The sequence below is a fragment of the Hippopotamus amphibius genome, chromosome 2, assembly GCF_030028045.1.
Source record: "Hippopotamus amphibius kiboko isolate mHipAmp2 chromosome 2, mHipAmp2.hap2, whole genome shotgun sequence".
NCBI classification, from domain to species: domain Eukaryota; kingdom Metazoa; phylum Chordata; class Mammalia; order Artiodactyla; family Hippopotamidae; genus Hippopotamus; species Hippopotamus amphibius.
Window position 1 is genome coordinate 70,476,681 of NC_080187.1, and position 512,476 is coordinate 70,989,156.

Consider the following 512,476-nt stretch of genomic DNA (forward strand, 5'->3'; position numbering starts at 1 on the left):
ATTGCACTGGATAAGATCCACACCCATCAGAGTAGAGGAGTCTATGTTCCTGATGCAAAGGCTACCACTGTGTGCCAGGTTTGGACTGCTGACAAAAGGTGACGCATTTGCCTCACAGGGAATAAGGCCACATTGCATGAGTGTGACCCCCGCCCACTCCTGGCATTTTGATTACACTGGACTTTTGACCTTGTCTCAGGGCTACTGGTGGTGCCTCACTGCTTTTGACACTTTTTCAGCTTTGGTGTTATCAGTCTAGTCTAATCAACTGACTTTAACCACACCATTGTGGCCCTTGAAACTAATCTGTGCAATGTTTTTGGCTTTCTGGACCATTTACAGTCTGACAATGGTATACTTTTTACTGAAAAAGCCACTCAACAATGGGCTACTAGTCAACGTACTTAAAGAACTTTCCATGCCCTCTATTATCCACAGACATCTGGTATTGTTGAGTGTCGGAAAAGTGACCTCAAAAATCAACTCAAAAAGATCTCTTACTCCATATCCCTCACCTCCTCCTAGTTCACATGCTTTAGTACTAGGTATTTTGGTCACTGAATGGGGCTGTCTCCAGAAAGGGATCATCTCCTCTCGCCCATTTCCTAGGTAATGATAAGGACAAAAGGGGTGGGGTAGGGGTTTATAAACTTACTTTGAAAACCCAGAAGGCATCCCTAGGCAGGACACTTTCTTTCTCCTAATTACAACTGCGGATTGGCTTGGTTGGTACACCCTTTTGGTGGAAGCCAAATGAAGCCTATGGGATTTAAACTTAAATCTGGGGAGAAAAAAAGATGGCAGTGAAGTAGAAGGACGTGGGATGCATCCCTCTCCACAGATGCATCAGGAATACATCAAAAGATGCAATAATTTCCACAGAGAAACAGCTGAACACCAGCAGAAGACCACAGACACCAGAAAGGGCTGCAAGGATCCTGACATAAATGGGGACAAGCAACCTCTGAAGTCTAGTCTACTCAGTCAGAAGTCCAGTGGGAGGTTCTGGGGAGGGAGCACTGAATCCAGGATGCTGGACCACTAGGAGTCCTCAGCCACAGGGAACATTAACTGCAGAGAATTCTCACAGAGCCCTGTGTCAGAGTCTAAGACCTGGCTTCATCTGACTGTCTGCAGCTGCCAGTGCTGGACACCTCACACCAAACAACAAACAAGACAGGAACACAAACCCACCCATCAGCACACAGACTACCTAAAGCCATATTAACCTCACAGATACCCTAAAACACACCTCCTGACATGGCCCTGCTCATCAGAGAGAAAAGACACAGAGCCACATACTGGAAAGCAAACACCAGACCCCACCACCAGGAAGCCTACTCAAGACACTGGACAAACCCCACCACAGGGGGCAGAGGGCAGAAAGAAGAGGAATTACTACTAGGCAGCATAGGGAAAGGAGACAGCAAGTCCTATAAATTAGACAAAATGAGAAAACAAAGAAACACTATGCAGGCAAAGGAGCAGGAAAAAAAACCCCACAAGACCAAATAAATGAAGAGGAAATAGGAAAATTGCCTGAAAAAGAATTCACAATAATGATAGTAAAGATGATCCAAAATCTCGATAACAAAATAGAGAAAATACAAGAAACAGTTAATAAGGACTCAGAAGAACTAAAGAGCAAACAAACAGTAATGGACAATGAAATAACTGAAATTAAAAATACTCTAGATGGTATAAACAGCAGAATAACAGAGGCAGAAGAACAAATAAGTGAGTTGGAAGATAGAATGGGGGAAATAACTGTCACAGAGCAGGAAAAAGAAAAAAGAATAAAAAGAATGGAAGACAGTCTCAGAGACCTTGGTGACAACATTAAGCACACCAACATTCATATCATAGGCATCCCAGAAGAAGAAGAAAATAAGAAAGGGTCTGAGAAAATATTTGAAGAGGTTATAGTGGAAAACTTCCCCCACATGGGAAAGGAAATAATTAATCAAGTCCAAGAAGCACAGAGAGTCCCATACAGAATAAACCCAAGGAGAAATACACCGAGGCACATATTAATCAAACTAACAAAAATTAAACACAAAGAAAAAATATTAAAAGCAGCAAGAGAAAAGCAACAAATAACATATAAGGGAAAACCCATAAGGATAACAGCTGATCTTTCTGCAGAAACTCTGCAGGCCAGAAGGGAATGGCAGGATATACTGAAAGTCCTGAAAGAGAAACACCTACAGCCAAGAATACTCTACCCAGCAAGAATCTCATTCAGATTTGACAGAGAAATCAAAAGCTTTACAGACAAGCAAAAGTTAAGAGAATTCAGCACCACCAAACCAGTCTTACAACAACTGGTAAAGGAACTTTTCTAAGTAGGAAACACAAGAGAAGGAAAAGACCTACAAAACAATTAAGAAAATGGTAATAGGAACACACACGTCAATAATGATCTTAAATGTAAATGGATTAAATGCCCCAACCAAAAGACACAGACTGAATGGATACAAAAACAAGATCCTTACATATGCTGCCTACAAGAAACCCACTTCAGACCACAGGACATATATAGACTGAAAGTAAGTGGATAGAAAAAGATATTCCATGCAAATGGAAGTCAAAAGAAAGCTGGAGTAGCAATATGCATATCAGACAAATTAGACTTTAAAGTAAAGACTATTACAAGAGACAAGGAAGGACACTACATAATGATCAAGGGATCCATCCAAGAAGAACATATCACAATTGTAAATATCTATGCACCCAACATAAGAGCACCTCAATACATAAGGCAAATGTTAACATCCATAAAAGGGGAAATTGACAGTAACACAATAATAGTAGGAGACTTGAACACCCCACTTACATCAATGGACAGATCATCCAAACAGAAAATAAATAAGGAAACACAAGCTTTAAATGACACATTAGACAATCTTGACTTAATTGATATTTATAGGACATTCCATCCAAAAATGACAGAATACACTTTCTTCTCAAGTGCACATGGAACATTCTCCAGGATAGATCAACTCTTGGGTCACAAATCAAGCCTTGGTAAATTCAAGAAAACTGAAATCATACCAAGCATCTTCTCTGACCACAATGCCATGAGATTAGATATCAATTACAGGAAAAAAACTATAAAAAATACAAACACAGGGAGGCTAAACAATATGCTATTAAACAACCAAGAAATCACTAAAGAAATCAAAGAGGAAATCAAAAAATATCTAGAAACAAATGACAATGAAAACACAACAACCCAAAACCTATGGGATGCAGCAAAAGCAGTTCCAAGAGGGAAGTTTATAGCAATACAGTCCTACCTCAAGAAACAAGAAAAATATCGAATAAACAACATAAACTTACACCTAAAACAATTGAGGAAGAAGAAAAAAGAAACCCCAAAGTGAACAGAAGGAAAGAAATCATAAAGATCAGATCAGAAATAAATGAAAAAGAAAAGAAGGAAACAATAGAAAAGATAAATGAAACTAAAAGCTGGTTCTTTGAGAAGATAAATAAAATTGATAAACCATTAGCCAGACTCATCAGGAAAAAAAAGGGAGAAGATCCAAATCAACAGAATTAGAAATGAAAAAGGAGAAGCAACAACTGACACCACAGAAATACAAAAGATCATGAGTGACTACTACAAGCAACTATATGCCAATAAATTGGATAACCTGGAGGAAATGGATAAATTCTTAGAAAAATACAATCTTCTAAACTGAACCAGGAAGAAACAGAAAATAGGAACAGACCTAACAAGCACTGAAATTCAGACTGTGATTAAAAATCTCCTAACAAACAAAAGCCCAGGGCCAGATGGATTCACAGGCAAATTCTATCAAACATTTAGAGAAGAGCTAACACCTATCCTTCTCAAACTCTTCCAAAATATAGCAGAAGGAGGAACACTCCCAAACGCATTCTATGAGGCCACCATCACCCTGATACCAAAACCAGGCAAAGATGTCACAAAAAAAGAAAATTACAGACCAATATCACTGATGAATATAGATGCAGAAATCCTCAACAAAATGTTAGCAAACAGAATCCAACAGCACATGAAAAAGATCATACACCATGATCAAGTGGGGTTTATCCCTGGAATGCAAGGATTCTTCAATATACGCAAATCAATCAATGTGATACATCATATCAACAAATTGAAGGATTAAAAACCATATGATAATCTCAATAGATGTGGGAAAAGCTTTTGACAAAATTCAACATCCATTTATGATAAAAACATTCCAGAAAGTGGGCATAGAAGGAAGTTACCTCAACATAATAAAAGCCATATAAGACAAACCAGCAGCCAACATCATTCTAAATGGTGAAAAACTGAAAGTGTTCCCTCTAAGGACAGGAGCAAGACAAGGGTGCCCACTCTCACCACTATTATTCAACATAGTTTTGGAAGTTTTAGCCACAGCAATCAGAGAAGAAAATGAGATAAAAGGAATCCAAATTGGAAAAGAAGAAGTAAAATTGTCACTCTTTGCAGGTGACATGATGTTATATATAGAAAACCCTAAAAACTGCACCAGAAAACTGCTAGCGCTAAATCGATGAATTTAGTAAAGTCGCAGGATACAAAATTAATGCACAGAAATCTCTTGCATTCCTATACACTAACAATGAAAGAGCAGAAAGAGAAATTAAGGAAATACTCCCATTTACCACTGCAACAAAAAGAATAAAATACCTAGGAATAAACCTGCCTAAGGAGGCAAAAGACCTGTATGCAGAAAACTGTAAGACACTGACGAAAGAAATCAAAGATGATATAAACAGATGGAGAGACATACCATATTCTTGGATTGGAAGAATCAACTCTGTGAAAATGACTATTCTACCGAAAACAATTTACAGATTCAACACAATCTTCTATCAAATTACCAATGGCATTTGCCACAGAAGTAGAACAAGAAATCTTACGATTTGTATGGAAACGCAAAAGACCCCGAATAGCCAAAACAATCTTGAGAAGGAGACACAGAATTGGTGGAATTAGGCTTCCTGACTTCAAACTATACTACAAGGTTACAGTGATCAAGACAGTATGGTACTGGCACAAAAACAGAAAGGAAGATCAATGGAACAAAATAGAGAAACCAGAAGTAAACCCACACACATATGGGCAGCTTATCTTTGACAAAGGAGGCAAGAATATACAATGGAAAAAAGACAGTCTCTTCAATAAGTAGTGCTGGGGAAATTGCACAGCTACATGTCAAAGAATGAAATTAGAACACTTCCTAACACCATACACAAAAATAAACTCAAAATGGATTAAAGATCTAAATCTAAGGCCAGACACTATAAAACTCCTAGAGGAAAACATAGGCAGAACACTCTATGACATACATCACAGCAAGATCCTTTTTGACCCATCTCCTAGAATCATGGAAATAAAATCAAGAATAAACAAATGGGACCTCATGAAACTTAAAAGCTTTTGCACAGCAAAAGACACCATAAACAAGACAAGAAGACAACTCTCAGAATGGGAGAAAATACTTGCCAACGAAGTAATGGACAAAGGATTAATTTCCAAAATATACAAGCAGCTCATGCAGCTTAATACCAAAAAAGCAAATAACCTAATTCACAAATGGGCGGAAGACCGAAATAGACATTTCTCCAAAGAAGACATACAGATGGCCAACAAACACATGAAAAGATGCTCAACATCACTCATCATCAGAGAAATGCAAGTCAAAGCCACAATGAGGTATCACCTCACACCAATCAGAATGGCCATCATCACAAAGTCTGGAAACAACAAATGTTGGAGAGGGTGTGGAGAAAAGGGAACTCTCCTGCACTGTTGGTGGGACTGTAAGTTGGTACAGCCACTATGGAAAACAATTTGGAGGTTCCTTAAAAAACTACAAATAGAACTCCCATATGATCCAGTAATCCCACTCCTGGGCATATACCCAAAGAAAACCATAATCCCAAAAGAAACTTGTACCATAATGTTTATTGCAGCACTATGTACAATAGCCAGGACATGGAAGCAACCGAAATGCCCATCAACAAATGAATGGATACAGAAGATGTGGCATATATATACAATGGAATATTACTCAGCTATAAAAAGGGATGAGATGGAGCTATATGTAATGAGGTGGCTAGAACTACAATCTGTCATACATAGTGAAGTAAGTCAGAAAGAGAAGGACAAATATTGTATGCTAACTCACATATACGGAATCTAAAAATGGTACTGATGAACTCAGTGACAAGAACAAGGATGCAGATACAGAGAATGGACTGGAGAACTCAAGGTATGGGAGGGGGCAGGGGGTGAAGGGGAAACTGAGAAGAAGCGAGAGAGTAGCACAGACATATATATACTACCAACTGTAAAATAGTCAGTGGGAAGTTGTTGTATAACAAAGGGAGCCCAACTCGAGGATGGACGATGCCTTAGAGGACTGGGGCAGGGAGGGTGGGGGGGACTCGAGGGGGGGGCGTCAAGGAAGGGAGGGAATACGGGGATATGTGTATAAAAACGTTGATTGAACCTGGTGTACCCCCCAAAAAAAAAAAATTAAAAGCATCTTTGCCAGATTCAAAAAAAAAAAACTAAAAATGGAATTACCATATGATCCAGTAATCACATTACTGGGCATATACCCAGGGAAAACCATAATCCAAAAAGAAACATGTACTATAATGTTCATTGCAGCATTATTTACAATAGCCAGGACATGGAAGCAACCTAAATGCCCATCGAGAGATGAGTGGATAAAGAAGATGTGGCACATATATACAATGGAATGTTACTCAGCCATAAAAGAATGAAATTGAGCTATATGCAATGAGGAGGATAGACCTAGAGTCTGTCACACAGAGTGAAGTAAGCCAGAAAAAGAAAAACAAATACAGTATGCTAACACATATATATGGAATCTAAGAAAATGGTACTGATGAACCCAGTGACAGGGCAAGAATAAAGATGCAGATGCAGAGAATGGACTTGAGGACATGAGGTTGGGGGGCGGGGGGCAAAGGGAAGCTGGGATGAAATGAGAGTAGCATAGACATATATACACTACCAACTGTAAAATAGATAGGTCGTGGGAAGTTGCTGCATAACAAAGGGAGATCAACTCAATGATGGTGATGCCTTAGAGGGCCAGGACAGGGAGGGTGGGAGGGAGTCGCAGGAGGGAGGGGATATTGGGATATATGTATAAAAACAGCTTATTCACTTTGGTGTACCTCAAAAATTGGTACAAGAGTGTAGAGCAATTATATTACAATAAAGAGCTTAAAAAAATAAAAAATAAACTTAAATCTGGGGACTTCCCTGGTGATGCAGTGTGTGAGATTCTGCACTCCCAATGAAGGGGGCTTGGGTTCAATCCCTGGTCCAGGAACTAGATCCTGCATGCATGTCACAACTAAGAGTTCTTGTGCCGCAACTAAGAAGTCTGCATGCTGCAATGAAGAGTCCATGTGCCACAACTGACTCACCGCAGCCAAAATAAATAAATATTAAAAATAAATAAATAAAATAAACAAATCTGATTCAGCTACTTGAATTCTGTTGTTGGATGGACATGTTCCTAGCTTACAAGGATAATGACTACATAGTTGAATACTTTGCTCCGAGTCCCCCTAACATGTTCCATAAGGGCCAAAATGGGAGACATAACAGGTCCCTATATGTTTTAGAAAAATGTTTTTATGCCTTTTGCAGCTACGCTTCTGCATGGAAGGTCTGGGTGTGAGTAGGGGGTTACTGGAGAAATGGTGAAGTTATAGTTACTGAAATAGGACATACTGATTTTTTAGTGGGGGAGGTAAACAATCCTAGCAATAGGAGAAGGAACATCTTTGACCTTGGGAGGCACAGGTAAAGGAGAGACATTAATGATCTTCTGTCTTTCAGAGCTATCCCTGGGTCTTTCCTCATGAAGAAAAACACTTAGGTGAGGATCACCTGAACTAGCAAACACTAGGTTTAACTCACTGCTGGGTCTGCCATACCTCACAGGATAGCTCTGACCACAACTGCCATTCTCCTTAATCTTAGTAAGAAGCCAACTGAAAATGACAAGGAATGGACTGGCCCCTGCACCTCCCATGCAAAACATACGTCAGCACCTCTGGATATCTTCCCCACTCCCATTCCTGTAGCCTTCACTAGTCATTCTATGGGTTGGATGAATGCCACCTGGCAGTTGGCATGGATAAACAGGTCAATTTGGACTGCCTGCCTGTAGGAAGTCCCTCCATAAACAAGCACTAGACTCAGTTATTCAAACTGAGCTAGGAACCTAAGGCCTACCAACCAGCTGCCAATCACATTTGGGGGTTCCATGTGCACCCAGGGGACTTCCCTGGTGGTCCAGTGGTTAAGACTCCATGCTTCCACTGCAGGGGGGGTGTCAGGTAAGAAGCCACATGACACGCTGCACTGCCAAAAAAACCCAAAACAAAGCAAAACAAAAAAAACCATGTGCACCCAGGACTGTACTGCTTATGTGGACGTAAGGCATTAACTTGCCTCCTCTTGAAAATACAGTGGCTTGCACCTTAGGGGAGGTCATAAGATACCTATAAGAAACACCATCAGTAGATCACACGGCCCTCAAATTGCTGGGAGAACTATTCAAAATGAAGCTGCTTTTGATTACTTGGAAGAGTTTCTCAGAGGAATTACTTACAATAGGGATTGCTATCTACATGCAACCAGTGAGCAGTTATTCCTACAACGAGAACCACTGAATTAGAAGAGGTAGGACAAAACTTGTCCTGACTTTAGCTAAAGATTGATGACATCACATTGACCCTGGAATGCATTCAAGCCAGCCTCAGCTCACTGCTTAGGGTTGCTATGATTGATATAATTGCCTTAGATTTCCTCCTTGCAGGCCATGGCAAAACATGTGCAACTGCTAAGACATCCTGCTGTAACTAGGTTAATGCCTTGGGCCAAGGGGAAAAGTCAATACAGAAACAATACCTAGGAAGCAGCCAAAGTAGATTCTGATGGCTTATGGGATTTGCTCAGCTGATTGGGTCTGATACGGCAGATTGGCCTCATCCTGCTCCTTGGAGTCTATTGATAGTAGCCTTATTAAATGTTATATGAAACAAACAATGGATTTGGTCCCAGCCTCTAGTGGTTAGATTAGTCAGAATGACAAACAAGAGTGGCATACTGACAGCAAAGTTTGCCAGAAGCCAAGAAACTATAGAAACAAGGAGTGGATATTATTAGGAGAAAATTCTTTATGGGTCTCTCATAATTCTGCACATCTTATAAATACAGGCACTGACTGCTGCTGGTGGGCAGAAGAGTGGCTCCCCAGAGATGTCCATATCCTAATCCCCAGAACCTATGAATCTGTCACCTTACATGCCAAAGGGACTCTGCAGATGTGGTTAAGGATCCTAAAATGGAAAGGTTATCCTGGATTATGTGGGAAGGTCCAACATCATCTTTATAAGGTCTTTATAAGGGAAAGAGGGAGGCAGGAAAGCCAGAGGAAATCGACAATGGAAGCAGATGTTCAAGCGATTTGGCCACAAGCCAGGACATGTGGACAGTTTTCAGAAGCTGGAAAAAGCAAGGAATGGATTCTCCTCCAGAGTCTCCAGAAGGAACAGTCTTTCATTTTCAGCTCTTTAAGATCCATTTTGGACTTCTGACCTCCAGGGTTGTAAGAAAAATCTGTGCTGATTTGAGCGACTAAATTTATGGTTGTCATAGCAGAAATAGGAAATTAATACACTGCCTTTGCTTGGGGCTATTTTTTCAAGGATATTTGGACAGCGGTTTTTGAAAACATAGTATCTCCCTCCAGAGCAAAGGGCCAGAGGCTTAGTGCACATTTAAAAGATATAGGCTCCACACACTTGAGGTTCCTCTTATAATGCAACCCACTGCATGTACAGGTGTCACCTGGCCCCCTTTGCATCATTCTGCAGAAGTTAGGGATTGGGGAACCAGTGCAAGAAAATGCTGATACACTGGCCACTGCTACTACTGTAACAAAATCCTTTGTGTCTGAGTCATGTGTCTTCTACTAGTATTCCATGAAATGTTAGCTTGTAAGTAGGGAAAAATCTCAAACCCTTTACAATTCTTGTTAGACTACAGAACAACTTAGATAAGCTATGATGTTCTGTCTTCACCCTTCAACTCATTTGAGAACCAAGATTTTAAGAATTATTTGGATGAAATGAAAGGACTGGATGACTAATTTTTTTTAACTCTTCTCATCTCCCTTTCTAAAATATCTCAATAAGTTGCCTCTTTTTTTCTGGGTTGTGCTGTGCAGCTTGTGGGATCTTAGTTTCCCAACTAGGGGTTGAATCTGGGCCCTCGGCATCGCGAGTACAGAGTCCTAACCACTGGACTGCCAGGGAATTCCCTTTAAGTTGCCTTCTTGAGTGCTACAAAACTCCCCAGCATTCAGAAGCATTCCCCCCCACCCCCTGCCCCTGCCAGAAGCATTATTATCCTCTGAAATTCCTAGATGATTTGCTTCATAGATTTTGTACTCTTTAACTTACCTCTCTCTGCTTTCAGAGAGCACCTAAAATTTCTCCATGATTCATTTGGTTAATTTACACAAGATGGCAGACTCTTCACATAAGGTAACCTACTAAGGTCAGGAAACACATTCCAAATACATGTGTTTTGAATAAATCTGTCCTCTGAAAAGAAATCATAAGGCTTGGAGTTTTACACAGAATAAAACCAAGCTTGAGTCTAATTATAAAAATATTTATCCTTGTATTTGTATGTTTCCAGGAGGACCAGTCTTACCACTTTCGTAAGATATTCAATGCTTGCCCTAGGGACTGTGTCTCAGTTTATCAGTAGTATCCTATTTATAAGAGAGGTCGAAAGAGAACAGTCTATGACTATTTTTAGGCATTTTCATAAGGCCTGAATAAATTCAGACTCCTGATAAGAGATGAGTAGGCGAAATGTAATAACAAATTAAAAGAAAGTTCATCATGGAATTCTGGCAATACTTACCAATATTGGAGAAAATCCACAGTAAGATTTATCATGAGTAATATAAATCAATTCAGAATTAAAGAGACTTTGTAGTGAAATATGATTCTTTGATATTTGATAACATGTTATTCCACTCTGTGACAGAGGAAGACGAAAAATGTAGGTGGTAAGGATGATCCCACCAGCTCTCTGCACAGACTGCTTCCCAAGGGACATTTGGCAATGTCTAGACACAGTTTTGATTGTCATAATAGTGGTGGGGTGGTAGTACTCCTGGCATCTACTGAGTAGAGGTCAGGATGCTGCTAGATATCCTACGATGCACCCCCACCCTTGCAAACAAAGAATGATCTGGTCTCAAATGCCAGTAGTGTCAAGGTTGAGAAACACTGCTACAAAGGAACGATAAAAAATAGTGAGACTGGTGATGGAATGGTTCTGTATCCTGGCATCTAGCTATGGTTACGTGAAACTATACATAGGATAAAACTGCACAGAACCACATACATACATGCACAAATCAATGAAGATTTAAAGATATGGTGAAAACAGAATAAGGTTTGTAGTCTAGTTAACATGGCAATTTCCTAGTTTGATATTATGCAGCAAAAATTTAAGATGTCACCACTGGGGGAAGCTGGATGAAGGGTACACAGGACTCTGTAGTACTATTTTTGCTACTTCTATTTTGCTAGTTTTGAGTTTATAATTATTTCAAAATAAAAATTAAAAAGAAATGGTGAGACTGGAGCAAAATAAGGACCCCAGGTGTGTTCTTCAGAGAGGCTTGCTATATCTCCCTCCCTTGTGCCACTGCTGGCCCTCTCATTGCTTCTGTGTGTTACACAGTGGCTGGCACAGCTGTGAGATCCTACTTAGCAGCTTGTATTCAAAGCTTGTGGTGGCTGTAGATGTATTTGTACACTCTAACCAGTGGTCTAAAGTTTTAGTTGACAAATTAATACACAACCTTCCTCACCACCACCTCCTTCCTCAGTCCTAAGACTCAGAAATGTATTGAACATTTTACCCTACTCCCTTTGATTTGGAAGTAGCCCTAGAGATATTCATGGACTGTTCCTAGGCTGTGGACCACAGTTTAAGATCAGTGACCTAGAAGAGTTTGTATTTTTCACCACTGTATCTTTCTCATGGAGTTGCCCCTTTCAATACACTTAACCAAATAATATCCATTCCTTAAGATCTGACTCAAATCATTTTCTTTAAAATCCTTCTCTGACTCTCCCTCCTTCCCCTGCACCAAGCAGGGTGTGAATAATGTTTTCTTCCTCTAAAACTATTGCAAAGCAAATAAGGTTCCAGTTATGTATGGTATGTATACATTATCTATCTATCTATCTATCTATCTATCTATCTATCTATCTATCTATCTATCTATCTATCATTGCTGCACTATAAACCTTGGGGGAGTATAAAATATGATTTACTGATCTAAATGAATTTTATCTCTAGTGGTAAAACTGACAGTTCAACAAGTCATTTTAGCAGTAAATGCTCTCATGCCAAGAAATTAGCTTAGGCATTGTGTGGTACATTTGATGATTAAGACTGGATCCCTGTTTTCAAGGACCTTGTCTAATAAAGGAAATATGCACACAATTAAGAGCAACACAAGGCAGAATGTGGTAAGTGATACCAGAAAGGTAACAAAGTCATATGTGAATATAGAGTATTTAGAGAATATGTCTGGTTAAAAAAATATTATCAGGGAAAAATTGTTAGGGAAAGTCACATTTCAGGTAAATCTTGAAGGATGGGTAAAACAATGAAGTCAAAATGAGAGGGAAGAATTTCTACTTGCAGTGAAAATGTGTTGAAGCCTAGAGGCAGGAAAGCACAAGACAAGCTTGGAATGCTTAGTGGACTCACTTGGCTGAGTGTAAGATATGAATGAGGAGCACGGTCTTTTGGTCACAGAGGGCCCTGGATGCCATGCCACAAGTTTAGATACTATTCTGAAACTTTGGTGAGAGTTAATTACAATTTTCTGGGTGTCATAATGAAAGCTTAGTTCTAGAAGGATAACATATGGCACTAATAAAAAATAGTTTTGAGGATGGTAACTTTAGACTGAGGCAGAGGAGTCTGTAGGAGGTTATTGTTGTAATCTAGGCCAGAATTAATGAGGGTGTAAACCAAACTGTTAGCAGGAGGAATAGTTTTAGATAATAGAAGGTATGTTACAAGTGATGAATTGTCAAGTGAAGAGTGCAAATAATTATGATGAAGGTCAGAGAAAAAAATGATTCTTCTTGGGTGTTTTCTAAAAAAAAGGCAGCAGCAATAATGGGTACAAAGTGGGGGGGGGGGGGTAGTGACTTGAAGGAATGATCACAGGTGAGAAAAGTACAATGTACAAGTGCTTCTAGAGATGGGAATAAACATGTTTGACTGCAGCAGATTGTATCTATAAAGTAATGGGAGTGAAGCTTGAAAGACCAGGAGTTACTTGTGGAAGGCATTGAATCTAGTTAAGAAGGTTGGCCTTCATTTTTGAGACAATGGGACCTTACAATGGATCTTGAGTAGGGGAGTAACATGAGGACATATGTACCACCCTGTGTTACTATGTAAGTTCCTGGACACAGGATTAAAGTTTGTTTAATAAATTCTTGTTGATTGATTGAACTGATTGACTCATTTTGCCAAGGAAGAATTCTTCTACCATGTGAACAATAACTTACTATTACACTTGAACTTTGCATACTGAGACTCATAAAGAGGGATCTATCCAGTTAGAGCTGGCTCATATTGGCTTGTGAGAAATGAATGATAAAATTTCAGGAATTTTGTGAGCAAGGACCTCAAGTTGGTAGCTTGAGATTGACCATTTTGCAAGTATTTACATCAAGAAGATTGGGAAAGGCTACAAAATCAAAGCTTGTTTTTCTCTGGAGAGTTGGTTATTAAACATCTACCAGCACAGCACTGCTTCTCTTCCCCTCCCTCCATTCTTCTACCCCTCATCCAACTTGCCTCTAAGCTTTTTGAGGGCAGAGACTGAATCTTATTTGTCTCTGTATCCTCAACACAGTATTTGGACATCAATGTGCTTAATTAACGTCTACAGAGTGAAGGAAATATGCTCTTGTAATTTTTTTCCAGACTATTTAATAAACAAAAATCATTCAAAAGAAAATGCCTCAAAAAGACATCAAGATCTTGTGGGCCAAGTCAGATCCTATGCCTGTTTTTGTAAGTAGTTCTACTCAGCCAGGCTTAGTCATGTATGTATTGTCTATAGTTGCTTTGTGCTACAAGGGTAAGCTAAGCATTTAAGACAGAAAATGTATGGCCCACAAAGCCCAACATATCTACTATCTAGTCTTCTCTGAAGGTTTGCTGATCCTGGATCTAGATCCACACCTCCAATAGTTTCTTATAAGACAGGATTGTTTCTAAAAAGGGCCATAATAAATTACTATACTGTATATTCTTACAGATAGAGTACTTCACCAATTGTGTGTACACATCAGAATTTTCTGGAAATTAATGTAGATAACCACACAGCAATTTCATAAGCACAGGGTTAGATATAAACGATTAGTTTTCCAATGGTGGAACTTTCTACCTTGAGAAGTAATGATTACCTCACATCTAAACATAAGCAAATAGTCGTCCTTTAATAGAAAGCCTTGTGTAATTTCTTCATGTTATTGAACAATGCTGCCAGAAACTTAGCTGATTTGAAACGATGTCTATATTGCAATTTATACTTTCAGAACTTCTCTTAGACCCAGATTCCAAAGTGACTCAGCTTAAAAGTGGTCTTCATGCAAGAGTACTTATAGCCAGAACAGAACAGGATGGCTTAAGAACAGAAATGCACAGTATATCTTTGCATATTTGGGTCACGGTGTGGTGTTAGTTTACATTTGAGCAATACTAGTTAATAAAATTCATGTCTAGTGTTGTACGTTCTTTGCAAGTCATCTTTAAAGACAAATGATGAGGTCATTTCAAAATTAGAATTCTCTAGGGGAAAATTAACTTCCTGTTTCATATTTATACTCACACTACACTGAAAATAATTTTTGAACAACTACCTTTAATTAAAGTCTGCAGTGGAGCAGTAACTTAATTTGATATAAGTGAACACCTCAGCTACATAAAACTTTCCCAGTTGGGTGGTTACTCCTTGGGTACCCTGTTTCTGCCCCAAACATTTTCGACAGTATTCACAGAGAATTCAGGGGTGGACTAGCAGGGCTGTCAGTGAAGGAGCGGAGGCCACCGTCAACACAGGTGGCTTGATCACCTGACCAAACCGGGCTGACCCGAGAGTGGGAAGCTCTGGACATGTGGCAATGACTCCGCGGAATTGCGCAGGGTGGGTACAGGCGGGTACTCCATTTTCCTTTCGTTATGATGAGGACCTTTTTTCTCCATTAACTTATCTTTCCACGCCAGCGGACAGGGCAGTTAAGAGCAAGCGTTTAAAAATTTTCAAGTATGCAAAATTTAAGCACATTTAAAAAATCAACCATAAAGAAACCTCCCGGGAACTTCTTCCAGACCCTCCTCCCAGGGCGGGGTGCGTGGAGCAACCACAGGCGGAAGGGATGCGCACCGTAACCGCAAGGTGGGAGGCGTAGGGGTGGGGGAAACTACCTGGCCCGCTAGCGCGCAGGCGCATTTCCGGCCGCAGCGCCCAGTGGTCGAGCCCCCTTTCCAGTAATTTCGCTAGCCGTGACATCATCCCCGCGCGCCCTTACGGTGCCTCCCAGAACCCGCCAATTTATTTTTTGGTGAAAGGGGTAAAAAGAATTCAACTGACCTCTTCCGCCCCACTTTGTTTCTAGTCCTTCACTCTGAGTACGCCTACGCTTTGAACAATGGAGCGGGAGAGGAAAAGAAAAGCGGCCAGAACTCCGAGCGGCGCCGGCCAGGGATGACTCGGCGACGTCGCCAGCCGCGTTACCCGGCGTGCCCCGCGCGGCGCCGGCGGAGAGACGTGGGGGGAGGGGCGGGGAGGAGGAGGAAGCGGCGGCGGCTGCGGATGTCGCTGCAACCGAGCGGCGTCTGAACATACGGCGGCTGCCGAGCGCCCGACCGGGGCCTGCGCCGGAGCCCACGCCAAGCTCCGCGGCCCCTCGCCCGCCAAGGCAGCCCTGCGCCCGTTGTCACGGAGGCGGCGTGCCCCACGTTCTCCGCTGTCTCAGCCGGCCGGCTCCGGCGTCGCCTGGCTGCCCCTCGCCCGCCTGCTCCCTCCTGCGCCCCTGAGTCACCGCTGCCGCCATGGCCGAGAATGGTGAAAGCGGCGGCCCTCCGAGCTCCCAGGACAGCGCCGCCGCGGCCGAAGGTGCGGGCGCCCCCGCCGCCGCCGCCGCCTCCACGGAACCCAAGATCATGAAAGTCACCGTGAAGACCCCGAAGGAGAAGGAGGAGTTCGCAGTGCCCGAGAATAGCTCCGTCCAGCAGGTGAGGGCCGCCCTGAGCTCGGGGCGGGGTGGGGATGGCGGCAGGACCTCCGCGCGCCGCGAGAGGAGACGGTTTTGCAAGGGCCTGGGAGGAGGGGGTCGTCCGGAGGTGCCCTCGGCCTTTCTCCCGGGTCTCATACCGTTTTAGATCACACGCAGCTTCATGGGTTTGCTCCTGGGGGCGCCGCAGAGATTTGTGGCGGGGCCGTAAGGCCTGTTTGTGGGACGCGCCGACGCCGCTTCCCTCGGCGCGTTCCTCCTGCTCGGGGGTCCGCAGACCCCCAGCCGCTTCCCCCAGCTCCCCGCCCCCAGCCGCCTGCCTCCGGCTCTTCACAAAGGAAGGGGACCCGCCGCCTGGCTCCGGGCGGGGTGGAGGCTGCGCGAGGGTTTGCCTTAGCTTGGTCTGCGGTTTTGTCTCCTGAAGGAAAAAGAGGGGGTGCTCATTGTTTTACCTGCCTGCGGGTTAAGGTAGATTTGGGGGGTGAGGAGCACGTGTACGTTTAGTTTTGCGTTTTGACTGCTGAAAATTTCCCCACCTTCCAGTCTTTAAAGAAAAAATTAACTATGACGTAGAAATTGCTTTCAGCCACATCTTAATAGTACAAGGCTTAAGGAGAAAGCTGGGTGACTTTCATTGACGATTTGCTGGGGTCTTTTTTTTTGTTTTTTCCCCAAGTAGGTTTGTCATTCCTTAGATGCCAGTCTTGGGGAGGTTTTTGTTTGATTTTAGAGAATAGCTGCGCTATTCAGATATTAGTGCTTGCAGTCGAATAGAGGAGAACGATATTGGAATTAATGGAGAAAATTAAATGATTTACCGCTTAAAATCTGTTCAGGAATACAATTTTTGCAGTTAATGAATAATCTTAAGGAATTTAACAAATCATTTTAGTTGAATATACGTCCTAGGATATTTCCGTAATTATTGAATTGATCTCAGACAGTTGATCAACAGATCTCAGACAATGTGAACACTTTATGAAGAAGCACAAATTCCTGAAATGCACTTATAAGTTTCCCTAGGAACAATAAATGATTGCGGTATTTCTTTATATAGTTCTGAAAGGTGGTGTTTTGTCAAGTAGTAAGTAGAATGTGTAGCATCAAGTGAGAAACGTTGACCGCCTATTGAATCACTATTTTTTTTTTTGGTCTCTCAATTCTCCTAAAAATTTTCCGTAACGTTTTAATATTTTCCAGCATACAGGAAAATGGAAATAATTGTGCAGTGAACACCCATGTGTCCATCACCTACAATTAACATCTTACCTTGTTTACTCTATCACACAATTAATCACTTACCAGTCAATTTTATTTTTGGGGGTGCATTTAAAAGTAAGTTGCAAGTATTGTAATTTGTACGTTACCCTTAAAAAACACTTCAGCAATGTGCATATCATTAACCTGAGTTCAGTTTTTTAACTTAAATTTTTTTTTTTTACTTAAATTTGACTTGCAGTGAAATGCACCTGGTTGGCATTCCGTGAGTTTAGACGAATACATACGCCTGTGTAATCCGAAGCCTTATGGAGTTGTAGAACTTTATAATTAATTAGAAAGTTCCCTCTAGCCCTTTCCCAGTCAGTTCAGTCACTCTACCCTCCGTCAGCCACTGTTTTGATTTTTTTTCTCCATGGACTCGTTTTGCTTATTCTAGAATTTCACATAAGTGGGATTATATGGTGTGTACTCTTTTGGGTAAGGCTTTTTCACTCAGTTTAGTGTTTCTGAGACTCGTCGTGTATCATCAGCAGTTCTTTCCTTTTGTTGTCTTCCATTGTGTGAATATACCATCGTAATCTATCCATTTTCCTATTGAGGGTCACCTGGGCTCTTTCCCGTTAGTTGCTATGAACACTTGTACGAATCTTTTTGTTGGACGAATCCTTTTCTCTCTCCTATGAAATACTTAGAAGTGGAATGACTGGGTCATAGGGTAGCAGTAAGTTTAGTTTCATAAGGAACTATGCTTTTTAAAAGTGCTTGTACTCTTTTACTATCCCACTTGACAGTGCATGGGAATTCCTGTTGCTCTACATTCCTACTGACATTTGATAATGTCAGTCTTTTTTAGCTATTCTAGTGGGTGTGTAGCCATATTAACTTTTGAAGCCCATAGTTGTTCTTTCTAGGATTCCTGGTTCAGGTCTTCAACATCCTGGCTGCTTTCAGCATTTTACTGTAAAAGATTAGAAAGAAAGTCAATATTTTGTAAATAGAAAAGTTCATTTAGATCAGTTTATTATGTTTTTGTCTGTGAGGATTTAACTTTTTGTAATTGTGAAACTAGAATTTCAAATTTTGTGGGAATTTTAGTTTTACTCCTCTGTATGCAAAGTAAAATTTTAATAGATAAAGTCTCTGCAGCAATGGTTTCTCATGGCAGTTTAATTTTTATTTTGATGAATACTTTCTGTTGAAGCAGAAAATGTGATAAAAACTAAAGCTCATCACCACTGCATCAAGAATATGAAGACAAATTGAACCACCTGTGGGCTCTGTTGGGGCGGTACATACAGAAAAATGTACAAGAATAAGAAAAGTAGTTTCCACATGGTTTGTAAAATTATACTTGAAGCACAAGAAAAGATCAGTCATTTTATAATTTTAAATTTTTCCTGAGGGTTTCACAGATTTAAACTATTTGCTTCAGAGTAAAATTTGTCATTAAAATAAACTTAATAACATTGAGATTTCACTAAAAATGTTTAGTAAAAAATTGGCAAGTATTTGGTCCTGAAAATTCTTCTAATCTTAGAGGTAAAGAGGGTAAGCAAAAGACCCACAAAAGAATAATATGGAAAAGCTTAGGCTATCAGCAAATCCCATTTTTGCAATTTAAGATCTCTTTCACTCTTTCTGTATAATGTAAATTCTCTTAATAACATTATGCTGAAATAGTATTTGTATGAGTATGTTCTAATAATTGATTGGGTGAAATTATATTAAATTTCTTGGGTCAGGTTTAAAAAAAGTTGTAAGGTGGTTATTTTCTTATTTTCCCCTCAGTTTCTGTTTGTATATAACAGGCAGAAACAAGATGCTTTAATACAATTTGTGTTTAATAAATTTTAACTTGTTCAAGGTTGATAATAAAGCTTAGACTTTTTTGAAATTAAAGTGAAATTTATTTTTCATTGAGTACTCAGAATGAATTGAGTAATGTTTAAATTTCCACCTAAGGGTGGTTAGACTATAAGCTTTACTATGTGTGTTTCAAGGTGGTTTTATTAGTAAGTGTTTCCATAATGTGAGTAAATAGATTTTTAAAAATGTGTAATGGCAGAAAGTCCGTGTATGAGATTATGTTTTCTATTAATTATTCATTATTTGCTACCGGGAACAGTTTGAGGATTTCTAAGTGTTAGCAAGGAAGATGAAGTCTAGAAGAATGTTGTCTGTGTGTGAGTGATTAAAATTAGTGCAGAGAAGGAAGGGCGCTTCCATATACTAGTGCCTAACTAGCTTGTTCTGGGATTTTGTAGCTCTCTAGATTATAGTGTAAGATTTTGAAATAGTCACCTGAAATATTCAGGCAGTATATGTTCTAGTTTTAGAAAATATCTTCGTCACTTGAATCTTTTAGAAAAATATTAAGGTACTTAGACATAAAGTAAATATTATGTATTGAATGAAATTGAACCTTTCCTTGATAAGGGAAATTACATTGCCTCAGTGTCATTACTACAGATATTTCAAGTTATACTTTATAGTGTGGATCTAGAACTCCTGTCCACAGTGGTGCCTCCAGCCACCTCTGACTGTTGAGCACTTAAAATGTGGCTAGACTGATTTGAAATGTGCCGTAGGGGTAAAATACACACCAGATTGTGAAAACTTGTGGCTGGTTTTTTAGCATAATGTTTTCAAGATTTATCCATGCTGTAGCATGTATCAGTACTTCCTTTTTGTTGCTGAATAATGTTCCAATGTATGCATATGCATGTCACATTTTATTTCTCCATTTTTCAATTGATGGACATTTGGGTTGCTTCTACTTTTTGACCATTATGAATAACACCTGTGTGAATACTTATACAAGTTTTTTTGTGGACATGTTTTCATATTTCTTGAGCGTATGCCTAATGAGTTGAATTTACTGGGTCATGTGGTAGCTTTCTGTTTACCTTTTTGAGGGACTGCCAAACTATTTTACAAAGTAGCTGTACCAAATTTTATTCCCACCAGCAGTAGGTGAGGATTCCAGTTACTTTCTGTTGTGTGTAACACTTGTTGTCTGTGTTTGATTGTAGCCTTCCTAGTTGCTGTGAAATATCTTATTGTGATTACTTGGATTTCTGTTACTCAAGCAGCAGTTCTTAATATGTTCTGGGGGTCCCCAGGGCCCTTCTAGGAGGATCATAAGATCAAAATTACTTTCATGATAGTTCTGAGATGTTATTTGTATTTTTCACTCTAAGTTTCTCGAAAACAAACAACATGCTTTTTCAGAATCTATATGACGTGGGATTTCAAAACAGATATGAAAATCTAGTTGTCTTCTATTACAAGACTAAAGTGATTTTAGAATCACTAAAGCGATTTAAGAAAAATTTAAAACAGTGCTACTCACACTAAGAAAATAGTTGTTTTTTTGTTAAAGTATTTTCATTAGCATAATGAGTTTATCGTTATCTTAAAGTGAATTAATATTTTTAAAGATTTCTTAGTTTTAGTTTCTAGTATATCAGTAGATATAACCTACATAAACAAAAACTCTATGGGTTTCAAATTTCTAAGAGTTGTGTCCTGAGGCCAAAAATTGCTACAATGGAGTATTTAATAGATTAAGTAGGTACTTTTTTTTTTCCCTCAATAAATTCATTTATTGGCTGTGTTGGGTCTCCATTGCAGTGCACGGGCTTTCTCTAGTTGTGGCAAGCAGGGGCTACTCTTTGTTGCAGTATGCAGGCTTCTCTTCAATAGTTGTGGCACATAGGCTCAATAGTTGCAGTGTGTGGGCTCTAGAGAGCAGGCTCAGTAGTCGTGGTGCATGGGCTTAATTGCTCTTCAGCATGTGGGATCTTCCGGGCCCAGGGATAGAACCTGTTTCCCCTGCATTGGCAGGTGCATTCTTAACAACTGTGCCACTAGGGAAGTCCCTAAGTAGATACTTTTTAATTTTTTTTATTTTTTTGGGGGTACACCAAGTTCAATCAACTGTTTTTATACACATATCCCTGTATTCCCTCCCCTAAGTAGATACTTTTAAAACTGAGAATTGACTTCACTAAGTTGCCATTATTTCTTGCCTAGATACTATGGCAGCCTACTGGTTAGTCCCCCTCGTTAATTCCTAGAGCAGTCTCTGAAAAATATTAATCAGATCCGGTTATCCTCTACATAAAACTAATGGCTCCCCATTGATCGTGGACTTAATATAAGGTAGCCATGAAGCCCTGTGTGATAAGAGTCTGTCCTACCTCTCCATTCTCACGCTGTCTTTCCTCCCTGGTCACGTGGCTCTTGCTTCATAGAGTTTTTAGTTCCTTGATCTGTTAATCACATATTTTTTTTCCTGCCTCAGGAGTTTTATGCAATTTGTTCTTGCTACCTGGAATGCCTCCCATTCTTTGCGCATTCCCACTCAGTGCAAAGGTCACTTTCTCAAAGAAGTATCCCTGATTTTCCAGAGTAGGTTGGGATTCCCCGTTGTGCTTTCTCACAGCACCCTGTTTTTTGTCATAATTTATTACAATTTAAAGCCTATATTTACGTGATTACTCGATTATGCTTATTTTGTTGCTAGAGAGGATCTGTGATTGTTCACTCTTGTGTCACCACAGCCTAGCACATAGTATGGGCTCAGTAAATATTTGTTTACAAATGAATCTAGACAATATGCATGATAATGTGTAATTAATAGTCACTACCAATTATTCAGTCTTTACTGAGTTCAGTTCAGTTGTCCCTTGGTATCTGCTGGGAATTGGTTCCAGGACCCACTGTGGTTACCAAAACCTGCAAGTGCTCAAGTCCCAGAGTCGCCCTCTGCATTTGTGGATTTGAATTTGTGGATTTGGATGGCTGTCTGTATACATAATCTCATGGTTTCATGCCTTCCTCTCACTGCTTTGTTTGTAAACTGCTCTACCCTTAGCTCACCACTCTTGACTGCCATAGGACGTTCGTTCTCACTTCCGGTTACCGGAACAATTCTTCTGGAACAGCCCTTTTTTTTGGAGGGGGGGGGGCGTGGCTGAGCTGCGCCACACAGCATGTGGGATCTTAGTTCCCCCAGCAGGGTTCGAACCTGCATCCCCTGCATTGGAAGTCGGACCACCAGGAAAGTCCCTAGAACAGCCTTTCTTAACTGAGGATCTTCATCTGAACCACAGAGCACAGAAGGGATTTGAATGACTGTCCATTTTTCCAGCTAATATACTTTTTTTTTAAACTTTTTATTTGTTTATTTTTTACAATAAACTGCATATATTTAGAGTGTACAATTTGGTATCCCAGTCTCCCAATTCTTCCCCCTGCCAGCCCTCCCCGCTTTCCCCTTTGGTGTCCATATGTTTGTTCTCTACATCTTTGTCTCTATTTCTGCCTTGCAAACAGGTTGATTTGTACCATTTTTCTATAGTCCACATATATGTGTTAATATACAATATTTGTTTTTCTCTTTCTGACTCACTTCACTCTGTATGACAGTCTCTAGGTCCATCCATGTCTCTACAAATGTCCCAGTTTCATTGCTTTTTACAGCTAAGTAACATTCCATTGTATATATGTGCCACATCTTCTTTATCCATTCATCTGTTGATGGACATTTAGGTTGCTTCCATGTCCTGGCTATTGTAAATAGTGCTGCAATGAACATTGGAGTGCATGTGTCTTTTTGAATTATGGTGTTTTCTGGGTATATGCCCAGTAGTGGGATTGCTGGGTCATATGGTAGTTCTAGTTTTAGTTTTGCAAGGAACTTCCATACTGTTTTCCATAGTGGCTGTATCAATTTACATTCCCACCAGCAGTGCGAGAGCGTTCATTTTTCTCCACACCCTCTCCAGCATTTACTGTTTGTAGATTTTCTGATGATGCCCATTCTAACTGGTGTGAGGTGATACCTCATTGTAGTTTTGATTTGCATTTCTCTAATAATGAGGAATGTTGAGCAGCTTTTCATGTGCCTCTTGGCCATCTGTATGTCTTCTTTGGAGAAATGCCTATTTAGGTGTTCTGCCCATTTTTTTATTGGGTTTATTTTTTTGATATTGAGCTGGATGAACTGTTTATATATTTTGGAAATTAATCCTTTGTTGATTCATTTGCAAATATTTTTTCCCATTCTGGGGTTGTCTTTTCATCTTGCTTATAGTTTCCTTTGCTTTGCAGAAGCTTTGAAGTTTCATTAGGTCCCACTTACTTATTTTTTTTATTTCCATTGTTCTAGGGGGTGGATTAAAAAAGATCTTGCTGTTATTTACGTCGAAGAGTGTTCTTCCTATGTTTTCCTCTAGGAGTTTTATAGTGTGTGGCCTTACATTTAGGTCTTTTATCCATTTTGAGTTTATTTTTGTGTATGGTGTTAGGAAGTGTTCTAATTTCATTCTTTTACATGTAGCTGTCCAATTTTCCCAGCACCACTTATTGAAGAGGCTGCCTTTTCTCCATTGTATATCCTTGCCTCCTTTGTCATAGATTAGTTGACCATAGTTTATCGCTGGGCTTTCTATGCTGTTCCATTGATCTGTATTTCTGTTTATGTGCCAGTATCATACTGTCTTGATCACTGTAGCCTTGTAGTATAGCCTGAAGTCAGGAAGCCTGATTCCCCCAACTCCGTCTTTCCTTCTCAAGATTGCTTTGGCTATTCGGGGTCTTTTGCGTTTCCATACAGATCATAAAATTTCTTGTTCTAGTTCTGTGAAAAACACCATTGGTAATTTGATGGGGATTGCATTGAATCTGTACATTGCTTTCGGTAGTATAGTCATTTTCACAATGTTGATTCTTCCAACCCAAGAACATGGTATGTCCCTCCATCTGTTTGTGTCGTCTTTGATTTCTTTCCTTAGTGTCTTATAGTTTTCTGCGTACAGGTCTTTTATGTCCTTGGTTAGGTTTATTCCTAGGTATTTTATTCTTTTTGTTGCAGTGGTGAAAGGGATTGTTTTCTTAATTTCTCTTTCTGATCTTTCATAGTTGGTGTACAGAAATGCAAGAGATTTCTGTGTGTTAATTTTGTATCCTGCAACTTTACCAAATTCGTTGATTAGTTCAAGTAATTTTCTGGTGGCATCTTTAGGATTTTCTATGTATAGTATCATGTCATCTGCAAACAGTGACAGTTTTACTTCTTTTCCAATTTGGATTCCTTTTATTTCTTTTTCTTCTCTGATTGCTTGGGCAAGGACTTCCAAAACTATGTTGAATAGTAGTGGTGAGAGTGGACATCCTTGTCTTGTTCCTGATCTTAGAGGGAATGCTTCCAGTTTCTCCCCATTGAGAATGATGTTTGCTGTGGGTTTGTCATATATGGCCTTTATTATGTTGAGGTAGGTTCCCTCTGTGCCCACCTTCTGGAGAGTTTTTATCATAAATGGGTGTTGAATTTTGTCAGAAGCTTTTTCTGCATCTATTGAGATGATCATGTGGTTTTTATCCTTCAGTTTGTTAATATGGTGTATCACGTTGATTGATTTGTGTATATTGAAGAATCCTTACATTCCAGGGATAAAGTGCACTTGATCATGGTGGATGATCCTTTTAATGTGTTGTTGGATTCTGTTGGCTAGTATTTTGTTGAGGATTTTTGCATCTAAATTTATCAGTGATTTTGGTCTGTAGTTTTCTTTTGTTGTAGTATCTTTGTCTGGTTTTGGTATCAGGGTGATGGTGGCTGCATAAAATGAGTTTGGGATTGTTCCTTCCTCTGCAATGTTTTGGAAGAGTTTGAGAAGGATGGGTGTTAGCTCTTTTCTAAATGTTTGATAAAATTCACCTGTGAATCCACCTGGTCCTGGACTTTTGTTTGTTGGGAGATTTTTAATCACAGTTTCCATTTCATTACTTGTGATTGGTCTGTTCATATTTTCTGTTTCTTCCTGATTCAGTCTGGGAAGGTTATACTTTTCTAAGAATCTGTCCATTTCATCCAGGTTGTCCATTTTATTGGCATATAGTTGCTTGTAGTAATCTCTTATTGTGCTTTTTATTTCTGTGGTGTCTGTTGTAACTTCTCCTGTTTCCTTTCTGATTTTATTGATTGGAGTCCTCTCCCTCTTTTTCTTGGTGAGTCTTGCTAGAGGTTTATCAATTTTATTTATCTTCTCAAAGAACCAGCTTTTAGTTTTATTGATTTTTGCTATTGTTTTCTTTGTCTCTATTTATTTCTGCTCTCATCTTTATGATTTCTCTCTGTCTACTAACTTGGGGTTTTGTTTGCTCTTTCTCTCCTTTCTTTAGGTGTAAGGTTAGATTGTTTATTTGGGATTTTTCTTGTTTCTTGAGGTAGGATTGTATCTTTATAAATTTCCCTCTTAGAACTGCCTTTGCTGCATCCCATAGGTTTTGGATCGTTGTGTTTTCATTGTCATTTGTCTCTAGGTATTTTTTGATTTCCTCTTTGATTTCTTCAGTGATCTCTTGGTTATTTACTAGCATATTGTTTAGCCTCCATGTGTTTGTGTTTTTTTACAGTTTTTTTCCTGTAATTGATTTCTAATCTCATAGCATTGTGGTTGGAAAAGATGCTTGATACAATTTCAATTTTCTTGAATTTACCAAGGCTTGATTTGTGACCCAAAATGTGATCTATCCTGGAGAATGTCACATGTGCACTTGAGAAGAATGGGTAATCCGCTGTATTTGGATGTAATGTTCTTTAGATATCTATTAAATCCAGCTGATTTATTGTGTCATTTAAAGCTTGTGTTTCCTTATTAATTTTCTGTGTGGATGATCTGTCCATTGGTGTAAGTGGGGTGTTAAAGTCCCCCACTATGATTGTGTTACTGTCGATTTCCTCTTTCATAGTTGTTAGCATTTGCCTTATGTATTGAGGTGCTCCTATATTGGGTGCATATATATTTATAATTGTTATCTCTTTTTCTTGGATTGATCCTTCAATCTTTATGTAGTGTCCTTTCTTGTCTCTTTTAACATTTTTTATTTTAAAGTTTATTTTATCTGATATGAGTATTGCTACTCCAGCTTTCTTTTGATTTCCATTTGCATGGAATATCTTTTTCCATCCCCTCACTTTCAGTCTGTATGTGTCCCTAGGTCTGAAGTGAGTCTCTTGGAGACAGCATATATATGGGTCCTGTTTTTGTATCCATTCAGCCAGTCTGTGTCTTTTGTTTGGTGCATTTAGTCCATTTACATTCAAGGTAATTATCGATATGTATGTTCCTATTACCATTTTCTTAATTGTTTTGGGTTTGTTTTTGTAGATCCTTTTCTTCTCTTCTGTTTCCCTCTTAGAGAAGTTCCTTTATCATTTGTTGTAGGGCTGGTTTGGTGGTGCTGAATATTCTTAGCTGTTGCTTGTCTGTAAAGCTTTTGATTTCTCCATCGAATCTGAATGAGATCCTTGCTGGGTAGAGTATTCTTGGTTGTAGGTACTTCCATCACTTGAAATATATCATGCCACTCCCTTCTGGCTTGCAGAGTTTCTGCTGGGAAATCAGCTGTTACCCTGATGGGAGTTCCCTTGTATGTTATTTGTCATTTTTCCCTTGTTGCTTTTTGTTTGTTTGTTTTTTTGGCACACGGGCTTAGTTGCTCCGCGGCATGTGGGATCTTCCTGGAGCTGGGAGCTGGGATCGAACCCGTGACCTCTGCATTGGCAGGCGGATTCTTAACCACTGCGCCACCTAGGAAGCCCTCCCTTGTTGTTTTTAATAACTTTTCTCTGTCTTTAATTTTTGTCAATTTGACTACTATACGTCTTGGTGTGTTTCTCCTTGGGTTTATCCGGCCTGGGACTCTCTGCGCTTCCTGGACTTGGGTAGCTATTTCCTTTCTTATGTTAGGGAAGTTTTCAACTATAATCTCTCCCAGTATTTTCTCAGGTCCTTTCTCTCTTCTCCTTCTGGGACCCCTATAATGCGAATGTTGGTACGTTTAGCATTGTCCCAGAGGTCTCTGAGTCTGTCTTCAGTTCTTTTCATTCTTTTTTCTTTATTCTTTTCCACATCAGTGATTGTCACCATTCTGTCTTCCAGGTCACTTATTCATCCTTCTGCACAGTTAATCTGCTGTTGGTTCCTTCCAGTGTATTTTTCATTTCAGTTATTGTGTTGCATATCTCTGTTTGTTTGCTCTTTAATTCTTCTAGGTCTTTGGTGCAAACTTTTCTTGCAACTTTTCAATTTTTGCATCCAATCTTTTTTCAAAGTCCTGGATCATCTTCACCATCATTATTCTGAATTCTTTTTCCGGACGAGTGCCTATCTCCTCTTCATTTAGTTGTTTTTCTGGGGTTTTATCTTGTCCTTTCATCTGGTACAAAGTCTTTTGCCTTTTCATTTTCTCTGTCTTTATGTGGCTGGGATTTTCAGTTCCACAAGATGAAAGAGTGCTGATACTGCTTGATTCTGCTGTCTGCCCTCTTGTGGAGGGAGCTGTCTAGGAGGCTGGTGGATGCTTCCTGATGGGAGGGACTGATGGTGGGTTGGGCTGGGTGGGTGGAGCTCAGTAAGACTTTAATCTGATTTGGTGTGTGGAGCTCAGTGACACTTTAATCTGCTTGTCTGCTATTGGGTGGGGCTGTGTTCCCACCCTGGTGGTCGTTTGGCCTGTGGCAACCCAGCCCTGGAGCTTACAGGCTCTTTGGTGGAGCTAATGGTGGACTCTGGAAGGGCTCATGCCAATGAGCACGTCTCAGAACCGCTGCTGCCAGTGCCCCTGTCTCCTCGGCGGGCCACAGCTGCCCCCCACCTCTGCAGGCAACCCTCCAACACCAGCAGGTAGGTCTGGTTCAGTCTCCTATGGGGTCACTGCTCTTTCCCCCTGGGTCCTGGTGAGCACTTTTTTGTGTGCCCTCCAAGAGTGGAGTCTCTGTTTCCCCCAGTCCTGTGGAGGTCCTGCAATCAAATCCTGCTGGCTTTCAAAGTCTGATTCTCTGGGGATTCCTCCTCCCGTTGCTGGACTGCCAGGTTAGGAAGCCTGATGTGGGGCTCAGAACCCTCAGGACTTCTGCGGTATAACTGTTCTCCAGCTTGTGAGTCACCCACCCAGCATTTATGGGATTTGATTTTAACGCGATTGCGCCCCTCCTACCATCTCATTGCAGCTTCTCCTTTGTTTTTGGGTGTGGGGTGGTTTTTTTTGGTGAGTTCCAGTGTCTTTCTGTTGATTTTTCAGCAGTTAATTGTAATTCCAGTGCTCTTGCAAGAGGGAGTGAGCACACATCCTCCTACTCCACCATCTTGATTCTTCTCTCTAATATACTTTTTAAAAAATAAAAATTAACCACTTCCTTGGTGGCGCAGTGGCTAAGAATCTGCCTGCCAGTGCAGGGGACACAGGTTCGTATCCCTGGTCCAGGAAGATTGCCACCTGCCTCAGAGCAGCTAAGCCTGTGCACCACAACTGCTAAAGCTTGAGTACGTAAGGGCCTGTGCTCCACAACAAGAGAAGCCATTGCTTCTCATTGCAGAGCATGGACTCTAGGCGACTGGGCGTAGCTGCTCCGCGGCAGGTGGGATCTTACCAGCCCAGGGTTGAACCCGTGTCCCCTGTATTGGCAGGGGGATTCTTAACTGCTGCGCCACCAGGGGAGTCCCTCCAGCTAATATACTTTTAAATGCATAGGAGAGAAGTTAATTCTTTACATAGAACAGGTGGTGTGCTGGTAAATGTTTATCAGCTAGTTCTTTGGGAAAAACAGCATGATTTGAAGTGTCTGCTGATTTCAATGGTGTAAATACCTCTCCCCATGGAAGATTTTAGGCCACCAATGTTAAACTGGCTTACACAATTCCTGAAAATTCAGCCGTCTGAGCTGGTAGGAGCCATCCGTTACAGTAGATGGCTTAAGGCAGATGTCAGCAAACTAGAGTGGGCCAAATCCACCATGCCTATTCACATCTATATTATCTGTGCTTTCAGGACAGAGCATATGGCCCACAGAGCTGAAAATATTTACTGTTTATCCCTTTAAAGAAGTTTGCTGACCCTTGCCTTAGGGCTTACCAGATCTAGGTCTTGTCACACTGTTCCTGAGGACCCTTCTCACTGGAAAATTTTGCTGTGACAGTGTGCCCAATAGAGAGATAATGTAAACTAGATATGTAATTTAAGTTTTCTCATAGGCACTTAAAAAATAAAATTAATTTTTTGTTAGAATACTTAAAATATAAAATTTACCATCTTAACCATTTTTGAGTGTACATCTCAGTGACATTAAATACGTTCATATTGCTGTGCAGGCATCACCACCGTCCATCTCCAGAGCTCTTCATCTTGAAAAACTGAAACCCTGTACCTATTAAACAATAGTTGCCCATTATCCGCCTCTTGTCAACCTCTGGCAGCACCCATTCTACTTATTGTCTCTGTGAATTTGACTACTCTAGGTTCTCATAATAGTGGAGTCATACTATTTGTCCTTTTGGGACTGACATTTCACTTAGCATAGTGTCCTCAGGTTTCACCCATGCAGTAGCATGTGACGGAATTTCCTTCCTCTTTAAGGTTGAATGATACGCCATTGTATGTATGTACCATTGTATGTATATATCCCATTTTGTTTATCCATTTAGCTGTCAGTGTCACTTGGGTTGTTTCTGTCTTTTGGGTATTATAATTTTAATGTTTTATTTAACCCTGTGTATCTTAAGTATCATTTAAACATGTAATTGATATTTTAAAAATTGAGGTATTTTAGTTTTTTTGTACTAGGTCTTCAAGATCTGGTGTGTATTTACACACACAGTGCATCTCAATTTGGACTAGCTGTATTTCAGGTGCTCTCAACAGCCACATTTGGCTAGAGACTTCCGAATTAGATAGCACAGCTAATAAAGTCTTCATGCTTTTGTTCCCTACTTACCTCTCCCCATTTAATCACTGCATTTCAGCCATTTTTGAAGTCTTTCCCTCCGACTATCACTAGCACTTTCCCCTTTGAGCTTTTGCCAGTGCTGCTAATGACAGTGACATGATAGTATTTATTCCAGGCTTATCAAGGCATACTGCATTATTATTATTATTATTTTAAGTTACACAACTTTATGATGAAAGTACTGTTATTTCTTTTTTAAAGTGAAGAAGCTGAGACTTGTATTAGTAATGTGATTAAATTTTATACACCTGTTAGGTAGTGGAACCTAGACTGAAATCCAGTGACTAACTTTGGAGCCCACACCTAACCACTGCTCCAAGCTGCCTTTGCTTTTCTCTGGTTGGCTTTTCAGCCTTTGGGTTTATTTAAATGTTACTTCAAGAAAGGTAGATTGGACTCACCAATCTAAATAAGATCAGTGACTATAATCTCTGATACCATTTTGTGATTATATGACTTCATACTCCCCACACCATACGGTAAGAATTTACAAAGATAGGGGCAGTTTTGCTTACCTCTTAATCCCATAGTACCTGCCTAGTATTGCACTTGGCACACATGGAGTAATGCAAATATTTATAGAGTGAATGAACAAATAATGGGTTTGTTTTTTTATATATAAAATTCATTTTATTTATTTTATATTTGGCTGTATTGGGTCTCGGTTACTGTATATGGGCTTTCCCTAGGTGTGGCGAGCGGGGACTGCTCTTTGTTGTGCATGGGCTTCAGTAGTTGTGCTGCACGGGCTTAGTTGCTGTGAGGCATGTGGGATCTTCCCAGACCAGGGCTCGAACCTGTGTCCCCTGTATTGGGGGGATTCTTAACCACTGCGCCACCAGGGAAGCCCACAAATGGTGTTTTAAAGACAGTGTTTCAGACGTAGGAAACGGACTTGAGGACACAGTGTGGGGCGGGGGGGGGGAAGCTGGGATGAAGTGAGAGAGTAGCATTGGCATATGTACACTACCAAACGTAAAATGGATGGCTAGTGGGAAGCTGCTGCGTAGCACAGGGAGATCAACTTGAAGCTTGGTGATAACCTACAGGGGTGGGATAGGGAGGGTGGGAGGGAGGCTCAAGACGGAGGGGATATGATGATATATATAAATACAGCTGATTCACTTTGTTGTACAGCAGAAGGTAACACAACATTGTAAACCAGTTTTACTCTGATAAAGATCTGAAGAAAAAAAATAATTAGTAAATAATAAGCATCTTTGGGAAAAAAATACAGTGTTTATTTGCAGTATTTTGTACTTGGGAATATTTTAACAATGTGATTTACTTAGAAAAATGTGAAGTTTAATCAAATGTCTAAAGGCATTCCCATATTTTAGTTGTTTTTCTATCTTAGCAGCTTTCACTATAGAAAAAGAAAATCCCATTAAAATTAGAATTGGGAGTTTTTTTCGAGAGTAAAATTGCTGTCGCCAAATCTGTTTGATGCAAAAATTAGAGTTAACATACCGAACAGTTTCCATTTATTATAGGCATAGATGAACTGTATATATATGTGTCTCTATTTTGCAAATACTTTCGCTACCAGAAGATCTGAACTCTGGTTTCTTTCAGGTAAATTTACTCCATTCTGAGTTAATTTGATGTTCTGTAGATATGACAATGTAGACTGCTTGATTTATTGATTAAGCAGCTGCTATACAGATTTCTAGACTGGTATAATGTTTTCTGTTAAATTTTTTATAGCCTTTAAAGCTCTCTAGGTTTTATAAAGGATATGGCTTTATTTTTAAAATACAAACTGCAAAAAAAAGTGAAATACATTATGCATGCTATTTAAGAAATTCGAACGATGTAGAAAAGTATGAAATAAAAAGGGGACCCACTCAAAAAAAAGTTATTCTGAATGTGTATCTATCTAGTGTTTCTGTTTACCCATGTGTAGTTTTCTATTTATTCCTGTTAAACAGATCGATTATTACCCACACTTTTACCTTTTTTTATTTGTATCTTTGCAGTCTTTCCATATTGGCAAATGTAGAGCTAAATTATTCCACTATTATTTATGATTATTTGTGTTTATGTATTTATTAATATAAGGGGGAAAGGGTGTTGTCATTATTGATGTTGAAATGTGGTCTGCATTTTGGAGAGAGCATGAACCTTGGAATTTGAGAGATCTGACTTTGGGCAAGGTGCGTACTGGCCACGTTTTTAACATATGATATAATACCTACTTCACTAGATTGTTTGCAGGATTCCATGAGATAATATGTAAAAGTACCTGGTTCAGAATTTATATACTTTACTTGTACTCGTTTCTTTCTTTCTGTACCCTTTTGTTTGCCAGTGAATTGAGTCCTAATTTTTTTGTAGTAGAAGGAAGCTTAAAGAGTATGCTAGCATGTGAAAGTGAAACATTTAGTTTGTGGTTGTTAGATTTAGGTCATAGAAACTCTTAAAAATAAACATTTTTATTGATAATGCATTGTAACATTTCTGACTGTTCAGTTTTATATTTATAAGAAGGTGCCCTTTTCTCATATAGCTGCTTGTCATTGTAGTTTATCTTGTACCCAACATCTTTGTGTAAGATTTATGCAGTGTTTTTTAATGAAAATACTTTAAAGTTACTCAAACTCAGACATTTGGAGGATAACTGGCTGAACTAGTACATAGTATGATTTATGGAGCATGGATTTTTTTTCAAGAGATATAAGTAGTACTGAATAAGAAAACTGATTAAAAAATAGAGACTCTTGAAGGACCTGTGACTTAAAATACTGAAATAGCAAATGTTTGAAGACAGTACGTTACTCAGACAGCTATTTAGAAAATTCTTGCTAAGTGCTAATATGTGGAAATGAAATAATTATGTGTTTTAATCTTCAGAGTTTTTTTTCTTTGAACTTGAAAGATTTTTCTGTTTTTTTCTGAAGATATTTAATAGGAGCAGAGGATGGCTGTTTAAAGCAAAATTTGGATTGTGGGATATTTGTAATGGATGCCTGTTTCTTTTAACTAACTTAAAATCATATTAATTTTATTTTTTAATGTTTATTTATTTGATTGCACTGGCTCCTTAGTTGTGGCAGGTGGGCTCTTTTAGTTGTGGCATGTATGTGGGATCTAGTTCCCTGACCAGGGATGGAACCCGGGCCCCTGCGTTCGGAGTGTGGAGTCTTAACCACTGCGTCACCAGGGAAGTCCCTAACTCAATTTTAAAAAGTATTTGTAGTTCAGAGTTTATCCTCACACAATTAGGTTAGCGATATTTGAGTGTTTGCCTGAGTGTACTATGCCCAGGTATTTTACACACATCACTTAATTGTCCCATTAGCCTTGCAGAATAAATAAATATCATCTCCCTTTTACTGATGAGGAAACAGAGGCTCAGAGGTAACATCCTTAAGGTCCTACAACTAGTAAGTGGCAAAACTAAGGTTTTAATTCAGGTCTCCATGTCTTAAAAACATTCTTTCATAATATAGTAATGGTTTGTGTCGTGTTCCCCCCCCCGCCCCCCCAAATGTGTGTGTTTCTCATATTCTTCCCCTAAACAGTCAAGAATAGGGTATAAGTGAAGCAGGCCCTGAACAGCTGAGATTGCTGTCATAAAAGTTGATACTGTACTAAATCATACACATTTTCATTTCAGGGTAGCGTTTCATAGAACATTCTATTTTATGTGGCTTTCTAATTCTTGATCATTTATTTGCCTCTTCCTCCCCAGATTAAAAGTAGCAAATTTAGGGAGAAGCAGAGGTATGCTGTTAAGAACTGACAGTGACAGGATGATAAATTTAGGACACCTTGAGAGTCTGGAACAGTATCTCTATATTGCAGAACAGCAATTGGTATTGCACCAGTAACTCAGCATTGTCAAGAAGTTTAAATTGTGGTAGAGTGGAAAACACTTTTGGTTCTCACACAGGAGTAAACTTCAATTAGTTGGAGAATCCAGTGATGTGAAACACCTGATTTGGGATGATGTTGAGAAAATGAGAAGGCTACTGAATGTTTTGTAGGTGCTGGGTTGACTTCATTTCATTAAATTACTTACTTTGAGGTACATTAAAATTTTGATTCTTGTGGTTCTTGAGAAAGCATCTATTAATTTTCAGTTTTCAGTTTTTCTGGCCTTTTGAAAATTACTGTAGGTTGTCAGTGCAAGGCCAGAGTAGGAAAACATACATTTATAGCAAATATGGATCCTTAGAGATCCAGTATGTATTTTTCATTTTGAGTTAGTGGTGGCCACATGGATTGAAGGACAAAAACAAGTATATCTAGGTAATCTAGAAATAACTAAAGGAAATTAGGAAAATCCTTTCTTTTTGGTTAGGATTCTTCCCTAGGTAGATGGAAACCTTTTATATAATTTGTTGCAATAAGTTTTATGTTTCTACACTGTCTAAAGCTGCTTTGAGAATTTTTAAGGTTGCTAATTGGTTTTTCCCCCCTAAATCAGTACTACCTAGTTTCTGATTTTTTCTTGATTGTAGTCAATAAAAGTGTAGTAGATAGAACAGACATAGAAGTAAAGGTAAAGTTCAGGTGTCAGAGATCAAATTTTGGGAAATTTGAAGCCACTGTACACTATTTGCTCTCCCTTTTTTTTTTTAAGAGTGTAGAATAGATACATGAAGTATGTGCAGGACTTTTGGCTCTTCTGCAAAAACATAACATTGTTTAAATTGATATTTGGATTAAAAATTTCTAAAATGCAGCTTTGGGAAAGTATAGTGTATCTGTTTGATATGGTACAATTAAAACTGATTTATTCATTTTTGTTTCCAATGGAGTGTCAGGCAGCTGAGAGTTCTTGTAATCCTTGTTTTTTGTAAGTTTGTTCCAAGCTTTGGGTAATTTACCCAGAATAAATCAATATTACATTAGTCTATTTGGGAGTAGTTTTAATACCTAAATTATTTGACATTAGTTGTTTAAAATTTAAAATTTATTTTTATAACAATTGGATTATAACAGGTAGATTGTACAGTTTCCTTTTGTAAGGTACTAGAAGTATAGCTGTACCCTATCTCTGTCATAATGTTTTCCAACTTTCGCCATGAAGTGCTATAAACTCATACTTTTGGGTTGTTCTAGGTGCCCCTCAGAACCAAGAGTCCCATGAGGCTAGAGGATCCTAATGTCAGTGATGTTAATTTTCAACAATGCTGTAATTCTGTAGGAGGAAGTGATTTCTTATGGGTCTTATAAGGACTTAGGTTTCTTGAGATTTGTTGTGAGGATTGAATGAGATGATGTGGGGGTGTGCTTCCAGGCACAGTGTAGCTGCTAAATAAACTAATGATGAATATAAATGCGTTTTGAACTGTATGCCGTAGGATCTTACTCTTTTGCATCTAGGATATCATAGAGAAGCCCCTAGTCCATCCAGAAAGCGCAACTATCCTTTCTAACATTGACAACTCATGGTTAGCAGGATTCCAGCCCTTAAATATTACTGAGGGCTTATTAACTAAACTATTCACTACTCTTCTATAAGCTTTTGAGGTTGTGGCTGTTTTGGATATCTGGTCTTAACTGTCTCTGCTAGATAATGGTGCTCGTGGAGGATCATCTCTTATTCTTGGGTGATCATCTCTGTTGCGGTTTCTGTGTCTTCTAGCCACTTTGGTCTGCTACCTAAAACTAGGGCATCTTTTTTTTTCCTGCCTAAATTTTATTTATTTTTAAGTTTTTATTGGAGTATAGTTGATTTACAGCATTGTTTCAGGTGTATAGCAAAGTGAATCAGTTATACACATATCCACACCTTTTTTAGATTTTCTTCCCATATAGGCCATTGCAGAGTATTGAGTAGAGTTCATTTTGCTATACAGTAGGTTCTTATTGGTTATCTATTTTGTATATAGTAGTGTGTGTATGTCAACTGCAGTCTCCCAGTTTATCCCTCCCCCTTTTCTCTCTGGTAACAGTGTTTGTTTTCTACATCTGTGACTCTTAAAACTAGGGTATCTTCATCCCAATTTGTTTCTGATGACCCATCCAAGACAAGGTATATGTTAGCTTTCTGGCTAGTTGAGTCACTTGAAATTGGATGCTCAGGAAAGTTGGTCATGTGTGTTTTGACTTCCTGCTGTCTCTTATGTGTAGGGCATTCACAATCAACTTTTAAACCTATTTTAATTTAAGTATAGTACAGAAGAATGCACACATAAGTGTAAAGCTTCATTTATTAGTACAAAAGTTAAGCAGAATATTACCAACTCCCCAGAAGTCACCTGTGATCCCCTTATAATCACCACCTCCTAACTACCACTTTTCTCACTTTTGACACCATGGTTTTTGCTCCTTCTTTCTTTTTTAACTTACATTAATGAAATAACGAAGTTTATTGTCATTTGTGATTGGCTGCTTTTGCTTTACATTGATCCATGGTGACATGTGGCTGTAGTTCATGTGTTGTCATCGTGTGTAACAGTCTATTGAATGTATCACAGTTTGTTTTACAGTTGAGGGTTTGGGTTGTTTTAAGTTTTGAGGTAGTAAAGTTTGAACTTCCTTGAACGTGTCTTTTGGTGTACCTGTGAACACAATTTGTTAGATAAAATCCCAAAAGTGGAATTGTTGGGTCATACAATAAGCATACATTCAGCTTCTACTGTGAAATGTTTTCCCAAAATCTCTGAATTTGTACTTATGTTTGCAGTATATGTGGATTCCAGTCCTTTGGATCTTTCCAAATCCTCTGCAACGCTCTGTAACAGTCTTTATATTGGACTTTTTAGTGAGTGTGGCACTAGTATTAAAGTTACCTGATTATTATTAAGTAGGATGAGTCCCCTTGCTTTATCAGCCATGTAGATTTCATTTTTTCTGGTGACATTCCTATTTCAGTCTGTTGACTAGTTTTCAGTTGGGTTGTGTCTTGCTGATCTGCAGGCTTTCTGTATAAAATCTAGATTGAAGCTCTCTTGGTTTTGGTGGTGTAGATAATATTTTCTCTATTGCTTATCTTTTTTCTCTGTTAATGATAGTTTAATTTATTGTGCCCTTTTTATGGCTAAATCTTTTTGTGTCCTGTTCAGGAAATCTTTTCCAGTTGAACTAATGTTTTATTGATTATCTCGTTGGTACTGTTTAATTTGTATGTAGTTAGAGTACTTACTCCATAAGTTTTAAACCTTTGAAATACATCAACTTGCTTTATGGCCCAGTTTATAAGTTTGTAAATGTACTGAAAAAGAATACTTATTCTGTAGTTGTGGGGTACAGTGTTCTATACATGCCAGTTGGGTCATTAGTTAATTATGTTGTTCAAAGCTTTTATATCTTTACCTTTTTTTTTTTTTTTTTTTGCCTATTTTCTCTCAGTTACTGAGATGAATGTGCTAAAATATCTTACTGTACTTTTGGATTAGTCTGTTTTTCTCTGTAGTTCTATTTAATTTTTGTTTTATATATTTTGAAGCTGTATTATGATGTACCTACACATTTAAAGTTTTATCTTCTTGTGAATTGAACACTTTATGATGTTGAAACGTCCTAGTTACTTTTGTATTAAAGTTTGCTTTTTCCAGGGAGCTATGATATCTTGTGATAAGCCACAATGGAAAAGAATATGAAAGAGGATATATACCTGTGTATAACTGAGTCACTTTGTTGTACAGCAGTAATTAACACAACATTGTAAATAAACTACACTTCAGTTAAAAAAAAAGTTTACTTTGTTGATTAGAATAGCCTCACTAACTTTATTTAGTTAGCTTTTGCATGGACTATCTTTACCCATTCTTTTTATTTTCGATCTTTATTATCCTTAGTAGTTTATATGTATCTTTTTTAAGCAGCATGAAGTTGGGTTTTTAAATCCAGTCTGGCAATTTCGTCTTTTTCACATATAGTCTTTTATGTAATCACTGATATATTTGGTTTACACTTACCATTATACTGTTTGATTTGTTTTTCCTGTCTCCTCTGTTGCTTTTTTCTCTTTCTTTTGGATTGTTTTGTATTATTCCAGTTGTACCCCCCCCACCTTCCAGTTGCCCCTTTTATTAGGTTGGTAGATGTATGCTGTTTATACTGTTCTTTTAGTAGTTTTTCTAGAGATTACCATATGCATTTTATAAAATGGCTAAATCAGTAAGAACCTTAGAACAGTTGAACACTTTACTTGCCTGTGGACTACACTTCTTTCTCCTCCCTTCTTTTCCTCCTTCCAACACAAGACATTGTTGCTAATGCTTTGTAGAGTCAGTTTTTATTTCAGTTTATTCTATTTTTTTTATTCCTTCATCTAGGAGAGAATCATTTTCTTCTGTCTGAGGAACTCATTAACATTTCCTACAGTCTGTATATGCTGGTAACAAATTCTCTGTTTTTCAGTGTGTCTGAAAATGTCTATTTTGATTTCATTTTGAGGGATTTTGCACTGGATATAAAATCTTAGTTTACTCTTCCCCCTTTATATTTTTTTTCTTAATTTTTAAATCATGGATAATTTCAAATATACAGCAGTAGAGATGATAGTAAGTTATCCCCCCATGAATCCTTCACCCAGCTTTGAAAATTAATCTGAGCCAGTCTTATTTCAGCTGTACTTTCCCTTAAGGCCCCACTCCATACCCCATTATTTTGATGCATATTTCATGCGTTACATCACTTCATCTTTTAATGTTTCAGCATGTATCTCTAAAAGAAAAGGATCCTTTTAAAAAAGTGCATTATCCTTCCTTACTAATGAATAATGTCTTAATTTCACCAGTCCAGAACTTCCCCATTGTCAAAAAATGACTATTTAAGTGTAATTTTAGCATGAATTTATTATTATGTATTTTTACCTTTTAAAAAATAGACTTTTTAGAGCAGTTGTAGATTTACAACAAATTGAGCAGAGAGTACAGAGTTCCCATACTCCCTGCTCCCCCTACTTTAACCTCCCCCACCATCAACATCTCACCCCAGAGTGGTACATTTGTTGCAATTGATGGACCTCTATTGACACATCATAGTTTAAGATTCACTCTTGGTGTTTTGACAAACCTATAGTGTATGTGCTCTTCTTCTACCCTAACTCCTGGCAACGACTGATCCATTTGTTGTCTCCATAGTTTTGCCCTTTTTCAGAATGTCTAGTTGGAATTATACAGTATGTAACCTTTTAGATTGGCTTCTTTGACTTAGTGTGCATTTAAGGTTCCTTCATAGTTTTTTTCATGGTTTGATAGCTCATTTCTTTTTATTGTTGAATAGTACCCCATTGTCTCGATGTACCACGGTTTATTTATCCATTGACCTGTAGAAGAATTTCTTGGTTGCTTCCAAGTTTTGACGTTAATGAATAAAGCTGCTGTATACATCTGTGTACAGGTTTTGTCTGGACATAAGTTCCCAGTTCCTTTGGGTAAATACCAAGGAGAGGGTGATTACTGGATTGAATGGTAAGAGTATGTTTAGTTGTGTAAGAAATTGCTAAACTGTCTTCCAAAGCGGCTGTACCATTTTGTATTCCCATCAGCAATGAATGAGAGTTCCTGTTGTTCCATATTCTTGCTAGCATTTGGTAGTGTTATCTCTTTTGGTTTGGCCATCCTAGTAGTTGTAGAGCGCTATCTTGTTTTAATTGGCAGTTCCCCTAACGGCTGTGATGCAGAGCATCTTTACAGATATGCTTATTTTCCATTTGTATGCCTTCTTTGGTGAGGTGTCTGTTAAAATTTTTTGCCCATTTCTTAATTGGGTTGTTCAGTTTCTTACTGAGTTTTAAGAGTTCTTTGTATACTTTGGATAACAGTCCTTTATCAGATGTGTCATTTCCAGATATTTTCGCCCAGTCTGGCTTGTCTTCTCATTCTCTTGCAAAAGATTTCTTTTTCAAGTGGGATGCAGATAAAGCTCATACATTGCAAGGGACTGATTAGTTTTCTATTTTGCCTTCTTTTCTAGTAAGTATGCTTTTATTTCTTTTTCCTGCCTTGTTTCATTGAGATTTTCAATATGTTGTTGAAAAGAGTGCATAGAGAGCAGATATCCTTGCTTTGTTACTGATCTTAGAGGGAAAGCATTCAGTTGTTCACCATTACTACACCAACCTGTAGCTATTTTGTAGATGCACTTTATCAGATCTAGGTAGTTCCCTTTTATTCCTGATCTTCTGGGAATTTTGTCATGAGTGAATGCTTTCAAATGCTTTTTTTTCACTATTGATTGGTAACATGGTGTGGATTTTCTTTTTCTTTTGTCAGTGTGGTGAATTATATTGATTTTTCAATATATAGCCTCACATTTCTAGAATAAACCTCACTTGGTCATTAAGAATTGTTCTGTATTGCTGGATTTGATTTGCTAGTATTTTATGGAGGATTTCTGCATCTGTGTTCATGAGGGATATTGGTCTGTAGTTCTCTGGTTTTGTTATCAGGGTAATATTGGCCTCATGAAATAAATTGAGAAGTGTTTCCTCTTCTATTTTCAGAAGAGAGTGGATGAGTTTTGTCAGGTTGAATCTTTCAAGAAATTCATCCATTTCATCCAAGTTGTCAAATACTTGCATGTAGAGTTTTTTTTATTATCTTTTTAATAAAATCTATGAAGTCTGTAGTCATTTCCTTCTGTTGTTCCTGATATTGCTAATTTATGTCTTCTCTGTTTTTTTCTTGGCTATTCTATCTAGAGGTTAATCAATTTTACTATTTTAAAAGATTTTTCTCTTATTTTTCTGTTTTTATTTTGATTTCTGCTCTTATTTTTATTTTATGTTTAGGTTTCATTTGCTTTCTCTAGTTTCTAAAGGTTGAAACTTAGATTACTGATTTGTGATCTTAAATTTAAGCCTTTAATGCTGTAAATTTTCCTAGTCATTGCTTTAGCTGCATCTCACAAATTTTGACATACTGTAGCTTCATTTTCGTTAAGTTGAAAATATTTTCTGATGGCTCCTCAAGATTTCCTTTTTGACCCATGAATTATTTAGAAGTATTTTGTTTAGTTTGGGAGTTTTTCAGATATCTTTCTGTTATTGATTTGTAGTGTGATTCTAGTATTGTCAGAGAATATACTTATATGGTTTCAATTATTTAAAATTTCTAAGGTTTGTTTTATGACAGTTTATGGTCTTACCTTAGTGTCCCATGTGTACTTAAAAGTTTCATTTTCATCTACAGGTTTCCTTCTGCTTTTCCCTCTTAGCAATTTATTTGTTAAGGACACCTTTTTTTTTTTTTTTTGCAATAAACTGCATATATTTAATTAGTAATATATATATGGCAATCCCAATCTCCCAATTCATTCACCCCTAACAGGACACCTTATTTTGTTGTTGATTTTAGTGGCTGGTATCCTTTTATTGTCACTTAATTGTTCCTTCATTGCCTACAAATTTGGGGGAAATTTATTAGACCTGGGGCGGGCAGTGGTTCTTACTAGTGTCCATCAGAATCACCTGGGAAGCTTGTTTAACCATAGATTACTGGGCCCCATCCCCCGAGTTTTCGATTTGATTGTGGCCTGAGAATTTGCATTTCTACCAAGTTAACCTGGCAATGGTGAGTGTTACTCTTCTGGGGACAGCACTTTGAGGAGTACAGTTCTAGAGCAGTTTCTCCACCTAATTTTTGTTGACATTTTGAGTTGGAAAATTCTTTGTGTTGGGGCTGTCCTGTGTGTTGTAGGTTGTTTACCATCTTTGGTCTTTACCCACCAGTGGTACTTAACCCCTGTTGTGACAACCAGAAGTGTCCTTAGACATTGCCACATATCTCCCCAGGGCAGGTAGAGGCCTCCACTCACTTTAGAAACTGCTGCTTTAGGGTGACTAACTGAGGAAAACTCTTAGATCCTTATCTCTAAGTTCTTTTATTTTAGCCTGGTTAGATTCTCCTTGGAGGCACTCTATATTATTATAATCTTTCTGCTTGGATGTTGAAGGTCCAGAGGCCAGTAATTCTCTTTGATACGTGTGAGGTGAAGGGGGAAATGTTCAGCATCTAGTAGGTCTGTGTTTACTTAATCTTCTGTTTTTAGTGTTATATGCCTGTTCTTAATGTGTCTGGTGTGCTCTTTACTCTAGAGACCCTCTGTTCCCTTTCCAGAGAGAAAGAGAGAAAATAATTCTCCAGTCTTTTGTTGGGTTTGCGGAGGGACAGTTGCTTGCTTAGTGTGCAGTGAAGATGCATCTGCTTCTTAGACTTTCAAATCCCCTTATTTTAGCCCTTAGGCACCTCTCACCTTATACCCTATCCTGAGCCTCTGGTGGTACCATATTGAGTCTTCCAGGAATACTGTAGATTTTGGGGATTGAATTAGCTTTTAGATTGGCTTTCTGTATTGCCAGTTTAGAATTCAGTTCTCTTGGGTCCATTAGATGTCTGAGTTCAAACCTTTGTTCCAGTTAAGACCAAAAGGTCTCAATTTCTTCTGCTGTCTGAGTTTCTGCCCTAAAAATTTCTTTCTGCAGATCGTGTGTCTGATAAAAGACTTGTATATAAAATACATAAAGAATTTTTACAACTCAAAAATAGGAAGGCAAGTAATCCAATTAAAAAATGCGCAGACTTCCGTGGTGGTGCAATGGTTAAGAATCAGCTTGCCAATGCAGGGGACATGGGTTCCATCTCTGTTCTGGGAAGATTCCACGTGCCGTGGAGCAACTCAGCCTGTGTGCCACAGCTACTGAGCCCATGTGCCGCAACTGCTGAAGCCCGAGCGCATAGAGCCTGTGCTCCACAGCCAGAGAAGCCACTGCAATGAGAAGCCCATGCACCGCAACGAAGAATAGCCCCACTTACCAAAACTAGAGAAAACCTGTGCACAGCAACAAAGACCCAATGCAGCCAAAAAAAGAAAAAAGAAAGGAAAAAAAAATGGGTGAAGGATGTGAATAAGGTTCTACAAAGTAGATACATAAATAAGCACAGGAAAAGATGCTCAACATTGTAGGGGAATGCAAATCGAAACTACCACACATCTACTAGGATGGCTATTAAAAAATACCAGTCAGGTAGTAAATATTGCTGTTAGGATTGTACAATGGTATAGCCACTAGCCACTTAGGGTAACACTCTGGTGGTTCCTGAAATGATTATACCAAGAGTTACCACATGACCCAGTAATTTAATTCCACATCTAGGTATATATCCAAGAGAAATGAAAACATAGGTCCACAGAAAAACTTGTACATGCATGTTTATAGCAGCATTATTCATAATAGCCCAGGATGCTGTTATGTACAATGCTGGAAAGAGCCCAGATGCCCATCAACTGATGAATGGATAAACAAAATGTTGTATATTCATACAATAGAATGTTGTTTGGCCATAAAAAGGGATGAAGTACTGATACATACCACAACATTGATTGATTACTTCGCAAACATCTTAAGTGAAAGAAGCCAGTCACAAACTGCATATTATATGATTTCACTTACGTGAAATGTCCAGAATAGGCAAATCTATTTGACAGAAAGTAGATTAGTGGTTTCATTCTTTCTCTTTCAATTGGTATTTGTGGAATCACTGACTTTTAAAAAAAATTTTGGCCATGCTGCGGGGCTTGCAGGATCTTAGTTCCCCAATCAGGGATTGAACCCAGGGCCCTAGAAGTGAAAGCGCTGAGTCCTAACCACTGGATCACCAGGGAATTCCCCAGTTAGTGGTTTCTTATGGTTTGGAGTGATGGGGGAATAAGGAGGTGATAGCTGAAGGGTACTGGTTTCTTTTTAAGATGAAAATTTCAAAATCAATTGTGGTGATGATTGCACAAATTTGTGAATGTACTAAAAACCATTGTACATCTTAAATGGGTGAATTTTAGGATATGTGAGTTGTGTCTCCATAAAGCATTAAAAAATCTTTCATCGTTGTTTCAGTGGGGATTTGAAAGGATGTAAGAATAGCTGTGTGTCATCATTCTAGCATCTTACCTTCAAATTCTAAAGTGTGCTAAAATGCTATATAATTGTATGTTAAACCATTAAATTATATATTTTGGAATGACATATGAGGTATTATCAAGGATTTCAAAAAGGATTTCTTAGTTTGAGGTTAAAGAAACACAGACTTAGATTAACCTTATTTTACATATAAAATATAGTTAATCTGGGTAGTTTGTTTTGTTTTTTAAATTTATTTATTTATTTTTTGGCTGTGTTGGGTCTTCATTGCTGCATGCTGGCTTTCTCTAGTTGTGGCGAGCAGGGGCTACTCTTTGTTGCGGTGTGCGGGCTTCTCATTGTTGGTGGCTTCTCTTGTGGAGCACAGGTGCTGTAGGTGCACAGGCTTCAGTAGTTGTGGCACGTGGGCTCAGTAGTTGTGGGTTGAGGGCTCTAGAGGCCAGGCAGTAGTGATGGCACATGGGCTTAGTTGCTCTGCGGCATGTGGGATCTTCCCACACTAGGGCTCAAACCCGTGTCCCCTGCATTGGCAGGCGGATTCTTAACCACTGCATCACCAGGTAAGTGCCTAGATTGGTTCTTGAAGTCAGACCTAGATTTCAAGCTTAACCTGGCAGTTTATTAGCTGCGTCACTGTGAGAGGAGGGGGACATATTGTTTCTGTATCTGAAATAGGATTAAAAGTTATCTTCTTCAGTTATTGAGGATTAAAAGAGCTGGCAGTATAGTAGCTGCTATTTATTGACCACTACCTATGAGAATTCTACATACATTCTAATTCAATCCTTATAAAACCATGTGTTCTGCTCATTACCTTATTATTGTTTCTAATAGCTGCCAGAGAGAAATGAGATGTTTTAATAATAGGAGAATGGTTAAATCATGGTTAGACTTATCTCTATGTATAGAATATTGTGCTAATGGTGCTTTAAAAAGATTTTTCTAGTTCAAAATTGCTTATCTTAGGTAAAAGGGTTATATATCATATATTTTCAAATAATAGAAGGAAAGTTCAGATGGTAAAGCTCCAAAATATTTACTCCAGTATAATTTTGCAATATCTTTATGATTAAAAAAAATCAGTTTGTTGCATTGAATATTGTAATTTGATTATGGAAAATTTCATTTATACACAAAGGTAGAACTTTTGTGCACCTCTCATTTTTTGACAGTGATTGACATATGGCCTATCTTGCTTTATATTTGTATTCCTCTATATCTTCCCTCCTGCCCTGCAAGAAAATGTTAGATATCATTTAATGTCTTTCCACTAACTATGACAACCAAAAATACCCCCTTATATTTCCAAAACATTGCCTTGGTAATAATGCTGTTATCTATTGAGACCGACTTCTGTAGGGCATTGGAGTAAGATGTGATTCTTTGAATTTCTTTATACCCACCCTGAGGTTTCCTGACTTCGACAGTGGAGTAAAACCTAAGTATGATTTTGATGAAGGTTTGAGAAGCTGATCTAGCATAGAATAAGTGAACTTTTCTTATAGTATGACACTCTTTTCTCTGTTTTTGCATTTTATTCTCGTCCCTGGAAAGTCTTTCTTCAGGTTTTCCTGGCTGCTTTCTAATTAGTTTTCTCTGGAAAACTTTCTCTAACTGCCTTTTGTGATTCCTCTGTACTTTGTGGTTTACTTGACTGCTTGCCTTCAGGGAAAGATCTTTGCTTTCTATCTTTGCCTCTGCATGATACTGCTTGTTGATAAATGTTGAATGAAAGAGGTAGGGAGTAAAGTCAGTATAATAGGCCCAAGAATCAGAGGTTGGCTTTCTCTATGTTGAACTAGAAAGGAGCAGGATTGGAGATGGAAATCTCTGTTAAAGATTATTGTAAACTTGGTAAGAGCTATGTGTGGCTTGAACTGAATTTAGCACCATTGATGCAAAAAGAATAAGGCTATGACAAAGGAGTGAATTATTGGACCTTAGCAGAAGATTGAATATAGGATATGTGCACATGTAATGAAATGTTTGCATTAGAGATGAGTGAAGTGGTAATACTCATTTCCCACTAAGATCAAGATATGGACACAGAAAGGATATGTCTTTATATCGTTTGAATTGTTGCAGTATGTGTAGTGGGGGCTTCTTTGAGGTATGCCTTCTAGAAGCTGGACTAGATGATGCTATGCAAACATCTGCAATACATATTTATTTTATTTTTATCTTATTTAGTTCAAGGAAGAAATCTCTAAACGTTTCAAGTCGCATACTGACCAACTTGTGTTGATATTTGCTGGGAAAATTTTAAAAGATCAAGATACTTTGAGTCAGCATGGAATTCACGATGGACTTACCGTTCACCTTGTCATCAAAACACAAAACAGGTATGTTTTTAGAAGACATTTAGCTTTCAACCATGAGTAAATGTTTATATTTCTCTTTTAAAAATAACCAGTCTTGGCTTTAAATGGCTTTCTGTCGTTAATATGTAAATAGATTAAAATTCATTTATTTATAGCTGTTGATAGCAAATGCTTTAAAAATCCAGTATGATTCAGAAGTGCTAATGCTTACACATTTGATATTTTAGAAGGTTCATCATTATTGTGTTATTATATTATTTGAATTACAGAACAAGCAGATTAATGTTTTTAGCTATGCTTTTTGTTTTAGAGAGATTTTTGGACAGAGATCAGGGGTGACTCATCTTGGCAAATCACAAATTAGTAACCATATTTCATTAAATCTAAGGCACTATTCAGTTTTTAAGAGATACCTTTGTGTACCACTAAGAAAAAATATTGCCAATTAAATTGGTGTATTTTCTTTTCACTTAAAATTATTTGATACTTAGTGAAAGAGTTCCCTTAGACTTATTTAGATACAATATTTTATCATCATTCAGATAAAATGAGATTCAGAACTCTTTAACTGGTGTCAGATGGAAGGGGTTTCCAGTAAACTCTCCTTATTTTTTAATGTAGAAGGGGGTAGATTAAAAAAAGCTTTGTGACTGTGACCAGTCATTGATTTTCTTCTGTGAGATGACCTATTTCCCTTACATAATCAGTATGTTTGAAAGTAAAGAAATATTTATGACAGTAAACTTGAGCAGGGGCAATTGAAGTATAGTTTGGATTTCGTGGGGTTTTACTACGTTTCTTTATATTTGTGTTCCTAGTGCTTATTTATCTCAGGGTATTTACTTTATGATAACTTGAGTTGGTCTGAAAACTTAAATTTTACTTCTACATATTGGAATTTCAGAGGTTCTGTTGAAAATAATTAGCTCGTGTTTATGCCATGATGTAATTATTTTTCCTAGGCCTCAGGATCATTCAGCTCAGCAAACAAACACCAGTGGAAGCAATGCTACCACGTCATCAGCTCCTAGTAGTAACGCCACATCTGGTTCTGCCACTAGCAACGCTTTTGGTTTAGGTAAGTGTCTTTAGTCATTTTTGATAGGGATTTAAAAAAACTTCCTTCTTCCCAGGGTAGTTTTAAATACAATGACAGAATTAAACATTAAGTCATTTTAGCAATGACAAGAAAAACTTCTTTAGCTTATTTCTGTACTTGTAGGTATTAAGGGAGTAGTTGGGAATACATATGTGCTTGCTTAGCTTACATTTACGTATAATCAGTGGTCAGTAAATGACACATTTCTTTTTAATAATGAAAGAGATGTACCATATGTATACCTGATCTGACCACCACATAATTGGCTCTGGAGAAGATTAGCTAGTTGTTGATCATAAGCTAACCCCTGAATACAATTTTCTTGTTTGTAAAATGAAGGGATCAGATTGCATTAGTGATTTTCTAACTGTTCGAAACACACAGAGAAAGGCCTGGGCCTGGGAGCAAGCCCAGTGGTTAAGGATCTTCTACATCAGCCAAACCTGTCAATACTTTTCTTATATCAGTTTTTGCGCTGAGGTTCTTTGGAAGGTTTTGTTGGGGACAAGAGTAGTCTGAAGCTAACAGAGGTTGACCTAGATAGATAAAAGGCTCAGTACTTCTTTCAGTTCCTAAGTTGTATGACAAGTATAGTAACTTGAAATGACATTTTAAAAAATATGTACAATTTTCACATATTGAGATCATACCTTCTGTCTCTTCCAGAAAGAGTTTCCTTTATTAATTTAGTTCAACTATGCCAAATAGTTGGAAATATTTAGGGCATGGCATGGATTCATGTGTGCCTTTTTTTTGTTTTTAAATATGTTTGATGTTCTTATTTTTTAAAATGGCCTTGTTTCTCTTTTGGTTGAGGCAGATGAGTTTTAAATGGCAAAATTGTTAACTTGAACAATCTAGAAAGATCAGGATGAAATTATTTAGTGTTCAGACTCATGAAAGGTATTGTTGAAGTAAATCTCTCCTATTCCCTCATTTTATAGGCAAAGAAGTTGAAGCCCATGGAGGCTTTTAGTTAATTTGTCTGAGGCCATACACCTCCCTAGTCCCTTCATTTCTTATCTCATTCCCACCCCCTCCTATCTTAGTTACTTTTCTCCATCAGTTATTCCATTTACTCTATATGTTCAGCTTTTCTTTTGCTGTCTCTTTTTCATTAAGGTCTATTCCACGTTTAAAAGCTACAGAATCTCACTTCTACCTTTCTTTTGTTTCCTTTCTCAGCTATTTTTGGAAAATTCTGTTTTCTGTCTATATTCTCTTTCACTAAGTTTGCTGTGTGCTATTTCTTGTCCCCATCACTTCACTGAAAATACCCTTGATAAAGTCACCATTGACCCCTTAGCTTGCCAACTTTAGTGGACACTTTTTTAGATTTTTAGATACTTAGATTAAAAGAAAGTGATTTTAAATCTAAATCACTCTCTTCTAATGTTTACCAGTCTTTCCTTGAAATTTTTTTTGTTTGTTTAATTTCTGATACGCTTTTTCCCTGGTTAACTTTCTGACCAGTTTTTTGCTCTCTCATTTGTGGGCCTCGTCTTCCTATTCCTTACATGAGTATTGTTCGCCGGAGTTCTGCCTTGTCTTTCTTCTGTTCTTTTACTCTGTTTTCCCCAAGTGACATCCTAACTGTAACTTGCTGACTCTCAAATCTTTACCTCAACCCACATCACTTCTGAACTCCATGCCTTGTATTCAGCCTCTGATATTACCTGGTGTTCTCTAAGTACTTTAGCCTGTATGTGCCTCCTTAAAACCCAAAGAAGAACAAAAATATAAACACTCATTATCTTGTCTCTCAAGCTACTACCTCTCTGCAACCAAATCTCTTTGTCCATAAAATCTCTATACCATCCCATGCAATTATTCTATTCTGTTGCTACTTCCTTGATGTAGCTCCTCAACTTTAAAAATGCTTGCTCTGTGTCATTTCCACACTGTTATTAGAATATCTTAAGTGACTGTCTTGCTTTTAAAATCTTTCAAGACTTTGTGATGTAGTCCCTGTCTACCTCTCCATCCCCATTTCTTACCATATCTCAACAGTTACACTAGTTAGGATAGGATATCCTATGATTATAGATAACCCCAAACTCAGTGGCTTATTACCACAAAGCCTAGTTTCTTGCACTAAAGCTTTTTTACATGCTTATGTTTTTTTTTTTTTAATTTTTCTAAATTGAGATATAGTTGATTTAGTGTTGTGCCAATCTCTGCTGTACAGCAGTGACTCAGTTATACACATATATACATTCTTTTTTTATATTCTTTTCCATTATGGTTTATCGCAGAATATTCAGTATAGTTCCCTGTGCTATACATTGGGACTTTATTTATCCATTCTAAATGTAATAGTTTGCTCATACTTCATGTTTTTCACTGGTCAGTGAGGCCTCCATCTACATAGTCCTCAGGGACTCAAGCTAATGGAATTCTGCCGTCTTGTAGCTGCACCATTTGGAATATGGCAGAAGAGACAGCTAAAGTGTGTCAAGCTGGACCTTGCATTCTATACTTGGGCCAGAAGTGACACACATCATTTCTTGCAATCCTTTGGCCATAATTAGTCACATGGGCCTGTCCAACTGCAAAAGAAATAGAAGTGGGCACATGAGATGTTTGGTGAGCACTGCTATCTGCCCTTTTGCTCATACTGAATTTTTTGTGGTTTCAAGACTATATCAATACTCACGTTTATATCTGTGCTTTTGTATATAATGTTTATTGTGCCTAGTATTAAATCTTCCTCCCAGCGCTCCCTACTTCTTGCCAACTTACTCATTTTCCAAATTCATTAAATGTCATCTTTTGGGAAAGCAGCCATTTCACTTAGGGTACTGTATTACCGATATCCTGTGACTGTCTGTGTTGAAGTACTTATTCTGCATTTGTTTTCTTTGTCTGTCTTTTCTACCAGATTGAATTCTGAGGGTATACTTGTGTCTTTCTTGTCACCTTATTCCCAACATGTAGCACAGTGCTCAGTAAGTGAGGTATGAATGCATTTGGTTGGTTACATAATTTTACAGTTTTTCAGTAAGCACTTAATTATCCTCTTGGATCCATTAAATGGTTTCTCCATGATTTAATTCCTCCAGAGAGACATCTGTTTTCCATGATTGGCAGCAGCTCTGTTCCAACCAGTCATAGGTGAATTCTACTTGCTAAACTTAAACTAGTCTTCTGGAAGGAGTTTATTAGAAGTATAATCTTTTCATTTCTTCCCGTGAGGACATATTCTGGGGTGTTTTTCTGACACTAGTCAGTTCTCTAGCACTGCTTGTGTGGGTATCCAGTAGTTCAGTTCTGACACTACCTACCTGGAGTTAATGTCAGATCCCACAAGTTAAAGAACTCAGTCCCCCATGACTGCCCCTACTTCAGATACCAGTCCAAGTCCCAGGCTACCTGTACTTCTGACTGGCAGGCTGTAAATTGGGGATTCTCACAAGCCCCTTATCAGATTTGGGGGTGGGGCAAGAGTGCAGAGCTTCTGTGGCCTGACTGGGCTTGTCACTCTAATAGCACCTAGATGTGTTCACCAACCCAGAAGCTTCTGAGTCTCACTGCACAAGAGTTTTATAGAACTCCATCTCTAGATCCTCTTCTAGTCCTGGAGCTTGGTGGATGGGGCTGAAAGTTCCAGCTCTCAACTCACTTGGTCTTTTCTGGTGACCACCTCATCCTGAGGCTGTCTATGGGCTCCACCCTAAGAAACATCATTAGCATAAATGAAATCATTAGCATAAATGAAGTCATTAGCATAAATGAAATCTAAAGGGGCTTGTTACAAATAACAAAAGACAATTCCCTTCAGTCAGAAAATTTCTAAGAGTTTTAGGAGCTCAGTGCCTAGAACCAGGGACAAAGACCAGATATGTTCTTGTATTATACTATACAAAGGAAATATATATTTATTTGGTTTTATTACTTAAATATCAAAGTGAATACATTTTTTTTACTAGTCTCAATTATAGAAGTTAAACATGTACCTATGAAAGCAATAGGAATTCTGTTTTTGCTTTAAACTGAATGGTTTTTTATTAATAGGCTGTTGATTCAGCTAATATTTTTGCATCTTCATATTTTAGCACAGTAGTATTAATGGTGAAATTTCTGACTTTCATGTATGTGTTTTTTTTCCTTTATCTCCTTAGGTGGCCTTGGAGGACTTGCAGGTCTGAGTAGCTTGGGTTTGAATACTACCAACTTCTCTGAGCTACAGAGCCAGATGCAGCGGCAACTTATGTCCAATCCTGAAATGATGGTCCAGATCATGGAGAATCCCTTTGTCCAGAGCATGCTTTCAAATCCTGACCTGATGAGGCAGTTAATTATGGCCAATCCACAAATGCAGCAGTTGATACAGAGAAATCCGGAAATTAGTCATATGCTGAATAATCCAGATATTATGAGACAAGTATGTGAAAAGTTTCATTTAGTTAAGAAATTATATACTTATTTCTTCCAATTTAATTTTCTCTGTTTAAAGAGCTTGCCATATATATAAGCTAAAAAAAAAAAAAATCCTAATCCTTGTTCAGGAAAACTCAACAAAGCACTAATTTGAACTATTTGAACTTTTTTTTTTTTTGAACTTTTTTTTTACAATAAACTGCATATATTTAGAGTGTACAGTTTGGTATCCCAGTCTCCCAATTCGTTTGAATTTTATGCTGTATTTTAAAGATTTTTATAAATAGTTATTTTGCAGATTTAAGAAACAAAAAGAGTCCCAGAGATGGACATTCATGCATAAAAAAGTGCTTCTCTCTCAATGTTATTTGAATGTTAGCTTGCTTTTTGAGGTGATTTCCAACGAGAATTATTCAAAATAATTTTCTCATTTAAATATAGAAGATTGATAACTCATAGAAAACATAAAATTAGCTATGGCAGTTAATAGCTAAACTAGTTCATGTGTATTTCAGCGCCCCCTTTTTCTCCGGGAATCTTTTTTTTTTAGACATTGGAACTTGCCAGGAATCCAGCAATGATGCAGGAAATGATGAGAAACCAGGACCGAGCCTTGAGCAACCTAGAAAGCATCCCAGGGGGATACAATGCTTTACGGCGCATGTACACAGATATTCAGGAACCAATGCTGAGTGCTGCACAAGAACAGGTAGTAACACTGGCTCTGAGGCTCAGGCCAAGTCTCCTGTTTTAACACAAATATGTGAGTGAGGGAGGGTTGCTTTTATATGCAGAAATGCAATTTTCACTAACAAACAATTCCATATCGGTTATTTAAGACAAAAGCTTATTCTTTATGATTTTTGTGTCTTTTATTACAGTTTGGTGGCAATCCATTTGCTTCCTTAGTGAGCAATACATCCTCAGGTGAAGGTAGTCAACCATCCCGTACAGAAAATAGAGATCCATTACCCAATCCATGGGCTCCACAGGCTTCTCAGAGTTCATCAGCTTCCAGTGGCACCACCAGTGCTGTGGGGGGCACTAGTGGTACTGCCGCCAGTGGCACTGCTGGGCAGAGTTCTACTGCACCAAATTTGGGACCTGGAGTAGGAGGTATGCTGATAACAACTGATGCTTTTCCCCTTTGTTCTCACTTATTTGAATAATGAAAACATTTCTTATACTGTTATCCTTTGTGCTTTTGTGTGTGTATGAGGAGCAGCTTTTATGAACCATCTTTTCATGTTGCAGGATGCTTTTTTTTTTATTTTGTTTTGTTTTTTATTTTTGGTTTTGGATGCTTTAAATATGTAATGAATAGTATTAATCATATGTGTGCATTATAGTGCAAAAGGTTACTGAAGATTTCCAGAGGCAATTTTGTGATTTTGTCTTCTCATAAGACGGTTTGGGAGAAGTGGGTTGTCTTCTCCTTTCAACAGCGTAGGAAAACTGAAGTGTAGGGGGAACACATTTACCTGTGTACTTTATCACTGAGACACGTTTTCCTTGAATTTAGTCCAATTTTGTATTCTTTTAAAATCAGTGGGTATCCAGTCATGACACCAGGACTAAACTAACTGCATCAGAGCACCTGCCAGATTTGTTTAAAAATCAGATTGCTAAATCTTAACCTCAGACTTTGTGGATCAGAATCTGTCACAGTGGGGTTTCAGATCTGTGTTTGTGTAAAGTTACTAGAGATTCTGATGTGTGAGCAGGTTAGAAATGTACTTTTGGTCATTCTTCTGTAGACTAGACTTCAATACGTGGATATCCTTTTTAACTATTCAGATATTTACATGCTTAGAATTAGGTCCAAAATCAGTAGCCAGAATGATGATTTTAGTCCTGATACTTAGCATTTAAAGGTGAGAGTGATTAGGTATATTTTAAAAGATAGCTGTGTTTTGGCAGAAGAAGTGGAAAAATGAGATGCTGGATGAGGAATTTTTCAACATTTATTACCGAGAGGAAATAACCAGAGTGGTCACAGTAGTATATATTCTTTTATAGAATACAGTGGGTATCATGAGGTTTTTGGATAAAATACAAAATGATTTTATAAAAACTTAATACCATTTTCAAAAATTGAGGTATGAGTGACATGTAACATATTAGCTTCAGGTGTTAGGTGTAAAATGTAATGATACAGTATTTGTATAGATTGTAAAATGATCACTGCAGTAAGTCTGAATATGCAAATGATACCATGTTTAAAACAAGGGAAAAATTATCTTGTTCTGATTTTACTTAATGCTTATTTGATTCTTGCTGACAGACTTTTGAGAGAGTTGCTTTATTCACGTTTTAGAGGTCTAAGAGCAGAGACAACAAAGGTTTAATCACATTTCCCAACTGACAGGCAAGTTGTTTTTTCACTGTAGCGTGGTGTCTATAGTAACAACTTTGTCTTACAAACAAAAAATGGTTTTGCAGCTTCTTATTCAGATTTTTTATTTAATGGCTCGATACACTATTTAAGATTTCATGTTAGTATTTCCATCTAAGGAAAATAAGAAACAGCAAAAATGTGAGTGTACCCTGATGGCCTAACATTATTAGCATGTTTTTATACTATTATAATTTTTATTCAACTCTTTGAAGTTAGGTACACATATATTCGTAAGTGCACCCATATACCTGAAAGGTGAAATTCTTGACTCTTCTTTTGCCCTATAAGCACTTACTCTGGAAGGTGAGGAAGTCTTGTGAGCAGTGGTCAGCAAATTTTTCCTGCAAAGGGATAATAATACTTTAGGCTTTGCAGGCCAAGTGGCACATCAAGAATGTCACATTATGAAGGGAATGCCCTGGTTGTCCAGTGGTTAGGGCTCTGTGCTTTTACTGCCTAGGGTGCGGGTATGATTCCTGGTCAGGGAACTAGGACCCTCAAACCATGTGGCGTGGGCAAAAAAAAAAATTACATTATGAGAGACAACAAATTTCCACAAGTTCTTTTATTGATGGAATTACAAATATAATAATTGGGTATAATATTTTCTTAAACATTTCCACTAATGATAGGAATGGAGTTCTTTTTAGGGATAACATTTTGCTTAATTGATGTTCACATGTTTCCTTTTGTTGATTGCAAGTCATTTGCAAATGTTCATCTATTAATACTGATAGGTAATGAGATTTTACTTATTTCGTTTAACGGGTATTCATTCCAAAAATATATGATTATAATAGCATAATCATCAGTTGGAAAGCATTTATAGGATTCTTGGCTTTTAGCATATCATTGCAGATTATTCACTTCGTATTGAAGGTTAGGTGGTAGTGCCTCAATTATACAGTTAAATGAATTTTCAAGTGTGGAAATTTCTTTTTCTTTTTTCTTTTTTTTTTAACTCTTTACTGGAGTATAATTGCTTTACAGTATTGTGTTTCTGCTGTACAACAAAGTAAATCAGCTGTATGTATACATATATCCCCATATCCCGTCCCTCCTGAGCCTCCCTCCCAACCTCCCTATCCCACCCCTTTATGTCTTCACAAAGCATCAAGCTAATCTCCCTGTACTCTGTAGTAGCTTCCCGCTAGCCATCTGTTTTACATTTAGTAGTGTGTATATGTCAGTGCTACTCTCTCACTATGTCCCAGCTTTCCCTCCCCACGGTGTCCTCAAGTCCGTTCTCTATGTCTACATCTCTATTCCTGCCCTGCCACTAGGTTCACCAGTACCATTTGTCTAGATTGCTATATTTACTGCAAATTTGTGGGAATGGAGATCTTGTTGCTTGTTTTAACTTCACAGCACCAGAATGTATAAAGCAGCTTGACATTGCTTGTGATTCAGACAATTTCAGTTGTCAAAATGATTTACCACAGTATGAGTTTGGCATGTAAATGCTGTTTTGCCTTGTAGTTTGGGGAATTCATTGAGAAACATTACCAAGTCTCTAGCAAAAGATAATTTCCAAAGTCATGTAGTGTTTGATAATGGTGGTCCAGCGGTTCAGAAGAATTTTAGTCTTAGCTCTGAGCTGAAACAAAATTGCAATAAAACATTACCTCTTCAAACACAAACAAAACCAGAAAACTTTACCTCTGTTAAGCCATTAAACTGCTCTGTGGTTGGGCAACTCTGGCTATTTCTGACAAAAGTTCATGAAATTGACTATGGCTAAGTTCACAAGAGTGAAATGAAGTTAATCATTGATACTCCTACCAGTTGAATAGCATGAAGGTTCAAAATATTTTCCAGAGTACCTGCTGATAAATAAGACAGTGATTAACTATAGTCTTTAAATACCTTATATTTTTATAAGCATTATATCTTTGTCCAAGTAATCCTTTGAATACTCCACCACAAGTTTATTTTCTCTGGATATATTTATTTGGCTGCTGCAGTCAAGATTTAAATAACCATGCTAATTAATCGTCACTAGTATACTGCTTTCCTTGCTCAGCTAACAAATAAACCATTTGGGAACCTAACTTTGGTTGCAGCCTTATTTTCATTTTTTATTTTTGTGAAGAACTTTGGCTATGATGAGATAGTTGTATTTTAAATTTTGTATTTTTCTGATTTACCTTACTGTGAGATGGGAATGCTGTGATAAGTGTTCTGTGTAGCAGTGTTAAGGTGTATTGTATTCTTCTAATGTCATTGCATAGTTAATATGTTTTGCCATCTCATTTGATAAAATAATCCATATTCTACTGTGCCTTAAAAGCAGAGTATTCATAGTCCAGTTCTCCCTTTTTTCTTTTTGTTCTCACATAATTGGTATGCACTGGTAATGAAAAAAGAAATAACAGCGTGCTGCAGTGATTCGTGTGGCATGAGGTATAACCGAGTCGCTGTGATTGGTGGTACACTGAATAGCAGTTTATAGCAGTATGATAGTGCCACATGGAGCTGCTGTAGAAACTGCTTCTCTGCTTTTGTAGTGCAAAAGCAGCTATAGCTAATAAATGAGGGAGCATGGCTATGTTCCAATAAGATGTTATTTATGGACCTTGAAGTTTGAATTTCATACAGTTTTCACATTTCACAACTTTTTTTTTTCCCTTTAACCGTTTAAGAATGTAAAAACCATTTTTAGCTTGTGGGCTGTACTAAAACAGGTCATTGGCCATATTTGCCCTGCAGGCTGTGTTCATCAGCTGACTTAGAATATTCTTGGTCTCTAGGATGTGGGGGGCAATAAACCTAAATTGAAATAACATGAGAGAATAGGAAAAACAAAAATTACTACAGGAAAACAGCAGAATTATAGTAAACCAGAAGGGTAAGGGGAAAGAGCCAACTGTTTTGAGCCCATTAAAGTACACTGGATGGAATAAGAACAGAAGGGAACTGAAAAAGCTAATCAGTTGTAAGTTCACGAGTTTGATATTTGAGTTTGAGTATATCTAGTCAACAAGTGAAAATCTGGATGTTGAACAAATTAGTTTTCAAAGAATGTTGAATTCACATAAATAGAGCTGTAGCTCTCTACAAAAACAAAATAAAAGAATAAGAGTAACAAGCATCTACACATTAATTGTCACAACCACCCTATCAAGGAGATACTGTTTACCCCATTTTACAGATGGGGAAATTGAAATATGAAGAAGCTCCCTTAATTTGTGGTTGAATTCATTGAGTGCCAGGATTCCGTGAAAATGGGATGGAGACCTGGGCAGGAAGGCTTCTTAAGTGGGAACATATTGAATACTGAATATGATTCTAATTAAATGATCTTGGAGGAAAAGTTGGCTCAGACTTCTTCACTTAATGAGATTTTTCAGTAGTAGTTTTTACGATATCAAATTTTATTTATTTATTTATTTATTTATTTATTTATTTATTTATTTATTTATTTATTTATTTTTTGGGGGGGGGTACACCAGGTTCAATCATCCATTTTTATACACATATCCCCATCTTCCCTCCCTTCCTTGACGCCCCCCCAAGCCCCCCCCCACCCTCCCCGCCCCAGTCCTCAAAGGCATCTTCCATCCTCGAGTTGGACTCCCTTTGTTATACAACAACTTCCCACTGACTATTTTACAGTTGGTACTATATATATGTCTGTGTTACTCTCTCGCTTCGTCTCAGTTTCCCCTTCACCCCCCGCCCCCTCCCATACCTCGAGTTCTCCAGTCCATTCTCTGTATCTGCATCCTTGTTCTGGTCACTGAGTCCAACAGTACCATTTTTAGATTCCGTATATGTGAGTTAGCATACAATATTTGTCCTTCTCTTTCTGACTTACTTCACTCTGTATGACAGACTGTAGTTCTATCCACCTCATTACATATAGCTCCATCTCATCCCTTTTTATAGCTGAGTAATATTCCATTGTATATATATGCCACATCTTCTGTATCCATTCATTTGTTGATGGGCATTTAGGTTGCTTCCATGTCCTGGCTATTGTAAATAGTGCTGCAATAAACATTATGGTACAAGTTTCTTTTGGGATTCTGGTTTTCTTTGGGTATATGCCCAGTAGTGGGATTACTGGATCATATGGTAGTTCTATTTGTAGTTTTTTAAGGAACCTCCAAATTGTTTTCCCTAGTGGCTGTACCAATTTACAGTCCCACCAACAGTGCAGGAGAGTTCCTTTTTCTCCACACCCTCTCCAACATTTGTTGTTTCCAGACTTTGTGATGATGGCCATTCTGACTGGTGTGAGGTGATACCTCATTGTGGCTTTGACTTGCATTTCTCTGATGATTAGTGATGTGGAGCATGTTTTCATGTGTTTGTTGGCCATCTGTATGTCTTCTTTGGAGAAATGTCTATTTAGGTCTTCTGCCCATTTGTGGATTGGGTTATTTGCTTTTTTGGTATGAAGCTTCATGAGCTGCTTGTATATTTTGGAGGTTAATCCTTTGTCCGTTGTTTCATAGGCAATTATTTTTTCCCACTCTGAGGGTTGCCTTTTAGTCTTGTTTATGGTTTCTTTTGCTGTGCAAAAGCTTTTAAGTTTCATGAGGTCCCATTCATTTATTCTTGATTTTATTTCCATGATTCTAGGAGGTGGGTCAAAAAGGATGGCGCTTTGATGGATGTCATATAGTGTTCTGCCTATGTTTTCCTCTAGGAGTTTGATAGTGTCTGGCCTTACATGTAGGTCTTTAATCCATTTGGAGTTTACTTTTGTGTATGGTGTTAGGAAGTGTTCTAATTTCATTCTTTTGCATGTTGCTGCCCAGTTCTCCCAGCACCACTTATGGAAGAGGCTGTCTTTTTTCCATTGTATATTCTTGCCTCCTTTGTCAAAGATAAGGTGCCCATATGTGTTTGGGCTTACTTCTGAGTTCTCTATTCTATTCCATTGATCTTCCTTTCTATTTTTGTGCCAGTACCATACTGTCTTGATCACTATGGCCTTGTAGTATAGTTTGAAGTCAGGAAGCCTGATTCCACCAACTCCATTTTTCCTTCTCAAGATTGCTTTGGCTGTTCGGGGTCTTTTGCGTTTCCATACAAATCGTAAGATTTCTTGCTCTAGTTCTGTGAAAAATGCCATTGGTAATTTGATGGGGATTGCATTGAATCTGTACATTGCTTTGGGTAGTACAGACATTTTCACGATGTTGATTCTTCCAATCCAGGAACATGGTATGTCCCTCCATCTGTTTGTGTCGTCTTTGATTTCTTTCATCAATGTCTTAAAGTTTTCTGCATACAGATCTTTTGCCTCCTTAGGCAGGTTTATTCCTAGGTATTTTATTCTTTTGGTTGCAATGGTGAATGGGAGAGTTTCCTTCATTTCTCTTTCTGCTCTTCCGTTGTTAGTGTATAGGAATGCAAGAGATTTCTGTGCATTAATTTTGTATCCTGCTACTTTACTAAACTCATCAATGAGTGCTAGCAGTTTTCTGGTAGAGTCTTTAGGGTTTTCTATATATAATATCATGTCATCTGCAAAGAGTGACAATTTGACTTCTTCTTTTCCAATTTGGATTCCTTTTATTTCTTTTTCTTCTCTGATTGCTGTGGCTAAAACTTCCAAAACTATGTTGAATAATAGTGGTGAGAGTGGACTCCCTTGTCTTGTTCCTGTTTTTAGGGGGAATTCTTCCAGTTTTTCTCCATTGAGAACAATGTTGGCTTTTGGTTTTTCATATATGGCTTTTATTATGTTGAGGTAATTTCCTTCTATGCCCATTTTCTGGAGAGCTTTTATCATAAATGGATGTTGAACTTTGTCAAAAGCTTTTTCTGCATCTATTGAAATGATCATATGGTTTTTATCCTTCAAGTTGTTGATATGATGTATCACATTGATTGATTTGCGTATATTGAAGAATCCTTGCATCCCAGGGATAAACCCCACTTGATCATGGTGTATGATTTTTTTAATGCGCTGTTGCAGTCTGTTAGCTAGTATTTTGTTGAGGATTTTTGCATCTATATTCATCAGTGATATTGGTCTGTAATTTTCTTTTTTTGTGACATCTTTGCCTGGTTTTGGGATCAGGGTGATGGTAGCCTCGTAGAATGAGTTTGGGAGTGCTCCGCCTTCTGCAATATTTTGGAAGAGTTTGAGAAGGATAGGTGTTAACTCTTCTCGAAATGTTTGATAGAATTCGCCTGTGAATCCATCTGGTCCTGGGCTTTTGTGTGTTGGGAGATTTTTAATCACTGCCTCAATTTCCGTACTTGTGATTGGTCTGTTCATGGTTTCTATTTCTTCCTGGTTCAGTCTTGGAAGATTGTATTTTTCTAAGAATGTATCCATTTCTTCCAGGTGATCCAATTGATTGGCATATAGTTGCTTGTAGTAGTCTCTCATGATCTTTTGTATTTCTGAGGTGTCCGTTGTTACTTCTCCTTTTTCATTTCTAATTCTGTTGATTTGCATCTTCTCCCTTTTTTTCTTGATGAGTCTGGCTAATGGTTTATCCATTTTGTTAATCTTCTCAAAGAACCAGCTTTTAGTTTTATTTATTTTTCTTATGGTTTCTTTCCTTTCTTTTTCATTTATTTCTGCTCTGATCTTTATGATTTCTTTCCTTCTGCTCCCTTTGGGGTTTCTTTGTTCTTCTTTCTCTAGTTGTTTTAGGTGTAAGGTTAGGTTGTTTATTCGATCATTTTCTTGTTTCTTAAGGTAGGACTGTATTGCTATAAACTTCCCCCTTAGAACTGCTTTTGCTGCATCCCATAGGTTTTGGGTTGTTGTGTTTTCGTTGTCATTTGTTTCTAGATATTTTTTGATTTCCTCTTTGATTTCTGTAGTGATTCCTTGGTTGTTTAAGAGTGAATTGTTTAGCCTCCATGTGTTTGTCTTTTTTGCAGTTTTTTTCCTGTAATTGATATCTAGTCTCATGGCGTTGTGGTCTGAGAAGATGCTTGATATGATTTCAATTTTCTTGAATTTGCTGAGGTTTGATTTGTGACCCCAGATGTGATCTATCCTGGAAAATGTTCCGTGTGCACTTGAGAAGAACGTGTATTCTGTGGTTTTTGGATGGAATGTCCTATAAATATCAATTAAGTCGAGATGGTCTAATGTGTCATTTAAAGCTTGTGTGTCTTTATTTATTTTCTGTTTGGATGATCTGTCCATTGATGTAAGTGGGGTGTTCAAGTCTCCCACTATTATTGTGTTCCTGTCGATGTCCCCTTTTATAGCTGTTAGCATTTGCCTTATGTATTGAGGTGCTCCTATATTGGGGGCATAGATATTTACCATTGTGATATGTTCTTCTTGGATGGATCCCTTGATCATTATGTAGTGTCCTTCCTTGTCTCTTTTAATAGTCTTTACTTTCAAGTCTAATTTGTCTGATATGAGTATTGCTACTCCAGCTTTCTTTTGACTTCCATTTGCATGGAATATCTTTTTCCATCCCTTTACTATCAGTCTATATGTATCCCTTGGTCTGAAGTGGGTTTCTTGTAGGCAGCATATAGAAGGGTCTTGTTTTTGTATCCATTCAGCCAGTCTGTGTCTTTTGGTTGGAGCATTTAATCCATTTACATTTAAGGTGATTATTGACATGTGTGTTCCAATTACCATTTTCTTAATTGTTTTGAGTTTGTATTTGTTTTCCTTTTCTTGTGTTTCCTACTTAGAGAAGTTCCTTTAGCACTTGTTGTAAGGCTGGTTTGGTGGTGCTGAATTCTCTTAACTTTTGCTTGTCTGGAAAGCTTTTGATTTCTCCCTCAAATCTGAATGAGATTCTTGCTGGGTAGAGTATTCTTGGCTGTAGGTTTCTCTCTTTCAGGACTTTCAGGATATCCTGCCATTCCCTTCTGGCCTGCAGAGTTTCTGTGGAAAGGTCAGCTGTTATCCTGATGGGTTTTCCCTTATATGTTGTTTGTTGCTTTTCTCTTGCTGCTTTTAATATTTTTTCTTTGTGTTTAGTTGTCGTTAGTTTGATTAATATGTGTCTTGGTGTATTTCTCCTTGGGTTTATTCTGTATGGGACTCTCTGTGCTTCTTGGACTTGGTTAATTATTTCCTTTCCCATGTTGGGGAAGTTTTCCACTATAACCTCTTCAAATATTTTCTCAGACCCTTTCTTGTTTTCTTCTTCTTCTGGGATGCCTATAATTCGAATGTTGGTACGCTTAATGTTGTCAGTGAGGTCTCTGAGACTGTCTTCTAATCTTTTTATTATTTTTTCTTTTTCCTGCTCTGTGGCAGTTATTTCCCCCATTCTATCTTCCAACTCACTTATTCGTTCTTCTGCCTCAGTCATTCTGCTGGTTATAGCATCTAGAGTATTTTTAATTTCAGTTATTTTGTTATCCATTGCTGTTTGTTTTTCTGAGTTCTTATGAACTGTTTCTTGTACTTTCTCTATTTTGTTATCGAGATTTTGTATCATTTTTACTATCATTACTCTAAATTCCTTTTCAGGCATTTTTCCTATTTCCTCCTCATTTATTTGGTCTTGTGGGTTTTTTTCTTGCTCCTTTGCCTGCATGGTGTTTCTTTGTTTCCTCATAGTTGTCCAAACTTTTGGGGTTGCTTGTCCTTGGGTTTTTTTGCGTTATTCTGTGACCAGCAGAGGTTCCTTTATTGTTCGTCTGTAAGCGTCGGTGTGTGGGGAGGGAGAGGGTACAACAGTGGCTCCTTCTCCTGGGAGGGAGTGAGCAGTGGCGCACTGATGTCTCAGTCAGGCTTGGAGGTGCCTGTTGCAGAGGGCGCCGGTGGCTCAGGCGTAAACAGAAAGTCTTAGAGTTGGGCCTCTCTTGGGGGTTTTTTTCTTTTCTTTTTTTTTTTCTCCTCTCGGCAGCCTTCCTGCTGCTGACGTTGCAAGGGGTTTTAATCTAGCCCCACCCGAGTGCCTGAGGGTACTTGTTATCCCTGAGCGCCTTAGGTGGCCCGGAGGGCGTCTCTCCACTGCCTGTTGCAGAGGCGCGGAAAGAGAGAGAGAGAGGCTATGCGCGTGGCTCCTCCCAGCCGCCAGTGAGCCTGCAGCCTCCAGCCGCCATCATGGCGGGGCAGCTCTCAGGAACGGGCACTCCTCTCCGCGGGCCTCCTCCCTCCTGTCCTCTCGGTCTGTCACCCTACCGGCAACAATGTTTCCCACACTGAACCAGCTCTCCTGCTTCCACACTCCCGCTCCTGGACCCTCCGTTCAGCCGCGGATCGATGTCTTGGGCCGGGAACGCTGAGCTGCGCTGCGGACCCTCCGAATGTTTCTCACTCCCTCCCGTCTGCCACAGCTCCGCCGCTTCACCCTCTTTGAGCCCTCGTAGATGCCTCCCTACCGGCTATGTCGGGCTCCCCGCAGTCCCATCCGGTGTCCGAGGCCGTCTGCTGGTGTTCAGCTGGTTCTCTGTGAGAATTACTGCGTCCTTCCGTGCATTCCCAATGCATCTGTGGGGAGGGATGCACTCCACGTCTCTCTACTTCGCCGCCATCTTCACACCTGACGATATCAAATTTTTGCCTTAAATTTTTAGAACTTAGTCATTCCATAAGATGTGATGTTCCTGTAAATGCAACCAGAATGTTTAAAGTCCATAAACCCTCCTTTATTTGGTTTATGTTGGGCGTGTAGTTTTGGAGATCTTAGTTTTAAAATTCTTTCTTAGTTCAATTGGTAAGTAATATGTGTGCAGTTGCTAAAATTATGCACAGTAGATGTTATGTTTTAAAACCTTCTTTTATGTATCTTTTCTTTGATAAATTGTACTTTTTTTTTTTAAACAAACTTTCAGCTAGTATGTTCAACACACCAGGAATGCAAAGCTTGTTGCAACAAATAACTGAAAACCCACAACTTATGCAAAACATGTTGTCTGCACCCTACATGAGAAGCATGATGCAGTCACTAAGCCAGAACCCTGACCTTGCCGCACAGGTGAGTTTATAATTGTATTAAAAAGGACTGAGCACTGTGTATTGAGATGGCCTAATCAAATAGTTGTAATTTTGGTACATTTGTGTGTACTGCCTTAACATACTAGGAAAGTAGGCAAACTATCCAATTTTTGGGCAGTTTGTTTCTTTACTGTAAATCAATACTTCATAATATAATTAAAACAGCTTCATTTCCGCTGTTCACTGGTTAGAAAGACGTGCAGGTTTACTTTGTATCTACATATGTTGATACAGGAGATAAATACAAAAGTTTTGAAATGTATTCTTTAGTGTAATGTAAATCTTGAAAGTGATTAAGAAGTGTTAATACATTTGAAATACTTTTGTTTATTAGATCATACAGATTCTGAATAATAGTCACGTTCAAAATGGCAGTTATAAAATAGCCTGAAATTGTTTGGTATAGGCAGAGAAAGATTTTTGGGAATGGTATTCTCATTCTTTCTGTTACAGATCTCTGCCCAAACTTAGTATATTGGTCCTTGATTAAATAATTCATTTTCTAACTTGTTTCTAAAGAGACCATAACTAAAAAAATGAGTGGATATCAACCCTAGCTGAACATTTAGGATGACTTTGGGAACTTTAAAATTAAAAAAAAAAAAACCTCTTAGCCCTGCCCTGAGACATTTTTATATAACTGTATTGGATCCCCCCCCCCCCCCAAGTTCCGTAGGTGATTCTGATGTACCTGTAGATTAAGAACCATTGGGCTTGAAAAACCTTGGAGAATGTGAACTAAACCTTGATCATCTGTGATTTATATTTGCTATTTATTAAAAATGGCTTCTCTTCTGTGGAATGTTGGGAATTTGAAATAGTTTCTGTTATAGTCTCTTTCCATTTCCAGAATTTTAGAAGCTTTTAAAGTTAATCACTTTCTTCATTATGTCAAATGAAATAGTTTTTATATTTATAAAATCTGGGACCATGTTCATTCAAGTATATAGAAGATGTCTTTGAGTTACATTCCTCAGCAACAACGTCTGTCCTCTTAAAATTTATAAAATTGGAAATAAAGATGTTTTAGATAACTATTTGTATGCTTTTAATTTTGTTTATTGTAGGTACGTTTTGTGAAATGTTTTATTCATAAGAAAATTATTAGACTGAATTATTAGTATTAAATGATTCAGCTTACTGTGATGATAGCACTTTTGTTTAAAATAAATGCAGAAAATATGTATGCAGAGTGATCGTATTTGTATGGTTTTAAATGTATATTTGGCTAATAGTAAGCATTTAAATGTGCATCTTGTTTTAAAATTTTGGTTTTAACAAGCACATTCCTGGCTATTTAAACTAACAATTTTTCATTTATAAAGTGACTTGAGCACTTTTATATGCTGCTTTTTTACTCTAAAGCAAAATGTTGACAAAGCTAGATATGAATTGTCTTTTATTATAGACAATTGTTAGAAGTGTTTACAATGTAGTCTGTTTACCAGCAGATTAAAGTTTGTAGTTTCTCTATTCTTATTTCGATTTTTAGGTATTCAAAAAAGTCTGATTGTAAAAACTGTTGTTATATACCGTCAGGTAAGTTAGGAGAAATATCCTAATCAAATTTTCTGAGAAAGAATGAATCAGTTTAAGATGACCTGTGCTTTTTCAAATAACATGAATCCTGAAAGATAAATATAACTTTATTGATATATGTTCATAATAAAAAATATTATTTGACTGGAGCCATTAAAGAAGCAGGTTTGTTGGTCTCAAATAGGTTTTACTTTATTTACTGTGAACTTATTGGTCACTTTGAAATAAATGCTATATATCCATAAAACATTGTCTGACTTCTTCCTACTTTAGTTATTCTGTTGAAATTAACTAATTTGCAATTACTTTGCAACAATTGATAAAACTAAAGGAGGGAGGGAGGAATTCTCTCTACTTCTAGTAGTTAACGTTAATTATTCTCAAATATAGTTAATTACTTGAGGGCAGGGATTCCCCCCCCAAATGTGGACTGGTAAATAGGCTATCAGTAAATCATTGTTAGTTGACTTTTCACTCCATCTGGGAAAACTGATATAAAAATTTGTCTTTTTTGAAGCCATGAGAATTTACTAGTTCCTGGTTATGCTGATTGTGTATTGTAATCTTATTTTCAGGTTTACAACATCGTGTTAATATTGATCCTGACTTTTTAACTCTTATCACCCAATTGAAGGTTAGGAGGCATGCCATTTTTCTCATCTCTGGTGGTAGTGAGGTGAAATCCAGAGGCTAATCTTGTTGTTCTCAAATGGATTTACATCTTTTAAGGTCTTATTAAAGCATTTTAATACTTTATCCCCAGAGATCTGTCAGTGCTAGTCCTAGGCTGATTTTCACCTGGCAGCTCCATTTCTCTGGCAAGTTGGTTGCTGTTCTGCAGTGTTATTTTTCTGGACCTAATATTAGCTGTTTTGCAGTAGGCAGGTAGATATAGTCATTCCAGATCGGGATTTTCTCTGTGCTTGCCACTTGTGTGTTGAGGTGTCTATGCAAGCCATGTATAGTTTCACGTATTGATGCTTATGTTTATTCTGTCAGTGTAGCAGAAAATATATCTTCATGAATGCCAGTTACTCTCATTTTTCTTTCAAGGGCAAATATTCACCCTTACTCAAGGAAAAGCCTAAGAAAATGATTGCTTTTATTTTTTAGGATATTGCATGTCATTATCATAATCACCATTCTCATTGAGAGAGAAGATGCCTCATTTTCGTTTTTGTCTTTTTCTGGAGATCCCTCTTGTGGACAGTATCTCCCCTTTTTTATTCATATTCTACCTTCCTCCCTGTTAAGTGCCAGATTAGGCACTTGGGGGGAAGATAGACTATTAAACAAGGTACATTACTTGTTTCAGATATTTCCAGTTTAAATTGTTTGAACACTTGCCCCATAGATGATGCTGAATAATCCCCTATTTGCTGGAAATCCTCAGCTTCAAGAACAAATGAGACAACAGCTCCCAACTTTCCTCCAACAAGTGAGTAAGAAAAGATGCTAGCTATCTTCGGTAATGATTTGCTTGAAAAAGTTTGATGATAAACATTTTCCTTGCTTTTTTCTGGTGGATAGCAAAACGTAGAATAGAGTCTGCTCTCAGTTTGCAGAGAATTCAGCTTGATCTTAACTGAGCCCCATTTCACTGCTGACCTTTTGCTTATATTTTTTAAATGTATATTCCGAGGAAAGGACCATTTGGTTTTTGCTTTTGAGGATTCAGGATTTTGAATGTTTTGTTAATACCATAAACCATTTCCTTTCACTTTACTAACTTTGAAGTGTTTCATTGTGTCATGTTATGGTTTAACTAATCTCTAGTACCAGGAAAGAGCTACCCTATCCTATTTTACATGTTTGATTTCTTTGTAATGTTTTAATTCCTCCAAATTAAGAGAATGCCTGTTTTCCAAGGGGTAGATCTCATTGCTGAAACTTGGAATTAGCAAGATTAAAATTGTCAGTATTGTCATATAAGGAAGGTTTTATTATTAAAAAAGTATTTGAGATTTCCATGGTATTTTATTATAAAAAGAAAAGTCAGTCTTGGTGTTTTGAAATTGGTAGTTCTAGGGAGGGCTTTTAAATATTATACAAATGATCCTCAGGCCTGTAAACCATTATCCAAGGTTAGTTAGTGTCCTTGATCTATTGTAATGATGTAAGCCTGTCTTTCTTGGTTGGTCAAGTGGTGTATATTTGGAAGTAGTGAAGCTGAACTGAAACATGTATTAACTTCACCTTTGGAACTATTGTCTTAGAGTGTATCTGACTGGCAAAATTGTTTTATCAGCAACAGATAACAGTTGGTCAGGGGGAATATGTGGCTTTCACCATATTACCATGTCATATAAACTGTGCAATCGGAGGTTGTCTCTTAGAAATAATACTTTTATCTGTTGGAAAAAGGGGAACAGCTGTGGCTTCCAGAGGAGCTCCTGATTGTCTTTCATTATGAAAAATGGCTTTCATGATGGACTGGGGAGGAGGTCAAGTAACGATTTGCACACTAGATTGCTGTCAAAGAGGAGGTGCTTGTGTTTATTTTGGGAAGGAAATTGTGGATTACCAGTGTCTAGGAGTAAGGGTTTAAGATTTTCTCAAGAAGCATAGCAAAGAGAAAAAACATTTACATTTTACCTTCACAGATTTTAATTCCCTTGTAACCATTGGTTTTCTTTCTTCCTTAGATGCAGAATCCTGATACATTATCCGCAATGTCAAACCCTAGAGCAATGCAGGCCTTGTTACAGATTCAGCAGGGTTTACAGACCTTAGCAACTGAAGCCCCCGGCCTCATCCCAGGGTAGGTTTATTTGGGGAAGATTATGAAAGTGCACAGTGTTCACTTTATCTAAGAATTTCAGACTTAATGCCATTCTACCTTTTTTTGGTTGAGATTGTTTCTAAGACAGAGTTTTCAAAGTTAAAAATGCTTATTTTAAGAAGATAGCTTAGCTAATACTATATTGAAGTGTAACTGATTTACCATCAGCTGGCCTGGTTTGGCCTCTTATTTTGCAGTTTAGGTTTACTAACAGTTTGCACTTTCTCTAGGTTTACTCCTGGCTTGGGGGCATTAGGAAGCACTGGAGGCTCTTCAGGAACCGGTGGCTCTAACTCTGCATCTAGTGAAAACCCAAGTCCCACAGCAGGAACCACTGAACCTGGACACCAGCAGTTTATCCAGCAAATGCTGCAGGCTCTTGCTGGAGTGAATCCTCAAGTAATGATTCTTTTCTGCTCTTCTTAATGTTAGAAATTTAGAAATTTCAAAAAAAGAAAAGAAAATGGCCATCTTTTCAATTTAGCCTGTAATGAAAAGTGCATTCTTAATTATATTGATTCTAAAAAACAGGCATTACAGAAATTGTTAACTTTGGTTACTGTATTAGACACTAAAGTTATAGTTGTAGGGAAGAAATGCTTTGCCTTGATTTTTGGAAGCTGCCTTTAAAAATATATTCTTTTCTGGAGTCCCTGTTTGAAAATTCTTTGAAATAGGTTATATTTTATAAAAGTTTGTCAGGGAGGAATAGAAACTTCATTATTCCAAATAACTCAAACAACTGTATTCTAAGTGTTTGTATTTTGACTTAAAAAAAAGTGTTAACTACCTTACCCCACCCACTGCTGCCTCCTGTGGTAACTTGTGTTATATGTATATACTTCATGAATATGGCTAAAAAATGTGAGCTCCTGATGTTCTTGCATCTGGAATCATTTATTTACTAAGAATATGCCATTATACCAATGATTGCCAGGTTCAAACTTATTGCAGTAGATTGTCCTTAAACTTCTACATTGCAAGAATATAGCGTAGTTTTTTATTTTAAGCCTTATTAAATACAACATGTCAGAGTTTTATCTTATACAAGAATTTGTATTCTGAACTCCTAGCATAACTTCTGGATCAGTAAATATTCTTGGAATTAATAAGAAAAAATGATTTCAAGTATTGGACAGAATTGTTATCTAAGTTGAACAATCTACAGGCCTCACCATTATCAGGCTGCCTAGAATTGAGCGTTCATTTATGTATTTCTGAAGACTTAACTGGCTGATAAAGAAATTAAATCCATATTCTAAGCCTCATTAGAACTTTAGAATTTTATACGTGAGGACACTGGCTTTTATAATTACCCAATTAGTCAATAGCTACAAAATAATCTAATTCTAAACTATTTGCATACATACTTTTTAAAGTTCTCCTGTGTGTTCATGAGCTTCTTAAGTATGTCCGAAATGAGGGTTGATGTCTCTAAAGCTTTTTGTTGTTGTTGTTATTGTTTAAAGCAGAGTTATGTGATCTTTGACATGATTGTTTAGGTATAAATTAGATTGTTTAAAGTGCTAATCGGACTTTTAAATATGTTGAATATGTTTCAAGAGAGGCCAATGCTTTTATAGCTCAGTAGACTAGCATACGTTATTTTAAAAAGCAATTAAAATTTTTGAAAGATTATTTACATGTGACATGGACTGATTTTCCTTAGAGTTTTGGTTTTTTTCTTTTTCTTTAACAGCTACAGAATCCAGAAGTCAGATTTCAGCAGCAACTGGAACAGCTCAGTGCAATGGGATTTTTGAACCGTGAAGCAAACTTGCAAGCGCTAATAGCCACAGGAGGTGATATCAATGCGGCTATTGAAAGGTTACTGGGCTCTCAGCCATCATAGCAGCATTTCTGTATCTTGAAAAAATGTAATTTATTTTTGATAACGGCTCTTAAATCTTTAAATACCCGCTTTATTTCATTTTGACTCTTGGAATTCTGTGCTGTTATAAACAAACCCAATATGATGCATTTTTAAGGTGGAGTACAGTAAGATGTGTGGGTTTCTCTGTGTTTTTTTCGTTTGTTTTTTTGTTTTTTCCTGGAACAGTGGGAATCAATGCTTTTTCATTTAAGGCTACTGCATGCATCAGACACTTCTGCATTTATTGTAATTTTTAAAAAACATATCACCATTTATAGTTGGGTGAACAGATTTTTGTCCTGCATCTGTCCAGTTTATTTGCTTTTTAAACATTAGCCTATGGTAGTAATTTATGTAGAATAAAAGCATTAAAAAGAAGCAAATCATTTGCGCTTTATGATTTGTGGTACAATATTGCTTATTGTGACTTTGGCATGTATTTTTGCAAACAAAAATGCTGTAAGATTTATACTACTGACAGTTTTTGCTTTATTTGTATACAATATATGTATGCACATTTGGGACTGCATTTCTAGAAACATACTGCAGTAGATCATTTGAGCAAAACATCTGTAACTAAAAAAGTAAAGATAAGGAAGTACTTTAAAGCTGAGTATTTCCTAATTGTGTAGAATCTTACAGCATCTTTGATAAACATCTCAGCAAAAGTACCGGTTAGTCAGGTTTGTTGAAAATATAGTAGAAAAGCTGATTCTGGTTATCTCTTTAAGGACATTTAATTGTACAGACAAGATGATGTAACATTGTCTCAACATTCACAGATTGACTGTAAATTACCTTAATCTTTGTGCATACTGAAGGAACACTGTAGTGTAACCCAAAAGTGCATTTGCCTAGGACTTTTCAGCTTCTCCCATAGGTAGTTTAACAGGCATTACAATTTGTAATTGAAACGTTGCTTTCACTGAAAGTGTCTTGATGTTTCCTTTATTTTTAATCACCATATAAAAATAGAACTATCTTCTGGGTTTATCATTTTTCTCATGCGCAGGCAATACATGAATTTAAAATGATTTGTGAGCCACTTGTTTCTGAAGTGTTTTGGTAGTTCTATTAAGAAATAGTTAAATATTGTGCTTTTCAGAGCCTGAGAGAAGGGGAATTTTGGGGGTGGGGTGGGGATCTATCCTGGATTGGGCCAGCCTGAATAATACTGGCAACCAAGATTCTGTTAGGATTTTTGTGCATATAGTGTAGTAAAGAAGTATTCAGGGGTGAAAACAAAGAGCCGTTTTAACAATGTTGAGTACATTTGGCTGTTCTACAGCTTTTTCTTCCCTCCCCAAAGAAATTTTGTTTGCCTAACTCTCAAACTATTGGGGTGGTACATTCCTTTAGGACCAATTAAAACGTAACTTTGGGGTCAGTAATATATTTGGCTGACTCTGGTTCAGTATTCTCTTAGGTCATTATATTCTCTCATGTACAGTTAAAGGAAATTAAAATATTCAAGTAACCTAAAATGAATTCAGACCAGTAAAATCAAGGGAAACACAAGTTGAAGTCCATTACTTCCGTAACTTGCTTGCTATAAAAAGGGTAAAGAGGCAGGTTGCCCACCATTTTGTGCACTGTTCTGACACTTTCCCCTGGAAGAAAATACGTACAAAGGTCAAGATGGAGGCATGACTAAGAGGAGGTTGTTAAGGGTGATATTTATGTGTCTCTGCTCTCTCTGCCTTATGCCTCAGTATGATCTAAAAACTTTTGTACTGGCAAATGGTGGTATACAGTGTGGGATAGTGTCATAACCAATTTGACAATTTATTAATCACAAAATAACAATAAATCTCTAGCTTTTACACTTGTTTGTCTTGCCTTTTTTGTAGAAAGAAAAAGATGTCTTCAATTTACTTTCTCTAACCATGTCTTTTAAAGACTATTGGAGTTGATTTACCCCAGGTTTTATTACACTTGAGATTATTTTTCATTAACTTGTTTCCTCAATTAAAATATGTGCATATGTACTATATTGTGTGTTAAAAAGAGAGCCAACTGGGAAGTCAGGTGTCCTGGGCTTTGCTTACTCTTTTTGGTACTTGACTAGTTATTTGATTTTTGAGTCAGGGCATCATGATTTCTTCACTGAAAGTGGTGATGAGGCCTGTGCAGCACACCCAACTGGGTGATCTCTTAAGTACCTTTTAGTTGTTGGCCTGGTGTGATTTTTGTTGCTGATTGTTTCTAATATGTTCATCTTAGATCTGAATATCTTTTTTTTTTTTTAGCTCTTTATTGAAGTATAATTGCTTTACACTGTTGTGCCAGTTTCTGCTGTACAACAAAGTGAATCATCTGTATCTATACATACATCCTCTCCCTCCCGCAACTCCCTCCCACCCCTCCTATCCCACTTCCCCTCAGATATCTTTTAAGAGGTTCAAAATACTTGAAATTCTCAAAAGCATTAAAAAAAAAAAAACTCTTGAAATACTATAAATTGTTCTCATATTGGGTTATTACAAAATGGATGAAGAATACAGTGGTGAAAAGAACATTTCAGGGTTTTATTTCCCAAGTGGAATTTTTGTGATCCTAAACAAAGTGCAGCAAATCAGATAAATGACAGCTGGCCTCTGTGTATTCAGAATTGGAGTTTCAGACTTGGTTTAAATATAATAATGAGAGGAGTTTTTGTTTGGGGAGACATGATTACTATGTTAATTTAATAGGCAAATTACAACAAAATAGGACATAAAAATGTCACTAACATTAGGGATAGAAGTGACACTAGGGTGCATGTCTTTGTCCTTGTGCAGAACAAAAATGGTTATGTTGTTAAGGCAGGGGGAAATACTGCATACTGTACTTCCTCTCTTAGAGATTAACATTAAAGATATTAAGTCAGTAAGTCCTGCCTTATTGTTTCCTGTTTAATACAGCTTTGTCCTTTTAACTGTTCTTCAAGGAAACCCTATATCCAGTGAACACACTTGGGGAAAACTATACATAGCAAATGCACGTGGTATTCTCTTGTCTGGAATTTTATGTCTTCTTTGGCTTATATAAAGCCTACTGTGCCTTCTGGGATCAGTTTTGTAGTCTTCCTAAACTTTGCTAACCAGTTGATATTCTGAACTGTCAACTGCTGCATTCTCTTACTCATTCACTTACAGTTTGGGGGATTTTTGTTTGTTTTTCCTGCTGTGAAATTTTCTTGACAGTTACTTAAGTAACAGTAAGTGTTTCTCTTTAGCTGCTTTGTATCTTGCCTCTAATCAACTGTAGGCAACCTCATTGCCTCAGAAAGTGAACATATATTGAACATCCATTAACAGGTTCTTTTCTGGTTTTTCAAAGTATAGCAGTAAATAAAACAGTCTGTTCATATGGGTTTTACATAGTAGAATGTAGAGAGACCATAAACAAAACACATATTTGGCCTGTTAGGTAGTGACAGTGCTTTGGTGAAAAACTAAGCAGAGTAAGGAGATTAGTTTAGGAAGAAGGTATTTTATTTTATATAGGGTAGTCAGAGAAGTCCTCATTGAGAAGGTGACATTTTAGAGGCTTGAGGAATATATGGGAGGTGAATAGCTTTTCGGGAAGAGGGGCAACTAATGAAAATGCCCTGTAGTGTGAATGTTCTGAGTGTGTTAGTAGAACACAGGGAGTTCGGTGTGTCTGGCAAAGTGAGCTGGGGAGAAAGTGGTGTAGGGACTGTGGCTGGAGAGATGGGGACAGGTAAGTGGTGCAGGTGTTTGATGTGAGGGATTAATATGCCAATTTTTGTGTTCCATCCCCAGAGTTTCTGATTTACTAGTCCTAGGGTTGGAGGAGAATTTGCATTTCTAACACGTTCCGAGGTGAGAACCATTGGACTGGAGGAACCAGCATGGAAGCAGGAGACTATTAGGAGGTAATATCTCAGTGAGAGATAACACCAGCTTGGGCTGGATTGGTAGCAGTGGAGGTAGTAAGAAGTAGTAGGTTTTACTGATGGATAAACGTATGAGGTTAAGAACAAGAGAGATGTAAAGCAAGGTGAGCAGGGTACATATGGGGAGGAGTGTAAATGAGAAGTCTAGTTTTGGTGTGTTGAGTGAGATGTACTTGATTAGATACATAACTGGAGATAATGAGAAGGCAGTTGGAGGAGAGCTTCAGGCTGCAGACAGGTTCTACGGCTGCCAGTGTATATAGAAGTATTTAAAGCCAAGGAACTGGGCTTCTTAGGTGGCGCAGTGGTTAAGAATCCGCCTGCCAGTGCAGGGGACACGGGTTCAATCTCCGCGGTTCTCAACCAGAAGCAACTTTGGCCCCCCCCCCCCCCCCCAGGGGGGCTTTTGGCAATGTCTGAGGACACTTTTTTGACATGATCGAGGCTGCTATTGGCGTCTAGTGAGTAGAGGTCAAAGATGCCACTGAACATTCTCTGATGCACAGAGCAGCTTCCCACAACAAAGATATATCTGGTCTAAAAATGTTAATAGTGCCAAGGTTGAGAAATCCTGACTAGATGATTTTAGAGAGTGTTGAAAAACGTACTTTGGGAAGATTTGAGTCCAGGTTTACTCTGACTTCTAGTTCAGTGAGATGAGAGGAAACCAGCAAAGGACATGAGCAGGCAGGTAGGCTGGAAGCAAGTGGAGGAACTTCTTCACAAGTAGAAAGATGGTAAGTGAAGTATTAAATGCTGTTGCTTCAAGTACTCATCGTGGATTGAATGTTAATGTATGGATTCAGTAAAGGGAAGGACCTTTATGACTATGATGGGGTTTTAAAGGGTGATTAGGGTAAAATTCTGGTTACAGTGAACCTAGAAAATCAGGACACAGAATTTTGAAGTAAAGAGAATCGGAGAAATGGGGGCAGTAGCTGTAGTGAGGGGAGTGGTGGTGGTGGTGTAGAGGAGGTTTGCCTTTTGTGTTCTTTTAAGATGGGAGGTACTACTGTGGCGGGGTGGGGGGGTGGAGGACTTGGTTTTGGAGAAGAGTATGGAGTAATTGTTTCTACCAAAACCTACGAAGAGAAAGGAGCTACCACCACCTTTGATCCCCAGAATAAGTTTGATAGATAGATCTAGATAAGCAGGCAGACACATTTATTATATGGGCTAAAGAGTGAGGGAGAAGGTTTCTTCTGTCTTTCAAGCCATCGTTTTCCTCAGCTAGCTGCCTGTCCTTGTCAGTAGGAATGGTACTTTCCAGGCCCATCTGAACTGCTTTTTGTGGTCAACCCTTTTGGAAATGGAGGAAAAGCACCCCGCTCCCAACATCTTTGCTTTGGTGAGATTGAATAGAATAAGGTTGAGATATCTTCCAGAGCCGAGATAGCACTGATGAAGCACATTCTCAGTTTGTAATTCTCAGTTTATACATGTTAACATTTGTGCCTCAGACTCCTTTAATTATAATGTAACCTGTCCCAGATCTACAACCCAGTCTGTCTTGCTTACCACTTTATGCTTAGGCTAGAACTAGGCACATATAGGAGTTCCCAGTATAGTTTCCCTCAAAAGACCAAAGCTGAATGTGGGGCCTAATTCTTTAATGGGATATATAATAATTGCTGTATATTCAAGCTAGATTTCTTTTTTTAAGCTATTCAGACCCATTCTCCACTCCTTATACTTTTTAGAGAGGGAAGGAAATTTCCACTGTGTTGTGGTTAGCTAATGCTTCATAACAAATTACCCCACAGTTTAGGGGCTTAGAACAGAAGTCAGTCACTAATTTGATTCATGAACAAGCAATTTGGCAAGGATTGGTGAATACTGCTGGAGTAACTTGACTGGGTCTGGAGAATGTACTTTCAAGAGAATTTGCTTTCACTTAGCTGTTTAATTACTGCTTTCATCTGGGAGTGCAGTTGGAGTCGTTGTTCCTCTCCAACTGGGCCTTTTTTACAAGGGCTGCTTGTGCTTCCACACAACATGGTGGATAGGTTTCAAGAGCAAGTATTTCAAGAAAAATGAAAGCTGCCAGTTTTTTAAGGTCTGGTCCCCATATTGGCCCAGTGTCATTTCTCATGTATCCTACTGGTCAGGCAGTCTTAACTTGCCCAAATTTAAGGGTCATACACCCAACTGCCTGATAGGTAGAATGTCACAGAACTTGTGATCATCTTAATCTACCACACACTGTGATCCCAGAAGGGAAAAAAATATTGGAGGAGCACATTTTTGTTCTTTAGTATTTACTTTTCCAAGGGAGGAGTAGTGACTTAACTGCGTAGTGAATATTGTACGAGGAACGAGGTACGCTTGACCAAGCCCCTGTTCTCTGGGAAACAGTCTGTCCAAAGGAAGCATGCGTTCTAGTCGTCTGTCTTAGCATATGGTAGTAAGGTTAGTGAGAAAGCTCTTGCGGGGGAAGACCTTTGGTCTTCATTTTTGGTAAAAAATACAACAAAATTTACTGTTGTAACCACTTAAAAATGTGTAGTTCAGTGGTATTTAAGTACATTCACAGTGTTGTGCAACCATCACAATCACCCAGAACTTCTTTGTCACCCCATAGCCATTAAGCAGCTGCTCACCATTCCTTCCCAGCCCCTGGTAACCATTAGTCTGCTTTCTGTCTTGTGTGCATTTACCTATTTTGGATGTTTCATATAAATGTAATTATATAATACAGGCATACCTCAGAGACAGTGTGGGGTTCAGTTCCAGACCACCTTAATAAAGCTAATATTCACAATAAAGTGAGTCACACGAAGTGTTTGGTTTTCTACTGCATATAAAAGTCATGCTTATACTATACTGTAGTCTATTAAGTGTGCACTAGTATTATGTCTAAAAATGTATATACCTTAATTAAAATATTGCTAAAAAATGCTAACCATCATTTGCGCCTTCAGTGAGTCATAATCTTTTTTTTGGTGGAGAGTCTTGTCTCGATGTTTGTGCCTGCTGACTGATGAGGGTGGTGGCTGCTGAAGGTTGTGGGGTGGCTATGGAAGTCTCTTAAAATAACACAACAGCAAAGTTTGCCCTATTGATTGACTCTTCCTTTCACAAGTGATTTCTCTGTAGCATGCGATGCTGTTTGGTAGCATTTTACCCACAGTTGAACTTCTTTCAAAATTGGAATCAGTCCTCTTAAGCCTTGCTGCTGCGTTATCAACTAATACATGATATTCTAAACCTTTGTTGTTATTTCAGCAATCTTCACCAGGATTACATAGATCTCATACCAAGAAATCACTTCGTTCATCCACAAAAAGCAACTACTTATTTGTTAAAGTTTTATCAGCAAATTGCAGCCATTCAGTCACATTTTCAGGCTCCACTTCTAATTCTAGTACTCTTGCTATTTCCACCACATCTGCAGTTATAATAGTAACATCAGAAACCACTGATCATAGATCACTATAACAAACACAGGAATACTGGAAAAATTTGAACTGTTTCAAGAGTTACCAAAATGTGACATAGAGACACGAAGTGAACAAATGCTTTTGGGAAAATGGCCCTGGAAGACTTGCTCAACACAGGGTTGCCACACATCTTCATTTTGTAAAAAAAAAAAATATATATATATTTTCGAAGCACAATAAAGTAAACGCAATGAAACAAGCTATGCCTTTATGTGGCCTTCTGTGTCAGGCTTCCTACCATGTTTTCAAGGTTTGTTTCATGTTGTAGTGTGTATCAACACTTCATTCCCTTCATGGCTGAATAATATTCTATTGTATGGCTATACCACATTTTATTCATTTCATCTATTGATGGACACGTACATCATTTAGATATTATGAATAATGCTGCTATAACAGTAGTATTTGAGTCTTTAATTCATTTGGATATATATAATTCATTCGGATATATACCTAGAGTGTCATATAGTAATTCTAAAGGTTTTTAACTTTTTGAGGAACTGCCTATTTTCCACAGCAGCTGCGCCATTTTACACTCCCATCAGCAAAGTATGGGTTCCAATTTTCTCTACCTTCTTGGCAACACTTGTTTTCTCTTTTTCTTGGTTTTGTTGTAAATTTCAGCCATCCTAGTAAGTGCTAGTTATCTCATTGTGGTTTTGATTTGCATTTCCCCTAATGACTTAACGATGATGATCCTCTGCTTGTGCTTTATTGGCTGTATGTCTTTGGAGAAAGGTCTCTTCAAGTCCTTTGCCTTTTGAAAATACTTGAGTTTTAGGAGTTCTTTATATATTCTGGCTATTACACCCTTTCAGTTTACAGGTTGTCTTTTTGCTTTTTTGATAATGTCCTATGCACAAAAGTTTTAAATTTTGATAAAGTCAAATTTTTCTGGTGTTTCTTTTGTTGCTCATGGTTTTGGTGCCATGTTTAAGAATTCATTGTCAAACCCAAGGTCATGAAGATTTTTCCCCTATGTTTTCTTTCAAGAATTTTATGGATTTAGCTCTTACATACAGGTCAGTGATCCATTTGCACTGGTCCTGTGGTTCTGGATTTGCAAGGAGAAGATAGTTTTGTTTTTTACCATTTCCATCCCTCTCTTTAAAGGGAAAAAAAGGACAAATGATGCCTCAAAGAGAACATGATAGCTAGATATTAAAATGTCGCTGGTTATAGACCATACTCTTGGTCAGTCTTGGTTTTCCCCAAACAATCTTGAAGTTCTTCATTTCCTCTTCTCATCCCTATTTCCACTACCACCCAATATGGCCCCGTCTTCTCGTCTGTTGATTGAAGTGTGCTATGTGTGTGTCATACTCAGGCACTAAACTTGCAGTCTCGTGTACAAACTATGAACACAATTGCAGTCTTAATGTGGCACTGCTGTAAGTCCCAGCATTGAATATTAAGCAGGTGGTGGGTGCAAACCTGCCTAGCAATGGCAAGTAGCATACTTTGTATATAGAAAGTATGTGTTTGTTAAGGATTTCTTTTCAAGTGAGAAAGACGTGAAACATTGATTAGACAGTGAGGCATATGGATGGAGATAGCTTTGGGGACATCTTCAAGAGATTGAGATAGTTGAGGGCCATAGGGGATGTTTAATCTGCGAAGAGTAGGTGGTAGTTCTCAACTTTGGCTTCATATCAGAGTCAGCTGAAAAGATTAAAAAATAAGCCTACCCCAGACTAAGTGGAATTTTTCTATCTGTAAGGCTCAGGCATAATTTTTAAAAGCTTCTGAGGTGATTATAAGGCCAGGGTTAGAACCACTGATTTAAAGGAAATAAGAATTTACTAGTAATTTAAAGCAATGCTTCTCAACTTCATTGTGCATACGAGTCACCTGGGATTTTATTACTTGGCATATTCTGGTTGAGAAACTAACTCTGAATGGATCTAAGACATAAAAGTAAGCTAAAACTGTAAAACTCAGAAGCTAGAAGAAGACATAGTGTGAATCTTTGTGACCTCCGTCTAGGTAGTGGTTTCTTAGACACCAAAAGTATGAGCAACCAATGAATTAAGTTGGACTTCATCAAACTTAAAAATTTTTGTGCTTAAAAGTTGATTAAGTGAAAAAGACAACCTACAGAAGGTGAAAATATTTGCAAATCATGTATCTAAGAAGAATCTAGTATCCAGGTTATGGAAAGAACTCTTAAAACTCAACAATATAAAAGACAATCCAATTAAAAAATGGACAAATAATTAATAGACATTTCTCCAAAGAAGATAATCAAATGGCCAATAAGCACACGAAAAGATTAGGGAAATGCAAATCAAGACCTTAAGGAGATGCCACTTCATATGCCTTTAGGATAGCTGTAATCATGAAGACAATAACAATTGTTGACTAGGGTTGCTGGTGGGAATGTAAAATGGTACAGCTACTACTTGGAAAAGAGTTGAGCAGTTTCTTAAAAGTTAAACCATGGAGTTAGCATTTGACCCAAATATCTATGAACTGATGAATGGATAAATAAAATGTGGTATATCCATATAATGAGACTACTGTTTTGCAGTAGGAAGGAATGAAATACTGATACATGCTAAATCAGGGACAGACATTTTTTACAGAGGCCCTGCATGTTCCTTGGACAAATGTGTTTGCTAGGTGGGATGAAAGAATTTCTCAAGGTCTTTCAGTTCCACATACCCTAACCCTAGAGCCCTAGTTACAGAAAGGGAAGGTATGTGTCCTGAGAGATTAATCATTCAACTCTCAGGGTATAACCAACTACCGCCACCTGGCCCTTACTTATGGTGGAAAACATACCAAGTTCTCATTTCTTGATAAAGGAAGTTCAAGTTAAACCCTCTGAGCTCTTTGCTTGTTGTGAAGATAAATGGTATGTTCTCAACTATTTCAAATCTAGGCCTAAAAAACCTTAATGACAAGGATCTCTGATGATAAAGGAAAAGCAGTGGCAGTCATTCAGGAGCTGGCTTAGTATTAAAAGGTAGGCCTCTCTGTCCTGCTGAAAATAGTTTCACAGAACAGCTACAGTACTGCTCTATCACCATGGTCAATATGAAAGACCATTCTTTAATTGTGCCTGAACACAGAGAAAAACATGAACATTCTCCAAACCACAAAAGTGACCAAATATTGGGAAATTCCTGGTGGTCCAGTGGTTAGGACTCCGAGCTTTCACTGCTGAGGGCCCGGGTTCAATCCCTGGTCCAGGAACTAAGATCCCACAAGCTGCACAGCATGGCAGAAAGAACAAAACAAATCTCCCTGTCCAGGCTAATGTACTTTAATGACAGCTTTAACCTCACTTCATGCCTCTCACATTATTGAGATAGCCAATCATGCTGCACTTCCTTACAGCATCCATTTAGAGAGAGCCCTGCTTCATTGAACCCTCCCCCAAATCACCTAACTTGTCCAAATCATAAGTCCTTTGTAACATCTTACAGAGATTCCCCTCATGATTCAAAGGTGGTGTGTTCTCCCTTATGCGGTAAGCAATAAACCCAACTTGTTTAATGCAGGTGTGTTCTCTGCCGATGAGTAGTGGCTGCCCTTTTTAGATAAGGCATGTAATTTCCATTTTGTCACAGTTCTCACCACTCCCTATTGTCTGTCATATCCCGCCATTATTGTTTTTGCTAGACCCTCTAGGCATGGAAGTGTGCAAGTTTTGCTGTGGACTGTCATGATTTTGGGACATTTTCCCCAGCACCATCTGCTTGGATCCTTAGTTAAGGTATGTTTTACTCAGTGCTAGGTCTGGGGTCCTCCTGAGTGATGGCCCCTGACTTTTCAACCTTCATCCACAAAGTGAAATTAACTTTCTACAGCATGTAAGATAGGTTGCTTGGGGGGAAAGCACTGGAGGGATTCAAGATTATCAGGAAGTCAGCACCAGGCTACATTTCACACTTGTGATTCTGCAGGGACTGGAACAACTCCGTACATTGATGCGTGACACAGCTTGTAGGCTGGATGTCTAATCAAATTATACTTCCTTGGTAATTGTCGGGCATTCATAATGTCTATAATAGTTAATACTCCAATCTCAATCACTTTAAATATACAGATTTGCAATTCAGTGAAGGGAGAATAAACGTACGTATTACAGTTTCAGAAAAGAAAAATTCCTGATCAGTGGTATCTTTGAAGTCAACCTGTTTTAATTTCTCCTTTCTTGTACTCCCATCCACTGAAAAATCTGCTCATCAGCGCAATCTCTAGTGAAGCACAGGGTGTGAGTACTGAACCTCTAAAGGCACCTGGTGACACCCTGTAAGTTACTCAGTGAGTTTGTGGCAGTGCTGCACCCAGAGTCCAGCCTTTTCAGCGTCCTGATTCCAGAGCCTGCTGTACAGCAGGCTGCCCTGTCATCCTGGACTTCAAGGATGTCATCCCAGACCCTGCCTTATTTGAACTGGCTGAGGGAGGGGAAGGGTGGAAGGAGACCCTGGCAGGGGTTGAGAGGGAACACCTGTCAGAGCTCAAAGACTTAAGACTCAGAAGGGGTTCATAATCTCCACAGTCAGAAGAGCAGTGGATGGGCGGGGGGCGAAGGGGAAGCTGGGACCAAGTGAGAGAGTACCACTGACATATATACACTACCAAATGTAAAATAGCTAGTGGGAAGCTCCTGCATAACATAAGGGAGATCAACTCGATGATGGGGATGACTTGGAGAGCTGGGATAGGAAGAGTGGGAGGGAGTCGCGGGAGGGAGGGCATATGGGGATATATGTATAAATACAGCTGATTCACTTTGGTGTAGAGAAAAAACCTGGCACAACAATGTAAAGCAATTACAGTGTAAAGCAATTATATTCCAATAAAGAGCTTAAAAAAAAAAATGAGCAGAGGAGTGGGAGCTTTCAACTTGTGGCCTCAGACTCCAGGGAATGACAAGTATTACAAGAGCTAACATTTGTTGAGCAGTTAGTGTGTTGGGTTTTGGTCTCAGCACTTTGCATGTGTTATATCAGTTACCATAACCTTATGAGGCAGGCGGTGACCCCATTTTATAGGAGAGGAAAAGGTTTAACCTGAACTGCCTCCAGTGGTGGGAAGTGGAGAGAGGCATGGTGGTGGGAGAGCCCTGCCAGAGGAGGTGCTAAGTGGTATTTGCAGGGTTGAGGAACTCTTTGGTTGGCATCTATTTTTGAACCACTGCAAATGTTTTTCGCCTGCCCCTTCTTCCTGGGTCATAGTGGCTGGGCAGAGGTGTGGTCAGGGTTGGGTGGGGAGCAGCAGTCCACTGCCCCTGAACTGGGAATTGACCCTTGGTGACTAGAAGGGTCTAGGAGTGGGAGAGCAGTTTGTGCTTGCTATGTCCCCCAGGGCCACCAGAGGGCAGTACTGGTCCACATCTCAGCCTCCCTGTGGCCATCCTTGGGAAGGTTAGAGCCCTGATTCCCAGCCACACCAGACTTTTTTTTTTTTTAATATTTTCTAATGCCCCCTTTACCATCTTGAAGTGAAATCAACTCCTAATAAAACTTACCTAACCAAATAATATGATACTTTTAACTCTGAAAGAAGAAAAAAGGAAAGTAACATGTAATAACTGATGGGTTTCAATATGTTATACTTGGACATGACTATACTAGATGAACACAATAGAGTTAGTTTGATGCTTTGCCCGTTGAATCACTGAGAATGAAGAATTACAAATGCAGGTGGATGTAGGTTGTTGTGTTTGGCAGAAATTTGCTGATTTTCTGAAATGGTAAACAATTCTCGGTAAAGTTAAAAATAAAATAGAATTCAATTGTCCCTTTATTGCATTCTTGAAAATTTCAATGTATATTAAAACTGCAAAAAAAAAAAAAAGATTTTACTTATGTATAAAATAGAGTTAGATTCAATGCTCCAATAATTATAAGCAGGCTTTTTCATTTGGTCCTACATAAAAGTCCAGCAGGATATTTGAAAATCACTTCTTTCTTATGAAGAACTGCCTTCACTAAGAACTCTAGCTGGTACCAGAGGATATGAGATGCCCTATCTTTCCACCCCAACTTAGGGCCCTGAGAGCCCGGGCTCAGTGTTACAGGTCCTCAAACCCTCCAGAGTGCCCATCACATTACCCAGTACAGACTCACTGAGTACAATGAACCAATTGAGTCCTTTCTCTACACCTGGGAGTGACTCTCATCCAGCCAGAGTATGTTGCCTGGACAACTTAAGGGCCTAGATCCTGAATATGAAAGTTGATGTGTACCAAAGCCGGGCAGGAGGTGCCTCAAATAGTCTAGCTGCGAGGAAAATCCAGGGCTCCGCATTTTCTTAGGCAAGGTCTGTCCACCTAGAAGAGCCCTTTCACTCCACTGGCACCCCATGCACATTTTCTGTTTGTGGTTCCTGAGACAAAGAAATGCATACCCTTGTAAAAGAAAACAGGTAATTGGTCCCAAAACTCACTTTCTGGCCAGAGCGAACCAGTGGCCCCACAAAGTGGCTGGGTCATGTGGCCCCAGTCAGGATAGAGGGATAAGGAAGCTTCTTCCTGGAGCCCCATCAGGGAAGGGCTCAAACCCAACCCATGCTGGCCAGATTACAGCTTTCCCTGCTGGTGCCTGGTAAGCTGCATGCCAGCAACCCACCAGTGCCCCTGAACTCCCCACAGCTTCGCCCAACCCGGCTGCCACTGGCAATGTTGCCCAGTGGAAAATTTTGTTTCAGCTTTTGGCCATAGCAGCTTCTCTGGTGTTCCTTCCTTGCCTGCCTAGTGCCCATCATCAATGGCTTGCACAGCAGGTGGAAACCAGCCTGGTCTCATAGGGGCCTCTGTAAAAGGAGGGGGAGCAGACTGAATCAGTGAGTCCTGCACTTCATTCACTCAAGTTCCACCTTTGCAAATTTTTTTTCACTTGTGAACTGCATGTGCTTTTTTACTTACCTTGAAATGACCCAAAGAGAGAGAGAGAGAATTAAGAGGTGTGTGGTGTAACGTGACTTGCTGATGAGTGATCAATTTTGTATGCTTTTCTGCTCCTGAGACCAATCTCCAGAGGGTGCTGAGAATAGTCAAGTTTCATTTATCTGTGGAAGTACAGGCATGATCAAGAGTGTTCTAAATAAGGTCATGGTTTACAGCATTGATTATAAAACTTCCTCTGATCACTTGATTGGGTCACATGAATTTAAACTTCAATTGAAGCTTTAAAGTTTCCTCTCCTCTGAATATGCCAGAGCATAATGGCAAGAGTATTACAGATTCCTAAAAATCCACCCAAACAAGCATACCTCAACACATTGTGGTTTATTCACCAAAAGAAGAATTTAGAATACAATATCAACAAGGATACTGGAACATGGTTTGCTGTGGGAGATAGAGTTATAAATGATTCTCATTTTAGAGCTTCCATAATTATAGCAATTATCTCTGAAAGATTTTTGTCCACACTGATTTGGATGAAATTTTCTGGAGCTGATGGGGGCTCCAGAGTATTGAACTGGGACTGCAATAACTCAGGGGGCATAAAATGCCCTTTTCTTTTGAGTAAGCGTCCAGAGATGACCTCAAATGACCCAGTCAGATGGACCACAAGAAGCTTCACCTCAGCCGGCTTTTCTTCCTTTCCTAACTTATCACACTTCAGAGGTGCACCATCTTTTCCTTGTATTAAGATGTCTCTGTATACTTTCTTCAGAGCTGAACAGGCTAGAACTACATGCTGTCCAGAGGCTACATCTCTGTTTAAAAAAAAAAGGGGGGGGGGAAGGGGGATGCTAGAGTGAAGACATTTAAAATAATTGATGTCAAGTCTAGGTTGAGGACTCTAGTCCCATTTCCCTGACAGTGGAAGGTGTTACAAATGGTGCCCAAATATCAGGCAGTGCTGGCTTTGAGGTAAACATCTTTCACATCTTGGGTAACACATTTACCTCCCTGAGCATCCGTTCATCATCTGTTAAATGCAGCTACTCAGAGTGGTGAGGAAGTTTATCAAGGTGTCCAGCACACAGGAAGTACTTGGTAAGTATTGGCTCTGCCCTTTGGATGTAGGCTGTGACTAAGCCACCACTTGTAGACATCGGTGGCTGCCGGCAGGCGCCTGTGTCCTGCACACAGCGCAACTCAGGCTCTCCTCAGGTGTTCAGGGATTTGAATTTCACAACTGGCTTCTCTCCATTCCTACAGTATGCTGGAAGAGTCTGGGGAAGTTACCAGTGCAGAGCTGGAGAAAGCAGGAGAAAAGGGAGCATCAGTCCCTGTGTGGTCAAGGAAAGCAGGATGTGAGAAGTTTCCAGGGATGCGCTAAGAAAAAAAAACTGAGCCAGAGTGAGAAGGCACCAATAAGGGAAAACCAGTGTGGTCCAAGATTGTACATGAGGGTGAGCCCCCTTTACACTAAGCCAATGTGTACTAGCTGGGAGAGGCAGTCATCTTGGAGCCAGGAAGGAACTAAATAAAGAGGTGAAGGGTCAATGCTGGCTTGGGTACTTAGTAGAAATTTCAGTTCAGAAAATTCTGAAGGGGCCTGCCTTGGTCCATGGCCATTGTAGACTGGAGACCCGGCGGACTGAGTGTGTCATCAGCAACAAACCTATGTACCTGAGCCTTCCAGCTCTTCCCAAGGGCCGTGAGTGAGAGCTTGTTTATTCTGAGCCTGGAGGTCTGACCTCTGCTCTCCTGACGATCTTCACTTCTGCTTCCATCACAGGTCAGTATATTTGATCTCTGACAAGTCTATTTATGTTAGAGACCCAAGCGGGCAGGAGTTCTCAACCCCAAACCTTAAAAGCCTAAGCCTATGCAAAGACAGGGCTGCCAGCCAAGTCTGTGTGGTGTAAAAAAAGTAAACTGAATTTTTAATCATAAGTATATTCTAATTTCATATGGCCCAGATAGTTTTAGATTTATAAAACATGACTTCATCTGAGAAAGCAAGATTTAGAACATATTCCCTGCCACTTCTTTATCCTCCATGTCCCAACCAGGATTCCCAGGGGTCTGGCCCACGGATGGGTGGGGGAGGACCTTGTTTGCTTGGAGGCATGCTACAGAGCTGGACAATTTGAGACTTCCATCCTGGTGGCCAATTATTTGTTGACTTACAAATGACCCCAGATCTTCCTGGTTGTCATAATTTGAAATAGTAGGCTTCAAATGTGGGTGGCTTCAAAGAGTAGGTGGCTAAGATATAGCTATAACATCATTATTATTTTTTTAGCACTTACTATATATATTAGGTACTGTTCTTAGTGCTACCCATGCTTCATCTCACTAATTCCTCACAACAATCTGTGAGTAGGAACTATATTTATCCCCATTTTCAGATCGAGAAACAGGTTTATGGAAGCCAAAGTAGCTGACCAAGATTCCCAGCTAGTAATTGTGAAGTTGTCTAGAAGACTGACTCCACAACCCAACTAAACTACACGTCTGTGGCTGATTAAGATCATTGTTGGTTACTTGATAGAGGTGCATTTCATTTCTGGGATCCTATATCATCAGTCAGTTGTGATTTCAAGAGTGTATTTTTTCCCCTGTACTTTGTGATGGGTTTTCTTTACTAACTGGCTTACCTGGTGCCTGATTTTCTCTTACCTTTGTAAAATGTCATGCAAGTTGCAGAGCCATGGAATCCTGTCCTGAAATTAAAGCAGACACAAAGTGGCTTTTCTAGGTTTTATTTGTTTTTTACAGAAACATAGTCATGTTCATCAGTGTTAAGGTCCAGAGAGATCTTAGTGGTTTTGAGGAGGAGGCCATGCATAGGGCTGAGGGGTCAAGTCACTGGGCAGTTCAGCACAGAAACATTTTCCTGATCCAGGTGTCAGAAGCTCTTTTCAAAATAATAAAATTCCCCTAAAATACCAATACGTAGCTCCCCCTATCTTAATCTTCCCATAGTAAATATATTTTCTCTGGTTCTAATCTGCATATAAGTCTTTTATTATATTGCATGATTCTTTAGGTGCCTCTGATCTCAAATGCAGAGAGGTATTCACAGAAACCCTTGTGTCAGTTACTCCCTGGTCCTATTCTTCAAACCCTCCAAAAGCAAAGCTCCCTTCACACAGAAGCATTGTGAGAATTTTGTATTTTCCCAGAGGAAGTTTACATAGGACACCCTACAGTGTTTCACAAAGAAATTCTCCTGGCGTAAATACTGATTGGCCATAATGCATTAAAAAACACACAACTTTTAATTATGGAAATTTTAACCATATACAAAAACATTCAAAATAGTGCAGAACAAACTTCTATGTCCTCATAACCCAGCTTCAATGATTTTCAGCTCACAATCTGGTTTTATATATGTCCCAACCATATCCTCACCTGTGCCCCCATTCTTTATTATTTTGATGCATATTCAAGAAACATGATGTGTCTTTAAAAGTCTTTGCTCTAAGTAAAAAACCATAATCCCATCATCCTAGGGCAAAGTGTTTAGAATTCCCTTCCCCCAATGTTTGTTTGGAAAACTTTTTCTTTATGTGAGACATATAAATATCCATTTGTTGTCTTGCTTTCCTAACTTAACCTTATGTCATAAGCTGCATATGTCATATGGTTGTATACTATTCTATATAGATGTACCATAATTTTCTTCCAATATTCTTCTAGGGATGGTCATTTGTTTTCAGTGTTAGCTATAATAAATAATGTCATAATGAATCTTTTTACATAAAAAAGTCTTTCTTCTTAAACATTTGATTACTACCATCTTATTTAGGATTTTTGCATTTATATAATTGAGATTGACCTGCATTTGTTTTCTTGTATAGTCCATATTAAATTTTGGCATCAAGGTTATACTAGCCTCATAAAGTAAAGCAGGGCAGCTTTCCCTCTTTTTCTATTCTTTGAAACAGTTTGTATACAATATATTATTGTTATGAACTGAATAACTGAATGTTTTTATTTTCCCAAAATTCATACCCCCCCCAATGTGATTATATTTGGAAGTAATTAGGTTTAGATGGTCAGGAGGGTGGGGCCCTTATGATGGGATTGGTGCCCTTATAAGAAGAGACCCGTGAGTTAGTGTGTACTCTTTCTTTCTGCTGCCCTCCCCTCAACCACCCAGTGAGGATACATAAGAAGGCAGCCATCTACAAGCCATGAAGAATAAACAAGAGCTTGCCCATGCTGGCATCTTGATCTTGGACCTTCACCCTCCAGAACTGTGAGAAATAAATGTCTATTGTTTAAGCCACCCAGTCTATGGTATTTTGTTACAGCAGTCTGAGCTGACTAAAACTCATCTGAAAAACTATCTGGGCCTAGGACTTTTTTTTAAAAAAAGGAGAGGTTTCTGATTACAGATTCAATTTCTTTAATGAGCATTGTGTTATATTCAGATTTTTCCATTCTTGATTCAGTTTTGGTAACTGAAATGCTTTAGAATCAGCAAGGTCATGTTTTCGTTGAAAGGGGGTGGGGGAAGCAGACTGTGTCCCTGAACATTGTCTCTGCCATCAGATCACTGTCATCCAAGTCTGTTTTCCCACAGTAGTTTATATTTTTCTATTAAAGTATCCAATTTTATCTAAGTCTTAAAATTTACTGGCATCCATCAGATTTGTTCATGGCTTCTTTTCACTCCTAGTCTTAATTGTGCTTTTCCTCCCTTGATCAGTCTTGCCAGAGATTTGTCTATTTTTATCTTTTCCAAAAATTAGTCTTGCTCATCACCCACATAGTTTATGTTCCATTCATTTCAGCACTTATTTCTATGTGTTTCTACAGTCTTCCTTTTTTATTATTATTTTTTCTACTTAAACACTTAGCTCCTCACTTTCCACTCTTGTTATTTTCCCAGAAGTGCATTCAGAGGCTATACGTTTCCTTCTAAGTATGCTTTCGTTATAGCCCATAAGTTTCAGTTGATAGCATTTCTGTTGTACAGCTCTCAATATCTTATATTTTCCATTTTTAACACATATTATTTACGTGATTTTTTTTTTTTTAAACCATGCCATGCAGCATGCGGGATCTCAGTTCCCTGAGCAGGGATTGAACCCATGCCCCCTGCATTGGAAGCTTGGAGTCCTAACCACTGGACTGCCAGGGAAGTCCCTGAATGTTAATTTTTATTTTTCAATTTTACTTATTTATTTCTGCAGTTTCCAATCAGTTTAGTGATTTGTGAGAATTTTTATTATTGATTTCTAATTCTTGTGCATTAAAAACATGTGATTGGTATAGTGACCCTTTGGAATTTGTGGCAAATTGTGCCATGTAGCACTGGTACTATGTGGTCTAGTATATGGTCAGTTTTTATAAATGTTCCATACTTCAAAAGAATGTTTATTCTTAATTTTTTATTAATGCTTATTAATATATTTCTTGTTTAAGTCTTCTATATCTTTACTAATTTTTCTTGTCTGGTGTATCTTTTGTCTATTTTGATGGTTTCAAGAGAGTTGTTTTAAATTCTCCCACTAGATTAAGAAGCTGACAGTTTTCCCTTCTGTCTTTGAGTATGTCTGAAAGTGTCTTTTGCTCTTACTCTTAAATAAGATTTCAGTTGGTAAAGAGTTCTTGGTTGAGTTATTTTCCCTCAAAAGTTTGAATAGTTACTTTATGCCCCTATTGTTGTTGAGAAGTATCTTTTGTTATATTGGGAAATCATTTAGAACATATATTTCCTCTTTGGTAGTGTTAGGTAGGAAAGAAACCTCTCTGTCATTGATGTTTTGCAGTTTTTATTTATCCTGTTTGAGACTCATTTTATATATTTAGTCTAAAGAAACTGTTAATTATTATCTCTTTGAATGCAGTATTGCCTTTCCCCCACTTACTCTATTCCCCTTGGATTCCTTTTAGCTGTATGTGAAGCTTATTTTATCATACCAGTCTCTTAATTTTTCTTGAATACTTTCTAGTTATCTAGCTCTCTCATGCACTCTCGGTAATATCCTCTAGTCTGTCTTCTAATTCATTAGGTCTCTCTTCAGCGGTGTCTAATTTATTGTTTCATTCATCTATTGATAATGAAACATTATCAACAAATCTTCCTTTTCTTGTCTATCATTTGATTATTTAAAAAAATTAAAGTATAGTTGACTTACAATATTATATTATTTCATTTGATTCTATTATGCCTATTTCTTGGAATACAACTTATTTCATTTGTGCTTTTTTGCTGATTCTCTCTTGTACTGGTTCATTTTCTTGTATGGTTTGTAATTTTTTACTGTAGGCTCATCTTCAGATTTTTACCCCCTTGTAGTAATGCTGAGTTTTGGAAACATTTCCATAGGTAGTGTCACCAATTACAGACTAGTTTTATATTAATTTTTCATATTGTTCTCTGTCATACGAGTGTAGGAAGGTCTCTGGTTCTTAAGGATGACTGTTTTCCACCTGTGGTCCTGGGAGACAGCCAGATTCTTTGCTGCTTCTAAAATCTTGTGAGTGGAGATTTGTAATCCTCACTCAAAGAAAGTCTTCCTTTAAATACTTTATGCAAGTCCTCACACTCAGGTTCAGGTCCAGCTTCATGCCTCATACAGCCTCATCTCCCACCTCTACAGGGGCATCAAAATCTCAATCCCCACTCCTCTGGCTTCTATGCATTTACAAAACCTGGGGGAAGAGGTTATTTAGGTTTAATTAAATTTTGCCACTTTGATTCTGGCACCTAAGAATTTCTTATTTTGCTTTTGACCTTGGTTAAGCCCTTCGCTATGTGTCCCTCCCCACCGCCAGTCTTTTCCACCAGGAGCCTTTCAAGTTCTCCAGCTCTGGGTGACCACCTTTAGCTCCCCTGGGCTTAGGTTTCCCCTTTTCTTATTCAGAGGAACCAAATCCTCAGTGAGTGAAAGTTTGTTCCTCCAAGGCCATCACTCTGTGCTCAGCAAACCAAAGACCCTCCAGTTACTAGGACCCACCCTTGTCAGGAAGCAGAGGAGGAATACACACACACACACACACACACACACACACACACACAGAGAAAGAGAGACATATAATTTTTTCATTATATATATAGCTCCAGATTTACAGACCATAAAGAACTCTCTGCTTTACAGGGAGACTTTCGTGCTCTTGGAAAAGAGTGTATATGTTTAAGGTTTATTATTGGCAAAGTTTTCTAAGACATCATACTCAAAAGCTAAATGTTCTGAAGAAGTCTATGAGGAGAAAATAAGTTGTAGGAGCTATACTTAAGGAACCTGAAATTGCCACTGTAACAGTATTTTCTGGACTTATGGAGGGAGTCAGGGAAGAAGAGTGTCAAGGATTATAGGTAACAGGGATAATTAGCTGGATTTACTGAGCTGTGCAGTATTTTATGATGGAAAATTGCCCATGGGAAAAGCTGCCAATTCAAGCACAGATGTGGATTTCCACTTTCGTTAATCCATTTACAAGTGTTTCTTGTGTGCTTAGGGAAACCCAGACACTGTTCTGGGTGCTTTCTTTCAATACTCTAGACACGATCACCCTGAGTTTAACTTCCAAGATCCATTTGAACTCAGCTTTCTACATTCCTTTCTTTCCTGTATTCCCGTTGTGAATAGCTAAGCTTATCTACTGTATTCATGAACTAACAGGGTCGAAAAAGAGAACATTTTTATATGATGACTTTTAAAAAAAAGTTTTTTGTTTTGTTTTCTTTCTTTCTTTTCAACCTCTTGGCTATATTTTCCAAAACAGCTCCTCTAATAGGAGGCTGTAGTAGAGTAGCATGACTGGGCCTTAAAGACTCACACGTCAGCAGGATGAGCAGTCTCCTACCTAGGATCTAGTCCTACAAAGTTATGGTGCCTTTCAGGCCTGCAGGAAGGCAGCACAGGCCAGTTACTTGGTAAAGTGGCGTAGTAATCCCTAAGGGGACTAACTTCAGTGTGTGTTTTACATGTAAATGGGGGTATCCGGCTTCAAGTTGCAGAAACGATGCCAACTTTTTATAAAGTTAAGGAGTCTTCTTATAGCATATGGGGGCCACAGTGATGTACCTTCCCAAGCACTCAGAAAAGAAGGAAAGAAGCTTGTTCTTTAAGGCTTTAATTTAAAGATCAACATGTAATAGAAAGGGGTAGAGATGTATAAACTCATCTGAAGGAGTAAAAATGACCCTCAGGGCATCAGAACATCACTATGATCCAACTACATATTTTTACACACATAAAGGAAGCACGTCTGTCTCAGTGAGGCTTGGTGGGTGTGAAAGCCCAGAGCAGGAGCACTACAGAATTAAACAGCAGAGTACTGTCCAGAGGACGTGGAGTTCTGCCCATAGGACTTTGAATATCACGTTCTCATTATCAAATGTCTTCCTGTAAGGGGATGGATGGTTTCACACCATTAGAAACTTCAGCACTAACTCTCCTACTCTTTTGATTGCATGTTTACTGAGAAACATGACTGTATGTTGGCTTCTGCAATCAGATCGATGTGAGTGTTATGGGCCATGCGGAAGTTAAATGTCTCCTTGTAAATTAATCAACTGGCATTCTAGAAATCTTGTGAACCTGACCAGTGGGGTTCTCATATGAGACATGAATACATGTTCAACGTGTTGACAGTATCAGGGGCTGTGGTGGCAAGATAGAGCCTGACTACCCTGGTCCTATCTGGGTAGTCAGGCAGCCTTTTCCACAATACATCCCTTGACACTGTACAAGTCTCTAGGTGAAACAAAATCCTGAGACTAGTGCTGTGGGCTGCCGATCTCCATTTAGCAAGAATGCTTGGTTTAGAGGATGTAGCTGGAAGGTTCAGAGGGCCGAATGCTAAGTCACATATTCAATATTCACATACTTAGAGTTCAAGGAGCAATTATAGTGATGCATTAGGACTGATTCACAGATGAAAACCCAACAAAAAATGGGTTGTTCTTCTGCAGGAGTAAAATGTTCATAGTGGGTTTGGATGAACCAAGGAGGGGGGATAATTTGCTTAATTCCTAGTACTTTAGATATGTCTTCTTTCTTCCTATTAGCAGAGGAGCAAACTTGTGTTCTGTTATTTTACTTAGACTGCATATTTCCTCCAGTCCATCCACACAAATATCTCTTTGTACAAAGATCAATTTCTGTATTATTTCATGGCTTAGGAAACAAATGTTATTGCTTTAAGCTGGGTATTGACTTTATTATTCGTTACATTTTCTGCATGCCTGAAATAGTTCACAATAAGGATGAAACAAATTAAAAATAAGAGAAGACATGTTTGAATAACAAGCTTCCTATCCTATGTACAGGAAAATTGAACTTTACTTTGAATCCATGCTTCTTTATTGTTTTAATAGTGCCTCAATATGTGCCTTAGTCAAGAATTAAGCATGCTGTTTCATTTAGTCATAATAAAATTTCTCAGAAGCTCAACCATGAAAACTAATATTAATAAATGGAAATATAAAACTATTTAAACAAAAATAGATGCTTTCAGACATCTGCCCAATCAGAATGTATGTTGGACCAGTTTATTCACTGCACTGGTAAGGTCTGGGTCCACCAACCACAAAAACAATGAGAGAAGGTTGGAAATTAAAGAGAAGCACTTTGAACTTTGTTTTACAGGAGTTTCCAAGTATTGAGTCATAATTACACAATTGGGATCCTTCCCTGGAAGATCACGTGGGGCCACAAGGAGAAAGTTCTTCCAAAGCAACTCCACAGGCTACCTAGACTCCCATGTGGAAACCAGAATTCTCATACCTGGTCTGTGTAAAGCCAGGCGTTACCTGCCTCAAGTACCCTTCAAGGCCTAGGTCCCTACAATGGATGTGCTCACTGAGGGCTGCGCCTCTCTCCTGCTCTCACACTCACCCTCGCTTTCACCCTTTCTCTCTCCACTTAACCAATGCTAATTCACTTCTTGTAGATTATTTGTGTGTGTGTGGAGTGTCAGGGCCTTTAACACAGTAGAAAAAGCAGGGTCTTAGAGGTTAGAGAGTTCCCCCACCCTGTGCCTTTGCTCAAGTTACCTAACTTCTCTGTGCCTCCCTTTGTTCATCTGCAAAATGGGAGAATCACATGTAATTCATTGAGCTGCTTTGAGATTTAAACAGGAAAAGGAGTAGACTCCATTTTAAACATTACTTTTTGGCTGATTTAATAGCTGCAATAAACAGCATTTATTTCCAACTTTGAATTTTAAAAAGACCTTTAATAAATGAACTTAGTATGCAGTGGGCTCCAATTAAGTATTCACAAATAAAGAATACTTAGTATGTGCAAAGCACCATATCAAGCATTGGGGATATAAATGTGAACGGTGCAGTCCCTGTCCTTGAGAGGGTCATAGCCTGATGATGGGTATCTATCAATTAAACTACCCACAGGGCAGTGATGAGGGCTCCAAGAAATATACTAAGAAGGGCTACGACAAGACAGGGGGAGAGAGCAATTTTGATCAGGCCCTACGAAGACCAGATCTTGAAGGATAAAGAGGATGTTAATGGAAGCAGGGCCGCCAAGCAGGCGGAAGAGCAAGCCTGGAGTATTAAATATGGCTTACAAAGACTCTGAGTGCATGGGTGAGGCAGGAGCTTAGCACTGGTGAACAGGAGGTGTGGGGTTGATATGTGAGGAACGTCAGCAGAAAACTGTCAGGACTAGGGAATCAAGACCCTGAGTAACTTGCTAAGGAGTTTGGACTTTATTGTCAGGGTCTTAGGGAGGACTTGGACATGTGAGCTTCAAATTGTGTATTTGGAATGTTTGTGAAGAAAGGGAATGATTGAGATCTCCTCTTCACAGATGCAGAAACCAGGGCAAAACAGAGGACACATTAGAGCAAATTCACTGAACTGTGCTTGTAAATAGTTACTACGGATGACATGGTAACTTAGGAAAGTCAAACACACAAAGTCTTAGGGGAAACAGAGGAGGAAACAACATAACCCGAATGAGCACCCCTGCTGGCTGGATCTGCTGTGCTAGGTCCCTGCACTCCTCACAGTCCCTACATCCAGGGGTGGGGTGGCAGCGTACCCCGAACCCCAGAGCACTGAGGGCTAAATCGGGGCATCAAGAGGACAGAGAAAGCTTCCTTGGCCTATCTAGGGAAACAGTGTCTTCTGGAAGGGGAGGATAGTTAAAGGGCAGGGCGGGTGCTCAGAGGAACAGATGGAAGAGGAGTGTGTCCAGCATTTCTGGGGGAGGTGGAGAGAGGGCAAGGAACGTGGGTGGAGAAGGGGTGAGGGACTGGTTTTATCTGGTGCAAAAGTGAACGTAAGCCCATAGAGGAAAGAAGGCATGTGAAAATAACATATACCCGAAAAGAGACAGGGGGAAAACTCAAATTAAATTAGTAGGTATTTTTGGAAGATGAAACCAAGGGTGATGAAACTTCTGTTAAAGAATTTTTCAGTACTGGTCAAATTTTCTATACAAGATGAGAATTACATTCATAATCAGAAAAAAAAATTTGTCCGAAAACCTTCTTTTAAATAGACTTTGAGGTGGAAGGCTGCTCAGGCGTCACCATGGGCTGCCAGGACAGCACGGACCTGGCACGCAGGGGCGACTCACGGACTGGCAGCTTGCAAATTCTTTACTATTACATCATCATCGTGCTAACACTATATCACAGCCTGGGTGGCGTACCTTTCCACCCCAGCGCTGTCCAATAGAGCTCTCTGTCCTGATGGAAATGTCCTCTATCTCTGCTACCCGGCTTTTGAACACCTGAAATGTGGCAGTGCAACGCAGGAACTGGAGTTTACATTCAATTTAATTGAAATAGACTTAAGGAGCCCTTGGTATAGTCAACTCAGGTTCTTTCTCTTCAAATCTTAACCTTCTGAGCACAATACCTTACCCAAATCCTCCTGAGACTCTTCCCTAAGGCAAACCGCTATCTGTGCCTCTAACACTCTACCTGATATTCAGCGCAGTATCCTTGGGGTGGGGGGCTGGTTGCCAGAGCAACCAGGAGGTCCTTGGTGCCAGTCAGCTGTGACCCACACCTTCACTCTTAGACTCTCTGGGCTCTCATCAAAAATGTAAGCCATCTGCCATTTTACCTCTCTCTCTGCTTCTCTCTAAAGTCAGGCAAACTTGTACAGCTTCCTCTGAATATATTTAGTAACTTATTATGTTTCTTCCAGTAACTGATAACCTTTTCTCCCATACAATAAATTCCTTTTCTGATTCTCCTCGCCAGCAACCCCTCTCCCCCACCCATACTGCCCACTTAACAAGCCTCACTTGTGAACAAGAGGAAGGATGCTTAAATGCCATTTTAAAATCTGTCCATTTGGGTTGCTTTACTTTGTTCCTTAATTTAATTTTCATTTGTACTCACCAAGGAGAAAAATAAAATAACCCTAGCTCAGTCACATTTTACACACTCCACAGAAATGGCTTCTGTATATATGTACATGTATATACATACACACACACACACACACACACACACTAGCAACAATAAAAAGTGATATTTACTGAATGTTTCAGGCACTTCTCTGTGCACATTTTTCATATTATCTCATTTAATCCTCCTAAGAACCCAAGTAAATAGGTCCTGTCACCATCCCTGCTTCACAGGAGGAAAATGAGGCGCAGAGAGACTAAGCCATTTGCCAGAAGCCATACAAGCTCAGTGGTGGGACCAGGTTATCTATATTATGTTATCTATATTATCTCTAGTATAATATTATCTCTATATTATCTCTAGTATAATATCATTATTATGTTTAAATTATTACTCTGTATCTCTTTTTGGCTTCTCTCCTCCCACCTTCTAAAGTCAAATATTGTAAACTTAATTTTGATGGTTTAAAGTTTGAACTATTGCAAACTTGAGGTGCACTCCCTGAAACAAAGAGAAACCCTCTGAGTGCTCTAGAATTAGACCTAATATGGGCTAGGTCTTTGTACAGTTAGGACTTTGTCCAGTTAGGTCTTAGTCCAGTCATTCATGGCAGGACAAAGAGAAGAAAGTGGGACATAACTAGGGGTGAGCCAAGGTCATGAAAGGGAAAACACCAGTGCTGCTCTTTGTCCAGTTCCATCCCATACCTGCCCTTTGGACACTCCTGGCATGTGGGCCTGGCTGGGGCCCCTGTGCTCAGCTGCTCTGTGGACCCAGCTCTCCGCCCTGCCCTCAGTCCCTCCTGGGTTATAGCTAGTCACGCCAATGAATCCACAGTTTGTGACTCTGGATTGAGAGAGACCCTCTAGGAAAGGGCTTCATGACAGCACATGAGGGAATGAGGTGCTAGTCATGAATTCTTATACTCATTCATTCATTCACTCACAAATCTGCCACAAATATTTTCTGACATGTACTGTGTGTCAGGCTCTGGGGATATAAAATGGTGAGTAGAAATGGCCATAGCGCCTGCCCTTTTGGAGGTAAAATCTAGTTGTAGAGATAAATATTAATCAAATTCTCACACCATGAAATGCCACATTGCAACTGGGACAAGGATGATAAGGGATACAGTGCCATGAGAGCTTATTATAGGCGGTTTTACCTAGAGGTCAGGGAGAGCTTCCCTGAAGAAGGGGCACAGGAGCATGTGAAGCATGAGTCAGGTAACTGAGAAGCGGGCAGGGAAGTGCGTTCCTCGCAGTGGGAACAGCAGATACAAAGGCCCTGCAGGGAGAAACATGGCGGGAGAACAACTGAAAGGGGCCAGGGTGGCTCCGGTGGATACACGGAGGGAGTGTGAGGCACGGAAAAAGACTGGAGTGGGGCATGGTCAGTCTGCCCTGACCACGCATGGGTAGGAGTTCAGGCATTTGGTCTTGACTCTGAGATCAGGGGAAGCCACTAGAGAGCCAGATTTGAGTTTGCAAAGACCACTCTAGCTTTGGGGTGTATGCCAGGGCCTGGTAAGGTGGTAAGCTGATAGGTCCTTGGAAGAAAAGATGAACTTCCCAACATATGAGGCACAGGGGAGCCTCTGCCCTCTCAGGGATTACATTCTGCAGATTAAAATCCTGTAACAAAGTGTTCTGGCAGATCCTGCTAAGCCAGGGCAGAGGGTGGCATCACTGCTGATGCCAGTTTAGAGCTTAGACAGGAGCTCAGGGCCAAAGGTAACACATGTGGCGGACCTGCTGTGCACCTGGCTTTCGGAGCACTGTACGTGAGTGTGTGACTCCACTACAACAAGCGCTGCAGGGATCTTCACCTGCGTCACTCAGCTGGGACATCTGGTGGAAATAAAAACAGACAGCGAATCTTACCTGGTCATTCAGCGGTATTCCTTTCCCCATCTTCATTCGATTTTCCTCTGGGTGATAGTCATCTGCATCGTAGAATTTCCATCCTAGCTTTAAGAACAAAGTGAAAGCGGGTATGTGGTGGGTAGTATGGCCCATGTGACAGCCACTGTGGGGTTGGTAACACTACTGGGCAGGCATAGAAACAACCCTGCCACCCTCTTCCCCACCAGCAGCCTGAGGAGACCTCCCTCCCACCCAAGTGCAGGAGCGGGGAGGGCTCGAAGGCCGCCTCCCTAACCCTGCCCATCAGGCTGCCACAGGCCTTGTTTATGCATCGCCATTTACGAGCACCAAGGAGAAAATCACAACCGCTCCAGTGCGTTTCACAAGCTGCATGCAGGCGTCTGTGGTGAGTTTACAAACCACTCAGGGGGCTTCCCTGGTGGCGCAGTGGTTAAGAATCCGCCTGCCAATGCAGGGGACACGGGTTCCATCCCTGGTCCGGGAAGATCCCACATGCCGCGGAGCAACTAAGACCGTGTGCCACAACTACTGAGCCTGTGCTCTACAGCCCATGAGCCACAACTACTGAGCCCATGTGCCACAACTACTGAAGCTCATGCTCCTAGAGCCTGTGCTCCACAACCAGAGAAGTCACTGCAATGAGAAGCCCGCACACCTCAACGAAGAGTAGCCTCTGCTCGCCGCAACTAGAGAAGCCCACTTACAGCAGTGAAGACCCAGTGCAGCCAATAAATAAGTAAATAAACAAAAACAAAAACCACTCAGGCCAGAAGAAAAGGCAGGGAGGGGAAAGGGCGAGAAGCAAAGAGACAACATGATGGGACTTGCAACTGGGAGGCATTAGAACAGATTACCTCGGAGGCCAGCAGGGCGCCGACAGTGGATCTGTGGAGAGGACACAGATGTTACAAGACTGCCCTTTCCCAGCCTGCACTGTGCCGCTTCCATCCAAGGAGCCCTGGGAAGCAGATGGCTGCCCTACCGGTATTAAACACCAACAACTATGATATTGAAACTGAGACAGATGCTTCTGACTCTGGAGTCCAGAGCATGGCTTGAGCTTTCTCCAGGAATTGAAATGAAATAATTATCCAGTTATCACTAATTTTTCTCCCAAAAGCAATACATGAGATCTCATTAAACTCCTGAAACTTTTTTCCTTAAGTTTCTGGTCCCTGTTTTGAAGATAATTATTTTTTGAGAAAAAACTGAATAAAGTGATAAATTCTACTGAGGATACTGGAGGGACGGGTCTGACAGGGAATTTAACCTCTAAGCACCCACACAAGGTTCAAGAAGCTCATAAAAGCATTAAAACATTGGGGCTTAAAAGGGACACACTCTTCAAATAAAGGACATGGAGAATTACCAGCACGCATTGTTAAGTCTGGGAGTTGAATGCTGTCTCTGCAGTGCTGTCTGAGAATGATCTACCTGTTCAGATCCTACCAGGCTGCACGGTCAGTGAAGAGGGCTTGTGTCCCAGAAACTGAGGTCTGGTCACGGTCTCCATTCTGCCACTAAATGACTGTGTCCTCCTGTGTAAGTCACCTTGTCCTCTAAACCTCAGTTTTCTTACCTGTAAAACAAGGGAACTGAGCTACATTTATCCATTCACCTACTCATTTCACTCAGCCAATATCTACTGAACACGTACTAGCTCCCAGGACATACTGCTCAGTCCACTGAGACTGGTCTCAGCCATCTTGAGGCTTATAGGCTAGCACCGTGGGGTAGGGGTGGAGGCCAGCAGGCAATTAATTAGAAATGAAGTCCTTTCTTGCTCTCAATTTCTGAAGTATTGCCCAAATACCAATCATTCTGAAGTTCACTGAAGTATGAACTTCAGAATTTTTTTTACTATATTCTCCTACCACTTCATCATGCCCTCTCACCTAAGTTTTATACACATTTTTACAATTATCTACTTGTTATTTTTGTTTCATTGCTTCACTTTTTAAAATTAAACAAGTACGTTAAAGAAGGAAACTCTTTCCTTCCCTTATATAGGAAGCCATCCTCACCTGCCTTAAATAGGAGGTAACCAAAAAAGATGTATACAATGAAAACAAAACATTGTGATGAAATTCTAGCTGGATACTGTTGCTTACCAAGGGTCCTCTCTCTTTTCTTAAGAAGGTATCAGGGAGGTGTTAAAAAGACACACTTGCACCAAACTGAGACCTGCTCCCGAAAGTAACCAAAGGATTGAGAGAACTGGAACCTCTCCCATTATGTTCACTCCTTTTGAGGCTGCATAGGGTGACATGTTGTAGCCTGCTAATGACTAAAGCGTCCCAGCCAAACTCCAGGACTGGTGAAACCAGAGTTGTGTACAACAGAAATCACACTTAAGACCAAGTTAGATTAACCAGGAATAAACATGTCAACCACCAGTCATAATTTAAATGAAGAGCTAACTAGATAGGGGTGTAGACGGGAAGGGAGGAAATAGAAGGAAATGGAAAAACAACTCTCTATCACTCTAACCACTTCCTAACCAGAGGACAGCTGGACTGTCTGAATATGGACCCGGGACCCCCCAGCAGAAATAAGGCATAGTGCTTGGCTCACAGGAGACTGGTCAGGGCTGAGCATTACAAACCAGTTTGGGGCCCAAAGGTCTCCCAGTGCGTTAGTCTAAATCAGGATCAAGGAGACTTAAAAAGACAGTAGGACAATGGCAGTAGGCTGGGGCACAGAATAATGAGAAAGGTATTCAAAAGGCCTGAGCTTGTTCCAACAGCAGGAAAAAGAAGGAAACATGGAAAGAAGCTGAGGCTGGCTTCATTAAGATTGTTAAAACATAAAGAAAGCTAATACCGCCACCCACTCAAATGGCTCCATTCATTCACCAAGTCGATAAATATTTATTAAACACCTACTCTGTGCCAGGCATTGTTCTAGACATATATGTCCACGCACAAAAACGGAAAAGATGCCTTACATTCAGGTAGGGGAGGAAGAGACAATAAACATCATATACTTATTACTTGATGTTACTTTGTTTTAACAGTTTTAAATGGGATCTTTCTGGTGTGAGACAATTGTTCTCTTAAGAAATTAGCCACCCCTCCAAATGTTATGGAGTATATTTAAAAACCCCACAGGACCCTAAGAGGGGGTCACAAAAGTCACCGAAGAACTCAATGTTGCTACATCCAATGATCAGTATAATCAACTCTCAGGCATTTTATCACTCAGCCCATTGACAGCAGTTGACATTGACCTAACTATTAGAGGGCCCAGGGCTCGGTCCTTGGCCAGCTTCCTATGTGCACTCACTCCCTTGGTGATCTGAACTTCCATGTCTTTAAATATATCCACACACCGATGAGTTCTACATTTACACCTAAAGTCCCTCTCTCCTGAACTCGACTTGGATATCCAATCGCCCACTTGACAGAACCACTTGGATGACTGATAGGCATGTCCAACTCACCACACCCCACACTGAGCTCCTGAAATTTCTTCCAGACCTGCGCTGCCTATTGCTTCTCCATCATTCAATAGAAACTCCCTTCTTCCAGTTACCCAGGCCAAAAATCTCGAAATCATCCATGACTCTTCTCTCCTTCATATTACACATCCGGTCCATCAACACATCTTTTTGGCTCTGCTCTCAAAATATCCCAGCATATGACCACTTCTCTTCACCTGCATTGTTTCTCTGACCTCCTCTGCCAATCACTCAGCCACAATGGCGTCCCTGCTCGACCACAAGGAAGCCAAGCCTCAGGGCCTGTGCACTTGCCATTCCCTCTGCCCATAACGCCCTTTCCTGGCTATCCACGGGCTTATTCCCTCGCTTCTTAGAGGTCTTCCTCCAACACCACTTCCTCAGAGGAGCCCTCCCTACCCTGCCTGGTGCTTTGTTCCACTGGCCCTCCTTTATTTCCCCCTAGAGCACCTACTGCCGCCTGGCACACTGCATGGGTATTTATTCCCTTACTGCCTCCCTCCCTCACTAGGATGTAAACTCTTTGAGGGCAGGGATTTATCTGTCCTGCTCACTACATGTGAGTGACATTGAGGAAGGACTGAGTTCAATAAACATTTACTGAATACATGAATATCATAACCATATGACATATGGTGCAGACAATCCTCCTCTGATCCAAGCTCACAACCAGACAGCAGCAGAACCAAGACCTAGGGCTCCTGACTTTCCCTACATCACATCTGGGTGGCAGTTTTACATTCTCCAGCCTCTTCAATCGTACACAGTGAGGGATTTCCTGGCTCTGTGTTTTATTTTAAATTTCAGTTCAAGATTCCCTGTCTTTGAGGCTAAAAATGCCACAATTTTTGGAAGCTAAACCTACCTAGAGAGAGAGTCTTTAAAATGCACTGGACCACATGGGCATTTCCTGATTCAGACCATTCTAGAAGGGTCTTGATAAGCCTTTGGAGGCTGTGATATTTTAGTTGTCTTTTGCTGCCTCCGGTGGAATGCTGCTGTAGTTGCCTTTTCTGATAAAGGGCATTGTTAGCCTCTGGTCTATCAGGAAGCCAAAGGCTTCCTCAGCCCCCAAGTTGGCCAGCCTGGACTGGGCAGAGGTTTTGTGGTATGCAGTGCACCTCCCTCCTCACAAACCTTCAGGGGCCACTCTTCATATCCGAATCCTTCCAGTTGAAGGGGGAACAGAATAGATCGGAAGGTTAAATTCACCTTCCAAAATCTCATCAGAAAAGCCCAAGACCCGGCAGAAGGGTGCCAGCGCTGCGTCCAGCTTGACAAAGATCTGTAGGAGCCTGGGACGAGGTCTGCCCCTGCTCTGTGAGCCTTGCTCCCTTGCCGTGCTCCCACACGGGGACCCTAAAAAAAGCGGGCACCTGTGACGGCCCGGGCGGCTCCAGGTGGCGAGTGGAACGCGTTACTCTCTTTGAGCCGCAGGAGGCGCCTCTTCCCAAGGCGCGTTCGTTAAAGCCTCTGCCTAACTTTACAGATGGAGAGCCTGAGTGTGGGATGCGACCCCGGGCCAGGCGCCCCCGAGGAGAGCAGGATGGCAGGCGGGGAGAGTGAGCAGATGCCCTGGGCCTCAGTTCCCTCCTCAGCAAAGGAAAAGAAGGGGGTCTCCCCAGGGCCTTCCCGTCGCCGCGGGCCCGGAACGGCGGCGGGTCTGGCCTCCGCCGCCCCGCGCCGCCGCCCCACTGCCCCCCCGCGCCCGCGCCCTCCCGGACCTACTTCCCCGAGCCGCTCACGCCCATCACCAGCACCGCGCTGAGCGTCGCCATCGCCCCGAATCCTGCTCCTTCCCGCCGCCTTCCGGGGCCGGTACGCACCGCCTCCCAAGCCACGGAGGGCGGAGCCGTCCGCGACCCAGACCGGCCCGGGCGAACCTGACACCAGAGCCCCCGCCAAGACCCACCCCCCCCAACCCCTCCCCGGCCGCCCGCCCCCCACGCCGAGACCCTCCCCTCCCCCACCCCACGCCCCTGCCCCGGCGAGACCCGCCTCCAGCCGCGCCCCACGCCGAGGCCCCACCCCCAGGCGCTCCGCCCCTGCTGCGCCCCGCGAGACCCGCGCACCCGGTGCACTGGCGCTTCGCGTTCTCCCCACTTCCGTCCCGCCCGCGCCGCGCCTCCCCCGCACGTTTCCCGCGTGCGGGAAGTGGAGCCTCCCGCAGGCAGGAGGGAGCCGCCCCGAATCCCTCCACCTGCGCTCCCCCTCTGCCAGCCCTCCTCTGCCGGCCCCTCCCCAACTGCAGGGAAGCCTCGCCCTTGCAGGCCAGACCCTCCGGCTCCTCCTCCACCAATGGAAAGAGCTTGTATTTATTTTTCAAATGTTGTAAAAAGAATAAGCGGAAAATAAATTCACACTTCCCCACACCAGGAGGCAACAAACATCCGCTCCCAAAATGATCCCCTGTCTGGTATACAAAAATGGGTATGAATATTTTATGAAATTAGAATCGCGCTGTACACGGTGTTTTGTAACCTGTCATTGTCACAATAACATTGATACAAGGCAGATTTGTTTTGGTGTCAAATAGCAGAGCACAAGTCATGGCTCTGCTAGTTAATCTGGTTCCTGTTCTCAGGTAAATTACTTAAGGGGAAGAAGCACCCCTTTAAAAGCCTTTTTGCTTTAAAACAATGTGTTAATTATGTGCCATTTAATAATACTTGATTAGGGACTTCCTAGGTAGCAGCAGTGGTTAAGAATCCACCTGCCAATGCCGGGGACACAGTTCCGTCCCTGACCCAGGAAGATACCACATGCCTCAGAGCAACTAACCCTGGTGTGCCACAACTGTTGAGCCTGTGCTCTAGAGCGGGTGAGCCACAACTATTGAGCCCATGTGGGGCAACTACTGGAGGCCATGTGCCTAGAGCCCATGCTCTGCAACAAGAGAAGCCACCGCAGTGAGGAGTCTGTGCACCACAATGAAGAGTAGTCCCCACCGCTCATTGTAGCTAGAGAAAGCCTGGTGTGCAGCAACAAAGCAGCCAATAAATAAAAAATAAATAAAAATAAAAACGATTAAAAGTACTTGCAATGACATTCTGCCCAACCTTATTTGTTATCCAAGTTCATATTACTCCGTGTCCTTGAAGACAGTAAAGCGGACATGAAAGCATTTATCTAAAGAATATTTCAATTACCCCTGCACTGACTTTTTTTCTTAGGTAGCCCGATGGGGTGAAACTTCAATATTCCTGGGTAGAGGTTGTACAAGTGAAGAAGCAGTGCTGGAGAAGAGGTGACTTGTCTAAGTTCCTACAGTTCACTTGTGCTTGATGAACATTTTTTGAACATCTACCATCTGCAGGACTCCAAAGGTGAATAGTGTTACCCTCCAGGTACTCCCAGGCAGGTAGGGGGATGGATGTGTAAGCATTGCTGTAACCTGTGCTCTGCTTTACCAGTTCAGGTTAAAAAAAAAAAAGTTCACATTTCTTTCAAAGTTCAAACTCAGAATGGTTAGCAGAAAGTCTCTTTCTTCTCCCCAGATATCCCTCCCAAGATATGTCCAAGGACCTCATGTTTTCTGTACTAGTCAGGGTGGTGGCAAGAAACAGTAGGCTCAAGTTGGGTCAGTTGAAAAGGGTTCAATAGAGGGACTATTTACAGAGATGTAGGTGGGGTCGGTTAAAGCAACAAAGTGTCCTAGTCTTAATAATGAGGGGAGATGTGAGGGGGCAATGTAAGGGAGCCTTCATTGGGCTAGGGTCGTGGGGAGAGAGAGAGAGAGTGAGAGCTTGAGTGCTGTATGGATGGAGATGTCTGACAGGAAACGTGGCCTTAGGAAAAGAGATAGACATCCCTTATTGACCCAACAGGGAGGGAATCAGGAAAATAAATGACTTCCTCTTCTCTTGCCCTTTGATCTCCTGCTAGTGACGGAACCCCACTGGTCAATCCCAACTGGAAGACAGAGAGCTAGAGAGTCCGTTGAGTTGGCCCATGCATGCCAATCTCCTGGGCACAGAGGAGGGAAGAGAAGGTTGGAGAGTGTATCTGATGGGGCAAAGGAAAGATACCCAGCACTTTTGTTCTCAAGAGTCAGCACACGAATCCTCCTGTGCTTGCTTCCAGGACAACAGAACACAGAAGTGACCCTAAGAGCTAAATTTCACAGTTTTGACTTCTGAGAGTGCCACCTGCTGGTCCTGGTGGTCTCAGGGCTTCTCAGCTGTTGGGCAATCTGAGGCCCAACAGCGGTCTGATAGTAGGTCCTGTCTGTCTACTGCAGGAACTGCTGTACTAGCTGAGGCACACGATGCCCTGGAAGCCTGCAGAGGCCCTCAGCGGGGCACTGCTTCTTGCATATGTTACTATAGTGACCCAAGTCTAGATCATCCCCAGACCGAGGACAGCCTGCACTGCAAGTCTTGTCCAGTAATAGTGGCTATAGCAAGGCTCCTGTGTGCAGCTGCTCATTCTACAGGGGTTAGGTGGGGTGCAGCGGGGGAGCATCTGATCTTAATGCACACAAGCACTTCTCTGGGAAGCAAAGCAGCTACCATGATGACTGGGAAGGGCAAGATATTCCCATAAAAGTGGCCTCACATCTGACATGTCTAATTAAGAAGAGGTTACATCTACACCTCTTTGCTTCCAGATGGTTCCTTGATCTTGGTTTAATTTTGAGAAATCAAATAAATGCATGGAAGAGCTCTGCAGACCAAATGCCAGGTCTTAAGCCCCAAAGTAGCCTGTTATACATTCTCATGGAGGTAATGGTTGTGAACTTGCTTCTAAAAAGGGTCACTCAAAGGGCCCAGAACAAAAAGTTTGCACAAATGTAAAATGATTTTTGCTACCTCATAGATGCAGAAAAAGCATTTGACAAAATTCAACATATCTTCATGATAAAATACCGAACAAACTAGGAACACAAAATCCTCAGCTTGATAAAGAGCATCTATGGACCCCATGGCAAATGTTCTACTTAATGGTGAAAGACTGAATGTTTCCCCTTTGGTCATGAACAAGCAAGGATGTCTGTTGTCATCACTTCCATTCAACATTATACTGGAGATTATTCTAGCCAGGGTAATTAGACAAGAAAAAGAAATAAAAGCATACAAATTAGAAAGGAATAAGTAAAATTATACTTCCAGATTATATGATGTTGCATCCAGAAAATTCTGAAGCATCTACGATAACCCTGTTAGAGCAAATAAATGTCCAGCAAGATTGCAGGCTACGTGATCAACATACAAAAAGCAATTGTATTTCTATACACCAGCAGTGAACAATCTGAAAAGGAAATTAAGAAGAAAAATTCCATTCACAGCAGCATCAAAAAGAGCAAAATAATTAGGGAAAAAATTAATAAATAAAAAACATACTCTGAAGATGTATATATGGCATATTAGAAATTAAGAACACATCCTTCTCTGGCAGAAATGTAAATTGGTATTACCTCTCTTGAAAAACAGTTTGGCATGATAGAGTAAAACTGAATAGGCATATACCCTGCCGTTCTGCAATTTTATTCCTATGTTAACACTCCAGGACATATGTACACAAATGTACAAGAAGTTATGTTCATAATAGCTCCGAACTGGAAACAACCTGAAACAAAGTGGAAACATCCATCAATGATGAGATGAGATGGTTTAATAAATCATTACATAGTCAAACAATGAAACACTGTATAGCCAATAATATGAATGAATTACAGCTATTGATACAAAGGCATATCAAAACCATAACTGATTAGAAGAATTAAATCTATCTAATTCCCATTTCTTGTTTAAAAACAGGAAAATTAAGCAATACATTTGTAGTTTAAGGATATATACACATACAATAAAACTATGCAGAAAAGCAAGGGAATGATTAACCTGAAATTCTAGATGATGGATATCAGAAGAGGCGCAAAATGTCTTCTGGTAAACTGGCAACGTTCTGTTTTTAACCTATGTATTGGACAGTGTGATGGTTAATTTTATGTGTCAACTTGACTGGGCTAAGAGGTGCCCAGGTAGCTGGTAACATATTATTTTGGGGTGTTTTTCCAGAAGAGGTTAGCATTTAAATGGACAGACTGAGTAAAGCAGATGGCCCTCACAAATGTGTGTGGGCATCATCCAATCCATTGAGGGCCTGAATAGAAGAAAAAGGCAGAGGAAGGGTGAATTTGCTCTCTCTCTCTTGAGCTGGGACATCTGTCTTCTTTTACCCTTGGACACTGGGCTCTTGGTTCTCATGTCTTTGGGCTTGGACTAGAACTATGTCACTGGCTTTCCTGGACCTCTAGCTTGCAGACAGTAGATTGTGGTAGCAGACCACAGACTCTGTAATTGCATGAGCCAATTCCTCGTAATAAATCTGTGTATCTATATATTTCCTATTGCTTCTGTTTTTCTGGAGAACCCTGACTAATACAAATGCACAAGTGTATTTTATTATTTTACCTTAAACTGTACATATGCATTTTATATTACCTCTATATGTATATCATGCACACACACAATCTGGGTCTTTCCTACCTAATTTACAAGTCCCAGCAGCAGTGAGGGACTCAGGAAAGTGAGCTGGCGAGGCAGGAATGAGTACTGTCTGATATGCTAAGAATTGAAATTGATCTTGACTTTCATCTCCTCCAGCTTGATTCACTTCTTAACTGGCTGCTAGCGTTTCTGCTGACATTGCACCTGATGGTAACTATCTCTGACACCGATGACACTGTAGAATACTCCTTTATTGGTGTTAGGTTGTGAATACTCATTTTAGTTAGAAAATTAAATCCACTTAAAACAAAACAAAAATACCCTTTTGCTTATTTTTTATCATGTCTCTATCTCTTCTGTCTCCTCTATCAAGTGGTCAGTTGATTCAGACAACACTTTGGTGACATACATTACCCGTTTTCCTTCCTTCCTCCCTCCGCCTCTCTCTCCCTCTCCCCCCCTTCTCCCTCCCTCCCTTTTCTCCCTCCTTCCCTTCTTTTCTCCCTCCCTTTCTCTCTTTCTTTCCTTTCTCTCTTTCTCTCCTTTTCTTCCTCTCTTCCTTTCTTTCCCTTTCTCTTTCTTCCCCTTTCTCTTTCTTCCTTCCTTCCTTCCTTCCTTCCTTCCTTCCTTCCTTCCTTCCTTCCTTCCTTTCTTTCTTTCTTTCTTTCTTTCTTTCTTTCTTTCTTTCTTTCTTTCTTTCTCTTTCTTTCTTTCTTCACACTCCATATACATTTTCTCTTACCTTTTAATCAATACACTAATGATGATAGTTTTTACAAATATAAATTCTCCAGACAACTACATTTCTCGTCCAGGTTCTCTTTGAATGGAAGATACTATTATACCATGTAACTCTTATAAAAATAGCTTCTTCTCTTTTTTATCCTCTTGAAGAAAAGTTAGATGAATGTTCTTGGGTTAATTCACAGTATGCCGGTCTTTCAAAACTTTTGCTCATGTGGTATACATTTTCTAAGTTTTCTTTACAGCATTCTTTTAAATGAATGACAGTTGCTGAGTTATTCATTATTTGGCTCCTCTCTCTAACTCTTTCTTGGTTCTTCTCTGTAATAAATTCTTAGTTACCCTGAAGGGGCCGGAGAATATGGGTTTCAGCTTAATCAAATGTCCTTGTTGACTGAGGGTTATAATTAGTGTCACCAGAAAATCTGAATATAACTAAGCCTTCTATAGTATCAGGAGACTGTCTGCAATTGCAGCTGCTTCTTTTTTTTTTAATTAATTAATTAATTAATTAATTTTATTGGCTGTGTTGGGTCTTCGTTGCTGCACATGGGCTTTCTCTAGTTGTGGGGAGCGGGGGCTATTCTTCCTTGTGGTGCGTGGGCTATTGAGGTGGCCTCTCCTATTGCAGAGCATGGGCTCCAGGTGCGTGGGCTTCAGTAGTTGCGGCACATGGGCTCAATAGTTGTGGCTCACGGGCTCTAGAGCACAGGCTCAATAGTTGTGGCGCACTGGCTTAGTTGCTCCGCGGCATGTGGTATCTTCCTGGGGCAGGGATCGAACCCGTGTCCGCTGCATTGGCAAGCGGATTCTTACCCACTGCGCCACCTAGGAAGTCCCATGCAGCTGCTTCTTGACGATTCAGAAAACATGTCAAGATGCGACAGTGCTCTGGGTCATCATTAGGAATATTAGTGATCGTCCCATAGGTTATTATTTATTGCTGCATTACCAGTTACCCCCAAACATAGCAGCTCTAAAACAAGTATTTATTATCTCACAGTTTCTGAAGAGCAGGAATCTGGGACTGGCATTTGAGCTCTCAGTGGGGCTGCAGTTTCATCTCAGAGCTCAACTCAGGGAGGATATACTTCCAGGCTCACTCACATGGTTGTTGGCAGGCTTGAGGTCATCACCCAATATTGACGGGAGACCTCAGTTCTTTGCTATGTGTGCTTCTCTGAAGGCTGTCTGAGCGTCTTTATAACATGGTAGCTGGTTTCCTTCAGAGTGAGTTATGAGGTGGGGGGTGGGGAGAGAGAGAGAGAGGGAGAGAAGTGAAAGCCACAACATTTTATAAACTAATCTTGGAAATGACACACCGTTGCTTCTGGAACAATGTGGGAGGAGACTACACACAAGTGTGACACCAGGAGCTTGGGATTGTTGGGGCCCTTCTTGGAGGCTGCTTACCACAGACAGAATCTGTAATGGAATAACTTTGCTCTTTTTATTAATTTTTTAATTTTAATTTTTATTTATTAGTTGTTCCATGCAACTTGTGGGATCTTAGTTCCCCGACCAGAGATTGAACCCAGGCCCATGGCAGTGAAAGGTCCAAGTCTTAACCACTGGACTGCCAGGGAATTCCCTAATTTTGCTTTTTTTAAAAAAAAGATTCAGTCCTGGTAAAACACATATGTAAAATTTATCATCTTAACCATTTTGAAGTGTGCCATTCAGCAGTGTTAGGTATATTCACATTGTTGTGCAACAGATCTCCAGAATTTTTTCGTCTTGCAAAATGGAGTAATTTTTTGGAGCTGTATTTCTTATTGATTGAATGCTAGTGGATGGCATTACACTGTTTTTGGTGCTCTGTTTTGGTATAGCCACTTATTCTTTCTGCCTGTCTGTGGTATGTATTGACTTATTAGCCCTGTTCTTCCTGTGCTGTACCCACACCCGTTGCCTTGGCCATGGGACTCCGCAGCTCCTGCCCCTAGAGCTGAGTGTAATTTTCTGCTCCTTGATTCTGGGCTTGGCCATCTGACTGACTGGCTGATGGAATGTGACAGAAGGGGCAGTGTACATATTTTGATCCAAGGCCTTAAGAAGCATCATGTTTTTCTGTTTGTCCTCTTGTGCTTGTCATCACCTTGAGAAGAGTTTACCCGCAGTAGCTCTCGTCCTCTGAGTCAGAGCTCTAGACCTGACCCACATAGAGCTGACCTGAGCCCCACCCACTTTGAAGAGCCACACCTGGCTGGACCTGCAGTTTAAAGCCAAGCCACTCAGCTGAGCTTGGACCAGCCAAGTGCCAATCAACCTGTAGACACGTGGGAGGTCTTAGCTGAGATTGGCAGGGCCACCCCTAGCCATGTGAGAAATAAACTCTAAATGTATGCTGCTGATATTTTGTGGTTGTTTGTTACAAAACATGATTGTAACATTAGATAATGAATATTCTGCCCTTTTCCACTCTGGCCTCTGTGTCAGTGAGTTCCCAAACACGCTACACACACACACACACACACACACACACACACACACACACACTCATATATATCACATTGTTTTTCCCTCTGCACTGTCATTGCCACCTGTCTGCTGTTTGAATTGACTTCAGCAGGGTCCAGAAGTAGTCTATTCACTGAGAATGGGCAGGAAGAGAATAACAGTTTCTCACAATTACAGATGGGTTCCTGGAAAGCAGCCGATTCTGCCATGAATGTTTCCCTTCCCTTTGGTGAGTAGAATCACAATCCGCAAGCATATCTGGGGAATACTCTGGGGCAAAGTCTTTGCTGTGGTAGTGTTCTGTGCAAGATGGGCTGTACTGATTAACTATGGGATGATTTGTGATTGATTGTGATGGAATCAGTATGGATGGATTCATCATGGATAGCAATAATATTTGCTTTATGTATTGATTATTTCCTTCCCTTCAAAGGATCATTCATAACCATTTCCATAGCCTTTGTCTGTTCTCCTGCACCCCCTCCCCACTCCCTTCTCAAACACTGGTGTCTTGAGAAGATGTGTCTGTAAGCATATTTCACCTTTGATATGTCTCTTGTTCATAGCACCTAGCATGCTGTTGAGCTCGCAATTGGATGCTCAAATGTCAATGACCTTGTTACAACAGTGCCTTTCATGGGAGGTACAAAATAAATATTTGAATAAATAAATTTATTGAGACAACAAGGTCCTAATGTATAGCATAGGAAACTATATTCAATATCCTGTGATAAACCATAATGGAAAAGAATATTTAAAAAAGGAATGTAAAAAAATATATTTATTGACTAAATAGAATAAAAAACAGAATCACTTCTCTTGGCCTCAATTTTCTCATCTGTTAAATCAAGGAGAGTGGAGTGGTAAAGCAGGTGATTTCTAAGGCCCCTCTTTAGCCTCAGCCAGTATTACAATTGCATGACACAGTACTGGGGAGCTGGCTATTGGCCTGACCCCTGAAATCCCACCACTTGAGGAGTGGGAGAGGGAGAGGCTCACAGTGGTCAGTGCAGGGCATAACACTTTCATATGCTGTCTCCCTTACTTTTCATAATGACCTTGTGAGATTGGGATTTATCAGATGAGAAAATGACACAGCAAGGTTAAAGAACTAGTTAATAAATGGTGAAGCAGGAACTTGAAAAAATATTTGCCTGAGCCCAAAATCCAAAATCCTTTCATTTCAACCATAACATAATGTGATCGAAAATGATTTATATCAGGACCTCAGTTTCAATAGTGTCCTATTACACATTTGAGATGGAAAATTCTAAGCCAACTTGTTTTTACAGCATATTTCTTATTATTTTTCAAAAATATGATTAAATGCATTCAGAGTGAAAAATATTTATACAAGTGCAGCATTATACTGTTAATAAACATTTTACCTTGAACACAGAGAGCTGGAGTTACAGAGGTAATGAATGTGTTTAGCTCTCCAGGAGAAGTGTGTTTCTATAGTGTGCCTTTCTTTACTTACGTGGCGTTGCATTTCGATATGTCATGCGTACAGAATGGCCTCAGTCCAAATTCTTGCTTGTGTTGGTGATTTCTCAGGGGGAGCTCAAGAAAAACTGGCTGTTAGTCAGGGTCTGGAATTTGGTTACGAAATCAGGATTCCAACAAGCAACAAAAGCAAAAGTCTTCAACAAGTGGGTCTACGTCAAACAAACGCTTCTGCACAGCAAATGAAACAATCAACGAAATGAAATGGCAACATATGGAACGGGGCAAAATACTTGCAAACCGTATATTGGTATTGGTTAATACCCCAAACATATGAAGAACTCACACAACTCAAAACCAAAATGAAACACAATCAAAACCAACACGAAACACAAGAATCTGATTAAAAACTGGGCAGAAGAGTTTTGGGTGTTGGAGAGCATGGTTGTTATTAGCAGCTCCGCCTCTGACAGCCTGACCCTTGTTTGTACATGTCGGGGCTCCCCCCACTCTGTGCTGGGCCGTGTCCTTTGCTCTTTTCACTCGTCCTCCAGTACCATGCTTCTGTACACACACACAGACACAGCTCCCCAGGGTCCTTACCTTGCCCATCTCCACGCCAGCCCTGTTGTCTCAGCTGCCTGGTCTCTCCTCGAATTGCTGCAGTTGTCTCCTATGGCTCATCCAACTTCCACTCCTGGGGTACCCTGCACCCGCCCACCCCTAAATCCATTGTATACCTGGCAGGCAGAGGGCCGACCATCTTTCTTGTGCTCATGACCCTTCCATGGGGCAATCATTGCACTTGGAATGAAATCCAAGCTCCTTTTCATTACCTGCAATATCCTGTGTCGCCTGGTCCTTCCCAACTCTCTGGCCTTATCCTGGGCTGCTCTCCTTCTTTGTCGCCACGTACTGGCCTTAGTTAGACCCCTGTATCTGGTCAAGTGCGTCCCCTCCTGGGCCTTTGCACGTGCTGCTCCTTCTGACTGGAGCATTCCCACTGCGCCCTCCCCCCCAACGCCTCTTAACTCCCATGTCCTCCTGAGATCCCAGCTCACGGGGCCTTCCTTCACTTCCACTTCATCAGGGAAGATTTCTCTGACTGCCCCTGGCTTCGTCTCTCTCAATCATAGAATCCACTCTCTTCCTTCGTAGCTCTCATCACAATTTACACTTAGACAGTTATTTTGTCTTTGTTTAACGTCTGTCCCCTACTTGGCTGTCAGCTGCATGAAGGTCGTGATCACATTTGTTTTCCTTACAGTTGTAACCGCACCGTTAGCGCAGTGCCTGGCACATGGTGGGCACTCCGTAAATACGGGTGAATGAACGAGTGGCTCACTACCGCCATCGAATCACTGCCTGACAGGAGGATTACTTTGTCCCCTCTGGGTTCTAATGAGAAACTGTAAGCAGCCTGAGGTGACCTCTGAGAGTGGGTCACTATTCACTTGACCCAGAAACCCCCACAAAATCATGCAAATCAAGAGGTTCAAATCTTCGCGTTCACTTTAAGAACACTCATGAAACGGTCCGGACCATTAAGGGTATGCGTATTTGAAAATCCACCAAGTACCTGAGGGATGTCACTTTGCAGAGCAATGTGTGCCATTCCGTCATTTCAGTGGTGGACTTGGTAGGTGTGCCCAGGCCAAACAGTGGGGCTCGATGCAGGTGGCCCAAAAAGAGTGCTGTATTGTTACTGTACATGCTCAAAAATGCAGCGGGTGATGCTGAACTTAAGGGCTTAGATGTAGATTCTCTGGTCATTGAGCTCATCCAAGTGAACAGAGCCCCTAAGATGCGGTGCAGGACTTAACAGAGCTCACGGTCGGATCAACCTATATATGAGTTCTCCCTGCCACATTGAGATGATCCTTAATGAAAAAGAGCAGATTGTTCCTAAACTAGAAGAGGAGGTCGCACAACAGAAAAATATATCCCAGAAGAAACTGAAGAAACAAAAACTTACGGCAAGGGAATAAATTCTGCAAAGAAAAAAGAGAGAAAAAAACGCAAATAAAAGTATTCAATAAAAGTAAAAATGCAAATAAAAAAAGAAAGAAAGGAAGAGAGAAAGAAAGGAAGAAAGAAAAAGAGAAACTACAGAGAGAGGGAGAGAGGATCGTGGGAGCGTAAAGAGGTCTGAGAGGGTGCGCTGAGGAGGAGAAGCCATAGTATAGTGTGGGAGAACGTTCCTTGACTCTGGGGGGCAGGGATGGGGCTGTCCAGGTTAAGCGAAAATTAAATTCGGAGTCTGGCTGTGTCTGCTGAAGTGCTGGATGGTGAGCCCTGTCTCAAGGCCACCATTTGCCTGAGTCGGTATGAATGTGAAGGAAGGAGCTCTGTAAGGAGAGGTGATTTGCGTGACAAAGGAGGTGCTGGGTCTCCTGACTGGGCGTGGAGGGAGGACACTCAGCCCACTGATGCTTGAATCTCAGCATGGCTCTGGGACAGTAAGGAGAGCACGAGGGCTAGCCCTCCGGGTCACCTGGAAACAGCTCTCCAGCCAAGAAAGCCCCTGCTCACACTGGCGCCGGCATCAGAAAGGATGCCCAAGAGGAAACCCTAAGAGGAGCCTGAGAGCAGCGTCCCGTTATATTGTGAGCACCCTCCTGGATTTTCCATAGTGACCATCTCAAACCTCAGCACTCCTCAGATCCCAGATGGCCCTCCACCCAGTCTCCTTCACTCTATAGAGGACTTACTTTGATTTCTCATTGGCGGAGACAAAAGAAACCTCAGCTTCCTCCCACCATTCTTTTACGATGGTGGTTCTGAGAGTTTTTGGTCTTAGGACTCTTTTTCACTCTTAAAAATTTTTGAGGACTCCAAAGTGGTTTTGTATGTAGGGATTATGTCTATTGATATCCACTGTATTAGAAATTATAATCGAGACACTTGGAAATATTTACTGTTTAAAAATAAAAATAATAAACCCATTATATGCTAACATAATCTATTTTGTGAAAAGTATATTTTCTAAAACAAAAATTATTAATGAGAAGAGTGGCATTGTTTTACATTTTTGCAAACCTCTCTCATGTCTGGCTCAAGAGAAGACTGGAAGATTTTTTTTTTTTTTGGCTAAGAGGTGTGTGGGATCCTAGTTCCCCAACCAGAGATCGAAATCACGCTCCCTGCAGTGGAAGCACAGAGTCTTACCCATTGGACCACCAGGGGAGTTCCAACTGGAGGATTCTTGTACCTGCTTCTGTGTCCTGTTAATATGTTGTTTTTGTTTGAAGAAATTCTGGCCTTACCTGGACATGTGTTGGAAATGGTGGGTGGGGCATTTTAAAAGTCTTTTAAGAAAGTTATCCATTTTCTTCTTTGATATTATATCAAAACTTGATAAGTGGTAGTTAAAGTCTGGTTGCAACGTGGAATCTGAAACCATAAAAATGAACTTCTTGTTCTCTGTTACATTAAAATCCCTTCATCAGTCTTGCACTTTGAATGGATCTTTTACCCATGCAATGATTTTGTAACATCGTGCACCAGTCACTTGGAAAATATTAATTCACAGGTGCAAATCACCCAAATGTTGACACACTACATTATACAATATATTTAAAAAAATCATCTTTGTAATAGCTAGTGGGAAGCCATTGCATAACACAGGGCGATCAACTCGATTATTGTTGATGACTTAGAGAGGTGAGAGAGGGAGGGTGGGAAGGAGTCGTGGGAGGGAGGGGATATGGGGATATATGTATAAATACAGCTGATTCACTTTGTTGTGCAGCAGAAACTGGCACAACAGTGTAAAGCTATTATTCTCCAATAAAGAGCTTAAAAAAATCATCTTTGTAATATCACCATTGATCTTATCAGAAAAGACTTTAAGTCTTGGGAAGCTGTCAAGCTCCTGAGGGATCCCAGGGTTCTGTGGACCTCACTTTAAGAACTGCTGTTTTAAGAGTTCTTTGTTAACTGCTGACTGAGATGACTGAGGCAGTTAGCTTCTCTTCTGATGACCTTTTCTAACCAAGGCTGAGTTAAAGAATATAAGGTTTGTAATTTTGTTTCCACATTTACTTTGTTAAAGGTCTGTCTTCAAGCTAAGCTTATCTCCATGACTGTGGGAGCCATGTTTGTATCTCCTTAGCATCTGGTGCTGTGCCTGGTGTATAGCAGATGCTCCAAACACACCTGCTGAATGAAGGACTGGGAGGGAAGAAGGGAGGAATGAAGAAAGGAAGAGGGGGTGGGAGAGAGGGAAGAGGAAACTTACTTCTGGTACCTCATTGGCAGGGACTGGCTTGGATTTCAAGTAAAGCCTGACCCCTAGTGGAGCTGGTTTGTTGGGTAAGCTGGACTGAAAGTTGCCAGCGGAAGGCACCTTTCTCACCTTGACCTCCCTCAAGTGCATTTTGTCAGCTTGTTTTTCTCTGCCCTGTATGAAATTCTGAGCATATCCCATAGCATTTCTGTTCCTTCTTGGAATCAACCTTTTCCTAATATAGTATCTGATTCCTCATGTTGAAAGTCCATTAAACTGATTTCTATTGGGTTGATTAGGCCTGGAGAAGTGATTCTGAAGCAAACTCACGATAGGTAACATATATTTTGTTATCTATGAATTTCTGTTACAAAGGGTTAGTTTCTTTTTTTATTTTGAATTGAGATATAATTGACATATGACAACATTTAAGCTTAAGGTGTACATTTATATATTGCAATATGATTATGACCGCAGTGTTAGCTATCACCTCCATCATGTCACGTAATTATTATTTCTTTTTTGTAGTGGTGGTAACAATTAAGATCTAGTCTCTTAGCAACTCTGAAGTTTATAATCCAGTATCTTTGTCTATAATCAATATATTGCGTATTGGCTATCCAGGACTTATTTATATCTACTAGTTGCAAGTTTGTACCCTTGAACAACGTTTCTGCTAAGCCCCAGCAAGCAGGCATCCTAGGTAATGTTAAACCCCCAGTAAAACTGCCATATTGCACGTCTTAATGAAGTTTGAATGTTAAATAAATTGTATATTCACTTTAAAAAAAACAAAACACGTTTCTTCAATTCCCCCATGGGTTTAATAGGAGACTGATATATAGGTCCCAGAGCTAATTTATGCCTTCATGATTTACAAATCAACTCATCCCATTCAGGTTCCAAAAACCTGAGAAAACAAATTATTAATCAGAAGATTACTTGGTGGGCATGGATTCAGAGTGAAGTAGCATTGGGCTCAGCAGATGTTTACCATAAGCCGTGAAGAGTTCAGTGAGCCATAGTCATTACTCTGTACTGGTCCCTGTATCCTGTCCCAGGAGTCACTGAAGACTTGAGGAGACCTGGGTGTTTGTAGCTCCTCTTCCGAACAATGCCTATTCATGACCCTTCTCCATTTTTTCTTGGTTGTTTCTCTTTATCTTACTGTTTTGCAAAAGCCTCTTTTGTATTTGTTTGTAATATATTTTTTCCAATTAATCTTTTATTGCTTTATGTACAGTAATTACTTTTGGCCTGGGAGAAGCTTAAGGGTTTTATTTAATAATAATTTATGAAATTTTTTTTTTAGTGAAACTGGAAGTCATGGTACTTTTTATATAAGCCACAGAAACATATAGGTGGTTATTTCTGTCATATCAACTAGGAATCATTTTACCAGCAGAAAAAATGTTTTATGCCTATCAGAAAAAGTCCACAATTAAAAGATTTAGCAGGTTTTTTTCTGTTATCAGTTTATTGTTTTAATCATTTACTGGTGATGCTTATTTGTAGAGAAAGTTAGCATGTATCGAAAATGCAAGAAAACACATGGGAGAAAAACAGTCTTGAGAGAATTCTGTCCATAAACTTACTTTAATTCTGTGTATCGGTGAGATGTGACCTGGCATTATATGATTTTAGTTGGTCCCTCTCATGGAAAAGTGTGTGTTCTTTGTGAACATAGTTTGCAAACCCCTAGGTCATAATTCTGAATGTTTTTTTTCTTTATGTAGGACCTTAATGGGTATTCAAGACACAGGTGGACCAGAATTTTTCAGTTAATTAAAAAAAATATACTTGTCAGACATCTTTAAGTAATAAAAATAAAGCTGAATCTTTAAAAAAATTGATGATAACAGTGGTAATGACTTCATGTTGATAGGAGGAATGACATTGTTTGATATCCGTCATGAGGTAGCTTGTCTATAACTTGATGAAGCTTAAGTTACAGGTTAAGTTCAATACCTCACTGGTTTATTTCCTTAGACTTGACTTCTATTAGTTTAGAGAATGCAAATTCACAGTGATAAGTCATCAGGAGGACAGCAAGTGCTGGGGGCTCTGTCAGATGGTGTTGGATTGTACAGAAATGATGACAGTCACTCATTGGTGACTGCATTCAGATGCTAACCCAACCAGCATGTCACACGTATATTGCCATAGAGAAGGATTCCTACCCCAGTCTGGGTTCATTCAGCCTTAGAAATTCATTCTTCATTTTCTCGTACAAGAATTCGCATATGGTATAAAAATATGTCCAACAACATGCTTTGATTTTATTCTTGAACAAACGAAGAATTATCAATTTTTGGGAAAGAGCCAAACTCCACAATCAGTTGTTTGTACAATCATTCATTATTCTTAAGATATCCTGATATCCTTTTTTTTTTTCACATTAAAACCTGAGAAATTTTGGCCCTGAAGGGTTAGCTAAGACGATTCACTTGAGAACTATTAAGCAGGCAACTTGAAATAATAAAACTATTCTTACATTGTGTTATATGTATCATAAAATAATCCTTGTTCTTGGAACGTATCATGCCTGACATAGTTCATAAACAGTATAATGAAACAAAAAAATCCATTTTTGATGGCAGTTCAAATGGAATTAGCCCCTTGTCTTTAGTAGAAAGTGATCTGAAAGAAAAGCAAAACCAAATTCTGTCAATGACGCATCTTTGTAAAAGGAGTGATAGTTTCTCTGTTCTCTTGCATTATATTTCAAAATCGATGGAGCTACCATTAGTGGATCAGCCTTGGGCACACCGCTTCAATTATTAGGCTTAGTTTCTTCTAAATACTGGGAGAGTACTTGTTCTATCTACCTCATGGTGTTATTGAAATGAAGCTGAAAGCATTTGTAAATTGCAAAATCCTATGGTAATATTGGTGGCATATATTAGTTGATATCAGTTTAGAAGAAAATTGTTCAATCTTATTCCTATCTTAGCTATTATATTAGATATTGCTACAATATATTACATCAAGAATAACATACTAATGAGGTGAATATACTTCAAGGTTAAAAGACAAAATCTTTGAAGTGTATGTACAACTAAAAAATATAATGACTGTTAAGAATGTAATAGGATGTCTGTGAAAATTGTGATTTAATATTACATTTCAAATTTCTCAAATATATGTAAACAAAATTATTTGATCACATTTTCCTCTGAAATGACCAGATTGTCAAAAGACCACTTGATAGACCTTTAGGGACCACCTCTATATGCGGACGATATTTGGAGGAGGACAACCTCTATCAATAGAATGGAGTCTGTCCTCTCCATGGGCATAAACTGGGAAGCCCTCTTGACTGCCATGACCTTAGACCTAGGTAATAAGGCTCTTTCCATCCCATTGGTCTATACATGGCAATTTCAATGCTTCTCGTAATCTCCAGTTCATTCCTCTCATTTAAACAGCATTGGATGTCTTGAGTCAGAAGTACATAATATTTCTTTTTAATATTTATTTATTTATTTGGCTGCGCCAGGTCTTAGTTGCGACACGTGGAATCTTTGTTGTGGCATGCAGGATCTTTTCAGTTGCAGCCCGCAGGCTCAGTTGCAGCATGTGGGATCTAGTTCACTGACCAGGGATTGAACCTGGACCCTCTGCTTTGGAGCGTGGAGTCTTAACCACTGGACCACCAGGGAGGTCTCTGAAGTACATAATATTAATGATCATTTATGGGTGGAAAAAATTAGATGAAAGTTGAAGGTTTTCCCAAGGTCACAGAAAAAGTGTGATTACCATCTAAATTTAACTCAGCTCTTATACGTGAGTGTGGGGTGATGTATCGGGTGGAATGAACAGTTTTTCACTTTTTAAATTCACAGAACATTCACTTTATTTTATATATTCTTACTTGGTTTTGTTTCTTGATTTATCTCTGGCTTTTATCATATGACATTAAAACCAGACATCGGAACCAAACTTATCATGTTTTAACCTCATACAAAACTTTAACGCATCGTGGAATAGGAACCTCCCATGACTGTGGTCTTCAGGTTGGAGTGAAAAAAAAAAAAGTAAAGCAACCAAGACTGAATAAAAGTGAATGAACCATGAATCATCTGAAAAGACTGCTTGGCCTCAGATGAACTAGAAAAGTGTTGACTCACTAACCTATATTCTTCTCTGCTTACACCATTAGCCTGCTTTAGTTACACAGTATGTTAAATAACTTGGATCCTCAGTGTAAAACACTTCACTTAAAAGTTTTTGCTTCTTTAGTTGTGTGTGGGAGGTACATTGTCATAAGCATGTAAGAACAAGGGGGTTGATGTTGAGAGAGAAGCAGAAAGGGAAAAAAAAATCTTGTCTCATGAATGTGGTTCTGATTATATATTCAAGGAAAGCAGTTAAAATTTTTGGAACTCTTACTCAGGAAAAAGGAAACCTAAGAAAAATTATCATACAAGTGAAAGGCTTCCTTGTTCAGATCCTGAATGTTTACTGACATCCAAGCCAGGTGATTGAATTTCTTCTTACCCTCACTGGTTGGATGGAAATACCTCCTCTCTCTCCTGAATGGCAGGAATGAGATGTGACAGATTCCAAATGAAACCACCAGCTTCTTTCACTTTGAGATCAGGAAGCATAGTGAGCAAAACTGAAAGGATAAAAGCTTATCTTTTTTGTCTTTACTTTTAAAAAATGTGGTAAGATACACATAACATAAAATTTACCATCTTAACCCTTTCTCCGTGTGCAGTTCAGTAATATTAGGTACACGTACATATGTGTACCTAATATTCAAGAACTTTTCATCTTGCAAAACTGAAATTCTGTACCCATTAAACAACAACTTCCCACTTCCCCTGGTAGCCATCATTCTACTTTCTGTCTCTATGAATTTAACTACTTTAGATACCTCATATAAGTGAAATCAAACAGTATTTGACTTTTGTGACACATTTGTTTCACTTAGCATAATGTCCTCAAGGTTCATTCATGTTGTAGCATGTGTCAGAACTTCCTTTTTAGGACTGTATAATATTCTACTGTATGTATATACCACATTTTGTTTCTCCATTCATTTGTTGATGGACATTTGGGTTGCCTCTACCTCTTGGCTATTGTGAATAGTGCTGCTATGAACATGGGTCTGCAAATATCTCTTTGAAAGCCAATTTTCAATCCTTTTGGGTGTATACCCAGAAGTGAAATTGCTGGATCATATGGTAGTTCTATTTTCAACTTTTTGAGGAGCCTCCATAATGTTTTCCATAGCAATTGCACCACCTTACAATCTCACCAACAGTGTACAAGTGTTCCCTTTTCTCCTCATCCTTGCCAACACTTGTTTTTTCCCTCGCTCCTTTTTTCTTCCTCCCTCCCTTCCTTCCTGCCACCCTAATCAGTATGAGGCAAGATCTCACTGTGGTTTTGATTTGCATTTCTTGCATGGTTAGTGATGTTAATCGTATTTTTATATGCCTGTTGGCCATTGTATATCGTCTTTGGAGTAATGTCTATTCAGCCTTTACTTTTTTGCACTCTTTCTCCATCTTAGTGGACTTGTCCATCATCCTTTCTTATTTATTTATGCCCCACCTATATCCTAAAAGAGAAGTTGTGGCAGCTTCCAAGGACATGTGTATGAACACAAAATGAAATAGTTGAGAAAGTGGAGTAAAGGAAGCAGAACAAAGAAAAGAAGGTGAAGCTATGAGTACAGTGAGTGCGCAGGTGCATTTCAAAACCCTCTCTAGTTGCCGTAGCTGCAAGCTCTTTAGCAGCCAGAACAAGATGGGGAAAATGATCATTCACCATAAAGTAAACCCAAACCAGCTTCTCAACAGAGCACAGCCCTTCCTATCGCTGCAGCCTGAGAGAGATTTTCCTTACATAGGGCACACTGAGAGATGTTGAGGACGACACCCTCTATTCTTTCACTACAGACAATTTAATAGCAATTTTCACACATCTCTTTCTTAAACACTCCTCCACATCAGGCAGTGGTGGGAGAAGACTGATACCTAAGCCCATTCAGTCAGGCACAGAGAGAGAGAGAGAGAGAGAGAGAGAGAGAGAGAGAGAGAAATTCAGCCTTCCTTGGCCTTTTTGTTCTATTCGGACCCTCAACGGGTTGGATGATGCCCACCCATACTGGGGAGGGCCATCTGGTTTACTGAGCCCACTGATTCACATGCTAAGCTCTTCTGGAAACACCCCTCACAGACACACCCAGAAATAATGTTTATGCACCTATCTGGGCATCCTGTGACCCAGTTAGGTTGACACATAAAATTGACATCACACCTCCCTCAGCTGCGTCCTTCCCCAGTCCAGTGCCAGAATTCTCCATCACTGATCCTTCCATTCCCAGGATCTGCTAGAACAACCTACCTGCCTTCTTGTTATCCAGAGCAGAAGTTTCAAGCCTATTCATGTCATAGAGAAAATTAAACCTTTTTATTGCACCCAAGTATGAACTGGAAGGATTTGGGGGTGCACGAATGGTGCTTGGTGAAAAACCTTACTTTTTCTTTTTATAACTATAACAAGAAAAAATGCTAGATATTTGGGAGGACATGAAATAATTCATGTGTATTAAGCTCCCAAATAATACACATTTATTATATTTATTGAGGTATAACATAGGTACAGTAAAGTATACAGATAAGTGTGATGAATTTTTACACCTACATACATCCATGTAATCACCTCCTAGGTAGAAGTACGGAACATTCCAGCACCACAGGAGGCTCCTTTCTGCTCTACTTTCAGCTCATAACCTTTAAGGGTTAAATGCCATTCTGACCTGTATTATAGATCAGTTTTATCCACTTTTGAACTTCCTGTACACAGAATCCTAGAATATATACACTGTAACTGATTTCTTTTATTCAACATCACATTTATGTGATCGAATTGTATTGGCCATCCACTTCTTTTCATTGCTGCGCCATATTCTGTTGATTAGTGTAACACAATTTATTTATCCATTCTGCTATTGATAACCATATAGGTTGTTTCCAGTTTTTTGGCTATTGTAAATAAAGCTGCTGTGAATATTCTTGCACATGTCTTTTGGTGGACATATGAGCTCATTTCTTTGGAATATATCCAGGAAGGAATTGGATTGTTTAAACCTTCTGCATTATTACACCTTTTTGTTTGTTTGCTTGTTCTAACAGTTACTAAGAGAGATTGTTAAAATCTCTAAATTCGTGAATTTGTTTACCTCTCCCAGTAGTCTGTTAGTTTTTGCTTTATTTAATTTGAAGCTGTGGTACTAACTGCATACACATTTAAGATTAAAAAAAAATTCCTATTGAGATCATTCTTTTGTTATTATGTAATTATATTAAATTTTATTATTGTGAAATTATTTTATTATCTCTTTTGCCATCTGGGATACTCACTATCCCTTTCTTCAGGAACCAGCATCAAATATCTAATTTCCCTGATTAAGTTGTACACTCACAAACTTTTAAAAATCTTATTAGATAACTATGTGTCTGCATGTATCAGAAAAGCCAAAAATGACAGCGGATTAAATAAATTGGAAATTTATTTTTCTCTCATATAAAAGAAATCTGGAAGTAGGCAGTTCAAGACTGGATGGCAGTTTCATAAAATTGTAGGGGTTCAGGCTCTTGTCTATCTTTTTTTAAAAAATTTTTTAAATTAATTTATTATTTTTTTGGGGGTACACCAAGTTCAATCATCTGTTTTTATACACAGATCCCCGTATTCCCTCCCTCCCCTGACTCCCCCCGCCACCCTCCCTCGAGTCCCCCCCCACCCTCCCCGTCCCAGACCTCTAAGGCATCTTCCATCCTCGAGTTGAACTCCCTTTGTTATACAACAACTTCCCACTGACTATCTATTTTACAGTTGGTAGTATATATATGTCTGTGCTACTCTCTCGCTTCGTCTCAGCTTCCCCTTCACCCCCCGCCCCCTCCCAAACCTCGAGTTCTCCAGTCCATTCTCTGCACCTGCGTCCTTGTTCTTGTCACTGAGTTCATCAGTACCATTTTTAGATTCTGTATATGTGCGTTAGCATACAATATTTGTCTTTCTCTCGCTGACTTACTTCACTCTGTATGACAGACTGTAGGTCTATCCACCTCATTACATATAGCTTCATCTCATCCCTTTTTATACTCTTGTCTATCTTTCTGTGTTCACACAGGCTTCCAGGCTCATAGTAACTTCATGGTTCAAGATGGCTGCTCAGAGCTCCAGCCATCATGTCTACATTCCAGGCAGCAGAGAGGAAGAACAGAGAAGAGTCTAAACACACTTTTGCTTACAGCCCTTTGGTCAAAATTTAGGCACATAGCCACCAACTTCAAAGGATCCTGGGAACTGTGATCTTTGTTTATGGGTGTATGTATAACAGTTTGTTACTGTGTTATATCTAGAATTTGTTTAAAACTGCCTGAAACCAAGGGTAGTCATCAGATTCATTAAACTGTAGCTTGCTTAATGGACTATAATCTGCCTTCGCTGACCAAGCTCACTTTAATTGTTTTTACAAAAACTTACAGGTCCTCCAAGCCTCACATGGCCTAAACAATAAGGTGTTTGCCCAAGTTGTTATTCAGGAACTTGGCGTCAGCTGTGTCCAATTTGAGCTTGAGCTGGTTAAGACAGGTTGGGACCACTGACCCACCAATGGGCATGTGTGAATGTCCTTTTAACGTCAGAGGGCCCAAAACTCCACCCTCAGAACATGATAAAGCACCACTCTCTGAACATGTGTCTCATAAAGAAGCTTGTAGCTTAGTTGCACCTGTGCAGAATGTTGATTATCTCACCTTTTTCTTATTTCCAATCACCGTTCCCCATGCTCCCGATGACTCAGCTTTATCCTGTGAATATCTTGAGCCCCTCGCCTTCCAGGAAGTGGAGGTGAGATTTGTTCTCCTGTCTCCTCGCTTGGCTGCCTTGGAATAAATCCTTTCTCTGCTGAAAATCTCGGCATCTCGGCATCTCGGCATCTGGCTTGCTGTAAGTTGCACAAACACCTGGTTTGGTAACACCCCCCTCTCTTGTTGGGTTCTTTTGGCTCTCAGGCCTTCCCTTGTGTTGCTTGTGTTGCTGTATCAAAGGAACCACCTCGTTCCTTCTGGTTGGGAGAGGTTTCCAATTTGTGCAGAATGAGTCTGACCCGTGGCTGCCCTGTGGGTTTTGAACTCACGCATATCCCTTCTTCACCTGCCAGTGACAGTGCTGTCTGTGCTCCAAATGAAAAAGTAGATATTTCCAGGAGTTTTAATAATTTTTTTTTTTGGCTGTGTTGGGTCTTCATTGCTGTGCGTGGGCTTTCTCTAGTTGTGGCTGGGGGGTGGGGGGCTACTCTTCTTTGCAGTGCGGGAGCTTCTCAGTGCAGTGGCTTACACGGGCTCTAGGCATGCCAGCTTCGGTAGTTGCAGCATTCAGGCTTCAGTATTTGTGGTGTGCGGGCTCAGTAGTTGTGGTGCACGGGCTCAATATTTGTGGCACATGGGCTCAATATTTGTGGCACATGGGCTTAGTTGCTCTGCAGCATGTGAGATCTTCCCGGACCAGGGATTGAACCCACGTCCCCTGCATTAGCAGGCAGATTCTTTTTTTTTTATTTTTTTTTATTTTTTTGGGGGTACACCAGGTTCAATCATCTGTTTTTATACACATACCCCCGTATTCCCTCCCTCCCTTGACTCCCCACCCTCGAGTCCCCCCCACCCTCCCTGCCCCAGTCCTCTAAGGCATCTTCCATCCTCGAGTTGAACTCCCTTTGTTATACAACAACTTCCCACTGACTATTTTACAGTTGGTAGTATATATATGTCTGTGCTACTCTCTCGCTTCGTCTCAGTTTCCCCTTCACCCCCCGCCCCCTCCCATACCTCGAGTTCTCCAGTCCATTCTCTGCACCTGCGTCCTTGTTCTTGTCACTGAGTTCATCAGTACCATTTTTAGATTCCGTATATGTGAGTTAGCATACAATATTTGTCTTTCTCTTTCTGACTTACTTCACTATGTATGACAGATTGTAGTTCTATCCACCTCATTACATATAGCTCCATCTCATCCCTTTTTATAGCTGAGTAATATTCCATTGTATATATATGCCACATCTTCTGTATCCATTCATTTGTTGATGGGCATTTAGGTTGCTTCCATGTCCTGGCTATTTTAAATAGTGCTGCAATAAACATTATGGTACAAGTTTCTTTTGGGATTCTGGTTTTCTTTGGGTATATGCCCAGGAGTGGGATTACTGGATCATATGGTAGTTCTATTTGTAGTTTTTTAAGGAACCTCCAAATTGTTTTCCATAGTGGCTGTACCAACTTACATTCCCACCAACAGTGCAGGAGAGTTCCCTTTTCTCCACACCCTCTCCAACATTTGTGGTTTCCAGACTTTGTGATGATGGCCATTCTGATTGGTGTGAGGTGATACCTCATTGTGGCTTTGACTTGCATTTCTCTGATGATGAGTGATGTTGAGCATGTTTTCATGTGTTTGTTGGCCATCTGTATGTCTTCTTTGGAGAAATGTCTATTTAGGTCTTCCGCCCATTTGTGGATTGGGTTATTTGCTTTTTTGGTATGAAGCTGCATGAGCTGCTTGTATATTTTGGAGATTAATCCTTTGTCCGTTGTTTCATAGGCAATTATTTTTTCCCATTCTGAGGGTTGCCTTTTAGTCTTGTTTATGGTTTCTTTTGCTGTGCAAAAGCTTTTAAGTTTCATGAGGTCCCATTCGTTTATTCTTGATTTTATTTCCCTGATTCTAGGAGGTGGGTCAAAAAGGACCTTGCTTTGATGTATGTCATAGAGTGTTCTGCCTATGTTTTCCTCTAGGAGTTTTATAGTGTCTGGCCTTAGATTTAGATCTTTAATCCATTTGGAGTTTATTTTTGTGTATGGTGTTAGGAAGTGTTCTAATTTCATTCTTTTCCATGTTGCTGTCCAATTTTCCCAGCACCACTTATTGAAGAGGCTGTCTTTTTTCCATTGTATATTTGTGCCTCCTTTGACAAAGATAAGGTGCCCATATGTGTTTGGGCTTACCTCTGAGTTCTCTATTCTATTCCATTGATCTTCCTTTCTGTTTTTTTGCCAGTACCATACTGTCTTGATCGCTATGGCCTTGTAGTATAGTTTGAAGTCAGGAAGCCTGATTCCAGCAACTCCATTTTTCCTTCTCAAGATTGCTTTGGCCATTCGGGGTCTTTTGCGTTTCCATACAAATCATAAAATTTCTTGCTCTAGTTCTGTGAAAAATGCCATTGGTAATTTGATCGGGATTGCATTGAATCTGTAAATTGCTTTGGGTAGTACAGACATTTTCACGATGTTGATTCTTCCAATCCAGGAACATGGTATGTCCCTCCATCTGTTTGTGCCGTCTTTGATTTCTTTCATCAATGTCTTAAAGTTTTCTGCATACAGATCTTTTGCCTCCTTAGGCAGGTTTATTCCTAGGTATTTTATTCTTTTTGTTGCAATGGTGAATGGGAGAGTTAGCAGGCAGATTCTTAACCACTGCACCACCAGGGAAGTCCTGCCAGGAATTTTAATGTGGTTCTAGTTTAAGAAACCTCAGACATAAACGCAAGGTAAATCAAAATGCTTTATTCTTATTCCCAGGAAGCCTTTGTCTTTCACTGTCTTACTCTGAAGTCTTCATTTATTTAATTTAATTTAATAATAGTTTTAATTTAATGATAATAGCTAACACTTACTACATGTCAGGGATCTTACTTGTACTGCTATTGCCCTATTTCACAGACCAGACAACTGACACACAGAAAAGTTAATTTCCTGAGGTCATACAGCCAATTAAGGGTAGACTCCTGAGCTTGTGTCCTGGGAGAACCACTGGCCCTCCCTTTTATTGTCTTTTGAGGGAAATTGGAAGAGTGATGGCACAATTTTGAAAGCGAAGTGAAACTTACTTGAAGTCTCCCAGGACACTGGTTTCAGGGAAGGTAACTTTCTAGCCTCCTTGGTAGCATTCACGCTTTCATCTCCATCAGGGTTAGAGTTAGGAAGAATAGCTCAGGGGTACTTCAGTTACGATCTGACCTTCCCTTGCAGCAGCTGAATCTCCTCCCTCTTGCTCTCAGATGGTCTCATCACCACTGAGGTGTCAGTTGACAACAAGAGAGGCTGTTGCGCCCAAGGAGCAAGGATCTGTGGTAGAATTTCAGACATGGATGAGCACTGTGTAGGTAGAATGTGTTTCTTCAGAAAGGAAAGTCCCTTCTTTTTTCTTTTCCCCCAAGCTCTTTATTGGAAAATAATTGCTTTACACTCTTGTACCAGCTTTTGAGGTACACCAAAGTGAATCAGCTGTATTTACACAGATATCCCCATATCCCCTCCCTCCCGCGACTCCGTCCCACCCTCCCTGTCCTGGCCCTCTAAGGCATCACCCATTATCGAGTTGATCTCCCTTTGTTATATAGCAACTTCCCACTAGCTATCTATTTCACAGTTGGTAGTGTATCTATGTCTATGCTACTCTCTCACTTCGTCCCAGCTTCCCCTTCTCCCCCTGCCCCCCAGATGCAGAGAATGGAAAGTCCCTTCTTAAATCATCTCAGATCCAAATTTCCCTCTCAACTTGCCCTTCTCTGTCCATGTTTTTCTCTGGTTAGAAAACAAATCTATATTTTTCATCAGTGTATAATAATGTGAGAAGCTTCGAAGTCCCTATGATACAAGTTATGGAATACACAAATAGCAGCCTGAATACACCCTTTCTCCCCAGGGTTTCAAGGAGGAAGCTCATTTCCTCCTGTAAAGAGTCCCATGTCTCCCACAGCTGGCTCCTCTGTTCAAGTGGCCTCCAGCAATATATCCCCTTAAGGGAAAACAGACGCCCTAAGGCAGAGATTCTGACTTTACTGTATCAGATTCCCTTGGAAGTCTTGTGAAAATGCAGATTGCTGGGTCCTACCCCCAAACTTTCTGATTCGGCTGGTGTGGGGTCTGTGAATTTGCATTCCTAGCAAGCTCCCAGGTGATGCTCCTGCTGCTGGTCCAGGGGCCAGCTGTCGCTGTTGTCTCCAGCCACACAGGCAATCCAGGGAGACCAAGGAGTACTCCAAGCATTGACCGACTTTGTGGATATTCTATGTCAGCTTTATTTCCCCTTCTGTCAGAGGAGAAGGGAGGAACGTGTCCAGGATGAGAATTTTCAAGTGTGTTTTTCAGTGCCTTGCTACTTGCTTAAGTTACTGGGGTTGGATGCTTACCTAGCTGGCCCCAAACTTTCCTTCTTCTTGTTTATTTGTTAATAGTACCATGGTTTGGGGAAATAAAAGTGTTGGATTTCATATTTTATGCAACAATGTCAGGTTAGTAAATTACTGGGATCCTGGGACGGTCTTCCAGAAGCTCAGGGAGAGCAGCAAATCTTTGCTATTTTTGCTAGGTTAAAAAAAAAGTTACCCAAAGTGGAATATGTTCATTGTAAAAAATTTAAGTGCTATGGACTTGAGTAGAGCTATAAGATGATAGTTGCTAGAAGTTACTCTCTTCTTTCCCGAGGCATTGGATGCTAAAGGCCTAAGGTGTTTCCTTTTAGACCTGTCTTTGAGCACATATTCAGGGCTGATACCTGGGTGGTTCCCAACTATAGGGCTGTACCAATTACTAAAATATTGAAATGCTTCTGTGAGTGCTAGTGAACAGCCTCTGCCTGAGCCCCCCTGAGTGCCCTGCCTTTCAGGTTTCACACTGCAGGGAACTTGTTTAAATTGAAGTTGGTTGATTGTTGTTTGTTTTATTGAAGTATAACTGACTTACAATGTTATAGTAGTCTCAGATATACAACATAGTTACTTCGTATTTTTATACATTATGAAATGGTCACCATAATCAGTGTAGTTACCATCTATCCCCATACAAAGTAATTACAATATTATTGACTGTATTCTGTGCTGCATATTACAACCTTGTGACATTCATTTCATAACCGGAAGTTTGTACCTCTTGATCCCCTTCACCTATTTCATCCATCCTTCCTCCCCTCTGGCAACCACAGGTTTGTTCTCTGTATCTATGAGTTTGTTTCTGTTTTGTTATGTTTATTCATTTGTTTTGTTTTTCAGAGTCCACATAAAAGTTAAATTGTATATCTGTTTTTCTCTTTCTTATTTCACTTAGCATGGAGCCCTCAAAGTCCATCCATGTTATTGCAAAAGGCTGAATAGTATTCCATTGTATATATACACCACATCTTTATCCATTAATCTATTGATGGACACTACTCCCTCTGGTGGCAGGGATGGAACCTAGCTGGTTTTAACAAGTTTAAGGGAACCATTTGTGAGTAGGGTAATGTTTGGTTAAGTTCTTAACGTTGAAGTTTTCCAAAATGAAATTTAGCCAGCATTTTTTTTTTTTTTGAGAAGAATAATCTGAACAAAGTAAAATTTTAAAATTTATTTATTTATTTATTTGGTTGCTGCTGGTCTTAGTTGCATGCATGGGCTCCTTAGTTGCGGCATGCATATGGGATCTAGTTCCCTGACCAGGGATCAAACCCTGGATCAGTGCACTGGAAGCACGGAGTCTCAACAGCTGTGCCACCAGGGAAGTCCCTGAACAAAGTAAATTTTTACAAGGACAAGTCTGTATGCAGAAAAGGCAGTAAAAATAGAATAGTTTCACTAAAATGAATTCTCAAAAACAGAGGCGATTTGAAAGTCACAGAATTATTTCAGATGAAAAATAATTACTCTTGGTTCTGGAAGTAAGTCATGGCCAGTGAGGATTCTAAGCATCACCTGAAAAGGACTTAATGTTACTGGAATAATTTCAGTTTTCAAAACACATTGCTTTCTTATGAGTAACATATTTCACGCACAAAACTCTTATGGGCAAAATGACTATAGACTTATTTATCTCAATTGCAATTTCTCTTACTATTAGAGATTGATTTCTGGGTCTCTGAGAAATTTCCTCAGGTCCTTCACTAATTGTACCTGATCTCAACTCTAGGTCACAAAAGGAACTTAAGTTTGAGAACTGACTCAGTGATACTATAAGTTAATGTTTGGAACCTTTCCAAATACTACCAATTCCAGGGAATTGAAATTAAAATGTAGCATCTCACCAATATTTCATTCTTCTGCTTAATTCACAGTAAGCTTATAATCAAGCTTATAAGCTCTCACCGTGGAGAGCTTTGTACCTCATCCAAGACTATAATTAGAGCACACTGTCATATATGGAAGTTGGTGATTTTGGGGGTGTTCCAGTGTAAGGGGAGGTAACATATTTTCCTATCCTAAAGTTTCAAAATGAAAAGGGCACTCTTTATTAAAGTATCCAAATGCTAAGTTCCCTAATAAAGCTTGTTTAAGAGAAAATAAACTCTGTGATATCACCTTAATTGAATTTAAGATAGAAGTTTTCTTTTAAAAAAATTTTTATTGAAGTATAGTTGATTTACAGTGTTGTGTTAATTTCAGGTGTACAGCAAAATGACTCAGTGTATATATATATATATATATATATTCAGTTATATACAGATTCTTTTCCATTATAGGTTATTATAAGATATTGCATATAGTTCCCTGTGCTATATAGTAGGTCCTTGTTGTTTATCTATTTTATATATAGTAATGTATGTACATTAATCCCAAACTTCTAATTTATCCCTCTCCCCTTTTCCCCTTTGGTAACCATAAGTTTGTTTTCTATGTCTGTGAGTCTATTTCTGTTTTTTAAGTAAGTTCATTTGTATCATTTCAGAAGTTTTCTTGAAGATCCATTGGCTGTGTTTTCACTGAACCTGGAATTCTTCCAGTCTCAACATTTTCTACCCTGGGTCTTATCTCAAGACTTGATTAAAGATGGCTATTAGATTTATTGTGGTGATCATTTCATAATGTATGCAAATATAAAATCGCTATGTAGTATAGACAAAACTAACATAATGTACGTCAGCTATGGTTCAATAAAGACTTGACTTAGATAATTCTTTTTATTTTTATAATGGCTTTACTCAGGTATGATTCACATACCATACAATTAAAAGTGTACAATTCATTGGTTTTTAATATATTTGCAGAGTTGTGCAACCATCATCAAAGTCAAGTTTAGAACTTTTTTTTATCACCCCCAAATGAAACCATGGACCCATTAGCAGTTCTCCCCATTTCTCCTCAAATCCCCTGCCCCTTAACCCATTCTGGACATTATGTATAAAATATTCATAAATTATGTGGTCTTTTGTCATTTTTTTCACTTAGCATAATATTTTCAAGATTCATGTCACATGTTGTAACATGTACCAGGACTTTGTTAGTTTTTATTGCCAAATAATATTCCATTGTATGAATATGCCTTTTTTAAAAAAGTTTACCCACAGAATGTAAGTTGGTATAGCCACTATGGAAAAGAGTTTGGAGGTTCCTTAAAAAACTAAAAATAGAACTACCATATGATCCAGTAATCCCACTACTGGGCATATACCCAGAGAAAACCATAATCCAAAAAGAAACATGTACCATAATGTTCATTGCAGCACTATTTACAATAGCCAGGACATGGAAGCAACCTAAATGCCCATCAACAGATGAATGGATAAAGAAGATGCGGCACATATATACAATGGAATATTACTCTGCTATGAAAAGGAATGAAATGGAGCTATATGTAATGAGATGGATAAACCTAGAATCTGTCATACAGAATGAAGTAAGCCAGAAAGAGAAAAACAAATATTGTATGCTAACTCATATATACGGAATCTAAAAAAAAAAAAAAAAAAGTGTTACTGATAACCCAGTGACAGGGCAAGAATAAGGATGCAGATGCAGAGAATGGACTGGAGGACATGGGGTTGGGGGGGTGGGGGGCGAAGGGAAAGCTGGGACGAAGTAAGAGAGTAGCATAGACATATATACACTACCAACTGTAAAATAGATAGGTCGTGGGAAGTTGCTGTATAACAAAGGGAGATCAACTCGATAATGGGTGATGTCTTAGAGGGCCAGGACAGGGAGGGTGGGACGGAGTCGCGGGAGGGAGGGGATATAGGGATATCTGTGTAAATACAGCTGATTCACTTTGGTGTACCTCAAAAGCTGGTACAAGAGTGTGAAGCAATTATATTCCAATAAAGAGCTTAAAAAAAAAACTTTACCCACAAATCAGCTGATGCACGTTTGGGTTGTTCCCACTTTTGGGGAAGCATTTTGAATAATGCTTCTATGAACATTTGTGTGCAAGTTTTTGTGTGGACATATGTCTTTATTTCTGTTGAATATACATCTAAAAGTGTAATTGCTGAATCATTTGGTAACTATTTTATATTTTTAATCTTTTGATTAATCTGTATTTAATCATTTGATCACTCTGTGTTCAATCTGCCAAACTGTTTCCCAAAGTGGCCGTATCATTTTACATTCCCATTAACAGTGTATGAGGCTTCCAGTTACTTCACATCCTTGTCAATACTTGGTATTATCTGTTTGTTTGATTATAAGCATCCTAGTGGGTGTGAAATGGTATACAGTTGTGATTTTGATTTACATTTCCCTAATGATTAGTGATGTTGGGCATATTTTCATGTGCTTATTGGCCAGTTGTATACCTTTGGAGATCTATGCAGATTTTTGCCCTAAAGTTGGGTTGTCTTTTTGTTATTGAGTTGTAAGAGTCCTTTACACATTCTGAATACAATTTCCTTATCAGATATATAATTTGCAAATATTTTCTCTCATTCTATGGGTTGTCTTTTCACTTTTATGATGGTATGTTGAAGAAGATATTTTAGATTTTGAAAATCTCTAATCTAGTTTTTTCCGTTGCTGCTTATGCTTTTGGTGTCGTATCTAAGAAGCCTCTGCCTAACCCCAGGTCATAAAGATTTGTACCTATGTTTTCTTCTAAAACTTTTAATGGTTTTAATAACTTTTGCATTTAGGTCTGTGGTTCATTTGGAGTTTTTGTGTGTGGTTGAGGAGTGGGTCCAGTTTCTTTTTCTTTCTGTCTTTTTTTGTTTTTTTTGGTATGGAGGGATCCAATTGTCCCAGCACCATCTGTTGAAAAGGCTATTCTTCCCCCAATTAATTGTGTTGACATCCTTGTTGAAAATCAATTGACCATAAATGTGAAGGTTAATGTGTGAATTCTTTCTATCCTATTGACCTGTATGTCATCCTTTTGTCACTACCTTCATTACTGTTGCTTTGTTGTAAGTTTTGAAATTAGAAAGTATGAGCTTCTAACTTTTTTTTGAAAGATGGTTTTGGTTATTTTGGGTCCTTTATATTTTCAAATGAATTTTAGAATAAGCCTGTCAATTTCTTCAAAACAAATATAGCCACTTAGGATTTTGATGGAGATTGCACAAATTGGTATATCAATTTAAGAAATATCATCTAACAACATTCTTCCTATCCATCCACATGGGATGGGATGTCTTTCTATTCATTTAGGTTGTTAATTTTTTTCAACACTAATTTGTACTTTTCAGTTGTGCTTCTTTAAAAAATTTATTTCTAAGTACTTTATTTTGATACTGTGGTAATTGGAATTATTTTCTTAAAATTTCAGACTGTTCATTGCTAGTGTATAGAAATACAGTTGATTTTTGTATATTGCTCCTGTGTCCTGCAGCCTTGCTGAATGTGTTAGTTAGTTCTGATAGCTTTTTTGTGGATTCATCAGGATTTTTTGTATACAGAATAATGTCAGAATAGAGCTACTTTTATTTCCTCCTTTCCAATCTAGATGTCTTCTGTTTTTCTTGCCTAATTGCCTTGGCTATAATCTTTTGTATGATGTTGAGAAGAAGTGATAAGAATGAACATCCTTGTCTTGTTCTTGATCTTAGGGAGAGAGCGTTCAGTCTTCTAACATGAAGAATGTTGTTAGATGCAGGATTGTTGGTAGATACCTTTTATTTGGTAGAGGCAGTTCCCTTTTATTCTTTGTTATTTTTATCATGACAGTGTTAGACTTTATCAAACTTTTCTGCAAAGCTTTTTTTCAAACAAAGATTTTTCTGCATCTATTGAGGTTTTCATGTCCCTTATTCTATTGATATGATGCATTACATTTATTTATTTATGACTGTTAAGTCAATCTCACATTCCTGGGATAAGTCCTACTTGGTCATGGTGATTAATCCTTTTTATATGTTGCTGGATTTGGCTTGCTAGTATTTTGTTCAGGAGTTTTTCATCTATATTCATAAAAGATGATTGATCTGGAATTTTCTTTTCTTTAAAATCTTTGTCTGGCTTTGGAACCAGGTCATACAGAATGAGATGGAAATTGTTCCCTTCTGTTCTATTTTTTGGAAAAGAGTTTGTGAAGAATTGGCACTTTCTTCCTTAAACACTTGGAACAATTCATGAGTGAAACCATTTGGGCCCAGACATTTCTTTGTGGGAGGTTTTACATTTACTAATTCAATCTCTTTACTTACTATAGTTTTATTCAAATTGTCTGTTTCTTCTTGAGTCAGTTTTGATAGTTTGTGTCTTTCTAGGACTTTATTTAATCTGAGTTATCTAAATTTGTTGGTGTATAGTTTTATGATTGTGGACCAAGTGTATCCCCCCTTTATCTGGGGGATAGGCTTTGTCCACCCTCGTTCTCTGTGGTTACTGTGGCAGAGTTCCCTAGCAACATTTATATGATATGAGCCAGGCTGCCTAGATACCATTGACTGGTCCATATCACCAACCAAGGGTTGAGAAAGCTATTTTGCCTTCAGTCACGTGGACCAGTAACATGTAAGGTCAGAAGCTCTTGGCACCCACATTTGCCATCCCATTGCCTGAAAAACAGGAAACCATTCTGCAGTGAGGGGTGTCAGCAAAGCTGACTTTAGTGAATATGGGAGGCATAGATTTGGTTAGGAATAAATCCTGGTTTTAGTTCATATTACTGAAATCGGTTGCATACCTGCCAGTGATCCCTCACTCTCACAGCCTTTTGTTTGTTAAGTCCTTTGAGAGGACATCTTTCAAATACAACTATTAGAGTCTTGACGAGTAGACAACCCAGTCCTGGGGAGTGGGCATTGTAATTTGAGGCAGGTGAGGCTGCATTCTGTGTTCTCAAGATGGTGTCACAGTCAATGGTAAGTCTCAGTCTCAGGAGTTGGGCTGAAAATAGTCAGCGAATGATAGAAAAAGGATGTAAATCATCCAGGAACATCCTTCCTGTTAGTAGCTAGTGAACTGAGGCAATTTAAGATCAGAAAATCACTTGTTTGGGTAAAAGATAATAGCTGCATTCTCTGTTATACCCCATTTTAAAAACTAAGATTGAGGCCACCACCAGGAGGCGGGGAAGGGTGGAGGAACGAGCTGAGGAGGACGGCGCAGACAGGCGCAGGCCTGCGCGTCTGTTCCGAGGCTGCTCGCCTTCAGACTCCTCAGGGAGGTTTTAACGTCATTTCCTTCCGAAAGATGAATGGGAGGGCTGATTTTCGAGAACCGAATGCAGAAATTCCAAGACCAATTCCCCACATAAGGGCTGATTACATTCCAACAGAGGAAAAAAGAAGAGTCTTTGCAGAATGCAATGATGAAAGCTTCTGGTTCAGATACGAAGAAATTGAGGTTTAGAGATGTTAAAGGAGTTATCTGGTGTTCCACAGCTGGTAAGCAGTGGTGTCTGGACTTCAAGCCAGCTGTACCTTTGGCTGCAACAAGTATGTGGATTACTCAAGGATTGATTAGTAAAGGAATCCTTTCAAGTCATCCCAAATATGGTTCCATCCCTAAACTTATATTTGCTTGCATCATGGGATACTTTGCTGGAAAGCTTTCCTATGTGAAAACTTGCCAAGAGAAGTTCAAAAATCTTGAGAATTCCCCTCTTGGAGAAGCTTTACGATCAGGACAGGCACGACGCTCTTCACCAACTGGGCACTATTCTCAGAAGTCAAAATATGACTCAAATGTGAGTGGTCATTCATCTTTTGTGACATCCCTAGCAGCAGACAACGCAGAAAAAGAGATGCTTCCTCATTATGAGCCAATTCCATTCAGTGCTTCTATGAGTGAATCTACTCCCACTGGTATTACTGATCATATTGCCCAAGGCCCTGATCCCAACATTGAAGAAAGTCCTAAAAGAAAAAATATAACATATAAGGAATTAAGGAATAAGAACAGAGAGTCATATGAAGTTACTTTAACACATAAGACTGACCCCTCAGTCAGGCCTATGCAGGAAAGAATGCCAAAAAAAGAAGTCAAAGTAAACAAATATGGAGATACTTGGGATGAGTGAAAAATTGCATCATTGGACCTACTGAAGAAGTTTCAATATCCAGCTTCATCTAGGTGGTCATGAACATCTGCATGCTTTGATCTCAGCAGCAGTCTTCATAAACACATTTAAAACTAGAACCTGGGTTTTTGTGGTTTGGCTTATGAAGATGATGTTTTAAAAGCTTACATTTTAATGTTAATATTGTGTGAATGTATTCATTTTGGGGAACTCTTTGAATGATGGTAATGTACCATGATTATACACAGTTTGTGAAATTGTTTTAAGTTACAGGGCAAGGATACTCAGTTATAAAACTGTGAAGAGAGTGTAATGCTCTAGAATCACTGTATCTGGAAATAAATGATAACTTGCATGTTGAATGGGGGGGGGAGCAAACATAATTTTAAGCATTAAACTTTACATCAAAAATTATTAAAAAAGCTTTTCGCCAGTGTTTGCTGTATTCTCTTAATGTTTATGGTAAATAAAATATAAAGGAACATGCAAAAAAAAAAAAAAAAACTAAGATTGAGGTTCTCATTAGGAAGATGGAGAATCTGGCAGTTAGAAAAGAGAAGTCTTCAAGGACCTAGGTCCCTGCAAAGTACCTTCTTCTAGGTCTTGCATTGAACCAAAGGATGTGGCTTCCAGGACCAAGCATAGATCCTGGGTTACAGGGGCAGTAGTTCAGTGTAATTTTAGAGGAAAGCCACTTTGCTATTATATCCTACATTCCAGTTTTGCATGTGTGGCCCAAGACCAAGGTCCTTAGATGGACTCAGAGGTGATGGGCACAATTTTCAGTGTTTCTGCCAAGGAACAGAGGTGTGTGAACATAGCCCTGTTTCTGGAGTAATACTTAGCAGAATGAGGGCTGTAAAGATAAAAAGATTTGTTCCTTGGAGTATTGTCAAATGGAGTTCCTCAAATGGAACTTATTAATGATCCATGAAATACACCAGTAATTTCATGTACCTTATTTTGTCTAACAAAAAGGGTAAGATATATATATTTTGGGCCAGGGACCATCTGGAGATTTTTTTTTTTTTTTTTTGTCGTTATCTTGTTTTTCCTGCACCATTGTATATTGGGTAGGGCTTAGTTACATTTATAATTTTTCCACCAGTTGCAAAATCAGGAAGAAGCCTATCTGGGCCAGATTGGGATCGTAAAAAGGAAATCATAGATATCACCTAACGACCCTAAATGAAGAACAGTGGCTCCGTGAAATCTCCTCTCAATGCGGTAGCTGGGTGTGCCTTTGCCACTGGGGAGTTGTAGCGTGTTAGATAAGGTCATTTTATGTGCAGTAGAAGAGTGTATGTGTTAGGTAGAAAAGGGAAGGGTGTCACTGGTGTCTACTGGGATGATAGCCCTGCTGGTTTTGAAAGTGGTCTCTCCCTTTCGTTCGTATGCTTACAGGGGTGGGACTCCTAGCAGCCGTGTTTGAAGACATAACACAACCCTTTGGCCACTTTTGATGGATTCAGAGGTGTCCATCTGGCCCCAGCGTGCCCAAAAATCTCTTGAGGAATGAAGGCAAAGCAGAATAGAGATGACAGACAGAGAGACTAGCTGTGTTGTGTTCAGGTCCTGCTTCTAGCTTGGTCCCAGGGTCCTACTGGCTACTGCTCTTAGGTTCTGTGATCCAGTCCTTAAATCAGATCACCCTTTTTGCTTTAGTCAATTTGAGTAGATAACAACTACTGTTGTAGTTGTTTGTAATATTTTTTAAATTAATTAATTTTATTGGCTGCATTGGGTCTTTTTTGCTGTGTGTGGGCTTTCTTTTAGTTGCAGCGAGTGGGGGCTACTCTTCGTTGTGGTGCGTGGGCTTCTCACTGCGGTGGCTTCTCATGTTGCGGAGCACGGGCTCTAGGCGCGCGGGCTCTAAAGTGCAGGCTCAATAGTTGTGGCACACGGGCTTAGTTGCTCCACGGCATGTGGGATCTTCCTGGAGCAGGGATCGAACCCATGTCCCCTGCATTTGCAGGTGGATTCTTAACCACTGTACCACCTAGGAAGCTCTGTAATATTCTACAACTAAGAGAATATTAACTAATATAGTCTATTAAAGAGACGAACATCCTATTTGCCACATTTATGGTAATAGTTTTAATATGATTTATTATGCAAACAAAAACATAGCAAAATGATTCTTAAGCTATATGCTTTCCAAGTAAAAAACTATAATTCCTCCTTCCCCTTTTCCTTCTTTTTTTGCATCCTTCTCCTTTGTTTGTACTCTTGGAGCCTAGCACAGTGCCTGACATCAATAGATGCTCAAATAATGTTTAATGACCTGAATTGAACATAAAATAAAAGGCAAGTAAGAAAGAAATTCCCCCCAAGTCCTGCCACTAAGTGAATCAAACCATTTTACTTCTCCCTGGACCCATATTTGTCCACAGTCTTTCATCATTTTTATTTAAGTGTAATCCCAGAACGGACCCAGTTTTGTATTCTTTTTTTTCCCAATAACAATATATTATAAACATGTTTTCATGTTCACAGCCTTCAAAATTGCTATTATTATTGCTTCAATAATGGGAAAGATAAATTTAGAAGGTATTTGTACTGAATATTTCATAAGGCAAAACAGAAATTGGAAGTGCTTTCATCACAGCCAACAAGGCAAATCTGCTCCTCCCCTGATGTATTGTCTTTCCTTGTAAAATCACATACTGCTCAGATCCAACTCTTCTCTTATACCACACCTGCTCCTGCACTTCTGAATGTGGCTGGAGAAAAAAAAAACACCACCACCCTAGACAGGTCTCACTTTCAATTCCTGATCACTTAACCCCAAGAGGACCCTTGGTGCTGCAGAGCAGCCATCCCTTATTTTTTTAATCTATTCATGGTCCCATTCTCCTGGATTATTTCATTCTTTCACCTCAAACCTCTAACATTGTCTCCCGCAGCCTCTATGTGAGCTGATGATCTTGTATTTTCTTTCACTGAGATATGGGAGGCAATCGGAAGAGAACTTACGAGACCCTCCTACCACCTCTCCTAGCTCTCTCCATTTGTTCCAGTATATGCCGTGCTTCTCTTCCTATTACTGTGAGTGAACTGAACGTGTTCTCTTTAAGGTCAGCCCTTTCTTAGCACTGATTCTATTCTCTCTTATCAACTCAAGGCTTTTGCTTCAGCAATTCCCTACCATCCTTACCATCCCTGTCTCTTGGCGTTATTATTATTTTCTTCTTTACTGGACTCTTCTCATTAGATTACAAATGTATCATTACTTCTTTCCTTAACACACACAAACGCACACACACACACACACACCCCCCTGCCGACACCCAAAAAACTTCTCATGACCCACTTCGCTCTCTATGTACTTCTCTATTTCTTCCTTCCTTCCTTCCCTCCCTCCCTCCTTTCTCGCTCTCTCTCTTTTCCTTTCTTTCTTTCTTTCTTCCTTTCTTTTCTTTCTTTCTTTCTTTCTTTCTTTCTTTCTTTCTTTCTTTCTTTCTTTCTTTCTTTCTTTCTTTCTTCCTTCCTTCCTTCCTTCCTTCCTTCCTTCCTTCCTTCCTTTCCTTCCTCCCTCCCTCCCTCCCTCCCTCCCTCCCTCCCTCCCTCCCTTCCTTCCTTCCTTCCTTCCTTCCTTCCTTTCTCTCTTTCTCTCTTTCTTTCTTTCTTTTTCTGTTTGTGGCTGCACAGTGCGGCATGTGGAATCTTAGTTTCCTGACCAGGGATTGAACCTGCACTGGAAGCACAGAGTGTTAACCACTGGACTGCCAGGGAAGTCCCCCCATTTCTTTTTAAAATTGAAGTACAGTTGATTTACAATATTATATTAGTTTCCACTGTTCCATTTCTTACCTGTCTTTTCCCTTGAGTCCAGTGGTTCTCAAAGTGCACTTTGAGATGCAGCAACAACATCAGTACCACATGGGAGCTTGTTAGAAGCAAATTCCTGGGCCCCACTTCAGATCTAATGAAGAAAAAATTCTGGGGGTTTTACCCAGCAATCTTCTCTTCAACAGGCCTTCCAGATGATTGTGATACAGACTAAAAGCTGAGAGCCACTATTTAGCATGTAGTTGCTGATTCTAAATTCTCTCTTCTCATTGCCTCTTAAATCAAGCTTTAGATCCCTGCATTCTGCAGAAACTGCTCTGTCAAGGTCGAGAATGACTTCCGTTGGTGGGAGCTACGTTACTTGTTGTCAGAGAGGCACGATACAGAGAAGCAAGTTACAGATAGGAAAATTAGAATGAGCCCTGGGGTGCTGAAGCAGAGTCAGAGGCAGCAGTACCCACTCATGTTTAGCTTAATATCTGTGTATTGAATACACGGAAACAGTTCTAAGTGTGTATACATGCATGAACATGCAGACACATTACCTAGCCCAGTCTGCTGAGAGGACCTAGAGGCAATGACACCCCAGTCACAATGAGCACATTCGAGGCCTAGATATTGACTTCTAATACCATTCTCTAATAAAAGGAATCATGGTCCCTTGAAGAAATGGCTGACTTTAGGGCTGGGGTGAGGGGAAATACAAGATGAGCTAGACTATCTTGTAAAACCAGAAAGTAACAAAGTGCTACAAACAAATGTTTCTTAGTTCAGGACACTATAGGCCCTCCTTTTCTTTTTATCTCACTGGCTAATTGTTTTTAGTCTCTTTGCTGATTCCTTCCCATCTCTCTGACTTTGAAACATTGGTGTGTCCCAGGGCTCAGTCCGTGGGCTTTTTCTCTTTCCATCTACAGATCACTCCCTGGTGATGTCATTCAGTTTTGTGACTTTAAATACTATCTGCAGACCCCAAATTTCTGTCTTAGCTAGACCTCTCCCTGATCCTAGACTTTTATATATGCAACTGTCTACTTGAAATCTCAGTTCAGACGTCAGCAAGCAGTTAAAGTTCATCTTGAGCAAGACTGAACTCCCCACATCTCCCCCACAAACCTTCTCTTCCTACAGTCTTTTCTATTTTTGTGAATGGCAGTTTCCTCCTTTTGGTTGCTCAGGTCAAAAAACTTGGCGGTATCTTTGACTTTTCTCTTCTTCCCTTACCTCACATTTAATCCATTAGAAAAATTCAGCCCTAACTGTCAAAATATATCCAGAATCCAGTCCCTCCTCCCCACCTCCATGGTTATCAGGTCCAAATCACCATTATTTCTTGTCTAGATTACAGAAACAGATTCCTAATTGGTCTCCCTGCTCCTTCCCTTGAATGTCTCATGTTCTCAACACACTAGCAGTTAGTTTGTAAGTCAGATCGTGTTGCCTTTCTGCTCAAAATCCTTTGTTGACTTCCCAACTCCCTCAGAGTAAAAGTCAAAATCCTTGCAATTACGTAGAAGTCCCTTCATGATCTACTACTCAGCTTGCAGTGCCTCCTGACTTGGGATCCTGTTATTCTGCTCTCTCACTCCAGCTCAGCTGCACGGACCTTAATCCGGGCACACAAGTGCCTCAGGATCCTTATACTCACTGCACTTTTAGCCAGGAACGCTGAGCGTGTGATAATTTGTTTTGCAGCAATAGAAAACTGATGTAGATTGAATGACATGAAACTTCTAGTCATCAACCATGGTAGACCTCCAACATGACAGCTTCATATAGTTCTCCCAATAAATTGCAACATCCATCCCTACTCTCAATACCCCTATTTCCTTTCTCTGCTTATTTTCCTTCAAAGTATGTATCACCATCTATTTTACTCTTTTTCCTGTTTATTTCTTATTATTTCTCACTATAAGGTGAACAGATACCCTTACTAGGTTTTTGTTTGTTTATTATTTTTAAATATTTATTTATTTGGTTGCACCAGGTCTTAGTTACGGCATGCATGTGGGGTCTAGTTCCCTGACCAGGGATGGAACTCAGGCACCCTGCTTTGTGAGCATGGATTCCTATCCACTGTGACACCAGGGAAGTCCCCCTTTACTAATTTTGTTCATGCTGTATTCTCAGTGTCTACAGTGTGGTCAGTAAGTAGCTATTTAGTAAATGTTTGTCCAATGTTGCATGAGTGGATGGAGGTTGGTGGAGAAGATGGGAATTAGCATGAACCACTTCGTTGGATGAAAACTCAAGCTGAAAAATCTGGTGGGACAGATGCTTTGTACCTACCCTTAAACTTTGAAGTTTCCAGAAACCAATGTTCTAGAGAATTTTAGCTTCTATGCTGAAATGTTTTGAGTTCAACACAACTTAAATAAAAAAGTTACATTCTCAAGTGATTTCAGATGACCAGGTCAGAAAATCTGGAAGCCGAATTTAGAAAATTGGGAATAGGAACTGCAGCAATCAAATGGCTGCTTTCCTTACATTTCGATTTGAGGCTAATTGCAGGACAAAGGAAACACTGCAGACTTCTGAGGACAGGCTGGGCACTGGACAGCAAGTCCACCTTTCCACGGGCATCACACTGTCACCTCAGGACCCAAGACAGGTCGATGCCTGTGGATGGGCTGAGGCTCTTCGAATTGTTTTGGGGGAGAGTCTGTGTATCCAAAAAACCACCTGCAAGAGGAGAGAAATCACCTCTAGTGTTACTGAAGTTTCCCAGCCCATCTAAGATAAACATGCTTGATAAAAAAGATGGCATGAGTCTTTAAAAAATGGCATTAAATATCTACTTGTTTTATTTGGTACAGTTCTGTGTCCGAACACAGATATCTCCTTGATCTACCTTCAGAGAGTCTCTGGAACATTCAGGCTAGAAGGTTTGTGACCAAATCCTCCCTTTTCTTAGACTATTATCTTTGCAAAAAGAAAACATGTTTACAAAGTTTCTGGACGACTGCAAGAAAACAAAACTGGTTCTATAATCCTACCCCTTCCTGTGTTGGCGGTTTACATTTTCTAACACTGTGTCAAATGTCATTCACATTTATATGTGTTTTGAAAATAGTTACAATTATAATATAGATACTATTTTGATTTTTTTCATGTAGCATAATTGAAAATGTGCTTGGGCATATTTCTACACAAGCCTCATGACTGTAATGTCAGTAGCTGTACTCGATTCCCCGGAATCAATACATAGCCATTTCCACATTTTTGGATAGTTGAACTATTTTTTTTTCAATTGGATTTTTTATACGGAGTAGCTTTTTTTTTTTTTTAATTTTTAAATTTTTGGCTGTGTTGGGTCTTTGTTGCTGCCCTGTTGCATGCGGGTTTTCTCTAGTTGTGGCGAGCGGGGGCTACTCTTTGTTGTGGTGTGTGGGTTTCTCATTGCGGTGGATTCTCTTGTTGCAGGCTCTAGGCACACGGGTTTCAGTAGTTGTGGTGCATGGGCTTAGTTGCTCCGCAGCATGTGGGATCTTCCTGGCCCAGGGATCAAACCTGTGTCCCCTACATGGGCAGGAGGATTCTTAATCATTGTGCCACCAGGGAAGTTCTGGGATAGTTGAATTATTTATTATAAATAATGCTTTAGCACCCCACTTAGGAACCTCTATTCTTCTCACAGATGGGGTATCAGAGCTGGCTCTGTGTGTCGGAATAACTGGTGGCTTATTTGATGTGAAGTGAGACCAGTCCCCCCAAAATTCTCTGTTAGCCTGCTGTATTACCTAAAATCCCTATCATTAGCGAAAGTCAGGTCAAGGCTTAAACTTCAAAGTGCATGTTAATTTTACTTGGAGCGATGACACACATGTCATTGTCACCCATCACGTTCCTATCACTCACTAATGTATTAACTGACCTGCCATTCACCAGCCAGATGTGAAAGGAATGGGACTGGGGACAGCTGGGGTTTGGCCTGGGACATGGGCAGTATCTGTGCAGGGACTAACGTGTCTCAGACCCAGGAGCCCTGTGGCCGGAGAAGGGGCTCCAGGAGGAAGAGGAGTCCTGATCTGGGGGTGGACGGCTCCGCGCTGGAATCAGCTTCCTTACACTTCGCCTCTGGGTAACATCTTCCTCCAGCTCTCGGTCTTCCTCATGGTCCTACTGTGAAACGATAGCATATGCTTCCAGTAATCCAAAGTGACGCTGACATCAGCAGAAGCTCTCTAACCTTAGGCACTTTCGTATCCGCTCACGATGACTTGGCACAGCGGGGCCCAGTGAATACTTGAAGGATCGAGGGCGCCGCCACTGTGATGAGCAGTGGTCTTTGCCCTTTGCTGCCATTTCAGAGATAGCATCAGTCGTCTCTGGAATATTTCAGCAGGATAACAGAGAAAGGAAGGCAACTGGAACAACTGTGTGCGCAATAAAATCTCATTCTTCTTCTTCCCAGGTAATGGGCTCTCTGGATGAATGAGTTCACACAGTGTTTCCATGGGGGAAATTAAGTTAAATATTGCCGGCATCAACAACCTGACTACCAGCCAGCTCCAACTGGGCAAGAGCCTTAAGCCTTAAGTAGAACATGCTTCCAGCATCTGCTGCCTCTGCTTTCTGAGGTGATTATTTTCCAGCTTTGCTCAGCGCCCCCAAGTTGGCTGGCCTGCTCCACCTTATGGCGTCTGATATTAAAAAGCTGATGATCAGCTCTGCGGTTATGCTGGGTTCCACGAGCTATGTGGAGTTTCTTTAAGAAATATGTGTATTTTTGGCCAGCAGTCAGAGATATCTGGTGATAAGTGATGGTTCTTGAGCGCAAACAGTGGGTGTATTTCTCTCTCTACAAATGGTCCCGTATCTGCCAATTCAACACAGACCGGCCCACAGGAAGCTTTGGATAACTGAGACAGATCAGAGGTGTGCTTTCCCTGAAATATCAGTTTTCCTCTCTGCTTTAGTCAGGGAAGCCAGCCCTTGTTTTCACCTACTGCTCTCAGTGGGCTTTCATAATGAGTTGTCAAGTTCTGGACGATCTGACTGTGACGGGAGACTTCGCAGTCATGCAAGTGTGCAAATAGGAGAGGCTGAGGCTGCCAGGCCTGACAATGGTGACCCTCCCTGGACAGTGCAGAGCTCGGCGCTTAGTAGGGATTTAGGACACCCCTCCCTCCTCCTTTGCCTTTCTTCCTCCTTACATGGAGTAGAATAGGGGAGGACTATTTAGACTGTAAGTGGACATAGTCTTATACAGCCGTGGGGATGATTTTTAAAAAAAATGAGATGAGTTGCCAATGTTCTCAGTAGGTCAATCAATGAACCTTTGATCATGGTCTCCACTGTTGATGTGACCACTGTCCTTCCAGATGCTTGAGGGCTGACTCAGAGAGAGACTCGGCCTCAGGACCGCTGAGGGGTGAATGGGACGAAGACCTGAGTGTTCCTTTCTCACTGGCAACAGCCTTAAATGTCACGACAACAAATTTAACGCTGGTAAAGACTAAGGAAGGGCCCATGGTGACGAAGTCCCATCAGAGGTGGCCACACTGAATTGGCACTGCAAAGTAGGAAGCCCATCAGGTGACTGATTTTAAATATGTCAGAATGTACACAGCAAACATGTTATTGTTTGAATATCTTAATCCAATAAAATAACGCCAGTGAAAGTGCTTGGAAGATGCTCACACACTTTGTGGCAGGATAATGTCTGGGAGGTTGAATAGTAGCCCCAGCCTCATGCTCCATTATTTTAGTTGCTTTTTCCCTCTTTGGCAGAAAGCAGAGAAAAGAAGGCTTCTTTCTGGGTTTTCATTTCGAAAGCCCATGCCCTCCGTGACCCAGAGAGGACCAGGGTGTACCTAACATGTTAGGCAGCCGAGGAGAGGCCTCCGCCTAGACTAGCTGGGCTGAGTGGGGAGAGAGCAGATGGTCAGTGGAGCTAGAGGAAGGCCATTTCCTTCTGGGGCCGCTGGGAGCGGCACTGTGGCCTTGGTTTGCAGCTGAGATCCCAGTCAGCACTCATACTTGAGTGAATATCCTTCACCATCCAAGCCAGGGGCTGGGGTAACCCAGCTTTTTGTCGGGGTCTGTGAAACCTTTACTCCCACGGCCACCCACACTTTGCTCAGAGGCTGTGCAACAGGATTATCGCGTGGTGAGGACGGCCCCCCGACCCTACACTCTCTCAGGACACCTGTAGGACCCAAGAGAAGTGGCGTGGGGTCCTAGACACCCAGCAGGTGAGGGTGGGGTGGAGGGACAGTACCCCAAACGCTGCTGGGAAGTGGAGGGGTCAGAGGCAGGGGCTGGGTGGGAAACAACTCGAGCTGGGACAGTGGTTAACACAGCCTGTTACACCATAAAAGGCCCTGGACGGGTAATTGAGGGCTCTGCTTCTAGGTCCCCGTGTACTCTTGGGCGCAATGCTGCATTCCTTGGAGTCTCAGTTTCCACATTGTATGCACGCATGCCTTCATTCACCCTCATTTGAATTTTTTTTTTTAATTTAACAATTATTTACTTACTGTTCACCTCTTACTTGTTCAACAAACATGGACTGAGCAGCATTCATAGGCAAAACTCTCCTCTGGGCATTGGATATACAAGTAGACATGACTCTATCCTCAAGGAACGTCCATCCCAGAGCTCCAAAATGAGGGGTATGAGCGGCTGGTCTCTAAGCTCCTGCCAATTTGACATTCTGTAATTCTGTTATTATTCCGAGTTTTACACTGATATCTTGCCCCACCCCCCTGTCTCCTCAAAAGGGTAAAATCCTTCTTTCACAGAGCCTGTGGTTCAATGACAGCAAATTCTTGCTCTGAGGGATTGGTTTCAATATTTGGAAATGGCTAAAGGTCATTTGGAGCCAGGTATGGTGGAAAAGGCAGCTAAGGCCTAGAAAAGAACCAAGTTCTAGGTGTCCTGGCCATGTAGGATCCTGTATTTATTTCTGGCTGGAATCACCTTGAGCCCTGCCTTGAATGCCCCGTGGTGGTCTGCCTGGGGATGTGGTTTTTGTTAAGCTTTCAAATCATTTCCCCAGAGCGTAACTTGCTGACACCTGAGTGAGCGCCTCCCAGCTGCTTGTGGGCAGCCTCTGTCAGTGAGGTCACTGAGGTGGCCTGCTTTGTCATCAGCTTCTCGTGTCTCTGCCTTTGCCACAGATTGTGCCATTTCATCCTCCCTCTCCCCCAGCTTCCTTCAAAAATTGACAACACATTCAAGTAGTAAAGAATGATGCATCTCAGAACCTACTCATCATAAATGCTAATTACATGCCCACTCTCATCTCAGTTTATAGATGCTCTTCTATCTTCTGGGCAAAGAAGCCTGTTGAATTGAAGGCTTTGTCATTTGTCTGCCATTGTCATTCCATCAGTACTTCTTAAAATTGTCCTGTGAGTGTTCATTTGCTTATCTCACACCTTCTCTAGACCAGGAGCACTTGATTCCATCTACCTCTTTATTCCTTTATTCTCCAAATAAATAATGGTTACCTGGTACCAGGCATTGTGCTAGGCTGGGATGATGCATAAGACCTGAGTCCTGTCTCACGAAGCTCGTCATACTGGAGACAGGATGGACATGTATGCAATTAATAGTGATACAGCATGGTGAGCACAGATAGAGAAGGGAGACAGTGGAAGCACAGAGGAAAAGAGGGCAGCCTGGGCTCTTCTTTGCGGTAGACTGAGTTCTTCTTTGCATAAACACACAGCTCTTCTTTGTGGCAGGGGTTATACTTCCCTACTGTTGTTATTCAGCTCTCTCTGTTACTGTCAGCCTTGGCCATGGGACTGATTTGACTGATTGAATGATATATGTATCATTTTGAGGCAGAAACTTCTTTTATATATATACTACCAACTGTAAAATAGATAGTGGGAAGTTGTTGTATAACAAAGGGAGTCCAACTCTAGGATGGAAGATGCCTTAGAGGACTGGGGCGGGGAGGGTGGGGGGGACTCGAGGGGGGGGAGTCAAGGAAGGGAGGGAATATGGGGATATGTGTATAAAAACAGATGATTGAACTTGGTGTACCCCCCAAAAATAATAAAAATAAATAAATTTATTTATTTATTTATTGGCTGCATTAGGTCTTCGTTGCTGCATGCGAACTTTCTCTAGTTGCAGTGAGTGGGGGCTATTCTTTGTTGAGGTGCCTGGGCTTCTCAGTGTGGTGGCTTCTCTTGTGGAACATGGGATCTAGGTGTGTGGGTGTCAGTAGTTGTGGCATGTGGGCTCAATAGTTGTGGCTCACGGGCTCTAGAGTGCAGGCTCAGTAGTCGTGGCTCACTGGCTTAGTTGCTCCACGGCAGGTGGGATCTTCCCAGACTGGGGATCGAACCAGTGTTCCCTGCACTGGCAGGTGGATTCTTAAGCACTGCACCACCAGGGAAATCCCTGACTGCTAAACTTTTATTTGTCTTTGTACCCCGGTGTCTGGTACATACTAACTACTCCATAAAAGTTTTTTTTTTCAGATCTTTATTGGAGTATAATTGCTTTACGCTGTTGTGCCAGTTTCTGCTGTACAACAAAGTGAATCAGCTGTATTTATACATATATCCCCATATCCCCTCTCTCTTGAGCCTCCCTCCTACCCTCCCTATCCATTTGAATGAATGAAGAGCTGAAGGGATTAGATAGGCTTGAAGGAGAGAGTGAAGAAGGGAGGTTCAGTGGGGTCTGGCAGGCCTTATGTAAAGAAGTTCAGCAGGTGTTTGGCCATCATGGGTGTCATAAACTTTTCCCGATGCTCTGGACAGGAAAGGCTCACAGCGCTTTTGTCTCTCTTGATGTCTTCTGTTTGCTTGCTATGTCACAAGAAAGTTTCAGATGCTTGAAAATAAGTGATATTAGAAGGATATTGGGTAGCTCATAAAATCATTGGGGAGGGGGAAGTGGGATAGAGAAGCAGCCTTGGGGCTAAGTTTTAGGAGTAGCCTCTCAGAACTTCTCAGAGGAGAGAGTGTCTCCCAACTTCGTTAGTAAGGGTGAAAGTAAGTGGCTGTAACGAAGATGCTCAATATACCATGGTTTAAAGAATATGGAACTTCCTCCTCTTTCATCTAACAGTTCCAAGGGGAGCAGTCTAGGCTGGTGGTCATCCAGCGACCCAGAATATCTCCAAGTCATTGTCTCATTATCCCTTAGGGAACTGTCATCATATGGATTATAAAGCTTAGTGGCTTCCATATCTGAGTCCTTGACATTGGGAAGAGAGGAGGAGGAAGCACATTCATAGTCTTGCCCAGATCTGAAAGTGGCATCTAACACTTCTGCTTACATTTTATCGGTAAGAGGTTAGTTACATGCCTGTACTTAACTGCAAGGAACATAAAATATGTAGTGTGGTAGCCATGTGTCCAGCAAGAGAACCATGAGTATGTGTGTTAGTTAACTGTCATAGCAATAATGCTGTGAAACAAACCCCTCTAAACCTGGTGGCTTTTAAACCATAAGCATTTATTCTCACTCTCACAAATTTGCTCATTGGCGGCTGTTCAGTTGACCTAAGCTGAGCTGGGTGGGAAGCCTCTGATTAAAGCTACAGGTTGGTTGGGCACAGTGCCAGGCTGTGAATTGAATTCAGGCCTGTTACACATGTGTTTGTTCTTGGGCCCAGGCAGAAAGGGCAGTGTCTCTTCGGGGCATGTTCTTCTCCTGATAGAAGTGCACAGAAGTGAGTAGAAATGCTTGATGCCTCTAGAGACTCAGCCCAGACGTGCCACATTGTCACTTTCACCCACATTCCATTGATCAAAGCAAGTCATGTGACCAAGCTCAGCATCAATAGTGCAGGGAAAATACTCTGCCTACTCTACTGGGAGATGCTGCAAACTCATATAGCAAAGATGTGGGTGTGTAATTGTGATACAGGGAGTGTGTGAATGATTGAGAACAATAATTCAACCTACCCCTTATGAATTAAGCTGAGAGTAGTATATTTTGGCTGATAGCTAGAAATCTCTGCTATACCTTTTTTATTTCTTGGCAGTCGTAGAATTTGTATAACACACTGAGATGAACTGGAAGGAATTTGGAGCTATTTATATGGGACTTGGTGGAAAAATTCAGCATATACTTATAATAAAATAAATAAAATATGAAAATATTAGGGAAGATAGTAAATATTGAATGAGTATTAAACTTGTAAATAAAATATTTTCAATTTTTAATGAGAAACGAGTTTGCTTATGTGGACCTAATAATTTTATTGAAGTATAATTTATATATATATGCAAACATATCTATTTAAAGTGTACAATTTGATGACGACAATTTGATATGTAACTGCTTTTAGATATCAAATTTTATACTTGAAAAAGCTACTTTCAAATCCTGTGGAAATTCCTTGTGACAATAGTGATAGATTTTAAATAATAGATTGGACTGTGTGAAATTTCCAGTATTAGGTCATTCTTGACCTGCAAAAATGGCAATTTCATATGGTTAAACCTAATATAACCCAACTTTGTCTGAGTATTTAAAAATGAAGTTGAAGCTTTTTCTTCCAGCACATATTGATTTCAACATACTAATCTTAATAATTCACTAATAACTTCAGTGTTGCATGTGAACCATTTTAACTTCATCAAAGTTGGCATTTTGCTTTGAATCCATAATACTTGTTAGCACACACACATACATACATGTTTTACACATTTTTAAATTAAAAAAATTTGCAGCTTCAATTTCATTTCAGGTAAATAAAATGTTAGTAAGTTATGTTATTTAACCTAGGAATATCTTTCAACAAATCTGCAAGGTGAGATTCATACATAAAAAATTCTCATTTCAACTCATGCATTCTTGACAGCTCTTGCTTTGAATGCCAGCACACTTTGGTATGAAAAACAGAGTGATATTCTGATCCTATGCTTCACTGAAAGCTGAAACCAGATGGACTCTAAACGCTTGTATTTTGTTAGATTTCCCCATTTTGGTTTCATCATTCAATGTGCAATTCTGAGCTATAGACAAACATTTACATATGCGAGTTTCTCTCTGAATAAAACAACATGTGTTACTTGAAACTCAAGATTTCAGATGAAATTCATGCTGTATAGAGCCTTTACATCTTTCTGACATTGCAGCAAAATCATGAGTGCACAAACACTTGCGATGTTTCCATCATATTTCATATTAAAGAAATCTTCATTTATTACCTAAAATAATTCATCTTAAGTAGTTGATTTGGCACTTTGCTTGTGGAACAAATAGTGTTCCCCCAAGCATTTCTTTCTGGGCCTTCTAATTTGTGCTGTTAACTGACACAGTTACTCATATCTGTCGTTACATCAATCAACTGATAAATTTCTGAATTAGTATGGTTTCTCCATTATATGAAATGCCATCCTTGTGTCTGCTAATAGTATCATCTGATGGGGGGGCGCTTTTCTGTTGCCTTTACTTTTGGTGGTCCCCATTAGCTTGTGGACAATTTCCTTGCAGGCAGATAAAAGAATAATTCTGCTTTTATGTGAGGCATTTTAGATTTTACTATTAATTTTATGACTTTGGTGCCAGCATTCTGATATTGTTACCAATCTCATAAAAGGACTTTATTTCTTATTTTGACTATTCACATGCTTAGAAATGACTGCATCTTTTCTGTTTAATATGTAAGAATTGACCTGAGGTGGTGATGTAGTATACATGTGGCCATTGCTTTCTTTGCTAATTGCAAATATGACATCTAAGCTGAGGAAGAGAAGATCTATCAGGGCAAACAAATCCAAATTTGAGACATTCCTTATAAATTCCTAACTAGTGACTTAAAATCTTTTTTTACTGCTATCTGTCTTATGAATCAAATATTTTTTTCTATTTATTTATTTATTTTTATTGGAATATAATTGCATTACACTCTTGTATCAGTTTTTGAGGTACACCAAGTTCAATCATCTGTATTTATATACATATCCCCATATTCCCTCCCTCCCTCGACTCCCCCCACCCTCCCTGTCCCAGTCCTCTAAGACATCATCCATCCTTGGGTTGAACTCCCTTTGTTATACAGCAACTTCCCACTGGCTATCTATTTTACAGTTGGTAGTATATACATGTCTATGCTACTCTCTCACTTCGTTTCAGCTTCCCTTTCATCCCTCCACCCCCCCAAACCTTGAGTTCTCCAGTCCATTCTCTGCATCTGCGTCCTTGTTCTTGTCTTGTCACTGAGTTCATCAGTACAATTTTTAGATTCCGTATATATGAGTTAGCATCAATATTTGTCTTTCTCTTTCTGACATACTTCACTCTGTATGACAGACTCTAGTTCTATCCACCTCACTATGTATAGCTCCATCTCATTCCTTTTTATAGCTGAGTAATATTCCATTGTGTGTATATGCCACATCTTCTTTATCCATTCATTTGCTGATGGGCATTTAGGTTGCTTTCATTTCCTGGCTATTGTACATAATGCTGCAATAAACATTATGGTACATATTTCTTTTGGGATTATGGTTTTCTCTGGGTATATGCCCAGGAGTGGGATTACTGGATCACATGGTAGTTCTATTTGTAGTTTTTTAAGGAACCTCCAAACTGTTTTCCATAGTGGCTGTACCAACTTACATTCCCACCAACAGTGCAGGAGAGTTCCCTTTTCTCCACACCCTCTCCAACATTTGTTGTTTCCAGATTTTGTGATGATGGCCATTCTGATTGGCGTGAGGTGATACCTCATTGTGGCTTTGACTTGCATTTCTCTGATGATGAGTGATGTTGAACATCTTTTCACGTGTTTGTTGGCCATCTGTATGTCTTCTTTGGAGAAATGTCTATTTAGGTCTTCCGCCCATTTGTGGATTGGGTTATTTGCTTTTTTGGTATGAAGCTGCATGAGCTGCTTGTATATTTTGGAGGTTAATCCTTTGTCCGTTGTTTCATAGGCAATTATTTTTTCCCATTCTGAGGGTTGCCTTTTAGTCTTGTTTATGGTTTCTTTTGCTGTGCAAAAGCTTTTAAGTTTCATGAGGTCCCATTCATTTATTCTTGATTTTATTTCCCTGATTCTAGGAGGTAGGTCAAAAAGGATGTTGCTTTGATGGGTGTCATAGAGTGTTCTGCCTATGTTTTCCTCTAGGAGTTTTATAGTGTCTGGCCTTACATGTAGGTCTTTAATCCATTTGGAGTTTATTTTTGTGTATGGTGTTAGGAGGTGTTCTAATTTCATTCTTTTCCATGTTGCTGTCCAATTTTCCCAGCACCACTTATTGAAGAGGCTGTCTTTTTTCCATTGTATATGCGTGCCTCCTTTGTCAAAGATAAGGTGCCCATATGTGTTTGGGCTTACCTCTGAGTTCTCTATTCTATTCCATTGATCGTCCTTTCTGTTTTTATGCCAGTACCATACTGTCTTGATCACTATGGCCTTGTAGTATAGTTTGAAGTCAGGAAGCCTGATTCCACCAACTCCATTTTTCCTTCTCAAGATTTCTTTGGCTATTTGGGGTCTTTTGCGTTTCCATACAAATTGTAAGATTTCTTGCTCTAGTTCTTGAATCAAATACTTTTTAAATTTTAATTGAAAAAATCTTCATAAATAAATGTGTATAAAATATAAATAATTATAAAAGACTCAATGAAACTAGAAGCCTCTGTGGCTTCAGAAAAATCTTTGGAGCAATATATTTCTAGGTCATCTTCATTCTTCAGAATATCTTAAAACAAATTATTATGGGAGGATTGTTGGAAGATGGTGGAGTAGGAAGTACCATGAATCTGTCTACACACCGAGGCAATAATTACATTGGCAGAATCTGTCTGATGTAACTATTTTGGAACTCAGAAATCTATTGAAGGCTTGCAACTTCCAGGGGAAGCTTGGACAGCAAATTGTAAATTGTGGTTAATTTTGGTAAATTACGGCTCTTAGCCTAGTAACAGCTACGCATCCCCACCCTCTAGCCCCATGACAGAAGCCCTGAATCCATTCCTGGAGCAGCCTACACACAGCTTGCAGGAGCCAGGACCGGCAATAAGGACCCTGTCTTCCAAATATCAGGGATCTGTGCTCTGATTGCTGATTGATGCTTCTGATCACGGAAGTACAGGCCAAAGAGGAGGGTGACCATTGTTGTTCTACCTCTCTTCATTCTTGCAAGTCTCTCCCCCATCCAGCTGAAATGACTTCCATATTTAGAGGACTGACACCTTTTCTCCCCTCTCTTCATTAAAGACTAGGACATTCAAAAAGAATTGCACTGCATATATAGGGAAAACTAGAAAATGACCGTGCATGTCCACAGAAAGCTGCAGGCTCAGGAAAGACTTGAGGAGACCTCAGACTCATCCCTTGAACAGAGACAGCCTACAACAATAAAACAACCAAAGAAACAATAAATAAAACAATAACAAAATCCAGCACTTCTGGGCAGGAGAAGAATTTATTTTCAGAATTACCACATTATTAGACTTAAACGTCCAAAATTATAAGGCATACAAAGGAAAAGGAAAGTATGATCCATTAAAAGGGAAAAAAAACCAACAGAAATTATCCCTGAAAATGACATGACAGCAGATCTACTAGGCAAGGGCTTTAAAACAACTGTCTTAAAGATGCCCAAAGAACTAAAGGAAGATGTGAAGAAAGTAAAGAAAACCACATGTGAACAAAATAGAAATATCAATAAAGAGATAGGAAGCTAAAAAAAAAAAAAAAAAAAAAAAAAAACAGAAACCAAAAGTAATTCTGGAGCTGAAAAGTATAATAACTGAAATGAATAAGTCACTAGAGGGATTCAAAGGCAGATTTGAGCAGGCAGAAGAAAGAATCAGTAAACTTAATTATAGGACAAAAGAAATTTTCTAGGCTGAGGAAGAGAAAGAAAAAGATTGAAGAAAAGCAAACAGAGCCTAAGGGATTGATGGGATACCATCAAGCAGATGAACATATGCATTGTGGGAGTCCCAGAAAGAGAAGAGAGAGAGAACATAGGGAGTATTTGAAGAAGCAATGGCTGAAAAATTCCCAAATCTGATGAAAGATATGAATACAAACCTCCAAGAAATTTAAGTAAGATGAACTCAAAGAGATCCATACATTAAAACAAATTAGTATAAAATCTAGTATCACTGTAACTTTAGTTTGTAACTACAAATTTAGTTTTCTACATAATTTAAGAGACTAATGCATTGAAAAGAATTATTAATTTATGGTTTGGGGTACACAACGCACAAAGATATATTGTGACATCGGTAATTAAAAGGGGGGGGACAGAGCTGTGAAGGAGCAGATTTTTTTGCATACTTTTAAAGTTGAACTGGTATAAATTCAAATTACAGTTTTAGAACTTAAGTGTGTTAAATGTAATCCCCATGGTAAAAACAAAGAAAATAGCTATAGAATACACACAAAAGGAAATGAGAAAGGAATTTTAAAAATTCACAAAATTGTGAAAATTAAACAACACAGTCTTAACTAGAGGATCAGAGAGAAATAACAATGGTAATTAGAAGACACTTTGAGATTAATGAAAATGAAAACAACATATCAAAATTTATGGGAGGCAGTGAAAACAGTGGTAAGGGGGAATTTACAGTTATAAATGCTTAGAGTAAAAAATGAGAAATAGCCCAAGTCAACAAACTTAAAGTGCAAGATAAAGAAAAAGCTAAGCTCAAAGCTAGAACAAGAAGGAAAATAATAAAGTTTAGAGCAGAGATAAATGAAGTAAAAAATAGAAAAAATAGAGAAAATCAATGAAACTGAAAGCCGATTCTTTGCAAAGAGCAACAAAATTGACAAACCTTTAGCTAGACAGACTAAGAAAAGAAGAGAGAAGACTCAAAATTACTAAAATAAGAAATGAAAGTGAGGACATTGTGACTGATTCTAAAAATAAGGATTATAAGAGAGTACAATGGACAACTGCACACCAAAAAGTTGGATAATCTAGATAAAATGGACAAGTTTCTAGAAATGCAAAATCTACCAAGGCTAGATCACAAAAAATTAGAAAATCTGAATAGACCATAAATAGTAAGGAGATTGAATCAGTTATCAAAAGCTCCTGATAAAAAGCCTGGGTCTGATGGCTTCTCTGGTGAATTCTACCAAATATTTAAAGAACTAATACCAGTCTTTCTCAAACTTTTCCAAAAGTTGAAGAGGAGGGAACACTTCCAAACTCATTCTGTGCAGTCAGCATTATCCTGATACTCAAACCAAAGTCACTACATGAAAAGAAAACTACAAACCAATATGCCTTATGAGCATTGGCAAAAATCCTGAACAAAATATTAACAAATGAAAGTCAGCAGCATATTAAAAGGATTATATACCATGACCAAGTGGGATTTATTCCTGGAATGCCAGGATGGTTCAACATATGAAAAGTGATCAATGTAATACACCAAATTAACAAAATAAAAGAAAAAACCCACATGATTATCTTAATGGATGCAGAAAGAGCATTTGACAAAGTTCAACAAACTTTCATGATAAAAACACTCAACAAACCAGGAATAGAAGGAAATTACCTAAACATAACAAGAGCCATATATGAAAACCCCCAGTGAAAATCATACTCAATGGTGAAAGACTGAAAGTTTTCCCTCTAAGATCAGAAGCATGGCCAGGATGCCCACTCTTGCTACTTCTAATCAGCATTATACTGGAAGTCCTAGCCAGGGCAGTTGGACAAGAAAGGAGAAGTAAATGCATCCAAATTGGAAAGGAAGAAGTAAGTTTATCTCTGTAGATAATATGGTCTTATGAGTAGAAAACCCTAAAGATTTCACAAAATCTTGTTAGAAGTAATAAGTGATTCAGTAAAGTAGCAGGATACAAGGTTAATGTGCAAAAGTTAGTTACATTTCTATACACGAACAATGAACAATATGAAATGGAAATTACAAAAACAATTCCATTTACAATAGAATAGCATCAAAAAGAATAAAATATTTAGGAATTAACTTAACCAAGGAGGTAAAAGATTTGTACAATGAAAACTACAAAACATGCTGAAGTAAAGAAGACATAAATAAATGGAAACATCCCATGTTCATGTACTAGAAGATTTACTATTCTTAAAATAGTATAAGGTTGCCCAAAGTGATCTACAGATTCAATGCAATTCCTGTCTGAATCCTAATGGGGGTTTTTGTAGAACTTGGAAAACCCATCCTAAAATCAATATAGACTCTCAAGGGCCTGTGAATAGCCAAAGCAAACTCAAAAAGTAAGAACAAAACTGGAGAATCTGCACTTGTTGATTTCAAAACTTGCTATAAAGCTACAATAATCAAAACAATGAATTACTGGCATAATAGATGTGAAGACCAACAGAATAGAATAGATAGCCTAGAAATAAACTCTCTCATATATGGTCAAATGATTTCTGACAAGGATGCCAAGACCATAGTGGGGGAAAGGACAGTCTTTTCAACATATGATGCTGGGAAAACTGGGTATGCATATGCAACAGAATGAAGTTGGACACTTACTTAATGCCATATAAAAATTAACTCAAAATGAACCAAGGACCTAAATGTAAGACCGAAAACAATAAAACTAGTAGAAGAAACTGTAGGATGAAAGCTTTATGACTTTGGATTTAGCAGTGATTTCTTGGATATGATATCAAAACCACAGGTCATAAAGGAAAAAAATAGATGAATTGGACTTCATAAAAATTAAAAGAAAATTGTGCAGCAACAGACATTATCAGTAGAATGAAAAGGCAACCTACAGAATGGGAGTAAATATTTGCAGATCATATATCTGATAAGGGATTAATATCCAGAATATATAGAGAAATACTAAACAACACAAAAACAAACAACCCAACTCAAAAATGGGTACAGGACTTAAATAGACATTTCTCCAAAGAAGATATATAAATGGCCAATAAGCACATGAAAAAATGCTCAACATCACTAACCATTAGGTGAATGTAAATCACCTAACTCTATCAAAAAAAAAAACAAAAAAAAAAACCAGGGAAACAAAACAAGTGTTGGAGAGAATGTAGAAAAATTGGAACCCTTGTGCATTGTGGGTGGGAATGTAGGATGGTACAGCTGGTATGGAAAACACTATGGTGCTTCCTCAAGAAATTAAAAATAGAACTACCACATGATTCAGCAATTCCACTTCTACATATATTCCCAGAAGAACTGAAAGCATGGTCTCAAAGAGATACTTGTATACCTATGTTCATAGCAGTACTATTCACATCAGCTAAAACGTAGAAGCAATTCAAGTGTCCTATCAATGGGTGAATGGATAAGCAAAATGTGGTACACATACAATGGAATGATATTCAGTCTTAAAAAAGAAGGAAATTCTGTAATATGCTACAACATGGATGAACCCTGAGGACATTATGCTGAGTGAAATAAGCCAGTCACAAAGACAAATACTGTATTATTCCACTTATATGAAGTACATTGAGTAGTCAAAATCATAGTGTGTTGGTTACTGGGGGCTGGGTGGAAAGAGGAATAGGGAATTATTTTTTGATTGTATAAAGTTTCAAGATGAAAAGTGTTCTGGAGATCGATGGTGGTGATGTTTGCAAAACATTATGAAAGTAATACCACTGAACTGTACCCTTAAAATGGTTAAGATGGTAGATTTTATGTTATCTGTATTTTGCTACAAGAAATTTAATAATATCAAAAATTCAAAGAAAAGAACTGTGCAGTAAATAAAATAAAAATTGAAACTTTAATTTTCATTTAAATAACAAAAATTCTAAAATAAGTATACAAGATTCAAACATTACTACCCTTATACAGCATAAAATATATTGAAAAGTCAATCTCCTGAGATTGCAAAGGTACATTTAATGAATAGAATTCATTACATTATGTTTCTTCTTCTGTTTTTAGAAATACGAAGAATTGCAGCAATATCTGAATTTGCCTAATTGCAAATTTCAAAAGCAAATAAAAAACGAAAAGCAAGAAGCAACAATGGAAAGAATTAATAAAAAACAATCAGTCATTTAATAGCAAATAATATCAACAATGAAAAACCAAATATATATTTTTGTTAGTTGAAAATTTGTGACAAATTATGGAAATTATTTTAATAAGAAAATTAAATATTTTATATTCATCTGAAAGGCAAAGCATCTCACTGACCAAAACCAAAGTAGATAAACATCAGGTGAATTGTGACAGTCTAATGGTCAATCAACGGACAGGCAGGTGCTATGTGGTGTTGCCACTGCTGGGTGATATCTGGCAACATCAGTAATGTATGGAGTTATATGCCCCCAAATAATATTTAGTAAGTGCAGGAATTTAATAGAAGGAGCCAGCCATATAAATGGTGTTCAAAATATTTTCAATGATCAATTTTTGTTGTTGTTGGCTTAAACAATGGAAATTAATTTTCTCATAGTTCTGGAGGCTGGGATGTCCAAGATTAGGTAGTGGCCAATTTTGTTCCCTGTAAGGGCTCTCTTCCTGGCTTGCAGATGGCTGCCTTCTCCCTGTGTCCTCACATGGTGGATATCCATCTATTTTTAAGTACCCTTAATTTATTTCTAAATTATTTATTTATTGGCTGCATTGGGTATTCATTGCCACGTGAGGGCTTTCTCTAGTTGCAGAGAGCAGGGGTTACTCTTCCTTGTGGTGCGTGGGCTTCTCATTGTGATGGCTTCTCTTGTTGTGGAGCACAGGCTCTGGGCGTGTGGGCTTCAGTAGTTGTGGCACACAGATTTAGTTGCTCTGCGGCATGTAGGATCTTCCTAGACCAGGACTCAAACCCATGTCCCTTGCACTGGCAGGCAGATCCTTAACCACTGAGACACCAGGGAAGTCCCATATGTACGCTTAATTTTTTTAGAGCACTTTTATGTTTACAGAAAAATTGTGCAGAAAGTACAAAGAGTTCCTACATATCCTACTTATCTCCTCCTGCCCCCGCTTTCCCCTATTATTATCGTCTTGGCCTTTCCCAGAATGTCACATACTTGGAATCACACAGTATGTAGCCTTTTCAGACTGGCTTCTTTCACTTAGCAATATGTATTTGAGGTTCCTCCATGGCTTTTTGTGGCTTAATAGCTCATTTTTTAAAATTTGCTTTTATTGCTGAATAGTATTCCATTGTGTGAATGTACTACAGCTCATCCATTCACCTATCGGAGGACATCTTGGATATTTCCAATTTTTGGCAATTATCAATAAAGCTGCTATAGGGACTTCCCTGGCAGTGCAGTGGTTAAGACTTTACCTTCCAGTGCAGGGGGTGCTGGTTCAATCCCTGGACAGGGAGCTAAGATCCCACATGCCTCACAGTCAAAAAACCAAAACATACAACAGAAGCAATATTGTAACAAATTCAATAAAGACTTTAAAAATGGTCCACATCAAAAAAAATCTAAAAGAAAAAAGACTGCTATAAACAGCTTTGTGTGCAGGTTGTTTTGTGGACATAGTTTTCATCTCATTTGGGTTAGTACCTAGGAGCACAATTGCTGGATTGTATGGTAAGCCTATGTTTAGCTCTGTAAGAAACTACCAAACTGTATTCCATTTTACATTCCCACCAGCAATGAATGGGAGTCCCTGCTGCTCCATGTCCTTGTCAGCATTTGTGGTGTCAGTGTTTTGGATTTTAGCTATATAATAGGTGTGTAGTAGTATTTCAATATAGTTAATGTTGCAATTATGTAACGAAGTATGATGTTGAGACTCTTTTCATATGTTTATTTGCCTTCTGTATGTCTTCTTCGGTGAGGTGTCTGTTCAGATCTTTTGCCTATTTTTAAATTGCATTATTTCTTATTTTAAGTTTTAAGTGTTATTATATATTTTGGATACAATTCCTTTGTCTGATATGTGTTTTGCAAATATTTTCTTTCAGTTTGTAGTTTGTCTTCTCATTCTCTTAACAGTGTCTTTTGCAGAGCATAAGTTTTTAATTTTAATCAGGTCCAACTTATCATGCTTTTGGTGTTGTATCTAAGTCATCATTGAACTCAAAGTTAGCTAGATTTTCTCCTATATTATCTTTTAGAAGTTTTGTAGTTTTGCATTTTACATTTAGCTGTATGACCCATTTTGAGTTAATTTTTATGAATAGTATCTAGATTATTATTTTTTGCATATGGGTATCAGGTTGTTCCAGCACATAAAAAGGATAGTTAAAAAAAAACAACCAACAACTATTATTTTTCCATTGGATTGACTTTGATTTTTTTTGTCAGAGATCAGTTTACTCTATTTGTGCAGGTCTATTTCTGGGCTCTCTATTCTGTTCCATTAGTCTGTTCTTTTATCACTACCACACTGTCCTGATCACTGTAGCTTTATACTGTTTTAAAGTCAGGTAGTGTCCATCCTCCAATTTTGTTTTTCTTCTGTGTTGTGTTGGCTATTTCGGGTCTTTTGCCTTGCCATATAAATTTTAACAAAAGTTTGTCAATATCTACAAAATAACTTGCTGGGATTTGATTTGAATTGCATTGAATCCGTAGATCAGGTTGAGAAGAATTGACATCTTAACAATGTTGATTCTTCCCACTCACAGACATGGAGTCTCTCTCCATTTATTTAGTTTTTTTATTTCTTTCATCAAAGTTTTTATATAGAATGTGTATATATTTCATTAGATGTATACCTAAGTATTTCTTTCTAAATCATCAATTTTAATGGCTATAAAAATGCTTAAAAATCTTTTTTTAAAACCCAATGTACAATGTTTACAACCATCAAGCTTTTGTGGTCAGGCCACCTGTTTTCCATTTGTGGCTCATTGAAGTGCTATGACCTACGCGTTGGGACAGCGGTCCCCAACATTTTGGCACCTGGGACTGGTTTCGTGGAAGACGGTTTTTTCACGGAGAGGGGTGGGGGGTGGTTTCGAGATGATTCAGGTGCATTACATTTATTGTGCACTTTATTTCTATTATTATTATATCAGCTCTACCTTGGATCATCAGGCATTGGATCCCAGGGGTTGGGGACCCCTGAGTTGGGCATTTTTTGATAAGTAGCAGCAGCTACTACCACTGAGCATGAGACACTACAGTCTCTCCCACTGCCACTTCTTTATTAAGAACTGGACCTTGCCAATTTTTCTCTGCTGTGGCCAATGTTCTCACTCCTCAGGAGGATCCATTTTTCCTTTACTTAAATGTCTCTGGTCATCAGATTTGGAAACTTTTGTAGGGGAGTTTTTATCAGGCTTTTGTTTATCAGACCTAGAAATTTTGTCTGTTCTACAGATCAAATAGGACCTTAGTTGAATGTCTAGTGATCAGCAAATTCCTGTGGGTCACATCACTCTGAAGTCATTTGGGTCCCACTGCTCATGACTGTCTCTGTGCCCTCCTGGGCACTGAAGTTTAAGTACCACTATCTGTCCTCTGCTAATCTAGGCTCCCACACACTCTCCATTTAAATCAGGGAGCTCCTTTCAACTGCAGCGGTTTTCAAAGCACTGCTTGTTGTGGAGAACAGCCACTGTGGTACTTTTCAAAGATGGTGGTGCTTCCTTCACCAATGATTCTCCAAAAGCCATCGTGGAGGCACCCTCAGGACTCAAGGTTACAAGAGAGGTGAACTGGCCACATGTGAACATCCACTTCAGTATTTCCAACTCCTTGATCTTTCACATTTTTTCCTGTAAAAATATCAGGGGATATACCCTCCTTCCCATTTTCATTTTGCCGAGTCCTGAAGTCAGTCAATTTATTTAGACAGTACATTGAAACCAGAGTCACTGGGAAGTGCACTCAAATCAACAAATTTAGGTTTATTTATTCACATACTTTTCAATTTAAATGAGCAAAACCTTGCAATTCTTTCTCTTCCTGGGGTTGACTTTGTAATTGGCTTTCCGTGTGTGCTTGGATCTGATTCAAGTATTAAGAGTGAGAGTAGTCAGAGGTGGTGGGCGAGCGGTGGCAAGAAGATTGCTTTCCCTTTCCCAGGTAACTGCCTCAGGTGAGGTCTGAGTAAGGTCTTCAAGTAATGCAGGAAGAGCCTCCTTATATACGGGAAGAGGCTTTGCTTCTGCTGTCAAGAGGGACTTGAGGGTTTGAGTTACCAGGAATTAACCAAATCCTCCTTTATGGCCCTATTTCTATTCCCAGATTCCCAGTCTTTCCTGATGATAATTATTTCTCACACATGAAATCTGGTGAGGCTGATAAATCAATTGAGTTTGTAATTTGGCAACTTGTAGAAAAATGTTTGAGTTTGCTTTTTAGCCTTGTGGTTCAATTAATAAAAAATTCTTTTAGCTCTGTCATAGCATACAGCTTTTTTCTTTTTTTTTTTTTCTAAAGTTGTGAGCTGAGAATTTAGGACTCTGAGTGTGTCATTGCTTTTCTTTAAGTGGTCCAGTTTTAAGCTCTCCTCTTGAGTTCATTCTTTGAGTTCCTCTTGTTCTTCATGTTTCTTTTTGACCATGGCCACTGTTTCTCAAAGCCTTGTCTTCAGTGGGTACTTCACTCCAGGTGACCATATGTGGTAACTTCTCCAGCTGTTTTCCATGTATTCCAAGGGCTCCAAAGCCCACATTATACTTGTTCAATCAGCCTTCCAAACCAGACCAGATAGCCAATCTCAGATCCTTCTCATTTTCTCAAAATGCTATTGCTTGCAATCTCACTTTGGGTGATCTCTGTTCTGTCCTTTTTCCTACTGTCCTTAATCTGTTTCCTTGAAATCTGAGACAACAGTTCTGGGGTATTGAGCATGACTCTTTTGGAGCTAAAAGGTCGCTACAATAAGGAGGGGCAAGTATGTAGCCTTAAAAGAGAAGCTTGGGTTGTCTTGTGTGGACTTTTCTTTGATCTCTGGGCTAACTTAGATCTGCTCTCTGGGCTGGGACAGATGTAGTTTTCATACTGGAGTGGAACAGTCTCAGCACTGCCTTCACATATGCACGTGGAGCGTTACAGAGTGCAGACCTGTCCTCCACTGGCCTTGTCTTATCCCAGCTTCTCAGCCACCTGTGAGATGGGCAGAACAAACACAGGTGTGCTCACCTCTGACGCTGAGAAGAGACATAAAGAGACTTTTCCAGGATTCCCAGGGTTTGGCCAGTAGCTGGGCCAAGAATCAAATCCACATCTTCCCAGACTCTCTGTACCCACCTCCCTGTCAAGTCCTGCCCTAATGTTCCTCAGCCCAGGGCAAGAATACACATGGAGGCCCACATACTATTATCTAAATGTTAACAAGCAATAATCAAGCTATCAACTGTTAAATAAAATGTACTCTATCCTCCTATCTTCACAGTCTGGAGTTTCCAGAAGCAAATGCTGAGACTGAATTTGGCCTGCTGGGTATTTATCAGTGATCAATGCAGGGAGGAAACAGGATCAGGCAGAGGGAGGAATCTGACTGCAATGCAGACCCCACGCAAGCCTTAGCCAACCCCACGGGGGTGTCCTAGAGCATATATGGCCCATAAACGTGTATCAGGGTTAGGTGAAATGACTGGGCCATCCCTCCCCACCCCAAGGACAGGGCATAGCTTTGGGTGAGGGGGTCTGTGCAGCTGAAGCAAGAGCTGACAATGGGGCAGTGAGTCCTTCCTCTAACAGACACTCCTTAATAATGACCTGTTCAACTCAGGAAAGGGCAGCAGGGTGAGAGACCCTACCTCTCTTCCTACTTCCGGATGTCCTGCCCTCCACATCCAACCTCTGTCCACCTGCCGCCACAGCTGCTCCTTGGGCCTGTGGGCACACCACACAAGGGCTTGAGCCACCCTGGCAAAGACAGAGGGGCAGAAGACCCCCATCCCCAAAATCCTGCAGGTGGAATCCCAGGATCCCCAGTACCCAGAGATTGGCCTAAAACCGGACAGGGCACACTTCCATTGCTGGGCAACGGGGGAGCAGAAGGAAGTCCCTAAGGGTCCCCCTTAGGGCAGGATAAGGACCCTCTTGCTCCCGTCTAAGGTACTGCTACCAAAGATTGTAGTGAGATGGGAGACAAAAAAGAGAAACTGTTTAAGGAAGGTTCTGAATTTCTTAGAGAAGGAGATTGACTCTCAGTTAATATTAAATAAAATAAAGGCTTACAAAAATCCCCGTGAGTACCAGGGATTGTGACTATTAGCCTTATCGCTGTTGTAGCCGGCCAAGGGCCTCATGTCACTCTCGGGGTTCGCCCTTAGTCCAGTAATCCTCTCCCGAGGTGGAATCCTCCCTGCGGGTATAGGTCAGGCTCGCCCTCCACCCCCCGCCCGCCGCCAGGTCCCTGGGGCCAAGCAGAGCAGGGCGCTGTCGGGCGCGTGGGGGAGCCGGGGCAGAGACGAGCGCGACCCGGAGCCAGGGTGATCGAGGCCGGAGAGGGAGGAGGCTGCCGGGCCCAGCCTGACGCAGAGGCGGCGGCAGCGGCAGAGCAGGCCACTGCCGGGGCGCCCCGGCCACCAGCGCCAGCCCTCTCTCCTTCTGCGACTGCTCCTCTCGCGTGGGAGTGAGTGCGGCGCGCGCCCGCCGGGGGTCGCGGGGCTTGGGCATCCTCGGCAAGCGAGCCCGGGCGGAGGGAGGCGCAGGAGCGCGCGCGAGGGGCGGAGGCTAGGGAGCCGAGGGAGGGGAGCGAGGAGAGGGAGGGGAGCGAGGAGAGGGAGGGGAGCGAGGAGAGGGAGGGGAGCGAGGAGAGGGAGGGACCCGCCCGCCGCGCCCCGGCCGCTCGGCATGTGTGGCCGCAGGCGCCCGTCGCCGCTGCTGTCCCGGAGCTGAGCCGCGCCCGGGTGTCCAGGACGGTGCGTGCGCGAGTGTGTGTGTCCTCACGGGCGAGCGCTGCGCCGGCTCCGAGCCTCCCGCTCGCTTCCCCGGGCCGCGGTGCATGTTCGCCTCCTGCCACTGTGTGCCGAGAGGCAGGAGGACCATGAAAATGATCCACTTTCGGAGCTCCAGCATCAAATCGCTCAGCCAAGAGATGAAATGCACCATCCGGCTGCTGGACGACTCGGAGATCTCCTGCCACATCCAGGTGCTGGGGCGAGGGAGCAGACTACGCGAGGGGCACAGTACTGGGGGGCCTCTGCGGGTGGGCGTGTGCTGGCAGCGGCAAGGAACCCACCCGCGGGCCTGCTAGAAAGCCAGATCTCTCTTCCTTCGTCCCCTGAGACTGGGAGCTCTATCAAGGGATGGGGGCACTGTCCCCCGCCGGCATCAGGCGCGCGTTATCCGTTCCCGGGGCCCCTTCCTCTGGTTTATATGCTGCGCTCACTTCTCGCTGAACCTAGGCTGGGGGCGCAGGGCAGCTGCCTCCTGGGGACCTCTAGCTCTGTTCCCTACCCTGACGGAATATGTGAGTTCCGAGAGCCGAGAGGGGTACCTGCATGTCGTCCACTCTTTCTTCCTCCCTTCCTCCACGTGGAGAATGCACGCACCAGCCTGGGTTCACTCATTTCTTTCTCCGGCGCCCGGGCTCCGAAGGTGCCCTCAGTCCCAGCGACCTGCTCCCGCTCTCTGCTTCCCCTCTACCGGTGGCCTTTACTTCTTAGCGTGGGGCGGCGGCGAAGTTTCCCGGGAGTGAGAGAGGCCAGGCAGCCCCGGGCTCCAGCCTTGAAGGATGGGGCGCGTGCTGCGCGGACTGGAGCTACCTCGAAAGGACTCGTGTGAAATCTGAGTGTTTCAGAGACAGGAAAAGGGCTGTGAAGCCGGCAGGGAGGGAACCCTGCAGGACCTGGGTCCCAGGAAAAAGCCCCCTTTGGGATATTTGTGGAGATTTGTTCTCATACAAGTTGGAGAAGGCCAGAGTTGTTTGGGAGAAGGCAGCTTTGCTGGCAACCCCATCCTCGGGTAGTAAGTGCTTTGGGGCTTGCAGGAGATCTAGAGTGAGCTGCAGTGGTCTCTCATTCTCTCTCTCTTTGTGTATACTTTTAGTGCATGTATAGCAGGGATGTGCCGTCTCCCAAGACCTACTCAGGGCACACAACCTGGAAAAGTCATGTCAGGGTTCAGCACTATTAGCTTCTGACTTTTAAATCTATGTACTTATCTGTGGGATTTCCTCTTCTCACCTACTGCAGTCTTGGAGCTCCAGGACTGAGTGAGCTGTTTTTAAAATACTGGGCACCCTACCTGGTTCTGGTGAGAGATGAATGGGAGCAGCATCTCCCAGTGGCAGGAATCTGCCTCTGGACTGTGTTAACCAAGAATGAATGAATGAACGAATGAGTGAATGAATGAGTGGTCCTTCCCTTTTTTCTTCTCTTGTGGGAGTTTGTGACATGGGGACAGTGACCGCTAATTTGTAAGCTGACAACTGGATAAGTTTCAAGGCAGGAATGTGGTGCCCCTTGACCTCCCAGGAAAGTAGGCTCCCACTGACTTTTCTGGAGGATCTTGAATTTCATTCTGAGCTAAATACTGCTGCTAAACTTAATAATAAAAGGATTAGCAGGATAGGCAGTTTTTCTGCTGCCACTGGGTTGCACAGAAACATTTGGCGTGTACTGTCTTGTGATTCAGAGGCAGTAGTTTGTTCATTTTGCTTTAAGTCCTAAGGTGGGTGTACAAGAACTTTAACCCGTATTGAATATGTAGATAATGAAGGGGCCAGTGGCAGAGAGTGGGGCTGTAGAGTTCTCCCGGGCTCTCTCAGCCCTCTGTCTGCCCTGTTCTGTCCCACTTGGAATTGACACCACTGACTTTTTTCCCTTTGAGAGGAGGAAGTCTTCCTTAGAATAGATAAACAGTCCCCAAAGGACATGTATGTGTTGTCCGGTGTTCTGGGAAACAATAAACTGTAGCCAGTCTAATAATAATTTGGAATGTTAGAGTTTGTATGGCCCAACTGATGCCAAAGAGGTTAAAATGCTATGTTCCAAAATGTTGATTTTGGCATTGCTTAAGAAAATCAAATGTTTTCTTTGGAGGCACATCTGCCCCCAAATGGTGATTATCATCTAACCAATTAAAAAGAATTAAAAGATTTTATTTTGATAAGTTTGGACCTTATACCTTACTAGAATATTTCAACCCAGAAATTGATATTGCATTTCTGAACATAAGGTCACAAAAAACTTTTCATTTTTTTAGGGTGAGGACAAAATGGTTTTTTTTTTTGTTTGTTTTTTTTTTAAAGAATCTTTTGGAGTCACCAGTACATGCCCTGGGGAGTCCATCTGTCTTTCCTTTTTTGCTGGCCTTTTTCCTCTATTCCAGGGAATCACAAAGTTAAGAGTGTATAGATTGTTACACAGATCTTCCTTCTGTAACCCACATAAAATGTGAGTTATGGATTTTTTTTTTTTTTGCCAAACAGTAGCTTTTAAATACTCTTTTCCAAATTTATATAATTTGGGTGGTTATTGACAAAGAAAACTTTCATACAAACAATGTAATGGCTCAGTTGTCAGCAGCCTGATGGCCAGTTCCAGTAGGAGATGCCAAGAGTCACTTGCTCTGTCTCTTCATAAGGTATAAGATGCTGTCTCATTATGTCATTTGCATGTGAATGTTTACGTGGAGTGGAAGAGGAATTCCAACTGGATAGGGAGCAAAGGGAGAGTCTAGGGCACCAGACAGAGGCCAGGGGACGGGAAGGAGTTGCTGAATGTTCCCTTACGGGGCTTTTCCAACTGAGCCAATCCTTGACGTTTGGAGACTGTGGAAGGACATGGCTTAGCTCTCACCTCTTTCATCCAGTCTTGCTGCTTCAAGTAGAGTGGAGTCCTAGCCATCTCCCCCATTCCATCCACGTTTGCAGATGCTGGCAGGGTATTCAAAACTCCTTCTAATGAGCTTGTCATTTTTAATACTGACTTTTATTGAGTAAAATGTAGACTTTTCACATTATTCTTTAGCAAATCCTGGTAAATATGGTTGCTATTATGGGAATTGGCTGGAAATTTGTATTTGTATTTGAACAGAAATCCTGGCACTGTGCCTAGCGTGTAGTAGGCACTTAATTGTTATTTATAGATGTAGATTGAATAATTTCCATCTGGGTTGTTAAATTCATAAGGGTAGAAACTTTTGTTGTGGTTGTTGTTGTTCTTCAAGGAGTCCTCAGTACCCAGAGCAGAACCTGGCTTATAGGTGTGTTCAATAAACACTTGTTGAATGAACGAATGCTACCGGCCCAGTATTTAGTGTAGCTCATTACCTGTCAGCATGAGGGTAGCATGACAGCATTGGATTGGGAATCAGAAATACATGGTTTAGTTGTGTTATCACCCAGTCGTGTGACACTGAGTGAGTCATTTGACATTTGGAATCAATGTTTCTTCTTTTGTAAAATAAGGAAGTTGGGTTAGAATGGATGGCTCCAGTTTAAAAAGTCTATAGTGTAACTATTACCTAGACCAATTACCTTTGAGTAAAACACTGCAGTTGACAGAAAATCTCATGTGATTTTCATTCCTCTCCTGTGTTATCTCCATTTTATGATTATTTTAATGAGTGTTATCTCAATTTTACAAGTGTAGAAAATGAAGTTCAGAGAGATTAGGCAACTTGAGTCACCTGGCAAGTAAGTAGATTGGAAGCTATGTCATTCAACTCAGAATCTAGAGTCCTTTCTTCTCTGCAGCTGCCTCCTGAGACTTGAGAATTAGGATGCTATAGGCTGCAAATAAGAGAGTAACCAAGTTAATGTGGCTTAAATAATAAAGACACATTATCTTACCTGATGAAGTTCAGAGGTAGAGTAGCTTCAGAGTTGTTCAGCAGCTCTGCATGGACCCAGGTGCTTTCCACCTTTCAACTCTGCCTCCTCAACACATCACCTTTGTCATTCATAGTCCTGTTTATAAGGTGGCTGCAGTAGTTCTGAATGTCAGTCAGGTACTAAAACATCCACCATAGAAGAGGTGGTATTTCCTCCTGCACTTCGTTGTACTGTGGAGGAACACCATTCCTGGAGGCCCCCTTCAGTCTTCCCATCAGATCCCATTCACCAGGATTGGATCCTATAACCATGACTTAGCTGCAAAAGAGTCTAGAAATGAGTACATTTGGTATCTGCACTCTTCACTGCCTATAATGGGAGGTGGGCTTTGACATCATGGAAGCAATGCAGAGGTATGTGTGTGTACGCGTGTGTGTGCGCATGTGCGTGTGTGTGTGTGTGTATGTGTGTGTACGTAGGTGGGGGGTGGGGAACTGCTGTTGGCTAAGCAAGCGGTAGTGTCTTTCAGAATAGGTGAAACTGAGTTACAATTACTGTTACAGTAAAACTGTCAGGAAACTTTAATAAGATGTTAGCTAAGCCATGGCTTATTTTAGGCAATATTTGTATGATCAAATTCCACAAGAAAAATTATCGGATAGTTCTTTGTAGTTTGTGTTGTTAAATATCAGTTCAGTCCTGACTGAGCTGGTGGGTTCTGTGCAGCTACAAGCCATCTCGTGTGGAGCAGGCATCTTTCCTTTTGTTGAAGTGGCAGTATGGCAAAGTGATTGAGAGCTTATGTTCTGGAGTGCTACTTGCCTGGGTTTGAATCCTGGCTCTACCATTGACTAGCCAGGTAACTATGGGCAAGTCACTTTACCTCTCTGGGTCTCAGTTTTCTCATCTGTAAAGTAGGGGTAATAATGGCACACCCTCATTGGCTTGTTGTAATGATCAAATGTGTAATATATGCCAAGTGCTTAGTAACTGGCCCACAGTAAGTGCTGAAAGCATATTGACTGTTGTCTTACTATTTTTTAAAATATTTATTTATTTATTTGGCTGTACCGGGTCTTAATTCCGGCATGGGGGATCTTTTAGTTGCGGCATGAGGGATCTAGTTCCCTGACCAGGGATTAAACTCAGGCCCTCTGCATTGGGAGTGTGGAGTCTTAGCCACTGGGGACGTCCCTGTTGCCTTACTATTATGTGAAGGTTTATTGGATTTAATCCTAAGTAGTAGGAAGGCTTTGGCTTGGAATCTAATGTCTTTAAGCCCAAACTCCATCACTTTCTAATTGCGTAAGACCTTAAGGTGTGTCAGTGGGCCTCTTGTTTTTTAATCTGTGAAATTGGCATAATTCCTCAGTTGCTAATCTCTATTAAGTTGTTGAGATGATGTCTATAAAAGCAGGTTGTAAATGTTAAAACATCACCCAAATGTAGAACACTATGCTAATTAATTTAGTTGGAAAAAAAAGAGTAGTTTACTCTGTCCTGAGTTTCTTATCTGTTGGGACAGGAATTGGATGGTCACATGCAAACATACATATGTGCTAAATATCAGGCCCTATGATGATCCTGCTGGTGAAATCCAAGCTAGGTCCAGCTGACAGCCACACCTTTTCTGCTAGTAGGGACGATCCAACACGTTTCTCTATCAAACTCATCTAGACTGCCATCCAGAGTACAGTGAAGATAAGACACAAAAGGAATAGAAGAGAGAGACAGTTTGTTAAATACTGTGGTCTAGCTCTGACGTGTTTAGGCCTAGATTACATGGGCTGGCTCTTTGTATTAAGTATATTCTGACAAAAAAGTAATGTTATTTCAATGGTCTGCTAAGATCTTATCTCTTGATGTCCTCAAAGCAAAGGCAAAGTGTATTGACTGTGGGGAGAATGTAATACTGTTAGCTCTGCATCATTTGGACAGAATATCTGCTGGGTGCTTTTAACTAACAAATTCAATTCAAACTGGCTTTAACATTAAGGATACTTACTGGATCACATGAATTGGAAGTCATGATTTAAGTAAGGACCTAATCCAAGGACCACCCTGCCTTTTTGTGAGGCTTTATCTTCAGGCTGATAGTGAAATGGTTAGAGTAGTTCTAGTTCTCACATTTTCATGGAACACCATCCAGAGGAAGAGGAAAACCACTTCCAACTCAGCACTCCAAGCAAAAGTCCTGCAGTCATTCTGATCAGACCTCCTGGGTCACATGCCTACCCTGAACAGTGAGTGTAATCAGTAGAAGGAAATAGGCTGATTAGCCTAAGGTGACCAGAACCTGACCCTGGGACTCAGAGCAGAATCGACTTTCTTCCTGGTTATGGTCTGCATGGAGATGTCAGTGCGTAGAAACCAGGGCTCTATTTTGAAGGAGGAGGCAGGAGGAGGGGATGGCTGCTAGGAAGTTAACCATACTATATGCTTTGTTTGTCTGGGTCAGTGATTCTCAAAGTGTGTTCTGGGGACCCCTGGGAGTCCCTGAGATCCTCTCAGGGGGTCTATGAGGTTCAAAGTATTTTCAAAATAATACTAAGATGTTGTTTGCCTCTTTTGGGTAAAAGAGTTTTATTGAGATATAATTTACATGCCATAAAATTCACCCACTGAAAGTGTACAGTTTCAAGATCTTCACAGAGTTGTTCAACCATCACCAGAATCAATTTTGGAACATTTTCATCATCCGCAAAAGAAACCCTATGCCCTTTAGTAGTCACATTCCCCTTCCCCTTAAACCTCCCAGCCCTAGGTTACCACTAATCTACTTTCTGTCTCTATAGATTTGTCTGTTGTGGCCATTTGATAAAAATGAAATCACACAATGATCTTTCGTGTCTGGCTTCTTTCACTTAGTGTAATGTTTGCAAGGTTCATCTGTGTTATAACATGTATCAGGATTTCTTTCCTTTTAATTGCTGAATAATATTCTACTGTATAATAGATCACAGTTTATCAGTTCATCAGCTGATGAAAATTTGGGTTGTTTCTGTTTTTTGGCTTTTATGAAGAATGTTGCAGTGAATATTCCCGTAAAAGTTGCCATTTCTCTTGGGTATATACCTGGGAGTGAAATTACTGGGTCATATAGTAACTGTTTAATCTGTGGAATTGAACAGTTTGCCAAACTGTTCTCCCAAGCAGCTGCACCATTTTACATTTCCACCAGCAGTGTATAAGGGTTTGCGTTTCTCCACATCCTTACCGACACTTGTTGTTATCTATTTGATTATAGCTATCTTAGTGAGTGTGAAGTGGTATCTTATTGTGGTTTTGACTTGCATTTCCTTGATGCTAATGATGTTGAACATCATTCCATGGGCTTATTGGCCATTTGTATATATTCCTTGCAAAACTGTCTATTTGGATCCTTTGCCCATTTAAAATTTGAATTGTCATTTTATTATTGAGTTCTAATAATTCTTTATATATTCTGGATACAGACCCTTCATTTAATAAGTGATTTACAGATATTTTTCCTATTCTGAGGATTGTCTTTTTACTCCGATGGTGTCAAAATTTTAAAAATTTTGATGAAATCCAACTTATCTATGTTTTCTTTTGTAGCTTGTGATTTTTGTGTCATAGCTAACTATTGCCTAAACCAAGGTCATGAGACTTATACTTCTGTTTTCTTCGAACAGTTTTATAGTTTTAGCTCTTACTTTTAGCTCTTTGACTCATTATTTTATTGATATGTGATTCACATACCATAAAATTTCACCATTTTAAAGTGTAAAATTCAGTAGATTTAGTATATTCACAAAGTTGTACAACCATCACCACTAATTCCAGAACATTTTCATCATCCCCCAAATAAAACTGTACCCATTAATAGTCACTCCCCATTCAACCCATTTTGAGTTAATTTTTGTATATGATATAAGGTAGAGGTCCAACTTGATTCTTTTGCATGTAGGTATCCAGTTGTCCCAGCGCCATTTGTTGAAAAAAAGAATTTTCTATTTGTCACTCTTGTTGAGATGTTGATTGCCTTTTTCACTTTCATTCTCTCATAAGTATACAGTGGAGTTTTCCAGAGGCTGCATGATATGTGATATCAGAACACATTGACTGTAGAAGCAGATGTGAGAATCCAGCTGTCTTCTATTGATCCAGACAGTAAAGATATTTGCAAAAATGTAAAAAGCACTGCTTTTCTCACTAAATCAGTTTTTTATTTTGTAAAATGAAGTTGTTTTTCATAAAAGCATGCTATTTATGTTAATATGCAATGGGTTTATTATTATTTTTAAATGAATCAATGATTGAATATTTGAAAAAATTATCAGCAGATATTCAGATATACAACCCAAATAAAAAAGTTCTGTCGATCTTCAATAGTATAAAGGAGTTTTGAGGCCAACAAGCTCAAGAATTGCTGGTTTCTTTGACTATCAATTTACTGAACTTCCTGAAAAATTAAAAAAAAAAAACGTAAGTAAAACAAAATAGAACTCCCATGTATCTTGGGCCTCCAGGATTGCAAGTTACAAGTACTTGAAATGATGTCAATTAAATAAAAAACTCAGTTGTACATGGAAAATGTGTATATGGATATTTGGGATTCTTAGTACTAACCATATACCTCTGTGTGTGTGTGTGTTGCAATATTAAGAGTAGAAGATCAAGGGCAGGCTCTGTTGTCGTAAGTATTTCCCAATTGCACTTGCTCTCCAGCTGAATCTTGATTTTTTTCAACTCTAATAATTAGATAAAGCCTTGTCTTACTTTGAGAACCCTCTTTTGATTATGGAAAAGGTACACCAACAATGCATTAAGTGTTTAACATGTAAACTGCTTGAATCAAGCCCATCAGTCACTGAATTCTTAAGTTGTTACTTCTTTTTTCTGAGTGGGCATTTTGGGAACTCTTAAAAACATGGCAGGAATGGAAATATCAGAATTTGTTCCACGGAGAATCTAATATGAGATCCACATGTGTGAGTGATAGGCATTCAGTCGCTAGCACGGTCCGCTCTCAGTTCCCACTTTGTGTGGGGAAGGAGTCCAGTTGCTCCTCATGTGAAATAGCAGAGGGCTAGATGTGGAGTCCAGAGATGGGGAAAAATGGGGTTACAATCAGGAGCCATTAGGACAGGTTTTGCAGCTGAGGTTTGAACTTAATTCAGGCTAAAAAGAGTTGGTGTTCTGCTCTTGGGAGGGATGTGTAAATGCTTCTAAGTCTCTGATGTTCACGTGGATCTTCTGTGCTGTTATTAAAATGCATATTCTGATTCAGGAGGTTCTGCCGAGGGCCCTGAAATTCTGCATTTCTAACAGGCTTCCAGGTGATGCTGATGCTGCTGTTCTGTGAACCACACTTGCAATAGTAAGGTGTTCGTGGAATTTATTGTAATAATATTCTTAATTTCCCTGAATGTGGGGACTTTTTGGCCCTTGGCTCCCTAGATAATACCTCACCTGGCACATTTCCCTCAGTAGAGGTTCAGTGAATGTTTGAGTGAGCGAGTGAAGGAATAAATAAAGAAATCCATCCAGGTGTGTCTATCGCGATAGACAGAAGTGCTGATTAGACGTTGATGCTGGGGATGAAATGATTCCTTTTGACTCCCCACCCCAGCCAAATCAAGAAACTGTTTTTCAAACAGGATTTCCTATGATGACCAATCTGATGAAGCGTTGAACGTCTGTGAGGGCCCAGAGTTAATGAGAGAATTCTTGTCCCTCTGGGCCACACTTCCCACTCTTGCTTTCCTGTATCCTGGAGTCCTGGTGGCATTGTGGAGGAACACTGGCAACTTCTTGGCACAAACGAATCATTGTGTATAAGCCAGCAGTGCCTGGAAGTTCCCAGAGGCATAGGGGTCCCAGCTGTTCTCACTTTTAGAAGTGGCCTTGGGGAACAGTGACCCCAGAGGACAGTGAAAAATGCATTTGAGGTGTAACATAAGCTCTGGAGCTGTTTGTTTGGTGACTGCCCTGAAGGTGTGGGAGGGAAGTGAGAGGATCACTTTGGAAAAAAATGAAGTTCATTCTAAAAGGGAAGAACTTTAGTACAGATCACACAATCATGTTTTTCAAAGGTGAATTAATGACGTTTTTTGAAATAACATCAATCTTATTCAATAAACATTTAAAAAAATCTTCTATATGCCAAGCCCAGAGCTGGGAACTAGAGATAAAAAGAAAATAAGATCAGACGTCAAGAGGTTCATAGTCATTTGGAGGAAGAGAGACAAGATAGTGATTCAAGGACGAAATGACAGATGTAGGGACAGGTATATGTGGGTGGAGGACCAAGAGGACACATCTGTATCAGACTGGGACATCAATCAGTATCTCTGGTGTAGATGAATCTTGATTAATAATCAAAGGACAAGTGGAAATCAGTTCTTTGAAGAAGGGGAAAAGGCATTCCAAACACGGTGAGCCTTTGCTGGGTGTAAAACCATGGGCATGAAACAGCATAATCGTGTGTGGAAATGAGGGAAGAGAGAGTCTGGGATTACTCCCAGGTGGCTGGTTTCAGTGACAGGAGTCATGGGGATACCAATCCAGTACTGCCACAAATTTTGGGGACTCACTGGAAAATGAAAATATGAGGCCCCCTTGTTAAAAAATTGTTAAGAATTTCAAGATCACCATAATAGACCATTAAACCAAGTGTGGGGTCCTTCTTAGCATGGATCCCATACCCATGAAGCTGGCCCTGAGAAGACAGAATAAAGGAGAAGCAGATTAGGGGAGGAGATGTCAAGTTTGGGCATGCTAACTTTGCGGTACTTGTAGGGTACCTGAGTGGAGAATTCCTGGTAGCCAGTTGGAAATAAGGAGTGAAAGTCAGCAGAGAGATCTGGTGTGGAGACACAGTTAAGAGAGCCCTTAGTATTCATGCAAGTGGTGGTAGAAAACATGTGGTATGAATGAAACTATTATGATGGGTCTTCCTTTTTTGTCTGTCTTTCTGCTTGGGGGCATCCTTGTAGATCAAACCAATGGAGTTTGAGCTTCGGAATTCTTTCCAAGAGCCCTTGATCATTTTCCCTTTGTTTGGCAATTCCCACCTGAATGAGAGCTTCTCCATTTTCTTCTGCAAATAGGGCAACCAATCCAGAGTTCTCTGGAAGAGCACTTTCCTTCTCTTAATTCTCATTTTCAAGCTTGGACTAACAAATGAAAAAAAGTCCTCTCCCAGCTGTAAGGCTCTGAGTTACAAAGCATAGGATTTTCACTCTAGGGAAGTTATCCTTTGAGGCAGTGTCGTGAACATTAAATAGATCTTGCATTTCAAAATGCTATCAACATGGTACAAAATTGAAGTACACATGTCATGAGGAGCAACTATGCAAGTTATACTGCAATAATTTATCTTTTGCTTAATATTTATTTATGTCTCAGATATCTGCAATGGCAAATTTTGTTTTCTATTTAGTTTCCAGGAGATTATTGTGAATGTTGATTAAAATAAATTCAAGTTCTGTAAAATCCCTCAAAGAAATGATTTAATGTTAGTAACATAATGACCTGGATCTTAGATATAAAACAGAGCTGAATATATCTATTATTATGCTAAGTTTTGGAATATGATTATTCTATACTAGGGGAAAGCAATTAGCATATTAACAGATTACGGTTTGGTTTATTACCTCTCACCTCAGAAGCAGAATTTGTTGCTTTAAGGTACTATGCCTTGATGGTGAATGTTAGTCTGGAAAGGATTGACTGAATCGGGGCCTTCACATACAAACTATGAAAATTCAAATGCAATGTCACTTACTCGTGGATTGATAATTAAAATAAGCAGTCTTAAAAAAAATCAGTAACTAATTAGCCTTATTAATAGAAGAGGACAAAAGCCTAATAATAAGTTGGCTCATAATTCTTCCTTGATGTTACTAGCTGATGTTATTTTTTGGGGCTGGTCTATACACACATAACTGCCCATTGTTCTGAAAATAATGCTAGTCTTTGTGATCTTTATCCATATGTAGGTGTCATCTACAATGTTTTGATGATGCGAATTTATTGGTTTTTTGTTTAGCAGCATCCTTTCTCTCTGCTCATATGCCTCTTGATATGAGGTAAAGACTTGAGTGGTATGCTCATACTGCGTATTAGCTAGTTGATTAAGTTGAGATCCAGAGGTGTGATTTGCCCAAAGTTGCCTGTTTAGCAAAATTAGGATGGTGCATGGTGTCTTGGGTTATAGATTTGCTCCTTCTACACTACATACTACCATTATTTTGATTTTGAATCTTCCCTGGTAGTACAAATGATATAATTCTTTCCCATTGACAGCTGTTAATAGCACAAGGGAAAAACCTCACATTGACCACATTTTGGGGTAAAGAAAAGTATAATGGTGTCTTAGAACTGTCATCTAAGGATGTGGTTTTAGTTCTTCTCTTTCTTTAGTCAATATGTGGCTCAGTGTACATCCAAATGAAAATTGCCATCAATTGATCAGGTATTTATGAATATTTTGGCATCTAACATTCCTAGATAATTGAAAGATATCGTTCCTTTCCCTTTACATGTTTGGCATGGTACAGATATCGCTTGTATTTTGAACTTTCAAAGTAACTTTCAAAAAATTACAAAGGAAAAAAAAGAGGAAGGATGATGTCATAGAATTGTCTATCTTCTGCGGTAATTTGCCTTGTAGCTTCGAGATGGACTCTGGAAGTCAAATTCTTAGCAATCCCAGGCCATAATATTTAGAAGATTTCTAGAAAAAATATGAAAATAAAGTTTTTGTTTAGGCACTAGCTACATTCTTGTCAGGCTCTCTTTGTTTTGAAGGCTTAGGTAGAAGAGTAATAAAATCTCTGGAGTCAGGGGTGGAAAAAACATTTCACACCACCTGGAGCCTTGTCAAGGATAACTTCACCTCTTGTGTTCCCAGACCTCAAGGGAGATGTATTTCTGCTGAGGGATCATGGCGGTGGGGGGTGGGGGCACCTTGAATGATGCCTTTTGTCTCCACATTTGGAGACAGACTTTCTCCACCAGATGTAGATGGCACCTTCTTGGTTCAGTGCTGATTAAAAGAAAAAAAGGAGGAAAAGTTGTACAGTAATTCAAGGGCAGCCACGAAGTCTGAGTTTGCAGCGCCAGCAGCAGTGTGGTAATTTGAGAATAGCAAATTAGAAGAACAAAGCAGATTTTAATCATACGCCACAGAGAGGAAGGTGGTTTAGGTTTATCTCCAAATTGTACCTCCATTAGAGAAAGGGAGGTTTTTAACGCTATAATCCAATATTTATTGTTAAAGATTTCTTTGTTTCTTTCCTCCAGTGCTTTAGTATACTCACTGTGTGGGAAATGCCAGCCTTTTTCCCATCAATGTAGTCAGCAGTTGTTCAATATGAAGCATTTTCTTGATGTTATTGGAAATGAGGAGAGAGAGAGAGACAGAGAGAGAGAGAGAGAGAAAGAGGGAAACAGTGATTTTGAGATTCAAGATCTTTATCCTTTAGAGATTTTAGTCTGAAGGCAAAATTGTCCCCTCCCATCCTTTTCATCCATCCATCCATCCATCCGTCCATCCATCCATTCATCTGTCAACCCATCCACCTATTCCTCCACTCATCCATCCAGTTGACATTTACTGAACACCTCCCTTAAGGACTGGTCTGGGTACCAAGATTAAAAGATAAATAAGAATATGATCCTTTCCAGTCTGGTAGAGAAGACAGACACATAGACAGATTCAAGGTGATACTATTAGTTTGAAGAACACTAGGATATTATTGGAGCACACAGAGAAACCAAGGTATCACTTGGGGGAAGGTGTAACCCTCCTTTAATCTCTAGTCACCCTCTTCCAAAGTCACTACTCCTCAAAAGGATATTCTTTGAAATGGATCACCTATATTTTCTTACTCCCATTTAAATGCGAATAAGAGTGTCTTGAAGAACTTCGCTCTTCTTCTTGCAAATATCTCAGCAAAAATTGTACCTTGCTATACAATGTGATTTCAAGAGAAGTCACACACCCCGTTCCCTGCTTTCTACCAGATTTTCACCCTCGAAGTGTTTCCTATATAGAAATTCTGGAGCAGCCACTGGGGCTCTTAATGCAGCCTGGGAAGGACAGGGAAGATTTTTCTGGAGGAGATCATGCCTTAGATGAGTTTTAAAGAAAAAGTAAGCATTGTCTGGCCACCAAATTGGGGGAGTGTGTTGAGAAGGTGTATATTTAGGGAAAGAAGGGCTTCTGGCAGAAGGCTGTGCATAGGCAAAGAGAAATGCATTGATTTTATATGTCAACAGAGAGGTCCATAAGATGCAGTGGGGAGTTGGCAATTATCTGCTCAGACTGTGCAGACAATGGAGTGGACAGCTGGAGTCTAGAAAACGATATTGGCTACTGTTCCCTACAGAATAATTAGGACAACCCCACTGAGGCGTGGCTTGTACGGTTCAATGACCATCGCCAGTGTTTTGCAGGGCCAGCGTGGCTACACTTCCAGAGAGAGCGGCAAGATGCATGGAGTGTTTTATCTCAGGCACCGCTCTGAGGAGCACTGGAGTTTTCAAGTTCTTAGTTGAAGTTTTAAACTTTTATGTGCTGTTGGGGATGGTGATGATACCATGACTTGTGACCTTCAATGATGAAGCAAATCTTTCTTAATTACAGATCAGGAAATTGACAAGCTTTTCCAAAGCAACTCATCCCTTTAACCTGTTAGGGTAGTCCTAAGCCCAGCCAGAGAGGGCCTAGTGGAAGTGGTTGTGGGAGCTTCTGGAAATAAGTGCTGAACAGAGGTGAGAGGAATTGAAAAAGGCCTCCTTCTGCACTTTAGATCAGTAGAATCTTTGTGATGATGAAACTGTTCTAGATCTGTGCTCTCCAGTTTGGTAGCTGCTAGCTTCATGCGGCTGTTGAGCACTTAAAATGTGACTAGTGTCACTGAGAAACTGAATTGTCAATGTTATTTAATTTAGTTCATTAAAATCTAAATTTAAACAGTTACCTGTGCTAGAGGCTGTCATACCGGAGAGCATAGCATTAGCCTCTGAATGGTGATTAACTCTTGAAGGAGAGAGGAATTGAGAGTCAGGGTGGGGAGTAGCATGGGAAAACTTTCCTGCTTTTCTCTGTATACTTCTGTACCATTTGAACTTTTGGTAAGCATGTGTTACTTTTGTATTTTTAAAAACTATAACACTCTGGAAAAGGCAAACTATAGTGACCGTAAGAAGATGAGTGGTTGCTTGGGGTAGGAGAAGGAGGGATGTATAGACAAAGAGCACAGAGTATTTTTAGAGCAGTGAAACTATTCTATATGGTACTATAATGGTGGATACCTATTACTATAAATTTGTCCAAACCCACAGAATGTATAAAATCAAGAGCGAACCCTAATGTAAACTCTGGACTTTAGAGTATAATGATATATCAGTGTAGGTTCATCAGTTGTAACACATGTACCACTCTGGTGCATGACACTGATATTGGAGGAGACTCTGCATATATGGGGGACAGGGCAGTATATCTCTGTACCTTCTGCTGAATTTTGCTGTGAACCTAAACTGCTCTAAAAATAAAGTCTATTTAAACAGAAAAAAAATAAGACTTTTGGAGAAGAAATATGTGGCTTTATTCTCAGGATTTAGAAAGTTGGAAAAGATTTTAGTTTTTAGCCTGCATCTTTCTCAGGGAGCATCTGAAATCCAGAGAAGAGAAGACTCAATTAACCTGGTGAGTGACAGAGGGCTAGGACCCAGGCATCCAGATTTCCATTTTCACAGTTCTTTCAACTTCATGATAAGGCATTGTTTATGTGAGCTTGGTTAATGTTGCTATGTTTTTTTCTGTGTACCTAGAAATAAGTGACATGTCATGATTTAAGTTCAAATTCAGCGCTTCATTGATGGTATATAGGAAAGAGATTGATTTTTTTATGTTAACCTTGTATCCTGTGACCTTGCTATAATCTCTTATTAGTGCAGGAGTTTTTTTTTTTTTTTGTCAATTCTTTCAGATTTTCTACATAGATAATCATATCATCTGTGAACAAAGACAGTTTTATTACTTCTTTCTCAATCTGTGTACCTTTTCTTCTTTTTCTTGCCTTATTGTGTTAGCAATGACTTCTAGTATGATGTTGAAAAGAAGTGGTGAGAGGGGACATCCTTGCTTTGTACCTGATCTTAGTGGGAAAACTTTGAGTTTCTTACCATTGAGGGCGATATGAACTGTAGGGTTTTTGTAGATTTTTTTTATCAAGTTGAGAAGGTTCCCCTCTATTTCTAGTTTACTGAGAGTTTTTATCATGAATAGGTACTGGATTTGTTAAATTCTTTTTCTGCATTTATTGATATGATCATGTGATTTTTCTTTTTTAGTTTGTTGCTGTGATGGATTACATTAATTGATTTTTGAATATTGATCCTACCTTACATACCTGGGGTGAATACCACTTGATTGGGTCATCTAATGATTTAGACAAAAGAAATTAACTCCTAATACTCTTCATTATTGCTAAATAAACAGCATCTCTCAAATCAGTTATTCACCCCCCCCATCATTTATTTTGGAGATAATAACTTTTCTCTTTAATAATTACTATAGAGCACATAGTAAAAATTCAAATAATACAAAAGATTCTTTAATAAAAAATAAATGCTCTTGCAACACCAGACCTCAGATGCACTCCTCAGAGGCCACCTCTCTCCACAGATTGTTTTTGGTACATCCTTCCAGAATTTTCTATATCCTTTCAGAAAACGGTAATGACTTCCTTTTGTTAGGGACTAATAACAACCCTATTGAGGTGTAGTTTGTATGGGCCAAGTGACCTGGAGAGTTGTTTTATAGGGCTACACTTCGAGAACTAGAGGTAAGATGCATTGGGTTTTTGTCTCAGGCTCTGAATGCCTCCAGAACTGTTGGGGTCCACTTGATGTTTCTCTAAGCTCCTTTATGCTCTTTGGTTGGCTTGTATTTGTGCTGGATGACTGATAGTCACATCCTGGTTTTGGGGGGAGTGTCCTCACTGCTTCCATTGTATCATTTTATTTTCTTCCTTGTAGTGTGACTGGAATAAACGAAGAACCCATCCGTGCTCTTCCCCTTCTCTGCTCACCTCTGTGTCTTGCAGACTTAGGATGTCTTCAAAGAGGACCTTTCCTCCCAAAGGCCCTGTTTAAAATTCCACTCTCTCAGTGATGTGTGAAGAACAGTCAGAGACGCTGAAAGACATTTGACGTGTGAGATTCCTTCCAGGGAATAGTGACTTACTTAGATCCCAGAGGACCCCAGTCAGGGATGGGCAAGAAGAAAGGGGGCCTGGGCTCAGGGCAAAGGGGATAAGAAAGGGAAGGCACAGACAGTTGCTCAGGTAGTGTGTGAGCGTGCTTTGCAGCAAGGGTATTAGGTGCCTCTGTGACTGTCGTAGACCCATGTGCACATTTTTGCAGGAGGGCTTAGAAAGATTTTCCAATCACAGTTGATCAGCTAGTAAGCATTTACTAAGCCAACAAAATTTTAATGCCCCATCACATACGCTGAGTCTTCTCTTTAAAGTGACACTCCCTATCATGTTGCTCCTTGTCACTTTTTTATAGCCCTTATGGCTGTTTATTAACTTCTTCAGTCCTTTGGATGCCTGTTGCTGTCTGTCTTCCCCACTAGACTGGCAGCTCCATGAGGGCAGGGATGCTACTGCATCCCAGTGTCTAGTGCCTGGGACACTGTAGGTGCTCAATACAAGTATTGATTAGCTGAAAGAATACGTAATGGATACACTTCACCAAGTAGTAGTGACAATAGTGACAGTGATCACTACCATTTGTGAAGCACTTACCATGTGCCAGTTTCTGTGCTAAGCACCTTTCATCTCATTTAATCCTCAGAAGCAGCCCTATGAAGTGGGAATTAATATCCCTATTTTATAGGTTAGGAAAATGGGCCGAGAACTGCATACCGTCCCGGGACACACAGCCAGTAGGCAGTGGGCTGAGATTTGAACCTGGGTCTGTCCAAGACCATGAAGCTCAAGGAATGAGGAATAATCCCTAGAGATGTTAACCATGAGCAGTCACTGCAGAAAGGGGCCCAAAGGAGCAGGTTTCCGCCTTCCAGGTGAGTGTCAGGCAGCTGGTGGCAGGCCAGGCATCTGCTCCTCAGGAATTTAAATGGAGACCCCCAGACAGCCAGTCAACACCGTCCTTCAGGGGGGGTTTACTCCCTGATGCACGTTCCTGGTAGATATTTTGAGCAGTTGTGAAGTATTTAGGTGCTACGGCAGACACGCTTTCCGGCATTGAATCCTAACTGAAAATTGTGCGTGAAATTAAAGTCAGAGGGGTTTAGCAGTTATTTATTTATTTTTTTCTGTTAATGAATGGGGAAAAAAAGACAACCCTTCAGCAATCAGCTTTATGTTTTATTTTCTTGTTTCTCTTTCCTGGCTCTCCAAGTGGCCCCTTGGTGCTTTGTGAGTCTTTTTATTTTTATTGTATCATATTTTGAAAAATACCTGAGAGCCGTTTTCACAGTTCCGGGTGCCCAGAGAGTGCTCAGTGTGATCCATTCTCCCACCAGGTGGGTTTCGGCAAAGAGAAATGAGGCCTAATGAGCCCCCTCATCGTGACAGACTCCCTCCTTCTCTGGGTCCTCTCTAAGCCTCACTGCTTTCCCTCCTCCTGGGCTGTTGTGCTATTTGGGGATCAATTGAGCTATTATTATGAATTTATACAACACATTATATGTTGTAAAATGCTTCATATTCAGTTTATCAGTCATTGCCTAAGTAAGTCACTAACTAGGGAAGGAGAACTCAGAAGGATCCAGGCCCAACCTGCAGGCTTATCCTAGTGGGTTAACCTCGAGAGGGCAAAACTTGTAAGACGGACAAAGTGCATCTTCTTAATGAGGGTCGGTGCTGGTCAGAGTCTCTGAGAGAAATCCCCCTGATATATCCATATCTTTTTTTTTTTTTTTGGCTGCAATGTGTGGCTTGCAGAATCTTAGTTCCCTGGCAGTGAAAGCGCCAAGTCCTAACCACTGGACCGCCATGGAATTCCCCCCATGTCTTTTTTAAAAACAGTTTTATTGAGATGTAATACACATACCATACAATTCACCCATTTGAAGTATATAATTCAATGGTTTTTATTATATTCACAGGGTTGTGCAACCATCACCAAAGTCAACTTTAGAGCATTCCATCACCCCTCAAAGAAACACCAGACCACTTAGTCATCATTCCCGCCAACCCCTACATTCCCCGCAGCAACCACTAATCTACTTTCTGTCTCTATAGATTTGCCTATTCTGGAAATTTCATACACATGGAATCATAAGATATGTGGTCTTTGTGACTGATGTCTTTCAATTAACATAATGTTTTCGAGGTTCATTCATGTTGTATCAGTACTTTATTCATACTTGTATCAGAATGTATCAGTAACTTTACTTCTTCTCACTGCCAAATAATATTTCATTGTATGGATACACCACAGTTTATCCTTTTATTTTTTGATGGACATTTGAGTTGTGCCTACTTTTTCGCTATCATGAATAACACTGTTTGAACATTTGTGTACAAGTTTTTTGCAGATGTATGTTTTCATTTACCTAGGAGTAGAATTGCTGGTTCATGTGCTAACTCTGTGTTTAAGTTTTGAGGAACTGGCAGACTGTTATCCACAGTGGCTGAACTATTTTACCTTCCTGCCAGCAGTGTATGAGGGTTCCATTTTTCTCCACATTCTCACCAATAACATTGTTATTATTTGCCTTTTTGACTGCAGCCATCCTAGTGAGTGTGAAGTGGTGAAGTAGATTTGTACTGTGGCTTGGGTTTGTATTTCCCTGGTAGCTTCCACTGTATCCTGACAATAAAATTTTTAATACATATTCATTTATTTATTTTTGGTGAGAATGCACATTCTACTCTCAGCAAATTTCAATTACATGATACAGTGTTATTGACTATAATCACTATGTCCTACATTAGATTCTCAGACCTTACTCATCTTATAGCTGAAAGTGTGTACCCTTCACCAACCTCTCTATTTTCCCCAGCCCCTGGCAACTACTTTTTACTCTCTGTTTCTTTGAGTTTGACTTTTTTTTTCCCGATTCCACATGTAAGTAATGCCATGCAGTTTTTGTCTTACTCTGTCTGGCTTATTTCATTTAGCAAAGTGTTCTCAAATTTTATTCATGTTGTGGCAAATGGCAGGACTTCTTTATTTCTCATGGCTGAATAATATTCCATTGTTATGTATATAAATTTATCCTTTGATGGACACTTAGGTTGTTTCTGTATCTTGGTTACTATGAATAATGATACAGTAAACATGGGAGTGCAGTTACCTCTTCAATATCCTGCTTTCATGTCCTTTGGATATATACCCAGAAGTGGGATTGCTGGGTCATATAGTGGTTGTGTTTGAATTTTTTTAATCGAAGTATAGTTGATTCATAATCTTGTGTTAGTTTCAGATGTACAGAAAAGTGATTCAGTTACATATTTTGTTTTAGATTATTTCCATTATAGGTTATTATGAGATATTGAATATAGTTCCCTGTGCTGTACAGTAAATCCTTGTTGCCTATCTGTTTTATGTATAGTAATGTGTATCTGTTAATCCATGTTCCTAATTTACCCTCCTGCCTTCCTTTCTCCTTTGGTAACCATAAATTTACTTTCTATGTCTGTGAGTCTGTTTTTGTTTCGTATACAGATTCATTTGTATTATTTTTTAGATTCCACATAAAAGTGATATCACATAGTATTTGTCTCTGTCTGACTTACTTCTCTTCGTGTGATAATCTCTAGGTCCATCCATGTTGCTTGCTGCAAATGGCTTTATTTCATTATTTTTTAATGGCTGAGTAATATTCCATCTTAAACAAATCACCCGTTGATAGGAATTTGAGTTGTTTCCATGTCTTGACAATAAAGTTTTAACTTAGGCAGTTGGATGTTCTGCTGGGGGTTAATAGTGGAACAGACAAGGAGAGTATCGGTCTCTGGAACCCTCCCGTCCTTAGGCGTCCATGGGGCATCTCTCACCCTTCAGCCTTTTCTGTCTGTAGGGCTGGGGGAGGGGGTGGACCATGTCTGAACTACTGCCCAGGCCTTCACTCTGTTAGCTATCTTCAGAGTTGGCCTTCTGCTTTACTGGCCATTCTCAATTATCCCATGATACACAAGAAACATGAAGATTTAAAACAATTTGCTTTTAAAATTCAATTACAGATGTTGTCCTTTCATAACTACAACCTGAAGTTCTGAAAGTTTCTAAGGTCACAAGTGTTTTTATGAAGACACTATATGTCAAGTCCACAGCACAGAAGAAAGTGTGCGTTTTCCAGCTTCGCTGTGTCCTCAAAAATGAATGGATAAGCAGAGCCAAATCCTTGGAAATATGTTTTTTTTTTTAAATTAAATTCTTTATCTTGAGAGAGTTGTACATTCATATGCAGTTGTAAGAAGTAATACCAAGAGATCCTATCCTTGGGCTGTTTAGCTGTGGGAGAAAATGAAGATTTACGAGGGACTGGAAAATAACTCTGGAAGCATGCCAGGAATTCCAACTATTTCTGCTGCCATCAGCTCCCTGCTTTTCCCAGAATGAGGACTGTATGACCCAACAATCAAATAGGCTGCTCCCAAGGAGTGGTTACTTATTGACAGCAGCTCTTCAGCCTTGCGATTTATTTTGGCTTAAAGTAGACAAACCTAATAACAGTACCCCCCCTCTTCCTTCTCATTCTCGTTCTGAAGGGTCAGTTGCTAATCTCAGATCTTTCCTGCCATGGCTGCTGCTGCTCCTAATCTGCTGAACTTTTAAAAGACATTAAGCCTGCCAAAGGTCTCATTTTCACTTAGACCTACCCGCGCTGGGGAAAAAAATCCTCTAAATGAGGCAAAGAATGTAAATAAGCTAATGATTATAAAATTGGTCACTGTAGTACCTGGCATATCATTTGAGTTTGGTTCTTTCATGGATTTCACACGTATATATAGAATTATAACTCTGTGTCGGGCACTGTTTGAGATGCTAGCTATGGGTACACTTAGAGAAAAAACACATAGAAATTTCTGCCCACATCTAGCTTACGTTCTCCTGAGGGGAGACCAAAAAATTACAACAGAATACAACAACAAAAAGTAAAATACTGGGTAAAATGTAGGGAGGGGGGACAAAGTGGGGAGAGGGAGGGAGTGGGGATGGATTCCATTAAAAAAAACTTTTAATGTTGTGCTATACATTACATTCCCAGGACCTATGTGTCTTATAACTGGAAGTTGGTACCTTTTGACCCCCCTTCACCCATTTCACACCCCTGCCCTCTCCACCCATGACCCCTGGCAATCACTGATCTGTTCCATCTGTGAGTTCAGTTTTTTGCTTTTTGTTTTTTAGATTCCTCGTATAAGTGAAATCATACCGTATTTGTCTTTTTCTGACATTTCACTTAGCATAGTGACCCAGGGTCCAACCATGTTGTTGCAAATGGGATTTCCTTCCTTCTCATGGCTGAATAATATTACATTGTGTATATAAACCACACCTTCTTTTTAAAAATAATCTTTAAAAACTTTATACACTTTTAAAGTTTACTTTCTATTTACAGTTATTACAAAATATTGACTGTATTCCCTGTGTTGTACAGTACATCCTTGAGCCTATCTTACACCTAGTAGTTTATACCTTCCTCTCCCCAACCCCTACATTGCCCACTCCCCCCACTGTTAACCACTAGTTTGTTCTCTGTATCTGAGTCTGCTTCTTTTTTGTTGTATTCACTAGATTGTCGAGTTTCTTAGATTCCACATATGTCATATCATATAATATTTGTCATCCTCTGTCTGATTTCTTTCACTTAGCATAATACCTTCCAAGTCTATCCATGTTGTTGCAAATGGGAAAATTTCATTCTTTTTTTATGGTTGAGTAGTATTCCCTTGTTGGGGTGTGTGTGTGTGTGTGTGTGTGTGTGTGTGTGTGTGTGTATCTCTATCTATCACATCTTCTTTATCGAGTCATCTGTTGATGGACACTTAGGTTGCTTCCATTTCTTGGCAATTGTATATAATACTGCTATGAACATCAGGGTGCATGTATCTTTTCAAGTTAGTTTTTGCTTTTTTCGGATATATACTCAGGAGTGGGATTGCTGGGTCATATGGTAGTTCTAGTTTTAATTTTTTGAGAAACCTCCATACTGTTTTCCAGTGTGACTGCACCAATTTACATTCTCACCAACAGTGTATGAGAGTTCCCTTTTCTCCACATCTTTGCTGACATTTATTATTTGTGTTCTTTTGATGATAGCCATTCTGACAGGTACGAGGTGATATTGTGGTTTTGATTTGCATTTCCCTGATGATTAGCGATGTTGAGCATATTTTCATGTGCCTGTTTGGCCATATGCATTTCCTCTTTGGAAAAATGTTTTATTCAGTTTTTCTGCCAATTTTTTAATTGGGTTGTTTATTTTTTTGATGTTGAGTTGTATGGGCTATTTCTATATGTTAGGTGTTAAGCACTTATCAGTCATATCGTTTGAAAATATTTTCTTCCATTTAGTAGGTTGTCTTTTCATTTTGTCAGTGGTTTCCTTTGCTGTGCAAAGCTTTTAAGTCTAAGTAAGTCTCATTTGTCTATTTTCACTTTTATTTCCTTTACTTTAGGAGATGAATCCAAAAAAATATTACGGTAATTTACGTCACAGAGTGTTCCACCTAGGTTTTCCTCTAGGAGTTTTACATAGTATCTGGGCTTTCATTTCAGACTTTAATTCATTTTGAGTTTCTTTTCGTATGTGGTGTTAGAGAATGTGCTGATTTCATTCTTTTACATGTAGCTGTCCAGTTTTCCCAGCATGACTTATTGAAGAGACTGTCTTTTCTTCATTGTATATTCTTGCCTCCTTTGTCATAGATCAATTGACCATAAGTGTGTGGGTTTATTTCTGGGATTTCTATCCTGTTCCATTGATGTTTTTGTTCAAATATTCTATATGTTTGTTCATTCTGTTTTGATTACTGTAGCTTTGTAGTATAGTCTGAAGTCAGGAAGCATGATTACTCCAGCTCCGTTCTTCTTTCTCAAGATTGTTTTGGCTATTTGGGGTCTTTTGTGTTTCCATACAAATTAGAAAAATTTTTTTCTAGTCTGTGAAACATGCCATTTGTAATTTGATAGGTGTTGCATTGAATTTATAGATTGCCTTGGGTAGTGTGGTCATTTTAACAATATTGATTCTTCTAATGCAAGAACACAGTTGCTCTTTCCATCTGTTTGTGTCATCTTCAGTTTCTTTCATCAGCATCTTATAGTTTTCAGAGTACAGGTCTTTTGCCTCCTTAGGTAGTAAACTACACCTTCTTTATCCTTTCATCTGTTGATGGCCACCTTGGTTGTTTCCATGTCTTGGCTATTGTAAGTAATGCTGCAGTGAACACAGGGGTGCAGATATCTTTTCAAGGTAGCGATTTTGTTTCCTTTGGGTAAACACCCAGAAGTGGAATTTCTGGATTATATGGTAGTTCTATTTTTAATTTTTTGAGGCTCTTCCATACTGTTTTCCATAGTGACTGCACCAATTTATATTCCCACCAACAGTGCACCCAGGTTCCCTTTCCTCCACATCCAGTGGATTCCAGTTTTAAGTTAGGGAAGACCTCCCTGGGAAGGTGGCATCAGAGCTGGGATTGGCAAAGCTTTTCTGTAAAAAGCCAGACTTTTCTGGCCAAGTGCTCGACAACTTTTTAGTGCAAAAACAGCCCTATACATTACATAAAGGAATGAGCACGTCTTATAAAACTTCATTTACATAAATAGGCAGAAGAGCAAGTTTGGCCATAGACTGCAGTTTGTCAATCCCTGCACTAGAATAAAATTGTGAGGGAGGTGAGAAATCAGGCCCTGTGGATGGATATTGGTGGGGAAAGCATTCCAAGCAGAAGCGACAGCCAGTGCAAAGGCGCTGAGGTGGGTTTGTGGTTGGCTTGAGAGAAGAATGGTAAGAGCTGAGTGAACAAGTAGAAGAGTAGGAGACAGGGTGGAAGGGGTGGAGGGGCCAATCCTATGGGCGTTTGTAGGCCAAAGTAAACTCAATGCACGTTTACTAAGGATATTCAAAAGAATAATCAATGTACTGCTTTTTTAACAATTGAAGTATGAGATGCATACAGGAAACTATGCAAGCACACAGCGTGACACACTTTTATAAAGTGAACACTTTGGGTGACAGCACCCAAATCCAGAAACAGAACCAGACTGGCACCTCAGAAGCCCTCCCTACAACACAACACAACACAACACACCACAGGTTAGTTGTGCCCATTGTTGAACTTCTTGTAACTTTTCATAAGAGGCACGTGCTTTATGGTCTCTGTTGCCTGCCTGCATCTGACTCCTTGGGCTTAACATTATGCTTTTGAAATTCATCCTTGTTGCTGCTTGTGGTTATAATTCTTTAATTCTCACTAACGCACGGGAGTCAATTCTATGAAGATGTTATTATTTGGTTGTTTTTTCCACTGTTGATGGACACTTACATTGCTTCCAGTTTTGGCCATTACAAGCTGCTTTATTAGCTTTAACTTAAAAACAAAAAAAGTAAAGCACACAGAGTCAGCTAAATATTTAGGGGCTTTTGGAGTTTTTGGAAAACAGTTGCAAGTGTTTGAGAACAAGGCAGGCCTGGACCATTCACAGACTGTCCAGGGATGAGGTTGTTGTTTTCCTGCTGCAGCTCGGGAGGTCCAAGGTGGCCAGCACTGTAGCTGCCACAGGCCTAGCTGTGCGGCTCACAATCATGGTGTTGGTGCGGTTTGCTCACGTGGCCAAGCCACCTTCCCCTGTGACACTCCTCTAGCAGATGTCTGTTTGAGTGTTCCAGAAGGAGGCTCTTGTGGTGGGGTCTCTGGGGCTCCCACGAGCACTTCTGCAACCATGGTCTGTGGGATCATGGAGAACATGCATTCTCTAAATCTGTAAACCTGTGATGTAGAAACATGAAACTTTTTAGGACATGACGCTTTCTTCCTACGTCCCTGGAAGGAACATAAACATTTAGGCAACTCAAGGTCGAATCTGCCTGGAGAAGAGAAGACTGTGTTTGCGAATATTCTTCATTAAGTGCTCAGGCAGCTCTGTGAGTAGATCACTTTCCGATGCTTTGGAAGCTGACCTTTCTGAGCACTCAGGTCTTGTGCTGAACACGCAGGCCAGGTGCGCTTTGCAGCTGCAGAGTCAGGAGGTGGAAATCTGATCACTGTTGAAAGGAACTTGGTGGCTCTCCTGTTCTTCCCGGCTCTCTTGGGCCACCTGTCCTGTTGCCCCTATGCTCAGCCCGCACACCCCCTCCCACCTTTACGATGCACCATGGCTCCGGCTGCCCATCTGGTGGCCTCAGTGCTTAGCTAATCTTAGAACACTTGCGGGTCACCAGTGGGACTTGCACAGCCTCCGTGTCCTTCTTGAGCACCATCTGATTTGACTGGAGGGGAAAGTTCCTCCTTATGGACTCATTCTAAATTGAGGAGCTCAAGAAGATGCACCAATATGTAAACTGAGGATATAGGTAGGCTGGAAAAAGCAAGAGAGAAGGCAGCTTTCCATGTTAGCAGTTCTGAGTGTTCTCACCTGTTCATAGATGTAGGCTATATTTTACAGGATTTTCCAATAGCATGGACACTTCTAGACTGTTCCACTACTTCTATGAGAATGTAAAACACCGCTTTTGTGGTATATTATTATATGGGGTGGGGGGTACTCTCCTTCTTTTGTGTAGAAGAAATTCTCATGACAGGAATAGATGCCAGGCACAGGGCAGATGTGTGGAAATTGCTGAAAGAATGAATAAGAAAAGTATGTCTTTGAACTTTCTACAGCAACTCTGACATCCCGCTCTGTTGGGGTCTCCTGAACCCAACATTGTTTGTTGCCTGACTCTGGCTGACCCCAGTCTGACTGCCCAACATCTCCTAGAAGACTTCCTGTCATTCATTCATTCAGTCATTCATTCATCATATATTTACTGTGCAGGGTCCTGTGAGAGGATCTGGGGATGTAGCAGTGAACAAGACAGTAGCAGTTTGTGGAGCTTCTGTTCTAGTGGGGGGAGTCTGGCAGTAAGCAAACACTCATACAAATAAAACTTATGACAGGTGGTGGTGAATTCTATGTAGAAAAGTTCAGTTGGGTCAAGGGGATGAGAGAATAAGGTGGAACAGGGATGAGGCAGTGTTCTTTCTAGGGTGCTGGGAAGGTCTCTCTGATAAGGTGGTGTTTGAGTAGAGGCCTGGAGAAATTGAGGGAGAGCCAAGTGGGTGTCTGGGAGAAGAACATTCCAGGAAAAGAGAAGAGGTTGAAAGGTTTCAAAGCAGAAGGGAGTGTGGTATGTTTGAGGAACAGGAGGGGGTAGAGGAACGAGGGGAGAGGACCCGGAGAGAAGCCGAGACAGGTGGAGGCGGGCCCCCCGGACGGTCTTCCAGGTCACTGGAAGCATTTGGAAGCCACTGGAAGATTTTGCTAGAGGGTGGCATGGTCAGACCTGTGTGTTTTAAGAGGATCACTCAGTTGCTGCATTGAGAATCAGCCCAGGAGCAAAAGCAGGGAGGCCCATCGGAAGGCTGGTGCACTCTTCCTGGTGAGAGGTGTACCCTCGTGTGGTGAGAAATTTTAGAATGCCCAAGGCTGCCAGAATATCCAGTGGTCCAGAACATGGTGCTCTACTTTGTGTGAATTTCACGCTCAGGATATAAACACTGGCCTGGACTTGGAGAGGGAGCTGGCGAGGGCTTCCCTGGGCCTCTCCCCCTACTCCTCTTCCTCTCCAAGAGCCCTCACCATGGAGTGCCATGGGGCACCCACCCCAGTGATGCTGGGTAGCATATGGGTGTCAGCAGCACTCGGTGCACACCCAAAACGACAGCAGGGCCCCGAGTGTATCCTCCACCTTCACTCTTCACCCCATTGTCCCCAGCTCAGGTCAACCCCCTCCTCTGAGGAGCGGGAGAGTTCCACCTACATTAGGGCCTCCACAAGCCATAGTTCCCTTTCCTGCCAGAGTGAATTGGGCCTTTCCTTTCCTTTCTTCCTTCTTTTTTTCTCCTTCCTTCCTTCCCTCCTTCCTCCCTTCCTTCCTCCATCCCTTCATCTCTCCTTCTCGACCTCCCTCCCTCTTTCTCTCTCTTTTTCTCTCTTTCTCTGTCTTTCCTCCCTTTCTTTTTTCTTTTTACATTGAGGTATAATTTACATATAGCATTGCATACGTTTAAACTGTACAATGTGTTGATTTGACACATTTATACACCGCGATTTGATGATTACTGTAGCTTTAGCTAATACCTCTAGCATGTCACATAGTTATTTCTTTTTTGTGATGAGAACATTTAAGATTGTCTCTTAGCAATTTTGGAGTATATAATACAGTATTGTTGACTATAATCACTGTGCCATATAATAGATCTCTAGAACTTATTCACATTCTAGTTGCAAGTTTGTACCCTAAACAGCATCTCCTCCATTCCCCCACACTCCTCATTCTACATTCTGTTTTTACAAGTTCAACTTTTTAAAATTCCACATATAAATGCTATCATGCAGTATTTATCTTCCTCTATCTGGCTCATCTCACTTAGTATAATCCCCTCAAGGTCCATCACGTTGTTGCAAATGGCAGGATTTGCTTCTTTTTCATGGCTGTATACTATTCCAGTGTATATTTATACCACACCTTTATCTATTCATTTACTGACAGACACTTAGGTAGTTTCCTTATCTTGGCTATTGTGAATAATGCTGCAATGAACATGGGAGTGCAGACATCTTTTCAATATCTTGTTTTCATTTCCTTTGAATATATACCCAGAATTGTGATTGCTGGATCATATGGTAGTTCTATTTTTAATTTTTTGAGGAACCTCCCTACTGCTTCCCATAGTGATTGCACCAATTTATATTCCCCCCACCAGTGCACATGCTTGCAGCATCTGTTACCTCTTACCTTCTTGATGATTGCCATTCTCACAGGTGTGAGGTGGAGGTAGGCCTTTTCCCTCCATGATTTCAACCATATCATCTGGGTGCTGCTCTGCATTCCTTTCTCTGGAGCTGGACTCACTTGGTTCACTTAGATGGTAGAGGTGTGGCTCTTGAGTGTTGGCCATTCCTACCCTTATGTCTGGTTTTCACCACTTTGCCTTCACCATTTGGATTCTGTCTTGGATATCTACTGCTACATAACATGATCATACACTGAAAGCCTTAAGACGACACCCATTTATTACCTCTGTAAGCCGGAAGTGAGGTGAACTCAGCTGGGTTCTATGCTCAGGAAATCGCAAAGCCACGGTCAAGATTCAGTTGGTTTGGGCTTTTATTTGAAGGCTCAGGGAAAAATCTGTTCCCAGGCTCATCCAGGTTGGTGGCAGAACCCAGTTTTTTTGTGGTTTTAGAACTTAAGACCCTATTTTCTTGGCTGTTGGCCAGGAGCTACTCTCCGCCTCTAGAGGTCACCTGCATTCCTTGTTATGTGGCCCCTCCGTCTTCAAGCCACAATGGTGCCTTGACTCCTTCTCATGCTTTGACTCTCTTTGACCTCCCTTCTGCCACCAGTTGGAGAAAGCTCCCTGCTTTTAGGGCTCATGTGGTTATGTTTGGCCCATCTGGATAATCCAAGGTAATTTTGCTACCTGAAGGTCAGCTGTGCCACGTAGCCCGTCATAAGCAAGGGAGCGCTCTCTCATCATAGGGATCCATTCCGGGGATTAGGGCAGGACATCATTAGGGCCATTTTAGACATGCTGCCTACCCTGACAGGTTCTTTTGCTCCCAACATCAATAGCATTTGCAGACCTGCCTTTGCCCTCATGACTGGTGCACCTTGGCGATTACTACAGTGTGCTTTTATTTCCAGGACCTGAGTTCCTTCTTTTTTAGAGAGGCAGTTTGCATTTTGAAGCCACTTGGTGGCTTAGAACCCAGCGTAGTGACCAAAATTCAGTGTTTAGTGTTTCTGTCTGACTCGGAATGACAGGGAACCAAGAAAATGGTGGCCTATTATATCATTATATGATCACTAAAGCTTCTCAAAGCTAAAATCATAAGGGCTGAGATGTTCAAGGCACTATGTGTTTGAAGTCTCCTGGATCATAAAATGGGAAGTAATCTCTAATGTCCCAGTGCATCTACTTTTTCCTATCACAGCCAACTTCTAGAAAATATACCGGATGGGTCTGCCCACCTCTGATGGAACCTCCCATGATCAGGAGCTCATTACTTTACAATGCAGTCTGTGCCATTCTTGGACAGGTCTACTTATTAAAAAAATCTTCCTTCTATTGGCCCATATTGGCTTCCTTCTGACTCACCCAGCGTACCCACTTATAACCTATAGCCACACCAAATGCCTCTTTTCTCTTATGAAATATGGTTATGCAGAGGTCTAGAAGCAGGCACCAAGGCTTGGAGTATCTCTTCAACTAAACTCCAGCTTTGCCAGGCAACCTGGCACGTTGCCTTCTCTTCTGGTGCTGGGTACACCTTTAGGATGCAGGCTCGGTCAATGGCAGGAACCCCCTGTGTTGTACTCATCACTGTATCCCCAGCTCTTAACACAGTGTCTTGTACACAGTAGGTACCAGGAAGTATTTATTAATGGGCTGCAGTCTCCTCTGGAACTTAAGTGTTTGCATGTTCTCCCCCATTGACGTTGCCCAGTCTTGTAAGTCATGCCAGGTCTCTACCTAGAAACAGTTAATGTTCTCTGTCTTAAATCCTTTCCAGAACTAGGCACATAAACAGATAAATAAAACAAGTTAATGATTCAGGTGCTTGAGAGAAGTTGCTTCCATAAGTAACAAATTTTGGTGCTTGATTTAAATTGTACCTCATTTGGAGTTGCAGCAGGAAGGAGGAGATAACTTCATTACAGAAAAAAAAGGATCATATTAAACTTGGAATTGGTTTGCCTTCTCCTCTCTACTCAAGTGTATGGAGTCACTTAATCAGATGCATCTCTCAATGTGGGCACTTGCTGTGGGGATGGAAATGAAGCCCCACTGACAATAAGAAGAAATTCCTTCCCAGAACAAATAAGATGTGGTTGCCTTGCTGCTTCTTACATAGCAGTCGCCTTGGTACCCAGAGGCAGCAAATATGAGTATTCATGGTGGGTATTTGCTGCAATATTCTAACATTACTGCTCAGTTTAAAATGCTTTGTTTTGTACAACATAATTATGGACACATTTGCATCACTTTTCTACAGGAAAAAGTGTAGGTAATTATATCAGTAAGAAATTGCAAGTTAGAGCTACGAGCCTGGCAGCTCAGCTCTCTAACCTGAATGCATTACAATGCTCCTGTGAAAGAATTCCACACATAAAAATTTCAGGATGTAGTTCTGCTCTCTGAAAACTTAATGTGGTAGCTTATATGTAAAATAAGGGGTGTTGCCTTGGCCTTACAACATTTATCTTTCCTCCTTCCAACAGACATTTACTGATTCCTGTGTTATGTAAAGAAGTGCAGATTTTAAGTAGAATTTTCAAAGGAAAAATCTCTAGTTGTATCATTTAAGATTGCTAAAAAAGCAATTATAGAAGTCATTTATTGTCTTTTAATACTGTATGATAAACATCAGAATAAATTAGTTTATTTTTGACAACTCTGTTCTGGACATAGTGTATTTTACACATATTATGCAAATCAATTACAAAATAGAGCTCACTATTCTAGGTAGGAAATTTCAGTTGTTTAGTTCTTTATCTCTTCCAATAATGTGTCTAATAATTAACTGATATGATTATAAAGCTTTGAATTGTAAGTTATAAAGTACCAGAGAGAAGCTAACCTGTAGTCTCTACTCTTTTCCTCTCTTCCAAACTCATATTTTGCTGTCTCTAGATTTTTGCATGTTGTTAGAGTCCAAAGAATACATTAATTCTGCAACCTTTTTTAGCCACATTTCATTGACTAATTAATTGACTCAGTCATTTAGCAAACATGCATTGGGCCTGCCTTATGTTTAAATCACAGCACTAGGGTTAGAGAGAAGAAAAACTCTATAAGAGATAGGGGAGACTTATCTTAAAAATTTTTTTTTAAGTTGACAACACATCCATGAGCTCTTTTTATTGTGGTGAGAAATTCAAGATCTATTCTCTTAGCAACTTCCAAGTATGTAATACAGTATGGTTAACTAAAGCCACTGTGCTGTATATCAGATCCTCAGAACTTATTCATCTTATAACTGGGTGTGCGTACCCTTGACCAACATCATCCCATTTTCCCCACCTTTCAGCCCCTGGCAACCACCACTCTACTCTCTGTTCCTCTATGGCTATTTCAGATTCCACATATAAGTGAGATCATATAGTATTTGTCTTTTCTGTCTGCTTATTTCACATAGCATAACGCTCTCAAGATTCATCTATATTGTTGCAAACGACAGGATTTCCTTCTTTTTAACAGACGAATAATATTCCATTATATATAAAATATACCATATCTTTATCCATTCATTTGTCAATGGACACTTAAGTTGTTCCCATGTCTTGGTTATTCTGAATAGTGCTGCTATAAACATGGGGGTGCAGATATCTCTTCGAGATATTGCCTTCATTCAGAAGAGCCTTATCTTTAATGAGTCTATAGACCAGTAGTTCTCAAAGTGTGGTCACACTCCAGTATTGACATTGGGTATGTGTGTGTGCACACATACATGTACTGTACACATGCTGATAGTCCTGGAATGTGCTAGAGTAGGAAATGGACATTCAGGATGATTTAAATAAAATTAATGCACTTTATTTTTTAGAGCCGTATTACATATACAGAAAAATTGTGCAGAATATACAGAATTCTCAATTACCCCTACTCCTCAGTCCCCCCCTCATTACTAACATTTTGCATTAGTGTAGTACAATTGTTACAATTGAGGAACCAATATTGATACATCACTATTATCTAAAATCCATAATTAACATCAGGGTCACTCTTTGTGTTGTTTAGTTTTCTGGGTTTTGACAAATACATAATGTTGTATGTCCACCATTACACTATCGTATAGAATAGTCTCACTACCCTAAAAATCCTCTGATTTCTGCCTATTCATCCCTCCCTTCCTTCCCTCAAACCTTAGCAACCACTGATCTTTTCACTGTTGTTTCTATAGATTTGCCTTTTTCAAATGGTAGTGTAGTTGAAATAAGACATTCTATAACCTTTTTAGACTGGTTTCTTTCACTTAGCAATATGCATTTAAGGTTCCTCCATGTCTTTTTGTACCTTGATAGCCCATTGAATAATGAATATTCCATTGTCTGGATGTGCTATGATTTGTTTATCTATTGAAGGACATCTTGGCTGCTCCCAAGCTTTGGTAATTATGAATAAAGCTTTTATAAACATTCATGTGCAGGTTTTTATGTGAATATAAGTTTTAAATTTACTTGAGTAACTGCTAAGGAGCACAATTGCTGGATCATTTTGTGAGACTATGTTTAAATTTGTAAATATTCTGCCAAACTGCCTTTCAAAGTGATTGTAACATTTTACATTTCCACCAACAATAAATGAGCGTTCCTGTTGCTCCACATCCCCACTAGCATTTGGTGTTGTCAGCATTTTGGATTTTAGCTAATAGGTACGTAGTGGTATCTCACTGTAGGATATTTATTTATTTTAATTGAAGTATAGTTGATGTGCAATATTATATATTACAGGTGTACAATATAGTGATTCACAGTTTTCAAAGTTTCTACTCCATTTATAGTTATTATAAATATTGGCCATATTCCTTTGTTGTACAATATATCCTTGTAACTTATTTTATATGTGTACATAATAGCTTGTACCTTTTAATTCCCTATCCCTATTTTGCCTCTCCCCCCTTCCCTCTCTCCAATGATAACCACTAGTTTGTTCTCTATATCTGTGAGTCTGCTTCTTTTTTTGTTATAGTCACTAGTTTATTGTGTTTTTAGAGTCCACACATAAGTGATATAGTGTTTGTTTTTGTCTGACTTATTTCACTTAGCATAAATACTCTTCAAGTCTGTCCATGTCATTGCAAATGGCAAAATTTCATTCTTTTCTATGGCCCAGTAGTATTCCGTTGTATGTATATGTATGTGTGTGTGTGTGTGTGTGTGTGTATATATATATCTTCTTTATCCATTCATCTGTTGATGGACACTTAGCTTGCTTCCATATCTTGGCAATGGTAAATAGTGCTTCTGTGAACACTGGGGTCATGTGTCTTTTCAAATTAGTGTTTTGGGTTTTTTTGGGACATATACCCAGGAGTGGAATTGCTGGATCATGTGGTAATTTTATTTTTAGTTACTTGAGGAAACTCCATACTGTTTTCCACAGTGGCTGCACCAATTTACATTTCCACCAACAGTGTATGAGGATTCCCTTTTCTCCACATCCTTGCCATCATTTGTTATTTGTGTTCTTTTTGATGCTAGCTATTCTGACAGGTATGAGGTGATATCTCATTGTAGTTTTGGTTTGCATTTCCCTGATGATTAGCGATGTTGAGCATCTTTTCATGTGCCTGTTGGCCATCTGCAATTTAGGGTAATTTTCTTTTTAATAAAGCAACCTAGGCACCTGAGCCTCATAAGTGGGCTGCACAGATAGGCAGGAGTAGAAAGCTGTGACGTACTAATGCATTCTGAGTCTTGTATGTTTCAAATATAATTTTCTTCACCGTCATTTGTATTCATTAATGTGGCTAGTTTCAGTCAAGTGTCAGAAATGGTGAGAGCTCTCTGAGGTCCCCTCATCTGCTCCTCTGTTTGTACTGAATTTTTTTTTTTTTCCTGCAGCATATCCTTCACAGGTCCTCAGTTTTAAAGAACTAGTCCTGCTGTGCTTTTCATCCTATTGTCAGTGCAGTGAGTTTGCAGCTGATTTGTCTGCAGGGGAAAAACATCTTGCTGTAGGTATCTTCTGGTGTTGTTTTGGACAGTACCTCATGCAGAGTTTTTGTTTACATAGACGGTCCCCTGGTATTTTCTAGGTTGAGTTTGCTTTGGTGCCTGATGGAGGTCCGTGTCAGTAATAGTCATGATTGCCAGCTTCACCGACTCTGCCTGTTTCAGGATTTTTGCATCTTGGTGGTAAAAACCAAGGACCCAGAAAATTGACAGGATATTGCCATGTTAGAGGTAACATACACTTTGCACATCATGTCCCATCTCAACACTCTTTTTGAAAGCTAATATGGCAGATCTTATGGTTAAGCCCTTTTAAAAAAATCTCAGAGCTATTTCTCCAAAGTTTTTCTCTCCTCAGTTTTATCCCATTAATAATAATGATAATATTAGTTGGGAGAGGGGTGGGAGTCTTGTCTTGGAACTGTTTTTGGATAGAAAGCATACTTCTTTTGCTCATATATACATATATATGTGTATTTTTCTCATATAAAAATATGTGTGTATACACATATTATATATTATACATTATATATTCTATGTATATTTTTGGCTAGGGTATTTTAGGCCAACACTGTCCAATAAAACTTCCCTGATGATGAAAATTTTCTGCACTGTCTGCTACAGTAGTCACTAGTCACATGTGTCTACTGAACATTTGAAATGCAGCTAGTGTGACTGAGGAACTGTATTTTTCATTTTTAATTAATTTACATGTAAATTATACGTCCCATGTGCTTAGTGGATGAGAAATATAGGGGAGCACTTAGACTGCTTGTTGAGTGCTAGCCCTCTTCTTTGGCAAGTTTACAGATGTTTTATGGGAGGTGGAACTAAACTAAAGCTGGAAACCTTTTGGACTATTAACTTCAACTATGGAATTTGAGATGTTTACTTAAAAGTACTTCTTGATGTTATTTTCTGTGTCAAGTCTGGCCCCAGATGGCCCTCAAGAAGTTTGTAAATAATGCACAGGCTTGAGGAACACGAAGGTTCAGCCTTTCCGTTGGCGTGCTCTGTGGGCCGCGACAAAGAGCTGAACAATTCTGAGCTTCCGTTTCCCATGTATATTGAGAACCATGGAGAGTCACTGTCAAGAGATCTAGCTTCAGTGGTGGATGGGACCTGAGCAGAGTCATGGGATGAATTCCCTTTGCATTGGAGAGTTCTGATTTGGAAATCAGAGAAGTCAGGTGACTCTGAGGTGAGTGTGTAAGTCAGGACTGGCTAGGTTATGCTGTGGCAACAACAGGTTCACCCTGAAATCTCAGGGACTTAACATCAAAAAGGCTCATTTCTGGCTGTGTCCAAACCTAATGTCATTGGACAACCGTTCAGGGCATTTGTCTTCCATGCAGTCACTCCATGATTCTGGCTGTTGCCATCTTGCTCCTTCATCATTGAAGCCACCAAGTTGCATACAGGAGAGAAAAAGAGAGTGTGAAGGGTTGCACATCAGCTCTTAAATGTTTAGGTCCAGAAGGGTCACAGTCCTTTTTGCTCACCCTCCAGTGGCCGGTGCTTGACCTCGGCCTTGACCATGAAAGGGGGGTGGGGAATGTGGAGGAGCCCATAGATATTTGGTAAGTAGTAAATGTCTTTTTCATACCAAATCCTTTGCATTTAAAAAATTCCAACACTTTAGAATGATATTGGAATTTTAAACTATTTCCATTAAGTCACTTAGATGTAATTTGGGAGGTTGTGCAAAATATCTTATCTCTAGGCTTCAGTCCCAGTTTGAAATTCACATGGATACTCTATTTCTCAGTAAATTTGACTTCTATTTCATTTTTAACATTTGCTGTTACAATGCTAATTCACCTTGAGATCCTTTGGGCACAGGTGGATAAAAAAAGTTATGATAATAATTTCATTATTCAGTTGAACAGTTTTAGTTTGCATCTTTTGGAATTGGACTATAATACAAATGGAAAGAGTATTGTACATAATTTCCTGAAGCTTGTACTGAACTTGGGTATTACTATGACATTTTAGAAGCACGCGTTGGTTTGGTTTGTTTATTTTTAGTTTTGCAAAACCCGGTGTACTACAGATCCTGGTGAAATGCATTCTTCATTCATAGCACCCAGATTTAAAGTGGCAAACATGGAGAAATCACTCCATTTTTCCTAAATCTGCTCTTTCCTCAACTATCATTTTTCTGCCATCAAATGAAAGTTATATAGATGTTTTCTGTCATTATATCCCAAATTTTTCTAATCATACAGATCTGCAGGGCATTTTCCAAAAGTGCAGATTCTCTGAGATGTGGTCTAAGAATGTGTATTTTAACAAGCACTCCTTTTTAAAAAATTATTTATTCATTAATTGAAGTATGGTTGATTCATAATATTGTGTTAGTTTCAGATGTACAGCACAGTGATTCCAGTTTTTTTGCAGATTATATTCCATGAAAGGTTTTTACAGGATATTGGGTATAATTCCTTGTGCTATACAGTAAATACTGTTGCTTGTCTATTTTATGTATAGTAGTTTGTATCTGTGAATCCTAATTTGTTCTCTATGTCTGTGAGTCTGTTTCTGTTTTGTATATAGATTCATTTGTATTATTTTTTAGATTCCACATGTAAGTGACAACATATAGTATTTGTCTTTGGCATGTTTCACTAAGTATAATATCCTCTAGATCCATCCATGTTGCTGCAAATGACATTATTTCATTCTTTTATATGGCTGAGTAATATTCCATTATAATTATATATATAATTAAATATATATGTAATTAAATATATATATTCCATTATAATTATATATATAATTAAATATATATATATATATGACACATCTTCTTAAGCCAATTGTCTGCTGATGGGCACTTGGGTTACTTCCATGTCTTGGCTATTATAAATAGTGCTGCTATGAACATTGGGGTGCATGTGTCTTTTTGAATTTGAGTTTTCATTTTTTTCCAGATATATACCCAGGAGTAGAATTGCTGGATCATATGGTAACTCTATTTTTAGTTTTTTAAGGAACCTCCATAATGTTTCCCACAGTGGCTGCACCAATTTACAATCCTACCAACAGTGTAGGAGGGTTCCTTTTCTCCATATCCTCACTAGCATTTGTTATTTGTAGACTTTTTCATGATGAGCATTCTGACCAGTGTGAGGTGATACCTCACTGTAGTTTTGATTTGCATTTCTCTAATAATTCACGATTAACAAGTACTTCTTGATGATTCTAACACTGGGATAGTCTGGGAACTCTGCTTCATCTTATTTTAAGGTAACTGAGTTGGTCTAGGGTTGGGAGGTTGGATTCTTATCAGTTTGAGAACAGGTTTCTTGGTACATAAGTAAGGTTAATGACAAAACATTAGCTAGTGTCCTTGACAAAGTACAGTTGGTAAACTGGGTTGTATTTCATCAGCTTCTTAAACTTCAGTCATTGCTCTGCCATTTTCACAACTTTTGCATGGTCTCATAATTTGTACAGTTATTTGTTTAATATTTTTCTTTCCATTACATAAACCAACTTATTTAAATGGAAAATTTTATACTGTGAAATCATGACTTTCCCATTAAAATTTTTGTGTGTACTTATAATTATTTCAGGTACTCATTGTGGAGCCTGCACCATATTTGGGGAACACAGTGTAAATTCACTCATTGTCTCAGTGTAAGAGGTCTCTGTATTTCAAGTATCAGTTTGTGGATTTGTTGGCTCAATTATGCCCTGAAAGCTTCAGATATACAAACATGCTTGTCAGAATTCAAGCATTTACATTTCATTCACAGCCATCAGTAGCTTTTATCAAAGCAGAACATTTTTGGTTACACTAATAAATACTCAGAGCTCATGATGAGTGACCATCACAGCTGCCATTTATGAATGTGATCATTTGTTTGGCCCTGGCTTTAGGTGGTTTACTCATCTCTGTATTCATGGTGACCAGAAAAAAAAATACTATTTTCAAATAGCCTTTTTTAAAAAGTAAACACTAAGTCCATTCACCATGATTTTTGTTGCAAAAAAGATGCTCTTGTGCATATCACTAAATACCTGCACATATATGTTCAGACATGGAACATTTTCCATGTTCTGCAGAAGGTTCTGTAAGGTAAATTTAAATGTGTGCGCTATTGATATTTTTGGCAATTTGAAATAATATCTAATAATTCCATCTTAACTGAGAGTTACATTCTTTCTATTTTCCTGTATTTACCATCAGTCTAATACCCTATTTTGACCCCACGTTCCCCTCAGTTACCACCTTGAAAGGAAATTTCTCTCCTCCCATGCTTCCTTGGCTCACTCCAGGCAGGCTTTTCTCCTCTTATCAAGGGTACCAATGGCTTTTGCTTTATTCACTTTAGTGGCTGGTTCTCGGATCTCATCTTACTTGACCTATGGGCTGATGTTGGCACAGATGGCCACTCTCTCTTCCTGGAAACTTGTTCTCAGTTTGCTCCCAGGACCCCTCCTCTCCACTCCGATTTCCTCGTGTCTCTGGATCTCTGCTTCTCAGTCCCCTTGGCTGAGTCCTCCTCACCTCTCCTCCCGTTTATGTTGAACTCGGATAATGACAGTGAGATAAGGACAAAGATGTATGTAGAGAGGTGTTTTGCAGCATAATTTATTTAAGTAAACAATTGGAAGCAATAGGAGAATGGTCAAATAAATCATGAAACGCCCATGTAATGGAATATTATACAACTGGTAAAGCATTTTTTTTCAAAGAATAATGAATGATACTGGAAATATCAGTGATATTTAAATAAAAGCAGAATGTTCAACTGTGTTTATAGAATTATGCAATTTTATAAAAAATCACATACATACACATACATGCACACCCATATGTACCACATATATTTATACCTGCCTTTTGTCACATGCAGAGACAAAAGGCAGGTATAAATACATCACAATTTTGACAGATGTTAACTATCTGAAAAATTCCAAAAGGAATATGTATTACTAATATAAAGAAAATATTTTTTGAAAAAGAAAGCAAAGCTTGTAAAGATTGGAGAAAGATCTGCTTCCATGGGTGGGTTTCCAGGGAGGCATATGGCAAAGGGGCCAATGGAGAAACAGCCCAGCTTTTCCTAAACCATGTCTTCTTTTAGAACAATTTTTTTGGCTGTGTTGGGTCTTCACTGCTGCACGTGGGCTTTCTCTAGTTGCAGCGAGTGAGGGCTACTCTTTGTTGCAATGGTCAGGCTTCTCATTACAGTGGCTTCTCTTGTTGCAGAGCATGGGCTCTAGGCGTGCAGGCTTCAATAGTTGCAGCACATGGGCTCAGTAGTTGAGGCACATGGAATCTAGAGCGTGTGGGCTTCAGTAGTTGTGGCATACCGGGCTCAGTAGTTGTGGTGCATGGGCTTAGTTGCTCTATGGCATGTGGGATGTTCCTGGACCAGAGATCAAACCTGTGTCCCCTGCATTGGCAGGTGAATTCTTAACCACTGCGCCACCAGGGTAGTCCCTGAACCATGTCTTCTGATGTTGCCTTTTTACTTTAAACTGGCATCAAGTCTAAAGATATCATGCACATTCATGTTCTAATGCTAGAAGAAAAATACATGTGGAAAAATTTTGTGTGATTTTGTGAATATCCATTACTTAAAAATGTTTTGCTCCTGGAGGAGCAAGGACAGAAGGGAGGGCAGCTGTGGGAGGAACCCTTCTACACGGTACTGCTGGAGTCACTGGCTTTGACATGAGCTTGTGGTTGAACTCTTTAAGTGACTAGGACTGAGTGTTAAATATCCATACACATCTGTTCTAATATCTTTGAGTGACTGGAAAGTTATGCAATGTAGACACCTTTTGGTAGAAAAGCAGAGTTTGATGTGACACTTTTGGGGGAAAAACCAAGCCAAACTCCATGAGATGAGCCCAAGCCCAGCCCAATGAGATGAGATGTCCTAATGGATGGGTTGCATGTGTCTTATTATTGTCTCCTCTGTGAAGTGCTTCTGTATGAACCAGGACTCATGGTGTGGTTGCCATCTTTTTGTCGAACTCTCTCAGTGTGTCAGTTGTCAGTTACAGAGGAAAAATGTTTCAGTCGAATCATCTTCCATTTAAGACTAATTAATGAGAGCTGAATCGTCCTACAGAGACCTAGGAGAATGACAGAAGTCTTGACTCACTCTTAGTATATATGGGACTTTCCCCCTTGGGCCGAGGGTGGGATGCATATACATTTTTAAGTTAAAAATTAAATTATGTATTTGGTAAATAAATACAAGAGTAGATAATAACAGACACCATCAATGGCTACCCAGTTTCAGAAGCGGCACGTTAACAAATATATTTAAAAAGAATTAACAAATACACATGCCCCTTCCCCATGGATGCCTGTCCCTGTCCCTTTTCTCCCCTCTCCAGCATCACCTGCCATCCTGAAATTGGTGCTACTCGTGCATGTTAATTTGCTTTGGGGAGGATAACTTTTCCAGGCAACCGTATCCAGTTAAGTAAATGAAAGCTCAAAATACCACTTCCAGACTGAGTGTAACATAATCGCTCTCCTACCAGTGGTTGGGGTCAGCCTCCAAGGTGGTTTTCTTGGCTGACCTTCTCTTTTTCCACAGTGCCAGCCCCACAAGGATTTGTGTGGAAGGACAAGGGTCGACTAAAGCTTTTGGAGTTGCTGATGTGGCACAATCTTCCAGACAGGTGACCCTGGATGACTCATCACCGGCTGGGAGTGGTGGTTGGTGCCCTCCCAGCCTGTGACATCTCTCTCTGAGATGGGGTTGGGGGGTGTCACTGGACAAGGCTTCTCAGTATGTGTGTCCCCCCAAGGGCCCTGGTTCTCTGGACATTAAGAGTCCAGGGAGTCAGGAAAACTAGCAAGCATCATCTTTATTGTCTCCAATCACATTTATGATGTTTTCTTGATCAGGGTTCAGTTTGTTATAAAACCCTTCCCTCTTATCTCTGGTGGAACAGTGAACTAATCACTGAGTTTCCTTTTATCTCACGTTCCCGTCCTCAAATGTTGTATTCAAGGTAGCTAAGAGGATGCAAATTAAGTGCAGTAGTCCTTCCTGAAATAGTCTAGGTATTCCACTAAAATAGGGATTTCATGGGAGATGCAGGTTTAAATAAACTCCTTAAAAAATGGCAGAACTTCACAGAACTTTCAGTATGCTAATGCTTATTGTGATTCTCCGAGAGTGAAATACCTATGTGATGATTATCAAAGTCATTTGACATGGAATTTTAAAAATGAAGCATCTCGATTGAACTTGGTGTACCCCCCCCCCCCCCAAAAAAAAGAAGCATCTCATGAAATGATAGGCTTGGGACAGACTTTGGGATCTGCTGGAATAGAATATTTACTTTCCATGCATTTTTTCACTTTGTTATGCTTGCTTTCTAAATGGTGCCCCCAGCAACAAAAAGAACTGTCCCTGTGTGTGTGTGTGTTTGTGTGTGTGTGTGAGAGAGAGAGAGAGAGTGGGGCAGGGGAGAGGGAGAGAGAGAGGGAGACAAAGGTGTGTTAAACTGGATCTTTCACAAACTGGTTAATTAGGCTATCAGTCTGCAAACTATAGAAAGCTCATTAAAGGCATTTTTTTTTGAAGGATTTTGGTTTTCTAGCATCCAAGTCTCCTACGTTCCCCAAATCTCTTTTGTGTCAAATAGTTGAAAAGTTAATTCCATTATGGAGTGCAGAGCTGCGAAAGGAAGTTCAAAAAATGCCCATTTGTTTTTCCATTGCAACCTTTCCCAGGCATGTCCATCTTCGAACGCATTCTGCCGCTAATAGTCTAGTGTTTTTGACAGATTTGTGGTTATTTCTGCTTCTGGGATGAGCAGACCTCAGGGAAGTTCCTGTAATGACTGTGGGGAAAGACACAATTAGCTGGTAAAAAGCCAGGTGATAGAAAGTAAAAAGGGGTTGGGCGTTAGTGTGTTTTAGAATGGGGGACTGACGAGAGGAAGGGCAGGAAACACAAATCATACTTATTGGGATTGGACCAGCGTTTGGCTGCCCTCTTGTCCGTGAGATCTCAGTGACCTGGCCCTGGGGGTGTCTGACCTGGGAGGCTGAAAGGAAGCCACAAGCTCCCTTGTTTCTCTTGTGTCGATTGGACTTGGTTGTTACATTTATTGAGATTTTGATTAGCAAATTACCTGGAAGCATTAATTTTTTATTTTTAATAGTATTACTATTTCAACATGCTATTATTTTTAATAGTATTATTTAAATAGTTTTTTCTAGAGCTATTGGAGATTGAATCGAAAATACTTTTAAAAGTGAGTTCAGTACGGTTATATATAAGACCAATTAAAAAATTTTATGTTGAATGACTAAATTTGCATTTGAAGGTGGCAAAGTTAGTGGAGCTATGTGAAATTAATGTCTGAGCCAAAGGGAAATGACATCTTTGATTGTTACGGGCACCAGATAGTCCAGGTGGTTTTGCTGAGCTTCACAATAAGCTTATATTAGTTAATTATTCTAAATGTCCAGCTCTCAAACAGCCCTAAAATATGGTGCCAAGGCCCCACAGTACAGCAATTGCAACACTTTTCTTTCTTTCCACCTCTGCTTACCTAATACGGGATCCTGCAGTCTTCTGCCATGGGTCACAGCAGGGCCACTTGAGAGGATTGTTGAAATGGCTGGAGACTTGAACAGAACATCTTCCTTTCCTCCTGTCATTTATGACACACACACACACACACACACACAGATGCACACACACACATATGTCTGTAGGGGTGAGCTTCCCTTCTGCTGAGGAAGAAATGGGAGACTTCTGATGGTTTCACAATCTATTCACTCTCTGTAGCCTTCTTCATTTCTTTCCCCCATTTTCCTTCTAGTGTTTTCTTCATTATGCAGCGTGGACAATGTCTAATGTCATTTCCTGTTCCTGCTCTTTGCTCAGTCAAACATTCAATGGGGATGATGCCGATGGTCCAGTATTAGGTTTGGTGAGTGGGAAGGAGATTTTTCAATGAATGAGACACGGTGCCTGCCCTTAAAAACCTCACCATTGAGTGGGTGGACATGTGTGATTAGCCAGAGAGGTCTTCATGGAGAAAGTGTGTTTTGGGTGTTAAATGAAGTGGGGAGAATTATTCAAATATCAGAAGAGAGGAAGTATCGTGACCAATTTTTTTTTTCAAACAGGGGTCCCCAAATTGTAGATATTCTACTTATGGCTTCACTGGCCATTTATCTTCTTTGTAATCCCTTGTGTTCTAATCCATAGTTTTAAGCAGTGGCATATTGCTTTTCTCCACTGATCAATTTCTACATGGGTTGCAGTGGCATCCAGGACTATATTTGTATTAAAAGATGGCTAAGTCAGTAGAGCAGTGTGAAATTAATATTAGCTCAGGACTAGATGCAGAATGAGATGTTTCAAAGGGGCTCCAAACAAAATATTTTTATTTCTGTCCCTCCTTTTTGTGCATTGGTGTGTTCCTGTGTGGCTGAGTTGAAGGGGAGCATATTACTGAGATGTTTGTGCATCCTTGATACCAATTATTTCCTTGTGTGTAAGTTATGTAACTGTAATAGTATTCTAGAAAAAAACTTCAGTGGTTAAGTGTGCTTCTTTCAAAGAGAGGTAAAAGCAGTATCTATTTTGATATTGTCAGGTGTGAGACTATTGATGCTAATAGGAAAACTTGTAAGGGTTAATAGCTGGGCTCTTTCTCTTCTGGCTGTAATCAAATATTGGTGAAAATTTCAGCTTCTGCTGTTCTTGATGGGAACTTGAATGAAAATTTATTTTGACCTAGCCTTACATTGCTGTGATGGGTGGTTAACCCACGGTAAGCTTCTGGTGAAGACATTTGGTGAAATTTTTAAAATCATTTTTTGGATGCTGAATCCTTGAGTTTACTCTTTTCCCCCAAACTTCAACTCTATTCATGTCCCAAAGCCCCTGATATGTAGTCAGCCCTGGGAAGTCTCTTCATACTATCCTGACATGTTTAATCGTTCCCTCCTCTGTGCTAGTTCATAGTTTCACTGTTGATCCTTCTACAGCATAATCTGTGGTTAAACCTCTCTCTCCCCCACTTGACTCATCAAGGGGTCTCCCAGTACATCTGCATTCCCTAGTCTGCACACCAAGGCAGTCACCTAGGGAGTGCTTAGTAAATATTTGTTACATTCAATTCATTTGTTGAGAGCCTACCTCTGCTGTGGTGTTGGAAGTTCACCAACTCTAGCAGCTTCCTGGAGATCTGTTATTACATCCCACCTATGTCTTCAGAAGCCTTTCAAGCAGATTTCTGAGATGAGGAAAAGATGACTCATATTAAAATTCATTTTTCTACAAGTAGAGAGGAATATACAGATGGTCTTTGTCTCTTACTCATTGAGATAGGCTTTTTGGGGCGGGGAGGGGAGGGAGGTGGTGAAGTCTTGGTTTTTAGGAACAAGAGAAAAATTAGAAGTGCTTTTAACAAAACCTGCTTGATTCATTTTGGAAGGCGGCTTTTTATTGGCCTTTCATAATCCACTGCAAATGGCATTTTCCCCACTGGCATACATTTTGCTTCCTGGTGATGATAACTTGGGTGACACCATTAATATTCTCTACCTCGCTCTGCTGAAGACAACAGCATGTCAAACGAGATGAATGGCGGGGGTTATATGGGAAATAATGCTGTTTGCTGTGCAAGCAGTGTTGAAAGGATCCCTGCTAACCAAATGCTTACACAAAACACGCTTACAGTGGCTCTGGGGAGAATATTCATAATCAGTCTATGGCGTCATGTTGATTCAAGATGTCGTTGTTAATGCAAGAGTTTACTTCAGATTCAGGCATAGTGCTGAATATTCAGTGATCACTATCCAAGGACTTAGTGGGTGTGTGTGTGTGTGTGTGTATTGAAACATAAACTAATGTTCCTTTAAACAAAGGCACAGAATAAGCCCCATGATGCTACAGGTTTTAATGACTTAGACACAGATTCGTTGGCCAGTGGAAGCAGATAGGCTGAGCTGGAAAAATACATAAGCCGAGAAGATGAGCTGGGGAAGGGTTTGGCCGCTTGAATGTCAAACACCCTTGAACTACCATAATTGAGAAAGTACATCTCTTTTCTCTGCTGCCCACAGGCCACCAAATGTAGCTTCGCAGGGACTATGGAGGCCCTGATGGCCAAGGCTTTAGGCTATTGTAAGGTGAATGTATCTTATTCATTGTTGATCAACAGAGATGTGTGCTCGTACAAGTGGGTGGTATGAGGAATCCTTCGCTGTTGGATTATACATTAGTAATACATATTCACATACACATTATATATTACATTATATACAATATTATAGTACACAGTATACACTATATAGTATGTACATTGATATATTAGAATCTGGTAAAGGAGTTTTTTTTCCTTAAAATATTTTGAAGGTGTTTAAGAATCGTTGGCTTGTAAGGTTAAATTCACCTAATTTTTATAGATAAGTGTGTGTGTGTGTGAGAGAGAGAGAGAGAGAGAGAGAGAGACATGGTACATTAGTGCCTGAGTAGAGAGCTGAATTTCAGCTCTCGTAACAGCTGGCCTAACACTCTTTGTACTACTCCACACTAACTTGTCCTTTCTTTCCTCTTCCCTGGTTGACCTGAGACACGTTTGGGGAGTGGGAATCCCCAAAACAAACTCTTAGTGAATCATGGTAGTATTTCCCATCTGTCCCTGAAATGGGGGATCCGTGCACGTTGCACGGCACCCCAAAGGGTTTGACAGGAAAGCCAGCGAGACATGATGCATCTCTCTTTCGGAATTTAATAATCGGAAGAACTTACCTACTTCTAAATTATCTTTCTCGGTTTTAATGAAGTTGTTTAACGTAATTAAGTGCTATGCAACCGTAAAGAACGATGCACTGTTTACAGATCTACCATATCCTAAGGATCAAAAAGGAACTGGAAAATTAGTCATGTGCTTTTTAAATTATTTATGAATTACGCTGTGGTCTAATGAGATGGATGTTATTGTTAAAGGCAAACCAGCTGATTTTCCACATCAGATTACAGAAGGGTATTTTAATATCGGAAACATAAACTGTAAGTACTACACACCAGGGAGCAAACAGCACAACTCAGGTTTGTCGTCTATAGATGATCTTCCCTGGCCCCTCTGTAGAATTCTGATTTAGGTTCATTTGTTTGGTGTCATCTCGATGAGGATTTATTAGTGAATGCCCAGACAGAGCTAGTCATCGGTATTTGTTTCTCTGCCTGAAGCCTAGGGACAGAATTACAGCAGTCCTCCAGTACACGAGGAAGCTAAAGCATTGACATATGTTTATTTAGTATCCATAGCAGTGGACTTTATTTTATGGTTTTGTTTTGGGGGGTGGGGGGGATTATGAGACTCTGTATCTCTAGACTGATATGTCAGAAGATACAGCTTTTCTCTATATTGTTTCCTTTTTACAACTGCTTTGATTTTACTAGGCTGCAAATATTTCCCAAGCCCAAGTCATTTTCCTTCCAGTAGATTTGAGACTTTTGCTTGACTAATCATTGATATTTTATGCCCTTTGGAAAACTGGCGGCATACTTGTGAAATACCCATGTCCGTGAAACACACGACTGACTCCCTTTTCCTTTGCCACATTTCCCTGTAATTGACTGAGGGAATTTTATGACTTGGAAAAATTCCAGTACATATGTTGTATTCTCTATAGGCAAGGAATATTATTTAGAAACGTGCTCACTTTCATAAGATCCCTTCCCATAGCTAGTGTGGAAACAGAGAAGGAGCACTTGATCTATTAAACTCTTTAAAGAGATTGATAGAAGATTGTGGGGGAAAGTTGTGTACTGATTATTAAGAAGGCCTTTAAACATATTCTCTTAAGGAATAAGCACTTAACCTTAAGCTCCTAAGTTTTCTTTAGAAATGTTCTCTTCAGCAAGGAGAATAGAGTAAATTCTCTCTAGTGAGTCTGAAGGCCTACTATGTATAGTTAGAATCAGAGGCTTTTTCTGAAACACGTTTCCCACGGCCCATAGGAGTGTGTGCAGGCTTAGTACATGCATTTGGACTCCTTACACCCAACAAAATTTTAAATTCACATCCTGTCATTTTACACTGTGCCACAGTTTACATTTGTATCAGACAAGGTTTTAGTTGCAGACATTAGAATCCACAATAACTTAAACACAAAAGGATTTATTAAGTGGTATAGGTAGCTCACAGACTCACTGGCAGGGTGGAAAACAGATTCAAACAGATTCAGGGCTGAGCGCCCACAAATGATTCCAAAACCACACTGTAGAAGCAGACTGTCAAAGGCACTGCTGCCTCTGCCATGACCAGGGGGCTGCCTGCCGTGCCAAGATGCCCCTGCAACAGCTCCTGGTCCAGAACCACACCTCCTCCTAAACTTTTACAAACACAGCTCACATGGCTCTCAGGGGAGGGTGTGGGCCCAGTGTTTGTGGTTGGATTTTTTGACTTGAATTGGTTTGCTGGTGGGGTCTGTGCTCCTTCCTGCCTGTGGGTTTGCATGAGGCCTTCTGCCTAATTGCGGTACCTCTATTTCTTCGTTTCCAATTGAATTTCCATCATTCTCCCTTGGGCTTGTAGCCCAAGATGTCTTACTTCCAAAGTCCATCCTTAATAGCAGTTGGCTTCAGGAACTTTCCTATTTCATAATGTCCTACAATACTTTTTTTAAAAAGAAAAATTATATATACTTAAGGTGTAAAAATGATGTTCTGATATACACACTGTGACATGATTACTACCGTTAAGCTAATGAACATATCCATCACCTCACATAGTTACAATTTTTGTTGTTGTTGTGAGAACACTTCAGATCTACTCTCTTAGCAAATTTTAATATAAAGTACCATATTATCAGCTGTACACACCATACTGTACATTAGATCTCTAGAACTTAAGTCATCCTGAACAACTGAAACTTTGTACCAACATCTTCCCATTTCCCCCACCTTCCTGTCCCTGGTAACTACCATTGTACTGTCTGTATCTATTATTTTGACTCTTTTTAGATTCTGTATATAAGTGAGATCGTGCAGTTTTTTTTTCCTTTGTGTGTCTAGTTTATTTCACTTAGCATAATGTCCTCTAGGTTCATACATGGAGGACAGAATTTCCTTCTTTTTCAAGGCTGAACTGTATTTTTAAGGCTGGATCATTTCCATTGTATGTATGTATATGCACCACAAATTCTGTGCTCATCTGTTGATGGACACTTAGGCTGTTTCCATATCTTGGCTATTGCGAATAACACTGCAATGAAATTTCATTTAGCTTAATGTCTTCAAGGTTAATTCATGTTGTAGCATGTCTTAGAATTTCCTTCTTTTTAAAGGCTGAGTAATATTCCATTGTATAGATATGCTACATTTTGTTTATTCATTCATCCATTGGTGGATATTTGGGTTATTTCTACCATTAGGCTATTATGAATAATGCTGTTATAAACATGGGTATACAAATATCTGTTTGAGTCCTTGCTTTCAGATCTTTGGGGTATGTACCCAGGAGTGGAATTGTTGGATCATATAGTAATTCTATGTTTAATTTTTTGAGGAACCACCAAACTGTTTTCCACAGCAGCCACACCATTAATATCCCACCAACAATGCACAAGATTTCCAACTTCTCCACATTCTCATCAACACTTGCTATTCCTATTTAAATCAATACCCATTCCAATGGGTGTGAAGTGGTATCTCATTGTGGTTTTGATTTGCGTTTTCCAATGACTAATGATTTTGAGGCTCATTTCATGTTCTCAGGACTCTGTTGAAGATCTTATGAAAATTATGGACTTTCTGCATAGAAAAGTGGACATATTTTCACCATATACACTTTGCATAACAGCCTAGGGGAGAACATCACAGACCCCTGAAGCCCATGTGAGGAGACACAGGCCCAGATTTAGAACCCTCCTTAGAGGATTGATATGGTTAGATAGCTCTCTCTAAGCCATTGCTGTAAAGAGAATGGACTGCATAGTTTTACCTTTTGTTAAGTGTGAGAAATTGACAGTTCTAAATTGAAATATAAGTCCTTGGACACAGGAGCTTTCATTTTCCAGAATGTAGTTTTGGAGATGAGAAAGAGGAGAAAGAAGGGAAGCCAGTCCTGGGAAAATGAGTAGGGCTGTGGTTCAGGCAAAGAAAATTGGTCTAAGCCTTAGAGCAGGGCAAATAGTATTTTAGAATGAGCTCATGGGAATAGGTGAGGATCTGATGGCTCTTCTCACACTGGGAGCGCAAGTCTCAGTGGGAAAGGACAAGCAATATGTAGATTCATTTAAGGAAAGATCCAGACAAGGCTCAAGGCTTGGAATGTCTAAAGTGAGTTGGGGAGGGATGGACAACTGAAGTCCAGGTGGGTAGCACCAAGGAAGCCTGAGAGCAGAGGTGGGGATGGCGAGGGGACTGAAGATTCAGGGTCAAAAGCTAATAACTGAATCGTGGATGGTATCTACAAGTACTAGGGTGGGGCAGGATACTTTTGCTCTATAGGCTCAATCAAATGATGGTGGTGGATGAGACCAAACCCTTTTCTTCATCAGTAATAGAACCTTGACATGGAAAGTTCTTGGTAATTGACTGGGAGAAGTACAGTCATTGAGGAGTTTGGCAACAAAGCCTTTGTGTTCTAGGAAAAGGAGCAGACTGATCAGGTTGTGAGTGAGACCAGCAGCCAGCTGGCCCAAGGTTGAGCCGTTCATCTGCTGCTCTAAGGGCTCGACATAACTTGTGACTGGAGAGACGCTTGGTTACAGTCTGGGGCACACCTGGTTAAGAGACTTCAGCTGTAGGAGTTGGGATTATCCAGGGCAGTGTTTCTCAACTTTCGCTGGGCATTAGAGTTGCTTGGGAAGCTTTACAAATCCTTGTGGCCCAGCATGCTCCAGTCTCACTAAATCAGAATTTGTAGGAAGGGGAGATAAGACTCAGGTATTAGAAGTTTCTAAAACTGCCCAGTGACACAAATCTGCAGCCAGAGCGAGAACCTCTGACTTAGGGACAAGCAGTCAAATAGTCATTACACAACCTGGTTGTCATTGAAAAAAATTAGTTCTCAAATAATTTTGGTTGAAACCAGGTTGCTGAGTTCAAAACCGTTTCCTTTATTTCCCTCCACTCATTCAGGGGGAGGTTTTCTTGGCCCAGTTATCAACAGTGCCTACAATGAGCTTTTCAAATTTTGTGTGCATCCAGATCACCTGTGGGTTGTGATGCAGTGGGTCTGAGGTGCAGCCTGAGAGTTTGCATTTCTAACAAGCACTCAGGGGATGGTGATGCTGCTGGACCACACTTTGAGCAGCAGGATTCCAGGCTCACAACCATTGAGCTGATTTTCCTCATTCTTTTATTCATCACATTTGTTGAATGGCGCTTACTACCTGCAAGACACTTTGCTAGGTACTGAGAATGTGGTGGTGAATAAGAAAGAGACAGTCCATGTCCTCAAGGATCATAAAATCTAGGAGGAAAGGCAATACATTCATAATTTCATCAAAAATTACTTAAATACAATTATGATTAGGGCCACAAAGGAAAAGTACAGGCTGCTATGAAACCATGTGATAGGGAGCCTTGATCTACATTGTGGGACAAGATTGTGACTCACGAGGTAAGAAAAGCCCCAGGAGACCCATGTTGTGTACTGATGCTCACTCTGGTTGTGGGAACCCAGTGACTTCTTCCTGCAGTTTTCAAAAGCACTGGCTATATTTAGGATATTGACCCTTTTTTCCTGCTGTACATTTTCCCATGGTAGCCTCAGCCAATCTCTTGACTTTCCTTATCTACCCTATCTCCACTTCCACCTCTCTTCTGAGTTTCAGGTTCAGGCTTCTAACTATTGAAGAACATCTCCAACTAAGAGACATCTTAATTGCTTCTCGGCCTTTTGGCTAAGATCAAGTGTAGGAGACAACTTAGCCCCTAAAACCCACGTATTCAGGGGGCAAACTCCTTATCCTCTTCACCACACCAGCTTTGACAGTGTCACCACCATGTTTTTAGCCAATCAAGCAAACACCCAGCATTTTCTTTTAACCAATTTTGGACTTCATTATTGTTGACTCAAGGAAGCAGCACATATGTTTCTTATAGGATCTGAAATAGGTATATGATACATTCCTTTGATTCATGTGGTGACCTAAGTTGAATAAATCACCCACTCAGTGAATACTGTTTAAATAAGTGAGACTTGAGGGAGGAGGGAAGGGAAGGGACATTCATTTATTCTGTGTATTTTTGCTATGTATTTTATGTACCTTAAGTCATTTGATTCTCCCAGCACCTTTCTAGGCAGATATTGTTGCCTTTCATAGATAAGGAAACTGAAGCTGTGTGTCCAGGTAGTGGATGACAGCAGCACATGAACTTACTTTTTTCCAACTTCAAAGACCATTATGTTCTTTTACTAGGTGTCACACTTCATACACTGTAAAGTGTTCTCTAAACTATCATGATTATGAATATATATTTGAAACAAAAGCTCTTTCAAATGTTATGAATGCTTTTTCCTGAAATCTGTAAAGTGCAAATCAGTGTCTCATGAAATCAGACTTAGTTACTTGAAAATAACTGGGACTAGCCTGCAGCATGTACTCAATAAATACTTGTCCTCTTTCTTGGATTCAAAATTCTCTATTTTGATTTTCTTTGGATTTTTCTTTTTCCTTTCCATGCTCCATCTGGATATTTTCTACTGAAACATCATCTTCCAAAACACTAATTCTCTCTTCAGCTATGTCTATTCTGTTGTAAATCCATCTATAGCATTCTTAATTTCTTCAATTACATTGTATTTTGCAGTTCTAGAATTTCCATCTGATTTTTTAAATGTATAGGTTCCAGTTCTTTGGTGAGATTTTCATCTTGTCACCTATTTCTTAAACATGTTCCTCAGTTATTTTAAAGTCTGTGTCTAATAACCCCAATATCTTGATCACCTGTGAGACTATTACTATTGTCTGTTTTTATTTTCCTCTTGGTCCTGTCTGTTGGTATGCCTGGCAGTTTTTAATTGGATGTTGGGCATTCTAAATGAAAAACTATGGAGGCTCTTGATGATATATTCTTCCACAGAGGATTTTTGCTTTAGCTTCCAGCAGGCAGGCAGGGTTTTAGAGTAGGAGCGGATCATTTTAATTCAATCGTAGAAGGTGTAGCCCTTCAGGGGTCCCAATTGAAAACTTGGAGTGGATATCAGGGCTTCTCTACTTTTATGGGCTCTGAACTCCAATTATATCTCCTTATTAGTGGTGAAAGCTCTGCTTAGTTTACCATCCATCTAGCAGGTGTCTTCTTCTCTCCTTCTCTCTTCTCTGCTTCTGAAATTTACAGATCAGCAAATGCCTAAGTGTTGGTGGTGGAGGACAGTTTGGGGCAACTTCTAGCTTCCTTACTCTGGGAACTTGGCCTTTCAGGTTTTGGTTGTCTTGGTAACTCTTAGATGCTTTCAAAGAGATTTTTTGTTTTTAAAATTTATCTGGGTTTTCTATTTGCTTGTCTATCATTGTTGGAAGGTGATGTTTATTTTTTTAAAGCTTTGAAATTTGAGTAAGTAAGGCTGGTTTTTGATTCATCAGATTGCCCTGGAAACAGGTGCCATTCAGATGTGCTGGTGAGAGATCTCTGCTTGAGTTGTAGTCTAGTCTGCTACATGTTCGTCCCACAAGAACCTTTGACTTTTCTCTCATCCTAACTTTTGCTTTGCATTCTAAGGAGGTAACTTTTGCTTTGCATCCTGAAAATGAGTGAATTGAATATTATGTACTTTATCAGATGTAGAATGGTAGCTTTATTTAGCAGGGAACAGGCTTAAATAAATCATAGAGACAGGGTAACTCAGGAGACTCAGATTTCTAGTTTGGTCTCCTAGGCAGTAACAAAGGGCAATAATTCTTCCACAGAGGAAGGGAAAACCATGGTGATTTCTAGTGGTCTTGCCATGCTGATATTTTTAGTGTACTTTGTCTTTTTGAAGGTTTGCAATTTTGAAGGGTATGGTTAACAAATTTTTGAAGTGTTTTCAACGCTGTTTCTCTGTGTTTGTGTCTGTGTATTGATAACGTGCGCATATACACACACACAGTACACAGCCTTGTTTTTGTATCCCCTACTCTCACAAAGGCATCGAATGCAAAAACATAAGTTCTTCTCAATCTCAGCCTCTAGGAAAGGGAAGAAAACTTAAACCAAGAGGTTGGCAGGAGTTTATGGCTGTAAGATTTCATTGCCTTGCTGTCTTACCTGGTACAAATACATCTGCCCCCGTTTATTTAGTTTTCTGCTTCCTTCTCTGCCAGCAGTGAACCAGGAGCCTGAAGGAGGCCAAGCTGCATTCCTTGTGATAATTTTAAGGGAGGAGCCCCAGCTCTTTGGAGAGTGGAAGTTGGCATGAATGCTCTCCTTCAGAGGGTGACTTTTCCCATTTGAGCTGATTGACTGGCCTGTTCCTTTCCTCTCCCCTTCCTCCTTTATTGTTAGTGGGATCACAAGAAAAGTGGATGCTGTGCTTTCTATCCATAAGAAGCTTGGAGTTTAGTTGTGCAGAAAGTCAAAGACACATGAAAAATTAAATATCAATAGAAAAAATTAACAACAGAAGTTAATAAAAGATGAAGTACTAAATGAAGAGTATAGGCCCTGTTGTGGAAATCTGATGAGAGGGAGGACGGGACTGGAGTCACATGGAAGATTCTGTGGACTTGAGGATTGGGAGTTCCTGTGGATTTACAGTTGGCAAGGCACGAGGTGGCCATCTCTGTCAGAGAGACTAGAGTACAGAAAGGCTTGGGTTCGGGAAGGGGCAAGGCAGGCTTAGGGCCCCAGAGAGTGTCCTGTAAGGATATGGGGAAGACATGGGTGGAAGGCTGAAGTCCATGGTGGAGAGCCTTAAATGCCAGTTGCTGGCTTGGGTTTGGACATCCCACAAGCAAAGGGGGGACCTCAAGAGTCTCTGATTAGGGGAGTACAGTGATGCTTGTTTTAGGAAGGTTAACAGGATGCAGAATAAGTTGGGAGGGGCAAAACCGTAAGCATGGAGGGTCAGAGTTTTGGCTGCGATCCCAGTGAGTGTGGTGAGGGTTGGTGACATGAAAAGAGAAATGAAGAGGCAGATTGGAGAGCGCTTTTGAAAGAACACAGGTGAAGGATTGGCTATGAGTAAAGGCTATTGGCACTTTATGCAAATGTAAGTTATGTGCATTTGAAGTAGTACAACAACAACAAAAATTAACAAAAATTATTTTATGGGAGAATTTTTGGAAAAAACCCTAAACCCTTCTTTCTTACTTGTGACAGTCACCTCTCATGGTCCAGGCTTCCACACTTTACAGAATGGATCCATTCATACAAAAAGCAATTGTTCAGTAAGAAGAATCTGATTTTTCCATTAATTTGCAATATGAATTTAGAGATATGTTCTTATGGAAAAAAAAAAAAAACCCTGATGGGTATTGTCTTGGGCATCTAATGAGGAGGAGCTAGGATGGGCCTGGACTCCTGGGGGTGGATGCTGGTGGCCTCACGTGGGCTGGTGTGGTGTTCCACTGGCTGGCGTTCTCCTTTTTTGGTAGTGTTGTCCTCATTCCTGAGTCCAGAATGTCTCCTCCATCATGACAGTGCCTGGGTAAATGCCACTCAGGAAATGTCATATCCCACAGGGTGGCTGAGTGAGCCACTCTCTCACATGCATTACTAATGGGATTTGTTCTGGATGAGCATTTCCTGAACTGTGGGCAACGAGACACTCTTCTTTTGTCAGAAAAGGAATTCCTTGCAGAATTAAGTTTGAGAAAGGCTGCACATTTTATGCCCCACCTGAGTCTCCTCTGAAGATCACAGCGCACAGTAGTATATCAATGGCTCTGAGAAGTCAGGCAAGCCAAGAAACTGGGTGAACATCGTTGAACCCAGTGTTCCCTATATTTACTTGCCATGGAGCAGTACTTGTGCCTCACACTTACTAACATCTGCGTGTCGAGATCCAGTTCCTGCAGGTGGCCTCCCCGAGAGCAGCAGAGTCCCTTCAATGAATGAGCAAATGAATGTTTCTATGGCCCCTGCTCTGTGCTGTCACAGTGCAGGGGGATTTACATGTATTCTCATATTCGAACCTCAGAACAGCCCTCCAAAGTGGATCTAAGGGAACTGAAGCTCAGATGAGTTGGGACACCTGTCTCAAGTTACATGGTTATGAAGTGACAGGTCCAGAACCAGAGTCTGAATCAACCCAAGTCCAGGGTGGGACCCATTTGCTAGCTCTCTGGGGAGTTTTGGGTTCTCTCCATAAAACAGCAGCTGTTTCATCACAGAGGTTTCAGGCTTCACCACTTAAACAAATACAGATGTCTCTGTTGGTGAATAGACATCGGATGTATTATCAGAGAAGATCTATTTTGTTGTGGTCAGAAAAGAAGTTTTGAAACAGGTGAATCTGTAAAGACTTCTTTCAGCCCTTTCCTGTGGAAGAGGACCTGAGTTCAAGTGCCCATTCACTGACTCCTCTCTTCCTTTGCATTGAATGGTGTGGACTCTCGAGGACCCGTCCATTCAGCCCTCACTGTCCTGCTTTCATCCTCTGGGAGCTGGTGCCCCACCCATCCTCACTGATCTGCCACTGTGTCCTCAAGACCTTCCCTGTGAGTGATAGTTCAGAACAGTGAGAGGAACACAGTCACCTCCCGAGCATCATAGCTTAAGGCTGAACATTGATATGAGAGAATGGAACAGGGACGTGCAGGTCATTATCTATTTTTCCAGTTGCTTGACGGATTACAGGATCCTCTGATAGGTCTGAGAATTTCTGACTTGCTCAGAATGTTTCAGTTTCTTTATCCTGCTGCTGCTTTTCAATAGTGATCCCTCCTTGGCCAGGAGGGCAGGCGGCCAGAGCATTTCCCGGTGCTGTCGAGTCTATTCTGAGTGTACGTTATGGAGTAAGTGCTTGTTTGTCCATCTTTTCTTCTCAGTTTCCTCTTGCCTGTCGAGAAGTGGAAGGATGTCACCCTAAAACTGGAGCTTTATAGGATGGTTAGGCGTGAACAATTTTTCTCTAGCATTTAAGCAGGGCCATTAAGTTTCTCTTTAAGCCATTTGCTTCTATGTTGTGTTAGTAACAATTAATTAGTTTTAAAGACTTAACAACTAAACAGAAGAGAGGAAATGTTCCAGCTTGTTTAAGACTTGATCTTTCAGTCAGTTTTTAAAAAATTTTTATTGGAGTATAATTGATTTACAATGTTGTGTTGCTTTCTTCTGTACAGCACAGCAAATCAGTTATACATATACATATATCCAACTCTTTTTTAGATTCTTTTCCCATATAGGTGCTACACACTTTCTGTTTGAGTCTTTTTTAATGACTCTTTTGTTGTTGTTGTTGTTGTTGTTTTTTAGATCTTTATATGAGTATAATTGCTTTACACTGTTGTGCCAGTTTCGGCTGTACAACAAAGTGAATCAGCTGTATTTATACATATATCCCCACATCCCTCCCTCTTAAGCCTCCCTCCCACCCTCCCTATCCTACCCCTGTAGGTCATCACCAGTCACTGAGGTGATCTCCCTGTGTTATGCAGCAGCTTCCCACTGGCTATCTATTTTACAGTTGGTAGTGTATATATGTCAATGCTACTCTTCCACTCTGTCCCAGCTTCCCCTCCCGCCTCCCCATGTCCTCAAGTCTGTTCTCTACATCTGTGTCTTTGTTCTTGTCCTGCCACTGGGTTCATCAGTACCATTTTTTTTTTAGATTCCATATATATGCATCAGCGTACGGCATTTGTTTTTCTCTTTCTGACTTCACTCTGTATGACAGACTCTAGGTCCATCCACCTCACTACAGACAACTCAATTTCATTCCTTTTTATGGCTGAATAATACTCCATTGTATATATGTGCCACATCTTCTTTATCCATTCATCTGTTGATGGGCATTTAGGTTGCTTCCATGTCCTGGCTATTGTAAATAGTGCTTCAGTGAAAGTTGTGGTGCATGTGTCTTCTTGAATTATAGTTTTCTCAGGGTTTATGTTCAGTAGTGGGATTGCTGAATCATATGGTAGTTTTTCGGTTAGTTTTATTGAAAGTGAGGGAAAAGGAGAATCACCCCAAAATGAAATTCACAGGTTATCTCCAAACCTCCTTTGAGTCATCCAGCCCTCAAATATTCATTTATTACTCATTGGCAATATGCAAGGCAATATATGAGATCTTGAACACCAAAAAATCATCGCATCAAATCCTATCAGATCAATCTGTGTGTTGTATTCATGAATATGGACCTTCCTGGGACGTCAAAATTTAGCCCCTTCCTTGGGGCAAGGTGTGCGCTTGTGTCAGACTTGGAGAGCTGGGTTGTCACTGGCAAAAAGATTTGAGGCTGAGAACCATTTCCCTCAAAGGAATGAACGATTATTAGGCCCCTGCTTTGTGCAGTCACCATGCAAGGTGATTTACATATATTGTCACACTTCAATCTCAGAACAACCCTCTGTGGCAGACCGGAGGAAATGGAGGCTCAGAAGAGTTAGTGAACTTGTCTAAAGTTGTATGGGATATGGCAGGGTCCAGGTGGAGGCCCACATCAACCCTGAGTCCACTGTGGGATCCCATCGCTCCTTTTCTGATGTGGTGGGTTGGATCCAGAACCTTCCCTGGGCTTTCCTAGGTGTGCTCTGGTGGAGGAAGAACTTCTATGGGAGCTTCCAGGTAGCTGGAATCAGGAGCTGTGGGTAGTAAGATCCTTTCTTTAATTAAAAAATGTTTTAAATTTGCTGCATCAATTTTTCCTGGAAAATTGGAAGTGGTTATGAGCTCATAGCTCTTCTCAGCCAGATTGAATGGTTTCAACACTCTGGACCAGCTGCATTTTACAAAGTACAGATGCCCAGTGCTATCCCCAGAGGCCCTGTCCTGGGAATCCCTGTTTTTACAAAGCTCCAGGGGATTCCAACGTGCATCCCGAGTTTGAGAACCAGTGGACCTGCGGTGACTCATTCTGGTCCTTCTAACTCATTAGTGCGCATTCAGGCTTCCTCCCCACCCCCACGTTAGTTTTCCAAATCATCCCATGGGTGAGGAGGCACTGGCTGCAGGAGTTTTAATTATGTATGACCACAGAGCCTTTACCTGACAACCGCTGGTTTCTAATTTCCATCTCAGCTTTGAATTTAGCCATCTCTCTGCCCCCAATTTAATGTTCTTTTTTTTTAGGATGTTCTTGTTCTTATTTGACTCCATGCATTTAGTAAGGTGTTTTATGTATTTTTATCTTTATCAATGACTTTGACATGGTGCAATGATTAGGTTTTAAGTTTCTCGTCCACAAGTGATAGCCTCATGAATAAGATATGACTCCTTTCTCTCACCAGGCGCTTCTGTACTGCCCTTGGCACTCTCTAACTTGCCTTTGCAGTTTTGGCCTGTGGAAATTCAAATTCCCCATGGTAGGTGTGAAATCCTTAAGCCCCTTGACCTGTAGTTATACCATCTAGTGATTGTCTAGGGAACATGCTGACTTTCTCAGAACTGGCATTACCAGGCGAAGTTTTGATTGAATCTTGGACTGATTTTGCCATAGTTGAGCTCTTTTAGAGCGACCGGAATAGCAGTTAACACTTGGCAGTGAACTGCTGTTTACCAGCTATCCCCAGCTTGCTTTGGGTAAACTGGAGTTTTAATTTTTGTCTGCATCTCTCTCTGACTTGGCTTTTGTTCATTTGGTGATGGATTGTCTTCAGCCAGTGCAATTCCTCATCCCCGCTGACACCTGTATCTTGTCACATTTTAGCTGAACCTCCTTTGAGTGCTTTCTATGTAGTTGGACATTTGTAGAACACTTTGGGGGTGGCCTGCCTGAGTTAGCTGAGGTGAGGGCTGCCGCTCAGCTCCGGGCGTTTCCGGGGCTGATGTCTTGGATCAGGCCGGAAGGGGCGGGTATGTTCATCAGTGCTGTCAGGGCTCAGCGTGGGGCTGCAAGTCGAAGCCACAGCTGTCATTCGGCTGCTGGGCTGCTGTCATGGGCTTGGCCCTGAAGAGGAGCTCCTTCTCTGCTCGCCTCCGCTCACCCCTCTATTGCCTGGGTGACTGTTCCTCTCCTGGCCCCAAAGCCAGGGTGAAGGTCAGGAGACTGGGGTGAGCAGTTGCTGTGCTTATCCTTTCTGTAAATTGCCCGAAGGTCTTCACAAACAGGTTTACTAATCCTGCTGTCAGGTGAGGGTGGGAGCAGCCAAGCCTCAAATTCTCTGCGGAATCAGGGACAGTAGGGATTTGTGGCGTTCCCATAGTGCTGGGAACTAGATCCAACAGGACTTGACATGTCTGGGCCCAGAATCTAAATTGTTTCTCGTGGTTGATAAAAGGAAGAAACAAACTTTCTCAGACCTGATGCTTGGGCCAACTCTATTCATCTTATTGTACTTCTCTGTGTGACATGTGCTTGCAGAGTCATTTGGTTGTGCACTCTGCTACCTGAAATTCCTGGTTGGGTTACCTCTGTCTGTAAAGCAAGGATTCACTGAATGTAATTCGAGAATGTAGCTTCAGGGGATTGTTATGGTTTTCGGTGGATGATATTCCTGGAAAAGACACGTAAATAGAAATGACTTAAGTCAATTTATTTTCTCAGGGAAATAAAGTTCATCAAGGGGCTATCTTGGATCTCTCTTTCAACTTCTTCTAGAAATGATTTCAAATGATTACAAAATTTATATTTCACTTTCTTATGGAAATGATCGCAAAACTACGTTTAATCAAATGGCCTTAGCTCTATGCGATGTCATTTTCACATGATGTCTAACAAGATATATTACTGACAGTGAGCTCAGAAGTAGATTTCTTTTGGCTGATGTCTTTATTCTCAAATTAAAAAAATTTTTTTTCCAGTTGTAGCTGGGACTGAGATCCTAGCATGACCCACCCTCATGATGTTATCTGATAGAGTACAACTGGCATCTTAATATCCAGCAGGCCCTTGAATGATTAAAAACATCTCATGTTTGTTAATCCTTCAAAAAAAAATCACACTGTTCGCTGTGACAGAAATCAGTAAATAGGATTTTGGTGGCAGGAACATCTGAGTAAACAGTGCAGTATTCAAACTGACGAAAGTTTCGGTTGGAGCCCATGAACTCTGTGGAGACAGAAATCCAGACGGTGGTACTCTGTAGAGTGCTGGCCCATCATGGCATAACCACTCCATCCCTTGGTGGGGCAAAGGAGTTTGCTTGTACAGCTTTCAAAAGTATATGTTGGTTGGGACTTCCCTGGCGGTCCAGTGCACTTCCACTGCAGGGGGCATAGGTTTGATCCCTGGTCTGGGATCTAAGTATGTGTAGGTCAATTAAGATATAATCAATTCAGGAATACTTTTATTTCACATGGTGCATGCTGTGGGCTACTATGCAATGTCCTGCATTAGTTTTACTGAAACAAATTAGAAGGAGGTGTGAAATTCAGGAGCTTCTCTTTTGGTGAGCTCGTGACAGGTACCTTGGAGGAATTGTTTAGTTCTGCTTGCATAATGGTCTTTTGAGAAATCAAGTCAGAGCTCTCTGTTTTATGATTATTTTTCATTCAGATCAAAATTTCTTCAAATCCCTGTGGTAATAACAGTTCTGAAGGTGGTTTGTTTCCTGACCAAGCACAGATAACAGGAACTCAACCACTGGGCTTCTTTTTGAGGTCAAGATTGTGATATAATTCTTTAAAACTGGCCAGGCAACATCTTTTGGTTGGAGTGACACCTGCCCGTTTCTTCACAATTTGTGAATGACGTCTTTCTATCACTAATGCTTTATTTTTGGATATCTTTATGAGATATAGTTTGGTGTTTTTTCAAAGGATTGACAAATTGAAATCCTTCTGCTTGTTTAAGAACCTGCTGAATATTAAGATGTAAGTCTTATGGTGTCTCTATCAGACACCTTATGGTATCTCCTTTAAACCTAGGTCCAGTTTCTGATTAGCTGGGGCGGGGGGCGGGGTGGGGGAAGGTAGGTGGAACCTTGCCTGTCAGCAATGGGAATGTGATTTTTTCCAGCCCCCCTTGTTTATTTCAGTAGTACCAGCATGTTTTGGGGTGGTCCAGATTAGATTCTTCCATTTCAAACATTCTCACACTCACCACCTCTGTCTTATTTTACGGAATGGATGGGCGTTTTGTAGTTAATCTCCCACATATGCCTGTACGCACGCACACCTGTGTATGTCGCAAGTGTTAGAATTACTCTTGCTCACAGGGAATAGCAGTTGATGTTCAGCACAGCAGACATCTGTTTTGAAGTGACACACCTCTAGATGCTGTTTCAAGCTCTCCGTATTTGCTTGTACCAGCTGGTGCCCGTTTCCTTTCCAATCTTTCTATGAACTGGGTTACCTAGAAAGGTTTGGCTCTCAGAGTGGTCTGGTGGGGAGCAACAGCGGTTTGGGTAAATGCTCAGCACACAGTGTGTAAACCTGCTGTTTTCCCTGATGAGCAAACTGAGATTCCTTTCTCAGAAACACGTAGCAAACAAATGTGCAGCGGGAGCCCAGCACGATTGCAGAGCTCAGCTTCATAGCCTTTCTGTGTAGCGCAGGAATTTGAAACGAGAGTTTTACCACCTTGTTATGGGCTGAATTATGTCCTAAAACTCACGTGTTGAAGCCCTAACCCCACAGAACCTCAGAATGTGACTTAGTTTGGAGATAGGACCTTTAAAGAGGGAAATAAGGTAAAATAAGGTCACGTGGCGAGTTCTAATCCAGTAGAGTGGTGTCCTTATAAGAAATGGAGATTAAGACTCAGATACATACAGAGGAAAGACCATGTGAAGACACAGGGAGGAGGTGGCCATCTACAAGCCAAGAAGAGAGGTATCAGAAGAAACCAACCCTGCCACACCTTGATCTCAGGCTGCAGAACTGCGAGACAGTAAATGGCCGCTGTTTAAGCCACCCAGTCTGTGGCATTTTGCTGTGGGGCCCTGACAACCCAATACACAGCCTGATAGGAAGTCTTTGTTGCCAGAAAAAGAGCAACATATCTTTTGGAGTTAGTTGCCTCAAACTAAAATACGAATTCTTAAAGAAATAAAATGCAGAAAAATCAAACCCACCTCTGTTGGTCATCATAGCTTCATAGACAGGACCTCTGCTCCCCTCTGGGGTTCCTCAGTGACTATGGAAAAGGCCACTAATGGCCGACTGACTAATAGGGTCTTGACAGCTCTGCTTGTCCCCTTCTGTTTTGCTCCCTTTTGTTTGCCCCCAGGACTGGATACTCGCAGTCCTCGTGTTACAGGGTATTGAGAACCTGGTTGCTGCCTGAGTCACAGCAGTTGGTGGCTGTACATGAGATGGGGACTTCCAAGTGGTAACTATTTCTTATAGAAAGTCCCAGAATGGTCTAAACAGAAGGGCTTTTTTAGGCATTCATGCTTTATCTCAGGAGCCTAGTTGTGAATTCTGTTGTTGGTCATTTTAAAACCCATGATTAAGACTTTTTCTAATTAAAAAAAAATTTAAAAATGAGTTGAACACTGCTCTAATGGATTAGCTAGAAAATAGGCCTTAGTTTCTAGTACTTTCTTCCCCACCATCTGCTGGACTTTAAAACTGAGAGAGAGAATTTCAGTTTAGTCGAGGTAGCTGGCTGCCAGGGGGAGCTTATAGATAGATTCCATTGTTAGGCCTTTTATTATCTTAATGCCACCTTTATTTCTGTGACTTACGTGCAGATTTCCCCTTTCCAGGGCACACAGAGAAATGTTTTTATAGAACGCTGGAAAAATGAAAAACAAAGTCAAGCAAAAAGGCCTGGAATTCTTCTATACTCTGGAGGAGGATTTGTGTGGTATCTGCAGGAGAGAAGGAGGAAGGAAGGAAGGAAGGGGAGATTGGAGCTTTGGGAAAAACCTGAGTCAGGATGCTCAGTTGTCATAAACTTGCTGTGCCCTCCTGTGGACGTTCATTACCATTTCCTCATCTGTCAAATCTTCATCTCCTCCTATCAGTTTCACAAGGTTGTCTGTGAGATTGAAAGCAAAGTGTGTGAAAATAAAGAATGAAATGCCAGTTGAGCTTAATAGATTGCCTAGGAGCCAGTGATCCTGTTCTAAGGAACCTCGTTAATCATTGATCAATTTTAATGTCCAAGTGGGAGAGGGCTTCGCAGAGGGAATGAAAACCCATGACATGGAATAGGGTGTCGATCAGAAAGAGCTATTTGTCGTTAAGTTGCCTCTCCAACAGAGATCAGTCCTGTGAGTTTTGGTCAGGCCTTGGTGTGTCTGGGAAGCATGAGCCCACTTTCTGAGAGCCTTTTCTTGAGGAAATGCTGGCTGTGAAGATCCCAGTGACTTCCCTGGCAGTCCAGGGGCTAAGACTCCGTGCTTCCACTGCAGGGGGCCCGGGTTCAATCCCTGGTCAGGGATTGGGGAACCAAGATCCCACAAGTGCCACGAGGCACAGCCAAATAAAAAAAAAAAAAAAGATCCCAGACCGCTTGGGGGAGGGAGTGGGTCTGATCTCAGAGTGGGAAGGTGTGATAATGTCTTCTACCCTTTACCATCTAGTGTGACAGAACAAGAGCCACACCCAGCTGGCCCCACTTGCGAGAGATGGCTGGTTCCTGAATTAGCAGGCAGGACTGAGGATTTGGGCTTGGATCTGGAGGCAACTGTCTGGTCCTTTGAGAATCCAGAAAATGATAGCTGGGTAACACGACGGTCTCTGATCAGAGCAGCTGTTCTTTGCCAGCCCTGATGAACAAGCTGTTGAATAATTCACGAGGCTTGCCTTTAGCAATAACAGTGGGAATGGCCCAATCTGAAGTTCAAAGGGTGCTGGCTACTCCTGGCACATGGTGTGATGGGGGGAAATTTGATGACCTTGCTTGCCAGTGAATAATGATAAGTCGTGCATCGGGTGTATGCAATTAGAATTGGACACCTGGACAGATGTGCTGAGGCTCAGAGGAGCTGCTTAGGAATCCTGAGATAGAAGGGATGCAGTGGGGCTGGGAGGAGTAGGAGGAAGAGACTAAATAAGTTCTCATTGGACCTGGTGGCTATGCAGAGGTGTCTACACATCTAAGGACATGTCCTCCCCTTGCCCTGCCTGGCAGAGAGCAAAAATTCAGATGGGCACCTTGGCCCAATTTCTCTGTGAGATGGGTGACAGGTAGGTGTTCCACCAAATGTAAAGTGTTTTGTAAATAATGTGACCGTGACTCTGAGTGGGTCTTCCCTGGGGTGGGGGTGGGTGGGGGCAGAGCATTTTCTTTCCAGGCTGGAGTGAATTTCACTCATTTATTCATTCACCCATGGAGAAACCACCCTATTGTTTATTTTTTTATTTTTATTTTTGTTTATTGGCTGCATTGGGTCTTTGTTGCTGCCTGCGTGCTTTCTTTAGTTGTGGCGAGCAGGGCTATTCTTCCTTGCATTGTACGGGCTTCTCAGTGTAGTGGCTTCTCTTGTTGCGGAGCATGGGCTCTGGGTGCGTGGGCTTCAGTAGTTGCGGCACGCGGGCTCAATAGTTGTGGCTTGCAGGCTCTAGAGAGCAGGCTCAGTAGTTGTGGCACACGGGCTAAGTTGCTCCATGGCATGTGGGATCTTCCCGGAACAGGGATCGAAGCCATGTCCCCTGCACTGGCAGGCGGGTTCTTAACTACTGTGTCACCAGGGAAGTCCAACCCTATTGTTTATTATTACCAACAGGGACTCTTGAGTATTTCAGTGTTTAAGATTACTGTCTTCTTGGACAGAATAAATGTTCTGAGCATGGTGCTTGTTAACCGACTTCTGAGTCCCTATTTTGATCTTACTTACTTTCATTTCCTTTGCTGTCAGAGAATACTCAGAACAGTGTGGTATCATTTTTACACATCTTTCCACACACTCTAACAAGTGTAGAATATTTAAGTGGCCCTGCCAGCCACCAAGCAAATGGGACCATGTGTTTGGACTATATGATACTGAGAGACTGATGTTATTTTGGAGGTAATAATTGTTAATAAAGGCAGCTTTATAGCCATGAGTGCTCAAGTAGTTTTTATCCCTGCAGAGTCATATATTAACACAAATTTGTGACCCCCTTTTCTAAAACATGGGTATACCAGGGTAGTGCACTGAGATATTAATTAGTAAACATGTGATCTCCCTCTGTCACCTACTCTCCTCTCTGATCTAATTAGGGAGGAAGCTGAAACTACTGCAAGATTGTAGTTTTTCCTTTTTTTTTGTAAAAGGTGAAGCTCTAGAAAGCGGTATCTCCAAGTGTTCCTGATGGATAGAGATGAGAGAGTCAGTCTTCGAGGTTAATAAGGAAGTGAGAGGAGGGAGATTCCTAAAGCCTGGGAAGTGGTTACCGTGGGGAGCAATTTTCTAGGGAGGTGGAGTACCATAAAGGAGATGGTGTCATGGTGATCTCATTGAGGATGGACCTGGGGACGTGGACTCCCAGCATTGCCAGAGATACATTGAAACCACTGGACCCGAGTTGTCAGCTGGGAGCCTGAGCTCATCTGCTAAGTAGTCATAGATAGGCGTATGGTTCACCTAATCTGACTTGCTTATTTCACAAAGACATTGAAACTCAGAACTGTGTAACTTTTTGAGGTTCCTTAACCTCCTTAACCTGAGGTCTCTTATTCATGATCTGTAAAATGGAGGGAACTGGCTAACAAAATGCCTAAGAGAATTTTTTTTGAAAAATTGCTTAAAAAATTGGGGATTTGGCAAGGAAATCTATAATCTTGCCAATTTAAAATTCCTCGAAATTCCCCAAATAGACAACACAGGGCCTTTGCATATCCCACTTCTGTTCCTTGGAACTCCCACTCCTAAACCTTGTTCATTCTTTAGGACTCAGCTAAATGTCATCTTCTCTTGGAAGCTTTCCTAGAAACTTCTTGTCTCCCAAGACTGAATTAGGTATCTCTCCTGGCATTCTGGGTTTAATTTATGTATTAATTTCTTATCGCTGCTGTAACAAGTTACCTTAAATTAAGTGGCTTGAAAAAATTTGTCATTTTATCGTTCTGGAGCTCAGAAATCTGAAATGGGTCTCTCTGGGCTAAAAATCAAGAGGTCTATTGATTTTTAACAAGGGGGCTATGTTTCTTCTGGAGGCTCTAGAGGATAATCTGTTTCCTTGCCTTTTCCAGCTTCTAGGTCTCCTGCATTCCTTGGCTTGTGCCCCCTTACACCATCTTCATAGCCAATGTCTTCAAATATTTTCTGGCTCTGAATATCTTTGCCCCTTCCACATCTATGGACCTTGTAACAATGTTGGGCCCACCTGGATAATCCAGGATAAGCTACCCATCTCAAGGTCAGCTGATTAACAACTTTACTTCTACCTGCAAGACTAATTCCCCCTTTTCCCTGTAACGTAACATAGTCATGAGTTCTGGGGAAAAGACATGGACATCTTTGGGGATCCTTTACTCTGCCTACCACACCCCATCAGCACTTTTGCCACATTGTATGGTAATTGCCTCTCACTTTGGTGGTCTCCTTCTCTTGACTCCTAGAGCTCAGAGTCTGTGTTTGTTTCCTGCTACCTTCCCAGCAATTTGTACAGACATTTCAAACGGGAAGCTTTGAGATGATGGCGTGATCTGTACAGTGCTATGAATAGATTTAAATTGGTTACTAACATTTAAAAATTAGGAGACTGTGTGAAAATGGTGAGTCTCTATTTTTATGAAAAGCATGCAACTTGGCAGCATTGGACACGTGGCACAAGAGGTTGTCTTGGTGGCCTCTATGGACTTGGGGAAGCCCTGGGGCAGAAGTGAGGATGTGAGATGCTATCAGCATAAAAATGAGCTGGAGCCTGTGTGGAACTAGACTGAAATGAGAGGTGAGGCTGAGAGCATGTGAGTCAGGACACCAGATGTGCCTGCTCGTAGAGACTTGGAAATGTTCCAGGCTGGGGATCAGGATTCAGGGGGCCTGGAGTTAGGAGACAGGGAGTGAATAAGTAGACAGGCTGAACTCACTGATGGGATGTCAGAGGCCAGGGTCAAGTGGCCAGAGCTTTGAGGAGTGTGTGGGTTAATGGCCATGCAGACTCTTAAATGATGAGTGAATGGAATCTGTAGATTCTCCATAAAACTCAGTTTCAATTTTTCCTCTCCTAACCTCTTGGATTACATCACACAACCTTTTGCTGTTGCTATTTACCTGAGTAAGGTCAACTGCCAGAAGTTTAATTTTTCTCTATGTTCATTCTGTTGGTAGGGGGCCAGCTAATGAACAATGAAATTACTTGATCGCAGGTGGCAGAAAGGTGGCTGAGTGTAGCCAAATGTCTATAATGGTAAATGCTTATTAAATGAAAGAATAATTACTTCACAAATAGAAACTGGTGCATGGCCAACTGACCACATTTCTTCCTATTGTAGGTCTTCAGTTTTGTTTCTTTAGATTTTTTTCCCCCACCAAGTTCCTTGTTTTGCTTAGTGGTTCTTGTTTTGTTTTGTTTTTTGGATTTTTTTGCCCATGAATTTCTGTATTTGATAAAGCTGGCCATTATGAATGCATCATTTTTTTCAGATTTATTGAGATGTAATTGACTTATGCTGTGTAAGTTTAAGGTGTACAAAATGGTGGTTTGATACGCGTATGTATTGTGAAGTTTACTACAGTAAGGTTAGTTAACGCCACCATCATCGCACATAATTACCCTTTTGTTGTTGTGTGGAGAGAACATTAAAACTCTACTGTCATAGTAACTTTCAAGTGTACAGTATAGTGTCGTTAACTGTAATCACTATGCTGTACATCAGATCCCTAGAACTTATTCACCTCATCACTGAAATGTTGTACCCTTTACCCATATCTCCCCATTCCCCCTCCCCCAGCCCCGGCAACCCCCATTCTACTTTATTTTTCTGAGTTCGAAGTTTTTAGATTCCACATATAAGTGAGATCATATAGTATTTGTCTTTCTCTGTCTGACTTATTTCATTCAGCAGAATGCCCTCAAGGTCGTGACTACATCTTGATTTTGGATATTTTGTGCTAACTTTTCCATTTCACTGGATTTTAATTAACTTGATGTAGTCTTCTTGTTTCCTTAATCCCCTTGCTTTTCATTTCTGTGGGTAGTACCCCTGCTGGAAGTCCTCAGGACCTACTATCCCATCATAGGCTTTGTAGCCGATGACTTGGGAGTCCATTGGGTGGAATCTGTCTCTTTGGCTTTATGGCAGGTGTGTGTCCAGATGTGATATAACCAGTACCATTGCAGGGTCTTGAGCTGAGTGAGTTCCATGTCCCACTCGTTTGAAGCCTCATAGAACTTATTGATTCCAAATTTCAGACATGGTGTGTGATGGAGCAGTTGTTCCTGTCAGTTGACTCCTTGGACAGGTCCTGGGGTTATAATACCCTTACTTAATGCACATAGAAATCTCTCTTCTTTGGTTTCAGTGGTTACTGACTACCCCAAAGCTGTAGCCATGCATCCAGCAAATGCGTGTTAAAAAGGAAGCGGGGTGAAGGCCTCTGTACCCATTCACTCTCAGAAAAGCCACTCAGCATCCATTAATTGGTAGGATCAGGAGTATCTTTCAGCTGGGAGGGACCTCAAGGAAAAATCCACTTCAATGGAATTTTTTTTTTCAGAAGTTTAATAGATGAGGAGCTGGCAGCCATAGGGGTCAAGCGACTAGATTGCGTTCACTCAGTGAATCAGTGGCCAAGTCCTGCCTGGTTCAGAACCCAGTGATCTACCTCCAAGTCTACTGTTGATCTGAAGGACTGAACATCCATGGGGTCAGTGAGAGTGTAAGTGACATTGGGAAGAACCGCTTTCTTTTACCCTCAATTTGGTCTCTATCTATGGTTTTCACTAGGGAGGTGCAAGCAAGTCGTATAGCATAAAGCAGACTCTTCTGTATAGTATTGCTCTTTCCAACTAGCTGAACTTTAGGCAGCTGCTGGGTGGTTCTCTCTATGAGTTTTTATCAAGTTTGTACCTGTGTCAACATTATGAATTAGTTTATTAGAAGAGATTGGGCAATATTGTAATTAGATATTTGTCTTTATTGCTTATGTGAACCTAGTATATCCCTTTATAGAGTAGTGCCATGCCTTGAATTTTATAGCTTGTATTTCCTCTTAACAAACTCAGTCTTTCATTCATTAGGTTTCCTTTATCCCATAGCTTGTATTGTTTTAAGTTGTACTTATTCCTTTTGAAACAGAATTTTAAAACTATTTGAAACATTCATAAATTACTATTTTAACGAGGTACCATTTATCACTTAGCTCAATGAACAGAACACACAATACATTATATTGGCAAAGGGGCAGGGAAGAAAGATTTTCTCATACCTTTCTGGTGGGAGTTAAATTCTATAAGCCCTATGGAGGACACTTTTGTAACACCAATCAAAATATTACTAACATACATATATTTGTATAATGTATGTACATAATACCCACTCTTTGACTCAACAGTTCATTCTAGGAAAGTGTTATGGACATTCTTGAACATTCTGAAATTCCTTGCATATGGAAGTATTCAGAGCAGTCCTGTTTGTTTCAAAGGATTTGAAATTACCTCTCAATTACCTCTCAAAAGAGGCTAAATCAAACATGGTACATCTATCTATACAGTGGATGCGGCAATTAAAAATAAGGAGGTAGTACATACAAATATCGAGTCATTAGTTGTACCTCTGAGACTAACATAATGTTCTGTGTCAATTTTACCTCAATTAACAAAAAAAAAAAAAAAAAGGGAATGGGGCAGCTCCATATGTACTAATATGAAAAGATCTCCAAGATATACCATTAAATGAAAACAGCAAGGTGTTACCATTTGTGGTGAAGAGAGGGGAAGAACATGTACATGGTTGCTTGTTTATATGTAGAATCTATGGACATATGTGTAGGGAATCATATTGATTACGTATGGGGAGGGTCACTGGGTGGCTGGGGGCAAGGGCAGGATGAGGCTTACTTTTCACCGTAAACTCTATTGTATATTTTGTACCATTCAAAAATTCTAATTTAAAGTTTATTTTGGGGAGGAAAAAAAAAATATATGTAAGTAATTTCCAGTCTGCCCATTCAAAATTTTTGATGATTATGGAATACACTGAACTCCTTCTACTATTCCTGCTATGAACCGTATGCTGTGTATGAACATATATAGTCATATGTAATATTTAAATTTCTACTCTTTATGTCTGACTTGGGTGGTGACTAAAAAGAAAAATTTACTTTTCTATCTGAAAATGATGAATTTATGAGGTTTCTAGTGTAGTCAGATAGTTACTTATCTCAAGCTTATGTAACACATATGTGTATGCAATTCTAGAACATGTCAAGCCACATATTGGTTAGGGAGACATGAATGTATAGTAAAAGTATGAAAAAATGTACGCACATCATAAACACTAATTCTGTGAGATCAATGGTGAGGGAAAATATGGGGTAGAATTCAGGAGGGGTGGGTGCATGGTTGTCCATTGCATTAAAAAAAATCTTGTATATTTCAAACATTGCATAATAATTTAAAAAGTTAATATGTGTTTCTAACTTACTGCTGAGAAATTATAGTCAGACTTCCATGAAATCCTAAGATGCAGAAGTGATGTGGGCATCGATGACCTTTTAGTTTCCTTGCTTTTTGTTGTATCACACCAGTACCTAGAACAGAGCTTAGCAGAGGGTGGGTCCTAAAACTGTTTGTAAAAATGAATAAACAGGCATAAAACCCTCTGAGCTGCTGAAGTGGTGGGTGATGGGTTGTGTGATCTTCCAGTGTATCATCTTGTCACTGGAAGTGACAAGTGGGCCCCAGGAAAAAAGGTGGATGGAACTGACAATGCCTACAACCTTTCGGATGGGCAGGAAGAAAAGAACCTTGGGAGTTTCTCAGTAACTGGAACTAAAGACAAAATATAGAGAGGTGATTGGGTGTATCATAAAATTCAGTTGCCACCTGTACTCCAGAGCACATCACTTAAAAACCATCTCTTTATGGTTCTTAGTAAGACTGTATGTTTTCTTTATGTGTCACAGTCAATGACTCCCTTTATAAATATTTGACTAAGATGGCTAATATGGGTGTAACTCTTGAGTTCCTCTTAGCAGTGTTGTGACTGTCTGTCGTGTATCTCTGCCCAGGAGCCAGGTCGTACGGGAGGGATTGTTATGACTGACATTTACTGCCGTCCGCTGTCAGTGGTAGAATAACCCTTGCTTCTTTGGGTAGCAGTCAGTCATTTGGTTCACGTACTTGTTTAATATTTAGAGATAGGATGAAAAAAGTATGGGAAAATAATAAACATTACCATAATAAATATTATTACTAATAATACAATAACTACAAAAGTGTTAATATGTGGAGACAATAAATGAACTATATGCCATTGTTACTAGTTACCCCACCGTATGTAGCTAGCTAGAGTAGTGATGGCCAGCAAAAGTCTAACATGAGCCACGTATTTAATTTAAAATTTTATGGCGGCCACATTAAAAAATAAAAAGAAACAGATGAAACTAATTTTAATCATGTATTTCATTTAACCCATTATAAAATGTTTTCATTTCAGTACATAATCAATGTCGAAAATTATTGAGGTTTTATATTCTCTTTGTGTCTTGGAAATCCTATGTGTATTTTACATCTCCAGTTGGGTGCTAAATTTTCATCAGAAATACCTGATCTGTGTTTAGTGTTTACAGAATTTACAGTTGAAAAAGTAGATACCTAAGTCATTCCATACATACTTAAAATTTTTTCCAGTTACTGAATCAGACATCCATTTTTAAATTAAAATTAATTAAAATTAAATAAAGTGAAATGTTTAGTTCTTCAGTCCCACTAGTCACATTTTAAGTGCTCAATACAGTTGAGAACTAGAATTTATTAATGTTTCTACAGTTAGATTTTTTTCTCCCTGACTCTAAGAATCTGTGTATTTCTGAGCATATAGTAAAGGTTAGACATATTCCTACTCTTGAATAGATTATAAACTAATAAAACAGATGTAATATATTGCTTTGGGTTAAATTTGTTTTCTAAGTGAGTCTTGGCAGCTGTGTTGACAGACCTCATTCTGAGAACTCAGATCTAGGATCTGAGATTTCATGTGAGTAAAATTCTGGATGATAATTCTTTTACAAATATACTTATGCTCTGGTCAAAAGATCCAAGTAGCTCTTACCCTAAGAAGTGATATCTAACTTTCTGGTTTTTAGAGAAAAGATAATACATTTGGGAAAAAAGAAAGATCTACCCACAAATAATCAAATTGAACTTCAAAAAATACAGAAAATATAAATTCGTGGTTTAAATGAATCTCAAGAATTAGCCAACAGGGGGATAAGTAAGTTAGCTACTAGAATAATAAACTAGTAGAACTGAAACCGAGCTGGACCTTGTGGGGCCTTTCCGGAGACAGACCCCTCCCAGCCTGTGTCCCCCACCTCTTGTTTGAGAAAAACCTTTGGCCTCCTAGGCCTTCCCCGAGTTCCAAAGAGCAAATGTCATCAGAGGAGTGGGAAAATGCAGAAACAAAGAAAAATAGTCAAGTAAGACAAAATAATTATAGCTTAGCCATAAAACAAAGACAAGGGCCTTTAGTTCCTCCTCGAGGGCTACAGATAATATCCTGAGCCATATCCTTGAGCTGTTCTGCGATACTAAAGCCCCCGCTGGCTGGAAGACATTAACTGCACGTTGACCACTGGCGTGAAGACCCCAGGCCAGTTGTAACCAGAAGGTTGATGATTGAGATTCCGGAAACATCACCCTGTCACCTCCCCATCCATCAATCAGAGAATCATGCAGGAGCCGATGATAGACCCCGTGACCCTCTCCCTCACACTGTTTTTAAAAAACCTTCCCTGAAAGCCATCGGGGAGTTCAGGTCTTTTGAGCGCGAGCTGCTGTTCTCCTTGCTTGGCTCCACTGGGCACCTTGCAATCAACGCTGTACTTTCCTTCACCACAACCCAGTGTCAGTAAATTGGCCTTCCTGTGCGTCAGGTGGGCGGACCCAAGTTTGGTTCAGTATCAGAATTTGAAATTGAGCACACCTGTTTTGAGTATAGATTTTATTACAGACTTTTGACACCTCCCATATCAGGTAGGAGGATACTGACGTAGAGATGGCCAGTCTGTTGCATTAAAGATGCAGTTACTAGGAGAGACTGTTGGAGGAAGGTCACAGTTACTGTTTCCCCTGTCAGCATGGTTGTTGGAAAGTTCTAAGAACCCAGAGGAAGGGGACCTAGAGTCTTTAATGCTCCTGTCTCCCTGCTGATTTCCTGTTATCTTGAATTAAGTCCTGGGGCTTGGGCTTTTCATAGCAAATTGAATTTGTCCTTCCCCTTAATCTCACAAACCACAGAGAATTCACTGGGGATCCCCGAAGTAGTTAATCATGTACAGGCACCCTGATGGGCACTTTTTATCTGTCAAAGTGAGGGGCAGGGCAGGGACCAAATCTGATTTGAGTGCCACTTTGTGGGATGGATCCTGTGGACGACTCGTTTTCAGGAGGGAAATGGCAATCTCTTCTCACCTCATCCCTGCCACCTCCCACTTCACTCTCGTGCCTGTTTAAATCTCCAGCCTGATTTCCCAGCACATCCTGTAAGAAGCCAGCATCGGTGTTTCCGCGAAAAGTCAGCATCCCTGTCAGGCACTCGCTCAGGCTATCTGGCAGCTGCTGACACGGCACTGTGGCTCTGTCTCCCTGCAGTGTTTCAGAGACAATCACGGGAGAGGTAATCATTGTTCTCCGTTAAAACAGAGACACAGCACGGGTACTTGGTATTCACGTGTGTGTGTATATGTGTGCATCGGGGCAGTTGAACATTTCCTTCTATTGCTCTTAAAAGAAGTTTAGAAACTACCTTTCGTGATAAATACATGCATATTCTGGAAAGTATGGAAACCCACAAAGAATAATATACCCTCTCCTAATCCCCTACCTCAAGATAATCACTGAAATAATCTGTCTCCCCCCAGTGTTTAAAAACAATCCTTTACAAAAAATTCCACTGATTTGTTTAAAAGGATAAGGTGCATTTTTTTTTTATCATAAAAACAAGCAAATTGCTGATAGCCTATGGCAACTGTGCTTTTGAGTTGAGGATAATTTTGCAATGGACTGCTTATGCCTCAGAACTTCTATGCGTACCATATTTCATGTGTGGGTACTTATAAAATGGGCACTCATTAAAGTCTCATTTCCTACACTTTATCCCTGTGGAAAGATCCCCCTCCCCCTCCTCCAATTTGAAATAGTGTCTTTTTCACACTGCTTCCACTTTGAATTATCTCACCAGTGCAAGCATTCACACGTCCAGGTTGCTGGCTCTGGCGCTTGAGTTCCAGTGTGGTATTTTTCTAGAGACACACTCTCTTAACAATTGTGTTTCTCCTGCCCAGGATGATGGGCAGGCAGTCTCTGCAGCAGCAGCTATGGTCAATCAATACCCAGTCCGGTGGTCACCGAGACCTTGGCTCTGCCACGTCCCTAGGGTCCCACCCCCACCTCCCCGCTTCCCAGGGAGCCGAAGGTCTTTGTTCCAGACTGCCACATGGGGACCTTGCTATTCCAAAGAAGAGGAGAAAGAATGCTGATGAGATGCATTTTGCCCATAACTGCCTTTTGGGCAATGGTCTTGGAAGAAAACACAAAAAACAAATGTAAAAACTGACAGTGACAGTTGGGATCTCATTAGCTTAGTGGCTGTCACAATATATCCAGCAAAGAGGCAGTGGGCATGTGGCTGACTGTGTCTGAGGAACCGAAACAGCATGTGTGTGTGTGTATGTGGTTGTGTGTGTGTGTGTGTGTACTTGTGCGCTTGGAGGTGGCTCAGGCTTTGCCATGTAATTATTTGCTTCAGCTTTAAAAAATTGTCAGTTGCATTGCATCAGGCTTGGTTATTTTTCTTTCTGGGTGCGTCTGTGAATATCTTTAAATTTCAGCTTAGACTTTTTAGAGGGGCATTCACTGTGAAGAATAAACATATTATAGCTTTGCTTTTTTTAAAAAAAAAAAGCATGAAATACAGACAGCAAATGCCTCAAATTCAGTATCTTAAACCAACAGCCTAGATGAAGATGAGGGTATTTCTGAACTCTGGAGGGTACAGGGTCCTGATCTGATCATTTTAAGAATAAATTGTTTCCAGTCTCAGCGAACCACCGCTGTCCTTCCTTACTCCTGCCAGCCCAGTTCCGGATTTCTGAATCTGCCTATAAAGCTGCTGAGATGAAGTCTGTTGCTTGGTTGTAATTTCCAACCAACCAAAGTGATTCTAGTGCTGAGATATACCTGCACCTATTTTCACCTCTGACGAAGCTGCGGTTGGTAAACAGTGCACAGGGCCAAGAAGGTAGGATGGACGCAAATGGAGGGAATTTGCTGCCTGAAGATTCCTGGGGTGGGAGCCAGAGGCCTGTGCTCTGGATTCAGCTCTGTTGTAGCTGGCAGGTAACCTCTCTGTGTTTGGGCTTGATTTCTGAAGTCCTACTCTGCGATTTGATGGCAGTATGACTCCAGTGGAAATATGGCCTTTCACATAAAAGGAATAAACCCCATAATCCCAGAATTCAGCGAGGAAGCTTCCATGATCCGGGGGCGAGACCAGATGTCCCTCTTCTAAAAGACATTTTACAGCTGTTCACTGGCCTCATTCTGTCTTCCCAGAGGCAGGGGCCAGGCCTCTCATGAGTCTGGATGAAAGTTTATAGAGTCATTCAATAGTTCTGTGCTTGGCTTTTTGTTTTTTAATTTTTAAAATATTTGTGCTAGGTTTTCAAAACCACAAAATGTGGCTAATAATATTACTTTCTCCAATGGTCTGTTGGATGGCGGGACACTCGTTCTGATTTGGTAGTGGTGTCTTGCTGTTCCCTGTTGTTAAATATTTTGAATATGGCCCATAGCCCCTGAGAACATCCAGTGAGACACCGAGCACATCCCCTCAATAAATGCCATCCTCTCCTGCCCCCCGCCCCCCGATTTCCCTGCAGCCCGCAGGAGCTCAGAACACCTTCCACTTGTGAACACAGTCATGTTTCATGTGAATAAGACCCCCAAAGCCTGGCTGGCTACATCATTGCTGTGAGCTGAGCAAGACCACAGGCTGCAGGAGACCCAGGAGTCTCTAATGAAGGCTGGATCTACTGGCTGGATGTTTTCCGGCTTTGATTCTCCCAGCTGTGCCGATAGAGCTACAAGAATCCCCCGAACAAATTATGGGTCACTGCTCACTCCACTGCTGCCAAGGTAACTAGGAATTTGTGGAGACTAGGTGCTTTCGAGGTTTGGATAGCGTAAGTCATCTTAGCCAAAGCAAAGTTAGAAGCTTGAAAATCAGATTGCATTTCAAGCATCACCCCCCCCTCCCCCCCCGCCCCCTGAGGAAAGGATATGTTTCCCCTAAGGAAAGGATTGGAGAGTGGCTCGTGCACCTTAATTTAACCTGGGTAATTGTTTCTATCCTGAGGTTCAGTGGAGCTTTGGAGACTGAGCTGATGCTGACTTGCTGCTTGCACTGGCTGCCCCCCAAAGGCTGCTGATGTACCTCTTTCCACCCACCCCCCTCAACAAGACTGCCATTTGCCTGGTACCACCTGAGGACCTAGGGCTACTCTGCTAGGTTTGGCTCTGCAGCCAGGGAATATAGGGTGGTCTTTGTGGAGTCATGGCTGTCTGTGACAGGGTTTGGGATGGGCTAGATGAGCTGTTGCTCTTTACCTCTTATATGCCTGGGCCTCTGCCTGCTGCTTGCTCTGATTCTTGGCTTAAGGCAGGGGTCACAAACTCAGATGCCTACAGGACCAGGCAGGTAGCATAAATGTGCAAATTGGGCCAGAGGCAAGACAATAGGGAATAGAGGGGACTGTGGCGGAGATGAGCATGCCTCTCATCAGGTGAAGATGTTTCTTTTTAGGTAAGTGGTATTGTGTCTCTTAGAGAACATACCTATTAGAAGATGAGGAAGGTATGAGGCTGTAGGGGAAGTACATTGAAATTGGACTTTTAGACATATTCAATAACCAACTTTTAGGTATGCAAAATTTAAAGAAACCCAAACAAAAAAAAACCTAAACTCACATCTGCAGGTATTTAACTTGGGCACTAATTTGCTACTTCCAGTGGAATCTTAAAAGGAAAAGAAACATTTATTGAGCACCTACTATGTACTAGATAATGCACTGGCATTTTAATAAATATCATCTCTTCTAATGCTCATAGAAATCCTGTGAAGTGAGTCTCTTATATCCAGTTTTTAGAAGAGGGAACTTGGGCATAGTGAGGACAAGCCATTGGTTTGGGGTTGCTCAGCCAGAATGGGGCAGCATAAGGACTTGACACCCTGATCTCCATCTTCTGGTCCAGAGGCTCTTGCTCTGCCCCACAGTGTTGCTGGGTTTGTGGCCTCTGCAGCCCTCTAGTCCCGCCCATTGCTGTTGGGTGTCCTTTGCCCTCCCCGGGGGCCGTCTGCTTGCTCTGGGCGGATCCTCTGGCTTCCTTAGGTCTGGGCTCTCATCCGCAGCTGGTGTCCCTGCTGATGCTGGCAGCAGATGCCCGTCTGCTCCTGTGGTGGCCTCACCTCAGTTATCATGGTGCCTTGGGCCTATGGCTTGTGTTCATCCAGCCTGGCTCTGTCCCATGGTCTGATTGCTGGTCGGGTCTCCTTGGGTTTGGATCTCTCTCTGTTTGCTTTAGGTGTTAGCTAGGCCTGGGCATGGACCTCAGCCCATGGACCCTGGCCATGACCTCAGGCCACCAGGCCCACCCCACAGGGTCCCCACTGGAGGGGAGGACAGCTGTCCTGCTCTCATTTCTTTAGAACCGTGATCTGCTGGCTGTGAGGAGGGTTCGGGAGTGATTGTGTGCGTGCAGAAGGGACCGTTCGCTGTTCAGTGTCGTCTTTTCCTCCCCTTTCACATACTCTCGATTATAAATAAATGAGAACATTTGGAATCCAGTAAATTTAACACCCTCTCCTCAGGTGCCCCAGAAATGCTTTCCCCTACATGGGGTAAATGAAGAACAATCAGTGGAAAGTACAAGAAAAGGACTTTCCTACTTGGCATGTGTTTTCTTGGGTGTGGATGTCGGCTACGGCAGACGGAGGTTTTTATTTTCAAGCGTGGGTTATAGTTTCGCTCAGAGATCTATATTTTGGGTTACCTAACTGCGGTGCAGCCAGTGGGCTTCTGGAGGAGTCATGTGAGACCAGATCTCACACCCTGGGGTGTCCTGCTCCGGGGTCCCTGCTCTCTGCTCCACCGTGTAGTTCTGTTCCATGGGCTGTTTTATGGTGGAAGCCACCTGTATTTTTTTTTAATTAATTAATTTATTTTATTTATTTATTGGCTGTGTTGGGTCTTCGTTGCTGCACACAGGCTTTCTTTAGTTGCTGCAAGCAGGGGCTACTCTTCATTGTGGTGGGCAGGCTCCTCATTTTAGTGGCTTCTCTTGTGGAGCACGGGCCCTAGGCGCGTGAGCTTCAATAGTTGTGGCACTTGGGCTCAATAGTTGTGGCGCACGGGCTTAGTTGCTTTGTGGCATGTGGGATCTTCCCAGAGCAGGGCTCGAACCCATGTCCCTTGCACTGGCAGGTGGACTCTTAACCACTGCTCCACCTAGGAAGTCCGCGACCTGTATTCTTATCTCCGCTCTGCTGTAGATGAGTCGTATGCCCTTGGACAAGTTACCAACCTCTGAGCCACAGTTCTCATATTTACATCATGAGGAGAATAATGGAACCCTACAGGTCGTTTTGAAGTTTAGATGAGATTAAATCTATAAGGTGCTCCTCGGGTACGCTGACATGCTCTAAAGCACTGGTTACTGTGAACATCAAGCCCTTCCAACTTTCAGGCTTGCGTTTGGAGTTTGTACCATGTTGTGAATTAGGTAAATGAGTCTTAGCTCCTTCCCATTCCCTGTCTCATATCAAGAAGCCCTGTAATCTGTGATCTTGCCTGTCCTAGAAAAGTAATTCCCCACCATGCAAGTATTCCTGATTCCCAAACATTCCTTAAATCTTTCATCAAACGCAATTATCCTTCCATTTTCTCTTTTCCTAAATCCACACCTGTTCTGAACTATGTATGGTTAGACAGGATCAGAATAAACCTCTTTGCAAGGGTAAATAGTGAGGCATCCTTCCCAAGTATATTTGCTTTATCTCCCAAGAAGAGAAGAAAGTAGTTTTGCTAAATGAATGAATTTCAAATGGTGAAGCAACATAAGTCTGAGACAAGTTTGCAGTGGGAAAAGGAGCGGCCCCTTCTGGTGCCTTTGGGGGCCTACCCTCTGGATGACCTCTCTTTGACATGGGTATCTTGGTGTTGTGTTAATTTATATCAAATGTATTTTGTGTAGGATTTGAGTTAGCTAACAAGTGATACTGGAATAAGAACATTAAGAAATAGTACAGAGGAAGAATCAGGGTAAATGGAATGTCAAGACCATTTATGGGGAGAAGCTGGACCCAAGTTTGTGGGCTGTGTAACTTTGTACAGTTGCTGTGGGCAACTGTATTCTTATCTCCCCTCTGCCGTAAATGAGTTGTATGCCCTTGGACATTTTTAGTGACTGCAATACCCTTGTTTATTTTGGAAACAATAAAGGCAACTGTTAAAAGGCCATGTGTTTGGTTGTGAGCTTCCCGGAAGGCAAGTCGAAAAGAAAATAGCAATCCAGCCATGAGAGAAAAAACTTATCAGTTACTATGGAAGGCAAAGATTTCTCAGTGCTTAACTCTACCCTGGGGCTGCACAGACAATAGGAGATGTAGTGAACAGTGGCCTCTACAACATCTTACAGAAAACTCCAAAGTGGGTTTCTAACCTTTTGTTTCTTGGCATATGACTTCCAGACCCTGGTGTCAGTGTGGCCCAAATGCACAGCTTTCTATGGCTGTATTGACTTTGGTTTGGGATAATGAGAACTGTCTTCACTTATACTGAGCCAAAGGACACACAATTTTTGAAGGAAACTGCAAAGGTAGCCCACAGTACTTCCTATTGTGCCTGGGAAGGTTTAAAGAGGACAGGCTGTATCTTGTTCCCGCCTTGAATTTTCCCAGGCAGCCCAGGCAGCCCTGACTGGGAGAATCATCAGTCACCGCATGAGTGACGTGGAGGCTAAGCTAGATCTAAGCTTGGTTTTATGTGTAAAAATGGTCATTTTTGGAAAGGTCAGGGCAAGGTCGTTGGCTTGTCAGGAGGAGCTTGGGAGAGCCTGGCTCTCTGACTGAGGTGCCTCATGCGAGCAGGTCCAATGGCCATGCCTGTAGGTCTCCCCACATCCCTCTGGAGAAAATGCTGGTTCTCTCAGATCCACCGCGGTTAAGGCAGCCTGTTCACAATGTTGAAGGAACCTCAGGCTAATCAGCTTTAAGTGCAGACTAGATTTTTTTCCTGTTCATTAATTGCAGCATTTGAACATTTTTTTAAGTTAGCGAAAACAGAGAAATATATTTTTAGTGACTGAAATACCCTTGTTTATTTTGGACACAATAAAGGCAAATGTTAAAAAAATTTAAAAAGAGCCCAGTGATCTCCTTCCATGGCTTTGAAAACGACTTAATTTTTTCCTTTTTCCCCAAGAAATACACTCTCATTAGACATAAAAAAACTTACAGATATTAAAAATAATCCATGATTCTACCACCTAGAGATAATCACTGTTAACATTTCCTTCCATTTTTTCTCCTTCTGTATGTGCGTGTCTAAAGCTGTATATATTTTTATGTTGACATCTATTTCATCATAAATAAATGCGAAGCTTAGTATGAGCATCAAGCTATGTTCCAGACGTCTTTTTAAGAATCACTGAAGATTCCAGATTCAGAAGTAATATTCCAGATACACTGATGGGAAGAAAGGTGGAAAGGTAAAGAGAAGCTGATGGGTAAAGTGGTTGGATAGAAGAGGGGGAAATGAGGGAAAGGAAACTAACAGTGGCTGAGTGTCCATTCAGGGGCAGCGCTGTGATTTCTGTTACCCTGAGGGGTAGGCTTATGGACTCAGTGTCCTCGGGAATAAGAGCTCAGGCTTAGGAACCAAACGGGTGTGAATTTGCATCTTGGCTTTACTTCCTGCTAGGTTAGAGCCTCATTTTTCTTGTCTGTAAGATCCATGTAAATCCTTCCTTCATATGGTTATTGTAAGAACTTAAAGCTGTAATGCACACAAAACCCTTATGCCTGGCATATAGCAGGCACTCACAACTGATAGCTCTTATTGTAGTATTATTCTAAATATGAGTAAACTGAGTCTCAGAGAAGGTCGTGTGCCGAAGGTAACACAGCTAGTAACAGATAAAGATGGGATTAGAACTCGAGTCTGCCTGGCTTTGGAGCTCACATTTTTATATTGCACTTGGTCAATGGCTAGGAAGAAAAGATGGCCTTTATTTAATGGTACAACATATTTCATTTCTTCTTCATCAGATGTCTGCAAGGAGTGATTGCCAGTGCTTGGGGGTTCACGTTGGCCTTTTCTGGCAACCACAAGGAAAGTGAAGCCTTCTGCTCTCTGTTTAGATGTAAAGTTCCTTTCCTGTAGTGGCAACTACAGCTGATGGCACCTGCAGATAACAAGGCAGGAAGGGTTAATGTGTGTGTGTGTTTTTCCCCAGGAAAATGGCAATGAATTTCATGCTTAGGGGTGCTGACTACTATTTAGCAATGACGCCTTTTTTTTTTTTTTCCCACTACATTAGGAAACAGATGTTTTCTGGTCCATTGGGGAATTTAAAAGGCTGGAAATACTTCAGACTTATTTTTCAGGGCTGTTGACCTCAATTCTTGGATTATAATCATTCTGGCTGGGGCCCAATGCTCTAGAGCTTTTAATCTGCAGAAACTCTTTTGTGTATTTATCCTACTCTGTTCAATGTGACCTTTTAAATCTGTAATTCATGGAAGCGTAGTTCAGATTTAGGAACTGAGGTTATTTATTTTTGCTTCTTTTAAGTCTAAATAACTATTGAACGAGGGTCTTTGCCTGGCGAACTGCCTTGAGGTCAGTCTTTACTCAGTTCAGTTGGAATCTTTGACTTCTCTGGCATTCCCACCTCCCTTTTGAAAGCAGCATTTTGAAATAATAAAGCAGAATCACATTAGCTAGAACTCATTGAGTTCTGTTCTCTTAGTACAGGATAGGTCATGCTGCAGTAACAAAAACGCTCCCAAATCTCAGTGGCTTCATGCAGAATCTCTTCTTGCTCATGCTGTTTGCTTTGGTAGGGGATTTCTGTTCGTCATGGTCGCACAGTGACCCAGGAAGACAGAGGCTTCATCTGGGATGCTTCCATGACCACCACAGTAGTGGGAAGGGGTTGTGGGAAGGGAGTGAGTATCTCACTGGCTCTTTAAGCTTCATTGGCCAACACAAGTCACATGGCAAAGACCCACTTCAAGTGGAGCTGAAAAGTACAATTCTACCATATGCCTGGAAGGAGAGCAGAACTAGAATACATGAGAACCTCCTGAATGACTACCACACCTCCTGGGTACCAGACTGTGTTAAGTGCCTCACATATGTCCTCTATAATCTTCACTCGAATTCTGCAAGGTACAGGTCCAATTTCCATTTTATAGATGAGAAAACAGACTCAGAGAGGTAAGGTGAGTTGCCCATGGGCACACACAGTTGGGTTAAAATCCAGTCTGTCTCATACTAAGATTTATGCACTTCTATGTTACACTGCCTTTGATAGCTTACCCTTGCACCCTTTCCCCCAACTGAACATTTCCCACATGGATAATAATGGTGCTAGTTAATATTCCTCCTGTGATCAAATTTTATATGCTTTACGATTGTCAAAAATTGCTCCGGGGGGCTAGAATTGACAATTGCTAATGGCCCTATGATAGTGGTCCAGCTGGGAGCTGGTCCATTGAATCATGTCTGTAGGGATAAGGAGAGTCCAGAGGTCACTGGCATAGAAACAGGGGTCTTTGGGGGCAGTCAGAAGCTGGACAAATACTCTACTTGGTCATTGGAATCTAGGGACCACAACATGACTATTACACCAGGCTGACACACTGATTGAGCTTACATTTATAAGGGGAGCTTTGTGTTTTATTTATCTAAATAATAATTTGGTCAAAAAATGTCCTTGGGTATGACCTGGATTATAGAATTAGAGTAACAGGTGAAGTAGTATCTTTGAAATAACCCAGGCCTGTGGTCAGTGGCTAGAAAGAGGTCTCAATCTGGTCTTTTCTGCTGATAGAGACAAGAGCATTCTCTTGGACAGTCAGTCTGTGCCAGCGAACTTACTGATGCCCAAGATCACTTTCCCTGGTTCTCATAATGACTAATGCTGGGCAAATAGTGCCACTAAGGTGGAAGTGGATGAGTTTTTGGACCTTGAGACAGATCTTGAAAAATAATTCCTTCCTTGAAAAAACATTCGGAATTATAATTAAATGAATTAGAAATAGTAGATTAGTGTCTCCTATCTGGTCTCTTATGAGCTTCCCCTTATTTTATACATGCTACTGCTTGTGTTACCTTTTGTTAACTTACTGATAACTAATTCTTGTAACTTGCTGACTGAACAACTTCTGTCTGCCTCTCCTTGCCTACAGGGTAAAGGTCAAACACGTTAACAAGGCACACGTAGTTCTCCATGATCCTGCCTCCACATACTAATCAAATATTCATAACATGTTTGTAATGTCACTGTTCAGGAAGTTTCCGCATAGCAGAGGACCCATTTTCAACTTCCCACCAAGCAGAGAGAATTAGTGCTAAGAGGGCGTGAGGAAAAACTCAGTCCTCCTCCCATGTTTTTCCTTTACTCACACACTACTCAGACTCACACTTCTGACACTAAATGTGTGGGAGTTTTTATTTTTGTTTTCTTCTAGTCTTGTTGAGATATAGTTGGCCTACAGCACTGTACAGGTTTAAGGTGTGCAGCATAATGATTTGGCTTACATATGTCATGAAATGTATGGGTTTAGTGAAACCACAATAGGTTTAGTGAACATCCATCATCTCATACGGATACCATATTAAATAAGAAAAAACATTTTTTTCCATGTGATGAGTGACTTTAGGATTTACTCTCTTAACAACTTTCATCTATAACACACGGCAGTGTCAAAAAAGTATGGGAGTTTCTTTTCACAACAAGTAATTTTCAGACATCAGTTGAGTGTCCTACAATTTAACACAATTCCAACACTGTCTACCTGGAGACAGTTTCAAAAGGTTAAGGGCTCAGCCCCATGAGATTGCTCCCGACCTCAGACGCCAATCACAAGTAGTGGGTCCCTAGGTTGCCCACAGCTTCTGTCTGTCTTAACTACACTTTGGAGGTTCCCATGACTTCCTCCTCCTTGGATTCAGTTATTTGCTAGAATAGCTTACAGAACTCAGGGGAATACAAACTTATAAAAGACGATAAATGATACAGATGTACAGTCAGGTGGAGAGGTACATAGGACAGAGTACAGGAGGGTTCTAAGTGGAGAAGCTTCTGTTCCAGTGGAGTTGGGATGCATCACCCTCCTGGTACGTGTTCACCAACCTAGAAGCTCTTAGGGAGGTTTCATCATGTAGGCATGATTAATCATTAACTCCATTTCTAGCTCCTCTCTTCTCTCTGGAGAATGAGGGGTGGGGCTGAAAATTCTAAGCTTCTAATCAGAGCTTGGTCTTTCTGATGACCAGCTCCTATCCAGAAGCCTGCCAAGAGTCACCTCATTAGAGCAAAAGACATTGCTATCACCCAGGAATTTCCAAGGGATTTAGGAACTCTGTGTCAGGAACCGGGGTCAATGACCAAATATTAGAACAAAAGATGCTCCTAGTGCTCTTATCACTTAGTAAGTTACAATGGTTTTAGGAGCTCTGTGCCAGGCACTGGGGGCAGAGACCCATATTAATATAATGTTATATTAATATATGTTATATTTTATATATTGTTATATGTTAATATATCAATATAATGTTATCTTGCAGAGGGGTTCCCCCTCTCCTCCCCACTCAGCACCATGCTGATCCTGCAGAGAGAAACTGCAAGGCAGATGGGGGACTTGGAGTGGTCACATTAGAGAGACAGGGCCTTCAGTGTTTTATAACCAGTGAAGACTGAGGGCTCTCTCTGGTCCATAATAAGCCAGAAGTGGGCTGCTCAGAGTAGTCCAGACCCGAGGAAGAAATGTTCCCTGTGTTCACCCAGAGAAGAGGATCTAGACCTAGTCATTCCAGGGGCCTTCCCTTGGTTAATGATGGCTTGTTATCATGTCCTTAAGGAAGAGGACTTGGAAACCCACTCTGGAGCCTATATGGACGCTGTGCATTTATGGGCATTAAATGTTTATGGCTCACATGGCCTAAATCATATTTTACCTTATTCATCATATCTTAAGTCAAAGATAAATGATTATCTCTAGTTTCCTAGACTGGGTGGGCCCCCGTTTCCTGAGGAGCATCAAGATTCTGGGCTCAGAACAGGTAGGACCGGTGAGCGGTGCTCACTCATGGGCATCTTTCTAAAGAAGTTCGTGCGTGTCTGGAGGTGCGGCTCATGCAAAGGGTTAGGATTTGCAGGCATCTCCTCTTTTTTCATCCAGAAGAGTTTCCTTTCTCTGGACAGTGACCTTTGGCAGCTCTTCCTCGTGTGGGAAGAAGGCTAAGCTGAGGGACGTCCAGAGGCAGGAGCAGCTCCCGGTGGCCTGTGAACTGTGTGACACACAGAACGCACAGAACAAGGAAGGCTGGTTCTAAATCTTGCCCGCAGTAAGGTTGTTGGGCTTAATTCAGGCGCTGTGCCCTTGGTCAGGCCTGATTGCAGAAGTTCACATTTGTGTGGAGAAAGCATTCACTCTCTCCTGAGACACACAGACTGGGCAGAGGAAAACCACCTGTGACTCCTTCTCAGTGCCCACGTTCAAGACCCATTTAGGACATCTTCTGTAAGTAACAGTCATGATTTTCCCCAAAGAACAAGTAAGTGTTTATTTCACCAATTTGAGAAATGGAGCTCATGGGTTTTTTCCCTTTAGGGTAATGCTCTGTGTGCTGAGGTGCCCTATACTTTGTGGCTTGCTTTGGAAAATACATTTTCTTTCCTTCTTTTTTTTTTTTTTTTTTAAATCCAGTAAGGTGTTTCCTTGAGTCAGATCTTTTCTGGGTACGCTTAATAGTAATTTAGCAGAAATTTTTAGCCTTGCGCTGGCACTTCTAGCCTCACTGGGAGTCTGCTTATAGCACCAGAACAGCCAGCGTGTGGGAGGTGAGGCTGAGAGTGGAGGCTGAGTCTGCAAAAGTAAGCGTGTGTCCCACATGTGCCCTCACATGCCCTCATTCTCCCTCTGTTCTGGCTTCCTTTTATTCCATTCCCTCATGTGCTCTTGAGGATAACCCCTGCTTCATTCATTTAGCTTTGCTCTGTCACTTCCCATGACATCCACGTTATTCTAGAACGCTAAGTCTGATACAAACCTCATGCCCTGGAGCAGAAAGGAAATCGGGTACTGGACTTAAAAAGACACACGTGTGTCTTGGCTCTCTTGTCTTTGCATTTTGTTCTGCCTCCGTGGAGGACCCAGATCTGGGCACCTTGGTTAGATGCTGAGTCTGAGCCTGGTCCAAGGCTGGTGGGGTCAGTAGAAAAGACTTTTTGGTGTTGGCTGGAGGAGGAGCCACTGAGAACTTGGGCAGTGGTGATGAACCAGTGACACTTGTGGAGCTAGATGGAAACTTCCTAGGCTTCATGGCATTTTGGAAATAATTTTCAAGCTCAGACTTCAGTGAGACAGAGCAGAGCAGGCATTTGTTTCCAGGACAGGAAGATGGGTGGAACAAATGATAAAGAGAGTCTCAATGTATATAGTTTTCAATAAGCTAAAATTAATAGAGTTTTCTGAGACACAACTGAGATATGTAATGTTATATAAAGTGATAAAACCATAATCTGGCTTATTTCTTCTATGGGACAGAAATCATTTGTAGCTTATCAATCTTCTGCACGTTAACATCTAACTTTATAGTGTCTGGACTCTACAGAGTACTGAATGTTAAGCCAATATATCTTGCATAAAGCATCAGGTGCCCTTGTGTAGCTTTGTGAGACAGTGCTCTATGTGACCTTGAAAGGGCACCTAGTCATATTTTTGCCTTATCTCCAAATTTCAGATAATATTTCTTTTTTATTATGTATTTATTTGGCTGTGTTGGGTCTTAGTTGCAGCATGCGAGATCTTTTGTTGCAGCGTGTGGGCTTCTCTCTAATTGTGGTGTGAGGGCTTCTCTCTAGTGTGGCATGCGGATTTTCTCTCTCTAGTTGTGGCGCACAGGCTCCAGAGAATGTGGGCTCTGTGGTTTGTGGCACACTGGTTCTCTAGTTGAGGCGTGTGAGCTCAGCAGTTGTGGCGCACAGGCTTAGTTGCCCCATGGCATGTGGGATCTTAGTTCTCTGACCAGAGATGGAACCTGCATCCCTTGCATTGGAAGGTGGATTCTTTATCACTGGACCACCAGGGAAGTCCCTCAGAGGATGTTTCTTGACAGTACCTATGGAACTATTGAGCAGTCCTCTGATTTCTTGTTTCACATTAATTCTGAGTGGTTAGAATTAGGATTCTGTTACAGGGTTACCCATGGTTTGAACATTGTCTCAGTTCATCCCAGTCTTCTTCTTTCCAGTGTAGTATATTGTGACTGTTTTCAGGGATGATGGCCTCTAGGGAAACCACCTGGATCAATATTCTTTTCTTGTCCAGCTCTCTTGTTTTTTTCCGTTGGTCCAGGTTGGAAAACATCAGTCATGGGGTAAAAATATATGTCTTTAAATGGCATGATTCTTTTGGGGAGGGCGTAATTTAGAAATAAAACTATTTTTATCGAGATTCAGAACAGGGGTTTAAACAAATCTTGTTTCAAGATAGGTAAAATAGCTATTTTATCTTTACGTTTATAAGCAACAACATTTCTTATTTTTGAATTGAGAACTTTAAAATTGTCTCTTTATTGCCTGCAGCAAGGTTTTCTTTGCTAATGGGTTGATCCCTTGTGCATGCACAGGCACTCAACACACAGACGTACATACAATAAATCTTATTAATTTAGACTTCACCAAAGAAAAATGTTTGATTAATTCAGACACACTAGATTCTTATTTAGGAAAAAGCTAAATATTGTTCTTTGTAATGCCTGCTGTGCAGACCATTTTATGTGTCATTTACTTTATTTAATTATGTTTCAGGAGCTATGATTTGACCCCCAGAGTGAAAGAACAACAAATGGTTCTAATGGATTTCCACAGTCATTTATTTCTTTTGGGACTGCTTAATCTCAAGGAAAATGCTGCAAAGTCAGAGCCCAAGATCAGAAGCTCCTGAGAGGTCTTGAGGGGAAAAGCTGGAGTCAGAGTGAAGCTAGGAGCCATGAGTCAAAAACAAGACCCAACTCTATGTCGTCAAATATAAAGACACATATAGGTTAAAATTAAATGGGTGGAGAAAGATATACCATGATAACATGAATCAAAAGAAAGTGGGAATAGCTATATTAGTTTCAAGCAGAGCAGATTTCAGAGCAAGGAAGGTGATCAGGGATCAAGAGGGGCATTACATAATGCTAAAGGGGTCAGTTCTCCAAGAAGGTATAATAATCCTTAACGTAGATGCACCTAACAGTACAACACCAAACGATGTGAGGCAAAACTGGCAAAACTGCAAGGAGAAATAGATGATCTACTCTCATAGTTGGAGACATCAATACTCCTCTCTCAGAAATGGAACTGTGGGTGAACAAAGTCAGTGTGGTGCAGGGCTGCGCAGGAGACCTTGGCACTCCAAGAATTCCCAGACATCTGTATATTTAAACTTCTTTTTTAATATTTATTTAACCCAATATAGATAAAGTACTGTCATCTCAATATAAAAATGAGTTCAATACTATCATAATCAATATACAATTTTAAGACATTTACATAAGTATATATTTTACACTTAGCGCACATCTCAATTCAGACTAACCACATTTTAAAAACTCAGTGGGGACATGTGGACAGCACAGCTATAGGGATTGAGTTAGGTTAAGGTTGGAAATAAAGATTTGATGGTTAAATTCAAGTTAGAGAATATAGAGAGAAGGGAAGTTTCTCCATGTACCTAAAGAATAGTGAAGAAAATCAAGAATGAACATGCCCCTTTAGCCTCCTCTTGTCTCAGTCTGATGAAGCATCAGATGTAATGAATATCATTCTACATCTGATTGAAACTTTTCCCATTGGGACTGGTTTTCATCTGCCTTTGGTAAAACATTTCAAACTGTGTGTTTGTTGGCCTTCAGTTCAGACGCAGGTGTCACTCACCCATTTTGTAAATATATGTTGGGCTGAATCCCTAGCTTGGACCCACTTTACAGTGGAGTTGGATCCTACTACCCACAGATTAGTCTGAGATTTAGCAGGCATCAGGACAGAAGGAAGGGCTTGTGTAACACCCTGAGGAAGTAAGGTATGGAAGGAAAGTTGGTGCTGGAGCTATGGAGCTATGGGGATTTGGGGAGTAGAGGAGAGAGGGGAATGAAATGGCAAGTGAGATGACCTGTGCATATTTAGGATTCTCTTTTCCTAATAATCAGTTTGTGGGGATTTAACTTCTGTAGCAAGCCAGGTTCTAAGGTTCTAGGGATTTTTGAATGGTACAGCCTGGCCAGTTTCTCCATATTGTGGTCTAAAGACCACATTAAGGTCACAGGGACAGAGAGTTGTTGAAAATATGTGGATTCATGGTTTCCTCCTCAGACTTACCAAATCAGAATCTGGGGGTGGGGTGAGGAAATCTCCGTTTTTAACAAGCCCTCAGGTGAGTCTCAAAAACTTGAGGAAACAAATTGAGGGTACACTGCATGCTAAGTGGAAATGAAATGGAAGTCAATGTGTGTAGAACTGATGTTCCATGTGGGAATCCACGGAGTTGGAGAAACACTGAACAGGAGCACTAAATAAGGGATTCAGGTGTTAGCATCATATGTTAATTAGAGTTTCTTTTTTATAGGAAAGGTCATGGTGCAGTACCTTCCCTCTTGCCCTACTTTAGAGACCACAAGAATCCCCAAGCGAGCTTTAAGTCTAAGACACTGGGAGAGAACTGTTCATAAACATGGCTTGTGTCTGCATTGGTGTGAACTAGATTGCTTTTAAAAGCTTGTTAAAGTAACTTAGTAATCCAGAAACCCTACTGGTCTACTGTAGTTACGTTGTAGTTGAGGGATGTTGAGTTGAGGTTTATTGGGCTCCTGCCATCTGTCAGGTAGGGTGCTAAGTGCTTCACATGTACCATCTCATTCAATGAGGGACACTTGTCCCAATTCACAATTGAGGAAACTGAGGCTCAGAGAACCAAGTGCCAGGTCCTAGGTGACACAGCCAGGAATGGCCAAGGCCAGGATGTAGACTGAATTCGCTTTCTCTCCAACATCATTGCTTGGACAACAGGCCAAATTATTTTTTTCTGACCTGTGGAGACCAGTGGCACAACATCCTAAAAATGACCTTGAACTCCACCTGGGATTCAGGTGGCCAAAATTCAGTAGTCAAGGTACAGAACAATCCAGGAGTAACATTCATTTTTTAGTTTGCGGAGAATTTGATATTTGTGGAAGCAAATTGCTAAGCCTGTGGCCTTGAGGAAAGAAGTCTATGACGTTTCCTTCTGCCTTCCTTCAATCTCAAACAGTGCAACCCCTGCTGCTCTAAAGAAGAGTTGGTAAAGGGGGAATTTGCAGAGCTGAGCGAGATGGCGGCTCTTGACACATCCTCTCTAAGAATAGTTGCCTGTGAGGAACACAGGACAGGGACAAGGCATGGTTCTGGGAGAAGGCCTAATCCTTCTTCCCCTTATTTTACTTTCTAGGCTAACCTCTTGTTTCCACCATTATTGCTGAGTGTGCAAAATTTTACGAAGTGGTTAAATGTCGCTTCCACCCATGTCCTTTGTTAATATAATGCAGGAAGCAAGCTCTAATAGGCTTCCTTACTGTCCCTAGGTTTTTTTTTTTTTTCCATAAAGAAATATTTTAAATATGAAAATGATTCAATTGCTTTTTTTTTTTAAATATTTCTTTATTATTTATTTTATTTTTGGTTGTATTGGGTCTTCATTGCTGCACTCAGGCTTTCTCTAGTTGCGGAGAGCTGGGGCTACTCTTCGTTGTGGTGTGCGGGCTTCTCAGCGCGGTGGCTTCTCTTGTTGTGAAGCACAGGCTCTAAGCCCGCGGGCTTCAGTAGTTGTGGCTTGCAGGCTCTAGAGCGCAGGCTCAGTAGTTATGGCACACAGGCTTAGTTGCTCTGTGGCATGTGGGATCTTCCTGGATTGGGGATCAAACCCGTGTCCCCTGCATTGGCAGGCAGGTTCTTAACCACTGCGCCACCAGGGAAGTCCCGATTCAATCGCTTTTATATCTCACTTGAACGTATATTGTACATCTACCCATATCCCTTTGATATTATATGTGCAAACAGATATTTCTGCAGGTTTTGTATGACCTATTACCCTTGTTTAAAAAGTTTGATCTGCTGGAATGGACAGCCTTGCAAGTTCCAGAGGGCTTGGGACTGTGGGTGGCATTTTCTATGGTGTGGTGATGGGGTGATGGGGTTAACTGTGATGCACACATAAGACCTCGGAATGTGAGTGGGCCATTGGCGAGCGTGGGCCTGGCCAGGCAAAAGGGCACACAGTCACATTCTTCCGGGGCCACCGGGCAAGCATGGTGGCTGCTTGCCATTTGGCAGTGTTCTCTGGTATTCCCCTGGGAGTGGGTTCCTGATTCCTTGGGGCAGGGAAGCACAGTGCCCCAGGCAGAACACTGCTCTTGGCTCAGTGGCAAGGCCAGAGCTGTAGAAGCAGTTTATGGAGGAGGTTGCAGGGCTTATAAAGGGTCATCACTGTGGGAGGAGGCTAGACACCCAGAGGGGAGGAGCATGGGGAAGACCCTTTCATTTCAGTGTTTTGATTCTGGCCCCGCCAGCTATATGGCGTGGTCCCCTCCAGCCTCCAGATTTGGCAGTGCATTAGGGAATTGGGTGAAAGGTTCAAGTAATGAGTGGGGTGTTCAGTGCCTAGTGAGGATTGTCTGTGTCTAGAGCTGCCATGGGTTCCTTCTGAAGAGTCCCAGGGTTTCTATGAATAAGGCAAAGCTTCACATTTAACTAAATGTGTCTCTCTAGCAGCTGGCCAGCCAGCACGTTTATGACTCGGTGATCTTTTGACAAGAGCTCTATTCCTGAGGGGCAAATGGAAACTTCCAATTAGAATTCATGTCAGGTCATAGGTGAGAGTATGGAAAACTATCACCAAATGAAGGCATGAAACTGGGAAAGCCAAAATAATAAGGGAACGGCAAGATTGTAGACATGAAAAAGGGCATTAGAATCAACAAATTAGGGGAAAGGGAAGGCCAAGGCAAGTGACACTGTTGATGCCTTTACGTATTCAGGAAAAGCTGATACTCCTGGGAACTAAAATAGCAGAGATGTCAAATGTTTAACCTCAGCATTAAAAAAAAAAGAAACAAAAATGGAAGCACAAAGCTCTTTAAGATTATAACCTGTGAAATACAAAGTAAAATGTTAAAATAGAATAGAAAAAAAAAAACAGAATAGAAAAAGGAAGAAATGGATTGAAAACAAAGATAAATTCAAACTTTGGAATTTGTCCTAGAGTTTTTAAGAAAACAGAGATGATCTCGGAGGGCAGAACAAGTCATCCTAACTCATAATCCTAAAACTGTACTAGAATAAATTATTCACAAGGGAATAATAAACATTTGGATGCACATGTGGTGCTAGTTTCCTTTGGCAAAACAAGGAATACATTACACCAATGTCGTATTCGTTTATGGCTGGAAGTCTTGTTGGGTGAAAGAAGTAGTGCATCTAAAGTGGCTGATGTTCTGAAACAGTCATGCTATTGAACAGTCCCAGCAAACTAGAAATGTACGTGCTCCTTAAATGGGTTCAGTAGATCCCATCTACAAGGTATGCGAATTAGTGTTGGCTTGAAACCAGTATATACGTATATATTAGACATGTTTTGTGTGTCAGAGGGCTCCAATGTCATTTTATATAAATTACAATAAAACCTCATTGTGTAAACTGGGAACCAAAGCATTCAATTCCTAGTGGATCAGATACACAATCTCAATGAACTCATGGGAGGTGAGAGGGTGGCCTGGCCAATCAGTGGTCAAGGTTATGCTCCTGCCATGGGTATGTTGAGCTGGTGTTACTCGATCAGGTGAGTTTTCAAGGGAGGCTAGTTTTTCAGATTTTAGGGGGAATCTAATTTTTAAACATTGGCATTTAGACCTCAAACATATGGCTGTCCAAGCCCCCAGTGTGCTAACTCTGGCTTTAAGCTTTAGAGTAAATGAGATAACAGGTGAATGTTTTCTGGCTCCTTGGTGTGAAATGGAAGAAGTTCTTTAAAAAATCAAAGCAAGTTTGTGAAAGTAAAAGCGTTTTCTTTTATCAAGGTCATAGTTGTATGCTTTTAACAACTTGAAGAATGAATAAGTGAAGAGACTGATGGTGCGTCAACTTACTATTACTCTTTTCTACTCTGAGCCTTAGTCAGATCTTTGTGATGTGTGTACCTAGACACATATGATATATATTTATATACTTACGTGTCCATAGGTAAAAATTCCTCCACATGGCTATTGGTACTGATTACTCACTTTCTTCCAAACTGAGCTGATCCTTGGTTTTTATTTGGCAGACACAGTGGACTGCAGAAGGAGGGGATAGTGGCAAAAAGAGGGCTGGACTTTAGGAAGATCTCTCTGAAGTGGTTTGCAGGGTAAAGAGGAGGATGAGTTGGAGGAGCAGGGAGATCAGATAGGCAGGAGTCTCTTGAAGTTGTCACCACTAGAGCTGCTGAGACCAAGAGTTAGGGATAAAATAACTTCAGTGTGATAAGGAACGGCTCAATAAGAGCATTATGGGTTGTATAAAATAAGACTGGATTTAGTAAATGATTAGTGATGGAGAGACAAAGGAGTTCATGGTGGTTGCAAAGGCTCAAATCAAAGAAAATGGCAAATGGTGATGAGGAGAAGCCGGCGGTGAGTACTGGGGATCAGGGTGATCAGCGGTGGTGAGTTTGGCTTGGGACCTGTTGATTCACAGGTGAGACTTCAAGTCTGGTTATAGAGCTTGAGCACCGTCCGCTTCTCTGCATAGAGGTCACAGTTGGATCTAGGGGACAAATGAGCTCCCTCAGCAAGTGACAGATACAAAGACACAGGTCCAGGAAAAAGAATAGGGAGCTAATTGGAATCCAAGAGAGAAAAGAGTTTCAAGAAGTGGAGGACTAATGAACTCCCACTTGGTACCTGGTATCATGTACGTGTCCGCACTGAAGCCTCGCGAGGGCTTAGGAAGAGTTGTGGTTGTCCGATTGTTACAAATGAAGAGACAGTTAAGCCAGGAAAGGCTGGCCAGGAAGTGGGATCGTGGGACAGACTGGGATCCTTCAAGAACGTGGGTGGTGAAGGGAGTGAGAGGGAGCCTCGTGGGGAGAGCACATCTGAGAAAAAGAAAAGGACATTTCTCAGGATGTCCTGAGAACCGTGTTTGTCACCTGAGGGAAAGGATCAAAGGGAGAGAGAGATACAGAAGATGAAAGCTGGAGATGGAATACATAATTGATGGGGCTGAGTCAAAACGCAGGGGGTGAGAGCTGGGATCAAGAGAGATCTTCAGAGTGACAGGAACCTGAAAGGAAGCTGTCTATGGACAGAGTACCTGAGCCCCAAGCAATGGTGAAACATCACAGCAGGGGAGCCAGAGATTTGAAAGGAGTGACAAGTTCTGGAAGTCAATGGCCAACTTCACATCACCTCGAGAGGCACTCTTTAGCTGTTTATTTTCTTTTTATCAAAACATTTTCTATGGATCATTCATGTTAATTCTCATGAATTATAGATTCTTCAACACAAATTAATCCAGCCTAGATTAAGTAGATATGACTTTCATTTTTTTTCCAAAGAGACTGCTATTACTAGTTGCTGTCACATGAGTTGGTTCTGCTTTTTGTTTTAAGCTTCAGTGAAGAATAGGGCTACATGTCAAGAGCATTATTAGAGGAATTAATTGGTTATTGTGCTTACATCCTTATCAAGAGAATGGGTTTAACACATACTGTTGTGATTGAGATTTTTCTGGAAAAAGCTCCCTGTTATATGGTAAGAAGGAACTTGTATTTTGGAGTTATTTGGTACACACATGACTGTAGTATTTCCCAGTGCTGTGATCTGAGGCTAAAGGAATTGCTTTATATCCTCCAACTATAAGATCATAATTATATTGAGGTGGATAGACCTAGAGTCTGTCATACAGAGTGAAGTAAGTCAGAAAGAGAAAGACAAATATTGTATGCTAACGCACATATACAGAATCTAAAAATGGTACTGATGAACTCAGTGACAAGAACAAGGACGCAGGTGCAGAGAATGGACTGGAGAACTCGAGGTTTGGGAGGGGGCGGGGGGTGAAGGGGAAGCTGAGACAAAGCGAGAGAGTAGCACAGACATATATATACTACCAACTGTAAAATAGATAGTCAGTGGGAAGTTGTTGTATAACAAAGGGAGTTCAACTCGAGGATGGAAGATGCCTTAGAGGACTGGGACGGGGAGGGTGGGGGGGACTCGAGGGAGGGTGGGGGGGAGTCAAGGGAGGGAGGGAATACGGGGATATGTGTATAAAAACAGATGACTGAACTTGGTGTACCCCCCAAAAATAATAAATAAATAAAATTTTAAAAAAAAGATCATAATTATACCTTACAATATTTTAATGATAATTAGAAGTCTATGAAAATACCTAGCACTTGCCTTAATAAATGGTGGAAATAATGATAATAAATCACTAAATGATCTGAGGACTAAATTTATAAAAGATATCAAACATAAAAGCATAATATATACAATAGTTGTGTGTGTAGTTTGTGTGTCTGTGTACATATGTGTAGATGAACTTTATTTTCCCATTGTCTTGTTGGATATTTGAATTGGTTCCAGTTTTATTCTATTACAAAGTGTGGTGCTGTAAACATCCTTACACATATCTCGTGGTACACATGTGCTCGACTTTTTCTAGGCTTTCTCCCTGAGAATGGCAGTGCTCTTGTGCTCACCTTCGCCTCTGCTAGGTGTTGCCAAATCATTTTCTAAACTGGCTGTGCTTATTTGCATGCCTACCGGCCAAACTTTAAAATGTTTGCCAATCTCATGGGTGTGAAATGGTATCTTGTTTTTTAATTAGTATTTCCCTGATTACAGATCAGTTGAGCATCTTTTCACACTTTCTGGCCTTTCAAGTTTTCTCTTCCGTAAAATACTATTTATGACTTTTGCCCATTTTTTTTCTAGACTCATTTTTAAAAAAGGTATATAAGGTATAGGGGCACTGAGTCAGGTATCTATCTATCTATCTATCAACTTCAAGAGTCAATTCATACTAACATTAACTGACACTTTTTCTGGCAGAAGAATCAAGGTGATTGCCTGTACACAACAGTGCTGAATGAGTATTGGATGAATCAAGTATGGGGAGAAAAAACAAGCCTGCCGTTACAGATGTGCAGGGTGTGATAGGGTGTGACCGTAGGGCCTGGGAATCTGAGATTTGAACAAATTCCCCAGGTAATTCCTTTTTCTAGGTATCTTTGAGAAATCCTGCTGACGCCCTATTCCTGAGACTGACATCCAGTGGGGGAAGGTCCTTTGAGTGCTTTTCTTTTTTTTTTCTTTTTGGCTGCATGGCACAGCTTATGGGATCTTAGTTTGCCAGCCACGGATTGAATCCAGGACCTCGGCGGTGAAAGTGCGGAGTCCTAACCACTGGAACACCAGGGACGTCCAAGTGATTTTCTTTTGACTTCTTTGGCACAAATCTAGCTGGGAAGCGATATAATTAGGGGAAAACAAGTGACTCCAGAAAGAAGTTTTCTTGGTTTCACATAACCAGCTAAGCTCCGCTCCCCAAGTGCTTCAGCCTGTGCCAGATGATTCTTGGCTCCCGCCAACCGGCTGCTGGCCCGGAGCCACCTGACCTCCCTGGTATCCCCACTGCCAGGTACAATGATGTGTCTTGTGATTTTCTTCATGGACCCCAAACCTGCTTCTTCCCCACTGCTGCCAGGGCAGACTTTCTAAATGTCCCCTGCATGAGACATTTCAAGGGATTTGAGGGCTCTTACGAAGGACTTAGCTGAGTCCTGATCCTTTTCAGAAGCACTTTCTTTTACCACTTCTTGCCTCTCACTTATTCTGTGCTTTGGGGGCATGTTGATCTCTGCACATTGGGAATGTGGGACCATCTCTCTCACACCAGTCATTTTGCTTCTGCTCTTACCTCTGTCTTAGATCTCACCTTCCACTTTTCTTCCTCTGGCCAACTCATCCTTATCCTTTCAAACCGTCTCTCTCTCTTTCTTTCTTTCTTTCTTTCTTTCTTTCTTTCTTTCTTTCTTTCTTTCTTTCTTTCTTTCTTTCTTTCTTTCTTTCTTTCTCTCTCTCTCTTCCTTCCTTCCTTCCTTCCTTCCTTCCTTCCTTCCTTCCTTTCTTTCTCTCTCTCTCTCTTCCTTCCTTCCTTCCTTCCTCCCTTCCTTCCTTCCTTCCTCCCTTCCTTCCTTCCTTCCTTCCTTCCTTCCTTCCTTCCTTCCTTCCTTCCTTCCTTCCTTCCTTCCTTTCTTGATTTTTGGCTGTGTTGGGTCTTCATTGCTGCGCATGGGCTTTATTCTCTAGTTGTGCCGAGTGGGGGCTACTCTTCTTTGTTGTGGTGTGCGGGCTTCTCATTGAGGTGGCTTCTCTTGTTGCAGAGCACGGGTTCTTGGTGTGCGGCGAGTGGGCTCAGTAGTTGTTGCTCACAGGCTCTAGAGCACAGGCTTAGTAGTTGTGGTGCATGGGCTTAGTTGCTCCGTGGCACGTGGGATCTTCCCAGAGCAGGGCTCGAACCCTTGTCCCCTGCATTGGCAGGCGGATTCTTAACCACTGCGCCACCAGGGAAGTCCAAGACAGTGTTTCTTAGACTTTAACATGCATGCAGATAACCTGGGGATCTTGTTAAAATACAGATTCTGATTCAGTTGGTCTGGGGTAGGGCTTGAAATTCAGCCTTCCTAGCAAGCTCCTGGGTCCCGCAGGATGCTGCTGAGTCTCAAGTCCTTTGAGTCACAGGACTTGAAGACTCAGCTTGGCATCACCTGCTCCTCCCTGAGTTGTAAATACCCCTCCTTTGTGTTCTTAACGCCGGGGCCAACCTCTGCCGTGCTCCTCACACTGTAGTATGACAACTTGCATGTCAGTAAGTTTCTTGAGGGCAGGAATTGTACCTTGTTTATCTTTATTTACCTTTGCAGTGCCTGGCATATAGGAAACACTCAACAAATATTTGTTGAAAAAATAAATGATTCCAACAATCCAGACAGATATTTGTCTGGATGTATTTTGCTATTCGTGGCTGTTTCCCTATTGAGGCCAATGACTCGTTGCTTTTCCTGATGGTGCCCTGTGGCCTGAAGGGTTGGCCCCACTTTCTACAAAGCAGCAGACCTTGCCAGGAGAGGAGCAGAGGAGTGGGTGGTGAGCTTTGGCATTGGAAAAATCCAACTTCTTCGTGCCTAATTTAGGTCAAGATTAGTGGGTTTAAAATTAGCCCTGAATTCTGTATTTTCTTTGGATGGTTTTCTCATGCTTGTGAACACACACTCACACATCTCTTATGGAGTAAGTTTCTGAGGTTGAATAGCCTCTTCCTTTTCTGACCCCGTTCTCCACAAAGGTGCTGGAATTGAGTTTTCCCAAATGGAAATTTGGGTTCTGCCACTCTAGGTGACTCATGTTCCTTTTGGGGAAAACTCCATGCCTCCCTTCCTGGCATGTGGACAGGGTACCTGGGATGATACATGCTTACTCCTGTTGTCCCCGAGTGCCCCCTTTCCCTCTCAAATGTGTCCCTACTAGAATGATGAATAACATGACTGCCCTATTCCCGAGGCCTCTCCCCGCACCTCATGCTTTACCTTTTTAGCCAAGTCACTTGGTTATGAGAACATTTTCACTGCTGGTTCAGCCCAGGCTTCCAGCTCTGGCTGCAAATTCTTATGAAGAGGACCCTGCTACCAGCTGTCTCTTGCATTTGCTCTGGACAGTTATCCTGTAAACTAGAATATATATCTATTTTAACCTATTATTAACTGTACGTTCTCTAAAACCCAGCAAGATTAAATAATGAACACAGTTGGTTTATGTTCTCCCTCAGCACTTTTAGCAGAAATCTCTTAATGATGGCATTAATCCTTTAATGGACTAATGGGTGAGGCATTCTACTTGCAGGTGAATAAATAGTAGCTAGATGGGAGAAGAGGTTGCCGGTCTGTAGTAGTTATTTTGCTTAAAGTGTACGATCTCCCTCCTCTCATATGTTCATAAATTTGTTTTTTCAGTGCTGATTGGACCATGGAAAGAGCTGGAAAGCCAGAGAGACCTAGGTGAGGCCCAGGCACTTTCTTAGGCAGTGAGAGTTCATATTCACACCTATAAAAATGAAAATAATAAGACCTACTCTGTATGGATAATGATGTTGATTAATTGAGATAACATGGAAATGTTGAGTTATATACAACGTAGGTAAGACTTTCTCCTTGTTTTCAAAGACTAAAACCAATCTCGTTGTTTCTGTTTGGAAACAGTGGCAGTGCTACAAATATATTATTTGGTCTTGACTTGTGGCCCTGTGCTTTTCTATTGTGGTGCCATGTTCTGTTTTTAAGCTGGGAAAGCTTCTTTCTTCCCCTTTGTTACTCTGTGTATTTCACTAATGCAGCCATGTTGAATTTTTGCACATGCCTGACTGTTCCTCTCTGAGTTACCACTGTGCTCGGGGTATAAAAGGACTACGCTTATCTTCTGAAAACACAGCTGTTTCAATTATATCACGCCAGGCTTTCTTTTAAGGAAATCTCCATTGCACATAGTGGAAACGTAGCAAAGATAGAGATTCAGTGCTTTACACTTTTTTTCCCATGAATCTTGGAATTTTTTAAAAGCAGAAAGTGCAGAGTGGAGAGGCAGGTAAGGGAGAAGGATTTAACAAGTTCTATATTGTCAAATGCTATATTGTTGTTTTAAGGAATTGCAACGTGAAGGTAAAAGGCGCTCTTTGTGTTAGAGCAGGAGAAACATTTACCGTTCGGTATTTAACAGGGCTGTACTTAACAGGACTGCTGTGAACTCGCCCCAGCCTCTCAGTGGTCCACGGGCCAGGACCATGAGCGTCACGGGAGCTTGTTAGAAATGCAGTCACAGGCCCCTCCCCACACCTAATCAACCAGAAGCTGCATTTTAACAAGATCTTCAAGGGATTTAAATGCACATAAAGGTTTAAAGAAGCTTTGCTCTTGGCCAGTGATGTCCAGTGGAACTTTGTGTGACGATGTTCTGTATTTGTGCTACCTCGTATGGTAGACACTAGCCATATGTGGCTGAGAACTTTGAAACAGGGCTAGTGCAACCAAGGACTAAAGTTTAAGCTATATTTAACAATTATAATTTAAATGTAATTAGTCACATGTGGTGTGTGGCTACCACATTGGGCAGCGCAGCATGAAACTCTACCAGGTTTTGCTTGCAGAATTCCTTGTGAGGGTAATGCTGGCTCCTCATCACTGCCGGGGGTAGTCAGTTCTCCCTGCATGGCTGAGTGGTACCATTGCACACTCCGAGGTCCTTGCCCATGTTGTGGTCCATGCATGGTCCCTGGAATGAGTCCAGGACTTTGGCACTCCTGACACCCTTACTTTCTCCTCTGGAGGCTCAGAATGGTTAGTTGGTCAGTCTCGGAATTGGATAGGGAAAAAAAATGACTTGCACTAAGCCAACATAAGACACTGCAAACTATTCTTTTCTAATTGTGTTATTTCTATTATTTCAAAAATCCCTAAAGATCGCAAGTTGTATTTCTCTACTTTGCTTCATCTGCAATGTATCTGACTTAAAAATATAAGTTGATGCTTTTATTGGCTTTCTTTCTCCTTTAATATTTCACTTCCTCCACAGGGAACTCTAGTTCAAATTTTTTTCTTTATGGTCCCTTGAAGGGGTCTTGAGAAACTTTCCTTTCTACATCTTTTCTCAAGCATCACTTCTCTGTCCTCTTGGCCTAAGCCATACCCGAGTAGGGGCGTCTACTCCATAAACATCACCTGTGCTATTGTGCTGACTTAAGCGGGTTCTGTACTTTAAGACTTCTCTTGTTTTTCCTACCTTCCCTATGCTGATGATGTGTAATCATTGTTTCAAACAATGATAAATTCTTTTTTATCAAATTTTGCAACACAAAACACTTCCCAGCTGTTCACTGGGTACACATGGCCAAGCTATGATGCAAACATCTGTTCTGGCTGGAATAACCCTCATATTTCACCAAATGGAGTTCTGGGACCATCTGTCTCCCTCTCCTCCCATGTGATCCTAGAGTTCTATTGAGGTGGGGGAAATCAAAGAGCCTTTTGGTGAATGAAAATGAAGTTTACTGTGATAGCAAATAGCTTTTATTTTATTTTATTCTATTCAATAGTTTTATCGACAAATGTACATTTGATTACACCTTGGAGATGTCTTATCATCAGGTGTAGGGGAACTTGTCATCTCTTTATACTAACATGTCCTTAAATATTGCCCGATTAGGAAGTACCTGCACTTAGACCCTGAGAGTGGGAAGGGGCTAAATGATCATCTCATTGTACAGAGGAGTAAAGGGTCTTCCGTAGAGCTGCCTTGAAGAGCCAGCTTAGAAGCTTGGTTCTCTTGACTTACAGGTCTGTAAGTGGGCTTCAAGGGGTCCATGAACCCCTAAAGCTGTAGCTACGTTTTGTATGTGAATGTACAGTGCTGGGGCAGAGAATCCAAGGCATTTATTAGAGTCTCAACATTTCATCATGCTATTCTTATCCTTTTGAATTCTCCTAATTTGGTGATTAGTTTGACCTCCAACTGCTCAGATTTAGGATGAGGCATATTTAGGATATGGGCAGAATTAGAATGAGGCATTTGCTAGAAAATGATGATATGCAGAGAAGTTAGCTTTACTGTGGGAGAACTTTGTTACACACCATTCTGCCATTGGTGACTGCTGGCTTCAAGGAAGAGAAGGCAAGAATCTTTAGCCTAGTCAGAGGAAAGTCATCACTGTGATAAGGAAAAATAATGCTCAGCCACTATCTCACTGATCAGGGGAGCGCAGGCTCACACTGCTATGTGAAATATAGCTCTTTTTATAGTTTGTGCAGATTTTGGAGACAAATATCCTGAGCTTGGAGCTCTGCTCTGCTACTCCCTGGCTGTGTGATCTTAAGCAAGTGATTTGTTTTTTTTTTTTTTTTTGAACCTTAGTTTTCTGATATTAAAAATATAGGGATAGTGATACCTGCTTTGCAGGGCTGTGATAAGGAGTCAATGCAATAATGTATACAGAGTCCCGAGCATACAGCAGACCCTCCACATATGATCACCATTTCTGTTATTCTCTGCTAACCATTTGAGAGCTGCTGAGGACTTGTGTCTTTCTAGGTCAAAAGGCATCTTTTAGATTTATTATTACCATAGTCAGAGGAGTGGGTTGCTGAGGAAACCCAATTCCTGGGATAGCCTACCTTTGAGTTGCTCTGTGAATAATCATGGAATATGTACATTTGTTAATTTGGAGACTTCAGGAGGTATAACTGTTTTGCTCATAGCATCTGATTCCTTAAAATGCAAATGCTTGACGCCCACGTCTGTGAAGCCAACTGGTCTACTTTCTGCTGTTCAGCCTTTTGAGGGAGTTCAGGATGATGTGGCAGATTATTCTTTTCTTTGCTAGCTCTTCCACTCTCTTCTGACACCATCCACGAGACGTTCCCATCTATCTACTGGAATTCCATTTCCTGCGGTAGAGTTTATAGAATAACAGCACATGATCTTACAGGAAGCTAAGTGCTGGCTGGACACATCATTTGGGGAACAGAGCCATTAAGACACTGCTTTTCTAGCAAATGTGATCTGTTTTATAGGGAGAAATAGGAGAAGGATATTCCTTTTTCTTTTAAGCCACAGATGAATCTCGATGGGTAGGGAGGGTGCAGTTTCTAGTCTGTGTCTACTTTAGGTTGTTTTGTAGCTTGTGTCAAATCAGTTTCCCTTGTCTGTGAAAAAGAAGTGCCTCCAAAAACTGGTATAAAGGATGAACATTTGTTTAATAATAATAATAATATTAATTGGTGTTTTGGATTAGCAGATGCAAACTATTATATATAGGATGGGTAAACAACAAAGTCCTACTGTATAGCACAGGGAACTATGTTCAATATCCTGTGATAAATCATAATGGAAAAGAATATGAAAGAGAATATATATGTATAACTGAGTCACTTTGCTATACAGCAGAAATTAAGACAACATTGTAAATCAACTAAACTTCAATAAAACTTTAAAAAATAATAAAACAAAATCAGATGAGAGAGTTACTTGACTCTCTCAGTTGGCTGATGTAAGTGCTTCTTAGAATAAGGTGAACACAGAGTATGAATCATGCTTCCCAGATCTTTCGTCTTGCTTCCCACAATCTCCACCATCTACACACACACACCCCACACACACAGACACCACACCCCCCTTCCCACACACACACCACACACACCAGCTCCTCCTGATCATGAATCCTGTGATGACTTGTCTTGCATGTTATATGCTTGTGAGACTGGGGACCCATCATAACGGCTGTTAAAACTACTATGAACACATATTTTAAGGCTTCTCTCTTCCCAAATTAAAAAAAAAAGATACAGCAAAAACAAACTCAGATGTAGACTTTATTTAAAAGCAACACTTACTTCCTTAATCAAGTTCTCTAGGAATGGAAAACTCCAATTCAGGATAAAAATTAGCACTGGCTTATGTGTCTTGCCACCAACAGAAATCTTATTGTACCTTCAAGTGTATAACTAATGCAGACCATAGGAAGTATTTATATTTTTAGGTTTAGGTATTTTAAGTTAATATTTAGTGCATTCTCTTGGAAGAGCAGCACTGGTGAAAGGAATGATTCTGACAGGTGCTATCTCATTCTCACCTGGAAAGAGTTTTTCTTAATCACCACCCCTGTGCTTGTGCTTCTTCCTCTTTCTTTGTGTGAGATCTGGGAGACTCACTCTAGTGACTGAACAGGTAGATTTTCTGCGGTCCATGGCCCTCTCTCCCTCTCTTATCTTGGGTTCCCCCCTGCAGCTTACTCCTCTCTTTTTCTTTGCTTCACCTACTCTTCCTTCCCTGTCTTCCTGGAGCCTGGAGCCTTGAACTTCCATCATTAGCCAGCATCAAACCACACAGTGTTCTCAAAGTGTGGCCCCAGACTAGCAGCCTCAGCATCATCCAGGGTGTTAGGCAGGATGATGACCTTCCAAAGAGGCCTACATCCTAATTCCTAGAACCTGTGGGTATGTTAAATTCCAAGGCAAGGGGCAATTAAGGCACCCCATGTTATTAAGGTGGCTTAGCAGTTGACTTCAGGGTAGGGAAATTACCCAGGTGGGTCCAACTGTAATCACAGAGTCGTTAAATATGGAGAAGGGAGGCAGTGTCAGAGCGATGCAATGTGGGAAAGACTAGCCCAGCCATTGCTGGCTTTGAAGATGAGGGATCGTGGCCTGAGCCCAGGGATGCAGGTCACCTCTAGAAACTGAAAGAAGCAAGGAAATGGATTCTCCCCTAGAGCCTCCAGAAAGAAATTCAGCCCTGCAGACACCCTGATTTTAGCCCAGTGGGACCCATTTTGGACTTAAAGTTTTGAATTCCAGAACTATAAGGTAATAGTTTTAACTTGTATTGTTTTAAATCACTAAATTTGTGGAAGTTCTTATAGCAGCAATAGGAAACTAATACACCTGGGAACTTAGAAATGAAAATTCTAGGACGGCCCCACTCCATACCTACTGTATCAGAAGCTCTGGGGCTAGGGCCCAGGAATCTGCATTTTAACAAGCCCTTTGGGGGAATCTGATGTGTGTAAAGTTTGAGAATCTCTAGGGCATCTGTTTTCCCTTAAGAGGTCTGAGTGGAAGGAGAAAGGAGTGGTATTTGGGGAATGTGGTCGGGAAGATGCTGCAGGGTAGGTGAAATGGTATGGTCAGGTGGCTGTGTGCGGGCTCACCATTGAGCTGACTGGCTTCGCATGATATTGTTGTCCCTAGAAAGGAACAATGTATAATTTGTGACATAATACAACATAGCAAACTCTGCTCCTGTAGTTAGTCAGCCAGCTTTTCAGAGAGAGAGAGATTTTAGGGACCTCCTTTAGTCTCTTTAACTTATCACAGGTGGGCTTGTTTATTACAAAGGTAGCCGAGTTAGCATGGGTGGTAGACTCAAGATCAGGTGCTGCCAAAGGAGAAGTTAAAGAAAGGATGTCACGTCCAGTTACTCATTTATTTAGTGTACATTTAGCCTACCTGGTGCCAAGCTCTGTGTGAGGCTCTGAGGATACAGGCTGAACAGACAGACAGGATCCCTGCTCATAAGGACCTTTGTTCTAGCGCAGGAGACAGCAGACCTATACTTTGATAAATTTAAGATTTTTTTTCAAGTTCACAGAAGCCTCTTGCACAGATCTGCTTGATTTTGCTTTGTGCTATAACACAGGGAAGTTTAAAATGGGAAATAACTGAACCATGCCCCAGATCACCTTGCAGACTGAGGCTGATGAAACAGAAGTATGCATCTGCGTGCTTCTTGATGGACACTTTGAAAGCCTTTTAAGAAAATCAATGTAGACAACAGCTTGGATCATGTACTAATGGAAACTGTGGTTGAGAACTAAGTTAGGGTGAGTGATGAAGAAAGTGGGCTCGTGGGAGCAGGATGGGGCAGCTGAGAAAGTATGTTGTGATGGAGTGGGGATGGGAGGAGAGGCTGGAAGGTCCCTTTCAGGCTGTTCAAACGAAGTCCCTGTTGAAGAGAAGATTCACTTTATATCTCTGGGATAATAACCTTCCCCAAGTGCCCAGATGCTGGCTCCGAAGTGAGTTTAAGGAAGAACAACCCCCTCCGAGAAGGTATATTTTTTATTCCTGAGGATGTCTATTTCACTTTTGGACAGGAGTCAGCTCTATGTCCGATCGATAGAAAATAAATTATGCAGGGCATTATCTTGGATGGTATGTAATAATGAACTGCTATTCCTTTCCCCTCTTCCTTCTTCTCCTTTGTAAATTGCATATGAAAAGCTTATGTAATGTCTACAACGAATCCCCTTTTTGTCTCGCAGGAGCATAGTTTTACTGGTTGTGGTCTTTGGTCGTGATTTATTCCCTGCATATTTAAAAAGAGATTCCAGGCAGCTTATAGCAGAGTGCCAAGTCCCTTCCATTTGCCCCTCCAGAGCTACTCAGCCTTCTCTGCCCCAGAAGGCTGACCTGATCAATGACGTTGATACAAGAGCTGCCTTATCCTTTGGCTTCCAGTTGGGTTTGGCCAATAGGAGCCCCAGCCAGGAGGCCACGTGGATAAGAGAGTGAGGTCTGGGTATTCTAAATTGATTGTGCCATCTCCTTCCTCTTGGGATTTTGGAAGATATGACTATCAAAATATACAACGAGATAAACACCATTAAAAGAAATTGAAAGGCATAGAATACAGAACTAGGAATTGAGGTAGTCATCGCATTTGTGTGCCTTTTCATGTTGTATTGGACAATTAGATATCTATCTTTCGTGAACTACCTGTTCAAATCTATTACCCATCCTAAAATTGGGTTGCTAGTCTTTTTGTTTACTTGTGGAAGTGTCTTAAAAAATATATTCTAGACATCAGTCTTTTGTCAGATATGTGTTGCAAATCTCTCTCCCCAGCCTGTGGCTTCTGTCTTCACTATCCTAATGATTTCCTTTGTCTAACAGATATTCTTAATTCTAATGAAGTCCACTTTATCATTGTTTTTATTTTACGGTTAGTTCTTTTAGTGTTCTGTTTAAGAAATCTCTGCTTACTCCATGCTCGTGAAGATTATATTTTCTTCCAGAAGATTTATTGTTTTACCTTTCACATTTATGTCTGTGATCCATCTCAGATTGATTTTTTTAAAAAACAGCTTTATTGAGGTATAATTTACATACCATTAAATTTACTCATTTTAAGAGTACCATTCAATGATTTTTTAAAGTAAATTTAGTGTTGTCCAACTGTCTCCACATTCTAATTTTAGAATATTTTCAACACTGAAGAAAAACTCTTGTGCCCATTTGTAGTCATTCCCCTTTCCACCCCAGCCAACTCCTAATCTACTTTCTCTTTCTATAGATTTTCCTTTCAAATTCGTGTGTGTGGGGGTGTGTGTGTGTGTGTGTGTGTGTGTGTGTATGATGTGTAGTTGTTATGCACAGACCTTAACTCCAAGCTTTCTGGAAGCCAGAGCAAAAAGGGAATCCCAATGTTTTTCACGGTCTTCCTGGCTGGTCCCTGCTAGGACTACAATTCCATCATTTCAGGAAGAGGTACTTGTATCAAGTCTTATAACAGGCATCGTGTGATATAGTGCGCAATGTCTTTGGCTACATTTTGGCACGAGATAGAGAAAGCTCAAACAGTTATTTCTTCTGTTGGCATTCTCTAAGAGTTAAGGAATTATCTATTACCCAGTTGAGATTAGGGAAGGCACTTCTGTGAGAAGCTACAATAATAAGGATTATGCATGGATTTCTGATGATGTAAATGAATACACTGGGGAAACGTAAGGCAGCGGAGGCACAAGCAGGCAGTATGGTTCTGTTAAGTACATGAGACTGAAGCAGACTTTTGGTGAGGACGGATCAGTCTTTTTCACAGTTGGATTCTCTGATGGGTGAGTGCCTGAAGTGCCCCAAAGCTGTATTGTTAGTTTATTTTTCTTCTAAATTCCACCCCCACCCCCCAGCTTTACGGAAGTATGATTAACAAATAAAAATTTAGTATATTTAAGGTCTACAATGTGATATTTTGATACAAATATACATCATGAAATGATTACCACAATCAAACTAATGAACACATCTCTCATTTCACATCGTTACTATTTTGTGTGTATGTATGTGTGGTGAGAAGACTTAAGATCTATTCTCTATTCTCGTAGCAAATTTCAGGTATGTGTGCAGTATTAACTATAGTCACTGTGCTGTACACCAGGTCTCCAGAGTTTATTTATCTTGTAATTGGAAGTCTGTACCCTTTGACCTATATCTCCTCTCCGCCCCTCCCCCCCCAGCCCCTGGTGAGCACCATTATATTCTTTATTTCTCTGAGTTCAATTTTTAGCTGTATTGTTTATTAAAGCAGGATCCATGTGCTGTATCTCACCACCAGACATACAGGTAGCAGAGCTGACATGCTGTGAACATTTAAGGGCCTGTTGTGTCCTTGTATGTCTGCCCGTCAGCGGCTGGCACACTTATGCCCTGTGCATGGATGCGGGGGGGCTGTGAAAAATAGATGGCTGGTTCCCTAGACTTCTGCACCATAAAGTAGGAGAGAAAATGGTTTGGGGCCTACCTTTAAGAGTTCTTACCACTTGGCCACCTCAAAAGATGTACTTACACTTTTGATATACCCAACAGGATTAGTTAATTTTAAAATATAGCCTTACATAGTTGTTTGAATCGACTTGTTGGGTAGAGTTACTTGTAGGCCATCAAATATTGAATATCTGCCAAATGCAGTGATTTATTTGGACCGTATTTTGACGTTGAAAGGTTTTCAAGTCGTCATTTAGCTAACGTGTTCAGCTTCTCACAAAGGCTACTCTTCTAGCTGGTCATGGCAAAAGCCATATCACCGGTGTAGAGAGGGTTACTTTTCTCTTTGTCTTAACAGTGGTAAGATATGTATCCACTTTATCCAAAAGCTCTACTAGTTAAACATGTTAAAAAGGGACACTCCTGCACTGCAAGTGAGAATGTAAATTGGTACCATTTAGAAAGCTCTCTGGCAGCATCTACTATAGGTAAACATATACATACTGTACATCTTAGCCTTTCCACTTCTAAGTATATACCCAGTAGAAATGGTTATATATGTTCACCAAATATATGTGCAAGTATGTTCATAGCAGCTTTATTTGTAATAACCCCAAACTGGAAACTACCCAAATGTCCATCATTGCACAACTGTGAGATGGATCAGTGAATTGTGTATTCATACGATAGAAATACTGTAGAGAAATAAAGTGAATGACTTTACACAACAACATGTATGAATATCAGAAATTATGTTGAACTAAAGAGCAGGACACAAAGAATAACACTATAGGATTCCATTCACTTAAAGTTCAGAAATAAGCAAAATCGAGGACAGAAATCAGTAATGGGTATCTCTGGGGAGGTGATAACTGAAGGGAATGAAGAGGTTTTTGAAACATGAGTAGTGTTTTAATGTTTGATCTCTGCGGTGGTTATATAGATTTGTTCACGTTGTAAAAATTGTGTATTCATACTTATGGTTTGAGTGTTTTACTGTATATATGTTATATCACTAAAACTATTTACTTAAAAACAAGGAGGGCCATTAGAACAGTTCTGCCTGTGTGTTGAGGATTATCTGATACAAGTCCATCTCCGTACATACACTGATTCCAGAAATGGTGCAGATTTTGGAGAGTCATGAATAACCTGAGATAAAATATGAATGGATAGCTTGGCTCAGAGACAGTTTCTGTATTTAGACTCAAAGTTTGACAGGGATGAATGGAGGAAGTCAGAAATGGCATCTTTTTTTCCATGTTCACCTATCTTTGAGATGCAATAATGCATAATAGTGGGTTTTAGTGAAATAGTTGTGTCTAAAATGGCGGACTTCTCACCCAAGATATTAACCTAAGAAACTCAGGTTGGTGCTCTCCACCGCACCCACCCCTCCACTCACCTAGAAACATGGCAACTCAGCTTTACAAAGAGATCTCTGGCAGAATAGCGGTCTATACTTTTGAGGACTATTTTCCTCCATTCCTCCCTCAGGAACTGGGACAAAATACTTCATGTCCTTGTTAGAGTAAATTAGGAGTTGAATCATTTGGTGTGGGTTGGGACCTACCTTCTCCTTGGTCCTACAGGATCTGGCCACCTTCCCTTCTCTACCCTCATCAGCTCCTATGCCCTTTGTTCACTCTTCTCTGGCCTCACTCCAGCCTCCCTGACACTCCTCAGACCCATTCTGATACTCCAGCCTTTGCACCTTTGCCCTGCCTGTGCACCTTGCCCTACCTGTCCGTCCACCTTGGATGCACGCGCTCTTTCATCTCTACCCCTAATGCCTTCATGCCCTTCAAGTCTTTGCTCAAATGTCATCCACCCAATGAGCTCTGCTCTGACCATGCTATTTAAAACTGCAGTCTTCCTCCCCCACCCCCTCACTAAACGGCTGAGAAATTTCTGGACACATGCAGAATGGGATGGAAGAAACATGGGCTTTGGAACAAAATTGAACTGGAATTTGGGAATTGGTTAGTATTTCTCTGGGTCTGTTGTCCTCAAATGTGAAATAAGGCTGCCTCACAGGATTGTTGCCAGGTAGGAACACCTAGCCAAGAACCTGCACATGGCAGTTTACAATAAATAAAATCTCTCATCCCTTTCTCTCTAGCCATTTCCTCCCTGCCTCAGTAGGGACTGATTTATACAGTAAGATATTCTCAGAAGTCAGTTCCAGATGAGGATTAACACATTTTCACAGGATGAACAAACTAGCATTGAAAAGATGAACCTCTAATATATTAATTGAAATTATTATGGTAAGCCTCACCTTACCTACTCAAAAATGACTTTGTTAAAAGCTTGGGAGAGGAAATGGCCTGAAGCCTTCGACACAGATGGGAACTGACTGTTTAATAAGCCAAGTCTCTGATGGGCATGTGATGTTACAGCCCTAGAGGAAGGTGAGACGATAAAGATCTTCACCCTTGCCCCAGACATTCTGAGGCATTGTAGGAAGGAGCTGTGTCATTAACAATTGTGTTCTGAAACACCCTGAGGGTCAGCAAAGGTACCATTTGCCTTTGGGGCACAAGGGTGTGTGTTCTAGTTACTAAGCAACTTGCCCTTCTGGCTTGGCCTGGCCTCATTATTCTGCCTGTGGTGGTGGGAAGCAAATCTGTTATTTTTGGAAATAGAAGCTAAGGTTTCCTGGTCCTTCCATTTATTAAAGGAAAGATCCTGGTGAAAAATTAGTAAGATCCAGGAACGATTCTGTCCCTTATGTGGTGAGAACAAGATTAGGAGGGGTCTTGACCTGGAGGGAACGCTGTCAGTAGAAAATTGAAAGTCAGGTATCTGTCTATAACTTTTACACTTAGTCCAGTGAATAATCAGGAAAACTGTGTGAAAGACTGGTTGGTTGAGTTACAGAAGAGCTTATTGAGAAAGAAGTGTTCTCAAAGTGTGCACACCAACATTTGAGAACCTGTGACTTGGTGGAAAAGAGCAGAAGCTTTAGAGAGGCATAGAGGAGAGTTCAGGTCTTGCATCCAGCTTGTATTTGTTGTTTGAGCCTCTGTTTTCTCATCTGTAAAGTGGTGATCATAACAGTGGTATCTACACAAATGACTGTGAAGGTTGAATGAGCTAATACATGTCAATGGCTTAGCACAGTACCAGGCACATGATACATGCAACAATGTTTGCCTTTATTGAAAAATTTGGAAGGTTGTGATTGTATACAAAAGAGTGTTGTGGCCACTCTGAAGAGTCTCACATTTTCTTACAAAAGTTCTTGTCCATCTTTTTCTGAACCTACATGGGAAGAAGCTGGTAGAGATTTTCCCTGTGCTGATGGAGTGTTGTTTGTTTTTTTTCCTTGGAGAAGGGCAGAAGTTGGGTGACAAGGCGGAGAGCCACAGTGAGAGAGCAATGAGGAGCTTAATAAATGAGTGTCCAATTGGATGGAGGGAAATGCTGGAAAGGGAGAAGTAAGCTAAGGGCAGTAAGAGTTGGGCAGCTGATCCTATTTGCAGGCCAGTAACTTGCAAAACCAGGAGTGGGCATTCAGTTCCATTGGTTTGGCCTCTTGTGCTCAGTTGGATATTATGTACTTTTAAAGCACTCTGTGCTGCCGTCTTCATGGCCTTTCTTCTCAGCATCCCACCTCTCTTGGGGTTACTCTCTGGGATCCTGGCAGAGAAGAAGTTAAACTTTATGTCTGCAGACCTACAACTTTTACACTCCCAAGTATGCTGCTGATCTGTGCAGAACTGATTATTTTGGGAAAATAGAGTAGAGTGTATATAATTTACTGCAACATTCTTGGAGCTGCCTCGGGAGAATTTGGGGACAATAGATCGGGTGTTATGTTGGTTGTAGCCGAGTAGCAGTCCTCTTCCTTCTCTCCTTTTTCCCAGCATGGGATGGAAAATCCATCTCCAAATTGAGCTCTGGATTAGTCTCTCCCTGTCTTCTCTACACTTGAATGGTTGATTTTTCAATTCATGTGCTGCTGTGTGCCTGTGGTAGCTTAACTCGGTTCTGGTAATTGTAATGAAAAGAGATAACCAGAGGCCTCAGCTCTGAGAGATAGAATCACTTTTTAGTGAAGACTCAAATTGGAGGGAGTAAAATTTAAGGTCTGATACCTCGTGTTATGACAATGTCAGTCCGCAACCCAAGCTGAGATACTGCAACTCTATTTTCCATTAATCAGCCTAATTTTGAGGCCAATCTCCCACCCTACTAGAATGGTTGGAATTTCCTCACCTGCCTTTGCAGAACTTTCCCCCACTTGGGCATGTTCATCATTGGCTGTATGTCCATATCAGCTCATCCTTTGAACTTGGCGAATATTCTTGAGACATAGCAACCTGGTGAGGCCAGAAAGCCAAGAGCTTGTGGTTGTGTTTCTCTTGGTATACCACATCTTTCCTCCCTGACACCTTTTTGCTAACACAGCACATCAAGGGAGCAAGCCCAGGTCTGTAGAGCACGTCCACTTCCTTCTTTTTAATCTGGAAGAAGCCTTTTTCCCTGTGATGGTTTAAAGATAGGCATGAATTCTTTGCTACTCCTCCCATTGAGAGGGAAATTCTAATTGCTCTTACCTTGAATCTGGGCTAGACTAAGGATTCACTTGTAACCAATAGAATGCAGTGGAATGGATATTGCTTGAAAGGTAACTTCTGCTGGGATCCTTTGGGAATGCTCATCACGGAGGAAGCAAGCTGCTAATTAAGAAGCCTGGTTTGAGATTGCCATGCTGTGAGGAATCCCAAGCTAGCAGCATAGAGTGGCTACATGAAAAGAAAGACAAAAGGGAGAAGGGGAGAGGGGAGACTCCATTAGCCCCCAACAGTTCCTACCAGCCCAACTCAGCCAGGTACCAGGCATGTGAGTAAAGATATCTTCAGATGCTTCTAAGCCATAGCTACCATCTTACTGCAACAATGTAGGGAACCCCAGTCAAGAACCTTCCAGCTGAGCTCAGTCAGTATACAGAATTATGAGAGATAATATATTATTATTGTTTTAAGCCTCCATGTTTTCAGAACAGTTTGTTACACAGCAGTAGATAGCTAGAACACTCCTCATGCTATTCTCCTCAGTGGGTTTAGACATTTGAAAACAAAATCCAGCTATTAATTTTCACCCTGCCACGTACACCCTCTGAGGTTAGGAATTGCAGAGTCTGCTACCTCTTACATGGGGAAAACAGTCTGGGTAAGGAGAGAGAAAACAGGGATTAAAAAATTCCTTAAATTAACACCTAAAAAATTTTACCCATGCCCTGTTTAATTTTGATTTCTATTAGGGTATAATTCCATTATTGCACCCCCCATGAGGTTAACTATTTTGAGATTTTTTTTTGACTTTGTGAAATTACATAGGTAAAATGTATATTTCATTATGGCTTAATTACTATTTTTAACCATTTGCTATGTACAAATTATTCTGTGAAGCCCTATGAAGAATTCAAGGAAGAAATTTACTTGAGAAAACTTGAGAAGTGATACACCCTAAGTTACACCATCATACATGACAACAATGAGAGGACCAAGGCAGTATTTCATCAATTTCCAAATGAGCTCAGAGGACAGAGGTGTCACTGAGGCCGTGGGTACTCTGTGAGGACTCTAGAATAGGGACAGCTCCTGCAGTGAATTCTCTAGTACCAGCAGGCGAACACATCAATAACGGAATTTTGGTAGGTAGAGCAGGGAGGAATGGCATGAGTGAAACCATTTTGCAGGGTATTTGAGTGATTAACGGGAGGAAAATAAAAAACAAACAATAGTAACAAAAATAAAACTCAGCTGCCTGAGCAACAGATACATACAGCTTACGTGTCTGAATTTGACTGTTCTCTTTATTGGTGTGAGTCCTCGCTGACACCGGCTAACATCTACTGACCAACAAATAAGGACCCTTTGGCATTCTGTTCATTGTCCAATGCCCAAGGATGTAACTTTCTGAGTTGCAGCTTATAATTTGGGGGAGCAACATTCATGGGTTGGAAGGTGTGTTCTGATCTGGGAGGGTTGTCACCAGGACCTTTCCTTGACTTGTAGGAGAAAAGCAACCTCGTCTTCCTTTCTTGAGGTTTTTGTAATTAACCAGTGACTGTTACCTGTAAGGGCTTTCCTCTCTCCCAGGGGGACTAGATGGAATCTTTGGGAGCTGATTCTCCTCGTTTTCACAAAGCATGTGTTTGTAGACTCTGCAGTGGAGCACTGAACTCAGAGTAAGGCCTCCAGACTGGTTCTCCAAGGCGCTTCAGGTCATCATAAAGAATTCTTTGGCTCTGACTTGTGTCCTCACCTTCCGACTTTTGGCTGTGTAGATGGGGAGGAAAGATTGGGAGGACCTTTGTAGAAAGAGACAGGAGCTAGCAGGTGTGGGTGGAGGGCAGTTGAGGAAACAGGGAAATTTAGTGTCCTGTGGCTGGAGGCAGAAGAAGCAGAGATGAACTATACTCCAGGAAGTCTGAACTCTGGAGATGCATGAAGTTCCTGAGCAGTATTCTTTATCTGTTTTTCTGATTTCCTCACCCTGGCTGCCTTGCATAAATATCACAACCAACTTTTCAGAGTGTGTGAGGGGGGCAGAGGTGGGTGTGGAGATGGGGGAATGGAATTTGATAGAATTGCTGCAAAAGATAAGAAATTGGCTATGTAAAATAAAACGTTACTTTTTTTCTGGCTTATAGTTTACCTATGGAGACTAGAGATTAACCATGATACTTTTCTATTTCTTACCCTCTTCCCAGCTTTATTAAGGTATAATTGACATATAACATTGTGTAAGGTTAAGATGTACAACATAATGATTTGATTTATGTATGTAAGATATACAAAATGATTACTACATCTATCAACTCACATGGTTGTAATTTTTTTGTGTATGGTGAGAACATTAAAAGTCTTCTCTTACCAACTTTCAAATACTACAATACAGTATTAACAGTAGTTACCATGTTGTGAATTACATCCCCAGAACTTATTTATCTTATAACTGTAAGTGTGTACCCTTTGACCACTTTCATACATTTCCCCCACCCCATAAATTATTATTTGATTTAATCTGGCAGATTTAAAACTGGAAGATTTAAAACTGGCAGAATTCCCATCAAGACAGAAAGCAAGAGCCAGTCATGCAGCCCTGCCCCATTCCCAACAAACTTTTCAAGCTAAAACCTCTGTCAGCTCTGGTCCCACCCTCATAGCAGGCATTGGCTTGGAAGAGGGGTGATGGACACATTCAGCATCATCTTTCATTATCCCAGAGCTGCTCTCTCCTCATCCTATGATGTAAGTTTTAGGGGCCCCCCTGCTAGTTGGGTTTCGATGCAAGTGGATCAACATGAGCACTAGATGAGGTGGGGCAGCCCTCTGCTGAGGAGGCGATGTTGAAACCCAAATCTGCGGGAGCTCAGGTCTCGGATGGAGCCTCACCAGCATCAGGGCCAGCCTGCTGTTGCACACCTGGGCGCCTGGAGGCCCAGGAAGGTTGGTTGGTGACTTGCCTGGAGCCAGTGGTTGGCAGAGGCAGGGAACTCTAAGTCAGTACTGGGACTTCAAGATCAGAAGCATCCTCACTACATGCAGCCTCTTGTCTCTTGCTTCTTTTTCTTCCTGGATAAAAAGGAGACAGGGCTTCCAGATAATATGATACTCACTGGAATTCTGGTTTGTGAGTCTTAAGGATACTTCAGGCCATTGGCGTGAGGGAGGATAGTCTATATGTTCCCTTCAGAGAGTAAGCCAGTGATTAAAACTTAGTGATTAAAAAGTGGTTAGAAATACATTACCCTTATAACCAACCTATTGCTTGTTATTTGTAGAAAAGCTGGAAAATGCAAATAAGCACAAAGAAAAACTAAAAATACAAGCTCTCATCGCCCACAGATATCATCACCAACAGTTAGCCTTTTAGCCTTTGTCTTTTTTTTTTAACTCTATTTTTTTGTAATTTTTAAAAATTTTTTAAAGTTTAATTTATTTATTGGCTGTGTTGGGTCTTCGTTGCTGCACATGGGCTTTCTCTAGTTGCTGCGAGCAGGGGCTATTCTTCATTGTGGTGCACAGGTTCCTCATTGTAGTGGCTTCTCTTGTTGTGGAGCACGGGCCCTAGGTGCGTGGGCTTCAATAGTTGCGGCACATGGGCTCAATAGTTGTGGCTCATGGGCTCTAGAGCACAAGCTCAATAGTTGTGGCGCACGGGCTTAGTTGCTCTGTGGCATGTGGAATCTTCCCAGAGCAGGGTTCGAACTCATGTTCCTTGCATGGGCAGGAGGATTCTTAACCACTGTGCCACCTAGGAAATCCAGCCTTTAAGTCTTTATTCTTCACACCTAAGTGTACATATAAATGCATGTGTACAAATATGCATATATATGTAAAAATAGGAATTTTACCAAAAATGTTAATTCCATCTTATAATCTTTTTTTTCCCCATTTTATGTGGTGTCTTGACTGTCGTCTCATGCATTCTCAAGAGTGAACTCCTGAAGGGGTTCTCACTTTTATACTTGTTTTTGAGCAAGAGTTCCGTGCATTCTTATGTGTTTATACAGTGCCACTAGGCTCTGTGTTGTGCAATGCTAAACAATGGGCCAAAATTCCTTGGGTTAAGGAGCTGGTAGATTGCATCTGATATTTCCCTTCCTTCCTGAAGCTCCTGTCTGCTGCAAAGAGTGGAAAAAAGGCAGAGGAGAGTTAAAGAAGGCTGGTTTGTAATAGCTGATGATGGCTGTTAAAATTCACATCAATCATTCTCTATATTTTTAGTTTCATAAACTCAAAAAACCAAAAAACACCACCCTTGGCTTGGGTTGCTGTGTAGTCAGAAAATATGTAAATATAACCAAGATGTTGTTCCTCCTTTGTGACTAATCACTTGAAGAAAGGGGGAGTGTGATAGTCGGGGAACCCAGCCTACGCCTTTCAGTCTTTAAATATTTGTGATAAATCATTCTTGTGTGTGTGCATGCGTGTGTGTGTGTGTGTGTATGCACTCATGTGCCTGGGAATCTCCCCAGCACACAGAGGGTTGTTTCAGGAGTTTCAGGGGCCATGTGGGCTGCAGACTAGCTAACTGCCTGACTAGTGATGTGAGACTCTTCTAGAATGATACTATTGAAGTGAGGCATCAGGCCTTCAGAGTGGAAATTATGGACCATGCTGGGTTGGTCTTTTGCCAGAATAAAGAGTAGCGTCTGAGAGAGAAAAAAATGCAGCTTGGAAGAATTAGGAATGGAGGTGGGTGGAAATCATACATTTCTAGAAGGTCATCCACCCAAATAAGCTGGTGCTAGGGTTGTTAGAAGGAGTGAATGATGTAATCTCTGTGCAGCTCTTAGCACAGGCCCTCATTGAAGTTAGCGCTCAGTAATTTGTAGCTACTATTCCCACTATGGTTATGACCATTGTCATGTTACTTATGACACTGAATTAAATTCCCTGTGGGACAGCCATGTCTAGACATGTGTATGCTGGAGTAGTGAAAGATATTCTGGGACTAACCTATTGTCTAGTGGGATTTCCTTTTTCCTTCCCAACCCATCCCATCCCCAGTCTTAGCAACTTTGTTAGGATGCTTCTTGGGCAGGCTAGACCAGATACACAGCGATGTGTCCTGGGCCATTGCAGAGTGCCCTTTAAAGCCACATCACCTCTATAGTTTTAAGCATGTGTGAGCTTTCAAGCCACCCTTCTGCCCAGTTTCTCCCTTCTCCTTTCTCCTGGAGAAGAAAGATGTTTTCTTGCTGCAAATAAGGTTAAAAATGAAGCCTTTAGTTTGGCAATGGGTGGGAATTTGGGGGTAAGAGTTTTCATAGCACCTGGAAGGTACAAGACAATTTGGAGAGGCTAAAAGGGGTTAGGAAAACATTGTGGGTTAGACCTTAGGTTCTCCTAAATGTTCCTTGAAAATGAATACTGGAGAGCTGGATTTCTTTGCAGTACTCTAAATGTGTCTGGGCAGTGCAAAGACTGAGCCATGTCGACTCCCATGGGTGTAGTAGGGCTACAGGTACATGATCTTCTTTCTGATTCATCTCTCTGCTCTTGTTTAGTTTTCTTTTTGTATTGCCTAGGTGGAGGAAAGTTTTTCCCCCCACCTGAGCAAAGCCTTACTAACCATGTAAGTGGTTTTGAATTTCTCCATAAACCATTCAACAACTCTTGTTCCAGCTGCTTTACCTCATCACCTTGGATGGGCCAAGAGCTGCCCTGTCAGATTAGCCTCAGAAACTGGAGGATCCCTCTGCCCAAGACTCTTGACAGATAGACAGGACTACGAAGGGGATCTATGCTTAATTGGTCCTGAGGTTTTTTTTTTTTTTAAACTATTGAGCTCAGTGTAGATATCCATATGCAATTTCAGGAGGAATTCTATCTTCTTTATTAAGCTTCTGGGTGTATTAAGAATTCCATAAACAAATGATCTCTTTACTCTCCCTGTATATGAATGGCAGCTTCTAATTGACTGTCTTTCTTGGACCCCTATATTCTCATATAATTTTTAAAATAATATGATCAGCAGGTGATTTCAGGTTGATTGTAGACTCCAAATTCACTGAATTCCTTAAGTTGTTACAGAGAGGCCCAAGGTAAATTTGTGAAGATTGTAAAATGGGTGACAATACTGTTGTTCTAGGTAAGTATTTTAAAAATACTCTTTCAGAGGGCAAATCTGGTGTATTATGCTAATTAAGTGTTACACCAACCCTAGAGTGATAGGTATTAGGATTCTTCACAAGCATTCCATTTCTCATGCTTGTGGGCACATGGTGGAATTTCATTTCCCTCTCCTCTTAAAGTTAGGCAAGATTTTCTTTTAATTAATTAATTTCTTTTATTGGAATATAATTGCTTTACACTCTTGTACCAGTTTTTGAGGTACACCAAGGTCAATCATCTGTATTTATACACATATCCCCATATCCCCTCCCTCCTTTGACTCCCCCCCCCCCCCCCGGCCCCCAGTCCTTCAAGGCATCATCCATCATTGAGCTGAACTCCCTTTGTTATACAGCAACTTCCCCCGGCTATCTATTTTACAGTTGGTAGTATATATATGTCTATGCTACTCTCTCACTTCATCTCAGCTTCCCCTTTACCCCCCACGCCCCCAAACCTTGAGATCTCCAGTCCATTCTCTGCATCTGTGTCCTTATTCTTGTCTTTTCACTGAGTTCATCAGTACCATTTTTAGATTCCATATATATGAGTTAGCATACAATATTTGTCTTTCTCTTTCTGACTTACTTCACTCTGTATGACAGACTCTAGGTCTATCCACCTCATTACATATAGCTCCATCTTATAGGCAAGATTTTTAATTTGCTTTGGCTGATAAGCTGAAGTGACATTTTTTAATTGAAATATAGTTGGTTTACAATATTATGTTAGTTTCTGGTGTATAGCAAAGTGATTCAGCTATATAAATTTTTTTTCAGATTCTTTTCCATTATAGTTTATTACAAGATATTGAATATAGTTCCCTGTGTTGTACATAGGACTTTGTTTATCTATTTTATATATAGTAGTTTGTATCTGCTAATCCCAAACTCCTAATTTATCTCTTCCTGCCCTTTCCCCTTTGGTAACTATAAATTTGTTTTCAGTGTCTGTGAGTCTGTTTCTGTTTTGTAAATAAATTCATTTGCATAATTTTGAAGATTCCATATACAAGTGATATCATATGACATTTGTCTTTGACTTACTTCACTTAGCATGATAATCTCTACGTTTATCCATGTTGCTACAAATGTCATTATTCTTTTTGATGGCTGAGTAATATTCTCTGTGTGTGTGTGGTATGTATGTATATATGTGTGTGTGTGGTATGTATGTATATATGTGTGTTTGTGTATGTACATATATATATATATGCCACATTCAAGTGACGTTACAAAGCATGTGTGGGATCTACCACATTCCCTTCCCACTGCTGTGGTGATTGTTGAAACTGCTGTCAAGAGGATTTCGTCATTTTGAGTCTCTAAGCTATGATGAGGAAAGCCCTAACCTACCAATCAGCACTGGCTATATATTAAAGATGGGATGTAAACCTTTGTGGTATTAGCCCACTGACATGTTGGAATTCTTTGTTACTGCAGCTTAACATAGCCTATCCTGACTGATACATCTTGGCTCCAACTCTTGATTTTAAGTCTCAGTTCCAACAGTAATTCATGTTATTTCATTTAACCTCTCTGAGCCTCAGTTTCCCCATTTCTGAAATGACGGGTTTGGATCAGATTCGCTCTACAATACCTTCCAACTCCAACATTCTCTAATGCTTTCCCCTTTAAATGAACATATTGCTCCTTTTAATAATTTTGGTCTTTTCTTTTTGGTCTGAGAGGCTGGAGTTCAAACTTGAATTTTGCCATTTACTTGCTGTGTGACTTTGGGCAAGTTACTCAATCACTCTAAGCTTTATCTTCCTTTCCTAGAAAATGGAAAATCGGCTAGCTCCTGGGGCTCATGTGAATTAAATCAGATGATTAGTTGAGGTAATTTACAGAGCGTGACCCACAGTGCCAGGCACTCAGGAGTTTCTAAGCAAATGCCTGCCAATTCCAATCTCAGAAGAGGAGGTGATGCTGGGGCTCAGGGAGACCAAGAGACACAGAGGGCTTGGCCTGTCTATTTCACAACATTTGTTAGAGAAACAAAAGTTGCAGATCATAGGCTAGACTAAGGGGAAGAGCAGGTATTAAGTGAAGATGTACTTAAATTCTGGAAGTATTGATTAATGAAGACAGCTTGAAAGCATTTTGCTTAAAATCTTGTCTCAGCCACTGGAGTGGAAATTACTTAAAACTGTACATTTCCCCTTTGGAACTTTAAATAATGAAAGAAAAGATCTTTATGTTCATTTTGATTTTGAATAATTACAAGATTATTTTGTCAAATTTATTTCTTTGGTCTGTCTCCTGAGTTGCAGTTTTTATGTTCATGTTCCCTGAGGTGCTCTGCTGTTTTCCTCCTCCCTCCCCTCCCCTTCCCTTCCTTCTTTTTTAAATTAATAGACTTTATATTTTAGTGTAGTTTTAGCTTTACAGAAAATCTGAGCAGAAAGTAGAGTTCCCATATAATCACTACCCCACACCCCAGTTTCCCCTGTTACTAACATCTTGCATTAATTAGTGTGATATATTTGTTAAATTGATGAACCAATAGTGATATATTATTATTAACTAAATTCCATAGTTTATATTAGGGTTCCACTTTGTGTTATATACTTCTATGGATTTTGACAAATATATTATGTCATATATCCACTATTAAAGTGTCATACAGAATAGTTTCACTGCCCTAAAATCGTGTTTCATCTATTCAATCCCCACTCCCACCTCAGAAGCCACTGATCTTTTTACCGTCTCTACACTTTTGCCTTTTCCAGAATGCCATTTGTATTCAATATAGTAAGTAGCCTTTTCAGACTAGCTTCTTTCACTTTATGCATTTAAGTTTCCTTCATTTTTCATGGCGTAAAAGCTAATTTCTTTTTCATCACTGAATAATATCCTATTATATGAATATACCAGTTTGTTTATTCATTTACCTATTGAAGGACATCTTGGTTGCTTCCAATTTTGGGCAATTATGAATAAAGCTGCTATAAACACTTGTGTACACATTTTTGTATGGACATAAGTTTTTGACTATTTGTGTGAATACCTAGCAGCAAAATTACTGGGTTGAGCCTACGTTTAACTTTGTAAGAAATAGTCAAACTGTATTTCAGAGTGGCTGTACCATTTTTATATTTCCATCAGGAGTGAATGAGAGTTCCTGTTGCTCCACATCCTTGCCAGCATTCTGTGTTGTCAGTGTTTTGGATTTTAGCCATCTAATAGGTGTGTGGTGGTATCTCATTGTTGTTTTAATTTGCAGTCCTCTAGTGATATATGATGTGGAGCATCTTTTCATGTGTTCTTTGTCATCTGTGTATCTTCTTTGTCAAGTGTCTGTTAAGATCTTTTGCCTCCTTTAAAATTGGGTTGTTTATATCTTATCATGGAATTATGAGTTCTTTGTATATGTTTGGATACAAGTCCTTTGTCAGATATGTGTTTTGCAAGCACTTTCTTCAAGTCTGTGGCTTGTTTTTCTTCATTTTCTGAGCAGTTTCTTTTGCAGAGCAGATGTTTTAAATTTTAAAGAAGTCCAACTTACCAGTTTTTTCTGTCATGGATCATGCTTTTTGGATTGTATCTAAAAAGCCATTACAAACCCAGGTCACCTAGATTTTGTCATATGTTTCCTTCTAGAGGTTTTATAGTTTTGTGGTTTACATTTAGGTCTATAATCCATTTTGAGTTAATTTTTGTGATGGATGTAAGGTCTGTGTCCAGCTTCTTTTTTTCTATTTTTTGCATGTGTGTTTCTAGTTGTTCAGCACCATTTGTTGAAGAGACTCTCCTTCCTCAATTGAATTGTCTTTGCTCCTTTGTCAAAGATTAGTTGACTTTATTTGTGTGGGTCTATTTCTGGGCTCTGTTGGTGTGGGCTCTCGATTCTGGTTTTTGCTTTGTCAATTGTCCTGCCAGTACCACACTGTCTTGATCGCTGAAACTTTATAGTAAGTATTGGAGTTGGGTAGAGTCAGTCCTCTGACTTTGTTCTTCATCAACATTTATTGGCTATTCTGGATCTTTTCCTCTTTCTGTAATAACATAAGAATCAGATTGTTAATTTACACAGAAGAACTGCTAAGATTTTTATTGGGCTTGTATTGAATTTGTAGATCAAGTTGGGAAGAACTGACATCTTGACAATATTGAGTCTTATCTACATTAATGTGGAATATCTCTCCATTTAGTTAGATCTTTTGTTTTTTTATCTGAGTTTTGTAGTTTTCCTCACATACATTTTGTACACATTTGTACCTAAGTATTTAATGGTTTTGGTGCTAATGTAAGTGGTACTGTGTTTTTAATTTCAACTTCCAGTTGTTCTTTGGTAATATATGGAAAAGCAATTCACTTTTGTATATTTATCTTTGTATCCTGCAACCTTGCTATAGTCACTTATTCCAGGAGATTTTTTTTTTTTTGTCTATTCTTTTGGATTTTCTACGTAGACAATCACTTAATCTTCAAATAAAGACAACTTTATTTCCTCCTTCCCAATCTGTATGCCTTTTATTTCCTTCTTATTGCATTAACTAGAACTTTTGACATGATGTTGAACAGAAGTAATGAGAGGGGACATCCTTGCCTTGTTTTCAGTCTTAGTGGGGACACATCTAATTTTTCACCATTAAGTATGATGTGAGCTGCAGGGTTTTGTAGCTGTTCTTTATCAAGTTAAAGATCTTATTTCTTTTTAAATAATTATTTTCTCCCCCTCAATAAATAACATTTTTATGTTATTCAATCAAGCCAAAATCTTTCTTAAATTAACAAATGCTTATTCTTCACAATAGAAGCAGAACTATTTAGTTTGCCAATTTGTTATTTTCTAGCTTTTAGGTCACTGCTACAGTGGTAACCATGCCCTCCCTTCCCCCACCTTATGAGTATGTATTGTTCACAAATATGCTTTTAATTGATCTAGCCTATATTTTCCTAATTATCTTAGCCATATTATATCAATTATTACTATGAAGCAGATCTGTATTCAGAATTAGGTGCTTCAGCTTTTTGAAACCTTGATTTTACCTTTCCTACATCTGAAAATATTTGAATGACACAAATCAAAACAAATTTTAATTTCTGTATGAGAACCACAGATTAACCATGAGAGATCCCTCTATTCTTGTTTTCCTTTACATTTCTCCCCATGTAAAAAGCTTTAATATTATTACTTTCCTCAGTGTCTGAGGATAATGCAATTTTCTGAATATATATCACAGCCAAATATTAAATACCAGTTACTGGGTGCAATGGGAAGGAACAATTAACAAAGTGATATATCACTTTCTATTTAAATTCCAATTATAAAAGCTAATTTCTTTCTAAAGAGATGCTCTGTTTTGGTTAAAGCTGTAGTGCCCACCATAACAAAATGTATGAATTTACACAAATATGCTTGAATTTTTTAAGCACAGATATAAACAGCGCGTTTTTATGTTATTCAATCAAGCCAAAATCTTTCTTAAATTTACAAATGCTTATTCTTCACAATAGAAGCAGAACTATTTAGTTTGCCAGTTTCTCATTACTATTCTTTGTTCACCTGCCAATGAAGGTGAATGGATTGAGGCCCTTAATTCATGCAAGAAATGCAACCACCTGTCCCTAGAAGACATGCTCCTGGCAGCAAACTGAGTATTCAGTTGCTGTTTCAGGCCTTATAATTGTCTAGAAACCCCACTTGGAGTTTCTAGTTATCCAGATGGGAACTGGATTCTTCCTTCCCAAGACTCAGCAGAGACTGACAATTCTGCTCTTCCCTAGATGTGCATCGTGGGGGCTGCCCATTTTCAAGAGCAACTCCTGCAAGCATAGAGTGCCAAACAAAAGGCCCTTTGAACAAGAACCTCACAACCTTTATTACTAGAAAACTAGGTCTGGCAGCCCCACTTCTATTTGTCTGAGAGGGTTCCTGGGGGCACAGTGCCAGCCCCCAAATGAACTGTTTCCAGCGTCCTGGTCTATGCTTCTGGTTCTTCGGACCATCACTTGCTCTCCTCATCTCAGTGATTCTCCCTAAAGTGTGGTCTGTATTGGACCCTCCTTCCCTCAAAGGTCCTAAATTTTCAGTGGCTGGGTGGCCTCAGAGGGCAACTCAAAGCTGTGTCCACTGAGGTCTTTTCCTGGCTGTGAGGATGCTTCTGAGCAGTTCCAAGGAAAATTCTTTCAAGAAACCCTTTTGAAAGCCTCTAGTTTGCCTCACATCAGGGTGGTAAACTCAAATTCCTCTGGGGATCAGGGAAGTAAGGGAAATGGAAGATGTGGAAGATGATAGAATGGATGGGAATGTGGTGGACTGCAAGGTCCCCCCCCCCCCACCCCCGCCAGAAGGGGCAGCTGATTCTGAGCTCAGCAGACCTTCATGGCCCAGCTTCCAGACCCTCCACCTTTTCAAGAGCAGCCAGCATCCAAATTTCATGTGCAGTTTCTCAATTTAAAGATACAGAAACACCTTGCTGGCCAAATAGAATCTGTTGGTAGATGGACTCAGCTCTCTAGTTCATTAGTCAATAACCTCTAATTGTGTTTCACACCAGCACTATTGTCTTCTCTTTGTTCTTCTACTTGTCCTGAGGCACTGATTTACCTTCTCTCCAGAGTCAACATTTTGGGTACACCAAACAGAAAAATCAACTTGTACTGGCTGAAAATCAAGGAATTTTGTTGGCATCCTTGGAAGTTCACACTTAGGATGAGCTTCATGATTGATAATCTGGAAACAGAAGTTCCACTTTTCTTGTAAATATTTTGACTTCACCCCGTGGTGGCTTCATCCTCAAGCTGGTTTCAGAATGGCTGCAGCAGTTCTAGGCCTCACACCTTTATGTAACAACATCCAGAGAGAATAGAAAGTCTCTTCCATAAGCTCTTTCAGAAGAGTAAACAGGAGCCATCCCAGAAACCTTGGTTGATTGCTCCTCATGTCTCATTGGCCTAAACCAGGACATGTGTCCTTTCCTGAGCCAATCAGACAAGAGGGGTGAGATTACCCTTATACCAGCTGAGCTTGAGACCTGGAGATAAGGGTGGGTTATAGTTTCCTGAGGCTAATGGGCTTTGCCTATACATGTGTGTGTACACATATCTGCATACCTGAACAAAATCTATGTTCTATTAAGAAAGATAAAGGGGTGTGTGGATGCTGGGCAATTAACAAATGACGTCTGTGATAATGTGGTTTGTATTTATAAAACTGAGTCTCTCTAGGCCTGGTGTGGCGGTTGATAACCCAGTGCTTCTTTCTGCCAATGTCCAAATTCTAGTAGCTGAGGCACTTGATACTGTTCCCAAATCCCTCATGTTGTTGTTTTCTTCTCTCTCCACATAGAGAATAGGGGTCAGATAGGCAAATTGAGTTCCTACAACTGCTTGGGCATAGGCGTTGGATCTGAGTTTGACACACTTATAGACAAACTTCACTGTTCTGAGTCCATTTAAAAAAAATCTATGACATGGGGAGAACATGAATTACCTCAGTGTGTTATCAGGAGATTAAATGCAAGTATGAAACGCAGTCCCTGGTGTAGAGTAAGAGTCTAACATACAGCAATGCCGTTATTATGTTCAAACCTTCATTCCTGAAGTTACCTGCTCAAACTCTAAGTGTTGGTTTCTAGGAACACATCAAGTACTTCGGGGGTTGGTACTCTTTTCCTCATTTAAGCAATATCTAAAAGGTAGCAAATGTCTTGAATATATATGTGTGTATATATATGTATGTATCACTGAATCACTTTGCTGTATACCTGAAACTAACACAACACTGTAAATCAACCATATTTCAATGAAAGTTTTTAAAAATTTTACATAAGAAAGGAATTTTCCAGCTGAACGAACAAACATCTTGACATAGAGTTTTAAGAATTAAGGACTGAAATTTGCCACACTTTTTCATTGAAGACAAGCTATGGCTGACTTAGCCAATTGATTTCACTTGTTCTTTTTCTTTAAGCACAGATGTTATTTTAACTTTGCCATTGAACCAGGGAGTTGAAGTAAATGCATCATCAGCAATTGGCTGCAAGAGGAGTTAAGCAAAAATAATGAGTTCTTTGTGTCTCTTTGTTCACTTTTTCTCCCATAGAGGCCAGTTCTGGGAGGTCAATACTGTTCCTCTTAACTTCCTTGCATCTTGATCTATGAAACTGGAGACAAAGATTTAAGATTATAATAATTCTTAATATTATTAATAATGACATCTTACATTGGTATAGTGCTTTGCAGTCTGCAAAAATGCTTTCGCATTTTACAAACCACAGGGTTTTAAAGTCTGCGAGATTATAAATTTTGTTTTGCTCAGTATTTTTCTCTAATTCCTATCCCAATGCCTGCTGTATAATAGATGTTTAACAAGTGTGTGAACAAGCCTTAAAATAATCCAGTGGGGTAGATTTGGAAGGTATCATCGTTATTCCCCTTTCATACAAGAAGAAACTAAGTCTCAGAGATCTCATGACTTGCTTAAGGCTTTCTAATACATACTTTGGGGTGGGGAGGAGAGATGGGATTTCCTGAAAAATAGTTTGTGATTACAAAAATTAGGTTCTTTTCCAGTCTGTGGGAGAGAATGCTGAGAGAATGTGGGATTATTGGAAGGAGTCCAGGGATCCACACGCACACCAAGAATTGTCTGAAAAATGGACAGAGAAGATGGAGAGAGGGCCTAGCCCCCTTCACACTTTGAGATTTCTGGGGTAAAGAAATCCCAAACCGAAACCTCAAACATGGCGGCCCAGTTTAGATCAGCACATCAAACTCTGTGGTGAGAGACTAGTATTAGATCTTGTTCCCCCAATCTGATTTGGACTAAAACTTGTAGAAAACACAATAAAAAAATTACTCTTAATGTCTCTGCTTATGGAGGACTGGTAACAAATATTTTATATTCCAGTACTGTCCATAGACCACACCTTGGCTAGATTGGTTTAGATTTTTAACACATTAAAAATATACAACTATATTTATAACATTTTAGTATAGTCTTTATAAAAATATCAATTCACAGTGCACTATAGGTGGTGAGGACCAGTATTGGGACAGCACTTTAACTGTGTATGGTGGACAAATTATTCTTTCAACCCTGAGACTGTGTAACTTCATTTAGCGATGGCATCAAAGGTATATTTCAGGCACGTGCTTGAGGCATAGCATCCTACCGACCTCTGTAGGGGGCCCTGCGCACACATTTGTGCCTACTGTTTTCCACATGTGTGAAACGCTGTTGTGATTAATAAAACACAACTTGGGCAACAGCTCCAAGGAAGTTATATTAGCTGTTTGCTTTTTTCTTCCCTCTTCAGTCAGTACTGAAAATATAACTGCTATCCTGTGGGAGAATCTACAAACCTTTGACATTAAAAAGGAGTCCTTATATTTGAAATCTTTGGTAACCACTTCTCCTTGTAGACCCTTGAAGATTAGGGTGAAAGTTGGCTACTTCTACTGTATTTCAGGAATCTCTAACACGGGGAATGGGTTGTCTGGCCTGAGGCTCACTGTTAGCTTCTAGAACCCAGGTTTTCCGTGAGAGAAAGCAGTTGCCCCCATTTATTCATTCGATAACACTCAGTATGCCAGCTACTGGCTTAGGTAGCAGAATAGGGTGTGAAGTATGGGCTCTACCCTCAGAAACCTCAGGAGGAAGTGAATGGAGGGTTTGGGTTAGTTCAGCAGAGTTCCAGGGGTGGGAGGTGGGGGGCAGAACCAGTGCCCACCCCCAAGCTCCTTCCCTGAAGAGAGATGTGTGGGGCTGGCAGCTGGACGTCTGCACCCTCACATAGCTGGTCCCTGAACAAGCTCTTGCAAGTCTTGGTACTGGGCCTGGGTGGCCTTTTATTGAGTGCAAGAGCTGGGCTGAATGTGTGGAAGTGATAATGATAGGTACTTCACCTGACTTAAGAACACTGTCCAGCTCTCTGGGCAGGCAGGGAGCAGAGCAGAACGTGAAGCTGTAAACTGGCTTCTTGGCACGAGGCAGCAGTGCAGAGCATCTGAAGATGATGAGGCTGGCTGGCAGCCTTCAGATGCAGGGCAGTTCTCTAGGCTGGAAAAACCTTTGATTTTTCTGAGTTGAGTAATAGACAATTCTCAATGGAAAATGGGCATTTTTTTTTTTTTTTTTGTGGGCTCTGGAGACAGGTACAATTTTTGCCCTTTTCCGGTATTGGGAAAATTCCTCTAGATCAGTGCTTCTCGGACTTGAGTGAGCTTATGAATAACTGAGGGATCTTGCTGAAATGCAGGTTAGGTTCAGTTGGTTTGGATGGTGCTTGAAATTCTGTTTCCAACAAGCTCCCTCCCAGGTGATGCTGAGTTCGCTACGGTATTGCTGGACTGAGGGTGGTGCTCTGAGGAGCAGAGACCCAAAACCCACCTGATGGCCTGGACCCACAGGAACTGGCCTCACCTGCTTTTGCGGAAGGCATTGATCCCTGTTTCAGATGCAGTTGTATTATCCAGTCACTACATTGTCTGCAGTGGTTTTTCCTTCTCTCAAGGATCTTAGGTAGTCTGAGATATTGCTGTACAGTATATATTGGTTGCTGTATTTAATCATTAAAAAAAACCTTTGTTGAGCTTCGGAGTACTACATCTTCAGGGCCCGATGCTAGCAGCAGCTGTCATACACAATCAAGGTCCCATGTCGTTACAAGGCATTGCCTTAACTCACATGTCTTGTGTGTCTTGCATATGTTGGGAGTAGTCCACCATACTAAATTCTGCTTCAGAGAGCTTGGCAATCCAGTCATAAAATGATGAACTCATGTGTTCAGTGATTTGATCCTGCAGCAGCCTCTGAGATGGATGGGTTGCAGAATAAAGAGGGATGGGCTGCAGAATAAATCTATGAAAGGAAATATATCCATTGATTATATTCTGGGCATTGAATTTAGCTGTCATCAGATATAGCTTGTCATTTGAGCCTCCTGGGTTAAAAACAATTACAGAAATCTAAAAACAAGTTCCATTTTGATGTTTTGTCCCTTTGAGCTGCATCAAATGGGTTCTCTGGTAAAGAAAGTAAAGGTTCAAAGCTCATCCAAAATTATACTCAAAAGTGACCTCAGGAAAATTGAGGCTTCATATCGCGGTATGTGCTTATAAGCCCCAGTCCTTTGTTCAGAGCAGTGCATCTCAGGCCAGCGAATGACTTTCTCATCAGCTTCTCAAGCTGGTGGTAGTGGTTTCTAATAAGAAGATAATCATGGAGCTAGACCAAACTGATCTTCCAAAATTAGTTTTAGTGGATTGGAAGAGCGGCTTCACTAAATGTCTCTAATTTCTTCATTTATTTTTGTAGGTCACATTCCATGCCTAAAACATTCCATGAGTCTGTCAGCGACTTTGATTGAAGCAGAAAGTTATCAAATATCCTGATGAGGGCTTGGAAGGGTCTTTGCTATTAAGGAGTTTTGTTGTAAGGGTATTTATCTTAATGAGACTTGGCTAATATTTCTCTTGCTCATAGAATTTTAGAAGAAAAATGGGATTTCTAAGCCAACTTAGAAATCTAGTCCAACAACTCATTTTACTGATGTGAAAACAGCTAGGGAGTTTACTCAAAGTCACCCAGACCTGTCTCTGAATCCCAGTCTTGGGCTCCCCCAGTCTACCACAGTACCTTTCTATGTTGATTTATGGTTGTGATATGGTGGCTGTGAGGCCTGAGGCAGCAAATTTTCCACCTTTCCTGATGGGAGTTGGGGTGTTCTGTCTGATACATTCATTGCATTTCCATACCATCCAGACCCTGTGTCCTAACAGAGTCACAGTAGATTAACCAATGTTCCAGAGAGGCAAAGTGGCATGGAGTCTGGATTCTGCAGCCTGGTGACCTGGGTCAAATCATGCTTTACTCTGCACGTGTTGTGTGACTTTGGGTAAGCGCTTCAGATGTAAAATGGGGACCTTCCTTGTAGGATTGTTTTGAAGACTGAATGAATGATTACTACGGAGCAGTTAGAACAAGCAGCTGGGTGCATTGCATTTGGATTGTGTATGGTTTTGCAAACTATGGATCTCTACTAGTTATCGAGCTGTGAAATCAGTGTTCTGAATCATAAGTAGCATTAGAAAAATTAAATGGCATACAACAGGATAAAATAGAACATAGTAGAGTGCTTTGCTCCTAGACAGGGTATTGTTTGGTATCCTTTTGGTTCCTCTTTTTGGTGTTCCTTTGGTTTCAAGTGCATGCATGTGTGTGTGTGTGTGTGTGTGTGTGTGTAATGGCTCACAGTATAAAATGAATTTCTCACTGTGGATTGCAGTTAAGAGTTTGGAAGCTCCTGCTCCAGAGACTGGGGTGAATGAATTCATTTCTCTCAGCACAGACCTATTGGAATGAATGAGGCACATTTTAGACATGAATGTACGAGGCAAGCTCTGGCTGAAACATAAATGTGCTTCCTTTGCAGAGGGAGACCAAAGGGCAGTTTCTTATTGACCACATCTGCAACTACTACAGCTTGCTGGAGAAGGACTACTTTGGCATTCGTTATGTGGATCCAGAGAAGCAGCGGGTAAGAGCTGATCACTGTCTGGACCCATTTGGTGGGGGGGCCAGTCAGGCTTTGGGTGCTTAATAGGTTCTTCTCAGAGCAGTTGTGTTGCCCTTGTTCTCATGGTTATCAACCACATGAAACTGACCAGCCTGGGGGGGGGTGTGTGTAATTGTGTATATGAATTTGGCACTGTTCCCACTGGACTGAATGAGGCAGAGGGAAGGGAAAGTTAACCTTAGGTCTTTCCAGAAAGCTGATCCCACCTGGTTGAAGAGAGAATGTTCTTGTGCTTTTTGAATCTAGAGTTTACCAAAGCTCCTCAGACAGTGGCTAAACATCTCATTATAAAGAAAATCCATGCTTCACTATAAAAAGTTATTGGTAGAGAGGGGAACAAGAGGGTGACTGCTTGGTGGGCACGAGGTTTTATTTTGGGGTGATGAAAATATTTAAAACTTGATATAGGTGACAGACACACAACATTGTGAGTGTACTAAATGCCACCTAAAATGTACACCTTAAATCGGTTAATGTTATGTAAGTTTTACCTCAATTAAAAAAAAATCTCCGGCAGATGATGGGTTAAGTTACTTTTAAAGCTGCTCCTTGGACACCACTAAATTTGACAGTCTCCATTATATTCCTGCTTCTGGTTACACCAGTCCTTGCTGGTCCCTGTTGGTGCGTTAGAGTGAGCAGTGGAGTCTTGGCTTTTGAGCCAGGGTACCAGCCCAAGAGTGTTCAGGTATGGCGTGTGCTGAACTCACAGTGATGTGTGTCCCTCACATCAAAAGACCCCAGGAATCTCCATCCCAGCTCCCACCACCCAGATGCAACCCTACTGTGGGCCCCAGCTATGGGTTAAAAGGCCCTGTACCTGCTCCAATCTCTGTTTCTTACCCTGCCCTACTGACAAGCAGGACAATGTGAGAAGGGGTTAGCTGGGGGCAACTGCCCATTTTAATTTGCTCTCCTCCTTACCAGTGTTCCTGCTCATCTTCCTGTTCCCTTTTCCCCTCCTCACATCCCCACCTGGTTCTTAGTTTTATATTTACTGATTAATACAATGAGGGAGAGACTCACAGAGTGTATCTTTGTGAAGGAGGAAGATGTTGAAGGAATAGATTAGTCTGAAACATGGGGAATCTTATTGACCTCTCAGTAGGACCTAATCTTCTATAAAGGAATATAATGCAGTGGCTCAGAAGATGGAGATTTTGGTTTCCTGTAGCATTTTCAGAAACCCTTGAATGGGCCAAGCATTCACCTGAATGAGTGGAAGGTAGCAGGACACTATGAGTATGTAGAGCTGACATGAGATCACAGATGGGATTTGCGTGGTCTTTACTACTGAGTAACAGTGGTTCCCAGACTTGGCCCTGCAACTAAATTTAGGTATTTGCTAAAAATGCTTAGTGTTGACCTTATTCTAGACCTCCTGAATCAGAATTCCTGAGGATAGGGCCAGGAAGGTGTATTTTAACACATCTGATTCTAATTTTGATGTAGCCATCCCAGCTTTGTTTTCTGACCGGTGTTGGGGGCCATGGCATAAAGACATTTACAGACATAACTTCTTATGGCCTATGAAGATATTACCCTTGTATGTAGGAAGAAACAGGCTCAAAAACATTGTTACTTGCCCAAGGTCCAAAAGGTAGTGAGTGATGCAGTGAGTATTTGAATTTAGAATTATGGTTCAGAGTCCCCATGGCCAAACAGACTCTGTGAATTGTATTAGTCATCTAAGCCACCACTGAAAATAGATTATTTTTGTGCAAAATTCTAAACAATCCACCTACAGAAGTAATTCTAGCTACCATTAGTTGAGCATTTATTATCTGCCAGGAATTTTACTCATGTGATCTTTAGTCTTCCTCAAAACACTTCAAGGAAGGGGGAAACTGAGACACAGAGAGGGTCAATGGTTTGCCTGTGGCTAGTAACTGTAGGAGGAAGAATGGAATTTGAACCCATATTCTTTCCATTTTCTCTCTCAGATGAAAATTTGAAACAGCCTAGGCTAGGGGTCTCTAAACCCTTTCTGTAAAGGGCTAGATAGAAAATACTTTCAGCTTTGTAACTCAAAACACTTCTGTTGTAATTACTCAGTTATTAAGTACTAGTGGAAAGTAGTTGTAGACAATACCTAAATTAGTGAATGTGTCTGTGTTCCAATAAAACTTTTTTCCAATGAAAATATTTCACAAAAACAGGCAATTGGCTGTAGTTTGCTGACCGTTGACCTAGGCAATAGCAGGATGCTATTTAAATGCATAAGCCTTTTTCATTCTTCTTGACCCTCTCATTGGGGAGATACTGGATAAAATATTAAGCAAAGTCTTTAGAATTAGAATCAGAGGTATCAATAAAAACCCATTTTTTAATATACATAGATAAATACAGAAATAAATATAAGGTGTGTGTGTGTGTGTATTGGGGTGGGGGACTAGTAAGTATGTATTTTCCAAGTCCCATCTGCTGAGACGGCTTAGAGGCAATGACACCATGGTAGTAATGAGCACACCTAGCCCTCAGATCTTGGTTTCAAATACCATGCACTAATAAAAGGAAGAAGGACTCCTTGCAGAAAAGGCTGATTCTAGGCTGGGATAGGGAAATCATAAAGTGAGCCTGGAGCATCTTGTGGCACCAGGAAGTAAAAAAAGTACACAGAAAACCCCCCAAAATGTAGGGCACTAGGAAAGGCACAGAGCCAATGTGAAAGAACTGCCAATGACCAAAACTGGAACAATTGGAATTCAAAAGCAAATAACAATAACATTGGATTATAATCCATATAATAAAATAAATATCCATGAGACCATACTGATTTACATAAATAACTGAATAAATAAATAGAAGGGGGAGAAGACACAGCTCTTGCTTGCAGAAGAATTCCAATTAATAAATGTAGGGGGAAAGAGAAATAGAAAACTACCATAGAGCACAAAAATAATAATTGTTGTGGGCAAGATTCATTGATGAATGCTAAAATTAGTGGACAGAAGTTTGAGGAGAAGCAGGATATTTGCACAGTCTCAAGGTATCCTCTCCCCTCCAGCCCCCAGCCAGGTATTTTTAAATTATTGATGCAAGGGGGAAAAGAATAACTATATAGTGGAGAAACTTGGTAGACACCACTTTAACCAAGCGATAAGGGTTAACATCAGCAGTAAAAAGACATACCAACATCATGGACTCCCAATACCACGCACTGAGAAGGGCACTGTCTCTGTGGTATTCTTTGCAGCAATTTATAACCTCATTCAAATCTTGAGGGAACAGCAGACAAACTAAAGGGAGAGACATTCTCTGAAACAACTTACCAATACTCTTCAAAAGTGTTCAGGTCATGAAGGACAAGGAAAGATTGGGGAACTCTCACAGATTAGAGAGATGCATCAACTAAGGTGATGTGGAATCCTGGATTGAATGCTGGAACAGAGAAAAGTGTAGTAGTTGGGAAAACTGGTGAGCTACAGATTAAGTCTGTAGTTTAGTTAATAGTATTGGGTTAATATTAGTTTCTTACTTTTGATAATTTCTCTATGGCTATATAAGATGCTAACACTAGGGGTAGATGAGTGGTTATGCTATTCTTGTAATTTTTCTGTATGTCTAAATTATTTTTTTTAACTTAAAGAATTCTCGGGGTTGATGTGATTCATTTTTCTTTATATTTTGACTTGGTTTACCTTAATTTTTAGTGTCCAGACTCAGGTAGTAGATTAGTGGAAAAAATAAGGGCTGTTCCAAAATAAAACCATTTTCTCTGATGTATTCACTAAATTGCTTAGAGGGTTGCCTGAATAGTTCTGTTTTCCCCTGCAATATAGCTGTTATTGTCTTTTAATTTTGAGTGTAACTTCCACATGGATTGCAAAGTAGTTGCTACACAAAACTGTATGGACTTTGTACTCAGAAGGATGCAAATTAAATCCCATCTCTGCTGGTTAGTAAGCTGTGTGATCTTGACCAAGTTATTGAGCTTTTCTGAGTCTTTGTCCTGATTGTTAATACAGATAACAATACCTACATTAAGGTTGATATGGGAGTTAGATACAAGATATGTAAATACTTAACAAATGATATACACGGAGTACATGGTATGTGTTATTTTTATTATTATTATTACTATCTCTATGCACTGACTAGATTGAAATGAGGCAATTGCATGAGGAAATACAGCCATGATTAACAGTCTGAAACCTAGAAATGTTAACAACTGCTTTTAAAGTCAGGATGCTCATTATTATGACCTTTGGGAAGAGAAGAGAGAGGAAGTGAACCTTGGATAATTTTTTAAAATGGGCTCAAAGACCCAATTATATACTGATATGAGAGTTCTAAGCAGAGTTTAATCGACAGGCATTGTGTTTTTGTTTTTGTTTTACCAGCTCGTGTACTTTTTCTCAGTAGAAAATAAAACAATGAGTTATTTGGATAGAAAGCTAATCAAGAGAAAAATCAAGTTCGTTAGAAAGGCTGAAGAGGAACTTACCTCTGCTGTGGGAGTTGGTGGTTTGCCTACAACTCTTTACAATTTGATTTATGGTATACCATTGTGGAATATTAAATATTTAGCACTATCACATTTGGAATGCCATATGTTTGACAAGATGTCTCATGCCCCATATGCTCTGAGAGTAGTGATGATTGAGTCAGTAAATGATGACTATCCTTTGCTATTTTAAGAGCAAAGGCCCAGAATTTCCATTTATTTAAAAAAATTGATATAGGAAGGGACAGATTGAATACTGGTCAATAAAAGTTCTTGAATTTCCACCACATTTGTCTTCTGAAGAACTCATATAGTAATCTTAGTTGCCTAAGACTAGGGGAAAGGTGGGTAGCATTCTCCTCATTTTACTGAGAGAGAAAGCTGAGACTATAAGTTTAGAAATCTTAGAAGGAATAATTCCAGAAGAAAAAGATATTACTTGGCTTATCCAGGTATTTTTTCTTAAATACAGCATATTCTTTCTCCCATTCCTGCTCAGGTGCTGTGGTAACTTTTCTTTGGAAAGATGAGGTTTTGAAACAATTGGGTTTCATAATTCTAGTTTCTATGGCTATGGTTTGAGATGCCTGTTGTCCTGGTTTCCCTTCTTATTCTTCCACCCTTTCCCCTTTCCGAAACCCAGCTAGGGAAGTCACCCCCAGTGCCTTAGAACTGAGGAAATACCCCAACTGTAGCCAGCCAGGGGAGGAATTATACCAGGATTTGGTTGTAGGTAGTTGGTTTATAGTCTTCAGGGAGATTGGATCCAATGCTTTTGACTTTAACTTCTGTATCTCTAAGCATCTGTTTAACCCACTTATATGAGTGTCATTGACTTTTCTAACTTAAGGGCTAGTCTGACTCAGACCCAAAGACAACAAATTTACTTTGGAAATCCACACCCCTGGGGCAATCTCTGCAAACACCCTTGTTTTAGGGCATTCTTTGTCATGTGACCACCTGATGTCCTTTCTGATAGGATGAGCTAGGAAATCATGGATGCAAGGATATGCTAAACACTGATGCCTCCTCCCTCCAAATATAATTACAGCCCTGAGCTTTTTACATTGGCAGCCAGAAAGAACTAGTGAGCCTATGAGGGAGTTCTGTTAATAATGGGAAAAGGCCTTGCCTATGTTAGAGCAATTTGCTTTTGCTGGAGGCACCTTTGGGGAGGACATGAAATAGAAAAAGAAACAGGCCTAGTGATTTGAAGTTTCACTCTAGGGATGGTGCCAGGAAGCTAGCCAGCATTATGTCCCACCAGCTGCTCTTGCCATTGAAAGGCTACTTTCTGCTCCTAGGGAAATTGCTTCACAGTTGCTCAAAACTAGGAATGAGAGTGGTACCTGAGATCTAGGGCAACCCTACACTAAAGAGGAGGGCTGTATTGCTGTCTCAAGTCACTGGTCATGAATTTGTCTGTTTAATGAGTTATCTTTTATTTTTAAGTGTCAGGGTATTAAAAATTAAGATTAGTTGGATGTCTGTTTCAGGAGGGGTATGGACAGGTGGCTTGGCTTTTCAGGAAAATACTTTGGGAACTCAGGTTACAAGGAACACAGCACTATCATAACAGCTTGAAAATTGGATGTATTGTCTAGTGGTTCAATTGTGGTTCAAGGTATTAACACTGACAGATTTGGGGAAATTGTCGTTCTTTCAAAAGAAAGCAGAACTTGGTGTTTAACTAAAATTATTGTTCATAATTGATTCTTTCTACACCTGATGTCCTCTCCTGGGAAGGAATGGGATGCCTGGTAAACACAGGTTGCAATCTGGAAGTCACTTAGCCAGCTGAGATGTCATAATTTTAGTGGTGGGGAGAAGCAAATTCATTAACTGGTCATCTTGTTTGGGTCAAAAAGCAGACATAAGGAAGAACTTCCAGGAATATGGCAGAGTAGGAAGACCCTGAGCTCACCTTCTTCCATGGGCACACCAAAATTACAACTGTTTACACTGCAGGTATATGAGAAAACAACCCAAAGACCAGGAGAAAAGATCTTTCATAACTAGAGATACAAAGAAAGAACCACAATGTGACAGGTAGGAGACATGGAGGCACAGTATGGTCACACACTGGGGAGGTGACCCACAAACAGGAGGATAGTCACAATTACAAAGGTGATCACCAAGAAGTGAGGGCCCTAAACCCCACATCAGACTCCCAGCCCAGGAGTGCACCAGGAACATGGGCCCACAGAACATCTGGCTTTGAAGGTGAGCAGGATTTGCATACAGGAGAGTCAGAGGGCTGTAGGAAACAGATTCTACTCTTAAAGGGCACAGAAAATCTCACATACTCCAAGGCTCAGTGCAGAGGCCATTTGAAAGGATCCTGGGTCAGACCCACTTGCTGATCTTTGAGAGCCTGCTGGAGAGGCAGGGGGCAACTGGGACTCCTACTAGGGACATAGACACTGGTAGCAGCCATTTGGGGGAGGGGGGCTCATTCTATCACAAGGACACTGGTACTGCCAAGTACCATTTTAGAGTCCTCCCTCTAACCTATTAGCACTGGTGCCTACAAGTGGGCTGGCACCAGCCCTGGGACCCTCCAGGCCCTTCAGCCAGATGCCCCAGGACCTGACCCCTCCCACCACCTCAGGCCCTGCAGCCAGCTGCCCTGGTACCCAGCGCTGGCCACTAGCAGGTTGACCCCAGCTCAGGACCCTGTAGGCTGCACAGTTAGCTCTGCTGGGACCTGTAAGGCCACTTGATTAAGAAATATAACAGTTTTAGGCAAAATAAGGAGACAGAGGAATATGTTCCAAAGAAGGAAAAAGAACCCTAGAAGAAGAACTAAGTAAAGTGGAGGTCATAATGATCGCAAGTGATCATAAAAATGCTCAACAAACTTGAAAGAAGAATAGCTAAACACAGTGAGAAATTTAACAGAGTTAGAAAATATAAAAAAGAACCACAACAAAGCTGAAGAATACAATAACTAAAAAAAAAAAATGAGAAGGAATCAACAGTAGATTAGATAATACAGAGAAACAGATCAGTGAACTGGCAGGCCAGAGTAGTGGAAATCACCCAGGCTGAACAGGAAAAAGAAAAAGAATTTTTAAAAAATGAGGATAGTTAAGAGACCTCTGGGACAACATGAAGCATATTAATATTTGCATTTTAGGGGCCCCAGATGGATAAGAGAGAGAGAAAGGGTCAGCAAACTTATTTGAAATAAAAATAACTGAAAATTTCCCTAAAATGGGAAAGAAGATAGACGTCCAGGTCCAGGAATCAGAAAGAGCCCCCACAAAAGAAATCCAAAGAAATCCACATCAAGACACATTAACTTTTGTCATTTTAATTATAAAGAGAGAAGCTTAAAAGCAGCAAGAGGAAAGCAAGTAGTTATGTATGAGGGAACTCCCATAAGACCATAAGCTGATTTTTCAACAAAAATTTTGCAGGCCAGAGGGAGTGGCATGATATATTCAGAGTACTGAAAGGAAAAAACCCTACAACCAAGAATATTCTACCTGGCAAAGTTATCATTCAGATTTGAAGGAGAGATAAAGAGTTTTACGGAAAGGCAAAAGCTGAAAGAGTTCAGCAGCACTGAACTGGCATTACAAGAAATGTTAGAGGGACTTTAAGTGGAAAAGGCCACAACTAGAAATATGAAAACTATGAAAGAAAAAATCTCTTTGGTAAAGGCAAACATATAGTATAGGTAGTAGATCAACTGCTTTTAAAGCTAGTAGGAAGGTTAAAAGACAAAAGGAGTAAAATCATCTATATCCACAATAAGTAGTTATGGGATACACAAAACAAAAAGATGTAAAATGTGATGTCAAAAATAGTAAATGTGGAGGGGGGAATAAAAGTGCAGGATTTTTAGAATGTATTCAAACTTTAGAGATCATCAACTTAAATATATCTCAACTTTGTATATATATGAAGTTTATTATATATATCATATATATTTATATATATTTATTTAAAATATTTTATATTTATAAATATTTTAATATAATATAACATATATAATTTATATATTATATATACTTATATTTATTGTATTTTATATATATAATAAAGCAAAGACCATAAATGACACTCAAGACCAAATGGACTTTATATGTATATATAGAGAGAACGTTTAATCCAAAAGCAGCAGAATACATTTTTTTCAAGTACATATGGAATATTCTTCAGGATAGGTCACATGCTAGGCCACAAAACAAGTCTCAATAAATTTAAGAAGATTGAATTCATATCGAGCATCTTTTCTGACCACAATGCTACAAGGCTAGAAATCAACTATAAGGAAAAAACTGCAAAAAGACCCACAAACATATGGAGGCTAAACAATGTGCTACTAAACAACCAATGGTTTGGTGAAGAAATCAAATAGGAAATTAAAAAAAAAAAAAAAAAACTAGAGACAAATCAAAATGGAAAGACAATGATCCAAAATCTATGGAAGCAGCAAAAGCAGTTCTAAGAGGGAATTTTATAGCTGTATAAAGCTGCCTCTGGAAACAAAAATCTCAAACAGTCTAACTTTATGTCTAAAGGAACTAGAAAAAGAAGAACAAACAAAACCCAAACTTAGGGGAAGGAAAGAAATAGTAAAGATCAGAGCAGAAGTAAATGAAATAGAAACTAGAAAACGGGTGAAAAAGATCAATGAAATTAAGAGCTGGTTCTTTGAAAAGATAAACAAAATTGATAAACCTTTAGCCAAGCTCATCAAGAAAAAAAGGGAAAGGACCTAAATAAATAAAATTGAAAATGAAAGGGAAGTTACAACTGACACCACAGAAATACAAAGGATCGTAAGAGATTACTAAGAACAATTATATGCCAATAAAATGGACAACATAGAAGAAAAGAATAAATTCCTAGAAACACAATTTTCCAAGACTGAATCAGGAAGAAATAGAAAATATGAACAGACCAATTACCAGTCATGAAATTGAATAAAATAATTTAAAAAAAACTTCCAACAAATGAAAGTGTGGGACCACATAGCTTCACAGGTGAATTCTATCAAACATTTAATGCATATCCTTCTCAAACTATTCCAAGAAATTGAGGAGGAATGAATACTTCTGAACTTATTCTATGAGGCCAGCATTACCCTGATATCAAAACCAGACACAAACACCGCAAAAAAGAAAATTGCAGACCAGCATCACTGATAAACATGTCACCAACAAAATATTAGCAAGCCAAATTCAACGATATGTTAAAAGGATCATGTATCATGATCAAGTGGAATTTATCCCAGGGATGTAAGGATTGTTCAATATCTGTAAATCAATAAATGTGATACCTAACATTAACAAATTGAAGAATAAAAATTATATGATCATCTCAATAGATGCAGAAAAAGCTTTTGATGAAATTCAACATCTGTTTATGATAAAAACTCTTGACAAAGTAGGTGTAGAGGAACATACCTCAACATAATAAAGGCCACATATGACAAGCCCACAGCTAGCATTATACTCAACAGTGAAAATCTGAACACTTTTTTTTTTTTTTTAAGATTAGGAACAACACAAGGATATTCACTCTTGCCACTTTGATTCAAGTCCTAGCCGTAGCAATCAGACAAGAAAAAGAAATAAAAGGAAATCAAATTGGTAAGGAAGAAGTAAAACTGTCACTGTTTGCAGATGACTTGATACTATACATAGAAAATCCCTAAGTCACCACCAAAAAACTATTAGAACTAATAAATGAATTCAGTAAAATTGCAGGATAAAAGATTAATATACAGAAATCTGTTGTGTTACTATATACTAACAGCAAACAATTGGAAATAGAAACTAAGACCCATTTACAATTACATCAAAAAGAATAAAATACTCAGGAATAGACCTAACTAAGGAGGTGAAAGACCTGCACTCAGAAAATTGTAAGACATTGGTAAAAGAAATTGAAAACAGCACAAACAAATGCAAAGCTATTCTAGTCTCATGGACTGGAAGAATTAATATTGTTAAAATGACCATTCTACCCAAGGTAAACTACAGATTCAGTGCAATCCCTATCAAAATACCAATTACATTTTACACAGAACTAGAACAAATGATTCTAAAATTTGTATGGAATCACAAAAGACTCTGAATAGCCAAAACAATCTTGAGACAAAAGAACAAAGCTGGAGACATCATCCTCCCTGATTTCAAACTGTGTTATGAAGCTATAATAATCAAAGCAGTATGATACTGGCATAAAAAGAGATCACATAGATCAATGGAACAGAATACAGAGCCCAGAAATAAACCCACACTTAAATGGTCAATTAATCTGTAACAAAGGAGGCAAGGATATATGATGGAGAAAAGACAGCCTCTTCAATAAATGGTTCTGGGGGATTTACCATGTGGTGCAGTGGTTAAAAATCTGCCTGCCAAAGCAGGGGACACGGGTTTGATCCCTGGTCTGGGAAGATCCCACATGCCGAGGAGCAACTAAGCCCAGCAACTAAGTGCTCCACAACTACTGAGCCTGTGTGTAGAGCACGCAAGCCACAATTACTGAGCCTGAGTGCCACAACTGCTGAAGCCCATGTGCCTAGAGTCTGTGCTCCTCAGTAAGAGAAGCCACTGCAATGAGAAGCACGTGCACCACAATGAAGAGTAGCCCCCGCTTACTGCAACTAGAGAAGCAACGAAGACCTAATGCAGCCAATAAATAAATAAATAAATAGTCATGAGAAAACTAGACAGCTACATTCAAAAGAACCAAACTGTCCTACTTTCTCACTTGATACACAAAAATAAGCACAAAATGGATTAAAGCCTTAAATGTAAGACCTGAAACCATAAAACTCCTAGAAGAAAACATAGGCAGTATGTTCTTTGGCATCGGTCTTAGTATTTTTTGGATATTCCTCCTCAGGCAAGGGAAACAAAAGCAAAAATAAACAAATGGGATTGTATTAAACTAAAAAAAAAAAAAAAAACGTTTGGACTGTGAAGTAAACTTAAAATGAAAAGGCAGCCTACTGAATTGGAGATGTTTGCAAAGATATATCACATAAGGGGATAATATTCAAGATACACAAAGAACTCATACAACTCAACATGGGAAAAACAACCAGATTAAAAAATGGGCAGAGGACCTGAATAGACATTTTTCCAAGGAAGACATGCAGATGGCCAACAGGAACATGAAAAGATACTCAACATCATTAATCATCAGGGAAATGCAAATCAAAACTACAATGAGCCATTATCTCATATCTGTCAAAATGACTAATCAAAAAGACAACAACTAAGAAGTGTTGGTAAGAATATGGAGAAAAAGGAACACTCTTGCAGTGTTGGTGGGATTGTAAATTGGTGCAGCCACTAGGAAAACCACTGTAAAGATTCCTCAAAAAATTAAAAGTGAGACTTCCATATGATTCAGCAATTTCACTTGTGGGTATTTACCCAAAGAAAACAAAAACACTAATTCAAAAAGATATATACACTCCAGTCTTCATTGCAGCACTATTTACAATAGCCAAGATATGGAAGCAACCTAAATGTCCATTGATTGGTGAATGGATAAAGAAGATGTGATTATATATAAATATAAAAATTAAAAATATTAAAAAATGAACTCTTGCCATTTGTGACAATATGGGTGGATCTAGAAGGCATGCTAAGTGGAATTAGAGGAAGACAAATACTACTTGATCTCACTGGTATGTAGAATCTAAAAAGCAAAACAAAACAAAAACAGACTTATAGATACAGAGAATAAACTAGCTGTTGCCAGAGGGCAGAGGGGTTGGGGGATGAGTGAAATAAGTGAGGGAGATTTAGAGATACAAACTTCTAGTTATAAAATAAGTGATGGGGATGAAATGTACAGTATGGGAAATATAATCAACAATATTATCATAAGTTTGTATGGTGAGAGATGGTCACTAGACTTATCATGGTGATTATTTTGTAGTGTATAAAATTATTGAATCACTATGTTGTACACCTGAACCTTAAAAAAAAAACCACACAGACAAAAGAATAAGTGGGAAATGCCATATTATTCTTGTTAGAGTTGGAGAAAAATGGGAAGATATCCAGTGTAGGACAATCTTTCTTCTTTGTGATGGGAATCTTTTGGGCTTGGCTCAGATGAAGATATAAATTAATTAGGGAGATAAGGTTTAAGTGCCATCATTATAAAGAGAAGCACTCACTGGAGGCTTCCAGCAGGCAAGAACATCAGAGTGAATGGAGACGAGCAGTTTGGAAGTTTCAAAAACTTTAAAGACAGTTTTTAAGTCCAGCTGGGAAGAGACTGGAATGTAAATATGAGTATAGTGTATAACTTAGAGAAATAAAAACAGTATAGATTAGGAAACGATAATTTGAAGCAGATATATTTCTTTTTCTTTCATGCTCCAGCAGATAATCTTTCAAAGTCAATTGTTATTGTGTGTTATATGGATGGAAATAATAAGGAGTGTCTTAGGCAGCTTGGGCTGCTGCAAGAAAACACCATAGACCAGGTGCTTACCCACGACATTTATTTCTCACAGTTCTAGAGGCTGGGTAGTCCACGAACAAGGTGCTGATGGATTTGTTTCCTGGTGAGAACTGTCTTTCTGGCTTGCAGATGGCTGCTTTCTCCCTGTGTTCTCACATGTCAGGGTGTGGGGGTAGGGGGATCCTGAGAGAGTTCTGGTCTTTCTTTTTTTTATTTTTTTTTTATTTTTTTTTTATTTATTTTTTTTCGGGGGTACACCAGGTTCAATCATCTGTTTTTATACACATATCCCCGTATTCCCTCCCTTCCTTGACTCCCCCCCCTCGAGTCCCCCCCACCCTCCCTGCCCCAGTCCTCTAAGGCATCTTCCATCCTCGAGTTGGACTCCCTTTGTTATACAACAACTTCCCACTGACTATTTTACAGTTGGTAGTATATATATGTCTGTGCTACTCTCTCGCTTCATCTCAGTTTCCCCTTCACCCCCCGCCCCCTCCCATACCTTGAGTCCTCCAGTCCATTCTCTGTATCTGCGTCCTTGTTCTTGTCACTGAGTTCATCAGTACCATTTTTAGATTCCGTATATGTGAGTTAGCATACATTTGTCCTTCTCTTTCTGACTTACTTCACTCTGTATGACAGATTGTAGTTCTATCCACCTCATTACATATAGCTCCATCTCATCCCTTTTTATAGCTGAGTAATATTCCATTGTATATATATGCCACATCTTCTGTATCCATTCATTTGTTGATGGGCATTTCGGTTGCTTCCATGTCCTGGCTATTGTAAATAGTGCTGCAATATGGTCTTTCTTTGTCATCATAAAAACACTAATGCCATCATGTGGGTCGTGACTTCTTTTTAACCTTATTACTTCCCAAAGTCCTTATCTCCAGGACCATCACATTGGTGTTAAGGCTTCAACATGTGAATTTGTGGGATGGGGGCACATTCAGTCCATAACAAAGAAGAGGAGTTCCAGTTATCTATTGCCATGTAACCAGTCTCCCTAAAACTTAGCGGCTTAAAACAACATAATTTTATTATATTTCAGGATTTTGTGGGTCAGGAATTTGAGCTGGTCTCAGCTAGGTGATTCTTCTGCTCTGTATGGGGTTGACTGGGCTTACTCAGCTGATGGCTGGTCTGGTCTGAGGGTGTCCAAGACATCTTTATTCATATGCCTGGTGCCTCGATGGGGATGACTGGAAGGTGGGGCTTGGGGACCCCTACCCACATATGTTTTTAGGCCATCTCCAGTAGAGTGTTTGGACTTCTTATGTGGGTTCCAAGTGCAAGTGGAACAATTTACCAAAGAAACAGTACAAAGAGAGTGTGGGTTGATATGTTTTGGACATGTTGAGTTGGGATGACTCTGAGATGTTGAGGTGGAGAGGTTTAGAGTATAGTTGAAAGTATGGATCTGAAGCTTAATTAAAAAGTTTTAGGTCACAATGGAGGTTTCTGGAGTCCATGAGGTCTTCACTGCTTTAAAGCCCTGAGGAATAGATTGCAGTGCTGAGGGAGAATATAAATTGAGAGGAGAATTCGAGAGCTGAAGAACATCAATATTTTAAAGGATGGTCCAGAAGGAGAAACCTGCAGTGGAGACTGACCAGGAACATACAGAGCAGAAAAAATAGAATGAGGGGAGAGAGATATTCTGGAAGCACGGGTAGTTACAGAATTAATGAAAAGGAATAAGCTGCAATTTCAAATATCAAGAAGAGGGAAGATCAGAGGATATTATTGCTCAAGTGCTGAGAGCTTTGACACCAGGAAGACTGGGTCAAATCCTGTCCCTGCCATTTGCTGTTTGTATGACTTTGACCTTAACCTGTGCCTCAATTTCTTTATCTGTAAAATGGGGATATTAAAAGTACCTGTGCCATAGGGTTGTTGTTTAAATGCATTATTCCGTATTATCAACATATGTAACTTATCTTTTTACCATTCCATGCTTTAAAGAGTTTGAAAAGATCCATGTTTCTGGCAACTAGGAGAACTTTGACTTTAGAAAAGTTTGGTTGATAGTGTTGTTAAATGACATGACAGTAGATGTTACACAGTGGTAAATTCCATTGTAACAAGCATGAAGGAATCCCATAATTTCCCTTATAATTGCATTTTGGCATTTTACTGTACTGTAAAATGCACAGCAATAAATATTTTTTACAAACTCTATAGTATTTTCAGACCACTACAATTTTTTTCTTTAAGTGTGCATTGTGGATTTCTTGGATGTAGAGCAGAGGTTGGCACACAAGGGTCAGGATGGCCCTCATCTGTTTTTTGTAAATAAAATTTTGTTGAAACACAGCTACTTCTATTCATTTCTGTATTGTTTGTGGCTGCTTTTATGTTCCATTGGCAGAGCTGAGTAGTCTTGACAGAGACCATATGGATCACAAAGCTGAAAATAATTACAATCTGGTCCTTTATGAGAAAAACAAAAAGGTGCTTATGCTTTCCTGTTTCCTATAGTGTTTCTTCTCCTGGCAGTTGTTTCTATTTTGCTCATCCCTAAAAACCTAGAAAGCAAAAGTAGTATGGCTGAAGGAGTTAAAAACACTATACTAAAGCCATGGAGGTTTTCTTATGTTGATTGACTTACAAATGGACAGTGACTTTGAGTATACCTGATCTATGGATATTTTTGTTGATACAGATTTTATTGAAACTGGAGTGGAAACCATTGTTCCTGAGACTGAAATAACTAGGGCCTAAGCTAACTTTATTATCCAGAACATAGTTAAGGCTGCATTCATTTCAGTGGTGTTCTTTTCTCCCCAGCAAAGGCCAAAGGGCCTAGAAATGGCATAAATTGGCTAGCTAATGCAGGGAGGACTGAGTTACTCTGTGGCTTTGTCCAGATGAGATATGAGAATCAGGCCGTCTTTTCAGGGCTATGATGGGAATTGATCAGATTTTGGATCTGGTTGCTATTGAGGGGAAAAACAATCTCCTGTTTGGGAAGATTCATTCTTGTTTAAAGTCCCATGGGTTATTTAACACATTTCTGTAGTTTACAGATTACTTTAGTGTAGGGAACCAAGGGTTTTGAGAAAGATAACAGAGAAATGTGTAATTTATTCTGCAATCACAGGCTGGATCAGTTTCAATAGAAGCCCAGCACTGAAGATAACTAAGTGTTATATTGTTTATTTGGGGGAGCTTTTTTTTTTTTTTTTAAATCTCAGCAGCTACCAAATTAAAAATCAATCTACTTAGTCATAAATCACCACCTCACACCCACCCTCTTTTTCCCCAAACAAGGCAAAACTAGAAAGTATGAAAGAAATGCACTATTTCTTTGATGGGGTAGAGAAAAATGATCTCTTAGGGCTAAATGCAGCAGCAAAATTAAAAAGAAAGAAACATTTGTTTCCAATGTTCTCATCCTTCAATTCATAGTATGTGGAATGTGAGAGCTAAATGAATCTTAGGGGTTCTGGGGTCTGCTACCCCTGATCCACAAGATCACAGAGAAGGAAATCAGGGTCTAGAGGTTTAGGCCTCTGTCTACTTTTCACCTCTTTTGTGTAGCTACATTCTACTCTTCTTTTTTTCAAGCTGCTGTCAATCAAAATATATTTGTTCTAAGAAATGGCTTGAAATGTTGGTCAGGTTAGTTTGTCAATACTGAAAACAGTACTAAATTGGGACCCCTCACAGGGAACTCTCAGGTTACCAGGGCTCAAGCCTAAGGCACAAGGAATAAACCTTGAATAGAAGAATTTTAAATACCATGGAGGGCAGTTTTTGCTGGAGAGTTAGGGGGGCTGTCTTAGGTTCAGTTCCTAGAAAGCAGATCCTGAGATAAAAATTCCAGTTGTATTAGGAAATGTTCCCAAGAGAAGACTTGTAGCAGATTGGTGGATTGGGACATGGAAGAGAAGGAGGGCATGCAAGTGTGTGTTGTTGGGCAGAGTCATATAGAGAGTAACTTGGGCTCAGTCCCCCAGAGGAGCTCAGGAAGAGTGTAGGTCATGCCTTAGAGTTGTTCTGGGCAAGGGAGCAGAGGTATTTATCCTTCCACATCTGTCAGTTATTAGTTAAGAGCTTACTAGCTGTGGGATGGGGTTGGGGGTGGAGGTGTGTGGGGAGGTTCAATCTCCCCTGCAATGGATTCTGGTAACCTGAGAGCAGCCTTCTGAAAAAAAAAACTTCAGACAAAGGTGAAAGGGGATCTGGGCTGAGCCTTCAGAGACCCTCCTGCAGACACCTTCCTGATACCTTCAGATCATGCTAAGGATGCATCCTTTGATTCATCTTTCTCCCGAAGCTCAGTAAGTAGAATCAATGGTTGGGTATTAGCTTCTTTCGTCTTTGGAATTATTATGCTAAATAAGAGTTGAGGAAATGAAGGTTTCAGCCACAAATTCAGATATTTGGTTGGCGGATTTTCCTTTTCTCCTCTCTCTGGGGAATATCATTTTTCGGCAAGGAAACAGACTTAAAAAGATAGCATATATCCCAAGTAGCAATTGAAAGGAAAATAGCAATGTGATAAATGTTCTAAGCTGTATATCTAATTGCCAAGCACACCACATTGCAGGTGGTATTTTCTCATGGGCGTGCAATCCATCTGTACATACATGTCTCAGCAGGAGTTGTTGGTGTGGTCCAGGTTTTACTTCATTGCCCAACTCTTAACTCTAAAAGGAAGAATGAAAAAAGGAAGGAGAATTACCTGTTCATGTAGAGCAGAAGGTAGGTGGGGTGGGGAGGGAGAGAGGAAGAGAATGATAAAGGTGGGCTCACCAAGAGGGCCCATGGCACCAACTTAGAAGTCTCTCTCAGTGAACAGGCGGAAGATGGGAGCAGCTGGTGTTTATTGAGCCTTCACTATGATCCAAGCTCTGTTCTAAGAGCTTCTAAATGAATTAACCCATTTAAATCTCATGGTGTTGCTGTAAGTGAGGAAGCAGAGGAACTTGATGGAGGTCACACCACTCATTAGTAAGTTGCAGAACTGGCCTCTGAATCCAGGCCTGCTGGCTTCTGAGTCAGATGGCACTGTCAACCCTGGGTGCTTGACAGGATTTGGTATCTGCCTGTTATGTATGAAATTCTTCCTCTTGAGTCTAAATTACATGAAATCTACTTTTTTTTGGGGGGGGGTACACCAAGTTCAATCATCTGTTTTTATACACATATCCCCATATTCCCTCCCTACCTCGCCCCCCCCACACCCTCCCTCGAGTCCCCCCCACCCTCCCCGTCCCAGTCCTCTAAGGCATCGAAATCTACTTTTATTATCTGGATAGACCTTAGGTTTTAAATTGATTTTTAAATATTTATATAATGCATGAATACATGTAAAAATTTAAGTTAAAATATCACAGATAAAATGGAAGTTATGGTTTTCTTTGACCAACACCCCTAAATTCCTGTTCTCTGCCTGTTACCCGCCTCACTGGATCAGTTTAGTATCATTTTAGATGTTTGAAAATACATTTAGATGCTTGTTATGTATTCTTTGAAAATATATGGTAGTGTTTTGTACTTTTTATTTTTAAAAGAAAACATTAATTGTATGATACCATAGCTCAGAGGTTCTCAAACTTTCTTGGTTTATGACTCTTTCAATATCTTAGTAATTATTTCATGGTGCCCTAGGTCAAAAAGGATATTTAACAGTTCCATCTAATAAGAGTTAGATCCAAACAAGTTAATAAATATTTATGTCCTACCATAACCATTATGGCCTTAGTAGCCATTTAAAACATTATACACATGAAAATAGTATTTTCAGTTTTTTCTTAACCATAATTACTTACTCACAGGCAGTGTGTGCTTGTTGGATACTCCATGGCTCTCAAATCCTGGAATCAGATCAAATACTGCCACACTCATTGCCTATTCCATACCTATTTTTGCATGGTTTTTAATCACAGCAATCACTGGAAACCCAACTTTGCAAAAAGTATGATATCAAAAGGATTATAGTATGTTCTAATATTGGAACTGTGAACCTCCTTGAGCTCAGAGTTTGCACAGTGTCCAGCAGATGCCTAGTATGGCTGTGCTTCCCTGGGATGCTGCAGTGCACAATTTGGGAACTGTCGCCACAATTATAAACTTTGCAATTCAATATTTTCATCCCACAGCATGCCTTAGGGATTCAACCATGTTACACATAAAGACCCACCTGTTATAAAACACTGCTGCAGAATCACCCAGCATTCATTTACCCATTTTATTTACCCATTTTTCTGATTATGGACATTAATGTTACTTCTAATATTTTGTAGTTTTATATAATATTGCAGTGAAAATTCTTGTTATGTTCCTCTTTGTTCACATGACCAAATTAGAGAATAAAAGTATTGCTAGGCCATAGGCCAGTCAGGTTTTTAAATTTTAGTGCATACTAATAAATTGAGCTTGACCCTCTTTGAAGAAATGATTTCCTGTAATCCCTTGAAACGTGATTACTGCTGGCTTATTTTTCTTAGGACTCTATACCTTATGACTATCCCATTGGGGAAGAATAGTTGTCTTGGAAATGTATGTAGTACTGAGTAACTGAGAGGCAAGGGCAGGATATGAATAGGCTGAGAGGAAGAGGAAGGTAGGAGCTGATCAGAAACCACAGGGTGTATTTTGTAGGACAATGAGAAGGCCAGTTCATTTAGAGTAAATTATTTATGCAGGCCACAGATGGCAAATACCTTGCAGGTGTGCCTTGACTGTTCCCTCCCCCTCCATGGGAGACATAGCCAATCATGGCACGGCAGACGTAACCAATCCATCACCGCACTCATTCTCCCTAAGCCTTCACCCAGTCTTGGAGTTTTCCTCATAGCCCTGGGAGATTACCACCAACTAACTAATGTGCGGCACACAAAATGAAACTTCCCTGTCATTTCTGGAGGCAGTGAGAAGGTTGGGGAGGTAGGTTGAAGTTAGGTAGAGAAGGGCTAAGGAATTTAAAGAATGCCAAGCACGGAGAATTTGGAAAACTTATTTCTATTTCAGACTTTATCGGCAAAGTGACTGGTGATGCTCCTTTGTGAAACAATAGCAATAGTTATTGATCTTAGGCTGCTGTTATTTGTTTTCATGCCTTAGTTCTAAATTATTGTATTTATTTATTTCTAGAAAAGTAATTTAATCACCAGAGCCTCTTTTATGATTCTCTTCCATGAGCCCCATATATTGAAAGATGTGGTCTACCAATTAAACTGTGCCTATTAAATAACAGCAACAGCATCAGCAAACAAGCATTCACTGAGTATTTTTCACATGCTAGGCACTGTTTAAGCAAGCTTACCTTTACTAACTTTTTATTAACTTTTAAAATCCTCACAACACTCCTGCAAGATAGGTACTATTATTACTCCCTTTTTTTAAAAATACATCCAGCATATATTTTTTTTAATTTTTAAAATTAATTAATTTTATTGGCTGTGTTGGGTCTTTTTTGCTGTGCACAGGCTTTCTTTAGTTGCGGTGAGTGGGGGCTGCTCTTCGTTGTGGTGCGCAGGCTCCTCATTGCCGTGGCTTCTTTTGTTGTGGAGCACGGGCTCTAAGCGCGTGGGCTTCAGTGGGTGTAGCACATGGGCTCAATAGTTGTGGCTCACGGGCTCTAAAGCGCAGGCTCAATAGTTGTGGCGCATGGGCTTAGTTGCTCCGCGGCATGTGGGATCTTCCTGGAGCAGGGATCGAACCCGTGTCTCCTGCATTGGCAGGTGGCGTCTTAACCATTGCGCCACCTAGGAAGCCCTATTATTCCCATTTTGTAGTTGTGAAATTGAGACGGAAATTAAACGTTTTGCACAAGGTTATATAGTTAGTAAGTGGTATAATCCTTACCTTTCTCACTATTTAGTTTTAACTGTGTAAAGTCCAAGCATAATTTCTGATTAGAAGGATATAACCGAAAGTACAGTGGTGGTTTCCAAGGGCCAAGAGGAAGGGGAGAATGGGAATTATTGTTTAATAGGTATAGAGTTTAAATTTTACAAGATGAAAAGAGTTCTGGAGATGGATGGTGGCAATGGTAGCACACTGTTATGAGTGTATTTAATACCATTGAACGATACACTTAAAAATAGGATGGTGAATTTTATGTTATGTATATTTTACCACAATAAAAAAATCAGGGAAAAAAGGAGATAGCCAGGGTTCCCAACATGAGTTGGTGTATTTTTGGCCAGAAGCAAAGAAATTTGCTATATGAGTTTGCTTGTGTAACATGTCAAGGGTAAATGCATGGTTTCCTAGCAGATTCTTCATTTAGAAGAGTTAGATTTATTTTAAATAGCTAAAAGACCTCCATTCTTGTTTAAACACTGCAAAGATCTGAAACCCTAGATTGGAAACTACTGATTAGACACTCAGTTCTCCAGTTCCTGGGGAGGTAAGGAGTGTTCAGCAAGGAGAATAATACATTTTAGAGTGAACTGATCTGTTGGGAGGCCCGTGCCTGGGGTTAAGGGCCTGTGCTCTGGAAACCCACCTAATGCTAACTTCACCATTTCTTCGCTTTGCCATTTCTTTGGCAAGTTCTTTAACATCCTGAGCGCCAGACTTCTCATCTGTAAATGGGGTGGTAGTGATAGCTCATGGAAACTCTTGGAAACTCTGGCACTCAGCACTCAACAATGCTAGCTCCTATTTAACTGTATAGCTGTGCATATACATGAAACAATAAGGATAATACAGAACCTTGAGGCTTACTGGATGCCACAGATGAAATAGAGTGAGGTGTAAGTGCTCAACGGATGGTAAGTTTCCTCCTCTTCTTTCCTCTCCGGTAATCAGCAGGGAGTGGGTGTCCTGTAAGTGAGGGCTCCCTGGCATCTGGATGGATACCCATTGGCACCCCTCTTATCGTCTTTATGAACTTCTGGTGTATAAAATGATGCTTCCTGATGTTCCTTAAGCAGCTTCAGGGACATCATGGTTAGTGATATCAGAGGCTGCCCTGATCTCAGCATGTCAAAGTGACCTTCACTCATGGTGTGGAGAGAGTTAGTCGCTGGGGCTAACATTGTGTCTGCTTCAGATACGTGTCAGTAACACGATTCTGAGCTATTCAGGACTTTGGGCTTCTTTGTTTTATGTTGCAGCTGATTTTTCTCCTTGATGACCTCAGGCCTCTGAAATAAGATATTTAAAATAATTTGTTCCTCCCAACTGTGAAGGAAGAATTGCCTCTGTGTGTGACGGGGCTAAAGCTGGCTTGGCCCACTGTTAAACCGAAAGGATGCTGCTGGACTGTGACTCTTAGAGGTTGTGGATGTCAAAGTCTTCAGCCATCTGTGGTTTGCCCAGAGCAGTGGAGCTCAAAGAATCACCTAGGAGCCAACTAGAGCCAATGGAACATCCCATTTAATTGCATATTTTCTCCCTTGTCCTTCTCTCCTAGCAACTCTATGACTCAAATACTGCGCAGAAAGTATTAATGCTCTGTAATTTATACCCTTGCCTGTGGTATTATTATTGCCCAATTGTTCATGTTGATCTTCAGAGGGTGGAACTTCAGAGGAATATCTATGGGGGACCAAGGCTATACTTTGGAAAAAGAATATCTTTATTAAGTATGCATCACATGGTCCAGCCATTTGACCCACAATCTCTGCTTTTTTTTCTCCCCAGCACTGGCTTGAACCTAACAAGTCCATCTCCAAGCAAATGAAATGTAAGTGTCAATCTGTGGGTTCACTTTTGCTATGAAATGTCCAAAGATAGATTCTGTTCCCTTACAAAGTTTCTCCTGCCGGGGAAGAAATGGATGAAGTTGACGGTCTTGGGGTGGGGGCTTCTACCTCCCAGTGAGAGCTATGTAACTTCTCTTCTCTTATTTGCTGGCCTCAGCACTTCATCTCATATTTCATATTCAAACAGGGGCATTGATGCCTACTTCCCTTTGATTGTGGGAGTTGCTAGTAAATGGTTCAGGGTGGGAAGTCAGTCTTGGGGGAGTGATGAGAGAGGCAGGTGTGTTTTGAAACTAAAATCTTGCTGATGGCTTTACTGAAGATTTTAGTATTCTTTCCCACCCTTCAAGCTCCCTGATATAGTTTTCTTGGTACTAGTTTTCAAGCTGTGGTCCTCTGAACTGCCTTTTTTCCCCATGAGCTCTTAGAAAAGTCAGCTTGGGAAACATCTCTCTAGAATATGGAATATCTGGTCATCCTCTTGGGGTGTTGTGAGGAGGGTGTTGACTGATGGTCCCACGTGGCATGATGTTTTGTCCTGGTCATCTGTGCCACGCTGTAGTCAACCTGCTTTTATTTATGGTTTAGAGGAGAGCTTCTGAAATGCACCTCAGAAGTTCACTGCCTGCCCTGGAATCCATTTATCCCTTCATGTCAACTTTCCCAGGGCTCTGAAATGTGGGTGATAAATCAGTTTCTCATCAGAGATCAGGTTAGCACATATTATGTCACTTGTCATCATTCAGGGGTTTCTTCTCTTTTTCCAAATATGAAGCAATTATTCCGGGCAAAGTTTTTAAGTGGGAAAAGGAAGAAACTGAACATGGATGGCAAACTAGTAACCAACAAGTCTATTCCTCAACTCTTTTCTTTTTCCCTCCTTCCCTCTCCCTTTTTCTCTCTCTGTCCTTCCTCACACCTCTCTCTGTCCCTCCCCATTCTTCTCCCAGCTCTCAACAGCATACTTGGGCCAGTGCAGGACACACAGCCAGCTGGGTTGTTCAGGCTAACACCCAGGGCTGCTGTGGGTGATGGGTGCTGCAGAGAGAGGGCAGGAAAGATGTGTGAGATGCAAACAAGGGCAGCAATGCACGTGGGCAGTTCAGAGAGGTCAGGCTCTTGGGGTGAGGCTGGAATAGAGTTGGGACAAGCATCCAAGAAGAAGTAGCAGAACACGGGTATCAGGAAGCTCTGTATAGAATGATACTCAGGATAATGAGAGTGGACTAACTTGTCTGAGAAAAAAATAGCTGACGCCTGGCTTTTATCCCTTAACTACAAAGTTTTGATATTTTTGTTTATATGTTTTAAAATATTTAGACAATTTTCCAGTAAAGTTATTTATAGTAAATGGTTATGAAATATTTTCCTTAGGCCCCACACTTTTTTGAAATATAACTTTATCTCTAAAGTAAGATGTATTTCAACACTTAATAGAAGAGAAAATTTTAAATTTGTGAAGATTCTTCTGTTTAAGAGTTTTGTGTCACAATTAGTAAATTTGAACAACAACTCAAAATATATAATGTTTTTTAAGAGTGGTTTCAAGATTGACGTATGACTATTGGCCAGTTTCAATCTAATGACAAATAGAACCTGAATCTGGAAAAAAGAATTGTGTAAAATTCAATTTCTAAACCAGAATTGGTGACTCACTGATTCCAGGATCTAGTAAGGGTCTTAACTGTTACCTAGTCCTCTGTTGTATTATTAAGAACATTAGTGAACAAAAATTATGTAATTTTTCTCAAAATCACAAACCCGGTTTTGTGATTGTTGATGGTACCTTTTAGTATCAAGAATTTCTTGTGTTCTTGTATATACGTCCTGAAAATATTCAGGACGTATGTACATGTCCTGTAACGTAAATTAGAAAAAAAATTTAAACTAGGACTTATAGACTGTTAACCCAGAAAAACTGGGTCGAACCCCTAGGACTCATCCATGAATTTATCAACAGGATCCGGTTGCAGAACCCCAGGCAGCTTCTTCTTTGGTTGTGGGTATGCTGTTTATATTCTGACTGCCTTTGAGTAGACAGTGAGACCGTAATTCCTTGGAGGAAGAGTTTTCCTCCATTCCCATCTCACTCACCAGTGATAACCAACTTTGTCCTGACCGCATTAAGATCTCTCTGGCTATGGGCGTTCCCAGGGTTGGCAGAAGACCAGCTGTCCTGATGGATAAACTTTGTACAAAGCTATTATTATATCTTACTAGTATTTTAAAAAAAATAGTTTTTTAATAGTATCATGTTTGTGGTTTTTCTAGCAGTTCAGAAAAGTTTAAACTATTTCCTTTCTCCTCCCCCTTATATCTCCATGCTTACTCCAAAGAGATAACTATTATTAACAATATTTTTTATATCCTTATGGGAATTTTTATTTTTATATAAACTCCCCCAACTTATATAAGGTCTTTCATAAGCAAAAATGAGATCCATCTCTATATATTATTCTTCACCTTGTTATTTTTTCTTAATAATTTTAGAGATTTTTTTCCCCAAAATCAGTGATTGATGATTACTTATTTTTTAAAGCTCTTTATTAGAGTATAATCGCTTTACACTGTTGTGCCAGTTTCTGCTGTACAACAAAGTGAATCTGCTGTATTTATACATCTATCCCCATATCCCCTCTAGCCTCATTTTAAAAATGTTTTTTGATAGTTAATTGTACGCACCTATATAATTTACTTATTAATGGATGTCAACATTGTTTCTGGTCTTTTCTTATAAATTATGCTGCAGTAAACACACATATGTCTATGCTTGTATCTTGAACAAGTACATCTGTACTAGAAATTCCTAGAAGTAGAATTGTTGGATCAAAAACTATATACATTTTATATTTCCTTAGAGATAAAGATACATCCAAAGAGCTTATAGTAATTAACTCCACTAATGTTAGATAAGAGTTCTTATTTCCCCCAAATCTTGTTGAAAATAGGTATAAACAAACTTATTTTTATGGTGACATCAAATTTACTAGGGAAGAGAAGTATTTAATTGAAAAATTCATTGTTTGGACAGTTATTAATTATAAATTTTAAAACTGAGAAACTTCTTAAACCAGTCTTATTTCGTCTCTGAACTTAGGAGTTACTTTACATTTTATTTTTTAAATGAACGTGTGGTAAAATTGACTTTATTTTGTGTGACCACCTCCACAGTCAGGGTACAGAACATATCACTCCAGAAACCTCCCTTATACTGTCCCTTTGTAGTCACACCCACCTCCCCTAATGACTAACAGCCACTGATCTGTTCTCTGTCAATATAGTTTGTATCTTTTGAGAGTGTCATATAAATTGAGTCATACAGCTTGTAATCTTTTGAAACTGGCTTTCTTAATGCAGCATTAATAACTCTGAGATTCATCCAAGTTCCTGTGTTTATCAATACATGATACAGAAAATTAATGCAAATAGTTGCTCTTTGAAAAGATCAAGAAAAATTGGTAAACCTCTAGCAAGACCAATAAAGAAAAAAAAAAAGAGAAACACAAACTACTAATATCAGGAACAAAAGAGGAGATGTCACTACAGACCCCACAGAACAACTCTATGGAAGTTCAACAGCATAAATGAAATGGACCAATTCCTCAAAAACCACAAGTTACCAAAACTCACCCGATAGGAAATACATAATGTGAGTAGTTTTACAATTATTTAGGATACTAGGTTTAAAACCTTCCAGAAAGGAAATCTTCAGCCCACTTGCTGCCATTGCTATTGCTGCCAGAACCCCTTTTCTTACTCTTCAGGCCTTAACTAGGAGCTTCTAAGTCTGTGCTGATGCCCAGGTATCTCTGAGTTCTGTCCAGGGGAAAATGTGGTGAACTCAGCACTTCACTGATGCTTTGAATTCTTGTCTTCGTTTCCAATCTGCCTGCTACTGTTTACTTTCCAGAGACCTTAAATAGCTGCTGCACATATTCTGTCCAGGTTTTATAGCTTCATTCAATGAGAGAGACAGGGTGGGGTGCAATTAGTCCATCCTGCCTGGAACTGAAACTTTAAAGTCAACTTTTAATCATTCCTTGTATACTAGGTAAAAATGCAGATAGGCTACATAATTTACCTGGGAAGCATTGAGGGAATATCTTTCTCATTTCCGTCTTCCACCATTGTATATCCATAAGTACAAATGTGGACTGAGCTGGTGATTATTCTTCTTGCAAAAGTACTCAGATAATAGACTGCCTACAAACAAAATGTTAAATGGAGTGCATATTTTGAATGTTTGGTTTTCAGAGTCCTTGCTTTCCATGCAGGAATGTTGCTGTGTAATACATACCGACTCTTCTCACTTCAAACCTGCAGCTTTTAGCCTTGTCGCCATGACTGTGGAATGTAGCCCAATGTGTATACATGTAGAGACACACAACAAGAGGACCAAAATTACATGTCCTATAGGATGTATGTAACCACACAAATTATATTAGCATGTAAATATTTTTAAAAGCTATACACTATGGCTCAGAGGTATGGAAATGTGACATTATTTCCCCATGACTGAATTCCACTTGCTGTGAGCTCCTGTCTTGCCACTTAAGGGTAACTCAGGATCTGCCTGTTTAGTATCTGATCTCTTTCAGCAAATTACTCAGTGACTTCATAATTTAAACATAGTCACTTGAAAGTGCATACCCTACGTTGGAGTCTTCCTTTCCTCCTTCCCCAAAATGGCATCACGAGGCAGGGGAAACTTACTTACCATCCATCGTGGCCAAGAGGGTGACATCCCTCTAGTGCACAATCCTCTGAGTCCTGAAGGACTTGTGTGTCTTATGTGATTTGGCCTCTGGTTGCTGGCATCTTTCCTCACTGCATCCTCTCTGGATGTAATTGGTCGCAGTTGGCCTTTGTGTGCTGGCGTGTGCTGCTGAGACCAGTGGCTCCTGCCATGGTCTTGACCTTCAAGGCTATAGACTTTGCCCTCTTGTGGTACCCACTCCATGTCTCTTTCACTTGTTGCATGTCAGCGCTTCTGCATTCACCACTGGCACAGACAGAAACTGCTTAGCCCCTTCCGTGCCACACTTCGGCCTCAGGGATACTCGATGTACCATCTAAGGCTCATTTCTGCTTAAACACACCGTGCTGCCATTTCTTCAGTGTGCTCCAAAGTTCCAAACAGAACACTGCCCCTAAACTCTGGGGTTTCTGTGTCTTGACCCCCCTGCACCTCACTCCATTCAGCCAGGCCTAGGGTGCTGAGGGGTGCTGAATTCCTTCTCAGAACTCCAGAAAGCATCTTAACCTTGGTTATGTCCTCTCTGGATCTCTCCAAGCTCTCCACACTCTCCACCTGCCACCCCTTCTCCACAACTAGTAGGGCTTTTGCCCTTGGATATAAGATTAATGTCCTAATACAATAGCTTTTTTATGTACAAGCAGTAACTGTTTCTCAAATGCAATGACAAAGAAGTGCTATTATTTACAATAGCAATAACAAGTTAAAACATAAATTTCTTATAAATAAATGTGCGAGATCTATATAAATAAAACTGAGATTTTACAGTGGCGTTACTTAGAGTAGATTTTAAAAAGCTCAATAAATGGAAACTTCTCATGTTTCTGGTTAATATTAATGAAATCAATTTGTCACAAATTAATGTAAACATTAAATAATTTTTCAAGTCACGATTTCAGTGAGGTTCTCTATGGCATTTAACAGACTGATTCTAAGGCTCATTTGCAAAATAAAATGCTCAGAAGTAGCTAATAAATATGCAAAAAAGAACAATGAACAATGATGGGGTCTTATGCTATTAGTTAGCAAATCAAGGCCTGTGAGCTTTAGTAATTAAAAGAGGCCTCATGATACACGCACATAGTAATTAAGGTAAAGTCGGGAATAGGAAATGAATCAGTAGAACAGAAAAAAAATCCCATTATTTGTGAAAATATGGGTTATAATAAAGATTGTATTTCATATGAGACAGATTCAAAGTGTAATTTGGAGGTTGCCTTTTCACTTGGGGAAAAAAAAATTGAAGCCATACTTCACATCATACATGGGATTAATAACAAATGAATTCAAAAGCCCAATATATTTAACAATTTATAGAAGTTTAGATAAAAATTTAGGAGTATTTATTTTTATTTTTCAGTAATACGTTTATTTTTTGGCCTTGTTAGAGGATTATACAATAAGCAAGAGATTTGCCATTAATCTATTAAAATAGAGAAGGATAATTGAAAAAAATTGTGATATTTCAATTGCTAGTACGTCAAAGCTGATCTTGTGCTCAACGGAAAAAATGTAGCATGGAAGTTATCGTTTTGTCTCCATATGCTTAACTTTATGTTTGTTCATTAATGAGCTGTATACATTGTGATAAAAACGCTAGGTTAAAGATGCTAAGTAATACTTATTGAATGAAAGTTGAGTGAGTGTAGTCAATTCTGTACTCTGGTTTTTTTTATGAGATGACTCAGAGTGCAGTTCAGCCAACATATTCATTCATTCGACAGAAATTTTTTATAATCTTTTGATCCTGTTGCCCATTTCTCCCATCCCCCACCTCTAGCAATCACCAATCAGTTCTCTGTATCTATTCTGTATCTTTTTTTTTAAGATTCCACATTTAAGAGACATCATATGTCTTTCTCTGATTTTTTTCACTTAACATAATGGACCTTGAGGTCCATCTATGCTGTCACAAGTGGCAAAATTTCATTCTTTTTTAACGGCCAAATAATTCTATTGTGTATATATATGAGGGTGAGTCAAGATTTATCTGCACTCTGGCTGTAGAATTTGTTTCAATTAACTTTTAGAAAAGACAAATACATCATTTTTCAACATAATCTCCTTGCTTTTCAATACACTTTGTCCATCTGTCAACAAGCTGTCATATTCCCTCATTAAAAATGTTTTGGGCTGAGCTGCGAGCCACGAATGCACCACTGTCTTCACTTCTTCATCAGAAGTGAATCTTCATCCTTGTAGGGCTTCTTTCAGGGGACCAAACAGGTGAAAGTCTGATGGAGCAAGATCAGGACTATAGGGAGGATGCTTTAACACCTCAAAACAAAGTTTTTGCAGAGTGTCTACAGTATGGACAGAAATGTGCAGACATGCATTGTCAAGACATGCAAGATCATAACATCCTTGGATAACAGTCCTCTGCGTTTAATCCGAAGTTTAGGCTTCAGCTCTTCAATAAGCATCTCACTGTAATAAGCACTGTTGATTGTTGAACCTTTTTCCTGATAATGTTCCAATAGTAACCCTTGAGAATCCCAGAAAACTGTAAGCATCAATTTTCTAGCCAAGGGTTGACTTTTGAACTTTTTCTTGGTCAGCTGTTTAGGATGTTTCCATTCCATACTCTGCTGTTTACTCTCAGGCTCGTAGTGATGAATCCATGTCTTGTCACCAGTAGTGATTCTCTTTAAGAAACTTTCACCTTCCTTAGAGTATCGGTCCAAATTTTGTTTCCAGATATACAAATGCTTCTATTTATGCTCTTCCATGAGTTGTTTCGGTACCCATCTAGCACAAATTTTTGAAACCTAAGTCTGTCATGGATTACTTCATTTTGAGGTATTAAGGCATCCTCCCTATAGTCCTGATCTTGCTCCATCGGACTTTTAACTATTTGGTCCCCTGAAAGCAGCCCTACGAGGCCCTTTGCAGCTCAGCCTAAAACATTTTTTAGTGAGGGAATATGACAGCTTGTTGACAGATGGACAAAGTGTATTGAAAAGCAAGGAGATTATGTTGAAAAATGATGTATTTGTCTATTTTAAAAGTTAATTGAAACAAATTCTACAGCCAGAGTGCAGATAATTTTTGACTCACCCTCATATATTCACCACACTTTCTTTACCCATGCTTCCATTGATGAACACTTAGATTGTTTCCCTGTCTTGGCAATTGTAAATAATATTTCAGTGAACATGGTGGTGCATATATCTTTTTGAGTTAGTGTTTTTGTTTTCTTTGAATACATATGCAGAAGTGGGATTGCTGGATCATTTGGTGGTTCTATTTTTAATTTTTTGAGGAACCTCATACTGTTTTCCGTTATGGCTGCATCAGTTAACATTCTCACCAACAGTGTATAAGGGTTCCCTTTTCTCCACATCCTTGCCAACACTTTCTATTTCTTCTCTTTTTGATAATAGTCATTCTAACAAGTGTGAGGTGATATCTCGTGGTTTTGCTTTGCATTTCCCTGGTGATTAGTGATGTTGAACATCTTTTCATGTGCCTGTTGACCATCTTTTCATGTGTCTGTTGACCATCTGTATGTCTTCTTTGGAAAAATGTCTGTTCATTTCTTCTGCCCATTTTAACTGGATTGTTTTTGTGCTGTTGAGTTGTATGAGTTTGTTGTATATTTTGGGTATTAACCCCTTATGAGATATATGATTTTCAAGTATTTTCTCTCATTATTATGGTTTGCCTTTTTATTTTGTTGATGGTTTACTTTGCTGTGCAGAATCTTTTTAGTTTGACGTAGTCCCACTTGTTTGTTTCTGCTTTATTGCTTTTACTTTTGGTGTCAGATTCAAAAAATTATCGCCAAGACATATCAAGGAGCTTACATCCTACGTTTTCTTCTAGGAGTTTTATGGTTCTACATTCAAGTCTTTAATCAATTTTGAGTTGATTTTTGTGTGTGGTGTAAAATAGTGGTCCAGTTTCATTGTTTTGCATGTGGCAAGAGAATTCCTAACATCATTTATTGAAGAGACTATCCTTTCCCCATTGTATATTTTTGGGTCCTTTGTCATAAATTAATTGACTATATATGGGTGGGTTTATTTCTGGGCTCTCTCTTCTATTCCATTGATCTATGTGTCTCTTTTTATGTGAATACCATATTGTTTTAATTATTATAGCTTGTAATAGAGTTTTAAATCAGGGAGCATGATGCCTCCAGGTTTGTTCTTCTTTCTCAAGATTTTTTTGGTTATTTGGGGTCTTTTGTGGCTGTATACAAATTTTGGGATTAAACTTTTTGTGAAAAATGCCATTGGAATTTTGATAGGGATTGCATTGAATCTGTAGATTGCTTTGAGTAATATGGACATTTTAACAATATTAACTTTTCCAATCCATGAGCACAGACTATCTTTCCATTTATTTGTGTCACCTTCAGTTTCTTTCCTTAATGTCATGTAGTTTACAGTATACAAGTCTTCTGCCTCCTTGGTTAAATTTATTCTTAGGTATTTTATTCTTTTTGATGCAACTGTAAATGGGATTGTTTTCTTAATATCTGTTTCTGGTAGTTTGCTATTCATGTATAGAAACATAACAGATTTTTGTGTATTGATTTTGTATCTTGCAACATTACTGAATTCATTCATCAGTTCTAACAGTTTTTTTGATAGAGTCTTTAGGATTTTCTCTACATAATATCAAGTCACCTGCAAATAATGACAGTTGTACTTTTTCCTTTCCAACTTGGATGCTTTTTATTTCTTTTTCTTGCCTAATTAATGTGGTAGGACTTCTAATATGATGTTGAATGAAAGTGACAAGAATGAGCATCCTTGTCTTGTTCCTGATCTAGGAGGAAGAACTTTCAGTTTTTCACTGTTGAGTATGTTAGCTGTGGCTTGTCATAACTGGCCTTTATTATGTTGAAGTATGTTCCCTCTATACCCACTTTGTTGAAAATTTTTATCATAAATAGATGTTGAATTTTGTCAAATCCTTTTTCTGCATCTATTGAGATGATCATATGATTTTTATCCTTTATTTTGTTAAAAATGTGGTGTATCACATCAGAAGTATTTTTTATAATTATGGAGTCAAACATGGTTTCCTAAGGGAAACATCAAACCTGGAAATAACAAAGCAAAATGCTAACAAATTTGTGCAAAATTTATACATTTGTACTAGAATATTTGGTTTGTTCACTGCACAGAGTAGATTTTCAATAAATATTTGTTGGATGAATGAGTATAAAATGAATAATAAATTAAAATACAAGCAAAATAATGGGAAGAACATGTCAAATATATAAAAAGTAATACTATGCAGAATATGTAAAATGTGATGCTACAAACCCAAAGATAATTCAATAGAAAAATGTAAAAAAGAAACACATAGAAGAAATTAAAATAAATAGCCAGTAAACTCATAAACAGATGCTCAACATCTCTGTAAAAAGGAAAATGCAAATTAAAACAAGATATTTTTATTTGTTACGCTGGGAAAATTGTAAATATTGCTAATATCCAGTTGATGAGGGTAACACTTCTGGTGGTATGTATAAACTGGTAAAGCCATGTGGGAAGGAAATTTGGCTATATCTTTCAAGATTAAAAATGCCTATGTCTTTTGATCAAAGTCATTTCTATGAACCTATTGAAAGCAAAATTTGTTCCAGCACAGGTATATATTATGCGAGGATGTCCATTGCAGCGTGGCTTATAACATTGAGAATTGTAAGGAATAAAAAGCCTAGCAATTTTGGCAAGGCTAAATAAATTATGTGGAGTTCATGTAGTCATTTAAAGGAATGAAACAGGCATATATTATTGACATCAAAATATTTATTAAGTATATTGTATAGTTTAAAAAGCAAGTAAAATTCAACATATAGAATGATCCATTTATATGAAAATAAAAAGATTATTTTACATGAATATGTAAGTGCACGGAAGAAGGACTAAAAAGATGTATACTAACGGTGGTTACTGCTGGGAAGAGAATGAGGTAGAGAGAAGTGAGGCCCTAGTGTTTTATTACATATAGTTATATTTTACAGTGAGAATATATTCACATATCACTTGGTAATAAAAAAGAGAAAGTAAACAAAAGGAGAGGAAGCTTTATGCAAAAGAAAGGAATAAAGATAGGAAGAAAGGAATCAAAGTGCATTATGCATTAAGCATGTACTATAGAAACAGAGAGCTAGATGAAAGAAAGCCCACTTAGTCTTCTAAAGAGGCTCTCTGCTTAATCCTGGCTGGTGCCAGATTAGCCCAGCAGAGCAGTTAAGATCTTATTCTTGCTCTACGTATCACGTACTGCGCTGCTGCCAAGCACTGTTGAAGGGACAGGGGTTCTTAGAAATGGCTTCCGCATGGAAATCAAGATGGGGAGGACCCCCATCCTCTGTGTAACACATGGATTTGATTCAGCCATAAGAGCAGTGTTGAGTCAAGTTGCTGGCTGATGTCTTTGGTGCTCCCTCCCCAAAGTTATGATAGATTTTCATGGAAGCCTGAGATGGCATGTGATTTGTGTCTCTGGTGATATTTATGAAACTTCATGTTTATTCCTTAGCTTTCCAGCACTCCTGGGGGCTAATGTAATGAACAGGCCCCTTGCTGCTGAATGATTTTGTCAGTAGGGAGCATATATTCCTCTGTAGCATAGACAGAGAGTACTAGGAGCATAGACTGCATTCTGGTGTCAGGAACAGAAAGAGAACAGCCACAGCTCCATACCCATATGTGAGGCCAGTTTGGATGCCTGACTCCCAATTCTGTTCTTCCACTTATTCCCTTTGCTGAGTACATCAGTTCCTAAGGCTGCCAAAGCAAAGTACCATACACTAGCTGATTTAAAAACAATAGAAATTTATTCTCCCACAGTTCTGGAGGCTAGAAGTCTGAAGTCAATGTGTCAACAGGGCCATGCTCCCTCTGGAGACTCCTCTGGCTCTTGCTGGTGCTGGCCAGCCTTGGCATTCCTTCCTCAGCTTGTGACTACATCCCTCCACTCTCTGCCTCCATCTTCGCATTGCTTTCTCCCTGTGTTTCCCTGTGTCTGTGTCCAGGTTTCTCTCTCCTTTCTCTTATAAAGGACATCAGTCATTGGATTTAGGGCTCACCCTAACCCAGTATGACCTCATAAATTAATTACATCTTCAAACATGCTGTTTCCAAACAGGGTCACATTCTGGGATTTCAGGTCGATATGAAATTTGGGGGACACTACCTAGCTTACTGCATTGAACACCCCAATTTAGATCTCCCACACCCTTCAGCATTTCTATTTACTCTTTTGAGTGACCTTCATGCTTTTGTTTTGTGGCTCATTTTTTCTCCTTTGTGTACGTGTTCTTTTCTGCTGAACTTGACCGTATGCTTCTGACAGTAAAGCTTCATACATTTTACTTCTCCTAACACCCACAGTCTCAGTAACTCCATCTCTAGACCTATTGGGGCAGCCTGTCCCATTGCCCTCATGTGTACATACATACTCATCTAATCAGATCCCCAGTATTTAGTTTGGAAGATTTCTTTACTTGGTCCATGGCTTACTGCAAGGCAATGCATGTGATCAGTTCGTAATAAATGCTTGTTGACTAGAATCAAAATACTTCTTTTAGGGAGGGGGCAGAAGAATTTAAACTACCATATTCTTTAAAAACAAAGCAAAATACACATATCTGAACAAAACTCATTGCATAAATCGAGTATGTAACACTAAGTCCCCAACTGCTGTGGTTTAGTTTTGGCTAGTTTTCCTCTTTCCAGTTTTCTTCTTTCCAGTGCTTCTTTCCAGCTTTGGGAGCAAGTTTCTTTTATTCTAGTCACAGCTTAGTAGGGTTGGCTAACTATCTCTTTTTCTCCCAGGTTCAACTATTTCATCCAAAATTTCCACTTTTGATCCTTCTCTCAAAAAGTCCGTGCAGTTTGGGTCTAAAAATAATTTCCACATTGTGCTCTTTATTTCCCAACATGGGTAGAAATAATAACAAAAGTAATGACCAAAAAACTCTTAATTTTATAATGTGCAATTCTAAATGATGTGTATGTTTAATAAGCCACAGATTTCTCATTTTTAACCTTATCGTTATGGTGTGGTTGGTGGTAGCAGTGATGTCATTTTGATTGGGTACAATGGTGGGCTTCAGGGAGGACTCAACACTCCTTGTGGGAAGGAGGGAATGCGGCAGGAGTGGTGGAGAAAGCAGAGGGAAAGGAGCATCCTCCAGCAGAGGCCCTTATGTCACTGGGGAGATACTTTCAGGGCTTCCTTCTTCCTTCAGGAGTGCCCGTGTTGTTTCATAACAGGCCACATGATTCAAAACTACATGTGTGTTGGCAGCATAAAAGTCTGAATGATAACCATGATGGGCCAAGAGATTCCATGCTTGGTATATCAGTACTAGAGGTGGTTCAAATGTGGGTCAACCAGGTTAAGAAAGCTCTATTCATACCTGTTTCCCTTTGTTTGGAAATACTTTATAAGGCCTCTTTTTTAGATGCGTTTTGTAGTAAAAAAAAAAAAAAAAAAAACAACTCAGTACCAAGTTACATAAGTAATTGCATTTGGCTGTTATAATTATTATTATTACTAGTTGATTTATACCAACTAACATAACTCCTGAGGGGCCAGTTAGTTACACAACATCTTCAGTAAGCAGGCACCTGGATCTCTTGTCTTTATATACTTTTGCTAACTTTTTTGGCTGAAATTCTCAGGTCACTGCACCCTAGTCCCAGGCAGCAAAGCTCTTCTTTAGAAGCAGGACTGCCAAATAGCTCTTCATATGTGCACCTATTTCATGTGTATTCCATCCCCACTCCTTCCTGAGAAATGACAGTCTCCGCCTCACCCTTTGAACCAAGATATAGGGCTTAGTCAAGTTGAAGGGCTCTGTCTCATCCACGTTGGTTTCTTCTTCAACCTTTGGAGTAATAATAAGTCCTGGGGGTGAGTACAAAGGTCTTAGGCAGCCTGCTGAGCGCTCTACATCAACTCCTCCTCATGGTCTCTGTAACAGGGCCCCTGGGCCAGACCCGACCTGCCATCTGGTTTTGTATGGCCTCGCTCTGGGAATAGGTTTCATATTTTTAAATGGTTGGAAGAAAAAAAGGAAAAGATGATATTTTGTGACATATGAGGAGTATATAAAACTCAGATGTCCGTGTTTTATTGGAACACATCATGCCATTTGTTCACATCTTGTCTGCGGCTGCTTTCACACTGTAAGAGCTGAGGGGAGTAGTTGAGATAGCGACCTTGAGGTCTGCAAAGTGAAAAATATTTCCTCTCTTACCCTTTATAGAGAGCTTTTGCAGATCCCTCCTTTAGGTGGCTGGGTACATGATTATCCCCATCTTACAGATGAGGAAATGGAAGCTGAGAGTTTTCAATTTGTCTGTAACAATTTGTCCAAATGGTGAACTTGAGATTAGACAGGCTGGATATCAAAGTCCCTGTTGGAGCGTCTCCTGAGCAGCATGGGCAGTCGGAGAATTCCAAGAACAAGGATTTGTGAGGCAGCTGCCCAGCACTCCAGTATCCCCTAAAAGAGTTCTTAGGGTGTGACCTCATTCCGTGTGTGTGGGGGGGGGGGGGGTGCCTGTGTGTGTGATTAAAGTATGAGAGCTATAATAGGAGCAGGATGAATTAAATAATTTTTTTTAAAAAAAAACCCTTGCTTTGGAAGTAGAGGAGATGCAGTACCAGTAACATCTTGGAGGCTGCTGCTTGTCATTTCAGGAAAAGAGGGATGGAGGGATTATCCCTGCTGTTGATGACGCCACGAACAGTTGTCGCTGAATGTTAACAATCATTTCCAACTAGAAGAGAGTAGTCATTAAGAGAGCAGTTCTCTGTGCCTGGCTCCTTTGATCGTATCCCAGGAGTTCTAGTTCTTGAAATGAGGGAGTAATGCTTGCCCTTTGGGCGCTCAGTGTCGATTTGCACCTGCGCAGATTGTGTGCTCCCGCGCCGGTTCATCACGGAGCGCAGCTCATCAGCATCCCTGTGAGTGCTGCTGCCCCACGGAGAGGTGGGGTGTGGTCCTCAGCTCTCACTTTAAAGCCCCTGGAAGGACCTGGGAGGGACAGTATTCATTTGGTTAAGCATAAAAAGGTGCCAGTGGTGCTGAACAGGCCAGGAACCTCTGATGCCTCCTTGGGGGTCCTTTGGAAAGTAAGCCTCTTATTTGCCGGTTGTTAGGGGTCTTTTCTGCAACACCAAACCCTTTGCAATATTTCTGCATAGTCTGAAAGTCTGATAAATTGGTCACACTTCGTTTTTCAGGAATCCCAGGGGAGGGAGGCATTAGAGAGGCATATTCCAGGTATAGATACTGCCCTAACATCTGCCTGCTGAAGCCACGGGCTCCTGTTTAAAGGAGTTGGGGGAAGTTTTCCATAGCTGTCAGCCAAAATGTGTGTGAGAAGGATCATGAGTTTATTTGTATATTCCCCAAGTTATGTTTTTCCATTGTTCTTTACGATGATTGGAGGAAGACCACTATATTTTAAGAAAACTGCTGAGGGATGTTTCACCAGCAAAAAAAAAAAACATCCTATTTGTCTTTACAAAGATTTGAGAATGGTTGTTGGTTAAAAATAGAAAGTAATTTTTTTCATTTTCACTAGGGAGCCTGCTCACCTAATCGTTTCTTATCCCCATCCCCGTTTCTGGGCAAGGTCTCAAAGTGGAGATGAAGAAGTCTGTCTCTGGTTTATAAACGGCTATTCCTCTCCCCATGTTCTCACTGTTAACAAACCACCGAAATGATAATATGCTGGGATCTGCTGATGCAAAAAGGGGCCCCTGAGCTGCTCTGTGGTGACACTTGGCCTCCCCAGCCCTTGTCTGGCAGGTAACAGAGGGCTGTGAGAGAGGAGCCCTGCTGTTTTCAGTGTGATTCCATGCTCCTGGCATTTCAAAGTGGATTTTTGCATTTTTTCCCTTCTCTGCTCCTCAGTGGTATTCTCATTTTTAGCACTTACACGGCTGAGTAAATGCTTTTCAGCTGTTGACTTAAGTACAAGTCAGTCTTCTCCATCTCTTCCCTCCCATTTCCAACCTCCCCTTTCCTTCTTTTCTTCTGGTAGAAGTGTTTACCTAAATGTGAGCTCTTGTTTGTTGGGATATTGTGCCATGAGCACGTGCCAAGAGCCCATTGGGTCTGTCCAAACACCTCTGGGGAGGACGCCCTGGCCCCCGGTGCTGTTCCCTCTTCCAAAGCAGGAAACAAAGAAGTTAAGTGTCTTGCTCAAGGTCACTGGCTGAAGTCCCTTTTGAAGTTTGGGCACTCATCCCCTGGGGGATTTGGGGTTCCCACCACCCCATGTTCTTCTATCACTGATGCCAAAGCCTTAGTACCACAGTAGAAATGGACTGTGGTGTCATCCGCATGGGGTGACCATGCTGCCTGATCTAGTAAAGCCACACAGTGGCTCTTCATGATGATGCTGTCAGGGAAGGGCCCCTGAGCAGACTGTGGGCTTTACTGCCTACCTGTTACCTCCACGCCAGGTGTTTCCTGCTCTGCAGATAGCGCCTTCATCAGACATTTCCAACTCTGATTCTGCGCCAAATGTTTGGCACAGGTAAGAGTCATCCTTTACTTCATTCCTCTTTCTCTGTAGTGTAAGAATAAAAAGACATGGAAGCTGGAATGGCAGAGACTGAGCTGCTAGGAGAAGGGGGTAGGCTCATCTCCACAAGGGGATTTCGACCTTAGACTCATACTGGGGAGCGTTAGGCCGGCCGTCAGCTGGAGCCTGGGAAAGCTCCTTTTCCAGCATGTGTGTAGCTGGTGTGGGTGCCAGCCAGTGCTCCAAAGCTGGGCTTTTGACCCCAAACCACTGCCAACATATATGGGGGATTGTTTCATGATTTAAATTTTTAAATAATTGTATTTCTTCCCTTGTTTAGTTTTCTAGAAGGCAGTAAAGAGAATTGCGCTTATGTTTGTAGATCTGGTCGCGTGGAGATGAGGAAAAGGGAACAGGGTGGGGGTGGTCTTCCCTTACCCCTTAAATCCTCTCTTCTCCTCCACAGCATTTATGACCTTCAATGTCCTATATGTTTTGCTTATTTATTTTGATTTTATATCTGTTTACCCCACTAGAATGTGTCCTCCATGAAGACAGAATGTTTTGTGTTTATATCTAAACCTGTGCTTGATACCTATTAGGTATTCAAAGTTTTTGTTGATTGAATTAATTAATCCTCCCACTAGACGTAGCTATTCTAACCAACTCCAGGGTACGTGAACTTGTTCCAGATGTTGAAGGGAAGAAGCTGAGTTGTAGGACCTGAGATTTTCAAAATATAAATCCTAGAAATTGCTGTAGTGATTTAGACTGTAGACTTCCTAGACTAGTATTTTGATGGGATGAATGTGATGGCAGTTCCTGGCTGTTTGCCTTGATGTCTGCCTCAGAGGTTGGGCATCATCATTCATTCATTCAGCCAGACAGGCAAAGAGTTGAACTTTTATCAATAATTATCTCTGGGAATGGAAAGCTGAACAAGACATATAGGCCCATTCCCTCGTAAATCTTGTCATCTATAACTAGATCAGCATTTGGGGGGGAGGGTTATTTATCTTTTCAGCCTCTTCCAACCCTGTGAAGAAGCATCCCTTAGCTTTACTACTTGTTTATAATATAATTTTTCATCTACAGCCTTCAGTGAGTTCTCGAAGAAACCCAGGGCTACCTGTGGTTCATTATGTCCAAATCATGTGCTTCTTTTAACCTGCAGGAAAACTTTTATTGGCAGCACAGGATCAATGATGCTAGATCAGTATGAGACAACAGTAGGGGTATATATGATGGTAGAAGAAAATGGGTAGAAAATTTCAGACTTGAAAATTGCTGCCTCCTGATTTTTCTGCTACCCGCTCGCATCCCTTCTCTGATAAGGGGTCTAGTGGTGAGCATATCACTAGTACCTTGTATTAGTTTCTTCCATGATGACATCCTAGCAAATGGCAAGATGCTTAGTGACTTTTTCTATATGACTTAGCATCAGAATATATGAAAAGAATTATGGCTGTCAGTCTGTTGTAAACTCAGAGTGAATCAACATCGAGCTGTTGAGGGGGAGCAACGGTTATGTCCAAAGCAAGGCCAGTGATGGTCCCCTCCCCTGAGCGGCTCTGGCAACCCCTGAGGCCCTGTGCTTGAGGAAACACAGAGGAGGAAAGAATATACCCAGGGTGAGGGCACTCAAAACTGTTTCATGTGAGGAGCAGTTAAAAGAACTGGGGATGTTTATTTTAGAGAAAACTCAGAAGCACTGTAAGCTCTGTCTTCAAATGATGGAGGGGCTCTCCATGTGGGAGAAGCATTAGATTATTCTGGAGCCTCAGGTCTTGGAAGAAGGATGGCTGGGTGATAGGACTGTGTACTGTGAGGGTATTCAAAGATGGCTGCCTGCAGAGCCGCGTCTGAGCCTCACTGCTTGATCCCTTAGGAGGAAAGCAAGTCCCGATTTGTATCCGATGAGCTCAGATTTGTATTGAAGCCAGCCTGGGGCATGGCAAGCGGATATGCTGACCAGGTAGCAGAGAAAATGACAGCTCTCATTTGAGTCTACCTTCTGTGATCCTCCTTTCCTCTATTTGCCTTCAGTTGGCTGATTTTATTCCCCAATATTCAAATATTGGGAGTGTATATTAAAATACATAATAATGTTTAATAATATATAACATAGTGATATATGGAATAAAATATATGATTTAATGATATATATAATATACATTATTATTAAATATAATATATATGTTACATACATTATAGAATTGTTTGTGTGGGAACAACCTGAATGATGATTAAGAAAGAATAGTTGAGGGCTTCCTAGGTGGCGCAGTGGTTGAGAATCCGCCTGCCAATGCAGGGGACATGGGTTCGATCCCTGCTCCAGGAAGATCCCACATGCCGTGGAGCAACTAAGCCCGTGTGCCACAACGACTGAGCCCATGCCCTGGAGCCCGTGAGTCACAACTATTGAGCCCATGTGCTGCAACTACTGAAGCCCACGTGCCTAGAGCCCATGCTTCGCAACAAGAGAAACCACGGCGATGAGGAGCCCATGCACCACAGCAAAGAGTAGCCCCCACTCACCGCAACTAAAGATAGCCTGTGCACAGCAAACAAACAAAAAAGACCCAACACAGCCAATAAAATTAATTAATTAATTAATTAAAAAAAGAAAGAATAGTTGAGTAAATTCTAATGCATCATATGAACTATTATGCAGTTATTATACACAATGAGTTTGATCTGTAATCTACTGCCCTAGATGGATGGGCAGGGTAGGGAGTTAAATGGGAAAAGCAAGAGAAACATATTCAGTACATAGTATGATCTTGTTTTGTGAGAATAAATTATATTTAAAAAATTACATATGTAATCATGTTGGCATATACTTTGTGTGAGGATGACAAAAGTGAGGAAGCATAGAGATGAAGTGGTTGTTAATAGCGGTTGGAGAGTTTGGGTTGGGGTGGGGACCCGAGGGACACAAGAGGCAGGAACAGAGACAGTGAAGAAAAGTGAGAGGGGACAGCCCATCTATCCGTCTATCAATATCCATCTATCTACCTGTCTGTCCTCTATCTATCATCTGTCTATCTATCTAGTTTCATTGGTTGTGCTTAAACATGTATTAATTTTGAGGACTTTAATAAAAAAAGAAGAAAGAAGGAAAGGAGGAAAAGTTTCTTTTATGCTATTATTTTTACTCTGTTGCTCTTATAAAAACTGTCTCAACCTTTCTATTAAGGACACTCCAGAAGTTTTATAATGAAAAAAAAACTATTAGTTTTCATTCTTTAGAGGTGATGATTTGAACAAGTTGAAAGAAATCTGGGGAATGTATAAAGATAAAATATTTTGAATCAAAATTGAGTTTCTAGATATTGTGAAAGATGAATGACTTAAGAATCATTTGTATTTTTCTTCATTGTTTCTTTGCTGTATAGGAGGTGTCCATTTTCTCCTAGTGCTCCAGAAAAATGTTCCCTTTCTTAAATCTAGGGAGCACCAGGTCAGGTTAGGAGCACCCAACTTGGTTAAGAAATTTGCTAGTTTCTGGTGAGGAAGTGGAGCATTGAGCAGAGGGTTCTGACGTACGTGTGTGTGTGTGTGTGTGTGTGTGTATTTTTAATCAGTTTTTCTCTGCTGAGAATCCAGCAAGATGGTGCTATGTTTTCCTGGTATTTAGATGCTTTCTTCCAAACTATTTTAGATAATTGTTTTCCATATTAAATTATCCTCATCATACATTCATTTTTATGCCAATAGTCCTTTCTACATAAAGAATTTGTATACATACAGAATAGCCCCAGACATTGTAGAATTGGCTGGTGATTTAACCCCTGCTTATTATGAAAGAGGATTTAAAACAGAATAGGGTGCTGTTTCATATTCACATTTGGATGTAGACTCAGAGCTGATCCCAAGCAACTGTACTGATACAGAGACAAATAATGAGTGGGTATGTCAGATCCATAGAAATAATAATACTAACCATTGTATTTCTTTGATTTTAAGATGCTCATCTTATATGCTAGCTGAAATCTGAATGCATCTTACTACACTTGTGTGCATTTATTAGGTTAATATTGGAAATCAACAGTGGTCTTATAATTAAAAGGTATCAGAAATCCTGTAGAATCCTCTTGGCTCGTTATTGAGTTCTCGGATTAAAACATTCCAGAATCAATGCCACTCAACCAGAATTTCAGTCTGCATAGTGCATTGATTTAGACAAAACAGGAAGCTATAAAAGTGTTTCTTTTCATGCAAGCGACTGCCTCATTGATAGATAACACTAAAATAATACTAAAATTACATGAAGTAGAATCTGTGCGTGGCTATGTCCATTTTTAAAATTTTGATTTTAGTTCAACGGTGCCATCACTTTGGGAAAACTAGTCATGTGCAGTGGCATATTTCCACCTCACAGGCTAAAAAAATATTTCACTAGGCCAAAAACTTGAGTGGTACTTACGAACAATTTATCTGTCAGGAGAGAATGGGAAGAATTGGAAGAGAAAATGTTATTTGAAGCCGTGACCTGGAGAGAAGGAAAGAGAGAGCCATGACATGGAAAGCTGTGCTGACTGACTAGATTGCCTGTATCCTGAGTTTGCTTTAGGCGTCTTGTCAAGCATTTCCATTGAGTTTTGTTGTCACTGTTGCTTTGTTTTCTTGGGCATGATATCTGTTCTTTCAGAAAATCCCCCTGCCCCACCCCCCAAGCTAGGCTGGAAGGCTTCATGGCTGACTCTCCTGTGTGTGTTTGAGTCCGTGGTCTTTTGCTGCTTTTCTCATGCTTTTTCTTTATGATGTTTCAGCTCATCCACCATACACCATGTGCTTTAGAGTGAAATTCTACCCACACGAACCCTTGAAGATTAAAGAAGAGCTCACCAGGTATTTTTTGTTTGTTTGTATGTTTAACGTGCACCTTGAACCAGCCAGGGCCTCTGAGTTTTACTCCTGTCTAGAGCAGAACGTCTCCACCAAGCAGGCGCTCAGCTCAGCATTTGGCTTGGAATGTTTCTCTTGCACTTAATTGTCTTGGGATTTTTCAAACTGTTGTCATTGGGAGTGTAATTAACTGCATGAAAAAGCAGTGGGTATAAGGAGGAGGTGCTCTCTGAAAACATCTGACAGTGGGGTGCTAAAAATAAATAGAAGATGACTGTCTTTAGGATATGGGCAAATTCATAGCTAGTGCAGCCCCTAGGGCCTATCTTTTGGATTTAAGCTTTTCCGGAAGGGAAAAGATCCCTTGACAGAATGGACTGTTTGTCATCCCACATTCCACTTGCTAAATGACCGACCCCGGAGCCGGCTTCGCTCTCCTTGTAGACTCTTCTCAGCCCAACTCTCTGCATTTTCTGGTTCTCAGGCCTCCTCCCTTCTTGTTTCCCTCTGTCAGGGCCATGTGTAAGTAGTCCACCTTCTGCGGTTTTGGCTTCTGTGAATAGCCTTGGCCAATGCCACTGAGCGGGGTCCCGGGAAGGGCCACTTGGGTGGATGGAGAAGAGCCCCCGTGTGCTTAGTTCTTAGTGAAGCTCTGGTTTGGTGGCTGAAAAAAGTCACTGTGTCTAGTCGTCTCTCAGAATAATCTGCATGTGTCTGAATGCAGCCGAGGAGCAAAGGCAGTTGGCTCTGATCATCGTGTGCAGAGGCACGTGCTGGGTTTTTAGGTATCGTGCTCCCTCATTATCCACGAGGGTCCGGTAAAAGTCCACCAGAGTGGTGCAAGGTGGTGTTGGAAGGGAGCCAGTCTCTGTTAGTAATTTGTGCACAGCCATTGGTGGAGGTTTGTGCTTGGGGGGGGGGGGGGCAGGGTATGCGTGGGAAAGGAAATGATGGACATTGTAATTCGTGGTTGGTGTTTCACAATCTGGCCTGTGTTTTTTTTTTTTTTTTTTAATTAAGGTAAAATTCACATAACATAAATTATTTCCACTATTTCAAAGTGTACAATTTAGTGGCATTAAGTAAATTCACAGTGTTAGGCAACCATCACCATTATCTAGTTCCAGAATATTTCTTATCACCCCCCCAAAGAAAGCCTGTACCCATGAGCAGTCACTACCCACTCTCCCATCACCCAGCCCTGGAAACGACTCATCTACTTCCTGTCTCTGTGGATTTACCTGTTCTGGACTTTTCATATAAATGAAATCAAATGGTATGTGGCTTCAGCCTGCTTTGGCTTGAAACATTTATTCATTTATTTGTTTAGCTCTTCCTCAGTTCCTGCTATCTCCATAGCCCAGGGGTAGGGGCTGTGTGAGCTACCAAATAAATAAATAAATAGAGAGAGAGAAATTTGTCCTGCCCTCTGGGTGCTAACAGTGTAATTAGGAAGATCAAATCAAATAGTAATGCCAGGCATTATTTTGTCAGGGGCCAAAATGACTCACTTCCGTCATTTCTTTAAAATCTTGTCTGGAGGATGAAAATCGAATATGTGTCACAATATAAATTAAGGATGGATCTTTTGTTATTGTTGAGAATAGTCCCATTTGAAAGTAAAAGGGTACAAAGTTTTAGTTATTTATTATTAAATATAAAAAGTTATTACTAACAGTTATTTTAGTTATTGTTATTAAATCCCTCTCAATTAAATTTGCTGGCATTTCCCTGCATTTGTCTGAATAGTTAGGATATGAATAGTGAACTTTGTGAACATTTTTGTCTCCAAAGGAAATTAAGACAATACTGTCCTTGCACAGGTAGAAATGGGCTTTTCGGCTTCAACACAGTCATTAGAATTCAAAAGGAATCTACAAACTGTGCAATGGCTCGGGTACTTATGATTCAAATTGTCTTGAAAGAGTTTAGTTTTTCTTGTTTGATAAGTTATTTTATCGTAAGATTAATCTAAAATTTAAGAAGAATTTAATAAATGAGAAGCTAAGGTCACATTCATGACCAGGCTTAGGGGTAAAGAACTTTGAGAAAAAGCAGTTTTAAAAGCGCAAAACAACAAAAATACTACCAAAAAAGGACATTTGAAATCATTTTTTAAAATCCTCCTTTTATCTCTTCATTTACATAGTCACCTTACAATCCTTTTGATTTCTGGGGCGTTTGTAAATGCTATATACAATTGAATGTAATAAATTTTTTAGTAAGAACCATCTTCAAATTAATGTTAGATAGAGAAGCATATCATTAATGGTGGCATAATAATGTATGCCCCAGATCCTCTTGTGTTTTTGTTGCTTAATTCTTTCATGCATGGAGGGGTGAGACCAAAGGAAAATGCATTACTTTTTTTTGTGGTGGCTATTATATTAAAAAATGAGTATCTGAAGCTGAAGCCATTTGTAAGGCTCAGTGGATTATGTGGAATCCACAATAATCTGTGATTATCTCCGAGTTCACTAATATGAGCAAAAACACAAACTCAGCTGTTGTGAAAGCTGATTTTCTTTTCTCAGGAAGCTTTCATCAAACTCAGTTTCTGAGTTATAGGATCAGAACCCAAACCTCTCATTCAGCAGTAAATATTTGTTTGAAACTACTTTTCACTGCTAAACTCACCAAATCATGGAAAGGAATGCTTTTTGTTCAATGCATACATTCAACATGTAGAAAAGAAACGTGATGGCATTTGGCCTGGTAGTTTACATTCTTTAAGAAAGGAAAGATTTCAGCATCTCAAGTATTTGTGTGACCTTGGTATTCTGAATGGTCTAGGGCCATCGTCCTCAAAGTCAGGTCCCTGGATTAGCAGCAACAGCATCACTGGGGAATTTGGCCCCTGTCCCAGACCTGGGATGGGGCCCTGCAATCTGTATTTTCATAAGCCCTCCAGGTAATTTTAAAGCATGTCAAAATTTAAGAACCGCTACTCTGAGGCAATTGGATTTTCAAAAGTATTAGTTTCTTTAGGCAGATATTAGAGTGTACAATTCAGTGGGTTTGGTATGTTCACAAAGTTGCGCCACCATCACTGTGATCTCCTTCCAGAACATTTTCATCACCCCCAGTTAAGAAACTCAGTACTTAAGCAGTCCTTCCCGATTCCCATCTCCCCTCCAGCCCCTGGCAGCTACTAAGCTATGTTTCTGTCTTTGTAGGTTTGTCTATTCTGAAATTTTATACACATGGAATCGTATAATATGTGGCCTTTTCTATCTGGCTTTTCACTTAGCTTAACGTTTTCAAGGTCCATCCATGTTGTAGCGTGCATCAGTAAGTACTTCATTCCCTTTATGGCTGAATAATATTCCATTGTATGGATATACCACTTTCCCTTATCCTTTCATCAGTTGATGGGCATTTGGTTTAGCTATTATGAAGAATGCTGCTGTGAACACTCATGTACACATTTTTGTGAGGACCCAGGTTCCAATTTAACTGGGTCTGCGGTAGGGTCCACATTGGTATTGTTTAAAAGCTCCCCCAGGTGATTCTAATGTGCAGTCGGGCTGAGAACCTCTGGTTTAAAACCTTATTACTCAAGTGTGGTCCATGGGCCTGCAGCTCAGCCTCACTGGGGAGCTTATTAGGAATATGAACTCAGATCTACTGAATCGCAGTCCACATTCTAACAGGATCTCAATTCACGTGCTCACTAAAGTGTGAGAGGCACCAGTTCAGGGAGCACCTCTGGGTCCTTGACGACCGAGTGTAATCGTGTTCCTTTGATAAAATGCACATGAACTCCAGGTAAGAAATTTATTAGGGACTACCTTCGCATCCTGCACACAATTCCATACCAAGTTGGGGGCAGAGAGTGTCATTTGAGCCTCCACTGTGTCCCCAGTGCCTAACACTGTCACGGTATAAAGCAAGTGTGAGATAAAGATTCAGCAAATGGAACCACCAAGGAGCCACTGGACCCTTCAGTGCATCTGTATGTCTGGAGATGGCGAGCTCTTGGGGTGTGGGGTGTGGGTGGGCTGCCAGCGCCTGAGTGATCTGAGCACCTAGTCACGCTCTCTGAGTGGGATTGAAGCTCCTCACAGGCCGAGTAAAGATTAGGTTATTTGAGCCCTGGAGGTGGTGACTGGGACTGATCGAGTGGTGCCCCCACCTGGCCTAAAGAACCTGGAAAGAAAACAAAACAAAACAAAAAGATTGGTCTCTGTGACTTAAACTCTAAAATAAACAAAAAGAATCTTCACACATCTGTGAAGTTTCTTTCATCAGAAACAATACACCGTAGGACAGCCTTCAATGGAAGAATCAATCCAGCTAAGAAGTAGGAGATCTGAAGACAGCATGATCAGCATAGAGGGACAGAGGGGACAGTGACAAGAAGAGCCTCAGCCAGGGGAGGCAACCTGGTACCTCCCCCAACCCCAGCCGAATCAGGCCCATGTGTATTTTTTGTTTGGCTCTACCGTGTTTTCAAAAATAAAGTTTGCTGCAACATTTACAATTCAAAGGATTTCACTTCTAAACCAGTCTCCGTATTGCTGGAGCCTCTTTGCAGGAGCCCACACCCTCCGTTCTGCTTCCCGACCCCTTCCTCGCGGCCCATTTCACTCAGTATCAGGTGTGTCTGGCCCGGAAGTCATCTGAGTTTGCCATCCCTGGAGAGGGGGAGAGGACACTAAACAGATGACCGTTCTTGCTATAAATAAGTTGGCTTTCTGGCCCGCTAACCAAGTTTTTTTGAGATTGATTAATGTGAGGCTCTCTCTGCCCCTGGGACTAGTCTCCGTAGACTGAGTCGGTTTCCTGACTCTCCCTCCCTCGAAGAGCATGGGCAGCCTGTATCTGAGGTGCTGGTGGTCGTGATGGTGGCGGTGCTGGGATCCTGTGGTTGTCATCACCAGGGACAGTGGCCCCTGGGCTGTGACTCTCCTTCATCCTTCCTGTATCTCTTTGGAAAGGGCCAGCCACACGGCTCTGGAAGCTGCCGCAGACACTTCATGCTTTCTGAACTCTGGGGCCCTCTCTCAGTTTTCCTCTGCTTGCCCTCCGAGGGGTGTGGGTAGAGGATAAAGCATGAACAGTCCTTCCACTTCTTCCAGGCCTCAGCCAAAACTTAGGGCGACTCTTTCTCCTTTTGCATTGCAGGTACCTTTTGTACCTGCAAATTAAAAGAGATATTTTCCACGGCCGCCTGCTCTGCTCCTTTTCAGATGCTGCCTACCTGGGTGCCTGTATCGTTCAAGGTAAGTGTGGCCACTGCTGCCCACCCCACCACTGTACTGGACAGTAGAGCTTTGGCTGTCCAGAGCCTCCCTCCTCCCTGCCCTGTGCCCATCCAGCCGGTGTCGTGTTTGAGGCCAGGCAGGGCTGGGTACTTAGCAACGGAGCCCTTCCTCCCCTTCCCTCCCAAGCCTCTGGGGTCCTGGTGGAAGCCTGGGTTGTGGTGGTCACCGGGGCCTCTGCAAGAACAGAGGTCCTCAAGGCCCCAAGGTCCCGGAGTCTCTGCTTCAAAGGGGCCGGGATGCATGACTTAATAAGATGCTCTGAAGAGCTACGGGTTGTTCTGTGCTCTCCACTCTGACCACCGAGCGTGAGGCATGATGGGTGTGGGGAATCTATGTCTGGGAAGGTAGGTATCAAACAGGTGTCCTTTCAAACCTTTGAAGTGAAATGTTAAAGTATTTATACATATACATAGTCACATGAATAGTAGGTGTATATATGTGCACTGTATCTAATTCTTTAGCTTCTGTGGCCACGTAGCACAGTGAGGAGAGCCCCAGGCTCACAGCCTGTCATTCCTCAGTTTGAACCTGAATTCCCATCTCCTGGTTATTTCACCACAGACACATGATTAAGCTCTTTTTCTTCACTGTCTTTGTATACTGGATGAGGTGGTCATACCCCCTTCCCTGCTGTGTGAAGCTGCATGAGACACGTGTTCAGAGTGGAACAGGCACCAGAGGGTGGGGTAGGGGAAGCAGCAAGCACAGAGGACCCAGGGCTAGCTTCTGGATGTTTCGACCTGTACGAAAAAAGAAAACGTTTGAGGGGAGGCCGTCTCCAGGGCCCAAGGCAGCACATTGCCATGGGGACGGGCCCGGGACCCAAGTGAAGAACGACTCAGGTGCTTTGTTCCCCTGGGCCGGCCGGGAGGCAGCTGGCAGCAGGGACTCCGGTGTTCCAGCCATTTGCCGCGTGGAAGCGGATCACGTGTAAATGAGAGACGGGGAGGGTGGAGAGGGGAACGAGGAGAAAAGAGGAGGGATGGAGAGAGAGAGGGAGGGAGGGAGGGGAAGGAAGTGGGGAGAGAGAGAGATTACCAAGTGAGCATGTCAGCCTTATAGAGGATCTGAAATAATGAAGGAGCTTATGATGGGGTCATAAGTAGATCATGACAATCGTCTGTCTGATCACAATTCCAGGCTTCATTCACAGGTGAAGAGAGACACCTGTCATTCTCCTGGGGGCCTCACTGTCACTCACCGCTGTCCCCATGGGATGCTCTGTGCTGTGAAATAGTTCCTAGGACCCTGTGTCTGGGTTTGTGTGCTCTCTGAGAATTCTGAAGTCTGTCTGTGTTGCTTTTCCCCTTCCTCTGGGAACAACCTAGTGCTGCTCAGCAGCTTTTGGCAGTGGTGTTGAAACCCTTGGAGATACTCAAGTTTAAAGTCAGAATGACAGTGATAGCCTGATGGGAAATAGTCCTTCCATCTGCCCAGAGGTGGAGTGTGTGCGTCTGAAAGCTGCCTCTCTTGCATAGAGCTAAGGGTTGTTCAAAGCCCATGGTTCTTCTTCCCTGTGAAGACTGCAAGTTCCTGGTTGGGGTACACTGTCTTCCATGAGGGAAAAGCAAATCGATGCTAATCCGAACAACAGCCCAACATATGAGGATTTCAGGACGATTTAGGCATTAGTGAATCATGGTCAGTTCTCCAAGGACGAGCTCAATATGGAGCTGCAATGGGAGACTCTCCATCCTGCTTTATGTTTGAAATAAAGCCACAAAGCCTCCATCCAGATGATCAGGGCCCTATCTTATCCCGCATTGCTGTTATCATGGACCACTCACAGATGCTGTCGAGAGAGCAGAGTTGGAAATGAACTGGCAGGCCTCAAAAAAACCTTTCAGCTATAAAACGCAGTGGTGTACAGGGGCCATTTGTAGCAAATCCAGTAAAAGCTGGATTCATAAAGTTCTCCGATGCTCGGGCTGGTATTACAGCAGCTCTAGAGATCGTTACCAATGCAGATAAAGATCTGCTTTGTCAGAACTGCTTATGCTTACAGAGAGTGATAGGGAATGTGGAGTAAATGATTAGAAAGCCGAGGACATGTGACTTTTTATTGGCCTCTTGTCTGCTAACACTCTTTGAAGGAGCATGTTGAAGCTGCAGAATATTCTCAGTGTATGAAACAGGCAGCCACCGAGTTTCACTACCTGTACACGCTGAATACAGTGAGCATATTCATTACGTGCTTTCCATTGTCCTCATAATGCAAATTGCAAAACAAACACACAAAGCCTTAGGGACCTATTTATGTTTTTTCTTGGTACAAATATCTTTCCCGTTCCTTCTACAAAACAGCAACGTGGCAGGATTGCTGTTCTTATCTCCTCTGCCTGGTGTGTCCAATCCCTGTGGATCTGTGGCTCCATCTAGATATTCAGAACTCTGTTCAGATGTCCCTTCGTCTGAGAAGCCTTCCTGGACTACTAGAGTAGCCTCTTTCTGTGCATGATTCTTTCTCATGCCCCTGTTTTGTTGTCTTTTAAGCACTTATAGCTGCAGTTATCTTGAGTTGTTTGGGGCTTATTATGCATTGCTGCTTATGTAGAATCTAAATTCCATGGAAGTCTTTTTCACTTTTTCATTTCAAATTCACGGGGGTCTTTTTCACTGTGGTACCCCGTGTTTGGCACACAGTAAGTTCTCCACTAAATATGTTAAATGAACCAGAGTGCTTGCCTAAATTGTACCAATGTATGCTTTCTTTCTATGCTTGGGACAGAGTGGTTGGTTCATTACCTCACCCGTGTATTTGTTCATGTGTTCTCTCAACATTTATGGAACAGCTCCTAGGTGGCAGGCACTGCAGTGTGAAGTCCCTGTGGGGGCAGGGGACAGACAAGTAGACAGGAAGTTGTGATGCTGTGTTAATGTCTAAATAGAGGGACACCTGAGGTCCCTGCTCAGACCCCAGGAGGGCCCCTCACCCAGGAAGGGTGGTCAGGGAAGGCTCCCAAAGCAGTCGACCCTGGAGCTGCAACGTCCTGTATCTCAAGTTCTTTTGGAACGAGTCCTCTCTAAACCAGGGCAAATGCCATTGCCATGCGTGCCCTTTATACTAACCATCACCCGATCATACTCATCCATTTGCTTCAACTCTTTGGATTTTGCTGACAGTTAAATTCTCTTTGATTTAATTTAATCTTAATTTTTAATTCTCGCAAGCCATCCCATGTGCTGTATGTAATTTGTTGTAACTTTACCCTCAATGTCACATGTAGGAGAGAGAACCACAGGCTGCTTACCCAACTCCACTTGGTATGGAATGCAAAATTTGAAGTTAGAAGTGCTTAATCATTTATAAACTGCCTTTTGCTTCAGGTGAATTCAGAGTTAAAGACAAGCTTTAAGGAACAAGAAAGCCAGGCATGTGATGGGGGAGACGTTGACATTTACCTTGTCAGCAACCCTGTGCAGGTTCCATGGCATTTCTTCTCTCGGTTTGCTGGCATTTGCCAGGCTACTTACTGCTGTGTTTAGCAGTACAAGGCCATTGTACCTCACAAGTTTTCCTGGAAAGAGAAGTGCCCACCACAAACAACACAACACAAAACAACACAGACACAAACAATACCACCAACCACTGTGCAAGCTGACATTTGCATTGGGCATAGCCTAGTGTAATATCAGTGGTCCATTCCCTGTGGAAAAACAGGCATTGAGTTATACAGGCTCCTAAATTTGGGGGTCAATAGCCAGCTCACAGGGGCATGGATGTGTATGTGTAGGTGTGTTGGGTGTGTTTCTTTTGAAACTTAGATTGACTTAATCACCAGTTTGTGGCACACTTTCATCACTGGTTCCTTTGGGCCCATCTAGTCATTATTCTCCATTTCCATTCCTAAAGGCAACAACTAGGTTAATGTAATCTTTGACTTGGCATAAATCCTTATAAAATGATTGGTATTATTTTGTGTGTATGTACTCTTAAGTTTCATAAATAGGGCTATAAAACTCCGTAATCTTTCCTTTTTATGCCCAGAACACTGGGGAAATCTGTTCCTGCTTCTTAGTATACATCGATTTTGTTGCTTTTAATTGCTACAGAGTAGCCGGTAGGGTGCATTGCCCATGTGCTGTTTATTGCCCCCAGCAATAATAAACATCCAAGTTACCCCATATCTTTTTTTCGCATCTGGAGTTTTTCTAAAATATATGCCCAGAAATGGGATTGCCGGGTCATAATATTAGACTGAATACTCCCAGATTGCTCTCTAGAAGAGCTCCACGCCTCAAAAATCTTCCAGACATGTACAAGTATACATCTGTTTCCTCATGTCCCTGCCAACAATAGAACCATCTGACTTCCTAAACTTTTTGTTAATCTCATAGGTGTACAGTGACATCTTCTAGTTTTGGTTCGTATAGCTCATTATTGATGACTTGGAGCTGCTCTCCATACACGAGTTCTTTGGGTTTCCCCTCTGTGAATTGGCTGTTGATAGTCCTTGACCATTTTCCTGTTGGAATTCCTGTCCATTCACTTATTGACTTGTAGGGATTTTTCTTTATTCTAGATATTAGCTCATGTCAGATTTAAATTTTGCAAATATATTCTTTCAACTTATCTGTTATTTTGACTATGATATCCTTTAATAAACAGAAATATTTTAATTTTGATATGATCAAATTAATCAATTTCCCCTCTATGGTTGATGGCATTTGGGGGTCATATTTTAAAAGTCCTTCCTCCTGTGGTATACATTTTAGGTTATTTTAAGAACTCTGTAATCTGAACTCTATTAAGAGGCTTTAAAGAGCTTTGCTTTTCTCCCAGTTTTATCCTTTTACAGTCATTAGATGATTCAACAATGAAGGGACAGTAGATACAAATTAGAGAGTTGGATGTGATTTTGCAGATGTGCTCAAGGCGCATTGATTTTTATCTGCTTGAAAGTCAAGTTGGTGATCAAGTTCCAGAACGATATTCTCACCATCTTTAATCTACTTTCCTGGGCCATTTCTGCCTGAGATACTTGCCCCTTCTGGCTCATTCTCCTTAGCAAGCTTGTAGAATCAGTAGAAAGTATTCCCATTGCATGAACATTACCTTTGGTGCTTCAGGCTGTGCTCGATGCATATCCTAGGTCCATAGACCCTCTGGGTCCTCAGAGATGTGCAGGCATTTCTTTTAACCCTTAAAGACCCTCTGGAGGTACCCTATAATTAGAGCCCAGCAACAAGCTTAACCTGGGATGCTCGGCCATCCTTAGATACACACTGTTTAATTTGAAGAGCAATCCATTTATTTTTAAGTGCATTCCTCTTGGGTACCTTTATGTTGTGATTTTTCATCGAGTGAGCCACACTTGCACAAATCTCAGAGCGAGCCGCTCCAGCCAGGGAATTCCTCCACTCAGAGAAAATTAACTGTGAAAAGAACCTTGAGGATCACCCAGTGGTTTCCAGCTAGAGATGGTAATATCCTATCATGCGGAGCATTTGGAAATATTGGGAGGCATTTTTGGTGGTCATAATATCTGCGCGTCACCAGCATTTAGTACCTGAAGGGTAGCCGTGCTCAGTGTCTTACCATGCCTTGGAAGGTCTGAAACAATAAAGAATTATTTCCCCAAATGACAATAGTGCCCATTGAGAAACAATGATTTAAATTCCTTTATTGGGTAGATGAAGAAAATGAGATCCAGAGAGTTCGGCACATGGCCAAGAACACACAGCTATATCTGAACTAGCATATGACCTTCTAGACACTCAGGCTGTGGTCTTTCCATGGATACAAACACATTTTGTTGGGTGAGCTTGTTCCATGCTCTTCTCTTGGGTGGCGGGAGCCATTCCATGTACACCCTGCTCTTGTTGTTCTTAATCTTTCTCTTTCTCTTTATTTTTTCCTGGTTACAGCTGAGCTCGGTGATTATGATCCTGAGGAGCATCCTGAGAATTACATCAGTGAGTTTGAAATTTTCCCCAAGCAGTCACAGAAGCTGGAAAGAAAAATAGTGGAAATCCATAAAAATGAACTCAGGTAATAGGGGTAGACATTCATAGGAATGATAGAGGTGAGAAAGTGTTCTTACTGCAGGGAATGTGGAAATCGTGTTGTGAAGAATATTTGCAATGTATGGCTAGACTGATGGCAGGGCAATATTTCTGGGTGCTGTCAAGGGCCTCCGTCAATGACAGTCTCAATGATGTGGGGTCCCCTGTGTGACTGTTTATGAACCATCAGCAGTTATTAGAGCCATATATTTTCTTCTGGATTTTAACCACCTTGAGTTTCTGAAAGTGAAATCTGGGATGAATAAGTAATCCTTTCTCTTTTGAATTTTGCATTGCCTTCTCCCCTCCTGTGGCCATTGCTGAAAGCTTTGACTCCAAGTAGAGTAGAATCCATTGACAAGGTTTCCTTTGCTGAGCTGCTTTCAAGATGACCTATTCAGCATCTGCTTCCCTTTTCCTTGTCTGTGATGCTCCAGGAGGATTGATAACTACAGAGGAGTAGGAGTAGAAGTAGCAAAATCGCATACAATATTTGTTCACTGTGTACCAGACACTGTTCTAAGTACTTGTGCATATTGACTAGTTTAATATTTGCAACAACTTAGGAGATGGGTGCCATGGTTGTTCCCATTTTACAGAGGAGGGAACTGAGGCACAGAGGGATTAGGCATTTTACCCAGGATCACACAGCTAGCAAGTGACAGAGGCTGGATTTGAATCCAGGCAGGCTGGCTCAGCGTCTGTGCTCTTGAGCCTTGTGATGCTTCTGCTCTGCGTAGGCTGCCAGGAAGGAAATTAAGCCTGAACAGGAATCATCACCAATTTGGAATCCAGGTAACTCAGGTATTCTAGTCTGTAACTAGAATTTAGATCCCTGCAAATCACAGAAAATTCATTTTGATAATCATAGCAGACATGGGCTGTGTTATGACAAATATGGATGAAGAACTGTAATCGCTAGGATGCTTCCATCTTCTGGGCTTCTGGTAATTATATAAAAAAACATAGTGTCACTGGATCGTGAATCATGGAACAAATAACTATCCCCTTGAGAGCGAGTGCAGAGACCCTGCTTTATGCAGGCTCTCCCCCTGCTGGTGAGTCTGAGAAGAGTATACGTGTGGGCATTAAAGGTGGCAGCATAGCTCAGCTTTAAAAAGATGACCTTTGTCCTTAAGAGGTAATGATGATTAGACATAGAAAATTGTACCAATTTCGGAAAGGAACGTACCATTTCTATGGGTAATTTTAGGGTATTATCTCCCAATGAAAGCTTGTTGAAAATATGACAGTCTGCCTACTCTTTTTACATTTTGGGGACAGGTATGCTAGAGGTAAAAGTAAGGTTCCAATGCTTCATTTGAGGGCTTGTGGGCCAGCAGTGTCTGGGCAGCACAGGGTGAGACCCTCTGGACAAAGCAGTCACATCCACTGTGGAGACTGATAGGGGAAGAGGGTTGAACGGTCTGCTGTGACCAGAATTTGCAGGGTCCCAAATGCTTGGAACCTATTATAATAAACATTTATTAAGCTCTTACTGGATGCCAAACATTGTGCTAAGAGCCTTACACGCATCACCCCACTCAGTCCTCGCAAACTCTAAGAGGTTGTTCCCCATCTGAGGTGAAGAAAGCGCAGCCTGGAGTGGCTGAAGGACTTGGCGCTGTTGGTAGCAGAGTCAGGACCTGAAGTTGCTCTTACCTGACACCAGTGCCCATGCTCTTATCCCCGGTGCTGAGCGGCCGTAAAGCAATCTGGTGGTCATGTTGATGTTACACAGTGATCACCATGGCAATGGCACCAGAGGGTGGAGACTGTGGCAGGAGGACCAGTTACTTGTCATCCAGACAAGACATACTGGGGACCTGAACAAGAAGAGGAGTAGAGAAGACTGAAAGAAGAGGATTTTGAGAGACATTGCAGCAAGACTTGTTGACCCACTGGATTTCATGAGTAAATGAGTGGATCAAAGAAGATTCCAGGTTGTTTTTTATAATAAGAAAGCTATAGTTTAGACCTTGTGCCAGCATCTGAATTTATTGACAACCCCAAAAGTAGTCATCACGCATGTAGAGAATAGACAGGGTCAGCGGTCAGCTGTGGTTCGCAGGTCTTGGAAGTAATCTCCACGGCTTGGCCAAAGCTGCTTTCCTTGGGCGCTACACATTCGTAACACCCAGAAAACCCTTGTGAAGAAGTCAATGTTGTATGTCTGGAGGATGAAACAGCCAGAAATCATGTGATATTGTAAAGAGAGATTCAGAGGGTATTTTCCTATGTGTTTTTGCTCCTTTTTCTCCTTAAGGAGTCATGTGTTTCCTTCTGCATCAGTGCAGCAGAGAGAGAGATTTCAGGTTTGGATCAAAATATAAGAAGAGCAGGCAAGGTGACAGCGTAGAAGAGAAGGGGCTTTCTATCAATAGAATAGGTTGGAAACCTGCTACAGAGACTGAGGTTGCCCTGGGGATTTGCGAGCCCTTTGCACACAGGTTGTGAAAGTATCGATCTTCCTGTGTGGGAACTGGACCTCTAGTTGGATTGCTCTGTAAACCTGACAGTGCCAGGAAGGAGTCATAGATGGAAAAGACCCACACGAGGCTGACCAAGGTGTTACCATCTTACTCTCCAACGTTATCACAGCACTCATGACCCTCCCACACAGCAAAGGGATAATGCATGATCAATGTTCTGTTGTTATGGAAACTTCCCGAAAGATTCCCAGTTGGCCTTTGTGGGGGTTTGAAGGGCCCTCCAAATAACCTCCTGCTTCCTACCCAGTTTCTGAACCAGTCAAGAAAGAAAAGAGATGGCGATAGAGGCACTCAGACATTAGCAGAAATGACCATTTGCCAGATAAACAGGATTAGCTGTGGTGGTTCACAGCCTTCTCCAGCCTATTTACTCGATTAGCATCCTTCTTCTCCTGTGCTCTCTGTGGAAGGGACTAAAAGTGATTCTTGGGAGAAAATTAACCAGGGAGGAGGAACTTCCTACACAGTGCTTGAAGGTGGACCCAAGATGGCTTGATAGATAAGCATTAATAAGAGAGTTCTTTAGGGGGAAGAAAGAGAGAGACTCTGGAATTTTGAGGTGCTTGAAAATATAAGGCCAAGGTTTTAGTAAGTTTGTATGGACTAAGTGTTTAGACTCCTTTAAATGTTGAAGAGATCTGTGAGTGAAGATTGAAGTTCGTGGCTGGGTCAGCTTTGCTTCTTCAAATGTGCCGCATCATTGACCAACGAGGGGAGAAGACATAGTTTTGAAAAACATAATGTCATAGTTATTGATCATCTCTATATCAGTCAAGATAAGGCTAGATTTTCCTGAGGAAACAACCCCAGAAGCTCAGTGGGTTAGAACAAGGAAGGTTTATTTCTTGCTCTGCTGTATACCCACCAGGGGTCAGCTGGGGGCTCTGCTAGTCATTGTTACTCGGGTCAGTCACAAGCTTGAGTTTGCCAGGAAGGAGAGAGCTGTGAAAGGTCCTGCTTCAGCTTGGAAATGATACGTGTCACTTCTTTACCACTGTGGCCAGAGCTAGTCACATGGTCCCACCCAACAGCAAGGAAGTGCAGTTCTATCAGGTGTCCAGAAGGTGCGGACTGGAAACAGCTGGCAAACAGCTCTTAATGGCCTTTACAGTCTCATTGACTAATAGAGTTTTTGTTTGTTTTTGATTTAATAGACTATTTTTTAGAAGAGTTTTAGGCTCACACCAGAACCGAGTGGAGTACACAGATTTCCTCTATATTTTCTGCCCCAATACATGCACAAGCTCCCCCATATCAACATCCATCCCCCACCAGAGTCGTACATTTATTATTATTGATGAACCTACATTGATTCATAGTTACCACCCACAGTCCATGTACCTTAGGGTTCGCTCTTGATGTTGTACACTCTATGGGTTTAGACAATAGTTTAATGACATATATCCGTCACTACAGTATCATACAGAATACTTTCACTGCCCTAAATACCTTCTGTGCTCTGTTATTCATCCCTCCCTCCTCCCTAACCCCTGGCAATCACTGATCTGTTAGCTGTCTCCATAGTTTTGGCTTTTCCAGAATGTCATGTAGTTGGGACCATATAGTACATAGCCTTTTCAAGTTATCTTCTTTCACTAAACAATATGCATTTAAGATTTCTGCTCGTCTTTTTATTGATAGCTCATTTCTTCCTATTGCTGAATAATATGCCATTGTATGTACCACAGTTTATTTATCCATTCACCTACTGAAGGACATATGGTTACTTTTAAGTTTTGGCAGTTATGGATATAATTGGTATAATCATCCATGAGCAGGCTTTTGTGTGGATGTCTCCTTTGGGTAAATATCAAGGAGCATGATTGCTGGATTGCATGGTAAGAGTGCATTTAATTTTGTAAGAAACTGCCAAGCTGTCTTCCAAATTGGCTGTACCACCTTGCATTCCCACCAGCAGCGAATGAGAGTTCCTGTTGTTTCACATCTTTACCAGCATTTGGTGTTTTCAGTGTTCTGGATTTTGGCCATTCTAATAGGCATGTAGCTAATAGAATTGTATTTGGAAAGATTTTATAAAGGCATCTTTGGGCCTCTTAATAACCTGTGAATTGGAGAATGTAGATATGTATCAATATGATTCTCATTTTTGAATATATGTCAGTGCTAAAACTCACTGAGGCTGAATGATTCTTCTAGATCAGGTGCAGTTAATAAATTTGTTTGGCTTTCTGGGCCGTGTGATCTCTATTGCAGCCACTCAGCTCTGCTTTTGTAGAGTGACATAGACAATATGTAAAAGAGTGGGCTGTGATTCACTGAAACTTTGACAAAACAGATGGTGGACCAGATTTGATCCATGGGTTCTAGTTTGCTGACCCTTGTTTTAAACATCTGGTAGAGCAGGTCTAGAATCAATTTCTGCTTCACTATACTGACTCTGCAGATAACCTGAAGACACAAAGATCCATATTTGTTTTTAAAACTATGTATAAAAAGTAATCTCATAATTCATAGATTTTATTTGAGTTGGGTATGCAGCGATGAGATCTTAGCAATGGGACTGCTTAGAAATAGGTTATTCCTCCTTCTAGAGTCCTCTGGTGGCTGGAGGAAGCCATTGCCACAATCCCTGGAGACGTGACAGTTCTGCTATTTGGACTCTCTTGGTTTCTGTTTTCTGCAGCTTTAATCGTGACCATTTGGGTTAAGAGGGAATACTCATCCCGTTAGTCCTGGGGATACTCAGAGGGGGTTGAAGATCAAGAATAAGATTGATTTCAGTATCAGGAACTGTGGTAGGCTCCTCTGGAGGTTTTCCTGGAGTTTCTACTCAGCTAGTTCTCTCAATACCAGCTCATCAGGTGTCTCATTAGAAGCAAAGGCCTTTGCATTAGCTTCAGTCACAGGTCATCAGCTTTTAAATATTCAGAAAACTCAACTGGCGATGAAGTGGTTTGAAGTATATTCCTTGCCCTTAAAGAGCAGAAAAATTATTGGGTTAGCCACCCCCATAATGATCTAATGCAGTGAGGTTTGTGCTGGAAGTAATGACACTGGGTGTATTTTAAATAGAGTCATTATCTCTTTATTTCTCAGAACTCACAATCTCTGTAAATCATGTGCTGTGGCTTCCTGGCAAGGATTTATAGTTTCAAAAATGTCCAGCTTTCTAGAAATAAGTGCCCTGCTATGAATGTACCCTCTACCTGTGCTTCCAATGAATAGATCACAAGAGCCCCCTTAGGAAATGTTTTTGCACAATTTTGAGAAGAGTATTTAGTGTATAAAAGGAAGAGGGGAAATGTCAGATTATTTTACAAGTCTAATCTTTCTCAAAATGTGCTTTCCCTCTCTCATTCCTTTTCCCACATTCCTGTATCCTTTCCTTTCTCAAGTCTTTCATTCCAAAACCCTAGAACCTCCCTCCCTCTACCTTCCTCCCCACCTTTCTTTCTTGCACTCCCTCTCCCCCTCCCTCCTTCCCTCCCTCTTTTCCTCTCCCTAGACTTCTCCCTCTCCCTCTAGGAGGTTATCAAATCCATTTTCATTCTCTGTTGTTATTTCGTGTAATACTCTTCTTAGGAGTGGGAAGCTGGAATGATTTAGCATCAAATGCCAAAAAAACTAAATCCTTGTATTATGTGGTTTAGAATCAGGGACATTTCTAGAAAGGCTTGAACCAGGGACAAATGATGTGTACACCCAACCCATCAACATTTCTTATACAGTTGAAATCTGGCTAAGGTAACTTGAAGAGAGAAAGAACAGTGTCATGGAAATGCAACACAGCTTTGAAGAAGGAGAGAGGGGGTAGTACGGAAAGCTGCACTCAGTCATGACTTAATATACTCTTTGATCACCCCTGACATGTGATTCTAAACTATGCATAGAGTCAAAGACATTTCGAATTTCCAATGAAACTGTAACAGTGTATTTAACCATCTATCCACACACCCATCCACGATCCATCCATCCATGCATCTATCCATCCATTCATGCAGCAAATATTTATCAAAGAGTAACTATGTGTCAGGAACTGTGGAAGTGTTGGATGACCCAGCCCAGTGATCTTCAGCTGCTTCCCCACCAAGCTGGGATCCTCTTCATCATCTACACACTCCATGACCTGATGTTTTGGAAAACAATATTCATGAAGCAAAATTTATTTGCTTCCTAATTTTTATTGGTCATCCACAGCTACAGCTACCCTTTGGAGCCTTTGAATATCAAGCAGTCACTAGTCCAAAGCAAAGAAACTTGACACCCAATTATGACACTTGAGGAACTCTTGGAGTCCAAAGCAGGGGTTAAAAGATAACAGTTCTTGGACTACACTCTGACCCAGATGTATGTTCTTTGGCCAAATAATAATTTCAAAAAATAGAATCAGTTCCCATAAAGATCCAGCTTTACTTGAAACCCGTCACCTACTTGGCAATGCTAAGCAGCAGTCCCCTTTTAAGAACCATTTGTTCTCTGAGTCGCCACTACCCCTGCTCAGTCAGTTCACCTTCTTTGTCCATTGGATTGTTTGTGACCACCTTCTTTTACTAATAAGGAAACAGAGGCCTGAGAAATTAACTTATCAAGGCTACACAATTATGAAGCAGTAGAACTTGACCTGAAACCTGAGTGTTCCTGTAAAGTACTCTGATGTCTTTCTAAGTGACTGCTCTTCTGTGTGTCTCGTCCCTGCCCCAGAGTATCACTATATGTCTCCCCCATAGCATGGCAGTCACTCAGAGTCGTAGTGTTCTATCTAATGCTCTGCACAGATATAGCCCCTAATGTTCCCTAAGGAGCTTACAAGAGATAATGTCCCTAAGTAAAGAATTAGAAATGATAGACTAGGGACTCTCACTTCCAGTTAGGATGTGGAAAGCACAAGACAGGGATCTCCCCCTGACACCAAGATAGTACCAACAAGCTAGATGAACTACAAAGTCATATATATTTTTTAAATATTTATTTATTTATTTTCATTTTTGGCTGCATCAGGTCTTAGTTGTGGCATGTGGGATCTTCGTTGTGGCATGTGGGATCCTCCATGTGGCACATAGGCTCCTCCTGGCAGCACATGGGCTTCTCTCTAGTTGTGGCATGTGGGCTCCAGAGCTCATGGTCTCCAGAGTTCATGGGCTCCGTAGTTGTGGCACACTGGCTTAGTTGCGCCTCGGCATGTGGGATCTTAATTCCCTGCCCAGGGATCAAACCTGAGTGCCCTGCATTGGAAGGCAGATTCTCAACCACTGCGCCACCAGGAAAGGCCTCAAACTCTAAAATTGCAGCCAAGTTGCAGCAAAACCTAGCCTAACTCAAGTTGAGAATTCTACTTTGAGACAGCAGACCATTCTATTGGTCTTCTACCCATGAGTTTAATTGGTCTTCTACCCATGACCCAAATGGGTCATGTAGAGCCAGACCCACCCCCTTCCCTGTCCAGCTGTGCTCCAGGAAGCCCAGGTCATTGCTGGCAAGATCCACACCTCACTCCACAATTAATGTCCACTACTAATTTGCATTCATTCTTGGGATGCTGTATGTTTTTGTACTCTGTGTAATGGTATCCTAAAGGAGGGTCAATAAGGGAGAGAGTGTTCCTCTTGGCAAAAAAAAGTATTCAAGACAGGCAGAAGGGAGATAGCTAAATGCATAATTACTTGACCTCATCTAATTTATTAGAAAGGCATATCTTTAGAGAATTGTTGATTCTTGAAAAAGAATTCAACTAAACACTGGTCTTTACCTCTAAATGTCTCATTAGAGACACTATTAATCTTAGCAGAACAGTTCCTGGTGCCAAATTTAAAGGATAGAAAATCATTATTTTCCATTACCAAACAGAGTTTTGGCCAGAAACAAATGTCCAGTGGGAGATTCAAAAGAAAAACAAATTTCTATTTACTTGATCTTAGTGTCTTCCTGAAAACCTGACTATTAAATGGTTTCCTCCTCAGTGAGTCAGGGGGACTTAGGAGTTTCTTAGTGCTATCGGGGTCTCTACCTTTTCTCCATTGGTTTTGAACCCTTTTCCCTCCCTGAACATTTGTAGCTTTTCTCTGTGTATGAATTTTTAGATTAAATCTTTTAAATGCTTAGCCATTGGAGATCTGAGTCAAACCCAATGCAAATGATACCAATTGAAGGACTTTTATTTTGAAGAGGGGCCTTTGCTCTACTGTAATTATCTTGGTATGCTTCCTGACACTTCCAATCAAAGTTATATTTCTGATTTCAGTCACTTGCAGGGCTAGCAAGCGAACAAATGCTATTCTGAGGGTGAGGAGAGAGCATGCTCTGTGTCAGGCACTCGTCTAATGGCTTTATATCTGTTAACTGCTTATTCTTTACACCAGATCTTGGAGGTGGGTACTATTTTTAATCTTCATTGTATGAAATCAAACAGACACAGCTTCAGTTGTTTTCTATTCCTGTGTTCAGTTCCTAGGTCAGGTTTCAGCAAATTTTTTCTATCCTAGTAAATATCTTAGGCTTTGCAGAACATATGGTCTCTGTTGCAATCACTCATTTTGCCATCGTAGCATACAGTGTCCACAGACGGTACCCAAACAAATGGGTATGTCTTTGTTCCAAAACTTTATTTATGGAGACTGAAATTTGAATGTCATGTAATTTTCACAGGGCATGAAATATTATTCTTTGATTGTTTCAAGCCATTTAAAAATGGAAAAAAAACATTCCTAGCTCCAGGTCTGAACAAAATCAGGCGGTGATCTGGATTTAGCCGACATACTCTAGTCTGGGGATCTCTGACCTAGACTAAAATGGAGACATCACTGCTCTCTAATCAGATCTAAATATCTGTCATCTGGAATAGAGTGCCTCATCACTGATAAGATGAAATGTTTAGAATTTGAAAAGTGCTTTCTAGAAGAACCAATAGAAGCCATGTCATTTGGAAATGCTCAGCCTGGCATCCAGGAGAACAGGCAGATGGCCCTGGACCATATCATGTTGGTTGTGATGGTAGTGCAGGTCCCGAGAAGCACTTTGGAACTAGGTTGCCTTGGGTTTGCATTCACTCCTCCACTTAATAGCTGAGTAACCTTGAGCAAGTTACTTTTCCTCTTTGAGTATCAGAATCCTCATCTATAAAATGAGCATAAGAATTCCTCCTTGAAGAATATTAAGTGAAAAAATACATATACTGCTTGGCAATATAAACAATTATATATTGCTCAGAACAGGAGAGTTTAATAAAATGTTGCTCTGCATGTGTATCTATTACATTCCTGACCTATTCTGTTTAGTTCAGCAGTGCTTTTACGTTGCATAATATTTCACCCAATAAATCTTTTATTAAAAAGGCAGGAATTGTTTCTCTTTTAATCATTGTAAATGTATAATGTATAAAAGAGTATATGCGATATATGTATAATTTAAAGAGTAGTTGAAAAAACACCCGTGACCCCCTACCTCTGCTTATGAATTAGAACATCACCATATGCTGTCAAGTCTCCTAACCTGACCCTCCCAGATTACCTCCCTCCTTTCTCTATGCTATTCTGAAGTTTAGAGTCTCTTATTTTGCTTTTGTAAGTGTACTGCATACATCAACAAGTAATCTATGTTTTTTCCTACTTTTGACCTTCCTACAAAGGGAATCATACTCTACTTGTGTATCTCACTTTCCCCCACCAACATGATGTCTTTGAGGTTCTTCACATTGATGCCTGCAGTCACAGGTCTTCATTTTGGCTTCTGTGTACTTTTCTATCATATGAACATATCACATTTTATGTATCCATTCTCCTGTTGATGGACATTGGATTGTTTCTAGGTTTTGCTGTTACAAAGTTACTATGGCTTCTTGACTAGTTCTCATAGAGGTGTATCTAAAAGAGTCCCTAGTGTAGGTCAAACATAGATGTAGAAAGCAGGCACAAACCTGGGCCATAGAGTTCGCACAACGGCTTTTCAAGAAATGGTAGCTTGTTTGCTGAAGGGGTTGCTCCATTCACACCAATAATTTACGAGGGTTCCCAGTGCTTCAGAGCCTTTTTTCTTTCTCTTCCTTTTTTCTTAAACTCTTAAAAGTGGAAGCATAACACAAATTCAGAAAAGCCAAAAACACATGAACGTCAAGCTCAATGAATTATTACAAAGCAAGTGTGTATGTAACCAGCACTCAGGTTAAAGAGAGAATTGGTGGTACCTCTGAAGCCCCTGTTATGCCCCTTCTCAATATTTATCTTCTCCCTTCCCCCACCCCCAAGGCAATCACATCTCTGACTTTAAATACTTAAGTTTTGTTTTGCTCATTTAAAAAAGCCATATAAACGAAATTCATTCAGTGTATATTCATTTATATCTGGCCTGTCTTGTTCAGTTTTATTTTTGTAATAGTCACCCATCTTGTTGTGTGTGGCTTGAATTCATTTATTTTTACAGCTGTATGGTGTTCCATTGTATGTCCATTATACTGTTGGTAGACATTTGTTTCCTATTTTTTTTGATATTACAAATGGCATTACTGTGAAAATTCCATGTATTTCTTGGTGCAACAGGCACTAGTTCCTTTTGTATGTGTAACTATGAATGGAATTGCTATGTTATAGGGTAAACATGTTTAACTTCGGTAGATAATGTCAGTTTCCCAGATAGTTTTACCAAATTACTCTTCCACCAGCAGTGTATGAGAGTTGCTTTTGCTGTACATTCTCATGAGTGCTTGGCTTGGTTGTTGTTGTTTTTTTTTTAATTTTAGCTGTCAGATGGGTGTGTAAATGACCTCTTAGAGTTTTGCATTTTCCTGATCTTAATGAGGTTAAGCACATTCTCATGTGGTTGTTGGCTATTTGGATATCTTATTTTGTGAAGTATCAAGTCTTTTGCCATTTTTTCTTCTGAGTTATCTTTAAAAAGTATTTTATTGTTGTTTATTGATTTATTGGAGGTTTGGTGTTTTTTTTTTAAATTCTACATAGGAGTCTTTTTTGATTATACTTGTTACCAAAATCTTTTCCCATACTGGGGCTTGCCTTTTCACACCTGGATGGTTGCTCTTGATGAACAGAGGTCTTCGAGTTTAACTGTGTGTCCTCTGGAGCTGTGTAGCACTGCACCCTGCTGCCATCTGGGGTTGAGTGTTTGCCACTAGATGCTCATCAGATTTACCAAGGACAGGGAAGTGATCAGAAAGTGACCACCTAGGCAAGCAAAAGTTCCTCACTTTCCAATATGAACTTCCAAATTATAGCCTTTGAAAATTAACTTGTTCCCATACTGAATGGAAAAGAAGGGTGTGCTTTAAAACCAAACTTGCATTTCAAGAATAAACAGCGTGTGGCTTAGACAAAGGGGCTGACAGTTTAGCCCTAAGGGGAATGGCCAGCTCTCTAGAGCAGAGGAGCTCTTAGCAGTGTGGAGCAGAGTGAGGACCTTTCATGTGAAGTGGCAGGATTATCCTGGAGCAGAGCTGGTGGCCTGTGGCTGGGGGAGGTACTGGGCTGCTTTAGCTCTAGTCCTGGTTCTCTTTGGCCTCAGTCTGAGTCATTCGGCTAAAGTCTTGCACTGAGGACCGCCAGAGTGGGGTGCTGCTGAGGAACATGCTGGATGGCTCAGCTTTGTGCTTTGTCCCCAGCCCGGGGGGGTGAGTGATAGTATGAATCAGTGAGTGAGAGACGAGCGTGTGTGTATGTGGGGGCGGGTGGTGAGAGAGTGTGTGAGAGAGGCAGGAAGCCCCCAATATTCAGATTCAATAATTATCTTTGTTTTCTGGTGAAAGGTAAGCTATTACTTCAGGAACTTATGAGAGAGCTATGAAGAGAGAAATACCTATGTATTGAAAAAACTTTCAGAAAGTCCCCTTTCCCTTCCCCGTCAAAATACTTGATGGTCTTCTTGAATCTCTTGTTACTTTCTCAAGAAGAGAAATAATTATAATGTCTATGACTTGAAAAAAAAAATCAAAGAATTGGTCAAAGAAAGATAGGATTTGTTGGATTGAAAGCATCATATAGTGCTGATCGGGGTGAATAAAGAGGCTCCCTTTATATATTTATCCCAGTGACATTTCAGAACATCAAAACTAAAGAGGAAATTTGGAAAGGCTTTAGAAAGATTTACTTTCCTAAAGCAGGTGTTTGAGTTAATCCCTCAGGAACATATTGTGTAAAGGATGGATTCAAAAATTCTCTCTTCTGTTGAAAGAAAAGGTAGCATATGTGGCTCCCTTCCCTTCCTTCTCCAAGTTTCTGTGGATAATAGAAAATGTACTAGAAAGTAGATGCAAGAAAGAATACCATCTCTGAATCAGAAGTCCTGCGATATCTTTGGAAGATAGGAAACAGATGGAAGAAATCCAGGTCAAAGACATATATAGAATAGGAGTGGTTCTGGGTGCTTCAGGCAACAGATAACAGGGCAGCCATCATGGTGGGTTGGCAACTGCATTTGGAACAGTTGGGCAGCTTTGACCTCTTCCTCTGGTTCCCTGATACTGAGTCATGAGCAGCAGCAGGCTTGAGCTGGAGGTACCTTATGTGGAAGACATCCAGAAGCAACAACAACCTTCAGCCTGAAATCAGGTTACTAACTCATACTCTTCCCATATGGTGTGTCTTGCCCTTCCCTACAACCTCTGGAGGCCACTGTATTAAACAACTAACATCAAATACAAAGATGATCATCCAGCCAAGAATCACCAAACACTTCATAAAACATCAATTCATTGAGTAAGACACTCCGACTCCACAAACTAAAGGGCGGTCATCAAGAAAGCAGCATTAATGGAGTAAAAAGGATTGGACTTTAAAAGAAACAAAGTGGATATCCTCAGAGGAGTAAGAAGAATTTATCCCATAAAATAAGAACAGGCATCTATTTCAAGAGCCAAATAGACATTCCATTGGAAACGAAATATTTCATTGATATTTTAAAACAACTCATCAGTGGGATGGAAAGCAGGATGCACACAGCTGAAGAAGAAATTAATGAGCTGGAGGTTTGAATAAAGAAATCATCTGGAATGTAATACAAAAGGACTTAAAGAATGAAACAAAGGTTAAAAAGACATGAAGGATAGACCTAGGAGTTTCAAAATCCATTCTCTAGGGTCTCTCAAAGGAGAGGAGAGAGAGAGAGTGGTTGAGGTGAGGAAGGAGGCTGGGAAGGGAAGAAAAGAATCAAAGAAATGGTCAAAGATGAGTTGTTGGATTACAAGGGTCCCCCAGTGCCAATCCTGATGAATAAATAAAGATGCTCTGTAAACATATCAGAGTGAAGATTCAGGGTAAAGAGAAGATCTTGAAAGGCTTTACAGAGAAGGAAGATGGGATACTGTTTTGATTAGAGGCATGAGAACTCTTAGCTGTCTTGAGGGGGTGCGGAGGGAATCCATCTTTAGGGAGAGGCTTGGGTGGAAATAGAGTTAATATTGCAATATAGTTTTACATTGTGAATATAAAACTGAATTCCTGTAGTTAGCAAACTCTTCTTGGTTGTTCAGGTTATATATTATCTTTGGAGAATGGTTTGTAGTCTCTAAATCACATGTGCGATATTAATGTTAGACAAAGCAGAGTCCTTGAAATGCTGCACAATCCTGGTTTGGAAGTTAGCCCTGAAAGGGCTCCACAGCCATCTGCATTTGCAGCCCCCTTTCCACTCCTCGGGCCAAGACCTTGTTTACCACCCTGGAGGACACAGCTAGGACTAGAAGTGGCTGAGATTTCCTTTCAAACTCCAGGGCTTCCCAGTGGAATGGCTGACCGGTCGTCTTACCCGGAGGGCTCTGTTTAGGCTGCTGATGGGGTAACAGGATTGCCCACGGTCCATCCAAAGCAAGAAGAAATGCCATTTACCCTGGATAATCTTTTAAAACAAGTAGGAAAGAACAGATGCTGAGCTTTAGTTCATATTAAGATTGACGTTGCGAGGACCTACTTATTGGTAACTTGATAAGCTTGATTAACTGTCCAGGTCACTGGAGTCCTCACAGTGCGTGTGGGTTTATTATGGCACAATTAGCCAAGGAGCGTGGGCTCAGATTTCTTAGCAAAGGGCTCCACGTGGGGAGGAATAATGACCAGTCTTACTGATTACTATTTATGTAGGGATTTCTTTCTTTATTTAGTTAAGAATATCACATTTTATTGAATGAAAGAACTCCATGTTTCTATTACTTTTTTTTTCTATTACTTTTTAAAATTAACTCCCTAAACTTTTCTTATATGATTTTAGAGGCCAGAGCCCACCAGTCGCTGAATTTAACTTACTCCTGAAAGCTCACACTTTGGAAACCTATGGGGTGGATCCCCACCCATGCAAGGTAACTGCCCCCTGCTGTGGGTCGAATATGATTGTTTTGCCCAAAAGAGAGTTAATTGGTATGCAGTTCTGGAGGACCCCTTCCAGGATATTTCCACAGCCTGACCCATCGTCCCCAATCGTAAGGGACAGCAGTGGGCTGCAGTCACACGTTTGGGTAGTTGATTTTCTCTAGTGGAGTCTTCTAATTGCTTGCTAATTCACTCATCCATCAAGTGGATGGTTTTACCCCTGAGAAATTATAGGATCCTAACAGGTTTATTTTCAGAGGCCATTGCCAGCAAGAATGCAGTCTTTAAAAATGGATAAGCGGAAGGAAAAAAGAAAAATTTTAAGTTGACGTTAGGAGAATGTATTTGTTTTTCTTCTTTCCTTTACTCAAATTACTTGACAGTATTTTTCTCAAGTAGGAAACCCAGACCACATGTATCAGAATCACCTGGGCCCCACCTCAGAGCCACTGAATCAGAATCACTGGAGGTGCAGTTGGGGAATCTGCCTTTTAAACAAGTTCCCAACGTGATGCTCAAGCACATGTTTTCCAGAAATGTTTTATGAAAACAGTGTTTTTTCCCTATCCTAAACTAACTACACATCAACCAGACACTAACCTGAATCCTAAACTAAGCGTTCATATCAGCCATGCTCTTAAAGGTATGTTTTTGAGTCATGCTAGAACATTTCTTCACCCAGACGGGACCAGCTAATAATATTTGGTAAGGTCCTGGTGCTAGAGCTTGTAGCTCAGGCTGCTCACTAGAAGGACCTGGGGAGCTTCATAAACTCCCGTTGCCCAATTCCATCAGGATCTGTGAGGGTGCAGCCCAGGCAGAGAGCAGGTGGGGCTTGTTTACAGGGGCCTGTGCATCTTCTGGCTCTGCCCCACAGTTATTTTAGAATATTTGCCAGATGTCTCTTCCTGCTAATGGCATAAATTAGATTATTCCATTTAGTGAATTAGATTTCATCCACAAATGTGAGCCTCTCTGTCTGTTTTCTTTTTCACTTGGAGACTGACTTGATCTTTTGTTGCTGTTGTTCCTTTGCCTTCATTTATCAATGGTTAGTCTTCCTGGTGGAGGCTGGAATCAAAGTAGGCATTTCCAGACATGTCTTTACATTTTTTTTTTTTTTTTTTTTTTTTTTTTTTTTTGGTCTTTACCTTTAAACTGCAGAAATCCTGTGTGGGATTGAGTCTGGTTAGATTAGATGCTCAGGGTTTTGGTTTCAGCGCTAATGACAACCAAGAACACGTTGCCCACATCATAGGGCAGATCTGAGACCTCAGGCAGCCCCAGAACACACCTGGAGGTAGACTAGTGGTTTGGGACTGATCTGTATTTTCCTAGGAGGTTCCCAGGGAGGCAGAAGGTCTGTTCCTCAAACAGAAAAGTTACATATTCCTGGCCCTGGCCCAAATTTTAGGCATACTATCCTTGGAAGTCCCATCTCAGAAACTTGGTTGGTTGCTGCAATCATTGTAATTAACCTGAAATTAACCGAGGGTGAGGATGAATGAGCATATCATTTATCCTTTATTTTATATTCCTTGATCCAAATATGTTTTTATTTCTGGGTTTTGTTTTGTTTTGTTTTCAGGATTCAACAGGCACAACAACATTTTTAGGATTCACTGCTGCAGGCTTTGTGGTATTTCAGGGAAATAAGAGAATCCACTTGATAAAATGGTGAGTAGTGAGTACTTCTTCAGAAAAAAATTGTTTAATCTTCTTTTTTGTTAATCTTGTTTTCCTTTCCCAGCCTTTGACTTTTTGCTTGGAAATGTCAGGTAGAATGCCTAGGGTCTGTTTTTCTGTCTTGGAACTTTTCATAAAGAGATTTTTCATCTGAAAATGGAACCTCATCTCAGTTGCCCTAAACCTCAGGAGACCTGGGGTGTGTCCTGGGCTCAGGGGCTCTGCCTCCGAAGAAAAGGTGTCCAGGATTCTTGGTGAGGAAACACTGGCCAGAGGGGTGACCACAGGGTGGGTCAGGGCAGGGTAAAAGTGCAAGTTCCCTTGAATAACTCGGGATCCCCTCTCTCTCACTCACTTCTTTCCATTCTCTCCTGTTGAATCCTCACTACAGACTCCCCCTTTGTAATCCAGTGTATCAGTGATGATGCTTTTGACTCAAAGGAACAGGAATGTCTGCTCACAATGGCTTACAAATGAGAGGACTGATTATCTCAAACGGCAAAAGTTTCAGGGGTCAGGCCTTTAACTTAATTGCCCGACCACATTCTCTTCTCTGCCATCCCAGGGTGGTGGCTTTTGTCCCCAGGCTTGTGCTCATAAAATGGCCATGTGGGCAACTCTGGCTGTTACATCTTCCCACAGCAGCACTCGAGAAGGAGAGCAGCCCCTTCCATGTGTCTTGTATTAAAACAAGGATAACTTTTTCAGAAGCTCTCTAGGAGACTCCTGTGTATCGAATTGGACAGGATTGAGTCATATGCACCTCCTTCAACTAAAGAATCCATGATGGAGTTGGTCAACTCAAGATCCATCCTTTTGGGGCTGAGAAGAGCATCACCTGCATGAACAGTTGATCTAGAGGAAGAATCAAGTCTGGGTTGTGTCAGTAAGGACATGGGAGGATGGACCAGCGGTGCCCACTATGTCCAATCAGGGAACAGAATAGTTTTAGTAACGAGTGAAGAAGGCTGAACATTTTACGTGTGTTGGAATATTGTAAAGGCTTAGTCTTGTTCATAGCTTCAGCTTGATTTGGTTTCCTCTCCGATAGTCTCTGACAGATTTGTCACCCAGTGTCTCACTGGGTGGTGGGCTCACTCTTTTGGCCTGAGTCCTCAGGTCTGAAGTTCTTGATGGGCCAGTGGGCATCTATCCTCAGCCCTGGGTTGGAAATGCTCTTTTGCACTTACCCGAACCACCGTTTCATGGTTCCGTTAGCCTCTTTATCAAGTCCCCCCGCCACTACCACACTTCTTGGCACTCGCCTCTGAGCACCTGCCTTCCCTTCATCCCTTCTCTGCTAGATTAGCATCAGTCAGCTTGTGTCCACTTTGCTCCCTACACCTTCTGCTCTTTTTTATTATCAGCCCTCTCTTTCTAAGAACCCTAATTTATCTAAATATCTTCTCTTCCCATTCTGTCATTGCCTTTATTAATGTCATACTTTCAGTTTCCATCTGTGCCCACTTATTCGCTTCCTCCAGTTAGCATCTCAAACTCTCATGTGCCTCTAATAAAGCATTTAATTCTCCGTGTCCCAATGTACTGTGTCCATAAAATGGGCATCAGTTATATCCACCTGCTTTATACGAAAGAAAGGAGATGGGGGAGAAGCAGGTTAAATAGTGTGTGTGTGTGAGTGATTTGATCTGTAAACTAGGATGTTTTATAAATGTATAGCATGGTGGAGTTATCAGCTTTCTTCTCTGTATTTTTAGTACCTGTAAAGAAGCTCTAGTGTTAACCACCCTTCAGTCCATTCCAGAATAAGTTCGCTAGTGATTTCTGCTGACTTTGGGGAGTGTGGGTAATGCAGGCAGGGACGTCCCCCATTCTCTCCTAGGACTACAAAGGGCTTGAGGGTCCTGAAGGGTGTTTGATTCTCAGGTACTACTCAACTCTGGAGTGGGTGGGCTAGAACCTGACATGTCTCACGGGCAGATTAATTGCAAGTCTCTCCCCTTGGGGCTTTAGTTTCTTCCTGGGCACACTGAAGAGTTGAGATGGACAATCCCCAGACCATTTGTTTCTGGGTTCTATGTCTTGGTGTTCCTGGTGGGGTGCTGATGTCATCCCCATCCCTTCCAGCCGTCGCTTAGGCACGTATTTGTGACAGCCATGTACATGTTACTAAAATAAAATTTCTTCCCACTTTAAACATAGTTTTGTTTTGTTTATGACACCCATTGAACTTTGTCACTCTTGCAAATCCTCCCTGTAGCTTACTATGACCTCACTGTTCTTTTTCCCCCAGGAAGAGCACAGGGGCACATATCACTGTCCTAGGAATTAGATCAAAGGAATAAAAATAGAATTCCCTCCTCTCTTTACATATATCTTCTTACCAAGGAGGTGTCCTTAGGTCTACATTTCAGGTAGATTTTAACAGATCAGCTCCTTAAGATGAAGCCTCAAGTCTTTTGACTACAGTTCATTAAGTTGCCCTTACAATTTTGAGCACCTCAATGTCTAATAAAATTATTCATTTATAAACAGGGAGAGCAGAAATGAAAATTTTGCGGTGTGGTGTGTATTTCTTGGAGATGGATGTGAAAGGATATAGATGCTATGAGTCCATATTGTTTTATTAACCGTATCTGAAATAACTATATTCTTCCTGCCTCTTAAAGTGGGCTGACCAATTAATATTGTTTTGGTTATTAGTGTTCATGAAACCCCTAGAGCTCCTTGGAGGAAAGGTGCAGCTTAACTGTGAAAAAAAAAATGGAATAAATAATTCTGAGCTGCCTACGGATTCTCTCCGGGGAAAAAAATTGCTGTATAATTCACTTGGGGACTCTTCGCTGCTCATTAGGCCTTCAGCGATGATAAGATAATATCCTGTTTCCTTGCAGTCTGCTTGGCATTCGTGTCAGACGGATTCCTATGGGAAAGCCAGGTACCTTGGTTAGCTGCCACTTTTTTTTTCCTTCTCACCCAAAGAGATTTTCTTTTCTTAGGCCCGATGTCTGCAAATTGAAGTTTGAAGGGAAGACATTTTATGTGATTGGCACCCAGAAGGAGGTCAGAAACTACTTTTCTAGCTGTCTGTTGCTGTGTGTGCAAGTGTGTGTGTGCAGGTGTGTATGTGTGTGAGAAAGACTCAAGTGTAAAATGTGCCTTTAGTAGTGAAGCCCTCAAAAGACCACGATGTTAAAGTTTGTAATGATAATGGAAGTTTAGAGTTAAATAAACACTGGGTTTGCTCAGTTAAGAATAAATTCATTGAGCAAATGCTGACCATGTTCCCCTGGGTAAAAATTAGACTGTGATAGACTTGAGAAATAGAAAATCGAACTTCCCCCTACCTCTGTAATTTGCCAGAATACAGAATTATGAAACAAATGAAGAATACTCAAAGACAGATATCACCACTGCTCGTTAGCATTTTATAAACAGAGGCTGTTAAGTCCAGGGAATCTTAAAATCAAGGAGTTACCAGATGTAGGTTAGGGTCATCATTTGGGAGGAGGCCATTACTGAAACTGTGAGCCTCAGACCTGGGTCTGGGAGTTTCCTGATGTTCTTGAGCCTAGTTTTTGGTTTAAGCACTAGATATTCAAGAATGGCAAATAAGTTTTTAAACTCACCCAAGTCTGATTGAGAGGTAGGCGATGGCTGGAGTGTTGGGAAGGCTTGTGAAGCTGCTCTTTATCAGAAACAGGGCCTGGATGGGATAGTAATATCTGTAAGGGGTGAGGGAGGGGGGTACCATTTCAGCAATACTTCTAAGAACATAGTAATGCATCCGTTACTTCAGCTCTATTTGGCAGGCAGCAGGATGCAAATAGGTAAGTTCTTGAAGGAAAAATGGGAAACACATAAACTATGTTTAACATGCCCTTTCTTGTTTCTCGTTTTGTTATTTTTTTATTAGAAAAAAGCCATGTTGTCATTCCATACTTCAACACCAGCTGCCTGCAAACATCTTTGGAAATGTGGGGTGGAGAACCAGGCCTTTTATAAGTAAGTAGCTTTTATTCATTTAATCATAGGTTTTAAAAGCACCCTTGGAATCCTTTATGTTTTGCAAACAGCTGCATATTCATTTCTTTTAATATAGCCCTTTTTATTATATTCAAATGAATTATAAATTTGGTGCGTTGTTCAGGGTAACTCCCAACTACTGTTGGTCTGACCGAGTCCTGAACTTTATTTTATGTTGGGTGTTTCCCATAGAATTCCTGTGGGCTCTTTTTTTTTTTTCATATGGCTATTTCCATTCAACATGTCACAGGATCTATTTTCGGTTCATGCCCTCCTTAGAAGCAGGCCTTGAGAAGAGTTTAATGCAAGTAGTTTCTTTGGGCTGTGGTTACAGAATGTACCAAGAGGGGAGTGCTGGAGGGAGAAGCAAGCAATTTAGGGCATGTTATTGAGCAGTGGCTACTGTGGGCAGCTGGGCTCAGCTCTGCTGGGGAACTCTGGCAGACTCTAGAACACGCCTCAAAGCTCTCCCACTGACCGGCAAGGAGGCTGGGCTGTTTATTTACCAATTCCCCATTCATTTTGGTTGAGGGACACTTAATGAGGGCAGAGTTAACACTCTCTGGCACTTCTGGCTTCCTCTGGGCATGGGTTGAGTGTACTCTCAACACCAGAAAAAGCAACCTTGGGCAGAGAGTCACACATGTCCCTAGCAAGAAGGCTTCAGTGTATAGAGATGAGAGCCAAAGGTTTGTGGTAGAATGCCTTCAGAGTCCAGGATCATAGAAAGCCAGTGCTGGACAGGACTTCAGAACCATCCATAACACTCTCAGGTTTCAAAAGAGGTTGGTTCAAATTTAGGATTTTTCCATGAGTTCTAGCTTCTTCTCTTTGAGACACACTTGCTGATTAGAAGAGCAGTGGTGATGGATGCAGTCAGGAGCCTAGCCAGCCCGGCCTGGGGTATCAGCACCACTCACCCCTGGGGCTCATCCCGGCAGCTTTTGCTCCATTCCCCCACCCCCTTTCCACTGAAATTATCTTTCTTATTAGACTCACCTGAAAATGCTGAATCTCTGAATGTCCTGGGCCATCAGGAGAATGAAGGTTGGAACAGTGTTTTCAAACCCCTTTTCAGCCATAAAACTCTTTTCTTTAAACAGAAAGTATAGGCAAAGCCCATTATGTAAAAAAGATAAAAATAGGGAAGCTATGTAGTTGGTGGGGACCAGAGTTGGGATTGGTGACTGGAGACCCTTCACTCATTGTTCACCACTCCTTAGGAGGTTGGGTAACCAGTTATCTGAGTTTGCCTGGGACTTTCCCAGGTTTAGAATGAGAGTCCTTTGTCCCATGAAACCCTTGTCCTGGGAAAATCCTATAAGGAGCATAATTTGAAAGGCCTTGGATGAGATGATGCACAAAATGCTGTGCTTCTGGGAAGTATGATACACATCAAGAAGACCTCAAGACATCTGTGGGTCCCTTGCAGTGTTTGGGGACTGGTGAACAAAGAACACCTGATGGCCTGTGAAAAATCAGCATGTCTAGACCTCTCCATCCAGATGAGAGTGGAGAGAAGGACAGGCAGATGGTCTGGTGCTCTTAGTCTTTAGCTGGAACCTGCACATTTTGCTTTGTTTTGTTTTTCTTTTTTAATTATTTTAAAAACGGAGTTAATACTCGTATACCATAAAGTAACCCCTTTAAAGTACACATTCAGTGGTTTTTAGTTTAACTCACAAAATTATGCAACTATCATCACTAACTACTTAGGACATGCAGTAGGTTTTCTGCGCACGTTGTTTTATCATGTGTCGGGGAGTCAGTTGGGAGAGGGAGTCAAATAAAGGTAAGAACAGAGCTGAAAAGAGGGAGAAAAAAGAAGGGGAGAAAAGACCCACAATCTAGGGAACCTGATTTGGGCGTTTCAGGGTATGCTCTTTAGCTGGCAGCTAGCAAAGTGGTCTGATCATTCTATCAGTGAATGGGCCAACTAGGCATACCAAAGGAATCACTTCCAGTCATCTGTAGATGGTTCAGAAGACCAGGGATTGTAGCTGTGAGCACAGGTGGCACCCTATGGAGTTGGCCAAGTCCTTGCATCAGCACCTCTGCTTTGGTTGGGTTACCCCATCTCTCCCATTAGGACTTCTAATCCCTAATATTTGTACTGACCTGAGATTTGCTCCAACCTTGTGTTCCTCCATTGTTCCATAACCATCCCTGTTCCTTAGGAAAGAGGAAAGATGTAGCTCGTCCTGACCCAGCTGTGACCTTGGAACAGTGAATGGCCGCAGCCTCCTCATCTGTAGAATGGAGGGAACTGGGACTCAGGCATGGTTTGCTTGCATCACTGTGGCCTAGTGTTAAGGATTGTGGGCTTTGGGAGCCAACAGGTTTGGGTTTGAATCTTGACTCTGTCGCTTACTAGCCGTGTGGCCTGGAACAAAACACTGAGCACTTTGATCATCATCTGTACTTTTAATCTGTAAAGTGGGATTGGTAATCCCTGCCCGGCAGTGTTTAGTTCTGCCAGGCACACTGACCATCAGTAAATGGTAGCTGCTGCTAGGACGACGACAACTACCCCCTCCACTAACGGTGAAAGTTTTTTGAGTGCCAGTTGGTTGCAGAGGCCAGTCCCTTTGACTCTGAAGGGCTCTGATTCTATGACGCTCAGGGGTTGGCATCTGCTTCTTCCACTGCTCCAACCCTTTCCCTGCAGAGGTGCTGGCCCTGCTTCCAGCTGACAGGCACTGTGCCCTCATGGTTTCGGCTGGCAGAGCAAGGCCCTGATCTTGTTTCCTGGGTTAGGGGTGGTTTGCTCCCTTCTTTCCACTTCACCTGCCATGAGAACAGGGAGGCCCAGTGGCCAAGAATTCCCTAGTGTGCTTTTTACACATGAATGTGCTGCTAGTTGTCAGCTGGCCCGGGGCCACCGATCAGGTTTGAAAGCCCTGGCTCTGAGATCTGCTGCCTGGGAACAGAGCCCAGAGGCAGAGACTCTGATTCTCCCTCCTCCTCCAGTCCCCAGGGGATCCCCAACACAGACTTAGACAGTCACCATCTCAGAGCTTCCTCTGTGCCATGTGTTTTTAGGTGCTGCCACCCCCAGAGCACTGGAACATGCCGTTTCTGGGCACTGATTCCCTGAAAGCACACTGGATTCCCTGAAGGGTTCAGTGGCTCCTTGGTGCTTCCATTCAATGAATCTTTATCTCACGCTTGCTTTATACCGTGACAGTGCTAGGCGCTGGGGACACAGTGGAGGCTCAAATGACACTCTCTGCCCCCAACTTGGTATGGAATTGTGTGCAGGATGCGAAGGTAGTCCCTAATAAATTTCTTACCTGGAGTTCGTGTGCATTTTATCAAAGGAACACGATTACACTCGGTCATCAAGGACCCAGAGGTGCTCCCTGAACTGGTGCCTCTCACACTTTAGTGAGCACGTGAATTGAGATCCTGTTAGAATGTGGATTCCGGTTCAGTAGATCTGAGTTCATGTTCCTAATAAGCTCCCCGGTGATGCTGAGCTGCAAGCCCGCGGACCACACTTGAGTAATAAGGTTTTAAACCAGAGGTTCTCAGCCCGACTGCACATTAGATTCACCTGGGGGAGCTTTTAAATAATACCAATGTGGAACCTGGGTCCTCACAAAAATGTGTACATGAGTGTTCACAGCAGCATTCTTCATAATAGCTAAAACGTGGAAATTGCCCAAATGCCCATCAGCTGATGAAAGGATAAGGGAAAGTGGTACAATGGAATATTATTCAGCCATAAAAGGAATGAAGTACTTTTTCAGTGGATGAACCTTGAAAACAGGAAGCTAAGTGAAAAGAAGCCGGTTACTAAATACTACATATTGTATGATTCCATTTATATGAAATATCCAACATAGGCAAGTCTTTAGAGACAGAAAGTAGATTAAGTGGTTGTCTAGGATTGGGAGTGGAGGAGATGAGGAGGGGAAGAAGGAAGTGATTGTCACTGGGTACAGGGGGGTTCTTGGGGTGATAAAAATGTTTTTTGATGCATTTTTAAACTTTTGAAGTATACTGAAAACCACTGAAGTGTAAAATCTAAAAGGGTGAACTTTATGTTATGTGAATTGTATTTCAGTAAAGCTGTTATTTTAAAAATTCAGAAAGTGAGATAAGGGGTCTGGATGTTGGTAGTAATACAGCTTTCTCAGCCAGTGTGAACCTGCAGCCTAAGATTCAATGCTCTAATCCAGTGATTCTCAAAGTTCGGGTCCCTGGACCAGCATCAGCGTCTCCCAGGAACTTGTTAGAAAGGCAGATTCTTGGGCTCCAACCCAGACTTACTGAATCAGAACCATGTGTTTTCAAAAACCTGCCAGGGGATCCTGATGCTTTCTGAAGTTTGAGACCCTGCATGGCTAAAGCATTGTTTTAAAAATACAGACAAGCCTGGGTTTGCAGCCTGGTTCCTCCAGCTTCTATGATGTGACCATTAAGTGACATCATCCTTCTGTACTTCAGCTTCCTCATGTAAAAATGTGGATTGCTTCCTTCTAGGAGATAGCTGTGAGGATGAAATGAATTAGTGTATTTACGGTGCTTTGGATGGTGAATGGCACCTAGTAGGAGCTCAGTAATAACATATGCTGTTACTGCTGTGATTACCCCAGAAGCTGTAAATAAGGGAAAAGGGGAAGTTGTATTGTTAGTTCTAGAGGTGGCCTTTAGAGTACCACCCAGTGTTTCCCCAGCACCTAACCTGATCTCCATCCCAAGCCCCTGTAGTAGCAGGTACCAGAGGAGAAGTTAGAGGCATGGGCGAGGGGAGGCGTGTTCCTGCAGAGCTGTGTGGTATGTGCATCGGATGATACTGACACTCAGTGAACGCTTTGCCTGTTCCAGGTGCTGTCCTCATATGTGCACATCTCACATATGTTACTCCATTTAAAACACACCTTCAACATCAGGACTGAGCAGAACTCCCTAGTGCCATGGGAAGGGGTCTCTGGGTACAGTGGCTCTGCCCTGGCAATTCTGGGGTGGGGGTGGTGGAGAGCTCTGACAGCAGAAAGGAAAGCAGTGGCAAGGCCACCATGTGAATACACAGATGTTGCCAAATCGGGTGCTGCTCACCCGGGGACTGGATTTCTCTGTGAGGTCAGATGTTTGAGAATAGTCAATGCTTCGGTGCTGGGATTTTGATGGGGAATTGGAGGTGGAACAGGGGAGAAGGCAGGCCAGGTAGAAGGCTGGAGGAGAGAGAATTGCTATTTTCACTAGGCTGTGCCTTCACTGCCTTCAGTGGGAGGAAGACTTTTTCTCTGGGCTCGTTGGTGGGAGAGCCTGGGAACAGAGCACTGGAACAGGTCAGCTAGAGCTAGAGCATGAAGGCTCTTTTATTGGCCTTCAGAGTGTTTGACATGGTTCCCAGGAATCGCCATGGCTTAAGGATTGGCTTTGGTAGATCAATAGTGAGAGGGCAATGCAGAGGTTTGGAGAGTGATATTGGGGGCGGGGGGGGGGGGGGGGGATGGGAGAGAGGGAGGGGAGGGAAAGTATTATATAATGAGCAGGTAGTACTTCATGTGTTTTCAAATCATTTAATCTCATTTAACCTTCCTCAGAACATTCTGAATTTGGTATTATAATACCGTCACCCTTTAAAAAATGTGAAGAGAAACTAAGGCTCAGAGAAGCTACATGACTTGATCAAAGTCAAAGGACCTAAAGCAGGAAAGAATCTGGGTCCCTGTTTCTTCAGGTAAAATGCCACCAGGCAGTCATTCAAGGAGAATATGGGGATGCCGAGACCAGCTCGGTGACTGGAGGCGAGTGACAGGTGCCGCAAGCTTAAAGGAAACACAGACACAGATTTAAGAGAAAGATGGGACCGGGGGACTTAAGACCTTTAGGATCAAGAGCCTTGCTGATTCATCCCAAATTGCTTTTATTGAGTTCTTGGCATAGCCTAAGGGTCTAACACTACCAGTTTAGTCCCACAAACAAGGTTATCTTTGAAGTAAACAAAGGCCTCACATGACTGGGGGCAATGATCTTTGTTTGCCTCCTGGGTCTGATTAAAGCTGGGCTGGATTTGAGCTGGGCGTGGAGAGCAAAGCAGCCCTGGGGACAGGAGACCTCTCTCAAAAGGATTAAGGGTCTGTGCCCCACCCCTGTTGGCCCCTCTGCCACTGTTCCTGTCTTAGGTTGTTCCTCCCCTGAGGAATCTTACCCGTCTCTGGCTAACCAGCCATCCTCCAGAGCCAAACAGGGTGATATGAGGTGTGCAAGTGAGAAAGGGGCTGCGCCCCCAGAGAGGGTCAATTTTCTGTTTCCATAGTAGCCTATGCCCCCATGGTATCCACGCACAGCATCCTTAGTTCCTCCGCTACTCAGGCAAGACATCCTGCATCCAGTTGCTTGGCCCACATACTTTAATTACTTTTAGTAACATTTTCAAGGTTTCAGAAAGGCTTCTGAATGTTTTCCCACATGGGGAATCAGAGGTTCTCTAGTGCAAGTAGGCTGCCTTGCAATGACCATGGAGTGTTTGATTAAAAATACAAACTGCCAGGCCCCTCTCCAGACCTGCTGAGTGAGAGTCTGTAGTGATGCAGCCTGAGAGCTGGTATGCTTAACCCCTACTCCAGGGCTGCTGACTGATGCACAGCCAGGTTTGGGGACAACAGATGCGTGTCCTGTGACCCAGCCACCTTTCTCTTGCCCCCATTCATTTCCTTCCATCCTACTCTTTTTTTTTCAATTCCCCGGGGGTTTGTGGGGATCAAGCTCTCAGAATAAATCTCCCTATTAAAACTCCATTAAAGATCTCAGCCCAAACGTTATGAGGCATCTCCCTGGACATTTGGGAGGACAGGGGATTGGCGGTAATGCTCTTGGTAGAGTGTCTCTAGCAGATGAAACCGCACAAATAATCCTCACGGGCACCCAGCTGCTGGCAAGAAGCCAGTGCTTTTTCACTCCTCTCATCCTGAGAAGACAGCTATTCACTTTCTCTGCGAAATGTGCCTTCTGATCTGTTTTCCTTGAGGCCCTTTGAGGGTCTGTGTGGATGCAAGGAGAAGGCAGTGGCCTCCACGTGGGACTTGGAAGGCAGGAGCTGAGGCTGAACTGGTGGGAGAGAGAGCCGCCCACTGGCCCCCAGAAGAGCCCCCTGTCACCAGAATTGCTGTGCTATCCACACCACTTTGAGCCTCTGGTAGCTTCCATAAAATAGGCACAGAATTAAGTCTGAATTTCAAAAACCGTAATTAAGACTTAATAATCTTTTTAGCAGATTACCTTGCCCTGAGGATCCTTAGAAACCTAGAACAACAACAACAAAACAGTAAAATAAAACAGAAGCTGCTCTAAAAGATTTCTTCACCCACCACCTCTGAGTACTTGGGAGCAACAACCCTGCTGAGAAGATGGGGAGAGGCAGCCGGTGATGGAAAATGTGTCAGGTCCACGGCTCTCTAGGGCTAAGGCTGGGGGCAGGGGGAGCAAACAGGCACACAGCACATCCTCACTGGAGGCGGCACAGGGGCTGCTGTCCTACATTAGCAACGTCCTCTTGACTGGCTGCGGTCTGTGACCTGGCTTTGGCCAGCAGTCTGTCCTAGGTGTCCTGACCCCTCTGGGTTGTGTATCTCATGTGCTCTGCCGGTCCTTAGGGTTCCCATGCTGTCTTCTCTTGGCCCTGCCTTTACAGGAATCCCCCTCCCCAGGTTTGCACCTCCTTCCCTGTCCATCTTGCTCCCCGGATTCATCCTTTGTAGCCAGTGCCCTTCTCTGTGGGTTCAGGTCGTTTGCAAAAGACTGTGTCTGTGGCTTTCTATTCTTCTCAGGACAAAGACCAAATCTTTAACAAAGACAGCTCAAGGTCAGGTCTTGCTAAATTAGCGGGGGAGAATGTGTGAGTGAGTGTGTGTAAAACAATCATAGTAACAACACGGCGAAATACATATCAGATCATCTTCTTAGTCCCCCCAGTGCTCAGGCTCTGGGCGTTTACCTGCTGGGCCTTTTGCCTGGAACACTGCCTACCACCCGCCCCCTTAACACCTTCCCTCCCTGGGATCTCAGCTCAGAGGTCCCTTCCTCAGGGCACCATCCATGGCCCCCAGACCAGATCGGCAATACCCCCACCCCATACTTTCATTGCATCTTTTCCTTCACACATGTACCACAGCTTGTAATTTACACTTGTTCACTTACTTGCGGGGGTTTCTAGATGAATATCCATCTCCCCTCTGGGTTTTACAGTCCAGGAATGCAAAGTCTGTGTCTTCCCTGAACTTAGCGTAGTGCACGAAGTGGACTAGGCGTTCAGAAGTCAGTCAGAAAGAGAAAAACAAATACCGTATGCTAACACATATATAGGGAATCTAAAAAACAAACAAACAACAACAACAACAAAACGGTACTGATGAATCTAGTGACAGGGCAAGAATAAAGATGCAGATGCAGAGAACGGACTTGAGGACACGGGAGCGGGGAGGGGAAGTGAGAGAGTAGCATTGACATATATACACTACCAAAATGGATGGCTAGTGGGAAGCTGCTGCATGGCACAGGGAGATCAACTTGGTGCTTCCTGATGACCTAGAGGGGTGGGATAGGGAGGCTGGGAGGGAGGCTCAAGAGGGATGGGATATGGGGATATATGTATATATATAGCGGATTTACTTTGTTGTACAGTAGAAACTAACACAACATTGTAAAGCAATTATACTCCAATAAAGATCTGAAGAAAAAAAAAAAAGTAGTGCTGAGTGATTGAATCAAGGCTTCAGAGGCTCAGGGGTGGGGCTCACTGCCCTTACAGAAACTTCCAGCCACAGCCCCAACTGTGTGTTTGTCTCTACTCAGAATTCCATAGAGCATATTGTTCTGTTTATTTTTTTATTAAGATTTTGTAATTATCAATAGTTAAAAATGATCCTGAACTCTGGGAGGCCCATTCTTTCTACCTTGTTGGATTTAACTGCATAAGGCTTGAAGTGACTGACATCCTGAGCTATGGCAAGGAATTAAGTGCCCTGTGCACGGCCTCTGGGCAGCCCATGTTCTGGACTGTTTTTCAGAGTGTTGTTGTTTTGTTCGTATTTACGGGAAGGGCTTAGAGGTGCTGAATCAGCGCCTGGCTGGGCTTCTGTTCCTCGTGTATCTTAGTCATCCACCAGCGGGGGTTCTTTTAAAGGGCACTAGGTCATGGTGACAGCCCAAGAACACTCAGAAGCCAGCGACTATTTTCATGGTGACATGGGCCCCTCATGCCCTCTCTGAGAATACACGGCAGGGGGGCTCTGTGTGAAATGGTGAGCGACCTGTGTCGCCGAGAAGCTGTTTTCTGCTGCAACACTGGTATAGGTACGGGCAAGAAAGTACCCCCCCGCCCCCGCCCAGCAAGGAACTTAATGATGCCCTGTGACCCAGCCCACCCTCCCTGTATCACTCAGACACTGGGGAAGAATCCCTTCTGATCACCAGTATCACCTGGTCCTTTTGTGCAGCTCGTGATCTAGTGATAGAGTATGAAACCAAATGTGTGGGTCATCAGTAGCATGTAAAGGAATGAAAAGAGATCCCATATAAAAGATCAGGTTGTAATACACATGGTGAAAGTACTCTTTCCTGAAACTTTTCTTTCGGGGGTGTGTGTGTGTGCACGTGCACTGAGTCATACAGTCAAATGTATTTCTTAGCAGTCAAAAATATCTGATTACCACACTCTATAGCATGTTCTGCTTGGACTTTCCAGTATCATACCACCTCTGCTCTGCTTTTTCTTAAAGGTATGCAAAATCCAGTCAGATCAAGACTGTGTCAAGCAGCAAGATATTTTTTAAAGGAAGTAGATTTCGATATAGGTGGGTACCCATGGTTCCATTTCGATGATGGGGTTGGGCTGGGGCGAGTCATTTACCTTGGAATATGGTACTTATAAATCAGTGCACTTTGGCCTGTACCCCTGTTTTGGTCCTTCCTTTCAATTCTACTCATCTCTTATGCCCATGGGGCCCCTTAAACTCTATAGCAATGTCCCCTTGTGGAGGAGGAGGCATGGATTCCTAGAGCTGGGTCAGACCACTGTGAAATTTAAAAAAAAAAAAAAAAAAAAAGCGTGCACACCCCTCACCCTCCACTCTGAGTGTCTGTGCACAGATGCCGTGTCTCTGTCTTTTGCAGTGGTAAAGTTGCCAAAGAAGTGGTGGAGGCAAGCTCCAAAATCCAGAGGGAGCCTCCAGAAGTACACAGGTGAGTGGAGTGGTCCCTAGGGCTCCGGGAGGTTTCTGGGATGGACAGAAGGATGTAAAAGCTGGCTTTGTCAAACCCACTATAACAAGAAAGGGAGTGAAGGCGCCAGCTGCCTGGTCCTATGTCGTTTTCGGCCCTGGTTCTAGGCATGGCGCTCTCATCATCCCCCGTGTCTTGCTCAGACAGATCTGGCTGGGCTCCATTCTGAGTTCCTGGCTCTGTGCAGATTCGGCCTGGAGTGTCACGTGAACAAGCAGGAAGTGTGCGAGGCACGGCTGGGCTGCATTGTGCCCTGGCTGAGTCCGTTGTTGTGTCCTCTTAGAACTGCTCTCTCTTCCTGCCTCTGGTCATCAGACATGGCCAGTTCCCACTGGCCCGACTCCATCTAGGCTATCTCACATGAGGGGGTGGGGTGCTCTTCTCTCATTGGACCCTTTACTCCCAAAAGCCACCAGAGGAATGACGAACTTAGTCATTATTGGGTCAAGGGTACGCTTCTACATTAACATGGCAATATATGTAACTCTTAGGAATTAAATATTCTCTTGACCATGTTGGACTTCTTATCATCACAGTTTACAAAATCATTGTATTGATACATCCTGAACTTCAAACATGCTAAATATCTAAAGCTGAACATTCTCATTCTGATGTTCCCCCTTTTGAAGGCAAGATCATCATAAGATACATTCTTTAGGAAGTTCCCATACACTGGTGGGCACCAGTCCTTCCTTCCCCATCTTTGAACTTGGAGTCTTCCTTATGCTCAGGTTTGCCCAGTCTCCTCTATCTCCAGGGGGACCCAGTGAGCTGGGTACCTCTCACTTTGTCCTTGTCAGGCAGGAGGAGGTCATGGTCTCTCTGCAGGGTCGCTAAGCCAGCCAGTGTGGGCATCCAGACAGGGGAGCAGCCCAGCGTGGGCTCCCACACAGGGGTACAGAACTGCAGTCAGCATGGCATCCTGTGCGGATATGTACAGAGAATAATTCATCCCTGGTTTTGGGTGACCCAGTGAGGAGCTGTCTCATGCAAGTCAGCAAAGCAGTCTCTCCTGCTTTGAGAAGCAGGAGGAAAGTGGGGGGTGAGGGAATCTGGAGCGCCTTGGCTGGGACACCTTGATACCATACCTGTGAGAGTCTTAGAGCTTACCCATTGACGACAATAGTCATTTTTTAATAGTCTTTTTATAGCTCCTCCTCTGCCTCAAATTTTGGTTACTCAGTGCAGCAGAAACAAAAGAGAAGAAATAATAAAACATATAATTTAAATGTTTCCAGAACCTTTGGTCTAGAATGACCTCAGGGATCACTCAGTTTAATGATTCTATGTTACAGACAAGGGAACTGAGTCTCGGAGAAGTTAAATGATTTACCTGAGCTCATAAATATTTTGGTGGCAGAACTAAGCCTAGAACTGCAGTGTCCTGCTCCTGAGTCCTGTGCTCTTTTCGCGATAGCATCTGCCACCCTGCAAGCCCCTCCCTGCATTCTCCTAGAAGCTGGGGGGCAGAACTGCCCCAGGGGCTCAGCTTGGGTTTTATTCTTCCAGCTTGAAGTGTGAGTGTTAGATCTTAAAAGAAATACTCAATTCTGGGGAGTCCCTTTGATGGCACAAACACAAAGTAAGAAAATGTTTTTAACAATATACTTTCAGAGAGACATATTCCAAATACACAAACTTTTCCAAAAGCCCATAGTTACCATCTGTGGATGGTTAATGAGATCAGAAAAGAATTTTAAGAAATACTTCTCTTTTAAATTTATGTTAGCATAATTTATGGGAATCAAAGCTTCCTAGATCAAGTCTTCTTAAAACGTAACTTGCACAGGGATCACCTAGGGTTCCTGTTAAAATCAGATTCTGATGCATGAATCTGGCATTTCTAATGTGCCCCCAGCTGATGGCCATATGGCTAGTTCACGGTTCCCACTATGAATCGCCAGACTCTAGATAACTGGTGGCAGACAGAGTGAAGGGGGCAGGTTGGCCCTGATGAAAAGCTTTTCCTGGAGTGGACTGAACCACCAGAGCAGATAGGAAATGAGGCATTCATCAATTTATAGTTTTTCTTTCCTGGAATCTTCTAAAATCTCCCAGGATATTACTGCAATCAAGGTTCTGTAGTCCCTTTCAACACTGGTTCTCATGCTTTTTCTTGCTCTTCCACTACCCCTCTTTTACATGTTTGCAAAAGCCTGTTGAGTTCACATCCTCTGGATGCCTCTCTGGTCCTCAGTTCTTTGGCAGTATCTTAAATCTCTGACGTTACAAGGAAGAATTTGTTTAAAGTAATGATACAAAGTAAGCTCTGGCAGGACAAGGCTTGTGCCTATCTTGGTTATCGCCATCTTATCCATCACTTAATACAGTAGGAGTGCTTGGCCATAGTAGGAGGTCAGTAGGTATCTGTTGAATGAATGTATGCACCAGGAGTGTGGGATGACAGCTTCACCTCTGTAATTTCCTGAGACCTGAGATCTGTCTGTGGTGCTGCTCTGGGGACCTTGCCCTCTCAAGAGGCAGCACTGTGGTCAGAGCTACAGTGATGTGTGCCACTTTCAGTAGCAACTTCTTGTTCCTTCCCGGTAGCTGCCTGCATGATAGTAAATGCTTCTCTTGAACGATTGTTGTATTTTAGAGTTGCTTTGACTTCTTTGATGTGCCTGTCAAAAGTGAGAGTATGGGGCTTCCTAGGTGGCACAGTAGTTGAGAATCTGCCTGCCAATGCAGGGGACACGGGTTCGATCCCTGCTTCAGGAAGATCCCACATGCCACAGAACAACTAAGCCCATGCGCCACAACTATTGAACCTGCGCTTTAGAGCCCATGAGCCACAGCTATTGAGCCCATGTGCTGCAACTACTGAAGCCCACGTGCCTAGAGCTCATGCTCTGCAACAAGAGAAGCCACAGCAATGAGGAGCCCGCACACCAAAATGAAGAGTAGCCCCCACGCACCACAACTAAAAGAAAGCCTGTGCACAGCAAAAAAAGACCCAACACAGCCAAATAAAATGAATGAATTAATTAATTTTTAAAAAGTGAGAGTATGGTAATGAGCTCTCTTTCTCTGGCAGCACTCAGAAAGGACTGCTAATCTGGAATGGTGATGATAAGGCTTCAGTTAGTTATCTTTCCTCTCACTTGAGATTCTCCTCTTCAGTGAATAGCCAGTTCATGGACTCTTCCTTCTGCTGAGATGTGTGTGACACAGAGAGACAGACACAGACTAAGAACACTGTCTTGATATTTTCCTTTTTTTCAAAAAGAGAAAAAGCTCACTCTCATGTTAGCTCACTGATATTTGCTGATGACAAGCAAAGTCCCCCCTGTTTATTGAGTATCACCTGCCCATCCCAGGGCCCAGTGAGGTGAAGGGCTGGCTGTGTGAGCCACTTGGGCATAGAGCCACCACAAGGGGACACCCAGAGGCAGTGCTTGTACCTGAAATGACCACCCGTCTAGGAGTCATGAATGGGTCTAATCTTGGCTGTGTTGCTGTGTTGTATGTCCTGGGTAAGTCACTTCTCTGATAATGTTTGTTCATCTATAAAATGAGATTCATATATCTTTGCCCAACTTCTAGGTTTTGTTATGGACATTAGACTAAAGTGCTTTAAAATTATTAAAGTAGCACACAAATGTGCAGTGGTGATATTATTATTATTATCTCTCATCCAAAAATGGGATGTATGAGATGTATGCTTTTCCAGCTGTGGCTGTAGCACATTAATGAGTCGTAAAGTGAAAACAGTGGTCAAGACCAGCACTTTAAATGAAATGAAATAGCATGGAAAGTAAAACATAGTGGCTCACACATAGCAAAAGTTACTATTGTTGCATGAAACATGTACTTTAGCTGCGTGTGCACGTGTGTGTGTGTGTGTGTGTGTACAGAGAGATGATAGATATGATATCAAATGTATTTTTAAATGTGAGTCTTGGTCAAAACAGTTTCAAATCATGGTTCTAGAGAGTAAGTTATTTAAGGTGAGGACCATGGTTCCCCAGAACAATACATACATATCAGTTGCAAAAGAAATGGTTGTAGAATGAAATAATGAAGAAAAGAACTCCATGGTTAGGCAAGTCCTTATAAAGTTCCTTTCCAGCCAGTGGCAGCTGTGGGGGGCTTTTAACTCTAGGTGCTAACAGCTTCTTCCCTGTCCAGCTCCTGTGTCCAACAGAAATGCCTGGGCTCTAAGGCAGTCCCATCAACTGGCCTGGAGGACACCCATGCCAGTCTGAAATGGCAACTTAATGCCAAGTTTACTTCAGTTTCACACTGAATCCCCCTTAACAAGATGCCAAGGGAGTTGCTATAAGGCACCTGAGAATGGATAGGTCAGTCTCTGCCCTTAAGGTTCTTATCAAGTGGGGCGGATCAGTACACCAATAATTACAGGGCAACAAAGGCGACAAATGTGGTGAGTTGTGAAAGAAGGGACAGTAGTGTGAGAAGGAGTGGGCAGAGGGAGTTAGTGGTGAAGGCAGTCCAGGATGGCTTCAAGGAGGAGGAGACATTTGACATCATCATCTTCGAAGGATGGGTTCGTTTGGGTTTTGACAGGAAACATGGGGCTGGGAAGGGTGCTGAAACACCCACCAGAGGCACCCCACCTCCCTGTCAGGGCAGACAGTGTACATGGGCTTCCTGGCTATTAGCCAATAGTCTTGAGACACCTTTCCTCGCCATCTGCTGCCCATTGCAGCTACTGACGTGTGTGCTCCTTTCAAAAGGAGAAAGTGGAGCTGGGTTCTGTGGTTGGTTCGTGAGTGGGGTGTGAATTTGAATGGGAATATTAAACACTGATATTAAATGCTGGACATCCAGCAACACCATGATAACTCATGGCTATAGAAGGCCTGTGCCATCTGCCTGGCAGAGTATTTTGTTTTTGTGGGTTTTGGTGATTGTTAAATTACTTTAAACCATGCCTTTCATACATTTTTCTGCATATCTAGTTCACTGATACTGCCTCCTGTGTATCTTTGTTTCCCATGTCTTTTTTCAATGCCTTATCTTGTCACATAGCATGTCCAAGTCTGATGACATGGGGAAATACATTTTCTTTCACCGTGTTGCATTAGAACACATGGGCGTTACACCATGTGTCAGGTCAGGACCTTAAGGATCAAACGGGCTGTGTGTCTCGAGTGTTATGTCATTTTTACCACGGGTCTAATGCACTGTGTGGGGCCAGAGGCAGTCCCAGCTCGGGTAGCCAACTGAGAGGGAGGGGCCAGTGTTCCCGATGGAAACCAGTCCCCTCTGGCTTGTGTCTCTTTTCAGAACCAGCATTACTCAGAGCCGCAGTTCCCACTCCTTGAACACACAGCTCATCATCAACATGGAGCCGCTGCAGCCCCTGCTGCCTTCCCCCAGCGAGCAGGAAGAGGAACTTCCACTGGGGGAGGGTAAGTACACTTCCTTCCAGAGGCCGCCACTGCAGGCTTACCCTGGGGGAGCCAGGGAGGTACCAACTCTGGCGACCTTGGGTAATGGGCTGGGGTGGGGGTCGGAGTGAGTCATAAACTGTATTTTTAGTAAAGAAACTGTTCACAGCTGGAAGACTGGTTTATATTGAGAGTTCTATCAGTTTCTCCTGGAGAGAGTTCACTGGTACGAAGCGTTCCTAAAATTACATGTTAAAGCAGTCATGGTGTTAGATCCAAACTCTCCAATGTGGTAACCATTAGCCATGTGTAACTATTTAAAAGTCATTTTAGATTAATTAAAATTAAAAATTCAGCTCCTTAGCCACATTAGCTAGATTTCCAATGCTCAACAGGCACAGGTGACTAATGGCTACCATCTTGGACCGCTCAGACCAAGAACATTTCCATCATTACAGAAAATGCTATTAGATGGCAATGTTTTTGACTATAATCACGATTAAATTAGTGGTTATAAAGAATTCTCCACAAATACACTGGTCATCCCCTTTCTGCCTCAATATTTCTACATCCTCTTATTCCCTTTTCCACAGGGCCTTGTCTGACAGTTTTGATACAAGCTAAATTATACAGAGTCCATTTCAGCCCCAAAGTTGTTATATTTGTAAAGGCTATAATATGTGTGCATCTAGGCTTCTTTTGTTTGTTTGTTTTTAAGGGCTTTACTTACTGCAGGGAAGGATCTTACCACACTGCTTGCTGCAGACACCTGGTGAGGCAAATCTCACTCTCATTAATTTCAAAGTAAATTTTTAAAAATTCACATAAACTAAAATTATTGGAACCTTGAATCCAAACATAACATGCTTTCCTTAACTTTATGTGATTTTTGGTTTCATCATTTAAAATCTGGATACTGGGCAGTTTCAAGAGGGCAGATCACTCTGTCCCCAAGAGATCACCTTTACCTGCAGCTTCAAGTCAAGAATCCCTTCCACAGGGGAAACCTCTTCAGCCCATAATAAGAATATGGCTTGGGACGCAGATATCCTTGGGAGAGGCTGCAGCAGCTGATTCACACTGAAGTGTGAGGGATTTTAGTAAATCTTTCCCTGAAAGGAAACTTCAATGGTTGGAAGGAGGACTGGGCAACTGGATGCCACAGATTTCATGGGTGGAAAGAAAATGTGCAGAATACGAAGGATGGGGTCTCAGGAGACACCTTTATCCCCAGCTCAGCCGCAGGATGATGCTAACCAGAACAATCCTGTTATAATCACCTTTATGCTCTGTCTCAACAATTAACTCTGTAAGCTCCATGCCAAATTAATTTTTTTAGCCCAGGGATCCCTGGGTCCATTTTGCGTGTCTACATTTTTCAGCACCGTCTCTGTTTTTGTATGTTTCTCAAAGTACAATGAAAGCTGCCTTTGTTTCTGATCACCAGTGATTTTTCTGGGCTTCCTCCCATATGTCTCGTAGATTGGTTTGAGTGGAAATCACTTTTTCTGAAGGTCAGGATTAGCCCAAGTTTGAATGAAGGAGGGTATGGCTAATGGAGAAGAGGAGGGGAAAAAAGATAACCCAAGCTTAGGATTGTGACTTTGCCTCATTTGCAGAGATGGAAGCCTAGATGGGAATAAAGGTTGGAAGGCCAGTTACCATTGGAAATATGGAAGCCAGGCCACTGATGCCTTGAGAGCACCCTAGATATGAAGGGGGGCCCAGGCAAGCTTTCCCTGGCCCTTCATTCCATTCAATTAATAGAAACTTCCATTCTGCTCCACTTTCTATAATGAGGTTCCATTTCTAAATACTAACCTTGTCATTAACATGGCAACTCCGTGGACAAGAGACTTATGCAGTGTAATTAACTGCAATAAAAATTAAAATTTCCATGATATGTAATAGGAATCCGTAAGCTACATTTTCAGTTGTTCCAGTTATTTTTAATATAAATCTTTAATTCCTTCACCATCTATAAAGTCAAACTGATAGGTTTCTCTCTTTAAAAGTCTGAAATAGCTCTGTAAATATCGAATAAAATTCTCTTTTCTAGGAGAACTGTCTCCTTATGGAGCATCTTTGTGGGTTTTGAAACTCAGGCAAATCATAGCAACTTCCAGGATATAGAATCAATTTGAAAGAAAGAGAAGTAGAAATGACAGTGTTGTTAAGTGTCCACTATATAGAAAGCACTTCCCAATCTAGAGGAGAGAGCAAAATCATCTTAGGTACCATGAAATTCAAAATTATGATTCCCACGGTCAATATAGCTGCATTCTTTTTTTTTTTTTTTTTATTATTTTATTTTATTTTTTTGGGGGGTACACCAGGTTCAATCAACTGTTTTTATACACATATCCCCATATTCCCTCCCTTCCTTGACGCCCCCCCCTCGATTCCCCCCCACCCTCCCTGCCCCAGTCCTCTAAGGCATCTTCCATCCTCGAGTTGGACTCCCTTTGTTATACAACAACTTCCCACTGACTATTTTACAGTTGGTAGTATATATATGTCTGTACTACTCTCCCGCTTCTTCTCAGTTTCCCCTTCACCCCCCGCCCCCTCCCATACCTCGAGTTCTCCAGTCCATTCCCTGTATCTGCTTCCCTGTTCTTGTCACTGAGTTCATCAGTACCATTTTTAGATTCCGTATATGTGAGTTAGCATACAATATTTGTCTTTCTCTTTCTGACTTACTTCACTCTGTATGACAGATTGTAGTTCTATCCACCTCATTACATATAGCTCCATCTCATCCCTTTTTATAGCTGAGTAATATTCCATTGTATATATATGCCACATCTTCTGTATCCATTCATTTGTTGATGGGCATTTAGGTTGCTTCCATGTCCTGGCTATTGTAAAGAGTGCTGCAATAAACATTATGGTACACGTTTCTTTTGGGATTATGGTTTTCTTTGGGTATATGCCCAGGAGTGGGATTACTGGATCATATGGTAGTTCTATTTGTAGTTTTTTAAGGAACCTCCAAATTGTTTTCCATAGTGGCTGTACCAACTTACAGTCCCACCAACAGTGCAGGAGAGTTCCCTTTTCTCCACACCCTCTCCAACATTTGTTGTTTCCAGACTTAGTGATGATGGCCATTCTGATTGGTGTGAGGTGATACCTCATTGTGGCTTTGACTTGCATTTCTCTGATGATGAGTGATGTTGAGCATCTTTTCATGTGTGTGTTGGCCATCTGTATGTCTTCTTTGGAGAAATGTCTATTTAGGTCTTCTGCCCATTTGTGGATTGGGTTATTTGCTTTTTTGGTATGAAGCTGCATGAGCTGCTTGTATATTTTGGAGGTTAATCCTTTGTCCGTTGTTTCATAGGCAATTATTTTTTCCCATTCTGAGGGTTGCCTTTTAGTCTTGTTTATGGTTTCTTTTGCTGTGCAAAAGCTTTTAAGTTTCATGAGGTCCCATTCGTTTATTCTTGATTTTATTTCCATGATTCTAGGAGGTGGGTCAAAAAGGATGTTGCTTTGATGTATGTCAAAGAGTGTTCTGCCTATGTTTTCCTCTAGGAGTTTGATAGTGTTTGGCCTTATATGTAGGTCTTTAATCCATTTGGAGTTTATTTTTGTGTATGGTGTTAGGAAGTGTTCTAATTTCATTCTTTTACATGTTGCTGTCCAATTTTCCCAGCACCACTTATTGAAGAGGCTGTCTTTTTTCCATTGTATACTCGTGCCTCCTTTGTCAAAGATAAGGTGCCCATATGTGTTTGGGCTTACTTCTGAGTTCTCTATTCTGTTCCATTGATTTTCCTTTCTATTTTTGTGCCAGTACCATACTGTCTTGATCACTATGGCCTTGTAGTATAGTTTGAAGTCAGGAAGCCTGATTCCACCAACTCCATTTTTCCTTCTCAAGATTGCTTTGGCTATTCGGGGTCTTTTGCGTTTCCATACAAATCGTAAGATTTCTTGCTCTAGTTCTGTGAAAAATGCCATTGGTAATCTGATCGGGATTGCATTAAATCTGTAAATTGCTTTGGGTAGTACAGTCATTTTCACGATGTTGATTCTTCCAATCCAGGAACATGGTATATCCCTCCATCTGTTTATGTCATCTTTGATTTCTTTCATCAATGTCTTAAAGTTTTCTGCATACAGATCTTTTGCCTCCTTAGGCAGGTTTATTCCTAGGTATTTTATTCTTTTGGTTGCAATGGTGAATGGAAGAGTTTCCTTAATTTCTCTTTCTGCTCTTCCGTTGTTAGTGTATAGGAATGCAAGAGATTTCTGTGCATTAATTTTGTATCCTGCTACTTTACTAAACTCATCAATGAGTGCTAGCAGTTTTCTGGTAGAGTCTTTAGGGTTTTCTATATATAGTATCATGTCATCTGCAAAGAGTGATAATTTTACTTCTTCTTTTCCAATTTGGATTCCTTTAATTTCTTTTTCTTCTCTGATTGCTGTGGCTAACACTTCCAAAACTATGTTGAATAACAGTGGTGAGAGTGGACACCCTTGTCTTGTTCCTGTTCTTAGAGGGAATTCTTCCAGTTTTTCTCCATTGAGAACAATGTTGGCTTTTGGTTTGTCATATATGGCTTTTATGATGTTGAAGTAATTTCCTTCTATGCCCATTTTCTGGAGAGCTTTTATCATAAATGGATGTTGAACTTTGTCAAAAGCTTTTTCTGCATCTATTGAAATGATCATATGGTTTTTATCCTTCAATTTGTTGATATGATGTATCACGTTGATTGATTTGCGTATATTGAAGAATCCTTGCATCCCAGGGATAAACCCCACTTGATCGTGGTGTATGATTTTTTTAATGTGCTGTTGCAGTCTGTTCGCTAGTATTTTGTTGAGGATTTTTGCATCTATATTCATCAGTGATATTGGTCTGTAGTTTTCTTTTTTTGTGACATCTTTGCCTGGTTTTGGTATCAGGGTGATGGTAGCCTCATAGAATGAGTTTGGGAGTGCTCCGCCTTCTGCAATATTTTGGAAGAGTTTGAGAAGGATAGGTGTTAACTCTTCTCGAAATGTTTGATAGAATTCGCCTGTGAATCCATCTGGTCCTGGGCTTTTGTGTGTTGGGAGATTTTTAATCACTGCCTCAATTTCTGTACTTGTGATTGCTCTGTTCATGGTTTCTATTTCTTCCTGGTTCAGTCTTGGAAGATTGTATTTTTCTAAGAATGTATCCATTTCTTCCAGGTTATCCAATTGATTGGCATATAGTTGCTTGTAGTAGTCTCTCATGATGTTTTGTATTTCTGAGGTGTCCGTTGTGACTTCTCCTTTTTCATTTCTAATTCTGTTGATTTGCATCTTCTCCCTTTTTTTCTTGATGAGTCTGGCTAATGGTTTATCAATTTTGTTAATCTTCTCAAAGAACCAGCTTTTAGTTTTATTTATTTTTCTTATGGTTTCTTTCCTTTCTTTTTCATTTATTTCTGCTCTGATCTTTACGATTTCTTTCCTTCTGCTCACTTTGGGGTTTCTTTGTTCTTCTTTCTCTAGTTGTTTGAGGTGTAAGGTTAGGTTGTTTATTCGATCATTTTCTTGTTTCTTAAGGTAGGACTGTATTGCTATAAACTTCCCTCTTAGAACTGCTTTTGCTGCGTCCCAAAGGTTTTGGGTTGTTGTGTTTTTGTTGTCATTTGTTTCTAGATACTTTTTGATTTCCTCTTTGATTTCTGTAGTGATTCCTTGGTTGTTTAATAGTGAATTGTTTAGCCTCCATGTGTTTGTATTTTTTGCAGTTTTTTTCCTGTAATTGATATCTAGTCTCATGGCGTTGTGGTCTGAGAAGATGCTTGATATGATTTCAATTTTCTTGAATTTGCTGAGGTTTGATTTGTGACCCAAGATGTGATCTATCCTGGAAAATGTTCCGTGTGCACTTGAGAAGAAAGTGTGGTCTGTCGTTTTTGGATGGAATGTCCTATAAATATCAATTAAGTCGAGATGGTCTAATGTGTCATTTAAAGCTTGTGTGTCTTTATTGATTTTCTGTTTGGATGATCTGTCCATTGATGTAAGTGGGGTGTTCAAGTCTCCCACTATAATTGTGTTACTGTCGATGTCCCCTTTTATAGCTGTTAGCATTTGCCTTATGTATTGAGGTGCTCCTATATTGGGGGCATAGATATTTACCATTGTGATATGTTCTTCTTGGATGGATCCCTTGATCATTATGTAGTGCCCTTCCTTGTCTCTTTTAATAGTCTTTACTTTCAAGTCTAATTTGTCTGATATGAGTATTGCTACTCCAGCTTTCTTTTGACTTCCATTTGCATGGAATATCTTTTTCCATCCCTTCACTTTCAGTCTCTATGTATCCCTTGGTCTGAAGTGGGTTTCTTGTAGGCAGCATATAGAAGGGTCTTGTTTTTGTATCCATTCAGCCAGTCTGTGTCTTTTGGTTGGAGCATTTAATCCATTGACATTTAAAGTGATTATTGACATGTGTGTTCCAATTCCCATTTTCTGAATTGTTTTGGGTTTGTATTTGTAGGTGTTTTCCTTTTCTTGTGTTTGCTACTTAGAGAAGTTCCTTTAGCACTTGTTGTAAGGCTGGTTTGGTGGTGCTGAATTCTCTTAACTTTTGCTTGTCTGGAAAGCTTTTGATTTCTCCCTCAAATCTGAATGAGATTCTTGCTGGGTAAAGTATTCTTGGCTGTAGGTTTCTCTCTTTCAGGACTTTCAGTATATCCTGCCATTCCCTTCTGGCCTGCAGAGTTTCTGTAGAAAGGTCAGCTGTTATCCTGATGGGTTTTCCCTTATATGTTGTTTGTTGCTTTTCTCTTGCTGCTTTTAATATTTTTTCTTTGTGTTGAATTGTCGTTAGTTTGATTAATATGTGTCTTGGTGTATTTCTCCTTGGGTTTATTCTGTATGGGACTCTCTGTGCTTCTTGGACTTGGTTCATTATTTCCTTTCCCATGTTGGGGAAGTTTTCCACTAGAACCTCTTCAAATATTTTCACAGACCCTTTCTTGTTTTCTTCTTCTTCTGGGATGCCTATAATTCGAATGTTGGTACGTTTAAGGTTATCACTGAGGTCTCTGAGGCTGTCTTCTAGTCTTTTTATTTTTTTATCTTTTTCCTGCTCTGTGGCGTTTATTTCTTCCATTCTATCTTCCAACTCACTTATTCGTTCTTCTGCCTCAGTCATTCTGCTGGTTAGAGCATCTAGAGTATTTTTAATTTCCGTTATTTTGTTATCCATTGCTGTTTGTTTTTCTGAGTTCTTATGAACTGTTTCTTGTACTTTCTCTAATTTGTTATCGAGATTTTGTATCATTTTTACTATCATTACTCTAAATTCTTTTTCAGGCATTTTTCCTATTTCCTCCTCATTTATTTGGTCTTGTGGGTTTTTTTCCTGCTCCTTTGCCTGCATGGTGTTTCTTTGTTTCCTCATGGTTGTCCAAGCTTTTGGGGTTGCTTGTCCTGGTGATAGAGGTGTTTATAGAAGACTGTCCAAGCCTCAGACTAATGTCCAAGTATTGGATTAGACGAATATTCAGTCTCCCTACCGGCTATGTCAGGTTCTCCGCAGCCCTTTCCGGTGTCCGAGGCCGTCTGCTGGTGTTCAGCTGGTTCTCTGTGGGAATGACTGTGTCCTTCCGTGCATTCCCAATGCATCTGTGGAGAGGGATGCACTCCACGTCTCTCTCTCCTTTCTTTATTACCTGATGACCATGATCGTAGGCATCACCACCGGCTTCTGGATCTGGTCCGGCAAGACCCTGCAGTCGTGGCGCCGCTTCTACCACAGACTCAGCCACAGCAGCAAGGGGGAGACCGCGGTATCAATATAGCTGCATTCTTGATACCCTTATATCTCAGTTACTATTTTAGAGTCAAATTCTTCTTCGTGTGTCTTGTCTTTGAGTATCAGGTAATGGGATTTAGATATTCTATAGGGATAAACAGATTATTTAATAGATCTATATGTCTCTGATATGTAAAGAGAAGAGTCAGAGAATACAGCTTTTGACACAGATGTCTCCACCATTGTGGAGGGGCGGATACAGTGTGATGAATTTAATTTCATCCTTGTATTTTGATATTGCAACTTTTTATGTCTGAGCAAGAGTGAAATTGAAGAAATTAGAATTTCACTCCTTCCTTAATACAACAACTATGGCAAAGACATGATATACAACTGAGTAGACCATACTTAGCTGTACAGGTTGCTGTGGACTATAAAGATGAAGATACTCTCTTTTCCCTGGAGGCTCACAGCCTGCTGGGGAGGCAGCAGTGGGATCACAGAGGTGATGAGTAGGTTCTGGTCCTAATATCTCTGCACTAATATCTCTGCATACCTCAAGATTGGAATTGTGTTTTGTATCTCTTGTGTGTGTGTAGAGGACAGATTAGAGGTGGGTATGGCTAGAGCAGTTTTTCAATCTCGGCATTACTGACCGTTGAGCTGGATAATTCTTTATTGGGGGCTGGCTTGTGCTTTGTAGGATGTTTAACAGCATCCCTGGCCTCTATCTACTTCTAAATGCCAGTGGTACCCCACCAGTATTGACAATCAAAAATGTCTACAGGTATTGCCAGATGCCCTTGGGGAACAAAACAACTGCCTGAGAATTACTGTGTTGGAAGCACAAAGACCCCACAAGAACCCCTGCAACAGCCCAGAGAATAGATAAACAAGGGCTGGACTGAGGCAGAGGGTGGGATAGGGAGGAGGTGGTGGATTCTAGCTACGAAGCGGCAGAGTTGTTGACACAGGTAAGAAGCCTGTGGGTTCCTGTCCAGGTGCTGCCGTTTTCTCCCAGAACTGGAGAGTGAAAACACTTCAACATCTTTGGAGATGAGACTATTCTGAGACACAGGAAGGTTGAAGTGACATGTCAACATCACACAGAGAGTCAATGGCAAAAATGATTTCATTTAGATATTGGAGCCATTGGAAGAGTTAGGTCCTTAACTGAGCTTTAGATACAGAGTGGAGGCGACTCAGACATCTCTGCTTACCATTGATGTCATTATTCCTCATCTCTATATAGTGGCTCAGATTCTTGTTTGGGGGATTCAAATCACACATTTTGAAACTGGATCCATAAACAAGTCAAGGTTGGCAGTCTGAGCCCTGTTAAAAGAGTTGTCTGATTAAGAATTATTTTCAAAATTCAGATTGGGAGAAGAAAGAAGGACCTTAACTCTGACCCTTGGCAGCGCCATCTCTAGGAGGTCATGGCAAGGTCCTGGAGCCTTGTCTCACGTGGGTGCCATGGTGGTGACGTCTCTGCTGCCATCATGACTCTCAGGGGTCTCGACCACCCATTTGTCTGACAATCCCTTTCTATTCTTCCTGGAACTTCAAGATTCTCAAAGACAGCTGATGAGAGCGTTACTGCCCAGCTGAGCTCAGTGGCATTCTGGGAGAGAACGTGTAACCCCCTTCACCCAAACGACAGCTGGGGGATTATCTCTGAGGTTGGCTGTGTCTGAGTAGAGAAAAAACAAAATCAGTTCCTAGGCACCACTAAGCAACAGGAAAGCTTTCAATGTTACCTCAAAGTTGCTCAGTTACAGGATCCGAGTAGATTAGTGCTACAGAAAGCTTTAGATGAGAATAGCAAACCATTTGAAAAAAGCCACTTAGAATTTATGAAAATTTCCAGAGAAGAAAAAATTGAGAATGGAAATTGTTCTGGATGAAAATGACATTTTCAAGAGTGATTGATCTGAATACTTTCACATGAAAAATGGAGTAGGGTCTCCACAGTATAGACAGCAAAATGCTTCCATGTTTTATTGGTGGGGTATATTTTTTGTTAAGGAAAAAAGACAGATTATGGTAGAGAAGGGGAATGGAATGAATCCCGTGAGACTTGGTAGCTGGCAGTGACTGACGCCCAGTGAAGGTCACTCCAGAGTGATGGTATGGGCTGGCATGATTAAACAGGCAGGAAACCATGCTTTCTTCTCCTTGGTAGACACAACTAAATAAGAGTTGAAAATGTTTGACACCTTCCTGCTGGAAAAACAAAAGCACAGTGGGGACGCCAGAATTTTCATTGTCTTGGGGGTGGCAATGAATTGGTTTGAGGGTGGCTTAAAGCAGCATTTGTGTATGATTGAGAAGATCTCTATATCCAAAGAATAGATGGGAATTAAGAAGGGCAGTAAAACAAACTCTCCCAAGCCACCCTTTAGCACTGTCCCTGTACCTGTGCATGTGTGTGTGCACACGGGTGTGTGAGTGCATGTGTGTGTCACGGATGTGGCTCTGTGTGGGGTGGGTAGGGGGCAGTGGGGGTGTTTTAAGGGTCATTTGTAGTGTCTAACCATAGGTGACTTACATTGGCGTCACTGAAATTCTAGAAAGTCAGTATGTGAACCTGTGAAGGCATTTTGAGCATATAGAGAGTATAGTTCTCATCCACCAAGCATGCCATGCTTGTGACCTCACCCAGCAACACTTAACAGGTGACCCACAGGCCAACTGTGTTCTCCACGTGCAGGTCTTTCTACACCATACCAGGCAGAGCCTTTCATACCCTACATAGTGTTCCAGTCCCATCCCTGTTGGAATCTCTAACAGCCCAAGGGTGCCATGGTTACAATGACTCCAGTGAGTTTGGTCTCCTCCCTGATTAACTGATATGAAAATTCTTCTCCCTCTTTTCTTCCTTTAGAGTTCCATGGCCAGGGCTCATACAGATTTACCGTCTTCTCAGGGTGTCAGTGTCTCTCTTTCATGCCATTTCCCCACCATGTGCTAAGTAATCTCTTCCTTTTGGCTTAGGGTATGTCAGGATATGCATTGGGAGTGATGCACTGGTCTTTTGAAATTCCTTTTACGTTATGTTTCATCAAACAGTAGGAGCTGTTTATAAATCCTGTGGGACCACCTTTCCCCTGTGGTTACTGCTAGCTGGTGACAGCAGATCAATTAGCACCAGCTCTAATGTTTGGGGTGGCTGTTTGTATTTTCTTATTATAAAATTAATTCATCATCTTCTAGAAAATCTAGAAAGTACAAAAAAGCATAAATAAGGAGAAAAAAAATCACCTCCCAGATTGTCCTGCCTCCTGGATGCAACTGATGTTAATGTTAACAATTTTCTTCCTTATACATTTTAATGCCACTTTGGTCATCCTGTGTGTGCAATTTTTTAAAATTTCCCACTTTGTTTGCTTAATGTTGTAAACATGAGTGCATGAAAACATGATAAATTGAACTATAGGTCAAACCATGAACTGGGAGCATATTTAATGCAAATGTGGACAAATGGGTTAATATCCTGAATTAGAGCTCACACAAAGTGCTGTTTTAAGCATCTTTTTGGCGCTGCACAGGTTTGGACTCTCCCAAATTTTCCATTTAATGGTGCCCACTGCTGATAGGCAGACAGCAGCCGAACCTGCTTCCACAGGAGCTAGGAGCCTCCAGAGCAGAGGTCAGCTTCTGGTTTTATTTATAACAGCAATATCGGATTAGCAGAGCCAGAATTCAGAATTTGTTATCACATTTATTGAATTCGGGAAGTTTGGGTCAGCAACCCCTCTAGGGTAGGAGATGGCAGGAACAACTCAAAGGAAGAGATAAAGGCCTGAGCGAGCTCTGCGAATTCACGTTTGCAGGCTCTTCAAAGCTTTCACCTTCCCCTTTTGTGCTTTTCTTTGGAGTTGGTGTCATCTTTGGAACTTTGGTTTCTGGTATTTACTGATGACTTACATACTCATAAGAAGTTTATATCAGTTGAAAGAGATCTTTGAAATTTGAAGTATTTACACTGCTGGAAGGAAGCTAAATGCCTTGTTCCTGATGCAATTTAAGTGTTTTATCTTGCAAGGATTTTGTATTTTACATCATATGATACTGACAGTGTGCATCATTTCAGTTCTGTAGTTGGCTAAATCCCATAAATTGTGCATTTGAAGAAATATCATGTTCCTTAGCATAAACACAGCAGTGCTTTGGGTAGCTGCTCCGTTTCTGCATTAATGCCTTGCACCAGTGGGGAAACACAAACTCTGGTCTCAGCTCATCCACCTTTGGGAGCCTCACATTCGTCTCTGAGATAAGAAGACAGGACTCGAGCACCACTCAAATTCTTTCTAGCTCTAAATTCTTCAGTTCTTTTGCTTAATGTCAAGGTTGAACTCTGGGACTATGGTTTGAGGTCTTTTACAGTGAGGATGGGAACCTGGGGACAGGAATATTTTTCATAGCTTTTGGGGGTTAGAGAGCACGCTAAGGATGTTCTAGCACAAGGGTTGGCAAACTGGCTGGTGGCCCACTGCCTCTTGTCTTTCTTTCTTTCTTTTTTTTTTTCCTGGCCCAAGAGCTAATGGTTTTACATTTTAAATAACTATATAAGTACCTACATAATGTCCTTGATTTTGGCCCACAAAGCCCCAAATGTACTATCTGGGCCTTTAGAGGGGAGATTTGATGCTCCGTGATCTAGCACACCCCCTCTGGATGCTACAAATGAGAAAACTCATAGAGAGAAGGCAGTTTGCCCAAAGTCATAGAGCTGGGTGAGGACTGGGGTTGGGATCAGGTCCTGGTTGTCAAATTCCTGGCTCAGGTATCTTAGATGCCATCAAATACATCTAAAAATGTTCAACTTCTTCTTGCAAAAACAGAACTATTAACTAGGGAACTACATTTAGTTTTCAGGTATATCAAATGAATTATCAAAAGAGACATCCTATATAAATGTGGGGAACCTCTGTGATTCAGTGAGAAAAGCTGCTACATATTCGGGGCAGGGTTTGAGCCTCTGGCCTTCAGTTACAGCCTGCCAGGACCAGTGCCTCCTCAGAGACATCCAGCCCGCCGGGAATATCACCTTCCCTGGGCACTAGTGGTAGGGAGGCTGTGGACCGTGTGTACTGCACCACACAGAATTCCTAGTAGAGCCAGGCTGCAGGGCAAACAGTCTTCATGCAGGCTTCTCCCCTCTGGGAATCACGTTCTGATTTTAAAGCTGAATTTGTTAAATAAGGAACAGGTCACCCTGGGCCTAGTTCTAATTACTCATAGTCTGTGTTGAGAATCTTTGTCTTATTAGTGAAAGCAGTTCAGTTCGGAGCTTCCCAAATCACTGCTCCTGTTCAGGTTGGCTCTTGGCTGCCACACTTAAGTATTAATAATTAATTGCTTTAAAGGATTCAGCTGGGGTGAAAAAAAATACGTCAGTCAAGTGTCCCATGAAGTAATCTGGTCACGGTCTTTGAGGGTTCGGATGTGAGCCAGGCGAGAGCATCCACGTGAGCAGCTCTGACAGCCAGAGTGTGGTCTGTGACAGGGAAGACATTCTGCTTTGGCACTTGGACAAGAAAACATTCCCACCACATCCCTAAGAAACCGCAGGAGAGGAAAAGTAAAGATATTGCAAAACCATTGTCATTAGAAAGCAGAGGCTATAATTTTGTAGATTCCATAGTCAGCATGGGGTTCTATTTTCTAGTGTTTTTGTTAGCAGGTTGGTGGTGAGTGATAAGTAAATGTTCTTTGTGAAACCCAGGCTTACACTGAGGCAGGAGCTCACAGAATCTCCCTTCCTCCTGCCTCTTCTATTAAGACCCGGTGCCAATCATGTGAAAGAAAGTGTTGGGCAGTGTGGGCTAGTTCCACTCTTTTAGGTGGTCTGGGGCAGTCCAGGCAGGGTTCGGAAAAGAGGCTCTGGGTCAGCTGGCACAAGGCTGGATGTTGGGCGTGTCCACTGGGGTGCATGTCCAATGCCATCAACAGAGCGATGCAGCCTTCCTCTTGGTTTGGCTGATGCAGAATTGGAGGCCCTAGAACCATGGCTTCCAGACCATGGATTTATACAATGGCCCACAAGGGTGGAGGAAATAACTATTCAGACTTCTATTGGGATTTTACTTTTATTACCTCCTCAAAAAATTTCTACTGCATAGGTTTTATAATGGATATAATACATCAAGATAGCTGTACACATATCCAATTTATAAACACTCACTTTTTCGTAAGTATGAACAAATATATTTCCCCCCAAAAAAGGTTTGGATATAGCTGTTCTAGATCTTACTGATGAGCCTACCAAGAATAAAAGGCAAGGCATGTTTCTGAAACTCTGAAATCCCTGTTCATACCCAAACTCCAGATTCCTAAAATAGATATGAGATCTATCTGCTCTGGTTACGGTGGTGACACGCCATTTTACATGCTTTTGGTCTTTCACGCTAGTAAACCAGGGTGAGTCACCAGGCATAGTCTAGACCTTTGCCAAGCTATTTGGTAGGTGCTGTGTCACTCTCACTAAAGTGTTCTGTGGTGGCCCTGAGTCCCCAATTTACATGAGTGCTGTACTCTCTTTTCGTTGTTGTTGCTGTTATTGTTGTTTCAAAATCCTTCAAATTCTTTTTTTAACTTATTTTATTGAAGCATAGTTGATTTACAATGCTGTTAATTTCTGCTGTACAGCAAGTTGATTCAGATATATATATATAGAGAGAGACATATATATAGACGTATACACACATTCTTTTTCATATTCCTTTCCATTATGGTTTATTACAGGATACTGAATATAGTTCCTTGTGCTATACAGTAGGACCTTGTTGTTTATCTATCCTGTATATAATAGTTTGCATCTGCTAATCACAAACTCCCAGACTATCCCTCCCCCACCCCGTTCCCCCTTGGCAACAAGTCTGTTATCTATGTCTGTGTGTCTGTGTCTGTTTCATAGATAAGTTCATTTGTGTCATATTTTAGATTCCATAAATAAGTGATATCTTAAACGGTATTTGTCTGACTTACTTCACTTAGCATGATGATCTTTAGGTCCATCCACGTTACTGCAAATGGCATTATTTAGTTCTTTTTATTGCTGACTAGTATTCCACTGCATATATGTACTACATCTTCTTTATCCATTCATCTGTCAGTGGACATTTAGGTTGTTTCCATGTCTTGGCGATTGTGAATAGAGCTGCTATGAACATAGGTGCATGTATCTTTTCAAATTATAGTTTGTCTGGATATATGCCCAGGAGTGAGATGGACTCTACCTTCTGAGTGTACACAGGACACAACCTTAGTGGGATCCTCTGGTGGTGGGAAGAGCATTGGATAGAGGCTGAGAGCACTGGGGTTCATTCATTCACTTGATAAACATTTACTTCTTCTCTGGTACATGCTGGACACCGGCAGTACCTGAACCTTATTTCCTCTTTTATAAAACAAGGTGAGATGGTTTCTAAGTTTCCTCCACACTCTGACTGTCCTTTAATAATTCTTCCCCACATTCCTGCTGTTCCTAATTACGTGCTTTTGGGTCATTCGTCATTACCTCAGAAAATAAAAAGGTATAAACATCTTCTTTTTTAAATGTGGTTACTGAAACACTAAGCCTGTGGCACAATGATCTATGAAAGCAGGGTTATATTTTTTCCTTTATTTTTTGTAAGTTGCAAACTTTCATAATAAAATTGAAAATTAATAGCAGCTAGCTTAAAAGGGAATATAAAATGAACACTTCCTCACCTAAAAGAGCCATCACATCCTTTAATGCCTCCTCTTAGAAGAGAAGCCCAATTTGAAACTTTTTTAATCATCCTAGTTTCCACTTCGGCATAAAAAAATGTGAAAATGGGCAGATGCTCTAGCTGAAAGAGAAATAAATAGGGTTTTTAGGATGACCCATGTGATCCAGTCTGAATACAGACTGGATTTTGCCATTAAAGGAAGCAGTATCCATACTGGAAAAAGAGAGCAGCCCTTGTGATCTAATGGGACTGTCAGTCCTGCCTGAGTCCTGCTGCTGCAGCTGCACCACTTGGCCCCTAAATACAGGCTTAGCCCCACCCCCAACTCCAGGGCCGATCCTACCTTGCTCTGCGAGGAAATGAATAAGCTGAACCCCGTCTCGTGGTTCAGGCTGTGAGTCCTGCTCTCTTTGTTGCTCTGCCTGGTCTTCTTCTGGTCCACATGTTAGCCTTGCTCTCTTCCTAAGTCTCTGTCCTGCTACTCAACTCCTCCAGGACCTTGAAAGCCCCTCTCCCTCGGGCTAGGCCATATTCTGCTGGTAGACAGCCTGCATGGAGCTCCCTTCCTATCTCATGTTTCTCAGGACCATGTTTTGCTCCTTCTCAGAACAGTCTCTTTCCCAGCACTGGCTCCATCTTGAGTAGAGGGGTCTGATTTTAAACGTCCATCTTCTTTGGTTAAACCTCTCCCACTGTTCAGTAGTGTCATGAAATACAAAATTGTCAAATCCATCAGCAAAATCCTATTCACTTTAACCTTTCAAACATACCCCAGAATCATTGCCACTGCACCGTTCCAGCTGCAGCCACTTCTGTCTCTCTCAGGAGATAACAATCTCTCTGCTTCTACCCTATCCCCCTCCCCCCACCCATGTTCCACATAGCAGCCAAGGTGATCTTTTATAAGTGGAACTTGGATCTAGTTAGGTTCAAATCTAAGCTCCTCAATCTGGCCTATGAGGCCCTGCATACTTGACCCCCACCCACCCTTAGACCATTTCCTACTGCTCTTCTCTTAAATCTCTGTGTTCCTACCACACTGGTCTGAGCTTGTTGCCACCACAGGGCCTTTGCACAGATGATTTATCTACCTGGAGGGGCCTTTCCTCTTATCTTTTGCATGACTGACTTTCTTTTCTTTAAGTCCTAGCTCAAATTTCAGCTTTCTGGAAACCCTAAGTTACCCAATTCTGAGTAGTTCTCCAAACCTAGCCATTTGTTCATTATCGTGCCACCACCCTGTTTAATTTTTGTCAGAATATTTAGCACGATCCAGCACTTTCTAATTTACTTACTTGTCATCCTGTTTGTTGACTGTGTGCCTTGACTAAGATGTCAGCTCCATGACAGCAAAAACTTTGCTTGTCTCATCCCCACATTGTCCCCACCACTTAGAGATGTTCTGACACACAGCAGGAGCTAAACTAATCCTTGCCGAATTCGTGAACAAATGAATTATTAAGTAATGAATTCTGAATGCAGCTAGGACAGCCTTTGTTTATGTAAAAGAAAACATGTAAGGAAAATATTCTCCTGGGATTAGGGTTTGCCAAAAGCCAAACATGTTTTTTTTTTGTTTTTTTTTTTTTAAATCTGAAATCAAAAGCCATAGTACATATAGTCATTGTAGAAAATTTAGAAACTATAGAAACCAAAAACCAAAATTTAAAAAGCACATGATTTGCATTTCTCTAATGATTAGTGATGTTGAGCATCTTTTCATGTATTTGTTTGCCATCTGTATGTCTTCTTTGGAGAAGTGTCTATTTAGGTCTTCTGCTCATTTTTGGATGGGGTTGTTTGTTTTTTTGATATTGAGCTGCATGAGCTGCTTGTATATTTTGGAGATTAATCCTTTGTCATTTGCTTCATTAGCAAATATTTTCTCCCATTCTGAGGGTTGTCTTTTCGTCTTCTTTATGGTTTCCTTTGCTGTGCAAATACTTTTAAGTTTCATTAGGTCCCATTTGTTTATTTTTGTTTTTATTTCCATTACTCTAGGAGATGGGTCAAAAAGGATCTTGCTGTAATTTATGTCATAGTGTTCTGCCTATGTTTTCCTCTAAGAGTTTTATAGTGTCTGGCCTTGCATTTAGGTCTTTGATCCATTTTGAGTTTATTTTTGTGTATGGTGTTAGGAAGTGTTCTAATTTCATTCTTTCACATGTAGCTGTCCAGTTTTCCCAGCACAGCTTACTGAAGAGGCTGTCTTTTGTCTTGCCTCCTTTGTTACAGATTAATTGACCATAGGTGCGTGGGTTTATCTCTAGGCTCTCTATTCTGTTCCATTGATCTATATTTCTGTTTCTGTGCCAGTACCGAACTGTTTTGATGACTGTAGCTTTGTAGTATAATCTGAAGTCAGGGAGCCTGATGCCTCCAGCTCCGTTTTTCTTTCTCAAAATTGCTTTGGCTATTCGGGGTCTTTTGTGTTTCCACATAAATTGTATAATGTTTTTTTCTATTTCTGTGAAAAATGCCATTGGTAATTTGATAGGGATTGCATTGAATCTGTAGATTGTTTGGGGTAGTATAGTCATTTTCACAATATTGATTCTTCCAATCCAAGAACATGGTATATCTCTCCATCTGTTTGTGTCATCTTTGATTTCTTTCATCAGTGTCTTATAGTTTTCTGCATACACATCTTTTGCCTCCTTTGGTAGGTTTATTCCTAGGTATTTTATTCTTTTTGTTGCAGTGGTAAATGGGAGTGTTTCCTTAATTTCTCTTTCTGATTTTTTGTTGTTAGTGTATAGTAATGCAAGAGATTTCTGTGCATTAATTTTGTATCCTGCTACTTTACCAAATTCTTTGATTAACTCTAGTAGTTTTCTGGTAGCATCTTTAGGGTTTTCTATATATAGTATTATGTCACCTACAAACAGTGACAGTTTTACTTCTTCTTTTCCAATTTGGATTCCTTTTATTTCATTTTCTTCTCTGATTGCTGTGGCTAAAACTTCCAAAACTATGTTGAATAACAGTGGTGAGTACGGGCACCCTTGTCTTGTTCCTGATCTTAGAGGAAATGCTTTCAGTTTTTCACCATTGAGGATGATGTTGACTGTGGGTTTGTCATATATGGCCTTTATTATGTTGAGGTAGGTTCCCTCTATGCCCACTTTCTGGAGCATATTTTATCATAAATGGGTGTCCACAATGAGGTATCACCTCATACCAGTCAGAATGGCCATCATCAAAAATCTAGGAACAATAAATGCTGGAGAGGCTGTGGAGAAAAGGGAACTCTCTTACACTGTTGGTTGGAATGTAAATTGATACAGCCACTATGGAGAATGGTATGGAGTTTCCTTAAAAAACTAAAAATAGAACTACCATATGACCCAGCAATCCCACTCCTGGGCATATACCAGGCTAAAACCATAATTCAAAAAGGCACATGCACTCCAGAGTTCACTGCAGCACTATTTACAATACCCAGGACACAGAAGCAACCTAAATGTCCATTGACAGAGGAATGGATAAAGAAGATGTGGTACACGTACACAGTGGAAGATTAATCATAAAAAGGAACAAAATTGTGCCATTTGCAAGGATGTGGATGGACCTAGAGACTGTCATACAGAGTGAAGTAAGTCACAATTTTCATCTTAATGGACATATATTATTGCATCACATAAACAGATAAAAATATCTTTCACCCCCTCATCTCCTACCAAATTATATATATGAATGTTTCTTATTGTAGCTTTACAAAACTGAGTATAACAGGGTTTTTTTAAAATCTCTGATTATTTGAAAGGTAAAACTTAGAGTGGTTAGACATTTTTCTTACATTTCTAGGCCATCTGTGTTTCTCTTTTTGAGCATGCAACTAGAATGCAAGAGAGAGAGGCCCTTGGCTGGTGTGTTGGGAGACGGATTGGGTCCTGCTGCTTTTAGCTTCTTGGTTACATAGCAGCAATACAAGGAGCCCATAGTTCCAGAAGAGCCTGGTTTTTTCAACAGGGAGACCCAGGTGCCTGTTTATTAATACCATCTACAAAGCTGTTGGGAAATATGAGGAAAAAAAATTAGAGCTCCACTTATTAATGCAGCCCAATTCAATTTCCTTTACTCAGAGAAAAATGGTTTATCTGTAATGGTGACCTGTGCCTGGAGGGAGTGAATTAATAAAGCAGAAGTGATGATAAAACAAATTCATCCTGTACAGAGACAAAGGAAATAGATTTTTGGTTGGGAGTCCTACACAGACGAAAGAAGGCTGTTCTAACTGGAGCCAGTAAGGACAGCACTGTCACCCATTCTTTCAGGAAAACAGCCTCTGGGCAGCTACCCTGGCATCTGAGGAAACTGCACTATGAATAGATTACCTTGAATTATACAAGTTATGGAACATCAGGAACATTTTAAGTCCTAGGTTTGACCAGGAAAAACTCTTTGTTTATATGGAAGGAATAATCTGAATTATAGTTCCTCTTAGAGAGATGGCTTGAATTCTTCTCCAAGGAAATTCCTCACGCATGTTTTTTAGAATGCATTATAGTTGTGAGGTTCCTAGTCCCTGTCCAACATCTGTGCGAGATTTTCACCTGGTTTCATGTATGAACAGCTGTGGAGGGTTTCCCTTCATGCTACCACCACCCCTATAGTGAGGGTATCTATAAGTATTCAGGCCCTATCTTTACTCACAGAGTTTTAACAGTGCCGTGGACCAGTGAATAGGAGTGTCTCTCAGAGCAGATAAATCAGAGAGGAAATGGACAGTTCTGCATCTGCACAATCTGTGGGTGACTTGTTGGGTGATGACTCCCATGAGGCTCCTTGGTGCTATCAATGGATGGTACCTGATCCTTGGAGACTGGAGTCTCTTATTTCACACTCTCCTCTACTTGTGGCCCCTTCAATTTTGCTTTTACTCAGAGTATGCATTCTTTTGTGCAGTCTGCATGGGCAGGGGGATCTTTCTGTCTTGGAGAATGATTTGTGAGATGAATGGTTAGTATTTGTGGTCATTGTTTTATTGTTGGTTAGGTTTGCTCTCTGGGCTGAGGATCAAGAAAAGGCTTCCAGGAGTTTTGCGAGCATGGGTGACTTAATCAATTAATATTTTAAAACATTATCTTATCACAGTTGGAAGACAGTAAAGCTTGCTCTTCCCTGGTGTTTGGAAATGGAGAGACCACTGAACTCGGAATAAGGAGACAGGATTCTAGGTGCAGTATTTTCATTAACGAGGGTGGCCTTCACCTCCTCTCTGTTCTCTTGGATTAGCCTCCTTGTATTAGTGCTCAGCCTCACACTGCCACCCCATACTCTCAGCTGCTTATTGGCCACCTCCACTTGGACGCCACACAACAGCTCACAGCTAACACATCAAACTTCATGGGTTTTCAACTATACTCATGTTCTCTTCCTTCCCCAAGTCCCAGTCTCCAAACTGCTCTTGCTCTGACTTGGTTAATAACAGTACAATCCATGAATTTATCCCAACCAGAGAGACCTGGAGGCCATTCTTGCCTTGATACTCCTCCCATGCCCCACATCCACTCAGCCACCACTGTCAAGTCCATCCCAGAAGTAACTCTGACATCTGCCCTGGCTCTTCAGTCTGCTGTTACAGCTTCACTTCAGGTCCCCTCTTCTCTTTCTGGGGACAATGCAGTGTCTTCCTTATGATCTCCCTACAACCTATCCTCTAAACTCCTGCTAGAGCAGTCACCCTTATCTGAAGTACTTTCTAGAACCTTCTCATTGACTATGGAACAGAGTCCAGCCTGAAAAGGTGTTCACGACTCCTCACAGTCTGGTCTATGCTCACCTCTCCAGTCTTTACCCCTCCTTTGGTCCTGCCCGACCCTCCCATCATTCTGTGAATGCAGCTCCGCCCCCCCGCCCCGCCCCAGTACCACAGGCCCACGTGAGCGCCTCTCTGCTGGTTCTTTTGCTGGGGCTGCTCTTCCAACTTCCTTTGCTCCACCTGCTCAATCCGTACTGTTTTGTCAAGTGGCTCCCCCTCTATGAAATGTTCCTGGCTTAAAGATGGTACTAATAGCTTTCTTCTCTTTTATTCTTGTATGATTCTTCTTTTCAGCTTTACTGAGATATAATTATATATAACATTGTATAAGTTTAAGGTGTAAAATGTATTGATTTGATACATTTATATGGTGCAAAATGATTTTCACCATAGAGTTAGCTAACACTTCCATCCCATCACATAGTTATACTTTCTTTCTTATCGTGAGAACGTAAGCTCTACTCTCTTAGCAACATATAAGTATGTAATACTGCGTTATTAGCTGTAATCACCATGCTGTACATTAGACCCCAGATCTTGTTAATCTAATAACTGGAGTTTGTACCCTTTGACAAGCATCTCCACACCACATCCCCCCACCCCCTGCACAGGCCCTGATAACCACCACTCTGCTGTCCATTTCCCTGGAGGCATCACTTACATTTGATTCTTAAAACTCCTCTTTCTAACCATCAGTTTACATGCCTGGTTTAACTGGGTGCCCCTCCCTGCACAGCGCTGGTATCTGCTCATTAAAGAGTGGATGGTTGAATAGAAGGGGAACCATTCTAGCTGACTTTTCAGGTGCTGACCCTAAGCCCTGAGATTAAATATAAGCCATACTATGGAATAAAACAGAAAAAATTCAGTTTTAACCTGCTTCCACTGAGAACTCATATGTATAATACATATTTCTAATACATTAGGCTTTTTATCTCATTTAAAAATAACTAATGAGTTTTTAAATATTCTTTGCTCTAACTTTATTTTTTAAGTATTTAAAGATTTCCGTATTGGAACAGAGTATGCTCATTTTAAACATTTTGTACAGAAATCTTGTGTAGTCAATTTTGGGGGGCAGGGGCTAAATTCATTCTTTGGAAGATAGAGGCAGTGGCCCAGCAATACATTTATCTTAAGTCAAAAACATGTTTTTTAACTTTCATCTCTTACCCAAAGCTGACTGCTTGGAATGATATACTCCTTCTTGTTTGGAAATAAGATGGAGAGTCAGGAAAATATGAGGAACTGTGGGAGGCTCTTAGAGCTGTCAGCCAGCCTCATGATTCTCAGTCTCCAGCAAGTCCTTTCATGGCTTTTTCTGCTTGGCAGAAAAGGTTTGGAAATAGAGACTGAGATACCCATTTCATTGTAGCTAGAACATCTTATGCTACTTCTAAGGCTTTCATAGAGTTAGGCTTGTCCTGCCCATCACCCCACTGTGGGTTTCCTTCCTCTTTGATTTGATTGATAGAATCTGGATTACCAGAAAACAAAAAGAAAAAAAATCCTAGAAGAAAGAGCATTAATACCTTTTCTCCTAAAGCTAGAGAAGTTTCCAGCATCATACTCTGGGATCTAATTAGGAAGGTTATTTAAGCAAATGTTGTGTATCATCCTTCATCTTTAGATTTTTCCATTAAGTGTATGGAATCTATCTCTATTTGTTAAGATTCTGTGGCCATGAAAAATTATCACTAAGCTTTTGTTCTAAATTTATGAGCTAAAAGTTCCAAGAAAATCCCTACTGGGTATATTTGAAAGAAGCTGTCTGACAGTTTTAAGTGAGTGAAGTGAACAGATTTGTGTTTTTTAAAACTTGCTTTGTATCTAGATGCTTTGAGATGAATGTGTCACTGGGTGAGACGGCAGATGCATCAGACTCCAGTGAGGTGGCTGGGACTGGGAAGTGAGTGAGGAAGAAGAACTAGGAGGTGCAATTGACAGGGTGGGTGATTGTCTAGATAAAGGGTGAGGGAGAAGGAGGGTTCATTGATGCTGTGTGTTTGGGGGAGGGTATGATGTTCCTTTATTTGCATAGGAAGTAGCTCCTTTACTTTAAGCCTCTGTTTCCTTATCTGTAAAATTCAGAGATAATAACCCTAGTTAATAGGGCCGTCATGAGTGTTAATTGACTATAGCAATAGGAGATATATATATATACACACTATATTTTTTTTTACTATGAAAACGATGAAGGTGCTCTCAAAAATAATATCAGCATCCCTGAGAGAATGTATATGAAGGGCTTAGAACAAAGCCTGGTGCTTACCAAGCCCTCAGTAAGGGTGACCTATCATCACTGTAAAGCAAAAGTAATGAAGACTCTGATTCGGGTGCCAGAAAGAAAGCCCCCCAACAAATTTCCATATGACAGATAAGCATTCAGTATATAATAAGGTATCTTTGCATAACTGGATCCTTCTGTCTCCTCTTCAGATGTAGGGTAAACTCTCACCCTAAGATGGTCTATCCCCAATGGCTCCATCTGAAGCTTCACCCCCAAACCCCATCCCTGCCAAGTTAACGATGACGATAACATCCTTTTATTCCCTTTATAGCACTCATGCTACCTTGTCTATTTGTTGGTTTACCTGTTGCACACCTGTATCGCCCTCCAGGATGGGGCAGAGACTGTAATCAGGCTCACACGCAGTGTGCTTAGCACACTGAAGGTGCTCAGGGAGTATCTGTTGGATGAATGAATGACTAGCCATCTGGTTTGTGAACTGGCTCACCTGGATGAAGGCTTGTCTGGCCTCATGGAGCATTTTCTAAAGCAGCCCTTCAGAGAAGGAGGGAGGCAGACAGCAGGCAAACTGAGGCTTGCTCAGATCTTGGTAAAAAGCACTCAGAAAGTCAGACCCTAAAGAAAAAAATTTAGTTTTAAAATTTTTAGTTCAAAACATCACACAGAATGATATATAGCACAACACATTGGTATTTTAGGCTTTGAGGTTAAAATTTCATACTCAATTATGGCTTCTCTAGGCCTCACCAACCTGTAAATATTTTAACTATATTTGCAACCCTTTTGAACTTAAAGCTCCTGCAGGTCAGGTAGGAAATAGAGCGAATGTCAGCAACAATTTTCTCTGGGCTGTCGCTTTTGAGAGACTATTGGGATCTCCTTTACCCATTTCCTAACTTTCCTACACTGTGCAGGTAGTGCCTTTTTAATAGTAATAATAATAATGATACTAAATAATAATAATAATAATATGACGACCACTTAAGATTTATTTTCAAAGATATTGACACTGAAAGGTTGCAGAGGAAAAGCCAGGGGCAGGACACAAGGAGGCAGGAAGTGAGAACAGAGCGGTGTCTGATGGAGTGCTCTGTCTGTTTTTTCTGCCTGTCTAGAAATCACCAGTGACACAGAGCGGGCCCTGTGACACTCTGCCCCCCTTCCCGTCTTTGTGTCTCTGACTTGCTCTCACTGTCTGTCTCTCTCTGGCACGGCGCACATAAGCTGCCTATTTAGAGATGCCACAATTATCAGTGTTTTGGATGGTCAGGGAAGCAGATGGATGCGCTCTTATGCTAGAATCCTCTACAGCCATGAATTTTCCCCACACTGGTGTTGAGGAGAGTCCAGTTGTGCTGTTTAAATTCTATTCTGTCTGCAACTGTAATTCTCCAGGGGGGTTTATTGGCCTTTCTCCCGCCACTGCATGGTGATGCCTGGCCCCCCCGAGCCGTGCTCTCGTTTTACAGGCAGGAAACACTCAGTGAACGCTTCGTCTGATAAGGGGGATAGTAAGAGGAGGAGCATCGGATATGCCAAAGCACCTTATACATTTTCAGAGACTTCTTCATGTGAGTTATCATAATTTGAGACTCATGACCATTTCTTTGACATGGATAGGACAGATAATGCTGCCTCACTTTATGAAGGAGGCAACTGACTTATACGGATGATTGACTGCTTGGCCAAACAGCCCTGTCGCTTAGTGGTGCCGAGAACTGCTTCCATTTCTCCTTATTATACACCCAAGAATATACCCATTGTATCATAAATACATGATTCAAATATTTTATATAATTATTGTACTTTATTATATGATAAATATAATATGTGAGAGTGCCAAAGACTCAATAATTGATAATGTCTAAATTTATTACAAAGAACATTTAATGTATGTAATCACTTTTTATTATCTTTCTAATTGGAGTTAGCAGTTAGCTAAAATTTCAGTGAATCTCCATAACTATTTTACGGAGTTAAATAGTGCTACTCAGTTACATAAGTGCCAACATCAGTACTTATTCTACAGGCAGAAAACTACACTTCAACAAGCTTATGTAGCTTTCCCAAGGTTACAGGGCTGGCCAGGTAAACTTAACCTGTAATGCTGCTTCCCTACTATTTGGGGAGAAGTAACTAGAAATGTTAGAGACAGGTGGCTAATAGAAGGAAGAAAACCCAGACGATTTGAAATCCTGTCTTCCCCCCGAGTAAAGGAGAGAAAGGAATAAGCATGTGTTAGAAAAAAAAAAACATCCCTGCTTTTTCTTGAGCAATTCCTGTTCCAGGCACTGATCTGAGCATGCCGTGTAGATGACCTTCATTAATCCTCACAACAGCCCTGGGAGGTAGGTCCTGCCTTTGCTATGCTCATTTTATAGGCATGGAAACTGAGGTCAGAGATAAATGGTGGAGCCAGTTTTAGAACCCAGAGCTTGTGCTTTAAACCTTGCTTTCTGTAACTCCTTAGTAAGTTCTGGTTCATCAGTTGGGAACCAGCACTTCGCAAGGCAGTTGATATACAGGATCTCATTTCCTTGTCCTAACATCCATTGGAGAAGTATTGTCTCCATTTTCAAACACACTAGCGTTCCAAGTCACCCAGTAGCTCCCAGTCACCCACAAAGCAGAGATAAGCTTGTTCCCTTGCCTCAAATCTATGTCAGAAAGTTTGTCACAAATGTAGACACGAAATCTAAGCTCGTGAACAGCTCTTATCACTGAACTCTCTTCCTCTGCGGTGGCTTCTGCCTGATTATCAGTGCTTCTGGCATCTCATTGTGGAAAATTGATTCCCCTCTTCACACATATCCGCTGCTTTCTTTAGCCTCTTGTCACTGCCCAGACATGCACTCCAGATTCTTCAAACAGACAAATCTAAACAGGATGGGTATTCAAGGGCACCCAAGTGTTGTGCGGTTGATATCGGTCTGTGAGCACAGCGCCTCGAACAAGAACAAGCCTCCTGTGCAGTTTCTCCCAGAATCTTGGGCTGGCTTGGCATCCCTGCCACCCTTTGCTTCTTCCTCTTGAAATGCAGCCACAGCTTTGGATAGAGTTGGGCAAGGTAGACAGAAATGGCTGGGACAATATGGGATGCTGGTCCTGGTAGGTTCCCTCTCTCTGGATAAAAGCTGAAGGTCCCCAGAAGAGAGAGGGTGAAAGAATCTACTTAAGATCTATGAAAAAGTAGCATAAACAGTGGGAACAAGTTAAAGAAAGGGAACAACTTTACATGCACGAAATGCAAAATATTATGACTAGTTGTAGTTAACAAAAGTAAAGAAGGAGACACTTCAAAACTATAGTGAGACTTGAAGCTTGAGAATTAATGGAGAGTAACTCTCCTGGTGGAAAAGAACAGAAATAAAGTACGGTGGTGGTTTTGTTTCAAGTTTTTTACTGGCTTTCTGGGGGTTTTTTGTTGTTGGTTTGGTTTGGTTTTTTGTTGTCGTTGTTTTTGTTTTTTTTTGGAAGCGCTGTTTGTTTAGAGTGGGCTATCAGGTTCACATCATGTCGTCTTAATTTATGATAATAAGCACACAGATTCATCTGCATTCCCTCCAAACAGGCAAAGGGAGATTTTCTCAATATGTGAGCCCTGGTCTACTGCCATGCAAATGAGCCCACATGCAAATGAAATCTTTTATCTGTGATACTGCACAACATTGATTCATCTGGGATGGGGATTTTCTGATTTGTTTTTCAATATCCTAAAGATTTTCAGTAGTTCTTCACTGTTGGTGGCTAGTGAGGGAAGGCCTCTCAGGTACTACCCCACGGCCCCACCTCTGTGCAGTCCATTTGTTTTATATATGGGGATTCTGCCAGAATTATATCACAAGGGGAACTGCAAAGGGGTGAAGATTTTGTGAATTTTTAGGGGTATTTAACTTTCAAGTGTCAGTTTTGGAAACTGACTAACGGCTGTGACAGTAGGAACTGCCCTACTGTACCTGGAACTGATAACCTGTGGGTGGGGAGAGGGAGCCCCCTGGGCGGTCTGCAGAGGTGACCTCAGCCCACAGCACACAGCTGGCGATCGCCCTTCTCCCCTTTCAGGGTTTATAGTCCAGTCTGTAATGTACATTTTTTACATAGTTGAGGTCATACTGCTTATATAAACTGTTTCCACTAATCAATATATGGCAAGCTCCCCCCGTTCATTAAACTCCTAAACATACATTTTAATGGATATACAATATTCCATCACATGTATTTAATCATTTTCCCACTGGAAATTTAGATTGACTTTTTTCTTTTTGCTATAATAAATGATACTCTGATGAAAATCTTTGTCCAAAAATTTTTGTCAGCACTTCTCATTATTTCCTCAGATAAATTCCTAAAAGTGGAATTTCTGAGTCAACGAATATCACTCCTATAAAACTTAATATATTTTGCTAAACTTCTTTCCAAAAATGCTAAATCAATTTATATTCCCACAGTGAAGTATAATGGTGCAGAATTTCAGCTGCCCCACATGTAATGCTTTGTTTTGTCAGGAGAGAAAAAATAAAGAATATTTTTATTAGAAAGTTATCTTTTGCCCTCAGTAGCTATTTAAAGTAGAAAATGCATGCATGCATAATTAACTAGTGGGAGGAAAAATTTTTTTCTTCTAAAAATGAGAGTGAGAAAAATGTACCAGCAAAGAAAAGAACTGAATGCTAATATGTGGGACACAGTTATTAATCAGTTGAAATATTTTCAAATATAGCATGCCTTAAAGCATTGAAAACATTTTGCTTCCTGAGCACTTACTCTGGGATGCAAGCATATTTCATGCCTCAGAGGAACAAGTGCAGGACTTTCAAAGTCCTGAGAGAGAAAATGTTACATTTGGATCCTGCATTTAAAACACACGTGGTGGGACTTCCTAGGTGGTGCAGTGGGTAAGAATCTGCCTGCCAATGCAGGGGACATGGGTTCGATCCCTGCCCCAGGAAGATACCACATGCCGCGGAGCAACTAAGCCCGTGCGCCACAACTATTGAGCCCATGTGCCGCAACTACTGAAGCCCACGCGCCTAGAGCCAATGCTCTGCAACGAGAGGCCATTGCAATGAGAAGCCCGCGCTCACAATGAGGAGTAGCCTCTCACCGCAACTAGAGAAAGCCCGTGTGCAGCAACGAAGACCCAGCACAGCCAACAAAATAAATACACAGATAAATAAATAAATAAATTTAAAACACGTGTGGTTACAGGTGGGGGCACCAACAGCTCTCCTCCTAGAGGACTGTCTTCATAGTCAACTGATGTTAATTGGATGCTTAGGTTCAAATCATGCATTTGCCACTTACTAACTTTGAGAATTTGGTTAGGTCAGTTACCCTCTCCAGGATGTTGTTTTCTTCTCTATAAAATGAAGAAATTTTAGTGTCCTTGTGAGAACAGACATGATGCTGAGAGGAGCTCAGCTCTTTAACCAGAGCTGTGCCGTCCAATACGGCAGCCGCAGGTGGCGGCTGAGCACTGGCAACGTGGCCAGTCTGAATTGAGAAGTACTGTAAGTGTGCAAATGCACACCAGTTTCAAAGACTGAGGACCAAAAAAGTAGCTAAACTATTGTATTATTTTGTTATTGTTACATAGTGAATGATACTATTTTGGATATCTTGGCTTCAAATAAAATCCATTATTAAAATTAATTTTAATTTCTTTTACTTTTCAATACTTTCTTCTTTAATGTGGCTTGCATTATATTTTTTATTGGACAGCTCTACTCTAGAACGTAATAAAGATTCAAATTTAAAAAAAAAATCACAGGTGGGTTCTCCATTGCACAGTTGTCCAACTGTCATCTTTATCTTTAGGGGGGGACATTCAATTCTTAGGACACTGGTCTGGATGGTTTAGAACAGGCTGGGGTAGGGTGATGCATATTATTTCATTGTTTGTTAGGGGAGTGAGTGGAGAGTTTAAAAATAGCATCCCTCTCCCTCCTCTGGCCCCACACTGATCCCTCCTGAGTTATTTCTGTTGGCTGCATTAGGAGCCTGACATTTGATTCATTCAGTGGGCCTGCCTCGGTCTTTTAAAACAGAATGGACGGTTAGTGAAAGGTCAAAGCCGCTATGGCTGGCGGTAGCTGCCCTGGGCCATGACAGGCAGAGGAGACCAACGGAACTGAAGAACCAGTAATGGCAAAATGCTTGGTCAAGATCCAGACTCGGAGGGGTCTCCGCCTGCAGTTGGTGAACCACTGCAGTAGCAACGTGTTTGTCCGTCTGCTGAGACACAGTTCCAAGATCACAGCCAGAAACACGGGTATGTGCCCTGCGCTGGGCTCTCATCCGCGCATGAGAAGGGTGCGGGCTTCCAGCTGCCCCTCACCGCAGGCTGGCAGCTGGGAGAGAAGCCACGGCGACCCCGTGTCCGAGGTTTGTGATAAGGATGAGAAAGAGAGGGAGGGAGAAAAGCAGAGAGGCAGGCAGGAAGGAGAGAGTGAGCAAGCGCGTGCTGAGGGAAAATGGGAGGGCTTGAAATGGAGGTCCTGACCCTCTTATTAAGTGAAATGGTATGAAGTCATCCTAAAGGCTAATAAGTTACATGCTAGTCAGCAGCCCGGTTAGGAAGGAGGCAGCATTGGGGTGTCCAATCCAGATGGCTCAGGGATGACAGACGAGTACAGAGAGGACAGGTTGGATGATCAAAACGTGCTCCTCCCTCCTTTCACTGTATTAAAGGGTAAGATCTTCAAGTGTGCTTGCCTGGATGAGGCAAAACTCCCTTTTATCTTCAAAGTAGAGCTGTCTTGAAATATAGTATCAGTTAAAGAATTGGGAATTGGGGTCAAACTGATGTTCTGCCAATCTTCTTTTCATTGAAAATGTATTCTGTATGTTATTTTGTGGTCCTTGAGGGAAAATAGGAATTGAAATAGGAATTTTAAAAAATTCAGAGCCTACAGCAGGAAAGAAGCTGCTATTATATAGGTATATGTGGTTTTCACCATATGATTAAAATTTTTAAAGTCCTGGGAAATGTCTGGAATTGGCCATACCACTTGCACATGTGTGGAACTGACTTCTAAGTGAACTGAAGTGAAATTAATTGTATATGTATAATGACATAGAAAATAGATGATGTGTTTTTATTATAAAAGATTTTTTAAAGTACAATTTTATAGAATGTTTTCCTTGCCCTAATACTCCTGATAGCCAGTCTTTGCACATTGACATGTAGAATGGACACAGGATTTTTTTTACATAAATGGGATTGTTTTATATGTATTATCTTACAGTTCATTTTTTTCACTTTATCAAATGACTTGAAGGACTTTCCATATCAATACATATTAATCTGTATCCTTTTAAAAATTGGCTGAATAATATGTCATGTAAAAATATGATTCATTTAATCACCAAATTATTGTTGGAAAACTGATATTTCCTATTTATTGGCTGTAACAGACAGTGCTGCAATGACTATGCATATACAAGTATTTCTCTATGACAGATTCTTAAAAGTAGAATTGCTGGGTTGGAGGATATACACATTTTAAATTTTGATGGAAATGGGCAAATGAATTATCCTCTGAAAGACTAACACTCACTAACAAGGTGCGTATGAGAATGGCTGCCTCCCCACGTAAGAACTAACCCTGATGTGATAGATTTCTAGGACTGAAAATAAAAAATGAGATTTTATTGTTTTAATTTACCTGTTCCTTTTTTTTTTTTAATTAATTAATTTATTTATTTTATTGGCTGTGTTCGGTCTTCTTAGCTGCGCTCGGGCTTTCCTTTTAGTTGTGGTGAGTGGGGGCTACTCTTCATTGTGGTGCGCGGGCTCCTCATTGCCGTGGCTTCTCCTGTTGAGGAGCACGGGCCCCAGGTGTGTGGGCTTCAGTAGTTGCAGCACATGGGCTCAACAGTTGTGGCTCATAGGCTCTAAAGCGCAGGCTCAGTAGTGGCACACAGGCTCGGTTGCTCCGCAGCATGTGGGATCTTCCCGGAGCAGGGATCGAACCCATGTCCCCTGCACTGGCAGGCGGATTCTCAACCACTTGGCCACCCAGGAAGCCCTACCTGTTCCTTTTTACTAGTGAAGGTGAGCATCTTTTCAGAGCATAATTGTCCATGTGCATTTCTCCTGGGAATTACTTGTTTACTTTGTGAATTTGTTTTGTTTCTGTCCTTCCCTTATAGATTGTGAGAGTTCTTTTGTAATCTGCGTGTTAATCCTTTGCCTTTTACAAGTATTAACTTTTTTCCTCATAATTTGTCCTTGGCTTTTAACTTATTTTAATGTTAACTTTGTAGCACAGGCACTTTTCACATGAGTAGACAACATCTACATGTTCAGATTATTTAACTTTTCTATGTTCTAAGTTTTATTTTTTTATGTCAGTTTCCCTCATTCCATGATTATAAACGTTTCCTGTGTTCTCATCCTCATAATTAACGCATTAGCTTGAACTGTGTAAAATTGCTGATCCTCAACTGCTTTTGACCTACAAAAATGGTGATGTGGTTTGATCTATTATTTGTTTTTATTTGACCTGTTAACTTCTTTGGAATTTTTATGTGTGTTTGACATGAAGAGGGGATATACTTTTTCCACCTCCCAATTGGTTAGTGATTTTTCTCAAAGTTATTTGTTATAATCTTTCATTGTTTTCAAAGGTGTATTTCTGAATTGCGAATTTTAGTATTCCTGCTCCATTACTAACTACAGTATAGTTTCGACATCAGATAGGTCAAGGTCCCCCGATGGATCTTTTTTTTTATCCAGAGTTTCTTGATTAATCACGTGCACTTTATCCATTTGTCATTTCTGAATGACATCATTTCTGTATTGAAATTGCTGTGAATTTTAGTGCAGTTAGAGGAGATCTGGATCTTCAAAATAATTGAGTTCTATTCAGGAACATTGTTATATTCCTTCCTTTTTTTCAGATTTTCTTTTATGTTCTTCAGCTATGTTTTAATATTGTCCTCATGCATGTTTTGCATATTTCTTAGGGATATTCTGGCTATTACGTGGCTATTCTAATTTGTGCATTTAGCTATTTTAAATGGGATTTTCCACTATCATATTTTTATATGCTCTTTGCTTGTGTGTAGTAAGTCACCTGCTTTGAATCTGAATACCTTACTGACTTCTGATTAATTCTCCTAGCTTCTTATTAGAATCTTTGCCTCTTCTTGTAGATGATACTATCACCTGGAAATAGTGAGTTTTGTGCCTTCCTTTCCAATATTTACACTTATTATTTTTTGTTTTTATCATATTGCATTATTGAGGTCCACCAGGATACTGAAGTCCAGTGAGGGTTTTTTGTCACATTCCTGACTTTGCTGTGATGATTGATTGTGATGACAGAGAGACCCATGAGATGGCGACAGCTGCATCAGTTAGGATGCTGTTAGCAGAAAAGAACTCTAACAAACACTTGTTTAAATAATAAAGTGATTTATTATCCAAGACAACACCAAGTGCAGAGTCAGGGAGGATTCCAGGATTGAGAAGCCAGATTCATTTCACCTTTCTAGACTGCCTTCTCAGTTGGCTAGAACTCCCCCTAAGACCATTTGTCATCAGCATTATAGGACGGCTGCCAGAATTCCTGGTGTCTCCTTCACATATAATGTCAAGAGAAAGTGTTATCTGTCCAGTATGTTCTTCTTAGAAGCAAGAAACCTTTCTCAGAATTTCCCCCTCTCCCCCTCTCCCCCGGCGACTCTTCCTTTCATTTTTCATTTTCAAGGTTGTCTCACATGCCCACTTCCAAACCAGAGACCACCAGGAGAATGAAATTACCATGATTGGCCTAGACTAATCATCTGGGAGAGAAATGTATGACTCGACCATGGAAACTATGAGATATGCATCTACACAGGAGAGCTTCTGGAAAGGAGGTGACCGATGAGGTCTTAAAGAACGAGTAGGAGCCATCTGGGTGCAGAAGGACATTCAGGGAGAGGCAACAGTCTGTGCACAGGCACAGAGGCATGATACAGCATGACATGTTTGGGCACCTCTAAATAGATGGGAATGGTGGAAATATGTGGGGTAGAGGTGTGCTTTTTATACTAAGCTGGAGTTTAAATTTTATCCTGAAAGGCATGAAAAACCTTTTAAGAAGAGGATTTGCCACTGACCAGGGTTCTTGGCCTTCCCCCCCCCCCCACCGCCATCAATAGAAATTGACTAGAGACCTGGCAAGAAAGTCAAGCAAGGCTTCGCTGGGGCCCCTGCTGCTGCAGTGGGGAGTGAGAACAAACATCGAGTTCCCTTGCTTGCTCGCTCCCCCAAGGGGGGTAGGCAGGCTGGTTCCTTATATGGGGTGAGGGAGGGGTGTGTCTAGGGGTCAGGCCAGAGGGGTGGCTTAGGTGTTTTGCCCACCCCTTAGGTGGTGCTGAGTGCAGGCTGCATGCTCAGTACCTTGCTTTTGCTCCTGACACTCTGTTTTTGCTCCAGGCTCTTCAAAAGTGGCAGTTGGATTTTTTGGTCTCTTTGTATCTTTTGGGTCCAGAATTTGCCCCAACTGCTTGCCTACTGACAGTTATTTTTAGTCCCATATAGTTTCTTTGCATTTTGTTGCTCCAGGAGAGGTGCGTCCAGGTGCAAACATTGCAGCAGCAAAGGGTCCCAGGTCCCAGCCTGTCTCAGATTCATATGACTAATTAGGCATTTAAAAATGATCCTTCTGGAAGCAATTCAGAAGGAGCCAGACTGAGGTCAGGGAAACCAGCGAGGAGGCCATTACTGTCATGCAGTTGAGAAGTGGTACGCATCAGGGGATGGAAAGGCGGTGACCACTTTGAAAGTGAATACGGTGGCAGAGTTTGTAGAAGCTGTTGACGGATTAGGGGTGAGGAGTGAGTGAGAAGTTGTGACCAACCCTTAGATTGCTGGTGTGTGTAGAAGGTGATGTCATTTCCTGTTTAGTAACTGGTAAAGAGGAGGGAAAGGCTGGGATGGGAGATAGTGTTTGGTTTTGTACCTATTGAGGTTGACAACCTGACACCCACGTGGGTGTGAGTCTGCAGCTCATTGGACGATTCTGAGTTGAGATGGGTCATAGATTCAGTAACATGTGTTTCTCAAACTAAGTCATGTTCAAACTTCTCTGGTCAAATAAATTTGGGAAATATAAAAGCTAAAACAAAACTGGTTTCTTCTCTTAGGGACCTCAGACATTTTAATACGTAAATAGTAATGTTACTGAGTGTCTACCAGGTGCCAACCACTCCCCACACGTTAATTCATGACTCCTCTGTGCACAATATCCCCACGCAGTATGGCCTGAATTCTTCCCATTTTATAGATTTTACTGAACAGAGTGATAAAGTAACTTGTCCAAGGTTACATGACAATACAAGGCCAGCTCTTCAATTATCTTTCAGACACAGAGAGCTTGTATTCTTTTTAATTTCAGCTTTATTGAGGTATATTTGACAAATAAAATTGAAGGATATTTAAAGTATACATTGTGGCAATTTGATATACATTGTGAAAAGATTCCCCCTACTTAGCTAATTAGCACATTCATTACCTCACATAGTTATCTTTTTTTTCTTTTTTGGGGGTGCGAACATTTAAATTCTACTCTCCTGCAAATTTCAATTATTTTATAAAAGTGTTATCAACTATAATGACCATGTTTTACATTAGAACATCAAACCTATTCATCTTACAGCTGAAAGTTTGTACCCTTTCTGTTTCTCCCACCCCCCAGCCCATGGCAACCACTTTTCTACTTTCTATTTCTATGAGTTTGACTTTTCTTTGTTGTTGTTTCTTTTTTTCTTTCCTTTTTTTTAGATTCCACATAGAAGTGATACCATGGAGTATTTGTCTTTCTCTGACTTATTTCACCTAGCATAATGCCCTCAAGGCCCATCCATGTTGTCACAAACAGCAGGATTTTCTTTCCTTTGGTTGAACAATATTCCATTGTGTACATATACATCTTCTTTATCCATTCATCCACTGATGGCCATTTAGGTTGTTTCCATATCTTGGCTATTGAGAATAATGCTGCAGTGAACATGGGAATGCAGATATTTCTTTGAGATCCTCTTTTCATTTCCTTTGGACATATACTTAGAAGTGGGGATTCTAAGATCATATGGTAGTTCTATTTTTAATTTGGGGGGAACCCTCCATACTGTTTTCCATAGTGGCTGCACCAACAATGCACAAGAGTTCCCTTTTCCCCACATCCTTACCAGCACTTGTAATCGCTTGTCTTTTTGCTGATAGCCATGACTTTTTCTGAAGTATAGTTTTTGTACAATATTATATGTTATAGGTATACAATACAGTGATTCACAATTTTTAAAGGTTATACTCCATTTATAGTTATTATAAAATATATCCGAAGAAAACCATTTTTCAAGAAGGTGCATGCACCCCAGCGTTCACTGCAGCACTATTTACAGTGGCCAAGATAAAGAAGCAACCTAAGTGTCCATCGACAGATGAGTGGGTAAAGAAGATGTGGTACATATACACAATGGAATATTACTCAGCCATAAAAAAGAATGAAATACTGCCATTTGCAGCAACATGGATGAGCCTAGACATTATCATACTAAGTGAAGTAAGCCAGACAAATACCATATGATATAGCTTATGTGTGGAATCTAAAAAAATTATACAAATGGATTTATTTACAAAACACAAATAGACTCACAGATATAGAAAACAAACTTACGGTTACCAGAGGGGAAAGGGGGGGATAAATTGGGAGTTTAGACTTAAAATATACACACTACTATATATAACATAGATAACCAACAGAAACCTACTGTATAGCGCAGGAAACTATACTCAATATCTCGTAATAACCTATAATGGAAGAGAATTTTTAAAAGAATATATATATGTGTATGTGTATATACACACACACACACATAAAATTGAATCACTTTGCTGTACATCTGAAACTGACATAACATTGTAAATCAACTATACTTAAGTAAAATTTTTTAAAAAGAAAAAAATAAAATAATTGGCTATATTCCCAGCATTGTACATTATATCCTTGTTGCTTATTTTATACCTAACAGTTTGTACCTCTTAACCCCCTACTCCTGTATTTCCCCTTCCCCCTTCCCACAGTAACCAATAGTTTTTTCTCTGTATCTGTGAGTTTGCTTCTTTTTTGTTATATTCAGTAGTTTGTTGTGTTTTTTAGATTCCACTTAGAAGTGATATTACACAGTACTGCCTCTCTGATTTATTTCACTTAGCATAATGCCCTCCAACTCCATCCATGTTGCTGCAAATGGCAAAATTTCATTGTTTGTGGCTGAGTGCTATTCCACTGTATATATACACAGCATCTTTATCCATTTATCTGTTGGTAGACACTTAAGTTGCTTCCATGTCTTGGCAATTGTAAATAATGTTGCAGTGAACATTGGGGTGCATATATCTTTTTGAATAAGTGTTTTGGTTTTTTTCTGATATATACCCAGGAGTGGAACTGCTGGGTCATATGGTAGTTCTATTTTTAGTTTTTAGTTTTCCACAGTGATAGCCGTAACTTTTTGATGAGAACTTATATTCTTAACCTTAATGGCAATGTCCAAAAGGTGATAGTGTGCACCGTTTCCCAAACTAATTTCAAGGAACAGTGGGCAAGGACACTAGTGACCTGCACAGCTGTGCTGACTAATGCTGCAGTAGCAATGGTGGAGCCATGCATATGGTTGAGACTCGGGGTTGGGGGGGGGGGGGGGAAATGACAAGAGCAAAGAGCTGAGGCCACCACAAATAGAGGTGAAAAGACTATGGAGGTAGCTTAGAATCATGAGATGGGAACCAAGAGACTGTGGAGTCACAGAGGAGGAGTGGTCAGTAGGAAGACAGAGAAGAACACACATTGTTCGTGGTGATCCTTGGATATCTTGGTGAGAGCCATTTCAGTGGTCTGGAAGGGGCAGTTGACTGCTGTAATATGAGGACAAGGATTGACTGGATTCTCTTGATTTCTAGATATTAGAATCAAAATAATGGTAAGACAAAGGTTTCAAAATGTTCAGCTGCTCGTAGAGGCATGACCAGGAGGTTGGTAGAAGATGACCACAAGGAGAAGTGAGATTGGTGTTCATGGCTGGGAAGAACATTAGGATTTACTGTGTGTGTGTGTGTGTGTGTGTGTGTGTCTGTCTGTCTGTCTAAGTTACCATTCGTCTATACTTTCCTGAGTCACTGGGATGACTCTTACGGGTTTTAAATAGAATGAGCAGGCAGCTTCCCAAGGATATTCAGAGGCATCAGGTACACTTCTAGTGTGAGATATTTTGCAGTGGCCAGGCCTGAAAGTGAAAACCCTCATCTGAAAAAGTAAATGTCATTCTCAGGATCTTTTCTTTAAACCCATGGGACATGAGCTTCACTTGAAGGATTAGACTTTATCCCCAACAAAGGGACGATAAAGGAGTCACACAGGAGGTTAATGGCATACCGTCCTACTATAGTTGGAAGTCCGCATGCTGCTTAATGTGGATAGAAAACATTCTGGGCACTGATAGTACATGCAGAATATAGTATACTTGAAAGTTTATTTCTAACCTAAAGCATTAATCCCCACAACAGCAAGTAATTTTTTTTTTTTTTTTGGCTTCTATCCTGGCCATGATACAATCACAGGTGGTGTGACATATAAACACATAATTAGGAGACCATAAAATATATTTGACAAACCTTTTGAGAATGAAAGGGGCAGTTTAATAACACTGCTAGTAAACAGGCATATAGTGGGATTGTACCAGGCAAATAGGGACAAGGGATCACCTTACAGATAATGATACTGTGGTTTCAGCAAGTGAAATCAGCCAGTAACACAGAAGCCTCTTCCTCTTTAGTTAAGAATTCAGGGTCTCTCTGGGCCTCTCAGATCTCCTTCTCTTCAGAAAAACATGGTGGTTTGAAACAAGCTTTGGAGTCAGACAGGCTTGGGTACAAATGCCTGCTCTGTTGTTTCCTGGCTTCATGACCTTATGCAAGTTACTTAACGTCTCTGAGCCCCAGTTTCCTCATCTCCTCTTATGAATATCACATGATCATGTGCTTAAAATGTCTATCCCTCTAAAAATTTATTAAAATTTTTAGTGCTCTTTTCTCCTCTCCCACAATGTTTCTCAATTGATACAGAAGAAATAATTCTGCTTATTGTATGTATGTGATTGGTGCTTTCAGGGAAAGTATATGTATAGTGTTAAGTGGGATATTTTTTTGAGAGACCTAGACTAAGATCAGGCCACAGAATGCTGGAACTGGAAGGGATCTGGTCCATTTTTCACGTAAAAGTCTAAGACTCATAGAACTGAAGTGGCATGTCTAAGGACACACAGAGAGTTCTGTGAAACTGAATATAGGTCCCCAGAATTTCAGGCCACTGTTCTTTCCACTCCATCATATTTCCTAAAAGTGGAGTGATGACCTCTTCCCTTCTCTCCTAGTCTTCCTTCACTCTTCTCATCCCTACCCTCAATTCAAGAGTACAGCACACCTCCTAGAGCCAGGATGGCTACACTGATCAACATAAGTAGATCAGTCAGAAGTTAGCCCACCTCAGCAAGGACAGTTCTGGTTAATAGGCAACAAATATGCAACCTCCATAGAGACCTTTGTGTGTTATTGAGCAGTGGTTGTCAATCCTTTCAGATTCAGTAAGAGAGATCTTAATGTTCTACCATCCTGAAATGAAACTCAGAGAAAACACAGTCTCCTTACACATAACTTTAAAAGTCAAAATAATGCTCTAACTGTAATGTCAGGAGAAATCAGTAGTAATTCATGATAAAATAGTTAAGTCTTTCCAAAGGTTTTTCTTAAGCATGACTCACTAGGAAGCAGGATGAAGGCGTGGGATGCTGGCTCCTCTGTGAATGTAATGAGGGGACGTGGGCACCACTCAACAGATGCAGGAACGTGTGCTACTATGTAGGCATCTTGGACACCTTAGCCATTACAGACAGCACTGATGTGATGTTCTGAACAGGTAAACAGCTCTTGGCAAGATATTTCCTTCAATTTACCCAGTGGTTGTATGCCTGAAAAATTCAAAATAGGTTAAAATCATACCCAAATGCTTTAGGTAATATAAAACAGGTAGATTCTAGATTCAGATCATTCTAAACAGGTTTCTCACCTACATGGATACTATTTAATAGGACATCTAAAAGTTATGTGGGATGCAACATCATTATTTTGTGGGACCATCCTATGCATTTTTTAAGGTCTGGCATCCTTGACACCCATCCACTAAATGATGCTGACCCTGCGAATCATTGTGACCTCCAAAAAAGCCTCCGTAATTTTCTAAAATACCCTCCTCCCTGCCAGGGGGTGGTACTGCTTTCTCTGTGTCCCTTCTCTGCATTCCATAGTTGGGTATCAGCACAGGGTGAGCTGGGATGCCTCAGAGGGAACCAGAATGGTGGCGCCCAATGATGCCATTGGCCAAAGCCTTCAGCATGGAGAAAGGCCCGATGCTCCCAGGGTGAGCATCATGTGGCCACAGCAGGGGAGTGAGGAGCAAAGCTGAAAGTGTCTCCTGCAAAGTTTGTAGTTTGGTTTCAGCCAAATGACAGCAGTGACAATAGTAGGTTCCAAATAGGAAAAGCATTGCCAAGTGGTTTACAGTTACCCCAAGTAATCCAAACTCCAAAGTCTTGGCTAAGGAAGTTGCATAGATAAATGTAAATGACAAGTGATCCGTTACATTCTGATATTGCCATATTGTCCATAAAGTGCTTTCTCACATTTTCCTTTTCTACACACTTTTGAGCCTTTCTACAAACTCATGAGATAGACAGGGGTTACTATTATCTTCATTTTAAGACATCTGTTCTGGTGACACCTGATACTGCATGTTTCATTCATAAAGATCATTGCATATAGGCAAACTAGATAAGGGCCGTTAGCCATTGTCTTTAGCTGTTCTGTACGCACACAAGCTGCTTGTAATCTCAGCTGTAGTATTGGACTCTGTCACAGATATGCTCAGAGTTAACAGATGGCTGATTTCAGAATGTAAATGTGAGCAATGCTTATTCCATTTTTACCTGCCACTAATTTTGCTGTGTACTAAAAAGGTGTCTATATTTTGCCTTCAGCAGTAAGATAACAATATTTTCAGTAACATCTGTCAGTAGCCTGCTGAGTAGGTTGTGTTGTGGTACATGGCATATCTTTAGGGAGTGCAATCATACTGGGACCATGTGAATGGTGTTGACTGGAATGATCAGTGCACAACCTGCTTGACTGTACACAGCAGTCACACAGCCTGTCCATCATCAGTGGCCAGTCTTTTCCTTCAGCATCTTTTTATTCTCACTATTTCACTTCATAAAGTATTTCTTCAGGTTGAATAATGATAATAATGGTATAGAAACAGTTATGTTACTAAACTATAATAGTTAACATTATTGTTTCCTATGTGTCAGAAACTATCAGCTATTATATAATTTTAATTGGGCTGCATAATTATAGAAATTTGAAAGCTATTTCCTTTTCCTTCTTGTCACATCACTGCTGAAAAAAAGTTTTTAGCCATTGAGCTTTGTGAATACATTCAGGAGGCTTCTCATATACAGATGAAGTAAAATAAATTTAATGAAACAGTGTAGATCATCTCACTAATTTAACATTCCTGGTCTCTTTGAACTTCTTTGTCCAGTTTATCAGAAAAGGCATTAGGAAACTTTAAGCATCTATCACAAAGAAAATTAAGAAAATATGGATAACCAACTATAATTTCCCTTGTACTCTGTTTAATAGTGGACTTGTTAGAAAAGTAATCTACATGTTGATAAAATGATACTGCTTGTCATTAGGTTGAATATACATATTGCTTAGTAATAGGCCAACATAACCTAATTTTCTTTGGTAAGATAGTAACATATAATTCCTATAGCTTTTTTTGATACAGAAGGCACTTATGCATCCATAATTTCATTTAACCCTCATCGCAGCCTCAGGAGCTAGGTGTTACTCCTGTGTTGTTGTTAAGCAAACTGAGCTCCAAGAATATTTTTTTAATTTTTGTTTTATATTGGGGTATAGTTGATTAACAATGTTGTGTTAGTTTCACGTGTATAGCAAAATGATTCAGTTATACATATACATACATCTCTTCTTTTTCAGATTCTTTTTCCTTATAGGTTATTATGAGTTCCCTATGTTATACAGTAGGTCCTTGTTGTTTATTTTATATATAGTAGTTCATATCTACTAATCCCAATCTCCTAATTTATCCCCCCCCACACCTTCCCCCTTTGGTAACCATAAGTTTATTTTCAAAGTCTGTTTCTGTTTCCTTAATAAGTTCATTTGTATCATTTTTTTAGATCCCACATATAAGTGATATCATATGATATTTGTCTTTGTCTGACTTACTTTACTTAGAATGATAATCTCTAGGTCCATCCATGTTCTGCAAATGACATTATTTCATTCTTTTTTATGACTAATATTCCATTGTATATATGTACTGCATCTTCTTTAGCCATAAATCTGCTGATGGAAGCTACTTAAGAACTAAAGTCTCATAAGTAAGTGGCAGTGCTGGGTTGTCCAACTTTTGTCTGGTCTACTTTCCACTCTATCCCACTACCTTAAAATTTGAGCATAGAGATAAGGGGGAAAGTATTATGAAACTCAAGCACATCTAATGCTAGTGGTTAGAAAAACTGTGACAGGGAAGAAAGCATTTATCTCCCTGCCTACCTCGTCCTTTCCAGAAAAATAAGTGAATACTTCTGTTGTTGAGATCAAAGTACTGGAACACTTGGCTGACTTTGAAATATCAGTAATCTAGCTGATTTTATCACAGTGTGTATCTAGCAGCATTTGTCAACTAGCAACCTATAGCCTAAAAATAACCACAGGCACTTTTTATATGGACTGCACAGATTTTTTTTTTTTAATTTCCATTTTAAAGCTTTCAGATGGAGCTCAGTATGGTCAGTTTTGCCCCAGTTATCACCACTCCCTTCTGTACCATACCTGGCCTGCACTCATTCAGATCAGGCACTTGCCTGGCCTGTAGAAGCACTGGCTTTTGTGACCCTGGATTAATGACTGTGATTATGTCTCTCCCAGAAGCCACTACTTTACCTTGCTAGTGCTCTATTTTTCCTCCTTAGATCTGGGATTTCTCAGAAGAAAAATAAATGAGGGAAGGGGGATAGGGAGTGTTGGGGAGACGGACTGAAATTTTACATACTGTAACTGAGAAGGTGACATTTGTTTAACAACCTGCAAAAGGGGAGAGAGTGTGAACCTGTCTGAAGGAAGAGTGCTCCAAGCAGAGGGAATAGCAAGAGAGGGCATGACGGGCATGTTTGAGGGACAGCCAGGCTTCTGTGGCTGGAGTGGAGTAAACAAGGGGGAGGTCTAGCAGAACAAGGTCAGAGAGGTTAGGAGAGGACGGGGGGCTCACTGAGTAAAGCCTTAGACATCCCTGCAAGGACTTGGTTTATACTCTGAGGAAGATGAAAAACCACTAGGGGACACTGAGCAGATGAGTGGCATGATCCACGTTATGTTTTCAAAGGATGACTCCAGCTGCCGTGTTGCCAGTGGCCCTTACATAGGCGAGGGCTGAAGCGGGGGACCAGGTGGGATGCTGCTGCAGTAATCTAACTGAGAAAGATGGTGGCTTGGACCAGCTTGGTAGCAGTGGACATGGTAAGAAGTGGTCCAGTTCTGGGTATGTTTTGAAGGTAGAGAGCTAGAAGTTACTGATGGATCCATTGTGAGAGGGAACAGAGTAAAGTCAAGCATTTTGGTCTGAGCAACTGGAAGGATAGAGTTGCCATCAACAAAATACTGCAGTCTGGAGACTTGAGGTTTCCCTTTATTTCTTGTTATAGGAGAAGGATGTGGAAAGCAGAAGGCCGAGGGAGAATAGGCTGCATATTAGGAAAAGGAGACTTAAGGAGGAAAGGCCATTTAGATGAGAAAATGCCCTTAGGTAAGAACAAAGAGCATGGAAGATCTGTGTGACCACAGGATGGTGAAAATAGCCAGAGGGGATGGGAGCAGTCTTTCTAGAGCCGTAATGACATTCCTATACAATACTTTACTTACACTGCTTTCCCAGAGTGGAGAGTAACATGGCTCTTTTTCTGGGGATATGGAATGCCAGATATGTAAAGATATAGTATTCTAGAAAGTCATAACTCTTGTCATCTTTCCTTATACTGCAAACACTTCCTCCCTTCAGATTTCATGGAGTATTATACAGTGGTAGAAACATTACAGCCTGCATTTATTTTTTAAAGTTTTTACTGAAGTGAAGTTCATAACATAAAATCAACCATTTTAACATGAAAAATACAGTTCCGTTTAGTACATTCACAGTGCAACTAACACCTCTCTCTAGTTCCAAAACATTTTCATCACCCCAAAAGGAAACGTGGTACCCATTAAGCAGACATTCCCCATTCATTTCCTCCCTCAGTCCCTGGCAACCACCAGTATGCTTCCTATCTCTATGAATTTACCTATTCTGGATATTTCATATGGAGATAGATGGAATCATATGTTACATAAGCTTCTGTGTCTGTCTACTGTCACTCGGCATGTTTTTGACATTCACCCATGTTGTATCATGTCTATAATGATTGAATAATATTATTGAATGGATAAACAACATTGTATCTATTCATGTATTTATGGACATTTGGGTTGTTCCTAACTTTTGACTGTTGGATTAGTGCTGCTTTGAACATTTGTGTACAAATGTTTGAGTACTTGTTTTTAATTCTTTGGAGTATATACCTTGGAGTTGAATTGCTGGATCATATGGTAATTCTATGTTTGACTTGAGGAACTGCCAAACTGTTTTCTATAAGCAGCTAAACCATTTTAAAATTCCATCAGCAATGTTCAAGGGTTCCAATTTCTCCCCACTCTTAACCAACATTTGTTACTTTCAGGTTTTAAAAAATTATAGCCATTCTAGTGGGTGTGAAGTGCTATCTTACTAGGGTAACAACTACTGATGTTGAGCTTCTTTTCATGTGCTTGTTGGTCCCTTGTATTTTGCTTGCATGTTTTATGGTATCTTTCATTTAGGCTGCTCAGGACTGTCATACCAGAGCTATTAGGAAATATCTGTTGATATGTGAAAGTAAAACCAGTAATTTAGTCCTGCACATCATTTTCCCCCAGTTTTATTGAGATATAATTGACATACATCACTGTATAAGTTTAAGGTATACAGCATAATGGCTTGACTTACAAATGTTGTGAAATGATTACTGCACTACCTTAAGTTAGCATCCATTATCTCACAGAAATATAACAAAAAGAAAAAATTTTTTCCTTGTGATAAGGACTCGGGATCTACTCTCTTAATAACTTTCATATATATCATATAGCAGTATTAACTATAGCTATCATGTTGTATGTTATATTCCTCATATTTATTTATAACTGGAAGTTTGTATCTTTTAACTCCCTACCTCTGGTAACCACAAATCTGATTTCTTTTTCTATGAGTTTAAAAAAAAATAGATTCCACATATAATTGAGATCATTCAGTGTTCATCTTTCTCTACCTAACATATCATTTAGCATAATGTCCATCCATGTTGTTGCAAATGGCAGTATTTTCTCATTTTTTTGTGGCTGAATAATATTCCATTGTGTGTGTTTGTGTGTATCACAACTTCCTCGTGTATATATATTCACAGATGGATGGACCCTGGGGTTGTTTCCATGTCTTGACTGTTATAAATAATGCTGCTATGAACATGGGGGTGCAAGTATCTTTTCAAGTTAGTGTTTTTGTTTCCTTTCGATATATTCTCAGAAATGGAATTTCTGGATCATATGGTAGCACAAAATTTTTCACTTTTGCACTTTTAACTTTTTGAGGAAACTCCATACTGTTTTTCCACAGTGCCTGTACCAATTTACAATCCCTCCAACAGTGCACCAGGGTTCCCTTTTCTCCACATCCTCACCAGCATGTTTATCTCTTTATCTATTTGTTTTATCTTTTTTGATGACCATTCTAAAAGGCATGAAATGATATGTCATTGTGGTTTTGATTTGCATTTCTCTAATGACTAGTGATGTTGAACATATATGTATCCTCTTTAGAAAAATGTCTATTCAGGCCCTTTGCCCGTTTTAAATTGAATTATTTGGGTTTTGTTTGTTTTGTTTTGTTTTTGCTGAATTGTATGAGTTCTTTATATATTTTGGATATTAACCCCTAGTCAGATATGGCTTGGAAATTTTTTCCCATTCCATAGGTTTTCACTTTGCTGTTTGCTTCTTTTGCTTCCAGGAGCTTTTTAGTTTGATGAAGTCCCAGTTGTTTCTGATTTGGTTGCTTGTGCTTTAGGAATCATATCCAGAAAGTCACTGCCAAGACCCATGTCAAGGAGCTTCTTTTCCTATGTTTTCTTCTAGGAGTTTCATGGTTTCAGGTTTTATATTTAAGTCTTTAATCCAGTGCAAGTTAATTTTTGTCAGTAGTGGAAGACTATCTTTTCTTCACTGAGTATTCTTGGCTCCCTTGTTGAATACTGGTTGACTAAATAAGCTTGGGTTTATTTCTGGGCTCTCAATTCTGTTCCATTGATCTATTTGTCTTTTTTTATGCCAGTACAGTACTGTTTTGATTACTGTCATTTTATAGTACAGCTTGAAATTAGGAATTGTGTTGCCTCCTGCTTTGTTCTTCTTTCTCAGAATTGCTTTGGCTACCTAGGGTTTTTTGTGGTTTCATATAAATTTTAGGGTTTTTTTTTCTACTTCTGTAGAAAATTTCATTGGAATCTTGATATGGATTGCATTGAATCTATAAATGGCTTTCGGCAGTATTGATATTTTAACAATATTAAGTCGTCTAATCCATGAATATGGGATACCTTTCCATTTATTTGTGTCTTCTTCAGTTTCTTTCATCAATGTCTTGTAGTTTTCAGAGTAGAGATCTTTCACCTCCTTGGCTAAGTTTATTCCTAAATATTTTATTGTTTTTGATGCTGTTATAAAAGATTTTTTCAGATAATTTATTGTTATTGTATAGAAACACTACTGATTTTTGTATGTTAAATTTGTATCCTGCAACTTCACTGAATTTGTTGATTAGCTCTAATAGTCTTTTGGTAGAGTCTTTAGGATTTTCTATGTATAAAAATATGTCACCTGCAAATTAGTGATAATTTTACTTCTTTCTTTCCAATTCTCTATATGTCTGTTAGGTCCATTTGGTCTATAGTGTTGCTTAAATCTGCTGTTTCCTTATTGATTCTCTGTCTGGATGATCTGTTCATTGTTGTGAGTGGAGTATTAAAGTCCCCACTGTTATTGTATTACTGTTTATGTCTCCTTTTAGTTCTGTGAGGTTTTGATTTACGTATTTGGGTGCATCAATGTTCGGCACATATTTACAATTGTTATATCTTCTTCATGTTTTGACTCCTTTGTCTATTTTTACCATTTTTAGTTTACAGTCTATTTTGTCTGATATAACTAGTGCTACCTTTGGTTTTTTGTTTTTTGGTTGCCATTTGCTTGGAATATCTTTCTCCATTCCTTCACTCTCAGTCTATGTGTGTCTTTATGTCTAAAGTGAGTAGGCAGCATATCACTGTATCTTGTTTTTTAATTTATTCAGCCATTCTATGTCTTTTGGAGAATGTAGTCCATTTATGTTTAAAGTAATTATCGATTAAAAAAGGGCCTACAATTGCCATTTTGTTTTGTAGATCCATTGTTCCTTGTTTCTTACCCTGCTGTCTTTTTCTTGTTTTGATGTTTTGTGATATCAGTATGCTTTGACTTCTTTATCATGTTCCTTTTGTAATTACTACAGGTTTTTCCCTTGTGGTTACCGTGACGCTTACATAAAAATATCTTAAAATTGTAACACTTCAGTTTAAGCTAATAACAACTTAATGTCAATACGATCCCTAAGCTTTACACTTTTACTTCTCCTCCCCCTCACATTTTAGGTTATTGATATTACAATTTGCTTTTTTTATATTGTGTAACCAATAACAGATTATTGTAGTTATGGTTATTTTTACATTTGTTTTTTAACTTGTAAACTAGATTTGTAGGTGAGTTGTGCACCAACATTACCATATTACAGAATCTAACTTTGACTATATTACCAATAAGTTTTACACTGCCTTCTTACTTTTTTCTGATGTTAATTAGTATCCTTTCCATTCAATAGACTCCCTTTAACCTTTCTTGTAAGGCAGATCTAATGGTGATGAATTCCCTCAGTTTTTCTTTGGGAAAGTCTTTATCCCTCCATTTCTGAAGGACAGCTTCACCAGGTATAGTATTCTTGGTTGACAGTTTCTTTCTTTCAATATTTTGAATATGTCATCCCATTCTTTTCTGGCCTGAAAAGTTTCTGTCAAATCTGTCAATAGTCTTATGGGGGCTCCCTTACATTAACGTCTCTTTTCTCTTGCTGGTTTTAAAATTCTTTGTCTTTGACTCTTGACAATTTAATTATATTATGTCTCAGTATAGCCCTTTTGAGTTCAACCTATGTGAGCTCCTTTGGGCCTCATGGATCATGATGTCTATTTCTCTTCCCAGGTTTGGGAAGTTTTCAGCCTTTATTATCTTTAATATATTTTCTGTCCTTTTCCTCTTTTCTTTCTGGAATTCCTGTAATATGAATATTATTTCTTTTCATCATGTCCTGTAAGTCCTATGGGCTGGCTTCACTTTTTTTCATTCTTTTTTCTTTTTGCTTCCCTGAACGGATACTTTCAAATGTCTTCTCTTCCAGGTCACTGATTCTTTCTTCTGCCTGGTTGAGTCTTCTTCTGAAGATCTCTCTTGATTTCTTCAGTTCAGTTATTGTATTTTTCAGCTCTAGAATTTGTTTGGTTTTTTTAAGTGGTTTCTATTTCTTTGTTGAACTTCTCATTTTGCTCATTCATTGCTTTCCTAATTTTGTTCATTAAAACTTCTTTAAGAGGATTATTCTGAATTCTTTGACAGTTCACAGATCTCTGTTTCTTTAGGGTTATTAGTGCTTTTTAAGTTTCCTTTAGTGTTGTCATATTTACCTGATTTTTCATGGTCCTTGAGTCCTTATGTTGGTATTTGTGCCTTTGAATAAGTGGTCTCCTCTTTTAGACTTTGAAGATTTGCTTTGGATTCATCAGCCAGCTCAGTTTGGGTTCTGGTGTCTATTGTTAACATCCTTGGGCAGGTGAAATCTGCTATTAGAGTCTATTTTGGGGCAAGGCAACTGTTTAAGCTCTGAGATTGTGGATGTGGGTGTGTACCATTGGCTGAGAACAGCTGGATTGGACTGCAGGCTTGGTTCCATGCCCAACTAAGGCTGTAGTATGGGCTCTTTTGTCTGGATTCTCTGGTTAGGCTTACTAGATGGTAGGGACTAGGGACTATACTCAGTAGTAAATGGGGATATGAATTAACTTCCCTACCCTGGTAGGGCAGCAGGATGAGACCCAGGGTCAGCATGGCTCATTGTTTGAGGACCCAAGTCAGACCAGAGTATTTACTGAATATCCTGGTCAGGTGAGACTACCAGTTTTGCTCTGCAGACAGGGGAAGCCATGGGCTATACTTTTGGTTCAAGTGCCATTGTTAAGCTGGGCTGTTGGATGGGCTACACAGCTTTTTGTGTGCTCTGGTAAGCTTCCCTGGTTAGGTTAGCTGAAGGCTGCAATCAGCAATGAGTCAGGCTATGAATTAGTTTCCTTACCTAAACTAATTTAGGCACAGTGTGAGAAGCATCTCCAAGGCCACTCTTTGTTTGTGGTCTTCAATCAAGCTGATCCAGGCCCCAAGTTCCATGGCCAAACTGGGCCACTTGCTTTACTCTAAAAGCATTCACCTCTGCCTGCCCACCTCTCAGCTCCAGTGTTGCTGGGTAATGCAGCTTCCAGGTGTTCTTACCAGCCCTTCCTGTCAGATGGAGCTATGACTCAGTCCTCCTGCCTGGGTAGGACTGGGAGGGTCCATTTCAGGTAACTCCCAAATTTTTCCAAACAGGCTTTCTGATTGGAAGGGACTGGGATCTTGGATCCACAGTGGGTGTGTCTATGACTCAGTTCTTCTGCCTGAGTATGAGTAGACCAGGCTCCAGGGCTGTCAAAACTCCTCCTCTGAGGATGTGAATCTGGTAGTCCTTTCCCTGGCCAGATGTTCCACCAACTAGGTTCTGGAGATGAGCACAGCCACTGGTTGGGACTAGTACTTGGCTTTGCAGGTAGGAACTCGGTCTGCCAAGATCTGAGTGCTAACTGTTAGAAGCCCTCCCTGCCCCCACCACTCCTCCATCACAGATTCCCAGTGGCTGAGCCCCACAGATTCCCCTGTGATACTGTGTGGTGAAATACAGAGTAAGGGCTCCCATAAAGTGACCCACAATGCTGGGGTTGGGAGAGCTGGCTGTCACCCCGGCTCTCTCTTCCCACTGAAGGAACCAGAGGCTCTAGGGAGATCTCTCAGTGTGATGTTGTGCCAGCCTTGGCGGGAGGGGGAGGGGAGGAGAGGAGGGGGAAGCGGGGGGGGAGCAATGTGGTCAGCATAGCTGTTCCTCTTACCCTTCCAATGCAGTCTGTCTTGGTCTCTGCAGTACAGGAGGGTACTTCAGCCTCACTTCCATGTTTTAGGATTTTCAGAGGTGTGTCTTGTCCATGAACGGTTGTTAGTTTTTCTTCTTATGAGGGGGAGAGAAGTCAGGAACCAATGTTGGCATCTTGGTGACATCACTTTCTGCACTTCTTGAAGAGAGGAAAATAGTGAAATGCATTCATTAAAAGCAGGCTTACAGTTACCTAATGTACTTGGCTACCAATCTGGTATTTTACTGTAGATTCCTCTGGGGAACATTTATTTGATTCTACCTTTCCCACTAAGAACCTGACTCAAAATTAGGAGAACTGGCCTTAGGCCTGATAGTAGGTAGCTGGATTTCCCATCTATAAAATGATGGGTTGAGAAACACCTCCCCGCCAGTAAACTTTAAGAAACACTGTTCATACCTTCTGACCAAGCAATTTTTCTTTCAGACATCTATCAAATGAACTGAAACAAGAGGGGGAAAAGGCTGTATATGTAAAGATGTCTCATAGCATTTTTTTCACAACTGCAAGGCAATCTAAATGTTTGCCAATAGGCCACTATTATTATATTAACTAAATAGAAAATTTGGCAACCATTATAAATGCCAATGGGATTTTATGTCAACATAGAAAATGTCTAAGTTAAAATGATAAAGGAGCAAGATGTAAATTTGTTCATACAAATATGATGGTAGTTATATAAAATGAGAAACCACAAAATTGTGCCTAGAATGAAGACTAGAAAAAAATACATAACATAATAAAATATCCCATTGAGTATCTGGGATATTTGGAATATCTACGAATACTCTCTAATTTTACTACAATATTTTATTGGGTAATAGTGTTGACTTCCAAAAGACACTCAAAATTGTAATAGTGATTTCTTGTCATTCTGTTCTTGCAAACATGACCAAAGTTGGAGGTTTTCAGACCATTGTATGCACATGTAAATGTAAATATTGCCAACCATTTGAGGTATTTTGGTTATCATCTTGGATTTAACATGTTGACCTTAGAACTTATGGTACATGATCTATTACTAAAATGATTTTTTTAAAAGTCAGGATTCCACAGAACAATTTCATGGATTCCCTAACTTCCATTCATTAGTTAGTTTTGGTTTTTTCCATTTACAGATCTTTGTGGAAAAAGAAAACCTGAAATTTAAAATTAAGAAATATATGTCTCTTTACAGGTGTTCCACTGCCCAAAGATGATGACATTTCTGCCCCCTTGACATCCAGCTCACCAGTGAAGGAATCCCACGAGTATGAAGAGCCCTCAAGTGAAGAGGAAGATAAAATAAAAGAAGAGCCCTTGACCATCTCTGAACTGGCATACAACCCAAGTGCCAGCCTGCTTCCTACCCCAGTTGATGATGATGAAATTGACATGCTCTTTGACTGTCCATCTAGGCTGGAGTTGGAAAGAGAAGACACAGATTCATTTGAGGAACTAGAAGCAGATGAAAACGCCTTTTTAATGGCAGAAGAAGAGGAGCTGAAGGAGGCTCGCCAAGCTTTGTCATGGAGCTATGAGATTCTGAGTGGCCATATTCGGGTGAACCCACTTGTCAAGAGTTTTTCCCGGCTCCTTGTGGTGGGCCTGGGCCTGCTGCTCTTTGTATTCCCCCTGCTCCTCCTCCTTTTGGAGTCAGGTATTGATCTCTCCTTCTTATGTGAAATCCGCCAAACGCCCGAGTTTGAGCAGTTTCACTATGAATACTACTGTCCTCTCAAGGAGTGGGTGGCTGGCAAAGTCAACCTCATTCTTTACATGCTGGGTTGCTCATAAAGCTCATATCTCATATGACTAAGGGCTATATTCAATACTAGTGATTTGTTTTTTTCAGCAAATGCCTGGTTCTGAAGGGTCACGGGACCGTCAACAGGTATTCCTTAATCATTACTGGTTATTCGGACCTTTCAGTTAGCTTTCCATAATTCACTGCAAGTAAATAAGTTTAAATCAAATAGTTATTTTAGTTACAGGTCAGGAAGATGGGCTCTAAATAACCAAAAATATGTTTATTTTTTATTATAGTACAGACATACTCTTTATCTATTATAATACATTGAGCTGAATTAGATTTCCTCTTTTTTTTTAATAGTTAACACCATTATAAGCTATAAGGTTCAGAATCAGAGTTTTAGTAAAAACTCAAAAGATTTTTGAATATAATCCTTAGTGAAAATGATGTCCTCTAACCAATGCCTATACAACTAAATTTCTGCTGGGCTTTTGTTTTTGTTTTTTTAAAAATATTTTTATGTGTTCAAAATATTTTGGTAAATTTTTAGCAAAAAAAAAAAAAAAAGAGGAGGCCTCCTGGAGTTATTTAAGTGTACAGATTGTAAGACTAATGCACAAAGGGTATGTCAGGAATTTTTTAATGTTTTGGCACTGGTTTGTTTTTTAAAATATTTTTGGCTGAACATAATTTGTTACCTGCATATGAGCTAGAAAATAGGTAGAAAAACAATGTAGAAAGCAGGCTCCTGCAACGGATGATGGAACTGGAGGAAACAGAAATTGAGAGCATCAAGTGGACACAGAGTCCATTTTTCAAAGTATTTGGACAAGATAACTTGTTACTTTCATTTGCATTCTGTCCATATATTTTGGCTGTGGAAATAATGTTTTTAAAAGAAAGTGAAACTTTAAAGGAAAAAAGTTAAAGGAGAGGCTACTTAAGAGAGATGCTAATTAATTGCATATTATTGTACATTAACCCAAGAGTGGAAGCAGTTGGGAAGTGGACAAATGGCAAGTCGAAAAACAAGAGTTCCGGTGAGGCTGGTAGGCAAGTGGTAGTGGATAAATGATCTATTTTATGAAAGTGATGGTGATGCAAGGTATTGGATGATGTAAAGAACAGTATACTCGCTGTCCAAGTTGACATGTTTAAGTGGATCTAAATAAAAGTGGAGAAACGTGAAGGCACATGTTTTTGGTACCTCATGCCATTCATTGAGATTCTGTGGAAGAAACTTTAAAAGAAGTATGTGTGTGAAAGAGAAAAAGAGTAAGAAGGAGTGTGAAGAGAATGGATCTTGGCTTTTTGATAAATGCCTATGATCCGCCTTTGTGGTGGTCATCATACACTTTTCCTTTCCTGGTTTCCTTAAGATCTTAACTCATTCATAATTGGGGCTCTCATTAAGAAAGTAGAGGGGACTTATTAGATAATAATACCATTTCAGCTTGGGTGAAGTAGTGAAATGACTCCCTAACTAGATAGTAGATGAGACAAATGCTCTAGTACCTTCCTTCCTACCATTAAATCCATGATAGAAAGGCTCTGATGCTTTCCATGCAGAGTACGTACCAATACTGTGAAAGAAGAGAGTATGGAGCTTAGGGTATAGAGTATAGGGATTTCTCCATAGACTGTAAATGAAGGCATGGAATGTTTTCAAAGGGATTGGGCTGCCTATAATCTCTCCCTAACTCCAACTCTGTCATTAACATAATTTCCAAACTGGCCATTCTAGTCCTACTCATTCATGGAGCTCTAAGTGCTTTATTAGACATTTAATTTTGTAAATAAGTGTTAAAAGTCAGCTCATGAAGACTTCAGTTGAGCAAACTATAGTATGATTTGCTATTGTTTATAGGGTGTTCTTTCTCATGTGCATTGAGTGATAGACTTTGCTTTTTAACGAAGAATATCTGATACCTGAAATTTGATACCACGGTAGAAATATATTTTCTATAGGTTATCTGGGAAGTTTGCAAATGGCCACTTTTGAAATTGAAGTTTTCTCCCCCCTTGTTTATGACTTACAGTCATACTTTCTGACATAAGGGTACTCCAGCGTAGTCTGCACAAAATTAGTTCCCTCTCCTAATCATTATGCTTCCTATCATTTTCTTGGACGTTCTAACCATAACGAATCTAGCCCTTCCCCTTTTACACTAATATTAAATAATATTTTTAAACCGGGGAATTAATATATTAGCCATCATAAAACATTGAAAAGTACTGGCAGGATAAATATCACATGTAGTCCAGCCAAGCAGATTTATACTAAGGGGTAATAAACATATGATTTTTAACATTTCCAGCTCACATCTCTTTTCTCTTAGGCAAAAACTTCAGTGTTGAACAGAAATGTTTTCAAGTGAAGGAGCTGACAGGATAGGGTCTGCTGAACTTAAACAATAGCTACCAAAAGTAAAACAGCCCAAAATGCCATTTTGTCAGGATAGAATCAGAATCTTTTAGAAATATCACTTACATTTTCTTAGAAGACAGTCACCAGTTGCCTGAATCAAATAAGGAAAAGACTGCTTCCAAAGATGGAGAATATATAATATCATAAGATACAGAATTCAAAGCAAGTGTGTGAGTATATGTATATTCCATATTATTGGTATATTCGTGTCTATATATGAATCTGTATATATGTGTGTATTTGTATACACACAACTGATATGCCTTTCATACATAGTTGTTATTTTTCCCCAGTTGAGGAATTTGTGACATGTTACTATTCCTTTTCCCTCTCAGATATCATATCATAGTGGATAAAACCCACAGGCTCAAAGGTTTCAATTTTCCATGAAAACTACCGTTTGTGTACATTTGTGGTTTTATATACACACACATATGGCAAATACATATACACACACAATCTTGTCTTTAGTGCTAATGCAAATTGGATCGTGAAAAAAACGTAGGTGAAGTATCGTGTATTTCTGTCTGTGCTTGGAACATACTGTAAAATGTTATGTATCTGGAATATATTTTGTGGCTTGTCTAATATTTATAAAGACAACTCTGGGAAGAAGTCAAAATGAATTGATTTCATTGAAATACGAGAGATTTGGGGGCCATGTTACCTGTGATTGGAGCCTTATCTTTGTACAGTAAATTTGCATTTCTATGTCAACATCCAGATTGTTTTATATGTTAATATGGTGGCAGGAATCCCTAATAAAAAATACTCTGGGGAAAAAATGTTTCTGCAATCATTTAGTGTTATTCAAAGTAAAGTTGTATAAATAGCCCATTGGAAACTATAGAAAGGTACCACCTGGTTCCATGAAATGAGGTCACCCTTGAATGGTGATAGTATGAAAAAAAAAAAAAAAATCTCAGGTAATGGATGGGATTAATCCTTTGCAAAAGTCACCCAGGCTAAAAGGAAAACTATTGAGTGCACTAGAAATGCACCCAAACATAAAAGACAGCTATAGTTTAATTAATGGCATCAAGATAGAAACAGAAAACCACAGGGGGGAAAAAAAAAAAACAGAAAAGGGGTGTGCTGCATGACAGGTAGGAGGAAGGATTTCAGAGTGCTGGCAGTTAGTATGTCCTCACTTCCTGTGCCAAAGAGAGCTACATCCGACTCAGCTCTGCAACACTGGCCATTAAACTCCTATTTGTACACAGGCCCTGGAAGAATCTTACTATTCTACTTCATGTCTTCCCCTCCACGCACGGCCTAAAAAGCCCTCTGCTTTGGTTTGGCACAAAGCTAACAACTCCACACCTGACAGTTAAATCAAAAGGTGTCAGTTACTCTGAATGGAATAAAAGGCACTCTCTTTACTACAGGAACACCACAGGTCTCCAGCTGAATTCTACCCTAGCTGTGATGGCCTAGTAAAGTTGGTTTTGTTTGTTTGTTTGTTTCAGTTTTATCGAGATATAATTGACATATACGAGTATATTATTTTTAGCTATACAACATAATGATTTGATATATGTATATCTTGCAAAATGATTACCATAATAAGTTTGGTCAATGTCCATCACCTCACACAGTTAAATTTTTTTTCTTGTGATGAGAACTTTTTAAGATTGCTGACTCTTAGTAACTTGCAGATATACAATACCACATCATTAACAGAGTCACCAAGCTGTACATTACATCCCCAGGACTTATTTATCTCAAAACTAGAAATTTGTACCTTTTGATCCCTTTCATCCATTTCATCCATCCAGCGGTTGGGAGGTGGACGAAGTCTGTCAAGTTCCTCCTCAGCAGTCCTCAGGGATCTAAGCTCCAGAGGACAGGAAAGAAAAGGAATTCAGTGGTCAGTGTTCAGATGGGAGGTGTCGGGAGTCTGTCCCGACTCCAGCAGCTCTAGCCAGCACCTCTGTTTGTGTTAGTGGCTGCAGACCGGGAGCCTCACACAAAATGGCCCTTGGCCACTTGTTCGCTGAGCAGCCCAGGCTGCTAACCCAGCCTCATTTCTTGGGAGAAACCCTTTTCCTTATTTGTTCATTCCTTGCTCAGTCAATTAGGGCAAAGATCTCTTAACTACACTTCAGCTTGGAAGGAAAGTACTGGGGAGAAGCTTCCACCTGGGTGAGCTTGGAATGGTTGTGGTTGATGAACTTGAGACTCTTGGGGCCGTCTTTCTCTACTGGGTGGAGGTAATGTGCTAAAGGACCCTGCTTACTTGTCCTCCTGCTTCTTCTCTTTCTCTCTTTCTCCTGGACCTGCTTTTGGGCTTCCAGTCTCCATGCAGTAAACAGACGCAGCAGGACCTGCCCACGGTGGGCCACCCAGGACTCAGCTCTCCACGTTCCAGCCTCGGTCTGTGGCGGGGTGGGTAAGTTTGGTGAGCCCCACCCAGTGGGCTCAGCTGTCATCACTTCAGAGAGGATAAAAGAAACCTCGCGTGGGCCTCCGATCCCAGCTGTGTTCTTCGATTCATCAATAAAGCTGATTTTAATCCTCTTCTGGCCATTGTGTCTACTGTCTATGGGGAATGGGGTGTGTGATGGGGAGTGGTGCAGAATTCACACCAAGTACAGTCAAGACTATTTAGGATCTTGCATGTAGTCTTGTTGCAAGTAAGGAAGGAGTGGAGGAGGCTGCTCCTGGCTGGACCTCAGGCATCAGAGGATGTCTGCCAGTGACAATGGCCCTGACAGCCCTTGTATATGGGTGAGGGAACTTGGGACATAATATTAGTAAAGAGCAGAGGGTTGCTTGGAACCACACATTCCTCTTCTTTACCTGTAGTTGATACTGACCCCAAGTATCTCTTTGGAAAGAGAACCAAATCCACTTTCCTGGTTGCAAAGGAAAACCCTTAGTAGGACACAGGATATGCTTTGTGTGGATACCAAGTATTGAAACCTGTCTCGCAATTACAGCAGCTCCTCCAACTATCATGGCTCACATTGATCTCCTCATTACAAGAATTATGATTTTGATAATTTCAAGGGTTTTGAGCTTTCCAAGGAGACTACACTTCAAGGGAGAGAACATACTAACAAACCAACATTGGCTTCCTCTCGGCTTGGCAGTTATATTCTTCATAATAAGCTAAAAACACAGCATCCTGGTTTAGGGATCAGTCTCCTGTCATTTCCATGGTGTGAATCAGCTTCCTTCCATGCTCGATCAGCCTCAGTGTCCTGATAACCCTGAGCTGCAGGTTCTGCAAAGTTGCCAACCAGACCCTGAAGAGCGGTGGCCACAGAGAGGAACTACCTGGTCCTAGCATTTCTGTATTAATTTATTGTCCAAACCAGGACCCTTTTTGAGAGTTAAAAGGGGTATTTTTAATGACTATGTCACAGCAACAGGTGTTAACTAGGACTTTTCCAGACACTCTCTACCTGAAGGCCTTTACCCCATCAGCTCGATGCTCTCTCTCAGCAATTCCTCCAGCTTGTTTTCCCTAAGATACTGACAAGGCAAAATAGGGAAGAATTAGTGCCCTATAGTCATAAATCTCCTACTTGCCATCAAGAATCAGATTAAAAGTCCCCAAAAGTAATTATATCATGGGTTTTGGTGCAAGACTATAAATTACACAGAAGATTATTTTAAATGAGCCTTCTGGCATTGAATATTTAATGCTACACACTTAATTTCTTTACCATTTGTAATGTCGGATTTCTTGTTTAATGTGAAGCAGGTAGAGCGTTAGAATAATCTCAAGGTTGCTTTCACCTCCACGGCCATGAGTGTGACGTTTCTGACCAGCACATGTGCAGCGATGATGACCAGCTTACCTGCAAGCAACCGAGCCACACTAAGTGCAGTCAACACTGAGCTACACCAAAACCATCTCGCTAATTTATAACGAGAAGTAACAGGCAGCTTGGCACTTATTCGATGTTGGATACTCCACGCATGATCTTCTTAGAACATTAGCTGTCATGTGAACCCAACACTATTCACAAGGCTGAGGAATTACAGCTAGAAAGCTGCCTCTCAGGGAAGTCTGCCCCAACCGACCATGCCTGTCTCAGAAGGGCTGGGGACACAGTGTACACATTTTACTCTAAATCTCCCATTTTTGAAAATTTCCTATGGCAGAGGCTGGCAGCAGATCTCCAAAACCATTTCTTCTCTATGCTGTGCACAGAATTAGACATTTCCCAGCCCTTGTGTATATAGGTATGGCTGTATTCCTGAGTTCAGGACGTTGGAATTTGAATGAGAAGCGATCTGTATCACTTCTAAGCTCCGAGGAAGTGTGAGCCTTTATGTGCCACTGCATGTCAATACCTGCAGGCAACACAGATCCTTGAATGACTGTGGAGCAGAGCACCCTACCGCTCACCCTAAACCAGACCCATCTTAGACTGTTTCTTGAGCAACAAAGTCTTACCTGGCAATTTCCAAGTCCAATGTTGTCACCACTCTTTCTCCCATTACTCAAGTTGCCCAGCTCTGTCAATGGAGGGAAGTACAGCTGAGAGCAGGTATAGGAACAGCCCAGGCCTAGAGTGTCCCAGAAGATTCCACTGGACAATCCCTGTGCTAGAGAGTGCAAAAAAGAAGGGTTAGGGCCTACTTCTGGTGCTAACATATCTTGTCACTCTTGCTTTCAGGGGTTCAATTGGAATCTCACATAATTAGAACCCAAAGTAGCCCACCCTGATGGGCAAAATGAGCCATGACTGAGAACTACTGGATGCAGAAGTGGTTGCATGGACACACCTGTGAACTTGTACTGGGCCCTGCTTTCAAAGGTTTGGTTTAATGCTGTGCTCTCACATTTTGAAATTCTTAATAATAACATCTTAGAACTTGTGTTATGTAAGTGTAGTCCAACGGGGACAACCAAGTGTGCAGGAGATCAGTCAGGCAACAGTGGGCACTATGCATGCTGAGTATTTAGTCTGAGTGCCAGGCACGCGCGCGCACGCACACGCATGCACACGCACACACACACACACACACACACACACACACACAGCAGTCTAAGGTCCCAGAGGTCCCTGAGGGGACTTTATGCACCAGAACCTGAGCCCAGATTAATGGCAATGCAGGCAGCTGCAGTGGAAGCTGGCCCTGGGAGAAAGGAGGTGCTCCACAGGGGCAGCACTGCAATCTGGGGTGGAGGCCAGCTTGCCAATCAGTCCCTGGAGCCCATCTCTGAAGTATCTGCACAGATATTTTTTTCCTAAGCACTCTAAAGTTACTTATTTAATCCTCAAGATAAACCTATGGGGTAGGAACTAGTATTATCTTTTTATTTTTATTTTTAAAGATTTTCTTTTGATTTTTAAGTCTTTATTGAATTTGTTACAATATTGTTTCTGTTTTCTGTTTTGGCTTTTTGGCCGCGAGGCATGTGGGATCTTAGCTCCCTGACCAGGGAGGGAACACACACTCCCTGCACTGGAAGGCAAAGTCTTAACCACTGGACTGCCAGGGAGGTCCCAGGATCTATTATTATCATCTCCTTTTTTCAAATTAAATTTTAAAACGGAGGGATAATTGACATACAACATTATGTTAGTTTCAGGTACACAAAATAATGATTTGATATTTGTACATACTGCAAAATGATCAACACAATAATTCTAGTTAACATCTGTTACCATAATTTTTTTTCTTGCATCGCCACAGATATTAACTCTGTGTGGTCTCAGCACTAGGACAAGATCTGCCACCACTTAGGCAGTACACTTTTGTCATTAACTAATGACAACGTAAAAGTGTGCACATGGATACTGCAATAAACTATATCAGAGACTACCTAGGATTCTTCAAAGAATTTAGAATCTCTGGTTTTGAAAATCACTGCAATATTGCAAATAAATATCCAAAGGCTTGGAAATAGAAATTAAAATTTTAAGATCCTCACATTTCACAGAAAAAGACCCTATTTTCATACAAAAACTTGCATGGGCCAATTATTAACAAATAGACAACTGCAACATTATTTTTCCTTGTGATTGAAGATACAGTATTAGAATTCATCAACAGACATTTTAAATGCCATAAAAATCATAAAACCACTTCAGCTTCTTGTACAACCTCCGCAAGTTATAGGAAATGTCAGAGGAAACAGTAAAATGCCATTATATTTATTAACATTTACACCTAAATTCAGATTTACAAAAAACTGATTTGTAAGAAGAGTTAAAACATTTTAGAAAAATTTTTCTGCAAGAAGCATCAGCTCTAAGATATATTCAAATTTATATTTCAAAATAATTGATCATAACTTTATTCTAATGTTACAGTCTATGAAATACTCTTAACAGTACCAATAACAGTTGCATCAACTTTTCAAAATTAAAAATTATCAAAAATTATTTGTGATCTTGCATTTGTTAAGAGCGACTGATGTTACTTTCAATTATATCAATTGAAAATGAAGTTGCTAAAATGTTTTAATGGCCTAATAAATGATTTTGCAGAAAAGTGAACTAAAAAATTATGTTACAATCTATCAAGATATATCTACGTTGATATATAGATATAATAGAGTATCACTGTTTATTGTATTATACAAAATTATGGCACCAAACTATTGTTTTTTGCAATTTGTAACATTACTTGTTTTAACATAAATGTTGTTACTCATCTATCACTATTACTCTTTCATGTTTTATAATAAAATATTTTTAAAAGACAAACCTTTATATTTTGTACCTTTAACTGAACTTTCCCCCTGTATTTTGAAGAAGGGGTTCCACATTATAATTTTACACTGGGGCCTGCAAATTAAATCACTGACCTTGATTGTGTTAAAAGAATGAAGGGAGGGAACATTGGAAGAGAATACTTTAATGACTAAAAATGAAGATTTAAATGTGAAAGTTAAATGCATATGGCTAATTTTTCCTTCTTTGAAGAATTTAAAACCACCCAACTAATGATAAAGAGTCGACCTTACAGGCAAGATTTCCTCTTAGGAAATCTTAGGAGTGAAGGAGCTATCTTTTTGCTAATATTTTTATTTTCTGAAACTTTGGTGATTAGATTGGGTTAAATAAGGTGGCTCTAAGTGAAAGAGAATGGATAAAAATTAAAACTCAGCATCTAGGATTTGGTAAAGCCTTTTCTTGTACATTTCTGCATAACTGAAAAAGTAAATGATCCTAATATCAGTGTGACAAATCTTTCTGCAGGTAAGACCATTACCAATTCTTTTCTTTAAATAAAACTGAAATAATACTTAGTTGAATCAATGAAACCAAAACCTGATCTTTGAAAAGAATGAATAAAATCAGTAAGCTTCTAGCCATGTTAACTAAAAAAGAGCACGAGAGAGAAGATACAAATTACTAATATCAGACATGGAAAGTGGACATCATCATAGATCTCACAGACACTGAAAAGGTAATGAAGGAATATTATGAACAACACTGTGCCCACAAATTAAGTAGATGAAATAGACAAATTTCTTGAAAGACACAACTTGCTAAAAGTCACAAAAGAAGAAATAGATAATCTGACTAGGCCTATGTCTATTAAAGAAATTAAATAAATAATTAATCACCTTTCAAAAGAGAAAGCACCTGGCCCAGATAGGTTCATTGGTGAATTCTACCAAAAATTTAATGAAGAAATTATACCAATTCTCTACAATCTCTTTCAGCATTTAGAAGCAAAGAGAACACTTCCTAAATCATTTTATGAGGTCAGCAGCACTCTGAGACTAAAATCAAAGATATTGTAAGAAAACTATGCACCAATATCTCTCATGAGCACAGATGTAAAAATCATCATAAAAAAAAAACAAAAAACTACTAGCAAACTTAATGCAACAATGTAGAAAAAGAAGTATATACCATGACCAAGGGGGATTTATCCCCAGTATACAACACTGACTCAACATCCAAAATCAATTAATGTAACCTATCACATCAATAGACAAAAAAAGAAAAATTACATAATCATTTTAATAGATGGAGGAAAAATTTTGACAAAATTCAACACTCATTAATGACAGAAATAGAGGGGAACTTCCTCAACTTGATAAAAAATATCTATAAAGAATCTATAACTAACATTATATGTAATGGTGAGAAACTTGAAGCTTTCCCACTAAGATCAGGTACTAGGCAAGATTATCCCCTCTCAGCACTACTTTTCAATATCAAACTGGAGGTTCTAGCTAATGCAATAAGACATGGAAAGGTTATAAAAGCTATAGAGATTGGGAAGGAAGGCATAAAACTGTCTTTGTTTTCAGATGACACGATTGTCTATCTAAAAATTCCTAAAGACTGTCAAAAATACCTCTTGGAAGTAATAGGCAATTATAGCAAGAAAGTAGGATGCAAGGTTAATATACAAGTTGATTGCTTTTATATATCAGCAATGGACAAGTGGAATTTGAAATTAAAAATACCATTTAAATTATCACTCTGCAAAATGAAATACTTAGGTATAAATATAACAAAATATGTAAAAGATCTATATGAGGAAAACTACAATTCTGATGAGTGGAATCAAAGAACAACTTAAATAAATGGAGGGGTATTCCATGTTTATGGATAGAGACACTCAATATTGTCAAGGTGTCAATTCTTCCCAATTTGATCTACAGAGTCAATGCAATCCCAATGAAAATCCCAGCAAGTTATTTTATGATATTGAAAAATTGATTCTGATGTTTATATGAAGATTAAAAAGACCCAGAATACCTAATACAATATTGAAGAGAAGAACAAAGTTGGCTGACTGATACTACCTGAGTTCAAGTCTTAATATAAAGCTATGGTAATCAAGACTGTGTAGTATTGGTGAAAGAATAGACAGATTAATGGGACAGAACAAAGAACTCCAAAATAGACAAACAAATTTAGTCAAACTTATCTTTGACAAAGGTGCTAAGGCAATACACTAAACCAAATATAGTATTTTCAATAAACAGTGCTGAAACAACAGGACATCATCCACTTGTTTAAAAAAAAAAAAAAGGAATTGAGGCAGAGAATTTAAACTCGTCACAAAAATTAGCTCAAAATATAAATCAACTATACTTCAATAAAATAAATTTTTAAAAATTGGGAATTCCCTAGCTGTCCAGTGGTTAGGACTCCTCATTTTCACTGCTGAGGGCCTGGGTTCAATCCCTAGTCGAGGAATTAAGATCCCACAGCTGCACAGCGTGGCCAAATAAATTTTAAAAAATTAACGCAAAATGGACCACAGACCTAAATATAAAACACCAAACTATAAAACCCCTAGAAGATAACATAGGAGAAAACCTAAATGAAATTGGACATGGGAATGACTTTTGAGACACAACACCAAAGGCACAATCCAAGAAAAAAAAATAATTGATAAGCTATATTTCATTAAAATTAAGAACTTCTGCTGAGAAAGACATTATAAAGAGAATAAAAGGCCACAAACTGGGAGAAAATATTTGAAAAAGACACATCTTATAAGGAAATATTATCCAAAATATACAAAGAACTCTTAAATCTCAGCAATAAGAAAATAACCTGTTTAAAACATGGGTCAAAGACCTTAAGAGACACCTAACCAAAGAACATATACAGATTATAAATAATCATATAAAAAGATGCTTCACATCGTAAGTCATGAGTGAAATGCATATTAAAACAATGACATACAAATGCACACCTATTTGAATGGCCAAAATCCAGAATGCTGACAAAACTAATTGCTAACAAGGATTTGGAACAATGGGAATTCTCATTCATTGCTGGTGGGAATGCAAAATGGTACAGCCACTTTGGAAGACAGTGTTTCAGTGTCTAACAAAACCAAACATGCTCTTACCATATAATTCAGCAATTGCACTCCTTGGTATTTACCCAAGGGAGTTAAAAACTTATGTCCACACAAAAACCTGCACATATATGTTTACAGCAGATTTATTCATAATTGCCAAAACTTGGTAGTAATCAAGATGTCCTTATGTTAATTGATAAACTGTGGTATATCCTGACAATGGAATATTATTCAGCACTAAAAAGAATGATTTATCAAGCCAGGAAAATACATGTATAAAACTTAAATGCATAGTCCTAAGTGAAAGAAGTCAGTCTAAAAAGGGTATATATTGTATGATTATTTTATGATATTCTAAAAAAGGCCAAATTATGGAGACAGTAAAAAGATCAGTGGTTGCAAGGGTTTAGGAGGGGGTGATGAATAAGTGGAGTAGAGAAAAATTTTAGAGCAGTCAAAATACTCTGCATGATACCACAATAAAGGATACATATCATTATACTATTGTCCAAACTGTGTGTGCACCACAAAGAGTGAACCATAACATAACTACATAAACTACAGACTTTGGGTGATTATGGTGTATCAGTATACGCTCATCAATTGTAACAAAAGTACTACACTGGTGGGGGCTGTTGATAATGGGTGATGCTATGCAATAGCATATGGGAACTCTCTGTACCTTCTTAATTTTTCTGTGAACCTTAAACTACTCTTAAAAAATGAAGTTAATAAAAACAAGGCTATGGAATAAACAAGGATGCAAAAAAACTACTGCATAAAGCAATAATTATAAAACTAGGGATTTTATGGGACATATATAAAGATGTATAAAGGAGGCAGAGGTATACTGGGGCAGTTCTTGTATACTGTTAATATGATGTTAGTATTAACTGAAACTAGACTTTTAAGAATAATATGTTAATTTTAATCCCCAAATCAACCTTAAGCAAATAAGTCCAAAGGTAAAATAACAAAAAATAATAAGTTAAAATTGGTACCCTAGAAAATACCTAATTACAATAACAGAATGCAGTAATTTAAGAAGGGAAACACAAAAGATGAAAGACATATAGAAAACAAAGAGCAGAAAGTGCTGACAGGGGTGGAGACAAGATGGCAGAATAGAAGGACATGAGCTCACCACCTCTCACGAAAACACCAAATCACAGCTAATTGCTGAACAACCATCAATAAAATCACTGGAACCTACCAAAAACAATATCCTACATCCAAAGACAAAGAAGAAGCCACAATGAGATGGTAAGAGGGGCAAAATCATGATAAAATCAAATCCCATACCCACTGGGTGGGCAACACAAAAGCTGGTAAATAATTAGATTGCAGAGATTTTCCCACAGGAGTGAAAGTTCTGAGCCCCAGGTCAGGCTCCTCAGCCTGGGGGTCTGGCATTAGGAGGAGGAGCCCCCAGAGCATCTTCAGGGGGCTTCAGGGTCTGATCTCAGGAATTCCACAGGACAAGGGTCTGATCTCAGGAATTCCACAGGACAAGGGTCTGATCTCAGGAATTCCACAGGACAAGGGGAAACAGAAACTCCACTCCTGGAAACTGCACACAGGGTCTCATGCACACCAGGACCTAGAAGAAAAAGCAGTGACCTCACAGGAGCCTGGGCCAGATCTATCTGCTTGTATTGCAGGGTCTCTGTGGAAGCAGGGAGCAGCTGTGGCTCATTGTGGGGACAAAGACACTGACAGTGGCAGTTCTGGGGAGTACTCATTGATGTGAGCCATCCTGGAGGCTGCCATTTTCTCACCAAGACCCAGCCCCACCCAACAGACTGTAGCCTCCAGTGATGGGACGCCTCAGGCCAAACAACCAACAGGGCAGGAACACAGCCCTACCCATCAGCAGACAGGCTGTTTAAAGTCTTCTTGAGCCCACAGCTTCCCACTAAACAAACCACTTGACATGGCCCTGCCCACCAGAGGGACAAGACACAGCACCATCTACCAGTGGAAAGGAACCAGTCCCTCCAACCAGGAAGCCTACACAAGCCTCGAAGACCAGCCTCATCCACTAGGGGGCAGATAGCAGAAGCATGAAGAACTACAACCTGCAGAACAAAGACCACAATCAAAGAAACAGACAAAATGAGACAGCAGAAGAATATGTCCCAGACAAAGGAATAAGATAAAACACCTGAAGAACAACTAAGTGAAGTGGAGATAGGCAATCTACCTGAAAAAGAATTCAGAGCAATGATAGTAAAGATGATCCAAGATCTTGGAAAAAGAATGGAGGCATAGACCGAGAAGACACAAGAAATGTTTGACAAAGACCTAGAAGATATAAAGAACAAACAAACAAAAGATGGAGAATACAATTGAAAAGAAAAATACACCAAAAGGAATCAATAGCAGAATAAAGGAGGCAGAAGAACTGATAAGTGAGCTGGAAGACAGAATGATGGGAATCACTGCCTCAGAACAAAATAAAGAAAAAAGAATGAAAAGAAATGAGGACAGTCTAAGAGACCTCTGGGACAACATTAAATGCATGAACATTCATATTATAGGGGCCCCAGAAGGAGAAGAGAGAGAGAAAGGCCCTGAGAAAATATTTGAAGAGATAATAGCTAAAAATTTCCCTAACGTGAGAAAGGAAACAGTCACTCAAGACCAGGAAGCACAGAGAGTTTCATAAAAGATGAACCCAAAGAGGAACAAGCCAAGAAAAATAGTAATCAAACTGACAAAAATTAAATACAAAGAGAAAATATTAAAAACCACAAGAGACGAGAGTCCTAGATAGCTTCCCCCACAAGAGAGCAGACAGCAGTATCAAGCAGTATCAGCAGTATTTCGTCTTGTGGAACTGAAAACCACAGCCACAGAAAGATAGAAAAAATGAAAAAGCAGAGGACTTTGTACCAGATGAAGGGACAGGATAAAACCCCAGAAAAACAACTAAATGAAGAGGAGATAGGCACCCTTCCAGAAAAAGAATTCAGAATAATGATGGTGAAAATGATCCAGGACTTTGAAAAAAGACTGGATGCAAAGATTGAAAAGTTTACCAAAGACCTAGAAGAATTAAAGAACAAACAAACAGAGATATGCAACACAACAACTGAAATGAAAAATACACTAGAAGGAATCAATAGCAGATTAACTGAGGCAGAAAGGCGAATAAGTGACGTGGAAGACAGAATGGTGATAATCACTGATGTGGAAAAGAATAAAGAAAAAAGAATGAAAAGAACTGAAGACAGCCTAAGAGGGCTCTGGGACAATGTTAAACACACCAACATTTGCATTATAGGGGTCCCAGAAGGAGAAGAGAGAGAGAAAGGACCTGAGAAAATATTGGAAGATATTATAGTTGAAAACTTCCCTAACATGGAAAAGGAAACAGCTACCCAAGTTCAGGAAGCACAGAGAGTCCCAGGCAAGATAAACCCAAGGAGAAACACACCAAGACATACAGTAGTCAAAGTGACAAAAATTAAAGACAGAGAAAAGTTATTAAAAGCAACAAGGGAAAAACAACAAATAACACACAAGGGAACTCCCATAAGGGTAACAGCTGATTTCTCAGCAGAAACTCTGCAAGCCAGAAGGGAGTGGCAAGATATACTTCAAGTGATGAAAGGGAAGAACCTACAACCAAGAATACCCTACCCAGCAAGGATCTCATTCAGATTTGACGGAGAAATCAAAAGCTTTACAGACAAGCAACAGCTAAGAGAATTCAGCACCATCAAACCAGCCCTACAACAAATGCTAAAGGAACTTCTGTAAGCTGGAAACATAAGAGAAGAAAAGGACCTACAAAAACAAAAACAAAACAATTAAGAAAATGGTAATAGGAACATACATATTGATAATCACCTTGAATGTAAATGAACTAAATGCACCAACCAAAAGACACAGACTGGCTGAATGGATACAAAAACAAGACCCATATATATGCTGTCTCCAAGAGACCCACTTCAGACCTAGGGACATATACAGACAGAAAGTGAGGGGATGGAAAAAGATATTCCATGCAAATAAAAATCTAAAGAAAGCTGGAGTAGCAACACTCAGATAAAATACTTTAAAATAAAAAATGTTACAAGAGACAAGAAAGGACACTACATAAAGATCAAGAGCTCAATCCAAGAAGAAGAGATAACAATTATAAATATATACTCACCCTATATAGGAGCACCTAAATATATAAAGCAAATGCTAACAACTAGGAAAGAGGAAATGCAAGGCAGAAATAGAGACACAGATGTAGAGAACAAACATATGGACACCAAGTGGGGAAAGCGGGGAGGGTGGCAGAGAATGAATTGGGAGACTGGGATACCAAGTTGTACACTCTAAATATATGCTGTTTATTGTCTGTTAACTGTATCTCAATAAAAGTTCTTAAAAAAAATAAAAAATAAAAAAATAAAAATAAAAACCACAAGTGACAAGCAAAAATAACATACAAGAGAATTCCCATAAAGTTATCAGCTGATTTTTCAACAGAAATTCTGCAGAACAGATGGGAGTCACATGATATATTTAAAGTGATGAAAGGGAAAAACCTACAACCAAGAATACTCTACTCAGCAGGGCTCTCATTCAGACTCAATGGAGAATTCAAAAGTTTTACAGACAAGCATCGCCAAACCAGTTTTACAACAAAGGCTAAAGAATCTTCTCTAGGCGGAAAAGAAAATGCCACAACTAGAAACAAGAAAATTACAAACGGAAAAGCTCACCAGTAAAGGCAAACATACTGTAAACATAGGAAATCATCCACACACAAATATGATATCAAAACCAGCAATCCGAAGAAGAGGAGAGTACAAATGCAGGATACTGGAAATGCATTTGAAATTAAGAGACCAGCAACTTAAAACAATCTTGTTTATATATAGAATACTATATTAAAACTTCAAGGTGGGGAGGAGTCAAGATGGTAGAATAGGAGGATGTGGAATTTGTCACTCCTCACAAGTTCATCAAAGGCACATCTACAAATGGAACAATTCCCACAGAGAACCCGCTGAACATTACTGGTAGACTTCGGACACCTAAAAGAAGGAAAGAAGAAAAAAGAAAAGAAAAGGGAAATCAAAAAAGAGACCAGCAACCCTGGCAGAAAGATGAAGGTGAGGAGAGATCCCCACATTAAGAAAGACTCCTTCATGGAGGGGAAATGAGCTGGGACAGAAGAGGAACTTCGGGGAATCAAAGGAGAACACAGCTGACGGTGTGTGGAAGGCAGAACAAAGTAAGAACCACACGCATGATCTACACCACAGCTCTGCACATTCCAACCTGAATCATGAGTTGCCTATTGCGATGGGGAGCTGGGTGCTAGAAAGAGGGGTCTGGAGTGCAGACCCAGGGAGAGGACAGCTCTTTGCTATAAAAAGACAACATGAAGGGACAGGAGCAAGGGGTGTCACAACCGGGAAAGTCTGTGGAAAAAGCCTGAGACACCACAACAAGGCGTCACTGTGGAGCAGTATGCAAGGGGCAGAGCTGCCATTATACTCCTCCCCACCCGTCAGTTTCTTCGGCCTCTGCGAGCATTGGGAGGGGCTCCCACCTGAGAGGGCCTGCTTGCCCCTCAGGTAGGGGTTGCCACTGCCTGCACAAGCTCTGGGGGCCTGAGGGCCACCCACCCCAAAACCTCCTTGGGAATCAGCCCTGGGTGCCCCTGCCTGGGACGAGAATCCACCGCAGCCGGCAGGGTTTGGAGGGCTAAAGCGTGGGGTTGCAAGAACAGATCTGGGGAGACAAAGATAGCTGGCTGCATGGATACAATAGAAGGGATGGGACTGAGGGGACACATGGCTGGGAGTGCCCCGAGAGAAAGCATGGTATGCCTGGAGAGTGAGGTACCACTGTATGAGGGCAGGGCCAACAACACTCCCATGCGCCAGCTCCTGCCACTGCAGGTACTGGGAATACCCAAGTATGCTCCAAGCAGCAGCTGCTTTTGCTCCCTCTCACCTGCACAAGGATCAAATGCCTGAGGGCAGCACACATGCAGAGGTGGGGTTAAAACCAAAACTGAGCCCGAGGGGCAGTGCAACTAAGGAAGAAAAACACAAATCTTTCCACGTAGCAGCGCAAGCTGTGAATTAAATCCCCAATATCAGCTGGATATTGGTGAATACGCGTTTGTGGAACACCTGAAGAGATGAGTGTTTCAATATCTGAGACCAGTCTAGCCGTTGCAGCACTGGACTTTCTGGGCAAATACACACAGGAATTGGGCCAGATCAGAGTCTGAGCTGGCCCCAGAGTGGCCACAGCATGTCCAGAGACCTACTTAGAGGTATTGAAAGGCCTCCTGGGGAGGCAGCCCCAGGAAAATATTCTTATTACAATTATTCTTTGACTGTTTTGTTTTGTTCAGTTGTTGGTGTTGATGCTTTTATTTTTTATCTTTTATTTTTTATCTTCTACTTTTATCTTTTTTAATTTTTTATCTTGTTACATTCTTAATATATATAAAGTTTTAATTTTTATATTTTTCCTTTACTTTTTTGTTGCTCTGTGCCTTTTGTCTTGTTTCTGTTCTTCATTTTATACATATTTTTCCTTTTTTTCCCCAATTGTTTTTAGGTGCATTTTCTGTTTTATTTGCTTTCCGATTGTTGTTGTTGATGATGTTGTTTGCTTGCCTCCATTTCTGTTTTATTTTTCATTCTTTGTTTTCATTAGTATAATCCTTATCAACTGTTCTCATATTAGAATTCTCTTGTTTAGCTGTCTGTTCCCTTGGTTTTTTTTTCTTTTCTCTTTGGGGGTGTGTGAGTGTGTATGTATGTATGTGTGAGTGTGTGTCGTGTTGCTGTTGCAGCTGTTTGCTGATGTTCTTGCTATTTGCCCTGAGCTTTGTTTGTCTCTTTTGTTGTTTTTGTCTGTTTTTCTTTCCTTGTTTTGTTTTTCTTTTCTCTTTTCTTTTCTCTACTTTTTATCACTCTTAGTTCTCCAACCAGGTGTTCCCCTGGGGTGGGAACATAGAGTCCAGAATGCTGGAACACCAGAGAATCCCCAGGCCCAGGGAATATTAATTGGCATGTGTGTTTCTGAAGGTATGCATATCAACAACAAGACCAGCCCCACATAACTGCCTACAGGCTCCAGTGCCAAACACCTCACCCCAAACAACCAGCAAGACAGGAACACAGCCCCACCCATCAGTAGACAGGCTGCCTAAAGTCTTATTAAGCTCTCACACACACTAAAATGCACCACCTGATACAGCCCTGCCCATCAGAGGTAAAAGACTCAACTCCACCCAACAAAGCACAGGGATCAGGCCCTCCCATTAGGAAGCCTGTACAAGCCCCTGGACCAACCTCACTCAGCAGGGGGCAGTCAACAGAAACAAGAGGAACTACAACCCTGCATCCTGTGGAAAGAAGACCATAAACTATCTGAAAAAGAGTTCAGAGTAATGATAATATAGGTGATCCAAGATCTAGGAAATAGAATGAAGAAAACACAAAAAAAGTTTAACAAGGACCTAGAAGAACTAGAACAAACAATCAGTGATAAACAACACAATAACTGAAATGAAAAGTACACAGGAAGGAATCAACAGTAGAATAACTGAGGCAGAAGAATGAATAAGTGAGCTGGAAGACAGAATGGTGGAAATAACTGCTGAAGAACAGAACAGAGAAAAAAACATGAAAAGAATTGACAGTCTCAGAGACCTCTGAGACAACATCAAATGCACTACATTCAAATTATAGGGATCCCAGAAGAAGAGAAAGGGAAAGGTCCTGAGAAAATATTTGAAGACATTATAGTTGAAAACTTCCCTAACATGGGAAAAGAAATAGTCAATCAAGTCCAAGAATCACAGAGAGTTCCACAGGATAAACCCAAGGAGAAACACATTGAACACATATTAATCCAACTGACAAAAATTAAATACAAAGAAAAAATATTAAAAGCAGCAAGGGAAAAGCAACAAATAACCTACAAGGGAATCCCCATAAAGTTATCAGCTGATTTTTCAGCAGAAACTTTGCAGGTCAGAAGGGAACGGCAAGACATATTTAAAGCAATGAAAAGGAAAAACCTACAACCAAGATTACGCCACCCAGCGAGGATCTCATTCAGAATCAAGGGAGAAATAAAAGCTTTACAGATAAGCAAAAGCTAAGAGAATTCAGCACCAAGAAACCAGCATTACAACAAATGCCAAAGGAACTTCTCCAGGAGGCAAACACAAGAAAAAGACCTACAAGAACAAACCTAAAACAATTAAGAAAATGGTAATAGGAACATACATATCTATAATTATTTTAAATGTAAATAGATTAAATGCTCCAACCAAAAGACACAAACTAGTTGAATGGATACAGAAATAAGACCTGTATATATGCTGTCTACAACAGACCCACCTCAGACCTAGGGACACACACAGACTGAAACTGAGGGGATGGAAAAATATATTCCATGCAAATGGAAATCAAAAGAAAGCTTGCGTAGCACTACTCATATTAGACAAGGTAGACTTTAAAATAAAGAGACAAGGAAGAACACTACATAATGATCAATGGATCAATCCAAGAAGAAGATATAACAATTGTAAATATCTATACACCCAACATACAAGCACCTCAATACATAAGGCAAATGCTAACAGGCATAAAAGGAGAAATCGACAGTAATACAGTAATAGTGGGGGACTTTAACACCCCACTTATACCAAAAGATCATCCAAACAGAAAGGAAACACAAGCTTTAAATGACACAAAAGGCCAAATAGACTTAACTGATATTTATAGGACATTTCACCCAAAAGTGACAGAACACACTTTCTTCTCTAGTGCTCAAAGAACATTCTCCAGAACAGATCACATCTTGGGTCACAAGTCAAGTCTCAGCAAATTAAAAAAAAACTGAAATTATATCAAGCATGTTCTCCGACCACAACATTATGAGATTAGAAATCAACTACAGGAAAAAAACCTGTAAAAGATACAAACACATGGAAGCTAAACAATATGCTACTAAATAACCAAGAGATCACTGAAGAAATTAAAGAGGAAATAAAATAATACCTAGAAACAAATGACAATGAAAATACGATGACCTAAAACCTAAGGGATGCAGCAAAAGCAGTTCTAAGAGAGAACTGCTTGTATTGTTTATAGCAATACAATCCTACCTCAAGAAACAAGAAAAATCTCAAATAATCTAAACTTACACCTAAAGCAACTAGAGAAAGAAGAGCAAACAAAACCCCAAGTTAGCAGAAGGAAATAAATCATAAAGATCAGAGCAGAAATAAATGAACAGAAATAAAGAAAACATAGTAAAGATCAATAAAACAAAAAGCTGGTTATTTGAGAAGATAAAATTAATAAACCTTTAGCCAGACTCATTAAGAAAAGAACAGAGAGGACTCAAATCTGTAAAATTAGAAATTAAAAACAAGTTACAGCTGACACAATAGAAATACAAAGGATCATAAGGGAGTACTGCAAGAACTATATGCAAATAAAATGGACAATCTGTATGAAATGGACAAATTCATAGAAAAGTACAACCTTCCAAGACTGAACCAAGAAGAAATAGAAAATATGAACAGACCAATGACAAGTAATGAAATTGAAACTGTGACTAAAAATCTTCCAACAAACAAAAGTCCAGGACCAGATGTCTTCACAGGTGAATTCTATCAAACACTTAGAGAAGAGCTAACACCTATCTTTTTCAAACTCTTCCAAAAAACTGCAGGGGGTGGAACACTCCCAAACTCACTCTACAAGGCTACCATCACCCTGATACCAAAACCAAAGATATCACATACACAAAAAAGAAAATTACAGGACAGTATCATTGATGACTGCAAAAATCCTCAATAAAATACTAGCAAACAGAATCCAACAACACATTAAAAGGATCACACACCATGATCAAGTGGGATTTATTCCAGGGATGCAAGGATTCTTCAATATACACAAATCAATCAATGTGATACACCATATTAATAAACAATAAAAACCATATGATCAGACTTCCTAGGTGATAGATACAGTGGTAAACAATCGGCCTGCCAATGCAGGGGACACGGGTTCAAGCCCTGCCCTGGGAAGATTCCACATGCCACGGAGCAACTAAGCCTGTGTGCCACAACTATTGAGCCTGTGCTCTAGAGCCCATGAGCCACAACTACTGAGCCCATGTGCCACAACTATTGAAGCCCACGCGCCTAGGGCCCATGCTCCACAACAAGAGAAGCCACTGCAGTGAGGAGCCTGTGCACCACAATGAAGAGTAGCCCCCACTCACAACAACTAGAGAAAGCCCGTGTGCAACAACGAAGACCCAACACAGCCAATAAATAAATTAAATAAGTAAATTAAAAAAAATTTTAAAAAAACAAAAAAAAACCCCCATATGATCATCTCAATAGATGCAAAAAAAGCTTTTGACAAAATTCAACACCCATTTATGATAAAAACTCTCCAGAAAGTGGGCATAGAGGGAACCTACCTCAACATAATAAAGGCCATATATGACAAACCCACAGTAAACGTTATTCTCAATGGTGAAAAACTGAAAGCATTTCCTCTAAAATCAGGAACAAAACAAGGGTGTCCACTCTTGCCACTATTATTCAACATAGTTTTGGAATTCCTAGCCATGGTAATCAGAGAAGAAAAAGAAATAAAAGGAATCCAAATTGGAAAAGAAGTAAAACTGTCACTGTTTGCAGATGACATGATACTATACACAGCAAATCTTAAAGATGCTACCAGAAAATTACTAGAACTAATCAATGAATTTAACAAAGTAGCAGGATACAAAATTAATACACAAAAATCTCTTGCATTTCTATACACTAACAACGAAAGATCGGAAAGAGAAATTAAGGAAACACTCCCATTTACCATTGCAACAAAAAGAATAAAACACGTAGGAATAAACCTACCTAAGGTGGCAAAAGACCTGTATGCAGAAAACTATAAGACACTCCTGAAAGAAATCAAAGATGACACAAACAGATAGAGAGATATACCATGTTCTTGGATTGGAAGAATCAATATTGTGAAAATAACTATACTACCCAAAGCAATCTAAAGATTCAATGCAATCCCTATCAAATTACCAATGGCATTTTTCACAGAACTAGAACAAATATTTTTACAATTTGTACAAAAACAAAAAAGAGCCCAAAGAGCCAAAGCAATCCTGAGAAGGAAAAACAGAGCTGGAGGAATCAGGCTCCCTGACTTCAGACTATACTACAAAGCTACAGTCATCAAAACACTATGGTACTGGCACAAAAATTAAAACATATATCAATGGAACAGGATAGAAAGCCCAGAAATAAACCCATGCACCTACGGTCACCTAATCTATGACAAAGGAGGCAAGCATATACAATGGAGAAAAGACAGTCTCTTCAATAAGTGGTTCTGGGAAAACTGGAAAGCCACATGTGAAAGAATGAAATTAGAACACTCCCTAACATCATACACAAAAATAAACTCAAGATGGATTAAATACGTAAATGTAAGGCCAGATACTATAAAACCCTTAGAGGAAAACATAGGCAGAACACTCTTGGACATAAATCACAGCAACATCTTTTTTGCCCCACTTCCTAGAGTAATGAAAATTAAAACAAAAATAAACAAATTGGACCTAATGAAACTTAAAAGCTTTTGCACAGCAAAGGAAACCATAAACAAGACAAAAAGACAAGCCTCAGGATGGGAAAAAATATTTGCAAATGAAGCCACGGACAAAGGATTAATCTCCAAAATACATAAGCATCTCACACAGCTCAATATCAAAAAAAGAAACAACCCAATCAAAAAATGGGTAGAAGACCTAAACAGACATTTCTCCAAAGAAGGCATACAGATGACCAACAAACATGTGAAAAAATGCTTGACATCATTAATTGTTAGAGAAATGCAAATCAAAATTACAATGAGGTATCACCTCACACTGGTCAGAATGGCCATCATCAAAAAAATCTACAAAATACAATAAATGCTGGAAAGGGTGTGGAGAAAAAGGGAACCCTCTTACACAGTTGTTAGGAATGTAAATTGATACAACCACTATGGAAAACAGTATGGAGGTTCCTTCAAAAACTAAAAATAAAACTACCATATGATCTAACAATCTCACTCCTGGGCATATACTGAGAGAAAACCATAATTCAAAAAAACACATGCACCCCAATGTTCATAGCAGCATTATTTACAATAGCCAGGACATGGAAGCAAACTAAAAGTCCATTGACAGAGAAATGAATAAAGAAGATGTGGCACATACACACAATGGAATATTACTCAGCCATAAAAAGGAATGAAATTGGGTCAGTTGTAGAGATGTGGAGGGACCTAGAGAATGTCATACAGAGAAGTAAGTTAGAAAGAGAAAAGCAAATATCATATTAGAGTGTCATAGAGAGTGAAGTAAGTCAAAGAGAAAAGCAAATATTGTATAAGAACACATTTATGTAGAATCTAGAAAAATGGTATAGATGATCTTATTTGCAAAGCAGAAATACAGACACAGAACAAATGTATGGATATCAACAGGGAAAGGGGTAGGGTGGAAGGAATTGGGAGACTGGTATTGAATTGGGAGACTGGTATTGACACACATACATTATTGATACTCTGTATAAAATAGACAACTGATGGTAACATAGTGTATAGCATAGGGAATTCTAATACACTGTGGTAACCTAAATGGGAGGGAAGTCCAAAAGGGAGGGGATATCTGTATGTGTATGGCTGATTCATTTTGTTGTGCAGTGGAGGCTAACACAACATTGTAAAGCAATCATACTCCAATAGAAAGTAATTTAAAAAAAACTCATGGTAACCACAAACAAATAGATATATACACAAAAAGAAAAAGGAATCTAAACCCAACACTAAAGATAGTCATCAAATCACAGGAGAAGAGAACAAAAGAGGAAGGGAAGAAAAAAGACCTACCAAAACAAATCCAAAACAATTTTTTAAATGGCAATAAAAACACACATATTGGTAATTATCTTAAAATGTAAATGGATTAATTGCTCCAACCAAAAGACACAGACTGGCTGAATGGATACAAAAACAAGATATGTATATATGCTGTCTACAAGAGACCCACTACAGATCTAGGGACATATACAGACTGAAAGTGAGGAGATGGAAAAAGGTATTCCATGCAAATGGAAGCCAAAAGAAAGATGGAGTAGCAATACTCATATCAGACAAGATAGACTTTAAAATAAAGACTATTGTAAGAGACAAGGAAGGACACTACATAGTGATCTAGGGATCAATCCAAGAATATACAACAATTGTAAAATATATACGCACCCAACATAAGAGCACCTCAATATATAAGATAAATGCTAACAGCCATAAAAAAAGAAATTTACAGTAACACAATAATAGTGGGGGACTTTAAAATTCCAATTTCATCAATGGATATATCATCCAGGATGAAAACCAATAAACACATTAGGCCTTAAATGACACATTAGGCCAGATGGACTTAATTGATATCTATAGAGCATTCCATCTGAAAGCAGCAGAATACACAGTCTTTTCAAGTGTACATGGAACATTCTCCAGTGTAGATCACGTACTGTGCCATAAAATCAGCCTTGGTAAATCTGAAGAAACCTGAAATCATAACAAGCATCTTTTCCAACCACAACACCATGAGATTAGATATAGACCACAAGAAAAAGAAAACTGCAAAAACACAAACACGTGGAGGCTAAACAATACACTCCTAACGATCAATGGGTAACTGAAGAAATCAAAGAGGAAATAAAAAACTACCTAGAGGCAAATGAAAATAGAAACATGATGATCCAAAACCTGTGGGACACAGCAAAAGCAGTTCCAAGAGGGAAGTTTATGGCAATACAACCCTACCTCAAGAAATAAGAAAAATCTCAAAGAAACAACCTAACCATACAACTAAAGCAACTAGAGAAAGAAGAACAAAAGCCAAAGTTAGTAGAATGAAAAAAATCATAAAAGTCAGAGTAGAAATAAATGAAATAGAGATGAAGAAGAGACCAATCAGAAGTACTGAAATTGAAACTATGATTAAAACACTCCCAGCAAACAAAAGTCCAGGACCAGATAGCTTCACAAGGGAATTCTATCAAACATTTAGAGAAGAGTTAACACCTATCCTTCTGAAACTATTCCAAAATATTGCAGAGGAAGGAATACTCCCAAACTCATCTTATGAAGCCACAATCACCCTGATACCAAAACCTGACAAAGATAACGCACAAAAAAAAAGAAAAATGAAGACCAATATCACTGATGAACATAGACACAATAATCCTTAACTAGCAAATACTAGCAAACTGAATCCAACAATACATTAAAAGGATCATATACAATGATCAAGTGGGATTTATCCCAATGATGCAAGGATTTTTCAATATCCACAAATCAATCAGTGTGATACACCACATTAATAAATTGAAGAATAAAAACCATATGATCACCTCAGTACATGCAGGAAAAGATTCTGACAAAATCTAACACCCATTTATGATGAAAACTCTCCAAAACATAGACCTAGTGTAACATACCTCAATATAATATAGGCTACATATGACAAACCTACAGCTAATATCATACTCAATGGTAAAAAGCTGAAAACATTTTCTCTAAGGTCAGGAACAAGAAAAGTTTGTCCACTCTATTTCTATTCAACACAAGTTTTGGAAGTCCTAGCAGCACTCAGAGAAGAAAAAGAAATAAAAGGAATCCAAATTGGAAAAAAAGAAGTAAAACTGTCACCATCTGCAGATGAGATCATATTATACATATAAAACCCTAAAGATGCCACCAGAAAACTACTAGATCTCACCAATGAATCCGTAAAGTTGTAGGACACAAAATGAATACACACAAATCATTGCATTTTTATACACAATGAAAGATCAGAAAGAGAAATTAAAGAAACAATCCCATTTACCATCGCATCAAAAAGAATAAAATACCTAGGGATAAACCTACCTAAGGAGGTAAAAGACCTGTATGCAGGAAACTATAAGATGCTGATGAAAGAAACCAAAGACAACACAAACAGATAGAAAAGATATACCATGTTCCTGGATTTAAAGAATCAATATTGTCAAAATGACTATACTACCTAAAGTAATCTACAGCTTCAATTCAATTCCTATCAAATTACTAATGGCATTTTCACAGAACTAGAACAAAAAATTTTACAATTTGTATGAAAACAAAAAAGACCCTAAATAGTGAAAGAAATCCTGAGAGGAGAAAAAAAAAAAAAAAACAGAGCTAGAGGAATCAGGCTCTGTGACTTCAGACTATACTACAAAGCTACAGTCATCAAAACAGTATGGTACTGGCATAAAAACAGAAATATAGGTCAATGGAACAGGATAGAAAGCCCAGAAATAAACCCACACACCTATGGTTAATTAATCTGTGACAAAGGAGGCAAGAATATATAATGGAGAAAAGATAGTCTCTTCAATAATTGGTGCTGGGTAAACTGGACAGCTATGTGTAAAAGCATGAAATTAAAACATTCTCTAAAATCATATTCAAAAATAAACTCAAAGTGCATTAAAGCCCTAAATTTAAGACCAGATACTATAAAACTCTTAGAGGAAAACATAGGTAGAACAGTCTTTGACATAAATCGCAGCAATATCTTTTTGGATCCACCTCCTAGAGTAATGAAAATAAAAACAAAAATTTTTTAAATGGGACCTAATTAACCTTCTTTTGCAAAGGAAACAATAAACAAAGCAAAAAGACAACCCACAGAATGGGAGAAAATATTTGCAAATGAAGTGACTGACAAGGAGTTAGTCTCCAAAATATATAAACAGCTTATGCAGCTCAATTAAAAAAAAAAAAAACAGTCAAAATGGGAGGAAGATCTAAACAAACATTTCTCCAAAGATATATAGATGGCCAAGAGGCACATGAAAAGATGCCCACCATCACTAATTATTAGAGAAATGCAAATCAAAACTATTGCTACAATGAGGTATTGCCTCACATGGTCAGAATTGGCCATCATCAAAAAATCTGCAAACAATAAATGCTGGAGAGGGTGTGAAGAAAAGGGAACCCCCCTATACTGCTGCTGGGAATGTAAATGGGTACAACCACTATGCACAACAGTATGGAGTTTCCTTACAAAACTAAAAATAGAACTACCATATGATCCAGGAATCCCACTCCTGGCCATACGTCTGGAGAAAACCATAAGTTGAGGAGCTATGTGCACCCCAATGTTCACTGCAGCACTATTTATAACAGCCAGGACATGGAAGCAACCTAAACGTCTATCAACAGATGACTGGATTAAGAAGATGCAGTACCTATATACAATGGAATATTACTTGGCCATAAAAAAATGAAATAATGCCATTTGCAGCAACATGGATGGACTTAGAGATTATCATACTACATGAAGTATTAATAAGTCAGACAGAGAAAGACAAATATCATATATCACTTATATGTGGAATCTAAAAAAAAATGATACAAATGAACTTATTTACAAAACAGAAACAGACAGACTTCAAAAACAAACTTATGGTTACCAAAGAATATAGGGGGGGATAAATTAGGAGGTTGGGATTAACAGATATACACTACCATGTGTAAAATAATCAACAAGGACCAACGGTATAGCACAGGGAACTCTACTCAATACTCTGTAATAACCTATATGGGGAAAGAATCTGAAAAAGGATACACACACACACACACACACACACATATATGCATATATATATATACACATATACATATATATACACACATATATATATAAAACAGGATCACTTAGCTGTACACCTGAAACTAACACATTGTAAATCAACTATACGCCAATAAAAAATAAACCAAAAATAAATAAACGTGATACAACAAAGAAAACTTTATTTAAAAAAAAAGAGTGGTATGTCTAAGTCACATGTTAGACATATGTTTAACTTTTTAAGAAACTGTTGAACATTTTTCCAAAGAGGTTGTGTCATTTTATATTTCCAATAGCTATGTATAAGAGTTCCAATCTTTCCATATCCCTGACAACACTTGGTATAGTTAGTCCTTTTAATTTTAGTCATTCTAATAATCTATAGTGGCATCTCATTGTGGTTTTTTCATTTTCCTAATAACTAATTTTGTTGAGGATAATTCCATTCATATGTCTTCTTTGGTTTAGCATGCATTCAAATCTTCCACCCATTTTTTACTAGGCTGCTTGTTTCCTTATTATTGAGCTTTGAGAGTTCTTTATATATTCTGGGTATCAGTTTATCACATATAAAGTGGAAATATTTTATCCCAGACTGAGGTTTTTCTTTTCGTTTTCTTAACAATATCTTTTGAAGAGCAGAAGTTTAAAACTTTGATGAAGCACAGTTTATTGATTTTTTTTCTTTTATGTATCATACTGTGGTATTGTATCAAAGGGATCTTCATCTAACCCAAGAACATAAAGATTTCTTGTGTGTTTTCTTCTAGATATTTTACAGTCTGAGGTTTAACACTCAGCTCTAAGGTGCATTTTTCCTCTTTCCCTCTCCCTTTTTGTGGGGACCCCCATTACAAGTATAGTAGGCACTAATGTTCCTCATTTACTTTTTCTCTTTATGTTTCATTTTGGACAGTTTCTATTTTATATCTTTAAATTCACTAACTTTTTTTTCTGCAAAGTCTGACGTGTAGTTAATTCAACCATGTGTGTGTGTTTGTGTGTATGTGTGTGTGTGTGTATAATCTCATACAATGCAGCTTTCATCTCCATAAATTTGATTTTTTTAAAAATTATCTTCCATGTCTCTACTTAATCCTTTGAGCAGGTAGAATACCTTTAATGTTCTTGACTGCTAATTATAACATCTGTGCCAGTTCTGGGTTTATTTTGATTCTTCTTGTTATGTATCATATTTTTCTGCTACTCTGTATACATGGTAATTTTTTAGTGGTAATCTTTAATTGAATGCCAAATATTGTGAATTTTACTTTATTTTGTGCTGGATACTTTTCTATTCCTATAAATATTCTTTTGCTTTCTTCTGAGATGCATCTAGGTTTCTTAGAAATAGTTTGAACTTTGGGTCTTGCTTTTAAGATTTGTCAGGAGAGAGTGGAGCAGAATTTGTTGTAGGGCTAATAATTCCCCACCTCTGAGGCAATAATCTTCTGTGTATTTTACCGAAAGCCACAGAAGTGACAAGTTTTTCAGTCTTGCTTATGGGAACAGGCACTATTCCCTGCCCTGTGTGAATGCCAGACACTGTTTCTTCGAATCTCTTTCGTGGTTCTTTCCCAGTTATGAAGTAACTTCCTTACGCATATGTGTTGATTATTACTCTGCTGCATCCTTTAGTGAGACCCTGCAGATCAGATTTCTCTCTTTGTTCCACTCTCTCCTTGCTGTTACTCTTTGTTATAAACAAAGAAATTCACACTCACAAATTTCTCAAATACTACATCCAAGCTCACACAGGCAGGAAGTGATAGGCCTAATATTTGGAGCCAGATCTTCCTTAGTACATGGCAGAACCCAGGTCTAGCCGAAGGGGGTGGGGAGAATAACTGGTTTCACTTTCATGGTCACCGGAGTAAATAATGAGAAATATGAGTAGAGGGCAGTCAGCTCTCAAATAGTGAGCAGAGGAAGGCCTCCAATGTTGGCTTTTGCTGGTGGCCAGGGGGTAATTCTTCTTCAAGAGATATATGGTCAGGTAAAACTGGGAAATTCACTTTGCTAGAAGCTCAGTTGCAAATAAAGGAAAACCTTAGTCAAGCAAAGAGGCAGAAATCAAAGGAAGCTCAGTCCTGCTCATGTAGAAAAGAATGTCTGAGAGAATAGAGGACGTGCCTTCCTCTTGTCCTTGGAGCAGATGATGGCACTATTTATGGAATTCTCCCCTAGAAGAACACAGACTTTTTCCTTCAACCTAGAACTGGCGTGTTTGCAAAAGGATTTATCCAAGGTTAGAGATCTATTTTGGGGGGAGGAGCAGGGGTAGACCATGAGGATTCCAGTGATTGGAGCGGTTTGCACCCAATTTAAATTTGATCCGGATAGTACAGGCCAAACTTTTGGAAACTTTATCTTCTGGCAAGACCTGTGGGATGGAGGCCAAAAATCTGACAGCCATGCTGTTTAGAGAAGCCAAAAACCAACACCGTTGAAAAGAGGACTGACTTTTAATGTTGTCAGGCCAGGGCAATGGACCATGCCAAATGGCCTTTGGGATGGGCAACAACTGGTCAGGGACAGAATTGCAAGGCTGTGTATCAGAATACTTGGATGCTTGTAGCTAACAAACAGGCATGAAATAGTAGAAGGGAGAGAAGTCATACAGCCAGGCAACATAGGATGTCCCCAAAATGAGAGCTCAGTGCTGCCAGGAAGAAGGTTGGGGTGGTCAGATGATGAAGGCAGAAAGCTTAGGATGAAGGTTGATGGGTATATTTTTATTGTGAGAAACCATAAAGCAGAACACTTTGAGAAACCCCCTGCCCAGGCCCTTTGCCCCACACTGAAGGATTTAGCCTTACTCCAATTTTGGGGAAAAAAAAAAATCCAAAGTTAACATTGGTTATTCTTGTGTAGTAGGATTATGGGTAATTTTTATTTTGTTCTTTATAACTTTCTTTTTTAAGCTTTCTTCCATGGGTTTGGATTCTTTTCATAATAATTATGATGAAAACCAACAGCCTGGAAGCCACGGGAGGGCAAAACAAGGTTGGAGCTCCTTCCAAGCCTCATTATCAGAGAACTGTCATTATTTGACCTACCTAGTGCTGCTCTGGAAGACTCCACTTGCAATGCTGTCTTGATTTGACCTGACTGAGAAAAGCTTTTTCCCCTGGGACACTTGCAGAACACATTTAGAGCCAATTGTTTAAAGGCTGCCTGAAGTAGTAAATAAGAGTTGCGGCAAACAAAAGACTTATTAAAAATCTGAAAAGAAAATCTGGGGAATGAGATGCCCACTGGGGCTCTGAACAGCTCCAATGTATTGCTAGGAATCTAGAAAGCCATGAGCATACAACAAACATAGGGCTGTTAACATGTCCTAGAGAGATCTGAGAAGACTCTAAGTTCTCACCTGAGGCTCCTGGCAAGCAAGAAGTGAAAGTTAAGGCAGAGCTGTCAACTGCCTGGCTGAGTGTTGAAGACACACATTCATTCTCATTCCCTCTCTCTCTCACATACACATACACTGCCCCTCAGCAAAAACTGAGAGATTTACTGGTTCCCAACATTTACACAAATCTCTGTCCAATCATTAGCTGAGAACTAACCTGAGCAAGCAGAGACTTCAGTAGCTGACAAAGAATATAGACTTAACATAATTAGTTAGGAAGAGTCACTAAATAAACAATAAATAGCAATAACAACAGACCATGAGGAAGAGGAAATTCTGGATTCCAAAACTTCCACGATATAGTATTTAAAACATACATTTTTCAACAAAAAATTATGAGACATGCAAAGAGAGAAGAAAATATGGTCCATAAACAAGAGATAAAAGGAACAAATAAAAGATAACCCTGAGGGAGGCCAGGTGTTAGACTTAATAGACAAAGGCTTTAAATCAGTATTTCAAATATGTCTGAATCATATCTAAAGAACTAAATAAAAGTATGAGATTAACATCTTTCCAAGTAAACATCATTAGGACTCTGTGCTCCCAATGCAGGGGGCCAGGGTTCGATCCCTGATTAGCGAACTAGATCCCATATGCATGCGACTAGGAATTTGCATGCCACAATTAAGAAGCCTGCATGCTGCAACTAAGAAGCCCATGAGCCGCAACTAAGGAGCCTGCCTGCTGCAACTAAGACCTGGTGAAAATAAATAAATAAAATAAATTTTAAAATAAAATAAATGTATCTTTTTTTTTTAAAGAAAAATACAATAACTGAAATGAAAAAAATCACTAGACAGGCTCAACAGCAGGTTTGAAGTAGCAGAAGGAATAAGTAAACTTGAAAATAGGTTGATTGAGATAATCCAGCCTGAGGAAGAGAAATAAAAAGAATAAAGAAATATGAACAAAGCCTAAGAGGTCTGTGAGACACCATCAAGTGTACCAACATAAACACAATGGGATTCCCAGAAGGAAAGGAGAGAGAAAAAAAGGAAGAAATAACATTTGAAGAAATAACTGAAAACATCCCAAATTTGATGAAAAGTATTACACATCCAAAAACCCCACCAACTCCACGTAAGATAAACTCAAAGAGATCCACAACTATACATATAATCAAACACTTGAAGACGAAGAATCTTGGAAGCAACATCATGTAAGGGATCCTTAGAAAGATTAACACCTAATTTCTCATTAGAAAACATGGAGGCCAGAATGAAGTGGGATGACATATGTCAAGTACTAAAAGAAAAAGACTATTAACCAAGAATTCTATATCCAGCAAAATTACCCTTCAAAAATGAAGAAGGGATTAAGATATTCCCAGATAAACAGAAAATGTGTCACCAACAAACCTGCCCTACAAGAAATATTAAAAAGCCCTTCAAACTGAAATGAAAAAACACTAAATGGTAATTCCAACACACGTGAAGAAACTGACAGGAGTAAATAAACAGGTAAATATTAAACATAAATTGTTGTTTGTAATTCTTCGTTTCTCCTCTATTATTAAACAGGCAACCGCATAAAGTGATAACTGTAAATCTATGTTGACGGCCATACAGTGTACAAGGTGTATCACAATAACAACATGAAGGTTGACACAGAGGCACAAAGCTGTATAGGAGCAAAATATACCATTCAAATACAGCTCGTATTAATATGAACCAGATTGCTATAAACTAAGATGTTAACTGTAATCCCCTGGGCAACCACTAAAAAAATAACTCATAAGTCATATAGGAAAATAAATGACAGAGAAATTAAAATGGTACACCAAACAGTAAGTATTTAGGACAAAAGACAGCAGTAATGGAAGAAGAGAGAAATGAAAGACATAAGACATATAGAACACAAACATAAAAATTGCAGATGCAAATATTATCAGTAATTATATTAAGTGTTAGTGGACTAAACACTCCAATTAAAAGATAGACATTGACAGAATCACCCAGCTATGTGCTGTTTATAGGATACCACAATGAGAGATCAATAACTGAAGGAAATACAAAAAATTCACAAATACGTGGAAATTAAACACACCTTTAAACACCCAGTGGATCAAAGAAGAAATCACAAGGGAAAGTAGAAAATACATTGGGATGAATGAAAACAAAAATACAATATAACAAAACTTATGGGATGTAATAAAAGCAGTGATCAGACAGAAATTTACAGTTGTAAATGCCTATACTAAAAAGAAGCAGCAGTCTCAAATAAATAACCTAAATTTCCACCTTCGTAACTAGAAAAAATAGAGCAAACTAAACCCAAAACAGGCAGAATTGAGGAGTTAATACATATTAGAGCAGAAATAAATTAGAGGATAGATAAATGATAGAGAAAATTAATAAAACCAAAAGTTGGTTCTTTGAAAAGATAAACAAAACTGACAATTTTCTTTTAGCTAGACTGAAAAGAAAACAAATAAAAAAAAATACTCAAATTACTAAAATCAGGAACAAAAGATACTACTTCTGACCTTACAAACATAAAAAGAATTATAAGGGAATTAACAATTGTATGCCAACAGATTAGATAATGTAGACAAAATGGATAAATCTGTAGAAAGACACAAACTACCAAAACTGAATCAAGAAAAAGTAGAATATCTGAACAGGTTTATAACAAATAGATTGAATTGGTAATCAAAAACTTCCCACAAAGAAAAGCCCAGGCTCAGATGGCTTCACTGGTTCATTCTACCAAACATCTAAAGAAGAGTTAATACCATCCCTTAAGAAACTCTTGTAAAAAATATATGAGGAAGGGACACTTCCCAAATCACTACCCTGATACCAAAACAAAGAAATCATGAGAAAACTACAGACGAATATCACTTACGAATATAGATGCAAAGATCCTCAATAAAATGTAAGCAAACAGACTCCAGCAGCATATAAAGGGGAATACACTATGACCAAGTGGAATTTATTCCAAGAATGCAATGTTGATTCAATATATGAAAAGCAATCAATGTAATATACCATATTAATAAAGAACAAAAAATTATAATCATTTCAATAGATATGGAGAAAGTACAGGCATACCTCATTTTATTATGCTTCACTTTATTGTACGCCACAAATACTGAGTTTTTGTTTTTGTTTTACAAGCTGAGGGTTTGTGGCAACCCTGTGTGCAAGTCTATCGTCACCACTTTTCCAACAGCATTTGCTCACTTCACGTCTCTGTGTCACATTTTGGCAATTCTTACAATATTTCAAACTTTTTTCATTATTATGATATTGGTTATGGTGATCTGTGATCCATGATCTTTGATGTTACTATTGTAATTGCTTTGGGGTGCCACAGATCACACCTATATAAGACAGTGAATTTAGGTAAAAATGTGTGTGTTCTCACGGCTTCACTGACCAGCTGTTTCCCATCTCTCTCCCTTTCCTTGGGCCTCCCTATTTCTTGAGACACAACATTAAAATTAGGCCAATTAACAACCCTATAATTGGCCTCTAAGTATTTAAGTGAAAGGAAGAATCACATGTCTCTCACTTTAAATCAAAAGCTAGAAATGATTAAGCTTGGTGAGGAAGGCATGTATAGAGCTGAGGGAGGCCACAAGCTAGGCCTCTTGCGGCAAATAGCCAAGTTGTGAATACAAAGGAAAAGTTCTTGAAGGAAATTGAAAGGGCTACTCCAGTGAACACATAAAGAATAAGAAAGTGAAACAGGCTTATTGTTGATATGGAGAAAGTTTGCGTGGTCTCAATAGAAGATCAAACCAGCCACAACATTCCCTTAAGCCAAAACCTAATCCAGAGCAAGACCCTAACGTTCTTCTATTCTATCAAGGCTGCGAGAGGCAAGGAAGCTGAGGAAGGAAAGTTTGAAGCTGCCAAAGGTTGGCTGATAAGGTTTAAGGAAAGAAGCCATCTCCACAACAGAATAGTGCAAGGTGAGGTAGAAAGTGCTGATGTAGAAGCTGCAGTAAAACGTCCAGAAGATCTAGCTAAGAAAATATATGAAAGTGGCTAAACAATAGATTTTCAATTTAGGCCAAACAGCTTTTTATTGAAAGAAGATGCTGTCTAGGACTTCCACAGCTACAGAGAAGTCAATGTCTGGCTTTAAAGCTTCAAAGGACAGGCTGACTCTCTTAGTAGGCGCTAATGCAGCTGGTGACTTTAAGCTGAAGCCAACGCTCATTTACTATTCCAAAATCTTAGGGCCCTTAATAATTATGCTCAATCTACTCTGCTTGTGCTCCATCAATAAAACAACAAAGCCTGGATGACAGCACATTTGCTTACAACATGGTTTACTGAATATTTTCAGTCCACTGTTGAGATCTATTGCTCACAAAAAAAGATTCCTTTCAAAATTTTACTGCTCCTTGACAACGCACCTGGTCACCCAAGAACTCTAATGGAGATGTACAATAAGATTAATGTTGTTTTCATGCCTGCTACAACAACATCCATTTTGCAGCCCATGGATCAAGAAGTAATTTTGATTTTAAAGTCTTATTTAAGAAATACATTTCATTAAGACTATAGCTGCCATAGACAGTGATTCCTCTGATGGCTCTGGGCAAAGTAAATTGAAAACTCTATGAAAAATATTCACCATTATAGATGCCATTAAGAACATTTGTGATTTGTAGGAAGAGGTCAAAATATCAACATTAGGACTTCCCTGGTGGTGCAGTGGTTAAGAATCCGCCTGCCAATGCAGGGACATGGGTTCAATCCCTGGTCCGGGAAGATCCCACATGCCGAGGAGCAACTAAGCCTGTGCACCACAACTACTGAGCCTGTGCTTTAGGGACAGCGAGCCACAACTACTGAGCCTATGTGCCAAAACTACTGAAGCCCATGCACCTAGAGCCTGCGCACTGCAACAAAAGAAGCCACCACAATTAGAAGCCCACATCCCACAACGAAGAGTAGCCCCCACTAGCCACAATTAGAGAAAGCCCACGTGCAGCAACGAAGACCCAACACAGCCAATTAATTAATTTTAAAAAATCAACATTAACAGGAGTTTGGAAGAAGCTGATTCCAACCCTCATGGATGACTGAGGGGTTCAAGAGGTCAGTGGAGGAAGTAACTGCAGATATGGAAGAAATAGCAAGGGAACTATAATTAGAAGTGGAGCCTGAAGATGTGTCTGAATTACTGCAATCTCATGATAAAACTTTAGGGGATGAGGAGGTGCTTCTTATAGAGAAGCAAAGAAAGCAGTTTCTTGTGATGGAATTTGCTTCTGGTGAAGATGCTATGAGGATTGTTGAAATGACAACAAAGTATTTAGAATATTACATAAACTTAGTTGATAAAGTACTGGGAGAGTTTGAGAAGACTGACTCCAATTTTGAAAGAAGTGGGTAAAACGCTATCAAACAGCATTATACGTTACAGAGAAATTGTCTGTGAAGAGTTAATTGACGTGGCAAACTTCATCCTTGTCTTATTTTAAGAAACTGCCACAGCCACCCCAATCTTCAGCAACCACCACCTTGATCTAGTCAGCAACTATCAACATCGAGGCAAGACCCTCCACCAGCAAAGAGATTACAACTAGCTGAAGGCTCAGACGATGGTTAGAATTTTTAGCAATAAAGTATTTTTTAATTAAGGTGTGTACATTTTTTTAGCTTCATGTTACCACATTTAATAGACCACAGTATAGTGTAAACATAACTTTTATGTGCTCTGGGGAACCAAAAAAATTCATGACTCATTTTATTGCAATATTCACTTTATCATGGTGGTCTGGAACTGAACCTGCAATATCTCTGAGGTGTGCCTAAATTTGACAAAATCCAACATCTTTTCACGACAGAAACACTCAACAAACTAGGAAAATAAATTTCTTCAGTCTTGTCAAGAGCATCTTGACAAGAAAAACCTACAGTGATCATCATGCTTAATGGGCAAAAGCTGAAAACTTTCCCCCAAAGATAAGGAAAATGTCTTCTCTTACCATTTCTATTCAACATTACATTGGAGGTTCTTTTATGGGCAATTAAGCAAGGTAATAAAATAATAAGTAAATAAATTGGAAAGTAAAAATTAAAACTATCTCTATTCTCAGATAACTGATCTTGTAAAATCTACAGAATACACAGACTATTAGAGCTAACAAATGAATTCAACAAGGTTGCAGGATACAAAATCAATATACAAAAATCAATTGTATTTCTATAATTTAGCAATGGACAATCAAAAATGACATTAAGAAAACAATTCTATTTACAATAGCATCACAAACAATACTCAGTGATTAACAAAATTTGTGCAAGACTTGTACACTGTAACAACAAAATACCATTGAAACAAATTAAAGAAGACCTAAATAAATGGAAATACATCCCATGTTCACAGATTAGAAGATTCAGTATTATTAAGATAGCAATACAGCCCAAATTGATTTCCAGATTCAAGGCAATCCTTATCAAAATCCCAGCTGTCTGTCTTGCAGACATTGGCAAGATGGTCCTAAAATTTCATATGAAAATGTAAGACCCCTAGAATAACCAAAACAATCTCAAAAAAGAACAAAATTGGAGGACTCACACTTTTGGATTTCAAAAATTAATACAGAGCTACAGTAATCAAGACGGTATGGTACTGGCATAAGGATAGGTTGACCCATGAAATATAATAGAGATTCCACAGATAAATCCGTACGTTTATAGACAACTGATTTTTGACAAGGGTACCAAAACAATTCAAAGCAGAAAGACTAGTGTTTTCAACTGGACGTCCACAAAGAAAATGACGCTGTACCTATTTCTTACACCAAATTTTAAAAATTAACTCAAAATGGGTCAAAGATCTAAAAGTAATAGTCAAAACTATAAAACTCTTAAAAGAAAACACTGGCAAAATTCAGTGATGTTAAATCAGGCAGTGGTTTTAAAATATAACAATGAAAGCACTAGCAACAAAATAAAAAATGAATTGGAACTCATCAAAATTAAACACTTGTGCTTCAAAGGACCCCATAAAGAAAGTGAAAAAGACAACACAGAGAATGGGAGAAGATATTTTAAAATCATACATCTGTTAAGAGTCTAGTATCTAAAACATATAATGAAATTTCACAACTCAGTAAAAACAAAAATAACCCAATTTTAAAATGAGTAACAGATATGAATAGATATTTCTCCAAAGACATACAAATGTCCACTAAGCACATGAAAAGATGCTTCACATCATTTGTCTTTAGGGAAATGCAAACCAAAAGCCCAATGACATACCACTTCATACCTGCTAGGTTGGCAAAAAAAAAGGCGGTGAAGATATGGAGAAATTGAAATTTTCATGCATTGCTGAAGTACAGCTGCTCTGAAAAAGTCTGGCAGTTCCTTAAAAAGTTAAACACAGAATTACAATATAACCCAGCAATTCCACTCCCAGGTATATACCCAAGAAAACTGAAAACATACGTTCACATGAAAAAATCTGAACATGAATGTTTGTGACATTATCCATAATAGCACAAAAAGTAGAAACTACCCAAATGTTCATTAACTAATGAATGGATAAATAAAATGTGGTATTATCCATTGAATGTAATATTTAGCCATGGAAAAAAATGAGGTACTGATGACAAGGTGGGACCTGGGACCTGGAATCCTTTGCTGCAAGCACTTGCACCTGGACAAATGTCTTCTCGAGCAACAGAATACAAAGAAACTATAAAAGACTAAAAACAACTGCATGCACGCACAATCAGGGCAAATTATGAACAAGATAAAAAAAAACCCAAAACCCAACTACTTACTTTTGAGGTGTTGGGAGCAAAAGCAGAGTATTGCTCACGCCCCCTGCACACACCACCACCATAGGGTGGGCAAGCCACTGAAACTACCCCTCCGGCCTGATCCCTGGACCTGCCCCTACCCCGCCCCATTTAAGGGACCAGCTCGCCCCCAATCAGGGAGTGAGCAAGGGAACCTGTTACTTGCCTTCACTCCCTCTCCCGCAGCACGAGTCCCAATAAAGCCTTGCCTGAATTTCTTGTCTGACCTCTTATCAATTTCTATTGATTAAAGAGTCCAAGAACCTGGGTCAGTCACTGATGCGTGCTACAACAGGAATGAATCCTGAGAACATTACGCCAGGTGAGAGAAAAACCCAACACAAAAGGCCACCATGTAAGATTCCATTTTTATGACATGCCCAATATTGGCAAATTCACAGAGACAGAAAGTAGGTTAGTCATTTCCAGGGACTTAGGGCATGGGAGAACGGGTAAGGGGTGACTGCTAATGTACAGAGCTTGTTTGGGGATAATGAGAATGTTCTGGAATTATATAGTGCTGATGGTTGCACAACTCTGAATAGATTAAAAACCATTGAATTGTACACTGTAAATGGGTGAATTTAATGGTGAATTATATCTCAATATTTTAAAAAGTCAGATCACAACATTCTTCTCAAAACCCTTCAACAAGTTTATATTTCAGAGAAAAAGTGAAAGGAATACAAGATGCTACAGAGCCAGGCTCCCCATTGCTTCCCTGACCTCATCTCTCATCACTCTCCCCTTGGCAATCCCCTCCAGTCACACTGCCTCCTTTATGTTCTTCAAACATGCCATCATGCTCCCACCTCAGGGCCTTTGCACTTGCTTTCCCCTCAGCCCTGGATTCAATCCTCTACATTTCTGTACAATTAACTTCTGTACCTCTTGAGGTCTTTCCTTGAATGTCCCCTTTTCAGTGAGGTCTACCCTAACTACATGCCCCAGTATGTCTTCTCCCCAGCCCTGTTTTCTCTCTTTTGCATTTATCACTACCTAACATACAACATGCTTTTCTTATTTCTTATTTATTGTCTGTTTCCTGCCACTAGAATTTAAGGTCTGTGATAACTAGAATTTTTTTCCGCTTGTTCACTGCTGTTTCTCTACTCTACTGGGCAAAGAGTAGGTGCTTACTAAATAGCGGCTGGTGACTATAGAATAAATGAATGCCTACAGGGGTAAATGATTTGGAGGACCTGTTCTGAGAATGAAAGCATTTCCAGGTTCAAACAATGGACATACAAACGACTTTGGGAATAAAGATTTTTGAAGACTGGATACTGCCTGTTATCAAACACTCATTCAAGCCTAAGAGCTATCAGATGTTTTCTGACACTTGTTAATCATCGTGACCACATATGAAAGTGGCAGGCCCCAGGCCCTTTTTTTTCAGCAGCTGAATGTATGACCCTTGCTCAGCTTCTCATCTTTGATGGTCACATTTTGCTTGTACTTCTTCCTTGATTTCACACAGTGACACGGACTGCCATGGAACTCTGTCTCTCTCTCAGGACATTTGTACTTTGAGTCTGTCTAACTCTGGGCCAGCTCTGCAGACTAAAGACACTCTGGATGTGCCTGTCGATAGGAGGAGGAGCCCTCCAGCAGGAACTCCACGCCATCTGACCTCGCAGCCTCCTGAGCTCCAGAAAGCATCTTTGTTGTGCTTAAATGGGCCTTCACATGCGCCCTACGGGAGCACACACAATTGAACATACAAATGTTTAAGAGCAGGCTCAATGCACAGACTTTTATATTATTGTTTTTAATTCTTGATTCATTCACTCTAAGGATTCAGCCTTTCTCTGATGGAGACCTAAAATATGAGAAAGAGGAGTTTCTCGGGCTTCTAAAAAATCACAGTGCTTTCAGGAAAATCCCTCTGTGCTTCTGCCGCCTCCACTCTCTGTTTTGCACATAAAATAGCTATTGCTTTGTGTCTGTGGCGAGCATGGCAAAAAGATAGGAAACAGAAAAATTTCAAAGGACCATCTCTGTCATCTTCAAAATCTTTCTCCTCTGACATCCCGAAATGTTTCTCTTTAATCACAAACATGTTTTCTCTGCAGCAGCGGACCCTATCTAAGCTAATACTTTTAAGTAGCACCTGCAATCCAAATTAGTATAATCTAGAATCCAGCCCCAACACACCTGTTTTTGGTCCACCTAAATAGCCCACGGGTCCTTCAGGGTCATTCTATCCAAAACTAACTTATCTTTCCACCAAAACAAAAAAATTTTTTTTAATTTTAATTTTAAAAAATTAATAAGAAATAAGAAACGCTGGTTCTCCTTCTGTTGCCAAGCCTGACTAATAGCATTACTTACTCCCACTCAAGGAAACCAGGAAATTCAAACTTGGCTCTCAGCTTTGGCTGTATGCAAATTCTAGTGGTCACCGCTTTGACTCTATTTTAATGAACTTTCTAATTTTTCCTGACCATGTATCTTTTGAGGAAGGATTACCTCCTGCTCACATTCAAAAGCCAACAGTGGGGGCTTTCTTCTGCTGTTTGCAAGCTAACTGCCCTGTACTCCCACTTTACGACACTAATTACTCAGGTGACCGCTATAATGAAATCAGTTATTCTCCCCAACTCCTGCCAGCTGCCCTGGTGCTAGGTCTGGCTTCTGCCTTGTGCTAAGGAAAATTTGGCTCTGTTATCGAACCAAACTTGGGTCTGCTTGCCCAATGTGCAGCTATGCTAAATCTACCAACACCAGATTGTGGTGAAGTACAGCATTTACTGCAATGCACCCAAGATGGGGCCAAGCAAGGGGAACAGGCAGCTCATGTTCAAAAGACCTGAACTAACTGCTGGCTTTCAGGGAAGGGTTTTTTAAAAACACTGTGAGGGAGAAGGTCACAAGGTCTAGCATCAGCTCGTGCACAGTTCTCTGATCAGTTGATGGGGAGGTAACAGGGTGATGTTTCCAGAATCTCAATCACGAACCTGGTTCCAATCAGTCTGGGGTCTACCTGTTAGTGGCAGCATGCAGTTAACCTCCTCCACCTGGTAGGTGTTTTAAGTATCCGCAAAACAACTTAAGGATATGGCTCAGGATATTATCTACAACTCTAGAAGAGGAACTAAAGGTCCTTGACTTTGTTTTATGGCTAAACTATTATTATTTTGTCTTGCTTGCTTGTTTCCTTTGTTTTTGCGTTTTCTCACTTCTCTGATTAAACATCCTCTCTGGAACTCAGGGAAGGCCTAAGAGGCTAAAGCTTTTCTACAAACAAGATGTGGGGACAAAAGGGGTCTATCCCAGGGAAGTCTGCACAGGATCCTGCTTGGTTTCAGCCCTGTCACTTCTAGCCTGTGTGAGCTTGGATGTGATATTATATGTCATGCCTGCAATAATACAGAAGTCAGACTTATAAATATAGGTTATCATAAGAAAGCACGGTAAATGCATAAGGTAATAGAGACCCACAGGTTATCCCATTCTATTGTGCTGAGCCTCCCTGTATCTCTAAGGAAGGCTGAGCAAATTTTGCAGGTCCCATTTTTACTGTCAGGGAGGACCATACTACAGGAATCCCCACTAATGCAGAATCTGAGTTCCTCTCCCATTTCATCACCATGCTGCCTCCTAAAAGTGGGCAAATGAGGCTCATGGTTCCCCAGGGTCCAGGCCTAACTCTACAGCCCAGCCAGAACTGGGGTGGTCTGAATCAATCCTGAGGTCCCATCCAATTGTCCAGTAAAGGATAAGGCTGAGAAGGCTGAGAAATCTCTTGTCTATTGCACATGCATTCTTCTCAATGAGAACATTATTTCTTTACAAACAGATTCATTGTTCTGAGCCCTAAGTGTGAACCAGGAATTAGAGCTAAGAGAGTCTTACACGTAGAGCCCTAGGCTCAGCTACTGTTCTAGACTCCTCCTAAGAAGACATCTCTCTCTGCACTCAAGCTCCGCTTTCTAAAAGAATATTAGAGAGCCCGCAGCCGGAATTACCTGGACTAGACACCGCGGACCACTGCTTTGCCGAATGAACGGGAGCGAAGGACGAGGCTGCCCCCAAGTGGGAAACCCCCAAAGAGCAGCGACGCTTCACATCAGCGTACACTTTAGTTCAAGAAATTGGGCGCTGCACTTTCAGTTCGCAGGAATTCCCCTCCTAGAGGGCCGCTGCGGAGGAAATTGGGGTGCAGATTCTTTTACTATTGGGAGGAGGGGGAAGCCCTGAGAAAACAGAATAGGCGAACCCACGGCTTCCCAACCTCCTCACCCTATAAAGCACCTGGTTACATGCAGATTCCGTGTCCTCACCGCGGAGATTTTGATTTAGCAAGCCAGCAGGAGTGGGAACCTGGGGTCTGGGTTTCTAATCACGTGATACTGATCATCTGGCAGATTTGAAGATTCTGGGATGGGAAGCAACTTTCTGTTTTCCTTACCGGGTCTCCGGCACGGGCCGAGCTCTTGTGGGCCACGGGAACCCAAAAGTTGCTGTTCTCCCCCCTGCTTTCTCGCAGCCCCCAGCCGCCGCTCTGGCGTCTCCCCAGCAGCCACTGCGGAACCCCGCCCACCAGCCCGGGGTTTGCCCCGGGTCAGCCCAACCTGCGTGGTTTCCATGGCAACGCGGACTGCGCCGCGTGCTGCTTCCCTAAAGCTAGTAAGCTTGCATCTCAGCCCCAGCGTCCACCGCCCGACTGAGAAAGGGGGATTTTAGTCCAGGACAGTCAAGATAAGAAGTAACTTTATTATTATTATTATTGATTTGAATATTTCTTGTGCCCATTTCTTATTTAAAATAAGCTGAGGTGGGGGGCATGGGGGGAGAGGAATTCGTGCGACGTGTCTTTCTAGTACTTTTTTTTTAATTAATTAATTTTATTTATTTATTGGCTGCGTTGGGTCTTCGTTGCTGCACACGGGCTTTCTCTAGTTGCTGAGAGTGGGGGCTACTCTTCATTGTGGTGCACAGGCTTCTCATTACAGTGGCTTCTCTTGTTGTGGAGCACGGGCTCTAAGCGCATGAGCTTCGGTGGTTGTGGCACATGGGCTCAACAGTTGTGGCTCATGGGCCCTAGAGCACAGGCTCAATAGTTGTGGCACATGGGCTTAGTTGCTCCGTGGCAGGTGGTATCTTCCCAGGGCAGAGCTCCTGCATTGGCAGGAGCGGATTCTTTACCACTGCGCCACCTAGGAAGTCCTCTAGTACTTTTATGTAACATCTCACCTGCAGGTTCAAATGCTTGGGCTGGCATTTAGCTGAAAGAATTCATGATTTCTACTTGCCTTAGCGATTTACCTTTCTTTGCACAGTCCTCCCGCGGTGTACGCACAAGGACACTCAGATGTGTGACTTATGCACTTGTCTGGTAACCGACCACACTGAGGTGATTCCCAGACCATGAGCTTCCTGTTCCTTACTTTACTATCCAGTCCTGCCCTTCTTTCCAAGGGCTGCTGCCTCTGCTGAACCAGATGGAGAAGGTCAGTTTCTCAGGGAGCCCAGGTGGGGACGCAAAGTCTGTGCTCTCAGAAGGTCTGGGCTGAGCTTGGCATTCAGAAGTCTTTATTCTAATCAAGGAGCCCCAGCTCATTCTAATCAACTTCCTTCAGGAGAGGGCCACACCTTCTGGAAGGGCTGTTTTTTCTGGTTGTCAACCCTAGGGCCTGGGCATACTCTCAAGAGGTGCTTTAAGTACCATGATCCTACCCCAGGGGGCCAGTCAGCTTTTCGTTTTTTGTCATCCAGGAGGACCAATGAGTCAGGGTGCTTTCTTGGGGGCGGTTTGGCTGTTCAGGGTGGCCAGAGGCTAAGTGGAAATCTAGGCACCTCAGATTTGTTGATGTGTCGAGTAAATGCTGGGGAGAAATGGGGAGCACTGGGGAGGGGTGTTGCTTTTACTTTTCACTGTAACCCAATGGGAAACTATTATTATCTCGACTTTACGGAAGAAGAAAGGGGGGAACAGAAAACTTCAGAAACTTGCCCAGTGGTGGAGTCCAGAATCAAACCACACAGAGTCTGGCTTCCAAACTCAGTACTCTGAACTTAGCTTCATTTTCTTTTGCCCTAATGGAGCTTTTATTCAAGCTTCACTCCTCATTAATTTGAGAAAATTCATTCACTCATTTAACAGCTGTTTCACCTCTGTCCCCACCCCCTACAACTGTAGTTCCTCGGGGACAGAGACATGTATTTCATTGAGTTCTGTATCTGACACACAGGAATGTTTGCTCCCAGGAAAGTTTGATAAATGAATAAAGAGTGAAGAGAATGAATACTAAAGAGTTTTTGTGTTTATCATATAAATTAAAAGGTGACAAAATTCAATATCCATTTATGATAAAAACTCCCCAGAAAATGGGCATAGAAGGAAATTACCTCAACATAGTAAAAGCCATATATGAGAAACCAAAAGTCAACATCATTCTAAATGGTGAAAACCTGAAAGCATTCCCTGTAAGAACAGGAACAAGACAAGGGTGTCCACTCTCACCATTATTATTCAACATAGTTTTGGAAGTTTTAGCCACAGCAATCAGAGAAGAGAATGAAATAAAAGGAATCCAAATTGGAAAAGAAGTAAAATTGTCACTCTTTGCAGATGACATGATATTATACATAGAAAACCCTAAAGACTCTACCAGAAAACTGTGAGCACTAATTGATGAATTTAGTCAAGTAGCAGGATACAAAATTAATGCACAGAAATCTCTTGCAATCCTATACACTAACAACGAAAAAGCAGAGAGAGAAATTAAGGAAACTCTCCCATTTACCATTGCAACAAAAAGAATAAAATACCTAGGAATAAACCTGCCTAAAGAGGCAGAAGACCTGTATGCAGAAAACTTTAAGACACTGATGAAAGAAATGAAAGACGACACAAACAGATGGAGGGACATACCATGTTCTTACATTGGAAGACTCAACATTGTGAAAATGACTGTCTTACCCAAAGCAATTTACAGATTCAACTCAATCCCTATCAAATTACCAATGGCATTTTTCACAGAACTAGAACAAGAAATCTTACGATTTGTATGAAAATGCAAAAGACCCCGAATAGCCAAAGCAATCTTGAGAAGGAAAAATGGAGTTGGTGGAATTAGGCTTCCTGACTTCAAACCATACTGCAAGGCCATAGTGATCAAGACAGTATAGTACTGGCACAAAAATAGAAAGGAAGATCAATGGAACAGAATAGAGAACTCAGAGGTAAACCCAAGCACATATGAGCACCTTATCTTTGACAAAGGAGGCACGAATATACAATGGAAAAAAGACAGCCTCTTCAATAAGTGGTGGGAAAATTGGACAGCAACATGTAAAAGAATGAAATTAGAACACTTCCTAACACCATACACAAAAATAAACTCCAAATGGATTAAAGACCTACATGTAAGGCCAGACACTATAAAACTCCCAGAGGAAAACATAGGCAGAACACTCTTTGACATACATCAAAGCAACATCCTTTTTGACCCACCTCCTAGAATCATGGAAGTAAAATCAAGAATAAACGAATGGGACCTCATGAAACTTAAAAGCTTTTGCACAGCAAAAGAAACCATAAACAAGACTAAAAGGCAACCCTCAGAATGGGAAAAAATAATTGCCTATGAAACAACGGACAAAGGATTAACCTCCAAAATATACAAGCAGCTCATGCAGCTTCATACCAAAAAAGCAAATAACCCAATCCACAAATGGGCAGAAGACCTAAATAGACATTTCTCCAAAGAAGACATACAGATGGCCAACAAACACATGAAAAGATGCTCAACATCACTCATCATCAGAGAAATGCAAGTCAAAGCCACAATGAGGTATCACCTCACACCAATCAGAATGGCCATCATCACAAAGTCTGGAAACAACAAATGTTGGAGAGGGTGTGGAGAAAAGGGAACTCTCCTGCACTGTTGGTGGGACTGTAAGTTGGTACAGCCACTATGGAAAACAATTTGGAGGTTCCTTAAAAAACTACAAATAGAACTACCATATGATCCAGTAATCCCACTCCTGGGCATATACCCAAAGAAAACCATAATCCCAAAAGAAACATGTACCATAATGTTTATTGCAGCACTCCTTACAATAGCCAGGACATGGAAGCAACCTAAATGCCCATCAACAAATGAATGGATACAGAAGATGTGGCATATATATACAATGGAATATTACTCAGTTATAAAAAGGGATGAGATGGAGCTATATGTAATGAGATGGATAGAACTACAATCTGTCATACATAGTGAAGTAAGTCAGAAAGAGAAGGACAAATATTGTATGCTAACTCACATATACGGAATCTAAAAATGGTACTGATGAACTCAGTGACAAGAACAAGGAAGCAGATACAGAGAATGGACTGGAGAACTCGAGGTATGGGAGGGGGCGGGGGGTGAAGGGGAAACTGAGAAGAAGCGAGAGAGTAGCACAGACATATGTATACTACCAACTGTAAAACAGTCAGTGGGAAGTTGTTGTATAACAAAGGGAGTCCAACTCGAAAAAAAAAAAAAAAAAGATAGGGAAGGAGTATAAGTTTCACTTGTTTCCCCTCTTGTCTGTCTGTCTGTCTTCTTTTTGTTTGTTTTTCTTTTTTTAATGGGGAAAGAGTTTAAGCCACCCCGACTGCTTGCGGTGGAGCTGGGATTTAGACTCAGCATTGTTTGCCTGTGTCCCAAATCTGCACTTTTCCCACATAACCAAACTGCCTGCTGGAGTGTCAATTATGACATCGTAGGGGTCAAGGGGAAGGTAGAATATTTTTTCTGAGTGACAAAATGAAAAGTGAAATTTGATTGTGGGTGTGTTATTCTTTGGCCAGACAACAAGCACATGCACGAGAGGAGAGAGCAAGCATGTGAATAACAGCAGAGTGCAGAGGCTGGGAGAGAGCTCCCCACGTCCAGAGAACTGTGCTTTGGCTTGGGTCCTGCTTTAGGGAATCCTGAAGGTTCCATATTAAAACACAGGCTGGGAAAACTAGAAGATTACCTATCAGCTCCTTCCATCATAGTCTTGGCTGAGATGAAACTGCAGGGGTTTTTTTGTTTGTTTGGTTTGGTTTGGTTTTTGGTGGGTTTTCGGTTTTGTTTTTTAGCTAAGAAGATGTCTAAGCACCAGAAACAGAACAATGGGGTCATTTGGATTTGGGGGGAGAAATTTGCTGTAACATATGTATTTCTTAAAGTCCGTGTTTTGTTTCCTGGTTTCTCTTCCTAGAAGAGTCTGTATTGGGTTCTGATCATTTTAAGTAAAAGCCAACTTCTGTTTCCAGTGTGTAACTGATACACTCTCCTAGTTTTCCCTCCCCTTAATTTGTTAACACTTACGTTTTCTTTTGTGTCGCTCGGTTGCCGTTTTGTTTTATTCACCCCTGCTGTCTCTCTCGCTGTCGCGAGTTTCTGTATTAACCATGCCCCTTGCCTTTGCCTTGACTTCTGCCTTGCCTGCCAGGGTTTTTAGGGATGGCAGTTAAGCAATCCTGGGGGCTGCCCTGGAGAAAACCAGCGTTTTGTTCCATTTGTAGTTGGCATGTGCAGACTGCAGTCGGGGGTGGGGAGGGGGGGAGGCAAGGCTTAATTCATGGAAGATTTCAGAGGACTGCAAGAAACAGTATTGAGACAATGAAGTACTGAGGTCTAAAATAAATCTTGGCATTCAACAAGGAATGAGGTGCAGACTTATTAAGCAAACATCTGTTTACCTGCATATACTGACACCGCTAGTTCTCCACCATGCTCTAACGGAATTGCAAACTATAATTTTAAAACAGCTTTTTTCTTTTTCTGTTTAGCTTCTGACGTTTTCTTTTCCATAGGCAGGCCAGTCTATTTGAGTTTGAATTAATCAACTATCAATTTGGAATCTAAAGGCACAACTCGAGCTATGCATCAATTATGTCAATGCAGAGCCAACTGAGTCATTAAAAGTGAGAAGGAGTATATGCAAGAGTTAAAAGCAAGAACTCTGGAACCAGTAGGCTTGGGCTGGAATTCCAGCTGTCCCATCTATGAGCTGAGTGACCTTGGGCAAGTTACTTAGCCTCTCTGTGCATCTGTTTTCAAAGTATCAAGTGCTGCGTGTTGGCAATAATTATGGTTATTTCACAGTTGTCCATAGATCCCACTGGGCCATTTGAGAGAGAGAGAGAGAGACTTTGCTAGAGTGTAAATACCAGAATCTTTGGGAGTTTTCGTTGTTGCTGAGAACAATCAGTTCAATATCCCAGTGGAATCATGGCTGGTTTACCTGCTAGCTGACTTCGTGTTGGTTGAGCAGTTATTTATGGAGCATCTATTACAAGAATAAAACTGTTTTTGGTGCCCTAGAGATACCATCATTGCCCACGATATGTGCCCTAAAGGAACTCGGACCCTAATTAGAGAGACTAGCTGTGGCTACCTTAAAACATCATTGAAGTCAAGGAAAGACAGAGGAACTGTCCCAGACTGAAGGAGACCAAAGAGATACACAGCTAAATGCAACATGTGAATCAGAACTGAATCCTTTTGTTAGAAAGGACATTACTGGAGGAATTGCTGAACATTGAACGAGGTTTAAGGATAGGTTGGCCATAATGTATCAGTGTTACTTTCCTGATTTAAACAGTCATATTATAAGTGGTGAAGGAGAATGTTCTTGCTTGCAGGAAATCTATATGAAGGCATTCAGAGGTGTTAGAGTATCAAACTGGCAACTTACTGTCAGAGGAAAAACTTTTCTTTGAACCACCTGGCATGTCTGAGACAGTCCCAGTTTTAGCATTGACAGTTGTGTGTTTGGGAAATACCTCAGTCCCAGGCAAACAGGGATGGTTGGTCACCATATTTTTACTGTACCTGCAACTATTCTGTAAGTTTGAGTTGTTTCCAAATAAACACTTTGGTAAAAAATCAGATGATTCAAGTAATAATAATTCAAATGACTGGTATAAGTGATCAGTAAAGAAGCAATACATGGTTAGTTTCCAAGCAGTGGTATAGACAGAAAATGGTGTAGTTGGCAGAAGTGACCATGGTGAGCTGGAATGAATGATCAGAGGTGGGTGATGTTACCAACAAGGGATGACAGGCGTGCTGCACGCTGAGAAGTTCTCCCAGACCATCGCGGTGCAGTGAACCCTGGCCCTACTGGTCTCAATCTAGCTGACCTTGAACAAGTTACTTATTCATTCTATGCCTCAGTCTCATCATCTGCAAAATGTGAATGTCGTGTAGTGCATTTCCAACATTTTTATGAGCAAGGGAACTCTTATCCTTAAAGGCAATCTCATGGTTTAAGGTGTCATGAGCCTGCCCTAGTGGAAGAGCATGAAGAGTTTCTAGTTTTGCCACCCCCCTTGGCCTCTCCCGGGGCCCCTACCCTGAGCTGTGATCCTCCTTGCAAGCCTGGAGCTCTGTAGAACGCCAAGTGAAAGGCACTGGGTTGGAAAATATGTGTTATTTATAATCACCTTTTTTTCACTTCACATAGTTATCGTTAATTTTGTGTGTGGTAAGAATACTTAAGTTCTACTTTCTTAGCAAATTTCAAGTGTATAGTACAGTATTATTAACTATAGTCACCATGCTGTGCATTAAATCCCCAGAACTTAGGCATCTTATAACTGGAAGTTTGTACTCTTTGACCAATATTTCCCCACATCCTAGCCCCTGGCAACCATCATTTTACTTTCTGTTCCTGTGGGTTTGACTTTTTAAAAATTCCATATATAAGTGCAATTATACAGGATTTGTCTTTCTGTGTCTGGCTTATGTCACTTAACATCATGTCCTCCAGGTTTATCCATGTTGTTGCAAATGGCAGGATTTCCTCTTTTATGGCTGAATAATATATGTATTAATATAATATTACTGAACTATATATATGTATATATATGTATATATATATAAATGTGATAGATATGTATATCTATCTATCACATTTTCTTATCCATTCATCTGTCAACACTCAAGTTTTTTCCATAGCTTGGCTATTGTGAACAGTACTGCAGTGAGTGTTGGAGTACAGATATCTTTTTGAGATACGATTTCATTTCCTTTGGATGTATACCCAGAAGTGGAACTGCTGGAACATTTGGTAGTTCTGTTTCTTTTGAGAGGAAACAATCAACAAAATGAAAAGGCAACTTATGGAATGGGAGAAAATATTTGCAGACCATATTTCTGATAAGGGATTAATATCCGAAATATATGAGGAACTCATACAAGTTAATAGCTAAAAGAAAAAAGAGAGGGAAAGAAAGAAAAAATGAAAAACACACAAACCCAATTAAAAATGGGCAAAGGACCTGAACAGGCATTTCTCCTAAGAAGATGTACAATGGTCAACAGGTATATGAAAAAGTGCTCACGTTACTAAACATTGGGGAAATACAAATCAAGACCACAGTGACATAATACCTCACATCTTTTAGGATGGCTATGACTAAAAAAATGAAAGATAAGTGTTGATGAGAATGTGGAGGAAAGGGAACCCTTGGGTGCTGTTGGTAGTTGCAGCCAAGATGGAAAACAGAGTGGAGGTTCCCTGGCCTCCTGTGATGGATGGGTCCCTTTCCCTTAGAAAATTTCACATTGCAAATATCTGTTAGTTCCAAAACAGACATGGTTTCTTCAGAAGTTATTTGTCAAAGTGCATAATACATGTTTAAAACAAAGTGTCCATTTAGCATTGTTTAGTATCAGCTTTATTAGTATAGTTTTGTCATTTATTGTTGCTTAGTAACACCTAGGAGTGTACGTATTTATGAGATAGATTTCCTGTTGGGCATAGAGTTAAATGCAGCCTGAGGACACTAAACAGGGGTACAGAAGGGGAGGGGAGAGGTTCAGTCTAGGTCAAGGGAAAATGACTTTTTTGAATATAAGGTCCTGCTTTCAACCTGAAAAATTTTCGCCAAAAACAACGTGACAACCGTCATACTTTTGGTATAATGATTAAGAAAATACAAGGTCCAAATACTTCTCTGAGTTCAGAAGTTGTTTTTATGTGAATATGTATTTTATGAATTGTGGTGTCCTTTGTTTACTGTTCGGGCAATTCTCATGTAAGCTCACATAAAGATTCTTCAACTGTGTGGGGTAACTGTGACTCACCCCATCGCCAGGGGTCTGCAGTTATCTGCCTAGGCCAAGGTTTTCTGGCTAAATTCTCTTTTATCTGAAAACCTCCACACATGCTGTTCCTTCTGCCTGAGACACTTCCCTCCCTCCTCTTGGCTGGCTTAACTTGGTACAGCCTTCAAGTCTCGGCTGAGGTATCGTCTCTCCAGAAGTCTGTTGATAAGCCCCTCCGGTAATGGCACCCCCAGCATCCTGAGCTCCTACGATCCCACACCTCACACTGCAAAGTTTGCTCATCTAATAGGAAGAATGTTCAGTAATATTCTTCTCCCCTCAGTGGTTCCTATAAATGGATTGGTTTTCAGTAACTGGAGGGACTTCTAGGCATGTGAGCTTGAAGGACCTGGAACAGAACCTGATTTACCTACATAGAAGAGGTTTGAGAAGCTGGGGTGGTTTCCTAGGAGGGGAATAGTAGACAGGTAAGGAGAAATTCCTGTTGATTAGAATCAGAGCTACTTCATGTTGAACAGGGGTTTATGAAGTTGTACACTCTGGGTTACACAGTCTACCATGTCTGGGAAATCAGAAAGGCTAATACAAAATTATGAGAACTTGATGTGCTTAGTTTTTTACAGAAAAAGAAAAAAGGAGCCAAGTTCAATGTATTATATGGCATGGGGCCGAACTAAGAACCACCTGGCATGTTTGGGGAACTAGCCACACATCAGGCATCTGTTTGTTCATGTCTCCCCTGCTCTAAACTCCAACTGCTGAAGCTCCTCAGTAAAAGTCAGCTGAATTAAGAACCTTGGTTCTAGACCAGAGCGTGGAATGGATACCAAATGTTTTAAGTATCCTTTTGAAATTGAGACTGTTCTGACAAGGCCAAATAGGCACTTGAAAAAAAAATCAAGTGAAATTTGGGACACTTTCTCCTCAATTCAGAGTTGTGTCTGGCCTGGAGACAGAGACGGTAAGCTCAGTGATGTCTATTTCACATAGTCCTTGGTGGTAATGACAATTATAATGATGGTAATGGTAATAATAATAAATAAAAGTAGTGATTTTTTAACATCAAGAGCCTCTTCAAAATGTCCTGATTCTCATGGACCCCTTGAGAGAAGGGCCCCCAGAGTGGGGAGTTCTTCACCACTAAGCAACTTTGATGGGACCAGAAGTCACATTTCAGTACTTGTGGTTCACAGTGAAGCAGGAGATTCTGGAGAGTTTTTATCATAAATGGGTACTGAATCTTAGAATCTTTTTCTGCATCTATTGAGATGATCATATGGTTTTTATTCTTCAATTTGTTAATGTTCTTTATATCACAGTGATTAACTTGTAGATATTGAAAAATCATTGCATCCCTGGGATAAATCCCACTGGACCATGGTGTGTGATCCTTCTAATATGTTGTTGGATTCACTTTGCTAGTACTTTGTTGAGGACTTTTACACCTATGTTCATCAATGATATTGACCTGTAATTTTCTTTTTTGTGCTATCTTCGACTGATTTTAGTATCAGGGTGATGGCGGCCTCATAGAATGAATTGGAAAGTATTCCTTCCCCTGCAATTTTTTGGAATAATTTGAGAAATATAGGTGTTAACTCTTCTCTGAATGTTTGGTAGAAGTAACCTGGTCCTGGACTTTTGTTTGTTGGGAGTTTTAAAATTACTGATTCAATTCCAGTACTTGTAATTGGTCTGTTAATATTTTCTAGTTCTTCTTGGTTCAGTTTTGGGAGATTGTACCTTTCTAAGAATTTGCCCATTTCTTCTAGGTTGTCCATTTTATTAGCATATGGTTGCTCTTTGCATTCATTATTTTATTCATTTATTCAGAAATTTCCAGGGGCTGACCACGTATGGCAAAGATATGTTGAAGAACTCTGTGCGTAAAGGATTATTTTTTGAAAGATATTTTTTATATCAGTAATGTTCAAATTACTGGGGGTGCCTTAATAGAGACTTGGGTGAATTAGGCAGAGAAGGGAGGAGAAAGGAGAAGTTTTGCTTTATGAAACCCACCTTACATTAGGAGTAAAGGGCTCTAATGATCTAACTTTTTTAAGTGCGGGTTTGTCAGGGGTTTGGTGTAAGTGAGTAGCATATGCGATTCACAGGGGGCCCTAAAGTCACTTGCTGGCCTTTTTTACTAGATCTAGAGCCTTTCTATCCATCTTTGCCATCCTGACTCTCACCGGCCTGGCCTGGGTTGTCAGGGTGCCTAGGAAGGATAAACGTGTATGAGGTGGTTGTACTGAGTGGGTCTTAATAAATTTTCTTTCCCTGTTTTGTCCTCTTCCTCTTTCCTTTCCTTTTAGTTGTTTTCTCTTTTATTCTTTTTAAATTCCTATGCTATTTATAGAAATCAAAGTGACGTATATGTGGTTAAAAAATTAAACAGTAGAAAAATCTTGAAATAAACCAGGCTACCTTTATTTAAAAGTCTTCTATTTTATATTCATTTAATTGGCATGTGTCCCCTACAAAAGACAAAATTAACCTTTCCGACTCAGCGAACTAAGACCTATAGCATGACTAAACGTGATAAAACAGTAATGATGCAATTTTTCTTAGTTTCTTTGAATACATTAGTTGCCTTGTTCTTGTAGTTGCAAAACTGTGCTCAAGTTCTTTTAAAAATGTTAGTTGAATTGCAGGATGTTAGAGAATATCGTAGGGCCACACTGTAAATAGAAGAATCATCAATTTTTAAAAACACCTCTGCCTTTTTCATTGCAGATGGATCCCTCACCCCCCACACTGACCGGACATTTTCTACAGAATGAGGCAGACACTCCTCGGACCCGTGACCTGAAGGACTTACGTGCCAAGCGTGTGGCTTACTATGAAAGCATTGGGGTCATCAGGGGTGAGGCTTCCAGAAGTGGCAGCCAGCAGGTGTCAGCAGCTTCCCAAGACATCAAAGTTAATCCTTCAGAAAATCAAACCCTCAGGCCGAGAGGCCCTCAGATGTCCCCGTGTTATTTAGCAATTGGAAAGAAACCTCTGCTCCAAGAAGAGTCCACAGAGGCTTCTGGAGAAGCAGAGCAGAGTCAGGAGCAGAGGGCCCAGGAGGAGCCCTGGAGAAAAAACCACCCACCAGAACTGGATCTCCAACTGTTGGCTGATGCCTTGGTCCCCGAGATACAGAAGCTGCGACATGTTATAAATTGGGCTGAGAAGTTCTTGTCCAACCCTCCAGAAGAGCATGGGTCAAAGAGTCCCACAGCTTCTCTAAAACTCCCTCGGTCTAACCTTTGTCTGAGTTCAAAAGCTCTAGGAAGTAAGAGAAATGCCTGTCTGAGGTCATCTGATTCTCCACCCCTGCTCAGAGAAGACCAGTCCAGCACACGGACAGACATTCACAGCTGCTCTTCAAGCCTCCAGAATGACGCATCAGAAACAGGGTTGTTTTCCAAATTTCCAAGTTCCTTCCTGATGGAGGGTTTTCCTGGCAGCCAGCCTTGTGGGTGGCAAGACACTAGAGTTAGGAGTGAGGGGGAGGCACAAGCGGCCGGGAGCCCTCCTGATAGTTGGCCGCTGGAAGATTCTGCTCAACAGGAGTGTGACAGAGCAGGAAAGAATCATATTCAGACCCCCAACGAGGATGAGGTGCTTCCTGAGGGGCTGGGCGCTCAGCCACAACTCAAACATACTTTTGAAGAAAGTAAGGTTTTAGAGGAAACTGGACAGAGCCCACCCAGAAGTGGTTACTTCTGGACCCCACTGACAGACAGCTCCGAGGAGGAACATTTAGATGAACCGGGGGAACGTAAAGGGACACCTAGAAGGGATGTTCTAGGCAGGAAGTATAGGAGGTTTTCAGGAATTGCTTCATTCCCTCCAAGTGATAGCACACCGCTGCTCTGTGAAGTTTCTTCCTCTGGGGAGACTCCGCTGGAGGCTGACGTCAGGGAGGAGTGCAGAGGAGCTGTGGAGTTCCCTGTGGGGCCCCCCCAGGATGTCACAGCAGAATTCAAAGCTGACAGCTCCAGAGGTGAAGACCCCATCCAGAGACTGCCTGGGAGTCAAAGTATGCTGCCCTCTGGCAGCTCCAATGGAAGGATAAAAGAATCAGACAATGTGGGGTTCACTTTGGGGTTCCCCCAAACTGATATTAAGCATAAAAATGAATGGAAACATGCCATCACAGAGAGCGCAGGGAAGACTGTCACCAGGAGAGTGCCAAGAGGCTGTCTGAACAGAAGTGTGCAGAGTCCTGCTAAAAGCAGCCGGCCTGTGATAACTCAGAAGCAACTTGACCTAACACGTCCCGAAAGTTACGTGGCCCCTCAGATGGCCAGCCTCTCGCTGCATGTGTTGGAGGGCCCCTGGGAGAACCCTGCATTTCATGTACGTTCGGGCACCAGTGTCTTCCATGGACCCACTGCAGAAGCACACGCTGTGCTCAGCAGTGTTGGGTTTGACCAACAGCCAGCACCTGGGGTGGACAGCAGACCAGTACAGACACCCCGAGTGGTCACCAGGCAAACAACTCATGAGCAAAAGGAAAAGATACCGCCTTCAAGTCACCCCGTTTCCAGAGAGATCTCCGAAGCCAATTTGAAGGGATCCTTCCCACTGCAGGATGTTGGTGACAGCCTCTCCTGCAGGGATGAGCCACCACGTAAACCAGACCAAGGGGCCAGTGTACTGGAGACTTATTTCTATTATCTGCGTATGCTGAACAAGATCAGGGGTCTTTCTTCAGAAGAGAGCAACTCCTCTTTGCCTTTCCAAGGGCCTAGGCTGTCCAAATCAGAATTGGTCATCACATGTCCGGAAGGGAGAGGCAGGTCTAAAGGCGCCAGCCTGGACAGGGAGGCCAGGGAGTGGAGAGATGGGAGTGAGGGCCGTGCAGCTGCAGAAGGCGAGGGGGGCACTCATCCCCAAGGACGAGGCTCTGCGGAAGAGGCAGCTCCAGAAGAGACTAGCTTTTGGAAACCTCAAGGCAACTATGGTATGAAACCAACACTGGGGGAAAAAATCTCATGATTGGCACTTATATAACATGTCACGTGGCCATTGGGTTTGAAACACAAGCTTCTTCACATATTATCTCTTAGGTTCATTTTCCATAAATATGAAACGGGCATTGTCTGAGTCTCTTTGGGCTGCTGTAACAAAAGTACTATACACTGAGAGGCTTAAAGCACAAATGTTTCTCTCTCACAGTTCTAGAGGCTGAAAAGTCCAAGATCAAGGTGCCAGCATACCCAGTGTCTAGTGAAGGCCTCCTCCCTGGATCATAGATGGCTGTCTTCTTGCTGTGTCCACACATGGCAGAAGCAGAGAGGGGAAGCAAGCTTTTGCAAGGGTACTAATCCCGTTCATGAGGGCTCCACCCTCATGACCTCATCTAATTCTAATCTCCTCCCAAAGGCCACCTCCTAATACCATCTCATTAGGGGGTAGAGTTTCCACATATGAATTCTGCTGGGGGGAACAAACCTTCAATTCATATCAGGGATAATTATCAGAGTGAAGTATAAACAGTGAGATACATGCAAATACATTTGTGTGTGTGTGTGTGTGTGTAGCAGAACAAAGGCCATTAGCTAGTTAAAAGTAATCTTAGAAAAGAGTCATTTTGAAAGATAAATGCTACAGCGTTCTTCTGGTTGAATAAATATCTCTCTCGGGTGCCTGCATTTTTCATGAGTGTGATTATTCTGTTCATGTTACTGTCTAGTAGTTTGTGTGGGAATGCGTATTTTGTGTGTTTCATCTAAAATACATTTTAACGACCAAGCATTAGAAAATAAAATCTGCGTCTCCAATGTGAGTAGATAGAAAATGATTAATGCATTTTTATTTCATAGAATAAGCTCAGATTAGGAATTTAAAGTACCTTGCTAGATCTTTAACGCAAAATATTTTCTTATTTGAATTCATTCTCTTTCCTTGTTTTTGGAACTGGATTACATGATTTGTTATAAACAATAGTAAAATATAACATTCCAAATCTATTTTGAGATACAGCTAAAATGGTGGAATATTGTTAAAGTATGCTTATAACATTTTTATAAGATTTGGGAAGCTGAGCAACATGCCTTCCACTAGTACAGATAACAGAATACATGAAGAAAATAAAATCTATAAAATCTATATGAAACATGAAGGATTTGTAACTTTGTATTTTATACTTCTAGGGAAGTTATGTTCTGCTACCTGGGAAATGACATCCAGAATGACCAGCTGTGGGGGATACTGGGAAATGTCTAGTACTGCATGTTTGTCTCATAAACACGGAGATGTGAAGCCAAGGTTTGACTACTCTTTTGTTTTGTCACGTAATAACATTTTAAATAGGTAAGTGTTAGCATTGGCAATCTTCTGAAAAATTAATTAACGTTCTGGTTTACAGAAGTTGAAGTCAAAAGACATGGGTATGAATCATAGCCCTGCCACTTGTTAACTGAGGGGCTTTGGCTGAGTTACTTAAACTCTCTGAGATTGTTTCATCATCTTCAAAATAATATAATATTTACTCTTCCTACTTGGAAGGAGTTCTGATTAAAGTACATGGGAACTTATAAAGTGCTGTGTACATACAACACACATATACATATAAAGTGCAGCGCTGTGGGACTTGATTGGCGACAGTAATATTAATAAGCATGTCTTATCAGGGATATCCGAACATATCCTAGAACTATCTGACCTTTTCGGTAGGTGATTATACCCCTTTTAGAGAACAGTCCATGTCATTGTCATTATCAGCATCATTAAAAGAATAAATGTTTTTAAGTACTCACCCTGTATGTGTCAAGAATATTGGACGCAGTGTCAAATTCATTCCTCCCAGCAGTCCATTTTACAGAAGAGTTCACTGACCTTAGGTGAGGATCTTCTCTGAAGTCACCTAGTCAGTAAGTGGCAGAGCCAGTGTGCAAACCCATTTGACAGGAGAACCCTTGCTTCGAACCCTTCCACTCTACTTCCTCTCCAGCCTCCTCTTCTTCAGTCCCTTGGGTCATTTAACACCACGTTTCTTACCCAGGTCATGCCCATGCCACCGCAGCTTTAAACTTTTTCACATAGTGCACAGATCTGTTCAGATATCTGGTTGTCCTGAATGCCTTCACTAGAATGTGAATGTGAACTTTTGGTCAAATAAATTTCGCTGTGAAGACATCTGTATGTTATGTGACGTTGATGTATCCTTGCGTAGAATTACAGCCACTGTGCGCTATTAGATTACATGTTCGTGTGCTTTTTTGAGCTTTATGACATGGAATCCATTTTTCCTGTTTCAGTCAATGTCTTTGGAAAGTGTAAGTGGTTTAATTCTCTGGAACCAAACTTATCAGAAGCACTTTTCCCTTAGGAACTTTTTGTTTTTCCTGGTAATGAGTTCGGCAATAAGATCTGTTGTCCCTGTAAGTTCATAGGACCCATAACCAGTGGAAGTGCAGGGCTCAAACTTTATATCTTGTACCCAGAACTGGTCTCTGGACTCCAGACACATACATACACCTTCTTGATTTTTTAAAAATATTTATTTATTTATTTAATTTTTGGCTGGTCGGGTCTTGGTTGGGTCATGTGGGATCTTCCTTGGGGCATGTGGATCTATCATTGCAGTGCACGGGCTTCTCTCTAGTTGTGGCACGTAGGCTCCAGAGCATGTGGGCTCTGTGATTGCAGCTCACAGGCTCTCTAGTTGTGGCTCGCATGCTCAGTAGTTGCAGAGCACCTGGGCTTAGTTTCCCCATGGAATGTGGGATCTTAGTTCTCTTACCAGGGATCGAACCCACGTCCACTGCATTGAAAGGAGGATTCTTAACCACTGGACCACCAGGGAAGTCCTTACACCTTGACTCATGTGGCCATTTGAATATCTCACTGGAGCTCGACACTTGGCAGGTCCAAAACTATATTCGTGGATCCCTGCTCTCCATCTGTTCCTCTTTGGTGTCCTCCATGTAGCAGCCTGCACCACTGTGTACCTAACTGCCCAGGCCAGATCCCTGAGGTCATCCCTGACTCCCTCCTCTTCCTCACCTCCATATTTGATGCCCTCCAAATCCTTTCAGTTTTTATCTCCTAAATATTTTTTTAATCCAGCCTCTTCTCTTCCTGTTCTCCTCCTTACCATCTGCTCTCCCTGGACAACTGCAAGAGCCTCCTACCTTGTCCGCCTTAACCACTCTGACTCTCCCTCTGATCTCCACACCTCCATCAAAGGGATTTTTCCCAAACATCTTGGAAGGCCACTCTGCAATGGATTTCTGTTGCCTTTAGAGTAAAGATGGACCACATTAACATCCCCCTCTGGGCTCAGGCTCGTTCCACCTCTGCCTCCTGCTCCCTTCACACCAGTTACAAGGCCTTCGTCAGTTCCTCAGGGGTGGTGCATGCTCTCCCGCCCCCGTGCCTTTATATTTGCTGTTCCCCTGCCTGCAGGGCCCTCCCCACCAGCAGCTCCTGACTTACTTAAGTGATAATCACTCTTCAGATCTGAGCCCAAAGCCCCATGAGAGCTTGCTACCCACCACCTTCAGACTAGATCTGGTCTACGTGTTTATTTGCTCTCAAAGCACCCAGTTTTCCACTTTCAAGGAAATGAAATGTAAAATGTAATAAAATAGAATGTAAGGAGGGTCTTCAAGGTCAGAAATAAGTCTGTGCAGCTCACTAGGAACTAGTACAGTGCTTAGTACTTCATAAGAGCTCAATATTTATCAAATAAATGAATAAATGCAGAAACAAGTGTAAAGTTTGTGGGAAGCTATCCTCATTTTTAGTGGATTGCCATGTGTCTATCAATCAGCTATAATCTATATATTATTATATATATGGAATGTTTGCATATTGTATATTCCATATGTATAATAATTTCCATTTGTTAGCTTTAAGAATTGAGTCCTTTTTTTTTTAATTTTTTTTTATTTTTTTGGGGGTACACCAAGTTCAGTCATCTGTTTTTACACACATATCCCCGTATTCCCTCCCTTCCTTGACTCCCCCCCTCGAGTCCCCCCCACCCTCCCCGCCCCAGTCCTCTAAGGCATCTTCCATCCTCGAGTTGGACTCCCTTTGTTATACAACAACTTCCCACTGACTATCTATTTTACAGTTGGTAGTATATATATGTCTGTGCTACTCTCTCGCTTCGTCAAGAATTGAGTCCTTTTAAGGAATAATTCCAATAAAAACATCTTTCTTTTTTAAACACTCCTTTCTTTTAAAGGCATTTATGGTTAAAATTTTTAAAAAATACACTAGAACGCTTTCTGCCATTTCAGTGTACACTAGTCACAGTTAAATATTGTCTTGACAATTGATCTTTGTTATGAATATTCACTATCTGTATTCTTCTTATTTTGTTATCTCTGACTCATTGCAGCTGCCTATGACATCTTTTTCCTAGCCTTATTTTCCTTCCAATCTGCTCTGGATTTAGAAATTAATTAAACATACTTGTTCAGCTTGTCTGTTAAATAAGAGTTAATAAGGCTTTGAATGAAAACTTAAGAAGCAAAGTGCGTGGTTCTATGATGCAGTGTTATTTTAGCTCTTTTCACCTATGTCCTGGACTGGCTTCTGGATGCTTAAAATAGTCACACATTTGATGATCGGGGAAGAGTAATATTACCATATATATTCATGCATTTAAGAATGAAAGCATTTAAAATAGAATTCAAACCACTTTATATATAAAACTAAAGAGAACACAAACCAAGCATGAAATTGCACCAAGGAATTTTCGCCTGTCTACATACTGAGTGGATACCTCTTTAGGAAGTAACTAGTTTGTAGTTGGTAATGGAGCAGTAGGAAAAAAATTCCCATTACTATTTACAGTTAGCCCAAGTGCTGTATATTGGTCCATATGACAATAAATATTTTATTCCAAAAAAATTTCTCACAACTCTATTTTTTTAATTGTGAAATAGAGCTTAGGGAGTTGCCTCAAGAATCCAATTAGTACTAGTCTCCATTAGCAAGACTTCTGCAAAGAGAATCCCCAAGCTCTGACATTCTCTACTTCCAAGGCACAATTCAAAATTGTTTTAGCAAAATATGATGATAGGAAGACACTCCCCTCCTTGCTAAGAATTCTGGCTGGGCTGTTCCTTGATTCTGCTGCATCTTTGTGGGGCAGCGTTTGAGGCTGAGTGAAGTGGGCTGTGTGGAGAACTTCATTCCAGGCAGGGGTGTGAGGGTGGCCTGGCTGACACAGTTGTCCTCCTGTCAGAGCCAGGCGAGCATCGGCTGGTTTGACTTGCGGGACAGGTGTCCTCCTTCCCAGCTTTTCCAAGAGTCTCTCAAACCTGTGCTGTTGGCTGAAGTGAATGACTTTTAGGAGAAGAGGGCCATCTTTCCATCAAAAGTTTATGAGTAGCTGCATTCCCCTGTTAGAACTTTGCAGCAAAGTCATTCCAGATAGTGAAAGCTGTTAAGTATAAAGTTCCAACAGAAGGGGATGCCCTGGATTCCTGGGACCCACTTCTGGAGGGAAGTCAACTGGAGGTCTTGTCTAGAGTGGCAGCTTCATCTCCGTTTCATTGCCTTGGTAACCTGAAGTAACTTCTACCTTTTTTAACCCTTCAGAACAACAGCAGAGGACTTGTCTTAACTAATTCATGTAACAAACTTTTGAAGACCCTGTTATGAATAGACATGGCCTTAGGCAGTGGGGACACAGCAGAAAACACAACAGACAAAATATCCCTCCTTTCCTGGCACGTACGGTCCATTGAAGTGAGACAGAAGATAAAACACACACGTAAGTCAGTGACCCACAAGAACTTCCCTAGTGGTCCAATGGTTAAGACTCTGTGCTCCCAATGCAGGGGACATGGGTCCGATCCCTGGTCAGGGAACTAAGATCCCACACGCCGCACAGTGTGGCCTAAAAAAAAAAAAGAAAAAAAGTGACCCATGAAATGTGCTGGATGGCAATAGGTATTTTGGAAGAAAATAAAGCAGCAAATCGGAGTAGAGAGTGCTGAAGGGATTGCGATTGTACATATGGTGGCCAGGGGTGTCTTACTGAGATGGTAACTGTAAGAAACTGAGGAGAGGCTTCGGGGAAGGGTCTGACCCTGACTGGGGGCCACAGCAAATGCAGGGGCCTTAACTGGGAGCCTTGTTGTTGTTACTCTTGGTGTGTTTCCTTGGGAAGAATTTTATAGGTGTGTGGGGGTGTGTCTGTGCCCATGTGCATCCTTGACAAACGCACACAAATGCCATCACTAAAAAGCATACTGTCTGCTGCTTTCTTACGCCAGCGTGTCTTAGAGATCTTCCCATGACAGACAGACAGACAGCCATTCTTCGGTGGCTGCATCGTATTCCACGTCGTGCATGTGCTGTGTGCAGTTAACTAGTCACCCATGAACAGGCTAGGCTCCTCCCAGTTCACAGCCCAGCTCCAGGGCAGAGAACTGAGAGGCATTTTCCCTTCCGTTTCTCTGTTCTCCTTTGCTGTCACCCATATCAGCCACACAGTTGTATCTCAGCCCCTTTTGTGCCAACACCGTGCCTTCCCTGCTCTTTTCCTTCCTTCTCATCCTCAGTTCAGGAAAGACCCAACCACACTCGTTCCAGAGTTCTCAATACAAGTGTCATTCTTGCTAACAGATGTTGTCCTGTCAGTGCCTCATTTGGTTGCTGACTCAGATGTGAAAGGAGGCTCTGTGTAAGAGGATTCAAAAATGCATTGTGCTGGCATGTCACTGACGGGCATGGTGTCACTCCCTGACATCCTTGTGCTTCATTTCTTCCTAAGTTGGTGTTCGCCTGGAATCTGAATGGGCCTCAGCAGCACTGAACAGGCGGCCTCATTCTGGCCTCTAGTGGATGTTGCTATTTCAGCATGCAGGCTGGCCCTGTTAGTTAGCATTCCCCACTGCACACAGACCCGGACAGTGTGAGCAACTCCACAGCTGCAGACACTTGTCCTTTTGTTACAAATATGTAACTCCCTGCAGCAGATCCCTAATAGGAAAGTAAAACTGACTTCTGATGTTGTCTTAATATATTTTCAAAAGTCAAGCGCCTTTTTTTTGGGGGGGGGGGGGGTGCCTCCAGGTGACTCCAAAATCTATTGGGGAAAAATGGGAACTTCTCAGCCTCTAACCTCCAAATGGGTAACCCAGTTAGTTTCCTGACCTAACATTCTGCCAGACTTTGGAAGAGCATTGTATTTTTTTCTCTTGTGGAAGGTCTTGGAAATATTTGGGCAATTAATAATCAAAGTAATTTGGGATGAAAGCATTCCAGTGCTTAGAACACATTTGTAACCTTTGGTAAAGTTCTTTGTATGCAGAGGTGGCTTTTGTGGCAATCCTCTTTGCTGCTTTCATTGTCTAAATACTTAACGTTTTGATTTCTTTCTCTGGTAAAATAGTTTTCTAGTTTGTCTATTTCCCCATCTATTTATAACTTTTTAAGTTGTGTGGAAACAGAAAGCTACTACTTCTGCCTTTTCTCATCCTTTTGGGCTTTGTTTTCTTTGCTTTCTCCATCCCTGCTGGCTCCGGAGGCTACAGTGCCCTGAGCACGTGTTACTGAAACGTGCTCCGCAAGTGGCATGTGGAGAGGGAACATTGCTTCATTTTCCAGGCCCATTAAGCGGGCTTATTCTGCCTGAGACACTGGGCTGAGGTGAAGGGTGGGCAGTAAGTGCAGGTAGGAACCTCACATCCAGTCACTGGCTTCCTCACCTCTGTGCAATGCCGCACTAGTCAGCCCAGTGGGTTAACGCAATGGGGCTGCTCTCTGGGGTCTGGCACCAGGGCAGCTGGCCTGGGGGTCCATCCACGTGTAACAACATGCAGAGAGTGGAAGTGAAAGGCAGTGAATTATGCATAAGGAAAGAGGTTTCCTCATACACAATAAAAGGGCAAAACCATTGACGTTGCATGTGTTAGACAGCAGAGAGAAGGGGTGAAGCCTGTTGAGTTGTCTTTACCTAAATTGTGTGTTAGGTTGTCTGTGTCCTTTGAACATAGATATCAGGTGACTTCTTATTTCCAAATTATATGTCTTTGGGTAATTTAGCAGAGAACACGGTATTTGAGGAGTCCTTAAGTTGCATGTTAAAGGAATGCTGAACTGTAGTCACTTAACCCTAATAAATAAAATGATCCAAGAAGTCATTTTGTTCTGGGGGTATCCCTTAGACCAGAGAGAGATTTTGTGAGCTAGGTGTGATTGCGATGACACTGAGATGTGCACATGAACTTCCGAAAGACGTTTCTCTCTGATGTGTAAGAATGAACTGGTGCCGTCAGCAAGCAAGTAAATTGTTTCCCTGTGCTTTTATTGCTGTAGATCTCAAAGCATTTCAGGACCAAGTTCAGCTGAAGCAGAGGAGAGACGCTCCACCAGGACTTATCCCAGTGCTTATGCTGTTGGTAGGTGGCCAGGTCGTTAACATGCCAAGTGGTCAGAGCTGTCGGATGGATGCAGGTGAAGAGAGAACACTCACCTGTGCCAGACCCAGTTAAATGTAAATGCCAGGAGGAACTGATAAGCAGGGGGGAAGGAAGGGAACCCAGAGTCACGCCTCTCAAACTGCTAGTGTTGGCATCGTTTTCAGAGAAGCATTCATAAGATCTGTGGTCTCAAAAATAATTTTTACAGCTTTCCTCCAAAAGTTTCTTATTAGAGAATCATCACTGAATGCCACCAGCATCACTTCTGCTCTCACTTCTCTTCCTCTTGCCACCGCTCAAGGAGGAAGTGTCAGGGTCAATCTCAGCAGCTTTGTGTGAAGATGGACCAATATACCCAAAAAAACCTCAGCAAGGACCACTCTCCACATTGGTTTTTCTGTGGTTCCCGTGGGCTGCATTTATGTAGTCACATAGGACATGCTTCTGAAGACAGAAGCAACTCCTATGACCTGTCACTGCTCCACCCCCCAGGAGCACACACCCCTTCAGAGACAGAGGGGGTCCATTTTGTTGAGAGATTTCCATGCCACACATCACAGAAGACCGGCTCACCCTTCCTGTGTAGGAACTGTCCATTCTTCATTAAAGGAGCAGTGCTAAAATATTTTCATCAATCCAAGAGCCGTGTAAAGACTTAATTGACCTGACAGGGTTGGATTTCCATGTCTACTGTTAGCTTCCTACCCTCCAAATTACTATAAAGACTGATTTGCACATATCACCACCTGAAGGAAACTCCTACCAGGATGTCAGAGATTCAGGGAGGCAATAATTAACACTTCTTCCCTTCCTAATTATGAAGGGACAGCAGTCAGACAGAGAGGGATTAAACTATCAGCTTTATTATGCTGCAGCATGACTGTGGTTATGGGTTCAAGTTGGGCTCAGATGCACAAGACATGATGGGTTTTAATCTCATATTACATTTAGGGGGCTTTCTAGAAAGATACAAAGCATGACGTGTAGTAGGCCCGACATCTTCATGTTATCCAGAGGCATGTGGGCTCACTTGGACACACAGAAGCCATAACTCTTCTTCCCTGTTAATGTCATATATCATTCTAGACATGCAGACCTGAGGTCTACATGCCAACCCACAACTCCCCAACCCCAGTGCAGAGTCACTTAATGGAGTTGAAAAGACATTCCCCATTTATCTTTGCTCTTTCTAAGGTAGTTCCGAGGGGGCCATTTGTGGGCCTGATGTCAACACTTCCCTTAGCATCGATAATTTAACATGTCTCCAGTCAACACCTGATCCTCTCTACCCCACCTGCCTTCACCCCTCCTACAGCCTCCCCATCTTGGTCAAGCTTGACTCCACCTGGCCGTTGTGCAGACCAAGCACCTTGGAGGAATCCCTGGCTCCTTTTCTCTTCTATGTGCCATACGTACTGCCCCCACCCAGTCCAGGCCACTGTCATCCCTGGCCTGGGTGATTGCAAGAGCTGTCCAGCTGGTCCTCTTGCTTTGACCCTTGCCTTCCCAAAGCCTGTGACTCCCAGCAGTGGGTGATTTTAAACATGGCAGAGTGAGCCCTTGAGAAAGGAAATGAAAAACCTTCTTCCTCTGCTCAAAGCCACCGGCTGACCTCCCCTCTCATGCAGTCTCTGTCCTACTCCACTCCTGTACTTCCTCCCTTCCCTCTGCACTAACTCTCTAGCCACCGGCCCTGCGTCTTTAGAACACCAGCAGCCCCCTGACCTATACATATTGATTTTTGCTTGTTTTCTTTATTCCCCTGTGAGTATGTTTTCTCCAGGAGGGCAGGAACTCTGTTTTTGGTTTGTTTTTCTACTGCTGTATCACCAGTGCCTAGAACAGAGCCTGGCATGTGTAGGAGGTAAATAAGTATTTCTTAACTAAGAAACTGAAAAATGCTTGAATGGCTGACTGACTGACATGGCTTAGCAGCGTGGGCACAGTGAGCCTCCTCAGCCTGCAGCCCGAAGTGAGGCCCACTTTCCACCCAGCCGTCAGCTTGCTGGGCAACCCCAGGCCCTCCTGACAGGGCCAGACAGCTGACCACTGCTGCTGCTCTTCCACTGGGCACTTTGGAGAGAGAGAGCCCTCAGGGGGTTGAGCCAGCTTAGTTCTTGCTTTCAAAACCACCTGGGGTGAGTGATGGGTGGGAGAGTGGGAAAATTACTCCAACTGGAGCCCCACCACAGA

The 512,476-nt window shown here is 40.5% G+C and overlaps 4 protein-coding genes across 17 annotated transcripts; 3 read left to right on the forward strand and 1 right to left on the reverse strand.

Annotated features, from left to right (window-relative positions):
- Positions 1-15,756: 15,756 nt before the first annotated feature.
- Positions 15,757-72,368, forward strand: UBQLN1 (ubiquilin 1). Of its 2 annotated transcripts, XM_057719864.1 has the most exons (11): positions 15,760-16,417; positions 46,446-46,597; positions 47,539-47,654; positions 51,797-52,059; positions 52,606-52,764; positions 52,937-53,171; positions 64,189-64,331; positions 67,245-67,328; positions 68,536-68,651; positions 68,903-69,071; positions 70,372-72,368. In XM_057719864.1, exons 1-11 carry the CDS (start codon positions 16,235-16,237, stop codon positions 70,522-70,524), a joined length of 1,773 nt encoding a protein of 590 aa, XP_057575847.1. In that variant the 5' UTR covers positions 15,760-16,234; the 3' UTR covers positions 70,525-72,368. The 2 variants fall into 2 exon arrangements, with proteins under 2 accessions (XP_057575848.1, XP_057575847.1); XM_057719865.1 differs by lacking the exon at positions 67,245-67,328 and having other exon boundaries at positions 15,757-16,417.
- A 10,728-nt stretch (positions 72,369-83,096) lies between these two features.
- On the reverse strand, positions 83,097-104,326 carry IDNK (IDNK gluconokinase). Of its 10 annotated transcripts, XR_009051106.1 has the most exons (7): positions 104,168-104,252; positions 100,414-100,558; positions 99,834-99,864; positions 98,977-99,063; positions 87,422-87,465; positions 84,767-84,909; positions 83,097-84,654 (listed from the first exon to the last, which is right to left on the reverse strand). XR_009051106.1 is itself a non-coding variant. In XM_057719874.1 (6 exons), exons 4-6 carry the CDS (start codon positions 99,010-99,012, stop codon positions 85,218-85,220), a joined length of 426 nt encoding a protein of 141 aa, XP_057575857.1. In that variant the 5' UTR covers positions 99,013-99,059; positions 99,834-99,864; positions 100,414-100,558; positions 104,168-104,252; the 3' UTR covers positions 85,120-85,217. The 10 variants fall into 10 exon arrangements, 9 of the variants coding, with proteins under 9 accessions (XP_057575857.1, XP_057575851.1, XP_057575852.1 ...); XM_057719874.1 differs by lacking the exons at positions 83,097-84,654; positions 84,767-84,909 and adding an exon at positions 85,120-85,563 and having other exon boundaries at positions 98,977-99,059; XM_057719868.1 differs by lacking the exons at positions 83,097-84,654; positions 84,767-84,909 and adding an exon at positions 85,120-85,563.
- A 33,848-nt stretch (positions 104,327-138,174) lies between these two features.
- Positions 138,175-139,292, forward strand: LOC130845747 (OCIA domain-containing protein 1-like). Its single transcript, XM_057723400.1, has 2 exons — positions 138,175-138,367; positions 138,398-139,292. The coding sequence occupies exons 1-2, from the start codon at positions 138,289-138,291 to the stop codon at positions 139,000-139,002; spliced, it is 684 nt and encodes a 227-aa protein (XP_057579383.1). The 5' UTR covers positions 138,175-138,288; the 3' UTR covers positions 139,003-139,292.
- Positions 139,293-168,540: 29,248 nt separating this feature from the next.
- On the forward strand, positions 168,541-448,678 carry FRMD3 (FERM domain containing 3). 4 transcript variants are annotated; one of them, XM_057724971.1, is made up of 15 exons: positions 168,541-168,687; positions 300,791-300,895; positions 323,445-323,487; positions 344,554-344,632; positions 349,757-349,854; positions 355,765-355,888; positions 370,560-370,647; positions 372,246-372,334; positions 375,304-375,367; positions 376,221-376,309; positions 386,062-386,136; positions 386,456-386,524; positions 391,817-391,941; positions 443,176-443,637; positions 448,456-448,678. In XM_057724971.1, the coding sequence occupies exons 1-15, from the start codon at positions 168,541-168,543 to the stop codon at positions 448,467-448,469; spliced, it is 1,671 nt and encodes a 556-aa protein (XP_057580954.1). In that variant the 3' UTR covers positions 448,470-448,678. The 4 variants fall into 4 exon arrangements, with proteins under 4 accessions (XP_057580954.1, XP_057580953.1, XP_057580956.1 ...); XM_057724970.1 differs by lacking the exon at positions 448,456-448,678 and having other exon boundaries at positions 443,176-444,009; XM_057724973.1 differs by lacking the exons at positions 168,541-168,687; positions 300,791-300,895; positions 323,445-323,487; ... (8 more) ...; positions 386,456-386,524; positions 391,817-391,941 and adding an exon at positions 421,418-421,686.
- The last annotated feature ends 63,798 nt before the right edge of the window (positions 448,679-512,476 follow it).

Excerpts from the sequence above, each read along its gene's own strand:
- UBQLN1 (XM_057719864.1), top strand. The coding sequence starts at position 16,235 with ATGGCCGAGAATGGTGAAAGCGGCGGCCCTCCGAGCTCCCAGGACAGC. Across the intron at positions 16,418-46,445 it reads AGAATAGCTCCGTCCAGCAG|TTCAAGGAAGAAATCTCTAA; the intron begins GTGAGGGCCGCC and ends TATCTTATTTAG. Across the intron at positions 47,655-51,796 it reads TAGCAACGCTTTTGGTTTAG|GTGGCCTTGGAGGACTTGCA; the intron begins GTAAGTGTCTTT and ends TTATCTCCTTAG.
- IDNK (XM_057719866.1), bottom strand. The coding sequence starts at position 104,217 with ATGGCGACGCTCAGCGCGGTGCTGGTGATGGGCGTGAGCGGCTCGGGG. Across the intron at positions 99,064-99,833 it reads GCGCCCTGCTGGCCTCCGAG|CTAGGATGGAAATTCTACGA; the intron begins GTAATCTGTTCT and ends TTGTTCTTAAAG. Across the intron at positions 87,466-98,976 it reads GAATACCGCTGAATGACCAG|GACAGGATTCCATGGCTCTG; the intron begins GTAAGATTCGCT and ends CTTTAATTTCAG.
- FRMD3 (XM_057724970.1), top strand. The coding sequence starts at position 168,541 with ATGTTCGCCTCCTGCCACTGTGTGCCGAGAGGCAGGAGGACCATGAAA. Across the intron at positions 300,896-323,444 it reads TGGATCCAGAGAAGCAGCGG|CACTGGCTTGAACCTAACAA; the intron begins GTAAGAGCTGAT and ends TTTTCTCCCCAG. Across the intron at positions 391,942-443,175 it reads GGAACTTCCACTGGGGGAGG|GTGTTCCACTGCCCAAAGAT; the intron begins GTAAGTACACTT and ends GTCTCTTTACAG.
- LOC130845747 (XM_057723400.1), top strand. The coding sequence starts at position 138,289 with ATGATGAAAGCTTCTGGTTCAGATACGAAGAAATTGAGGTTTAGAGAT. Across the intron at positions 138,368-138,397 it reads TATCTGGTGTTCCACAGCTG|CTGTACCTTTGGCTGCAACA; the intron begins GTAAGCAGTGGT and ends ACTTCAAGCCAG.